Source organism: Botryllus schlosseri, chromosome 11 (genome assembly GCF_051294905.1).
Source record: "Botryllus schlosseri isolate E-star chromosome 11, Bs_hap1, whole genome shotgun sequence".
Classification (NCBI taxonomy): Eukaryota; Metazoa; Chordata; class Ascidiacea; order Stolidobranchia; family Styelidae; genus Botryllus; species Botryllus schlosseri.
This window is the reverse complement of record NC_137246.1, coordinates 24,480,149-24,962,187: the sequence shown is the minus strand read 5'-3', so window position 1 is coordinate 24,962,187 and position 482,039 is coordinate 24,480,149. Positions and strand designations below refer to the sequence as shown.

Here is a 482,039-nt window from a genome sequence, read left to right as displayed (position 1 = left end):
TATATAGTGCTGCAAATATTGTTGAAATGTCGGGTTACCTCCGCACCTTTCATTGCTTGAAAGCATGAAAATGAGCATGACAGCTAATCACGTGTACTGGTTGCATTATTTCAAGAATTAGGAGTTCGAAACGTATGACGTAACAGTTTGAAGCGTATACCTGCCAAACAGTGACTTGTAGCTTTAATTGTTGCGGTACGATTTGCTATGGTGGCTTTATTCTGAACCTGGATTACATACACGACGTACGTAGATTACGTAATCACGGTACATAAATGAACCAGATGTCAAAGTAAACGCATTTCCGGATCAGTTTAGTTTTTATCCACGCATCAACATTAACAAATAGATTTTATAATCTAAATTCCTACGAACTTTTCGCGGGTTGCTTAGAATCGTGTCGCTGGTCGCATTTGTGGAAGACCTACTAATATAGAAGATGTAAAGAGATTCACAATAGTTTTTAGACAGCTTTATTTCTGCGTCCTCACGGCAGCCAGTTCAGACGAGAAGGAAGCATGCATTGTCATGTCTCCACCAAGTGTCCATTTCATGTAGTCAATGCTGGACACTTGGCGACCCTAGAAATAATAGTACCACCACAATACCAACTAACAATCATTACACACTGCAAAACGATGCAAAACAAATTTGAGTCAATTCCGACTAGTAGAAGCGGAACTATATGAGTTTTTCGTTGATAATCCCCGGATCAAGGATAATCCAAGAAATATCAACGAAAAACTCGAATAACTCTGCTTCTACAAGTCGGCATTGACTCAAATTTGTTTTGCATCGTCTTTGAAGACAGCTCAACAATTTCATGGGGTTGACAGAAAAATTTGAGCATTTTTTTTTAAATTTTTATTAATAAATTAAAAATTTCAATTCAAGATTGCACGGCCTTTACTGGTTGGAATTGAGTCAAAGTTGGTGTGCATCGTTTTCTTGGACAACCTGACGATTTAGTCACTAGGCGAGTGAGATTTGGAAAAAAAAGTTTTTTTTGAACAACCCTATTACACACGCCCCTAATGGGTGGGCTGCCACAGCATAGGGCCTTCGGGCCGTACAATGCCCAATGGCTTTGAATGATATCTATTTCCGTTCTTACGCCGACGCACGGATTACAAAATTCGAGTATGGAGCGGCTTATAAGGTTGTGACAGCTCAACGTAAATTTCAATTAGGGCAGAGGTCTCAAACACGCGGGCCGCATGCGGTCCGCCAGAGCATTTTGTGCGGCCCGCGACGACATTTTAGATTTTTAATAATTTGACAATATATAATTCCCTCTTAAATTGCTCCGAAAACCTGGAACTATTCATCAAACTTCACTATCACATCTATTGCAAACGCTACCATGCACCATTTCGCCACATTTCCAATTCATGATGACAAAACCTGACCCTTAGACAGAGGTGGTCAGTAACGAAGTACTTCTACTTTTTGAAGTACTTGAAGTAGATTTTGACTACTCACACTACTTTTTAAGTAGTTATGATTTTAGACTACTTCTACATCTACTTGACAATTTTCAGTTTTGTAGGCAAAAATAAGCATAAAATACCTGCTTACTTACTTGTGAACCACCAGTCCTACTTCTACTTGAGTAGAAATTCCGGTGTTACTTCTACTTCTACTTGAGTAGCGACGGTGGCTACTTTGACCACCTCTGCCCTTAGACGACTCGTGACTGCAAGGTGTGAGTTGGACTTGGGCGCGACCTTTCTTAGAATTACTCAGACTCGTGCTAACTCGATGGCAAAATGAAAATGCCTCGAGTGGTCTCGGAATGCCGTGAATTTGTTAGAACCATGTACGCAACAAACTAATCGCGTATCAGGGGAATAGTAATAGATTGAAAGGTCGCAGCTTGGTATTTCGCTAACTAAGCAAGTAGGTAAGGCAACCATTGGCAATCTGTTCGTTACATCTTTGGTCGCTAAACCATGTTATTAATGCCACTTCAAGGTAGGCTACCTAGTACCGTAGTGCTACGCTCCAACGATGTAAAAGCAATAAGCCGTTCGGCGTTCCGACATTTCAATCACTAAGACACATTCATTAATATATTTATATTATATTTATATTTTTTCCTGCTCCTGTATTTGAAGATATTTGGCCATGAGATTAATAGCCTACATATCAGAAGTACACTCGAATCCTGGGTTTGAATTACAAATTGCTCAACCTTAAAATGTTTTGATATCAGATCAATCCAGACTTGGACAACTAGATAATTCTAGTTGTCTAATTTCGCTAAATTATAGCAAAATGCACGTAATCTAATTCTAATTTAGTTTGTGAAATGTGTCTATGCTCTAATTCTAATTCCAATCTAATTTGTGAAATGTTTCTATACTCTAATTATAATTCTAATCTAATTTTTGAAATGGTCCTGTGCTCTAATTCGAATTCTAATCTAATTTATTGTTTTACTGAGAATGCCTCGTTGTCCGCGGTATTTTACAGCGAGTTAACAAGAATATCCCTCTCGCGCAGGGAAATCTAGTGCCAACTGTCAAGCCGCCATCGCAGTACTTACAGTACACCGTACGTACGATCATATCATGGCATAGAGATTGTGACAAATAATAACCATGCTTTAGTACAACGCCGAAGCCGTTTCTGCTAGTACCGGATAGTGTTGTTGGGCATAGGCGAATAGTCTATCGTGAAAAAACAACAATAAGTTGGACCTGAAACCAATTTCAGCAGTCCAAATTGTTTTACTTTCCGTTCTTCCAAAATCACAAATCAGATCGCCGGCAGCACGTGGCCCGCGTCTTGGTGAACCCTGGTGATTACAAAACGAGCCAAGCTTGGTGTACAGACTTTAACCATTTTCATGCTTATGGGAACGCACTGCGATTTCATAGCAACTGAACTTAATTTTCGCTGTATTTATTTCTCATTAACAATTTCATTGAATTTCCATGTTTTTGCGAATTCAGTAATTCTAATTCTAATCTAATTTGGAAAAATCTGTATAGCTCTAAATCTAATTCTAATCTAATTTGGAAAAATTTTGTTTCTCCAATTTTAATTCTAATCTAATTTGGAAAATCTGTGTAGCTCTAATTCTAATTCTAATCTCATTTGGAAATAACTGTGTAGCTCTAATTCTAATTCTAATCTAATTTGAAAAAGCTGAAAATTTTCTAGTTGTCCAAGTCAGGATCAATCTCTATTAGCCTATCAATCTGCTACATTCAAAATCTCCATGGTAGCTGCAAAATTATAGCCCGATAGATTTTATGATGGCATCATACATTTGTCCGCCCATATGGTATATATATCTTATGATTAATATATATCAAGTACAACAAGAATTCTATTCAAATAGTTATAAATGTGATGATTCTTTTCGTGCCGGGTATAAATTGATACAAGAGTAAATCACATTTTGACGATGTGTGTTTACTGTCAGTCTGCTGGATCGGCTCACTTTCAATAGGACAATTCATTCCCGCCAAATAAGGCCTACTTGGAAAGATATAGAATACCTCTATAAGTGCTGCGGCCCGCGGCGTCGCCAAAACGGGAAAACTGACCCGCGAGCACATTTGAATTTGAGACCTCTGAATTAGGGGATACAGGGATATCTAGAAGTTCTAGATATCCCTGAGGGGATATTAGCAAATGCCAATTACCTTGATATAGAGATTGTTTCTCGGCAATCCATTATTGCGAACATTCAATATGTTGACGGTACCGGGAATGTTTTAAGATCCAGTGACTCCAAATTATAACTAAGTATCGAAGTGGTTCTGGCCACGATTCCAGGGTGCCCAGAGAAATGAAAAAGCATATGGAATCGCAAGACGTTTTCCAGCAAAACCCAACGATGAATGGAAGGAACGCCCGCAGCTGCTGAGCTATGTAAAAAAAAGTTAATCGGTCAACAAAATGACATGATCCACAATGTAAAAAATTATAGGTAATCTCGAGGACATTAGGCCGGTTATTGATTTTCTCCACATGGAATCTGTAGTTCTAATCAGATTACATAATGTTCACTACAGGTCTAACGACCATCTCCATCGACCAAAAAGTCAATATAAACGTATTTACGATGCCTGCGGGGCGGGGTCAGCGAAACTGTTAGGCATTTTCGTCTCCATCACCCAAGGCACAGTAGTGGGAGGCAAATATTTGAAATCACACAACGTAATAAAGTACCACCAATGCCCAAATCACCCTCACGGACAGGCATACTATATGACCATACCAGTCATCTAATTCAGTGGTTCTCAACCTTTTTCTCCTCGCGGACCGGCAAAATTTCAAAAAATGTCTGGCGGACCTGCGCAATTCCAAAATAGAAATGAAGCCAAAATGTAAAGTATGCAACCGTTTTGTGCAATCATATGGTGCTAGAGAATGACATTTAAAGGGCTTTGATCGTAATTAATTATCCTCATGATAGCACCCAGGTGATTTTATGGTAGTCAGTTTGCTGATTTGAGGTGAAAGTGCGTTATCCAGATACACGTGCTACCGCCGAGAGTCATATACCGTCTTTCGCGCCGAAGGCCTTAGGTTTAACCGACCACGCCAACTCGAACCAAGTCGAACCAAAGCACCAAGTCGAATCAAGCACCTTGCCGTGCTACCTTAGGCTACTCATTACCCACTTCAATCAGACGCATACGCTACTCTGGCAACTATGAATACAATGTGTGACGCAGGAAAACGCCTTGCAGCAACTATACCGGCCTTCCGAAAATCCGGGCCGCAAAAGCCCTTCGTTAGCCCACCCCAAAAAACGTTGGTGTTGGTCGCCCACAGGGAGATAAGTCAAACTTCCGGGGGATTCACCCCCAGACCCTACAGTTCGGTGAATGTTTTCACCTGGACTTGTGAGCACATTCATTCTACTCGATATAAGCAGAGGGTTTATGTAGCTTAATCGCGGCAATGCCGAATATTATCGATCATTCATGACTGAATCGGTTTTCTCGCTGCCGAATTTTGGCACACCTTTCGGAGTTCCATGTTAGCCTATACTTCATTAGGGTTGGTACGTCGTGGCGCGGTAATGGCTGACGCCGAAATGCCTATTTCTATAAATCATGCGTATATCCCGGAGAAGGGCACCTAATAAGCAAAACATGTAGTGACACTAAATCGCACAAAGCGCGAAAAGAAATTGAAATATGTTGGAAAAAGTTTCAGAAAAACACGCTATGATTTAGGTTCATTTGCAAAATAATTTTGGGCACTTTTCAAGCTTGACCCCTCTTCAATTGGGCCGTTTTTGGTGCCCCAGTTACGGTCCTACACAAAATGAATGAATCGAAAACGAATGATCGCGCATACTGCGCTGTTTAGCAATGAATCAGCTCGTACCTGTTCTGTACTTGTCGCTCGTCAAATAACACGTCTTGAACTTTAAGTCATATCGAACATGTTTCTAGCCCTAATGATACCTCACGAAATTCTGAATTATTTTAAAATTTGATGTTTTATTTATTCTATCAATGGACAAGCCTTCAACATTACATCTTGAAATTGAAATATAAAATTGTAACATACCTTGCAGACCGGCAGGAATGTCGTCGCGGACCGGCGGTTGAGAACCACTGATCTAATTCACTATATTGTGTGGTAGGACAATAAAATATGAATATACCATTGGCATACAGGAAATAGTATGTTGTCAGTTGCTGTATCTAAGCAAAACTGCACGTATCCAAGTCTCATCATCCTCCTCATTAGGGATGGGCAAAATCGAGTACTTGAGTGATTCGATTCTGAATCACGTAAAATGCTTCCATTCGAGTATCGCTCATTATGACGTCATAGCAGAATGTAATATGTCAAGGATCAAATGAGCCCCTGTTATGCAACCACAGAAAATAAAATGCCGGTTATCCATCACGTTAAAGATAATATTTCGACCATACCGATTTCATTGCACTTTGTGACAATGTTGTGGGATGATCATGACCTCGGAAATGTGTTAGTTCCAGTAACTTTCGTAGCTTTGTACTCTGTCTCGGATGTTGCGACACGGCCAATCAAGGCTTCAGGGCTTCGACAGTGGAAAATAATATCGAAACTATAATTCTCGTCGATAAATTACCCTTCAGTGGAGAGGAGCGTGTAATTTCATTACTCGAAAAAATCGTCTTTTACTACTCTACTCGACTCGAATCATTAAAATTAATACTCGATTCCGAATCGAGTACTCGAATTATTGTGCCCAGCCCTACTCTTGATCCTGATACGTGATACCTGATACATAGAAGCTTGTATTAAAAGGCACTGAAATATCAACTTCATGGCTATTTGAATTATTGAACCAGTTTACAAACGGACGAAACGGATATTGCTCAACAGCCAGCAGGTAGCCTAACGAATATATACATTATACAATTGTACGCCTACCTATAATAGTTTAGTCATAGTGCTTTGTATGAGGAATATTGTCAACAATGTTTTACCGTTCAGCTCCCGGACAAAGCTTAGCATGCTCGCATTAGCGCGGGCAATTACAATTACTGATTACACCAGGGGTGGGCAATTATTTTCTTTCGCGGGCCAAATGAGAAGTAAGAAATACGTTGGCGGGCCGAGTAATTTAGCTATATTCTGCAGCGTATGTTAATTTATTTCTAAATGACATTGTTAATAGATGCTGCTCAGTGAATGTGTTGATATTCGGTAATGGGAAAGTGACTGTTAATTAAAAAAATATCTATTTGCCGGCATGATTCGAAACAATGTTCAACATGACTCAATTCAACTCTCTTTAAACCCTATCCACGTTCTTCTATTATGACTCTAAAACAGTGGTTGTAAGACTTTTTAGGCACGCCTCCCTTTGTAATAGTGAACAATTCCGCGTCCCCTTACCTTGATGTCACAAAATATTAAAAAGTGCAACCAGAATGCTAGCAATATCAGCGGATAGTTTGATGGCTTGGAAGATGAGAGAATTCCGAAATATCAAAGTCGGACAATACACAGAGCAATAACTATAAGCTTGGGTATAACGCACCGAGCGCGAAAAATTGTATCAATAAACTCCGGCTGGGCGCCACCCTTCTGATGCTTTCACGTCCCCCGTTTGAGAACCACGGCACTGAAATATGTATGCAATAGTACAACGCTTATTTCCTTGATCGCTGCCTTCCAAGCAGTCTGCAGCTTGAATAGCCTTTATGTTGAGCGATGCATGCAGTTTTTCTGAACTTCGACCTCCCTTGACCGAGTGTTTCGTGTTTTTGATATAAGACCGACTTTAATTGAGATCCGTAATCTCGGCGACATGCTCGGCAAAAACTGAAAGGACGAGATTACTCCTGACTCCAGTATACGAATATTTAGTGCTTTAAATTCTAAACCTAAACCAGGGATATCTAGAACTTCTAGGTATCCCTGCCTAAACTTCTTTGAATGTCAGTTTTCGGCTTTCTTTTTTGGCATATGCCCGGTAATCCTTCATGTGTGATAGATATGATGAGTCATACAGTAATCGCGAGCACTGATTGACTTGTTTTACAATTAGGTATTTGCAAACGTATCATGTATAACAAATTTAAACACATACCGTATAATGCGTAATATTACAATGGCAACAAGGAAGGTTTGAACTGAACTATATGGAAAGAGTAATTTCTTGTGACTTCAATTGCTACTCATACATTGCCACATTGCCTTCATTTTGAATCTGGATTACGCATGCGAGGTACGTAGGCTAGGCAGCGTCATCGTGGCATATTAATGAACAGGCTACAAAGTAAACGAATTTCCTGTTCATTTGATGCAGCCTATGGTTTTAGTCCTTCAAAATACAAGTTTTGTTTTGAAGTACAAGCAACCTTTCGCGGGCCGCACAGAATAGCTTCGCGGGCCGCACTTTGCCCAGGTCTGAATTACACGATACACGCCGATATAATATTGGGTAGGTAATACAGACTTACACAGTATCGCAGCTAGTCTGATGTACAGCTTGCATACGTTTACATTTATCAGGAAGAGAGTGAGGTGTATCTCGATTTCAAAGAGCAAGTTATCTATACGTTAAAAATGCTAGTAACTATAGTATGATATAATATTGAGTCTGTAGCCCACTCGCTTTGTTCTATAGCAGTGGTTCTCAACCTTTTTCACCTCGCGGACCGGTAAAATTTCAAAAAATGTCTTGCGGACCGGTGAACTTTCGAAAATTGAAATAAAGCCAAGATGGAAATATGCAACCGTTTTTTGCAATTGTATGGGGCTGGAAAGTGACTTTTAGAAGGTTTTGATCCTAATAAATTATTATCTTCATGAGTCTGCTGAGTGGAGGTATAATTGCCTTGTCCAGATAAACGTGCTACCGCCAAGAGTCGTTTACAGTCTTTTGCGGCGAAGGTCGTTGGTTTAACCGACCACGCCAACTCGAATAATATTCTTCTCTTTGACAATATCGAGAGAAGACGCGTTTCGGAGTCGAACCAAGCACCTTGTCGTGCTACCTTGCTCACTATCACCATACGCAGGCTACTCTGGCAACTATGAATAAAATGCGCTGCACTAAGACACCTTACAGCAGCTATACCGGTCATCCGCAAATCCGGGCCAAAAAAGCACTTCGTCCGCCCACCCCAAAAACGTTGGTCTTTGGCCTTCACGGGGCGATGAGCCAAATTTCCGGAGGCTTCGCCCCCAGACCACACAGTTGGGTGGCCGTTTTTACCTGTACTTGTGAGCACGTTCCTTCTACTCAGTGTAAGAAGAGAATCTATGTCAGGGTTGGCCAACCTTATTGCCATTCACAGCCGCATTGCGACTGCTCATGTAGCCTAGGGCCGCATTCCAGGGCGTAGTCATAATAAACTAGCAGGACCCCGTATACCCATGTTAATCTGACTATGTGTATTTCCGGTACACTCAATACTAATCTCTTTAATGACATAGGCTTACTCTACGCACCGAAATGCCGAGTGGACAGTGGTCATGCCATGGTATTGTCGACAGTCGCGCGAAGCGTGAAAAAATTTTCAGTTACGCTGCTGATGAATTTCGTCATTAATATTAGTTGTTTTACATATTACTGATCAAACATTTATCCTTTCTCAACACATGTGATCTGATTCACCGGTAGAGTTGATGGATGGGTGTTTTTGAAAATTTAGGGCAATTTATAAATGATGATGCAGCTTCGGCTGGGCCAATTGTAATAAGTCACTTTGTTACATGCTGTTATTTTTTTACCTCCCATGAGGATTGTCAGTATATAGGGAGGAGCACACGATTCCGAGCTGGTATGTCTATATGAGGCGCATCATTTTCCTCTGCTGTTCGCTTCTGTAGTCTGTATTGTAGGGATCTGATTGCAAAGGACGCTACTATATTTAAAAAGTAAATGACGTCACGTTGAATCGCGCGGTTCAAGATTAATTAAAATCTCTCGAGAAACCAGGAGTTAATTCGTAAATTCAAATTGCATGTCGATGGCCGCCAACAACTACTAACTGAATTACGTGTCCACGGTCGCAGGTTGGCCACCCCTGGTCTACGTAGCTTAATCACGTCAATAGCGAAAATTTTCGCTCATTCTTAACTGAATCGGTTTTCTCGCTGGCGAGTTTTCAGCACACATTTCTGAGTCCCGTGTTAGCTAAAGCTTCATTATGTGTTATTACGCCGCGGCGCGGTAATGGCTGACTCCGAAATGCCTATTTCTGTAAATCACGGAAATGGTCACCTAATAAAGCAAGACATATCGAGACGCTAAATCGTGCGAAAGAAAAATGTCGGAAAAAGGTTTTAAAAAAATACGCTATGATATATGTTCACTTGCAAAATAATTTTGGGCCCCTTTCAAGTTCGGCCCTCTCCAATTGGGCGGTTTGGGATGGTCCTGCACAAAACTAATGAATCGAAAACGAATGATCGCGTAATCTGCGCTGTTTAGCGATGAGTCAGCTCGTCTATGTTTTGTACTTGTCACTCGCATGTCGTTAAAAGACATGTCTTGAACTTCAAGTCGAATCGAACATGTTTCTAGCCCTAATCTTACCACACGAAGTTCTGAATAAGTTTAATATTTCATGGTTTATTTATTTTACCAATGGACAAGCCTTCAACATTGCATCTTGAAATTAAGGTCTAGAATTGCAATATGTCTGGCGGACCGGCGGGAATGTCGTCGCGGACCGGCACCGGTCCGCGGACCGGCGGTTGAGAACCACTGTTCTATAGTATAGAATATATACTTTACCGGAAGCAGAACTTCAGACATGGAAATGTTTCAAGTATAATAACAGCCATATGCTTCTGCATAGAAAATATTTCTCAGATATAGTCGTCTCCAAGGCACCTGCGTACATGACAAATCGCCGTCGCATAATCCCATCTGTAGTCTGATAACGAAACAAATAGGCTTACAGAGATGATCAGACTCGGAACGAGCTCGACGCTGTAGAATTCCTGTTAAAGTGTTGGTGGCTATATCTGGCCCGTTTTGTATGTATGTATGTATTAATGGGTACAACACAGTGGAGCTTATCGCCGTTTAGGCCTTGTGCTCCACGACACGAATTTCATAATGTTCAGAGGTCTTTGCTTTTAGTATTGTTGGGAACGTCTTTCAATCGCTCTCGCAGTCATTCTTCATTCTCTCTCGCTCCCATGCGTTCGTTCCCATCGAGGTCGTTGCTGCCGACTTGTAGCACGGCTCACTTTCAGTCTGGGCTTTTCAATGCACTGCAGTTGCAGTGAGGTCGGCGATGAGGAGCCCAGAGAAACTTCCGACACGTAGAAGTGGGTCAGAACCGTGATTCGAACCCACGTCCATTGGTGTCGTGACTGCAGTGTTTAACCAACTGCGCCACTCGCTTCCCCAGATCTGCACTGGCACTCAGGCCTAGGCCAAGAACAAAAAGGGGGACATGTTATAATTCGGTAGAGATTGAGCAGCAAAACATATGGTGCAAATGACAATAGCTATCGAACACCAGGGTAAAACAACAATAACAACAAGGTATCAAATCGATCTATTTATTGAGAATTTCGATTGAGATACAATGAAAAGATAGGAAGAAGTCGAAACGACTTGGAGATGTCTTTTTATCCAACGCCCAGTGGCAGTGGTTCTCAACGTTTTCGACTTCACGACATCCTCTGAAAGGGTAAAATAGTTGGCGGCACCGTAGCACTTTGAGTGCCCTGAATGCAAGATTTATAATGCCGATGACTAAAACAAGGCCTATAGTATGTAGATAAGAGATATGGCCACTGAGAATTTTAAAAGAATGAATGAATAATATGAATTGTCATGTGTCGGACGGAGGAGACCAAGTCGATATGTCAAGTTGCGACCAGGTAATTTCTAGGGACAATAGAGACGGTGCGACGCTAAAGTTTGCGTTCTATAGGGCAACAATGGATCAATTCTAAAGACTGGTCCTCTCTGCGAGTGATATTGTTCGCAGAGCCGGTCCTGTGTTGTTTGGAATATAATAAACATTTCCTGCAGCAAATGTATGAATTTACAGTCACAAAGAAGTAAGAATACATTGTCGCGGTCTTGATTTCACGAAGATACAACAGCAGTTGTCGTTTTCTGTTAACTCACAGTAATTTTGCTCTAAATCGGCTATTTTTATAAGACTCATCTTGGGTAACAACTTGGGACACTCTAACAAGACCCCTGACAGAATCGAACCACCAACCCCTATAGCGGCGAACTATATGCCCGACACTTAGCCTACATGGCAGAAATCATATAGCAAGAAATAGCTACAAACTAATCTAACGCTTTACCCCTATTTTATTCCTTACATAGATGGGGCCAAGCTGATCAACATTTGTTCAGGCCAGCACATTGCGACGTTAACAACGTGATATGATATTATACTTGCTTCGTGTTTGCGTGTCGTCTCAATAGACCCGATCGTGGCGAATGAAGCATGGAAACCAGTATAAACTATCAATAAATTCGTTTATGTAAGGACGATTATTGGAATTGGTACTAATTTTAACCTGACATTTATTGTCAGTTCATTTTGATAAGTCACGTGCCTCTAGTAGTAGTATTCTACACTCTACCTACATAATACCCATACCTCAAATAAATGCACTAAAGGTCTATTTAGCACTTCATTCACGCCGGGTAGAGTTTCTAAAAGATGATTCATATTGCCCGCAATGCAATGATGGGATGGTATATAGATGGAGAGTACTAATAACGTATGCCTATCAGGCAATTGACAATGCGTCGCGTCGCATCACGTTTACTTTCGTGAGAAAAGTTTGAATGCGGCCCGACCGGGATCTAGCACTTTGGCATATCCGATTCGCTAATAGTCGAAAGTTAGTTGCGCGCATATGTCCATAGATGAGCATGGGACATGAGCAATTCAGCATAGATAAATTAGTTGCAGTCAGAAGATGGTGCATTGATTTCATGCCTTTTTAGTGCTGCAAGGTAAAATCACCCATGCAATAAAGATGTTATATTCATTCAATATTGACTATGTGATGTTTTACTATTAGTGGAATCAGCACCGTACGTACCACACCAGCAGTAACCCCTGCAATTGGACGGGCCTAATTTCGAAGGACGCTTAAAATTATTTCTAAAATCAATTTAAAATTTCGTTTGCTGTTTTGAATTCACAAATTATTTCGCGAGTTGCTGTCACATTATTTGTTATTTCCATTACGGCACGCATCTTCCGCGATAACACAGTCCAGGTGTCTTCGCCATTGCAAAAATGTAATACAATGAGTTTATATAGTTCCTTATGTCTTCAATGGTATTTTATCGCATTAATATCCTTTTGCATCTGAGCCCAATTAGATGCAATGATTGTACGAGCCCTTATAGTGAATATACCATCGTGTATGTACGCATTTTACGCCAACCTGAAGCTATGTTGAAAACCATATTGTAATCGGAAATGTTGTGTTCGTGTAAGTAAGCCAACCGATTTTCGCAGTACGCAGTAGGGATGGTGTGAACGTGAGGTTCACGTTCGTGTTCTGTGTGTGAACCTCGGAAATTTAGAGGTTCGCGTTCACAACAGAACCTTGGTAGGTTCTGCACTGTGAACCTTTTTCATATATTAGAATTTTCACTTCATTATAACATCTTTGGTTCAGATTTATTGCATTTCAACTGCGGGCCACTCTATGCATGGCGCTGGCAGCATTAAAAATCAACACTAAACGAGCATGCACCTTGACAATCTCAAAAGTTTTACTTGATTTCTTACAAAAGTCTGCTCGAAATATCCAGCCTTCCGTTTGTGAATATTTAATGACACCTGTTCTGCGAGTTTGACACGCAATCACACAACGCCACGAGCGAAATATATAGTCAGCGAATGATGCAAATTCAACCAATCAAGGAAATTGATATGGTTTTCTGATGCAAAAAATCTAGCAGGCGTACGGGGTCAATCTTGACTGCATATCTTTACTGCATCATTAAAACCAAATCCGTGCGATTGAGGTGTTGGGTACTGCTGTATAACTTGTTAATGGGGTATTATCGGTAGCAAGTACAAACCCGTTTTACACTCTGCTCAATAAGCTTATATTCCCTGGTAAGTCCTCGTCGAAATAGTTGGCAAAGCGACGAAAGATATTGATTTTATGGGAGTATTATATCCTTTGATTGCCTCAGTTGATACATTTAGCGACGTTTAAAACGCCAATATGTACTTCGGCATTGTGGCATTATGTGGCCCGAGTCGTCGCTTGGTATCGTCTCCATTAGTTTAGGGCTAGGCTATCACTTTATTGGAAGATAGGGTTGGAATTAGCAATATGACGTCACGTGACGTCACGAGGCTCACGTTCGTGTTCACACAGAACCTTTCAAAAAGGTTCGCGTTCACACGAACCTGAACCTTTCAGAGGTTCACACCATCCCTAGTACGCAGTATACGTTTCATTATTTATGGGGGCCGATGTAACACGTGTCAGCTTGTAGCTTAATAGACTTATGGTGTTTCCGAAGATTGATTAAGCATCAAAATGAAGATTTTCATTCTTATTTTCCTGTGCACTTGTGGATATGTGAACAGTCAAAGTAAGTGGCCTTATAACATTATCTAGCGGTTTCGCCGATTATTATTTAATGAGAGCGAGGCTTTGGCGAAAAGACGCACCGATAATAATTGCTATTGCTTCTAAATCTAGTCTACCTCTACAATACAGTATACATGGGTTTGCATATTATCAGGCTGCTTGAGCGTTTAGGGCAGGGGTTCTCAACCTGGGAGGCGCGCCCCCCTTCCTTGTGGGATGCGGGAGGCTCTCAGAGGGGGCGCGAGAAATTTTTGTCAATTTTGTCAATGTCTGTATAAATTGTGACTAAACATGTGTTTCACAACCATTCTGAAGATACGATTATTCAAGATTAAACTTAATTCGTATTCTTGAAAACTTGACAAACTCAAACTCCAGCAGTCGCGCTCAGCGGAGTATAGTCTGACTTCAACTTCATTTGAGCAAATTTTTCTGCGAAGATTTAGAGAAATTCCTACGTGCAAGTCATTCATTACTTTGTAGCTTTGGCAGTAGCCTATATCTCTGTGCGCTAGGTAGCTGTTGTTGATAGCTGGCGAACTGCACTGCCTAAGACAGACTTAGATGCAATATAGGTTGCCCGGTTTCGCCATCAATTTGGCTATAAATCAACACAATTTAATTAATTTCCAAAACTGATCAAATTTAGCATGGCAGGACAGAACGACGCCGTGCTCTCTGTAGTCACGACCAGCAATGACGCCGTAGAAGGGAATCTGTGCGGCCGTCGACGCCTAATTCAATTAGTATGTGTTGGCAGCCGTATAGACATGCAAATTGCAACAATATGCACTCCCAGCAACTATTCATAACATTGCCACTCGCGATTTCGGTGCGTACAATAGGCCGTTGTGAAAAGTAGAATAGTCCGGAGTTCACCGGGAATGGATATGGACAGTTTACCATAGGTTTTGCGTCCGTCATTGCGGCTATGCCCTGGAATGCGGCCTTAGGCTACATAAGTAATCGAAATGCAGCCATGATTAGCAGGAAGGTTGCTCACCTCTGTATTAGATGATGTGCTCTTTTTTACACGACGATAAATGTAAGGGAGGTCAGGGGGCGCGATTTTTTTGACCATCGCCAAGGGGGCGCGTGTCAAAAAAGGTTGAGAACCGCTGGTTTATAGCTCTGGGAATAGTGCGATTCGAGTGCGAGAAGTGAGCTCTGAGCAGCTCACAAATGACCCATTACAATAAGTACGTAAAAATATTTTTTAACGAATATCGAGTTTATGCACTGTACCGCATATTGTATATTAATGTTGAATAACGTCGGTGAAGTTAAACTGCAGTAATCTGAACATGCCACACGTTGTAAAACATCTCCACAATATATACAATTTTACTTGGTTTATTACGCAGCTGGTAATACCAATATTTCAATAGCTTGCTATGATTTCTGTATTTCGCAAGCACTGTAATTGCACTTAATCTTATGCGTGATATTTCAGTTTTCCCATGCAACTCTACTAGCGAACTCTTATTCCAATGCCGTGACAATACGACGTGTATTAACAGACGGACTAAGTTCTGCAATGGAACCGAACCGCTATGTCCGTAAGTCGCTTACGGCTTCATTTTAGTTGTGTATATTTGCCCGGTTTTGATAACACAAGCAATATCCATAACCATTGTGTAATTCGTTCCGCCTCTCTGTATGTAATATTAAATATCCCGATATCCTTATGAGTTCAGTAAAATTTCGGAGCCGGTACTTTGGAATCTCCGTCCTTGTAATTTTAAGAGGAAATGTGTACGGCGGCATGATATACTTTGCCAAGTACCAAGTCTACAGATCAAGCAGATGTTTGGATATTCTTGGATATTGGCAGTGTCATTCTTACTCTACTATAGTGCAAATATATTGATACCTATACCACCATACCTGTCTAAATACAGGATACTAGGATCCAGATTTAGTTGAACCCAGAGTGTTTCTACTACCTTCGCGTCACTTTTGAACATGAATCACAGGGGGCGATTTGGATTTTGAAGGGGGCGGAAACGCTCAGTGGCCAAATGGGGGCTCAGGGGGCGGTATAGGGGGCGATAAAGAAAAATGGCCTCACAGTAGATGGCGTAATGAGGACATATGATTATATAGTGGAACAATAGTTCTTATATCCCTGACATCATCATTGCGAACAAACATTCGATAAAATCTGTCAAATCACAACGTTTTCGCTGCGCTCATCGCGGAATATCCACCGACTATGATTCCATGAATACAGTGGTTTATTTTAATTCATGTCAACTGAATTTGGCATATACTTATGTTTTGTCAATTCCCCGCTAAAACACTCCCGCCACGCTAGCTACTCCAAGTCGTTTCGACACCTTTCTATCTTTTCATTATACCGCAGTTTTGTGGTGTTTTGAAATGATGAAAATATCAATAAATTGATACTTATATTGATAGCTTGAGTTATTTTTTGCAAAATGTTTTGATCTAGGTATTGTGTCCTGCAGCGCACTGTGTGTCGAAATCGAAAAGGCACTGTACTGTACTACTTTTAAGAGTGTGCCCTTTGTAAATTACAGATGTTTAGAAGCTTTTTGGCCCAAATGATTAACTAAATATACTTGTATTTGAGAGCTACAAAATTAAATCGTCAGCATATTTCTTCATCGTATCATAAAGGATGATACTGTTTAGTGTTGTTACCGCCATTCATGTTACGTTACGAGCTTGATGCAGTACTAAATTTATTGTGAGCAAATCTATCCAACATTCTTAGTTGATTTACACACAAAGCAATATAACAAAACCCGATACAATTAAATTCCCCGTATTGCCAATCGCAGAGGAGAATTCGGGATGTGTACTTCGATCTCGAACGAAATGCTATGAGCCCGTAATCCTTACCCGGTTGTTGTTATATCAACCTGCATTTGATCCCGAAAATAGCGCATTCAATTATACCGTTTCAATTAGTCGAGTGGTCTAATAATGAAGTCCCAACCTGAAACTGGACTTCGAGCACTTACGCATTGTTTTTAATACAGTCCTTAAAATATGGGACGCCAGATCCTGGCAATTTTTTGAAAGGGGGCGCCCGCTTGTGCATCTTGAATATGCAGCATGTCGTCATATGTTCGCCTTCTTGCATTAGCAGCAAAGTTCTTGCAATCAATGATGTCTAATAATCGCATTAATATAGGATTACCGGGCCACCTAACATCGACCTCGCCCTCCGCCACATGCCACCTCATTTTGTCGCTTGTGTCTTATATTCTCTGCATTGCTTTTCATTCAGTGCATGTGCATGCCTCTTCTTCACTTAGCCTAGGGCCTCGGCTAAGGTGGGTGTCTGTCTGATCTTAAAGGCTACTCCAAGTTGTTTCGACACCTTCCTATCTTTTCATTGCGTCGCAGTCTCGTGAATTTTTGAAATGATGAAAATATTAATAAAAACTGGTTGATAGGCCTAAACTTTTTCATTGCTACGAAGTAAACCTACTTCATTTGATAGGGATGGGAGTGATGAGCTTGCATACAACGAATCACTGAAAGCAGAACTTGGAATAGCGTGTCAATTCAATCGGGACACGCCAGTTGATAAGACATGCCATCTTCCTAGTCAGTATATTTGCGACCACGAATTGGATTGCGTAGGAGGTAAGATAATTATCGTGATTTGCCACCAATCCGTGGATTTATCAATCCAGCGATTAGAAAGTACATGATATTCTCCCAGAACGTCGGATTTCCTATAACAGCAAATTTTGGAATCCGTCAATAGGAATTCTAGGGACCTGTGAATTTAGCACAATGACTAAGCATTTCACCCCTTTCATATACGTTACTTCTCCGGGTGAATATGTTTTCACAGTATATTGAAAATTGAAGCCTCCGTGGTTTGGAGCCCAGGTCGTGGACGACACTGTGAGCTAACAGTGTCAACAACCCTTTTTAGTTATTGTAATATAGTACTGTAATCATGTGTAATTATGTATATGCTGCATATCGCATATCGAAGCGACTACAATCAAGTTGTTAGATATTAGATATTAGATATTAGATATTAGATATTAGATATTAGATATTAGATATTAGATATTAGATATTAGATATTAGATATTAGATATTAGATATTAGATATTAGATATTAGATATTAGATATTAGATATTAGATATTAGATATTAGATATTAGATATTAGATATTAGATATTAGATATTAGATATTACATATTAGATATTGGATGTTGGATGTTAGATATAGATATCACTTATTTTCGCATCTGCATGTTCTTGGATTCAGATTTGGATTTAGACTATAGTTCTATATGATTTGAAACTAAAATTAGTCCTATGAGAAGGTATTGTTACACAAAATCGACATTCATTCTTAGGGAAGGATGAATGTAATTGTCGGCACACTTTCATCTGCAACGACAACTCTTGCATAATCAAAAGTAGCTTTTGTGACGCGATCGATAACTGCCCTGACCTGAGTGATGAGATACGATATAACAGGTAATGTTTTATCAACATATAGCATAGTTTCCAGCGGATAATTATGTATGATCGATATCTAGCCTATATATTTCGTGTTATTGGAAGGAACACAACCGTATATTTACTTATTTTAATTCTGATCTGAATGATTGGGACACTCATTTTCGGGAGCAGCAGTTCGCGCCATAGTTTTGAAGATGCCTCTGCATAGCAGCAGCGTTTTGTCCTGGCAACATTCTTGTCAACAATTCGAAGACCTATTCATGTGAAGACCTACCTCCGATTACAATTTTCTGAAGTAGCATGCGACGCTGATTTGCAATGCTTTGTCAGCGGATGCCAAGACCATTCATTTCATTGCCAGTGCAATATTCCATGCGTGCGGACACTTGCATTTTTTACCTCCGATAATCTCTAGTGAAAGTCTGCGTAACTATTCATAATGTAATCATGTTCTCTGAAATTCGACAATAGTCTTCACTTATATATTGGAGTTCAACTGCTACCGCTGATTAGTGTCATGTCATCGAATCGCATTTTCCGCTTCTTGTAACTTTCACGTCTGAACTTTTCTATTTTATTTATTGACAGTACATCGGTATTTTGACGCCACGATAATTGCCGCTTGTAAAAAATGAGCATATTCAAAATAATATAGTCAACTACGAGGAATTAATTTTTGATGTGATGCAGAACGACAAAAGTGGGCTTTCAGTGTCCGGTTACAAAGACGCATGAGACTTTTTATTGTGTTCTGCCCGACCAGTACGTCTGCGATGGTGACTCGGACTGCGATAACGGGATCGACGAATGCTTTTGTGACTTCAGTTCGGGAGGGAGTAAGGGTCGATATATCAATGATTGTGAGTAATGCTCTTTCTTGTAGCTATAAGATCCGAGGGATAATATAGATTTCACAACTCTTTAAGTTGCTGTGATTGCACAAGTAATTCATTTGCGTGTTTAGTTATATTTACGCAACTTCACTCGAGTTACTATAAAGATTTAGAGGGAAAACTTTACTATTTTACAGCGTATTCGAACGACAAATGCTTTCGATGCTTGGATGGCTCATTGGTCATACCAAATAATCAATTATGTGATGGAATCGTTCATTGCGCTGATCTATCCGACGAATGCTTGTGTACTAACGTGAAGAACCATACAATGCCGGCCGCGTGCAACTCAGTTTGTGATGGTAAGTTGCACTGACAATTTCCCTCAACAAAGATTCAGATTGAAATCGTTCTATTTCTCCAAAATATCAAATTATTCATTCGTTTTTAATATTTGTGATTAGACGGCCTTGATCATTTACAACAGTGGTCCTCAACCCCCGAGTGCGTGGGTGTTGTGTTCCTCTAAACCAGTGGTTCTTAACCTTACCTCCAGCGCCCCCCAAGGGGCGCTGGCGATTTTGAAGGGGGCGAAAACGCTCAGGGGGCGATATGGGGGGCTCTGGGCTCAGGGGTGGCGATGCGGGGACGCTGAAGAAAAATGGCCTCGCCGTAGACGATGTGGTAGTAGGACATATCCTTAATGAGTATTAAGAACAAATTAACATTCCACAAAACATGTCAAATCTCGAAATTTTTGGTCGCGCTACGCGACGATGTTTACTACATATGTTTTCCTGAATGTAGTGGGCTATTATAATTCATATAAAACGAATTGCGCGTACTTTGAGATCGCCAATTTCCCGTTATTTAAAACACTGCCGTCACGCTTGCTAGGGTTATTTGCAAAAATATGTTTCGCATTAGGTATTATATCCCGCAGCGCACAGCGTGTGAAAATTGAAGAAGGAGTCACTGTATATTACTTTCGATAGTGAGAGCCCCTTGTACATAAAATAAGTTTTGAAGCTTTGTGCACGAAATGAACAACTACATATACTTGTACTTGAGAGCTACAAAATTAAATCGTCAGAATATTTCTTCATCTTATCGTAAAGGATGATTCTATCTCATGTTGTGGTTCACAATCTCACATGAATGTTACATAATATGAGTTGCTTTGTTTGGAATACATTCGTGTTAAAATTAATAACTGGGTACAGTACTAAATTCAATGTGAGCAGATATATACATCTCATTCTCAGTTGACTTAGTTATAGTTACACAAAACACTAAGACAAAATCCAATACCAATAATTTCCCCATATTGCCAATCGCCGATGTGAATTCGTGAGGGTTCGAACCACAGATCATGAGACCTTACCCGATTGTCGTTATAACAACTTTGATTTGAGCCTGAATATACGACACACAATTATTATATGGTTAATTATAGTTGAATGGTCCTCGATCGCGATTAAAGCGCGAAATATATCCAATACCAAAGTCCCAAAAAGACCGACTGAAATTTGGCCTCTTACAAAGACCGAAACTGCCTCAATCCAAACCCCCAATCGGTAAGCTCGAAGGGTGCTCTAAATTATTTCGGTGAATGAACATAAATTAAACATCATGTTTTGACGACTCCCCTACGGAAGAATACGCATAATTATAGGAAATAGAAATAGGCATTTCGGCGTCGGCCATTTCCACGCCACGATGGACGAAGACATGAAGTTCCGGTGAATATGGGACTCCGAGAAGTGTGTCAAAAAGATCGTCAGCGAAAAAACCTTAGCCGAAGAGGATTGCCCTTATGTTGAGCATAAACTTCGGTGCATATAAGTCTAATCGTCCACAGGTGCTTAAATCGCTCGAGCCGAATTATCATGTCGTCGCAATCTGCACCCCACGGGACAAATAACATCCATCAGAGAAAATTATTTGCCAGTGACAAAACACCAATTTTTAATCGTGTGCTTACACTTTAATTTAATACGTTTATGCGTTTCAATATCTTTTGACTATAAAGCGGACAAGAGGTAATAAAATAACATGTAACGATTTAATTGTAGCAATTGGGCACGCCCGAATATGTTCAGTTCAATCATTAATTACGTGGCCTTCATTTTGCAATACGACAGCTCACTCAGCGCTACTGGTAAATCTGATTACGTGGGCTGAGAGGATAAAAAGTTTATAGGGACATATATATGCAATTACAACCTATTTCATCCATGCATTATAAAAAATTTTGGCTCCTCGGGTGACCAGGCCACATAAACTATGCTGACCATTGAAATCACGCGACGGGGTTCTTGGCGTTCGAAGCCCTCATGAGTTTGGTTTATCAAGCTATGAGTGCCCAAGACAATCGTTTTAGGGGGGCTGACGAAGTGCTGTTATGGCCCTCCCTCTTAACCATTACAGTCCTTCAAATATGAGGTGGGGGGCGCTGGAGCACGATAATTTTTGAAAGGAGGCGCTGAAGGGAAAAAGGTTAAGAACCACTGCTCTAAACCAAGGGCAGGCAACTTCTCCAGTCGGCGGGCCTGATAAGGGGAAATGAGCTACTTTACTGGCCGGATTCGTGAATCGATACATTAATCGCGTATTTATCCCCCTATAGAAGAAATAAATCTTATTCGATGTAAAATTCAAGTTAAGTTCAAGATATCAAACTCAGAAGAAAATCTCTCTGAAAGTCCCCAAAACGGCGACCAAATTCATTGTCTTGTGCAGATATCATATTGGCGTACTTCTCAGTTGTCGTCATCTGGGGTGCCATAGTTTCGAGTTTTGGAAAGTGTGTTGTAATAATTTATCTGAGCTGGCGAGAAAACAGTTTTTGGTTCACCCCGAATGCATTCATTGCTGAGAACATTTCGTAATCAAAATGTTCTCTCTTAGAGTCAGGTGTTTAAAGAGATCAACTAAAAACTGAAAACTCCATATCTGAAAGCGGTTCGGAATTTCTGATTTGAGGATGTATATTTCCCTATTAATTCCAAACAAAAGTAATAGTCACAGCTGGTAGTGGGGGATTGCGGAAGACTGTTGCCTCGGATCAAATGATCATGCAATACTTTAAACCAGTGGTTCTCAACCTTGCCTCCAGCTGGCAAATTTGAAGGGGGCGACATGGGGGCGCAGAAGAAATATGGCTTCGCAGTAATTGATGTCGTAGTAGGACAAATCCTTAATGAGTATTCATAGCAAATTAAAATTCCACAAAGCATGTCAAATCCCGAAATTTTTGATCGCGCTGCGCGACTATGTTTGCTACATATGTTTTCATAAATGTAGTGGGTTATTATAATTCATGTAAAATGAATTGCGCTTACTTTAAAATCGCCAATTTCTCGTTAAGACACTGCCATCACGCCTGTTAGGGTTATTTTTAACTAAATGTTTCGAACTAGGTATTATATCCTGCAGCGCACAGCGTGTGGAAATCGAAGAAGGAGGCACTTTCTATCACTTTTGAGAGTGAGAGCCCCTTGTACATAAAATATGTTTTGAAGCTTTGTGCACTGAATGAATAACTAAGTATACTTGTATTTGAGAGCTACAAAATTAAATCGTCATGATATTTCTTCATCGTATCATAAAGGATGATACTATCTAGTGTTGTGGTCCACAACATCCCATGAACCTTATATAATATGAGTTGCTTTGTTTGGAATACATTCATGTTAAAATTATTAACTGGGTACAGTACTAAATTCAATGTGAGCAGATATATGCATCCCATTCTCAGTTCAGTTACTTAGTCATACAAAGCACTGAATCGCAGATGTGAATTCGGGATGGTTTGAGGCACGGGCTATGAGACCGTGCCCGATTGTTGTTATAGCAACCTTGATTTGACCCCGAATATACCACATACAATTACAATATAGTTAATTATAGTCGAGTGGTCCTCGAGCGCGATGACAGCGCGAAATATATCCAATACTAAATCCCCCCAAAACCGACTGGACTTTGACCTCTTACCAGGACCGAAACTGCTGCAACCCAAACCCCCAATCGGGGGAGGGGTGAGCTCGAAGGGTGCCCCAAATTATTTCGGTGAATGAAGATAAATTACACATCATGTTTTGACGACTCCCCCACGAAAATATTCGCCTAATTATAGAAAATAGAAATAGGCATTTCAGCGTCGGCCATTACCACGCCACGATGCACGAAGACATATGAAGTTCCGGCCAATATGGGACTCCGAGAAGTGTGCCAAAAAGATCATCAGCGAGAAAACCTTAGCCGAAGAGGATTGCCCTTATGTTGACCTTAAACTTCGATGTAAATAAGTCTAATTGTCCATAGGTGCTTAAATCGCTCGTGCCGAATCATCATGTCGACGCAATCTGCACCCCGCAGGACAAATAACATCCATCAGAGAAAAATTATTTGCCAGTGAAGAAATAGCAATTTTAAACCGATTGATCACTTTAGTTTAATACGTTTATGTGTTTCAATATCTTTTGACTATATACGGACAAGAGGTAACAAAATAGCAACATGTAACGAAGTAATTGTACCAACGGGCACGCCCGAATATGTTTAATTAATAATTACGTGGCCTTCATTTTTCAAGGCAACAGCTCACTCAGCGCTACTGGTAAATCTGATTACGTGGGCTGAGAGGGTAAAAATTTTGTAGCGACATAGATATGCAGTTACCAACTATTCATTCAAGCATTATACAAAATTTTGGCGCCTAGGGCAGCCATGCCACACCAACTTTGCTGACCATCGAAATCACGCGACGGGGTTCTTGAGGGCGAAGCCCCCAGAAGTTTGGCTTATCACGCTATGGTGCGCAAGGCAATCGTTTCTAGGGGTGCTGACAAACTGTTGTTACGTCCCTTCCTCTTACCCATTGTCTTTATTACGCTATGGTGCGCAAGACAATCGTTTTTATGGGTGCTGACAAACTGTTGTTACGGCCCTCCCTCTTACCCATTGTCCCAACAATATGGGGTGGGGGCGCTAGAGCACGATAATTTTTGAAAGGGGGCGCTGGAGGAAAGAAGGTTAAAAACCACTGCTTTAAACTGTCCGTGGGGCACTCAAAATCATGTCGCGGGCCGTATGATGCCCGTTCCCGCTCTAAACTAGTCTTAATCAATACCGAAGCAAGGTTGCCGATTCCACACAAGTTGGTTTGGTACCACGTTTATTCACGGACAAAACCTTAATTTACTCACGACACATCATGGATTAACTAAGGTGGGAACACATGAAAAGCGCAAGTAAGAGAAAACAGTGAGGAGTTGAAAAGAAGGAAGAAGACAATAGACACTAGACAGCAATCATGAGGAAAATCAACGATGTTGCGCTTGGGATTAATACAATGTATCAGTAGGCCCGAGTGTGTTAAATTGACAGATCGCACATGGCCAAATCGACATCTTCCTATCTGTTCATTACATCGCATTGTGCCTTGTGTATCGCACTGTACAGCGTACTGTACACCGTGTGCCTGGAGAGGATGAAAACAATACCTGCTGAATTTATTGTAATGCATAGAACGCATAACCCGCATGACGAGGGCTGTTAAAAATATACTGACTTTCGAGAAATCCTCGTTCTCATCCCGTTTCCCTTGTCTAATACCCTAAAAACCCATTCCCATGAGTGTTTTCACAGCCTCTATATTTGAGTGGGTGAACGGCGGTACAAAACTTGAATGCTGCTTTGTACATTCATAGTTGCCAGTTCAGATGTCTTCGGCTAGCGTACTTTTTTATAGAATGACACCATTACGTTGATATACAAAGTATTTTGTAATTCTACTAGTTCAGTGGTTCTCAAACTGGGGGCGCGGCCCCCTTGGGGCCCATTTGCTCTGTGTATAGTCCAAATTTCATATTTGAAAATTTTCTCATCAACAATCATAACCTTCCATATCATCAAACTATCCGTTAGGATAGCCAGAATTCTAGTTACATTTTGAGATATGACGATAAGGGGGTGAGAAAATTTTCACTATCATAAGGAGGCGTGTCTAAAAAAAGTTTGACAACCACTGTACTAGTTGATGACATTTACCCCTGACGTGTGTGTCAGCCGAAAATAACAGGTTCATTTCAATGTGACTATATCACTCAATGGTATATATAGAAGTTCTACATCTCCAAGACTCTATTCGTCAAATCAGTTTTGATGTTAATATCTGAATATGCATGTTCATTATTGTGCTGTTAACTTTTGATAAGGGCCACACGAAAAGTCTTCGAGTGGATAAATAATATTGCAATCAAAGTAGTCCTAGAAGAAACTCGTATATTGCATCTATTTCCATGTTAATATACTCAATACCACTGGAAGCCCTGCGATTTCCATGATATCATCAGTACAGGGGTAAGATTACATGACAACATTCGTACCGTCGCCGGAATCGCTAGAATATCAACGAAAGTATACTAGGATAATTGCTTCTACTTTTGAGTTTCCACAAATCCACATCCGGCTTACAGCCCTTGCATCTCTCCAACTGGTAAATGAAATGAACGAAGGGCGCGACTATCACGTCTTTCTGTACCGTGTAGGTAACGGTTGCAATTGCAAAGGTCAAATCACCTGCAGCTCCGCGTCGCATCAGAGCAAGAAGATATGCGTTTCAGAAACTTCAGTATGTGACCAAAGGTATTATAACATATATATTATAGGAATGGCTTTGGGAATATCAAGGTGAATCAATGCTCTGTTGTCATAGTTTTTAAATATTCAAAACAATATATAGGCTGTTATCGTCTTTCTTGATATACTGAGCTCATACTTGCCGAAAGGTAGTTTAAGGCGTATGGAGCCTGGAGAATGTGTGTTTGATAACAAAATAACTACATAACGGTTAAGCATACATGCGCGCAATGTCAAAACCATTAACTAAGAAACCACAAAACAAATGCCCAAAGCTGCGTGAGCTTTTAATCACATGTAAGCTACACAAACGTGTTCATTTCAGGAATGATTGCGTGGATGGTGTTGACGAGAAATTTTGTCCAAACGAAGACCAATATTTCAAATGCTATAATACGTCATTGATCATCAAGAAAACTCTATTGTGTGATGGTTGGTATTTTACTTCAACATATTTGCCAATTTGATGATTTCGGTGCTTCCCTTCTATATATGTAGCCTGCCTATAAATATGTCTATATCTATAGCCTGCGACAGCCCATCACACAACATTATGTAAAACTGTTACTTACGTCATGCCGCTTGGTCCTGTTGCAAAATATCGCTTAAGAGATGATCTATTACGCTATTTCAATTTAGTTAATGGACTAACTGCCCACATATCTTGCATTTACTTCCCTGTTTCAGTGATATAACTAATCAATTGAATAAATTTATTTGACCCTGCTAGGTGTCAGTGATTGCGAAGACAGCTCTGATGAACTTCATTGTCAAAACCTAACGGATTACTACTGCGTGAGTTACCGCGCATTCTTCCCATTCGTCACAGGTGAGTAGGCTATGTGGGTATAAAATCTCATTAATTGCAAACAGTAGGCGGTATATAGCTTTTCTCCAACTAACGTCGAGAAAAGTGAGTATAAAGTTATCATTGAAGATTTTTGATGCAAGATACAACCCACTGCGCTTAATTCGCACACCCGAACGACCGCATCATTTACCAGAATGATCGGGAACGGAGCGGAAGTAAAAATTGCACGTAAAAAAAACTCGGTCGATTCGGACAAGTCTCCACGTAAATCGACGAAAGGGTCGCAATTCTTGTCGTTAAGTTATGACACAATAAACAGTACTTCGTTCGTTTTAACATTATTATGGTGAAAAAGTCGATCTATCTATTAACAATCGACAATGATCTCATATCAGACCTTGTCAGCCTATAGTCGCTTTTCGTTCTAGTTTTCAGCCTGGCAAAAACCTTTATGCTTTCAAGTTGCTATTGTTTCGTGGAGTACCTTTATCCGGTGAAAAAAGTCTTTCAGTCGTTAAAGAATTGCTGTACTATTTAACCCTATATTTGTGTTTTACACTGTAATATCGTAAAAAAGTAACTATTGAATCGTTTATTATCGAAATACACTACTGTTCAATACAGCTAACCTGGATGTATAGTATAACTGTTGTGCGCTTTATACGATCAGTGCCAATCACAGCAATATGTCGCAGCTACAATTCAACAAGTACGCAACAAGACAGTACTTTCAACGCGCTGTCTGCCTTTACGTATGACTATATGTAACGAACCATTGATTTTCCAGTTAATTTAGACAAAGCAATTTCTCCACTTAATTCAGTGTACGCATTAAGCGGAGTCGACTGTATTGTGAAATATATTACAAAATTTGATACCGTATACTTACGACATCCACACAAAAAATTATTCGAAGTTTTTTTGTATATAATAACCATATCTATTCCCTAGATTGGGAAAACAAGACGCAGACTGCGGGAGTGGGTCCGCCGCCCGGTCGACGTAAGATATTGCTTTATTACACTGTGTGTTGCAGTTTAGATTGCTCCGGAAGACTCTCTATTATATTTGCTGTTTATTTACGTTGCGCCGGTATTCGACATTGGCCTGCTATATTTGGGTATGGTTTTATACAAACTGATACCATCCTTTTTAATATGTGGAGCGTAGGTCACGTAGCGATTTTACTGTTTGTACCAGGTATTCAGAGAGATACTCCGCTACACACCAATCAATGCGACGGTGTTCCTATGTGTGCACTACTTGATGATGAATGCGCATCGCCGAAATGTAATGGCTCTAGACCTGGATACTGCAACTTCGTCTCTACTGATGGACAGAATTTCATGTAAGTTTCAATTGCATCATATTTTGCCCAAAAGAAAGTTCGGACGGAAAACGACGTTAAAGTATCGATATAGAGATTCACACACATAAATCTGAATGTTTTGCAATTTTCTTCATAACTTCATAACTGAATGTCGAGTGCAAGTTGTATATGTCCTGTACCACCAATCCACCATAGCACTCCTGCATGTATGCAATTTTAGGCCTATACATACCAAGGTATGTTAGTATTTCGTTAACAGTCACGCATGTTTCAATTATACCATATGTTGAGGTGGATATTCGCAGTACGATTTTTTTCGATTGATTTGAATATGAAATTAATTGTTGATGCTTGGTTTTGAATAAATTGTTGTCCCAGTGCTACAAATCTGCGACCCAGTCTTATGATTCGATTAGGCTGTGATTATCTGAGGCAGATATGCTCCTATTATAATATACCATTGACAGTTGTAACAACTCAGGATCGCTCATTATCGGACGCGAAGTGTGCGACGGAACACCAACGTGCAACGATACTCATCCGGCACTATCCATTGATGAACTTTTCTGCCCCAACAGGTTTGTGTGCACGTAAATTCATCAAACCATCTCCCAGGTATTCAAGTTATTCAACGTTGTTCGGGGCTTTGAGCATAAAGTTCAAGTTCCGGCAGATATAATAATCAAAGACGACTTATTGAATGCCACTTATCTGCATACTCCAGGCCAGGGGTCCGCGGACTTTTTAACCCCTTTGCTACACATGAAACTATGACTTACACCTTAAAATAATGTAAATCTAAAGTAAATGCACGATTGTCTTTAATTTTAAAGTCTATTTTGCAGGTCCGAAGTCATAACTAGATCTAACTGCAAAAAGTATACAGAAAAATCGCCAACACTTAGGCGCTAATCGGAAATAAACAAAAGGAATCCTAGTCTGGCGCAATGTAACTTCGACCGGATCGATCTTAAACGTTTCGTGGTGTTTTGAACTGATTAAAATTTCAATGAATGGCTGGCTGAATGATTGACTGGTACTTTCAGGTTTTACTGTACCAATCGCGGTGCAACACGATTACCAATCCACATTCCTTTGACGAAGCGTTGCAATGGAATACAGGTATTCTCATTTTATCAGTGTGGCGAGTCACAGTAGCTTACACTTACAGATTCCGTCTTGCGCATTGTGGTTTCCGTCTATCTATTTTGACCATAACTATTTCAAGATGGGTACCCAAAAATACGTAGTTTGCCGAACTGAGTCCAATTGTCTCTACGATTGTAAAGAAATATTTATCACTCTTTGCTTCAATTGTGAATTCAGTCTTAGTCTGCAGCCGCCATCCCGGACCCCTTTTCAATGGCGTGGGACTATTGAAGTAGGGACATACCTAAGATCTATCAAGCTTGGTTCAATAGGTGGCACCACAAATTGAATTGCCAAAACTGCTTGAGCTTGAAATAACGAGCCTATGAAACCTCAGTCAAAAATGACGACTGTGTACTAGTGGAAGTCTTCCATCTCGATAATGTTCAGACGACGCAATTGCCGGAGCCGAACTGACAGTATATGTGTATTTGATCAAATTTTGTCTTTTTGAGTCTCAGTGGCACGCGATGACAGTAAAGGTTTCCAAGTACGCAGCCAACAAAGGGTTCAGGCCCACTTACCCACGCTACCTTTCTCTCTCCCTTTCTATCTCGCTACTTTATTCAGATATCTTCATTTCGTAACTCTGGTGCATTTTGCAGGACTGCGATGACCAGAGTGATGAGCTGGGATGTTCGAACGTCACTCATTTTTACTGCAATGATGGCGGTGCTAAAAAATACATTAAAAGAACAGAGGTGAGAGATAAGATTTTGAGTTATAACCCAATACTGAGATTCCAACCCGGTCATAACTTCATAGATCACGGTGGCAGAGTACAGTAGTACGATAAAGCACTGGTGTGAAAGATTGTATGTTTTTTTAATGTTATGCCAACAATTATTATCGCGACATTCGTGAATCCTTTAATGCTGCAGCACCCTCTTATAAAAATTCAACTTCAAGGTCATTCTGATGTAGCATAACACACAAAGGTTGTTTGAGCTTCAGTATTAGAATCATTTTATAAATAGTTTCATCATTTCAAAACACCACAATATTGCGATACAATGAAAAGATAGGAAGGTGTCGAAACGACTTGGAGTAGTCTTTGATATCAGACTCCCACCTGGGCCATAGTCGATATTAGTAACGAGGCATGCACACCGGATGAATCGAAATACGGATAACATCAAACGACTAGTGATGAAAATCAATGACGCATGTGTCGATAGGCATGGGTTGATGTGTCAGATCGAGGTCCGATAATCTTGGGGACTGACTGGTATTCAACTAATAGCTTCACGGATATTCTCTCTATTTTTAAATGTCAGTTGATATTGGGACTTCATTATGGTTCAGAATCGTTATTATCGTCATTTCTCGGGTTCAGATATTTACCTAGTATTGATGGGCATTCGTGAGGTATGCTCGATATTCGAAAAAACAGAGACTGGGTCACAGTTTCACGTAGCGTATTCAGTATCGTAGATTGATTTACATTTTTACGGGTACAATGTCTTTGCAAGCTGGATTCCATTCTTCTAGCTACACTCAAATCAGCTGATATTTCGTGCCGAATCGAATTCAAATTTTCATATTAAAGAATATTCTAATCTCCTCGCGATAGTTAATTGCAATCTCATCAAACAATAACCGATGGGATCTCTCTCTCTCTTTCTCTTTCTCTCTCTCTGTGTGTGTTTGTATATGTGTGTGTGTGTGTGTGTGTGTGTGTGTGTGTGTGTGTGTGTGTGTGTGTGTGTGTGTGTGTGTGTGTGTGTGTATGTGTGTGTGTGTGTGTGTGTGTGTGTGTGTGTGTGTGTGTGTGTGTGTGTGTGTGTGTGTGTGTGTGTGTAAGCTATTATTGCCTTCATATAAGAGAATTCAAATCATCAAAGTTTTTGTAATTTGTCCGCTTTGATAGTTATTATTAGTCAGTCATATAGCTAGACATTTGCGAAGGTCACTTATGATGCAATGATGCATTCATCCCATGAGCGTTGCAACATGTGACGGTTATTTATCAAACGTAAGCATTTGGTCATCATGTTACGAGCGTCGCGTTACCGTAATTGACAATACGGCGTAAGAAACAATACTAGTCACTGAAGGACTCTGAAAAACGATCGTTGAAATAATTACGTATATGTGCCCAAACCTATATAAAATATTTATATTCAGGTTTGCGACACCACACAAGATTGCGTCTCTGGAACTGACGAATGTCAAAATTGCAATCCCAGTCCGTTTTCGTCTGACAAGAAATTGATCACGTCGAGAGTTCTCATCGTTTTTTTGTGGATTATCGGTAAGTCTGAATAGCGAATTTTCGAATTTGCAACACTAACGATTTTTGTCGAAAGTCATCAAAATAAAATGTGTTTTCAGAATAAACCTGAATTACAATACCTTAATTTGAAGGCTTGACCCCACATCCGCATGTTTGACTCATTCAACTACAGGAAGGTGTGGTCTTAGCGAAAAGAATGTGCATATTCGCACCCGTGTACCACCCGTGCTATAAGAGTGTGAATCAGAGTTTAAGTGACTCGAGTCAATTTGTGCATTGACTCGACTTGTGCTCGAGTCATTTCGCATGACGCGACCAGATCATTTGAGCTGTATGCAGATTTCCTTAAAAAACAACATATTAATGATCATAGTCATATTATCCTAATGAAAGTTTACCACGTTGGAATTCCGTAGAAATAGCCACTGAGTGTCAATTAGCCATTTTCAGTATACCTAAGATGTAATAGTCGCTCAGTTGTCTTTCGTTGTAGTGACAAATCTTTTGTTACGCGGTGTTACCTTTGATTGGCTTTGACTTTAGGGTAGCTTACAAATTTTTAGGTTATTCTATTATGATTCAAAATTAGAATCTTGTAATATGTGCTCTTGGGTAACAGGGTGAGGTATGACCGTAACATATAAATTTCTCTCCATCGCACTCCAAAACGCATGTAACAGCTCAGCATCAACGCTTTTGTTTTTCAGGTCTAGTCGCGGTAATTGGCAACATCACTGTTATGACACATCAGGTTCGCATGTTGATTATCCAACGCCACACCAAGATGTCTGTCAATAAAGCCAACAGGATACTTGTTCTCAATCTATCGATATCAGATGTTCTTGTTGGTGTAAGACTGTTGCACATACGTTTTTCATTCGGACGCCTTTGTAATTGCGTATGCGCTGCTGCGGGTTTCCAGATCTATCTAATATCGCTTGGGATTAAAGACGCGACTGTCAATCAGTATTGTCTGTTGGATCAAGAATGGAGATCCAGCGTAACGTGTTCTGCGTTGGGCACGATAGCATTGATCGGGACCGAGACATCAGTCTTCATGCTGCTGATTATGACGGGATACAGGCTTTTTCTTGTCGTTAGGTATATGATGCAGTCAGCTAGATAATTCTAGTTGTCTAAATTAGACTTTATAGAGCGAAATGCCGGTAATCTAATTCTAATCTGATATGTGTATTGTTTCTATACTCTGATTTCAATTCTAATGTAATTCCCATCTTTCCTGCAAATACTTCAGGAAAACTGTATAGCACTAAACGTAGCCCAGCTTGCTGTATAGAGACATTTGCTATTCGCATGAATTCTGATTTGATCGAACTGAACATGATTTTTAGGGTACTGCGTTCAAATATGGAATTGCATTCAGTTTCCAAGCTTTTGCGAATTCAGTAATTCTGATTCTAATCTAATTTAGAGAAAACTGTGTACGTATAATTCACGTACTAAACTAATTCGGAGGAAGCTGTGTGTAGCTATAATTTTAATTCTGATGTAATTTCGAAAAAAACTATGTGTCAATAGTTCTAATTCTAATCTAATTTGGAAGGGCTGAAACTTTTCTAGTTCTTCAGCTCTGGTATATCGTGACGAAATGAAAACATCACATTATTGTGATAGTGGATCAAACTGCTGCTTATATTCGGCCCTCACGCTGCAGTTCGTTTATTCCAGACCTTTCCGCAAGGAAAATACCAATTTTATCCTGTACGCCGTCGTAATCGCGTGGTCAATGTCCTTCTTGCTCGCGATGTTGCCTCATGGAGGACTTATGATGGACTTTTTCGTGTCATGCGTATGGTGAGGCGTTTGTTTTTCTATCCGTATATAATTCCCACAGATTACCGAGTCAACATGATTGCATACGGCATGCACGCCTGCTCAGGTCATTTTAGGTGGCCGCGAAATTCCAGGTTTGCTATAAAGATCTGCCCTGGGAAAATTATGTAATAGCAAGCAGTTTTGCTTTAACTATACTTTCGGTTGCGACGAAGGCTATTCAGACATCTCGATGATAAGTTAAATAGAATCAGAAGAAAATAGCAAGTGTTGACTAATGCATCTCAACGCAAAGTGTCGCTACAAAACTTCATTGAGCAAGATAATTGCTCAGGGACGTGAGGATGTGTGTCATTTCGTAGGACATCGTAGTTCGTGGTGATTATTCTATCATGTACTGTTGTACTACAGCAACGTGTCAGTGATTAGTGGGCAATCGACCATTGCTAAGAAGCCTTTCATATATGCTAAAGATCCCTAGACGTTTGTATCAATTCCGATATATTTGATGCGAAGAACATCGTATTCTATTTTCAATAATTTCATCAGGTACCGGCGCAATGCTTTTTTCGGAGGTATATGCAGAAATCAAGTTCAAATGTTCTCGGCGGAATTGGCAAAAAGATCCTCACTCAATCAGAATTTCGCCATATTCGAGTAGGATATCACATATACTCCAAATTCAGATACACTTTTATAATGTACAATAGGCTTACAATGTACGTGTACGAGTTACATATATAGGCTACCATCTTGAACGAGCCTATCAGTTCTATACAGAGGTGGTCAAAGTAGTCTAGAAAGCTACTCAAGTAGAAGTAGCGACGGAAAAAGTACTTCTTCCATAAGCAACCTGAATCTACTTGAAGTAGAAGTAGAATTGACTGACTTTAAATCTACTCAAGTAAGTGAGTAGTTGTGAAAACGATCGTAATTCGTTCACATTGATTGTCAAAATCTGCAAATTGAGCTATGTGAAAGGTGCAGAGCTTGATTCATATTGATGCATACCAGGAGGTATCCAATTTTCGACAGAATAAGCGTTCGTCCGCATGATGGGATGAAAACGATAGTATTGATATGAAACGCGATATTCATCCTCTGTTTACTCGAACAGCACGTTTTAGAAAATATCATGGTATTGCACCCTCACCCATATTATAAGGCCAGTAGTTTAGTCGAAGAGCAATACGGAGACGTTTTATCGGATACGGTGTAAACATGTGGTGCAATTAGTAAACGTTAATAAAAAATATGGTGGATCGTAAAAATGCCATATTTTGTAGCTTTATTTCCCGAAATTAAAGGCATTACTACACTCGCTTTTATACTTCAACATGTATGTTCTCCAGACAAAAGAAGTGATACTAATTAGAACTCAAAGTATGATACTGGGAATTAAAAGTGAAATATAAATACTACTTCTAAAAGCGGAAAATGTATTTCATGTCTTTAGTCCAAAAAGGTTCAAATGTTGTATATGCTAAAACAGGTCTGAAGCTAAAAAAGTCAGAGCCCACTGTTCCAGATTAGGACACGCCCCATGGACTGCTAAACTACGATATGATAAGTAAATACTAGATTGCGAAACATCAGTTTCAAACGTTATGATAGGTCATATATACTGTGATGAAATATTTCATATGGGCGACAATGCGGTGTGAACGGAACCACGCAACCCGCTACCTAAATTATATTCACCGATACTTTAGTGAAATCATATTAGTCAATCCATATCCACTGTGCGCGAAGTGCGACGAAAATGCTGTGCTTTACTCAACTTTTCTGAAAATTAAATGTTGATACTCCGTGAAAACAGCCCCGAAATTCCTCAGGCTATCTTCCTGATTGAACGATTATACTACTTCTACTTGACAAACTGAAAATAGCGAAAAGTAAGTAAGTAGATCACAAAATATTTTGAAGTAGAAGTAGAAGTAGCAAAATTTAGTTCTACTTGAGTAAGTATTAGAGGTAGAGGAAAACTACTTGAGTACTTACTTCAAAAAAGTAGAAGTACTTCGTTACTGACCACCTCTGGATCCCCGGAACCGTATATAGTACTACCCAATACAATTTAGGATACCCTGGCCACGAAATAAGCTCTCTAACGTGAAGTATGACTTTCAGCACCATCGGATATACCTGGCGCAGCATGTTCGAAGCAGTGAAGTCCATCAACTCCACGTATCAACCGGAGCGATACTTCGGCTACTATTCTGCGCATAGCGTCTGTCTTCCGAGGCTTTTCCCTAATGTGAATCAAGATAGATCCTGGCCTTACTCTCTTTTCATTATTATTATCAACTTTTTGGCCTTCGTGTTCATACTCATCAGCTACGTCGCTATATACAAGTAAGAGAATCTTGACCATGCGCACCAGTATGAAAACATAATTAATTATGTCGAACTTCCTACGAGTTTATGCGTATTCACGACTAGGCCTGGTCGAAATCGAGTACCTGCGTGAGTGATTACATTCCAGGGGTTCTCAGCCTTCTTTTGGCCGTAGCCCATTTTAGGGTTTGAAAATGTCCTGTGGCTCACCTCTTATCCTGGAATCATAGTCCTGCTCAATGTGCACTTGTGCAGTAATGCCTATGGTATATGCCTATTTTTCTAAAATTTGCACATTTTTCTTTAAGCCTACTAATCGCATATTTAGATGTAGGCCTGTAAGAACATTAAATCGCGCAACGCGCGACGAAAATTTTCAAGTTGAATAAATCTCCTCCATCAAAAACCAACGAAATAGTTTTGGGCCTCTTCGAGCTCCCCCAATTGGGGGTTTTGGGTGCAGCGTATAACTCTAGCGTACTTCCGCTGTTCAACTCACGTCTCGAACCCCAATAATCCAATGCCCGCATCCACTGTGTGATTGTGGTTTTACTTCCACTACGGTGGGAAATAATATAACCATTCTGGGCCCGCTTCAAACAATTCTTTAGTGAATGGGGTACTATAGAGAAGTGGGGGAAAATGTTAATATGCTAACTGTACAATGTACTGCACATATTGAAGTTGCGATGTCAGAACATTAAATCCAATGATTCGATGAATTCATGTTACTCTTGCATTATGTTCGATAACTTCAAGGCCGGACATTTTTGGAACGAATCCAAAGATTAATGTGCTGCGCTAAATCCTCGATCCATTATGATTCGTTGCGGTGATGTCATATGCTTCCACAGGAAGTTGATAATTGATGACGAATTTCAATTGTGGCTATTTTTATGTTACAATAATACGACCTGCCGGGGTACCATAAATCTAGTTTAATGCACACCCGTTTCAACCGCATACGCCGTACGACACTGCCGGATTACTTGGTTACTTCAGCACCAACTTCCAGTTATTGAATAATCGAAATTATTTCTGATCTTGTTGGTCGTATAGGTTGTTATTGGCGGGGGACAATATCCTCCGTTTCCCTTCCCATTTTTGACTTGTACATTATGACTTCATACGTACCACTACATTTCATCAGAGTCTGATGAAAAGCTTTATGTAGACAACGTATAATTCGACAATATGAATATATTTTTATATATATGAACATAACAAATATAACTGAACTTCCACTAATTCTACAATTTTCCAACTAGCTCTGTGGCTCACCTCAAATTACTCCTGTGGCCCAACAATGGACCATGGCCCACCCTTTGAGAGCCCCTGTTCTATTCTGAATCGAGTATTTGTATTAGGCTTCGAGTATTCGAGTATCAGTCACTATGACGTCACAACACCGTGGATGATGTGGAAAGTTCAAACACGTATCTTTTATGCGAACGCAAATAATGTAATGAGTCAAGCGATTTTTTTACCTAAATAACGGAAGATTTTGACCTAAAAATCAAATTTTTGACATTTTTAATTTTGAAATACTTTATTTTTACGAAATTTTGGCCTCGTGTATGTAAATTAGGTGCCTTCGCAAATAAAGTTAGAATTGTACAACTTATCATCATTTCTCGTTGGAACTGTCTGACCTTACGAAGTAGTTCGCCTCAAAAATCTTTTTTGACTTGAAAACTGACAAATATTTACCTGAAGAAACTTTATTTTAACGAAATCTGGACCTTTGAAGAATTCCAGTAGTTACTTCACGCATTATAGTCGAAATATTGCAAATTTGTTGTAGTACAACGAAAGATACTTTCCTGCATTCTCGGGTAGAAAATATCTGTCCTTACTAAGTAACTTGCCAAGAATAGAGAAAGGACGTTCAACAGCTGCAGTTGTTGGCTGGCAACACCGAAGTTATGCGTGCACACTGCACTTCTGGTGGCGCACCGTGTTGTTTCATTCTTACAATGTTGTCTACATCAGAATTTTTATCTTGCGTTCCTTGATACCTCGAACCAATGCTCACACAGTCTTTCTTCAGTTAGGTTATTGCGGTATGTTGAGCATAACACCATGTCAGACTGTTTGTTTCATTTGACCGATTATGATTCACAATGAGCATACAATGGGCTGTGTACAACGGTAGGCCTATCCTATAAAGTAGGCTGCAAGCTGTAAAATGTCAAATAATAAGTTCACCGACAGTACAAACATGTACGATACAAATGAATTTCCGGTTGTAAAAAAAATAATTTTGTAAACAATTTTGACAATATTTTGACCTATACCGCTACAGTTTTGACAAAATTTTGATTTTTTTTACATGTCAAAAAATTCTCCCTATAATGGCATTTCTGCAACACATTCAAAATTATGTGATATTTCTCGACCATGCTTATTTCATTGCACTTTTTGACAATGCTGTGGGTTAATCACGACGTCACGGATGATGTGTCATTTCCAGTAACGTCCGTAGCTGTGTACTACATGTTTCGTATGTTGCGATACGGCCAATTGACGTTTACTTCCTTTCAGTATCGAAACTATAATCGTCGATTCAGTTTCGAGTGCCCGCACTTGCTTGCAACTTGGCGGATAGAGGTTATCGTGGCCCGTCACATCTGTAACTAGCAGAAGATGGACTCAAAAGCGTTAGGCTACCTTGGTCAGCGAAAGCCTGGAACTAATTACATGCGGTTCTTCCTTTTAGGCAAACAACCCGCGGCCGAAAGGTATCGACAACAGCGAGTGCTGAAGATAGAGCAAACGCCCTCCAACGCAAGATAACGAGAATTGTGGCTACCGATTTCTGCTGCTGGATGCCAATATGTATCATGGGTTTCATAAGAGTGTCAGGTATAAGCTGCATACATGATTTTGCCACAGAATCGGATTTCCTGCAGAAGCAGACAAAATGTTGAATTTTAATTTAATCATCAATTTTGGATGCAATTGCATATTCGTAAATTTTTCAGGTGTGCCTGTTCCAGACACAGCGTATGCAGTCACTGCCATCATACTATTGCCAATCAACGCAGCAGCAAATCCGTTTTTATACTCAGACATTGTTGATATTCTCTGGGGAAGGATTACTCATTACAGAGACCTCTACACGAGTAGATCGCGCTCAGACACAACAACTGAACCAGGTCAGTAGGATGATCGAAGTCATGGGTAACTACGGTTGTTTCAGGGGAGTTTTGTAGCCACTGCCAATGGATGTGTTTCTTCCGTCTGATTCATTTTCGTGGCATTCACTGAGATATCATTGTCTGAAAGTCATAAGTGATCCATCCATGTTCAATGTCGATTCTCGGAGTTGGGCCTGTACAGGCGGTGCATTCTCTATCCAACCACCAAAACAATTAATATTTTCCTTAAAAAAATTCGCAGGACCATTGGAGCTTACTAAAGTGACGAAAGGAAGCGAAATTCAGTCCTCAGGTAAGCATTAAGCAACACGCAAGTTCCTAGAGATGTCTTCGGACAGCGGTCGAGCCTGTTCCGATTACTTTCAGAGGCTGATAATAATGAAAAGGCTTCGAGAGACGAGCGCAGGAGCGAAACACACATCTATACATATATAAAGTGAACATTTTGAACATTATTTCGTGAATATATACTGCCACTACCGTTCCCTCTACAGTTACATTACAATGGTTCTATTCCCGTAATCTACATTAGGAATGTCACTGATACTTCGTTGAACATTTAACTGACTTTTAAAGTCCTGTAGGCCTAATACCTTTACATCCAACACAAATTTGCTGTGCCGACACCAAACGTTTAGGCCCAGGTGGCGTCTCCTTTCAAAGACTACCGCAAGTCGTTTCGACACCTTCCTATCTTTTCATTATTGTATCGCAATCTTGTGGTGTCTTTGAAAGGACAAAATTATTAGCAATAAACTCAACCCCATTCACGGGATAGAGATAAAAATTCATTCCCTGCAAATTTCTCGACGAATTCCGAATAATGCGTCCAAGAGATACTTTATGACACAGTGCTAGGATTCATTTTGTCAGCCGGTTCTATCACAAATGTCAAATTTTTCCACCGGTTCTGTTACAAAAAGGGATTGACAATAACCAGTAATTATAACCAGCTCGCCAATCTTATAAAATTTCGTGAGACACGGTTCTATATAGAATCGGTGCGAACCGGCCTAATCCAACAAGGCAACCCTGCTTATAAATCCTATTACAAGACGGTCGGTCGCTGTCTTCATGACGTAGTCGTCCATGTTTAATGCATAGTGATATACAGTTTGATTTTATTTCCTCGTGCCAATTCATGTGGTGTTACGTGACATTATTGAGGGCATGCAAGGGTTTATATTTGTATTGTACGAATTTCCTGACACGGACCTATAATTTGCCGCGCGGCAATTAACTTTTTGAGATATTACTCTGGGTTGCATTAAAAGGCAATATGCTTTTGTAATCCCGAGAGTGGAACACTTTCATTCGCTGTATCGGAAAGTTGTTAGCGATTACGTATGTTATTGTTTTCACTTTTATTGGCTTTCCTAATTTACCAATGATTTGTAATCAGGTCGCTCCCAGCTTCGGCGAACCAACACTGTTGGTTATCTACGATGTCTCATAATTAGACATCTTACGTTCTTATGTTGTTCCTTATCGCACGTTTCATTCTGTTATGTGTTGCTGTTGCTGTTCTATGCGTCTGCTATCTTCATTTGGATCGAACTTGGACATTTTATTAAACTCGAAGGAAAAGTGATTGAATTACAACGATTGTCGTCAGTAGTTAACGCAAGAAAATCGACAGGGCAGTATTTACACTGTCACGCAGAAGCTAAGGTAGCATTAGCTGTCCTGGGACGCTACCCATCAGAAAATGTATTGCTACTGGTAAGATTAATACCACAGACCAGTGCTTTTCGACCTGCGGGATGGTACGCACTTGCGCGAATGAAAAAAATTGCAGTGCGGATGACGAAGGTGGTGCGGATGAAAATCGTAGATATTTGTTAATTTTTCTGACGTTTAAAAAATCAAATAAACCATATAGTAAGTTCAAGTGCGTTGTCTCCCTAACTTTTGTAGTTGCGACGCAATTGTGAAAACTTGTTTGAATTACGACGCACCACTAATCGTAGCTTTGACAACAACTTTGTCTCTCACAAGCCGTAGTGAATTAATTTTTGCACACTATAATTATTACGTAACCAAAATCCTGGTTCGAAAGCGGGTGTAGTGACAGACATACAGTGTATCAGCCCGTCTAAGCCGCAGTGTTGGGATCAAGTCACTACCTTCGAGTCACGAGTCATCTCAAGTCATTGCACATTTTGACTCGAGTCAAGTCAAGTCAATCGATTTTCGAAGGTGACTCGAGTCAAGTCAAGTCACTCGTTTTTTGGAGGTGACTCGAGTCAAGTCGAGTCAAGTCAAGTCAAGTCACAATTCAAGTCAAAATGAATTTTCGAAGTATGAGGATGATTCAAAGTCATTACATTTTGCTAGCTGTGTGAATGACTGATTGATTGGTGATATATCTTGAATCAATTAACGAGTATTAGGTTAAATATACGTGCAAAAAGGCGTTGTATCGCTCGCGCACGCTTAGAGCTGCTAATAAAATACTTGAGCCAAAATAGAGGATAAACTACGAAGCGCCGAGAAGTGGGAACAAATTGATATGGTACAATACACTACCCATCCATACATCCGTGAGATTATAGACGCATAAACTATATTCGTTCGATTCAAATCATACAAGAGGGTTGGCTAAGGTGGGTACTTCGCGATGTAAGCACTGAGCCGTCTAACAAACCAGAGGTGGTCAAAGTAGTCACTGTCGCTACTCAAGTAGAAGTAGAAGTAACGCCGGAATTTCTACTCAAGTAGACGTAGGAGTGTTGGTTCACAAGTAAGTAAGTAAGTAGGTATTCTACGCTTATTTTTGCCTACAAAACTGAAAACTGTCAAGTAGTAGTAGAAGTAGTCTAGAATCATAACTACTTAAAAAGTAGTGTGAGTAGGCAAAATCGAATTCAAGTACTTCAAAAAGTAGAAGTACTTCGTTACTGACCACCTCTGTAACAGAGAAACGTTGCTACTAGATTATTCTACAGCTAGTCCATAAACGTAAGCTGTGATCATTTCGTTTTCGGTCAATTTATTTGTGATGTAACAATGGAGGATCAGTGAAAAGTACAATTAGTGAATGACTGATTGCTCTCACAAGTCACACCGGCGTATCGCGAACAATCCGAATATAAAATAGATGCAGCGATTTAATCGACACCGTTTACTAGATGACTTGAAATTGACTCGCAAATTTTGCTCCGAGTCACGAGTCAATCCACATTTCTGAAGCGACGACTCAAGTCAAGTCAAGTCATTTGTGCAAAGTGACTCTCGAGTCAAGTCAAGTCATACGAAAAAGTTGACTCAAGTCATGACTCGAGTCATCCCAACACTGCTAAGCCGGCGATAGGCTGGGGAAATGACGTCAAATTTACTTTCTGCTTTCTTTCGCTGAACAATCATCACATGTTAAATGTTAAATTAAAGCGAGGAACGAGGATAGCAGTAAATAGGCTACCATCATTACGGACTCGCATTTGCAAGTTACTTTAACGCAAATTTTTACGCCTTCAAGTGTTATTAAAGTGTGTGAGAGAGAGAGAGATATGATTTTCTTTTTCGCCTATACCCTACACCAGTGGTTCTTAACCTTGCCCCCAGCGCCCCCCAGGGGGCGCTGGCGATCTTGAAGGGCGGCGGAAACGCTCAGGGGGCGATATGGGGGACGCTGGGCTCAGGGGGGCGGTATGGGGGGTGCTGGAGAAAAATGGCTTCGCAGTAGATGATGTGGTGCTATGTCATATCCCTAATGAGTATTCAGAGCAAATTAACACCGAAAACTCCGTTACATATAACCTTCAAAATGCATATAGGTTTAATTGTCCATGGGAGCCTAAATGACTGACACCGAATGTTCCTGTCTTGGCAATCTGAACCCCAGAAGACGAATTCCATCTGGCAGGGAAAAATTATATGTCAGTGAAGAAATACCAATCTGAAATCGTGTGCGTCTTTTAGTTTAGTACGATTGGGCGACAGGGGTATTCCTGTTGGGCGATATCCCCGTTGAGCGATTCTATATTTTTTGATGTTGCAGACAGGGGGTCACGAAATAACATTATGCAACGAAGTCATACCAACGGGTAGGGCTGGGCAAAATCGAGTACCTAGGTGATTCGATTCTGAATCACGTAAAATGCTTCGAGTCGAGTCGAGTATTCGAGTATCACTCATTATGACGTCACAACCTAGTGTACTATGTCAAAGTTCAAATATGTAGCATTTATACCACCACGAAGAACATAATGCGTCTTATCCGTCACATTCAAGATACTTTGGTATTTTTTCGACCGTCCCGATTTCATTGCACTTCTTGACAATGTTGTGGGATGATCATGACTTCGGAAATGTGCTATTTCGAGTAACGTTCCTAACCTTGTACTATGTCTCGTATGCTGCGATACGGCCAATCAAGATTTCAAGGCTTCCTCATTGGAAAATAGTATCAAAACTATTACTCTCGTTAGTAAATTAACTTTCAGTTGCGAGGAGTGTATAATTTTGATACTCGAAAAAATCGTCTTTTACTACTCGACTCGAATCATTAAAATTAATACTCGATTCAGATTCGAGTACTCGAATCATTGTGCCCAGCCCTACCAACGGGTTCGCCCGCCCGAATATGTTTAATTATTAGTAACGGGCCCTACAGTTTCCAAGACACCTCACAATATTCGATTTAAGTTTTGATGAGTCTGCGTACACTCAACAACTCACTGCGCTGACCCCTGGACAACAGTGCGTAACGACTAAAAAAAGTTAATAACTCCGGATTTGTTGTGCGCAACGTAGATTTTCTGTGCGCAGAGACCGTGTCAGCACTGCGCACGTGCGCAGCTTAGAGGGAACATTGCACCTCCCTCAGCTCTACCGGTAAATGTGTTTACGGTAAATTGATCTCAATTTACATTCAATTCCCGATGATATTGACCAATTCAATCAATAATTAGAGAAATTTTTCGCACTTCACGCGAATAGGCGAGAGTAGCTGCCTCACTAAATGGACAGCCAATGTATAGATACCTAATGGGCTATCAGCAAATAGTGGACAGCCTAATGGGGGTCCCCCGGAAGTTTGGTTTATCACCCGATGGGGGCCCAGGACCAACGTTTTTTTTGTTTTTTGATGGGGCTGACGAAGTGCTGTTACGGCTCTAGTAACGAATAATTGTACCTGCAGGCACGCCCGAATATGTTTAATTATTAATTACGTGCCCTTTATTTTCCTATACAACAGCTCACTCAGTGCTACTGGTAAATCTGATTACGTGGGCTGAGAGGATAAAAAGTTTATAGCGACTTATATGTATAATTACCACCTATTCATTCATGCATTATGGAAAATTTTGGTACCTAGGGCGACCAGCCCACACAAACTTTGCTGACCATCAAAATCGCGATATGGGGTTTGTGGGGGCGAAGCCCTCAGAAGTTCGGTTTATCACGATATGGGTGCGCAAGGCAATCGTTTTTAGGGGGTTAACGAAGTGCTGTTACGGCCCTCCCTCTTACTCATTGTCTTTATTACATTCCTTACAATATGAAGTTGGGGAGGGGGGCGCTGGAGCACGATAATTTTTGAAAGGGGGCGCTGGAAGAAAAAAGGTTAAGAACCACTGCCCTACACCATCGAGATGCTTTGACGACGGAGATGAGATACGGCCTTTATAGTAAGGTCATCTACTTCACCCCCGTATGGTTCGCAAGGAGTATAATTTTGGGTCGACACGGTGCCGGAGCGATCTGTTAATATGTATGTAATATTTGTCGAATTTATGGCAAAAAATCCATCGATAGATTTTACATATCCAAGGTCACTGTGTTGGGTATTATTGCCAATGAGTGAGACACGCAGAAAATATGGCTTCATCATGACAATCTGCCAACCTTTGGTTTGAATTAATGATAGGATTTGTCCGACTGGTTTTTTTTTCTTGAAAACATGGTCGAAGACCGTTGAGGTGAGCTGGTGTAGGATTGTGCACTGTGCAGTGTGCGAGTTCAGGCATATGAGACTCGTTCGTTTCGAGGCCAACCCCTTCTCTGTCGGGGCACATGAAGACGTAAAGTTTTGACCAATATCCGCTGATAAAATGCGGTGAAAAAACCTTGGCCAAAAATGACCGTCCAAAACTTTCGATATGGATATGGTCAGTTGTCGGCACCGAATAGTCCCGTTCTGGCGATCTGAGTAGACAGCAGTACAAAGTACAAACGCGATGGGAAGAGGAACTTAATTCACCCTAATTTGAAGACGCGTGCGTCAGACATGTTTCGTAGAGCTGTGTTGGGTAGGCTACAGTTGTGGTGCGCGCGTTCTGTATGCCATACATGTCCGTAAAATCGTAGCATATATTACTGTAATATTAATAATGAATTCTTTTTCATGTGCGAGGCTCGGGTCGCGAGATGCCACAAAAACTCCGATTTTTGTCGTAGTCTAAAAAGCTGCTTTAAGGTTATTGAACTGTTATGAACTTTCAAGTTAGATTGAGCTAAAGAGGCGAACACACGGTATCGCAGACATGGGGTAATCGCAATTAGTAATCGTAATCGATTACGTCGATTACAGCATTTCCAAGTAGCCTAATCGTAATCGCAATCGATTACATTCGAAAAAATTCCGAAGTAATTGTAATCGACTACTTCACATATCTAATCGATTTCTTTGTGAAAGAACGATTACTTTTTATTTGTACAAGGATTATGACATAAACTGAACATTCGTGAACAAGGATGAGATATTATACCACGTTAGTGATTGCAGAAACGTCTGATTTTCAAACGCCACTGGTCAGTACTACGTCCAAAGTATTAGTTTTATCGTCATTGCGTAAGAGGTATACTATATCCACACATGGTAAATATATTCGATGAACATTGTAGTGTGATTGTAAGAATACCCAACATGCTGTATATCTGGTAATCAATACCCTCGAAACGTCACTACCTCGCAGCAGGATAATAATCACAACTCTGGCTAGTTTCAAATAGTAACGCATGTATTGATGGTTGGCAATGCGTAGCAAAACGCAGTTTGACCGTTGCTGCTTAGCGAGCTGTAGGCATAGGTACGTACACCAAACACCGGACAAAGATTTTAAATTTTGTACTCATGAAATGAAACATAGCGTTACGAATTCCACAACAAAAGGTGTGCGCCTGATCTCAAAAACATCTCCAAGTCGCTTCGACACTTTCCTATCTTTTCATTGAATCGCAGTCTCGTGGTGTTTTGAAATGATGAAATTTCATTAATAAATTGTACTGCAGCATTAAAATCAAATCTGCTGATATATATCATAGCTGAGCCGTTCTTTGCCGTTTCTCGTAACAGCAGCAAACAATAGCCCATCGGTATTAGGTGGAAGACAGCGACATAACCATTATAGGTCATGAAGTCAGCAGGTTATGGACTCCCTTTATAGTAACTAATGCCTTTATACATCATTTTTCCTAATTGATTTTCAAGTGGTTTTATTTCAGACTACGTACACTTCTACTTCACTCTACTAAACGGACATCCAATGTAGATGATAAGTAGCGGCAAAGAGGGTACATCTTGAGGGGGTCTGGGTTTAAATTTATAACTTTAAAAGATGGTTTATGACCTAACCGGGAAAACATGACTTTTTAACTTTCTTTATATACCTCATAGGAATGCGGTTTTTGCGTTAAAATTGATTTCACGACTTACTGATGCATAGAAAAAAATATGACTTTAAATGGCCCTAGTTATTAACCACTAGCTCCAGTGCGGGACTTCAAACCTATCTCGCCGCGTACCACCGCTAACTTTCTACCTTCTACCGAGATATTAGTTAATGAAAAAGGTCAGTTATATATAGGGTTACCATACGTCCTCCTTTAGGAGGATTTGTCGTCCTTTTTCGGGTTTTTGAAAATGTCCTCCGAGGACGCCCAAATGTCCTGCTTTTTTTGAAAATCGTCTTCCTTACAGCTAAAATAATAGAGATTATAGTGAAAATGGGCATAAATGACGCTACATAGGAAATTCGTGGTTCGATCGAAGGTGACGACCTTTTTTTTAGTCACCACTAACTTGTAAAAAGTATGTAAATCGGGAGGCGAACGAAAGTGATGACCTTTTTTTTTAGTCAACCCACCAAATTTTACAGCAAAAATAGCAAAATCGGATTTTTTCAGTTTTGATCAACTAACTTTTCTGATTTGGTAAAAGTGTCCTCCTTTCCCGATTCCAAAATATGCTAACCCTAGTTATATGTATTTAAAATAGTACTATAGTAGGCTAATAATATACTTCAGTGACGACTATGAATGGTACTATCCCGCTATACAATACACTTGAGTTGCGCTACAAAACAGACTAACACTGTATTGTCAGATTTATTTGTCGCCACAGAGTCACGCGCATGCAATATATAAGACAGTTTGAAAAGTGCATTGCATACGCCAATTACATGATCCACTAAAAGACTACATCCATTCGTGCATAACAGAGAACCCAGGCTTCAGAACAAGAATAAAAATTGAAACGCAGTGCTCACACCAGGCAGATAAGAAGTTTAGTTCATATTTTCCATAGCATTCAAGCGTAGGCTCGATCCAGGACCATGTGGGTAACCTCATTTGGCCCACCATCCTCGAGTTGGACACCCCTCAAAAGGCGATACAAACAGAAGCAAACATTTGTATTTGGTCATGGGAATCACGCGATGTGCTCGCACATAAGAGCAATGTAATTATACATAGGAAAAAATTACAGGGATGTGGGGTGAAGACCCCATGCGACATCCTCCGCTGGGCAAGACATTAATGAATGAAAAGTACATAGTGGGTCTTTCAATAGCTACGATTTGTTTAATAATGTCAATATATGAATCGCTTAGCCGTCCACTGATGATAAATTCATTACATACCATGAATCGGCCAGCAATGATGGATACTCGGGGGAAGGGATTATTCAGTATTCACTCATCGCCGTGGTGCATGACATTATCATTTCCTACACAAGCCAGGTACGGTGAACATAACAATAACTTACGGTACTACAAAAATTGATGAATAATCCGGCTCACTAATATCAACGAGGTAGAAAACTCAAATTCAGTGGCCATATGGTATCTTTTAAAATTACTACTTGTGATTAGGGCTGGGCAAAATCGAGTACCTGAGTGATTCGATTCTGAATCACGTCATATGCTTCGAGTCGAGTAATCGAGTATCACTCATTATGACGTCATAACAGAGTGTCATGGGTAAAAGTTCAAATATGTACCTTTTATGCGACCACAAAGAATATAATGCCTGTTATCCATCACATTAACTATACTTTGGTATTTTTTCGACCATACCTATTTCATTGCACTTGGTGACAATATTGTGGGACGAACATGACTCCGGAAATGTGCTATTCCCAGTAGCGTTCGTAGCTTTGTACTGTATGTTTCGTATGCTACAAAAAGGGCAATCAAGGTTTCAAGGCTCAACAGTGAAAATTAGCATCAAAACTATAATTTTCGTTGATAAAGTAACTTTCAGTGGCGAGGAGCGCATAATTTCAGTACTCGAAAAAATGGTCTTTTACTACTCGACTCGAATCATTAAAATTAGTACTCGATTCAGATTAGAGTACTCGAATCATTGTGCCCAGCCCTACTTGTGACGTGCTTGTTGACATAATCATGAGGACTGCCTAGATACAAGAACCAGCCTCTGTACTGTAGCAACACAATTATGGCAAAATAGTTTCAAATCCGAATGAAAGACGGCCTTGAAGAATAAAATAGAATACGAAGCAGTGCTCCCCACATTGCGGAACAAAATATTGGAGCATGAGTTGAGGGAATTTATTTTGATGACAATAAAATAGTTGACAAACCAACTTCAAATTGACACGTGGCGTGAATCAATGATTCGGACATTCTGAAATGTGAGAAATAGGCGAAAGTAGTTGTCATGAGACGAAGGTAGACAAGGTAACTGAATTTATGAAGTACAGTAAATAAAAATATCGACACTTCAACGATTAAAACTAAAACTACAGAGTTTCTTTGAATGCATGCAAATGTGCTCGCATAATTGAACGCTCCAACTCGAAACTTCAATTTGAAATATGGCACTTCTCATTGCTCTCGTCACTATGTAACAATTGAGAACAAATTGTCGTTAAATCAAAGATGATCGCAACAAAAAATCGTTCGACCAGGACTGGGTACAATGATTCGAGTGTTCTAACCTTGAGTCGAGTAGTGAGGACAATATTTTCGCTGTTGAAATTATATACTCTTTGCCAATAAGAGGAAATTTACCAGTGGCCATTAGATTCTATGATGTTGCATAAAAGGTATCTATTTGAACTTTCTGCATCATTGATACTGTTGTGATGCCATAATGAGTGATACCCGAATTGAATCACTCAGGTACTCGATTGTGCCTAGTCCTAGTTAACGATGAGTCTATGGTATACTGAAATCGTGCAATTGGCAGCAATGCAATGTAAGATCATGTGCAGAAATCGATATTCAAAGCAATTCCTACCCAAGATTTATCACATGACGTAGGTCGTCAGGCAAGGTTTCAATCACGATACCAAGTTGAACTTGTAGTTTTTTCATTTTTTCATCCGCGATTTGAATTTCTCCGGATTCGACAGCTTTCAATTTGTCTTTGAGACGTAAAATCATGTCGACAATTTCAACCTCGCTTTTACCCTCGCTCCACGCGACCAGATTCATTTCGCTCAGCCCGCTCAAGTGCAGCTCTGCGATTTTCGTCTCCATTTCCGCACGGCGGCCGTTCAACCACGCCGCAAAGTTGGAGCTCTGAAAGAACTTCTTGTACAGACCGGTCCAATTTCCTTTTGTGACGGAAGTCAAATGAGGCCCTTGCGTGTCAACGGTGGCTAGAAATTCGTCGGGCCGAAACGATTTCAATACAGGCGGCGCACGCAGTGGAGATATATTTTTCTGGAGAGGCATCAAACCCGCCATGTAGCGTTCGAGAGGTATCATAAAACTTTGAGTGAGTTCGAGAAAGTGTCTTCGTAAATTTACAGAATCGGTTGATGTAAAACGATGTCCCGGTTTCAAAAAACTCTTAAAAAAGCTTTTGTCACGTTTTAAAAACATTTTATACTCGGTATACACTCCGGGCTTCGTATCAAATGTTTTGATCTGTGCTGTCTTTTTCAATTTATCAGAAGACAACAAAGATGACATCGATGAAGAAGTAGGCATTCCGACATGGCCGACGTGGATGATGTGCGGCCAATTTTGTAATGTTTTTGTGAAAAACGGGTTCGTGACACCCAGTAGAACACGTGGAGGTGCCTGTGCTCGGCTTGTAAATTCTTTAAATTCAGTATCATGAATAGTAAAATAGGGACGATAATCACAGCTATAACGTAAAGGACTGATGCATGATATCAACGATAAAACAGTGTTGGCACACACCTCAGGAGAATTTGACATCACAACTAACGGTTCGCCAAGCAAAATTAACTCCCACAGTAAATGACAATGCATGAGCACTGGCTGAAAAAAACGGATTATATCAAGTTCATGCACTGAGGATATAGTGTACTGGTACTCGCTAGAAACACCGCCCACAGTTTTCATGTCAGATATTTGTCCTGGCTTATCTCCTTTTGAGGGTATCCGCACGCGAACCTTCGTGCCAAGTAGAGGTAATTGAACGATACGTCCTGGAACTGCACAAGTCCATTGATTGATATTATGGCAAGCAGTTTCTAGGCAGCTCTCTCCGTGATCAAAGTATTCTGGCGCAATGATTTCAACAATTTCTTTGAAGAAGTTAAAATATGGCAACGTGCTAAGTAAAACCACTGATTTTTGAAAATATCCACGCTTTAACGTTTTATCGCGAACTTGCCGAAAGTAAACGTACCCATAATAATGGCAGTCATCGGGATGCAGTGCCGCTGGGAAATCGCCAGTGAATTCGTTCTTAGGAATGCTTCCATTTGCTGTAGAATTCCGTCGAATTCTAAAGCAATACTGTGTGTCGCCCATGCATCCAGAGTTGGAGTCGGGAAATGATAGGTAACAAATATTAGTCCGTTCCTTATCAGACAATTCTGCAGCGGCGGGATACTTGAACTCGAGCGCTTGACCGAGCTCCAAATCAAATGTCACGACGCAAACGCAATGCAACCAGTTGTGGAACCTGTCCCATAGCAATGCAGAAACCTTTTCGTCGCTTTTGTCAGTATTAGAAGCACTTTCGGCGTTCACTGCATCCATCATGGACTTTCGTGCGTAGCGTTATCGATTGCACAAAGTTACATTACCGATTTAATTTAAAAGAATGCTGAAAAACCTATAGAACAATATCACACTTTAGCAGCATTGGGGTTTGTAATCAATGTGACATAGCAAAGTACGAAAAAGGAGTGTTGAGTTTTTTTTAGTCAAAGCTACTCAGCATTCAGCAATAACTGCCACTTAAAACAGTTTATTGACTATAAAAGTGGAAAATACAACGCCATCACAACTGGGTTCAACAGAACGATCAGATGCATAATAGTAAATGATTGATCCACTTAAGGTATCGACATTGTAATAAGATAATCCTCTCAACAATACCATCCATCAATAGTTTACATGAACAAGATTGCAGCATTTTGATGATTCCATCTATTGTTATGCCTGTTGTACCTGCTTTTTAAGTACCTCACAAATGGTAAACATGGTAAACAAACTCAATTCCATTCTTGCACAGGTGGAGTAAAATAATCATTGAGTGTGTCACAGGTTTTGATGCAGTAGCCAATTTCAGAAAATGGTTCGAAACGAGTTATGAAAGTTTTTTTTTGCACAAAGACAGTAAAACATTATTCAATAATCTAGCATGTGTCGCAGGTTTTGTTATACAGTATTTTAGAAAATAGTTCGAAATGAAATATGCAGTATTGGATCGTTCCGTTTCCCATGCAACTGGGCATCAAAGAGGAAAATAATTTCAAAGATTTGTTTTCGAAACAATAAAATAACTGGTCCCTGATCGAATGCTAGGTCCTTTCGTCAGTGCTGGTGGAGATATGATTCCCTCGCTAGAAATTTTGCAACAGTGTAATATCATCGTTTTTTAAAACCATATTTCTTTCTCTCATAGAACAGATCAGTCTTGGCGCTTCCCAGATTAACGATCTTCGGGCATCCATCTCGATCTTTTTCTTGAATCGTGCATTCTTTACAGTAATAAGCGTCCGAGACTCCGGGACCTCCGCATATCACGCATCGACCTTGATAAGATCCGTAATTGCACTCGTCACAAATTCGAACCAATGTGCAAGGTCTTACGTACGAGTCGCAAATTACGCATTTACCGTCGCACTTTTCGCATAATCTTCCGATGGCGACTCCTGGTTGCTTTCTACAGAAAATCAGATCCGGATGATGCTTAGCCATTGTGAGATTGCCTCCTGGATAACTTCGATCTGGTTACGATGCCTTCTTCTTCAACCTCAAAAACAGCCAGACTCGCGCAAAGTCGACGAAGTCGAGACGATGATGAACGTGTGGCATAAGCTATCAGAAATTCGCTGCCGCGGCCACACCTCGTTGCTGAACGAATGAGTACAGTTTATTGTTAATACTTTTATCCTTACAAAAGCACAACAAGATTGCAAAGAAGCAAAAAGATACGGAGATGTCGGAGCAACTAGGAGTATTCCTTGGATTTAGACATCCACACGAGACTAGACTATGTAAAGAAGAGGCATACACACAGAATAAACATTGAACAGCAATATAGGATAATATAAAAAGAACGCACTGATCAGAGCGTGGGATGTAGAATAATTGGAAAAATGATAATTTATTTAATCTGAATAATGACTAATCATAACCATTGAGCGAATCTGTGATGAGAATGACGGAAGATTTCTCTGACATTTCGAGTTTCGACTATGCTGAGGTGGCTGTTTCAATACTATTGATAACTGCACTTCGATTCAACACCTTGTAATGACATTTAAATAAAGTAAAAATGAGTATATGTAAATCTATTTGTCGAGCAGCAAATTGGACACCTCACGCACCACGTGGACTGTAATACCTAGCGGCCACAAACGTGGCCTGCATTGGTTGCAAATTAGTCCCGATTCGTAATTATAGCTATCAAAATATTTGAGGTATATATATAGCTATGTGTCATCACTGTATAATTAGTGAGGTTGAAAGCTCTTCAGTCAAACTTCTAACTCTTCAAACATTAGTGAAAATATAATTTGAAAATGAGTGACGTCATGCTCTGTTTGGAAAATAACCATTAGAAGCGCAGTTGCTCGTAGCGACACAAGCTGTCAATCACATTGAAACTGGCGAACATGGAAGTCCATTTTCAGTGAAAGTGATTTAAGTGGCATTGAGTTCAGAGATAATTGACCTTGTTTGATTCATCATAACAGCATCCGAAATAAATCAAAGTGTACAGCAAAGCAGAAAGCAGATGACAGCGATAGCTCAGCTTATTAATAATTTAATCATCTCAGTGAATGAAAAGATACCGAGAACAAGTACCGGAGAATAAGAGGCCTGTACACTGAATTAAAAGTATCAGAAGATAACATAAAAAGGGCAAGCTATAAAATGTAGGTGCTAATCCATACACTTCAAATACCGGATAATAGAATTGCTGCAGAAGAGATTCGATACGCCTGCAGCGCATATTTTCTTGTCTGTTGCATTGATTATATTGGATACTGGTACCATTATAGAGTAGGCATATAACCTTTTCATTTTATCGCATTTTTATAGTAGTCTATCGTAAAATCATTATAGCCGCAACTGAAGCCAATCATTTAGTCTTTAGTTTGTCGACGTTGTCTCATTTTCGTACAGTAGGTATCGGAGTTATTTAAATCATGTTTGAGCAACAGTACTTTATAACAGATTCCTCATTCTTGAAACAAAAATACAGCAATTCAATCTGGGCATTAATGACACATTGAAATTCAGGCCTATTAGGCCAGCATTAAAATGTTACAGAGAATATAGTCGCTTACATCTGCTGATTGAATTGGTGACGCCACACCCTCAAAATGCCTAAGAAAGGCAAAAAGGGAAAGGGAGGGAAGGGGAAGAAAGGCAAGGGAAAGGGAAAGAAGGGAGGGTGAGTTTCACTTTGTGTATCAGACTTGCACAAATTTGCAATCTTCAATCTAGTTAATTGACTGATGGTCAACTAAATAGGCCTACTGGTTTCTTGGCTATTTCTAATTGTGGAGTCTGAATAGTGAGTTGTACATTTTGAAAATAAATTAGTGTCTGAACAACTAGTAGACATGTGTCGTGATACCGGTGTTCTGTTGTGTGATATTCACACGCATCCATTGCGGACTCTAGAGTCAACACTACTAGCAGTGACGTATCCAGGGGGTGGATTTTGGGTATCGAAACTCCTCCCATTTCAAGTTTGAAATTCCAATTTGGTCTCAAATTTTTCTTAGTTCGTTTACAATTCAGTAATAAAGTTGGTAGTGTTTAAGATAGCTGGTTGCAAATTTTTAAAGATTGTTACTTCTAGTTCTACTCGTGACTTTGGAAATGTGAGTGGTTCTAGTTCTAGTTCCGCATTTTGAAAATCCAGTAGTTCGTACAAGTCTGTATTCTTAAATCAAGCTCATTGAACCTTCTGGAAGGCTTGATATTTTTGTTTCATCGTTTTCAGAAAAGGAAAGGGAGGAAAGAAATCCGGAAAGGTCAAGGTTGATAAGGATGCGGAACTTACGATGGCGGTCGCCAATGCCAAGCTTTGGGCAAGCAGACTGGAGGTGACGGAGGTGTCAAGAAACAAATATCGGTGAGCAAGCTAATCACATTAAAGCATGATTTGCTTTTTCGAAATTGTGAAACCAACAAAATGATTTCAATCCGATAATATCCTGTCAAACGCAACATGTTTGGACTCAATTTGAATCACATGGTTAAATAGATTGATATTTATAAATTGTGGTGATTTACTCTGGTTTGTTTACAAATTCTAGTAGCACATATGAGCAGCGGGCACCTTTATAGTAAATTATTATCATTTATGTGGTTGACCAATGACCATAATAACATTTCTCACTGTGTTCTCTCGTTGAAACTTTATTGTAGATCATTAAGGTTTGTTAGTCAAGCTATTGTAACATAGTCTGACTATGCATTCGAGTGTGAAGTTAAGATCATCTGTTATATCTGTTGTAAATTGTTATAGATTAGGCTACAATATTGGAACTCAATCCTGTATAGTGCTGATATGAGTTCTATGCCAAAATGCACAAACTATAATAATTGTACATCGCATTTTGAAGTGCTATCGACAGAAAAAGTCTGAACCATCTATCTGTTAAGTTTATTATTAATTTTATCATTAACATATAAGTAAGAGGCACACACACTGGATTAAAATGAACATTAGATACCGTAACATAAAAGGACAAGTGCTGAAAATTGAGTGACATATGCCGCCAGGCGAAATAGATACGTAAAATCGTGTGCTACTGTGCATAAATTCGTTCAAAACAACTTTCATTTCAGTGAATCTTGTAAAAAGCTTGCAACCGACAATGAAAAATTGCATGATACTCTGTTCCAATCAGAGAAAGACACGGTCGATGTCATAACATTCATGAAAAAGGGTGAATTGGATAAAGATGATAAGGTAAGTAGGTAACTTCAAAGCAACACCCTGAAACAACTTGTTTTTACATCAGCCCATGCCAATGCTATTTCATTTAGCTAGTTTGCACAGCTATTTATTCCCATTTTTGTTGTATGTTGTGCAACATATTTTCAATTTGCTTGAATTTACTGAAATAAGCGAAAATCGTGAACAGAGATACTAGATTCGCTGAGTACCAGGATTTGCTTGTTCATTACGTAACCACGATTTCAGATTCAAGAACTGGAACAGGAATTGCGAGATCTGAGAAAGGAAAGTCGCCTGGAAAAAGAGAAACTGGTACGTATGTTGTTTTCAATTTACCCTTCAAATCATAGAGCTACTAGGGATGGTGCGAACCGATAGTTTGTGTTTAGTCTCAGTACTGGTGTGTACTGGTATCTTTTATACATGACTGTGTTAGTGGGTCTAGTCCACCTTCATGGGTGGAATTCATTGTATTGAGAACATCACAATACATCACGAAGTAGTTACCGTAATTTTCCGAATATAGTGCGCCCCCATGTATAATACGCACCCTTAAAATGACGTCTATATTCTGGGAAAAAGCCTGTACCCATGTATAGTACGCACCCTGCATTCGCAGTACATGATTGCATGAATAGTTGCGGTTTAGTATTCGAGTTTGTTCTGTTTTGCGATGTCACTGTCGAACAATCATGACATTATGATCGCTAATCATAATACAATTAACGGCATTGTCTCTAAACAAGAGTAGATAGTTGCCAAAGCCTGTGAGGTCGGCGACGCGATAGTTCAGGCTAGCGACATACGACATCTTGCGCATGAGGCCTATTACAATTACAGATGCAATTGCTCACTGCTCAGGTCAATGGTTATGTCGGGCGCACCAGTCCTGTTGGAGATGCGACTGATTACGCAAGCGATTATATCTTGCGCACATGGCCTCTTGTGTATGCGATTGTTAAGGCCTGTCGTTGACGCGATGAATCAACAAGGATTGCCGCGCACGCTTGTAGCAATCAGCGACCTGATTTCGCTCGCGTACAAACTGCAAACCAACGCAGCAAGTGATCGTGTGCTTTGCAGACGACTCTCGTTAATTAGAAACACGCTTCTCTATTTGGCAGCACGTTACACTCTATTATACGAATTACTGGGCCCAATGGCTAGAGGTGATGCGCGATTTAAACAAACATGAAGAAAAGTGTGATTTCAAGTTTTTGATCGAGGGATTTTTTTTCAAGGCTTGCTGTACCCATGTGTAATACGCACCCCCCTATTTTAGGGCTAAAAATTGGTAAAATTTTGCGCATTATACATGGAAAATTACAGTACGTTTCAATTGTACCTACTGCGAAACATCAGTTTTGTGGATCTTCCGAAATTGCCTTACATTTCCTAATTGTTAGCAGAACTGGTCATTGGAAACTGATCATGATCAATTGATCATATAAGGTGATAGATCAGAGTCCTGTAAGCTAAAGCCCTACGTCAGGGGTTCTCAACCCGCGGCCCACAGACGATTATTTTGCGGCCCGCGACATCTTTCATTATAACGCAAGTACTACTGACACAGTATTGTTACAAATTAATTTAGGTTCTTAGCACTTTTATCGTACCGTCTCTGTTTCTTTTGATTATTCATTCTTGAATGCAGCGGTTCTTCTTGGGGCGTGAAAGCACCTGAAGGGGGGGCGCGAAAATGAGGTCGACTGAAAAAAAAGTTCGCACTGCGCGCAATTTATCTCCAATTCATAGTTATTTCACTGTGTATAGTCTGGTTTCGTATTTGAGAGTTCTCCCATCAACAGCCATAACCTTCCATGCCATCAAACTAGCCGTTTGTATTCCTAGCATTCTGGTTGCATTTTGTTATATGACGTTAGGGGGTTCGAAATTTTTCCCTATCAAAAAGGTGGGCGTGTCTAAAACAAATTGAGAACCACTGCTTTAATGGGGCGTTTCTTGAGATATGCTCGACTTCAGATTGTTATTGTTTTGAATCGGCATTAGACTGGAATCGGATTCAAGGGAATCCCGCTATGTAGTAGGCCTACACTTTTAAAGAGTGTTTGACGCAATGCGAACGGTTGTTGAGATTGCCGACTACGTTACAGACGCATCGTTCAAAATTGCTTAGAATATGGCTAAACTCAAGAAATCTGCTATAGAAGGTGTGATTTCAATAAAACCTAAACATTATGTGCGAATATTTGCTGTTTCTGGAACTTAGCGGCAAGGGCAACATCACCTTGTATGGTTATGGCTCATACCGTCACGCATGACTTTAGTTCATGCTGACAAAGACTTTTGTGTCAACTCACTGGAGTTGAAGGTAGTGACAAGTGCAAGTTTCGGTTAAGTCTTTCGTTGCTTTATTTACAGCTTAATCATTTATTGGAGTATATGGTTGTATTAAGCTTAATCATGTACAATTATGCATTTATTAGTGAGTTTTATACTCCAATAAATGATTAAGCTGTAAATAAAGCAACGAAAGACTTAACCGAAACTTGCACTTGTCACTACCTTCAACTCCAGTGAGTTGACACAAAAGTCTTTGTCAGCATGAACTAAAGTCATGCGTGACGGTATGAGCCATAACCATACAGTCGATACAGATACAGTCGTCCGATTCAATCGTGACCAGACGAGTAACATTAATGCCAGTCGATCTTTTATCGCATGTTCTGAAACACATTGCCACGCATACTACTTTAACCCAGCCTCGGACGAATCCACCGACTTGGCATAATATATGCAGAGGAAATGCTGGCTGGGCAAACGTGGGGAGGGGACCAGCAAAAAATATCAACTTGGCAAAGCCGGCTTCTATTCCAGGCATGGAAGGAAATGATAAGGGGTGATTGGTTTGCTCAGAAATGGCCCGGAACGCCACTTCTTCTCATATCACTCAGAGCGCAATGTGATAATGGCCTCTGTAACGCAAAAGTTACCATAATTTATACTTGCTCGCTCACGCATTGAAACAGAGAGTTCGGTTCTCTGGTGGTAGGGTTTGAAGTTGCATATACCGACTTGGCAACGAATGCAATGCACCCTCCATGAAAAGATTTACTTGCGCCGCTAGAAGATAGGCCTACACTATATATTCTCACAACAAGCAGCAGCTGCAAACTTACGAACGCTGTCCATTATTACTTTACAATGCATAAAAATGTACTAAATAACCGTATACGGCTGGTAAATAGGCTACAGTAGCCTAAATTTATTATTAGCCTACAAATACATGGTAATATTGTTCTGCGGCCCGCAGCGTCTTTTGCTGTTAAAATGCGGCCCGTTATACAAGGGAAGTTGAGAACCCCTGCCCTACGTCTATGTACCGAATCAAAACAGCATACTTAACTAAACATTCAATGAAAATGTATTTTCATTTTGCAGATGGCGGAATTCAATACTTCGGCTGCTGAACTTGAAAATAAGTTACATCAGAGAACAAACGAAGTTAAACTCATGCAATCCGAGCTGAAAATTGTGAAAGAATTCAGAAGGTAGATGAAATTTATCCATTAATAGCTACAATTCACTGTACTAAAGAAGAGCCTCCTAGAATGAGTGTTTGTTTATGTTTTTTTACAAACGATCTGTTAGCAACATACAATAGACGGACGTCGTTGACAAAAGTAATATTTTCCAGAAAACGTGCACAGATGCAAGCGGAGCTTGATGAAATCAAAGAGGGCTTGTATATGGCAAACATGGAGCATAAAGACATCGTGCAGAAAATGGAACACAAGGTATTTTTGACGAATGCCCATGCCGATAATAAAATACTTCATCCGTGACTTGAGAGTATGCTTCAACTGCTTCTCTCTTTCAGTTTTTTGAAGAGAAACTCCGTCTGGAAAGAGAGGCGAGTCAGAAAATTGCCGAGCTTGCCGAGAGAGCCCACACGGAGGCGATAGCAAATTTGGACGAAGCCACAAGGTCGGTGTATAAAGAGAACGTCAGATTGAATGAAGCGCTCAGCTACCACATCAAGGTAAGCATCCTTTGCTGGGTTATAAAGATTGCTTATATACATAGCAACAATAGTCATAATCAGCAGTTCTATTAGGTTCGTCTGCTCAAGACAAACCAGGGTTGTAACCAAGTAACAAGGTTCCGAGTCACAAGTCAATCTCACTTTTATAGTTTTGGCTCGAGTCAAGTCGAGTCATTTTCAATTCACCACCTAGTCAAGTCCAAGTCATTGTGTTGACTGTTCAGTTTTGAGTTCAATCCGTTTCAACTTTGCTTGAGTGATATAGAATGGCTCGCATTCATAATATCCTAATTTTCTGGCCCTATTTTCCAAGTATCAGGACTGATAGAAGAAATGCCAATAATGTGGTGACTTTACTATTCTTCGAAGTTACAATGAAATGTCCGTCTTGTCTGTCCTAGTGTCGAGTCAAATGACTTGGTTCGAGTAATGCACACAATGACTCACGTACAATTCGAGTCTATTCACAAATAGACGTGAGTCGAGTCACTTTACGCATTTGAAAAAATGACTCAAGTCAAGTCACCATAAGATTGAGACAAACTATGTACAATGTGATATAATGAACAGAGGAGGGATGTCTGAACGACCAAGCACGGTCCATCAATCTAACATCCACCCAAAGGTGGTCAGTAACAAATGCTTTTACTTTTCGGAGTACTAAAGCAGACTTTCCTGATTGCGCTAATTAGTCAAGCTTTCAATTCAACAAAATTCAGGAGTCGCAAGATTTGAAAGCGGAAAGAGAAAAGCTCAAGACCGAGGTGGAGCTGCTACGCGGTCAGAAAGAGTTGAACGAAGCCACCGTGACTGAAAAAGTGACAGAATCGAAACAGAATAAGCAGAAGATAGCAAAACTCAAAGAAAAGAACGAGCTGCTCGAGCAAGCGCTCAGCACTATGGTAGGCTACATACTGTAAACCACGGCTGCTCAACTATTTTTAGCAAAGGCCCAGTCACAAAAGTTTAAAGTAATACATGTGTAATATGGTATGTATACAAAATCCGGTAAAGCTGTACTAGCAATAGCAGTAAGCAAAATTATTTGATGTCCTATGGTTACAGCTAGCGGGAGAATTGCCATATTCTATTTCTTGCTAGATCTTAAAATGTTGATTCTAAACTTGGCAAGGAACGGCTTCAACACTAGGTCCGCTAGTTGAGTAGCCATGCTGTAGGCTTATCATCCAATCTTGACACGTAACGCTTATTTCTGGTGAAGTCGTATTGTGTATCATAAATTTCTTTGTGATAGTACCGTTAGATATCAGTACGGTTGTTTTACTGAGAGTTTCGTTCTAAAATTCGGAATTTGTCAAGGTTCAAGAGTTTCAAGCTGAAAAACGATCACTGGAAGAGAAGCAGAGGATGGAGATGCAAGTCTCGCGGACTGACGTATGTCGGTTAGAGCGAACGGCTGCTCTGAAAGAGAAAGAACTTAACAAGGTTAGCCCGCGGTGCGTCGCATGAATATTGGAAAAGCTAATCCCACCGTTGCACAAACAAGTCAACGGTCTGTTATACTTTATCTAGCAATAAAATAGATGTATGTTCTGTGGAGCTGCATTTACAAGGAATTATCATTCGATTTGAATTCGATTTGTTCATATAAGCTTGGTGTCGAGTGATTTTCAATTTACCACCCATTCAAGTCCGAGATAGAGTCCTGTTTCACTTTTTTTACAACTCTGCACGGATGGATCATGTTTATTCAAACAGATATGACTTACTTTGATCAAGCGATATGATATCATTGCAACCGTGGTAACATCACAAGATTTTGATCTTATGACATAATGTTCGTGAGCAGATTTGTAGCCATATTAAATCAATAACTTCCAAGGTGAAATACGTTGCCAAGACAATACTGGACCAACGTACTGCCGTTGAGGTCTTCTTCTTGGAAGCCTTGGATCAAGTGCGGTCAGAAATAGCCATGAACAGGTAATTTATCTCACGAGTGCTTCTTTTATCACATGTGACTTGACAGTTGACATACTGTCGTATTGAATCGTAGATCACAATACGTCCAAGCCGCAAAGGCCGCTTACCAACAGAAGATGATGGCGGCTCATGCAGGTCAAGGGAGCTATCCGAAGATCAGGACATTCCAGAAATCGGACACAAGTACTAACAGTGTGTTTGCTGATCTCAGCGAAGCAGAAAACTGGTAAGCAGGCAAGCGTAATGCCTCAATGAAATCTATACAAAAAAGCCAATACTTCACGTACGCAGTATTACAGCCACTTGAGAAGCTAGTTACTTATCAATTTCAAAGAGCTGTCTCAGCTGCCTGTTCCCATTGTGCTATCACAATCTTGTTATCTTCATCAAACAACCCCATACGGTCAAGAACACACACCTTAATAGACTGAAAAGGGCATACTGTTCGGTGTTCATCTTAAAATTTCATGTTGGTTGCAAAGCCCATTGCATTTCCACAGAGTTGGTACGGTTCATTTCAATTTGTCAGGCTCCAATGCGTCCAATGTCTTTCATGATTTTCATTCGTAATGTGACGACGTGATAGGTCATCGCTCGGCACAAAAGTGGACATTCGAGAGTTAACATGGGAGCAGAAGGAGAAAGTTCTGCGTCTACTTTTCGCGAAGATGAACGGAATCGCTCACAAAAAGAAGCTATCGAAGGGACAGCAAGCACTCCCACATCCGCCGACGGCTAAGCAGCTCAGCATAAAAGACAAACCTAATCCGTAAGTGCGGAAAGGCATCAGGCCTGCCTATGTCACTTTGGGGCGCAACATAACCTAAGGATCAGGCGACCAAGAGTTCTAGTTAAATACAAACGATGGTTTGCCTGCTACATCTGGCATTGACATGATAATGAAGAGATAAATTTGTGACTCGCTAGGTCAATTACCTTACTAGTATCATCAGTATCAGTATTATGTAACTGACATTTAAAATTATGTTACACTAACACCTATACTATGACAACGCTTGACCATTGCAGAACTTAGAGGGGTATGGTGTAAATTTACCTCAGTACTGTAAGATACCACTTTCTAACCCCTCATGCTAGGCTCCTGCTGAAAGTTAGGCAAACATTCACGTGACATGTCCCTATTATGTTATTGTTATTATGTCATATCTCAGCGAACAATTTCGTGATTGCTTTGACACGGATGAAAATCTTTTTGCAGTGCACCTGACCAACCTACGTTTCTGACCGAGTCCGAGGACCCAGTGGCAGTAACGACGTCGCAGAGCGCTCCCGGGTTGACCTTGCCGGATATCGGGAGACAGACAAATGTAGTTGTTGCCAATTGAATCTTTGCACTTCTCAAATTTTGAAAATACAATATAGTTTATATACAGCGCATTTGTGATGAAATTCTGACTGCCCATGTCTACAGTCGCAGGAGTGAGTCTTCTCTGATATATGTAATCTATGGCAAACCTCCAAATACTGTCTAATTTCCCAATGCGAGCACAAAACAATTGTGATGAGGGTTGTATTTTATACACATATTGCTTCAAACAATGTAAGGTCACAATTGCATACGACCATAAAGCTATTTTATTGGACCAATCGGTAGTAACACTACAATTTCATCAGAAACAGCAACCGATTCAAAGTTTTTCCGCAATATATACCGAGCTGAGAACACCAAAGTGTTCAACCTTCACGATTACTGGAACAACATATATTTGTACTCTCAGACAGACTTTGGTAACGTTGGAACTCATAGTATCTTCAAATTTTGAATGTGTGACATGAGCTGATGGTGTCTAGTAGGTAAGCCAGTTCCTGTACAACGATATCTCATGTTTTGCCTTATCGCATGACAGGCATGGCGACGGCCGCCTTGGAATGAGAAACGTCCTCTTGCCTCCAGAGCTGGGTAACAGTCTTTACTTGAGTGTAGAATTGAATACCCTGCGAAGGTAAATTTTAATTACAACTCCATAAATCTTTGCAAAATCAAAATAATGGTTACATGAATTGGTTCAGTATGATTTACAATATAATTTAAAAATATTTCATTTACAACCTTCGGGAACATAGCATGTTCAAAGTCCAAGAACAACTATCCAAAACCATTACAGCCCCAAAATATCTCATAAGGCTTGTTCAACAATAGCTTAATGGAGTTGTATAACCTGGTTTTAGAGTTTTCATATACAATCTTCGGGAACATAGTTAAAACTTGCTTAAAAAACAATTTTCATAGTCCGAACACTATTATAACCCCAACGTCTCCTAAACGGCTCGAAGACTTCCATAAGCAATCTACTGTTTACACATTAGACCACTGCAAACATCGACTAGTGTACTGGTCTTGTCTGTGCAAACAGTCAACTGATAATAATGGATTAGATAAGCATTCAAACAACTGAGATAGCGCCTATGTAAAACACAAACGTTAGACAGAAATAAAATACGCACCTGTTTGCCATAGAAGTTGACGTCCCCCCGGAATGATGCTCGCGAACCAGTGAACGAAAACATTGGCAATGGAACCGGAATAGGTACATTCACTCCCACTTGGCCAACATCTAGAGACATATATTCAAAGTCACAATTAGGCCTATAGATTGTAGTGTTAATTCTAGAGACTTCAGACAAGTGGAGAGGGATGATTTTTTGAGTATTGAAAATATAGGCCTATGCTACTGCCACTAAGAGTTGATTTACCAACGAGAATAATAGTTCCGATACCATGTCACACGGCGGGATGCTGTAAACTTTGATTGGTGTTACAGTAACAAAATTTCAAATAATCTTTAATGAGATGTAGCCTATAACAGGCAATATATTGTTTGTGGTCGCATAACAGGTACATGTTCGAACATTCCATATCATCCATACTGTTGCGATATCAAAATACTCGTTACAATGAATCAGCTGGGCATGAAGTCATAAGAACATAAGACGGACAATCATGGTCGAGTTATTCTAAAATCCTTCGCTACGGCTCTCCACTTTATATCCTCGAACTTAGCCAAGCATTCAACATATCTTACCAATTTCGTTGATGAACCTTCTAGCCGTTGCTCCGCTGGATGTGAAAATAGCAGTTCCGTTTCCGTACGGATTGTCGTTGATCATCGATATCGCGTCGTCCAAAGTGTCAGCCTCCAGAATGACCAGAACGGGCCCGAAGATCTCTTCCCTGTAACACTCCATGTTGGGCTGTAAAAATATTTCACACAAATGACAAGAGGAATAAGCCCTGAAAAACAGAAACGGAGGAGAATTCATCAAGTCTGAATTTTTTAACAAGAATTTGATTTTTTTGATTTTTCGATTACTTGATTTCATCAACCAGGTGAATCAATTGCTATTTGCTATTTACGATTCTCCGTGAGAAGGAATACAACACATTACCTTGACTCCAGACAAGATGGTGGGTCCGACGAAATTCCCTTTCTCATAACCCGGGACCGTGACATCGCGTCCATCGAGCAGAAGATTGGCTCCTTCGTTGACGCCAGACTGGACCAGGTCGCAAATTCTCTGCTTGGCTTCGGGAGATATGACCGGGCCGAGATCGGCGTCGGGCTGGTCACCTGCAAGTAGAGGGTAGTCAGGTACTTGTTTGGTACTGAATTAGAAGAAACGATTTCCTTCAAAGTGCTCAAGTATTGGATTGGTCCGAGGGGTCACACAAACAATTTTCCACTGTGGAGGCCTTGAAACCTTAATTGGCCGTATTGCAGCATAAGAAACATGTAACAAACGTCACTGGAAATAACATATCTCTGAAGTCACGATCAACCCTCAGCATTGTCACAAAGTGAAATGAACTATGTATGGCTGAAAAACACCAAAGTGTCTTTAATGTGACGGAGAACAGGCGTTTTCGTGGACGCATGAAAGGTATGCACTACTGCACAAGTACAATGTTAATGACCAAGTCTGCCTGCAAGAGACAAGCTGGAAACTTATCCGACTCGTACTCCAGCTTACCAGCGTTGACTTTCAGCTTCTTAGCTCTCTCCTCCAAGTCCTTGACCCATTCCTTTGAATCCCCGACGAAAACCGCAGTCGACAACGCCATACATCGCTGTCCGGCCGCCCCAAACGCGGCGCCCACCAATTGATTAAGGGTATTTTCCTGGAAGTTTGAAAAAAAATTATTGTACTGTTGTTCACTGTTCAGTAGGGTTGTCCATAATTTGGAAAATCTCACAAATGCTGCGTATCCATGTCTCATTCTATAGATTATTGATAAAAAACGTCAATGAGTCTGAATTGAGCTCACAGCAAAGTCGTTAAGATTTGTCTAAATGCGTTTGAAAGTAGCTGCTGTAGAGTGGGCGTGCCAGCGACCATAGAACGGCGGGTAGACTAGTAATCACGAAATCACGGCTCCTGATTGGTTAATCAGCTATGCTTGAATGATCACAACCGCAGTGGCTTGCTGATTACATGCTTCTTCTCGTTCAAGAAGTTTTCTAACTGCGATGATTCTGTAAGCGCATTGTAGGTTGGTGATTTGACAATATTATGTGACACCTGGTCATTGAATGTTTTAGTTTTTGAAGTAAGTTACGATAGGTTTAGAGCAGCAATAGCCTATTGCAGACATGGCATAGGTGTAACAACGAATAATTGTGAACTTGTAGAACTAAGTATAAATCCGAGAAATATCTAGTCTGGTATGCTTGCGATTACGCCAAGTCCTCCTGCTTTTCTGGGTGCAGGTAAAGTATTAGCCATCGCCAAACTGGTGTAGCACACCATGTGAGATGGATGCTGCGGGGAACAATTCTGTATGCTCACAAAATGATATGTGGACTGACCAGGTAGCTCACATTGGAACTCTGAAGAAGTGTAACTACCGCATCGCTTCAATGCATTTTTAGAATAATGTCTGGTTTGATTCAAGCATTAGTCGTGATGCAGCCAGTAATGATCTACGATTCATTTAGGACAGGCTAAGCTCTACAAGCAAACTGTAGTTTTGCTGGCCCTACCAGCATAGTCTGTGCTTAACTTTAGATCTCTTTCTGCGGTATGATTGAGGACTTTGACAGCACTTACGGGTAGATTCATTATGCTGTAAGAATCTGACAAGTGCCACGCATAAACTACCGATTCAGCCCATCCTTGGAGCATTCAAGGCTTTAATTATATACCATGACAAGAGCCTAATAAGATCAGACAAAGTAGTGCCACTGTTAAGATTTATATTTGCAATCAATGATGGTACATCCCTTGTGAAAATTGGAAATTCGTACGCCACTTGCAGAAGTGTCATTACAATGTTTCTTTGCGTGTTTTAGTGCTTTCCCTCGATGAAAACAAGGTACACAGACTACAAAGGTTACCTTCACAATAAGCCAGTCATGTATTAAGCGTTTTTGTGAAGCAGCTGTCTTTTGTTCGCCATGTAATATGTTACTCAACATATCCTGAATTAATCTCAAATCATCATCTGCGGACCAACCTACAATGCGCTTACAGATTCACCGCCGTTACCAGACCAGCCGTTACCAGCTGATCAGCAAGCCGCCACTGTCGTAATCATTCAAGCATAGCCGATTACCCGATCAAGCGCTGTGATTTCGTGATTACTAGTCTTCTCGCCGTTCTATGGTCGCTGGTACGCCCACTTTGCAGCAGCCACTTTCAAACGCATTTAGACAAATCTTGACGACTTTCCTGTGAGCTTATTGCAGGCGCATCGACGTTTTTTATCAATAATCTATTGAATGAGACATGGATACGCAGCATTTGTGAGATTTTCCAAATTATGGACAACCCTACTGTTCAGTCCCAACACGGGACGCATCCAGAGCTGGTCGGTAACAAATTACTCCTTCTCCCACTACTCAAGTTATTGGAGTACAAAATTTTGGATTTCAAAAAACAGTATTTACGGTGGGTAGTCCTATAATAAATAATGGAAGAATTCCCAACAATCTACACCATTATCTTCCAATCCGAAATTTTTTACTCAATAACTTCGCTTCTACAGGTTGGAATTGAACAAAATTTGGTGTGCAACATTGTTTTAGGCAGCCCGACAATTGCATGGGGTAGCCGGTAAGATTTGACAAACTTTACTTTTTAGTTTTATTCAATAAATACAAAACTTTAACCTTGATAGCAATGCTTCTACAGGGTAAAAGTGGGTCAAATTTGGTGTGCAGCGTTTTTTAGGCAACCTAATAATTTTGCCAAGTAGCCAGTAGAACAAACGTTATTTTTGAACAGCCCTACTAGGTACGTCATTATGGTACCTTATTCGCATCTGGCATCAAAACTAAGACTAGGATATTTAATTTTTACTTACTCGGAAATTGCTATATTCACTTATACCTGAGCAGACATGCTTACCTTATTCGCATCAGGCAGTACCACGCCGTGATTCTTAGCGCCCATATTGGATTGCACCCTCTTTCCGTTACGAGAGCCACGGTCGTGAATGTATTCTCCGGCTTGGTTTGAGCCCACGAACGAAATCGCTCGTATCGTGGGATTGTCACAGACGAAATTTACCGCTGCAATACAAAGCAAGGTATAACGGCAAGAATTGACTACGCCTTTGCTACATCCCAGCAAGTTGCCGCTAACGATATACCCAGGGTTGTAATGACTCGAGTCACCACTTTCTGACGACTCGACTTGACTAGAGTCATTTTCTCAAAATACGGAAATGACTCGACTTGAGTCAATCTGTGTATTGACTAGACTTGGACTCGAGTCATTATGCATGACTCGAACAAAGTCATATGACTCGAGACTCAGACCGACATTTCATTTTAATTTTCAAGAATAGTGAAGTAACCATACTATTGAGATTTCGTCTATTAGCACTGGTACTTGAAAATGCGACCAGAAATCGCTAAAAGCGAGGAAAATTAGTATATTATAAATGCGAACCATTAGTTATCACCAACCATAGTTATAAAGTTGGTTTAAAAAGACTTTAACTGGAAACTGAGCAGTCAACACAGTGACTTGGACTCGACCTTCTGCTCGCCGACTTGGGACTCGGACTTGACTCGGTGGGGAATTGAAAATGACTCGACTTGACTCGAGTCAAAACTATAAAATTGAGATTGACTTGTGACTCGGAGCCATGTGACTTGGTTACAACCCTGCCTTCAGCAGCATTTGCAAGAATCAAGACGACACGTGTCACTACGAAATAGCGAAACCCTAGTTTAAAACATCATCATGCCAGAATGTCAAATCTATCCATCCATAAATCACAAAACAACAGTACTTTGTTGAAACAATACGAACCGTCTTTAGATCCATGTATGATGTTCAAGGTACCATCTGGAAACCCGGCGTCTTGAGCCAATTTCGCTAAGAACATGGTTGCGCCGGGATCGCGCTCAGATGGTTTCAAAACATAGGTGTTGCCGCAAACCATAGCCATCGGAAACATCTGAATTCATTCGACAGATGTCAGCACAAAAAATCATAGATTCAACACTGTGAGTCATACCCAAAGCGGTATCATGGCAGGAAAATTGAACGGGGTGATACCGGCACACACACCGAGCGGATATCTGTACGTAATGGTGTCCATATCTTTGGCAATGGAAGACAGAGATTCTCCGAGAGCCAACGACGTGATGCTGCAGCAATGCTCGACAACCTCTGAAGATACCATCCGATTACATCACACTCCCGGTATCGACAAGCGAGCGATACTTACGTAAGCCTCGCAGCACGTCGCCTTCGGCGTCTACCAATGTCTTGCCTTGCTCCAACGTGATCAGTTTTGCGATCTCAGACTGTAGATTAAAGAGTGATCGTTACGAACCAGGGGCATGAGCCTTTTTCAGTGGCACCATTAAAGAATTTTGAAAAAAAAATATCATCACTTGAATGGACATAACTTCAATATACAATTGGATAGTATATTAATATTGATATAAACCCGAATATGTTCGCCCGACACTCGTCAGGGGTAATCGTCAGCAACTAGTAGAGAATTGGAATGAACACTGCATATCAACAATCGATCACCTCGATTCGAAATTTCATGCAAGTGACGTCATATGTGGCGATACGCTTGTTGATATACAATGTACTCTCCAATGCTCTATTAGTTGCTGACCATTACCCATGACGAGTGTCGGCCGAAATATTCAGGTTTATTTCAATATGAATACCAGTACACTATGCAACTACGACATAAGACATTAAAATTTAATAAAAAATACTAGCTCAGCAATAAGCCACTTCTTGATATTGAGTTTATTTTCTTCCGTCTATCACCAATCCAGCAATTAAGACATCGTCAACCATCTCATTAAAAACAAGACCAACCATCCATCGCATTAACCGAATATTTAATAACTAATTAATGTAACATCATGTTTATTGTGTGTTGCAAATCGTTTATCATTCAAACTACTCTCTGCCCACAGAAAATACAAGCTGCGCACAAAAAAGCCGTAGTGACGACCTTTTTTTTAGTCCTTACGGATTGGTGTCCAAGGGACTCGTGCACTCACCGTCTGCCTGCACATACCTGATTCTCTTTGATGAGCTGTTGGTATTTGAACATGATTTGCTGTCTCGACATGACGGACATGTCAGCCCAGGCTGGGAACGTGCGAGAGGCCGCGGCGGTGGCCGCTTCCATCTCCAGCTTAGTGGACTCGGGAACGCGGGTGATGACCTCATTAGTGGCCTGCATGAGAAAGACCGATATGGATAATACTGGGCGCTCGGGTAATCAGCATTTTAGGCAGAGGAAGAAAACGATCATTATATAGCTAATTTAGTGTCATGTACAGGTACATAGGCCAACTATTTTGATAGATGGTCTACACCTGTGGTTCTTTTTGGCCTCGCGGACCTGCAAAACTTCCAAGCACACTTCGCGGCCCTGTGAACGTTTAAAAACTAATATTTACCCTAAATTTAATCACGACAACTTGAATGTAATATTGGAAACTCAATTTAGTAGTGTCTTTTTGATACTAGATATTCCTACGTGATTCTATTGAAGTTTCTGCAAGGCAAAGTTCGAGAAGTCCTGTTTTTTTTATTTTTATTTATTTATAATAATCATTGAGTTATATTTTCATCTGAACAAGACACACACAGCTACAATGCGATAATACACTAACTTGATTGTGATTGTTCGGCGCCCTTTGAAAGAAATGTGAATTTGCTATTTTCTCTATTATACCGCAAATAGTTGCTTAATTCTCGTATATCTGGCGGACCAGCAGGCAACTTGTCACGGATCGGCACTGGTCCGCGGACCGGCGGTTGAGAACCACTGGTCTATACTGCAGCTTATATGTCACCCTGTCTCATTCATTATAATCATTTTTATGATCATTAATCAATTCGACATGCGAGAATTGCATTACATTGAAAAATAAAGAATGAGTCGAAGCAACTTGGTGAAAGCCAATCAACCCCCACCTTTGCCTACAAACATAGAGCTAAAATGGAAGGAAATGTTCATTAAAAGGAGGGCTAACTTGGCTTGCTAATATATAACCAGTTGAAATTCTGCTTGAGGACTCTTGAGGACTCTCTGCTAATTTGATTTTTTCCCCAAGTTTACCATAACAATACGTATATATCTCTTATGAAACATCAATTAGGGTACAAATATTTCTCACAGGATTATGGAGATCAATCCAACGGTCTGTCTTCGACTCTATGAATTTTCCATCGATGAACAACTTTGTTGTCGCCTACATATTGAATGAGAAAGGTAACAAGAATTATGATACAATCAATAATTTTCAAGTAACACAACGTACCCCTGACGAATATTGGCATGTTTTCAAAGTTCTCGCCGAACCAAGAACCTAAAAAGTCAAATACATATACGGTATCGGAATAATACCAGCGAAATGCATAGACAGCACAACCTTACCTTGGTCAATATTTTTTGAGAGCGCAACATGATGCTAGAAGAAATTAGTCTAAGATAAAATTTCTGTAACGCGAGAGGCTAAGAGTGAAACGAAACACTTGCAAAACCATTTCACAACCATAGAAATATTACCGGGTGTTAGGTCAAAATTCAAATATTTTGATCACAGTCACCACCTCAACTAGCATATGAAAGATTTTAGTGGTAATATTAAACCACACACAAACTAATTTTATACAGCATGCACATTCATAAATTGAGAGCAAGGAGTATGATGTGCTCATAAGCTCATGTACTTGCTGACAGTAGGCCTACTTCATAAATTGAGCAAGGTGTATCGTAAATCAGGCAGTGTTAGTCAGCACTAATAGTTAAAACCAAACAAAACAATTTGAAGTGACTAATGAACTCGTTTCACCGTGACACTAACTGCACAAAATGAGCATAACATGCTGGCAGAACAGTATTAGGAGTATCATACCACACATGACCAAAACCGAATGATTGACAATCAATTTTTTCAGCGCTGTATCCACAGTATGCAGACGCAAATGCAACAGCTCCACAAATAACGAAAGATGACACGCAAAATAAATCTTTGCCATATATCCTACTCATGTATATCATTACTGTGAAAGAGAGATGAAGAAAGGGAAAGAGAGAGAATTTGTCCAGTAATACAAAATTTGGAATTCAAATTATTCATGACACAAAAAGATTGATTGAATGCAGTATGTGAATTGCAGGTATGAAGAAATTTTGATATAAAATGAATATTAGTAGAAGTAGGTGTATTTGCGTATATAAGTGGTTCTCAAACTGGGGGCGTGAAAGCGTCTGAAGGGGGGCACGAAGCTGCTGTCAACTGAAAAAAAATTTCGCACTGTGCGTGATTTACCTCCAGTTCATAGTTATTTCTCTGTGTATAGTCCGAATTTCATATTTGATAATTCTTTGATCAATAGTCATGTCGTTCCATGCCATCAAACTAACCGTTGTGATTGCTAACATACTGGTTGCATTTTGTGGCACGACGATAAGGGGATCGCGAAATTTTTCACTATCATTAAGGGGGGGAGCATGTCTAAAGAAGTCTAAAACCTATATAGCTACATTGTTGTGACATTGACAGTAATTGCAAGGTAGCTGGAGGAGAGTGACCTAGTGACTGATGATCATCGAGAACGCTGCAACTGTGCAGGAGAAACAGAAGCTAATTGGGAAGAGCATTCCAACATCAAAGCCATCCAACTTTTGAGATTCACGAATTCCCCGTTTTCATAAATTTAGCAATAAAAAACCCTATGGTATCATTGTCAGCGGGATGAGTGTTATCAGATTTTGCCGTCATATCAAAATACTGTAATTTTTCTAGTTGATTAATGTTCAGACTACAAGCTTCTTTTCGACCGTAACCACCGATATGAGGAGATTGCTTGACCAAAACGATGTCAGAATATTGCCGCAAAATTTTTTCCACCATACCCTCATTTTCTTCATAAGTTGTGGTACACGTGCTATACACTAGCGTACCGCCAACCGCCAGTAATTTGACAGCGCATTTTACCAGATTCCACTGCAGACTTGGATAGGAAGATATAATTTTGTTTTTTGACGCTGCAATCTCAGTAGGAAATTTCGGTCGCTGGCCCAGAGCACTGCATGGCGCATCTAGTAGGATATGAAAAAACGACATTGGCGCATAAGGCGGGGAATAGTCAACTGTGCGATCAGATATTTGGACTGCATTGTCGCAGACTATCGCTCTTGAGTCTGCACAATACGCAAAAACATGGCCATCACAATTTAACCTACGTGCATTCTCTCGAATTTTTTCAATTTTACTACCAGATCTATCTAACGCTATAATCTTTCCCGTGTTATGCATTATCGAGCTTAAATGTGTCGCTTTGCCCCCTGGTGCCGCGCACATGTCTAAAACAATGGAGTTCTTCGGCGGATTGAAAACGTGACCCACAACAACTGAGGGAAGGTTTTGTGGAAAGAAATTAGTCGGTAATAAGTTAATATCAAGACAAGGAGTTAGATAGATTGGTTCGTTCATTATGATAGCAACACCGCCGACGCAGAGGCTTGACGCAAAAATATCATTCCGCGATACTCTCATGATTCCATTACCGATGAAGTATTTCTGCCCGTCAAACTTATGCGACCCTTTTAAACACTTTTTCTTCAAGTCCACAAATACCGAAACAGGGTCGCCTGATTTTAATCCCGACGGAGCACCGATCACTCCCGGCAGAAATACATGAGCCCCGCGTAAAACCGCGAGACCGCATGCTGTATCTACAATGACTTGGCGGTCGGTATACTTTGGGGCGGTTTCCAATTTTTTCACGTTGACAAGAAGTAGATCGCGCAAAACAGGATGGCGTTCGACGGAAATGTCTCGACACGATATTTTCCGAAAGTTTAAATCTGCGTTCACGTAGTTCTCCAGCGTTTCCATTGCCTCTTCCATTTTTACTGTGTTACAAACACGTAGCGTTGTATAACATGGAGGCGGCATAAAATCTGTCATATTTATGCACTATAAGTACAGTACGGTATTTACGATCTAAAAATACACAAGGAAATGTGGTAAAAACCTTCAATGACTAAGCAAGATGGGTCACTTCAAACTTTCAAAGTCCACATCTTTCATACTAGTGTCCAAGAACTTGAACAGTACCAGGGGGAGGGGCTCTCAACTTCGCCTTGATGTATCTGGAGTCAACAGCTTTTAAAATTTGCTGCAATCTGACATGATTAGGCACTTGAACATGATGGTTTCAATCCAGGTAACAACTGATGTACGGTAAGGAATGTTAATAGTAGCCTACAACTGATTGAATCTTTGATTACCAGATAACTCGGCCCATGGTGAATTCGGCCCATTGAACTCGGCCTTCGGTGAACTCGGCTCATGGTGAATTTGAAAATAAAAATTATTATAAACGTTGTGTATTGCATTAATTATTGGAGACAATACAATGGTGTATTGTTGGTGGTAGACATGCCGTGTGAATGTTATTCCCACTGCGGGGGCGGTATCGTATGTAGCCAATGTAGGGAGTATGAAATGTTATATTAGACATATGGAGCTGCTGTGTGATGTTGATGAAGAGTGCAGAAAGTCAAGGATCAGGTTCTGGTAGACATCGCACATGGTGAATTCGGTGTATCCCAAGATTGGGGGATATTACCCCTAACCCACCTCTGACCTGAATATCCCCCTCTCTCAACCCTAATATCCCTCTTCCCCAACCCTAGTATCTCTCTCGACCCCAACCCCAATATCCCATAAACCCCTCCAACCCTAATCTTGGTATAACCTTACCCCAACCCTAACCCACCTCTAACGGTAATTCCCCCTACCCCAATAACCTCTTACCCTAATATCCCCCTCCTCAACCTCAACCCTAACCCTAATCTTGTGATACCCGTATCCAGAGGTGGTCAGTAACGAAGTACTTCTACTTTTTTAAAGTACTCAAGTAGTTTTCCTCTACTTCCGGTACTTACTCAAGTAGATCTGATTTTCTCTACTTCTACTTGGTTACATTTTGTGATCTACTTACATACTTTTCGCTATTTTCAGTTTGTCAAGTAGAAGTAGTTTAATCCCCAATACGAAAGATAGCCTGAGGAATTTCTGGGCTGTTTTCACACAGTACCAACATTTAATATTCATGAAAGTCAAGTAAAGCCCAGAAATTTGGTTGCGCTTCGCGCACGGTGAAGTAACAAATATGTTTTCACGAAAGTATCAGTAAATATGATTTAGGTACCGGATTGCGTGGTTCCGCTTGCACCGCATTGTCTCCCCTATCAAATATTTTATCACAGTAGCCTATATATGACCCAGCATAACGTTTGAAACTACCGTTTCACAATCTAGCAATTACCTATCATATCGTAATCTAGCAGCCCATGACGTGTCCTGCTAATCTGGAAAATGTGGCATTTATTTAGCGTTACACCTGTTTTAGCAGATCACCTTTGAAGCTTTATGGTCAAAAGACATGAAATATATTTTCCGCATTTTAGAAGTGCTATTTGTATTTCACTTTTAATACCGAGTATCATACTTTGAGTTCTAGTCACTTTCAGTTCATTTTTCTGCAGAACATAGGCCAGCATGTTGAAACATAAAAGCAAGAGTATAGTAATGCCTCTATCTTCCCAAAATAAAGCTAAATATAGATTTTACGATCCACATTATTTGTTATTAACGCATATACTAATTGCGCAAAGTGTTGAGACCGTATCCGATACAGCTTCTCCGTATTGCTCTTTGTCTAAACTTGGGGCCTTATAATATGGGCCTATGGGGTAGGGCGCCATAACATGATATAGTCTCTAAAACGGGGTCTTCTCGTAAACAAAGAGTTAGTATCGCATTTTCATATCAATACTATAATTTGCATCCCATTTCCTCGGATGAATCAATACGAATCAAGCTCTCTGTACCTTTCGCATAGCTCAATTTGCAGCTTTTGACAGTCCATGCGAACGAATTAAGACTGTTTTCAAAACTACTTACTTACTTGAGTAGATTTAAAGTTAGTCAATACTACTTCTACTTCAAGTAGTTTTGGATGGCTCATTGAAGAAGTACGACTACTTGTACTTGAGTAGATTTTGTCGTCTCTACTTCTACTTCTACTTGAGTAGCTTTCTTGGCCACTTTGACTACCTCTGTCCGTATCCCAACCTTAAACCCTAACCCACCTAAACCTGAGCCCCTCCATTCACCATGTGCGATCTGATCCTTGACGTTCTGCACTCTTCATCAACATTACACAGCTCCATATGTCAAATATGACATTTCATACATACGTCCGACTAACCAAACTAACCTACGAAGGTTATTATCTATATTCCGACATACGATACCGCCCCCAGTGAAAATAACATTCACACGACAATGTCCAGTCCACCACCACCATATAGCTCTGTGGACCTCTGTGGTGGCTACGCACTGAGGCATCATTTTTGACTCTCTGACGCCATCTGGGCGTCAGCCTTGGAAAATGAGAAAGAGAGAGAGATTTTTTTAGAGAAAAATTTTGTTTATTCAGTCTTATAGAAAACTTTAGACATGTCATTGGGTGTCGATCGATGGCGTAAACGGTAGAGGGCTATACACCACCCACTTTTAAACTGCAAAAGACCATATTCAAGTCACGGTGAGGTCACGGTATGAATTTCAAAGGTGATGGTCAATTCTGCAAAATATGCCTCCCCCTTCAAAACGGCTAAGAAATAATTCATCAATGAAAATTGTAGTTGAGATAGTATTTTCCACTGTGGAAGTCTAGTCCTTGATTCACTGATTAAATTGTTAGTTTGCCTATAACAAACGGGGCACACCAAATTTTGCTCCATTCCAACCAGTAGAAGCCGAGTCAATTGAAATTTTTGAATTTATTCTAAAAAATACCAGCTTCAAATTTTGCAGTCAACCCCATAAAATTGATAAGTTGCCTAAAAGAACGATGCATTACAATTTTTGTTCAATTACAACCAGTAGAAGCGAAGTTATTGCAGTGTAAAAGTTTCAAATTTGTGAAAATATAGCATTGGCGGTGGGAAAACTCGGAATTAATATTTTTTAAAACTCTAATAACCTCGCTTCTGCTGGTTGGAATTGCGTCGGCTTCTACTGGTAGGAATTGAGTCAAATTTGTTGTGCAGCGTTTTTTTATAGGCAACCTAACAATTTAATCAGTGAATCCATGAGATCCGAAAAAGAGTTATTTTTGAACACCCCTACAACGCACGTTAGTGGAGATGACATATCTGTGAAGTTGTGATCAACCCACAACATTGTCACAAAGTGCAATGAAGTAGGCATGGTCGAGAAAATACCAAATTTTTTCAATGTGCTTCAGAATAGGCAATATATTCTTTGTGGTAGCATAGAAGGTACCTATTTCAACTTTCCACATCATTCATACCGTTGTTATGTCATAATTAGGGCGTTTTTTACCTAAAATAACAGAAGATTTTGACATATAAAATCAATATTTTGACATTTTTTGACCTTAAAAATCTCAGTTTTGACCAAATTTGACCTAACGTAAATAAATTAGGTGTTTTCTCACAGAATGTTAGAATTGTACTACTTATCTTCATTTCTGGTTGGAACTGTCAGTCCTTACGAAGTAGTTGGGCCTGAAAAAAAATTATTTTAACGAAATCTGGCCCTATGAAGAATTCCATTAGTTACATTACACATTATGGTGGATATAATTAGAATTTTTTTTAGTACAACAAAAGATACTTTCCTATACATTCTCGGGTAGAAAGTGTCTGTCACCAAGCAGCTTGCCAAGAATGGAGATAGAACGTTCAACAGCAGCAGTTTGTTGGCTGCCAACACTGAAGTTGTGCGAACACTGCTGCTGACAAACCGTGTTGATGCATTCTGGAAAAGGTGTCTACATCACAATGTTTCATCGTGTGCTTCTTGATATATGAACCATGCAATGCTCACCCTGTCACCCAGTCTTGCTTCAGATGGGATATTGCGGTAGGTTGAGCATAACACCATGGCAACCTATTTGTTTCATTTGAAAGTTTAAGATTCAAATTGAACTGACGGTGGGCTGTCTACAACGATAGGCCAATAGAGTAGGCTACAGACGGTGAAATGTCGACAGTCCAAATCCACAAATGCAGGTTGCAAAAAAGTTGTAACTTTGTAAAGAATTTTGACATTTTTTGACCTATCGATACAATTTTGACCTTTTTTGAGATGCCAAAAATCGCCCTCGTCATTTAATGGATGATACTCGACTAGAAGTCTATAATAGTTGAGTCAGTTGCTCAATTTTGTCCAGCCATAGGCCGAAGGCTTCTTTGCTTAAGCTTTGTTAAAGATATCATATAAATTCCGTATCATTTTGACGTTAACCGACCCCTTTCATGGTGATCTGGCTGTTGCACATTTCATTGGTATAAAATATGGATAAGCTCGATTATTATCTTGTCTATACTTCGTTTAGAATGTTACAAATTAGTCTCGGAGTCTTGCAGGATGCCTGATTGAATTTGAAAGGTACTTTAAACTCCTCAGGTTCGGATTTGTCTGAGGATAAATCTCCAGAATACCGATACCTGGCAGCTTTGAAAAAGTCATGGTAAATAGGGTAGCAGTTCGGTAGTTAGTGCTGTTGTCCAGCACATGCTATGCTATTAATAACTATGTATCCTGCTCGGTAGCCTTAGTGCTCGGTAGCGTACCGTCTGTATACTGCCTAGGGGTGGGAGAAGTTTGAGACTTTTGTCACTAACATCGGGGAGGCCACAAGCAAACAGTTCCGATTCGTCTTTATAACTCATAAGCAGTGGTAGCTTTTGCAGTGGGCGAGGTGGGCGGTCACCCGAGGCCTTGCTGGTCGAAGCCCCCCCCCCCTCCCCCCGCTTTGGTTTATGCTCTTTTTTCAGGGATAATAGCGAATAAACATGGAAATCCGTGTACCAAGCAAGAATATGATTCCGTACAGATGTGTCAATCATCATCAAATCTCTGCATTTGTTGGAAAAGTCCCGTATCCCTATAATCATCACGTTTCTGCATGTGGTAGAATGACTTAGTTTTGATGTAGTCTATCCTTGCACGCATGCAATAATAGATATGGCCGAATCCATCATCTGGCCAAACCTTGACACGGTTAAAGATAGATAACTATAACAGATGCGAAAGGGGGGTCTGGGGGGCGTAGCGTGGTGGTGGGGCGTAGTTATTGTTAGATACTTATAGCCCCCCCCCCCCCGTTCATAGGGCCACCACTGCCCATAAGCCACTTTACTTTTTTGTTATGAATATTAAGGTGTAATTTATGTAGTGGTTCGTTGAATAATATTCTTGAAAATGAATTTGTATTTGTGGCGAGTAGCCGATTTGACTGGCTTTGCAGCGGATTCGTGTGTATTTTCAGGCAGTATGACTCAGTATTGATAGTTTAATCAGATCAATTCATCGCAAGATTGCGATACAATGGAAATATTGGAAGGTGTCGAAACGACTTGGAGTAGTCTTTGAAATCAGACACCACCTGGACCTACACCACCTGGGCCTTGGCGATATAGAGAGAAGGCATACACACTGAATCAAAAGTAAGAAAATGCAACAGGACAAGCGACAAAAAGATGTGGCATGGTCGATATGTCATGTCGTGGTCCATTAATCTTAAGTCCTGACTAGTAGTTGTGTGTATACAGAAACTTCAAAATATTTTCTCTAGCTCAGGGGTGTATATGTAGACTATGTTGCGATTGTTGTGTATTCATACTGAACACTAGGGATGGTGTGAACGTGAGGCTCACGTTCGCGTTCTGTGTGCGAACCTCGGAAATTTAGAGGTTCACGTTCACAAACGAACCTGGGTAGGTTCTGCCCTGCGAACTTTTTTCATATATTACAATGTTCACGTCATTTTATCACATTTAGTTGAAATTTATTGTATTTCAATTGCGGGTCACTCTATGCTTGGCGTAGGCAGCATAAAAAATATCAACACTAAACGAGCATGCACCTTGACAATCTCAAAAATTTTACCTGCTTTGTTACAAAAGTTTGCTCGAAATATCCAGCTTTCTGTTTGTGAATATTTAGTGACTCTCTGCTGTGAGCTTGATCCGCAATCACACAGCAGCAAGAGCGAAATACGCTACATGTAGGTAGACAGCGAATGATGCTATACTCAACTCAACCAATCAATGAATTTCATATCGTTGTCTGAAGTAAGAAGTCTAGCAAGAGTACGGGTCCATCTCGATTTCATATGTTTCTTGTATCATAAAAAAAACAAATCCGTGTGATTGGGGTGTTGGCTGCAGCTGTATAACTTGTTAATGGGGTAAAAGCCGTTTTACGCTCTGCTCAATATCAACAGCAACACTCAAGACACCGAATAGATTGCCCGATCTTGCCAAGACCGTTAAGGCGTAAGCTTATATTCCCTTGCAAATCCTCGCCGAATTTGTTGGCAGGGCGACGGAAGATATTGATTTTATGGGATTATTATAGCATTTGATTGCTCCAGTTGATAAATGTAGCGACGTTTAAAAAGTCAGTATGTACTTCAGCATTGTGGCATTATGTTAGGCTTACCATATTTTGGAAATGTAAAAAGAGGACACTTTTTCAGAAATTTCAGACATGCAAAACTGGAGAAGAATTCTCAAAAACCGGTAAATTTTTCCCACTTCGTGATCGGTTTACTAAAAAAAAAAGGTCATTACTTTCGCTCACAGCTCAGCTCAAAATAACGTTTTCTCTCCACATTGCCAGGTGGATGACTAAAAAAAGGTCTTCTTTTCGCTCAGAGCTAAAATCACCGCTTTTCCCTCCGAAATACCCGCCGGAGCGTCACTTCTCGGCTAATTTGCGGCATATCGCTCGCAATTTGATCTAAATCTGACCTAAATTTTCAAAAAAGAGGACAAAATCTCAAAAAAAAGGACAAAAGGGCGTCCTCCGAGGACACTTTCAAAAAAGTCAAAAAAGAGGACAAATCCTCTTAAAAGAGGACGTATGGTAAGCCTACATTATGTGGCCCGAGTCGTTGCTAGGTATCGTGTACATTAATATCACTTCACTGAAATGTAGGGCTGGAATTAGCATTCACGTTCGCGTTCACACAGAACCTTTCAAAAAGGTTCGCGTTCACACGAACCGGAACCTTTCAGAGGTTCACACCATCCCTCCTGGACACGCTATACAAGGCACACGTGGCCTAAGCTCTAGAAGTATGAAATTTACGTAACAACACATTTTAATTATTTACCACCAGCTATCAAACGAAGATGACTGTACGCTTCATGAAATTATAAAATATTTCTTACTGTGCACTGTGCAGTTAAAGGTGCAACTTTAAACGACTTGAAAATTGATTTGCCATTTCCGCGCACAGGATAATCATTAATGTGCAGTGCACGAAACGTGGACGAATCACGTGCACATTTGCTTATAGACGTGCTTCTAGAGGATGCGATATAGGATGCGTTGTAATTGATCAATGATAACAGCAATTTCATTACACCAATATGTCTGCGAGGATATTTCGGAGTAACAACGCCCGCAGCTGTCGCATATTACGAGTCAGAAGATCGTGAGAGGAGATTAATAATAATCGTCGAGTTATATTTTTCATCTGAACAAGTCACACGCACTGTACAATGCGATGAAATGAACAGATAGGAGAATATCGAACGACACGCAGTTGCGATCTTCTTAGACTGACATCAACCTCGGCCTAGAGTCCCCGATGTCACAGTTCTTTTCGGTGTCGATCTTTCTGAAGCCGCGGCCCTTTCTAGTTCCTTCCGTTTCTCGTGAGTGCTTTCTTTCGTCAGGTTTTGTTTTCTGGGCTTTTTGTCGCAGTAAAAACGGCGACGGCGGGGGTAGAGGAGCACAGATAAACCTCCAACAGGAATCGAACCGGGCCACCCGATTCGTAGGCGCTTATCGTCACTACTACGCTATCTCTTTGCTGAAGGAAATTGCAGTCAGCCCCGATCATATTCCATAGAACAGGGGTCTCCAACACGCGGCCCGCGGCCCGCATGCGGCCCGCGAGGTCCTATTTTGCGGCCCGCGACCTGATTTGAAAAAAATTCAGAAAAACGTTTAGTAAATCATGTTGAAACGCTAGAATTGATTTCAGTTGAAACATAATGTTGTTGTTGTGAGCCATTCTATGTGTCCACTATCACTATTACTCACTAGTTGATACGGCTTCGGCATGGTTATATCATTCCATGGATGAAGAATTTGCTGGTACGAATGGGCATATTGCCTTGACGTGCAATGGCCCACCACTGCCAAGACCGAGACGCCTGCAAAACGACTTCGGGCGCTCCAAAAGACCATGCTTTACGAGGAGATAGTTGTCTAGCAAGTAGGCCTACCGTGTATAGCTAACCCCAATATTGATTCTTCAATCCATGGGTGGCCAATCTGCAGCAGTAGAAGGAAAATTATGCGGCTGCCGACACTTGTAATAACAACCCTAAGTTTTCGCAGATACCCCCTGCATCAGCTGTATCTGGGAATCTGATCACATTGGCCGAGAAAGGATAAATATTTTATAGTAATATGTGAAACTATACTAATATTTATTGACGAAATTCACTCAGGAACATGGAAAATTTTTCGCGCTTCGCGCGACTACAGATTGGTTCTCTGTGGCTCTTTACAACATAACTACTAACGATTTGGTGCGCATAGTAAGCCGATATGTGCATATAGATTAGTTCGGAGTGTACCGGCAATGGACATGGACATGATAACGTGGGTATTTGGCCCCAGCTAGTTTATCACGACTAACCACCGGTATGCGGCCGCAGGCTACATGAGTACGCGAAATGCGGCCGTGAATTACAAAAATGTTGGCCACCCCTGTTTTAGCGGCTAAAGAGTGTTGTCATTGTCAGGTATCGTGTACAGCTAGCTCATAGTCCAAAATATAATGACATTGATGATCATGATACCTTTTGTTGTATTTGTGTTTGTTCAATAAAATATTAGTTCTTTTGTGGTGACTATAACCGTCGCCTATGTTAGAAAGCACAGCGTTGTAATAACCTAGAGTTATCAGACGTGGTTGTTGAACTGCGTTGCCTACTTTTATATCGATATTGATGTCATGCGGCCCGCGGCCTCCAGGAATTTGGAAAAGTGGCCCGCGACCTATTTTGAGCTGGCGACCCCTGCCATAGAATATAGAATATACTTGACAGCTGCAAAGTCCCGACAAGTTCATTATGTATACTGTAGACGTGTTACAGAATTATTACGGTCTATTGTCGGGTATAATTCAGGGGTTGGTACTTGCTATATATAGGCCTACTCTGATTAAAATTTACCTCGTTCAGATAACTGGCGTTTCGTGTGAATCTTGTCAATAATCCTGCGAAATAGGATAAAATTATGGATGTTGAAGGCAAAGAAGCCAGTTCTCTAGCACAGAGCGATTTACTCTGGCTATCCCACGACGTTGAAGATCCAAGTCAAACGTTTTTGAACTCCGAAAGAGCCAAGAATCATCCAAAGTCTGAAGTATGTAGTGTCCGAAGCCTAATTCTTTTTGAAATGGGTTGTACTAGTCTGGTCAATTCTATGGAGACCAAAATAATCCTTCGGGGCCATACTTGTGTTACGGGTACGGAAATTTCAAAAATGACTAATTTCAATTCGATACTATAGTGAGATGTATGTCCATTCCAAAGCCTAATTCGTTAAAAATGTGTTCTACTATTCATTGCGAACATATATTCGGGAAAATGATGATTCTTCGTAGCAGCCGCGGGGGTCAAACCCACTGAGCTATATAAACCATTTCTGCACTCTCCGAAACATACTTCTTACCAATGATCGTCGATAGACATGGTCTGTTGAGTGTTATCATCGACACATTTCTGACGAGTCCTCTGCAAAATTTTCAGTCAAATTGTTGTGTAGTAGGTATCTATTCGTCTTCGTTAAATTGTTCTTTCGTCCTAATACCTGGAATTACATCCGAAAACAGTCGTGCATACGCATTTGACGTTGAATATATTGGAAAGAAATAGTCTGGCAAGACGCTCCCTGTGTAAGTCCGTGCAATTTCCAAAGCATATAACGTAATAATGACACCCGAGTATATTTCCACGATTCGCGCGATCATCGATTTACACCAAAAATTCTGATAGAATCACAGTGGTCTCATCTTTAATATTACGCCGATCTAATTCCAGATTGCTTCGTTTCAGAGTTTGACAAAAAACTTTCAAAACATGATTGACAGAATGGGTGCTGTTGTGGGATCACAAAATGTCAGCACAGCTTCTTCCACCCTCGAACAGCACTCTCATGATGAATCGTATCACAGGTTTGACAACATTAATAACTTACAAGCTTATCGATAGGTTTGCAATCAGGATTGCAATGACTCGAATCATGACGCGACTCGAGAGTTTTCGGTGACTCGACTTGACTCGAGTCGAGTCATTTCTTCAAATACGTTAAATGACTCGACTCAAGTCAATTTTTGTATTGACTAGACTTGTACTCGAGTCATGACTCGAACCAAGTCATTGACTCGAGACTAGGATGGCCAAGACAGACATTTCAGTGTAACTTCGAAGAATAGTAAGTCACCTCATTATTGTTATTTCGTCTATCAGTTCTGGTACTTTGAAAATAGGACCAGAAACTGTTAAGACTGAGGAAAATTACTATATTATGAATTCGTGCAATTCTATACACTCAAGCAGAGTTTAAGAAAATGGATTGAACAGTATTGAACGGAAAACTGATGTAGATCCCTGCCTCTCTCTCATATCTGTATATCACGTGATTTATGTCTTTCTTCTCGTACCACGTGACTGACCATTTATCAGCCCGTGCATTTGAATAATTATACGCAAACTCATTTGCGATATCCTACTGTATATTCCATACATATTCGACCAATATATCTATCTGAGGCAATACTGTCGTTGCATTCACGTTGAAGTTGTCACATCAAGGACTAACGCAAGGAACGAGCGTCTACCACTGCGAGTAACGTATTTTCTACCCAACCACACATTACGTGGAAATCAGGCTACAACTCTAGCATGTTATCAGACGACACACGCTTCCTATACTGAACAGTGGGCACTGGGCATAGTGACTTGGACTCGGATTCGAGTCAAAGCACTATGACTCGGACTCGACCCTCTGCTGGCCGACTTGGACTCGAAGTACGAAGATCGTCCAATAATTATAGCTAAATAAAACATCGAATTTAAGTTACTTGAAATGTTTAGAGCGTATTTTTCAGCATGGTATTGTAGTATAGTTCATTCAGTTCTTTGGCGAAGGGCGTACATCAAAATGATACAATTGTTGCATGAAACTCATTCCGGACAAGTTATATGTGAAAGCTACAGAGCTTTCTAGATAAACTTCCATGAATTCCTACACTGAAATTAAGCGGCACATTTAAGTATAAAAGAGAAAAATGAAAACAGCAAAGTAGGATTATTTTTCAAAGGAAAGCGTGCAATCACAGTCAAGTTAGTGGTCTTCAACAAGACTACGCTAGCTTCACCTGGCATAAACTTCAATCTAACCCTGTAAATATCAAATATAAAAAAGGCAATATTAAATGAAGTTTCCGATGTTACATTTGGTTTCTATACATTTTTGGCAATTAAATTTAAGGTTAATTTTGATTTTGAAGGTCCACTGGTCCGCAATATTTGTTTTGAAGTTTTTCCGGTCCGCAAGGTCTAAAAGTTTGGGAGCCACCGCCTTAGACAATCTCTAGTCTTCTTGTTTTTGCTCAAGTAACTCGGACAATGACAATCTAGAAAGTCTGATCACATGACATGCACTTAACACACTGCTACCGTCATTCTGCAATAAATTGCACTCTGGCTCAAACTCTTAACACTACTATATACCCACTGCGGGAAATCAACCAGAATCCAATCTGATTGTAGGAGACAGTTGCCAGCGGTTGTTGTGTGGCCAAGCACTACGCAACAGGTCAGCGAAGTCGTTCGTTTGTGTTATGATGAAAACATAGCCATGGTGCCCTATGGGACAGGAACTGGCGTCGAAGGGGGAGTAACATCAACTCAGGTGAGCCTATTTGAACAAAAGAAATGGTTCGTGGCATTGTCAGGGAAGTAACACTAAATCTTTGCCTCAAAAGAATGCTGTGTGCATCAATGTGACAAACATGAAACAAATAACCAGATGTCACATCGAGGATTTTGACGTTACTGTCCAACCTGGTGTCACGTGGAAGGCTCTAAACAAGTTGAGTGGCTAAGATGTTACCTTGAGCATGATTTCACAAACTTTAAAGTTTAGACATCTTAAAGATTATGGAGTGTGGTTTCCCGTTGATCCTGGATCGGACGCATCATTATGCGGGATGGCTGCAACCGGTGCATCTGGAACGAATACTGTAAGGTAACATCTATTAGCATACAGCGGTGTGGCAATGATTTGAGTCAAGGCCAGAAGAAATGTTCAGGCTTATGATTTATGATATGAAAAGACTTACAGACGTAATTCTGGAAAGTCAAAATTTGCTGTCACTGAGCTTGACTGTGCTGTAGTCCATGGTCGTAATGACTCGTGTCTCAATTTTTCATGAACTCAACTTGACTCGAGTGATGTTCGTAAAAATGCGAAATGACTCGAGTCACTTTGTGTATTGACTCGACTTGTACTCGAGACATTTTACATGAACGGATTCAATCTCGTGTGTCAGGACCGATACTTTTAAAATAGGCTCAGGAACTGTGTTTTAACTATGTGTATAAACATCTTATGAGTGAGAAAAATGAGCATTTTGTAAATGCGAGACCTTCGGTATCACAAGAGTTTAAAAAAATCGGTTGAGCCTGATTTGAACTCGATAATGAACAATAACACTATGACTTAGACTCGGACTCAACCATTTGGTAACTGATTGGGACTCGAACTTGACTCGGTGGTGAATTGAAAATGACCGGACTTGACCCGAGTCAGAACTATAAAACAAAGATTGACTTGTGACTCGGAACCCTGTGACTTGGAACAACCCTGCCGTAGTCATCTGACTCCGCCACTGTCACGCAGTGTTGGGATGATTTGAGTCATGACTTGACTCGAGTTACGTTTTCCGATTGACGTGACTTGTCTCGAATAACTGTACTTAAATGAATTGATTTGGACTCGACATATCACAAATATGAAATGACTCGTGACTCGGAATTAAATTTTCGATTCAATTTTCGATTTATCAGACATACTACCGAGAAAAGCATGCTGAAACTCTCTGTAGTCCTATAAAGTGACTTCGACGTCAAATATCTGTGATCTCACTACTGTATAACTTCCGAGTCGATAGCTTCACAGCCTCCAAAGAAACCGGAATGGCGTGATTTAATAATAATGACCCAAATTGCAACATTAACGTTTATTACCACTAAATCTTTAGTATTCCTCACAACGCATACACAGGGCCAACGCCGCCTCACGACTACAGCAAAGAGTGTATAGAAATATGCCAAAGTCTATTGTTGTTAGAGCTACTGTTTTAGTGGTTTATAATTGTATTATATAATAATTAAGCTTTTGGCAATTCCTTTGTTAGCAAATAAAGGTGCTGCTGGAATTGAGCCCCTGTCATCGGTAATTAATGCAGAGGACTATATACGCTGAGAAGTACTTTTAAACGATATTTTTATAGATATGGCAACATGAAAGGAAATGTAATCAATTTAGAAGTGGTACTTCCTGACGGGAAGATTATCAACACTGCGGGTCCGAATCGACGTGCCAAGTAAATGTTATTTCAAGTTGCATGAAGGTATTGTGTTTCATAGTATTCAATCCAAATCTTGCAGGAAAAGTTCCGCTGGTTACAATCTGACAAATTTGTTTGTGGGATCCGAAGGCACACTGGGAATTATCACTTCAGCAACTTTGAAATTGCAGGCTGTACCCGAATCGGTACTGAAGAACAAATGAGTTCGAAATATTGCACGACCCAAGGTTTATCTCTTGTTAAGATATTATCTGCTGTATGCTTTTTTCCAACTGTCGAAGATTCTGTTACATGCGCTGTCAACACCATCCGATCGGGAATTCCTATTGCGAGGATTGGTATGTGGACTATTCAACCGCTATTCCGTAACCTAGTTTGTTGGGTTCTCATATTATGCCAAACTTGTATATTTCAATATTATAAGTTATTGCCTGAGCAGGGATCAATAGACTCTGGAAATCTGTCACATTCATATCTTCTAAACGTAGTAATAACGGGCCAGCATTTGTTTCAAGGAATCACATCTTGTTGTGAATGACTGACTGACGCTCCATGATTTGGAAAATAATTTTTTGACATGAACAATCTTTGGTTAATTATAGAGACCATCCAATAGGTGTAGTTTGTTCTCCAGTGTACGATTGAAACTGCTCCATGAATCTTTGAGGCTCACTTTAAACAGATCAATGGCTGATGTTGGCCCTGGGACGCTTTATGGGCGCCAAAGAAAATGATGTAGTAGTAGGCCGGTGTATGGTGTATGTTAAATCCTGTACCCGCCACCGTATGTGGCGGGTATTGTTCCAGTTATATTTTCTGAGTATAATTGAGGTGACCGTAGTCACGACTGTATTTACTTATTCTTTTTTTCATGTCTCTCTTCCGTGATTCATGATTCCGTGATTCATGATTCCATGGTTTATTATAAAAATGGAACTGATTAAAACTAAATTAGGCCTTGATAAATACAATCAATGCGGAATGTCGAGTAAAACAACAGAAAAAATGCTCACACTGAAAATACTAAAAAAAACTAATAAAAAGAATAAGATTATTTGTGAATTCAAATGAAGAGCAACTATTCAAGAACGAGTTGTGCTTCTCGCAAGAGGAGCACATCTGAATAAGGAAAAAAAGACAAAGACTGACCAATATCGAAGACGCGAAGAAGTACTTGGACGAAAGACGACAGACGGAGACGAAAGTAGGACGAGAACGATGAACACAAAAAAAGTGAGACAAGGACGACGAAAGAATGACGAACGAAACGACGAATCGAAACTACGGAACGAACGAAGAAGAACACCCGAAGAGAAACAAAGAAACCTTTTGTGAATTGATTGTGAATTTAAATGTTACAAATAAACAAATTTCCATGCAATGTGGCATACATTTTTTTTCTACAATTTGATTCTCGCAATATATATATTTTCTGTCAATTTCATGCATTTTATTTTGACTACATTTGGGTTCGCCATGGCAGCCCGTAAAAAATGATTCATGAATGAATAATATATTTGAATGAAAAAATAGCACTCATAGGGATGCAAAGTTCTATAGTATAACTATGCCTCTATCCCTAAAATCTAGCTGGTTGCAAATTTATATTGCTATTAACAAAGAATTACTAATGGTGATGAAAGTAGGTGCAATTTTCGAATATATATTATGTCCCCCTGTCATATAGCATCTGTTCCACCCAGTTTTCATGGCCTTTTTTCTCATGAAAGTGATGCAAATTTATCGGAATGGTACTTTCTCTTTGACAAAATCTGAAAGTTAAAAGTGACTTCAGAAACCAAACAAGTAGAAATAGTCTATAATCGTAACCACTTCACTTTATAGTGAAAGTAGAAGAGACCTACATCTGTACCCTGCAAATGTAGTACTACTTCTCCGTTGACCACCTATGAATTTAAATCCTGATGTAACAAGGCGTGAATTTAAAAAGAGTGACATCATTTATTTCAGAATATATGGACGAGAAGTCTGTCGACGCCACAAATAAGTTCAGCAATCTCACAAATCCTGTCTCGCACAGCCTTTTCTTAGAATTTCATGGATCTGAAAATGCGACAAGGGAACAGGTCGATATTGTTGGTCAGTTCTTTCCCCTTTCTATCTCGCATGCTTCTGTCATGCGTCATTGTATAATCATGAACATGCGTTTCTATTCAGAGGAAATGGTAAAGTCAAACAACGGATCGAATTTCAGTTGGGCAGCAACCCAAAAAGCGAGGAACAAGGTATGGCAGGCCCGTCATGACATGCACTATGCACATATGGCCCAATCTCCAGGCAAAAAAGTGAGTATCATGAATATCATTCGTCTTGCTTTAGTCAGGACCTCTATAACTTGCAGACAGGCAATATATTGATACGTCAAGAATATACATAAATTTGACTGGAGATATCTCGGCCTCAGCATGTCTTGTGATGCTTTGAGTATCAATTGAGAGTTCATTATACATTGATTTGCAAAGCGGCTGTTGACTATTGATAGATCCCGGCATACCCAACAGATGTAGATTTCATCGTGGTCAATTTTACTTATCTGCAATGCGCCTGCCTGCATGAATAGAGGAACCAGTGAATACAGCAGATCAGTGTTGTAATGACTCGAGTCACGATTTTTTGGTTATGACTTGACTCAGTCATATATTTGAAATGCGTAAAATGACTTGACTCGAGTCAATTTTTGTTTTGACTCGACTTGCACTCAAGTTATTGTGCATGACTCGAGACTAGGGGCCAAGACAGACATTTCATTGTAACTTCGAAGAATAGTAAAGGCACCAAATTATTTCTGCTTCGTTTATCAGTACTGATACTTGGGAAATAGGGCCAGAAACTGTTAAGAGTGAGGAACTTTACTATATTATGAATGCGAGCCATTCTATATCACTTGAGCAGATTTGAAAACAGTCAGTTGAACTGAAAACTAAAAATAATGACTTGGACTCTGTGGTGAATTAAAAATGACTCGACTTGACTCGATTCAAAACTATAACAGTAAGGATGACTTGTGACTTGATTACAACCCTGGCGGCTGTTGACTATCGCTATATCCTATGGGCTGACATATCCAGGTGTAGATTTCATCCGGCTAAATTTTGCTTATCTAGGCTACAATGCGCCTGCCGGTATGAATAGATTAAAACCTGTGAATACACAGATGCATCAATACTGTATGTGGAGCAGGAGAGGATCCCCAACCTCGATAATGTTACTGTGATCGAGAGATCGGCGCGTTTCTGCAATGTCCAATATTTTCAACCCAGGCCTACACAACGGATGTCTGCGTTCCTATTTCACATTTACCAGAAGCGATCACATACGCCCGACAAGTAGCTGATGAATCCGCCTTGCCTTGTGGAATTTTGGGTCATGTTGGTGACGGTAACTTCCATTGTATGTTCACCTTTGATCCATCAGACCCTGCAGAGTTACAGAAAACCAAGGATGTGGCAGTTAAGATAGCTCGGTATGTATGTGTGTGGTAGTTTAGTACTGCTACTGATACTGTATTAGATATTTCTCTTCTACCAAGCGATCACGCATACTGAATATCTTGATCATTGCTTTCATGCATCATGCTTGATTAATATTGAAAATTGAACAACTTACATCAGCTCATTGCTGAAGTAAAGTCAAGATGATAAATAAAAACCCTCTAATTCAACTCTGGCGTCAAACCCATCACTATACCTTGATGGACAATTGTAGGTTCCAGCAGGGTTGTAATGACTTGACTTACGTTTTTTTTTGTGACTCAACTTGACTCGTGTCATTTCCTTTAATATGGAAAATGACTCGACTTGAGTCCATTTGTGTATTGACTCGACTTTCACGCGAGTCATTGCACATCACTCGAGACTCGGACGGTCAAGACATTCATTTCGTTGTAACTTTGAAGAATAGTAACCTACAACATTATTCGAATTTCGTTTATCAGTACCAGTATTTGTAAAATTGGGCCAGTAATTGTGTAAAATAAGAAAATTTACTGTATTATGAGTGTGGGGCATTCTACAAAACGTCAAGAGTTGGCAAAATGTGAGTTGAACTGGACTTGAACTCTAAAATGAACAGGGAACACAATGACTTGTACTCGAGTGAAGAGATGGCGCAGTGATATGTCACACATGCAGTTGCAACACCAATGGGAATGGGTTGTGAGTTCGACTCCAGAATTCCTACCTAAGTGTTGAAGGTCTATCTAGGCTTCTCCTTGACAAGTGGGTCGTGCTACACGTCGGTAAATAGGCTACGGAATTATAATGAAGAATATCGGCCTGGTGTAGAATGACCATTGTATTCGAAGCACAAGGAATATCAAAAAGAACAACAATAACAACTTGTACTCGAGTCTCAACACAGTGACTCGGAACTTTGAACCCTGACTTAGTGAATTGAAAATGCCTCAAAACTAAAAAAGTAAAATTGAATTGTTAGTTTGTTACAACCCTGGGTTCCAGTCACTTTGGTCACGTGAAGTATTGGTAGCACGATCTGATTTTTGTGTTTTGTACCCCATACTCATTTTGGTGGCAAGTTCACCATTTAGGCATCCTGCTTGTTACCTCATTCCAACTATTTATACGTGACTCGATGTAGAACTGAAGTCTTTTAAAATGTAACAGCTGCATGAATATCCCACGTCCCGATATTACAAACGCGGTTCACTTCACCTTGTTTCAATTCTAGGAAAGCACTTGCACTAGACGGAACAAGCACCGGCGAACATGGCATTGGGCTGGGTAAGAAAGAGCTGCTTATTGAAGAGATGGACGAAGCATTGGATGTCATGAGATCAATAAAGAGAATGATAGATCCTAAGAATCTAATGAACCCTGACAAAGTATTGTGAACGGCTGTGTACAACTCCACCTGAAGTCTATATTGAGGAGTCATGGAATGTAGCCGAGTGCAATCACAGTTCTGCATTATATCGTATGTAATGGCATTTTTATCAAGTGTGACGATTGTGATCTTTGTATAGAATATAAATGATACCTAACTCTTACAATGTTCTAAATATCATCCTCGAAAGATTTGCATCGTCTTATTGAATGGTTACTAAGGCTAACATGAATTGACTTATGTCTATAAAATGAAAAAGGTGGCAAAGTATATGTAATCTATGGAAGGATAATATTTCAGAAATATTTTACTACTGTCCTGCATTATCTATTTATGTTCAGTACGTGCGACAGCCCAACAAGCATAATAAAGTCCAGACATTTCCAAGCATGGTTGTGGCAATGCAACATAGCCTACTCGTTTCTCTACGTCTCTTCTACTTGCATGTTTTCAGTTAACAGTATTTTGTTGTAGCAAATTTTGTATTACAAGAGGAGCAATTAACTTTTTCTCGAGCACAAGTGAAGTGGTGATGCTTTGGTTGAAGCCCCAGTTAGCAGGCGCTAGGTGCGATCTCCTGATTTGGATAAAAGACGCATATGAAATTGCTGTAACCCAATTTGCTTCAGGCTTGAGACGTTTTCTGATGCTTAGCTTAGCAATATCTGAAATTTCTTTTTTCTTAAATGAATATCAAGTTGAGATGATCCTCGTCTTCAACAAAAAGGATCTTAGAAGCCAATTTGAGTATAATACGAAACAATTGATAACTCGAGGAATCCATAATTTTGCTCACTCGTACTCTATATAAATCATTCATTCAGATATGATTGCATAGAAATAACTAGATAACATATTATTACTGCAATAAATCGACTGCAAATTGAGATCTAGTCACAACATTCCCTTCAACATTCTTGTACCAGTGAATGCCTTTTGCATTGCTGCATTCGCTTATCAGTTATTCATTTAGTTTTAGTGTGAAACCTTTTGTTGCTGAACTTCACTGTTATCCCTGTTATCGGCCAACCATGAAATGCATATCTCGCATATTATAGTGCCGTTCTCTGGCAACCGAGAGACATCCTGTCCTATAGTAATTTATTACCTCTAGTATAAAACCCTGATTCGAGAGAATCAGCTAGACCCATTATTAAAACCTTACTAGTGCAACGTCAAAGTGAAGAAAAATATTTTTAAGATTAATCCCTTGTCATTGTTCAGTTATTGTGTTAATCTTGTATTTGTTAGGCTGGAATTGTGTTGTGTTTTCGTTAGGCTAACGCTGACTTGTGCATTATAAAAGCTGTAGAAAACTTCGCGTTCAAGCATTACGCTTTTGTATAATCATATTTTAAGCTTAAATTCCTTGTCAAATCGTTTTGATATAGGCTACCGTGTAATTTTGTTTAGTCACTACAAGGGTCGTTGAATAATTTGACTATTCAAGTGCCTTCTATTAGGGACGGTGAAGATACCTGATGCATGACCCTTTCCGTATTCTTATTGGAATCAACATCCTAAATGGATGTTGTGGTTTCATGGTTGTGTAATTGACTTTTCCACTTATTAAACTAATCCATTTTCATTTTCAAATGAAGAGACGGTGCAGGCGATCCCTATTATCGGCCAACCATGAAATGTATATCTCGTATATTATAGTGGCGTTCTCTGTCCAGGAGTAATTTACCTCTAGCACAGGGTTTCTCAACCCGCGGCCCGCAGACGTTTATTTAGTGGCCCGCGACATCTTTCATTATAAACGCATTTACACGGTATTTTTACAAATTAATTTAGATACTTAGCTCTTTTATCGCACCGTCTCTCTTTCGTTCGATTACTCATTATTGAAAGCAGTGGTTCTCAAACTGGAGGACGCGTCCTCTTGGGGGCCTGAAAGCATCTGAAGGTGTGGGCGCGAAGCTGCGGTCAACTGAAAAAAATTTTGCGCTGTGCGCAATTTGTCTCCGATTCCTATTAGTTACTTCTCTCATCAACAGCTATATGACCTTCCATGCCATCCAACTAGCCGTTTGTGTTGCTAGCATCCCGAGCGAGATAGTGCAATGGTTGTGCGTCCGGCTTCTCGATCGGTAGGTCGTGGGATCGATCCCGGCCGGGTCATACCAACGACTCGAAAATTGGTATCCGCAGCTCTCCTGCTAGGCCAGGGGTGGGCAAACTTTTGAGCTCGCGGGCCGCATTCAACATCTGAATCCATTCGCGGGCCGCACCAAAACGCAATCTTGGTATTTGATCATATAGGAAGGACATGGGTCTTATATATATGCTTATTTAAAACAAACCAAGCATTACTTTGATGATATCGTACACGCGTCAGAAACAGTGGCGAGATTGTATAATCTGATCGACCTCAATAACCAATGTGTCAAAACTATAGTGATGAAAGTCGGTTGTCCCGATTCCTAGAACAGGATTGAAATTTAAATCTATGAGCAGCGAACTGTTCATAGATTTACTAATTCAACTTTTGGTTTAGTTCCAGGACACATAATGCTGACAGCATCATAACCATGTTAGCAACAAACACGCTTCTACTATGGGTAGATAAAATATAAATACCCTAATTCTACGCATACAGAGAAATAATCGGATAGTTTGACGGCATGAAAGATGACGACTGTGGATGAGAGATTTTTGAATATGAAATTCATACTGAATACAAAGCAATAACTGTTGATTAGATGTAAATCGCGCAGAGTGCGAAAAAAAAATCCATTTGAGCTCAGCTTCGCGGCCCCCTTCAGATGCTTTCACGCCCCCAAGGTTGGGGGGAGGGAGGCGAGCCCCCAGTTTGAGAATCACTGCCTTAGAATCATCATGTTGAAATATACTAATAAAAAGTTGCATTAATTCGATTTTTAGTAAGCATTTTATCAATATTTTTAATAAGTTTCTTTAGACTCTCGCGGGCCGCACAAAACGGTGTTGCGGGCCGCATGCGGCCCGCGGGCCGTAGTTTGCCCACCCCTGTGCTAGGCGCTCTGCAATCACGGATAGCATGGAGGAGAAAAAACGGGGGCGCAGACTAGATGACCTCACGGCCTTATCGCAACTCAGTCGTCAAAGCATCTCTCTCTATCCTGGTTGCATTTTGTTATATGACGATAAGGTGGCACTAAATTTTCCCTATCAAAAACGGGGGCGTGTAAAATAGTTTGAGAACCACTGCTTTAATGTGTTCTCGTTTCTTGATATATGCTCGCATTCAGATTGTTATTGTTTTGAATCGGTATTCGACTGGACTCTAGTTCAAGAGAATTCCGCAACGTAGTAGGCCTACACTTTTAAAGAGTGTTGACTCACTGCGAACGGTTGTTGAGATTGCCGACGACGTTACAGACGCATCGTTCAAAATTGATTGGAATATCGCTAAACCCAAGAAATCTGCTATAGAAGGTGTTATTTCAATAAAACCTTAACATTCTGTGCAAATATTTGCTGTTTCCGGAACTTGGTAGCAAGGACAACATCACCCGACGAATTGCAAAGATACAGTCGTCTGATTCAATCGTAACCAGACGAGAAACATCAATGTCAATCGACCTTTTATCGCATGTTCTGAAACATGTTGCCGCGTAGACTACTTTAACCCAACCTCGGACGAATCCACCGATATTGCATAACTAATTATCTGGTTAAATTTTATCAGAGTAGACGTATAGGCCTATATGCAGAGGAAATTCAGGCAGGGCAAACGTGGGGAGGGGAACAGCAAAAATATCAACTTGACAAAGCTGTCTACTGTAATTATTGCTGCAGCGCCGCAGGCTTCGCAGGAAAGAAAAGGGGTTGATTGGTTTGCTCAGAAATGGCCCCGATCACCAGATGTCTTCTCATATCACTCAGAGCTCAATGTGATAATGGCCTCCGTAACACAAAAGTTACAGTAATTTCATAAATGCTCTCTCACGCATTGAAACAGAGAGTTCGGTTCTCTGGTGGAAGGGTTTGAAGTTGAATATACCGACTTGGTATCGAATGCAATGCACGCTCCATGAAGGGATTCACTTGCGTCGCAAGAAGATACATAGTCTCACAACAAGCAGCAGCTGCAAACTCACGAACGTTGTCCATTATTGCTTTAGAATGCATAAAAACGTAGCCTACTACATGGCCGTATACGACTAGTAAATATAGGCTACTTTAGCCTAAATTTGACAGTAGCCCACAAATACATGTAAATATTTTTCTGCGGCCCGCAGCGTCTTCTGCTGCTAAAATGCGGCCCGTTACACAAGCGAAGTTGAGAACCCCTGCTCTAGCATAAACCCTGATTCGAGAGAATCAGCTAGAATCATTTGCTAAACCTACTTGTATCAGCGTTTGAAATATATTCGTACGTCTTGTGTAATATCTGCGTGATTGCGTGATCTCACCAGGCGAACAGAGGATTCCAGGCTAGGTAGCCAGACAGCTAAACCTCTAATACTTTGGTTAGCTATACTTCTACTCCCAGGAACGTAATTATCTTGAATCGTTGCAGTATCACTGCGGATTAGATTAATCGAGTCTGGGTCTCTGGCCCAGCCAGCCTTTCAAAATATACGATTCTCTGAAGCAATGAAACAAAATCAAATCAAAAATGCTGACTTCATCAAAGATTTTATTGAAAAAGGAGTAACAAACAAGCAGGCAAGCTAACTAAGAAGGTATATACGGAAATTGAAGGCAGGAAGGCCACTTTACTGAAAAAGGCACCTTGGTCAACGTAATTATGCACCAGTCTACACAGCTATGCACACAATGTCAGACATGGGGTGATTACTTCATGAATGTAATCGATTGCGATTACGATTACTTCTGAATGACGCGATTACGATTACAGCAAAATCAGGAAGTAGTCGATTACGATTACGATTAATACATTGGAAAAGTAATCACGATTACTCACGATTACATTTATTTTGCATTTTGAAGTCATGTTGGAAGACAATATATGGATTGCGGTGAAAAGGCCTAATGAGATAACAAACTCCCTTTAAAAAAAGATGCGTCATTTATTTGCTACGCCATAATGTACCCATTGCCCATTTTCATAGAGGTCAATTTATCGCGCCCAACGATTTGCATTCTTGCCAGGGACATAACTGCCGCACCCCGAATTTCCCAATAGGATGAAGAGCGAGCTCGAAGGGAACTCAAAAAGTATTTCCTAAACCAACATAAGTTATAGAGTATTTTCGAGAGATCTAATTAATATGAAAATCCTCTCTAGATCAATGATTCCCAACCGCGGGTCCGAGAGCTGCATGCGGCTCTCAGCTAGCCTATACTTGCGGCTCCCATTGACGTTGGGAAATCCAACAAAAATAATAGAAAATCAATCTATAACGAAAAAAAATTGATATTCAAAAATTTCACTTGCTTGGTTTGGAATCTGTAGTTTATAATTAAGGGTGAAGATCAATTCCTTTGGTGTCTTAAAAGAGGACGTATGGTAACCCTACTATAACCAGACCTTAGTGAAAGTGGTGTTACAACACGTTTTGCAACGCTATCTGCCAGCAAACCAATGTATTATTTGCCTTGATCGTTAAGTTCAACGGCCGCATTGACGGAATGAATGCTTTTTCACCCATGATAAAAATGTTTCCAAGTCCTATTGTAGTTAATGTGGCCGCTGACCCTATAGTAATTTACAACTTGAGTTGCTAGACATGCAGTCCGATATAAAGACATGACAATTTGTTTGTGCGTCTCACGAAAGTTTTTCTTTTAGTCTGCTACGTTTGAGCCTCTACAATATCTTTTGATTATGTAACAAACCGGAGGTCACGAATTAGGAACATACACCAAAGTAATTTAAACAAGAAACCAGAGGTCATAACTATGAATTACGTTCCCCCAGCTCTACAGGTAAGTAATTGTGTGGCGAGATAGCGCAGTGGTATAATCCACGGTTGCGGGTTCGAGTCTGAGCGAGGTCGACTTCAGAATTCCTACCTAAGTGTTGGAGGTTTATCTAAGCTCCTCCTCGCCGCCTCATCCACGTAAGCGGTGTCTTACAAAAAGCTTAGAAATAACCCGTGCTACAAGTCGGCAGATACGGAATCAAAAATGCAGAAAATCGACCTGGTGCAAATGACCGTTGTAGTCGACAAACACCATAATTACCTCAAACAAATAAACTCTACATGTATATCTGACCATCGGGGGGCTGAGAGAGAGATGATTAAAAATTATTAGTAGGTTGCAATTACTAGGCTAAATTTATTGACGAAACTCAGTCTTCATCTTGAGATTAGCACCCTATGGGGCCTAAAGACCAACGTTTGGGCTGGGGGACGAATTGGTCCTGGTTCGAGCTACACCCCACGCTAACATGATATATAAGCCCATGGCCATGGCGGCAGGTCCCAATGTTGAATAAAAAATTATGAAATAACGATAGGCGCCCGTCTCAAGTAGAGTCATATGATAAGACGAAGCGAACATAAAATTCTGCCTTCAACTTTAATACAGATATTGTACTGCAAGCTGCCGTTACGAGAAACGGTAAACACGGCTCGGTTATGATATATATAGCACCAGCTGTTGATTTTTACTGCTTCGTTGTGGAAACCGGAATGTTATATTTGACGAGTTCAAATCTTTGTCCGGTATACGTGCGTACTGGATAGGCCTACTGCTCGCCAAGCAGCAACGGTCAAACTGCGTTTAACTAATAATAAGTATAACCAAATATCAACTTCAACACTCAAGTCACTCTTTTAAACTGGACAGAGCGGAGATAAATTATACTGCTGTGAGGTAGTGGCGTGTGGAACGTGTTGATAACCTGATATACAGCACGGCGGGTGTTCTTACAATCACACTAATGTACGTAGTAGCCTACGTACATCGAATATCTATTTACTGTGGCTACTTCTTACACAATGACGCGCAAAGTTAATAGGCTGCTTCTGACGTAATAATGAACAGTGGCATTTGAAAATCGTACGTTTGTGCTATCTAGCTATCACGAACCTGGTATAATATCTTTTCCTTGTTCACGAATGTTTAGTTTATGTCATATAGTCAGTGGTGGCTTTTGGGGTGGGCGAGGTGGGCGGTCGCCCGGCCCCCCCCCCCCCCCTGGTCGAAGGCCCCCCCCTATTCGGATTATGCGCTTTTTTAAGGATAATAACGAATAAACATGGAAATCCGTGTGCCAAGCAAGAATATGATTCCGTACGGATGTGTCAATCATCATAAAATCTCTGCATTTGTTAGAAAGGTCCCGTATCCCGATGATCATCACGTCTCTGCATGCGGTAGAATTACTTAGTCTTGATGTAGTCTATCCTTGGAGGGATTTTACAGTCAGCGCATGCCACACCCATGCAATAATAGACATAGCCGAATCCAGCACCTGGCCAAATCTTACCGCGGGAAAGGGGGGTCTTGGGGCGGAGCCCCCCAGAAGTCACGGTTAGATACCTATAGGCCCCCCCCCGGTAAGTCTCGCCCAGGGCCCCCTCGTTCGTAAGGCCACCACTGCATATAGTCCTTGCACAAATAAAAAGTAATCGTTCTTTCACAGAAAAATCGATTAGATATGGGAAGTAGTCGATTACGATTACGATTACTTCGGAGTTTTTTCGAATGTAATCGATTGCGATTACGATTACTTGAAAATGCTGTAATCGTCGTAATCGATTACGATTACTAATCACGATTACCCCATGTCTGCACAATGTTGAAATATTCACACTCTATAACCATGGTAATAGTAATGCATGTGACATCTGTGGCACTGGCATACTTGCAATATCAAAAGTTTCTTCGCAGCCTATCATTTTCCGCCCTCAATCGTTCAGTCTCTGCAATTACAAAGGATTAAGCTGTTTGAAGGAATCTTATAGTGCAACATTTTGCAACTTTTGTCCATTTTTTTCATGCAACTTTTTGCAACATTTTGCAACTTTTTCGATTTTTCATGAATGTATTTTTGATTTTGGTAAAATATTTCGGGAGCTGAGCCGGAAAGTTGACCTTTTTTTGGTCAACCGAGCAAAATGTGGTTTTTTAGTGCAACTTTTGTGAAAAAATAAATGCAACTTTTTACTGCAACTTTTGTCAAAAATGAATGCAACTTTCCACGGATTTAACTGCAACAAAAACTTGCCCTAGCGATTAGTAATCAGACAATCGGAGCAACCTCGTTTACGACGTCGATTTCGACACGCTTGCGCTGAGAAACACTGTTATGTTCTTGATCTTGTTTGAACAATAACTCATGCGAAGAGGTTGCAATACGAAATCAGTATATTATCAGCAGAATAACTTTAAGGCAGCGACACGATTTTTTTTTTTTTTTTTTTTATACGGCTCTCCGTATCCGCCGGCGTTTGGCGGCCCTCTCTTAGGTTAGGGCTGCCTCCCGCCGGGGTCTTCATTACATATTTATTATCCAGAGTACAGGTAAACGAAAGACCACGAGACAACAGAACACAGGGTATAAATACGAAGCACGACACACGAGGAAATAATGATTGGCGGTAATTACTACTACTACTACTAGACAAATAAGAGATAAACGATTCCAACGTAAAATGCACGAACACAACAGTCCTCCCCTGTAAGTTGAAGGGTACAAGGTGATTCACGTTGGCCGATAGAACTCAGTTTGCATTCTAATTCTAACGGGATATAACGTCTATCAGACGTACGAGCAGGACTAGCTGCAGGACGTTGTGCCCTATTACTAACCAATGGTTGCTCAGCTTGCGATTGCCGAGGTCGAGCAACTTCCTGTGCGGCTGTATTATTGCCCGCTGAAATCAAGCGTGGTTGGAGTTGGTTTTTGTGCCTTCTCCAATACCCATGATCTGTTTTTATTATGTACACAACACGTCCCAGTATTTCCGTCACCACGCCAGCAACCCACTTTGGTCCGCGTCGGTAACTACGAGCGTAAACCGAGGAACCAATCTCGAAATGAGTGACTGATTGTCTAGGCCAGGGGTTCTCAGCCCTTTCTTGGCCGTGGCCCATTTTCCGGTTTAAAAATGTGCTGTGCTGGCCCACCTGATATCTTATAGTCATAATCCTGTTTAATGCGTGGTCACTGGTCATGGACAGCGCCGATATGCCTATTTCTCTAAAATATGCGCATTTTTCTCTAACTGATGATATTTAAATCTCGATCTTCCGGGATATAAAATCGCGCGAAGCGCGAAAAAAATTCAAGTTGAATAAATATCCTCCAACAAACGACCAACGAAATAATCTTGGGCCTCTTCGAGTTCCTCCAATTGGGGGTGTGGATGCGGCAGTTACGGCCCTGGTAGATCATAAGCGCAAAAACTCCTTCAAGTATATAGATTATTTTCGTGCGCTGCTCCATTCGCGTCGCGAAACACAATGATCAGATCCCCGCACTGTGTGATTGGGACTTTAGTGATACTATTGTGGGGAATATTATAATCATTCTGGGCCAGCATCGAACAATTCATTGGTGAATGGGGTACTACAGAGAAGTGAAGAAAGATTTTTCAATATGCATGATGTACTTTGTATGTCTTGTACCAAAACTACTGAAGTTGCGATGTCAGAATATTCAATCCAATGATACAATCAATTCCTGTGACTCTTTCATTATGTACAATGATTTTCAGGCCGGACATTTTAAACCGACTTCAAAGATTAATGCGCTCCGATAAATCCTCAATCCATTAAGATTCGTTGCGGTGGTGCAGTATACCTCCGCCAGAAGTTGCTAATAATTTGCAATTATGGCTACGTTTAGCTTACAATAATACGGCCTGCCGAAGTACAGTAAATCTGTACATAAATTTCACTTCATTGCGAGTTCATTGCATGCCCCTCAACGGCATACGACATATGACCCTGCCGGAATACTTGGTTAATTAAGCATTATCTCAGTTATTATAGGCTTGAAATTATTTTAGCTGCTGTTAGTCGTAGGTTGTCATAGCCAGTATAGAAAAAGTCACCGTTTCTCCGTAACGTTTTCAAATTGTACATGCTGACTTCATACGTGCTACTACGTCTAATCAGAGTCGGATGAAAAGCTTTATGTAGCCTACGTATAATTAGATAATACGAATATATTTTTAGCGAATAACATAAGAAATATAACTAAACTTACATTAATTCTGAAATTTACTAAAGAGCTCTGTGGCCCACCTCAAAATGCTCTGTGGCCCACCAGTGGGCCATGGCCCACCCTTTGAGAACCTCTGGTCTAGGCGTAACGGGTTTCGATTTATCGAAGGGCGAGCACAAACTTAACAAATTGCGCGGCTGTCGACCATGTAAAATCTCGGCAGGCGTTTTCCAGTCCATGCCCGGGTGCGGTGCACATCGGTACGTAGCGAGAAGTGTTTGGAGCGCGAAGTTGAGATCTTTTCCCCAGTCGCAATTTTTTATTAATCCAGCTTTTAAAGTCTGGACGAAACGCTCCGCTTCCCCGTTCGAGGCAGGGTGAAAAGACGGTGATACGGTATGGCAGATTGCCAAATTAGAACAAAACGTATCGAATTCATTCGATGTGAATTGCGGCCCGCCATCCGCCCGAATGGGGGCGTGGGTTCGAATCCCACTTCTGACACCAATTGTTATGTTCTTGATCTTGTTTGAACAATAACTCATGCGACGAGGTTGCAATACGAAATCAGTGCAACCGTAGCTTTCGATCAAGATCAGATTCAGTAAATTCTGCGCTCTGGAAGATAACTTTTGGATTGCCAGAAATCCTACAGTCGCTTACGCAAAACCATTCTCAAATTCAGCCTCAGCGAAGCGGAACGAAGCTGCAAAATCGGTCGTTGCCATTCCGTTCTCAACCGCCGGTCCGCGGACCGGTGCCGGTCCGCGACGATATTCCTGCCGGTCCGCCAGACACATTGCAATTTTATACCTTAATTTCAAGATGCAATGTTGAAGGCTTGTACATTGGTACATTAATTAAAACAGCAAATTCTAAACTTATTCAGAACTTCGTGAGGTAAGATTAGGGCTAGAAACATGTTCGATTTGACTTGAAGTTCAAGACATGTCTTTTAACGACATGCGAGCGACCAGTACAAAACAGATACGAGCTGACTCATCGCTAAACAGCGCAGTTTGCGCGATCATCCGTTTTCGATTCAATCGTTTTGTGCAGGACCATCCCAAACCGCCGAATTGGAGAGGGTCGAACTGAAAAGGGGCCCAAAATTATTTTGCAAGTGAACATATATCATAGCGTATTTTTTTAAAAACTTTTTCCAACATTTTTCAATTAATTTATAAGGTTGGACATCCTGACATAGACTCTCTGCTTACACTGAGTAGAAGGAATGTGCTCACAAGTACAGGTAAAAACAGCCACCCAACTGTGGGGTCTAGGGGCGAAACCTCCGGAAGTTTGACTCATCGCCCTGTGGCGGCCCAAGACCAACGTTTTTGGGGGTGGGCGGACGGAGTACTTATTCGGCCCAGATTTGCGGATGGCCGGTATAGCTGCTGTAAGGTGTCTTAGTGCAGCGCATTTTATTCGTAGTTGCCAGAGTAGCCTGCGTCTGGTGATAGTGAGCAATGAGCAAGGTGGCACGACAAGGTGCTTAACTGCTTATGGTTCGACTCCGAAACGCGTCTTCTCTCGATATTGTCAAAGAGAAGAATGTTATTCGAGTTGGCGTGGTCGGTTAAATCACCGACCTCCACCGCGAAAGACTGTAAACGACTCTCAGCGGTAGCACGTTTATCTGGACAAGGCAATTATACCTCGATTCAGCAGACTCATGATGATAATAATTTATTACGATCAAAACGTTCGAAAAGTCACTCTCTAGCACCATATAATTGCAAAAAACGGTTGCATATTTACATTATGGCTTCATTTCGATTTTCGAAAGTTCACCGGTCCGCAAGACATTTTTTGAAATTTTACCGGTCCGCGAGGAGAAAAGGGTTGAGAACCAATGTTCTATAGCACCATTTTACGATCAGATTCGACTGACTGATCGCGGATTTCGTATGCCGTCCTTTTGAAATGCCAATACACTACTTCGTATTATCGATGCTGCGTAATGCAAATCAGCGAGAATCATTAGTATGCGAAATGGGTCATCGACATCGATATCTCATGTGCAGTATCGTCGGTGGTTTGATTTAGTGCGTCCGCCTGCAGGCCTGCTATCGTCCGCAGGAACACTTTCGCCAAACAGTAACAATCACTGAGTGTAATATTGTTCGTGTTTATGTATCTTTTTGATTAAAACTTATGCCAACGTCTGAACAAATTGTGCTCGTCGCCATTGTCGAATCTGGGTATTTAGGTATGACTATCGCTCCCTGTAATTGTAATTATTGAAGGTTTGCGGCATGTCCGAAATTTCGTCATCAGCGCAGCCTTGCCGGCCGATTGTACAGTTCGATAAAATTGATCACTACTATGTATTTTGCACAGCCTACTGATGCCGATTTCAGCAAACTAACGATCCTTATTAGATGTACTAATTCGACCTCATCGTTAGAAACGTAGATTTCATCGCACGCTCTAAGAAACCACATCTCCTATCGCGATTTGACGACCAAATATACGTTCACCTTCTACTAATTGAAGTGCTTTTTTGCATCGATGAGGGCCGCAAGCCGCGTTTAAAATATTTCGTGAACCATTTTTGTGATACATATTCTAGGAGCGCAAAGTTGAACAGTGTTTTATTGTGTGTGCCTGCTATAGTTGGAATTTATTCCAGTGCCCATAATATTAATCCAATTATGCTTTGCCAACGTAAATCGGTAAATGCAGCAATGGAGTCAAATTCGATGTTTTAATCAGCAACCGATAGTCGCGATGCGAGCTACTAAATACTAAGTAAAAACCCATCGTGTTGGCGATATGGGATAATTAATTACTGATTGGCCGCGCGCGTTCGTAATCATAATTCTTGTCCGTCTTTCGTGTTCCATGCAGAATTGTCGCGCCGTGTTACTGCTCAGTGCTCAGTCCAGCGACGATTGCCCAGCGCGCTGCAATCAATCACCTAATTTCGCAATCATATCAGCGGTAGGTAGATCGCGTCGCGTTACATTAACTTCGTTTCCATGCACGGCCCACGGACGGCCGAAAGGCCATGAAGCATGCGTTGTACATGTCGGCCGTGTTTCCATGACCAGGCGTAATCCGACCGTGGCTTGGCCGAACTAGGTGGGCGAAGCGATCGCGATGACGTTTTTGGCTTACTTACTCGGTAATAATTTCATAATAATCACAAGATTGCGATAAATGACTCGGTAGGAATGAGCCGAGATGACTTTTAGCGCTCATTCAATCAAACAACCCGCTTTGACCTTGAACACGTAGGCCTAAATCCATCCAACATGTAAAATGGTCATAATGAACCACTTGCTTAAAACTAACAGAAGATTAAATAAGATGGGAAAAAGATGAAAATTAGGTGGCATATCCAAGTATGTGGGAGTTATAGATATGGAATATCGTGGTCCGATGATTAAGAGCGCAGAATAGTAACTTGTCCAGTCCATTGGTCTACCGGTACTACTGTTTCGTCATCGTGATTCAGACATGAACTACGAGTGCCCTGTTGATGATTTGCTTACCAGTTCACCTACAAGTTCACCTAGTTTGTGGTCAAACGGTAGTTTGTATTGTATCCATGCACCAGAACACAAACCCTCGAATTGTGGCAGCAGCTTATGTGAGCACGTCGCGAAGAAGATTTCGGTAGCCTACGGGTAATTCGTAGCAGTACTGGTACTACTAACTTCCGTTGCAATCCTTATTAAATTCCTGGTTTCTCAATGCGTCCAAGATCCGTCTGGAGTGCAGCCATGGTTAATTTGATACGAAAAGTCCATTGTAAGTAGCAAATAGCAATCAGCTAATCGAAGACATAGCGAAGGCATGGCCGAACGGCCAAGCCGACGTATTCACTCGATGGCCGACGAGTCGGCCGACGTGGGTGTTGCGCAACAAAATTCTCTCGTTAGTCAGACGAGTCTCTCGAAAACGGGCCCATAACTAACCTAGGTTAGTTATCTATAGGCCCATCGGCCGTGAATGGAAACACAGTAATTGTTACATGCGATATGCGTACACCAATGGGCGTGCACAGACGAATCTCGCTCATTGGTCGCGGCCCCGCGTAACACCGATAATACGACTTGTTGAATTGCAACTGAATATTAGTGTCGGAATGGTCATTGCTACGTTCCTGCCGCCACCCCATGCAAAAATGCCTATGCATACCATGAGTGCATGATGTGCATTAGGGCTGTTCAAAAATAACTTTTTTCTTCGGATTCCAGCCATTCACTGATTAAATTGTCAGGTTACCCTAAAAAACGCTGCACACCAAATTTGGTTCGATTCTAACAAGTATAGGACTCCGCAGATCCAATTAAAATTTTTAATTTATTATGGAAAATTAAAAAAAAAAATTTCCCAATTTTCCTGCCAACCCCATGAAATTGTTGAGCTGTCTTCAAAGACGTTGCAAAACAAATTTGAGTCAATTCCGACCAGTAGAAGCGGAGTTATGTGAGTTTTTCGTTGATAAATCGCGGATTATCCACCAATCAAGGATAATCCGAGAAATTTCAACGAAAAACTCCAATAACTCCGCTTCTACTGGTCGGAATTGACTCAAATTTGTTTTGCAACGTCTTTGAAGACAGCTCAACAATTTCATGGGGTTATCAGAAAAATTTGGAAATTTTTTTTTTCAATTTTCCATAATAAATTAAAAATTTTAATTGGATCTGCGGAGGCCTTTACTGGTTGGAATCGAGTGAAATTTGGTGAGCAAGGTTTTCTACTGCAACCTGACGATTTAAGAGGTGACCGGCTTGAATCGGGAAAAAAAAGTTATTTTTGAACAGCCCTAATGTGCATATACCGCTAGACAAGGAAGGTACAGATACATATAGCATTGCACGGCTTTCAAAGTCTTGCACCATCTCGCCATGCTACCCACTGAGCTATCCCAATAATGCATGAGTGCATTCCGTGTTACGCCTCTGGCTCGTAATCGTAACGCTCTCGTTTTGTGAATTCTCTCGATGTTGTTTTTATACCATTCTTACGTCACACTTTATATTTAGCCTTTAAATTTCGAATTGCAATCTCCATATTTACTGACGGCCGCTCTTGAATCTCGATGAGTGTGTCGGTTGAAAAGGTTAGAGCAGTGGGTCTCAAACTGATGGGGGCGCGCCCCCTTTGGGGCATGACAGCAACTGAAGGGGGCACGAAGCTGCTGTCAACTGAAAAAAAATTCGCGATTCGATTTTTTTTATATGACGATAAGGGGGACGAAATTATCATCATCGTAAAAGCGGGCGTGTCTGAAAAAGCTGGAGAACGACTGGGTTAGAGTGAATAAATTGCGACTGCTATTTTTCGTTGTCATATTGAAATGAATCCGAAAATTTTCGGCTGACACTCGTCAGGTAATCGTTACGGCTGGGCGGAATCGAGTAGGCCTACCTGAGTGATGAATCTGAGTCACATACTTTAAATTTATAATTATGCTTCGAGTCATGCAGGATGTCAAAGCTCAAATACGTACCATTTAAGCGTTCGAAAAAGATATGAAGCCCGTTCTCGATCACATTGATACTTTGGTACTTTTTCGACCATACTGATTTCTTTGCACTTTATTGTGATAATGTTGTGGGTTGATCATGATCATGACTTCAGAAATATGTTATGTCCAGTCAACTTCGTAGCCTTTTGTCTTCGTTTTCGTATGTTGCGTTACGGCCAATATGTATCATTCGTTCGTTACGGCCAATCAACATTTCAAGGCTTCCACAGTCAGTCAGTCAGTTTTATTAATATTTTCATCATTTCAACTCAATGAAGAGATAGGAAGGTGTCGAAACAGTGGAAAATAGTATCGAAACTCACAATGATAAATTAACTTTCAGTGGAGAGGGACGTATAATTTCAGTACTCGAATCATTGTACCTTTTATTTTTTTGTAATTTTATGCCATATTCGTTAGTCTTGATATTCCCATGTCATGCCATATTATTTTACTCGTTTAGAACACCGCTGGGTAGCGACCTTCCGGTCCCCGTCGTCTCCCAACCCAATCCATAGTCCATACCAATTTGCATGTTGTGTTTGCTAGTGAGATGAATAAAACCAACGATATTATATATATATCATTTATAAAACATACTGACTGACTGACTGCCCGCCCCTATAGTAATCGTAAGCAACTATAGTAGAGAATTGGAAATGTAATTTTATATCAACACTTACCGGATGGTTAGGCGAGTGTCTTTCGGACTTTTTCGTCCATTTTCGCATTCTCTTCAGACAGTGAACAGTACTTCGTTAAAAATATTTTTGAGACTTTTAAGTCTTGTTTGTTTCCAAGTTTCCACGTAAACAACCAGCATGGTTTAATAGCATTTTAGGATCCGAAAAGATGGGGGTTAGTAATTAGTATTACGTGTTACGTGTTTATACAGCTCAGTGGTATTCTGAGCTTGCGAAAATAGTGATTGACATGGTCATGGACGGTGCTTCACGTAACACAGAGAAGATATATTACTCATCGCAAGAATTCAAACAAGGAATTTAAGTTCTACATGTAACAAAAAGATTGATTGGATTCTATCCGTGAAATGCAGTTCATGAAAGGTTTATGAGAAAGAATTATAGTTACAGCGAAATGGTCTGGTGACGATCCAGCTAGACTACAGCTGGTAAGAGTCCAGTAGAAGAGCAACGACACGACACTGTCCGCTGCTATATGTTGCGTAATTTGAAGCAATATTGTAGTGAATAGTGAATACTGGTACTGTACTGTACTGTGGTACTAGTTGCTAACGACTACCCCTGACGAGTGTCGATGACTGTCGATCAGATACATCCCGCCGAAATTCAGCCATGACTATACACTACCGTCAACCGGGGTGACTTTGATAGTCAGTGTGACTTTGATAACTGTGAAAAAAAGGCCATAACTCGGCTCGAGTCCCGAATTACCCACTCTTCACCTATAGCTCTGTCCTCTGTGGTGTTGACTAGAATAAAAACAGTTTATACTCGCATGTGCCCTGTTATCTATCTTTCAGGTCGAAATTTAATGTCATTTATGGTCTTTTGGGGCATATAGGGCTAAAAAGGAAAACAAATTGACAAAACGGAGGATATTTGGTCGAAGGGGGGACATTTCTTAAAAATGGAGGACAAATCCTACTGAGGAGGATGTATGAAAACCATAGTTCCAATAGCAAGTTTTAAAGCAGCGAAGGATACGATCTAATAGTGTGGAATTCTGTAACAAGTTGGGGCTATGATTAGTTCAAATCTGGGCGAACCAAATGCGTCCCGTGACGCGATTCTGACGGGCTCCTACACTAAACTTGAAATTTATAAGATGAACCTATCTCTGGGAACAGTGTGACAATTGTGATAACCTGTTACATGAACTCTGTCTTGAGAGAGAAGGGAAAACCAGTACAACTGCAAGTTCCAACTCTCAGAATTATGGTCGTGTGTTGGTGGATGTTTCTTTTACGTCTAGTGTTATTTTTTAAACAATTGGTTATCAAAGAGACACCAATAAGGATTTCAATTTGAAAACAAATCGTTTTTTCATGGAGTATCAAAGTCACCCCGATGCCGGGGTGACTTTGATATTTTTTTGACCTTTTAAAAAAGCATGAAGACAAAAGCTGTTAAAAAAATGATCCGGTGTATTGATAGCCAAGAGGCACATTGTTACTAGTTCTAAGAATAAGAAATGAAAAACCCCTTCAACCTACTCAAAACGTATCAGAAGTGCCAAAATCTATCAAAGTCACCCCGGTTGACGGTATACCACGAATGGGCAACATACGGCCCGCGTCATGATTTTGAGCTGCCCGCAGAGAGTTTGCGGTCGTACGTACATGATAATGTCATTAATGTGACCCACGGTCACAGTCTGCCGCAATCCCCCACGACTTGCTTATTACGTCAAATGATAGTGACTGTATGTTATTCTTTAGTGTGTGTGTGTACGAGTTAGTGAGTAGAGTGCGAGAGTGGAGCTTACGCGTATGTTCGTCAACACGAAAAGGATTGCATTACCTGCGTTTACACATATATATAATCAACCTTTATGAATTGATATCTTGATAATACTGGAAAAATCCCAAGCCCGGTACCGGTACATTATACCAGGGCACGCAACATAGCCTACGGCCTGCCGTCACAATCTGTCGCAATTCTCCACTACTTGCTCACTACGTCAAATTATTGTGACTGTAGTTTATTCATTCTTTGTTTCGGACACAAATTGTAGTGATTTTTAGTTATTCTTTTGTTCTTTGTGTGCGACATGCAGCCAGAGTTGGCCCTGTTGATATACAGCTGTATCAGTAACAGTATATTAATATTTTCATCAGTTCAAAACACCACGAAAACTGCGATACAATGAAAAGATTGGAAGGTGTCTAAACGACTTGGAGTAGTCTTTGAGTTGAGATCAGACACCCACCTTGGCCTAGGCGAAGTAGATCATCACACAAATCATCTTGATGCCTTATACTTAACTGCGTCCTGAATCTACTTTAACGCCTGTCATTGCTTACAATGCGACAATTGTAGGAGAGTGATACAGCTGTATATCCACAGGCCCGCCAGAGTTGAAAGAACTTGTCGACAACTTTGATCGGCCACAGATTTCTGATTGACTTCAACAGCTATTGAAATACATTGCATTGGTAAATTAATTTATTACCGTTTTGGTTCTATGACTTTCAACTTGAAATTTACATTAAATTGTTCCTTGTATAGGTGGATATACGATCCAAGAATCCGGCCGAGTACTTCACTTCCCCATGTCCGGCCCGCCGATTAGAGGAGTTGCCCGTCCCTGCACTATACAGTCCTAATTGGACTGCTATTTATTCATTTTATAGAATCTTTCATTGATAATTATTCGTCACTGTTGCACAAAGATTTTTGTAACCAAAGCAACATGCTGTGCCCTGCGGTTAATAAACTGAAGAAGAGTTGGTTGGATTCTGATGAAATAATTACAATTTCATCGGATTCAGAAGATGAAGATCAGGGACATTCGGTTTCAGAAAGTGAAAAACCGGTATCCAACAATTTGGAAAAGGATGCTAAAGTCGAGATTGGTACAAAACGTTCGCCAGAACTACCGGCAGTAACTCCAATCAAAAAGTCCAGGCTAATAGAAGAACATCCTGATACTGGTGAAGCTAACGATGAATCTGAGAAGGCTATTTCTAATCAATCTCTACAATCGAGTGTGAATCGAAGCATACACGATAACCCCAATCACAAGAAAGATTCTGCAAATCAGACGGAATCAACTGTACCTTTACCAGCTAAAACAAACGCGAAGACCGTATTACCTCGTAAGAAAAATAAAAAAGCGGCATCAGTCATGAGAATATCGAAAAGTCTGTTCGCACGTGACTCCACGCCAAGGCCTGCGGTCAATGATTTTACCGACCCTGGTGTCGTATCGAAAAGCAAAGGTTCTGATTTCCACGCATCAACAGGAAATTCTCATAATAAAGATGCCATAAAATTGAAGGGAACTGAACCTGTAATTGTTCTTAAGAACGTGAAATCCAGTTTGAACACAGAGCATCTTCGGCAGTTACAGCTGTATGAACAATCTCAGTCGGCTAAAAAAGACGAATCTCAATCGAACTCTGCCGAAAATCAATGTTGCCCGTCCAAGACAAATTCACATGCTACATTTGAAGCACTAAATAGTTCAAAAATACCAGCAATTTCAGACGAAGAACTGCCTCGTCAAAAAATTGAAACGCAGACTGCAAGATCGAATCATCCTGGTAGCAACGCTAGTCATTCTGAAACTGCATCGCATAAAACGTCATCAAGTAATGCAAAGTTGAACACGCCAGTGACAATTGAAAGCGGATCTGAAAAAGGATCTACATATTTGAGTCCTTCTGTCTCGATGAAAAAGACATCCGGGGTTCAGAAACGACGTGCGGACACTACTACTATATCTACGGGTGAAGAAGAATCGGTAAAAAACAAAACGCTTACGTCAAAATCGCCAGTACGCGAAATTACAGGCCACGCCGAAGTTAAAATAAAACGGAAGCAGGTTGGCAGGAGATCTCAAAACAAAGCTACATTTAGGGGCGAAGAATTGGTAAAAAACGAATCGCATACGTCAAAATCGCCAGTACGCGAAATTACAGCCCGCAGTGATGTTGAAAAAAAACGAAAACAGGTCGGCAAGAAATCTCAAAACAAAGCAAACTGCAATGGATACCAGTCAATCTTAAAGGTGCAAAGTGACGCAGCCTCTAATGGACAGGCAGAAACTAGTCGCATTCCAACCTCGCGACGGTCCGTTTCCGTTGCTCTTTATACCAGTTGCTGTGAAAAATATCAACGAGCTGCTGCAGCGGACCGGGCGGAACACCGCCCACCATTTCTGGGTGTGAAAATTAACAAACGAGCAATTTCCAATTCAAACAAGACTGGTGACAGTGGAAAAATATCGCATGGTGCTACAGTCAGTGCAGAATCTGAGATGTCGTCCACCTCAAACAAAGAGCCAACGAAAATACCAAGCAATGTTTCGCTAGCAGTGAATTTGGGTGCTAAAGATGTACGGGCAACCAACCCGAAGCAAAGAGTTGGAATGCCCAGTTCAGACGCTGGGATCAAAGTGAGGGTTCCGTTTACCAATTCGGAATCGAGCTCGGACCTCGATTTTGCAAATAGTGTGAGATCGACCGATTCTGATGACAAAGTATCTTCGAAGAAGCGACGTCAGATTTTATCAGTGAAGTCGAAAAAGAGAATCTCCGACAGCGAGGACGATTTCCCTCCAAAGCGTCAAGGCGAGGCAGGAAAAAGAACTCGCGGCGCTAAAAGAACCAGGACGTCACCTGTAACAAGCAGGGCGTCAAAAAGAAAACATGGATCATCCACCGACTCCGTACAAGGCACGCAAAGTTCCGGGAGCGAAACCCGCCCTCTACATACCACTATTAAGCTAAGGAAACGGAAACCTGTTCAGTATTCAGAGTCGGCTCAATCGTCCCGCAACACGCAGATGCAAGCTGTGGAAATTGTTGATAACAAAAAGTTTCACCACATTGTCTTGAAGGAAATGAGGGGATTATCCGAGATTGTGATTACAGTGGAAGCAACTGAACACAAACCCCCAGAATCTATATATTTTCGAAAATTCAATTATTTATTCAAGAGGACATTGAAGGAACTCATAGAAGCTTTCCAAATCTGCAAACGTAATGACGAATGTAAAGTGGTCGTGTTATCATCGGTTGGTCCGGTGTTTTGTTCAGGACTCAACCCAATGACACTGCTGGATTGGACGCCGGGCCTGTCCAAGAATCGTGACATTGTTAAACTCATGAAAAAGCTCGTTAGCACCTTGATTAAGTTCAAAAAAATGATTGTAGCGGTAGTGCAAGGAGCTGCTGTCGGTTTTGGGGCTACGTTACTGTTACATTGCGACTCTGTCTATACTAGTAATCGGGCTACAATACAATGGCCGTTTACACAAATAGGTTTACCCCCGTTTGGGTGCACGACAGAAGCTATGACTATGTCTGTCGGCGCTTGTAAAACACGATCGCTGTTACTCGAAGGCGACGTGATCACTGCGAGAAGAGCTAAAGAGATTGGAATCGTGTCGGAAATATATCCGCACGATTCTCTAACGAGAAATGTGATGGCTCGTTGTATTGCTATTTGTCAATCGCCGGCGTATGCGTTGCTTCAAACTAAATCACTGTTGAAAAATGACTCTATCAAGAAGAAATTGAAGGAGTGTAATCGTTGTGAAATTGTACATCTGAAAAATTGTCTGCCTGACCCAAGCTGCAGAGATCGTCTTCGCCAATATGTTGCTAGACAGTCGCAGTTGTCGTAGCCCAGATTCAACTCCAATACCAACATTGCTATACTGACTACTTCCACATATCGTATTATTCACAGTTGCCTTGGATTTTGATAGCGCGTCTATGACAGCGGAATTTGAAGTGTTTGTCTTCAAATACCACCCCCCAGATGATCTTCTGTGACACATTTTTAAGGTGTAGTTTCATGATTTGAATCCACAAAGTGTGCCATATATCTATTTAGCCTACCACCGAGTCCACTCTCCACCACAATAGATGATCAGTAATAGGGCTATACTGAAAGCTTATATTGGAAGATAAATTGAACTTAGTTAGCCTCTGTGATGGCAAAGCACTTGTCCTCAATGAATTGCATTGTGATTGACCAGCGCGTCCAGGGCAAAAAAATGTCAGCCATCCCTCCGCCCCCCAAAAAATATTGGTCTCCCTAAACTTTGTAGATTCTCAATTGGTATTTTCAGTCATCAACTCCAACCACCATTTGCACAATCTCTCTCTCTATGGCTCGGGTGGTCGTAGCGATTGAAGCTTGAGTTCATGAAGTGTGTCACCTTGCCTATATTGCATCTGCCATGTTCGCAAATTCATTTATACTTATCCGCCGCACCTATTTATATTGCTCTGCACCTTACTGTACTGGAATCGAACAGCTACATGAGCTACATGTTATGAGAACAATCTATTTTAAAGGTGATTCGGTGGCGTTACCAGTATAATGCAATATTTCTTTGTTCTTTTACAATACAGAAGTATTGAAAAAATTGATGGCGTATGCTTTCATTTATTGGGACGAGATGCAAGAGTCTTTCAAACAATTTATTGCAAAATGGATCACGAGACAGTGACATCCAGATTTTCGCTTACGAACGCTCCCAGGTAGTGATGATGTCATCTTGACTTTTAACCTTCGTCACTTGCTAGCTCCATGCTTATGCCGCTTGCATCTGACCTGGCGTCAGCATCTGCAACATCAGAGTAAGTTTGAGACGCGCATGCTACTTACAACCGACCGCCTTGCAGAATGACTGTACCGTGCAGAAAAACTGGGCTTGCGGCATACTCTCAAAGAATCCTGAAAATTTATGTAGTCAACGCGCTCTTAATATGGTGTGGCCGCTTCAAAATCCGCAACTACGAACTAAACGCAGTAGTTAACTAGCCGTGAACTAAATAGATTGGTAGCAGACCTGGTCAACTAGATAATTCCGTCTAATTAGAATGAAATGCCGGCAATATGTCCAGAGGTGGTCAGTAACGAAGTACTTCTACTTTTTCGAAGTACTCCAGTAGTTTTCCACTACTTGAGTACTTACTCCATCTAATTTCCCACTACTTCTATTTTGTAATCTAGACAAATATGATTTCACGAACCTATCGGTGCATATAATTTAGGTAGCGGGTTGCATGACGTTCTGTTCACACCGCATTGTCGCGCATTATGAAATATTTCATCACACCAAATATGACCCATCATAACGTTTGAAATACCATTTTGCAATCTAGCATTTACCTGTCATATCGTAATCTAGCAGCCCATGGCGTGTCCTAATCCGGAAAAGTGAAATCTGGCTTTTCCTTAGCTTTACACCTGTTTTAGCATACCACTGTTGAGCTGGACAAAAGACATGAAATATATTTTTCCTCTTTTTACAAGTAGTATTTATCTCATGCATCCCAGTATCATAATTTGAGTTCTAATTAGTTTCTGTTCTTTTGTCTGGAGAACATACACGTTGGAGTATAGAAGAAAGTGTAGTAATGCCTCTATTTTCAGAAAATAAAGCTACACTATATGGCATTTTTACGACGAGCCATAGTTTTCATCAACGTTTACTAAACGCGTAAAGTGTTTACACCGATCCCGACACCACTTCACGATGTTGCACATCGACCAAACTACGTGCCTTATAATATGGGGGCGGCCGCCATACCGTGATACTTTCTAAATCATTGTGTCCGAGTAAACAGAGGATTAGCATTGCATTACCATATCAATGCTACCATTTGCATCCCACGATGAGGACGAATACTTATGCTGTAGAAAACTTATACCTCCTGGGATGCACCAATATGAATCAAGCTCTGCACCTTTCGCATAGCGCAATTTGCAGCTTTTGACAGTCCACACAAACGAATCACGATCGTTTTCACAACTACTTGCTTACTTGAGCATATTTGAAGTCAGTCAATCCTACTTCCACTTCAAGTACCACTTTAACTTGAGTAGCTTTCATGACTACTTTGACCACCTCTGTATAAATCTACTCTAATCTGTCCAAGATTTCGCAAACTCAGTATTTTCAATTCTAACCTAATTTGGAAGAACTGTGTAGCTATAATTTCAACTCAGGTCTAGTCTAAGTTGGAAAAATTGTTGATATTTGTAAATGCTAGAAATATTCTACTTGTCCAAGTAAATCCTAAGCTACAAAAGCCTCACCTATTCCCATGTCCATGTCTTCCTCGCCGGGCGGAGGCGGCTCGTAAACCCGGGGCGGCGGAGGCTTGACTCGTACCTCCGCGGGCGGCGGCGGCGGAGACACGTCCGCCTCAATATCCGGCGGGGGGACCGGGGCCTGATTTTTCCCGGTTTTCGCCGAAGACTTCCCGCCTGGCAGCGCGCCGTGCTTCCCGATCCTGCGCTGCCCCAGCATCATAACCGCCGCCGTATTGGCCCCGTGGCCCGGCCTCCTCGCCGGTATCGTAATCGAGGACAGCTGGTTTCGCAGAGCGTTTTCGCGTTTCAGGGCCTCCACCTTTTTCTTCAAATCATCAACCACCGCCTTCTTCTCCCCGTCGCTCGGACCCGTCTTAGCTGCTGACAATCTCGCCGGGTATGGAGTTTTCCCCGTAATTTTTATCGCGATTTTACCTTTCTGCTCGGACTCTTCTTTATGCTGGTCGAAAGGACCGTCATTATCCCCCATATTAGCAGGGGCAGGCTCAAAACGTCTCGAACTCCTTACATTACCGGAGCTCCACGTAAATTTACCAAACCCCGGCATTTTCTTGGCAGACTCGCTACGTTTCGGGTACGATTCTTTTTTCCTGGGGGGTTCGTCCTCCTGGGCCCGCTTACGATCACGGTCCGCAGGATGTTCGCGGCGGTCCTTGGACCGGTGGTCATGCTTGCCGTGGTCATCTCTCTGCTGCTGCATTTCATACTCATCATAGCCGGGCGTCCAGCTTCTCTTACGCCTACCGTGGTCATCGCCACGCCTGTCACCCCGATCTGGTTGCATTTTTTCATGCTTCCTACGCGACGGGTCTTGTTGCCTAGCTGGTTCAGCCCTATCCCATCTACGGCGTCCGTCCAGATTATCCGTCCTGGTCTCAGTGTCGTTTCTGCCATGTTGACTGTGACCGTGCTTCTCAGGTTTCCTGGGAGACTGAAAATTGTCAGGTTTCGAGATATCGTCAAAATTGTAGATCCTCGCGTCGCTGGGGTAGGGCTTGAATTCCGGGGGCTTGGGTGTCGTGTCCACTACGGGCGGCTCGATTTTGGGCACTTTCTCCACCCATTTTTCTTCTGGCTCGGACTTCGCACGAGTTTTGGGTTTCGATTCGGTGTCCGATTCGCCGTTTTTTTTCTTATCACCGACGTCTTCCATGGCGGCCTTCTTCTTTCTTTTGTATTTCTTCTCGTAAGACGGGTTTTTCTTGCAGTGCATCTGCGATACAAAAATAAAGGTTTCATTCAAAGTTCCGTTCAACTTTTACTCGATGGAGTCGGAGTTTGTTGAAGGGGCACTGCACTCTATTAATGATGGGGTCTCAAATTGAAGGGCAACACGAAAAAAAAATTTTGGCCGCAGTCGTTTTCTTCAGAACGCCACCGTAATGGAGCTGCAATTTGTTGAAATTTCCGCAAAAACTTCACGCTCCAGCAGTCACGCAGATATCGAACTTTACATCGCTGTCAGCCGATGTTATGAAGAAAATATGTCGTACACGCCAAGGTGGTTTAGATACGGCGTTCAACGGAAGATGTTCAGTCAGGAGATCTATGTCAAAATCGGGCCTAGTGTATTCTATTTCTGTCGTGTACGACATATGTCCTTCATAACATCGGCTGACAACAATATAAAGTTCGATCTCTGCGTGACTGCTGAAGCGTGAAGCTCTTGTGGAAATTTCAATACATTATAGCACCATTAGGGTTTTGTTTTGCCCTTCAATTTGAGACCACATCATTCAGAGTGCAGTGCCCCTTTAAACCAAATGTTCTCGAACGTTACTATACAGTCCCTCTGCCGTTAAAGAGGTGATAGAGTTTTTCATGTACACGGGCCTTCACAAAGTTGATATCTGCGAGCACATTTTTTAAAATTCACAAAATAAATTGATTTGCTTGGCAACAAGAACTAAGAATGTAATGAACATATTATTTCCTGAGTAGATTCACACGAACGTTCGAATCGCAGTTCTGTAAGGAAAATATCAGGAGTCAGTGTTGGTGTGTTTCCGTATCACGAGTCGGTATATTGAAAATGCCTGTAGTGGTAAGTGAACTTACTCCACTCCACAGCCCTGGTTTGGTGATTGCATGCGACGATTGCACATTTGATCACCTCCGACTGGTTCTTTCTTAACCTTTTGGTCACGTGGAGTCCGTCGGCAAGAATTCGTCCCCTAAGAGCCGACCGACCCGAAGACCTCTGGCTTGGCGAACGACTTACCTTATAGGTCTCGTTGTGACTGTGGCTCTTCAGATGCTCGTCGGCGCAAATCTGGTCACCGGAAAACGTCTGACATATGGTGCAATAGTACCCGGTGATGGGAATCAAAAATTCGGCGCCTGAAACAAGACCGATCTCAGGGCAAGAACGTATATTTGCTCGCTACATCAAGAGCTGCTATATTTTGAGATTACAAAACGTACAGGATACTTCAAACTACATCTACGATTACCTTTCAAGGACTTTGGTTTCAGTTGAGATGATTTTGATTTCTTGCTTTTCTCCCCGATGTCCCAAGGTCGATCATAAGGATCTATTGCCTGGGAACAAAATAATAATGCACAATTAGGCTATACAGGCTGCTGCATGCACTACAATTCTGCACATTACCTTTCTGTGTCCCTTGCTGTGAAGGTGAGACAGGAACGAGATCAGGTCCGGCGAGAATGAGTTACAAAGACGGCACCAGTGATTACCGGGATCGAGATATTCATACTTCAGTTTTGTCTCCTGTAAGAATCGACCAAAGACATGTGTCTTCACTGTGGTTAAGACATAGTACCGTATGCAGTAATTTTCCCCTGGTCTTAACCACAGAGCTCTTAATTCCATCGAGTTTTTATATTTCTCTGGCATGAGTCACAAACTACAGGAAAAGTGTCGTTGAATTCTGTTAATCCAAGTGCAAGTGAGTATCAATTTTAATGATTAAAATAGTGAGAGACTAAAGAGTCGATATCCTCGAGAAACGCCTTCACAGTTCACACCAAGATTTAAAGTATCTCAGTATAGCGTAGAGCAGTGGTCGGGAACTTTTTTCGACCGAAGAGCCAAATTGACCTTACATTTCCATCTGTAACACCCAAAGAGCCATACATGTCAATCAACTGTTACGTCACAATTGAAAATTCGTGATGTATTGGTAGCACTAATATATGGGATTTATAGTTTGCGTCATATTTTTCCCATATGCGTAGCTGGAGCCAAACATGATCACTACAGCAGTACATACCCACTGCAGGGTGTGATACGTCAGTGACGTGGGGTTATGGGAGGCAAGTGAGGCAGTGTTATATTTCAAACATTTCTATTCCCAAAACCAAGGAATTTTCATATTCATTGTTTGAAAATATAGCGCGAAAGGAGAGTTAAAGCACAGAAGAGGCACAGATGAGCCAAGCCTCACCCGTGATAGCGCAACTGATTGTAAATACCTTGGAATTTATCATCACTGATATTATTCATACGAAATTGTCGCGCTGATTCCGAAAATCTAAATATTGATCGACTTCTAAAGTATTCGGCATCACATAACGCTGCAGTTACATTTTACGGCGGTTCTAGAAAGCTACTTACGTTACCAATCAAGAGATTGGATAGTTAATCCGTTGTTTCTAATTTGATTTGTAATAGTTGATGTCACTTCTAAGGAAGTTTATTTATCGGCGTAGATCAGGAAGTCAATGTGTATTTGAAAATTGCATTGTCCTACAAGCGTCGCCATGTCAAGGTATCAATCACGGTATCGTACAATCCAAGATTTTGAGGCGCGTGTAGATCGAATTCGCCACTGGTGTTAATCACCGGCGCGACAGCAACTTAAATTTTAGGATCTTCAAATTGGGGGTAACAAACCCCCAACCCTGGTTACCCAACTGTGTTAACCTCTCAACAACATGTTTATGCTGCCACGGGAATAATTATTCGGGTCGTCATGGAAATTTACTAACAAAAGTTGCAGCAATATTGATAAATTGAGTACAAAATTAAAAATTATCAAGGAGCCGTATCTTTTACTCAAAAGAGCCATATATGCCACTGGCTCCACTGGCGTAGAGCAACAGAATGAAATTAAGTCAATGAAGACAAGGCGCAATAATGTTGGTAACATTCTTGATATACGGTACATTGAATTATGTAGAAAAGAAAATACATTGAATGAAATGAAGCAGTGAAAAGTCAAGTCATCACCTTATGTCCCTTGGTGCCTTCGTCACTGCTGTCACAGGCAATCCCCGAGGCTTGTTCAACGGCACGCCGTATTCCGCCGACCTCTTCGTGACCAACCTGACAGAGAAAAATCGACCGATGAGACAGTGTGAAAGGGATTGCTCATTTCAACTTTACTAGATGTACCCAGAGGACAACTAAAATATATTGCTGAGAATATCCATTATACTCTGGAAATATCTTGCCACATTTTCCGATAGATGAACGGATCTCTGAAAGAAAAACCTTGCCGGTATTATATGGCTCACGGAAGAAACACGAATCGCAAACATTACCATACTCGAAGATCGGAAGAACCAAAGGCGTCGCCAATGTACACCGCATTAGACGGATGCCATTTTAGTACACAACACACTAACTCCTTAATTCTTCTTGTCACATTATGCTATGCTCATTGACATTTTCAGGTGTAGGCAGCAAGCGCGCTACAGTGTTACCGAGACACACAACAAAGCACAGATCACTGATTTTTAAAATGGAAACAATGATCGACTAATTCTCGGTTCGCCAACACTACAATATTATGCCGAACTAGTTTTTTTATGATGCTGATGGTTGGTTTGTTCTACAATGCCGAGATGTAATATCAAAACTAGTTTATTCTGCAGTGCTGACAATTCCTATCAACACCACATATTCCGGATGGAATTTTGTACTGCGAACAGATTAAACGGGTTTAGCTTACTGTTCTGCTGTGCGTGAAATGTAGCAGTCAGTATATGCTTTATTCAAATAGCGCTTTGTCATATGATAAAATGATTTCTCTCTTACCTGAGACTGATTATCACTGCTGTGTACAGATTCTTTCTTCTTCTTCTCCATCAACTCGTTCTGCTGTTTCTTCAACTTTTCCAGTTCCTCCTGCAAGTAATTCAACCTCTCTTGCCTCTCATCTGTTTCAGGGGGCGGTATGGGGGCCACATCCTCGCTCCTTTGCGGAGGCAACACAATCCTACTAGCCGAAGTCACAGTTTTTGGAACGACCTGTTGCGAGGCCGCGGGCTGATACACCAACAACGTTCCTCCGGGGTTGTTAGGATCGGGTATAGCGACAGGATATCCGAGCGACGTAGGCGGTGCTCCTTGGTAGACCATTTGTGAGACTTGAGCCTGCTGTATATTCGTCGGGACATACTGTGAATTAGATGTAGGTTCGTACGGATCATAAGTCTGGTAAAACTGTCGAGTTTGACCCTGCGAGATTTCTGGTGTTTTAGTCTGTATGCTGTGCCCGCTTTGAATGGTCTGAATTTTCTGTCCGACGGGCGGTTCTACTTTTACTGGTGGTGGTGGTGGTGTCGGAGTCCGCTTGGGCACAGGTTTAATCTCTGGCTTTTTCGGCGGTGGTGCCGTAGGAGGTGCTTCATTTTTCTTCCTCGTTTTATCAATGGTAGTCTGCAGTTGCTGAGCAGACATTTCGAAATTGAAGCCGATAGCTTTCAGAACATTCTTAAGAGCGTTCGAGTCAAAACCGCCGGGAGTAACGCTAGAATCTTTCGTTTCTTCTTCTTCTTCTTTAACATCTTCAACCTGTTTTTGCGGTGGATTTTGGTTCGATTCGCTAGGTTCGTCACCGTACAAGAATTTCTCCTCATCGTCCATTTCACCCTTATCGTAACCGCGACCGAAAGCTGACGGCTGAGGGTCTTTCGACACTGGCACGGCATCGTCTCTGGCATCGAAGCGAGATGATTGTGTTGTATTCTGTTGCGTGTTTTGATTCTCTCGGTTAGCATACATCGTACTGTGAACATCATCGTCAGGATATGTACGACGGTTTCGGCTATTTGATCGCGAGTGACTGTCTGAGGACGAGGAGTCTCTCTTGTACCTCCCGTGCGATTCATTACTATGAGACCGTCTCCTTGCGTAACGACCTCTAGAACTAGATCGCGATCTCGAACGCCGGTTCGGAGAATCTACACGCCACGACGATGAATACCGTCTCGGAGATCGGCCGCGTCGATCCGGTGACCAATTTCTTCTTCTTTGTGGCGAAAAGCTCCTTTCGCGACTCCTGAAATTGATTTGGCGGATGAGGATGTTTTAAACTGACCTGCCCGTAGAGTTTGCGAAAGCCTATGATTTATTAAGCAGCACACACCTTTTCAGTGAAATCGTAACGTTTCTGCCCCTTCGAAGAAGCTAAACACTTCCAGAGGTACCGGTAAATACATCAGGAAATAGATGCACAACAGGCACCGATCTCAACATTCTTCTAGCTTAAAACGAAAGAAAACACGATTCTTCGACAATAGCCATCTGATAAGTAATCGATCAGCTCAAATGGAAAGGATTTCCAAATCACGACTGATAAATTTTCGTCTGTCTACCACCAACATATAAAAAGTCTATTTTCCATCTGCTCTAAGCTGTCTGTAGTGAGCCCCTCGTAATTGTGTATTTCCTTCTGCAAGATGCAATATAGATGGTTAAATCTGTCAACAAGAAGCTGGAGTTGCAACTAACCGATTACCAGTATCTTATAAAAGGACTTGTCGAAAATGTCTGTCTTCCGTACCGATTTTTTCTTGTTTGTTACATATTTGTCACACATTCCACCCATGTTAATTCCTACTCAATATTGAAGCTGCTATGTCTAACTGATGTAAGCTCAAAAGTCCTTAGTATTATCAATTAGTCAGGCTATACGTCATCAGTAGAAGAACTAGTGATAACCAGACGCTTCACAGTCAAGAGTAAATAGTATACAATAAATAGGTGTTGCGTACTAATAACTTATTGACAATGAAGTGAGTAGCGAGGCCTGCCAGTACACCTTAATCTCAGTGAATAAATCACTCAATGCAGCATAGCGATATTGTTTGCAGTCACGTTTTGAAAATGAGTGCATGATAAATTCTTGGCACGGTATGCTATCTCTTCTTAGTCTTTACAGTAACAGCAGGTAAAATTTTATCATAGCAACACTAGGATGAACAGAAACGCAAGTCTACCAGTACACTTCCTTTCCTATAATATAGCCATGTCTCAAAACTATTCAACCGTTCTTCCACTCCATTCACTATACTCAACAAACTCTATTCCCGAAACATCATCCTTGGACTATCTTACAGACTGTCTAAAATTTCCGAGCACAAGATATCAGCCAAACAGTGATGCAGTGTCGTAGGATCATTTGTTGTCATGAACATTTCCATCATATACTCGATACTGGTTAATCTGTTCCTTTACGGGTTCTAAAAAGTGAACATCCAGACGGTGACCGTTTCTCTCCACCAGTCCATAGTCTACTCACCCAATAAGGTCAATGAGCCTCTTCCGTGCAACAACCAATGCAAAATACAATCGAAATCTGTCGCATCAACATACCTGGACTTTCGATAATGACTTCTAGGGGGTGAACGTCCTCTTCTATAATAAGAGTCACTCCGTCTATAATCCTTTGAAATACAATATTTGTGTTATTATATCTGGGAATGCCTGGCTACATCATGTATACAGACTCGATGCTAATCCAAAATGCCACAAGTACAGCATAACAGATTACATTAGATTATAGAAGAAATTTCACATGAAGATATTTTTGTAGTCTGTCATCGCCAGTTATACAGCGAGTCATGGATATCGAACAAACTTTCCTATGATTACGGAGAAACAATAATCCACAAATGTCAAAACCAAAATCTAGTTGAAGCCACAGAAAAATTGCACTAAAATACATAGTAGCTACGTCCGAGTCAGAGCACCAAGACATGGTAAGCAAACGTCATTATTATTTATGAGAGGCGCAGTAGCCAGAGGTGATTAATAGTCACTGGAGACATTCAAGTAGAAATGAATAACTTGACGCCTAAAGATTACTCTTGAAAGTAGTTAGAAGAGGATCTAGACAAGACTTTTGTCATTCAATTACCCATGGCAGCGCTACAAGGGCCATGTCACTCGATCGCCAGGCCAATTTCCGTTATGAAAGCGATGTAAATTTATACAAATGCTGATTTTACTTGATAAATTCATAATTTCAAAATAGTAATAAGTTTGGTTTCAAGAATTGTTGAAGTACCAGTATCAAATAATGAAGTAGTGCAAGATAAAACCTACTCAAGCACCCATTCCACAACGTTTACAAGCACATGAGCACATGAATGAACAAGAGCTCTGCCAATAAAAACTATGATTAAAAAATAGAATACCCCCAGTGTTTTCCTCATCTTGGCTCACGGTTGAGCTCTGAGGTTGCCGGTGAACCCAGCCCTCGGTAAACCCAGCCCTCGGTGAACTCGGCCCTCGGGAACGTTTGTAATTAAGTGTATTAACAAGTATTATTATGAATTATTAAACTAATAATGGTATTATCAACTGATTTGTCGATCTTGTAAGGAGGTCAGGGCATGCGTAGATCACGCAGTCACGGATTGCGCAAGCGCCAAGCGCGGCCTTACAAACTCGGCCCTCGGTGAACTCGGACCTCGGTGAATTCCGCCGGAGGTGGGATATATATTAGGGTTGCCGGAGGTGGGATATTAGGGTTGCCGGAGGTGGGATATTAGGGTTGCCGGAGGTGGGATATTAGGGTTGCCGGAGGTGGGATATTAGGGTTGGGAAGGGGGGATATTAGGGTTGCCGAAGGTGGGATATTAGGGTTGGGGGTTAGGGTTAGGGTTGCCGGGATGCTGGGATATTAGGGTTGCCGGAGGTGGGATATTAGGGTTGGGGGAGGGGGAATATTAGGGTTGCTGGTGAATACCAAATTTCCCGAGGGCGGAATTCATCAAGGGCCGGTTCACCGAGGGCTGGATTTACCGAGGGCCGGGTTCACCGAGGGCTGGGTTTACCGAGGGCTGGGTTTACCGAGGGCTGGGTTCACTGGTAATCAGCTCTGATGGTGAATTGCTAAAAACGACTTGAGATCAATTGTTACAATACAATTTGCTCAGATATAGGCCTACTTTATATAATTGCCCTTACATCCTAAGTAACAAGGTATTTCTAGAATACGTGGTCAATTGGTCATATTATGCGTTAGAGAAGTAATATTATGTGTATGATTGAACTTACCATCGTTCACAAATCCCTCACTCGTTGAATCCGTTGAGTATTGTGGATACTGGTACGTTATCGTATTCCAATATTATAGCAGAATGTTATTGATTTATTTCTTCAATTCCATCTCATTATAAATCTAAGAAAGAATCGAATAAATGAAGGATTATATATTAATGGAATACGGCGACAAAAAAGCCCAGAAAAAAAGACCCGAAGAAAGAAAGCACCCACAAGGAATGGAAAGAACTAGTAGAAAGGGCCGCGGCTTCAAAAAGATCAACATCGAAAAAGAACTGTGACATCGGGCACTCTAGGCCGAGGTGGATGTTTGACTAAAGGATCGCTACTGATGCGTGTCGTTCGACATCCTCCTATCTGTTCGTTACATTGCATTGTGTCTTATCGCATTGTACATTGTATGCGTAGCTTGTTCAGATGAAAATTATAACCCAATGTATGTATGTATGTAATAGTGAATATTAGTGATTAGAGAATTTTTATTTGGGAGGTAACAGATAAATGGAATAGAGGCTACTGGTAAAATAAAATTTGGTTGCATTTTAACCTTCTTGAGTGTTTTCATGGAATCTACTTGCGCTTTCTTCCTGTACTGCATGGTGGTCGTGGGCTCCTGGGCGGTGGGTCGCTCAACTTTTTCGATTCGTAGTTAAGAGTCAGCCCACACAACATGACTAAATGGCTGAATACATACAATAGTCAAACATCGCCCGACTGCGTTGAAACTAACTCCATAATCGTGATCAAATCCCTTTTACAACTTTTAATTCCCTGATCTCATGACTTCTGTGTTTGTATATGCTCCTTTTGGACTTGACCCTCGGTATATAGGTCGGCTTTAATGAGTCTGCTTTATAGAGCCTCCCATATACACCTTGCTCATCATCACATTTCACGCAATTGCATTTTGTAGTGTATGTTATCGATTTACAAGGTTCATAATGATTATTTCTCTCTCTCTCTCTCTTTCACAGAAAAATAATGAAAATTTTACTTCTTCTTACAGACTACCGAATAGAACTGTTCTTCAATGGAAAATATAATCTATCCAAATATCGTTTGATTCAGCTGCATTTCGTAGTTGTTTGATCGGTGACTTGTACAAACATTTCAACAAATGCAGTCCAGTCAGTTTCGCAGCTCGCATTCTCGCAACCAACAAAACTTGTCGTAGCACAAGTCTAGCTAGTCTCTCTGGCTCTCTGCATGGAAAATGCGATTTGTGCGCGCGGGCGACGAGAGCGACGAATCCGACGGAATCGACGAACGCAGATCTTATCGGCAATGAAATGGCCAGGTCACGGGTAAGTATTCACGCCAGAATGTACTCATAAGGTGGAAAGTGGTGAGGATGAGGGTACTATAAAAATGACGAAGATAGCGCATGAATGAATCTCGTCTACTTGTTATCGTTAATTTATCTGCAGCAGTGATTTGTCATGTGAGAAAAAGCATGCATAATCATCATATTATTAAAATTTTTATCTAATCAATGCACCACACGATTGAGATATGAAAAGATGGGAGGATGCCGAAACGACTTGGAGTATAGTCTGTTCAGGGATATCTAGACTAGATATCTAGTCTATCTAGTCTATCTAGTCTAGATATCCCTGAGTCTGTTAATCAGATACCCACCTTGACCTACAGTATGTAAATAAGAGACCTGTACCATAGCAATCTACAACGTAGCCACGTTATAAATTGCTATGCCTGTACACTGGATCTGAATCAAAGAAAGCCAACGTAAGTAAGCGACAAATGAATGCTGCATGTTTCGGTAGGCGTGGTCGATATGTTGGGTCGTGGTCCGGTAATCTCATGGGCTGACTTGTATTAATTCAGTAAAAATTGCTTGCATTTCGATTTTAAAGTGAATGTCCTCGACGCGACTGTCGGATAGTCGACGAGATGCTGTTCTACACTGCATGTCCCTGTCCCGCATACTTGATGGAGCATTGTGTTTTCTTGTATTCCGACCTAATCACTTGTTAGTAGTTGTTCTTCGAGGACACGCGTGTGTAATAGTTTCCGCTTTTGATTCCGAGCGATGATATATATGCAGTACATATATCATTGTTCCGAGGTGAAGTAGTTGAAACTTGAGGGACTGTGACCACAATTGAACTGATACATAAGCTTGGCTAGCTTCCTCATCCAAATCTTTTGAGTAGCGATTTGTCAGTTGCACATCCAGGCCCACTTGAGGCCTTGACACTTGGATATCTGTCATATTGAAATAAACCAGAATATTTTCGGCTGCAATCGTCAGCAACCAAAAAGTCTGACACCAGCGACCGATCGATCGTTATGCTTCGAAGTCTGCGGACCAAAGAATGTCTGTTGCAGACTAACCGCTAATCGTGTATTATAATATGAATACATCCTGCCCTCCTCGATGGATGCTTGTCAGGTCGTAAAAGACAAGCACGGGCCATAATTTCCTTGGGGTATTGCCTCCATAATGAACGAAAAATTAACAGCGGGATTTTTTGAATGAAAGGCGGGATCCAGATTACATTTTGTCGAACAGGGTTAAATCCGGATCACGAGAAGCGATGATCCGTACTTCTTTTCCGCACTCCGCAGTTCCGGCCATCGTTATCGTTCAATGCACTTTGCGCTATGATATGACATAATCTGACCCATTTTCTTGGGATAATTTAGGCAGATTCGAAGTTTACCTTGTTTGTCTGTTCACGAAACGAAAAGTCACAGGGGATCCTATTGAGGGAACACTTTATTCATCAAAGCGAATGACGGAAATATAGCAAGGATTCCAAAGAAGAAGATCTATAACATTGTTTCATTTCATCATCGTACCTTACTGTACCGTATACTAGGCCCGGGTATTTATAATAGATGGAAGCTTCGAAACCGTTACTGCCGTTTTGGCCATCTGTTACTTACATCTCATTGTATATTGTTATGCGCCGATGAAAATATAAAGATTACCTATTTATAATCCAATGATATTTTTATTGTCTGATGCCATTGGAATAATATTACCGGTGGTATAATTTGTAACGGATATATATAGCCGGTGATATTTTGATTATTGGTATTTAGCACATTAGCAGTGTAATAAAAACCGTGTAGTATCCAGTAGGTACCGGGTAATACATGCTGGCTGCTGGTACCACCGTAATTCCAATTTTTAACGAACTGATGCAGTAAATGGCTAAGGGTCGATTCCTCAGATGTTGGTTAACGCCTGATCATTGATTAGCACCTATATTTGATCACGATTGTGCTCCACAGATCGTGATCACTGGTAATCATTGGTTAAAAGTTAATCAACGAAAGTTGTTGGATTAACTTGGTAATCAGTGATATTACACCATAATTTGTGGCGTTCAGTGGCCTATACTGTTACGGGATGCATCGGGTGGCATTGTAACTGGAGGTATACGGGGATTATATTGTTGTCATCTAGCAGTTGCTATCCTGAAACCTGAATGGCGGTTTTTAGACTGTCTACTACCTTGCGTGCTCGCTCTTCGACATAAATATTTTGTAACTAAAATGAGTACCAGTAGCAAACGTTCCGAGAATTTTACATTTGCACTCTCATGAGTATTGGTATTGTGCATACATATAAGGTTATTAATTATTTAAAAATAAGGTGACTGATAGACCAAAGGCGATCACAGCCTCGGGACTTTGGAAGGGATTCCTGCCTCCAATCGGCTAGGCTAGCGCAAAACAGATTTTACGCAAAAGTAGTTAAACTGGAACCAGGGAAGTATTATGAGTGTAAAACAGTGCAAGCATGCAGTTTCTACAAGCCAAACTAGAGTCAAAGAATTACAAATTCGTGTTTGGAATTATGGGACAGCGGAGACGTTTCCGTACCTAATGACATTATGAAGTTCGCACAGCGCAAAGGCGCACATTGCAAAATTCAGCAACTGCATAATGACGTAACAAACGGCCCAACGCCGTTTCCTAGGTACCGGCGTCAAATGCGTCACTAATCATTGATTTACAGATTTGCAGTGAATCAGCATCCGTGGAATGCATGATGTCATATGGTCTGATCAGTGATTACTTATTCAGTGATTACGTGATAATTTGACCACGATCTGAGGAATCGACCCTATGATGCATAAAGTTCATTTACTCAAAATATGTAAAACGGACATAGCTACTTTGATTCCTTGGCGACGATATAATTTCTAGTTTATATGCACGCATTGAATTATTTAGTCTGAAATTATTCAACTGATGATGAGTTACCATCTATATCTTGCAGTACGTTAGCTGCTAGCAATTTCTATCGCTGGCATTGTGCCATTGTGCAATGCTTGATGCGGGCAGTGTCCTAGCATCTGCCAGTGACTGCATTAAAATCTGGGATGCCGCTGGAGACAATCTACACTTGAACACACTATACACGAAAGGCACCTCGACCTTTAAAGACGTGTCATGGAACCTTAACAACACCAGATTGGCTAGCATTTCAAACGGGAATGGAATATACGTATATAACTTTCAAGAAGGAGTGAAAAGTGATGGCAGAATTCTTTCAGACAGTAAGGAACAAAATGCAGTATGCTTCGGCGCAACAAAGGACGAATTGTACTCCGGGTGTGCAACAGGAGATATAAATCAATGGAATTGCAATACATTTGAGTTAACCAAAACATATTCGAGCGCTCACGCGTCAGCAGTGACGCGATTGACTAGAATGGGAGATAGGTTGGTGTCTGCGTCCGCAGATGGACATATGTACATTTGGAAGACGAGCGATTCTTCAGTGCTGGCACAATTGAACTCTCCTAAGCCTAAACCGATACGCGGTCTCGGGCATTCAAGATATGATAAAACTCTACTTGGTACCACATCTGATGAAGGTGTCGTTAGTTTGTGGGACGTAGAGAAACAAACTATTAAACACAATTTCACTTCTCACGGGGCACCTGCTATGGACTTATCGTTTTCCACTATAAATGCGTTGCTATTGGTATCTGGAGGCCTTGATAAGAAGATTATATTTTACGACGCACAAGCTAGGGACGTTGTCAAAACAGTAACTTGCATGCAGCCTGTCACAGCTGTATGCTTTTTAGGAAATGGTATGCATGTGTGCGCTGGCACGTCAATGGGGAATATACTGTTGTACGATTTGAGGCACAAGTCAGATCCGTTCGCAAGCCTGCATGCGCATTCAACGTCTGTTCAAAGGCTGGTGTTGCAGACTATGAAAGAACGGAAACGGTCCTCGCGTGCCTCTACGACAAAGACATCGGAAAAAAGGTCATCCAGAACCAAGGCGGAAGGAACCAGCAAACATTACACCAATACTAACCAGGAGCATACATCAAAAACCTCAATTGAAGCACCACAAAAACGATTACCGACAAAAAGTACAGAAACTATAAGTACAAACGATGTTCCCAAATCGAATGCCGACAGAGCTGGCAATGCATCGTTAAAGAATACATCAACTGGAAACCCGGTGTTACCCATTCTACAGACGCCTGTGAATCATGGCACTCATTATTCCAGAGATACTATCGGGTCTTATTGCGAACAGCAATTTTCTCCGCTTGGCAGTATCAGTGGTAGCATTCATATGGAATCAACGCCGTTCATGCAAAGCAAGTCAAAAGAGTTGGGTAATGTTAACAGCATCAGACTCAACTCGCCATTGCTACATTCAACCTCCAGGATTACAAATGGCAGTGCTGTCAATGGTGTTGGACCAAGCAGTGTCCGTACCCCTAATGGAGCAAATCACGCAACTTCAAACGGTGTCGGAGATTTCAACTCGAAGCCCGTATTGAGTTCTACTCCCGCTGAGGTTCCACGTGCAACCTCATTGCAGCACATTGATGACACTGCTGCGTCTTCCCAAAACAACAACCCTTCTACTGGGACATCGTCCAGCACACTTGTGACCGGCACGCAGAATATCAACCCCAGTGCCGCTCAGTCTTTAACGATGCCCTTCCAGTACCAGCTGGATTTCCTCAAAAACACTGTCCATGATCTGATCGATGATCATGAAGAAAATATGAGAGATCATTTGCGGCACATGCACTTACAGATAATTAAAATGTTTGCAGAGCAGAATGAAGTGATAAGGCAACTAGCGGAACAGTGCTCCGTTAATCCTCTGTTATTGCAAGAGATTGAACGATTGAGGACGGAAAATGATAGGCTGCGAAGGAACTTTTGATATTGCAAGTATGTCAGTACCACAGATGTCACATGCGTTACTATCACCATGGTAATAGAGTGTGATTAATTTCAACGTGTGCATAGCTATGTAGACTGGTGCATAATTGACCATGGTGCCTTTTTCAGTAAAGTGGGCTTGCTGCGTTGAATTTATGTGCCTTCTTAGTTAGCTTGCCTTCTTGTTTGTTACTACTTTTTTAATAAAATCTTCGATGAATTCACTATTTTTGATTTGATTTTGTTTCATTACTTCAAATCATTGCATATTGTGAAATGCTGGTGAGGGACAGAGACCCAGACTCCCGTCAATCTAATCCGTACCTCTATACAATGGTACCTAACATCAATGAAGTTCAGCAACAACAGGTGCACACTAAACGAATAACTGACGAGCAAATGCAGTCATGAAAAAGGCACTGGTGCAAGATGGTTGAAGGGAATGCTGTGACTAGATCTGTTTGCAGTCGAGTTATTGCGGTAATATTATGTTATCTAGTTATTTTCATGCTGTAATACTTGAAATAGAGTATGAAACAAAATCCTGGATTCCCCGAAATAGAGTATGAAACAACAAAATCCTCAAGTCGTCGATTGTTTCATGATATACCGGTAGTCAAATTAGATTCCACTTCCAAGGTCCTTGTGAATTTTTGTGTGGATCATCTCAACGTATCAGCAAAGGTCGTCGTGGGTTCCAACAATTCAGCATGCACCTGCTAACTGTAGATTCAACCTAAGCACCACCATTTCTCTTATGCTTTGAGAAAAAGTTTACTGCTCCTCTTATGAATGCAAAATTGATAATAACAAAATACTGTTGATAACATATAAGTTGAAGAGACGTAGAGAAACGAGTATGTTGCTTTGCCACAACCATGTCCGGACTTTATCATGCTTATTGGGCTGTTGCACGTATTGAGAATATATAGGTAATGCAGGACAGTAATAAAATACTTCTGAAACAATATCCGTCCATATATTACATATACTTTCCCACCTTCTTTTCCATTTATAGAGATCGGTCAATTCATGTTAGTAACCATTCAATAACATGAAGCAAATCTTTCGAGGGTGATATTTAGAACATTGATAGAGTTAGGTATCATTTTCATTTATATTCTATACAAAGATCACAATTGTCGCATATTGAGAAAATAATGGCATTTCATACGATATAATGCAGAACTGTGATTGCACTCGGCCACATTCCATGCCTCATCAATGTAGACTTCAGTTGGAGTTCCATACAATCGTTCACAATACTTTGTCAGGGTTCATTAGATTCCTAGGATCTATCGTTCTCTTTATTGATCTCATGACATCCACTGCTTCGTCCATCTCTTCAATAAGCAGCTCTTTTTTACCCAACCCAATGCCGTGTTCACCGGTGCATGTTCCGTCTAGTGCAAGCGCTTTCCTAAAATCGAAAAAAGATGAAGTGTACCGCGTTTGTAATATCGGGATAGTGATGCAGCTGTTACATTCTAAAAGAGTTCAGTTCTACATCGAGTCACGTATAAATAGTTGGAATGGGGTAAGAAGCGGGATGCCTGAATGGTAATACAACAAGCCACGAAAATGAGTATGGAGTACATAACTCAAAAATCAGACCATGCCAGCAACACTGCACGCGACAAAAGTGACTGGAACCCAGGGTTGTAACAAAATCACGAATCAACTCTACTTTTTAGTTTTGAGTCATCTTCAATTTACCATGTCAGGGTTCAAAGTTCTGAGTCACTGTGTTGAGACTGTGGTTCAGCAGCATTGGTCATTTTACACCAGGCCGATATTCTTCAATATGATTCCGTAATTACCGACTTGTAGCATTTCCCACTTGGCGAGGAGGAGCCTAGATAAACCTCCAGCACTTGAGTAGGAGTTCTGGAGTCGAACTCAACGCATTGGTGTTGCAACTGTGTAACGTACCACTACGCTATCTCGTCACTGCCCTGGAGTAAAAGTCATTGTGTTCATTTTAGAAATCAAGTCCTGTTCAACTCACATTTTGCCAAATCTTGATGGTTCAAATGCCTTGCATTCATAACATAGTAATTTTCCTCACTTTACACAGTTTCTGGCCTATTTTACAAGTACTGGTACTGATAGACGAAATTCAAGTAATATGGTAGGTTACTATTCTTCGAAGTTACAAAGAAATGAATGTGTTTATCGTCCAAGTCTCGAGTGAGGCGCAATGACTCGCGTACAAGTCGAATCAAAACACAAATGGACTCAAGTCAAGTCATTTTTTTCTATATTAAAGAAAATGATGAGTCACCAAAAAAAACGTAAGTCGAGTCATTACAACTCTGCTGGAACCTACAATTTTCCATCAAAGCATGGTGATGGATGATGCCAGAGTTGAATCAGACGGTTTTTATTAATGAATCTGAATTTACCTTGGCTGATGTAAATTGTGCAATTTTCAAAATTTATCAAGCATGATACATGAAAGCAATGATCAAGATATTCAGCATGTGTGATCGCTTGGAAGAAGAGAAATTTCTAATACAGTATGAGTAGCAGCAGCGAGCACACACATACATACCGAGCTATCTTAGCTGCCACATCCTTGGTTTTCTGTAACTCTGCAGGGTCTGATGAATTCAAGGCGAACAGACAATGGAAGTTACCGTCACCGACATGACCCAAAATTCCACAAGGCAAGGCGGACTCATCAGCAACTTGTCGGGCGTAAGTGATCGCTTCTGGTAAATGTGAAACAGGAACGCAGACATCCGTTGAGTAGGCCTGGGTTGAAAATATCGTACATTGCAGAAACGTGTCGATCACAGTAACATTATCGAGGTTGGGGATACCGTCCTGCTCCACATACAGTATTATTGGATCTGCTGTATTCACTGTCATTCGTACCGGCAGGCACATTGCAGATAAGTAAAATTAAGACCGAGAAAATCTACACTTGCTGGATATGCCGGGATATAACAATAGTCAACAGACGCCAGGGTCGTAATCAAGTCACAACGTTCCGAGTCACAGGTCCATGTCACTGTTATAGTTTTGACTTGAGTCAAGTCGAGTCATTTTCAATTCACCACCGGAGTCAAGTCCAGGTCAGCTAGTAGAGGGTCGAGACCGAGTCGTAGTGTTTTGTCATTATGTTTTCAGCTCAGCCCACATTTTTCAACTCTGCTCAAGTGATGTAGAATGGCTCGCATTCATAATATAGTAATTTTCCTCTATCTTAACAGTTTCTGGTCCTATTTCCCGAGTATCAGGACTGATAAACGAACCAGAAATAATGTGGTAACTTTACTATTCTTCGAAGTTACAATGAAATGTCTGTCTTGACCCCTAGTCTCGAGTCATGTACAATAACTTGAGTACAAGTCGACTCAAAACTAAAATAGACTCGAGTCGAGTCATTTTACGCATTTGAAAGAAATGACTCGAGTCAAGTCAGCACCAAAAAATCGTGACTTGAGTCATAACAACCCTGATATGCTGTATTCACTGGTTCATCTATTCATGCAGGCAGGCGCATTGCAGATACGTAAAAATGACCTCGATGAAATCTACATCTGTTGGATATGCCGGGATCTAGCAATAGTCAACAGCCGCCTTGAAAATCAATGTATAATGCACACAAAATTCATACTGAAAGCATCACTAGACATGCTGATGCCGACATATCTCCAGTCAAATTTATGTATATTCTTGACGTATCAATAAATTGTCTGTCTGCAGGTTCGAGGTCCTGACTATAGTAAGACGAATGATATTCATGAAACTCACTTTTCTGCCTGGAGATTGGGCCAGCAGTGCATAGTACATGTCATGACGGGCCTGCCATAGCTTGTTCCTGGCTTCTTGGGTTGCTGCCCAACTGAAATTCGATCCGTTGTTGGACTTCACAATTTCCTCTGAATAGAAACGCATGATCATACAATGACGCTCTTGACAGTTGAGCGACTAAGCGTGAAAGATAGAAAGGGAAAAAGAACTGACCAACGATTTCGACCTGTTCCCTTGTCGCATTTTCAGATCCGTGAAATTCCAAGAATAGGCTTTGCGAGACGGGATGGGTGAGATTGCTGAACTTATTTGCGGCGTCGACAGACTTCTCGTCCATGTATTCTGAAATAAATGATGTCACTCTTTTTAAATTCACGCCACGTTACATCAGGATTTAAATTCATAGGTGGTCAACGATGAAGCAGTTCTACATATGCAAAGTTGAACAGCTTCTTTGAGGTACAGAACTTCAATATACAATTGAATAGGTAGTATATTCATATTAAAATGAACCCGAATATTTTCGGCTGACACTCGTCAGGGGTAATCGTCAGCAACTAGTAGAGAATTCGCTGTTCTTTCGAATTCTGTACTAGTTGCTGACGATTACCCCTGACGAGTGTCAGCCGAAAATATTCGGGTTCATTTTAATATGAATATACTATTCAATTATATGCAAAGTTCTGAAGTAGATCTGGTCTACTTTCACTATGTAGTCAAGTGGTTACAGTATTAGACTACATTTGAAGCCAGACTAGTCAGTAGTCGCTGTTTGTTTCAGATTTCGTCAAAGTGAAAATAGCATTTCGATAAATTAGCATCACTTTCATGAGAAAAATTGCCATGAAAACCTGGTGATGCAGATGCTATATGACAGGGGAACATATTCTATCTTCAAAAATTGCACCTACTTTCATCACCATAAGTTATTCTTTGTTAGTCGCAATGTAAATTTTCTGGGATAGAGCCATAGTTCTACTGTATAACTTTGTATCCCTGGAGCGCTATTACTCCGCCATATATAGGCCTACTGCTACGTCATTTTTCTTTGGCGATCCTAGAACGTCCCAGCGCCCACATGCAATGTCATGGACTCAGACATTGATCTCGATATTAAGAACCTAGAGTTGATATGTTTAAAGGGAGCCTCAACAATTCATGAGACAGATTCAATCGTACATTGGAAAACCAGCCACACCCATTGGATGGTCTAATTAACCAAAGATTGTTCATGCCAAAAAAATTATTTTCCATATCATGGAGCGTCAGTCAGTAATTCACAAAAACTTGAACAAGATTTCATAAATATGTGATGCCTTGAAACAAATCCTGGCCTGTTATCACTTCGTTTAGAAAATATGAATGCGACTGATTTCCGAAGACTATTAATCCTTCATCTCAGCCTATAACTTATAATATTGAAATATCCAAGTTTGGCATCATATAAGAACCAAACGGTTACGGAATGGCGGTTGAATAGTTCACATACCAATCCTTGCAATAGGAATTCCCGATTGGATAGTGTTGACAGCGCATGTAACAGAATCTTCGACAGTTGGAAAAAAGCATACAGCTGATAATATCTTAACAAGAGATAAACCTTGTGCCATGCAATATTTCAAACTCATTTATTCTTTGGTACCGATTCGGGTACAGCATGCAATTTCAAAGTTGCTGAAGTGATAATTCCCAGTGTGCCTTCGGATCCCACAAACAAATTTGTCAGATTGTAACCGGCGGAACTTTTCCTGTAAGATTTGGATTGAAAGCTATGAAAAATGATACCTTCATGCAACTTGAAATAAAATTTACTTGGCACGTCGATGCGGACCTGCTGTGTTGATAATCTTTCCGTCGGGAAGCACCACTTCTAAATTGAGCACATTCTCTTTCATGTTCCCATATCTATAAAAAAAATTGTGGGAATTGCCAAAAGCGCGATTATCGAACGATCGGATACAATTATAAACCGCTAAAACAGTATCTCTAACAACAATACACTTCAGCATCTTCCTATACACCCTTTGCTTTAGTCGTGAGGCTGTGTTGGCGCTGCATGTGCGTTGTCCGGGTTACAAGAGATTCAACGGTAAACATTGGCGTTGCAATTTGGTTCATTATTATTAAATCACACCATTCGCGTTTCTTTGGAGGCTGGGAAACTATCGAGTCAGAATTTACATAGTGCGATCCCAGATATTTGAATTGTATTCTTTGTGTATATAATCTATTGTAGATGCAGCTACATGTATCAGGGGTATCGCATTGGAGTTTCCGTCTCACTGAATAGCTGTTTCTAGTCCATTGTTCCATAAAGCTTTGAGCTGAGTGTGCACGCTGCACAACACTCCGACCATTTAGAAGTTTCCTGTCAATGTCATTGACTTGTTTCTATTGCGACTAGAGTGAAAACTCAGCACTGCCGCCAAACGGATGTTATGTGGCCTATCAACAATGAAACATGTTTGACATTTGTCATCATGAGGGAGTATTTACATGAAAGTATGCCTTACTAAAAATTATATCATGTCACAAGCAATTTTCCATTTACTCATATTTGCTTCGTGGGCCGGATGAAGTCATCTGGCGAGCCGGACGTTTGTCACCCCTGGTTTTGGGTGTATAAAGAATGGATAATAGTGACGAAGTCATTTCACAATATGTCAGAGAGTTTCAGCTTGCTTTGCTCAGTATAATGTTCAATTACTCATACATTTGACTCCGAGTCACGAGACATTTTATACTTGTCATACGTCGAGTCGAAGTCAAGTCAATTTATTTTAGCACAGTCGTTCAAGACAAGTCAAGTCATGACTCAAGTCATCCCAGCACTGCATGACAGTGGTCGAGTCGGATGACCTACGGCAGGGTTGTAACCAAGTCACAGGGTTCCGAGTCACAAGAAAATCTAATATTTATAGTTTCGACTCGAGCCAAGTCCAGTCATTTTCAACTCATCACCGAGTCAAGTCCGAGTCCCAGTCGGTTAGCAAATGGTAGAGTCAAAGTCGTAGTGTTACCGTTCGTTATCGAGTTCCAATCAGGTTCAACTCAATTTTTTTAATTCTTGTGATATCGAAGGCACATTTATAACATGTTCATTTTTCTCACTCTTAAGATATTTATGCAATTAGTTAAAACACAGTTTCTCAGCCTATTTTAAAAATACCGGTCCTGGTCTGGTCATATAGAATGTCTTGAGTACAAGTCGAGTCAATACACAAAGTGACTCATTTTTAAGAGGATGACTACGAGTCATTACAAACATGGACTACAGCTCAGTCAAGCTCGGTGACAACAAATTTTGACTATCTACAATTACATCTGAAAGTCTTTATAAATCACAAATCATAAGCCTGAACATTTCTACTGGCCTTGAAAATAAAATCATTTCCACACCGCTTTATGCTAATAGATGTTACCTTACAGTATTCGTTCCAGACGCACCAGTTGCAGCCATTCCGCATAATGACGCGTCCGATCCAGGATCAACTGGAAACCACATTCCATAATCTTTAAGATGACTGAACCATAAAATTTGTGAAATCATGCTCAAAGCAACATCTTAGCCACTCAACTGGTTTAGAGCCTTCCTCGTGACACCAGGTTGGACAGTAACGTCGAAATCCTCGATGTGACATCTGGTTATTTCATTCATACTTGTCACATTGATGCACACAGCATTCTTTTGAGGCAAAGATTTAGTGTTACTTCACTGCCGATGCCACACACTGTTACTTTTATTCAGATAGGTTCACCTGAGTTGATGTTACTCCCCCTTCCAGGCCAGTTCCTGTCCCATAGGGCACCATGGCAATGTTTTCATCAGAACACAAGCGAACGACTTCGCTGACCTGTTGTGTAGTGCTTGGCCACACAACAACCGCAGGCAACTGTCTCCTACAATCAGATTGGATTCAGGTTGGTTTTTCGCAATGTGTCTACAGTGGTGTTTAGAGTTTGAGCAAGAGTACTATTTTTTGCAGAATGATGGTAGCAGTCTGTTACATCCATGTAGTAGTTCAGTTCGGTTTCTTAGCAATTTTTATCAGTTCAATACACCACAAAATTGCGATGCAAAGAAAAGATATGAGGGTGTCGAAACGACTTGGAGTAGTCTTTGGAATCCGACATCCACCTTGGCCTAGAGGCGATGTAAGGAGGAGGCATACACACTGAATGAAAAGTAAAAGAAGATAGTAGTCCGTGATCAGACTTTCTAGTTTGTTATTGGTATGAGATTCGAGTGAGAACAAGAAGACTAGAAGTTATTTGATGCGGTGGTTCTCAAACTTTGCGACACCGCGGACCGGAAAAACTTCAAAACAAATGTTGCGGACCGGTGGACCTTCAAAAATCAAACTTAACCTTAAATTTAATGGCGGCAAATGTACGCAACCCAAATGTAATATTGGAAACTTCTTTCGATGTTGCCTTTTTTATATTCGATATTTACAGGGTTATATTGAAGTTTATGCAAGGTGAGGCTAGCGAAGTCTTGTAGAAGACCACTAACTTGTTTGGGATTGTTCGGTATCCTTAGAAAGAAATATACAATTAAATAGTATATTCATATTGAAATGAACCCGAATATTTTCGGCTGACACTCGTCAGGGGTAATCGTCAGCAACTAGTAGAGAATTGGAAAGAACATTGTATATCAACAATCGTATCACAAAAATATGACGTCACCAGCATGAAATTTCGAATGAGAGAGCGTTCAATGTACTATTTTTAGGTGATACACGAACTCCTTTTGTTGACAACCAAAACTCTGTCAGAATTGCCAGAAATTCTACAGTAGCTGCCGTAAAATAAGTCTGAGTAAAGCTTCAGCGAAGCGGAACGAAGCTGCAAAATCGGTCGCTGCCATTCCACGTTTACATTCTATAGTGAGAGAGAGTGAGTCTTTATTTTCGTCAAACCAAAATACATAAAAAACAGACGGCAATGGTGGCGGTACAGAAAATATGCATGCATAGTATTCGGTATCAGATAGGAATGATCGATACGACCGTGAAGGTCAGTTAGTCTGATCACACCAGCATCAAACAGGTACATTTGACTCTATACCAGTGGTTCCCAACGTGGGCGATATCGCCCCCCAGGGAGCGATTTGTCGGTCCAGGGGGGGGCGAAAATAGCCAAGGGGGCGATAGGGGGCGAAAACGGACGAAGGGGGCGATAGGGGGCGATGGCGCGTTGAAATGGCTATATTGGCGTCCATGACCCCAACTGAGCTGGGGGTTGGGGGCGAGCTCGAAGGGTGCCCACAATTTTTTCGTGAATTAATAATAATTATAGAGTATTCTTTTGGAAATTTAGGAAACTTGTTCAAAAAAATTCGCGCTGCGTGCCATTTCGTGGTCACATATTTCTTTCTTATTGGATACCTTTCCTCCAAGAAATAATGCGCATGAGGTCTAGAAATGGGCATCTCGACGTCAGCCATTATCACACCATGACGCACCAAGACATATGAAGTTTCAGGCCATGTAACATGCGACTCCGAGAAGTGTGCCAGAACGAGAAAAGCTTGGCGGAAAAGGACTGCCTTTATGCTGACCGACTTCGATATATATACGATAGCCTATATATATATTTAATTGTCCATAGGTGCCTAAATGGCTGGCGCCAAATGTTCCTGTCCTGGCAATCAGAACCCCACAAAAAAATGCCATCTAGCTGACAAAAATCCATTGCCAGTGCAGAAATACCAATTTGAAATAGTGTGCGTCTTTAAGTTTAGTACGTATGGTCGATTTGAATATCTTTTGACATAACAGTACAAGCCACGAAATGTCATTACGTAACGAAGTCATTATACCTACGGGTCCGCCCGAATATGTTCAATTATTATTTACGGGCCCTACATTTTCCAAGACACCTCACTCAGCTGTACCGGTAAATCTGAATACATGAGCAGAGAGAGGATAAAAAATTGACAGCAATATTTATGCGATTCCCGATCATATTGACCGATTCAATCATGAATGACAGAAATTTTTCGCGCATTGCGCGAATTAAGCCGACTAACCAAAGAGTCCAACAGTTTTTGCTGAGAAGTAGCGGTAATGAGGTATCGGGGGAGTAGGGTCTGTGGGGTACAAAAGTTTGCTTTATCGCCCTATGGAGGGGGGTCAAGACCAACGTATTAGGGGGGGCTGGTGAAGTGCTGTTACGGTCCTTTGTGAATCAAGTTGGAGAAATCACCATTTTTGTTAGTCAACTCACCAAAATTTAGCTGGAAAAGTGTAATTTCGAGGTCGAGCCGAGAAGTTGACCCTTTTTCTTAGTCAACTCGCCGGTGATTTCAGTCTGTATGCCCATTTTTCGGTTCCCAATATTTGGGGGGCGATGATCGGTGTTGAGTTTGAAAAGGGGGCGATGAGTCGAAAAAGGTTGGGAACCACTGCTCTATACAGCCTGGTTGTAAAAATGTTGGTCTAAAAAGGAACATTAAAAAGAAAAAGTAAACGATGTTAGCAAATGATCAATGAAGCACACTGTCCACCGTCCAGTCATAGCATAAATTGCTATGATCCAGTGTCAAGTCCACAGACCACACACACAACGCAGCACCTTTGAGTACGCGCTATAGTTATTCCATCCAACTCGGTTGTCCAGAATTTCTACTTGAAAGACTTCATCATCATCATTGGTTTATTAGCAATTTTATCAGTTCAATACACCACAAAAAATGCGATACAATGAAAAGAAAGGAAGATGTCGAAGCGACTAGGAGTTGTCTATGGAATCAGACACCCACCTTGGCCTAGGCGATGTAAAGAGGAGGCATGCACACTGAATGAAGGAAAGAAGATAGTATAGAAAAAGGAAGCGACAAGAAATAGGGCGGCATATGTCATGGGAAGCGAGATCGATAGGTCAGTCGTGGTCCGGTAATCTTGAGGATGGACTAGCTGTATTTATTTAGTAGTAATTGCTTATTTCGACTTGAATGTGGACATGCTCGTCGACTGCCGGATGGCCGGCGGGATACTCTTCCACACATTAGGTCCGGCATATTTGATAGAGCGATGATCTTTTCGGTCGATCATATGATATTTGGACGACGTGGACGCGCGTGTGTTGTAGGGCCTACTTGTGCGCTTTTGATTCAGAGGTAAAGAAGTCATTGAAATATTTGGGGCAACGACCGCAGTGAAACTGATATAAACTTGGCGATTTCTAGTTTCCGCATATCTTCTATGTTTAGGACGCCGAATCTCTTCAGCTGGGACTTATTGGATGGGAAGCCAGGCCCCTTTGGGGCCCTAGCTATGATTCGGAGTACTTTATGCTGTAGTTTCTGCAGTGGCTTGAGTGCAGTTTTACTGGCAGCCCCCCAACAGAGGATGCCATAATGTAACTTCGATTGGATTAAGGATTTAAAGAGTATTTCGGGGCCGCCTCGTCGAATTGTCTCGCACTACATCACTCAAATCTTTACTATAGGCCTACTCGAATTACTCGGATTCGAATCTACTCGCGTCTTTTCCACATACCGAATAATGACGCGGAATGATTTCCGGATTTGGACCTGTAATTGTATTTCCAAATAATGTATGGATTCCGCTCCTCTCTGCTAGCTAGTAGCAGAGCAAAATTGCTAGCTCAGCACCTAACGCGAGTGGGGAGTGGGGATGTCACCCACCCCTAGGGTTGTGGTTGTGGTTTGAGGTAACAAATTACATAAGCATATTGTCTTCATCGTGTATATAAGTTTACGCCGGAGATAACTAGATGTCCAATGTCCATATATCCTTGGTAATGGTGAATACGGACTAGCAGCACGGTCATTGGCTGTCTACCGTTAATTTCAACCAGCCAAGAGTGATGTAACGCAGTGGTTCTCAACCTTTTTCGCCTCGCGGACCGGTAAAATTTCAAAAAGTGTCTGGCGGACCGGTGAAATGTCAAAATTGAAATGAAGCCAAAATGTAAAGTATGCAACCGTTTTCTGCAATTATATTATGCTAGACCAGGGGTGGGCAAACTACGGCCCGCGGGCCGCGTGCGGCCCACAACACCGTTCTGTGCGGCCCGCGAGAGTCTAAAGAAACTTTTTTAAATATTCATAAAATGCGTACTAAAAATCGAATTAATGCAGGGACTTGATTAAACTTTTCCTTAGTATATTTTACAATGATAATTCCAAGACAGTGATTCTCAGACTTGGCGGCGCGCCCCCTTGAGGCGTGAAAGCACGTGAAGGGGGGCGCGAAGTTGAGCTATACTGAGAAAAAATTTCGCGCTCGGCGCGATTTACATCCAGTTCATTATTGTTGCTCTGTATTTAGTCTGACTTTCATATTTGAAAATCTTTTATCCACAGTCGTTAAGTTCCACGCCATCAAACGATCCGTTAGGTTTGCTAGCATCCTGGTTGCGTTTTGTGATATGACGATAAGGGGGCGCGAAATCTTTCACCATCATAAGGGAGGGGGCGTGTCTTAAAAAATTGAGAACCACTGTTCTACGGTATATACTTCCTATATTATTTTTTAAGTTTAATTTCTGGCGTGACAGCCCGATCTCAAGGCCCACGCAGTTTGAAAGGTTTCAACTGCTAACCATCAACAGAAATCCTAAACGAATTTGACATAATTCGGATCACGAGTGTGATTTCAGATTGGCCACTCCAGTTTTAATTATTTCAGTGACGTGATTATAAAAACGATTAACGCGTGTCTTAGGTAGATTCGTTCTCTGTATGCGTATAATTGGGGTATTTATATTTTATCTACACATAATAGAAGCGTGTTGGAAGCTAACGTGGTTGCGATGCTGTCAGCCTTGTGTGTCGTGGAACTGAACCAAAACTGGAATTATTAAATGTATGAACAGATCGTTGCTCACAGATTTAAATTTCAATCCTGTTCTAAGAATCGGGAAAACCGACTTTCATCTCTATAGTTTTGACAAATTGGTTATTGAGGTTGACCAGCCTATGAAATATCGCCACTATGTTTCTTACGCGTGTACGATGTCATCCAAGCAATGTTTGGTTTGTTTTAAATAAGCACACATATTATCTCTATGTCCTCGCTATATAATCAAATACCAATATTGCGTTTTGGTTTATAATCCCAATTTTATATAGTGCGGCCCGCGAATGGATTCAGATGTTGAATGCGGCCCGCGAGCTCAAAAGTTTGCCCACCCCTGTGCTAGACAGTGACATTTGGAGGGTTTTGATCGTATTTAATTGTATTCATGATGGCATCCATGTGATTTTGTGGTAGTGAGTCTGCCGGGTCGAGGTAAAATTGCCTTGTCCAGATAAACGTGCTACCGCCGAGGGTCGTTTACAGTCTTTCGCGCCGAAGGCCGTGGGTTTAAACGGCCACGCCAACTCCAATAATATTCTTCTCTTTGACAATATCAAGAGAAGAAGCGTATCGGAGTCGAACCAAGCACCTTGTCGTGCTACCTTGCTCATTGCCCACTGCCACCAGACGCATGCTACTCTGGCAATTACGAATACAATGCGTGCCGCAAGAATCCACATTACAGCAGCTATACCGGCCATCCGCAAATCCGGGCCGAAAAAGCACTTCGTCAGCCCACCCCCAAAACGTTGGTCTTGGGGCCCCCACAGGGCGACAAGCCAATCTTCCGGGGACTTCGCCCCAAGACCCTACACTTGGGTGGATGTTTTCACCTGTACTTGTGATCACATCCATTCTACTCAGCGTAAGCAGAGAGTTTACGTAGCTTATCGCGACAATAGCGAAAATTTTCGATCATTCACGACTGAAGCGGTCTTCTCGCGGTCGAATTTTCGGCCCAAATTTCGGAGTCCCATATGTTAACCTGAACGTCATTATGTGTGGATGCGTCGTGGTGCGGTAATGCCTATAAATCATGCGTATTTCTCGAAGAAGGGCACCTAAGCAAGACATTTAGGGACACTAAATCATCGTGCAAAGCCCGAAAAGAAATTGAAAAATACTGGGAAAAGTTTCAAATAAAACGTTATGATTTATGTTCATTTGCAAAATAATTTTGATCCCATTTCAAGCTCGGCCTCTCTCCGATTGGGCGGTTTGGGGTGCCCAAGTTACGGTCCGGCACAAAATTAATGAATCGAAAACCAATGATCAAACTGCGTTGTTTAGCGATGAGTGAGATCGTACCTGTTCTGTATTTGTCGCTCGCATGTCGTCAAATGAAACGTCTTGAACTTCAAGTCAAATCGAACCTGTTTCCAGTCCTAATGTTACCTCACGAAGTTTTGAATCAGATTAAAATTATATGTTTTAATTATTTTATCAAAGGACAAGCCTTCAACATTGCATCTTAAAATTAAAGTATAAAATTGTAATATACCTCGCGGACCGGCAGGAAGGTCGTCGCGGACCGGCAGGAAGGTCGTCGCGGACCGGCGGTTGAGAACCACTGATGTAACGCACAAGATGCAGAACAAGAGGCAAAGGGTGACAACGCAGTCGGGCTCGATATTCACTTGTACAAGCGGCGGTAACCCTAGAATATCGACCTACCATATTTACTTGACCTTTGTTTATATATTTGGCCGATATCTGTCCGCCCAAGTTAATCATTCATGATAATATAAGAACCCGAGTGTTGTTTCACTAGGATTGATAAGTTCTACTAGGTAGGCTGCACATGCACAGTTGCACATCATTTGTATGTACATTGTAGACCAATTAAATATGGATAAACTGGATATCGAGAAATATCTTTCAAGGATAGAATATGCCGGACCAGTAGAAGCAACGGAACAAGTACTTGAGAAGCTGTGTTGGTGTCACGTGACACATGTTCCGTTTTTTACACTTGACCTCTTTGGAGGTAAGGCCGATAAAAAGGAAATGAACCCGGCTACAATTTACAAGTGCGTGACCCTATTCTTTGCACGCTTTCGAATGTTGTTTGATAATTTTTCCATGTATTGGTCTTCAGAAAGATAGTAACTGACAAAGGCGGTGGACTTTGCTACGAGTTGAACGGACTTTTCAGCATTCTTTTAAAATCCATCGGATTTAAAGTCGATGTCATCAGAACGGAGGCTCTGATCAATGAACGATATGGTGGAAGCTTGGTGAATGAACACGTCACTCTAATAGTGAGCGATTGGTGGCTGCTAAGGTTGGGGTCTTTGAATCATGCGGTCTCTTGTTTCGTAGGTTACCTTAATTAACGGACAGAAAAGAATAGCTGATGTAAGCTGCCTGGCTCGGCCGTTGAAATTTGATCGCGACGAACCCCAATATCAGAGGAACACGAAAGCACGAGCGGTAAAAAGGTGGTGTGAGGAGAAGAGTGCATGGTACATATACGTTGAGAAGCTCGAAAGGATTGCAATTGAAGATAATAATCAAATCGGTGAATTTATAGACCAATTTTTGTTAACGACACGCGTGATATATAAATATAACAGTGATGTAACAGAACAGCATATCTTTAATTATATCAGTGGATTTCCTCGTCTTTTTATATCCCGGTCTGCTGCAGCAACCATCAGTAGACTATATCATCTGCGTGCAATTGATTACATTGTGCGCCGCTGGTGCAAATAATTTTAACTGGGTATAGCTCGTAAGCAGGCAACCTATTGGAATTGTGACGGGCTCGGACCCAGCGGGGTCCTAGGCATCTGTCAGCATTGTCTTCCATGAGACCTAATCCACGTGGCCATATAGTCACATTCGATATTGTGACACGGAGTGGGAAATTCAACAATATTTCATATTCAATTTACAATTTGTGGTGTCATATGTTGGTCAAAATATTCCTCGTTGGTATACCCAATTAGAAGTAGAACTATCTTAGTAAATTTCTACTCAAGTAAAAGCTGAAGTAGCGATTTCCAAGTAAGTAAAAAAAGTATGTATATTATATTCTCTTTGCTCAGCTCTGCCGAAAAATTGCAACAAAAATTGCAAGCATTGTAGTCTAAGATCATAACCACTGGAGTAACTATACTGGAAGTTAACAAAAATTTGTCATATCTTTCTAATAATGGAAATAAACCGTCCCACACCATGAAAATATTAAAATTTAATATATAAGGTTGAACGGAAGGAAAGTTTATATGTACCGACATCGGTCCGCAGACCAGAGGCTATCGGCCACTGCGCTAATATGCCTCGTGATGCCATTTTGTCAGCAGTCGGTTTGTTTGTGGTTATCGCAATCATTGGTTGTGATGGTTGCCGTTCTCCTAAGACAGATGTTTCCAACCTTTTTATTGTCACGACCAAAAATTTCGACTTCAAAATGTTCTGCAACGCCGCTCTCAGTTTGGCGTGCTGATTACTAAAGCATGGTCTGCAACTTCACCCAAACCTATTCACGGCCCATGTGGGCCGGTGACCACGTGCGCTGGATTATAATTATTAGGGCGATTTTTTTACCTAAAATGGAAGATTTTGACCTAAAACATCAAAGTTTTGACCAAATTTTGACCTCGCGTATGCAAAATAGATGTTTTCGCACATAATGTTAATATTGTACTACTTATTTCCATATCTGGTTGGAACTGTATGTCCCTACGAAGTAGATTGGCCTGAAAAATCGTTTTGGGCTTAAAAACTGACAAATTTTCACACGAAAAACCTATAGTATTTAACGAAATCTGGCCCTATGAAGTATTCCAGTAGTTGCATCACATATTATGGCAAAAATAATTAGAATTTGTTGTAGTACAACGAAAGATGCATTCCTACATTCATGGGTAGAAAGTGTATGTCCTTAAACTAAGTAGCTTGCCATGAATGGAGTAATAACGTTCAACAACAGCGGTTGTTATCTGAAAACACTGAAGTTGTGCGTATACACTGCTGGTGACACACCGTGTTGCTTCATTCTGACAATGTTGTCTACATCACAATTTTTCATCACGCGCTCCTTGATATAAGAACCATATGCAATGCGCACGCAGTCTTGCTTCAGTTGGTATATTGCGGTACGTTAAGCATAACACCGTGTCAACCTATTGGTTTCATTTGGATGTTTATGCTTCACAATGAGCAGACAAGGGGCCATCTACAACGGTATAAGTAGGCTACAAGCTGTAAAATGTCAAATGATACGTTCAATGACAGTGCAAAATCTACGATACAAACGAAATGCAAAGATCAAAAATATTTCAACTTTGTAGACAATTTTGACAAATTTTGACCAAACCCTACAGTTTTGACAAAATTCTGACAAATTTTGACATGTCAAAAAAATCGCCCTAGTAATTATGCAACTCGCCAACCTCCTTACATCAATAGGTTGGCAACTATAGCACGGACACGAAAAGATTTTGTATTTCCACCTGTTTACCATCCCTGATATACGGGTGTGAATATACACCCATGGCACACAAGACCAAAACCTATATCCGACTTTTATCGGGGTATAAATCGAGTAAAGCATTTTTATTAAAATTATGCATGCGCGTGGGAACGTACGCTATACACGTATGTAGGGTTGCATTTAAAAGAAATAATATTTTAAAACACTTTGCTAACATGTTTAAACAGTTTGTTAAAAAATGTATTTTAACAAAAAGAAATAGTTTTTTTTTTACCAAACGTTGTACGTTTTTTACCAAACGTTCTGTCATAATTGTGTAAATACTTTCGATAAAACATGGAGTATGAGCCTACTGATGATTTTCCCCCAAAAGTGTCGACGTACAGGTCTATAGCAGTGGTTCCCAACGTGGGCAATATCGCCCCCCAGGGGGCGATTTGGCGGTCTAGGGGAGCGAAAATGACGAAGGGGGCGATAGGGGGCGAAAATGGACAAAGGGAGAGACGGGGGGCGAAAATGGAGAAGGGGGCGATAGGGGGGGGCGATGACGCGTCAAAACAGCTGACTTTTTTTTAGTCAACCCACGGAAATTTAGTTACAAAAGTGTCAAATTAGGCTTCGAGCCGAAAAGTTGACCTTTTTTATAGTTTGTATGCCCAATTTTCGGTACACAAAATTTGGGGGGCGATGATCGGTGTTGAGTTGAAAAGGGGGCGATGGGTCGAAAAAGGTTGGGAACCACTGGTCTATAGGATGTTCGGCGGTTTGAGCCCTCGAAATCGTCGTCGGTTCAACAGTTATAGCATAGATCATTGGTCCGGAATGAGTGTTCTGAGGATGATGGCCGACCAGAAAAAACGCTGCATAGGCCCCGGTTAAAGATATTTTTGGGCTTTTTATGACAGTGTCGGGAGCCTTTTACGCCTCCAAGGGGCCATATTTACCCTGTATTTTCGATTGTCAATGCCAATCCACTGTGACGTCACAAATAAGAATTCGTGATGTTATGGCTGAAATTAAAATAAAAAACATGTTTTAACTATGTTTCTTTTAAGTTGATTTTTTTTTTAAATGAAACCATATAGCCTACGTATGTCAAGTAGGATTTATGACTGCGACATCATTCTGAGTTATAGGTTCTCTCGTGTACCACCCTTTCGGCATTTTGGGTGTGAACCTGAACCTGAAAATACTATTTTCGCTGAGAATGTCTTTTGGAAAGATTTCTATCTAACTCCAATCGAAGTGGGCTAGTCAACTAGTGCTACATTAAATTGTACATTACGCGCGTAACGATACGATTTGGCCACGTCGAGCGTGTTTGTATCACAGTGCTATCACCTGTCCTAATATATCTATTCCTTATCTAAAGCGACCGTGCAAAATCCTGTCGAACCTGCCTGGAGAGGAAGATTTCGATTTCGACCGGACGCCGGAAATGTTGAATTGAGTGAATTTCAGCCTAACTTGGATGCTACCGTTCAAACTGAAGGAAGCGTGTTCACCACTACGTCATTTTGCGTCCTACAGACAGAGCGTGGCATCAAGGCGCTAGTATGTTACAAATACGTCGAGAAAGAATTCGTGGATGATTTCACGGATATCAGGAGAACTTATAGCGTGAAAGACCTCCACGAGTTCAAGCGCATCTTGCGTGATACCTTCAATGTCGTCCTACATTACGACCCTTTGATACCCAGTATCGATGACGCAACGTATTAATCAAGGGGTCACAAATTACTGGGAATGCCAAGTCTAACGGCAAGCCAAAGAGCCATGCAACAACGTTAATTGAAGATTCGTGACTCCACGGGTGTCATGAGCCCCCAAGTCAGGGATCGGGCAAACGTTTTGGCCCGCGGGCAGCAGTCAACATTTGAATCCATTCGCGGGCCGCACTATATAAAATTGGTATACTTAGTCCAAATTCATTATCATTGTTATTTGATTACATAGTGACCTACGACATGGAAATAATATATATGTATTTGTAGATTTAAAACAAACCAAACGTTGATTTGATGATAACACACTTGCGTCAGAAACATCGACGAGAATTTATTAGTTGGTTGCCCACATTGTCAAAATTAGGGATGAAAGTTGGTTGTCCCGATCCTTGGAAATGCGTGTAAATTTGAGTCTGTGAGCAGCGATTTGTTCATAGAGTTGCTGATCGTATACGTTTGGTTTAACTCCAGGACGCACAATGCTGACAACATCATAACCGCCATGTTACCTTTAAATCCGCTTCTACAATATATAAGTATCAATACTTCTACAAATACAAAGCACGAATCTATATCTATAGCCACTCGCGAATCGTTTTTAAAGTTTAAAGTACAGCACTAAAAGTAATAAACATGCTCGTGATACAAATATAAAATAACACTCGTGGTCCGATTTAGGTCATTCGTCACGTTTCACTTTCCGTGATGTTTAGCAATTGAGACCTTTCAAAATGCATGGGCCTCGAGGTTGGGCTATTGCGCCATCAAAGAAATAAAAATATATAATATGGTAAGAATATAACTTATCATTATCATGTTGTAACATATTAAGAATAAGTTTAATCACCCACAGTAATTTGATTTTTATAACGCATTTTATCAATATTTTTACATTTCTTGAGACTTTCGCGGGCAGCACAAAACGGTGTTCCAAGCCGCGGGCCGTAGTTTTCCCGCCCCTGCCCTAACTAATGCGGCTGGTTGCCCGGCATTTGAGAGTGGTACTGCAATGGTACAGTCATACCTCAATTTTTCTATACTAGCCTGGCTGTCACAGGCGATTTCATCAGTTCCTCTACGAAGGAATAATAACTTCATCGACATAGAATATTGTTAACTGACGTCATTTGGTTAACTTTACTATATACTAAATTGTTAAGTTCTTCAGCAGTAACACGAAGTTGCGCTAGGCTACAAGCCTACACTAACGGCAATGCCAATAAGCTATCTAACAATCGGGAATGTGGATGGTTACTAGGTTGTGTTAATTTGAATTAATTGATGGGAATGTCCCTTCCAAGGAAGTTCCGAGAAGACGATGTGGATTTGAAAAGTACATTGTCGTACAGGCGTTGCCATGTCTGCTTTCTCTCTAATCCAGCGGTTCTCAACCTTTTTGGACACGCGCCCCCCTTGGCGATGGTCAAAAAAATCGCGCCCCCCTGACCCCCCTTACATTTATCGTCATGTCAAAAAAAGCACATCATCTAATACAGAGGTGGGCAACCTTCCTGCTAATCATGGCCGCATTTTGATTACTTATGTAGCATAAGGCCGCATTCCAGGGCATAGCCGCAATGAACGATCTGGACGCAAAATACCTATGGTAAACTGTCCATATCCATTCCCGGTGAACTACGGACTATTCTACTTTTCACAACGGCCTATTGTACGCACCGAAAACGCGAGTGGCAGTGTTATGAATAGTTGCTGAAAGTGCATATTGTCGGGCGGAGCGCGAAAATTTTTTAGAGCCGCGAATGAATTGTTATTTCTTAAGGATCCCCATTCCTGCTCCAATTAAGAATGACGCTACTGCATTAAAATTGAAAAATGAAGTCTTGTGGAATTGCGCGGAGCGTGAAGAAAATTTCAAGATTAAATAAAATCTCTCGAAAATTCGGGAGTGAATTCGTAACTGCAATTTGCATGTCTACGACTGCCAACACATACTAATTGAATTAGGCGTCGACGGCAGCACAAAATCCCTTCTACGGCCGCATGCGGCCTTACGGGCTGCCCACCCCTGGAATAATAGTATACATAAGGTATATCTTACGCCAATTTTGAATCCGCAGTAGAGTTGTTTAGTCTTTTACATTGCTGACAAACTTCCCCAAACTTGTTTGAAAATAACAAAAAAAAAACATTGAAAAGGACATCAATTAATTTCAAGGTAGGTTGCACTGAGACTAATCCTGATGCTGGTAGTGACTACAGAGAGCACGGCGTCGTTCTGTCCTGCCATGCTAAATTTGATCAGTTTTGTAAATGAATTAAATTGTGTTGATTTATAGCCAAATTGAGGGCGAAACCGGGCAACCTATATTGCATCTAAGTCTGTCTTAGGCAGTGCAGTTCGCCAGCTATCAACAACAGCTACCTAGCGCACAGACATTTAGGCTACTGCCAAAGCTATTAAGTAATGAATGACTTGCACGTAGGAATTTTCTCTTCAAAGAATATCTAAAGTTTGCTCAAATGAAGTTGAAGTCACCCTATACTCCGTTGAGCGCGACTGCTGGAGTTTGAGTTTGTCAAGCTTTCTAGAATACGAATTAAGTTTAATCTTCAATAATCGTATCTTCAGAATGGTTGTGAAACACATGTTTAGTCACAATTTATACAGACATTGACAAAATTGACAAAAATTTCTCGCGCCTCCCCTGAGAGCCTCCCGCGCCCCCCAAGGGGGACGCGCCCCACAGGTTGAGAACCCCTGCTCTAATCAATCAACGTGCGGTAAGATTTCAAGGCATACTCGTCGGGTGTGACGAAGTTATGAGTGACGTTGGTTGCCGACGCACTAGAACAACTTTGTCTTACAATATACAAGTGTCGAGATAGCGTTGTGGTACGTTTCAAGGCTACAAAACCTGCGGGTTCGAGTTCGACCGAGGTCACTCCGGAATTCTTACATTGTAGGGTCACCAGTCACCACGCGTCCTCTTTTTTGACTTTTTTGAAAGTGTCCTCGGAGGACGCCCTTTTGTTCCTCTTTTTTGAGATTTTGACCTTTTTTTTAGTTAACCGACCACAGAGTGGGTAAAATTTTCCATTTTTGAGAATTCTCCTCCGGTTTTGCAAGTCTGCAAATTCTGAAAAAGTGTCCTCTTTTCAGATTTCCAAAATCTGGTAACCCTACTTACATTGGCGCTAGGCTAGAGGTTTATCGTGGCTCCTCGCAATGTGATCCGCGTAAGCCAGTGGTTCGTAGTACGAACTTCGTACACGTTTTAGACCGCGACCCAAATCTATAGTGGCATCTCACGACAGAAGGCTCCCATATCTCGCCTTCCATGACACGTCATCCCATTTTTGTCGCTTGCTTTTTTCTATACTATCTTCTTTACTTTTCATTGAGTGTACTCTTTTGGGCACAAGATATGTCTCTTTTCGAAATTTTTGTTTTTGTGCCTATAATTTATCAAAACTGCAGCAACTTGTTATTAAATCTTCAGCACCACCAGTTATAATTTTGCTTGTGGTAGTATAAACATGTCTTTGAGAGGTTTATACAGTTGCGTATTCAGGGTTTGGAGCTCCGACCCCCTTTTCAAAATCCTCAAATTTAAGGTGCTGTATCGCCGGCGACAAATATCACTCCGGATTTCGATAAACTCGCCATGAAATCTTGGGTTGCACGATACGTTGATTGATCAAAGAGACTATAGGACACATGGTTGCGCCTGTATCACAATGCAGTTTTCAATTACACATTTTCTTCCTGATCTATACGGCGAGAAATGAACTGTCGTGGGTGGAAATGACATTCACAATTACAAATTCAAATTACAAACAGCGCCATAGCTATCCACGTTATTGATTGATAACGTAGCTTTGTAGTCGCTGTTAAAATATAGGCGTGTGGCGCAACGTTATGTTACCGCCGAATACTATATGAGAATTGAGAAATCGAATCGGAATCAGTGCGACAATTAAATTCGATTAATATCAGTTATTATAAATTCTAAAATATTTACGACGAATTGCGCTATCACAGGTAAGGCATGGCCCAGCCGTGCCTCACATATATACCTTACATCTCCTTTCGCGCTTTATATTTTCGAACAATTTGGTAGTAAAAATGTTCAAAATGTAGTAGACAGGCGAGGCACTGCCTCACTTGCTTCCCCTGACCCCACGTCACCGACACATCACACATTACAGTGGGTATGTATACTGCTGCATAGTGACCATGTTTGGCTCTACCTACGTATGTCATCTTGGGTCCTCGCATTAAGAGGAACCTACGATCTCGTATAACTGAAGAAAGTCTCAAATATTGTAGGAACAACAATTATCGACCAGACTACAAAGCCACCAGGAATAACATGCAACACCAAAATATGCATTAACTGGAAAAAGCGTGTGAAAGTATGTTCATACTTTTACGGTTGTCTACGTCTGTTGGAATTCTAAATGTTAATTGTCTTGAACTTCGAAAAATATCACAGGCCACTCAGTGCAATACGATTAAAAATATATAACTTGCAAAAGATCTATAAAACACAAGTTTGGTATACTCATTACTAGGGATGGTGTGAACTTCAGGTTCGCGTTCGCGTTCTGTGTGTGAACCTCGGAAATTTAGAGGTTCGCGTTCACAACAGAACCTTGATAGGTTCTGCACTGTGAACCTTTTTCATATATTACAATTTTCACTTCAATATGATATTTATGGTTCGAATTTATTGCATTTCAACTGCGGGCCACTCTATGCATGACGCTGGCAGCATAGAAAACATCATCACAAAACGAGTATGCACCTTGACAATCTCAAAGATTTTACTTGCTTTGTTACAAATGTTTGCACGAAATATCCAGCTTCCCGTTTATGAATATTTAGTGACTCTCTGCTGTGAGCTTGACCCGCAATCACGCAACATCGCGAGTGACATGCAATACCTGTAATCAGCGAATGATGCTTATTCAACCAATCAATGAGATTGATATCGCTTTTTGTTGTAATAAATCTAGCAGTCAATCTTGACTTCATGTTTACTGTATCATTAAAACAAAATCCGTGCGATTGAGGCGTTGGCTACAGTTGTATCACTTGTGGGGTAGCCTAATATCGGTACCAAATATCGAAACATGTTTTACGCTCTGCCCAATATCAATGTAGCAGTAGTCAGACGCCAAATACATTGTCCGGTCTGGCGAAGACCGTTAAGGCGTAAGCTTATATTCATTGGCAACTCCTCGTCGAAATTGTCGGCAAAGTGACGAATGATATTGATTTTATGGGAGTATCATATCATTTGACTGCCTCAGTTGATACATATAGCGAGGTTTTAAACGCCAATATGTATTTAAGCATTGTGTCATTATGTGGCCCGAGTCGTCGCCAGGTATCGTGTACATTAATATAGTCTATCACTTAATTGAAATGTAGGGTTGGAATTAGCAATATGACGTCACGTGACGTCATGAGGTTCACGTTCGCGTTCACACAGAACCTTTCAAAAAGGTTCGCGTTCACACGAACCTGAACCTTTTAGAGGTTCACACCATCCCAACTCATTACTCAAATAAGACGATCAGCATGATTAGTACGAGTTTTTACCGAGGAAATAGTTGCAAACGACGAATCCCATAGTGATTTCGAATTTGTGCTACCATGACGTCACGATTTTTCAATTGTGACGTAATAGTTGATTGACATGTATGGCTCTTTGGGAGTTAAAATGGAAAATATAGGGTCAATATGGCTCTTCGGGCGAAAAAGGTTCCCGACCACTGGCCTAGAGGCCAAGGCGGGTGTTTGATTCCATAGACTCTACTTCAAGTCGCTTCGACACCTTCCTATATCTTTTTATTATATCGCATTTTTGTAGTGTATTGAACTGATATAATTGCTAATAAAGTAATGATGATGATGATAATATCGCGAAAAGAACGTCAAAGCCTTTGTAAGACCGCATATAACAGCATATCCCGAGATATATTAGAACACGGGCATCCTTGAGCCTTGACTCATATCCAGGCCGTGTTATTTTTGGCATTTCAGGTGCCAGATGCCAAAACTGCCAAAAATAAAAATTTGAAAATGCCAAAAATAAGCAATTTTTGGCATATGCCAAAAATAACACAGCCTGCCAAATAGTGTATTTCTTTCATGGTGTTGTGTTAACAGGACTGCGTTACAAGCGAGAAGAGCGTTTGTGAAAGGCAGGTTTCTTAATCTGGGTCCAGCCCATCCATTAGGGGTGAAAGCACAGTGAAATTGAACGGCTGACTGCATTTGGTTTACGTCATACTTTCCATTTGTCCAAAGGCAATTTTACGACCATTTTTGACCGGCTTGTTGAGCGCTAAATTTGCTAAAACTGGTATCAATGAGAAGCTGCCGCAGTACTGATTATTGAAATATAAATTATATTCTGCTCATGGAACTGGAACCCCCCAAATCAACCACGATTTGTGCATTGTGATCGAGTTGAACATTGTGACGCAACAAACTGTCTGGCTATTTCTGAGCTGGATAGTCTCGTTTTGCCAGACAGTCTTGTTGCGTCATTGTTTTTAAACAAGCTAACCTTCCCAGGACTTTTCCATGCGAGTTGGTAATATTAAAGCCACTTGAAGTGACAAAAGTCCTCCGAAAATATATCGGTAGACTGAAGGAGAAATGATAGTCGGGCTACTAAATAGAATGTGTTGAGAGACAACACAGGAAACTCCTGGAAAAGGATCGGGAAGAAAATTCTTTCCGCGATGAGATCGATGGCACTGGCGAAGTGATCTCTTTTCATGATGAATGGAAGCCGGTTCGGCCCTTCAAAGATTTTGAAGCTCTGTAACAATCAGCTGTTGAGCGTGTTTGTTAGGCTTTTCTTTCTTTTTTTGCTTATTGGCACCGATTCCGATGGATACTGCACATTTTGTGGTTTCGTTTGGTATTAATAACCTATGAAATCGTTCGGTTTTTTCTTCTTATTATTGTTTGTTGGCACTGATTATACGTGGATGCTGCACATTTTGTGGTGTCTTTTGACAAACTAGCCCAAATAAAGCGTTTTTGTGACTAATTCGAGGCTAAAACTATCTATTTAGCAGGCGATGCCAAAACTGCCAAAAATAAAAATCGAAAAATGCTAAAAATAAGTTATTTTTGGCAGTTTTGGCATATGCCAAAAATAACACGGCCTGCTCATATCCCTCAAGGTTGATGCGGATCAATCAAAGACCATATATTTTGCCATTGGCAACAACTGTTGGGTAATCATGTCTGTGCGAAAAATTGATCGATAAGACCGATTTCGCGTCGTCGGGAGGGGCCGTTCACCTTTCATTTGTGTGCCTTGGAGTCGACTTTTATCAAAATACATCAGACAGAGCTGTGCAAACAAAAGGAGTTCTTGAATCTAAAAATCGTATATTGAACGCTCTCTTATTCGAAATTTGATGATTGTGACGTCATATTTTGTGATGACCCTAATAAGCAAGTAGCAATAAGTAGTTAATAGAGCACGGAAATGTCGGAGTGGGAGTTCTGGTGATGATGACCGCCGACCGTAAAAATGCTGCATAACGATGTAGTTCTGCTGGTCAAGTTTTTGGTCTCTTTATGAAAGTGGTCGGACGCCCTTTTCATCGAAGGAGCCAATCCATTGTGACGTCACCATGTTCGTTCTAAATACAACCCTAACTGCAGAGGTTAGCTAACTGTAACTGTCTGACACGACCAAGGTTCGGGACCGTCACCACGCACGCTTCCCGCAAGTAGGCCCAGGCCACATCTCTAGAACTCGACAAGATTTGCACTTCCACGCCTACGATCCAGGATTCGCGGAGCGATAGCGCGAAACGCCGTACGTAACAATCAGACAAACATTGGAGCTATTCAATAGCCTAGGGGAGGTCACTGGTCACCTGGTCAGCCTTTTCGGCCGAAGAGTCATGTAAGATTTACGAATCATTGCTTGCCGCGCGGGCCACTGCCACTTGGATATTGATGACCTTTTTTAAGTCGTCCGATAGGAGCAAAACAGATTAGGTAACGGTGAAAATAGACTATCTTAGAACGCATCAAAATAGACAATAATTTTGTCGTGAAGATAACAAGCCGCGCTTGTTACTTCCATACACTGATTGTTACTGCATACACTCTTGTATGCCGCTGGACTCATTTGGCAAGGACAGGATTATTCGGCGCTTGCTCGGGCATATCAGTATCGAAGATGTCGGCGAACATATGCGCCTATCAATTTGTGCGAAGGTTTCATCGCCGACGATCTTTCCGCGAGTGCAGACGCGAATGTCGCATGTTGTTGGATGACCGTTGCCTCATAATTGCGACTCATTTCTCTAAATTGGGCGTATTTTTAACTTTCATGAGGGGTAGCAATACTAAAAGCAATATATCAAGTGAAAATAAATCGCGCAAGGTTTAAGAAAAATGTCAAATAAATCTGCCAATTAAACTGAATCAAACTGCCAATAATCTGCCACAATGCTTTATGGTCATATACGAAGCTCTACGAAAAATGCGGCTATCTCTGGATACGCCAATGCCTCGGAACTGGTATTTTAGTGATAGATACAGTCCATCCTCAAGATTACCGGACCACGACTGACCTATCGATCTCGCTTCCCATGACATGCCGCCCTATTTCTTGTCGCTTCCTTTTTCTATACTATCTTCTTTACTTTCATTCAGTGTGCATGCCTCCTCTTTACATCGCCTAGGCCAGAGGTCTCAAACTCAAATGTGCTCGCGGGCCAATTTTCCAGTTTTGACGACGCCGCGGGCCGCATCATCAAAAGGGGTATTCCATGTTTTTTCCAAGTAGGCCTTATTTGGCGGGTTGAAATTATCCTATGGAAATTGAGCCAATCCAGCAGACTGACATTCATCACTCATCATAAAAATGTGATATACTCTTGTATCAATTTAGGCCTGGCATGAAAAGAATTATCACATTTATAACTATTTGAATAGCAGTCTTCTTGTATTTGATATACATTAATTACAAGATATAGACGCCATGTGAGCGGACAAATATATGTTATCATAAAAGCTATCGCGTATAATTTTGTATCTACTATGAATATTTTGAATTTAACAGGTTGATAATAGAGATTTATCTGATATCACAGCATTTGGGGTTTAGCAGTGAAGCCCGATCCAGGTTTCGGGTATACTCCTGATAAGTGGGTTATTATTGAGCTCATGGTCGATCACCTTCGAATATTGGAGCAGAAAATTAACAATATAATATTGAATGTGTTATAGTTATAGAAATATCGGAAGGGCGAGCAACCCATTGTTACATCGATGGAGCTTACCAATACGGTACTCGGTACCTTTAAGTGGCATTAATAACATGGTTTAGCGACCCAAGATGTAACTATAACAGATTGCCAATGGTTGCCATAACTACTTGCTTAGTTGGTGAAATGCCAAGCTGCGACCTTCACATCTATTACTATTCCCAGGACACGCGAATAGTTTGTTGCGTTCATGGTTCTAACCAATTCACGGCTTTCCTAGTCACTCCGAGTCCACTCCGGTCATTTTCATTTGGCCATCGAGTCAGCCCGAGTCTGAGTAATTCCAATGAAGGTCGCGTAATTCTAATAAAGGTCGCATCCAAGTCTTATAACTCACAAATTTCAGTCACGAATCGTTTAGGCATGGTGCTGTAAACGACTATCGTTTAAGGGTCAGGGTTTACCATCATAAATTGGAAATGTGGCGAAATAGCTACTGCATGGTCGCGGAGAGTGAAGTTTGATCAATAGTTTCAGGCTTTCGGAGCAATTTAAGAGGGAATTTTCACTTTAAAACTTGAAAAGATATAAGTGACTCTTAATTGTAAAAATTAATGAAAATCTGAAATGTCGTCGCGGGCCGCATGCGGCCCGCGTGTTTGAGACCTCTGGCCTAGGCCAAGGTGGGTGTCCGATTCCATAGACAACTCCTAGTCGCTTGGACATCTTCCTTACTTTTCATTGTATCACATCTTTTGTGGTGTATTGAACTGATAAAATTGCTAATAAACCAATGATGATGATGATAGTGAGAACATCGGAATTTCGCGGTTAGGCTAAATTTTTGATTGGCCTCGCACCACATCGTGAAAGCATCTCGATGGTGCAAGCAAAAAGAATACCAACAATCTCTCTCCCATAATAAATTACCAAGGCTAATTTTATTTTTAAAATATAACCAATTCGAGAATTACCTCGTACGTCAACGGCTGGCCGCCCCTAGCCTAGATTCTAGGACAGGCCTGAATCGATGAAATAGGAAATGATGTAACAAGCACTACAGAAAACAGTACATGTAGTGCGCTCTTTGCCAGCACGGTAAACTAGCTCACCCCTCGGGACGAAGTTTCTAACATGATAGGAAACATTTTACAATCTACAAATTTCAGGTTGTTGCAGACGTGCAGAGCGACACGATGATAACGTTCAAACGGAAGCCTGAGCTCATATTGTTGAAATATCTCGACTCCCATGCCTGCCCTAAAACACATTTTTCTTCCACCAATGTCTAACACACCCACAGCTGTGGAAACAGATCTACTACACAATGTACGAGAAGTAACATGTTTCGGTAGTAAAACGGAATTATCTCAAAAAACAGCACTTTTGTAGATGTGATATTCACACTAGCAGAGGCACAACTCGTCACAAAGCGTTGGCTTGGATACGAGCAGATTTCAATGTTGCATTGAACTGATGTAGACGTTTCCGAGATTCTGATCTGGCACTTAGTCTAGTGTTATAGCTTGAACCTCGCGTGGGCCCGGGTCTCGGCGTATGTAAGCTAAGGCTGACGCTTCGCCTTTATTCTTGCTATAAGCACGTCGGTTTGCTGTTCACCGTATCACATAAACAGGCCCACAAGGTTCCGGCACGTGTTTCAAGTTGAGCGATTGGAACCTATAAAAGTAAAACGTTCGTCATCCATTATATTGAATTTTCTAAAATAAAATCATCTCCTACATTTCCGAAGTACGGTGATAGTAGTAGCCCTCAATTGTGGCCGTGGATTTTTGAAAAAAGATGTAATAAAATCCGGCGAATGAAGCTCCGTTTATGTTCTGTATCTTGTGATCAGGAACCAGAAAGTGTTCCTTGTACATGAAAAATGGGAATAGTATGACAACGAATATTTTACTGATAACCGTATCAAAATCACCTTCCAACGCATAAAAACGCAGTCGCTTGAGCTCAGCTTCTCGTAATCGAAGTCGTCACTGTTGAAGCTCTCCGCAAAAAGGTTATTGAAAGCCGAAAACTTGCCCTAAACAAGTTCAGTAAAGACTTCGTGCAAGTATCGTCAACAAATGCACAGAATGGGTTGCATTATTGGCCTGCAAGTGAATTCATCTGATGATAAGAAATCTATACATAACTCAGCACACTTTTATGTTGAATGGTCTCAAATGATCATGAACTCGACCAGGCTTGATATGAACATTTGAACAGTGACATGCGAGATTACAAATTACATTGACTTGATACGAAACCGAACTCGTTGCTTTACACTCCTTGCCAGTCGCCTAGTACTGACATTTCAAGTTCAGGGACGAAGGGGTAATTTCAATTGAATTGTAGAGTTGTCACAACCACACAACATATCTCAAAATATACTAATTCAATAAATCATGACAACTTGAATTTTCAGTTGATAACACTGATATAAAAAGGCATTACAAAGACAGTAAAAGAGTTTTTGGCCTGAATTGTCCTCGCATTGGTTATCAACAGTAAAGTTCAAAACGTGATGCATTTCTTGCCTACAAACCCGAATACAATAGCTTGAGCATTGAAGCTGTCATAACTTTGCCTGATGTCAGACAATGCTAATAAAAATGCCAATAAAGCAGTTTCGACCCTCAGTTTTACAGATTGAGGTCATGACATGAAGAAATTAGTGCGCTATCGTTTCACACAGCCTAACCTTCGATATGTTATATTTTATCTTCAATTACCGTAACATCTAACTGATAATATTGTTCCATAAAATCATACCCAATGCTTCTTGTCCACCTCTTCATCAGCCTCCCATTTTCTCGTCAGAAAAGGATATCTTTCGCTGATTATTTCTCCGTCGAAAAAAGTCGTCATGGTAGGAAAATCTTTTGTTAAATCATCGATTTTAAGATAACCGCACAGATAGGATGTCTCTAGGTCCACTTGCTGAAAAACACACAAAGATTGTAAAATTAATTTCAATCTAAATGGATCTTGTGTCAGCGGAAAATATTACTTCTTATGTAACTTGTGGCAAAGTCATACCTGGAATGTCACTTCAACATTGTAACAGTTCCCTTTGCTCTTTTGATGACCTCGGAACTTGGAGCCGTTATACAGCAGACTTCTGTGAATCACTGGTTGCACGCTGTTACAGGGAGCGGGCGGGTCTAACGCAGCCAACAACTTCTCCATTCCGTTCCCACTAATATTAACTCTCACTAAGGACAGACTAAAAGTACAAATGACAAACGCCAATTCAAAAGACACGACAGACATGTTACATAATGCCGCTGCACAAGCAAAATAAACTAGCAGCTAAAATTCGCATAGATTCAGTGAATGCACTACAGTGACTTGAGAGACTGCTCCCTGTCACTAACATCAATCCAAAATTACTATAATCTGAGCTTAGAGTCTGAGTTGCTTCAGATTTCATATTTTTTGTGCTCCATGCCATCCGGTGGTTTAACCTCGGTCTTCTTCGCTCCGATGTCATCCCAGTTCGTGCTCAGCACAGTTCCTCCCGATTCTTGAAAGGATTTATTCATGGCTCTTCGTAAATTATCATCTCCATCTTTGTAGAGCTTTTGGAATAGACTGTTCAAGGCTCCATCCCCTTCTGGCTTCTCGTTCTTCTCCTCCTCTTTGATGTCGGAGACGATCTTATCCCAATCTCTAGTATAATGGGCTGAAGTTGGGTACTTGGTGGTAGTGTCAGCAGCTGGAGTCGAGTTCATCACTACTGCTGGGCCGTCGTGATCGCCCTCCAACGTAGGCCAATGAATACCCTCGTTCTTTGTAAGCTTGACTTCGACCTTCGTCGACATGATTTTCCAAGTACACTTGCCCGCGTCTACATCATGCAGAAGGTGGAGGCTCAACTCGTAAGATTCTTCAGCACCGCGGTCAATTTTGACAGACATCTCACGTTCACTGAATGTCACAGAGAGCTCATCTGCCAAAACCTTTTTCACCATCACAGTCACCACCACGTATGTATCCGTTTGGTACCAATCAAATTTCGGTTTGGTATAGTTGCGATTATCCATATTTTGGCTCTCCATCGTCAAAATGACGGCAGAAACACTGCCCTGCTCTATAGTGTACTCTGAATAGTAAACAGTGAAGAACGTTAATAGCGTAATATATTTCGACAAATGAAATAATATAGTATTTCTGATTGCAAAAATCACATAATAAAGCACATTCAAGAATATTGACAGTTGATCCAAGTCAGGAATACAGAAACAGCAATAGGCGATGATATACGTACGTCTATCAGTTCAAGTGCATTTTACACATCATACTTCTCAAAAACCGATATCATCTCGAAATCATAGAGAAAATCACTTCCAGCCCCAACTATGATCAATCATACATTTATCTGGCTACAAACGATGCTTTAAAACAGGGATGTACAACATGTGCTGCTCCATAGCAGGGCCTATTTTAAATGATGTGCAGTCCACTAAATGCGTTTCTAATGTAGCTTGCTACGTCTCAGTTAAGCTCATGTGGGGTAAGAGAAGACCCAAAGTAGCACTAAAATATGCATATGCATTCTCTGCGGATGAAGTCTTTCAACAGGAAGGACAGGGGGATACACAGCTGTTACGCATAATCAGATACCTAAATTCTATTGATAAATTACAGTAATCAATACCTACTGACATCTGTCCAGCTGTTTCATAGCTTTATTCACATCTGGCCCACTCTATACACAGTACACCCCTTGCTTTACGGAATGGCAGATTTCAAATTTTCCCAGTGGGATTCAAGTATAGCAGACCACATCATGACTATTGGAACCAGATTAGCAACGTTGGATCAGATATGGCGACAGAGAATGCGAGAAAAAAGAATCACATCGATGACTGGTCAAAAAGTTTATTGATCTGCTTTTCCACACCATCAGGAGTGTACTTCAGGTATTTCTCAATGTTTTTAGTGAACTGAACCATCCTAAATCGGTCCCAGAATTTGGAATAAAGTGGAAGGACGATCTTCCTCACCCGTTCGTGAAGCTCTTGCTTGATCGCGCTGTCGGGAACAGCCCAAACCCCGTGGGTTTTCACCAGGTCTTCCAAATCCCCGTTGAAGGACTTCAATTTTTCTTTAACCGCTTGCTTTTCTTTGTCTTTCAGTCTCGAGCCAGGCTCTGCAGATATGGTCACACCCTGTTTATTTTCGTCGGACAAATAACCGGTGAATTTATCCCAGCATTTCAGATATTTCTTTTTCTGCTCCGTTATGACTGCGCTGTAGATGTTCTCAATTTCGGGAGTCGACTTCTTGACCAATTCGAGAAGGCCCGATCTGCTCAAGGCGTTAAGAATGAAGTGGTAGTTGTTGAGCAAAAATATAGCAGCTAGACCGGAGTCTACATAAACCCTAGATTTATTTTCAAGATTTAACTTCAACGCGCCGAGAACATGTTCCATATACTGTGAAAGACATTGCTCCCCTTTGCTGCCAGTTTGAGTCGAGCCGTGGTGCTGCGACGCAAGAATGCCCCCGGCGACATCAAGATTCGAGACTAGTTGTTGCAAAAACAGCATTACATTGCTAGTTAGCTCGTGTACAGTCCCGTCTTTTGGCATGTTGGATTCCTTGCCCGGATCGCTCTTCACGGAATCTGTGAAATCTTCCAAAACGGTCGACGCGCTAGAATTAAGCTCCCCGATCAACTTTGGTATTTTCAGACGCGACGCCTCACTGGTATGTTTCAAAATCGTGTTGTACCCCGACAGTTTGCTCTTCAAGTGTTTGATGGCCGGAAATATGTTCACCACCATTGGATGCTCCTTACGTACCACACACTGCTTAGCGTAGGCCACGAACTTCAATCCATCTTGCTCAAGCATTCCCAAGCTATCTTGGATGACTCTATCGAACACAGAACGCCCATCGGGAAAGGTATGAAGCAGAAGAGTGTATTCGGCTTTGTAGAGTTTCTCAGTCACTGACACGACACATTCAAAAGGATCTAGCTCAATTTCAATGGTATCTTCATCAGGAATCACCGTTAGATTTGAACCTTTTGAACCACCGATCGGATTTACGGATTGAACAGAATCTTTTCGAAGCATAGTGCTAGTTTTTCGTAAATTACTGGTACGACGGTTGCTCTTTTTTGGCGTGTCTTTTATGGTACTGTATTTCCTCGGGCTCGACTTTGCTCCCATCTCTCGGACATGGTCCTTCAACGCCATCAGTTCCTTCAGTAGGTTTGCCGAACGTATCTGAGCGTAAGTATTCATCAGATCTTTGGATTTGACTGTAGATTGCAGCCATTTGGCTATTTTTGCAAGATCACTTGCTGGCTTAGGCGGGAAAGCTACCAACTGCAAAACTGAGTCTTTGGCATCAGAATTTTCCAATTTATCAGATCCAGTATCATTTGCGGCTTTAATAATCTGATCCGGCTGCACTGGCTTAGTATGCCTGTTAAGAAGGGACTTGAATTCAGACTTTAACTTTCCTTGACCATGGTCAAACAAGTGAAGAACGTTATTCAATTCAGGGCTGTCGGGGTTATTTTCACGAAAGAATTTCACAGCTTCCGATAGTTTTTCCATGCTTTCAATATAATGATCGACATTTCGGTCGGGGCCTTTCTTCAGCACAGGCTCCACGGTTCTGGGAACATGATGGTAGCTTATGACATGATCAAAAGCAACGAGAGTCTTGTCAATATTGTCACGCATTCTCTGCAAATCCTTTGTCTTTCGGTGGACAGGAAGAATAGTTTCCTCGAGTTTGAGTAGCCGCTCGTCAAACTGATCCAAGATGCTCACCATATTATTGGTGAGGGCATCTGCAGAAGCGAGGCTTTCTTTCAGAACCGCCAGCTTCTTATGCTCCTCGGAAAGTTTATCTTCTATCAGTTGCCTTCTAGACACTTCGTACGCCATGATGAAATATCACCTTCAGGCCCACAAAATTATTTTCCCTTAATAACACTCAATTACCCGTAGATCAAGTTCTGCCAATACATTGCATGCTTATTCAGAATACTGATCACTTTGAAACTCGGAATAATGGAAGTAAACTAGAGTTACCAGCCAGGGGCGTAGCCAGGGGGGTAGAATTGAAGAACGTTCCACCCCCTTCCAGGCTCGATTCTATCCCGAAAATCCCAAGTCAATGCTACTGCAATAACAACATTTCTTCTCGTTATCGCGTAATTTCAATTTGCTGCGCGCGACGCCGATCGCCAACGCTGATTACATGCCTTTTTCTCGTCGATCTCTCGTCTATGCAAGCGTGAAAGGGGCATTGTTACATTTTTCTCTTGGCGAGGGTTAGCGATCAGCTTAATCCCTTTATTCTGAATGCGGTCGTCGAGCAATAATAACATTTGTCGCGTCGTTCAACGCGTTGTTTTCTCATCAAGAGTTCATTGTAAACGATAACGAACATTACTAACATGAAAATAACAACTTATAACTGAGTGAAATCATGTTTTAAAGCAATCGCATCTGATTCGTGCTTTGCCGAACTCAAGCCTCTTCCCCAAAACAGCATGAAGACACAATACATTCGATTCGCATTTTATTTTTGACGCCATTGTTGTGCATTGTCTTGACCTCAATGGCCATCTATACGTCATACTAGATTATGCCTTTCGTGATCGGTATCCCACCGGGACGCATTCAGCCTTCAATAGCCGCGCCGAAACTTGTTTGAGATTCCCTCGCTTTGCGAATAAGTCATTATTCACACGCCGGTACAATTAGTATAGCCTATGCGCCATGCTCGAAATGAATGGAATTAAAACGCCGAGAAGACGTTACTCTTACACGCGAATTGAATCATGTCAAAATTCATGAAGATATAACAGATTCTGCGCTGTATAGATTGTTCGTCGTGAAATGTTGTTCTGGTATTGTTTCAAGGTCAATTACTTATTTGAATACAAATAAGATCTCCTGCACTGTCACGGGATGAGCGCGTGCGCATCGTAACATGATCCGTGATCCCCGTGCAAGTTGTTGATTGCTAACTCGCTTTCGGTAATTAGATCCGCCAATTAGTTACGCTTTGAAAAGCGTACGGAATACAGAAGTCGCTATCGCTAAAGGTATGACGCATAGAGGCTCATTCTGCCCCCTTTATTCAGTTCTACCCCCTTTTTATCTCGGCTGGCTACGCCCCTGTTACCAGCATATTCTGAGATCCGAAAAAGTGGACCCTTTTTACGTATGTCACAAGTAGCTTGCACTAAGAATAAGGAAAATTTGGACATTTTACTGCTAATATTGATGAATTGACTAAAAAAGGGTCAATTTTGCAAGTCAACTTCCAAAAGACACGTCCCCACATGTAATTCGTTAGAGTTGACCTTTCTTAGTCAACCTTGCAGTCGAAATCTAGATTTCAAGTCTATCATGACATTATTTACTTGTTTCCGTACGATCGCGTGACTCTCATAGCTATATGAAGGAGGACGAATTGCAAAACGGGAGGACACTGTGAATTTCATGAAAAAATGACGACAAATCCTTCCAAAGGAGAACATATGGTGACCTTAAGTAAGTAAACAAAGTAAAAATTTTCAGGATGAGTATTCGCATGTTTGATTTGTCTGTAAATACTGATTGTGGCAAATGTTACAGTGACTCTTCATAAGGCAGAAATTGCTGATGTTATTGCAACAAAGACTTTAACAACTCAAGCTCTAGTTTAGTTGAATTCGAAAGATGGAGTATACTCATTCCAAATGTATAAATATTATTATTCGGAGATGCTCGATCAATAGAACCATGCAGGCACTTTTTGATACCGCACCACATCGACAAGTACGGTAGGCTACATTGATCATCAAGTAGCCAAAGTAGGCCTACACTATTCAGCAGTGCTTTCCTTCCCATGTGGCCAAGACAATAATGCGTTTATTAATGTCAAGGTTAGAATTGGAGGTAGTATAGTAATATTCTATTTCACACTGACGAGGGCATAATTTACGACGTTAGAGAATATCACTATCAGTAAAATATCATTAACTTCGTGAATTCAAAACACCACAAGATTGTGATACAATGAAGATAGGAAGGTGTCAAACGACTGCATGAAAGGAACAAGTGGGAAAGCTGAGTGGCCGATACGGAGCTGGACGTGGGCCTGTATGGAATCTGTGTCCTGTGCTCACACTATGTCTTATTTTTTTCATTAAATTACGTTCATGGATAATCATCGCCGCTCACCTGATATATCAGGCAAAACGTACTGAGATTTCCGCAGTCCTGAGTCCAGTAGCCGCCGTAGGGGACGTTGGTATCAATAGCATAGGCGAGGTCGTCACTGCATTCGGTAATCTTAGCGCTGGCGGCCACACCTCAAAATTCAATAAAATTCAAATGCTATTTTAAAACTGATTGCAAGTAAAGAATTTTTTCGGTTTGAAATCACTGTGACCTCCTCAAAAAGCGACCTCACAGACCTCAAAGATGAAAATGCTACAAAAAAACTTCTCCGCAACGATCAATCGAACGTCAACCACGCCACTATGATTCTGGCAGAAATTGGTTAGGAAAGTTATGCGGAAAAGAATAGTCCGACCTCCGACGACGAAATAAACGATATCCCGCCGTGTATTGCTCGTCCTGTATTTAAATATTTTAAATAGATCATGGGTAGGAATGATTAAAAAACGGAATTTGAACATTAAAATGATGCAGGATATAATTGGTATTCCATTGCCATTTAATGAGGTAATAATGCCAACGAACGACTTGGTCGAGTCCATTTATCGAAAACCTGATCTGGCCTGCAGAATGATGTCGAAAAAAGGCAAATTAATATCATAGTCTTTGTAAAGGCTAGGCTAATATCATTGTCGTTTACAGCTCTAAACTACTATGCTAATACTATGCTCAGAAAGTCTGGTAGTAAAAGATTAGCTTTTATAAGGGCTATGGTAAAAGCCATGAGTGACATTTCCGGGCATTCTATTTCCAGCGCTGAAACTGCCTACCTCGGCAGATTTGTGTTCGAGCACTGCGCGGGCCATAAATAGTCACTATCATCATTGGTTTATTAGCAATTTTATCAGTTCAATGCACCACAAAAATGCGGTAAATGACAAGATAGGAAGGTGTCGAAGCGACTTGGAGTAGTCTATGGAATCAGATACTCACCTTGGCCTAGGCAATGTAAAGAGGAGTCATGCACACCGAATGAAAAGTAAAAGAAAATAGTATTGAAAAAAGCAAGCGACAAGAAATGGGGTGGCATGTCATGAAAGGCGAGAGCGATAGGTCAGGTCGAGGTATGTTATTCTTGAGAGAAAAAGAAATAGTAATTATCACCGTATGTAGTCTTGTCTCCAGACTTTCAGCCATCATATATGTTCGTTCATCTGGTACCGATGATGGCCGCTCCTTCAGCAAGAAAAGTTGCGTCACTCTCTCTCTCTCTCTCTCTCTCTCTCTCTTAGTCTCTCTTCTGCCACTTTGCGGCGATGATTATCCAGAATAGTCTCCGCCGAGCATTTATTTGTTTTGTTTTGTTTATATCTGCGTATTTTCTGTGAATTCGAATAAAATTCGTCAGCGGATCGCCAGGAAAGTGGAACGGCCCCGAGCACATAGTTATAGATAACGCAGATATCTCATAGTCAGCGAAGATTGCATGTCCTTCTTGGTAGACACAGAAAGAAGCTGTTGCGGTACAGGTAATTTACGGTAATAACTGAAAATGAAAACAGAATTCAGCGAAGAGCCGGAAGAAGGAAGTAGACTCGATGATTTTGGGAATGGAGTTGAAGCACAGAAAAAGCAGGAATATGACAAGGCTATCCATTGTTTTCAGGTAAGCAACTTATATATGGAATAATAACTGTTATGTATCTTATATGGTTAACTCTCTCTCTATATGGTTAATAACACACTTTTATTTTAGTTTGATATAATTTGCTGGTTGAGTTATCTAGATCAATACGGGCCAATGCCCAGTGGGCTAACAATGTATCTGATTTCACCCATGAAATCTTAAGTCAAAGTCATATCAGAGATTCAAATTGAATTAATAGACCAGATCTCAAATTATTTGTATCACCATTAGTACGCTCAATGTTCTCTCACATTTTTTCTCAGCAATTCATGGCTGGTAGATTGATTATTTTACTCCGTCATCAGTGACTAATCATCTGTGATGCTTAACACAGGCGTGCATGAAAAAGCTCTCGAATCAAGGACTCGGTTTGACTTCCGATTTGTTTCCAAAATGCTTGCAAAGCATAGCGGAATGCTATCATGAAAAGGATGACATGGAGAACGCGGTTACTTTCAGGAAATTCGAAAAACTCTATTACGAAACGGTACTTCTTCAAAATGGACTTCAAGGCCTGGTTTTGAAGGAAACCACCGAAGGTACGAGCGATTTCAAAATAATATCTGATATACCGACAGTGGATCATATCAGGAATCCACTTATATTGAAATTGTACAAAATTTACAGATGTACCCTGGATGATTTTTTTTATAGAACAGCCAACTTTTATCGGCGATTTGAAATCAATCAGACTTGGACAACTATAGATAATAGATAACCATGCTATCTCTCTCTACAGATCCTAGTCATCCTTTGATATGCTTAGTAAATATAGGTAGACATACATGTTTGTTTATGACTAGCGCTCTAATACAGCTGTATCAAGAAAATGCCTCAACTGGACTGCCCCATTGAGGACTGCCCCTGGAAGTCACAGGATTTGGCTGAGGCGTTAGCTCCTGCCCTCATCAAAGCCCTCGAAATCCACGACAGGACTGTTCATGGCGCTGCTACAACTGAGTCTGGGCCCCCGCTCAAATTGGAAAAGCCGACTATCGCATCGGGATGCGATCCCGAGAGATGGTCAGCCTTCACGAGAGAGTGGCGTATGTACAAAACTGGCTGTCGCATCTCCGACAACATGGCCTCTACTGCTCTCTTCCACTGTTGTGACTCCGAGCTACGTGCCGATATACTGAAGGATATCCGACGCGACATTGATGCCATGGCAGTTGAAGATCTGCTCGCTGCGGTCAAGCGCTTGGCTGTGAAAGATGAAAGTATACTAGTGCACCGACTCAGGCTCAGCAAGATGGTTCAGACCCCCGGCTCTAGCATCCGCACCTTTCTTGCTAGCCTGCGTGGTCAAGCTGCCTTGTGTCAGTACACATCGACCTGTCGGGAGGAGGGCTGCAACCACGTCTTCGATTACAGTTCTGAGATCATAAAGGACAACCTTATTCGGGGCATCGCCGATCCCGATATCCTCTCTGATATCCTCGGTGATGCTGCCACAGACCGCTCCCTGGAAGACACTGTCTCCTTCATCGCCAGAAAGGAACAGGGACGCCTGACGCACTCCGAGGTCGGTAATTTCCCTGCGACACCACAGTCTGCAGCTGCCGTTCAACCTTCCAGGATGTGCTGGGCCTGTGGCGGACGGGCCCATGCCCCCCGCAACGACCGTGACGCACGGAAAAGCAACTGTGAAGCCTGGCATTCACTGTGCACGAAATGCTCGTCCAAAGGCCATTACACAAATTGCTGCAGGCAATGCCTAGACTGTGGGAAATGGGGCCACAAGGATAAATCGTACCGGCTTTGCGCGAAGCATAAGTCCAAGCAGTTGGAGGCCCGGAGTGAATCTTCCTCCAGCCCTGCTGAAAGAACTGCTAGCTGCATCGACTCTCAGCTCTCGAATGACGCCCTGTGCTGCCCCTCGGAATCTCTTGAGGCAAAACAGATAGCATCACTTTCAGCTATGGTGAATAGACTCGATCATCACGTGTTCGATGATGGCTGGAAAGTACGGCCATCCAAACCTCACCCTGTCGTACTGGTCTCGATGAACTTGCTTCCCGATGCACATTCTCTGCTGGGTCACCCCATTCGCACCTCCGCTCGGCTTTCCTCCATCCGGACTTACATGGTAGCTGACACGGGTTGCCAGAGCTCCATCATTCCCTTGTTCATCGCTGTGCGACTGGGTATCGACCGCCGTGATCTGCTCCCTGTTAAGCTAATCATGGAGGGCCCATCTCATGCAGACTTGGGCATAGTTGGTGGAATCGCTGTGGATATCAGTTTCGCGGGACCCGGTGGGACTGCGAGGACAGCCCGCATCATGTGCTATGTGTCGTCGACGCTTGACAGATCCTACCTCTGCAGGGAAGCCCTAGCCACGCTCGGCATCATACCGGAGGATTTCCCGTACAATCGTGGCTCGCAGGATGTTCATACGACGGCAGCGATCGAACAAAATGATCCTGCCTGCTCCTGCCCTCGCCGTGAACCTCAGCCACCGCCCCTTCCCGACACCCTACCTCCTGGTTTAAAGCCAACTAGGGAACATGTCGACCGATTGAAGGGCTGGCTACTGGATTACTACGGCTCGACTACGTTCAATGTATGCGAACACCAACCTCTGCCACTGATGACAGGGGAAGAGCTGCATCTGCACGTTGACCCGTATGCCACGCCCGTCGCGACGCACAAACCCGCTCTGGTCCCCATTCACTGGCAAGAACAGGTGCACTCTGACCTAGAGAGGGACGTACGCTTAGGAGTGCTCGAAAGGGTCGGTACTAATACCCCCACCACATGGTGCTCACGGATGGTTGTCACCGGCAAGGCAGATGGTTCCCCGAGGCGCACGGTCGACCTGCAACCTCAGAACAAGCACTCTGTACGACAAACACACCATGTCCCGGCGCCGTTCCACTTAGCGGATCGAGTACCCCAGGGCATGCTGAAAACCGTAACCGATGCCTGGAATGGCTACCACTCCGTGCCAATCAGAAAGGAGGACCGACACATCACGACCTTCATCACACCATGGGGACGCTATCGATACAAGGTTGCACCGCAAGGCTTCCTGGCGAGTGGTGACGCATATAATCAACGTTTCGACGCAATCATCTCCGACTTCCCAGACAAAGTGAAGTGTGTCGATGACACTTGCATGTGGGCGGAGGACATTGAAACTGCTTTTCTTCAGACGTGCCGATGGCTTGATTTATGTGCCCGCAATGGCATCACTCTGAATCCAAAGAAATTTCAATTTGCGCAAGAAGAAGTGGACTTTGCTGGATTGACGATCTCCATGACCAACATCCGCCCATGCACCAAGTTCCTCAACGCAATAAGGGACTTCCCTACACCTGCTGACATTACCGGGGTGCGAGCATGGTTCGGACTGGTGAATCAAGCAGCGTACACCTTTGCCATGGCACAGCAGATGACGCCATTCAGAGACCTGCTGAAACCGGCCCGGAAATTTGCTTGGTCTGAAGAATTGGAACGCGCCTTCCAGCTGTCAAAAGAAGCGATCATTTCTGAAATTGAGAATGGGGTGAGACTCTTTGACCCTAGCCGACCAACATGCCTCGCGACTGATTGGTCTGAAACCGGGATTGGCTTTTTCATGACACAGAAGTACTGCAAGTGCGCTCCTGTGACGCCGTCCTGTTGTCCGGATGGATGGAAACTATGCCTGGTCGGAAGCCGTTTTACTCACCCAGCGGAGAGCAGATACGCCCCCATTGAGGGCGAAGCACTGGCTGTCGCATATGCGCTCCACCAAACGAGATATTACGTCCTTGGGTGCACCCAGCTGATCGTCGCCACTGATCATAAGCCTCTTGTGCGGGTCTTCAATGACAGGTCCTTGTCGGACATCACCAACAGACGGCTCCTCAACCTCAAGGAAAAGACCCTTGGATACCGCTTTCAGATTGTCCATGTGCCCGGCAAGAGCAATCACGTTGCAGACGCTGCATCCAGGAACCCGCATGGCCCTCCCGTCAGGCTTGAGCTGCCCGGAGAGGCACCCGAAACTGATCTCACACCGCGCCGTCCTATCGCCGTGTCCAAGATTCCGAGACTGATCGACGATGAGCCAGACTTTGCTGACGATGCTTCAACCGTGGCTGCCGTTACTGCCAGTCTTCGGGCCTCGACGACGGTTGTCACATGGGACATGGTACGTGAAGCTACCTCTTCTGATAGCGACCTTCAGCAACTGAGCCTGTATATCAGTGAAGGATTTCCGACCGACCTCCGCATCATGCCTGCTAGCTTGCGTCCTTACCACAGGTTCTCGTCGATGCTAAGCACTGTGGAGGGCGTTATTCTTATGGGACAACGGATCGTGATACCCTCGAGTCTGCGTCATGAGATCCTGACCGCGTTGCATGCTGGGCATCAGGGCACTTCTGCCATGAATGCTAGGGCGAGGGACTCCGTTTTTTGGCCACTGATCACAGTCGACATCTCTCGCATTAGAGACCAGTGTGGTCACTGCCACAGGATCGCAAAATCCAACCCCATGCAGCCTCCAGCCGTCCTGACACGCCCAGAGTACCCTTTCCAGATGATCTGCAGTGATTACTTTTCTCACAATGGCAAGGACTATGTTGTCATTGTTGATCGGTACTCTAACTGGCCGATTGCGTGTCACTCGAACTCTGGTGCCGATGGACTCATCTCGCAGCTACGGCAAACCTTCGTGACTTTTGGCATTCCAGAAGAGCTGACTTCTGATGGTGGGCCACAGTTTACTGCTGGAAAGACCCAGGCATTCTTGAAATCGTGGGGCGTAACCCACAGAGTATCTTCGGTCGCCAACCCGCACGCGAACTGTCGAGCCGAACTTGCAGTCAAGACGGTGAAACGGATGCTCATGGACAACACATCCAGCGGCGGCTCATTGGATGTTGACAAATTCCAACGAGCTATGTTGCTGTACCGCAATTCCATTGACCCGGTGACTAAGGTCTCCCCTGCGATGATCATATTCGGACGCCCTATTCGCGATGCTATCCCGATCCCATATGCGCGCTACGTACCCCATGAATCATGGCGAGAAATTGTAGCCCACCGGGAACTTGCCATGGCACGGCGACACTGTCGCGAATACGAAAAATGGAGCGAACACACCAAGATGCTGCCTGCTTTGAAAGTCGGTGACCATGTATACCTGCAGAATCTAGTTGGGAACCATCCGAAACGCTGGGAGAGAACAGGCGTTGTCGTCGAGGTGCGCCAGCATCACCAGTACGTCATTCGCGTTGACGGGTCTGGCCGCGTAACCATACGAAACCGACAACACTTGCGCCGCTTCACGCCATTCTCAGTGCCCGGACACCCGACATTTACAACGACACCGCTTCAGGATCCTGGACCTGCGACGGGCCACCCCGAGGTCCATACCACACCGTCTGCTGCCTCAGAACCAGCCGCTCAGCCGGAAAACTTGCCTAATGATGTCTACGAGCCTCCTGCAACGACGACCCCACGGCCACCGCTGGCCCTGGCTCGATTACAGCCATACAACAAGCCAGGACTGTTAGAATCTCATCCCTTGCCCAGGTCACGACGCGCTGTCGTCAATCCTTGAGAGAGACTGTCTTTTGTGCTAATATCGCCTTGGCACTCCAAGACTCGTCTGTGGGGAGGGGAGATAGATAACCATGCTATCTCTCTCTACAGATCCTAGTCATCCTTTTCCTCACCCTTACTTGAGACTGAAATGCTAGGGGGGGAAGGATAGCAATTTACCATTTCGTTGCAATACGTTTCTTTCTGCGTTGTGATATTTATTTCCGTTCTGTAAGGCTGTCGGAAAAGTATTTCATCCTTTGATATGCTTAGTAAATATAGGTAGACATACATGTTTGTTTAGATAATTCTAGTTTTCTGCATACGCTATGCTCTAATTTTAATTCTAGTAATTTCTGGTTGTCCTGAAAATGCTGCAGGAGATCTGTATCGTGTGAAACGAACCAAGCTTGATGTACAAACGTTTTCCATTCTCACACTTACGAGAATCAACAATTTGATATCAACTGAACTTGAATTGTGTTGTATTTATTTATAATCCACGAATCAGTATATAGCTAAGAAAAAAAACGCTGTAGCTATAATTGTAATTCTAATTCAATTTTGAAAATCTGCGGATTGATACGTCTCAAACAAAATTTCATGTAAAAATCAAAAGACTGTAGACGCGAACTTCCATATCACTATAGAATGTAAACACAGAATGACAACGACCGATTTTGCAGCTTCATTCCGCTTCGCTGAAGCTTTACTCGGACTTATTTTACGGCAGCTACTGTAGGTTTTCTGGCAATCCAAAAGTCGTCTTCCAGAGCGCAGAATTTACTGAATCTGGTCTCGATCGAAAGCTACTGTCGCACTGACTCTGAAAATGTAAATGAAAATATGATCAGGCGCTGAACCACTTGGAATTCGCCCTCCAAGTCTGAATTATCGGCATTTTCCGAACAATCGAAGAGTCGCAATGGGTCATTGTTTTGCGATCATCCGATTGTTCTGAACAATGCAGATTTTAGATGTTGAGGGTGATTTTTCATCCAATTACGGAACCTGACCATATTTTGATCGATATTTTCGGAATCAGTGCGACAGTAGCTTTCGATGAAGACCAGATTCAGTAAATTCTGAGCTCTAGAAGACAACTTTTGGATTGCCAGAAATCCCACAATAGCTCCCGTAAAATAAGTCTGAATAAAGCTTCAGCGAAGCGGAACGAAGCTGCAAAATCGGTCATTACCATTCCACGTTTACATTCTATAATATCACGTATTCTTCAAAATCCCATATTCGAGTACTTCTTATCGTGTTTCAGACGGCTTAGCAAGCCATCAAGAACCATCAAGGGACCGCGGAGACGGATCGAGCGAGGCGTCCAGTCAGGAAGTGATGGAAGACGAGCATAACACTGTGAAGAGAGCCGCCGAATATGAACAGCTGGCAAAGTTGTGTTTGCAGCAAGAATGGTAGGCTATTGAAGTACATGCTCATGTCGAAATATATACAAATATTTTCGGCTGTCACTTGTCAGCAGTGTTGGGATGACTCGAGTCATGACTTGACTCGAGTCAGACTCGAGTCAACTTTTTCGTATGACTTGAGAGATGAGAAATGTGGATTGACTCGTGACTCGGAGCAAAATTTACGAGTCAATTTCAAGTCATCAAATAAACGGTGTCGATTAAATCACTGTATCTTGTTATGTACGAATAGTTCGCGATACGACGGTGTGACTTGTAAGAGCAACCAGTCATTCACGGATTGTACGTTTCACTGATCCTCCATTGTCCCATCACAAATACATTGAATGCAAACGAAATGATCACAGCTTGCGTTAATGTGCTAGCAATAGATTGATCTAATAGCAGCGTATCTCCGTTCCTTAGACGACTCAGTGCATACATTAGGCAGTGCTCACCTTAACAACACTATATTATTTAAACCGAACGAATATAGTTTATGCGTTTATATTCTCGCGGATGTGCTGGGGTAGTGTACTGAACCATATCAATTTGTCTCAACTTCTCGATGCTTCGTATTCAATGTCCCCTCTAATTTTTGACGAGTCTGCGCACACTCACCAACTCGCTGCGCAAACCCTTGGAGAACAGTGCGTAACGACCAAAAAAAGGTCATCACTTAGGATTTTTTGTGCGCAACTTGAATTTTCTGTGCGCAGAGACCGTGTCAGCACTGCGCATTTGCGCACGTGCGCAGCTTAGAGGGAACATTGTTCGTATTCGATCCACTATTTTGACTGATTATTGTATTAGCAGTTCTACGCGTGCGCGAGCGATACAACGCCATTTTTATATATACTTTACTTTATATCCGGTATTTGATTCAAGATAAATGACAAATCAATCGGTTTTTCACACAGCTAGCAAAATGTATTGACTTGGAAACATCATTCATACTTCGAAAATTCAATTTGACTTGAATTGTGACTTGACTCGTGACTTGACTTGACTTGACTCGACTTGACTCGAGTCACCTCCGAAAAACGAGTGACTTGACTTGACTCGAGTCACTTTTGAAGATCGGTTGACTGGACTTGACTCGAGTGAAAATCTGCAATGACTCGAGATGACTCGTGACTCGAAAGTAGTGACTTGATCCCAACACTGCTTGTCAGGGGTAATCGTCATCAACTAGTTCTCTTCTGATGTGAATATATTATCCAGTTGTTTCCTGAAGCTCTGTACCTCCAAGAATCTCTTCAGAATGGAAAAATATAGGGACCTTTTCTACAGCAATAATATAGGAAATGTCTTGCAGTTACAACTTATAGCCTTTTGTCAATGAAATGTTAGTGTGCCGTTTGCTCACGAGAATTGTTCGATCAGATTGTCAATTTTTCCGACTTGAGAACTGCCGGCTGAAAACTGGTATAGATTCAACTCCTTTCCGGTTCATGCAGGAGTAAGACCTCTGAATCAATCGATGGAAATAATACCGAGTCTCTGCTGGGATTTTTATATGAGATAATCTTGTTAAAATGTTCTTGTTGTGAGACCATCCAGAACCATTCTCAGTGCATAATGTAATGGTACTGTTGTTTCTGGAACAACCCCAGAAAATGTGGGGTCGAGATCCATTTATTTCCAATACTGTAATGAATGAGTGAACAATTCGTCAAGCACCAGGCTGTGTAATTGCTTCTGGTGATCTGTGTGGAACTTGCTGCAATGACAAATAGGTCTGTTCTCGGAATTTGAAATGAAACATAAAAGTCTTGACAGGGGTAGCATAACACCGCGTATCATTGTAGGGACCTAGCGACAGATTTCAAAACTTTCAACTGTCATTACTAGTGCATTTTTCGGAGCCTTTCTTGATTGTGCAATTGCAATGATTCTATTTGGCAGCGTCAGTCTTGCACTCGAATACAGTGGGAAGGCAACACTTCTGTACAGGCATCACTATGGTGACGAGCATGAAAGAACGAAAAAAAGCTTTGAATTCTTCACCACCGTATATGCCGAGGCTGGGAAAGAGCAATATTCGGAATCCATGGAGAAGGCAGAAGTGGAGGTACAGAATGGTCGTGAACTATTCGTTTCAGAAAATATCAAGTTATTATGATAGACCTACCACTGGCTCATATACATTCTTATTTGATGCGCGGTATCCCCATAAATATCTTCCCTGCTGTATGTTACATTAAGTCAGGTGTAGTTGGATTTCATTGTAAAGATATGGGTTGAATTCTAGACTAGAGAATAGTTGTAGCCTACTACCTGCGTGAAATACGCCGCCATGTTTTGTTTTACCAATTTCTCAAAATGGCTATGAATTCTGAATTAGATGTTACTGATTAACAAGATTCTGGTTCGAATCTCCACAAATATGACCAAATCATCCAAGTGTACAACAAGGTGAATTGTTAAGTCGTTGTGAAACCATGTTTGTTGAACTTTTCATTAAAAGCGCCCATAATCATACATTCCACGGTGTTGTCACTTGTTTCACGAAAAATTGAAGCCCACGTTATTGTGGCATTGATTTTCTTTTGATTCCAGGCAGACTTGAACTCACAAGTCACCACCCATTGGTTTTGCAGTTGTGGAACATACCACTAACTTATCTCACCACGGTTAGACCTGTATATTGTGCTATCAACTGCTGATTATTTCTTATATTACGGTGTGATGTCTCTGGAGTTACCAAATCAAATTTTGCAGCAATCTTACCGTGTCGTACGTTTTCACAGGCTGACTTGACTGTATCATCACCATCAGAGGTAGAAGCAACAATACTCAGGCATAGGTTTGTTACTTTTTGCCGTATGTAGCTACAAAATTCATTTTGATAGTCGACCTGCTTTTGTGCACAGGAAAAATCTGTCAATGAACTCAAAAGAATCGGATTCATCGAATTTCAGGTAAATTTAGATCAGCTACTAGTGTTGGTATCAAGTCACTACCTTTGAGTCACGGCAATCCTTTACTTAGTGAAGTTGATTATTTTCAAATATTGTCAAGTCACGCGAATTTCAGTGCGACTCTCGTCAAGTCATCTAGAATTTTCCAGTTACGAGTCAATTTCAAGTCACCAAATATTCTCAGTTTGTGTCGTTTGATTTAATGTCCCGATACAGCTGTCAAATTTGTGTCATAGGCTACTTTGTGCCATGCCTACTAAGACAATATGAGTCACAGGTTATTTATGTAAGTCACTGAAATATTGTTCATAGGGAATTAACCGTACCGGAAATGTAAATGAAAATGGAATCCAGTGAATAAAGGAATGGTATTGATGACGCGGTCATTTCTGGTGCAGCTGAACGGCTCCGAATGCTTCGCGAAGCAAAATATGTGATGACTGGAAAATTTGTCTTTGATTCGCGAGTCATTTCACTGCAGTGAGTTGACTCAAGTCATGTCATTGGCAAACGTGACTCGAGTCATGACTTGTCTGGAGACATCGCAACAATACTTTCCACAGATATTGTAGCAAAGCCCAACAAGTTATTATACTATAAATATTGTGATGCTCAGCAATCAAAGGCCATAAATTCTGCCATTGGCAAACACCTGTTGGATAATTCCGCCTGTGCGAAAAATTTTCGAGACGACAGATTTCGTGTCGTTGGGAGGGGCCGTTCACACTGTAATTTATGTGCCTTGGAGTCAACTTTTATCAAAATACGCCAGCCAAGGCTGTTCCAATAAAAAGAGTTTGTGTACTATCTAAAAGTAGTACATTGAACGCTCTCATATTCGAAATCTCATATTGGTGACGTCATATTTTGTGATACAATGTTCTCTTCCATTCTCTACTAGTTACTGACGATTACCCCTGACGAGTGTCAGCTGAAAATATTCGTGTTCATTTCAATATTAATGTACTATTCAATTATAAATATTATATTTTCGGCCATAAAGTCACTATGGTGTTAACACAAAAGCAGGTAGCCGAGCTGATAGGAAGTAATAAAAATGAAGCTCACAAATACTATGTTTCTACTCATTTTGTAAGGTAAACTACCAGACCGTTTTCCTAAATAGGAGACGGGTGCTGCAACAATACTCCTGGAGCATCTCTAAAAATTTCAAAGTCCACGAATGTAGATTGTAGAAAGATTCTTACTAATCTCCATACAGCTAATAGCTTGAATTGTATCATTTACAGTGAGAAAAAGCCTTTGAAAAGAACTAGGTCGATCTTGAAAAAGAGAACGTCCAGCGAGACTATTGGAACTGGCGAAGTACTTTCAGCTGAACCGTCGCGGAGGGTGACGTTTGAAGAACCTTTACCGCAACTGGATCGACTGAGGGATGACGACGAAAATGGTAAATATTTCGTACTACATGCACATTGCACAGGGATCAGCATCGTTAATTGAGCATGGATCTAGGCCAGGGGTTCTCAACGTTTTTTTGGCCGTGGCCCATTTACCGGTTTGAAAATGTTCCGTGGCCCACCTCTTATTCTGGAGTCATAGTGCTGTTCAATGCGTGTTAATCGCCGGCGCTGATATTACTAATTCTCTAAAATATGCGCATTTTTCTCTTAGGGTGTCTTCATACTGAGCTTCGGTAACATTCTATCCGGTACACATTTATCGAAATCACTCAATACAAACGTAACCCCTCTGGTGTGAACGTAATATTCTCCGTAAATATTTTCGAAATAGGTGCAATATGAACGTAGGTGGCGCCGTACTCATTTTACCAAACTGTCATTCATTTCGTGCTTTTCGAAAACTCACCGCTCATATTGACTTATGGTACCGGTACTGAGTCCTGACGGTACCGGTACTGCTGGTGTCTTTTAAGGATGACAGGTGATGTAAGCTGTGATCATGACACTTGATGTTAGTCATTATTATTTTGGTTACTCATGAAATTATTTTATTTATACAACAAAATGGCTTGCAATGATAATGTTCGGCAGAGGTGCATACTGCATGAGAGGGGGATTCAGTCGCATCCTCAAAATGATTTTGAATTCTTCACGAATTAATATTTTTGAGCTTCATGATAGTTTTCAAAAAATATTATACGCCTTTCCCTCACCATTTTAAAATTACAATACGTTACAAGAAATCACTCTGCAGTATACAAGAAGAATATATTTACGATAACCGGTATATGGAATCAGATCTTTACGGGGATTATTAGTGGCTACACCCTACATCAAGCCATCTCTTAATTGGGTGACCTTCTCAAAGGCAGACAGATTGTTCTACCTTTATCCATCCTTTCCAAAAGGCATTATATCGACTTGGCGCTACGACACTACCCCGAATCGCAACCTCGTAGCTGTAACGCTCTGTAACACCTCCAGTCGGTAGTTTCGTAACACTAGGAAGCCATGTTCACACTGAAGCAAATTTACGATATATTTACCGTAAGAGAGCTCAATGTGAATGAAAGTATTGCGAAAACCACCTTCAGTATGAACAAAACTGTTTTCGTAAATATTTTGGTAAATTATACGCAGTATGAACAGTGTTAGTTACGGTAACTGTTTCGGAATCGGTTCGGAAACTCCAGTGTGAAGACGCCCTTACTAATCAAAGCTAAACCTCCAGTGACACGAATTCGCCCGCAACAAAAATTTTCAAGTTGAATAAATCTCCTCTAACAAACGACCAACAATCAAATTTTGGTTGCGGCCCTGGTAGATCATTTAACTCTTGTGTACATTGTGTACACTCACGACACGAAACCCAATGTCTTACACCTACTGAAGTTGCAATGTCAAGAACGGTTGGTCGTCATCGGAGGACTACTAGCATTGTCATGTCATATTTCAAACGAGACACATCATACTTGAGTAACGTAGCTGGAAAACGTTGTTTTCGTTAACATTCAACGTTAGCGTCTTCATGAGTTTTAAATACTGACCACCCCTCAAGGCCTAGACATTCAGTTGCTGTTTTCATGATATTGCAATGTAACGGTGGACCCATTTCAACGCGCAAGATCTTTGCCCAAACATTTTTCTGCCTATAGGCCTATCTGTGGATGACCCCTGACCAGGGTTATAGCCAAGTCACAAGGTTCCTAGTCACAAGTCAATTTTTAATTTTACTGTTTGGACTCGAGTCAAGTCAGACATTTTCAACTCTCCACCGAGTTAAGTCCAGTTACAAGTCGGGGAGCAATCGGTCAAGTCCAAGTCATATTGTCCGAGTCTAAGTCATAGGGGTTACTGTTCAGTGTTCATTATTGAGTTCAACTCGGGTTCAACGCTCTTTTTTGAAAAACTTTGGTGCCATCGGAGGCCACGTATTCATTATACTTATTTTTCTCGCTCATAATAATACATTTTCTGGGACTATTTTTCCAAGTATCGGACCTGATACACGAGACTTGAACCAAATCATATAGATTGTCTCAAGTCACGGTGCTTTGTATTTCTGCAGATAACGCAACAGCGAATCTGGTGTTGTTCGTTCTGATCTGTATCCTCATTGTCTTGATCAGTCTTCTGCTCTCTGCGTTGGTGTGTCAGATGAAGCCCAACATGAGCGCCTGCGTGGAATTCCGCAGGGAAATGACCTATTATTACAACAAGTTCCGGTACCTGTATCAAGCCTACTACAGAAGATAAGGCTCGGTTTTTAAGACTCCAACAAAGTGTGCAACCTCACGTAGCGGGCACTTACTGTGTGTGTAAAATCGTTGCATAATTTCACAGTGCAATAGACCTCGGGGGTCGTGCTGCTCCTCAGGAGCTAGTTCTTGAATTTCCTGCTAACGATGGATACTTGATTTCTCAGATTGTTTTAGTTCGCATATTCCTCAATTACATCTTACTACGGTTTCAAATATTACACTTATCGATTTATAATTTCTTCACCTACATATATAATGCTGTAGTACTTAACGTGTATCGCACTTTTGCTAATGGTATGTTTTTGGAACCGATTAGGGCTGAGCACAATGATTCGAGTACTCGAGTACTGAAATTATACGCTCCTTGCTACTAAGAGATAATTCATCAATGAAAATTGTAGTTGTGATACTAATTTCCACTGTGGAAATCTGGCCCTCGATTGGTGGTATCGCAGCATACGAAAACGAAACATGTAGTACAATGCTACGCACTAGGGTTGTTCAAAATTAACTTTTTTTTCCCCTGATTCCGGGGATTCACTGATTAAATTGTTGGGTTGACTAAAAAAAAGCTGCACGGCAAATTTGGCTCGATTCCAACCAGTAAAATCCACCCGCAGAGCCAATTGAAATTTTTGAATTTATTATAAAGATAAAAATTTCAAATTCTACTGTCAACCCCATAAAATTGTTGAGTTGCCTAAAAGAACAATGCATTACAATTTTTGCTCAGTTCCAACTAGTAGAACGAAGTTATTGCAGTAGTTTTAAATTTGCAAAAAGAGCATTGACGGTGGGAAAACTCATAATTTTTAATGAAAAAACTCAAATAACTTCACCTCTACGGGTTGGATTTGTTTTGCATCGGTTTCGTACACACACAACTCAATGATTTCATGAGGTTTACAGTAAAATTAGAAGAAAAAACTCCTTTTTCATAATAAATTGATACATTTCAATTGGATCTGCGTCGGTTTCTACTGGTAGGAATTGAGCCAAATTTGGTGTGCAGCGTTTTTTTTTCAGGCAACCTAACCATTCAATCAGTGAATCGCTGGGATCCGGAAAAAAAAGTTATTTTCGAACAGCCCTACTACGCACATTAGTGGAAATGACATATCTGTGAACTCATGATCGACCCGCAGCATAATACAAAATTATTTCAATGTAATGTAGAACAGCTAATTATATTCTTTGTCATAGCATAGAAGGTACATATTTCAACTTTCCGCATCTTTCATACTGTTGTAAAGTCATAATGAGTGATACTAGACTCAAAGTCTAATGGTTCATTCGGGTACTCGATTTTGTCCAGCCCTAGAACCGAGTCGGCTATGTATTGCCATGGGCCGAAGTTTTCGTTTCTGGTTTTGTTGAAGATATCATATAAATTTCGTATTTTTTAGCGTTAACCGACCCTTTCATGGTGATCTGGCTGTGACACATTTTCTTGGTATTAAATATGAATAAGCTCCATGATCATCTTTACTACTCCGTTTAATATGTTACATATTAGCCTCCGAGATTTACGTGATGCCTGATTGAATTTGAAGGTACTTCTTATCTTTAGGTTCGATTTGTATGAGGGTAAATCTCCAAAATGCCGACACCTGGCAGCTTTGAAAAAGTCATGGTAATGAGGGTAGCCGTTCCGTAGATAATGCTCTTGTCCTGCACATGCCATTAAACATGTAATGTATCCTACTCGGTAGCCGTAGTGCCCTAATACATTTTGACCTATTTTAAGTGACATCTCGCTTCCTTTGTCACATTGTATTGATTCATATTCAAATGTTTTATTGGCGCCAGTCCGTTTGATTCTCTCTTGACCGAATTTCGTGTTTTTTTTTTTCAATGCGCGATCATCTGCACCTCGAAGAGTTAATGTAATTAATTGGTACTTCATTTGGAATGCCCGGTTGGCGCTAAGTTTCGGTTTAACTACCTCTACCTGCATATCCGGCAGACTTGTTTTGCTGGGAAGTAATTTCGGTAGCGTACCAACTGTACATTGCCTACGAGTGGGAGAAGTTCGAGGTTTTGGTCACTAACATCGGGGATGCCACCAGCAAACAGTTCCGCGATGTCGTTACAACGTATAAGCAGCTTGTTGCTATGAATATTAGGATGTAATTTGTGTAATGGTTCGTTGAATATTATTCTTGAAAATGAATTTGCAATTGTGACGAGTAGCCTATTTTGACTGACTTTGAGGCGCTTTCACGTGTATTTTCGGGCAGTATGGCTCAGTTCAGCATATTAGTATTGATAGTTTTATCAGAACAATGCACCACAAGATTGCGATACAATGAAAATATTGGAAGGTGTTGAGACGACTCGGAGTGGTTTTTGAAATCAGACACGGCCGGGGCCTACACCGCCTGGACCTTGGCGATGTAGAGAGAAGGCATATACATACTAAATGAAAAGTAAGAAAAAATAACAGAAGGACAAGCGACAAAAAGAGGTGGCATGTTGCAGAAGGCGAAGTCGATGTATCAGATCGTGGTAATGGTACAGTAATCTCAAGGGCTGACTAGTAATTGTGTGTTTGCTGGAACTTCAAAATATTTTGGCAAGCTTAGGTGTGTATGTAACCTAATTGTTGCTAGATGTGAAATTATAACACATTTCATATTGTAGGTAAAGGTGTGACTTTAAACGAATTGAAAATATTGATTTGCCAATTCCGCGCACAGGATGATCATTAATGTGCAGTGTGCACGGAACGTGATCGAATTGCGTGCGCATTTGCTTATAGACGTGCTTCAAGAGAATGCATTATAGGATACGTTGTAATTCATCAATGACAAAAGCAATTTCATTACGCATATATGTCTGCGAGGATATTTCGGAGTAACAACGCCCTTCCGCTGTCGCATAGAGTCAGGAGATCGCGAGAGGAGTTAGTTTTGCACTTTGCCGAAGAAAATTCCAGTGTCGGCCCGGATCATATTCCATCTGTTGTGCAACGTGATTTGCCATCGCACGACGACCAGAACAAATTGTACGGCCTACTGCAAGGCAGATTGTACTGTACCATGGTTAATGTGCTTATGTCACAAGTAGCATATTACAATAGGTAGTATTATCGCTAAAACCAAGGAGATTTTATGTGCAATATGCATGCACACGTGTACACTGTGCAGTGTGCACTTTACAGTAGGCCTAGGCTACTTGGGAGCTGCCAAGACCCGACAGGTGCATTATGCATGTTGTAGATTCGTTTCAGAAATATTACGGTCTATTGTCGGGTATAATCAGGGTTACCATGCCGTCCTTATTTCTAAGATTTGTCCTTACTTTGAGGGTCCAGGTCTTAGAAAACTCAACTGTCCTTGTTTTGGTCTTGCGTCCTACTTTTGTCTTATTTCCAACAAATAGAACTTCAATAGTTTTCCTCCGGTATCTGTGTGGCATAATATTCTAAAATTATGTTTTTGATTCGACATCAAAAATGAAACGAACTCCCTTTGCGTAGGCTACACACCACAGGATCTGACTTCTAAGTGGTGAGATAGCTAGGCAGTGAGTGGTATAGCGATTTCGACTGTACCTGCGGATGTCATTTTAGCAGTAAACAGCAGTTCCAGGTTTCTGCTGTTTAGTCCATAGCAGAATAAGCTGTGAGGAAGGCAGCATTTATCGCGTAGTGAAAAAGGGCGCAGCTCAGTCGACACTTGGGTTCAAAAATAGTAAAGCTATAAATCATCTATAGATTTATCTAAATTGTATTGCACATAGAGTTTTAGGCAGAGGTGGTCAAAGTAGTCAAGACAGCTACTCAAGTAGAAGTAGAAGTAGCGACGAAAAAATCTCCTCAAGTACGAGTAGAAGTACTCCTTGCATAAGCAACCTAAAACTACTTGAAGTAGAAGTAGAATTGATCGACTTTAAATCTACTCAAGCAAGTAAGTAGATGTGAAATCGATCGTAATTTGTTCGCATGGGCTGTCAAAAGCTGTAAATAGAGCTATGCGGAAGGTGTAAAACTTGATTCGTATTGATGCATCCCAGGAAGTGTCAATCTTTGACAGAATAAGCAGTTGTTCACATCATTGGATGTAAATGATAGTATTGATATGGAAATGCGATACTAATCCTTTGTTTACTCGAACACCCCGTTTTAGAGAATATCATTGCATGTCGCCCTCCCCATATTATATATGGTCCCTAGTTCAGCCGAAGAGCAATACGGAGAAGTTGTGTCGGATACGGCTTTAACACTTTGCGCGATTAGTAGGCCCTATACGTTAATTCAAAATATGGCAGATCGTAAAAATGCCATATAGTGTATAGCTTTATTTTCGGAAAATATAATGCATTACTACACTTGCTTTTATACTTCAACATGAATGTTCTCCAGAAAAAAGAACTGAAATTATAATTAGAACTCAACGTATAATACTCGTAATTGAAAGAAAAATACAAATACTACTTCTAAACAGCGGAAAATATTTTTCGTGTCTTTTATTCGGAAACTTTCAATGGTGGTCTGCTAAAACAGGTCTAACGCTAAAAAAAAGTCAAAGACCACTTTTCCAGATTAGGACACGTCATGGGCTGCAAGGTATAATAGGTAATTGCTACATTGCAAAACGGTAGTTTCAAACGTTATGGGAGCAATACTAACTGCGATGAAATATTTGATATAGGTGACAATGCAGTGTGAACGGAACCACGCAACCCGGTATCTAAATTATATTCAGCGATAAATTTCGTTAAAACATATTTGTGACTCCATATCTACTTTGCGCGAAGCATAACGAAAATTCTGGGTAATGACTTTTATGAAATTAAATGTTGGTAGGCCCACTACGTAAAAACAGCCCCGAAATTCCTTAGGCTTTATTTCTTATTGGGGGATTTAACTACGACTTTACAAACTGAAAATGGCGAAAAGTAAGTAAGTAGTTCACAAAATATTACGAAGTAGAAGTAGCGAAAAAAGATCTACTTGAGTAAGTACCAGAATGTAAGTACAAGCATTGTTCCTGTAGTTCTAGCTCCATACGCTCAAAAATGAATTTATCTGAACTTGGTATAGCCTACAGCCTTTTTCCTTATCGGTTGACGCCTCTAATCACAACTTATTGAAATGGCAGTCAACTCCCAGCTACAAGTAAAAGTAAACCTAGATCTGAGCTGTCGTGAGATCCACGAAGCACTTTCTAATGACAAGGAGTTGCAGGAGCAGATTGTTTTTGGCAAAAAGTACGAAATGTGAAGTGCCACGGCTTCGTAATGAACAAAAACCTTTTTAATGCTAATCAAATTTTTGGACTGTCCTTATTATTGGGTCCATGACGATGGCAACCCTGGAATTCAGGGGCTGCTATACTTGCTATATACTATGATAGGAATTTACTTCCTTCAGATAACTGGCGTTTCGTATTGTAAATAATCCTGGGAAATAGGATATAATTATGGATGTTGAAGGCAAAGAAGCCAGTTCTCCAGCAGACGGTGATTTACTCTGGCCACCCCACGACGTGGAAGATCCAAGTCAGACGTTTTTGAACTCCGAAAGAGCCAAGTATCATGCAAAGCCCCAGTTTGCCCTACTTTTTACGTGGACAGGTAGGATCAACATATTTTTCATCGACATGTACTACGAAATGACGTTATATAGTGTCATTGTGACAATTATATTTTATTACTGTACAAATTGTCTCATATGCATTTCCTAAGCATGCCATTTTCACAGGATTTCAAGAAAAACTGCATTGGGTATTTGCATATTTCTTTGCTCCATGCGCCACCGAAGGTGAGCTTAGAGAATCTCCTCATCCAGGAGTATCGGACGACGATGAGCATGCAGATGAAGTTGGTCTTGAAACTGAACAAAGTGCTTCTACTTTTGTGAGCTCGGCTGCGATCCAACTCGGCAGCGAAAAAAATCGAAGCGAATACGACGTGACTCCATCACCTGATTACGATGAAGAATATGAAGCTCCAGACAGCGAAGAAAAATTTGAAGAATGTACGACCACACAAAGTGTGTCACAGATTGTGGCGAGTATCGAAGAGACGAATGTTCACGACATCGAGCATAAAATCCCAGATAATTTAGATGATACCCCCGACAGTGAAGAAAATCCATCGCCAAATGATTTACCTACTGATCATGAAGGCGTATATACTCACCGCCTAATTGAGCTAGAGACTGTTGTAGAATTACAGAGCCACGAAGAATTATTCACTTTGGCTCCTTCAGATCTCGATACAACCGACACTACTCAGCAAGCCGAAGTTAGTGAAAATGAGGAATGTCATTCGAAAACAGAGAATGAATTAGAAAATATTGAAGAAGGAGAATTGTATACTGTTCAAGAGGAATTGAACCTCACAACATCATACGATGCTGTCACTGAAGTGACATTTGTGGAGGAAGGTGATCAAAATGATACGAAAGTAGAGTCACCACAAGAACAATCAAGCGAGTCATCGTCGTCCTCTTCGTCGTCAGATGAAATTGAATATATCACAAAAACGGCGATCGAGATAACTGGCAACGAATCATCTGACAGCGCAGTGGAGCGCGACGACAATAGTGACGCAAACGAAATCATTGATGCCGAACTAATCAAAGATACAATCGAAGATTCTACTACCACCCAAACACAACAGTGGGATCTTGAGGCGGAGAAAACTGCGTTTTCTGAATCCCATGAGGAAGACATCGCATTTGATGATACTCCTACATCTGAAACTCAACAGGAAGAACAATCCTCTAATGCAGGAAGCCATGCCGGATCGATAAAAAGCCAGCCAAACATTCCGACAATCGCCATAACTGAAGTCGACGTGAAGGAAGTCGAATATTCGAAACAAGCTACAGATGATACAACTAACACCGACGAAAAACAATTGGGCGGTGATGCAACTAGCTCGTACTCCAGTTCGTCACTTCGCAGTAGCAAGAAAGGCGACAGGATTACAAAAGGTGGGTACTCACCTGCCGTTGCATTGTTTGCCTGTTTGGTTGCAATCTTTACAGTTTACTTTTTTGATTTATAGTGGATAAAACTATCAAAAGAACATTCCAACGGAAAGTGAAGGCGCGTGTAAAACAAGTTATCAAGTCTGGCGGGATGCCCTTCTTTGCTGAGAGTCACGTGGAAGGTGTCGTTGTCACTCCGACCGTTTGCCGTGTGAACCAACCTGAAAAGAATACCCTGCCAATAAAGAAAACGGAGTTGTCGGGATCAAGATCATCGATCGAGCGGATATCTTCCAGCAATGACGACTTTGTTAGGCTCGTGACTTTGATAGGATTCGAGGGTTACGGGAAAACGATGCTGACGAAAAGATACGCGGAGATGGCTTCTGGGCGCATCATGAATGTTAACGAGCTTACTGACACAGGCATCAAGCGGTGGCATCCTTTCGCCAGAAAAGACTTCTTCAAATTCGTTCATTACATAGACCTGAGAGATCTGCCGACGGACGGGGAGTACACCACGGACGAGTTACTATTCCAGGTGCTGATGAAAGATTTAACCGCGAACGAAGCCGAGATGGGATATACCTGGCTTCGTGGGTACAAGAAAAGCGTCTTGATTATCGTGGATGGTGTCAATGACGTCGACATATTTGAGGAAGGCGTGCAAAAGATCATCAGCTATGACGAAAAAACGTCTCCCAAAACAATAATCTACAATTTGCTCACTGGGGGCATCTTGCCTAACGCTCACGTGCTCATTTCGTCCAGCGAGACTAATTCTACCCGTCTCACCGACGTACTTCGCCCGGATAAAATCTACGTGCTGAGCGGATTTGACAGAACAGACATTAAAACTTACTTGTCGAAAAACAACGCCGTTCTGAAATTACTGACTGACGGTACTAAAAATAACCTCATGGCTAGCTGTAAAGTACCGCTAGGTTTGTTTTACGCAACGAACGCTTTATCCGATGGTAACTTCCGTTTGGACTCGCTGTTCGGCGCTATCTCCCACTATATCCGCAACGCCATGAAAGGGAAAGATCCTTGGAAATCAGATTCGGGTGAGATCCTGGGAAAACTGATGAAGCTATCGCACCAATGCAGCTTGCGAGACGTGGAAGTCGTTTACGACAACGACATTACCGATGCGAATATGTCCTTGGCGGATATCGCCAATTGCCAGTTGTTTACTGAAAAAGAAGTCGGGAGAGCCGGTGCCAACGAATCCATGCCTTGGATAAAGACCTTCACTTTCAGTCACGTGACCTTGCGAGAATACCTCTCTGCGTTATTTCTCGCTGAAGCAGATACGGAGAAGCTTGTTTCATTCACGAAAGAATATTTTAGTGTTTCAAGATTTGATTTTCAGCAAAAGTCACTCTACGGGTTGCTATTCAGTGACGAGAATTTGAAAGACACTAACGATTTGGTGAAAGGTAATTACACTAGCGGCATATAGGCCAAAAGCCATGTACACCACTACGTTTTCGTTGGAAATGGTATACTAATAAAGATAATAATAAGAATACGTAATTTACTTCCGTAATTATTCGTTATTCTCAAGACCAGACTAGGATAAATCTAGTTGTCTATAACTAGACTAATTGGAGCAAGATATCGGTAATCTAATTATATTCCAATTCATGAAATGTTTCTACGCTCTAATTTTAATTCTAAACTCATTTATGGTTGTCCCGAAAATGCTCCAAGAAAACTGTTTCGTGCGAAACGAGCCAAGCTTGGTGTACAGACATTGCCCATTCTAATGCATAAGAGAATGAACTATGGTTTTTGAATGAGCTGTACTTGAGTTTTGTTGTAAATAAATGATGGTAAACTTTTGTTGTTGGTGATGTCGAATTTCTTTTCATTTTGGATCAATTTCCAAGTTTTAGCGAATTTAGTAATTCTAATACTAATCTAATTCGGAAATGCTGAAAATTTTACAGTTTTCGGACTCTGCTCTAGACTGATTGCAATATGCCCAAATGAAATTGGCATCCCCGATTTCGTTACAGTGTCTCATCTCCAAGAAAAGAGGGAGTTACTCCGAGGAGCCTTGCTGAACAGAATCGAGACAAAGCCTCTGTCGTTTTACCTTTACTCGATAATCCATGAATGCCCGAATGGAATCGACGACATCGTGAAAGAAAAGCTCCGAACTCTTTCCATCGCCGGAGAGAAGTTGACCTCAGTGTCGATGTTTGTGATGTCGAAAGTCGCGGAACGTGTCGGAGACTTGGATATGCTGGAGCTTCGCAGATGCTATCCCACCGACGACGTTATGAAGCGCTTCCTATCGTCCGCAAATCACCAGAATACGAAGGTACAAGCGCCACTATTAGTATCGCATCGGTAGTGTGTGAATTCGAAATGTCACTTTTGTGGGTCGTCGACCAAAAAATTAGACTTGGTAAAAACTTCTACTGTCGCTGTGCAATTGTTGCTAAAAGTCTGAGAAAATCGAGTTCCCGAGTGATTCGATTATGACTGGATTATTAGGATTAGGATTGCATTTAAAACAAAAATCAATTAAAAACAAACATGTTTAAAACAAGGCCCTAATTTAAAACATGTTTTTTATTGCTAATTTTGCTTTTTAAAGACATGGCGTCACGAATATTCAATTGTGACGTCACAATGGATTGACATTGAAAATTGAAAATATACGCTAAATATAGCTCCTTTGACGAAATATCTGTATTCTAACTGTTGAACCGACTATTTTGCGGGTTACAACCATCCCATGTCGATATACGTCGGCTAAATCGGGTGGTAATTATCCGTATAGGCTTATACAACATGTTATTTGGAAATTATTTACACACTTATGGCATAATTTAACAATTTAAAAATATTTTTTTATTTTTAAAAGGCTTTTGTTCAAAACACTGTTTAAAAATTGTTTTGGACAAACTGTTTTAAAACAACGTTTGTTTTAAATGCAATCCTAGTTATGATTCGAGTATTTATGGCGTGATAGCAGTGTAATTGACGTGGATAGTGGAAATATAGAGATTGTTTGCAGAACCGATAATAGCCTACTCCATCACGCGCGGGAAAATAGAAATGCGACCTAACGAATAGACGTAAGTACTTTTTACGCGACCGGAAAAAATATCATGCCAGTTTTGCATCACGTTGAAGATAATATGGTATTTTTTAGAACATACCTATTTCTAGGGATGCATTTAAACCATATGGTGTTTTAAAAAAACTTTGTTTAAATCATGTTTTAAACTGTTAAGTAAAGTAGCCTACGTCTAATCGTTAGGTCGCATTTCTATTTTTCCGCACGTGGAGTAGACTATTATCGGTTCCGCAAATATTTGCTAGCAGGGTAGGACACACACGTTGTTTTGTGCAACGGTTGTCCTTACTATATGTGGTAAATGATTTGGATCATGCTATTCACAGATAAAAACTCTCAATCTCCGCGAGAATCCAAGCATTCTGACAGCCGGAGCAGCCGTCCGCGAAATTTGCATTCAGTGCGGCATCGAAGAGCTTGATATTGGCGACTGCAGTTTTCACGGCGATGTTCTCGCTCCGCTGGCCAGAATCTTGCGAGAAGTCAAGGTAATTTTGCGAATCGCGTCCAAGTTGATGACATCGCGTGAAGCTAAATTTCTTGGAATGACAGCTGAAGACGCTGAAAATTGACGACAATCCACAAGCTAGTGAGAACAGCGTGTACGGCATAGGAGAGTTTGTAAAGAAGGCCAACGTACGCAAACTCAGCATTTGCAATTCTGATTTGAGGGAAATCAAACTGAAACGGCTGGGGCGGTCCCTCAAACATTTCAAGGTATGCTTGCGCGAGATGACAGCGCTGATGTATTCGAGTGGTGCAGAATAGCTCCGCCTATATATTTCTTCGGATAAAATACGTCATACAGCATGATATGCAGTATCAGAGAACCGTCGGTATAAACAGCATGCAGTCTTCAAAATCCGATTGAACTTTAAAATTACAACGGCATCAATAGTAATTCAATGGCTATACAATCTTCTTTTGCGCCAATGCAATGAGTAAACCGCGTTCCCTGTATTTTTCTTGATATTCCCACCCAATATACTATATCCACATAATATAGAGAAATACATATAGATACTACAGTCTCAGTTTAATTAATTTAAATGAATTGTGTTCTCTGTCGCTGATGTCAAATGCTTTTGCTTTCAGCTCGAAACCTTGGATGTCAGCAAAAACAAGGCAATCGGCGCCCAGGACACGGCTGGAATTATCGGGGACATAGCACACGAATGTAAACTCGATGTCTTGTACATGTCGGACTGCGGAATAACAAGCGTACATTGCCAGACTCTCGGAGAACGGCTGAAAGCTCATAAGGTAGAATTTCTTGTGTGAAAAAATACGGGAGTGCGCAATAGGCTCGATAACGTCACATCTGTTAATTCATAGGCAATTTCATTCACACATTTTTATCTTAAAAGTGCATATAGCGTGTAGCAATTACATTTCAATGCCCATTACCGTGTAATAATAATGATTCTATAATCGATCACATCATTATCCAAGATCGTGTAATTATTTATTATATTTCTCCATCAGATCGTAAGCCTAGACCTAAAGACGTCAGAAAGGTGACTTTCGTGATTTCCGGAGTCGTTGAGGACATCAATTGCAGCTGTAACGTGATACCGCGCGCATGGTTATGTGATGTTATCTGTTTATGATTTAGGCCGCCTTTCCGCTGAGCTCACAACAAATGCGAGCTTAGCGATATCACGTTTCTGGTTGTAAAATGCCAATAAAAGCCCACATGAATTATCTTCTTATGATTTTGCTTGAAGTATACAGCTGCGGATGAACATTTACTGAGTTTACATCGGCCGACATGTTGCCTTGAAAAATCATACTGATGTCTGATTTTACGCCTACAAGTTTAAGTGGGCATCTGTAACGAATAGGACTGTTTATTCCGCAACTCCAGTATGGCGTCACAATGTAAAGGAAGATGGATGTCGTCCCTTTCGATTGTCGAACTTGGTTATAGCAACGATAAATAAACTACAATTCTTTACATTAGCTCAAGAAACTGGATATCAGCGCTTTGGAGTCGACAGAAGTGTCAAATAACGGACTCAATAGTCTTTTTGGCCTGATACCATGCGTGAAGGAAGAGTTGCGACTAGAGAACTGGCAGTTTTCACCCGAGAATCTTCAGTCGCTCTCGGAGATGGTGAAAAAGGATGGTCACAAGGTACATTCTGTTTCCCGCATCCATATAAAATGCATCCATTCATGTACAATGTTCTTTACAACTCTCAGCTAGTTGCTGACGATTACCTCTGACGAGTTTCAGCCGAAAATATTCGGGTTTATTTCTATATGAATATATTATTCCATTCAATTTGAATCATCACATACGTCACCTTTGGGTTGAAATGTGACATGTTTTTTTTCAGGATGTGACGATATACTACGGATCCGAGGGAGAGAGCATTTAGGAGTGTGAAGATTACTTCTGATACCTGAATTCCGGATGATGAATTCAAGAGTTTACTATTATCAAAAATATTTTATTGAGCGATATGTGTATTTGTATATAGTGCTATAATCCTGGAGTTGATTACAGAAGTCGGAGGGAAGGTCTCTACCGCATGTATACGGACGGGGTCGGGGATGAGTTCTCCTTTCACATACAAAATTAAATACAATTGTCGTTGAACAGCACAGATTATATCAAGATATTATAATGATAGATGTATACATATAATATATAATTTACAATAAATATTGTTTTGTGAATCGGAGGATTATCAAGCATGCATATATTTTTATCAAATGATAAGTTTTCTGAACCAGTCTGAATAAATCTTGAACAAGCAGGAAACACTCCATTTGCTATTATTAAACCTATAGACGATAATAAAGCGGAAAATACAGGCACTCCAATATATTTTGAACCATACATGTAACAAGGAAAGGAAATGAGCCCTTACGATGTCTCGAAGGAAGTCGGCATGAGACATGTATGAGTGACTGAGTGAGTTTACAACTGATTTGTCTTCAACAAGACGTAAGAAAGACGCAGTCATGATGATGATTTTTATTACGATTCTGCCGCCTGGGGCTCTTTTGTATACAGCTCGTCACGAAAATTCACAAAGCATAAAATGAACTTGAGCGTAGGTCTATACTACCAGATGACGTAGATGTGTACTTCTCGGGTGCAGTTTATTGTAGTTATGATGTATGAGGCACAGACACACTGACCTAGGCCTATACCGCTTAGTTAATTAAGCCTTATAGGCTTGCCGAATTATGGGTCAAGGATCTGATGCTTTGTGATATTATTTATGATCAATTACATCTTAGTGATCGTTTTTGTGAATAACCTATGATCCTATATGATATATACATGCTTCCGTCTTTCGCAGGTATAATATTGTGCGATGGACACCTCCAATAATAGTGGGTTGTACCAAAATGCCACCACGATTGAAATGTCGACAAACGAATACTACAGATTAGCAATGTACGCTGAAGAATTGGTAGCAAATGACAAAGCACTCATGAAAGCATCATGGATTTTCCTATGGACTGTCGTATCTCTAGGCTTTGCCTCCAATATATTACTTATATTCTTGTTCATCCGATTTAGGGCTGCTGCATTGAAAACATCGTCGAATATTCTGATTTTCAGCCTCGCGTGTGTTGATTTGTGTGCGTTATCAATTGTAACTTTAGTCGAATCCTATCTGAAGTTTCGATTGGACCAGATAAACGTTTGCGTTGGTATTTCGTTTTCTGCTGGTATATTTTCAGCGGTATTCGCGGCTGTTGTTGTCTCTGTGATATCCAGTCAAAAGTTTGTTGCTGTCTTTTTTCCGTTCAAAGCTAAGTTTTGGCTGAAGAAGAGGACGGCTATGAAAGCCGTGTTTGTCACTTTAGTTGTCACTGCTCTGTTTACGATTCCACTATGGATCACGTCTTCCGAAGTAATTGTTTTGAATGAAAACGAGACCAGGTCCGTGTATCATATTATTGCAATAACTGGCCGAGATTATATTGATTATGCAATGACTTTAGAATCACTAGCAGCCTGTGTGGCAACCACCGCTATTTTCATTACTCAGCCAGCAATAATATATAAATTATGCACTCGTAAATTTTCCAGGAATAACAAACATTACAGGGATGCTATAAAACTTGCTGTAGTGATGGTGATTGTGTTCACGTTTTATTTAACTTTGTCTTTATCGAAGCACATTATTTGGTATATCTTAGCGCTTGAAGACGTTATCGTCGACAGACCGGTGTCATCTATCACGCAATTTATGATAAAGTATTGGGTGTTTGTTTCTAGTCCAGTTTCAATGTTGCATATTGTTGTCAATCCCGTATTGCACGCTCTAGTAACGGAAAATTTTCGAAAGTATTACATCCCTTTTGCGTGTAGAAAGAAACATGGATTTAATGAATCAGCAGAAGCTATTTCGTGAGTCCGGCGCATAATGAAATATGAGTGTTATAGTCCATTCAAGTAAGGCTTACAGCGGCCAATTCTAAACGGCGGAATATGCGGAACTTTGGACCGAGCGGACCAAGACAAAATAATCACTCAAAGCTAAACCGTGGAAAGAGCGAACTGCGGAACTGGCGCAACTCACAGTATATTAACTGCGGACCGGGTGGAACTGCGAACGGGCGGACTATTGCAAAATACTTAATGAAAACGGTGGACCACTGAGCAAGGCATCAATATTATTACGTTTTCGAGGGATAACGCTATTTGACCGCAAAAATAGTAAACTTTATTTATTTGGTTCAGTTTTTTAAACTTTGTCAGGTAATGTGCAACTAGATATAGTTTCGAATCAATTATACTGTTTAACCCTGTCATTTCCTATTATAAATGTTTTGCAATTGTATGTAATAAACTTTAGATGGACAACCGCATCGTAATCAGTTTACACGAGAATACACTGATCAAAGATATTTAATGCGGCATGCCCGGGTAAAGGCTGAGTCATTTTGGACTGGGACTGTGAGAATCATCGAATGTCTCAGCCAGTATAATATCTTAATATGTAGGCTATTCAGGTCAAGGTATAGGCTATACCGCATAAGTCACAAAATGAGTCTGGCTATTTTCGCAATAACTGCTATAGTAGCATTATATGTCCGTTGGAATACTCGAGGACACTGTTTCTAATTAGTATTTTTAGCGCTCGTACCCCTTAAGCATTCAAAAGAAGTTCTCGTAGTGAGTTTTAACCATTGACAATATAAATTTCGCACAGGGATATCTAGAACTGATTTCGCGTAGATACGAAGAAAATTTTTGTTGGAATCTGCGCCAAGAAAATATTCCACTTTTTGCCGGTTTGCAAAATTATTTTTGGTTCGAGATATCGTGGGCCTGTAGGCCCAACATTCCACAATGCGTCTCAACCCCCTGATATTGGTGCTTCGCAGCGTCATATAGGGTCCACGGACCCCTGGTAAAACTCATGATCTAAGGCAGGAGTCTCAAAACATTCGGCCTGGGTCGAAGATAGGACAAAATAATTATATTCAAATATTTCATAATGTGATTCTTTTTTTCGTGCCGGGCATGAATTGCTACATGGTAAAACACATTTTCACGGTGGGGGTGGAATATCATTCTTCAAGGTCCCGCTATACAAGGCATATACTTGGAAAGACTTTGAATACACCTATTAGGCCTATATGGATGCTGCGGCCCGCGACGTCATAAAAAAACTATAAATTGGCCAGCGAGCAAATTTTAGAGTTTGAGAGGCAGTAAGTCTAGGGCAGTATGGTTGTCAACCTTTTCAACCCCGCGGCATCCCCTCAAAAGGAAAAAGAGTTCGCGGCACCACCCTGGATGGCGAGTAGGCCTAGCGTGTAGTGGTACCTTGCACGACTGCAACACAAATGGCTCACACCTCACTCCCCACAGCTGTCAACAGTTTCGGTCAAACCTCAACATCACGGACCAATTGCCCGAGTGATGACCTTTTGTATAATTTTCACCTTCCCAATTTGCTACTATGTTAGGCTTACCATATTTTGGAAATCTAAAAAGAGGACACTTTTTCAGAAATTTGAGACTTGCAAAACCGGAGAAGAACTACCAGAAACCGGTGAATTTTTCCCACTTTGTGATCGGTTGACTAAAACAAAAAGGTCATCTTTTCCGCTCAGAGCTCAAAATACCGTTTTTCACTCTGAAATAACCGCCGGAGCGTCACTTCTGAGCTAATTTACAGCATATCACTCGCAATTTGCTCTAATTCTGACCTAAATTTTCAAAAAAGAGGACAAAATCTCAAAAAAGATGACAAAAGGGCGTCCTCCGAGGACACTTTCAAAAAAGTCAAAAAAGAGGACAAATCCTCTTAAAAGAGGACGTATGGTAACCCTACTATATGTGGGCGAGTTAGCGTGCCGCGCACCACCGTTGACGATACGATCGAGGCCCAGGTTTGATTCTTCGCAGTAAAAAAGCTCCGTAGAGCGTCGGAGGTTTATTTGAGATTTTCCTCCCCCACGTCGGCGTGCTAATAGCGTCTTTACGATGTAAAAAAATCGAGAAATATCCGATCAAGGTCCAATCCACGGAAGAGATTGCAAAGAGTGAGAATGCCTAGAAATTGAAAGATAATGATCGAACACTATTATCAAATCGACATCCTTATATCTGTTCATTCCACTTGTACACATTATACATTATGTGTCTTGAGAGGGTAAAATAATATTAAACCACCGATTACGCCACACTTAGAATTTGAATTCCTTGATTTTTGTTATACGTCGACCTTGTTTAGCACATTTTCTCGCCGCACCAATTAGCAGTCCAATCGGCACACCAGTGGGGAGAACCACTGGTCTCTAGGATGTGAAGCTTGTGGGGGTGGACTTATTATTATGCTACTTCTACTTCTACTCCGTAATATTTTGTGAACTACTTACTTACTTTTCGCTATTTTCAGTTTGTCAAGTAAAAGTAGCTTGATCCCCCAATAAGAAAGATAGCCTAAGGAGTTTCGGGGTTGTTTTCACGTAGTACCGACATTCATAAAAGTCATGTAATACCCAGAATTTTCGTTGCGTTTCGCGCACAGTAGATATGGAGTCACAAATATATGTTTTAACGAGAGTATCGCTTAATATATAATTTAGATACCAGGTTGCGTGGTTCCGTACAAACCGCATTGTCGCCTATATCAAATATTTCTTCACAGTAAGTAGGGGAGATGTGGTACCGATGGATCAAAAATCGGAAAATGATCGCTGACCCTGAAATGTTCAGCCGAAAACAGCAGATCTTTTGCTGGCTCAGCACTTTGATACAAGCTCTGGCTATCGCGCACATATACATGAATAACCGTCTTCTCAAAAAATATTAATGGACGTTCAAAATTTGTTGCTCGAACGTGTCATGGGTCCCCACCCGGTGGGTCCAATGACACACGACCCGGGGACCTATGACACATATACCCTAAAAAACTCAAATGTGACTACTTTTCTTTCTCAGTATTATAATCTAAGCTACAGCAAGCCAAAGAAGAATGTTTGGTCGCAACTGTCAAAAAATAGAATAAATATTAACTCAAATGTTGTCATAAAATCACGTTTCGATTTAGGCCCGGACTTATAAATTTGAGGGTACATACATATTGCCTGAAAATCGACAGTGTGACTTCCAAATACCTCGTTATAGCGATAAAACATCATATTCAATTATTAAATAAAGATTTTCTATACGTAGGCATGTTTGATTTGTTTCGTGATTAGTATGCTTGATTATTTTGCTTGATTCGGCTATTGTATCATCGGTCCCCACCCTACGAATTTTATACATAAATCGAAAAAAAGTCCACTCAAGGAAAGTACTGAAAAAAATAATAGGTGCCATTATATAGCCTGATACAAGCCCTACACTTCACAATAAAAATGATTGCAGGTTTGTTCGTGTTGAAGGTTACAAAGAAAAATGTATATGTCGATCTAAATTTAGTTTACACCACCTTAAACAAAAATCATCTGTGAGAGACCCCATTGCTCGCGCACGTCGAATTTTTTTGTATGTGAGGAAAGATTTAGCCAGCATGCAATTGTAGACAAGTTCACGGAGTACAATCGTGGAATTATCATAGAGAATTTTCAAAGTATTTTCGGTCCCAGTGATCCATCGGTACCACATCTCCCCTATTACCCCAATAACGTTTGAAACTACCGTTTTGCAATATAGCAATTAGGCCTACCTATTATACCTAGCAGCCCACGATGTGTCCTAATCGGGAAAAGTGGACTTTGACTTTTTATAACGTTAGACAATTGTTTTAGCAGACCACCGTTGAAAATTTCCGAACAAAAGACATGACAAATACTTTCCGCTTTTTAGAAGTAGTATTTGTATTTTTCTTTCAATTACGAGGATTTTACGTTGAGTTCTAATTATAGTTTCAGCATAGCTATGGTTTCAGTTCTTTTGTCTGGAGAACATATACATGTTGAAGCATAAAAGCAAGTGTAGTAATGCCTTATATTTTCCGAAAATAAAGCATACACTTTATGGCATTTTTGCGATCTGCCATATTTTTAATTAACGTATACTATTCGCACAAAGTGGTAAAGCCGTATCCGACAAAACTTCTCCGCATTGCTCTTCGACTGAACTAGGGGCCGGGGGAGGGCGCCATGCCATGATATTCTCTAAAACGGGTTTGTTCAGTAAACAAAAGATTAGTATCGCATTTTCATATCAATACTATCATTTACATCCAATGACGTGGCCGACTGCTTATTTTGTCAAAGATTGACACCTCCCGGGATGCATCAATATGAACCAAGCTATTTACACGTAGGCTACTTTCAGACGTAGGCCTACTTCTACTCGTACTTGAGTATGTTATTTTCGTCGTTATTCTTCTTCTACTTTCGTAGCTTTCTTGACTAGGCTACTTTGACCACCTCTGAATTGTCACCACAGCACTGACTCCCCACCACAGCACTGACTCCCCTGATAAACGATCGATGGACAGGAGACAGTAAGTAGATACTGAGTACTAGACAGTAGAGAGAGAGAGAGAGAGAGAATCTATATTCGTATACATTACACATCAACATTACACTACAAAAATGTAACAGTGAAATGCGACATGCAAGGTAGACGGGAGGCTCGATATGACAAAGTCTTCAGAGCCGAGCCATCCAGGACAGGAGCAATTTTCACAGTTGATAACTAATAAACAAAAACAAAAAAATTAACTAACGAACGAAAAGAAAAATAAGACACAGTATCATGGACCAACTCGAAATACAATGCAAATACAATTTAGCCGTAGTTAGAGATAAGGGAATGAAAACATTGTTTTTTAAATGCACAAGAGTCTAAATTGCGGAGATTAGGTGGCAGCTTGTTCCAAACATTGACACCAATAAAACTGATCGAATTTTGTACTAGACTGGTAGAGTGGTGTTGCACAGACAGAGACAAGTTAGAAGAAAATCGGGTATGATGTTGGTGGGTCTGAAGGTATCTTGAACAGATTATCAAAATATAGTGGCAGTTCACCCTGATGATAGCTATGCATAAATTTCATAACCTCAAATTTGAAAATGTCTTCCACTCTCAATATTCCAACGCGTCGATACATGCTATTACAATTTTCATATCTAGATTTCCGACAGAGAATTCGTATGGCTCGGTTTTGCAAGACTCGCAATTTCTGCAGATGTTTTTTTGCAGCAGGTCCCCAAACTAGGATCCCATAAATGAGATAGCAGTGAATTAAGGCATAGTAGACTGATCTGAGAGTTTGATGAGGAATTAATAAGGCGATAGAGATCGAGCCCCGACACCACGCGAGATTTTAGTTTTTATATAGCACATACACAATGCTCTGCTATTCCACCCGTATGCCATTACATTTCGGATTTACAAGAAAAAAGTGATGTTGCAGATCTACATCTAGGAAGCAGAGATGAGCATGGATTAGGATTAGGTTTTGAAAAAACAGGATTTGTGAAATTTTGTCGGATTTGGATTGGATTTGGATTGAACATTTTTTTCAGAACGGAATAGGATTTGGATTGGATTTACCTATTTTCTGGGAGATTGAAATGTCGTGTGGCGAATGGCGACAAACTTCATTCAGATCAGTTATTAATGTACTTATGGTTACTAAGTTATCTTGAATCAATGGAATCGTTGGTTGTGAAAGAAAATTTTCCAATTCCTCCCTTGCATAAATTAGTATTTTTTCTGAATTTCCAGTTGGAGTCGGATTAGGATTGGACATGGACTTGAATATGAAAAAGTCATGGATTAGGATTTGGATTTGGATTTGAAGGTTCGGATTTGGATTGGATTAGGACATAGAAATTTCAAATCCGCTCATCTCTGCTAGGAAGCAGAGATGAGCATGGATTAGGATTAGGATTTGTAAAACCGGACTTGTGCAATTTTGTCGAATTTGGATTGGATTAGGATCATAAATTTTTTTCTGAACGGATTCGGATTTGGATTGGATTTACAGATTTTCTGGGAGATTGATATGTCGTGTAGCGAATGGCGACAAACTTTATTCAGAACAGTTATCAATGTACTTATGGTACACTACACTATGGCGCAGTCGGTGCGAATGAGCATGAGTGGTGCGGCCCCATGCCAAGTTATCTTGAATCAAGGTAATTGTTTGTTGTGACAGAATAATTTTAAATTCCTGCCTTGCATAAATTAGTATTTTTTCTGAATTTCAGGTTAGAATCGGATTAGGACACGGATTTAAATATACAAATAAATAAATATACATCGCCTAGGCCAAGGTGGGTGTCAGATTCCATAGACTACTCCTTGTCGCTTCGACATCTTCCTGTCTTTTCATTGTATCGCATTTTTGTGGTGTATTGAACTGATAAAATTGCTAATAAACCAATGATGATGATGATGAAGTTATGGATTAGGATTTGAAGCGCTTTGGATTTGATTTGGATTAGGATAGATAATCCGCTCATCTCTGCTAGGAAGAGAAGACCACAATGCCGTCACGCATCAACCGCGACATAAATAAATTGCCCTGAGTTAAAGCATGGGATAGTCTATTCCGCAAACTCGGCTTTGGGCCAATATTGAATAGCATGTTGGGGCAGTGTTATGCGAACGTCTACATAAATTAGAATAAGAATATTGCATTAGCCTGATAAAAAAGTTCTAATGGAACTATAAGTACGTAAAGAGCCCTATTTGTCCCGACTTCTCAAATTTGACAACCTTGGTGGTGATTGGATCCTGTAATTGTTGTTAGACATTGACGAAAAACGTGTGCTTGTGCAAAGCTGAGATGTACATTGTACAGTTGTCACTTCTCAGATATTAATATTTCGAGCTAAATATATAATTCGTGAGCCAGTTTCGCTCGTTCACATCGTACAGACGCGAACAATGTCAACACAGGAGAGTGATAGCGGTTGCGTGGCTGACGTCAGTGTCAAGTTGGAAACGCAGAAGAATGATCGGGAAGATGCAAGCAATATCAGTCTCCAGGTTATGCCTGAGTTTCAATACACTCAAGCTGACCATTTCACGTCAGAACTCTACAAGATCGAGATTGGAAATGTTCCAAAGATTTCTAGATCAAGCTATAGTAAGTTGTTCTTGGTTATCTTTTTGTTTAAACAATCTTGTTGTTCCGTATCTTACCTGCCCTAGAAAATGAAATAATGAAAATATTGACAAACCAACCCCTCGTTCGGCATGATCAACAAGAACAATCCCAACGTGGTCAGGCAAAATGTACCGAGATTCCAGTAGGGGCACTATCCCCAAAATTAGTGTTAATAAATCCTATTTGACTATAGCGGAATACAAAAAACTATTGAAGAAAAAACTGGATCTGAAACCCCACAAAATTAAAGTTATCCCAAAAGTTGGAAAAATATATGTCACCTTCAAGAATGAGGAGGAGAAGAAGAAAGCGTTCGAGGCACTGGACAAGTATGTATGCACTTTAAAATTATTTTGCTGACAAACATCGATAGTAGGCTTCTATAGGCAATGGCCAGATTATAATTGGTGGCAACGTCATGCAGAACTTTCTGTTTAATTACTTAATCATTTTATGCAGAAAAGCTCTCATCACACAGGATCGATTTCGAAAAATGAACCGAGATTCCATAGAGGGACAATGGACATATTCATCAACCCACATGCCGTTTTATTTATCTTGCACCGGGTTGTAACTTTTGTAGTTTTGACTCGAGTCAAGTCGAGTCATTTTCTGTTGACGACCGAGTCGAGTCCAAGTCGGGTTCAAAGGTTCGAGTCCAAGTCACTGTGTTGAGACTCGAGTCCATGTCGTTGTGTTCACTATGCATTTTCGAGTTCAATACTGTTGAACTCAATTTTTTACAACTCTGTTTGCTGGTTAATAGGCCTATCGAATGCCTTGCATTCATAATATACGGTGTAGTCATTTTCCTCGCTGTATACAGTTTCTCTCCCTACAAACATCAGTTGCAACAAAATGCTTGTATTGACTGCCGAGTCGAGTCAATACACAAATTGCCTCGAGTTACTCATTTTCCCTATTTTGTAAAATTACCCGCGTCAAGTCGAGTCTCCAAAATATCACGAGTCGAGTCTGGACTCAAGTCATTACAACAGAGTTGTAACCAAGTCAAAAAGCTCCAAGTCACAAGTCATTTCCACTTTTATGGTTTTGACTCGAGTCAAGTCGAGTCATTTTGAATTCACCACCGAGTCAAGTCCGAGTCCAAGTCATCCAGCAGAGGTTCGAGTCCGAGTCATGGTATTATGACTCGAGTCCGAGTCCAAGTCATTGTGTTGACTGCTCAGTTTGCAGTTAAAGTCTGGTTAAACCCACTCTTATAACCAGGGTTGCCATACCGTCCTTATTTCTAAGAATTGTCCTTATTTTGATGGGCCACGTCTTAGAAGACTCAAATGTCCTTACTTTTAAGAAATGTCCTTCCTTTCGAGTTGCGTCCTTATTTTGTCTTATTTTCAACAACTACAGAGCTTTGATTGTTTTCCTGTGGTAGCCTATCTGTGTTGCAATATCTGTAATTGTGAGATTAACCTGGAGGTCATAGGAAAGACGGCTATTTCAACTTATCTTGATACCTAAACACAAAAAGTGTATCATTGATTAGTTGGAGCCAGTCGATTGAATAAAATTCACAAGTCGATCAGCACCAACGACCACAGACTACAATGCAGCTGCTGCTGAGGGTATCTGGGCATTCCATACTGTCAAACACCAGCAATTATTCCTCACCAACGATTGCACATCGCAATTGTTTCAAGAAATATTCCCCAACTCCCATAACAAGTAAACTTGCTTTGGCCAGTACCAAGACTACAAATATTGTTACTGGAGTTCTTGCTCCATATGCCTAAAACGATTTCGTCTGAACTTGGTGTAGAGCCTTTTCCCATCTTGGTTGACGCCTCTAATCACAACGAGGTGAAGGAGTTTGGTTTATCACCCTATGGGGGGGAGGGGGCAAGATCCAAGACCCAAGACCAACTTTCTTTTCGGTGAAAAGTATGGAAAATGATGAGTCACGGCTGATATGAGTAGTGAGTACAAGGTATATGCACAAAAACGCCTTTTAATGCCGATCTAATTTTTCGACTGTCCTTATTTTTTGGTCCATGTCGATGGCAACCCTGCTTATAACTCTGTTTGGTGATATCGAATGGTTCGCATCTACCATATACTAATTTTCCTCACTTTTAACAGATTCTGGTCGCATTTTCAAGTACCAGTACCAATAGACGTAATCCCAATAGGGTGGTTACTTTACTGTTCTTCGAAATTGCAATGAAATTTCGGTCTTGGCCGGCTGAGTCTCGAGTCATATGACTTGCTTCGAGTCATGCGCAATGACTCGAGTCCAAGTCGAGTCAATACACATATTGACTCGAGTCGAGTCATTTCCGTATTTTGAGAAATTGACTCGAGTCAAGTCGTGTCATCAAAAAATCGTGACTCAAGTCTGACTCGAGTTGAGTCATGACTCGAGTCATTACAACACTGATCTTACAATATTTCTATGTATGACTTTGTTATGGTTAATTGTAGCACACCTCTGTTGGCTAGTAGAGGAATAAATTGTTTGTGATAGTAAAGAATTCTGATGGAACGTCATACCTTTCCAGATTTCCTATAGATCACTGGCTCCCAACCGGGGGGGGGGGGATTTTGAAGTTTTTAGGGGGGGAATCTGACTTCAGGGATGTATCGGAAGATACACTGGGTTCACACTGGTTCTTTACAATTGTATGTTTCTTTTGCGGATCTTAAGCTAGGTGAATGTTTAAATGCCCTCCGTAGATATGACATCCTCTGATAAAGTGATGCTCACGAGACGATTTCGTTAAGCCCGTGACAGCCTCTCGACCAAATTGCTACTAAGCAGGAAAAAGTCAAGCCGAATTCAGCACAAGGCCGCTGGTGAAAATGCTAACCTTTTTAAGCCAACGTATGAGCGGACGTGAAGAACATACCAAATTCATCGATTCAGCTCGAGGCCTAAGCAAAGGGACTTGTGGTGATTTATTTTTCGTTAGCGGCTACCCGGATGGTAAATGGTAGTCAACAAATGGTTGTGCGGTAAAACACCTTTTTTAGCCACAGGCAACTTATTTATAGGGGGAATTTTAGCTCAGATATCGGCCAAGGGGTCTACGAGACGAAAAAGGTTGGGAACCACTGCAAAAGACCTACAATATGTTTCTAACATCGACATAGTTCTATGGTTTATGTACATGGGTATAACGTAGTGTAGTTTTTATTTCAATTAGCTCTCGCTGATTGTATCCCAACCTTGATCAAACCATCAACATAACTGTAACCTGTTTTTGTACCACTTTATATATTAAAAAAAAACATGTCACAAAGCTCGTGTGAATATCTGGAGATGTATATTTGTCCAAAATGACAAATATTATGTTGGGCGTGTCTCGGGGTAATAGCTTTGCGATAGCACCAATGTTGGACAATGTCGTATTGCACATACGAAAATCGTACGAATGCCACCTGTGATATCTGTACTGTGTCATCTAGCTTCGAGTATAAAGGGAGTCTGCTGAAGGTGAAGAATGCAAAGCCCAAGGTAGATGCGATGGCCGGCAAAAGAGCACTGGATGACCGTGACAATCGAAATACCGCGAAAAGACGTAAAACAGAAGATATTGACTTGTCTATGTCTCAACTAAGTCCCGCAGGTAATTTTTCAAGCGGGGTTGAAGTGTGGGTGTTTTGTGTCGATGATTTCTTCCAGAGTCGTACAACTAAAAGATTTCAACTTTTGCAAATTAGAATTGCTGATTTTGAATTTTAAATTGGAAAGATTTTCATTTTGCATGATGACTATTGGTTGTGTGAGTGATGATTTTTGGTTACCTTCAAGTGCTAGTCATAGTGAACTGTTGTCCTAATAATTATATATTTTCACCTGAAGAAAATGAAAGGAATAAACAAACAAAATATGGCATCCGGAAATAAGTGAAATTTGGAATTTGTAGTTGAAAATTTTGGCTTGAATGCCCGCATTTTATTTTGCAACGTCAATTTGATGTTCTTTAGAATTGCTCAGAAGATCAGTCACAAAGTGGCACGACATATCATACGAGGACCAACTCACCAAAGCATACGACGGTATGAAAGAATTTCTACAGACGTGCCGTTACAAACTGGGCCAATTGAAGTTGACGCACGAGGTAGCTTATTTAGCACGTAGTTATCGATTTATTGCTTTGAAACCGGCTTGTTTCTGTTCAGGTTTTCGTGTGGGTTATGAAAAACAAAGCTGAAGTCGACGGCATGTGCTGTCCGCTCAAATCGATCGTTCCTTCTCCCGTCACGACGAAATACCGGAATAAAAGCGAATTCACCGCCGGAATTAGCACAGACGGGCTGCAAACTGTGGGATATCGCGTTGGAAAATATAGGTACTTTATTTTTCAAAGTTGAGGTGTTGAAACGTGGAAATTTAGACGGCGCTCACTCTGGAGCAGTGGGTCCCAACGTGGGCGACAACCCCCCCGTGGATGATTTTGAAAAGCAAGGGAGTGAAAATATCAAAATGGGTGGAAATGTTGTCCAGTGGGATATATTTAATTAAGACGGCTAAAATATGAACGTGAAGACGGCTTATTCTGCATGTGATGCGAGAAAGAGGTCAACTCGATGAAAAGTGGATGCGGAAACCGATTTTCCGAGCACCTACCTGGAAAAACGACCCTATATTTTTTATGTGGAAATTTGTGTCGAGCTTGATAAAGGGGGGCGATGAGTTGAAAGCGGTCGAGAACCACTGCTCTAGACCAAACAATTCTCAAGCTGTTATGTTAGTATGAATTGAGATCCAGTAAAGATGCAGAATTTCACCTTGCTGTAGGTATGCTTGCACTTGCACTTTCTCCACGTCAACGAATTTTATTGTCACTTGTCGAATGGGTTGATCGTAAATGTGGTTATCGAATTTGTATGATTTTGATGTTGTGATTATAGTTCTAAAAAGTCGGACACTATTCTTTTGGCTCATTCTTGAGTCTGCAATAATTTGAGATGTTCTGGGAGCTGGGAGCAACGATTCGAGTCTATCTCATTTCAATTGCATTGATTCGGTTAGTGAGAGTCGATTCACACCGAGAGCAACGTGTTTTACCAATAATATTTTCTCGATTAAAAATACGGTTTCGAAACTTCATTTACTCTGTTGGAGCCTTGGTCAGTCATATATCAGAACCGAAAATATATTGCACACAACTCGGAATCACCCCGTTACTCGAAGAAACACTGTATATCAACAATCATATCACCAAATATTATGCCACTGTTCATGTACGGCAGGGGTTCTCAACTTCCCTTGTGTAACGGGCCGCATTTTAACAGCAAAAGATGCTGTGGGCCGCAGAACATCATCAACATGTATTCGTGGGCTACTATTAAAATTAGGCCACTGTAGCCTATTTACCAGTCGTATACGAGCACCTTTGAACCCTTCCACCAGAGAACCGAATTCTCTGTTTAAAAGTGTCAGCGAGCAAGTATAAAATTGCGGTAACTTTTTCGTTACATAGGCCATTATCACATTGAGCTCTTAGTGATATGAGAAGAAGTCTGGCGTTCGGGGTCATTTCTGAGCAAACCAATTTGCCCTTCTCCTTTCATTCCATGGCGGGGGGCATGCACCATTAGTTACAGAAGTTAGCATTGTCGAGTTGATGTTTTTTCGCTGGTCCCCCTTCCACGTTTGCCCAGCCAGTATTTCCTCTGCAAATATGTCCACTCTGATAAAATGCACCCAGATAATTAGCTATGAAATGTCTGTGGAGTCGGTGAATTCGTCCAATGCCAGGCTAAAGTAGTCTACGTTGCAACGTGTTTCAGAACATGCGGTAAAAAAATCGACTGACATTGCTGTTACTCTTTTGGTCACGGTTGAATCAGACAACTGTAGCTTCGAAAGATGTCAGGTGATGTTGTCATTGCTGCTAAGTTGCGTAATGCGCATATATCATTGAGTTGCGCAAACAATTTATATCTGAGAAAACAAATTCATTGTTCCACGCAGAGTTACAAACCAAGTTTTCCCGTTTAATTTCCCATTCCTTGTTCTTTTTTCTGTTGAAACCATTCACTGTGAGTGAAACACTCTTTGAAAAATGTACTACGTAGCGGGATTCTCTTGAATCAGAGTCCAACCGAATGCATATTCAAAACAATAACAATCTAAACTCGAGCATATATCAACAAACCAGAACATAGCAAAAATGAGCAATCAAACAAACAGAGACGGTGCAATAAGAGAGGTAAGTAGCTAAATTAATAAGTAACAATACCGTGGCAGTAATAATTGCATCCATAACGAAAGATGTCGCGGGCCGCATTCGGCCCGCAGTTTGAGAACCCCTGATGTACGGTATTCTACCATACTATTTGCATGTAGCATCAACTGTGCATCGTCAAATAAATTTTTCAGGGACCAAACGTGCGCCGTGGAAGAGACGTCTGGCATCGATATTCTGCCCGACGACATGCAGCGAGTCGCGAAGGAATTTCAAGACTACGTGAGGTCGTCCAACAAAGCGATCTACAATCCTCAGAATCACCAGGGTCACTGGCGTCAGTTGACTGTGCGTAGCACTTTGGACGGAGAGGTCATGGCCGTCGTAATAGTAACGGAGAACAAGGTATTAATACCTTACCTTGTCTTGTGTTATGTGCAAAATCAAAATTATGTGCTCCTTCTTGAGTAGCGTCTAGGACAGCGGTTCTCAACCGAGGGTCCGCGAAGCAATTTCAGGGGGTCCGCGAGACCACTAAATTTTTAAAATGGTTGATAGCCTAATTTTTATTTTATTTTTTAATTTGAGAAAACATGCGGCAGTTCCACACCACAACTGCTAAAACCACATGACTCCTATCATCATAATAATCATCTGACATGAACTATCGCAGTGTGGAAATTCAGTTTCAGTGCCAATTTTCCAATAACCCGGTGATAAAAACATATTGCTGTTTAGAGACGTTTTGTTGGGATCTGTGAAAAAAATAAAAATATGAAGATAGTAACGTCAATCAGGGTGACGTCGTAATGTCTGCGAAACCTTCTCGATTTGAAGTTGTCAGTCTCATCAAATTAGTGAACAGTCGTTTGAAATGAAAATTTCCGAAATGTTTCTCTAATTTGTCCCAATGCAGGGATTGAAACCTCGCCACACGAAATCCATTTTATCCTGTGATATACATAACCACTATTTGAACAGTTTCTTGGAGGTACAGAACTTCAATATACAATTGAATAGTATATTCATATTGAAATGAACCCGACTGTTGTCGGCTGACACTCGTCATAAATCGGACAATGATATACCTGCTCTTAAAGCTCGGCTATAAATCAGATTTGGCACATTCTTATTGCGGATGCCCTATCGAAAAGGCTGTTTTTTTATGAACAAGGAGTGTTTCGTTGCCATCAAAGCATTACTAGCCAACCCTGAAATTCATGTCACCAGTTATATTGGTATGCAGCCTTGTCTTGTTAATGTTCAATTGTTCATGGTCGAAAATGTTTGCTCGTAAATATATATGTAACCCGAACAGAACAAGTCGTTTCATAACAGTCTTTCTAAAGTTGGAAAACTTGGATCCATTCTTTGGCGAATAAAATTTGACTATACTTCTAGATTAGGATTTCACTTTGACGGTAGAAACTCTCTGCGGGCCGATCAAAATGCCGTCGCGGGCTGAATCCGGCCCGAGGTCCGTATGTTGCCCGTCCCTGTGCTAGATGTTGGGCGGGATATGTTCATAAAATATATGTTTCCTCATTTTGGTGCCATAAATGTTGTGATCACACCAAAAATATCTTCGGAAGCGTTATGCGTTAATATTGAATTAGCCTCGATCTATATTTGCGGAAATGGTTTTCGGCACTCCTTCATATCAAAACGAAGACGCGGATTTCCAAGACACAACCACGTACTTCAATAAATACAGCAGCAAAATTAACTTCGAAGTATTAAAAGTCTACCAATTTCTACATAAATAGTATGATGTTATTTTCAAGAAAAATCGTTCATTTTGCTGTTAATCACAAGCCTCCAATTCATATTTACACATAACAGATGAAGGTTGCACCATAAAAGAGCTAAAATTGAACTAAAACTTGAGGGGGTCCGCGAGGGTCCGTGACGGTCAAAAGGGGTCCGCGAAGTCAAAAAGGTTGAGAACCACTGGTCTAGGAAGTACTCAACTTCTGTATAAAATGGGATGATTTGTTCATACTGAAATAAACTTGAATATATTCGGCTGAGACCGGTCGAGGGGGTAATCGTCAGCAACTAGAAGCTCTGAGAAAAACTAGCCCTGGTGCTCAAACTGCTCATCCTCTGAAGCTTGATTTAGAACAGGATGAAGTCTGACTCCTCTGTAATTTCAGGATTTCGATGAAGCGCGGCAAACCGAAGAAAAGGATAGCTTAAAGAAGTTTTTCCAGGAAAAGGAACGCGAGGGCCTTGTCTCCACCTTGCTGTATCAAATTATTCCGACTCACAGGAAATCGGGACAGATTATCGAACCGCCAAAAGTGATCTTCGGCGACGGGCATATCACAGAGAAGCTTTTGGGTTTGAAATTTCGGATTTCTCCCGACGCGTTTTTCCAGGTGACTTTACGTTTCTTGTGTTGTGACACTCGAAGTCAGAACGTATGAGCTCTATAAAGCTGTTCAGAAATAGCTCTGAAGCTTCTTGGAGGTACAGAACTTCAATATATAATTGGATAGGATATTCATATTGAAATATCCTAAATTTTTTTTGGCCGACACTCGTCAGGGGTAATCATCACCAACTAGTAGAGAATTCAAAAGAACATCTTATATCAACAACCGTAGCACAAAATATGACGTCACCACTCGCCAGCATGAAATTTCGAATACGAGAGCGTTCAATGTACTACTTTTAGATGGCACACGAACTGTTTTTGTTGACACAACCTTGGCTGGTGTATTTTGGTAGAAGTCGACCCCAAGGCACACAAATGAAAGTGTGAACGGCCCCTCCCAATGACACGAAATCTGTCGTTCAAAAGTAGCTTTATATTTCAAAGACTAATATCTACTGGATGAGATTGTTGGGTTATACTCCAGGTTCTACGCCAAAAACTTCGCTGCTACTGGTTGGAATTTCGGCAAATTTGATATGCATTGTATTTTTAGGCAACCCAACAATTTCAACAAGTAGCCAGTAGAATTTGTAAAATAAGCTATTTTTGAACAGCCCTATTGAGTGCTTATGATTTTCTGCTGCACAGTTTTGAGCTCTTATGCAAAATTGAGGCTTGAATCCTTACTCATGTACTGACCTAGAAATTGTTGCGTGTACTAGACAGGAAATTTGCTTTGATTCTACTCGAGTCTAATGAAGAAATTGTTTGCAGTGCAACACCCGGGCCGCTGAAGTATTGTATTCCGAAATTGGAAAAATGCTGAATCTCGATGATCGCATTGAAACTGCAGCCATAGCAAACGGGGATAAGGAAGGCAGTCAGCGTGTTGGTAAGAAAATATTTAGGTCTGGGCAATAAAGAATATAATTCCTGTTTAACATCACATTACCGATTACGTTTTGGATGCTGCGATACAACCAGTTGAGGTTTACAGCCACAGCTTAAAATAGTATCGAAAGTATGTTACTCGTTGATTGATCAACTCTTAGTGGCATGGACCGTATGATTTCGGTACTCGAAAAATCATATCTCAATTCTCTGGTGGTGCCATTTGACTATTGCCGCTGCTCCCAGGTGAAAATAACGAAGTCATATTGTTTGACGTGTGCTGCGGCACGGGGACGATCGGCCTGACTCTGGCGTCGAAAGTGAAGCGCGTGGTCGGGATCGAAATGAACGAGCAAGCGGTCAAAGACGCGAAAAGAAACGCCGAGCTCAACGGTAGGCGACGTGCTAGTAATGTTATTTTTATTACTGGTCAGTATCAGAGTTAGAATTTTGTAAAGTTTGAAGCGGTTTTGTGATATGTGCACTTCATTTTTATGATTGAAATTGTGATTATAGCCGGAGTATCACGATAGCGAAACATATTTTCGAAAATTGCGTCGATTTGTATAGTCGAAAGTGATTTGGCGTTGTCAAAAGGGTGCGTCTTGCAATTTTGAAAGTGGCCACTGGCCACCTATGATTAACGGTGCTTCTTCGATATATCCCGCGAGATCAATATTTATAAACGGATAAATAAATTCTTTTTCGTATTTGGGATTGGGATGGGATTTGAGTTGTGGGTGCCGGATATTATGGTTGGAAGTGGGTTAGGATTAGGGCATCCCAATAATAGGGTTGTGAGTGGGAGATATTAGGGTTGGAAGATGACAGATGTTAGGGTTGGGGGTTTCGGACGTTAGCTCGGGGATTTTATCACATCTAACCCTAATATCCCTCACGTCCCAGTCCCACCCTAACATACGTCATTCACACATCCCTAATATCTGCCATCCGCTAACTCTAATGTCTTTCACCCACAACCCTAATATTTTTCACCCACAACCCTAATATTGGGATACCCTAACCCACTTCCAACCCTAATATTTCGCACCCAACCTGAAAAAAGAATTTATTTTTCCGTTTATAAATTTTGATCTCGGCGGTATATCGAAGAAGCGCCTGATTAACTGCCAAAGGTGCAACATAATCTACCTTTTGTTGCTGCATTTCAGGCATTTCCTACTTCTATTCGAAGCAATTTTGACATTTGCGTAATTAAGTAGTAATAAATTTCATCATTTTTCCCTGGGTACCGACACTAATCGACCGCCCCTCAAACTCTCGGTTTTTAACAGGTGTCGAAAATGTAGAGTTCCATTGCGGCAAAGCCGAACACATTATGCCCGGGTTGGTGAAGGCGTATTCCAAAGGTGCGGCGGAAATTGTGGCCGTCGTCGACCCGCCCAGGGCGGGATTGCATGACAAGGTACCGGAATGATTTCTTCCGCGTTTCCGAACGCGGCGCGTTATCCATTCGCGTGTTTCCAGGTCATCCAGTGCATGAGAGCGTGCTCCTCCATCAAAACCGTCATCTACGTTTCGTGCAATCCGCAATCTATTTACAAGAATTTTTCCGAGTAAGATGCTTTGTAAGGGTATACGTTGATTGAAATCTTTGCGTCCCATGTCTGATCTTATCACGATAGCAAACTGCTCTCTCGCATGAGATGATTGAATGAATCCTGTTTGAAGTTGTGGGGATAACCCGCTAGTTCTGTGTGCACGATTGAAGCTCCCTATGGATGGCACTTCATCAACCCTTACAGCAGACTTTGTAGTTTAAAAAGCCCTTGCATTATATTATGCGTTATAGCCGTTGAAGTTGAATGAGAATATGCTTCGATGACTTTACGTATTAATCTCGCCGTGTTGTGATCAATTATTACGAGTCGTTCGCATTTTGTTGACAGCTTGTGTCAGCGACCCTCTAAAAGAATGTCGGGATTGCCTTTCCTTCCGTATTGCGCGCAACCTGTCGACCTATATCCGCATACTACCCATTGCGAATTGATCATCCATTTCAAACGAGTCACTGGTGACGGTGGTGGACAAGCGAAAAGTAATTCGGCAGACAATGAAAAGATTCATCTTGGAAAAAGTAAGGAAACTGCATCCAACGAGAAGCCTCCAGGCTCGGTGTCAGATACAAAGGAAACCAGAAACGATGCGGAGGATTCGCAAGGACCAAGTAACAGTGGCCAGGAAACGAACGCTTCTACAGAAATGCTTGAAGCTGAAATTGAATCGGAAGCGGCCCAGGACACGCAACCTTTCGAAACAGGCACAGGCAAGGTGAAGATTGATACAAAAGCTTCTACAGAAATGGTTGAAGCTGAAATTGAAGCGGAAGCTGCCCAGGACACACAACCTTTTGAAACGGGCCCAGACATGGCGGAGATTAAAACGTCCACGACTGTCATCACTATAAAAGAAGAGCTTGGAGATTCTGAAGGTCGAATCGCTGACTCAGAAATTACTGAGAAAGTGGTGACTGAAAACGTGGTTGACAAGTCTAGTGAAGCGACAGCCAAGGAAACCAAAAGTGCTGATAGGAATATTGTAGGGACGTGTACGAGTTCAAGTCAACGTGTGTCTGACAAAACCTCTTTGGACAAGGTGGAGGATATGGAAGTCGATCACAAAACAGACCCAGTTTCAATCACTGACTCGAATGGTGATAAGGACTCTGGCTGTTCTGAAGGCCATCTTACCGACTCTGAATGTGTCGATGAAATAGCCATGGAAAAGGCATTCGACACGAAGCCCGGCAGAGCAAAAGGGACTGAAACCACGCCGCGTAAAGGAAGCGATAACGAATCTGGATTGACTTGCGTCAGTCCAAAAAGATTGCGTGCATCCGTCAAAAACATTTTGAAAACTGTGGAAGAAACGCCCGAGCCCAATGCGTCAAAGGCTGAACTTCAGAAAACGAGCGAGATCGACGAGCATGGCTCAAGCACCTGGAGAACTACGAGAAGTCTGCGTTCTGCCACGAAAAGGGCCGTCGACGTAGTTACCGATAAAGACGACAACTCAAACCGAGAATCTGACGAATCATCTTTGCGCAGAAGCGCCAGGAAGCCTCGGAGAATCTCATACACAGAAGCCGAGGTACATGCCAAGCCAGACACAGGCGTGCAATCTCAACCAGGCAGGAGAAGTCTGAGACTGCGTACGCCCAGAAAGCTGATACAGATACAGGCGGACATCAAGAGCAGAGCAGCCAGTCGCAAGTGATTTTACATGCTAGTGCTCATCTATGATTGATTTCGAATAAATGTGGGTGTACCTGTCACAGTTGTTCTCTTGCTTGTGTGGGCAGTACCGGTGGTGGTCGCGGCTTGTTTGTGCCAGCTAGGGCAGGGCTCTTCATCCGGGTGTATCGTACACCCTAGGGCAGGGGTTCTCAACTTGGCCATGCATAACGGGCCGCATTTTACCAGCGAAAGATGCTGCAGGCTGCAGAACATTATTACCGTGTATTTTAGGGCTACTATTAAATTTAGGCTACTGTAGCTTATTTACCAGGCGCATTCGGGCATTTAGTACATTTTTTGTGAGAATATGTATCTCCCAGTGGCGCATTACGGTAACTGTTACTTTGAGCTCTCAGTGATAAGAGAAGAAGTCTCGCGTTTCGGGGTCAGCAATAGTTACAGACGTCAGCTTCGTCAAGTTGATGTTTTTCTCTGGTTCTCTACCCACGTTAGCCTAGGGTTGCCATAGGTCCGGAATTTCACTGAAAAATCTGCGTCCGGGAGGAATTTCTAAAATATGCCTAAATGTCCGGAATTTTGAAGGCTTGAAGCAGGCTCAAACGTTTTTCGTGAATCAACATAAACAATATTATTATCAAGCAGATTTATGCTATTCAAAACTGGTTTTCGCGCCGCGCGCGAGTTAATGCAACGTATAATGATATTAGTATGAGCACCAGGCACCACCCTCACCAAAAATGCAAACAAAATAAACATAAATAACCATCATCTACTGAAATAAGTCTGATTGTAATTACAATTATAAGCTAACGGTATATTCTCAGAGTGGGTTCAGGCCGATTGGATGCTTCAGTCACAGACAGTGGTTCCAAATCTTGGGGTCGTTCGCCTTTATCTGGGGATCGCGACGGTGTAGGGCGTGAGTAAGTTTGAGCAAGCTGAATTTTTTTAGTAATCAGCTGGACAAGTTTTGAGCTTTGCCACGGAACATTTTCAAGTGGGAAATGAGGTCGCGACCAGAAAAGGTTGGAAATCACCGGATGTGCAACCTGCTGGTGGATTTTATAGTAGCCTAATATATGGAAGAATCAATATTATTGACAGAATTCAAACATAAAATTTAACAGCCAAATGCACATGGTAAGTGCCCAACATGTCATATCGACTACCCTACGGTGAGCCCAAGATCAGTGCTTTTTTGGGCGGAAGGGGGCAGTAAAAATGTTGTTTCGGACATGATTAAAACACGTAGACACCGACCTCCTACCAGTATAGCAGGGCTGCCAACACACGATCCTGACTGACTGATTTCATCCGGCCCGTGGAGGATACTATTTCAGACCCCAGCAAGTAGCAATCACCAGAGCTCACATTACGGATGGCCTAATTCATGACATATGTTCCACTCCATTCCTATACCAGGGGCGGCCAACCCGTGGCCCGCGGGCCAAATGGCCCGCGAGAAGGTTTTGTTGAGTGGCCCGCGACCTTAATTCTCGAAATTAGTTATAACACAAAAAATTAATTAGCCAGGTAATTTATTGTGAACTGGCAAGCCAAACTAAAAATTTGATTAGTCTGACCACGTAATGTTTAATGTTGATGGCTAAAATATCAGTTCCGACTCATTGACGTATAGCTAGGGGCCAGCCATATTTTCCCTAAATCTTCGTATATGACCAAACAGTATAATATTTCGTGGCCATTGGCCAATTTATTTAACTTGATATTTTTCTTAGAACTTCTCGCGATTTATTGTCACTCGATTTCTTTGTTTTAGTATTGGTACCCCCCTGACGAGTAAAATTTAAAAATACGCCCAATATACAGAATGGAGTCCGACTATATTCGAAATTATGAGAGAATGTGTCGTCCAACATGTTCTAGTCTGCAATGGCAAAAAGATCGCTCGCGATAAAACCTTTGCGCAAAATGTTAGACGCATATTTGCCGAAGCCCGAAATATTCGATATTAATATGCCCAAGAACCGATTAACCAGGTCCTTGTCAAATTAGCCTAGCGGTATATAGATTCGACCCGCAATACATGCAAGTGACATTATTATTGACCGAATACGTTCATAAACTTTTAGAAATTTTCGCAGTGGTTGGGATCTGAGTGCACTGCACACTGACTTTTCATGACGCAATTGTAATCGATTTTGGCGCGCAGTAATATAAGTATTGTTTTCGCCGTTACACATGGTTATTAACTACAAGTGACCCGCGCAATGGTTCGTGAATCTCATGTGGCCATTTGGCCGAAAAGGTTGGCCGCCCCTGGTATATATACACTATACAGTCGATGGGCAATGCTTTGCTAGTGTTACGTCATATTTACGGTCATTGTGTCGCACCTCATTTCAAAATCCGCTAGTGGGCGCTTAAGAGTGTCAGGAATTTGTTTCACAAAAATATGGTAACCCTACGTTAGCCTTACCAGCGTTTCAACTGCAAATATGACCACTCTGATAAAATACACTCAGATAATTAGCTATGCAACGTCTGGGGAGTCGGTGGATTCGTCCAATGCTAGAGGCTAGTGTGGTCTATGCGGCAACGTGCTATAAAAGATCGACTGACATTGCTGCTACTCGTCTGGTCGCGGTTGCATCAGACGACTGTAGCTTCGAAATTTGTCATGTGATGGTGTCCTTGCCGGTAAGTTCCGGAAACAGCGAATATTCGCACAGTATGGTAAAGTGTTATTTAAATTACACCTTATCTAGCAGATTTTTCGTGTTTAGCGATATTCCAATGTGCATGTCACGTGAGCAATTTTAACAATGCCTCGAAATATGGATTACTGGGCTTGACACCTAGCTAGAAACGATTTTTAAGATCAGGCAATATGTATAACTCCAGAATAAACTTTTCTTGTATCATTTTAAGCTTCTACACTTCGTTACGACAATTCTTCTTCGACAAATATGACAAATCGGTTGTACAACTGTACGCGGTGTCTTACAAAAAGCCTAGAGGTGGGCCGTGCTATAAGTCGGCAGTTACGGAAAATAAAAAGAATATCGGCCTGGTGTAAATGACCATAGTAGTCGACAAACACCATGAATACCCCAAAAACAAAACATATGGTGGAAGAAACTTGCATAATCAAGACCACAGAGGTAGTTCTGTGTGGGCCGTCGAGACCGACCTGAAGTGTCCGCCATACATTAGGCTTACCATATTTCGGAAATGAAAAAAGAGGACACTTTTTCAGAAATTTCAGACAAGCAAAACTGGAGAAGAATTCTCAAAAACAGGTAAATTTCACCCGCTTCATGATCGGTTGACTAAAAAAAAAAAAAAAAGGTCATCACTTCCGCTCAGAGCTCAAATACACGTTTTTCACTCCACATTGCCAGGTGGATGACTAAAAAAAAAAAAAAAAAAGGTCTTCTTTTCGCTCGTCACAGAGCTGAAATCACCACTTTTCCCTCCGATACCCGCCGGAGCTTCACTTCTGCGCTAATTTGCGGCATATCACTCGCAATTTCCTCTAAATCTGACCTAAATTTTCAAAGAAGAGGACAAAATCTCAAAAAAGAGGACAAAAGGGCGTCCTCCGAGGACACTTTCAAAAAAGTCAAAAAAGAGGACAAATCCTCTTAAAAGAGGACGTATGGTAAGCCTACCATACATCCAGTTTACTCCTGTCCTTTTGGACGCTAGCCTGTCTCGTGCTGAACTTGTGATGCTATCTTAATCCTTCGTGAATTACGATGCTATCTCGTTAATATTTCCTGTACGCCAAGCATTGCTGCTGATGTTTAACAGAAGTACCAGTTTTCAACTTTTTCGCCTTGATACCAAATCATCTGGAATTCTACATAAAGCAAATCCAGTGTCCCAGAATATCTAGTTAAGAGCTCTGGAGATCTTTGTATTGTCGGCTGTTACATTGGCTGACGGCTCAACGTAAGCGCCACTAATCCACTTAGTAAAAGGGTGCTGTGAATATTGTAGCAGAACCTGTGTGACGTGCAACGATTCCTATCTTTGATTTTCAATTGAATAAATGCAGCAGCCCGACCCAGATTTTTTACTTGCATACAAAATATTGGCAGTTTCAGACTCGTTACGTAAATTGCTAAGAAGACAGTGAGAAAATCGGAATCTCTTCGACGCAGTCACGAAAATTCGGGTCAGTACAAAAATTTCAGAATTTCCGATTGAACGTCGTAGGACTTGACCCAAATTTTAGACGATTTAGACACCATCGCCCTCACGACTTTCATAGTGCTGCGTGGAAAGTACGGCTGTCTCAGCGCGTGGTTGAGTACTTGTAGTAGAGGCCGCGGGTTCGCGACGGCTTGCACAGTCTTGTCTTCCGATTTAATGAGTCCGGTACGAACGAGCAGACGGTTGATCGCGACTATCGGTTTGTCCTCGCATAGTCTGAACGCCGCTCTCAGATAGGCGTCGGCGCATTCGCAAACGACGTTTTCTAATTTTTCCTTGTCTGGAACATTGCTGGTTACAAGCAGTCCTAGAAAGAATTATAATCAGTGTTTAACGTTGGAGCTTTAGTTGCCAAGTGCCAATTGGGCTATACATAACAATTTTCATAAAAAATGGAGGAAAGTTGCTAGAAAGTTAAGTACAATTAATGAACGTATGCATGCATGATGCATGCTTCATTTCCTTAGTTGGTCAGTAGTGAAGTCCTACTTTTTTCTACTTATCAGACTTGTTTTTAGACTACTTGTACTTTTATTCAATCGTTTTCAAGGTGATACTAACTAAATTTCACACTTGGTATTTTGAAAGTTCTAAATTCTTTGAAAATCCCCAATAGCTACCTTTCGCACGGCCGAATCCACTCTGAAAATCAAATTTTGCATGCAGCGGTTTGTGACAATCCTTCGGCTTGACCATAACTTTACATCAATTTTGTTTCCATAAGCATCTGTGACCTTATAAATTTTAGTTGCTTTGATATGGCTAATCTTGAAGAAAATAATTAAAAATAGCAGGGATGCATAATTTTGAAACTAAATAAAAAAGACGATTTCCGCTATTCGACTTGAATCAGGAAAATCGACAGTCAATTCCAATTTGAAAACTAGAATCGCAGTATCAAGAACTAGTGTTAATCCAAGCGATACCTCTAAAACCAAGGTATTTTGTCAGAATTCAACACATAGTTGCATAGTATATCCATTAGGGTTGTCCAAAATTTGGAAAATCTTACAAATCCTCCGTTGTAATGTCTTATTCTATAGATTATTGATAAAAAACGACACTGAGCCAGAAAGAAGCTCACAGGAAGGCCGTTAAGATTTCGTGCAAAGCGTTTGAAAGTAGCTGCCGAAGAATGGGCGTGCCACCGACCATAGAACGACGAGAAGACTAGCAATCACGAAACCACGGCTCTTGATTGGCTAATCGGCTATGCTTCAATGACCACGACAGCAGCAGCTTGCTGTGTAGGTGATGAAGGAGTCTGCTACCGGCGGCGATTCTGAAAGCGCATTGTATGTAGGTTGACAGATAATGATTTAGGATTGATTCAGGGTATGTTGAGGTGCGAAATACATGATGAACAAACAACAGCTGCTTCACAGAAACGTCTAAAGCATGACCACTTTATTGTGAAGGGAACTGCCGTAACCTACATGCCTTGTTTTCAACGAGAGAAAGCATAGGCGCTTATGCAAGTAGCGACGGATTCCTAGTTTCAGAAAGAATTTATCATTATTGAATACAAAGATAAAGCTTAACAATGACACTATAACTTGTGTGATCTTATTGGGCTCAGGTTGTAGTGCATAGTTTAAGTTTTGAAAGCTCTAAGGATCTGAATCAGCGGGTTATGCTTGGCACTTGTCAGATGCTTGCATCAAAACGTATTCACTTGCAAGTGTTGTCAAAGTCCTTAATGATGACGCAGAAAAGAGGTGTAAAGTTAAGCACATACTATGCTGGACATGATATGTCAAAGTCCTATCGCGCAGAAAAGGGGTGTAAAAGTAGGCACAGACAATGCTGCATAGTGCATAGCATCCAGCATAGTTTGTACATCATATCAAGCATAGTCTGTGCTTGCATGTAAACATCGTTTCTGCGGCATCATTAGGGACTTTGAAAACACTTACAAGTGAATTCAATTTGCTGTAAACATCTGACAAGTGCCAAGCCTAAGCGACGTTTGATTCAGCCGATCCCTAGAGCATTCAAAACTTCAATTATGTACTACAACCTGAGCCCAATAAGATCACACAAATTGTAGTGTCATTGTTAAGCTTTATCTTTGTATTCAATAATGATATAGCCGTTCTGAAACTAGGAATCCGTCGCTATTAGCATAAGCGCCTATGCTTCCCCTCGTTGAAAACAAGGCATATAGGCTACGGCAGTTACCTTCACAATAAAGCGGTGACGTTTTTGTGAAGCAGCTGTTGCTGTTCATCATGTATTTCGTACCTCAACATACCCTGAATCAATCCTAAATCATTATATGTCAGCCTACATACAATGCGCTTTCAGAATCGCCGCCGGTAGCAGACTCCTTGATCACCTACACAGCAAGCTGCTGCTGTCGTAGTCATTGAAGCATAGCCGATTAGCCAATCAAGAGCCTTGGCTTCGTGATTGCTAGTCTTATCGCCGTTCTATGGTCGGTGGCACGCCCATTCTTCGGCAGCTACTTTCAAACGCTTTGCACGAAATCTTAACGGTCTTCCTGTGAGCTTCTTTCAGGCTCAGTGTCGTTTTTTATCAATAATCTATAAAATAAAACATTACAACGGAGGATTCGTAAGATTTTCCAAATTATGGACAACCCTAATATCCATACTGAAATGAAACCGAATATTTTCGGCTGACACTCGTCAGCGGTGATCGTCAGCAATTAGTAGAGAATCGGAAAGAACATTGTATATTGATACGCTTGTTGATATACAATGTTCTTTATAATTCTCTACTGGTTGCCGACGATGACCCCTGACGAGTGTCAGCCGAAAATTTCCGGGTTCATTTCAATATGAATATCTACACTCACAATAACATGATAGCGACCAATTTCCAGCAATTTACAAACTCGCACCTGATAACTTGGCACAATCATCCACCAGCCCATTCGGATCGTTTCCCACCCTCAAAACAGCCTGCTGAATCAGCTCGTGTCTCCTCGTCATTTCCAGCGCCAGCAGCGATCCAGCAGACACTTTTTCAGGGATATCTTCGGCGGATATGTTTGTGTCGACGGTTTCGTTTACGTAGAAGCCGTTTGTCACCTCTTCGTCTTCCTGTTCCTCATCGCTTTCGTCCTCCTCGTCACCGTCTGAGTCTCCTTCGTCGTCAGACAGTGATCCCAATGCCTCCGAAAGACTAGAGAGAATACGCTATTGAATTTTCTAATACAAGGTCAGAAAGCAGACACAACATCGCGTTGCTACCCTCTGCGATATACATACTCTGCTTTCGCAAGCAGAAACTACGATACGTCTTAAGATATCTGCATGGTATATCGCATAGTTGATGAAATGAAAGTAAGCACTGGTCAACGAACTGTAGCAGTTGATAAACATAATATATATCAGTAAAAATTTCTGTTACGTAGGATTACTCAACCTGTTTGGAGACTTTCTCTTGGCCCTATACATGTATCCAAACGTCAGTCGTTGTCGTCATTCACTGTGTCGTAAGGTTATAGTGTAGTCACCTAACCCCAACCCATAATCCACAGAAACCTGTTCATAAGGCACCTCTTAAGCCCGGGACGGGAAACATACGGCCCACGACGTGATCTCGAGCGGCCCGCAGAGAGTCTACGATCGTACATGATAATGTGGCCCTTGGCCACAGTCTGACGCAATCCCCCACTACTTGATTCTTACGATTAATACAACTGTACTTATGTAATCAACTGTAATGAATTGATCTCTTGGTAAATTTGGAAAAATCCTAAGCCATCGTTCGTGTATACATTATACTAGGGGGGGCGCAACATACACCCCACGACCAATGTTTGCCGCGATTCTCCACTACTCGCTCACTACGTCAAACCGTAGTGACTGTGGGTTATTCATTAGTTCTTTGTTTTCGTTGTGGAACATGCAGTCATAGTTCAAAGAACCTGGTCACAACTTCGATCGACCACATATGTCTCACTGACTTCATCAGCTATTGAAATACATTACATTAATAAATTCATTGAATACTGTTTTGGTTTCTATGCTTCATATTTCAAATTTACATTAATTAAGATTACGGTAATCTTTGTATAGGTGGATGAATAAGCGTTCAATGTATTGATTCAGGAATCCGGCCCGTCAAGCACTTCATTTCCCCATATCCGGCCCCCTGACTGGAGAAGTTGCCCACCCCTGTCTTAGCCAAACATCGAGCTGATAAACAAACCCACCAATGCCTGTAGAGATGGAGTTATATGTGCTGGCATTCGCTGACACTTGCCACCGATAGGTCCGAATTATTAATACGGGTAATTTCAACGAAACAGTCCTAAATATGCCATATTGCTAAGTTTCTATATGTGAGCAGTATTGAATACTACTTTAGTGATTCCATGTATCAATAGTTATTCAATCCGTTCCAAGAATAATAGGAAAATTAGAATGTGACAAGTTTCACTACACTGCAACAACATGCTTTGTTGCATAAAGATAACAATACTAACACCATACTTAGATTCTTTCATCATGTCGATAATTTCTTCAACCCCGTCCGCCCCAAACTCATTGCCGTTGAGATCCACCAACGCCAATCTTTCTTTCCCCGCTACGCCCTCGCACACGCGGATCCCCCCATCAAGCTTGATCTCGCAATTTGACAGCAGCAACTGCTCCAGGTTTGGGTTGCTCGATTTCAAGGCGTCTCCGATGTGGATGGCCCCGTCCGTTCGTACCAGGCAATCCCCAAAGTTTATGATTTCGAGATTGTTGACGGACTAAAGCAGAGGTGGTCAAAATAGTCAATATCGCTACTTAAGAAGTATAAAATGGACGGTTTGAAAAGTACTCAGAGTAGTTTTATAAAGAAGATTTGCTTGAAGAGTCGAATACTTTTAGCAGAAAAAACAGAGGTGGCATCACAACACAAAATGGCTAATGACACCGTAAACATAGAGCAATTTTCAGGAATATATTTCGCTACCATCATGCATGTGCTATTGATATGACAATTTCGATCACAAAACTAAGTAGAAGTAGAAAAAGCCAGAAACTATAACCACTCAAGTAAGTACCGTACTGTGCGTTGGCAAAATCTATTCGAGTATTTTGAAATAGTACAAGTACTTCATTACTGATCAACTCTGAACTAAAATGAGGAATGCAATCACCATAAATGTAACTAGTAATGTCATATCAGAACCAGTTTGTTTCAAAAAATTACTTCCAAATTCAACAATAGCCCGAACTTCAACCGAACAACAATGCGAATATTTACAAAGACCATCATATGTCAATGCATTAAAATCGAACATACAATAGCGGTCATGTTGACACTACATTCCCTGATAATAGACGCAGACATTATAAAGCAACTGGGCAAATCGAAATAGAATTAAATCATAGTTCCACAGACCTTAATCGCTTCCGCCATCGATATGCTACCTTTCTCGGTGAAGGTATTATCGTTGAGATTGAGATGTCGTAAATTAGGACAGTTCTTCACTGCCTCGGCGAGCGCGGTCACACCCCCGTGGTTGATTCCGTTTTGGGGGATATGAATTTCTTCCAACGTGCCGATAGTCTTGAAGGCCTCCGCCAAAGCAATAGCACCAGGATCCTCCAGTCTGGGATTACCAATTACTTGAATGCATGAAGCAACAGAGGAATATTCCTGATTACCGACCTGTTTCTGCCTGCAATAAACACTCTGAGTGCCAACGGCTTCCCGGCTGCTGTGCTTCTCTTGTGACATTCGATCAAAGCTTTCGACAAAGTCACTCCGCCAACTCCCATACCGTTGTTGTTGAATTTCAGGACCTGGTAGGAATAAAATATCATATCAAGCAGACGAATCAAAGCGAAATGCTGGTAATCTTTGCTCTAATTTCAATTCAATTTGTCAAATGCTTCCATGCTCCAATTTTAAATGTAATTCAATTTTGGCTTTCCGAAAAACGCTACGAGAGAACTGTATAGGCTGAACAAGCCAACACGCTGTAAAGACATTTGCCTGATTTGATATTATACTGAACTTGATTCAATTTTCAAGTTTTAGTGCATCCAGCAACTCCAATCCTAATTCAATTTGTGAAATTTTCTATGCTCCAGTTATATTTCTAATCTAATTTCTCGTTTTTTCTGAAAATACTACCCTGGGAGAGCTGTATAGTGTGAAACGAGCCTAGCTTGCTGTACAGACATTTGCTTTTCTCATGCTTATGAGAATTAACTTTTATCTGATACGAACTCGACTTGATTCAATTTCAATTCTAATTCGAATCTGCAGTAATATAGACAAGCTGAAAATTTCCTAGTTGCCCAGTGTACAGCTCCGATATATCAAGACAATGATTACTTCCCCAAATATGACCGGTGCGTGGGCTGAGCACTGAGCACGCACACAATGATCACGATCGATAGACGTTGTAAACATTTTACCTCAAGCGAAAAACATGCTTCGTCCATAAGTAAATTCTGAATGGACTCGATGCCGATTGGTCCGAACGCGTTGTCGCTTAAATCTATCTCTACTAGATGCGCCTTGGCTTTGATTATGGCATCGCCGAAGGCGATGAGGGATGGCGGAATTTCTTTACGAAGCCGCCCCGTGAACATGTCCGCCCATAAACATCGTTCTAATTCCGGCCGATACTCCAATACTTTTGCAATCTCCTTCGCGGCGTCTGTTCCCAAGGTGTTGCCGCTCAGCTCCAAGACCTGACAAAACACAGCTTGCAACTACAAGCGCCAGACATAGATATGCTGCTTTGATGATGTCACAAAGGAATGATGGCATAATTGAGAAATACGTTATGTACATACCAAATATCTCATAACGTTCAATATCACCAATTACTAAGTGGCTTGTATATGGTGATAAAATCACGGTACTATCGAGCAGATGCGCGCCCAGCGGAGAAAAAATGGGACTGAAATCTTTTCAAATTTACCAAGTAGCATCCATTTATTACAGTCAAGGACACGCATATAATGCCTATATATGCGATACATGAATCTGACAAGCTTCTTTGTGCCGGTGAACTTAATGGTGGTGTAAGCTCTACTATATTATAACAACTCGAAGAGTAGGCTAACTAAGATGTAATTTCATCTGCACATCACAATGCCAGTGAGATGTGGTGTCACTGATGTGAGTGAGTGAGCATGACACATGTCTACCGCAGGCTACCTAGCATATCTGTGTTTGGTGTCGACGCTTGCAAGTTGTAACTATTGCAAGCGATTACAAATATCAGTGTTGGGATTGAAGCATTTTGTCAGCCAGTTCTATCATCAAGTTATATCATTCAGCTGATTTTGTCACAAAAAGTCATTGACCGTAACCAATATTGCTAGCCGGTTTACCGTTCTCGTAAAATTTGTGAGGTTCTATAGAACCAGTTCGAATCGGCTGAATCCGACCACTGCCATTATGCAGCAATATGTATTTTGAAGTTGCTTCAATTCAATATTAATCCAGGTGGAGCGTAAAATTAAAGATGTTAGTTGTTCAATGAATTAGACTAATACAGTGATTAGGAAAGGACAAAAAACAATACTGAAATGTAAGTGAGGGTTACCTGTAAATCAGACGCACTCTGAATGGCTTTGACAATGACGTCTGCATCTTCGGCCTTGTCCAGTTTCAAGGCTTGGCCTTTAAAACTGACCACATTGTGCTGTGCTACTTCAGTACGTTGCAACAAACTTGACAATGCCCCTATTCCGTCATCTGATTGAGCAGTCATCTCAATATCAATAAAAAAGCTTGCTCAGTTGATTCTAAAAATAGAACAGGAAGAATCTCAAAAGATGTTACCAGGCAAGAGAAAGTGGACAGAAATTTCAACAAACATACATTTCACTAGATATGTATCTGAAACAGTAATTTTCAAAAGGACACCCCAAACAAGTTGAATCGGACTTGGGTCACGAATTAGAACAACTAATAAAAAAATGAACAACTGCGTTTTTCAATGGCCTTGATTAAATATCCAACCCAAATTTGCAGCAAACACATAAAATTTGATGACATGAGGTAGACATTTCTTTGAAGGATATTGAGACAAAATTATGCCGCAACAGACGCAGATTGTTTATGCATTTTGGTCTTACTGATATTTGTGCAGCAACAATAGTCAATAACTGACAAACCAGTCATACCTTGGAGATGGAGTTGAATATTGGGTTGAAACAACAGAAATAACAAGAACTAAAGATGGAAAATACTTGAAACAAAGCAGTGCTGCTGAAGCAGCAATTACCATCAGTCTATCAATACCATAACATCAAAATGGTCTTAAAACACTGTACAATGAGGATTCTCAACCTGTGGGCTGTGAAAAAGGTGTACTCCACTATAACAGAGGAAATGGATTAAATTTGATCTCTAGTTTACTTTCCTTGTAATACCTTTAGATTTATCAATCCAATACGGTATCAATGTTTCAAAATTTGCCCTGCCAAAAGAAGGAATCATAATGAAAGTTATCAAGCTTGGCATATCTACATCAAAAAGGAGTGTGCAAGCTACAATGTTTTTCAAGTTCAACAGTCCAGACTAACGAGTCAATGAAACCAGGAAAGCCGACAGTTGAAAAAACAGGGGGCGCATTCATGTTTCAAAATTTTCAAAGTAGGCCACAGACTATAAAATGTCGGGAACCCCTGCTGCGTAAAATGAATGTCCAGTGGCAGACACGCCATGACATGAACAGCCATAAAACTGTGGACTCGAAAGCACTAAAATCAATCGATATTTAAACATGATAGATTCCACGGCTTTAGCAGAATTGTCAGGAATGAGTAGGCCTAATTACCAGAGATCAGCGGAGTCAATATTTGCAAATCAATATCCATAACTTGGTATCAAGTGCTAAGTCCAAGTAGAAATCCGGATATTGGCTCAAATTTTTCGCAATTGACAACAATTAGAAATTCCATGTCCAGTCCAGTGTCAAAATAATCATTAATCGAAATCTGTTTCAGAATCAGCAAATCCATGCTCATCTCTAGTAATTACATCCTAATATGCATTGTAGTTATGCTCATAATGATGGTAGTCCACAGAATCATCACTAGAGTTTGTTGCGTCGCTGTTGCTCAAATCGTCCTCATCACTGCTAATTAGTATTGGCGTACGCTGGACTACTCTGGAAGGAGGCTGTGACACGATTCTTCTAAATCTACCCAAAAATCCCCCGCCTCTGTTTGTGCCGCGTGGCCTGCCCCTTGGCCTGCCTCTAGGCCTACCTCGTCCGCGAGACACCACAGCGTTGTGTAAGTTCCCACGTCGGGTTTGATTTGCGGAAACCGATTTTTGTCGCTCTTCCATCAATTTTTTGCGTTCCAAGATCAGCGCTTCCCGGCATTTACGTCTGTCCTGTGACAAGTTCTCCAGCGCTTTGTCAATATAATTGTCAAGAACGAGAGATCGGGTCGTGTTTTCTATGGGTTTACGACACACTGGGCATAAGTCTCGTATCCCGCGCCATTGCGCTATGCAGTATTCGCAGAATGTGTGGGCGCAATTCAACGTGGTTGACATTATGAAGAGTTCGGAGCATATGGAGCATTGCAGTTCGTTCTCCATTGTGTTGATGACGACCGATTCTATCGACGTGCTCGCTTTCTCGATGTCGGCTTTGCAATCCTCGACCGCGATATCTTTTTCGAGCATCAGCCTCATCTCGAACTCCTCTTCCTTCTGCTCTATCTTGCTCTTGTAGTCTTGCTCGATTTTTTCGGCAATTTTTTTTTGCTCTTCTTCCATTTTTTTGTTTCGTTTCTCAATCTCCTCGTTAAGGGCGAGTTTTTTCTGTTCGAGTTCGAGCTTCAAACGTTTGTTTTCTTCTTCCATATCGAACAATTTGGCGGAATTTGACGGACTTTTGATCGGATTCGTAAATTTGACTGGCACGGTACCAATACAATTTGACTTGTCAACAGACGGTAGAACTTTCTGACCTGACGTCGAATTGTCCGTGTTTTCAGTTTTTGGCTCACCGCATTGTGTCAATTGGTCGATAGCGTTACTTTTTACGTCACAATTCATAATTTTACTCTCTATTTTCACAATGTTTTGTTTGTTTCCATTATTATTATCAACAACATCCAGCGTAGGCATTAGTTTGAGTCGTTTTATATCCTCAGGTTTCAAACTGTTTTCATCTTTAGCGACATTATTCACAGCCGGTGCTTCTATTTTATGTGATAACTTTCGCTTTGTTGAAATACGGCACAAGTCCGATAAATGACGGCACGGTCCGATAACTTGCTTATCAAGCGACACAGGATCTGAACTCTTCACAAAGTATACAAATCGATCGTTCAGTTTCATGGTCTTGAGCACCTCTTTCTGCTCGGGTCTACCGAATTCAACTTCATCTCCCTCCGTTAAAGTAACCCATCTCTCTGTGACTATCCTCGTTCCGTTCACATGAACTCCGGATAATGAATTCTCATCCTTTACAGAATATTCATCGTTTGATCTTTTAAGTGAAGCGTGGGTTCTGGATACGTGCGGCGACAACATTCGGAAGTCTGAATTCAAGGAACGACCGATGGACAGTTCACCATCGAATGGGAACCTCACGCATTGCCCTTCGTCTGTTGAAGAACTACCTCCACATGTTTGCCGACATAAATACAATTCCATGTTTGCACTTTGCAGCTATCTATCAGTACACCCCCCTACAGAATTCTATATACAGTCCCGCAACGCGCACCGGCGACGCGTTCGCGCGTATTTATTTCGATGGTCGCCGTCACTGATCACTGGCTCAGCACGGATTTCGATTTCCTGATTTGAATCGGATTCGGATTTACCAGTTCTGGTTCTGATTCGTTTTATTGGTATTTATATCGGTTCATCATCATCATTGGTTTATTAGCAATTTTATCAGTTCAATACACCACAAAAATGCGATACAATGAAAAGACAGGAAGATGTCGAAGCGACAAAGAGTAGTCTATGGAATCTGACACCCACCTTGGCCTAGGCGATGTAAAGAGGAGGCATGCACACTGAAAGCATGCACTACAAGATTGCGATCAGATAAGAAGGCACGATAGCGTCAATGCGATTTGGATCAATCTTTCAATCAATCAATCAATCAGTTTTATTAATATTTTCATCATCTCATAACACCACAAAACTGCGATACAATCAATAATCGTTGAGTTATATTTTCATCTGAACAACACACACAATGTGCAATGCGATAAGACACAATGCGGTGTAATGAACAGATAGGAGGATGCCGGACGACGCGCAGTTGCGGTCTTTTAGACTGACACCTCGGTCAAGAACATTAGAGCATAGGCATGCACTGTATATTGAATTTAATAAGGGGGGATAGCGTAGTGGTGACGATAAGCGCCGGCCGTCCGGTTGGATTCCGCGACGGAGATTATTCTGAGATCCTTTTCCCTCGTGTCGCTGTGCTTGCTGCGACAAAAAACGCGCAGTAAAAGAGCCGATGAAAGAGCGTAGGCTACTTACAAGGATTGGAAAGAGCAACAAAAATCCGCGGAATAGAGACTAACATCGAAGAAAGAACTGCGACATCGGGCACTAGGACGAGGTGGATGCAAGTTCAAGAGACCACAACTGCAACCGCAACTGCTGAGTCGTCCGGCATCCTCCTATCAGTGCGGCTACATCGCATTGTGTATTTGTGTCTTATCGCATTGCACATATTGTTGTGTCTTGTTCAGATAATAATATTAATATATTATCTGACGGTTCATATTTTCATCCGGTCAAAACGAACACAATGCGATATATCAGACGAAATATGCGATGTAATGATCTTTTCAAATCTCTTTTCTTTGGACAGCGCTTCCTTGCTCATTCGTTCAATTCATCATCATTGGTTTATTAGCAATTTTATCAGTTCAATACACCACAAAATGCGATACAATGAAAAGACAGGAAGATGTCGAAGCGACAAGGAGTAGTCTATGGAATCTGACACCCACCTTGGCCTAGGCGATGTAAAGAGGAGGCATGCACACTGAATGAAAGTAAAGAAGATAGTATAGAAGAAGAATGCGACAAGAAATAGGGCGGCATGTCATGGGAAGCGAGATCGATAGGTCAGTCGTGGTCCGGTAATCTTGAGGATGGACTGTATTTATTTAGTAGTAATTGCTTGTATTTCGACTTGAATGTGGACATGCTCGTCGACTGCCGGATGGCCGGCGGGATACTGTTCCACACATCAGGTCCGGCATATTTGATGGAGCGATGATCTTTTCGGTCGATCATATGATATTTGGACGAGGTGGACGCGCGTGTGTTGTACTTGTGCGCTTTTGATTCAGAGGTGAAGAAGTCATTGAAATATTCGGGGCAACGACCGCAGTGAAACTGATACATAAACTTGGCGATTTCTAGTTTCCGCAATTCGGTGTTTCCTTCCTTCACTGGGTCTTTTAGCACGGTACGTAAGAGCGAGCGACACAGCAAGCTGACCCTTAAGATAAATCTCCGAGTAAGTAACAGAAGACAATATTAGGACAATAAGCGATGAAACCGTGTCTGTTGGTAAAGTCGATGTCAGATCGTCCTGTAATCTCTAGCGCAGAATATTCTACCCGACTATATTCGTTCTGCCCGTATTTTTACTTGACTAGAACGAGGGCAGGACATGCTCGACGACTGTAGGATTGATAGTAAGTTACTGTAGCCTACCCTAATGAAAGTCGATCACTACTAGGGTTACCATAGCCTGCGTCCTCTTTTAAGAGGATTAGTCCTCTTTTTCGAAAGTGTCCTTGGAGGACGCCCAATTGTCCTCTTTTTGAGATTTTTTCCACTTTTTTGAGAATTTTGGTCAAAATACATGGCAAACTCGACTTATAGATAGGGGACACCGGGGACAATTGTAACACTTTTCGTATTTTCCAGCATTACGTGTTCTTCTCGTGAAAATTTCACTTCCAAAGTTTTATATAAAGAAGCCAACAACTCGATAGTTGATATGAAAACTAAATTGGAACTCAATCAACAATCAATCATGGAAATTTTGGGTCGCAAAAATCGCTGCTCAAATGTTACAATCGCCCCGTACCCAGTGGCAATTGTACCACCCTTGCGGGGCAATTGTAACAGTGTTATTTATAACTAAACACAAACTTAATGAACAACGAAAACGGAAGCACAAATTGTAATATTGCATGAAACTAAAGGAAGATACGGTTGAACGCTTCCAAGCTACGCCCCACCGCATTTATGGCATCTGAATGCAATATCACCCTTCGTGTCTTGTTCAAGCTTAAAGTGTACAAGAGACACATTCATTCCATCATCTCCCTACACATATTCGGCCTCTTCTACCAAGGTTCTGTTGTTCAGCGGGCATAATGGGTTGGTCATTCGGTCACCTGCGAAGGTGCGAAACCGACCTGGCTAACATATCTTGGTTGAATGGGCCGATGATAGTCTAGTAAAACGAGGACGCAACATTGTGTGGCGTCAAAGCTATAATGACATTTATCTGTGCTGTAGAAAATTAACATAAATTGTTCACATCAAATATCAAAATGTAAGTAGGCCATGATCAAAGTCAGAGGACGAGAATTAAGACATGACTATTGAAGTTCGACACACCAAAAGTCGATCAACATGAGAAAGGGTGGTTGAATCACGAAAATAACCGAACCGTCAGATTCACATCACCACTATTATATGGCCTTTTCGACAGATGATCATGTTAGAATTGGTATCGCAAGGCAGTATCTGTTCTGGTGAACTTCTGGCTGTTGCAAGATTATTCTGCAGTAGATGAATGGTAATACCAACATATGAACAAAGACATTCAGAATTGATAACATATTGTAACGGGGCAAAAGTAACAGAGTGTTACGATTGCCCCTGACACGCTCGACCATGATTAGTGTCTCAGTATGGTACCTTCCCGGCGACGCAAGTCCTATTCTTTCCATCACCACTGTAGACTATAGTAACATTGTTCCAGCTACACTGTCGCTATACAATGGGTTGTGTCCTGGTGAGTAGAAGTATAGCTAACCAAAGTATTATAGGGTTAGCTGGCTGACTACTTAACCTGGAGTCCTGTACTGTTTCCTGGTGAGATCTTCTTAAGACGCAGATAGACGCAAGACATACGAATATATTTCAGACGTTGTTACAAGTAGGTTTAGCAAATGAGTCTCATCTCGAGTCAACTAAACATGCGCTTATATAGACTCGTGATCATTGCAATCGGAAGTCTTATTCGTTTCCTAATATGGCGTGAAATACACAATGTTGGATATTATCATATAATCCCGCAACAGGTGTATCACATCTGTCTCATAGCTGTATCAGCGGTATAAATTGCAACACTCTGCCAGTTTGACAGCGGTTGCCTCTGATCGAATGAAAGCCAGATCGAATGATATCTGCTTGTGGTTTTTAGGTTCATGAAGGTTTGGAGGTTGTCAGTCACCAGCTCTTACACGAGCTTATAACACTCGACATAATTCCAATAAGAAGTCAACGTCATATGCTAATATGGGTTTGAAATACAATGTTGTCATAAACCCTATACACCGCGGCAACACATATTACGTTGTAACCACTTGAGGTACTATTCGTCCAGACAAATTATTCCAGACCAGAAAAACTTTACTCAAGGGTCAAAAATTTCGTTATTTGCAAATTATTCCGGGGTTTTCCATCGTAGCTCAACGTAACTCCAGGTATAATAGGTGAGATAACTACTGCATGCGCACTTAAAATATCAAGCTGATTTCTCCATCCTACTAGCGGTGAGGTCGATTGTTACATTTGTCCCCGGCCTCCCCTACAGTAAATTACCACTGAAGTAACGCTGCGCCGGGTATTTCGGGAGCTGGGCCGGAAAGTTGACCTTTTTTTCTTTTTAGTTAAACACCTGATAATGTGAAAGAAAAACGTGTATTCTGGGCACTGAGCGAGAAATTTGACTTTTTTTTAGTCAACCGACTACGATGTGGGAAAAATTTACCATTTTTCAGGGTTTTTCTCCACTATTGCAAGTCTGAAAACGTGTCCTGTTCTCAGATTTCCAAAATAAATTAACCCTACTATTGACAGTCGTGGTCCCTCACACATGATAGAGATAAGATGGCTAGCTAGAGATTTTAAAATTAGCTCCTACTCTGACTGCTACGCGCGCGGTGTCATCTTACAACTATCCCGTAGCTTTCCTCCTCGACCTAGTCCCGAATACCAGATCCAATTAACGTGCGACTGGCGTACTTTTATGCAGCGACAGGACTGGAATACCCACGAATACTTTGCATATTATCATTTGTTTCATGATCAAATGTGACTGAAAATATTTATTGAACTCGAAGGGAGTAACTGTAATCGCTAAGAATTCGTAAAATCAACATATTGAAGAGCACAATAAAGTACAATGCGATACAGAAAACGCTATGCGATGTAATGAATAGATCGGGGTAGGCCATATCGAAACGATCAAGTAGGCCAGCTATGGTCTCTAAACTTAACATCCCCCTTGGCCTAATACGTGCTGCCACAGTGTTAGATCGTGATCGTCCTTCGCACTTTCAAATATTGACGTTTTTTAGATTGTTGGCGTGCCATGAAACCACTTCAACACTGATCACCTTGTTTGATTGTCACGGGTTCTGTTGCAACGATCTTCTGATATAAAGTATATATCATCATGAAATGAAAAATTGAGCATACAATCAATTGCAAGGTGATTAGCAGGTTTCGAGGTACAAGTTAAATATAGCTGAATTTGATCAATCCAATCATAAACGACATTACCGTGATGATTACTGTAATCTTGCACTCATAACTTGGCATTTGAAATAGCATATTTCATGACTAGCTCGGCGGTTTCCATTGCACATCCCCAATGTTGGACAAATCCTTTCGATGCATGACCGTAGTTATGAATTATCGGCACCGGCCTGTCAGACGAAGGAAATTTTCTGAATTCTACCTCAAGCCTTGGCCCGCCGATCCTTCCAGGCCGAATACCGACCGCCTCTTTAATAATACGCCGATTACGTAATTTAGGACACAAACTTTCACAACGGCGCAGCAATTCGCGTGTATCATTGGGATCCACGGCGGTGTCGCTTCGACCTACTTGGTGAGTAGGGCCCACCTTTACCTTATCAAGCATAGGGCATATGAACGTTGCTCTGTCACAGTCTGAACGGATCAAGTCCGTGACATCGCTGGCATCCATTATCAAGTATTGACCTGAAAATTGAATTGAAGATAACAGGTATAATGTGGCGGTAAGCTAGTAAACAGCAATATGTGTTCAGCAGGCACTACTCGAGTGTTTACTGTTTAGTATATATAAAATGCAAATGTGGCCACTTGCCAGTATCGAAGTAGTACCGGTACTTTTCGAGTAGCCTACTGCCCGCATCAATAACTCAAGTGGTTGTGATTTTCGGAAAGGAAAGGACGTATTAGTTTATTTTAGTCCTTGATGTTTTGCGGCATATACACCGACTCATGATAGACATACACACACGATCTGTGCATATGTATACCATAATGTTCATATGCCGCTGGACAAGGAAGGTGCAGATATAGCCTTGTACAGCTTTTAAAGTCATGCACCACCCCTCCATGCTATCCCAGTAATACATGAGCGCCAAGCAGGGAAGTCATGGATGCCAGTGTTACTATAATCAGGTCTTTGGTCTGACCCGGCCGGGGATCGAACCCACGACCTACCGATCAAGAAGCCGGACGCTGCACCATTACGCTATCTTATCTTTAGAGCACTTGTACTTAGCGGTTTTTTAAGCATTTTAGTACTGCCGGTTTACATTTGTACTTTGGAACGTGGGGGTTGGTTTTTGATTAGCCTGTATCACTTTTTATGAATGAAATTGTCATAAGCGCGAGAAATAGCCTACTTCCATGTATCGCAGAACTGAATATATTTTCGAAACTTGCACAAATTGGTATAGTGTCATTAGTAGGGCAAGTTTTTGTTGCACTTGAAATCGGGAGAAAGTTGCATTTCATTTTAACAAAAGTTGCAGTAAAAATTTGAATTAATATTTTTTTTGAATTATTGGGGTACTAGAAAGGTTCCATTGTATATTCGCTATTCAATCGATCCTGCATACATTTTTTAATTCATCAGGTTTGAAAACTACATGACAGCATTTCGCTGTCAGATCCTGCAGAGCTGTCAAATTTGGTACTTGCCCTTTTCACGGACGACTTGGCGAGACCGTAAAAAATAACATTTTGCGGTACGCAGTGATTAAACAACGCAATGCGGAAATAATGTCAAACAAAAAGCCTAACAGCAAGGCGATAACCCATAAACAAGTCAAATACCTCACCCCAAACCCGCTAGGTTTGCAAATTTGGCTCAAGGTAATGCAGAATTACTCAGTGTTGGCGTCCCAGGTTACGGCGACCCAGTTTTCGGCAGCCTCGCTTGGGTGTCATTGAAATGGGAAGGGACCTCAGATTCAAACGACACTTAATCAATCAAGCGATCTATTTACATATAGTTCAGACACTTTTGTGCATGGCTGGGATTGTTGAAGTTCTGGACTGCACGCCATTGCGTAATAGATAACATTGAGATACAGCGAATCAATCATATAGCTCTTTGTTAAGTAAATCAAAGAGAGAACCATGCTAAAAATAGTTTTATAGCATGTTTTTTAAATCACTCACTCCTTTCGCATGAAAAAATAGAAAAAGTTGCAATATAAAATTCCTTCAACCAGCTTCAAACTCTGTCAACAAAAGGAGTTCGTGTACCACCTAAAAATAGTACATTGAACGCTCTCTCTTTCATGCTGGTGACGTCATATTTTGTGATACGATTGTTGATATACAATGTTCTTTCCAATTCTCTACTAGTTGCTGACGATCACCCCTGACGAGTGTCAGCCGAAAATATTCGGGTTCATTTCAATATGAATATACTATTCAACTACATGAATTGAGTATCTATGAAGGTTCTGGAAGCTGTAAAAAAGTTGCAAAGACTTGCCCTAGTTATCAGTCGTTTTCTTCTAGTCTTGCAGATATGCAGCCTGTATCCACCTCAGATGGGCTGTTAGAAGTATACGACGCCCGGACCTAATCTTACTTTTTAAACCACTTACTTGAGTACTTCTCAGAGATTTCATTTTTTACTTTCACTTCAAATATCTTAGATGTTGCTTGGATAATCTTACTTCTATTTGAAATATTGTAAAAATTCAAGCATTAGGCTACTACTGATTCTCCTGCAGTAGCACTACTGACTACTTTGACTGCCTATGTTTAGGGGTTTCTGAGTCTAATGGAAAAAAATGTGGTGTGTTAATAGATTGCATCTTTTTTGCAGCAACGTTAGTCACCACTGAGTTCCGTTAAATAATTTTCAAAAGTGACAATAGACTTTTAGCCAAAAGACATCTGGGTAGGCTTGTCAGAACAAAAGAGATCTCAGAACAGCATCATTTACTAAGTAACATCATTGGCATATGTGGTAAAGCAAGATGTACCTCTGATAGGCACCACTTTATCGTCAGGTACCAAATACCGTGAGGCCAGTCCTGAGCAGTTGATAATGCAATCATACATTACAGCATCTCCCATGACATCGGAGAAGTCAGAGATCTCTTTGTTAATTAGCCGCAATTGGGCTATGTCATTCCTGTGATGAAATGGAGTACGTGATAGTGACTTCCTGTATCTACCAATTATATTATATACAATGTATCTAGTTCTAGTCATCATCATTCCTTAACTGATGTGGTTGGTGACGAAATACCTGTACTCTTATTGGGGTAGACCTACTTGAGTAGGTTGTGTCTACTTGCACTACTTATTCAAGTGGCTATCGCTACAACTTGAATGTTTTGTCAAGTAAAAAGTAGTTTTGAGCCCTACTCACGTCCATTGTTATTTTTGCTAGTTTTGATTCGAAGAAGTTTTGAATCAGGATCATATGAACACAGAACAGTTAGGAGCCAGAGTCACAGCAAAATTACCACATTTCCGAATCGAATTTTTTTATTTTCTAGTCGGAAACAGTTACAATTGGAAACTTAAATCTTATACAAAAGTCTTATAACAGTTGCACTGTGATTTCTGTGACTCCCAGCCTGGCCTAACACATGAGACGTTGAACGATGTGGTGATATATTAGGGTTACCATACGTCCTCTTTCAAGAGGATTTGTCCTCTTTTTTGACTTTTTTCAAAGTGTCCTCTGAGGATGACTAAATGTCCTCTTTTTGGGAGAATTTGTTCCCATTTTTGAAAATGTAGGTTAAATGTACGTGGAAATTGGACTGCGATATTGGAAATCACCGCTCGAATAACGGTTAGGTGGCTTTTTCGGGACTTTAACCAGAAAAATGACCTTTTTCTAGTCAGTCAACCACAAACTTGGGAAAATTTTACCATTTTTCCGGACTTTTTACTCCAGTATTGTAAGTCTGAAAATTTTGAAGTGTCCTCATTTCAGATTTCAAAAATATGGTGACCTTATGATATATCTATCTGGATTGCACCTTCCCTGCAGTATCTGTGAGCTGCAGCATTCAATTCTCAACCCTTTGCGTAAATCGCGTATGGTCTGAGCTTCTGATAATGCAAAATACCTAGCTTCCATAGCTTTCAATTCTTTGAGGAGCCGTGTCAGGTAATAATCTGGGTCTATAACCCAATTGCCCAGCTTCAGCACTGATACATCATCTTCGCAACAATCCTTCCGTTCCAGAACATATTCAAGTTCCTTTGCGTCGAGACCTATGGATTGCCTCTCGGTTTGTGTAGCCGGCCGTGAGAATCGTGATATTTCAAAGAGATGTGTTTCAGCGTACTCATCTGTACAAACAAGAGTGTTACTATCAACAGTAAATTATAAGCAGGTTATGAAGAAACGTGTTGCCAGGTTTAGCGGTTTAGGCTGCTGCCTTTTGTCGTGCAAACAAAATTATATTGGAAAATAGTATTTAGGATCTGAGGAGAGAGAGATATGATATTCTTTCTCGCCTGCACCATCGAGATGCTTTGGCGACGGAGTTGCGATACGGCCCCATGAGGTCATCTAGTCTGCGCCCCCGTTTTTTTTTTCCTCCATGCTATCCGTGATTGCTGAGCGCCTAGCAGGATAGCTGCGGATACCATTTTTCGAGTCTTTGGTATGACCCGGCCGGGAATCGAACCCACGACCTACCGCTCGAGAAGCCGGACGCATAACCATTACACTATCTCGCTCGGCTCGGGGACTCTTGCAGCATGAATAACATACTCATATTAAAATAAAAATAGTGAAACAACTGTTTTACGTGTTGTGTGTTACTGAGAGTAATTCAAGAACAGAAGCGGTCACTCGCCACTGGCCAGTAACAATGTATTCAAGTACCCAAGTGGATTTGTCTAATTCTATTACTTACGCAAGTTTTCCTGCCTAAAACTAATTCCATTTATACATACATACTTTTTACATTATCGATTTTGTCAAGTGGAAAGTAGTAGATGGATAGTATCATATCAAGTTCACCAGTGATATTTGCCATGGAAATAGGACGATGTATATCTGAATGTTGGTAACAGATAAATTCACCAGTGATATTTGCCATGGAAATAGGACGATGTATATCTGAATGTTGGTAACAGATAAAAATTATAAATTTACAGTCTACTCTTATCATCATTAGTTATGTTAGTTGATAAGATGCATCTTACTATTAACGTAATTTTCCATGTATAATGCGCAAAATTTTACCGATTTTTTGTCTTAAAATAGGGGGGTGCGTATTATACATGGGTACAGCAAGCCTTAAAAAAATCCCTCGATCAAATACTTGAAATCACACCTTCCTTCATGTTTGTTAAAATCGCGCATCACCTCTAGCCATTGGGCCCCGTAATTCGTATTATAGAGTGTAACGCGCTGCCAAATAGAGAAGCGTGTTGCCAATTAACGGAAAGCGAGTTTCTAATTAACGAGAGTCGTCTGCAAAGCACGCGATCTCTTGCTGAGTTGGTTTGCCGTTTGTACGCGAGCGAAATTAGGTCGCTGATTGCTACAAGCGTGCGCGGCAATCCTTGTTGATTCATCGCGTCAACGACACTCGACAGGCCTTAACAATCGCATACATAGGAGGCCATGTGCGCAAGATCTATTCGCGTGCGTAATCAGTCGCATCTCCAACAGGACTGGTGCGCCCGACACAACCGTTGGCCTGAGCAATCGCATCTGTAATTGTAATAGGCCACGTGCGCAAGATGTCGTGTGTCGCTAGCCTGAGCTATCGCGTCGACGACCTCACAGGCTTTGGCTACTATCTACTCTCGTTTAGAGACAATGCCGTTAATTGTATTATGATTAGCAATCAGTATGTCATCGTTGTTCGACAGTGACTTTAACGAAATATATTGTTCACGCCATTTTAAGATTTGAGCAATAGGGTCAGATCATGTCAGGTGATCCAGAAAAATTTCAAAATGTACCTCCACCATCTCAGATTGTCATTAAAATTGGCATGGTTAGAAAACTTTTACTTCTGCTTTCAAAAAAACAAATCCCATCGAAATCGGATGAGTAGAACCGAAGATAGGGCCGTTTAAAAATTGCTGTTTTTGTGATCACTCAAGCGGAAAAAATGTCAGAAATTTATACATGTAATTTGAATTTGCTACAATTCGTTCAAATTAGGGTTGTTGAAGGTAACACTTTCACATTTGTTCATTCATGTCCTGCTTGACACTTTTTCGTCTTCTTTGACACCTGGGGTTGCATATTCTGACCTTTAACCTCGCTTTTTTGGTAATGTATTTGAAAATCATTCATGCGTGACTTCATTTTCGATTGCAAATATTTCTTGGTGACCAGGTGATGTCATCAAGTGTAAGGTATCATTGGAAAGCTCTTGACAAGAGCTTTTAAAAACAAAAATAACATTAGTTACTTTTAAATCGTAACATACCATAAGAGCGCCATGACGCTAGCTTGCAAATTTATTCAAAATCCTCCCCTTTTCAACAAGAGCAAACTCTGTAAAGCAACTCATTCCACCTTTATTCTATATACAGTACCGTGCCAAGTGTTTTATACATAAGGTAGTCAGTATAACTCAGACAGATAATTGCTGACATAAATTATGCTGACAATAATTTGAGATATTTTTGAAAATTTGAGAAAATTTTGCTACACAGTTTGAGGTGACACACAATACTTCCACAACACTTCAGAATTCACAACTGACAGGATAAGATGCGATGTTTTATGTACTCTACACAATACATTCGGGCAACGATCAGCACTAAACAATGAAAGGAACAATGACAATCAAAATCAATATAAGGTCCTGCGGGTTCATTAGTTTTCATACTATTAGATAATAACTATTTGCTCATATCAGATATCTATTTATCTTTGATGATATTTCTTCCAAACTTGTATGACTTTCAGTGCTGATTCCTTTGTCAGTTGGTATTGTCCCCGATTATTAAATAAACAAGGAACGTCAACTGTGCACAAAATGTGCTGGAACGGTGTCCAACAAGAATCTTTATTTTGAGGCCAGTGAAAAAACTCTGATGGGCCTTTTGGGTGCATGAATTCAACTAAGGCATCGTCGTTTGCCTTGTCAATTTCTGTGACCATGCCAATGTACCAGTTTTCATCATAAACGCAGCATACAAATTTGTTTTTGATAATTTCAATTTGAAGTACATTTTCTTGGTTTGAGTCTTCATCTAATTCAACTGCCAATAAATAGTGTTTGTCTTGACTGACACGTTTTGCTCCCAGTTTGGTTGATGACAATGGCCTAAAATAATGGAATGCCCAAGTACCTTTGACTGTGGTAGCGAGCCGAAATCGCCATTCCAAAAAAGCTCTCGTAGCATCCAATTCGTCTTTGAGCAAATTGATAAATTTTATTTTGTGGAGATTTTTCACGCAATAGGACATCATTTCTTCCACGTTCAAAAGTTGACCATTCAGTGGGCGTCTCAGACTTTCCATTGCTGTAGCTCGTTTTACAGTGCCACCAATGCCATCACATGGCGATTTACCATGGCTCGTGGCAAAAAAGGACCACGCAGCATCCACTTCGAAGTCAGCTTTGTGCTTGCACAAATTGACCATCGCCAAAATATTCCACATTGTCCAAGTTGTGAATTGTACTTTTGAGAACTTCAATTGTCTTTTGCTGAATCAGATACACCATTACTGCATCGTGCAACAACTCTTCCGATAAAAAGCATAGATTTAAATGCAAAATATCGTTGCTTGCAGACTTGTAGTAGCAAACTACCGGGTGCACAGTGCAGTATTGGTGAGTCCAATGATACCCTTGCGCTTCATTTTGAATGTGGAAAGAATAATTGTCTGCAAAATCCATTAATACAAGAGCTGTTTGCTGATCCATATCTTGTTTTCGTTTTTTCAAATATAAAGACTGTGAATGCGAAATGTGATGATGTGGTGCTAAATCTGCAAGCTTTTTTAATATCAACTGAATAAAATCAGTTATGGTTAAGGTTTGAGTTATCAGATCGGTTCGGTCAACTGACACCCACTGTTTGAACGAAATAAGTTCATCCACATCCTCAAATTTTGAGTCAAGCAATTCCTGAACGGGTTGAAATCCGGGACAGTTTGGGCAACGCTGTAGCATGCAGTCTCTATTTTCAATATTGCAGACTGCCAATTGAAGCAAATCTTTATAAGTTTTTTCAATGTGGGCAGCATGCAGCATAAGAACAACATTTTGATGTATGGTACAGACACATACGGCACGTGTTCCAGATGATCCTGCACTAACACACCATTTCGGCCTCAATTCACAAAATTTTGTGAATCCACTTTTTGCATCCGGGTTTTGCTGTTTATACAGGGTATGGAATTCTTTCAGAGTACATAAAAGTAGACGTTTTTGTTGATACACATTCTTTTTAATGCTAACTCGGTCTTTCATCCCTGGCATCAACCTGCTATGTTCGTTGTTTTCATAAAATTTCACAACTTTTTCAACTGCTCTTGTTGAAAAGGGGGAGGATTTTGAATAAATTTGCAAGCTAGCTTCATGGCGCTCTTATGGTATGTTACGATTCAAAAGTAACTAATGTTATTTTTGTTTTAAAAAGCTCTTGTCAAGAGCTTTCCAATGATACCTTACACTTGATGACATCACCTAGTCTTCAAGAGATATCTGCAATTGAAAATGAAGTCACGCGTGAGTGATTTTCAAAGACATGAACAAAATCATAAGGTCAAAGGTCAGACTATGCAACTCCAAGTGTCGAAGAAATCGAAAAAGTATCAAACAGGATATAAATGAACAAGTGTGTAAGTGTCACTCTCAACAACCCTAATTTGACCGAAATATAGCAAATTTAAACTACATGTATAAATTTCTGATATTTTTTCCGCTTGAGCGATCACAAAAATAGCAATTTTTGGACGGTCATAGCTTCGGTTCAAGATGACCTTTTTTGATGAAATTTGATTTCCTGAAATCAGAAAACACAGCTCTGTAAGGCAGCCTATCTTCATGACAATCCAAGATGGTGGAAATATGGCCTGTATCACCTGACATGATCTGACCCAATAGGGAGTGTTGTGAACCTTACCTAATTCCCTGAACTGAAACCTGATAATACCTTTGTGAGTCGTATAATTTTGTGAACGTAGATAACGAAATATGAAATCGTACGACGTTGGGTTCATTTCAAGATATACGTGTGTAATACCACGTAGAGACATTGATGTATACATTCATGATTATTAGCTGGTTCGGAAGTTGATATACATTCATGATTATTAGCTGGTTCGGAAGTCGATAGACATTTATAAATATTTCGCTGATTGAGAAAGATATTGCATTTTGAACCGTACGTGATATTCAATAAAATTACAAGTCGTGGAGACGGAACAAAATATATTCGTCAGTGTGATCCATCGAATTCGTGTGCAAGAGACAGGCTTCGTGGTACGTCAGCCAACAAGGCCGGTACAGGCTTTTTCCCAGAATATACACGTCATTTTATGGGTGCGTATTATACATGTAGGCGCACTATATTCGGAAAATTACGGGTATGTAAACTGGTATCTAGGAGATTAACTCTTTCGACGCCGAGCTAAATTTGACGATTGTCTTCAAAACGCCGCGATTTTCAGCAAACAACCCCAATTTCAACGAATCGTAACTTCGTCGCTACCTTAGCTACCAAGACGTACCTACGTCCATATTGTAGCCGCAAACGATATCTATCTAATGATGCGTAACGTGCCTTGATTGATGCTGTCGTGTTGCTAGGCTTGATTGATGCTGTCGTGTTGCTAGGCTTCGGTACGAACTGAAGTTTTGCTGATTTCAGGCGCGCTGCTGTCAAGGTATGGATTTTGTTGGTGTTTCTATGGTACTTATAGATTAGCTGTGACGTTGTAAATTTCACAAAATATTCTTATTATATTATATATTGAAATATATTATCCTTAAATCGTTAATTCCTTTTCGCCAAGTTTATGTATCAGTTTCACTGCGGTCGTTGCCCCGAATATTTCAATGACCTCTTTACCTCTGAATCAAAAGCGCACAAGTACAACACACGCGCGTCCACGTCGTCCAAATATCATATGATCGACCGAAAAGATCATCGCTCCATCAAATATGCCGGACCTGATGTGTGGAACAGTATCCCGCCGGCCATCCGACAGTCGACGAGCATGTCCACATTCAAGTCGAAATACAAGAAATAGGCCTTTTGCAGGACTTCGATCACGTGACTAGATACGCATAGCAACAACAAATTGGGTAGCAAGCTACTTTTTCGTGCACCTGACTCAATGCTAAATATCGTGTAGTATATTGTTGATTTCTAGTTGTAATCGTTTCAGAAATTAGTCGTGTAAGTGCGCAGGGGTTTAGATGTGTTAGATGTCAATAATCAACAAAGGATTTAGAGTGATTCCGCCAAAACACCGCAGAACTCCCTCGGTAACGTAGTCGTATTACTGAACATAACTATGATTGCATCATTCATATGTACCTACATTCATGCACATGAAGCAGAGTAATTGGTATACATTGTATCGTAAGAGTGTTATCAAGCTTAACGAATACTATTTGGCTGCTGTAACGCCTGATTTTGGATAGAATGACTGAAGCAGCTGGAACTAGCCTTGGTGAGTATAGTGACTACGTAAACATATTCTACTGGATCTGATGATTTGCTTAATGCCAAAATCTTGAAACAATGTGGCTGATCACATCGAAAATATTGTTTGGCCAGAACCTGCTACCAAGTCTAAACGAACCAGTGCACGACACTGTTGCGTTCCGCAATGTTGCAATGATGGTCGTTCCAGTGCCTCACTTACGTTTCATCGTTTTCCAAAGGATCCGCAACTTCGATCCAAGTGGATTTGGAAAATAAGACGAGATGTTGGCGCAAACTTTATGGTAAATACACATAACATTGTTTACCTTTATTATTCACAGTGTTTATTTTTAACGTCGATTTTTAAGATTACAGATGGGACTAGAGTTTGCTCGGCCCATTTTTCTAAAGAAGATTTTGCACCACCTGATCGAGCTGGCCGACGCTGGCTAAAAAGGCAATCTGTTCCATCTATCTTCAAATGGTCAACCCCAGTTAATCCGAGGAGAAAGATTGTTAGAGGCAGGCCGAGGTGGGTCTAATTAGGTTGTAGGTGAGCAAGGCGAGCAATAAGCACAATAAACATATTAGCATTATCTCAAGCAAGTAGAAGCTTCAAACGTCAAAGAGTATACTATTGCTAGATTAGAATTCAGCTCTAAACATTATTAGTGACATTGACCGATTTTTTTCGTGTCTACAGCTCTTCCAATGGGATACGAACAGAGCAGTCTAATGCAGCGATAGAACAGTCGTCTCAACTGCAGAGAGATTTTGAGGCTGTAAAGGAAGAGAACACTGCTTTACTGCAGCAACTTAAACTTGCTCAGCGGGATGTTGAGAAAAGGGAATCTGAGATTAGTGATCTTAAAGACGCAGCCACTATAACCAGTGAAAAAATACAAGAGCTCGAAACTAGTCTTAGAATTAGTCGTTTTAGTTTGGAACGTTTCTCGAAAGACAATCATTTGATCAAATTTTATACAGGCTTCCCTACATATGAGCACTTTACACTATTTTTCGAGCTTGTAAAACCTACAGCGGACACTATGACATATGCGTATGCTTCTGGAGTAGGCAAATCTAGACCAGTCGTGCGCAAGCTGCAGTTGATAGATGAGCTATTTTTATTTTGTGTTCGGATAAGGCTTGGACTTTTTGAACTTGACCTGTCCCAGCGGTTTAACATCCACACGTCTACTGTTAGTAGAAAAATCGTAACTTGGGCCAACTTTCTATATTACTTGTTAGGCAATCAGCCAATTTGGCCAACAAGAGATCGCATTAATGAACTTATGCCACATAGTTTCCAAGAGCTCTATCCATCAACTAGAGTCATTATTGATTGCACTGAGCTATACGTTCAGGTCCCTTCATCAATGTTACTGCAATCACAGATGTATTCATCCTATAAGTCGAACACAACCCTGAAGGGTTTGATTGGGATTGCTCCCCACGGAGCTATAACATTCGTATCGAGCCTTTATACTGGTTCCATATCAGACAGGGAAATTACACGATGCAGTGGAATTTTAGAGCTTCTTGAGCCTCATGACAGTGTCATGGCAGATAAGGGGTTTGACATTCAATCTATGCTTAACAAAAGGAATGTTTCACTGAATTTACCTCCTTATCTCCGCCATCAGAACCAGTTTTCACCAGATGACATCTTGAAAACAAAGGCCATTGCTAAAATTAGAATTCACGTTGAGCGAGCAATAAGAAGGATCAAGGAATTTCACATTTTTGATTCAGATATACCATTAAACACCCTTGGTTCAGTTAATCAACTTTATACAGTGGCTTGTTTGCTTACCAATTTTCAAGGCCCATTAATTAAAGAGATAGATGATGCTGTCACTGCCGACAATATTCATCAGGATGACTAGCTTTGTTCACAATTACTTTCATTTGCGTTGAGCTTAATATTGTACTTATATTCGTTGAATTTTTGAATAAACATGGAAAGAAATGGAATTTATTAAGTTTTGTTCTGTATTCATTGGGTAGGCCTATTATGCAGCTCACAAGAAATAGTCGAAGAAAAATTTGTCAACATTATCCTTGGCAATTTGAAAAAATGCAGGATCAAACATAATCCTCTCAATGAAAAAAGTTTCGTCACTCACATAGCTAAAAAATTCGCACCAGTCAAGACCACTCAATGCTAATTGGCACTGAACTTGATAATAATAGTCATGGGTCCTTTTGAGTCTGATCGGATTGGAATCTACATCTTTTAAAATGTAAGCTACATTCCTGAAGTCGGTAGCGCCTTCTTTAACAACTTTGATCTCCAAGAGACCAAATGGACTCAGTCCTTGTAGCTCAACGGTGCCATCAAAAACCTTCCGGTCAGGTGTGCAGCCCAACCAGGGACATTTTGGATTGATAATTAAGCCGGATGGGTAAAGATTCACTTTGTCTTTTTTTGCTTTAGAAGCATATATAAATGCAGCCCGTGATTCTAAATTCAGCCCCCTCTGCATTGGTCCTGTAATAACTCTGCGTGATGGATTAAGGTACGTGATAAGAGTCTCAAAGTTACTTTGACGCTTTGCAACTAGTCCAAATTTACTGGCAGTAATTCTCGACTTGCGAAGCTGAGTCCAATAACTGCTATGACTTTGTGCTCTTGTCTTTGTCTCCACATCTATGGCCACTTCTCTAGATAGACTCATTGCATATAAGTCGGCGAGCTTATCCTGCTGAAGACATAATGATATTGCATTGTTGAAGCGGATACCGGCATCGGGAAGGGGCAAATTTGGGAAGACAGTGCATGAGTAGTCATTAATCAGATATTCGGCTGACATTTTTTGTTGGTACGAAATCACGCTGCCCTTCACCGCATGACCAAATTTAGTAGGCTTCATTTCCATTGAATCATTTAATCCAGGTGCTAGTGTTGCAGCAAGAGGCTTGGGACTTAAATCGCCATATTGATTTTGACTGAAAATTGGATAATAGGTGGCTGGCGAATACAGAGTTGATTTAATATACCGATCGTAGTTGGCTCCAGGTTGAATTTTCTTAACTAGTACGTCCCCAATTTCTTGATTGCCTATCTTCCGCTCCCTTGGAATACTCCATCGCTCCTTCATTCCAGTACATGTGGCGGAGTCTGGTACGCTATGCAGCCCAAGTTGTTTGCAATGTGCCAGGTAATAGAGCAATCCAACTACGTGATTGCAGTAGCCTCCTAGGCCTGCAGCGCACGAGCAGTTGCCAGAAATAGATTTTGTCGGGCCAGTTCGTTGCACCATCACTTGCAGCTGATGAGGATGCTCGTTTTTCTTCATCGAGTGGTGACACTTAGCAGTGACAATGGCGGAGTCAACATCATGTGATACTGCAATATTGATGATAATCAAAAACCAGCAATATATAGGAATTAAAAACATCTAAATATTATAAATTGGCCAAATGAAAAAGAGCAAAGGTAGTCATAATTTTATGAATATCTCTGAACTTAATACACCTTTAACATTGTGTATATATCCAGGCTCCGCAAAGAACTTGTAACCCTTGGCGGTATGTTCGCACCCAGATGCTGTCTTCGCGTAACTTTCAACTTCTCCAAACGTCAGATCGGGAAATGCTGACAAATCTGGAATATGAAAGCTACATCTATTTGGTGCATATGGCACTATATTGGTTGCAGTAGTCGATGTTTACAACCACATGAAATATGGCTACCGTACCTGGTTATAAACACATAAAGCAATATCATGGTTCACTGACATCTAATCCAGGAAGTATTGCAATGACCACTGAGCTTGGGCTAAGCACTGAGCTTGTTAGGTGCATGAAATTATTATTTTTGAAAAATATAACTGAATAAGAAACTGGTACTTACCTCTACCGGTTGAAGCTGATGCAACCGCCATAGCTCACGATCGATGTCATTCGAAATATTGCAAAAATTAACAACTACTACTACAACAACAACAACTACTATCTACAACTATCTTACTGCTGCAAAAATATCACTCAGTCTCCTTCAATGCCGAATTTTGTGTCATCAAATCAATGTTGGGTATGTACCAAACAACGATTAAAATATCAATTATTTTAACGGAATTATTCTAAATCCTTTGCGTAGCATTGACATTCGACACATCTGAATCCCTGCGCACTTCCAAGACTAATTTCCGAAACGTTTACAACTAGAAATCAACAATATACTACACGATATTTAGCATTGAGTCAGGTGCACGAAAAAGTAGCTTGCTACCCAATTTGTTGTTGCTATGCGTATCTAGTCACGTGATCGAAGTCCTGCAAAAGGCCTATTACTACTAAATAAGTACAGTCCATCCTCAAGATTACCGGACCACGACTGACCTATCGATCTCGCTTCCCATGACATGCCGCCCTATTTCTTGTCGCATTCTTTTTCTATACTATCTTCTTTACTTTCATTCAGTGTGCATGCCTCCTCTTTACATCGCCTAGGCCAAGGTGGGTGTCAGATTCCATAGACTACTCCTTGTCGCTTCGACATCTTCCTGTCTTTTCATTGTATCGCATTTTTGTGGTGTATTGAACTGATAAAATTGCTAATAAACCAATGATGATGATGATGATGCCAATGCGGAGGTTTAGAACCTTCGTGAAATACTGCTGCCGACATGATCTTCGGCCAGGGTTGTAACCAAGTCACAAGGCTCCGAGTCTCAAGTCAATGTCACTTGTATATTTTTGACTCGAGTCAAGTCGAGTCATTTTCAATTTCCACCGAGTCAAGTCCGAGTCCAAGTCAGCGAACAGAGGATCGAGTCCGAGTCATGGTAATATGACTCGAGTCCAAGTCATTGTGTTGACTGCTCAGTTTCCAGTTAAAATCTTCCTAAACCCACTTTTTTAACTCTGTTTGGTGATATTGAATGGTTCGCATTTATGATATATCAATTTTCCTCACTTTTAGCAGTTTCAGGTCGCATTTTCAAGCACCACTACCAACAAACGAAATCCCAATAGTGTGTTGGCTTCGAAATTACAATGAAATATCGGTCTTCGCCGTCTGAATCTCGAGTCAATGACTTGCTTCGAGTCATGCGCAATGACTCGAGTCCAAGTCGAGTCAATACACAGATTGACTCGAGTCGAGTCAAGTCATTTCCGTATTTTGAGAAAATGACTCGAGTCGAGTCATCCGAAAATCGTGACTCGAGTCATGACTCGAGTCATTACAACCCTGTCTTCGGCCGTCTATGCTTCAAGGTTATCATTGTGACGTCAAATCAGCAATAATGGCTCGAAATTTTGACTTCTGCTAGTACCGGTACTCAAATTTGTTTTTCAGGCGCAGTAACATACCAACGGAGCTCATTTGTGTACGATTACAAGCATCGACCTGCACAAAAACATCATTATTCGTCACCGTTGAGTCCTCGTCATCTCCCGATGCAATTTTACGTTTGTAAAACTTGAATAAATACGTATATATTGGTGTGAAGTCGATGTTGTCGCAGTACATGTACTGCCTTGGTGGCTCTAGTAGATCCGTATATCAACTTAACGCGCGATGAGTCGCTAAAGATTGGTGATAATGATGTAAAATGTCTTTAGGTATTGGCCTCTGTTGAAAATCATTACCGTCGTGGAAATATATAACAAATAAAGCTACTATTCCGTACAGGTAATCGAGCGAAATTGCCTCTTAGTAGCAAGTCTTGAATTTTGAATTCATTACCGCACAATGCCCCGACTGGCATGAACGCAAAATGGCATGTCAGATTTTCGAGACAAAAATACGCTCTCTCGATTTAGCGAACATATGGGGATACGCGGCGTCGAAAGAGTTAACAAATAACAATGTAACTGATAAAAGTTATCACTTATGTCCTTCTCAGGTCTTTTTGTTTTCTACTTGAAGTAGTTTTCATGTGCCCTGAAAATATACTTGTACAGTACAGGCACTTGAGTAACCACAATGAATAGGCTACCTTGACCACCACTATTCTAAACACTGGTACCACAAATTCTGGACATTTTGTCTCGGAAACATCAGACTCATTTATTGGATCAAGCAGTACCATTTTACAGAGTTGTAATGACTCGAGTCACGATATTTTGGTGACTCGACTTGACTCGAGCCAATTTTTCAAATGCGTAAAATGACTCGACTCGAGTCAATTTTTGTATTGACTCGACTTATACTCGGGTCGTTGTGACTTGAACCAAGTCATATGACTCTAGACTAGGGCGACCAAGACAGACATTTCATTGCAACTTTGAAGAATAGTCAAGTTACCACATGATTGGTATTTCGCCTATCAGTCGTTATACTTGGAAAATTTGGCCAGATACTGTTAAGACTGAGGAAAATTACTATATTAGGACTCTATATCACTTGAGCAGAGTTGAAAAAAGTGGATTGAACCGGATTGAACCAGTGTTGGGATGACTCGAGTCAACTTTTTCGTATGACTTGACTTGACTCGAGTCACTTTGCAAAAATGACTTGACTTGACTCGGCGCTTCAAAAATGCAGATTGACTCGTGACTCGGAGCAAAATTTACGAGTCAATTTCAAGTCATCGAGTAAACCGTGTCGATCAAATCACTGTATCACGTTTATGTTCGGATTATTATTCACGATACGCCGGTGTCACTTGTGAGAGCAACCAGTCGTTCACCGATTGCACATTTCAATGATCCTCCATTGTTACATCACAAATAAACTGACCGCAAACGAAATGATCACAGCCTGCGCTGTCGTAACGGTAGTAGATTAATCTATTAAGGCTCTGTCCTGATATTGCACAGCACCCAACTTTACCAACCCTCTTGTATGATTTAAATCGAATGAATATAGTTCATGCGTATATATTTTCACGGATGGGCAATTCCCTGCACAGACAACCGATGTTCCCACCACTACCTTTTCAAATCTCCTGAAATTTGGTACACGCACAGATGAGCTAATTCCAAACAGGATGAACTTTATTTTATGAAAATGGGACTTGGGGGTCAGAAGTTACGTCACTTTGAAGATTGACAATTTTCTGCTCATTTCGGGTCTGCACTTTCAGGTTTTATCAATGCAATATTCAAGAAGGTGTAGCTAGATGTTAGACGACAGTTGAGATACGGCACTTGGATTTATCTGAAGCTTGTCTAATCGTCTATATTTCCAAGTAAAATTTAATGCCCTGTAGGTTAGGGCCAAAGGTTAAATTGAGGGGGAATTTGGTCAATGGTCTAAAATCAGTCAGGCGTTACACGATTTAGACTGCGGATTGCTCAAAAACATATTAAAATATTTTGGAAAATAGGATCTTAAATGAAAGTTTGCTTCAAGGAGACTTCGTTCATAGCTGTTTGATTTTGGCTATTAGACTGTAAAGTGATGAAATTGCAGTTTCAAGAGCACACTTCATTTGCACATGGAAATGCAGTAGAAGTAGGGTGCGTTCGGACATCGAGTCTGGGGTGTGTGTGGACATCATGCCCGGGATGTGTTCCGACATCATGTCTTGGGTGTGTTCGGACTGTGTTGCCATTGAAACGTAGTGTCTGGGGTGAGTTCGGACCGTTTTGCCCCTCGGACATCGTGTCTGGGGTGGGTTCGGACAGTTTTGCAACTCGGACATCGGGCCGAGGGTGTGTTCGGAATGTGTTGCCATTCGGACATCGTGTCTAGGGCGTGTTCGGACATCATGTCAGGGGTATGTTAGGACTGTGTTGCCACTCGGGCATCGTGTCTGGGCGGGGGAGGGGGTCGGACATCATGCCTGGATTGTGTTGTCAATCGGACATGGTGTCTGGGATATGTTTGTGCTGCGCCAGACATGCCTCAGACCTGATATCTGCGCACTATTTTTATCCAGACGTGCTCCGGAGCTGATGCCTGCGCACTAAATACCGTCAGGCATTGTCCGAAACGGATATCTGGACACAGACGTGATGCCCGCGTCCTAAACGACGCGTTTTTGCTGATATCTGCGATAGCTAGGTATATCCACAGTAGTGGTAGCTGAGTATATCCAAATTTACAGTAGTGATAGCTGAGTACATCCACAGCTATCACTACTGTGGATACACTCAGCTATCACTGATATCACTACTGTGGATGTGGATATACTCAGCTATCACTGCTGTAGATATACCCAGCAATCGCAGATATCAGCAAAAACCGCAAATATAGAGGTCATATATTGGTCAAATGTCGTTTAGGACGCGGGTATCACGTCTGATGCATGTATGTGTCCCTTAAGCCCGCAGATATCAGATTCGGAATATGCCTGGGGGTATTTGGTGCGCAGGTAAGAGCTACGACGCATGTCCACTGTCCAGATTAAAATAGTGGCAGATATCAGGTCTGAGGCATGTTTGGCGCATCACAAACATATCCCAGACACGATGTCTGAGTAACAACACAGTCCGGACACACCACAGGCATGATGTCCGAACACCTTCCAGACACGATGTCCGAGTGACAGCACAATTCGAATTCCCCCCAGATACGATGTCCGCGTTGCGAAACAGTCCGAACACACCCAAGACATAATATCTGAACACCCCCAAGACACGATGTCCGAGTTGCAAAACAATCCGAACACCTCAGACCTGATATCTGCGCACTATTTTTATCCGGACATGCTCCGGAGCTGATACCTGTGTGCTAAATACCCCCAGGCATGGTCCGAACCGGATATCTGCGCACTTAATAGATATAGGCATGCGTCGGACGTGATGCCCGCGTCCTAAACGACGTTTGACCTATGACCTCTATATTTGCGGTTTTTGTTGATATCTGCGATAGCTGAGTATATCCACTGTAGCGATAGCTGAGTATTTCCACATCCGCAGTAGTGATATCTGTGATAGTTGAGGTGAGTATATCCAGAGTAGTGATAGCTGTGGATATACTCAGCTATCACTACTGTGGATGTGGATATACTCAGCTATCACTACTGAGAATATACCCAGCTCTCGCAGATATAAGCAAAAACCGCAAATAAAGAGGTCATATATAGGTCACGCGTCGTTTAGTACGCGGGTATCACGTCTGACGTATGTCTGTGTCCACTAAGTGAGCAGATATCCGTTTCGGACAATGCCTGAAGGTATTTAGTACGCAGGCATCAGCTCCGGAGTATGTCTGGATAAGAATTGTGCGCAGATATCAGGTCTGAGGCATATCTGGCGCAGCACAAAAATATCCAGACACGATGACCAATTGACAACACAATCCTAACACACTCCAGGCATGATGTCCGAGCCCCCCCCCCCCCCCCCCCAGACACGATGCCCGAGTAGAAAAACACCCCTGACATGATGTCGAACACGCCCTAGACACGATGTCCGAATGGCAACACATTCCGAACACACCCTCGGCCCGATGTCCGAGTTGCAAAACTGTCTGAACCCACCCCAGACACGATGTCCGAGGGGCAAAACAGTCCGAACTCACTCCAGACACTACGTTTCAATGGCAACACAGTCCGAACACACCCCAGACTCGATGTCCGAACGCACCCTACTACTACTGCATTTCCATGTGCAAATGAAGTGTGCTCTTGAAACTGCAATTTCATCACTTAACAGTCTAATAGCCAAAATCAAACAGCTATGAACGAAGTCTCCTTGAAGCAAACTTTCATTTAAGATCCTATTTTCCAAAATATTTTAATATGTTTTTGAGCAATCCGCAGTCTAAATCGTGTAACGCCTGACTGATTTTAGACCATTGACCAAATTCCCCCTCAGTTTAACCGTTGGCCCTAACCTACAGGGCATTAAATTTTACTTGGAAATATAGACGATCAGACAAGCTTCAGATAAATCCAAGTACCGTATCTCAACTGTCGTCTAACATCTAGCTACACCTTCTTGAATATTGCATTGATAAAACCTGAAAGTGCAGACCCGAAATGAGCAAAAAATTGTCAATTTTCAAAGTGACGTAACTTTTGACCCCCAAGTCCAATTTTCATAAAATAAAGTTCATCCTGTTTGGAATTAGCTCATCTGTGCGTGTACCAAATTTCAGGAGATTTGGAGAGGTAGTGGTGGGAACATCGGTTGTCTGTGCAGGGAATTGCCCGGATGTGTAGATGGTTAGTAGTTTATTGTACGATATCAATTTCTTTCAACTTCTCGAGGCTTGGTATTCGATCCTCTATTTTGGCTGATAGTAACCGAATGAAGCAACGCAGCGCATAGTTGTCAAACTCAACAGACGTCACGGGCCGGATTCAAACATTCAGTTCACTCGCGGGGCCGCACCAGTCAAATGATGCCAAAATATTAGCAACTCTTAACTCAATATATGGACTTTTTCGCATTCTCGGAATTGGGTGTCAATGTCAGCGATTTGCTCCTGACGATTTCTATAGAAATCACAACTGCGCTGTCGGGTGGTAATACTGTGGCCTATGAACATACTCGACATTTGCTATCCTGAAGGAATATTTATGAGAAGTATTTGTTACTACAAATTCGAGAAATGTGGTGTATAAAATCCAAGAATTTTTTAATGTCTACTCAGAATTGCTTCGCGGGTCGGATGAAAATATTTGGCAGGGTCGTATGTTTGATACCCCTGATGTAGCTACACATATACAGTTATTGGCGAATTTTATTAGCAGTTCTACGTGTGCGTGAGCGATACAACGCATTTTTGCATGTATATTTAATTTTATATTCGTTATTTTATTCAAGATAAACGGCCAATTAACCTGTCTTTCTTTAACGCATCTAGCAAAATGTAATAACTTTGAATGATCACTCATACTTCGAAATTTCAATTTGACTTGACTCGTGGCTTGACTTGACTTGACTCGAGTCACCTCCAAAAAACGAGTGACTTGACTTGACTCGAGTCACCTTCAAAAATTGATTGACTTGACTCGAGTCAAAATTTGCAATGACTCGAAATGACTCGTGACTCGAAGGTAGTGACTTGATCCCAACACTGGATTGAACTGACAACGAAAGAGTGAACATAATGACTTGGACTCGGACTCGAGTCAAAACACCATGACTCGGACTCGACCCTCTACTAGCTGACTTGACTCGGTGGTGAATTGAAAATGACTCGACTTGACTCGAGGCAAAACTATAAAAGTGAGATTGACTTGTGACTTTGTTACAACTCTGTCATTTTATTACCATGCAAGATAGTGTAATGGTGATGCGTCCGGCTTCTCGATCGGTAGGTCGCGGGTTCGATCCCCGGCCGGGTCAGATCAAAGACTCGAAAACTGGTATGCGCGGCTATCCTGCTAGGTGCTCAGCAACCACGGATAGCACGGAGGAGAAAAAAAACGGGGGTGCAGACTAGATGACCTTACTATAAAGGCCGTATCGCATCTCTGTCGTCAAAGCATCTCGTTGGTGCAGGCGAAAAAGAATACCATCTCTCTCTCTCTCTTATCAATTCAAGACACTACATAAAAAATACAGGAACGAATCAAAACGACATGGTGAAGTCAATCAATGTCATCTTGCCCTACAAACATAGTTTGAAAAGGGGAATACCTATACACACAATAATTATTGCTAGCTAGTAATTGAAGACTGATATGGTATTCCATTGCAGTATGCAGACCTTCGGAGTGTTTAAATTACTTTCCACATACTTTGACCGTCTTTGTCCCGAACAACGTACATAGACACCTCCCTCACTCCATTTTCAGCCGACTCCGAACTGTTTGCTTCCATGACTCGACGAAGATATTGAGTAGTCAATTTCGCCCATTTCACATACTTCGGACTATCATATTTGTCCATATGCAGAGCCCCGCAGATTCCAAAACCATGATTGCTGAAATATACTTTACCAATTAATCTCTGATTGCATATTGATTGTGTGAGCAGGAATACACGAAATTCGACTATGAATGGTTAAACAAGTCTGCAAACATATAATGAACGATACCTGTGTGTATCTGGAGAACTATGGGCAGATATTATGGTCATCTTGCAGCCTCGACATTGCTTTGCTATGTTTAATGCGCTGGAAAGTCCGATAACACCTGCTCCAATTACGCAAAACGTAGCCATATCATGACTTCATAGAGCAGACCTATCAAAATAATAGCAATAAAACTATTTAAGTACTATACCCGAGAGTTGAAAGCATTGTGATGAGTTGACACAAACAGAATATCATAATATGGCAGCTCAGAGCTCTACGGTAGTTTACGGCCTATGACTTGGTCAAAGTGTATTCAAGTAGGAAGGTATTCAGGTACTGTAAATAAAGACCCAGTTTCGGTGCTAGCGCGATTCCATAATCCCCGCATCACTGAAATATACAGACTACAGAGTCATCGTCGCTGTTGAGTTTACCTTTTCGTTACATGCCAGCTGCGGTTTCACCTGCAGCAGAGGCAGATGCTGCATTTTATGTCATGGTTCCTTGCAGAGACTAATGGTGCGTGCAAAGCAAAGATATAATTTCAGTATAGAATGTAAACATGGAATGGCAGCGACCGATTTTGCAGCTTCGTTCCGCTTCGCTGAAGCTTTACTCAGACTTATTTTACGGCAGCTACTGTAGGATTTCTGGCAATCCAAAAGTTGTCTTCCAGAGCTCAGAATTTACTGAATCTGGTCTGGATCGAAAGCTACTATCGCACTGATTCCGAAAATATAAATAAAAATATGATCAGGCACTGAACCGATTAGAATTCGCCCTCCAAGTCTGAATTATCGGCATTGTCCGAACAATCGAAGAGCCGCAATGGGTCATTGTTATGGTCATTGTTTTGCGGGCATCCGATTGTTCTGAACAATGCAGATTTTAGATGTTGAGGGTGGTTTTTCATCTCAGTACGGTGCTTCACCATATTTTGATTGATATTTTCGAAATCAGTGCGACAGTAGCTTTCGATCAAGACCAGATTCAGTAAATTCTGAGCTCTGGAAGACAACTTTTGGATTGCCAGAAATTCTACAGTAGCTGCCGTAAAATAAGTCTGAGTAAAGCTTCAGCGAAGCGGAACGAAGCTGCAAAATCGGTCGCTGCCATTCCACGTTTACATTCTATAATTTCAGTGTCAAATTATAGATAACTAACGTAGGTTAGTTATCTATAGTCAAATGTAATGCATCTACAGTATCATTTCAAAACACCACAAGGCTGCGATATAATGAAAATATAGGAAGTTTTCGAAACTACCAGGAGTAGTCTTTGAAATCAGATACCCAAATACACTTGAATTATATCTTTGAACTGTATATTAGTGGCCCGATGCTTTTATATATAAATATTATTTTATAACTACACTCTGCCTACGTCATATGCTATAGACGTGTAGAATACAGTCTCTGCATTGTTCATAGAACTATTGTCTTTGTATATGTTTGTACTGTGTAGCCTATGTATATTATACTTTTTCGAGGAAGGAGAGGATCTGCGAAAGAATCCGATGTGTAAAAAGAAGATTATTTGCCTCAGCCTTCGCGATTACCCAATACTATTCTATCGTTGAAATATACAAAACATTTCAATATCGAATGTGACATTAGATAATGTCAGTAACATGCAGAAGTGTCCTGTTTCTATCCTTCTAAGATGTGAAGTCCTGCCATATTATTGTAATTATCGTTTGATGTTTTGAAATAATAACCATTGAAAGTAATATTAGCTGATAAAAATGATTACTCGTTCATTTTTCGTTTACAGTTTCGCTGTTCCTACGGTGTCTCTACAGGACGAAGCACGAATAGAAAATCAAAAACAGCTGAAAGATTACCTTCAGATATTTTTGCATCGGACATGAGGCCGGGTGGAAGTTAGGCTGAGAGGTGGTGTTGGATCGTTTCTACATCCTCTTACCTGTTCATTACATTATAGAAATTGTAGTACGGTACATAGCACTGTGTCTTGTGATTGCTGCAAGAACCTTGTTCTTCTGTTTATTGGAGCGTGAAGTTATATTCTTCTGCAACGACTTCTGCTTCTGCAGCCGCTGGTGCAAGAACTTCGGTTTGTTTCGATCGTTTTGTTATATTAGTTCTTCTTCCCGTGCAATAAGATTGCCCCATGATTAAATTGTATTTTGTATAGGCTATACAACATAAACTACGTTGTAGTGTAGTCCTGAAAAGACCACGCTTACGGAATGGTAAATTAAATTCTAGCCGTTTCGCCCGTTTGTAGACTTCATTCTCTCTCATGATTGATAGTAATTTGTAATGCGAGGGAAAGAGCTTGTTAGTGAGGTTCGGAATTCAGATAGATCTGCCTACTTTAGAGACTAGCTTCATTCGATGTAAATGAATTTGGTAGTGATATGAGCAAAATGACTTGCATTCTGCAGTATATACTATGGGGTGGGGCCGTGGGCTATATGACACATTTGAATTATATTGCCAGAGTCCAAAGTATGTCGATAATTATTAGCTGAATCATTTCTATATTCCTAGAAAAAAATTTAAGGTATGCTTCTGCAATGTTCAGTACCTGCCATCGTTGCCGTAATCTGTAAAATTGTTAAAAATGGAACTGAATTTGTAAAGTAACTGCAATTGGGTCAAAAATATGTTCAATAATTGTAATTGAAGTGATTGTATTCGTAATCATAGATTTGCGAATGTATGTAACCGCAAAGTCATGTTCAGCAGAAACTTGTCAAAATCTGCATCCAGAGACCGAGAATTGTATTTCGATGCGTAATTATTCAGTTGCATGTTGAAAATAATCTTCTATCCTTCAAATAAAAGAATGGCTTAATATTCGTACGTTGTAGGCGACTCGAGTCGCGATTTTTTGGTGACTCAACCTGACTCGAATAATTTTTTCAAATGCTTGTACTAGTCAATTTTTGTATCAACTCAACTTGTGCTAGAGCCTAGAGTCATTGTGCATGACTCGAACCAAGTCATTTGACTCGAGACAAGGTCGGCCAAGACAGACATTTTGTCGTAACTTCAAAGAATAGTCAAGTTATCACATTATTGGTATTTCGTCTATCAGTCCTGATACTTGTAGGGTCATAGGCTAAACCATCATGCTGTGTTTGTTTAGACATCAGCAAAGCATTTGACTCTGTTAACCACCAGATACTGATTAGAAAACTTGTTCAGTTTGGCATACGTGGTATTGCCTCGAAACTTATATCTGACTACTTGAAAAACCGACGACAATGTGTGTATGTCAATAGTACTATCTCCGCTCCATCAACTATAACTTGTGGCGTCCCTCAGGGGTCTGTATTGGGGCCTTTATTATTTCTTATATATATCAATGATGTTAGCAAGGTCTCCTCTCTGAAAACCGTACTATTCGCTGATGATGCCTGTTTCTCAGCATCCTCAACATCCTTGCAGACCTTGCAAGAATTGACATCTAACGAAACGACAAAGATCTGTAATTGGATGAGAAGTAATCAACTTTCCATCAACCCCAGTAAAACCCAACTTCTCTTATTTAATAATTCCAATTCGCTAAAAACAATCCATTTTCTGTAAGAATCAATCAAACTATCATTAACCCAGCTGATCACGTTCGCTATCTTGGAATTCTTGTCGATTCGAAATTGTCATGGAAACCTCAGATCGACTCAGTCACCTCGAAATTGTCAAGGGCTACGGGCATGCTACAACGATTGAAATATCTAATGCCACAAAAAGTACTGTGCGCAGTGTATTTTGCTATTTTTCAATCTCAGCTTCAATATGCAATAAATATATGGGGACATACAAATGTAACAAACCTTACAAAAATCAAAACTCTCCAGAACCAGGCTCTTCGTGTCATTAGTAAATTACCTCCCAGGCAACGAATTCTCCGGAATATCGAAGTCATGGTATACTCGAGTTGCCGACCTAATTCAGTACGAGACGGCAAAGATGATGCACACCATCTTCCACACAAACAGGTTATACTTTAATTCGCATTTTACAACTTTTGCGAAAACTCATGGTTATGAAACTAGACACTGTAGACAGGTATCGAGAAATTCTATTTCGCTGCCTCTCCTGTCCCGATCTTCATCCCGCAATAGTTTACATTTTGTCGGTGCGAAAACTTGGAATGATCTCCCTGCAGAGCTGATACCAATACCGCCATGGCAGTTTAAAAAATATATAAAAATTATCTACTCCAAACGTACTGTTGATTTTTTTCTTTATAGAATGCTTGTTCTAATGTTATCCTTTATTACACCTTTACTAAAGCTTAATATCGTGTCGTTAGTCATATATTTACTGAATGTTGACTCTACGTATATGTGTGTGATTTAATATATAGGTTTCACGTAATTATTTATATATGCATCAAACACTCCAAATGGGTGGCGACTGACTCTGAAGGCCTAACGGCCCCTCGTCGTCTCCCAGTCTATACCGCAATATTTGTTTGGTATACTTCTTTATTTATTGATGTGACGAATAAAAGACTATCTATCTATCTATCTAAACTGTTAAGATTGAGGAAAATTACTATGCGAGCCATTCTATATCACTCGAGCAGAGTTGAAAAAAGTGGGTTGAACTGGATTGAACTGAAAACTTAACAGTGAACATAATCACTTGGAGTCGAGTCAAATCACTATATGAGTCGGACTCGACCCTCTACTAGCTGAATTGAACTAATGACTCGAATTGACTCAAGTCAAAACTATATAAGGGTGATTGACTTGTGACCAGGAACCTTGTGACTTGGTTACAAACCCTGGTTGTGGAGATCATAGTGAACTTACAAATTACGATTTCACAGCTAAATAGACATGTTGGTATGGTAGCAGTATAAGTCAGAGTACATCGTATACATGAAACTGCATATTCATTGCAGGGCTTCACCATACCATACCGTTTCAAATATAATGTATGATGTTCAGGTATTTTAGCAATATTTGGATTAGGATGCATAGTCGTTCCAGCAGATCTCGTGAAGTTTCTGAAGTCGTGACGTTGGCCGAAATTCAAAATAAAAACAAATCCACCGGCCTGCGATCAACAATTCATCTTTGGAGAGGCGACATCACTAAGTTGAAGATCGATGCTATAGTGAATGCCGCCAACACGAGCCTACTAGGTGGAGGTGGAGTTGATGGAGCGATCCATGCTGCCGCCGGGTGGGAGCTTCTGGAAGAATGTAAAGAACTGGATGGCTGTGAAACTGGTGGAGCCAAAATCACAAAGGGTTATCAACTTCCGGCAAAGCATGTGATTCATGCTGTTGGTCCAATGTTCCGAAATCGTAAAAGCGACAAAGAAAAGCTCTCCGGCTGTTACGAAACATCTTTGAATTTGCTGGCTGAACATAAATTGAAAAGTATCGCATTCCCTTGTATATCGACTGGTATCTATGGATACCCAAACAAGGACGCCGCCCGTGTGGCACTTGAGACGGTTGAGAATTGGATGTATAAAAACCCTGACAGAGTAGAAGCTGTCATTTTTTGTCTTTTTCTCAAAGAAGACGTGCGCATCTACGAAAAGGAAATTGAAAAGTACTTCGCTGAGAGTTCGGAAATGGAGGTTGACAATCCGGAATATTCTAGTGAAAAGACTGACAAAATCAGCAATGATCAAAGACAAAGCGAACCCAAGGAGCAGGACAGTTGCCCAGAGGAGAGCAATTGCAATCAACAGTCAAGTCTGAATAAAATACTAGAAACCAGAGCAGACGATCTTTCAGCTGGTCAACATTCGAATACAGTTGAAGACGCAGTAACTGGAGCAAAAGATATTCAAGGCCATCCAAATGAACATGAAAATATAGCAATGAAAAGAAATGATGAAGATAAGAAAGCAATTGAAGCAGCAGATCACCTAGACAATCAAAATTCTAATGAAAACGAAAAGCAAGAGACCAGAAATGATCTGCAAGGCAATCCACCTTTGAATTCAGCCGAAGAGAAAGCAACGGAAGCAACAGACCTTCGAGAAACCGCCAAAAAAGGTGAGGGTGACACTGAATAATAGACGGAAGGAGATTGAAGCTCCACTGTGGACGGAAGGTAGCTCCCGATTTAGGAAGCTGCTATCTCCATATTTGCGTCGTCATTTTGAGCGAGCCACCCGGATAAATTTATTGTACATCTCAAAAGACTTCAGTTTTTCAGTTATTTGAGTGTGATGTTTGCCAATCCCATCCAGAGTGCTAGTAAGCGCCGTACCGAGTAGGATTGGTGGTACTTCCTGCCTTTAAATGTATTACGGTTCCATTGTTATTCCACTCTAATAATATGATTATGATTTATCAATGCCTGTTCGAGTCAAACTTCTTAGATCGAATGTTTCGTACCGGTACTTGTATTTGGATGTTTTGAGCCACCATTGACCTTTCTTCTGTGAATTGCAACAGTTGAACTGAACATGTCCTGTTTCAATTTTAGACGTATAAATTAACTGTTGTCTGTTTTAAGTGCAGGTATTTGATCATTTTCATTTGATTTTGTCATTTACATCTTCATGACAGCTGCCAAAAACTGTCTGCAATTACTTTGTTTCCTTGATTGTTGTTAATTCTTTAGCTGTTTTAGTACTTGAAGGTTATTGAGGTAGACAATTTCTTGCATGGCGCCATATCATTATGAAAGGGAAGCATGTGAGCCGGAGAGCTGATGTGTCGTAAGTCATTTATTGAAGATGCACTGTTACAAGCAGGGCTGTGGAGTCGGTAAATTTTACCACCGACTCCGGCTCCACACATTTTCAATATACCGACTCTGACTCCTGAGTCTTTAAACATACCGACTCCGACTCCTGGATTTTTAAACGTTCCGACTCCCGACTCCGACTCCAGCATTATTACCAATTTACTTCAAAAATTATATGCCACATTGTCGGTTGAATGACTATCATACAACCATTAAACATATGCAAACATATGATTAACGGTGGCATGCTAAATTGTTTAATTGTGGAACAGCTCGAATTATCCACCATGCAATTAACATGAAAGAAAGATTTGCTAAATATCCTTCCATTTTCAAGTTTTTATAACATGGACTCTCTAATATCATGAATGTATGAATCATTCAAATGTGGCAGATATCCAATCCTGTATCATAAAAATGTAGATAAAAAATTCAAGTGTAGCTCTTGTGTATGAGGCAGCAATTAATAAAGAGATTGAACTTACTAATTTTGTCATTGCACACTATCCTGATTACAAGCACACACACTCTTACTACTAATGAAAGACATTGGTCGTAAATGGAATTTAGTTAAGTAGTCAAAGACCATAGCCTATGTCTAGTCTACATGTACTTAATCAAGTATTCAAGGATTGGGACTTGCAGTCTTTCTTAATCATTTGTTCGACCCAAACAGCTAAGCTACACTACAAATATTTTTAATTTTGTCAAGTGGGAAGCATCGTTTGATCATAATTTCATCATTTTTACAATTTTACAAAACCAGCCGATGCAGTTGCTCTGTCACAGTAATGGTATAATTCCAAAAATTGCATCAATTTTGACTGCATCGCGAAAACGCATATTGCGATTTTCTTCCCCTGTGCAACTGAGTTGTAATTTGCAAGTAAGGTCTAATTTTATCTATATCAGGGGTGGGCAACATTTTCGGCCAAAGGGACACATGAGATTTACGAACCATTGCGCGGGCAACTGAAAGGTTGATAACCTTTTTTTAGTCGTCCGATAGGAGCGAACCGAATTAGGTAACATTGCAAACAAGACTTGTATTAATACGCTCTAAAATTGGTAACAATATGTCATGCAACTGTGCAGTGCGCAATTAGACCCTGCAATTTTTCTGCAAGATAATGACTGAATTATATCAATAAATATGTTGCTAACATACATTGGGGGTCGCATCTGTATACCATTGGGCTCATTTGGCAAGGACAGGATTATTCAACGTTTAGACATAGCAAAATCGACGCTAACAGTGAACATGCCTCTGTCATTTTGTGCAAATGTTTTGTCGACGATCTCGCTGCAAGTTCACAAGCGAAGCCGTATGTTGGACGACACGTTATCATCCCCTAATTGCGAATATAGTTAGACTCAATTCTGTGAATAATATGTATTTATAATTTTCAGAAGGGGGCTCAGATACTGAATGCAAGAAATCGAGTGACAATGAATCATGCGAAGTACCGAGAAAAAGTTCAAGTCAAATAAATCTGCTATGAAATATTCTACTTTATGATCATATACGAAGATCTGGGATAAATGTGGCTGGCCCCCGCATACGTCAATGCGTCAGAACTGGTGTTTTAGTCATCATCAAATTTCGCGGTCATGCTAATCAAATTTTGGTTGGCCGTGCAATTGTACCTGATGTCATAAATAATTTCGAGAATTACCTCGCGGGCCATACCTAACCTTCTCGTGTGCCAAATTTGGCCTGCGTGCCACGGGCTGGCCGCACCTGGTCTGTATGGTTATTAATAACAGTGATACATATGGTGGTACATAAAAATTCTATTGAAAATGTTTCATAGCAAATGCTTTGATGATAGAGAAGTTGGAATCGGAGTCGAAGTCAGCGTCATTCTCACAAACTCCGACTCCGACTCCAGTCAGTATTTTCTCACCGACTCCGACTATTATAGTTTTCACGACTCCGACTCTACAGCCCTGGTTACAAGGGACAAAGTCTAATATTGCCGCCACTAAAACTGCGTTCAAATATTCGTTAATTGTCGTTTCAATCACAAAATATTTTGTGAAGTTATTTGTTGCTGTTGTGCACAGGCCTCCATTCTCATGGATATTTGTAGACTTGAAATATCTGATATTCATTTGTGCCTTCACTGAATATTGTATTCTATAGATCTTCACCAGCAAGAATTGTCACCTTCAGAGCGGTTGGACTGGATACAAAAGTTTGAGAGGTAACACGGTATTAGACATATAAATTTGAGCTTAATAGGGTGTTAGCTAATTGAAATATGTCTCGTTCAGTTTGGAACTTGAACTCAATCGACGACCAGTATTGAAAAATACGGAACCCTGGTTGGACGAACAACACTTTTCAGGCTTGCTATTTGTTGGTGGGCTTGACATATCATACCACAAGACAGAAAATAAGGCTTGCGTTTCTCTTGTGATTCTGTCTTTCCCTAATCTTGAGGTTTGTGGTCTTGCTATCAACTCTGTTTCCTTGAGCATTTACATACGAGTTTCATCTTGCAGTTAGTCTATGAAAATAGTACAATTGAAGTCATTTCCACTCCATATATACCTGGATATCTGGCATATCGAGAAGCTGATCATTTCAAAGAAAAATTACAAGCAGCAAAAGATACCAAGTATTCGCCACAGGTTGATATTTTACAATGCCTGTATCACTATTATATTTTAACTGAACATGTATTATTTGTTACTTATAGGTGGTCCTGGTTGATGGTAATGGGATACTGCACCCTCGAAGATATGGTTCTGCTGTCATGGTCGGACTGGATGCAGATCTACCAACAATTGGAGTGGCAAAAAATTTGATGGTGATGGAAGAATTTGGGATTTCACGAGAGAAGGTTAGTGGTACAAGTTTATGTTCATTTAATGTCCCAATCGTGACTTGGAGTTATGTGGGTGGATATCACTAAACAACAGAATTGCAACCCATCGTCCTATCAGATCTCCAACAAATTCGGCATTACTCAATTAGCAGTAATGCCTTGAATTTCTGTTGGGGTAGGCCTATGTCTAACATGTGCAGTGTGCAGGCAGTGCCTTACCATGAATTGTAAGCCGGCAATTTCTTGTAGAAACTTTGATTAGTCATTCTTTTAGAAGTATTTGAAATTTGTTTGCAGGTTAAAATCTGGATTGCTTTTTTTTCAAACTACTTTTCAAAGATCGACTCTTTTACTACTTATACTGGTTGCATAGTATCATTAGCTATTTTGACCACCCCTGTGAGTTGGTCGCATTTCAGCAATGATAACTCAAAGGCAGAGGTGTGTACTTGTCTTGTGTGTGGGAAATTCCGTATCAATCGCAAATCCTTGACATGTTTGTTGAACCTCGTTTGCACGCCATCTAGTCCTGAAAGATTTGTTTTTTTTTGTTGTTGCATGTTAAGCATTGCTGAATTTGAATCTGCCTTTTTAGTAATGCAAGTGCTCTAGATTTCTCAGATCGAAGATATTGAAAGTAAGGGGGGCACGATAGACATAACCACAGATAAAGGAGAAATTATCGGTAAGGTGAGATATTATGCTATTACGAACTGGAAAGTAGGATATGCCTTCATTCACAATTTACGTTTATCATTATTATTTGTATCTTTGTTGCAGGCTGTGCGTACCAGCGATATGAGCCGTAAGCCAGTTTTCGTATCAGTCGGACACAAGTGCAACCTTGAGACTGCAGTTGCCCTCACTCTGGCATGCTGCCGCTACAAAATACCTGAGCCTATTCGTCAAGTGAGCAAGTTCATTATATGCAACTCAACGTTGTCATCTTACATACCGGTAATCCTTCCTTGCATATAGGCCGACCATGTTTCAAAAATGACTTTGAAGAAAGAGACTTGATTGAAGACGTCACCCAAGAGCATATGATGTGTTGCTATGTTGTAATTGTGTGTATTTATATGCACTGTTGGTCGTCCCGGGCCTTCAATTCTGAGTTATATCTATCACATAACTTTATTCCACTGTTATAATATATCTACGGGGCCTATGATAACTTAGTTAGGTCCCGATGCCTATAACATATTTTATGTCTAGTTGAATAATGTTTGTGATGCTAATAAATAACACATATTTTATCAATTTTGGGAATTTTATATAATGCTTATTAGAGTTGTATTGCTACAAAACGACGGATGCCCTGATTGGTCCAAGTGTAAGTTGATATCTGTATCAGTGTGCGTTGGCTGATGTTTAAACTGTGAATTTAGAATCTGTCAGTCTGTAATATGAAGTTGATATGTTGCGATTGCAATGCTGGGTTTTCGCAAATAAACTTGATGCATTTCTGGTACTTTCCTTTGAAGAAGTTTCATAAGTTCTCTGCTTCGTCATTTTCATGAAGCCTTTCCCATTTATGGTTTGCCACAGCAGATCAGACCGCAGCGTTACTGTTCGGCTATCGTCTTTACGCTAGATGCCTATCCTGCCACAAGCTTAACCATTCGCCTAGATCTGGACCAGGCGCTGGAATGGATTGTGGTCGCTAGTGACAGCATTTTGAGCGACAGGAAATTCCTGCCAATTCTTACTTGGTACGACGACGTAACATGAGGTTCACATGGCCTTCGTAAAGTTCAGGTTAATCGAGGATGAAGGGTAAACACGCAGCAGCGCGCACATACAACCTTATGCAGTCAGATTATAAGGGTAGTAACGACAAACCCCGATGCGCATCAAAACCGAAGCAAACTGGTCAGTGGTCAGGTTATACATCAAACTGCAATTATCTTTAAACTTCAGGTATATTAATTACGCACAGCCCGCGTCAAACCACGCATCGAAGACAGTCGCTCATATCATCGAATGTCACATTCGATAATATCATGGGTTAATTTACTTTTATATTTCCCGCTCATTGGATCGTCATTAAAATACATTGTTCTCGTAGTTCGAACCTTGCCGCATCGCAACCTCGTAATACTTCGATTATTATCAACTTAATTTCAACACACAGTTGGATAGCAAGACTAACCTGAACTGAAGGTTGCCGTCTCAAGTGAGGCATATCAACTTTGCTTGTACCCGGTGCTGAAACTCGCTTTCCCCCTTTCCCTGATATTTCGGTATGCTACATCTCACAGTGAGTGAAACAATCACTGTGCAATTGCACAATCTACATGCCTCTACATGCCAAATGGTAAATTTTTCACACTTCGTGTTCGGAAGACTTGAAAAAAGGTTAACTTTCTCGCTCAACGCCCAAAATACAGTTTTTCTTTCACATTATCAGGTGGTTGACTAAACAAAAAATGATGAAATGAAGGAGAGGTTATGTGAGGCTTGTACCTAGTGAGTAGTGCGTCTGTCCTGTCCTGCACGGAATTGATTTGTAGCTCGGTTTAGTCTTGTAATACAGTTCGGTGATTTTGTCGTTTTTCGTCGCTTGGTTGATTCTTTGCTCGAGCCGGTTGTTTTTTGTTTGACTGGCGTCTTGGGTGTCGCCTTGCGTAGCGTGAGTGCCTTAGCGTTGGCAACGTATTCGTGACTATAGTGCTTTCGGACTATCGGCTGTGTTTCAATTTACCAATGACTTCTCTAACTAAACACACGTGGGCCGAAAGAAAACCGCTAAGTGAACCGCGTGTGTACACCAGCGTAGCGCTATGTGAAGGGCTCATATACGTTGTGGGAGGATGCGACAAGGTAGGCCAGCCAGTAAATTCACTCGAAGTGTACGACCCGACTTCCGATGAGTGGACCAGCTTGAGAAACATGCCGACCAAGCGGGCGGCGCCTATCGTTGCTTCAATCGGTGATAAAATTATTGCAATCGGCGGTATAGGAGAGGATCAAAGACCAGTTGATGTAGTCGAAGTGTATATTATTGAAGAAAACAAATGGAAACGGCTGCAGCCTCTATCGGAGGCGTTAATGGGGATGGGGCACTTGATAAGAGATAACAAGGTCCACATATTTGGTGGCATGGGCAGTGACACCAACCCACGAGATCACTTCAAATGTCTCGAAGTAGAGGGTGGCTCTAAAGAACGCTGGCAAGCATATCAGCCAATGCCCTCACCGAGATATGCATGCTCTGCTTTTCTTAAAAACAACAAAGCATATGTCGTTGGTGGTAGAAGAGGAAAACTACCAGTCGCAAACTTTGAAGTCTATGCATATGACACGAAGTCGTGGACCATCTATCCAGACATGCTAACAAAGCGCTTATTTCCGAGCTATGTCATGACAGACCATTTCTTGGTCACACTCGGTGGCTTGAAGGCAACTGTTCAACAGGGATTTTCTGATGCATGCGAAGTCTACAATGTCGACAGTCAAGAAAAGGGTGAATGGCTAACCAACAAGAAAATGACCATGCCCACAAAGCGTGGTGATTTTGTTGCAGTGGCAATTGATAATCAAGTCATTGTGACTGGTGGACTAGGAAACCAAGGAACTCCAGTATCATCAACAGAGTTGTTTGATCCTGAATCGAAAAAGTGGAAGCGGCTATCTGACATGCCGAAAGCGCTTGGAACTTGTTCTTCCACCGTGTCGAGAGGACAGTTGTATGTATTTGGAGGCCTGAGCGCCGAAGGACCCACAGGATCATGCTATGCATTCTTGAACACCTCTACGTAACTAAAAATTATACTCTTTTCCGTGCTCAACAATTTCAAGAGAACTAGTTATTTTAACTATATTTTAAATCATGGCATTGTATGTATTTTAAACTTGTATTGTGAAAATCTAATCAAGTTTTCACTTGTGTTTAGATTTGAACGCATGAGTGTTGAAGGACCCACGGGATCATGTTATGCAATGTTCCTTAACAGCTCTATAGAACTATAAAATTGCACTCTTTTCCTTGCTTGCTCAATCGCTCAATCCTTGCTGAAACAATTTATAAGAACTAGTTACTTTACGACTGCATTTTAAATCTTGATACTGAATTGCATGCATTTTTAACAACGAAATTTCTCTGTGCAAATATGCGCATTTCAGGCACAAAACGCTAGAAATCATTGCGTTCTAGTACTTGATCAGTGTTTCATGTGAAGATATGTATGATATGAGAAACATATGGCAGATGGCACGAAACGCTCTTAGTACTCGATCAGTGTTTCATGTACACTTGTACAGTCATGCAATATGAGAAACATATGGTGCAACAATAGATGCATTTCCTGTGATTGTGCAGATGAATGGAACATGTATACAGAGGCACACAGATATTTTACTAATGATAGCACTGATGCACAAGTATATCCAGACAGACAGTTGCAATCTCTAATTATTGACCGAACATATTATTCAACTGCTGTGTTACTCTGATGAAAGTTGTCCTTCTGCTCAACTCTTTGAGCTTAGAAGCACCGACGTACGTACACGTAGATCTGATCCCTCCAAGAATATCCTTGATGGTCCCATTCACATCCCCTTTGTATGGTATTTCAACCGTTTTTCCCTCTGATGCTCTATATTCTGCAACGCCTCCTGCATGTTTCTCCATGGCAGTGGTTGAGCTCATTCCATAAAAGAGCTTCATTTTTTTTCCGTCCCTCTCAATCAATTCGCCACCAGATTGGTCATGACCGGCGAAGAGACCGCCGATCATGACAAAGTCAGCCCCTGCGCCAAAAGCTTTAGAGACATCGCCCGGGCAGGTGCAACCTCCATCGGAAATAATATGGCCTCCAAGTCCATGTGCGGCGTCAGCGCATTCGATCACTGCACTGACTTGAGGGTAACCGACGCCAGTTTTTTTCCTTGTAGTACAAACAGATCCAGGTCCGATACCTACTTTGATTACATCTGCACCAGACAATAGCAGCTCCTCCACCATTTCTCCAGTTACTACATTTCCAGCAAAGATAGTATGATTTGGAAAAGATTTTCGTACCTTTTTCAGATAGTCCACAAAATATTCGGAATAGCCATTAGCTACGTCTAGGCATATGTATTTAATCAATGGCACTTTTTCGATGGCCTCGGATATCTTGGTGAAGTCCGTGTCACTAGTGCCAGAACTTATTGCGACATGGTCCATGCATTCAGGATTATTGGCGGCAAAATCGACCCACTCTTCCGCAGTGTAGTGCTTGTGTATTGTCACAAACATGCCATGCGGTTGAAATGCTTTCGCCATCTCGAAAGTTCCTGTGGTGTCCATATTTGCGGCTATGACAGGGACTCCATCATAGGACTGCTTCGAGTTTCTGAATGTGATGGTTCTTCGTAGGTTGACTTGACTCCGGCTTTTCAAAGTACTTCGCTTGGGTCGTAGAAGCACATCTTTGAAGTCAAGCTTTATATCGTTATCAATTCTTGGCATTATGATAACCCTAGTTTACGAAGATGCTAAAAGATGAGCATAGGAACATGAAGTAGACCAACACTACCATAACCCAAAACACTAGGCTTACATTACAGCCGCTATAATTGGATATAAGGCCATATTTGCTGATAGACGATGTTTATGCATCATGCCTTTACACATGTGTTTAGTTTGGGATGTAAAAATTATTCAATGATGTCGTCACCGCATCTGGACTGTAAACCAAGAGTTGGATTATAAATTTCATCAGCAAATTGATGGCTGTCTTCAATGTCCTAATTTGCAGTCTGATTCATTGCATATTAACTGTCAATTTTTGCCAATTAGTAGAATAACTTTCAAGTCTACAATGACCTCGAACAGTGATGGTGAAGCAATGGTGGACCAATCAGACATAGAATGCACAGTTATATCATTAGAGGAAGTGGAATTGCCGCAAGAGAAAACATTGTACAGAATAGTTGAAGGAGGCACGACACGGGGTGGTTCCAAGCTTTTCGATAGCTTGGGATACACATACACAATCAAGAATGTCACCCCTGCTAGAACCACGTGGAGGTGTTCGGTTCAAAGTAGAAATCGCTGCAATGTGACTGTAAAGCAAGTGGGACAAACATTTGAACAGCGCCTTCGGCACGATCACAAACCAACAAGTGGACAAAATGAATTAGCGGTGTTCAAAAGAATGTTGGAAAAAGCAACCGCAGATCAAAACGAACCTGCGACAAAGAGCTTAAAGCAAGGAGCCACGAACCATGATTTTCAACTCTTGAGTAAAGGTAGTGCGATTGAATTTGAACTTGATTTTGGAAACATACCCAATGAATTTCTCAGAGCTGACATTTACAATTACGGGGCAAGGCACATTGTGTTTGCAACCGATTCTCAACTTCATTTACTACAACATTCCCGGACATGGTACATGGATAGTACTATCAATTTGACTGTGAAACCTTTCACTCAAATGTTTACCATCAATGTTATGATAAGGAACATCGATTCAGTGAAGCATGTTCCCGTCATTGTTGCATTTATGACAAGGCAGAATGTATCAGATTATGAAGAAGTCATCAGCGCCATATTGTCAACAGTTGGAACAGGTATTACGCCGGGTAAAATTATTTTGGAGTATGAACAGGCAATGTGGAAAGCTGTGCAGAACAGTTTTCCTTCTGTCGAACTAAGTGGCTGCTGCTGCCATTTTCGTCATGCCGTGTTCAACATGGCGAAAACATTGGGATTGACAAAAACTAAAAACAAAGAGACAATCAGTTTGGTTGACAGGTTAATGGCGATGTGCCTACTGCCACCGTCACTTATAAAAAATACCTTCAACCACATGCACCTGATGCTGACCTACAGAAACTGCAAGAATGAAATCGCAGAGTTGTTCAAATACTTTAAAGAAACTTGGATTAATCATAATTTGTGGACAGTTGAAAACGTGACCTTATATGGTACCGAAGTCCGTATAAATGCTGACATGCATGGTTGGTACCGGCATATAAAATCATCCGAATTGTATCAGCTAATAGCAGATATTCACGAAGAGTGTGTTAAAATAAGCATTAGCCCAGATTCAACCAGTCCTGGCAATCTGTCTAAAAAGAGTGCGCACACAACTCTCAATGCGAAAATTTCTGAGACATGGAAGCATTATGAGGATGGTCTGATCGAACCAAGAGAATTGGTAACTGTTCTTTCAAGATTATTCTAGCCCTTGGCACTGTCAATTCACAGCCCACAAAAAATAAACTTGTGTGTGCTATATGAAACATTTTCAAGTGCGCTGTGTCTGTTATTCCCTTCCGATATTCGCTGGAACCAGCATATTAGCAGGCAGATGCAGGCACATCGATTTCATAATTAATGTTTACATGGGATATGCAATTATGCATTAATCACGCGCTATGATCCTGACGGGAAATCACATAGATTATGGTGTCATACACTTGCCGGTTTCATTTTCCCATCTTGCCTTGCTCATGTACATCTAAATTTGCCTCAAGCACATTGCTCTTTATGTACATGATCGATCTCAAGGAACGATAATCAAGCAAACACTTGGAACGGTTATGTGAGATGCCTATTAATTATTCACTTAGGAATCAAATATCTGTTGCCCAGATCGGTACGACAGGCGTCAAGAATTTTGGAGCATTATTCAAATGTTGCAATAAATGTTGTACTTCAGTCTTGTTAGAGTTAGAGCAGGCCTAATGACATAATAGTGGTACGTTTTGCCTAATATAACAGGTGAGCAGCGATGATTCTCCAAGTTGAGGTAATTTAATAAAAAATAAAACACAGTGTGAGCACAGGACACCGATTCCATAAAGGCATTACAGACTAGCTTTTACTGTATTTAGGCGGGCAGCTTGTATGATTGAGTCATGAATATGAAGAAAGTCATCAGCTATAATCAGAATCAGCCGAACTATGTTTGATACATCTCAAAACGAGGATGCACTGATTATTCCTTTTCTGGCTTTTCAAGAGATGAGCAGGTAAACTGTCAAATTTAGATTTCACAAGATTAAAGGTCTCTACCATCACACTGTAAGGCCCGCTGTTCCTTATATTCAAGGTTCAGGTAACCTTCACGTTGTTACATGATATACTTAGGCGTAGCTGTAGGCAATGACTTGCTAAGTCATTTATAGAAATAACTACCTGCTAAGCTGTTACATGTACTTACACAATACGCACATATTTCAACATCGTTCACTAGCGGTGCAGCATCACTCCTGGCATAAAAATACCAGTGGCATAACCACAGATTTGCGCAACTACGAGCTGTGCACCACAATTGATAGTCCTGCGATATTTGGACAACTCCCCTCCCCACCACATCTAGACCACTACAGAGGTCAAGCGCCGGCGACAGCAAGGGCGTTCATTCTTTGTTTCAAGGCACTTGCAGAATAATATAACATTGTGTGAACGAACGCTACTATAGACGACAATAGGAAGTCCATCACCGTGTGATCGATACATATTTCACTGAAGGTGCAGTAGTATAACTTCCTCTGCGACATCATGAACACATGCGACAAGTCAGGTTGAATTTTGTTGAAGTACTACTACTTTATGCAATCGTCCGTAGCGAAAATGGTTGTCATGGTCCACTTAGCATTGTATTTGGTATGCGGCGATAGGCTTTGCGCCTAGTTGTATGCTGAGATTTTGTTTAGGCTGCTTCTGTATAATGAGTGTACGCAGTTAAAGAGCAAAATTTTAGTACTTTCCCTGGAAAGGTCAATGACGGTGTTAATCTTGTCTCTATTTTTGACTTCTAATTAACGCACGTACAGAATAGTGTTGTTTTTCTATATCATCTTTGATGTTGTAGTTAGTTATATATTTAGGATTGTCTCTCTCACTATACCAATGCACAATTGTACATTGTGAGTATTGATTGTACATTTATGTCTAATATACTATAGCTGCGAATACGTGGAGATAAGTGTTTTGTTTTCATTTCGTAAGCAAATACATAAAAGCTAATCTATTTCTAAACTCGCCATTTCAATGACGAATGGAATGCTGTGTAGACATTTCAGATTCTGCGAGTAGGCTTTTCTGAACTAACTAAACGGGAGGTCAGCACTATGTGTTGGCTGGTCAGTAGCATGTGTATTAGTGTTATTGTATGATACTTAGCATAAATAGGCTTATCACATGGAAAAGGTTGCGTCTGATGAAAATCAATATAAATCAGACACTAAAACCATAATCAAGGGATTATAAACATCAGCACGTGTATTTGGACTTATGATTGTAGTGATTTATATGTTATCAAAAGTATTGGTACAGCAGTGATTAGCAGCTGTCGTCATTTTTATGCAAAGTTTAATTCCCTACTTGTCTCTCAGTATAAGGCCTACTTATAACAGTAATGGAAATATCACCAGTCTAGTACCGGACAATTATTTACACTTAGAGGAATATATGATGGCTGATGAAGACAGTGGTATGTCTATGTTAGCTACATTATATTAGTGTTAATATTACATTATGAATGTGGCATACCTAGAATTATTATGAATGGTTGTTGATTTTTAACATAACTTAACATTGGTAGGCTACACATCCTATTTTTTCATAAGGTCACTAGTTTTTCACTTCATAAGAACCTATGATGCAATCAATAATAACATTCTTTGAAATTTATCTGCAGACAAAAGGTTCAACTCATTATTGAGTGACAATGTCAGAGGCGCGACAGGTCAGTAAAACTTATGTTCGGTAGTCTCTGATTGATGAGTGTATTGAAATCTAGCAAAATGTTTGAGAATTTGCATTCATTCATTTGCAATCGTAGCTACATAGATGGCCCCATCACTTGCGATACATATGCCACTAGTAGATTTTTCAATATGAAGTCAACAACTGCAAGACAATCACCCAACTACTCCTGGATATTATTGAGCTATCGTAGCAATAGTGTTGCAAAATCCGAATTAAGTATCACAAATAAGAATTTGTTATTGAGAGTACCGGTATATAAACCAGTATGAGACTTGCAAATTGTTTTTCTCCATATTTCGTTTTAGAAAACTTGGTGCATGTGAGGGATTTTCTATTATTTTGGGTGAATGATATTGAATGATCTAAGTACACTGCCTCAGCCGTATCCCCTGTTGGTTGGCCACACCCCACTTGACTATACTAGAAATACAAATAAAGTTCTCAATAGGCATATTGTTTAAATATTTACATATGTTACACTTGTGATTTCCTGTCCACCAAATACATTCATTTACGAAAAACACTCCAACTTTAATTAAAATTCACGAAATTACGGATTACATCTCTTCTTGTTCTCATAATATCTGTATTACAGTTGCTGGAGATCTGTTTTGAACACCAGTATGATCAGGAAAATTACCCAATTTTCATGTATACATCGAATGTAGCTTACATCCGTGTAAGTGCACATAGTGCAATCATACCGACGAGCATTAATCTGCCTGGTTATTGTCCTTATACCACACAATTTCATGGTGACTGATGCTATCCAAATGTTTGTAAACAAAATTTCCCTCAGTTTACTTTCCTTTTGGGCTTTGGCAGAATAGGCCTAGTCATTGAATTACAGCTTCATAAATGTTCTTAACATGACCAATTGCGAGAATACAGGTTGCTGAAGTGGTATCAAACGTTTGCTGGTAATAGCATTAACAAATCTCTTGTTGTGTGTGAATTCTGATCAAGGATTCAGTGCGTTCACTCTCCACACCAAAGCACAGCACCCATGAATTCCAAAATAATAAACTTGTCAAATCTGGCTGGCGTATTAATAGAACCAGGAAATGACTGGATTTCGATTACATTGAGTCACTTATTGAGTTTGATGGATAGCGAATGATGTTTTTTTGAGATTTCAGATACTGAAATACCATTTTCACACATCCACGGTGCAACTTGTTCACTTCCACCTAACTAACAATGGTTTAAAATCATGCATTCAACAATATGATTTCCCATGAACTAGTACCAAACCTAGTGAACTTACAATATATATATATATATATATATACAGCAACCACAACAAGGAAATTGATCACGATAATCACAAAGATTTTTTTCACATAATATATCAGATGGAAGAAATGAATTTTATAACTGCTGCAGACCTTTCTCGTGAGGCAATGACAATTCTGATTCTTCAAATCTAATGATCTTGAACAGTTTGAGCATTACACAATCCTGTGAACACGTTGGTCCACCGACATGGATGACAAATAATTACATCGTGATTATTGTGTTATGTTTGCAACGTCCGTCGTCCATGCCTGCATCCAACATGAAAGCTATATACGTGTAATATATTCCCAGCATCTAACTATGCTGCATATCATTGCCGTAATGTGTTGAATTAAATGTTAGGAGATGGTGCTAAAGTTTATAACATTGAAGGCAGATTAGCATTCTCCTGCATAATATTGAAAGCGAGCACTTATTATGTTACGCCAAACAGTCATACACTTTAATGAAACTCCAATTTATGGTATTACACAGCGGACCACACCTATGTTGCTCCAGCACTGCACAGAGGCCTTGCCTAGCTTACAAGTTTTTGCCTTGCATCTATATACATATAGATATAAAATTCATCAAATATTGTTATTCAATTACACAATTGAATAGTATATTCATATTGAAATGAACCCTGACGAGTCTCAGCCGAAAATATTTGGGTTCATTTCAATATGAATACACTATTCAATTGTATATTGAAGTTCTGTACCTCCAAGAAGCTGTTATTCAATTTTGTAAATTTCTAAAAAACTCACGGACCCCCTGGTTGGCAAGCAATGCTTTTAGAATTGCATCATTCCAATTTTCAGTAATAGCTGTAGGCAAACAGCATTGAGAAAAGCTCTGTTTTACCCCAGCTTAGCCATACTTTCCATCAATCTGAGTGGAAGAACTATTACCTCTCAGCATCCCATCTGGAATGTTGTTGAAGGTCCTACTGACAGCTAGATGCGCTTGAAGTTGTCCTCGAGACTATACCATACAATTCTATCCAAATAAAGGTACAAGTAACAATTTCAAACTCTATCCAATACTAATTCAAGTACCGGTGCCAGGATAGTTTGAAAACACGGATTTAGAGTAGTTGTGAGTCTGACAAGCTTTTGCCAGTCAATCGCCAGTCGCAAGTTGCAAGGGTGGCGACAAATACAGAAATGCATAATGGTGCCAATGATAGGTACCTATAATAATGTTGATATGACTGTGAGAAGGACAAGACGCATGCACTACTTTTGCTTCCAACCCTACAAGCACAAAGTATAAGAACTGCCACATAAGTAAGTAATCCAAGTAGAGTAGACGAACCCTGCTCCAAAAAAGTTGTGGTAGCCTTCTTCGTTACTCACTATGACCACTGACCAGTGACCAGTTTACCTTTGGCCTTGCGCGGCGAATTGTAATTTTTATCGGTCCCGACTCGCCGGTATTTATTGGCGCGGTGCGATTCACGTTTAGTACAGAGAGAAAAATAACAACTCTGCAGTCTATTGCCGCGTCGACGTACTATTGGTTTATGAATTAGCATGCCCTGATCCAAAAAAAGCAGATGCAAATCGATATGACGCTAGGGCTAGCAATGTTATTTGATTACGAAAGTCCTTATCGTTCGAAGACATAATCAGGGATGTGACGCTGAATCTGTTGACGCTGCTTGGAGAGTATTGCGTTTCAAAGGAATCGAATAATTTGTTTTTGTCTAAAGGCGAGTATTTCAATGATTCGAGAGTTCCGGCCGTAACAATTACAATTACAAAGCACTCGGCGAAGTGGGTTTAATTCAACCCGCTGTTGCTGTCCTACCCGACAAATATGTTGTATTCGGCGCTCGCTTAGGTTGAGCACAGTGAGCACACACAGTTCTGTTTGTTACTGCTCGGGTCCCTTGATGTTTCAGGCAGGTGCATTTCTCTCTAAAACTATGGAAATTATGTAGTAATGGAGACGCCCAGCATCAACACAAATCAATAGGTCAGTCGTCAGCGTATTTGTTTTTACGGAGGTCGCGCTGGGCTGTGCCATTTTTGCGTCAACATTGGCTGCCTTGTCGTATTTGCGTGGCTAACGCATACATTAGGGTTGACATTAGTCGCATAGTTTCAGTTGTGCTCAGTTCTGACCATCGGTTGTTCTTTTCGCTGGCTGGCTATGTTGATTATGGACGTACGGTAGTAGCCTTTATAATTCATGATTAGGTCGAAGTATCGCCGTATTGGACCAAATCCAAGAAACCTAATAATTTTATGGGGTGGTTACTTTTGAACAACCTTGCTGTTGGTGCATCTCTCGACCTGCGTTTTTCGCCGGCGGGTCAGGGCTTGCGAATATTGCGGCGCTTCACTGGCAGTGGTTTTGGCGTCGCCCATCGCTACGATTTTCTCCGAATATTAGTTATACGTGGAATGCGTTGGAATGAAAACTAGGACGGAAGTGCACCGACGAAGTGACTTGATGTGTATATCATGGTGTTGCCAACATATATGACGTCAGAAAACTAATTTGGCAGGGCAAGAGTGCTTTCCGCATGCTGTTACAGTAACACGCCAATGATTATACTATTACTATTATATTATGTACAATACGATTGCGCTGTGCACAGGTACGTAATTATATTGTGGTTTTGTTGTGGTCCATAGAAGGGATGATGTACGAATATATCCACACCCTGCAGTGAAAAAACGATGGAATAGGCGTACGCTCTGACGAAATAGTCACCATCAAGTCGCCGATATAGGGAGCCTTGATGCTTTACCACGCTCCTATTCGCGTGCAAAACGCTATCTGTGAGATGAAATTCGCATTGGTATAAAGAAACTTAAGCGACCTGGTTTATGTATATTCGAAACTATATCACCTTTAACGCCGAGAGAATTAAATTATTCTCACATATCTTAGCGAAAGTTCAGTTACTTACGTCCGTAACAGACAATCCGTTATAGTTCAGACAAGTTCGCAAGTCGGTTACGGCGTTGCGCTAACCGGAGAAGTGGAGTCGTGGTCACTGGTCAGCAAATGCTTATGCTTAGTTACGCCACGACCGCTTCACGTGATGCACCGAAATCGCATGCTATTCATAATTGCAGTCACATCCCATTTCTGTCGTGGAAGCTCGCCGCATAGTCGATTACACAACTATCGCGTTAAGGCTGGTAGCTGCGAACGGGGACAAGTTATTAGTACAGCATCAGCGGCGCCTTGTAAAACAAACAGCGACTTGCGCAACCAATCTGGCTGCACAATGCATCGTATGTTTACGTCGTCAGCTGATCGCCGGATTCGAGAGAGAAAAAACGCCCCTTCACGAGGCTTGTTTAGTTTATATACGAATGATCGATAATGCCCAGTGAAATCACTGGCTTTTCGGCAATAGCCCCGAGCGAGAGGCTAGGTTATACTGGTTACCGCTACATGCTCGCATTTCGCAGCATGCATCGCAGTTCTAGATCTACAGCAGGGGTTTAGTATGCTTGATAACCAAACTGGGTGACGCGCAGACACTAGATATCAGAACAGGTGTAAACAATCATTCTTGCAGATTTCCAGGTCGACGCTTTTATGGAACCAACCGCTGTCGAGTTCATTATTGTGAATAACATTCGCTATTCATGTTTAATTAAGCTTTAGTTAGTGAAACGACAAAGGATGTTAACGAAGGCCTCGTATAGATCTCAGTTCAAACCGTTCACGATAGTTGTGTTTGCTTCGGGAAATGATTAAAGTCATTAAATTCGATCGGGTAGTGTTTTGGAGCAAGATCGGCATTTAGATGTCTGTTTTAAACACCGGTTTATTTACGTCGTAATGGCTGTTGCGTGTCAATTTCTATGCGACATTACTTTCCGAACTAATGATATTGAATCCTTACCCATACCATCGGTCCATGTTATTTTTTTATCGTTTTCTTTTTTGTAATTTGTATTGAATCAGCGGGAGAAATCGTTGATTACATTGATTGCGCAATGCGCATTTGCGCTTCTCCTGGGGTCCTGGACTGTCTATATATTTATATTTGTTGCAATTACGTCATCATAACATATGTAGTCTCTCTCTCATTATGAAACGCTCAATATGTTGTATCGGCTCGTGCTGTGACTGAGGCCAATGGCAGATCTTCGATTACGTTGCGACACGCATAGGCGATGCTCACTAGGGCTCTTCAAAAATGACTTTTTTTCTCAAATCGCACCGGCTACTTGATAAAATTGTTTCGTTACCTAATTTAAGCTTACACACCAAATTTGGTTCAATTCCAACCAGTAGCCGCATTGCTACAGGAGAAAAAAGTTTCTATTTATTATTTATTTTCAAATTTTTTGTTATTTATTTTTATATCATGAATAGAAAATTTCTTCTCCTGTAGCAATGCGGCTACTGGTTGGAATTGAACCAAATTGAGATTTGAGAAAAAACTTATTTTTGAAGAGCCCTAATGCTCACTGTCACATTGACTTCACTGTCACATTGACTGACGCAGCGCCTTTCTCTGAACTAACATGTCGTATTTCATTGTTGATATACGAAGATTGTGTGCCCTGCCTTAATGGAGCGAAAGTTTACCAAAGCGACGATAAACATATACCCGTCAGGAAGTGACATCAGAACTGTATTCGGAAGTAATCTACTAAAATTTGATAAAGGCAATAAATCATCTTCAAAATCCAATTGTTAGACTGTTCCCAATGGGCTATCGAAATGGAGATATGATTGTTGATGTTCAATACTGTTTCCAATTCTCTACTAGGCTGCTGCTGATTATCCCTGCGACGCTTGTCAGCTGATAATTTTCGGGTATATTTCAATACGGAAATATTTTTCAATTGTGTATTGAGGTTCTGTACATCCCGATAGTTTATTAAAGACGGTCAATTTGCTTGTACAGAAATTTTAGACATTGCAAATAGGTTTGTGAGATTGTAGCGTGACAGCTAATCATTTACCACGGCAATCATTGTTATCAACGTCGCGCAGCGGCTAGTCGGATTATAGTTGATCGGGTTTTTGTGATTGCAAGGTGGAATACCTGCCGCCGAATCCCACCAGGACAAGCAACGAGAAGACGATTTGAAGCAAGTGCCTTCGCCTTCAAAGGGGTAGAATACGTTTGCTTCGTTTTTCGTGCGTTGGCTTGACGTGAATGGCGGTGTGTTCAGGTTTTCGAGGAGAAGAATTCTGTCGCAGAAGTACAGCCCCGGAATGACCGACGAGATCGACAAATTCGCCGAGGTGGGTTGTCCCATGTCGACGTTGAACCCATTCTTTCATCCGTACTATTCTGCCCCGGACATCGGGTGAAAAAATCGCTTCTCCGTTGAAAAATGTTCCACACTATAAATTAAGCCTGGCAACAGCACCATGAACAGCGCCCAAGACAGTGCTTCCAGCCAGTGGGTCGCGAAGCATTTCTAAATATTACAGTTTTTTATTCAATATCTCATAAAGGGCTGCCTTTGGTTGTTATGGAATGCCAGCAATTTTCTAATTGATATGATAGCAATTATGCAAGCATAAATATAAAACCTGTGAAATGCTGACGATCTAGTCTAGTTAATCCAAAGTGTACCTCAATTTGAGTTATTTTTGGATATTTTTCGAGCGGGAAGTCAGGCCTAGACCCGATCAGATAATATATAGTATGCAAGCTCAACTTTCGCATTGATGGTAAATTGGGGTGCATTGTTTCTTTACTAATTATAATATTTTTCATTTGTATGGTCATATCTGGTTGCTGGGCGCACCAATAGGTTCGGACGGATTATCGAAACGATAATTATCCTTGAAAGATCTCAATTCTCAGTCGCAAGAAACGCGCGTATTCAGTACTCGTGCTGCTCAGTAAAATCAATACTTTGCTAGAAATCGATTTGTCGCATTCATGTGCTCTAATCGTTACTCATCGTAAGCCCGCCTGCCTCTTCAATTTTATTACGCGTGGATTGCGCTTTTTCAACTTGCCTTATCCCTTTGTGACTACACAATGAAGCACTTTGCATGCCTTTGTTTCAGCATAAGCAGGCCCCGTTAGTCTACCGCGACGCGTCGTTATTTAATCATGATACTTTAATTTTGTTTGTGTTGATATAATCAACATAAACACGACTGTGAAGGGAAGGTATGTCGTCCACGAAATTTCCGTGGCAGCGGGCTTGATCCTTTGATGTCGAGATTAAACTACCCTGACGGCATTGTCGAGGTTTAATGAATTCTAGCAATCTAAGATGCTATCTGGGTGCGAACGCTATTGCCATTGATTTTGATTTTTTCGTGGTCGCTCTGACGAATATCGTCGGCCGCTAATCTATCGGTAATAGCGACGATGTCCATCTTTCAATTTGCTTTACGTCTGTGCGGGTGATTTGTTCATTTGTCGATTTCGCGACGGAATCTTGATAGTGCGCGATTCCTGTTGGAATTGTGCGCGTTATTAGTAGGGGCTCGTATTTACCGTGTTGTGCAAAGAGCATATGCGAATATAAACGCCGGAAGTCGTACAAACATTGAATGATAACGTGCGTCAGTGTACACTGTACAGTTGTAAAATGTACTGTGTACGGGTACGCGCTCCTCGTACATCATAGGACTCTTTCCTAGCGTTACCTCTTCGCGCGTTGGTCCGGCGCTAATTCACCTTGGATTACAGTACACAAATGAATCACGACAAGATAGCTTGCATACCGAATATGATGCCTTGATTTCATGAGATGTTGCTAGGCCCCATTTACGATCGATATTTTCGTTGTGCGCCGATCTGCTTCGAACACTCATGAAAAACATTGGCCAAATCGACTTGATTCTATAGTTTTTGCGCGATTTCCGTCGATAGTAACACAATCAATTATCGCGCAGAGCTTCGAAAACAGCTGGAAAACTAGAAAATTACAGCTTTTCCAAATGAGATAAGAATTTTGATTATAGTAAGTTTTTTACAAATTAGAATTAGAATTAACGAGTTCGCAAAATCTTGGAAATTTACTTATAATAGGAACTTCCACGTTTCCGAATTACAGCAATTATTCTCGGAAGACATATCGGGGTGCGGCGACCTCGGCACTTCGTGCGAGCTGTCCGACGACATTCCCATCGTGCAAAACGAGGAGAGGCGACACTTGGTGGACCGCCATGTGTCCCAGGATATCTCACAGTGAGTGGGCTATCTATCTGTTGATACCAGTGTGACAGCCATTCTCTCAATTACTCTGATATCGTGTCGAGTGTCCGTGAATTCCAAAGCGTACTCGAAGGATACGCGCTTTTTGTTGAGCCCGCGCGCTTTTTATAAACATGTTATCGGCGGTGGACTTGTTTATGAGAGGGTTTTGTTTTCAAGTCTCGCGCCGCGTGAGATGTTTGTAGTAGTCCCCGCTTCTTTCTTCCGTACCGAAAGCGTCACCGCGTTAGCGCTCGATATTAATCAACTCATGACGTACTTTAGGGCATGTCGTTAGAATCGTTACACAAATTTGAGACTTTATATCCGTATATATAACCACGATGTTAGTACTAATTTCTTGTTTGGTACGGCCTACTTTCGCGTCGTGGTCGACAATTCGAACTGCCCGGGTTCTTCATGCGTATTGCGTATAGATAACCGGCGGTGATTCCAAGACGGCTCGTATTGTTTCTTTCGTGCGGACGAACGTAACCTGTAGTAACCTAAACGCAAAAGCGGAATCACATCGGATTACCTAAACCTGGTGCAGCAATGATATTAATTCGAATCTCCGTTCGTGATCACTTTGAGTGTTCAGGCACTGAAATGATTTAATGATTGTGTGCTGTAATGCTAGTTTATTACACGCCCGTGCACAACTGCACACTGGGCGCATCGTTCAAAAAGCTTGTTTTCGTGTTGATAGGAATTGATTTATCGTGAAAGAGACATAATCAGCCGTGAAGTTCGGTCTCTGTCGGCATTCTTTATAAGCGGCCAGTCGCAATTGCGAGCTGCTAAATCAGTTTGGTAGGTCGGACCTTGTGCATCTCCTTGGTATTGTGTTGCTAATTTGAGATTACCAAAAGTGATTTTAGTTCATGTGCTAGCAGTGGCAACGCGTTGCTAGATAGTATATTCTATCATCAACTTCTGCTGATTTCTACTATAAACGGTAGGGTAGCATTTAACATTATTGTATTTAGATTAGGCACGCTGGCCTATAGGCTTGACTTTGACCAGTGTAATGTACATCTCAACTTCGTGTAAATTAGAATGACCTCTGAATTTTTCCAAGACTTGTTATCTTTTTATTCCACCTCATTCAATTATATAGGTTGTACTGAGTCTTACACCATGGTCATGGTGCGCTTTATTGCATTATCTTGACATCACGTTGATACATCTTCATCATTACTTGCCATTCTTGCATCGATGCTTTGATGCATACTGGGAAAATGATTGCCACGGCTCAACAGGCAGTGCGGGCTTCCAGTGAATACCCTTTCGCAGTTAATTAATAATGGAAAACCGCCATCAGGATTAATGCCAAGCCTCTGATTAATATGACTCGCCGTGAATTTTCTTGATGGAGGTGCTCAAAGGCTCCGTATCCGGTGTGCGTTTCGGAGTTAACAGACACTCGACCAACGTTAACTTGTATTTGAGAATTATCTGTGTTTTAGCGTTTCATTACCCTGTAGTAGTGCCTCATATAGTTAACATTTAGACTTAGCGTAGCGAGATGTTGTGTGCTCTGCACTTGCCATGGACTAATCATAGATTTTTTTCTCGTTTCTTCTCATACGCATTGTGTGTGTCCGCTCGCAATCATTGCCTCATCTTCGATATCAACCTGGTTGCCATTCTCAATGATAAAAATCCAGCGGGACCAAGAAATCTTTGTGGAAAACTCCGCGCCTCGCAGCCGTTATGGAGCTTAATAAATATAAAAACCGGAAAGGCGGCGGTATTTCCAACGGGCACGCGCCCAACGGAGGTTTTCATAAAGACGGTCCGTCGGAAAGTCTGCTGAAACCGAGTGACGTTGTTGACGGGGTGCCTTTACTCGGACAGCCTGTGCACAACAGGTCCAGAGCCTCTCTGACATCACTGCACCACATGCCTATGCCGGTTCTGAAAGAGTAAGTTTACATTTTCCTTCAGATATTAAAGCAAGTTTTTGTCACGTTACCTACTGCCTATGCTACTGTTATGTCACAGTTTTGTCTTTATGTTGAGTCGAACGTCTGTGTTGTTGTAATTGAAGTGGATTATTCGTATATGAGCATTTTCAAAACAGTAAAAGCCAAAATTAAAATTATAGCCTTGGCTTGGTCCATGTTTCTGTGTTCAAGCGATGAGCAATTGAGCATCCTAGTATCAGTATTAAACATGGAAATTTGAAAGAATTAATTTAATATCGACATTTGAATGTATGTATGTGCATTAGAATTGACTTTACAGATCTGCTCTCAATGTAGTGCAATCGATGGCGTTGAATCGATGGGTGAAGCTGTTGCTCTCAGCTCATTGGTGATATCAATAGTGCCGCGGTATATAATTATAGATCTGTGGCCCATCAGTTGCAGCGAAATGATATGCTATCAATTCCGTCATTCGAGCATGATAAATAATGCAATTTTTCTGACAAAACATATTTGGTATGCATCGGATAATTCTGTAAGCTGTATCATTCACTTGATTGTAATGATAGATTTTTACCAACATATCAATTCGTTGGTGGATCTGTTAGGCAATTATTTTGTTTCTGTCCATTTGCATCGACATTATGGGATGTGTTTAAGTAGGTTGCAAGACCACCTAACTGTATCCTAGATTTCGGATATGATTTTTTTTAAATTATTGGTCTGATGTTTCATATTTAGCACTAAAACACAATTATGGTACTGGTAAGGTACTGGTATGGTAGCTATCACGGTCAGTGTCAAGGTACTGCTATTTGACAATTAAATATTGCTAATATTGCGGTATGTGTTCCGTCATTAACAATCAATACCGGTGATCAAGTGTAGTTTTCTAACGAAATTCCAGGATGTATATTCTATATTTATGACACGAAACGCACCTGTCTATTCAGATCTGGAAGCAACCACAGCTTAAGGTTTGGCCGGTTGACAATACGCTCCTTTGTATCGAATAATGCATGCACATTCAATTACATTGTGGATGTAGATGTGTGTCTGTGCTTCAACATGCATTTTAGAGTGTTTGGTATGACTAACACGACGTTTCTCAGCCAAAGTGATTGGTTTTACGGCCTTGAGACGCTTGATAGTGGATTTTTAACCTCTCTTTAGTGGAATTAGTGACCACGGTGGGTAGTCGCATTGAAAAGACTGCCGCGATCATCTTGTCGCACGCAATTCGTCTCGTAAGGTTTGTTTCATGTGAGAATGCCTTACACAGATGTCTTATGCGACGAATTGTATCACCGAATACATGATTTCTTCACCATTGTAATTTCTTTAAAATATATTAGTCCTTTCCTGGTTTCATATTTTATTTTTATACAATTAGCAGAACTTCCTTAACTTGGTATCATAACTAGGATAAGTGTGTAACATATTATATACGGCTACGGAACGAATTTCAATGATTAGCGTGAGGCAAATCTTGCCACACACTTACTGAAGCAAATCAAGCTTCTGTTTGTATTCATACCTTGATCAAACTTATTTTTTATCTTAGATTTTTCAGCTTTTGCCCTTGCAAAGTTCTGTCATTTTTGCTTGTATCATTCCCATTCTCATTGTTTATCGAATCAAGCAAGTTGCTTCATATTCGTTTAGGGTAGATTTTGAGTCTATAGTGGATACATCGAATCATGATATATTGATTTTGATTTCAATAGGTCGGTGGCATTTATATGGCGAGCCGGCCGTATAAATTTCTAATGTCATTCTTTGAATAGTTAGTACAGTAGCAAATCTCTTGTAATATTCGATGTAAAGTAGGAACAGCGGTCCAGTGTGTTTATATTCTGAATATCTACGCAATTCTTTTTCGTAGCAAGCGAGACCACAGCGCTTCTGAATTGGGCGGGTTGTGCGAAAGAGATTTGGAAGACGAATTCCACCGTATCAAAGTAACCGGGGATGAATATTTGATGGTTTGTTTGCTTTCGGTTCTTGCCGACATCGTCAAAACCAACATACTGTCGTGCAGGCTCCGATGCAAGATCTGATGGAGGCCTCTGAAAATCTTATCGAGGCTTTGTTCATCAGAGAGAAATACATGAAGCAATCTCTGCAGTCTGTGTTTCCGACAACTGCCAGATTTCTTCGAATGGTGCGTATTTCTGTTATCATTGCAGCAATGCGCTAAAACTACTACTTCATTAGTGACATGCATGACTTGTTCGGTTCAGACATTGTGGGTGATGGTGATCACATCACAATACAATTGATAATAACAGATAGATAACTCTTGGTGCTGTAACAGCTGGCATTTCGATTAGTCCCTTGACACTAGGAATCCAGTGTTCTGGGTCAAATGTCAGTAGTTCCAGACCAGCTGGATTGTGTTCTACTTTTTATCAAGACTCCCTCGTTGTTGTTTAGATTTTGGAGGTACAGAATTTCAATGTAGAACTGAATAAGATATTCGCATTGAAATAAACCTGAATATTTTCGGCTATCAGGGGTAATCATTAGCAATCGTTGGAGAATTGGAAAGAACATTGTATATCAACAAACCTTATCACCAAATAAGACGTCACACATGAAATTTAGAATAATTCAAGCTATTGTTGTAGTCGTTTAGTGTATAGTTATATATATGATTGGAAATAAAATGCATGTTTATTGTTCAATTACTCATTTATGTACAGGCTGATGGGAAAGAACCTGAAAAACTAAACACCGAAATGGAAGGCATCAGCGAAAGTGTGTACCAAATCTATTTAGTAGTACATTCGACTTGTTATAATCCTTTGCTGTATAAAGATGCGCCGTACCATCCGCCGCCGGAAGAATACAAGAGTCCGTATTCCGAGGAAAAATTGAAAAACATGCCCCCAGACTTCGGATACAAACTTAAAATGCAGCACGGGGTCTTTCATGTATATGCGGACGATTCCGCCGTGTCCAGGTTTGCCGATTAGTTACTCCGAATGAAATATGCCGCCCTCCAAAAATAAATTATGAATTGGTGTTTATCAATAATGATTACCTGAATACATTATGCGAATTTGCAGTATACAGATTTTCATGCCGTGCTAAGAGCCATTTTCTTGGCATGTATACTGTGCCGTAATGATTCGATATCAATTTCCTCTACGCTCGAATGATTGCGCACATCAGTGAATGCTTTAACACTTCAGGGAGGACCCGATTGACCTCGGCTATGTGAATCTGCTGGAATTCATCATGGACCTGAATCACATGATGGCAATGGTTGTGAATGGACCGCTGTAAGTTATTTGTTATGTCGAAAAGAAAATGGCTTCAGCAGTTCATGGTTTTGGGTATTTTAGGAAAACATTCTGTTACCGTCGTCTGTCTTACCTTTCGTCTAAATTCCAACTCCACGTCCTATTGAACGAGACCAAGGAACTAGCTGCCCAGAAGGAAGTGCCACATCGGGATTTCTATAACTGTAGAAAGGTATTGAATATTTATGCTCGGGAGAGGGGACCATTTTTGCTGTTCTGAACATTGAACTATATTCTCAATGCTGTAAATGGCTTCGACTTTAGTTAGTTATGACTTGTGCGTATTTTGATATAGAATATTTACACCATTGCTTCCCAACCTGTTCAAGTTTGTAAATGTAAATGTTAGTTTTATCGTGCGACCCACAATGAGATATAAGCAAACGACTCAACAACAAACGAGTAAAGAAACAATGTATACTAGGGTTGTCCAAAATTTGGAAAATCTCAAGAATGATGGGTATCAATGTCTCATTCTATAGATTATTGATAAAAAACAACAATGAGCCTGGAATAAGCTCACAGGAACGTCGTTAAGATTTGTCGCAAAGCGTTTGAAAGTAGCTACCGACGAGTGGGCGTGCTAGCGACCATAGAACGGAATCAAGACTAGTAATCACGAAATCACGGCTCTCGATTGGCTAATCAGCTATGCTTCAATGATCACGACGGCAGTGGCTTGCTGATCAGCTGTTAAAGGAGTCTACTAACGGCGGTGATTCTGTAAGCGCATTGTAGGTTGGTTGGCAGATAATGATTTAAGATTGATGCAGGACATGTTCAGTGACTAGATACATGATGATGAACAAACAGCGGCTACTTCCCACAAACTTAAAGCATGACTGGCTTACTTACTGTGAAGGAAACCGCCGTAGCCTACATGTCTGTTTTGACCGATGGATAGCACATAACCTGCGGAGAAATATTGCAAAGGCGCTTATGCAAGTGGTGAACGAATTTCTTGTTTCAGAAGGGATGCATCATCATTGAATACAAATATAAAACTTAACAATGACACTATACTTTGTCTGATCTTATTAGGTCCCAGTCGTGGTATATTTGAAGTCTTGAATGCCCTAAGGATTGGCTGAATCAGCCGTATATGCTGGGGACTGTCAAAGTCGTCAATGATGCCGCACAAAGAGTTAAAAGGTATAAGCACAGACTATATGCTATTATGCCCATTAAAAAGACAGTTTGATTGTATAGCTTAACTTAGCCTTAGAGAATTGCAGGCATGACAGAGGTGAAACGGCGAATGATTGTGCTCTTTGAGAACTAGATATAAATCCAAGAAATACCTAGTTATGGTTGCAAATACGTCAGACTGGGCGTAAGTAAAGTATGTTAGTCATCGCAAACTGGTACAGCACACCATACGTGAGATGGATGCCGCACAAAATCTTATCTGCTCAGAAGATGTTATATTGGCCGACCATATAGCTTAGTGGAACCACGAAGAAATGTAACTGTCGCACTGCTTCATTGCCTTTTAAGCTCGTTTTACATTCCAGCATTTGTAGTGTTACAGCCGGTAATGATTCAAGATTTCTTCAGGACATGCTAAGACGTACTGTATTTTTGCTGGTCATACCAGCAATCCAGCATAGTCTGTGCTTACCTCTACACCTCTTTCTACGGCCTCATTGACGACTTTGACAACACTTACGAGTGAATTCATTTTGCTGTAAAAGTTTAATAAGTCCCCAGCATAAAACTGATTCAGCCAATCCTTAGAGCATTCAAGACTTGAGTTATACAGCACGACTGGAGCCTAATAAGATCAGACCAAGTAGTGTCATTGTTAAGCTTTATATTTGTATTCAACTATGATGCATCTCTTCTGAGACAAGAAATTCGTTCGCCTCTTGCATAAGCGCCTTTGCAATATTTCTCCGCATGTTCTGTGCTATCCATCGGTCAAAACAGACATGTGTAGGCTACGGCGGTTTCCTTCACAGTAAGCCAGTCATGCTTTAAGTTTGTGTTAAGTAGCTGTTGTTTGTTCCTCATCATGTATCTAGTCACTCAACATGTCCTGAATCAATCTTAAATCATTATCTGCCAACCAACCTACAATGCGCTTACAGAATCACCGCCGTTAGTAGACTCCTTTAACAACTGATCAGCAAGTCACTACCATCGTGATCACTGAAGCATAGCCGATTAGCCAATCGAGAGCCGTGATTTCGTGATTACTAGTCTTGTTGCCGTTCTATGGTCGCTGGTACGCCCACTCGTCGGTAGCTACTTTCAAACGCTTTGCGACAAATCTCAACGACTTTCCTGTGAGCTTATTCCAGGCTCATTGCGGTTTTTTATCAATAATCTATAGAATGAGACACTGATACCCATCATTCTTGAGATTTTCCAAATTTTGGACAACCCTAATGTATACGCACTACACAGCATGCAAATTACTGGTAATGCAAGCATTGAGCTTGCATATTAGATATTATGGCGTCAAATCCGGGCTGGATTGGTTTGATTTTACTACTACGAAATACCCAGAAATACCTAAAATTGAGGATGCCTACACCTAGTTTCGACCAACTGCCACATCTTCACTATTTCAAGAGCTTTTATTATGAATTGATAGCAACCAGGAACCCTCTTTAATAGAACACCGAACATTTAGAAATACCACATCGTCAGTTGTGCGAAACTCTTATTTATACCCACTGCTTGGGAAGCACTAATTTACACCATGGACCAGATTTGCTGTTTTGAGCATTGAATACTTCTCGATTCTGTAAATAGCTTTAACTTTAGTTATCACTTGTACAGATTATATTTATCAAATCGCTGGTTAGTGTATTTGAAATGCGCCATTTTTGGGAGCAATTTGAGATTCAAGAACCCATCTCCGGAATGAATAAATATAAGGCCTTATAATGACATGGTGTAATCCAAGAGAAGGAGTCTATGTGACTATGTCCATTGTACAAGTACAGCTCTTGCTTTCGAGAAATTTGGCTCATGTCTCTTTTATAACAGATAGAGATAAAAAGGGATTGTAATTGTACACCCTCCTAAGTACTTTTTAAAATAACAAAACTCGCAACCGTGTATTCGAGCTGACGAAACTTACAGCACATTTGACTTGCGTTGAAACATGATGGCACAAAACCTGTGGTATTTCATTCCTAATATCTAATTTTGCCATGTTTCAAGGTTGACACACACATTCATGCGTCGGCATGCATGAACCAAAAGCATCTGCTCCGTTTCATCAAAAAGACTTTGAAGAAAAATGCCGAAGACATTGTGCATTATAAGGACGGCAAGCCCTACACTTTAGAAGAGGTACTGATAGAAATGGGCTTTCATACATATTTCAACATAAATCAAACAAAAACTGTTACGTCAATAAAGGTATTTACAGCATGGGAGTGTGACAGTTATCCATTAACAGACCACCTCTGCAACTTGTCGACTGGCGGTAATTTCATTTTTAATGATTGTTATCTCATGAAAACGAACTGAAATTCAGTTGCGTTGAATCTTGAATGTGTTATTCCCTGTAGCGGTTCGGTAGTCAATGAATTACTCTGGCACAGATACGATTTCTTTTCAACGCACTCTGCACTGTTGTAAAATTAGCAGTGTTAGGCTATTAGCCACGCTTGTAATATTTTGTATCAGTCATCAAAACTCAGTGTTTCAGTGGGTAAATGCCATGGTGAGGTGTTATTATTAAGATTGTAGAAACCAAACCCTTCCTGTGATTTAGAATCCTGCAAACGACAGATTCATCAATCGGTGTCACCAACATTAATGGATGGTAACATCGGTAGGATATATTTCATTGTTCGTTATGCCGTGTATGTAATTGTGTGGTGATTTTTATGTGTGGGTTATGGAAACGTTGGTCGTTATTTAAGGTTCGCGTTTCTTTGAAGGTATTCAAAACCATCAACGTGACAGCTTATGACCTCAGTGTCGACACCTTGGATGTGCACGCGGACAGGAATATCTTTCACAGGTGTGTATTTATGCAAAGGTTTTATCAAGATATTAATCACAGACTAAGACTTACTGGGTCAGAGTAACATAATCACTCGCATTTACATATATACATCACTGATTTTTTGAGCCAATAATTACTAATATCCAAGTCCTCGCATTTTTTAGTATTATGACCTAACTACCATTGTTTTGCTACCATTGGATTCACGACAAATTATGTCGTTGATGTTGGTGATCACTTCCACACAGAAGGTGGTCAATAGTGAATTACGAGTATTCAGTATTATGGCCTACTTAGACTCATATGGGCATGTTTTTTTTTTGGCTATTTCCACTTCTGCTCAATTACTTTTTAGCGAAAACTACGGACTTTTTACACCATGAATTTTTTCAAGTGGACAGTGGTTTGGGGCATATTTGTAACACTTTTGAAAATAACAACTGGGTGAAATAGCTTATTTATCATATTTGACTGAATGTATTTTCGAAAATTGCACCTGTCCGTACTGTGATTGGTTATTTTGCGTTGGTCACAAATATGCTCCATGCAATTTGAAAAGTAGCCACCTAAAACTATGCGACCCATCTACCAAATATACTTTTTATAACTGCTCACAAGAGTACTTTTAGGCGTTCATATTCTACTCCCTATTGAAGTAGTTTTATGTGTCTTGGAAATTGCAACTTGTACTAGTAAAGTTGTAATTACGTAAAAATTTACTTGTGCTAATACCAACCCTATTTTGACCTCCTCTGCTTCTACAGCTGTAGCGAATTTTTTTATTATAATTATACAGATTCGATAAGTTCAATTCGAAATACAACCCCATCGGACAGAGCATCCTGCGCGAAATCTACATCAAAACAGACAACGATTGTAAGGGCAAATTTTTCGCGCACGTATGCAAGGTAAGACTGACGTTATCTCGACTTTCGCACTCTTTACTGAAACTATGCTATTCGGCAGGAGGTTTTGACCGATCTGGAGGAGAGTAAATACCAACAGGCCGAGCTACGGTTGTCTGTGTACGGCCGTAGCAGCGACGAGTGGGACAAATTAGCGGTGTGGGCCGTCAGTCACGATGTGTACAGCGACAACGTCCGGTGGCTGATCCAAGTGCCGAGGCTGTTGTAAGTAATTGTCTACTCTACTTCTGTTGTAATTGAGTATTGTCTACTCTACTTCTGTGTAATTGAGTATTGTCTACTCTACCTCTGTTGTAATTGAGTATTGTCTACTCTACTTCTGTTGTAATTGATTATTGTCTACTCTACATCTGTTGTAATTGATTATGTCTACTCTACTTCTGTTGTAATTGATTATGTCTACTCTACTTCTGTTGTAACTGAGTATTGTCTGCTATACTTCTGTTGTAATTGAGTATTGTCTACTATACTTCTGTGTAATTGAGTATTGTCTACTCTACTTCTGTTGTAATTGAGTAATGTCTGCTATACTTCTGTTGTAATTGAGTATTGTCTACTATACTTCTGTGTAATTGAGTATTGTCTACTCTACCTCTGTTGTAATTGAGTATTGTCTACTCTACTTCTGTTGTAATTGATTATTGTCTACTCTACATCTGTTTTAATTGATTATGTCTACTCTACTTCTGTTGTAACTGAGTATTGTCTACTATACTTCTGTGTAATTGAGTATTGTCTACTATACTTCTGTTGTAATTGAGTATTGTCTACTATACTTCTGTGTAATTGAGTATTGTCTACTCTACTTCTGTTGTAATTGATTATTGTCTACTCTACATCTGTTGTAATTGATTGTCTACTCTACTTCTGTTGTAACTGAGTATTGTTTGCTCTACTTCTGTTGTAATTGCCATTGTCTACTCTACTTCTGTTATAATTCTACTCTACATCTGTTGTAATTGATTATGTCTACTCTACTTCTGTTGTAACTGAGTATTGTTTGCTCTACTTCTGTTGTAATTGCCATTGTCTACTCTACTTCTGTTGTAATTGAGTATTGTTTGCTCTACTTCTGTTGTAATTGAGTATTGTCTACTCTACATCTGTTGTAATTGATTATGTCTACTCTACTTCTGTTGCAACTGAGTATTGCCTATTCTACTTTTGTTGTAATTGAGTATTGTCTACTCTACTTCTGTTGTAATTGCCATTGTCTACTCTACTTCTGTTGTAATTGAGTATTGTTTGCTCTACTTCTGTTGTAATTGAGTATTGTCTACTCTACTTCTGTTGTAATTGAGTATTGTCTACTCTACATCTGTTGTAATTGATTATGTCTACTCTACTTCTGTTGTAACTGAGTATTGCCTGTTCTACTTTTGTTGTAATTGAGTATTGTCTACTCTACTTCTGTTGTAATTGCCATTGTCTACTCTACTTCTGTTGTAATTGAGTATTGTTTGCTCTACTTCTGTTGTAATTGAGTATTGTCTACTCTATTTCTGTTGTAATTGCCATCGTCTACTCTACTTCTGTTGTAATTAAGTATTGTTTGCTCTACTTCTGTTGTAATTGAGTATTGTCTACTCTATTTCTGTTGTAATTGAGTATTGAGTACTACTTCTGTTATAATTGAGTATTGTCGTCTACTCCACTTCTGTTGTAATTGAGTATTGTCTACTCTACTTTTGTTGTAATTGAGCATTGTCTACTCGATTTGAGTTACAACGCAGACGACTGTGACCACTCCTGTTTATTTCATAGTAGCGATTATGTTCATTGTGTCATACGTAAGAATTTAGACCAGGGGTTCTCAACCTTTTTACGGGCATGGTCTCACAAATAGGGTACAGCAAGCTGATTACTAAAAGGTCGGCACCTTCGCCCAGACCTGCTCGCGGTCATTTCAGGAAGAAGGTTGGAAGTTCTGACACCCCCAGAAAAACACGCTACCCCTATGTTGAAGTTCTGTACCTCCAAGAATGACGTCGACATTTGCTTGGTTACAGCGACGTGTATCGAAGCAAGAAAACGCTAAACAACTTCGGAGAAATCCTGGACAATCTCTTCCGACCTCTGTTCGAAGCCACGATCGATCCGTCCTCGCACCCAGAACTTCACCTGTTTCTGCAGCATGTACGCAAAACCGGGTTTACGAATGTAGAAAATGACGAAATGCTGCTAAGATACGATTATTTTTGTGTTCAGGTCACCGGGTTTGACTCGGTGGACGACGAGTCGAAAGGAGAACACCACGTGTTCACCAAGGAATCGCCATATCCAGAAAATTGGACGGCGTCGGAAAATCCTCCCTACTCCTACTACGTGTACTATATGTACGCGAACATCTGCGCGCTGAATCAACTGAGAAAGTAAGTCACGGCGGAATGTGTGTCAAGGGCATGTTGAATTCATATTTACCGAACCTGTTTAGAGAACGAGGGTTTTCTGTGTTCAATCTGCGACCGCATTGCGGCGAAGCGGGCCCTGTGCATCATCTGGTCACCGGCTTCATGCTGAGTGAGAATATAAGTCACGGCCTTTTGTTGAGAAAGGTAAGTGCATCTTATTAGGTTGTCCAATGTCCATACACAAACGCTCTCACTGAGACTTGATAACTAGCAAATTTTCAGCTTTTCTGAATTAGAATTTTTTCCAAATTGGATTATAATTATAATTACTTTCTTGGAATTTCAATGCAGTTCATCAAATCAAGTTTATTTCATATCAAATCAGAATAAGCATGAAAATGGCAAAAGCCTGTACACAAAACTTGACTCGGTTAGTCCTATTCGTTCTCCTGCAGCATTTTCAGGAAAACCAGAAATTTAATTACAATTAAAACTAAAGTGTTGAAGCATTTCACAAGAATTAGAATTAGAGCAAAGAACCAGATTTAGATTACCGACATTTCGCTTGAAAGAGTCTGCACTCATTCGCGCAGTGGTGGGTTTCAAATTGTTTGTCAGCAGTTATTTTTTGGGTTTGACGATTCAATTACCGACCATATCTTTTTCTTCAGGCGCCCGTTCTGCAGTATCTTTACTATCTGGCGCAAATTCCGATCGCGATGTCGCCGCTCAGCAACAACCACCTGTTCCTGCCGTACCACCGCAACCCTCTCCCCGACTACCTGGCCCGGGGCTTGATGGTCTCTCTCTCCACTGACGACCCACTGCAATTCCATTTCACGAAAGTATGTTCGGCACGGTTGCGTCGTCAAATTTTCTATGAACTATATATTCTGTGATTGACTTTTAGGAACCTTTGATGGAGGAGTACAGCATTGCGGCGCAAGTTTGGAAACTGAGCTCGTGCGACATGTGCGAGCTTGCGAAGAACAGCGTGATAATGAGTAGCTTTCCGCAAGAGGTGAAGTGTTCCATTATTGTTTACCTACCATGTTTCTGTCCTTGAACTGTTTGAATTACGTTTTGTTTAAACTAAAGATATGCAAAACAAATCACTGATTCGCAATGAAATCATTTTTATGCCACATTATCATACATACATTGTAGCATATATGACCAATCAGGAATAACCACATTTGCATTACTGGTGACTAACTCGTATAAACTGACTTTATCAACTTGAGCAGTATTGCATACATGCACTTGCACAAGCACTTGTGTTGGCACTCGATGAGCCCATTCAAGAATCATCCCCCATTCATGCTAATACTGTTGCTGATATGCCCTCTACCCCAAACTTGAATCATGAACTTGAAGGTGTCGATATCGCAGATATTTCTTCTTTTGATCTACGTCATTAGGTAGACATAATCAATGGACATATAGTTTTAGATATCCTGACTGTTAGGAATTATAAGTATGGGTATATATTTTGATAATAAGGCATCGAAATCAACAGGTTTATTTTATTAGACTTCCAATCAGGTGAAAGAATATAGATATGAGACAGCTACCTTCATTCTTCCAAAAAGATTATTTTCGTTGCTTGTTGCATATCTGACTATGACACAGTAAAGATAAAGTATCTAAAAGTGGTGATTCGGTTCGAGAGTTTTCAGTATACATTTGATGAGTATGTTTCATGTGTTATTTCAATTAAAAATTCAACATTAGATGGGAATACACAAGAATGGAATACATTTTGATTTGAACTTCGAGCAATGTGTGACCTTTGTTACGAAGGTCGATCATTGAATTGTGAAGTGTGGTTCTTCAATTTGCAGTGTATCACTTGATGAGAATATGAAAGAACGGAAAGGTGTAGGCTGTGGTACGCACTGCATGCCTTCCATCATTTCGGACTATTTGATTTGAACTTTGAGCAACTTGTGACCTATGGTATGCAGGTGATTCAGTGAATGTACGGATTTCTGTACGCTGTGCAATAAACTAACTGCCTCGCTAAGGGGAATTTGATGAAATATTTCAAATAGTTCTGTACTATTTTGTGATGCGTTGTTTGATTTTTAGAGGCTGGTCTATCAATCATTGACACATGTGCCATCGCACCTTACAAAAATTCTTATTAGTATGCATTCCTTTGACATGAAATTGTGCCAGCCTGGCAAAAAATGTGGACACACTGCCCATTTTGCAGAGTAGCTATCCTTGGTGCCTAATTACGAGCAGAAATTGCAAGGTGTATCTTCGCGACCGGTGACTGATGACACTACAAATTAGCGCAATTTTCGAAAATTGCATTCAATTTTTGTGTAACGGAGGCTGTTTTGCTGGCTGTCACAACGATTCCACTCGTGATGGTGATGCAAGCGTAACCAAAAACTACTTACTACTAAACTTAGTCCAATGTCTGAAAAACAAGCAGATTGGCTAGAAAAAAATAAACTGGAGTAGAAGTGGGAGTATTGAAGAAATGTAACCACTAATCAGTGCAAGTAGACGAAACCTAAACAGGGTCGAATAGTGAGAGCTGATTTTTTCAAGTACTGAAATATACGCTCCGTGTTATGAATAGTTAATTTATTGACGAGAATTGTAGTTTTGGTAGTATATTCCACTCAAGTAGCCATGAAACTTCGTTAGGACATATCACAGTGCATCAAATATATAGTACAAAGGCACACGCGTTAGTGGGAACGATTTATCTGTAAAGTTGTGATTAACACACAGCATTGTCACAGCATGCATTAAAATGAACATGATTGAAAAAAATACGAAATTATATTTAGTGTGATGTAAAACTGCCCTACTTCCATACCGAATGCCACTTAATGAATCATACTAATACTCGACTCGAAGCCAAGTACTTCGTTATTGACGATCTCTGCTATTCTGAAATGGTGCATCACGGTACTATCGTGGATCTCGTAACAAATTCTCTCGTTCCAGTTCAAACAGTACTGGCTCGGACCAAAGTATCTCTCCGAGGGATCGGAAGGCAACGACATCAGACGGACCAACGTGCCGGACATACGCGTCGCGTACAGACACGAGACTTTGGAGGCAGAATTGGAGATGATCGTCGCCCCGCAAGTCCAGAGACGTTTGGAAGAGAAAGAGTTTGATGAAAGCGATAATCCGAGCGCGGAGGAGAGGAGCATTTGAATTCATCTTTTAGTTATTTGCAATGTATTTTCGGGTCCGTGGACATTAGGGCTGTTCAAAAACAAATTGTACTGGATATTTGATAAAATTGTTAGTTTGCTGAAAAGTACTCTCAATTCCAACCTGAATAGAAGAAAGTTTTGGATTTATTTAACAAAAATATAAATTCTCCCTATGAAATCGTTAGGTAGTATAGAAAAACGATGTGTATAAAATTTGGCTCAATACCAACCAGCGGAAACGGTGTTGTTGCAGTAGAAAATTTAGGATTTAAAAAAAATAATATCAACGGTGGCAAATTATTTTCCATTTGTTTTCGAACTACCCACCATAAATACTAAATCCTAAATTTTTTACTGCAATATCCAAGATTTATAACCATCGTTTTTCTTTACAGCGTAACAATTTCAGTAAAATTTTAAAACTTATTTTTATTTAATAAATCCTAAACTTTATTCTCTTCAGCAATACTCTTCCTGGTTGGAATTGACCCAAATTTGGCGTGCTGCGTTTTTTAGTGACTGAACCTAACAATTTAAAGCAAGTAGCCAGTAAGATTTGAGGAAAAGTTATTTTTGGACAGCCCGAGTGGACATATGGGCATGCGACACTTCAGTACGTGGGTTAAAATTAGGGTTAATTTTGAGGAAGTCTTAAATTTTTAATTCGGTTTTGGGCTATCCAGTCGCATGCTCAAGTGGTCTGGATGATGTGATTGTCGAATTTTGTGACATATGTTGAATTAAAGGTCTCTTTACAGTTAGTAATTGACGAACACTGTCCAGTGCCCACTGTCCAGCGTAGTTGCCACTTGTAATGATAATTTCTCATACTCGCTGGTCGGGTTAATTGTCAAGTGTCTAGGTGACTTGGTACGTGAGATATATTATCTCGATGGCTCGATTATTTCTGTCCATTTTATTAACTGCGAAACTGAGACTTGAGCATTTTTTAAATTAGTTTTACCGCCTCACATGCACATTGTTTTTTTCTGGTAGCGATTATACTTTGTCCACTCTACTGTAGATTCTAGTTGCGTCTTGGCACCATTATCTCCCGTCACAATCAATAGAGAATTTTTTGGGCTGCAGTCCCAAAAATACGAATTCACGCCCTTCGTGTCAAGGTAGAATTTCGGTGTTCGGTCAACTTCTTTTCCGACCTATTCTTCTTCAATTGAAGCGCTCTATAATTGAATCGATTGTAGTCACAGGTGAAATGAGTATAATTCTTAATTCTGTGCAATAGTACAAACGTTTTTTTGTGTTGTACAGGAATATACTGGTAGTTGAAAAGTTAGTATTTCATCTTGCTTTGTTGGGATCGTCAGTTCAATATATCAACTTTTGTATTGTGGAATACTGGGGAATTAACATTTGGCAGAGGATTGCGCGCGCCAAGTACAGTACAGCGAATTGATAGCTAGATATTTAATCGCGAGAGTTGAAGTTAGGTTTGTTGATTAGCATTTCATCCGCTCAATACGCCTGAAGGTAGCGACACAATTAGAAGATAAGGTGTCGACACAACTTGAGTAGTCTCTGAAATCCCACAGGCCCATGCGATGTTAAGAAGAATGCACACTGAATGAAGAGCAATAGCCAATAGATGATAAGATAAAAGGGCAAAGACAGAAAGAGGTGGCATGTTGCGGAAGACGATGTCGATTTATCAGATCATGGTCCAGAAATCTCCGAAGTATGGGACCTCTTTGTATAATATATGTGCGGAGCTAGGAAACGCGATGTCGCTTGTTTGGAAAGTCGTTAGAGTCGTGGGATGCCAAGCATCGCCCACGAAGCTTGCTTAATACAGCAAGATTCAATTGTATGTCGGAGTTCTGTACCTCCAAGAAGCTCTTTAAATACAGTAAGTTTCTATCAAAAGGTGGGATTTTTTTACTGAGAAATAGGCCAACGTCCCCATGTGTAATTTGTCAGGACAGCAAATGGGTTCGATTCCGCTTCGAAGGTAATTCTGGGCTCCTCTCCCCTTCGTCGCTGTTCTTACGGCGACACAAAAGACCCGATGACAGAACGCACTAAAAAGGAATGGAATGAGGCCGCAGAATAGAGACTAATGGTTACATCCTGATATCCGCCTTTAAAAGTCATTTGGCCTATTCTCTCCACCATTTTTGTGCACTTTCGAAATGTCCTTTTATTGCAATCTTGCAGTGTTTTGATCCAATGAAATTACTGAATAGAACTGTGGTAACATTATGTGCCAATATTGTTTTGTGTTGTCTTTAAACGGAGCCGAACGTCGGCTCCTGTTAATGGATAGTTCGCTGATTGCGAATGGTGGTGCCATCATATAATAATTTCTTTATGTAACAGTTTGGCCTACTCACGGTGTTGGGTTCTCTTTTTGCTGCAATAAACTTCCGTCGTAAGCCGACATCGTTCTTGGTGCTCATAGGGAATGCAGGCTCTATACTGGCGATGGCATCATTTGACTGGTTCGCCCGTAACGGCAGCAAACGGGCTTTACTGGATGTGGCACTGGACTCGCAATTCTCACAACTGCATGACTTTAGGCAATTACCATTGACATGACCAATGACCATTCATATTATAATGGATCGTTTACGACAGGGGCGAGCAACAGAAGGCCCCAGGGCTGGAACCGGCTTTTGATCGGCCTGCAGACAGTTTCCGGTCTAATGTGACCCGCGGCCACAGTCTGTCGCAATACCCAATTGTTTGCTTACTATGTCGTCAAGTACTTCCCTTTCCCATATCAGGCCCGCCGACCGGTGAGGTTGGCGCGTTGGCCGGCTGCCCGCGCCTGGTTTGTGACGTCGGGTAATGGCGCTATCACACGCCGTAGTACTCTAACAATTCAGCTGCGTGGTAAGTTGCAAATACGTCCAGTAATATAAATATAAGTTGGGGCCTTCAGCCTAAACACCTTTAGTACGAATTCAAGAAAAGAGAAATTTCCCCGCAAGTGATCACCAACGTGTGTTCTGTTCATGCTTTGTAACAAATCTATTCGGGACAGTACTTTCTCCTTAATCAGCAATTGAAAAGCTACCAAAGGAACTTGATTCCGCGACTACAGATAGAAATTCAGACCAATAATATATATCATTGTTCAGACAGTAAAGATTGATTGACAGATTGATGGATTTCCAAGTTTGTCGTGAATCGCAATGAGGAGCGAGTAGTGTTCGCGGACCGCAAGCGCCTGAGTGCCTGAGATTGAACCGCCTACCCTTGTTGCCGGCACTTTACTGCAATGATTGAATTTGAGAACATATATTCCTGATTTCTTCGTGGAGCGAGAATTCTGTTGCGACTACACTGCACGACCGACCGACCGACACTCTGAAATTGACGTGTCCGCTCTTGGGTCAAAGGTCAATCAAGTTAGCATTTTGGTGCAGGAATGAACAATACAATGCAGTTCAATGAGCAATGTGTTGCGAAATGACGGCTCTGTGTGCATTGTTCCGGTTTTGTTGTCGTGGTGTTTATTTTCTCAGACTAGTTCAATAGTTGCTCGACACCGCAGTAAGCCAGAAATGCACTTTAAGGCTTTGTATGGAACATTCAGATTTTCAAATTAGAGAAAATTCACAGCTGACTTTCTTTTAGCGTTATTGTTTGATACTATATGATGTATATTTGCGCGGTTTATGCTAGCATTATTTGTAATATGTCTCATCATTACGAATAACAGTAGTATCGATACCAGTATTGACTAATAAGGTTCTTGTCCAACGAAGAAACCTAGGTTTTATTTGAATTGCAACAAATACTATTGCAATAATATAGGTACCGGTACACTTACGTGAAATCTAAACATATTAATGTCTGTTTTATACTAAGTCAAGGAGGAACGGATATATTTTGTGAACTGTTTGGAGAAAACTTATCCAATTCAGCAGACTTAATACGTGCATAGAATAGATCATTGGCCTGCTGACTATGCTGTGTATTCATTTTTCTTGCATGATATATAATTGCTATGCTAACGTCCAGACTATTTTTTCGCGTCCTCTTGCAGGTAGTAGGCAAATAGTTTCTTTCCTGCAACAACATGAATTACTGGCGATCCTTTGTGAAAGGCGGCGAAGAGTCGCAGGCTTCCGGGGCTGAAACCGTGGCAAGATTATGCGACCGTGTCGCCTCGTCGACCCTACTGGAAGACCGCAGAAATGCAGTCCGCGCCCTCAAGTCTCTCTCCAGAAAATTCCGACAAGAAGTCGGCACCCAAGGGATGACTCATATAATAGGAGTATTGGCGCAGGACTCGACGGACGAAGAAATTGTGGCATACGCATTAGACACTCTCTCAAATCTGATGTCAACAGAAGCAGATGACGATGACACTCTTCCTCAGCCCGAGCTGGTCCAGTTTTTCGTCGATCAGTTCACAGCCGATGAAAAAAACGTGTCGTTGGTACTTGATTTTATTGAAAAACCTGATTTTGCGACACGACTTGCAGCGGTACGCTTGCTTGTATCTTTGCTGAAAGGGAAATTGGTCAAAATGCAAGAAATCATCATCACCCACCCTATGGGCGTTTCGCATTTGATAGATCTGCTTACTGATGCAAAAGAAGTTATTCGAAACGAGGCCTTGCTGCTGCTGATCGAATTGACCAGATCGAACGCGAATATACAAAAAATTGTAGCGTTCGAAAATGGATTTGATATCGTGCTTGGTATCATTCACGTAGAGGGTTTAAGCGATGGAGGTATCATCGTGGAAGACTGCCTACTTTTGCTATTACACCTTCTCCAACGTAACACTTCTAATCAGCAATTTTTCAAAGAAGGCTCATTCGTGCAAAGGCTCACTCCGTTTTTTGAAATCGATTCCGAATCGTTATGGTCCGCTCAAAAAGTAGCAAACCTTCACCTCATGATAAAAGTTGTTAGAACGTTAGTATCACCGTCTAATCCATCGAATGTTACCTCATCATGTCAACTCGCGATGCAGCAAAGCGGCATGCTGGAAAAGTTGTGTAATATGCTGATGGCTACTGGTGTACCCGCTGATATATTAACTGAAACTATAAACGCAGTTTCAGAAGTGATTCGGGGATGCACGACCAATCAGAATATGTTTGACTCGGTTTACGCGCCTTGTGAACCACCACGGCCAGCTATTGTGGTTTTGCTGATGTCAATGGTCAACGATAAGCAACCGTTTGAATTGCGGTGTGCTGTGTTGTATTGCTTCCAATGTTTCTTGCATTCAAACCCGATCGGGCAAGCGAAAATCGTGAGCACCCTTTTGCCGTCTTCATTGCAACCTCAGCATATTTCGTCCGGGCAATTATTGTGCGGAGGCTTATTTGCTGCGTCTGATCCGTTATCCAACTGGTGCTCAGCTGTAGCGTTGTCTCACGCTTTGTACAAAAACGTAGAAATGAAGCAACAACTTCTACGGGTGCAGCTCGCGACAAGCGCCGGCAACCCGCCGGTGTCTTTGATGCAACAAATTACAAATATACTACGGCAATCTTCTAATCTGCAGAGCAAAATGGGATTATTGATTCTGCTTTGTAGTTGGCTTACCGAATGCCCAGTGGCAGTGTCACACTTCTTAAACGATCCAGCGTCTGTGCCGTTCTTGCTGGGACAAATCGCAGAACATGGTAATGAACAAGACCATATTCTGCACGGTGTCTGCGCGCTCTTATTGGGGATATGCATCAAAGATAACGATGGCTCCGTCCAGCAACGTACTAAAGAATCCTTAATCGAGTTGATAGTAGCACGTGTTGGTGTCGAAAGATTTTGCGACACGTTAGACGCAGTCACGAAACACGATTTATATTCAAAAGCTTTCCAACGTTCACAACCGGTAGCTCCTTCTAGTTACGAAATGCTGTTCGATCACACTTTTACCAAGTTGTTCAAAAACTTGGAAGACAAAGTCATCAAGCTAGTCTCGAATTTGGAGGATGTCAAGAAAGAGGAGGAGTCAAAAGCTGCTATTGAAGCGCACGATTCAATCATTAAAGAATACCAATCGCTGATTCGGAGTCAAGATATCGAGCTGAAAGAATTGAAAGCGAAAGTAGAGACCATGCAAAGAGAATTAACCACAACGAAAGAACAGTTGGATGAGAAAACGTCTCAATGCCAACAGTTGAAAGATCAGTACAATGTGCTACGAATGACCAACGACAGCGGCGCAGATGGAGAAGCCGCGAATATTGTTTCAGATCTCCACGCTCAAATTCAAGATCTGAAGAAGCAAAGCGAAGAAAGCAAGACTCAACTCGCTGATAAAGACACGGAGATTCAACAGCTAAGGAACGACCTAAACGGTCTGGAACGCAGGTCCTTGGAGCTGTCCTTTTCAGACGAGTCACAACAGACTAGCAGACCGTCTGAAAACTTGAACGCTACTGACGATACCATCGCGGCGTTAAACTCTGTTAATGTACCTGACGATTCCAGGCTTCAAGATACAAGGATAGCTCAAATGGCCGCCGAAATTGATGACTTGAAGACTCGTCTCGAAGGAAAAGAAGCTCAATTACGGCACCAAGGTGCTAGCAATGCGCAGTACGATGATATCAACGCCGAGAATACAGCAATGCAAGCAAAAATACAGGAGCTTGAAAGTGCTGTTTCACAGCAGGGCTCAGAGAAGGCAAATCTCGTCGCTGAAATTGAATCTTTGAGGACAGAATTGTCAGATCTCAAAGCTAAGGAAGAGTCTCTCGTACAAAGACTAGACACTGCCAACAAAGATACATCCGCTGCCAGAGAAGAGCTAACCACTCTGCAGAAAGAACAGGAAGACTTGCTTATTATGATGTCCGATCAGGATGTGAAAATATCGGGTTACAAGGAGAAGTTAAAGAACTTGGGAGCGGAAATTTCGGAGGAGGACGATGAAGATGAGGCGGAAGAAGGAGAGGATGAAGACGTAGATGCGGAAAATGCTGATTCTGTCGCCACTGATTAAAATGTCCAGGTCTGAGTAATGCGGCCGTTGGTGACACTGCTGTTGGATTACAGAGTCGGGACTCGTAAACTGCCTGGATTGAGGGAAAGAATTATTTTGGGCGCTAGCCAGAGTCCCTGTGAAGTGAAGGCTTTGCTGCTTTACAAGTTTAACGCGGCTTGTGCTGTTGGCGTTACGCCTAGATGTTGTGTACAGTATTTAAAAAAGTGCTTATATGTTTACTCTATCATGATTTTTAGAAGTAGAAATCGGCGCCGTTTCGTTTGACTGTAAAGGTCTATCCAATATCTGATTGCTCGCAATTTTCTTGATTGTTTCATATGATAGTATGGGTTTCGCGTATCTCTAGGGCTGGGCTGAGTGATTCGATTCTGAATAGAGTCGAGTATTCGAATGAATATCACTCGTAAAGTCACAACAGCATGAATGATGTCCAAATGTGTACATTTTATGTGTTCTCGAAGAACATAATGCCAGTTTTATATCAAATCAAAGATTATTTGGCATTTTTTCGACCATACGTATTTCATTGCACTTTGTGACAACGACGTGAGTCGATCGCTACTTCACAAGTATGTCGTACTCACAAATGCACGTAGGTTCGTAGTGCATGTTTCATATGCTACGATACGACCGATGGAGGTTAACGGCCCTCCACGGCGGTAAACAGTATCGAAGCTATAATTCTCAATGATAATTTAACTATTGTTGGAAAGGGGCGTGTAATTTCAGTGCTCGCTACTTGATTTGAATCATTAGAATTAATCGGATCATTGCGCCCAGCCCGACTTATCTCTAGATTTTAATAGGGATTGATAGTTTTCTGCTGGGATATGGAGATATTGGAGATACATGTTTGCTTAGGGTTTCGAAGATCGTGTTTCATAGTAGAGTGTCAGAATATCTACGTTATGCCGATATCGCAACTTTATTATGTACTGCAAAATGGATTCCGGTGCAATTTTGTCGATGTTCTGCTACGAGCTCTATAGCCTGAATTGATATGCCATACTAACTAATGTGTGTGTCTCGTTCAGGTTTCGGTGTAGAATATGCGTGACACCACACTATGGCTAGTCAGCATCAACGGAACCAGGCGGAAGCCAGGAAGAAGATTCAAGTTTCCTTTATCGTGAGAGAAAAAGAAGAGAAATTTAACAGATCCGGAGTCAATTCCTTGCAGTTAGACTCGGACTCTAACATGCTGTACACTGCCGGAAGAGATTCGATTATTCGCGTTTGGGATACGGACCGCAGTGAACCCCGTTCTTCATCTCTAAACGATAGCGGTTATGTTAAGTCTATGGAGCATCACACAGATTGGGTCAACGATATCGTTCTGTGCAACAAGGGAGAAACGCTGATCTCGGCGTCTTGTGATGCTAATGTTAAAGTGTGGAATACGCACAAGGGATACTGTATGTCAACACTGCGCACGCATAGGGATTATGTAAGAGTGCTGGCTTACGCGAGAGAGAAAGAGCAAGTCGCCAGCGCCGGGCTGGACAAGCAAATCTTCATATGGGATGTACAGACTCTGACCGCGTTAACTTTAAGCAAAAACACAGTGGCTACTTTTAATGTGAACGGCTCTAAGCAATCGATATACAGCTTAGCGATGAGCGCGAACGGGACTGTTCTGGTAGCTGGTTCGACGGAAAGAGCGCTGCGTGTATGGGACCCGCGTACTTGTGAGAAAAAAATGAAGCTGAAAGGCCACACGGACAATGTAAAAGCGTTGCTTGTGAATCGCGACGGCACGCAAGTGTTATCCGGTAGTTCAGATGGCACGATTCGTTTATGGTCTTTAGGACAGCAACGTTGTATATCTTGCATTAAAGTGCATAGGGAAGGCGTGTGGGCGTTAGCTACTCCCGAAGGAGACTCGGTTGGGTCTTTTAACAAAATATTTTCGGCAGGCAGAGATCGTAGAGTTGTCTGTACTGAACTGTGCGACCCTGACATGAGCAGATACGTAGTCTGTGAAGAATCAGCCCCTGTTTTAAAGCTCGCTGTTAATGCAAACGATGGAAAAGAGGAAATTTTTGTAGCCACTACCAATTCACACGTTAACGTATGGCCTGTCAAAAATCCTGAAGAATCTACCGACCAACATGCGCCTGACACATACGAAGATGTACCTACGGAAGAAGAATTTCTCTCCAATTCACAGCCTGAATATCGAGAACCTACGCACACATTCCTGGGTGGCACTAGTATTTTCGAATATAAAGTGTTACCCGATAAGAGACACATACTCACAAAAGACACGTTAGGCTGTCTCGCACTGTGGGATGTTTTAACTGCTACTAAAGTAGAAGACCTTGAGGGTAAAGATTTGGAAGGAGAATATCAAAAAAGGAAAATGGTATTGTATGTACCAAATTGGTTTACAATCGATCTCAAGTTAGGCATGCTTGCTGTGCATTTGGAAGACCCTGATTGTTTCGCGGCTTGGGTCACGGAGAGTGTGTTTGCTAATGGTTCGGAACCCAGCAGAAAGCTGAATTACGGCGGTTTGATGCTGCAAGCCTTGTTAGAACACTGGCCCAATTCGTATATCGTCATGGAAAAGGATTCTGACGAAGAAACGGAAAAAATTGGTCAAGAAAATATGGAGGTCGATAATAATCGTAAAATAATCAAAGGTAACCAGTATTTTTCAGTGCCCAGTCATACGCCTGTGATATTTAGCGAGGTAGGCGGACGTAGCGTGTTTCGTTTGTGTAGCGGCGACGCAATAAAAGAGCCTGACTCTTTGGCGCTGGAGCATTTAGCGCCCGATTGGGTAATCGAAACCGTGGTCCATAAAAAGGTACCCGTAAAGTTCAACAACATGCCGTTCCATCTTTTGCCGCATGAGAGCTCGTCGCTGAAAAGCTTGAACAAAGAAAAGCTGTCTGCGGGCGACATGCTCGTGATGCAGAAAGTTTTGGATCACGTTTACGATAGAGTGCTGTGTGCCGACGATAGCAATTCTCATTCTTCGAAGAAAGATGAGAAAGAAGAGTCGGGGGAGGAGAAGAAGGTACTGCCTGATGAATGTAACGGTAAAAGCGAGAGCTCTGCGGCTGCGGATAAGCTGGAGCTGCTTTGCGACGATCGCGTGTTGGACCTGTCGTTGGATTTGAGAACTGTGAAAACTTTGATTTGGAGTAAACCAGTCGATTTAGTGATTCATTACCGTTTGAAATCTTGATTTTTTTTTGATTTGTGCGCATTTTTTTTTTCTATCTACTGAAAATAAAGGCAGTGATAAACGATCGTGAGTCTCAGTTGCAATTTTCTCGAAGTTCAATGCAATTCTACTATGCCACCATCACCATGAAAGACTATCACTTCAGTTCGGTTTTTTACCAGTTCAATACACCACAAAAATCGCGATACAATGAAGAGAGTTGTCAAAAAGACTTGAAGAAGTCTTTGAAATCAGACACCCACATTGGCCTGGGCCAGGGGTGGCCAACCTTTACGGCCAAAGGGGTCCCATGAGATTTACGAACCATTGCGCGGGTCTTCTTTTCGCTCAGAGCTGAAATCACCACTTTTCCCTCCGAAATACCCGCCGGAGCTTCACTTCTGCGCTAATTTGCGGCATATCACTCGCAATTTCCTCTAAATCTGACCTAAATTTTCAAAAAAGAGGACAAAATCTCAAAAAAGAGGACAAAAGGGCGTCCTCCGAGGACACTTTCAAAAAAGTCAAAAAAGAGGACAAATCCTCTTAAAAGAGGACGTATGGTAAGCCTAGGTAATGCAATTTTTGTCCATTTTTCTTCATGCAACATTTTGCAACTTGTTCGATTATTCATGAAAGTATTTTTGATTTTGGTGAAATACACGGCCAAATTCGACTGAAATACTGTAAATCCGCACTGAAGCAACGCTCTTACTGGTATTTCGGGAGCTGAGCCGGAAAGTTGATCTTTTTTTTAGTCAACCGAGAGCAAAATGTGGTCTTTTAGTGCAACTTTTGTGAGAAAATAAAAGCAACTTTTGTCAAAAATAAATGCAACGTTCCACGGATTTAACTGTAACAAAAGCTTGCCCTATTGATGACCTTTCTTTGTCGTCTAATAAGAGCGAACCGGATTACGTAACGGTGAAAACATGACCTATCTAAAATCGATAACAATTATGTCATTAAAACGCATTATACATTAATGCCACAACCGCGCGAGACGTGGAAATTTTTCAACCTTGAAATATGAATTCGGTCGATAATAATGGCACTTTCATATATTGTGGGTCGCCTCTGTATACAAATGGGCTCGTTTCGCAAGGAATGGATTATTTGGGATCTTGACATCAATATCGAAGATTTCAGCGAACATGTGTCTCGTGTTGTGACAAAGTTTCATCGCCGGCGATCTTTCTGCGAGTGTATAAACGCGAAGTCGAATGTTGGTCGACGCGTCCTCTCATAATTGCGAATTATAGCAAGACAATTCTGGAAATTGGGCGTATTTTAATTTTTCAGGAGGGGGTACCAATACTGAAAGCATGTAATCGAGTGACAGGAGAATATCAAGTCAAATAATTCTGCCACGAAATATTCCTCTTCATGGTCATATAATGAGAAGATCTGCGAAAAATGTGGCTGGTCCCTGGCTACTCCAACGCGTCGGAACAGATATTTTAGTAATCAACATCCCGCGTTTCTAGGGAAGGGATTGGCTGGATGACCGTGCGGTCGTGTCGTCCCTTCCCTGTCCATACCGATTATTTGAAATTTTCAAGTTTTCCTGTTGAGTCGAATCGTCTACTATCTGCCGATTTCGCGTTCAGGCTAATCGTCTTGGTGGCCTCCCTGGCCTAGGTGATGTAAAAAGGAGGCATGCACACCGAATGAAAAGTAAAAGAAGCTATTATAGAAAAGCAAGCTACAAAAATGGGGTGGCATGTCACGGAAGGCGAAATCAACCGGTCAGGTCGTGGTCCGGTAATCTTGAAGGCGGACTAGCATTCATTTAGTAGAAATTGTATGTAGTTCAACTTTGATGTGGACTGGACAATTTAGGGCTCTTCAAAATTGACTTTTTTTCTCAAATCGTACTGGCTACTTGATAAAATTGTTAGGTTACCTAATTTAAGCCTACACACAAAATTTGGTTCAATTCCAGCCAGTAACCGCTTTGCTACAGGAGAAGAAAGTTTCTATTTATTATATAAAAATAAATACCAAAAAATTTGAAAATTTTCTGTTCACCCCACGAAAGTGTTAGGCTGTCTATAGAAACGATGCTCACCAGATTTGGTTCAATTCCGACCAGTGGAAGCGGAGTTATCGCCGTCGAAAAATTTGAATTTGAATAAAATAGTATTTACGGTGACCGATTCTTTGTTTATATATTATAGTTGTGCTCACCGTAAATACTATTTTTTTCAAATCCAAATTTTCCGACGGCAATAACTCCGCTTCCACTGATTGGAATTGAACGAAATTTGGTGAGCATCGTTTCTATAGAAAGCCTAACACTTTCATGGGGGGAACAGAAAATTTTCAAATTTTTTGGTATTTATTTTTATATAATAAATAGAAACTTTCTTCTCCTGTAGCAAAGCGGTTACTGGCTGGAATTGAACCAAATTTTGTGTGTAGGCTTAAATTAGGTAACCTAACAATTTTATCAAGTAGCCATCCAGTACGATTTGAGAAAAAAAGTCATTTTTGAAGAGCCCTACTGGACATGCTGAGATTATTTCAGAAACAGCAGCTTCGAGACCGCGTAACATCAGGGGTTCCTAACACGGTTGTAATGACTCGAGTCGCAATTTTTCTTAATATAGTATTTACGGTGGGCACCACTATAATAAATAATCAAAGAATTGGTCACCGTAAATATCTACTATTTTATTTATAATCCAAATTTTTCGACAGCAATAACTTCGCTTCCACTGGTTGGAATTGAACCAAATTTGGTGAACATCGTTTCTATACAAAACCTAACACTTTCATGGGCTGAACAGAAAATTTTCAAATCTTTTGTTGTTTATTTTTATGTAATAAATATAGAAACTTTCTTCCCCTCTAGCAATGCGGCTACTGGTTGGAATTAAACCAAATTTGGTGTGTAGGCTTAAATTAGGTAACCTAACAATTTTATCAAGTAGCCAGTAGGGCTGGGCACAATGATTCGAGTACTCGAATCTGAATCGAGTAATTATTTTAATGATTCGAGTCGAGTAGCAAAAGACGATTTTTTCGAGTACTGAAATTATACGCTCATCGCAACTGAAAGTAATTTTATCAACGAGAATTGTGGTTTGGATGCTATTTTCCACTGTGGGAGCGTTGAAACCTTGATTGGGCGTATCGCCGCATACGAAACATATAGTACAAAGCTACGACCGTTACTGGAAAAACATTTCTGAAGTCGTGATCCCACCACAACATCGTCATAAAGTACAATGAAATCGGTAGGGTCGAAGTAATACCAAAAGTATCTTTAATATGCTAGATAACAGGCATTATATTCTTTGTGGTGGTACAAAAGGTACATATTTGAACTTTGACACATTGATTTTGTTGTGACGTCATAATGAGTGATACTCGATTACTCGACTCGACTCGAAGCATATTTCGTGATTCAGAATCGAATCACTCAGGTACTCGATTTTGCCCAGCCCTAGTAGCCAGTATGATTTGAGCAGGGATATATAGAACTCCGGGATGGCTGACTGCGTCAATTGCGTCATCGCCGTATTACCTAAGTAGGTCCCGATTCGCGCATTCAGTTTTGATGCACGTTCTGGTCAGCAGCTTCATCTATCTGTAATTTTGAGTCTTTGAGAGCGGTAGAGGCATATAATATCCATGTTTATGTTTTTTTAATAAAGCTAGAGGTTAACCAGGTTATGAGATGTTCAGGTAGTCTGAAACTTTGCGGTATTGGCCTTATTCCTTTAGCAGCAATTTACCGGTATACTCGCCTTCGGAATATCTCTGCTTCTGTAGTATCTTATGTAACATGTTTTGCTGCGTTAATAATCGTGAGAAGATAACAAAATGTACAATAATTTCCAACGTTGACATTGATATCAGCATTAGGATTTCGATTACGCCTTGCGGTATGTTTTTCATTTACCGGTATGTTATGCGAATGTATATCACCATCCAAGGTTGTACATTGTACTAGTACAAGTGTACATTTACACTGTGCCGTGTCAACTATGAAGGCGACCGTTAGGAGGGACTTCGTCTGTTAAGATCTTGTGCTAATATGTGAATATGCAGGTTGTGCTGGTATTGCAGGCTTACCGGTATTCCAGATCATTGCTGGATTATTCCTAGTATAAGAATTGGAGCCACTGAGTACACTACCGGTGTGCAAGATTCAAGAGGCATTTCAATTAAGGATAACCAACCATTTGAATCTAATACAAAAACAACACGTCAAGGTCGTTGCAGTTGTAAGTGTCCATAACAACTGTTGAATCCAATCTCTTGTTACAGATACTATTCATCAGTTACATGTCTGGTAAAACAAGGCAGGCATATATGTTTGTTAATGAACGGCACCTTAAGGCTACAGTACTGGAATTATACTTCAACAGAAGTGCACTGTTGTGAACTGCCAACGGCTGACTCCCAGAATATGGCCATGACATTTGTTGACCATTGGCTCTTACTGAAGCCGTGAAGATGCCCACTCCCTTGAATGGATAAGCCAGCACAATCGTCAGGACACGATACGACCCTGAGATACGGTCTGTCTTTACCATATAAACACTTATAGCCTATTGGCTATAGGCCTGTACGACGAAGGAAGAGAAAACTCTGAAGATTGCTTTCAATTTGCAAGGTTTCGTCAAATCGTCGCAATAACGCATGGAGCTCTCCTCAGTCGGCCCAAGGTAAGTTTGGCTGATTCTAGTGATACGTTATTAAATGAGCTATTTACATTAATCCTGATGTGGTTAGAGTAGTCTGCACTCTGCATTGCTACTTAAGTAACAGTCGTATTCCCGGGCGTACTGGTATTTAAACTTCCTCAAGTAGCTGTAGAAAGTGAAATGCCTGCAGGGTACTCAAGTTTGGAGATGGCTGCTTCAAAATTACAAGATGTATCTTCGAAAATAGGCAACACCTACTTGAGTACTGCAATGAAGTAGAAGTTCTTCACTACTGACCAACTCTGCATACATCTATATTCTATATATATTCTTAAGGTGAATTTGTGTCTCTAAATACATCATTTGTTCATTTTTGTTGCAGATTTCAGAAAAACAAACGCAATGTTCCAGCATTTGCATCACGTCAACAGTGGATATCCTGATATATTATACTGGGCACATCCCATTGAAATCTTGGCAAAGATGGCCACAATCTGAATATTTGTATCTCCTGCCTCCTCACCTAGATGTTTTTTGACATGGAATCATCTATCGCTCTATCGGAAAATCTGCAAGACAATGATACTGAATATTTCTTAACTGATAAATGGCATGAAAGGCTTCAGGAGGCCCATTCGTGATGTACCGTTAAGCCATGGTGGTAATTTCTTCACTGCGGTCATGAAACTATTTCTCGGTGAACAAAATATCAGCTGAATTCAACAACTGGGTCTACCGAATGCTTCTTAAATTGATAATGATATGTACCAAACTTCTACCCCCCGAGGCTGCATTTGAACCTGAAGAGAAGTATCAATGGTGTGTTGATTTCTTGATCAACTTTCATTGAGTGACATAGAAGATGACAATGCTGCTATCACAATTTCGAGTCCTTACAGGCCGTGCTATCTTTTCGTTATTGTAAATGCTCCATGGTAGGGGTTCATTTATAACAAACGGTGTTTGAAACACCATGTTTAAAACATGCTTTAAACAATGTTTTAAACAGAGGCCCTTTGAAAAAAATTCTTTTTATGTTGTAAAATTATGCCATAATTGTGTAAATACTTTCCAAAATACGTGTTGTATGAGCCTACGGACGATTACCACCCAATATAGCCGACTAATATCGATGTGGGATGGCTGGAACCCTCAAAATAGTCGGTTCAACAGCAATAGCACAGATATTTCGTCAAAGGAGCTATATCTACACTATATTTTCAATTGTCAATGTCAATCCAATATGACGTCACTATTGAATATTCTTGACGTCATGGCTTAAAAAAGACGTCATGGCTTAAAAAAAGTATGTTTTATACAAGGTCCTGGTTTTCAACATGTTTGTTTTAAATGCAACCCTATACTCCATGGTAATTGTCGATTAACGCGAATTGAAACGGTTGATTCAATCAATCCTATAACCCCCCCTCCCAGCTGCAAGGATTCCGACAATGGCTTGTAAATAGGTAGAAGACGCTGATATTATTCGTTATTCACTCTGTTATTTATGGCCTGATGCAGATTATATGTGTAGAAATTAAACACATTCCTGATTTACTGAAATTCAGAGTTGTCATAGTTTACTTGGTTGGCTACACAGCAGTGTCATACTTTACTAGGTTGGCCATACAGCAGTAAGGTTGTGATCTGGGAAGAATGTCTAGCTTACTCACCAACTATTCTGCAAAAGGTTGAGGATCATTATTCTAGAAACAGCTGTATCGCTAGCTTGCATAAAAGTGGATATTTCGAGGCAGATTGCAGGTAACTTTCTGGACCTACTTAGGTAAAGGCTAAAATGAAGTCAGCCATCCCGGAGTTCTATATATCCCTGGATTTGAGAAAAAAAAGTCATTTTTGAAAAACCCTACTGATGGCGCTGGGACCGGGATGTGTGTCTAACAAATCAGTGGAATCGTTGCTCAAAAGATTCGGTATCCTAAACATAAAAGATATGCGAAAGCTATAGAAATTGCCAAGTTTATGTATCAGTTCAACTGCGACCACTGTCCCTAAAACTTCAATAACTACTTTTACCTCGGTATCAAAAGTGCATAAATACGACACACGCGCGTCCACACCGCCCAACTACCATATGGTAGACAAAAAATCGCGCTCCGGACCTGATTTGTGGAACAGCATCTCGCCGGCTATCAGACAGTCATCGAGCATGTCTAGGTCCACATTCAAGTCGAAATACAAGCAATATCTACTGAATGAATACTAGTTAGCCCGCGAGTTAACCTGACATATATCGATCTCACCTTCCGACACATGCCACCATTTTTGTCGTTCTTTTATATTATCTTCTTTTACTTCTCATTCAGTGGGCATGCCTCATTTTTTACATCGCCTAGGCCAGGTGGGTGTCTGATTTCGAAGACTACTCCAAGTCGTTTCGACGCCTTCTTTCTTATCTTTCATTGTATCGCAGTCATGTGGTGTATTGAAATGATAAAATATTTAGCAATAGATTGGATTGGATTGACGTATAAGCATTGTCATGTCATGTTCTACGCTCTTCGCATAGGATAATTTCTCTTTCAACTTTTCTACCTGACCACACCCCTCACCCTAATGCCTAATATAACTATAACCTCGTAATTGAATACGCATTGTTTAATATCAAGTGAACTACGCATCAAACGAACTACATAGCTACGAAACTTTGATAAAATTATGAATTGGACCTAGGCCTACACCTATTCAGAATGTCAACGCCAGTCGCTTCGAGTCTGGGCTGTGATGTCAGCTGGTGTTTCATTCTGAATAGTTTTCACGAAAGGGGAAATATTTGTGGTTCTGAAATGACGGAAGATTTAACACTCTCCAGTTACAATCCAGTTTCTTTATTGCAGTCATGTCATCATCAGCCACTTGAAAATCAAATATGTCGGCATTGCTCTTTATCCTTTCCGGCGTCACACTTTTTGGGATAACGCTAACTCCTCTTTGTATGAGATATTTTAATATTAGTTGAGCAACGCTTTTTCTGTAGTTTGACGCCATTTTCACGAGATCCGGTCTCGTGAGTAGACTGGGTGGGTCTTCTGCGGCGGCCCACGGTCTGTCAGGTGATCCGAAAGGACTGTATCCAGTTACTGCCAATCCATTGGATAAGGAATAGCGCAGTAATTCCTCCTGGTCTAGATATGGGTGGATCTCGTATTGATGTACTGCCGGTTTGATTTCGCACGTACTTAACAACTTGTTCAATTGATATATATTGAAGTTACTCACACCGATCGATTTCACCAAGCCCTTTTTCTTTAGTTTCTCAACATCCTTATATACATCGGTATAATGAATACCTTCGTCATACTTGCAATCGCCATTTTCATCAGTTGGAAACATATCACCCTTCGATACAAACTGGAATCCCATAGGCAGATGAACGAGGTATAAATCAAGATAGTCGAGTTTCAATGCTTTCAGGCTCTCAGTAAAGCATTCTTCAACTTTACGGAAGTGAGTTAGCCAAACCTTTGATGTGATGAATAGGTCCTTTCTTTGTACTACACCCTCCTCAATTTTAGTTTGGATCGCGTCTCCAATTGGACCTTCGTTTTTATACAAGTACGCGCAGTCTATATGGCGATAGCCATTATCTATAGCTGTTTCGACGGCTTTCCGTATCTCAGCCGGCGGAGATTTCCACGTTCCTAAACCTAGTACGGGCATTTTCTCTCCATTATAAAGCGACAAGCATGTATTAGCTGCCATATTCACCTCTCGTTTTTCGCTTTGTTGTCGTATGGTAACGTCCGAAACCCTCTATTCTGAAAGAATGGCAGTTGCGCAGCTCGAGACAGTGTCCACTGTCCAGAGACATGTTTGTTTTACAATTGTAACCTCATCAACCGTTACGATTGCCCGATCGCAGAGATTGTCATTGTATCGCAGTCTTGTGATGTTTTGAAACGATGGCACTCAGCAGATCCGGATCAATCAATATAACCGTTGAGCCGTAGGTCCGGGCATGTCATACATACAGATAGGTCTATTGTAATCGTGACTATGTCAGAATCTAATTTGAGAAATGTTTATGCTCTAATTCAAATTCTAATCAAATTTTCCTCAAACTGCTACAGGAGAACTGTAGAGTGCGAAAGGTGCCAATTAAGCTTGCTGTAGACATTTTTCATGCTCTTGCTTTGACTTGATACGAACTGAATTTGATTCAATTTCCAAATTTTCGCGAATTTAGTAATTCTAATCTAATTTGAAAACTATATTGTGTGGTCGTAATTATAGTTCCAATCTAATTATCTAGTTGGCCAAGTATGCTGTATCCCAATGGCGTAATAGGCCATAAGCATTAAGCATATAACATAGGGTTGCCAATTGCCATACGTCCGGAATTTCCCGGACATGTCCGGAATTTCACTGTTGAAAGTAGAGTCCGGGAGGAATTTCTAATATATGCCAAATGTCCGGAATTTTGAAGACTTGACGTAGGCTCATAATTTTTTCGTAAATTAACATGAAAACATTACTTTTGGGAATATTTATGCTGATGCACGATATTTTTCTTCGCGCTGCGCGCGATTCACTATCACATTTATTGATTTTACTATGGGAAGTACCACCTTCGCAAAAAGTGCAATAAAATATAATCAAAAACAACCTTCATTTACTGGAATAAGCCTAATTGTAATCGCAATTATAGGAGAACGGTATATTGCTAGAGATCGTTAAGGCCGTTTAAATGCTTAATTCAATAATTTATAGTGGTTCCAAACTTGGCGGTCGTTTGATTTTATTCTGGGGTTCGCGAATATGTTGAACATAATCAGCTTCCGAAATAGCCCTTGAGTAAGTCTGTGCAAAGGTGCTGACTTCTTTTAGTAATCAGCTCGTCAAATTTTGATCCGGGCCGAGAAACATTTTCAAATTGGAGATGGAGTCGTGACCATAAAAAGTTGGAAACCACTGAATGTGGGGTGTTTATAACGCTCCGAGGTGCGCACCGGCATAAGGCTAATAAACAATCTTATCGGTGGGACAGGAACATGACTTAACGATGTACAATTATACGCTACCTGTATTTTCGAACTCATCATCCTCCACCAGCTCTACCGCTAACTCTGGTCATGTGGGCGGATAGTAGTAACTATAGTAACTATATAGTAATATATGAAATAACCAATATTATTGACAGAATTCATTCAAAGTATTTAACGACCAGATGCATATAGAAACCATATTCATAAAGCACCCCCCCTCCCCCCCCCCCCGAAGTTGCATCGATTACCCTATTGCGGGCTCAAAATCATTGTTTATTTGGGTGGTTTCGGTCACGGTTACACAACACACGGTCACATACATACTCCTGAACCGGATCGTGACCACCTCTGGTCTATGAGTAAAGCTTTGCTAGTGTGACGTCATGACTCATTTTGAAATCCTCTAGTGGGCGCTAAAGAGTGTCCGGAATTTGTGTCACAGAAATATGGTAACCCTAATATAACAGCCGTTTGTGCTCAAAATAATTACCGGTACAGCCCTTTGTGGATGGTATATAGCCAGCTGCGGTCCTCGATTTTCCAGGTGTCAACAATCGGGCACTGATGCTACTTTCACAATACGCCACTCTATATTCCGAGTTTATGATGAACATTTTATGAAAACTTTTCCACAAACATATTTTCAAGGTATACATAGGCTACGCCAGTGCTTTTCAACCTTTTTGTGCTCCGTTCGCACTTTTTTTGTAAAATAAATTTCATTCGCACAAACTAATCGAAAATTGTTATACAAAAAGTAGATGAAGATAGGCCTACTTAACAACATTTTGTTCAGATATGCAACAAATTGGCTACTATACAGCTTAAGCTATCAAGTGTCTCAATAAGAAGGCAACTTTTTTCGCTCGTTTCGCTTCCAATTATTTCACTAAAACCCTTCTCGGCCTAACAATGTTGTTGGGAATTTGTACAAAAACGTCTACTAGTGCTTGCATGGCCAGGTCTTAAAATCTGTTCTGCACCCATATCCGAAATACAGCGGGTGAAAAATGCTTGCTGGCAAAAATTGCATTTGAGAGCTGACACAAAGATCCCACAAAGCTCCAATCTGTCGAAAGGATGAAAAAAACATGATTGTGTTGAGGCTTTTGCTTTATTTCTTTGGAACATAAGATGCAAAACGATCAAGGAGAGTAGGCACATTAGAGCTCGCTACCTGATGATGATGATACGTTGATCCAACTTCTGTCTCGCAAGTTTATGAGAAGAGCAAATAACTCACGATACTGTGTGTTATACTCTTTAGCTCAATCTAACTTGAGAATCCATGACAGTTGAATAACGATATAGCAGCTTTTAGACTACCACCAAAATCTGAGTGTTTGTGACATCTCGCGACCCGAACCTCACCCATGAAAAGAAAATTATTTATAACATTACAGTTGTATGCTACATTTTACGGGCATGTAGGACATGCAGAACGCGAAAACCACAATTCTACCCAACACAGCTCGACAAAACATGTCTGACGCACGCGATTTCAAATTAGGGCGAATTAAATTCCTCTGCGTATCGCAGTTGTACTACTGTCTACTCAGATTGCAAGAACGGGACTATTCCGCGCAGATAACGGAACATATCTCGAAAGGTTTGGCCATCCAACATCGGTAATTTTAGACCGAGGTTTTGTCGCCGCTTATGTTTTTGACACCGCATGTTATCAGCGGTTTGTTTGCCAAAACTTGACTTCATGTGCCCGCACGCAGAAAGGGGTTGGCCTCTAAATGAATGGGTCTCATAGGCCTGAACTCGCTCGTTGCACACCCCTACGGAGAATACACTAGTTCATCCCAACGGTCTTCGACCATGTTTTCCAGAAAAAGACAGTCGGACAAATCTTATCATGAATTCTCAAGCGTGTCTCGCTTATTGGCTATACGATATGTAGAAACGACCGCAGGATTTTTTGCAATAAATTCAATAAATATTACATACATATTAACAGATAGCTCTGGCACCGTGTAGACCCAAAATTATACCCTTTGCGCCGTTTGCGGTCTATACTGAACCCTTGAAGGGGTAAAAATTTGCGTTACAGTAACTTGCAAATGTGAGTCTGTAATGATGGTATTTACTACTATCCTCGTGCCTCGAGCAAATCAAACAGTTATTACGAAAATATGATGATTGTTTAGCTAAAGAAAGCAGAAAGCCAATTTGACGTCATTTTGTCCAGCCTGTCGCGGGCTCAGATGATGTACTGTATGTCTGCCAATATAATATAGAGATTGTAGAGATCTTTATACTGCCACTACACCAGCTTCAAACCAGGCTTTTGGTTACGTAATAATTAGAGTGCGGGAATATTAATTCACTGCGGCTTGTGAGGGCTACGATGAGTGGTGCGTCGTATTAAGTTTTACAATTGCGTCGTAACTACAAAAGTTACACTGATCTTAAATTTTCTATTAGGTTTATTTGAATTATTCCACGTCAGAAAAGTTAACAATTAATCACGGTTTTCATTCGCACTTGATCCGGATTTTCATTCGCGCCATTCGCACTACCTTCGTCATTCGCACTCGATCCGGATTTTCATTCGCACTATTCGCACCACCTTCGTCGTTCGCACTGCAATTTTTTTCATTCGCACAAGTGCGAACCGTCACACAGGTTGAAAAGCACTGGGCTACGCTATATGGTTGATTTTTTCGCTTTACGCTATGTTCTGTCAAAGTATCTATGAATTTCCATCACTCGTGAATGGGGTCGGTAATGACTAGGGTTGCGCAAAATCGAGTACCTGAGTGATTCGATTCTGAATCACGCAATATGCTTCGAGTCGAGTCGAGTAATCGAGTATCACTCATTATGACGTCATAACAGAATGTAATATGTCAAAGCTCAAATAGGTACCTTTTATGCCACCACAAAGAATATAATGCCTGTTATCCATCACAATAAAGATACTTTGGTATTTTTCGACCATACCGATTTCATTTCACTTGGTGACAGTATTGTGGGATGACCATGACTTCGGAAATGTTCTATTTCCAGTAACGTTCGTAGCTTTGTACTTTATGTTTCGTATGCTACGATGCGGACAATGAAAATTTCAAGGCTTCAACAGTGAAAATTAGTATCGAAACTACAATTCTCGTTGACAAATTAACTTTCAGTGAGGAGGAGCGTATAATTTCAATACTCGAAAAAATCGCCTTTTACTACTCGACTCGAATCATTAAAATTTATACTCGATTCAGATTCGAGTACTCGAATCATTGTGCCCAGCCCTAGTAATGATAAATGACTGCTCGGGAACTTGCACGTCTCGTACGAGACAAACATGGTTCGCATTACTACAATGGTCATCCCGGTGTTCGAAAATGTGAGCGCAACGACCATTATTCACCCTAGAGTAGTGTTTAACAGTGTTCAGGCTCAGGGTAGAAGGAAGGCTGCAGATTAGCGTAAGGGTTTCTTTGATTATTAAAAGTTAAGGACCATCGAACTAGCCCCGGCCTCTCGGAAACTGAATATATTTTCGGAAGTCACGAAGATGCACATTACAAATGGTCATGGTCACCTTTGGTTAACTTGTAAACCCTACCTGGACTTAACCCCAAGAAGGCTACTCGTTAAAACTATTTACTACCGTAATTTTGGGAAATTTAATTTCTACTTTCACTTGAAGAACTGATGACCCAGGAATGTCTTAGAAGTCACTTACTGCTTGTAATCGAGCATATAATTTTTCTTAACTTATGCTACTTTTACTTGTATATGAGAAAACCAACACTGGCATAAACAAGACACTACACGGACTTTGGCTGCTGAAGGGTGTTCCAGTCATTGTAACAAAAAACTTCCTGAGTCGTGGCACCTTTTCCAGCCTATCTCAGAACAACCTTTGCATAAACGCCTCGAAAACCCAATTGCTGACAGTAAATTCAAAAAATAACCTAAAACCGTTAATATCGCTGGTCAGCCCGTTTCCAACACAGATAATGCCAAATATCTCGGGGTTTTACTGGACTCGAACATGTCCTGGAAGAGTTATATTCAGTCCATTGAAACTAAATTATCACCGAAGTGCGGCCTGTTCTACAGTCTTGGGCGCTTCATGCCAGCATGGGTTGTTCTGATACTCTTTAAATCCTTAATCCAATCGAAGTTACATTATGGCATCCTCTGTTGGGGGGCTGCCAGTAAAACTGCACTCAAGCCACTGCAGAAACTACAGCATAAAGTACTCCGAATCATAGCTAGGGCCCCAAAGGGACCTGGCTGCCCATCCAATAAGTCGCTGCTGAAGAGATTCGGCGTCCTAAACATAGAAGATATGCGGAAACTAGAAATCGCCAAGTTTATATATCAGTTTCACTGCGGTCGTTGCCCCGAATACTTCAATGACTTCTTTACCTCTGAATCAAAAGCGTACAAGTACAACACACGCGCGTCCACGTCGTCCAAATATCATATGATCGACCGAAAAGATCATCCCTCTATCAAATATGCCGGACCTGATGTGTGGAACAGTATCCCGCCGGCCATCAGGCAGTCGACGAGCATGTCCACATTAGGGTTAGTTCGGATATCAATAATTTTCACTATCGGGATAACGGATATATCCGGATATTTGGAATTTATCTAACCGGTTAACCGGATAATAACTGCTAAATGAGACAATCGATTTCATGAGGTCTGCATGTAAAACGGATCGCAAAATCGTTACACAGTGTTATTGTAGAGTACCTACCTACACGCGCTGTATGAGCGAATACGAGAAAAACCACGCAAATTGAATGTTCACTGCTTCTGCAACGCCCTCTTTATAAAGCACAGATGCATAAATTGTGGCATCCTGTAGCCATGGCCGAAATTTTGTGACAAAGAGTCCACGTTCATTGAATGCTTTTTCAGCTTCCACAGAAGTGGGCTGAATAGTAAGCAGCGATTCGTAGAGAGTCTGAAGGTTGGCAGGTCGTATCCCGGAAACTTCAACGACTTAACATTCCTTTTGACCATCCTTATGTTTAAATTTGGAGTACTAGGAGGACGACTAGCTGATACTGGAATTGATGCCGACATGATACCTCGCTCTAATTCACGTGATCAGGCACGCAGCCAGACGCAAATGTAGGGGGGTTCGAAATAAAATGAGGGGGTTTCGATTTTTTTCGAATTAATTACCAGCGGAAATCAATTACGCTTGCACGCACGCACATTTTTGCGAACATTCGATGTCATTCACTTTCGCGGTGTCACTCTCAGAATCACTGATCAGAATACACTTAACGGCATATCATCACCAAGCCATCGAGAGATAGGAGCCAACGCATGCTAGGTTCAAGACGCCATGGTTAGGCCAGTGATGATATCTTTCGTAGGCCTGTTGTAGATGCGACTGTGCAGGCCAGCGATGGAATAGTGTGCACACTGCACAGGGCCTATTGCAGATGCGATTCTTTAATCCAGCGGAACTATAGGCTTGTTGAAGACGCGATAAATCAGGCCAGAGACGGTAGACGAGCGTGCGGCAATCAATGACCTAATTTACCGATTTTCTCAGCAGGAGATCGCGTTACGTTACATTGTGAAATGTGCAGAGACGCATCTCGCTAATTGGCAACACGCTTCTTGCTAATCGACCGCGCCAACACTGAATACGACTTATTGAAGCTTACTAAAATGTGTAAAACGCATTAGCAACGATTCTTTTTTATCCGTTGAACCGGCAGAATTATATCCGGATATCGGATAGTAAAAATACCTGCGGTTAACCGTTATCTGGATAATCCAACCCTAGTCCACATTCAAGTCGAAATACAAGCAATTACTACTAAATAAATACAATCCATCCTCAAGAATACCGGACCACGACTGACCTATCGATCTCGCTTCCCCTGACATGCCGCTCTATTTCTTGTCGCTTCCTTTTTCTATACTATCTTCCGTACTTTCATTCAGTGTGCATGCCTCCTCTTTACATCGCCTAGGCCAAGGTGGGTGTCCGATTCCATAGACAACTCCTAGTCGCTTCGACATCTTCCTTTCTTTTCATTGTATCGCATTTTTTGTGGTGTATTGAACTGATAAAATTGATGATGATGATGATCTCTGGGTTCCTGAACTGGGTATCATCCCTAGACGCTAGTAGGCCTACACATAATGGTCGTTAGCTACCTTTCGACAGGAACAGAATGCTTCTTCTCGCTTCACACGATTATGCTCTTGATTACAGATCCGTATTTAATATTTTTCTTGACAACCAAGACCAAGCCACTTGCAATCACAAGATATACACGACAGTCTTAACATGTAGATTGCTGACGGTTGACAAATTCATATGCCACAGAAATCATGCGTATGCCACCAAAGGAAACAGTCGTAAGCGAACACAAATTTACTATGAATTCAAATATTTTATATAAATCTTCTTGTCGGTTTTGATCGCCGAACTTTGTACGCCCGAATCAATAGTACGTTTCGTTTTCGACCCAGCCTGTAATTAAAAAAAAATGAAATCTTAACGTGCATTCGTAATCATGAAACTAGTGGACCGATATTTCAATCTTCAAATCACTGCTCTGGCACGCATTTTCATAGATGTCACACTGCGATTCACGCATTTTCGTAGATTTCACAATGCGATGATCTCATTGATAGAATGTAATGGTAGGCTAATTCAGATTCGGAGATTGCTGGCGAGTATATATGTAATATACGCCCATTATCGTAATATTTCGTACTCGCTACTCAGTAGAAAAAAATTAGAATATTCTCTTTCCATAACGCTGGTACATACGTTCTTTTGAAAATGAAATGCAATGCTACATTAGTTACAGCAATAATTGGGCCGATATATCAACTCACCGCCTGGATTGCGACGCAGTATCAGCCTACGTATTTCATCGTAGGACCATATAATGAACGCGAATGGCAGTGGAACGATCCAGGAATCAAACTGCATCGGGTACATGCGTAGAGCTACACCCATTCCGGGACAGTAGGATAAAAATGTAGCGAGCAAAGTTTCTTCGAACAGTCCAGCGATCAAGACGTGATTGCTGTAAGAAATACAGGAATATGTTATCGTGTGTATCCTAATTATATGATCTGGTCATAGGCTAACAGTTAGTCAGAGCGGTGAGAATACTATCGCACCTCATTCCCTGTTTGAAGATGGTAAGTCGACGAGTTTTGCAGATCAAGAGAGTGGCCCATTGAACGATGACGATGGTCGTAAAAAATGCCGTATGGCAGGTGTATTCCAGAATCTTTCTTTGCTCAAACGTCTGGATTGCAATACAATCGTTATGTTAATTGATCTTTGAATAAACGAGACAGGATGTGTGTCATGTCATCTCACAACATATCTGCAGTTTCAAGAATTGACATAGTTTGTAGGGATGGTGTGAACCTTTGAAAGGTTCAGGTTCGTGTGAACGCGAACCTTTTTAAAAGGTTCCGTGTGAACGCGAACTTCATGACGTCACGTGACGTCATATTGCTAATTCCAACCCTGTCTTCCAATGAAGTGATAGCCTATATTAATGTACACGATACCTAGCGATGACTCGGGCCACATAATGCCACAATGCTGAAGTACATATTGGCGTTTTAAACGTAGCTAAATGTATCAACTAAGGCAATCAAAGGATATAATACTCCCATAAAATCAATATCTTCCGTCGCTTTGCCAACAATTTCGACGAAGACTTACCAGAGAATAAAAGCCTTCGCCTTAACGGTCTAGGCCAGACCGGACAATGTAGGCCTATTCGGCGTCTGAGTGTTGCTACATTGATATTGAGCAGAGTGTAAAATGGGATCCTATACTTGCTACCGATATTACCCCATCGACAAATTATACAGCCGTAGCCAACACCTCAATCGCACGGATTTGGTATTAATGATGCAGTAAAGATATGAAGTCAAAATTGACCCCGTACGCCTGCTACATTTTTACATCAGAAACGATATCAATCTCATTGATTGGTATGAATAAGCATCATTCGCTGCTGACTACGTATGTCGCTCGTGATGTTGTGTGATTGCGGGTCTAGCTCACAGCAGAGGGCCACTAAATATTCACAAACGGAAAGCTGGATATTTCGAGCAAACTTTTGTAACAAAGCAGTAAAACTTTTGAGATTGCCAAAGTGCTCGTTTAGTGTTGATTTTTAATGCTGTCAGAGCCATGCATAGAGTGGCCCGCAGTTGAAATGAAATAAATTTGAACCAAAGATGTTATAACGAAGTGAAAATTGTAATATATGAGAAAGGTTCACAGCGCAGAACCTACCAAGGTTCTGTTGTGAACGCGAATCTCTAAATTCCCGAGGTTCACACACAGAACGCGAACGTGAACCTCACGTTCACACCATCCCTAATAGTTTGATTCGAGCATCCACGAACACACAGAAAAGATATCAATTGTAGGATATATTTATATACAAATATGAGTAGAGAATTCGTGCATGAAAGCGATATAAAGTGGAGAGCACATGTGTGTGATATCACTCACCGTTTTAGATCAAAGAAAAACAGAACTTTGTGCGTTGCATTACGACGTCCAAAATGAAGCAGAGCGCATTGGCCTGTTGAGCAGCGACAAGCAGGCTAGGCTACTCAGCGTAACCTCGAATCATCCCGTGAATGCAAGATGTTGCATTAATAGCAGCAATCGAATATACACCCTGATTTAACATATGCTGTTCTGGCAACCGATTTCAAATCATATGGTTTGTTGGCCATTCTGATGTCAGTCGTACCAGATCACCCGGCACTACAGTCAAGACATTCACCTCATCATCCCATACAATTGCTTTTGACGGTTATTGATCAATTTGCGTGCAGCTATCGCTCACGAAAGAAGAATATTTCAACACGGCCAGTCCCTGGATGCAATGCAGAGTTGGCGCTAGACTATCGTACTGAAGCAAAGAGTCGATACATGCGTTGCCAGGCAGGTGGGGACGATCAACAATACGGAACAGTTGCTAAATCGCCGGTCGACCTGCCGGTGCCGCGGCTTCGGATCGTTGAACAACACTTCCCGCTGAGTCTAGGCGCGATGTGGGGCTAGCACAGTCGGCGCTAGTGAAATATACACCAGTCCGGCAAACCTAGCTGTGTTTGACTGAGGCACAGAATGCGGTTTGAATTTCGGCAGTGTGTCGCATGTTAATCCAGGCTTCTCTCCTTCATCGCTGTTCAAACGGTGTCTTTACAAAAAAATGCGCAGAGAAAGACCCGGTGAAAGATGAATAAGTGAAAAGAACAAGGAAGGACGTCTAAAAAGAAAAAGCCCGAGATCAACTTCGAATACTGTTACATCGAACGTTCGACAGAGGTTAGATTTTGAGACCATGGTTTGCCGTTACATCCTCGTACCTCTTCATTGCATCGTACGGCGTGTAGAGCAAGAAAAACAGCTGACCATAAAGGTGTCCCAACTCTCAAGAGCAATCCACACAGGTTTATCCACAGCATTCGGCAAATACTTTCACAATATAGAAATGGTCGCAAAAGCTACCTGCTTCACGTGGGCCTACCAGCCCACACCCGAAAAATCACTGGCATCCCGACTGCAAAACCAACGTTTTTCCTAAATTTTTACAGGCTATCCGACAAAATTGCTAAGTTCCAATTCCAACCCGTAGAAGCGAAGCTATAGGAGTTAGCACATTGAGTCCGAACTTCGCGTCTGCAGGTTGAATTGAGCCAAATTTGCTGTCATACATCGATTTTTCAAGCAACTGGAGAAGTTCATGGTGTTGCCATAATTTTTATATTTCTTCATAAATTTGAAGAAAAGAGTTCTTTATGAAGAATCCCAACAAACACAGAGACCATTCCTCTCAACAGCACAGCCCTTCCCGCAAGTCCCAAATAAACCACGCCATCTCAACCTCCAACGGGTAGTATCAAATTTATTTCTCACCATTCACATGCAAATATAATATTATCGACAGTCCTAGAGCCGTTCCAAAATATATATTTTTTCTGTAATCGCCTGCGCGCGTTTCCTAACAACACCAACGAAATTGAAGAAACCGAACGAGCGGGTGGACGACAGAACGAATTCGGGGATCGAGCCTCGAGAAATAAAGACGATCAACGAGCGTTAACCCTCCGTACAACCAGAGTTGATTTCGCGGGACAAAAAAATCTCAAAAAAAAAACGGGAACGTCACGAGTTATCGTAGTTCGCGACTTTATCTGCAGCTAAAAAGTTTCGAAACTGTTAAAAACTAGGAAAGTTACATTCGCCAATGCGCAACCGCACAATCTAGAATTCAAAGGGGACAGTACAACGCTAAATGTGTGCAGTAGGTAACAAAAAACAACAACACACGGTTGACCATATAGCACCATATCCAAATAACATAGCGACCAAACCGACCACTAAACATAGCCCAGGTGCAAATCGGATGATCATCAATTATGAGATTTCATTTACCTTTTGGAGTTTAGCATCGGGGCGATACGGCGACTAGAAAATCTGGAAATTATTTACAGCAATCGAATCTCGGCGTGAGGACTAGAACCCGACCGATCGTATCGAGACGGCATCACACTTTAAAAGAAATATTTGCCATTTAGGGAAAGGAAATAATCGACAATTTTCGTGACTTCACAGCAAGTTGCTATGGAGAACTACAGAACTACAATTTGAGAATGCGTAAATGGAAATATTGATAATTATCATATACCACAAGGCTTCCAGATGCAGCATTTCTAGCTAATTGTATGCCCAAGCCTAGAATTAGCTGTAAAGCTTTTCAAGTAAATGTACTGAAGTTTCTGAAATGCGCGCTCCAGTTACCTGTCATATCTTTTGAATATATCGTGATTATCGGTTAAGGAGCGAGCCTATCGGCATCGGTCGGGCACTAGTTGAGACATCGCTACGAGAAAACGGGACAAAAACGGCTGGAAATTGACAAAAAAGGGAGATGACTACCCCGGCAGTCAGGTAATGCCATGGAAAATCGCTCGAACATCATTATCTAGTACCGTGTGTCGGCGCACAACATGTCGCGTCGGAACGGGTAAAATGCGCGGGAAAAACGCGCCGGCCGGGCGATGACGGTTAACGATATTGTTGTTTTTTCAATTAGAACTAGTAGAAAATCCGTAACGTTCGGAATAATTAGACATTAAAAGCAGATTCTAAACGGGACTAGTCTCGCAAAAGCGCCGCGACACGCTGTTGTTTTGTTGTGATGTGGTCGCGGCCGATGGAGATAACAAGTGGAGGGGCCTTCGTTAATAGTAGGTTTCGCTTTCAACCCAACCTGTGAAAAAATAAGCACACAATGTTAAACACATACTAATGTACCTTCTAGTAACATATTCAGGCACCATGCATGTAATGTAGTGAGATTCAAAGTGTCAGCTGGAAAAGCTTCGGGTTTCAATACATTTACGTTATGAATATATTAATAAATGTATATTTAAGTTCTGTACCACAAAAAGTCTCTATACATAATAATATTAATCATAATAATCAGCATTCTAGTTGATTCTAGACTTACACTTCTTAGTCTTACCCTTCTAAACTACACAGATTATTACACGGAGTTACTAACATTTAACACATTAGCTGTGTCTTAGGCAAAACTGCCAAATTACATCTAACATTGCTACCTTAGTACAACCAAATACTCCAAAGCTAACGCTACAGTGACACGAGAACGCGCAGAGCAATATACCCTACAAGGCCATTGCTCACGAATTCAGTAACATCATAATTCCCTCGCCAAAACAGTGCGAAAACCTTCACCCTCCTACAGACTGACAGGACAAAAATCACACGCACCTCCGGGACTTTTTCTGATGAGATACCGACGCAGTTCGTCGTAGATCCAGATAATTAGCGAAAACGGCATGGGCACGATCCACCAGATCCACTCCAGCGGGTACATGCGCAGCGCCACGTCCATGCCAGGGCAGTAGGACAGGAAGGTGGCCAGCAGGGTCTCCTCGAACAGGCCGGCGATCAGCACTTTGTTGCTGGTAACGAGAAAGCAAGATTTTCACTCGAAATATCAGCTAATGGCCAGGGGTTCGTTGGAGGCCAAGACTCCTGCAGATGAAGTCGCATTGATTTGTAGAAAATATTCATCATAATCTGTGTTTTGTGTGTAAATCATGTTTCAATATCCCAGTTCTTATAACACTGTTGTTAAGGCACAGTTCATATTGTGCAACAGTATTCTATATCAGGGGTGGGCAAACTACGGCCCGCGGGCCGCATGCGGCCCGCAGCACCGTTCTGTGCGGCCCGCGAGAGTCTAAAGAAACTTATTAGAAATATAGTTAAAATGCGAACTAAATATCGAATTAATGCAGGGACTAATTAAACTTTTTTCTTAGTATATATTTCACCATGATAATTCTAAGGCAGTGGTTCTCAAACTGGGCGGCGCGTCTCCCTTGAGGGCGTGAAATCGTCTGAAGGGGGCCGAAGCTGAGCTCGAATGAAAAAAAAATTGCGGTCCGCGCAATTTACACTCAATTCCTAATTGTTGATCTGTATTTTGTCTGAATTTAATATCTAAAAATCTCTCATCCACAATCGTAACCTTTCATGCCATCAAACTATCCGTTAGGTTTGCTAGCATCCTGGTTACGTTTTGTGATATGACGATAAGGGGGGCGCGAAATCCTTCACCATCACAAGGGGGGCGTGTCTTAAAAAGTTTGAGAACCACTACTCTAAGGTAAAAACTTCCTATATTATTTTATGTTTAATTTCTTACGCGACCATCTCAAGGCCTACGCATTTTGAAATGTTTCAACTGCTAAAAATGACAGAATTCCTAAACGAGATTGACATAATTTGGATCACGAGTGTGATTTCAGATTGGTCACTCCAGTTTTACCTATTTTAGTGATGTGCTTATATATTCGTTCTGTGCGTAGATTTACTGTAGTTATATTTTATCTACAAATAGTAGAAGCGTGTTTAAATCTAACATGGTCATGGTGCTGTCAGCATTGTGTGTCCTGGAACTGAACCAAAAGTGGAATTAGTAAATCTATGAACAGATCGCTGCTCACAGATTTAAATTTCAATCCTGTTCTAAGAATCGGGACAACCGACCTTCACCTCTATAGTTTTGACAAATTTGTCATTGAGGTCGAACAGCCTATGAAATCTCGCCATTGTACGATATCGTCGTAGCAATGTTTGATTTGTTTTAAATAAGCATAGATATTATCTCCATGTCCTAACTATAATCAAATACCAATATTGCATTTTGGTTTATAATCCCAATTTGATATAGTGCGGCCCGCGAATGGATTCAGATGTAGAATGCGGCCCGCGAGCTCAAAAGTTTGCCCACCCCTGTTCTATATTGATGTATTAGATGTGTAATGCGTTATATGGAATCAGGCAATTTTCTCATTCTTTCTCTGCCACAGGAATTTTAATTGGATTTGGACCTATTTTCCAACAACACCGTAAAACCCTTCTAAGCGGCACCGTCCGATAAGACGCGTTCTCCCGTTCGAGAGAAGCAACCGGCACGCCGCACAGATTTTACGCATTCAAATTAATTACAGGATCAGATGGTCGTTACAAGTTGCCAGGAACTGTTAAGTTTGTCGGGGATTCAAGTGGGATTTACCTGGTGTGCAGTACTTGAGTGGTTAGTTTTACCGACCACTTCCCCGTCTATTTGACATTGTTCATTTAAATTTTGTAGGAAGTAGTTTTGGGCTATATTTTCGTTATTCATTGAGTAAAATTGTCATATCAAGTGGGCGAGATAGCTCATAAATCACGGTATCTAAATATAATTACAAAAATTGCAATCGTTTAGGTGTTAGCAGCAATTTTGCGTTGGTAACAGATATGCATTTTGCGATTTACGGGATCAGTTCTACTTCAGTACCAACGGTGACTACGCTGACCACCTCTAAAGGTCAGACTGCTTTTCCCGTTCTAAACTACACGGCTGATTGCAGGCACGAAACTCCAAAAATCGTAGATACATATCCATCATCTCAAACACCTTTCCCGTAGCTTTTTACACCAGGCAGTTAACCTCCGTCACATTAGTTTCATTTTCGTGTTACCCGGCCGAAAAAGAATCCAGAATTTATACAAGCGTGTCTACTATGTATGAAGCCGCGTATCGACAACACCGGAACACCCACTATCTCAGCGGTCAGTGAGAAAGACTGGCTCCACAGTATCGATTCGCGTCGTAATTATCTGCCGTTACACGAGTCCGGAATCTACAAAGCGCGCGTTTTCCGCTGTCGGTCGATACGCAATCAAGCTTGAGTGACTGATCCGTTGAGAACCATACGGTACAATGGTGGTCACTGTCTATATGTAGTAACTAACATATCGACTGCTATATTCGGGAGATTTATGTAGCATTACCGCTGTGAAATTGACGGAATATACGTTTTAGAGGTCGGTAGAGACACGAGCTCGTGTGTTGTAGTTAGGGTTCAATTGGGGTTACGAAGTCGCACGATGACTATCGTTTATTATTGTATCGCGTTTTCATAGTCTCTCAAACGTTTTCAAAGCATATCCCAGTATGACAACAACCAAGGCATGCTACAGTCTGCGCGTGAAATTATGAATGTGCGGAAATTCTCCGAAATACATCACCAATAACATCCTGGCAATGTCCATAACTCAACTGCTACAAACTTCCACATTAACGAAGCAGCAGTAACAAATTGTTACTCTTCGTTCGATATTATGGTAGTTACACGTCGTGAATACGGCTGCACGTCGTATAACTTCGACATTAACGAAGCATCATTAGCAAATTGTTACTATAAGTTCGATATTACCGACGTGATGGTTCCCGTGAAAATGCTACAGAACTGTATACTGTATAGTGCGAAACGAACCAAGATTGCTCTACAGACATTTGCTCATACTTGATAGAATGAGCTGTGACTTGAGTGATTCGATACGAACTCAACTTCCTTCAATGTTCAATGAGTTTTCGCGAATGCAGTAATTCTAATTCTAATCTAATTTGGGAAAAGACTGTACATTAGGGTTGTTCAAAAAAAACTTTTTTTTCCAAATCTCACTCGCCTACTGACTAAATCGTCAGGTTGTCCAAGAAAACGATGCACACCAAATTTGACGCAATTCCAACCAGTCAAAGCCGTGCAATCTTGAATTGAAATTTTTAATTTATTAAAAAAAATTTCTCAAATTTTTCTGTCAACCCCATGAAATTGTTGAGCTGTCTTCAAAGACAATGCAATACAAATTTGAGTCAATCCCGACCAGTAGAAGCGGAGTTATTCGCGTTTTTCGTTGATATTTGTCGGATTATCCTTGATCCGGGGATTATCAACGAAAAACTCAAATAGCTCCGCTTCTACAAGTCGGAATTGGCTCAAATTTGTTTTGCATCGTCTTTGAAGACAGCTCAACAATTTCATGGGGTTGACAGAAAAATTTGAGAAATTTTTTTTTTAATTTGTTTTAATAAATTAAAAATTTCAATTCAAGATTGCACGGCCTTGACTGGTTGGAATTGAGTCAAATTTGGTGTGCATCGTTTTCTTGGACAACCTGACGATTTAGTCAGTAGGCGAGTGAGATTTGGAAAAAAAAGTTTTTTTTGAACAACCCTACTGTACATGCACATACTTATAATTTAAATTCTACTCTAATTTGAAACGTTTAGCATCAATTCTAATTTGAAACGTTTAGCACCAATTCTAATTATAATAGAATTCAAAACATAGGTGAAAATTTTCAAGTCGTCTGAGCGTGTCGGCAGTATGTTGGACACTGTCGCTACAGATTACTGGCCTACGGATGGATGCGCAACACGTGACACGCGGTTGAATGAGCAAAGAGGCGTACTGCTGAGCCGGCTAAAAGCAGCGTAATTGGGAGTCCTGTAGCTGATGACCCAAGCGTCCAAATTTGATGTGTCTGGTCTTAATCGAAAGCTATTGTCGCACTGATTCCGAAAATAAAAATAAGATATTGTCAGGGCAATGGAACCACCCTAAAAATAGTCGTCAATCGTCTGAATATTGGCATTGTTCTGCGGAGCACTCATTCAGAACAATCGGCATTTGACGGCTATTTTGGAGTGGCTACATTGCCCTGACGAGACTTTTATTTGTATTTCGGAATCAGCGCGTCACTAGCTTTCCACCAAGACCAAACATATCAAATTTCGACGCTTTTGGGTCGCCAGCGATAGTACTGCCAATTATGCTGCTTTTAGCTAGCTCAGCAGTACCCATCTCTGCGCATTGAACCGTGAGTGACGTGTTGCGCATCTACCTATATATATATACTATTACACAGAGCGAATACACGCCGTCGAAACAACTTATCAGCCTCAAAACAGGCAATAAAACACGGAAAACAGGCAACGCAACGCAGTAAAACACAGGCCAGCTGGACGACCGCTAATTTCCCGGAAAAACCCGTCGTAACATCGACATACACGAGAAATACACAAACTCAAACTAACCTCATTCCCTGTTGGAAGATAGAGAGACGGCGAGTCTTGCAAATCAGCAAATCAGCCCACTGCACGACCACGATCGAGGTGAAGAACGCGGTGTGACAGGTGTACTCGATGATCTTGCGCTGTTTGTAAGTCTGTGGCGTGTATCGCGCGGGAGCAAATAGAGTTAGAAGCACGCAAGGCAAACTACACAGCACCGCAAAACAGGGAAGAGCCGCCGCCGCACGCGCGCGTAAGCCTGTACGCTGACCCTAACTTCTCGCCAAGCCGAAGATAAATTAGGTCACTCAGAACAAAACCACGCGGAGTCTCTTGGAGATACAGAACTTCGCCATACAATTGAATAGTATATTCATATTGAAATAAACCGAAATATTTTCGGATGACAACAGGCAGGGGTAATCGTCAGCAACTAGTAGAGAATGGAAAAACATTGCACACACAATTTCTTATACAATACACACACACAGTACATGACTGTTCAATATATCGTCATGATGCAATCAAAGTAGCCTGTGCCTATTTTCCAAATTTTGAGATGAATGTTATCAAACTTGGAAAAAATCAGGATTTTGTAAAATTTTTAATTTTTCTGGAATATCTGGATTGTGTTTTCGTTCATCTCATTGTTTCAGAGTTAATAAAGGCCAAGAACGAAAACTTAAGTTCATTTTTTCAAAATGTGTATACGGACACGAGCTACTATGATTCCCCCGCGAAGATAGATAATTACAATATGTATGCAATGTCATTCCAATTCTCTATTTGTCACTGACGACTACCCCTGACGAGCGTCAGCGTAAAACATTCTGGCTCATTTCAACACGAACACACCACTCGAAACCACACAATTATAAGCCGGGAGCGGCAATGTCTCTCTGATTTCGAGCACCGCACAAGTCTCGTCACACGCGAACGGACCCATTCCTGTCCGAAGGAGTCCATCTCTTGGCTGTTCATGCGATCGTCCCAGAACAGGCGAATATTGATCAGCCGGCCCGGGTACCATCCGTTGGTGGCCATTATGATAAAGTAATTGATGAAGCCCACGAGGGCTTGGATCATGCCTGCGACAACGGGGGGGTGGAGAGCATTATATATAAACTGCTTCTCTGCAATAAGTAAAACGCTCCTGGCTTGCGTGATACCGTTACATCGAGCCTTCTGTATATACCAGAGGTTCTCAAACTGGAGTCCTTGAAAAGGCAATGCTGGAATACATCATTACGATTGTCCTTCCGGTAATAAGCCCACGAGAGGGGGCTGAAATTGACCTGTTTTTGGTCATAATGTTCATGTTTTCGGACTCAGACAGCCTAAAATAGAGATTCAGGCTAGAGTTATGACCTGTTTTTAGTCATTATATAGCTTTCCAGCATCAAATAGCCTGAAAAGACGGCTTCATGAACATTTTTTGTAATCATTAGGTAGCTTTTCAGCCATCTTACACCCTAAAATTGATGACTGAGGCGATTAGTTATTAACCAGGAAAATGAAAAAAATTCTCCAAAAATTAAGAATTTTGACATTGTAACAATTTTGATAAAATTTTCTATAATCGTCCTAGTGATGACGATGAGTGATGAGCTGATGACCCTCTTCTAGGGTCGACCACATGAAAAACTCGTGGGGGCCCACGGTCAAAATCGTTCAAGAACCCCTGGTCTACACCTTGCTCATCCGCACAGAATTTTATAATGTATGCTATTGATGGCGCAGCTGAACAATGAAGATTGTTGACACTAAAACAGCCCGAGAACGCGCGCGCGCGTGGCGGTCGCGTTTTTCCCCATTTCGCGGCGCACCGCCTTACCCATTCCTGACCGTAAGAGTCTTCCAGTTGGCCGTTAGTACGGTCGTCCCAATAGAGACGCAGCCCGAGCAGTTTCCCAGGCAGGAACCCGTTCATCATCATGATGACGAAGTAGTTCACAAAACCAGCCAGGGCCTGCAGCATACCTGCGTCGGATTACAGGTAAGTGCCAAGGGTTCAAATTCGCATCTCAAACAGTGCGAGTTGTATTCATTTGCAAGTGGGCGTTCAATAAAAAGCGAGATTTCTAATGCTATTGCTTGCTCTATTTTTGAAACCGCACCAGTGTCGTTAATAGAGCCAACGCAAATCAATATATTAATATCCAAACGCATCGATCCTGAAGCCATCAACAAGAACGCAGCACCCGTATAACATCACATCAAATCGCAGGCAAAGCTCTACCTACCGATCTGTCCGTAAGCCATAGAGATGAGTCGCTCGTTCACCAACCGGTCCTGGAGGGGGTCACGAGGCTGACGCTTCATGATGTCGTTTTCGGCGCGTTCGTAAGCCAGCGAGATCGCGGGCAGCTGAAAACGGCGACATCTGCACGTTAGCCTCGCGGATATAGTAAATAGGCCTACCAATGAATACGGCACTTGGTAAGTTAGACATTAGAACTGGAATAACTAAATTTATACTGTAACTGGTTATTACAATTGCATTAATATATACCGAAAATGAATGTTTCAATGGATATGAGGGTGGATTGCGATATACGGAATTTTGTGAATTCGGCAGTAGGGTTTTGGTACATAACATATGTATTCATGTAGTCAGGTTACGTGTTAGGGTTTGAGGGAAGTTCGGGATTACGGTCCGTCTAGCTTTACGATTTTTCTCAGGCCTACCATAAAATAGGCACGCCGGCCGCACGCATGCCGGCACAGAAGCAAAAGACAAACGATTGCGCAACGCGCAATTTCCGACTCTACAGCCGGGACCGGGAATATTGTATGTGAACCGCCCGAGTTTATTTGCGCAAAGGGCGTTGTTATCAGTGTAGGGTCGTATTTGCTCGCGTTTCGACCGGACGCAATATCGCAAACTCAAGAAAACGGCGCGCGTTTACGGTGCGCGACAACAATCTACGACGGTGCTCCTCAAATGGGGTGCACGGGAGGGGTTCGCTAGAGGTCAAAACCCACACTCGACTTGATCAGAAGTCGCGCTGCTCTGCGGTAAATATTCATCACCCTCTTTTTGTTTTGTGCGCGAATTAGGTTTAAATGGTTTTGTCCTTCTAACACCGTTGCTGATGTACACTTGCACAGTTCCTTTTGTCCCCCAGAATCCCGTAGTGATGCTGAAGGCTAGCAGATTAGTCTAACGCCAGGCTAGTAGAGGTAAATAATCACTGCTTTAAACGATTTAAGCGACAGACCTGTATTTATGTGTCTAAGGGCACAAGAAATATACACGGTCACATTACAAATTGCGCGCTTCGTCTAAATACTAGGTTTTCAATCGCCGGCCCGCCAAATGGATAACAATTTTATATCTCAATTGTAAAACGCGGAAAGTTGGACGCTTCTCCAATGTCCATTAATTGGAGAAAAGAAACAACAGGTTTTCCTATGTAGAGTCGTGACATGGAGTTCGTGGTCCACAATGAACTTGACTTGCGTCTCGACGCTGCAAATGTTGTACCAAAACTATTAAAACGTAGCACGAAATTTATTAAGATCAGTTATACGTGAAAGCTAAGATGACTTTTAAACATCATTCGTTGAATTTCGACAGCTCAATTTAGCGTCATTTGAGAGCATATAACAGAGTCCAGCAAACAGCAAAGTCGCAGTTCGCGCGATCAAAATCGAGTTAGTGAACCCGAAGCACGACTTCGCCTATCAGAAACTTGATAGAATCTCGCATAACACGTAGCAAATTTGTTATTCAATTGAATTTTCGCACATTTCAAATATTTTGTGAGGAATACGTTTGTCGTCATAGTCGTCGGTTGGTACGCAAAATTTGATTCGAAATTTTACCAGTCAAGCTAAAAAGACGGAGAGGATCCCCGGCATTTAACGCGTTCAGCCTTTCAGAATAAAACTTGAACGCTTTCGAGTCCATTGTTTCGCAGCAGCGACCGCCGATAATGTGATGCGCTACAATCGTATCTATGGGGACGATCGCGCATCTAGCGCACATTAAATATCTCTCTGTATGAAGGTCGCGGATTACGGCGAGTTTATCACATTCTCTAAAGCCAGAAACCGCAATGAAGCCGCCGAAAACCCCGAAGCTTACGAGCTGATGCAGCAACTACAAACGGCGAGGCCAGTCACGTTTCCCTAGCAATCTCGTCAACACCGTGACGAGAGTCTTACTTAAATGCACCCAAATACCTTAAGCACGGCAGCGCCCCAGGAACTACGACTGCCAACATATGATAACGCGACGCAATGGAACAGGGCCCTCGACAACGCGATACTAGAACTTCTCTAACCAAAGGTCATTAAAATAGTCATCGTTGGCATCCGAATAGAATTGACGAGTAAGTAAAGAAACTAAGTATTTCAAGCCTAGTTCTACATAATTCCTGAAACGTCATCAGTTTCCAATCGATTACAGTAGAAGTAGCGATTTCGAAGTAACAAGTAAGCATTGTAGGTCGAGTAGCCCTAGAAGTGAATGACCGCAAAACTAAACCTTAAACCTCAACTACTTTGTTACAACCTAAACTATACCTAACATCAAACCAAGTACTCTATTACCGACACAAAACTAACCCTAAACCAGTGGCTCTCAAACATTTTTAGACACGCCCCCTTTATGTTAGTGAAATATTAAGCACCCCCGTTACCGTTATATCACAAAACGCAACCAGAACGCTAGCAATCGCAACGGAGAGTTTGCTGGCACGGAAGGTTATGACTGTTGAGAGAATTCTCAAATATGAAATTCGGACTATACACAGAGAAATAGAGATGAGCCGGAGATAAATCGCGCCGAGCGCCAAACAATTTTCGGTCGACCGCGGCTTCGCGTCCCCCTTCAGATGCTTTTACGTCCTAAACCTACCATAACCCTAACCTTAAAACCACATGTAAAAATATCACAGTTCAAAATATCGCATGCATTTTGCATGCTGAAATGTCGCAGGCTACTGTGTCGCATGTTTAATGTTCATTGTTCATATGCCCACTATGGTTATCATTGATTGAAAGATAATTTTTTTCTTCAAATTTCACTGCCTATTCGATAAAACTTGTTGGTTGGCTAATAGAACGCTGCACGCCAAAATTTGGCTCAATTCCAACCTGTAGCAGCGAATCTATTGGGAAAACAACAACCCCTTTATGTCCTCGAACCTAGAAAAAACACGTTCTTTGGTTTTAAACTCACCAAGTCCGTTCCCAAATCGATACAGAGGATGGTGATAGTTCCCAGAGGCAGCGGTATGTTGAGCAGGATGAAGAACAAGAAGGGACTGATCTCGGGAATGTTGGAGGTCAACGTGTACGCGATAGACTTCTTCAAGTTGTCGAAAATCAAACGGCCTGCAAACGCGCGGACCAATTAGCCAAAAAGCACGCGAAAAGTACCAAAAACAATCACCTTCTTCCACGCCTGTCACGATGGAGGCGAAGTTGTCGTCGAGCAGAATCATGTCGGCGGCTTGTTTGGACACGTCGCTACCGGCGATACCCATGGCCACGCCGATGTCGGCACGTTTCAGAGCGGGAGAATCGTTGACACCGTCGCCGGTTACGGCCACAATAGCGCCCTGTTAATACAATGTATCATTGTGGTACTGCCTTGTGCATACGAATTCTGATTAACTTCGTTAAGGCGGATACCAGCAGACTTGGACAATTAGATAATTCTAGTTGTATAATATGACTAATTATACTAATTCTAATCTAATTTGTGAGATGTTTCTATCTTTAATTATTAATTCTTCACGAATTTCGGGTTTTCCTGAAACTGCAACAGGAGAATTGTGTAGTGCGAAACGGGGCAATTGCCGCAGAGACATTTGCTGTTCTCGTGCCGATGAGAAAAAAACTATGATTTGATATCTACTTGCATTCATTCAATGACCACCCAAGTTTTCGCGTTCAAGTTTTCAGTAATTCCAATTCTAATCTAACTCGGAAAATGCTCTTTAGCAATAATCCTAACTGCAATCTAATTTGGAAGAGCTTAACCAACTCTGACTAGTAGGGCGGCAGGATATCCCACAAAACCTGCACCTTATTACAACCAAACTGCACCACACTGAAATGGTCTCAGAAAAGAATACAGTGTAGAGTTGTGTTATTGCCTTGTGTATAGAAATTCAATTTATCGCACAATACGTCCGATAAGTTGAGGCTTAAAGTATAGGACCGTCCGTAGTGTATGACACAAAATCTGCAATTGTTAATCGAAAGTGTAACATCGCAAGGCGATCGGGTAATTGTAGAAACTATAACATTGCGTTGGTTGTGATATTGCCCTGAATACCCAAGTTCACTTTAAACACACGATGAGCAATACGCAGCACGCACCCGTTAACGCGAATAGCGGGACTGCACCATATCACACTAGGACTAGAAGTTGATATATTTCAATCATCCAAGCCTAGAAAATCCTGTCACGCGACCCACCAATCTCTGGCATCCCTCTACGATGATGAGCTTCTGCTGCGGCGAGGTCCTGGCGAACACAATCTCGGTATGGTGCTTGAGGATGTCGTCGAGATCAGCCTCGGAAATGTCGCGCAGCTGCGAGCCGTGCACCACGCAGGCCTTCGCGTCTCTGCCAATTCGAACGGGGTCACGTCACAATGCCGATTTGTCAAATGCTTTTAGCTTGTGCGAATTCAGCCGACTTGGAAAATACCGCTTATCTACAATTCTAATTTATTTCCGGTTTTCGAAACTATGAAGCCGAGCGCCTTTCACAACTTTCATTTCCCAGTAATTTTGACAACGCTTGAAACCAACTACTTATAACTGAATCTAAATTGACCAAGTTACTTTCACATCGACTTGAGTATACTCAGGCGACATTCTCCCTCAACGGGCGCTTTCTCAAACTTCAGCGCACTCATTTCAACAGCTTTACAGCCGTCGTGATACCCGAATACGATACCAATTAGAAAGGCTACATCTAGCGGCAAAGGATTATAGTTTTCTTAATTCCTGCCACCCTGTTATGGCGTCACTAAAGATGCCGATATTTTGTCGCCCCCAATGGCCGACACCGATAATTCCTTCAAAGTATCGACTCGATATTATCGGCGAAACGATATTAGTTTAGTTACACTTCAAGGGCGAAGATAATAAAGTTAGCTCGGTTAGCTGATCCGGAAGAATGCTAATCATGTGAATAAATACTGCTAATCGCGACGCATCCAGTTGAAAAAGGTTAGGCGCGATGGTTAGTCGAGGTGCCCCGAGTTTTCAATCAAGTGGCGTTATCTGTTGCATCATAATGCGAACACGCGGTGTATTGGCTGTCAGTTGTCAATATGTACTGAAAAAGCGTGCTGCTTATAACGATACTGCAACTGTAATAGGTAATAGGTATAAATATCATCATCGCGGAATGAAAGTCGTGTTCAATTGGTACGGTACAGCTAAGAAACGGATTGCAGAATGTTGATATTCTTCTGCAATGGTGGGCGCATAATTCGTTGATTGTTTAGTGGAGCCATTACCTAGGGGACGATCGACGCGGTCATTATCGGAAAATATCTGTGCGTAGGAATGGTACGCAGTTTCAATAGATAACTAGTTGCGGTTTGTTAAATCATGAGATTAACTAGTTGCGGTTTGTTAAATCATGAGATTAGCGCTAACTTTATGCGCTGCGATCAACCGGTTTCCTTAATCCTGGGTTGATAAATCCTGACGAACGCGACAATCGACTTTATTGCTAATCCAACTTTGCCATCTCCGCTCTAAGATTTCCGTTTTTAGGCAAAACTAGTTCATTAGTCATTAGTTCAAAACTAGCTTGGGACGGACAGTTATCAGAAACCAGACTAACGCACCTCTTGTTAACCTCGTCGACAGGGATATTTAACCGTTCCGCGATGTCTTCCACTGTATCGTTGCCTTCCGAAATAATCCCCACGCCTTTCGCGATAGCCTTCGCCGTAATCGGGTGATCACCAGTAACCATAATAACCTACCAAGCAAACGTAATTACAAGCCAATTCCCAAAGGACACGAAAGCCGCGAATAGCCAACCTTGATGCCGGCGCTTCGGCATTTTCCTACGGCGTCCGGTACGGCGGCACGAGGAGGGTCGATCATGGACATGAGGCCTACGAAGGTGAGGTCTTCCAGGGGGAAATTGACATCGTCGGTGTTGAAGTTGAAGCCAGGCGGGAACTTGTCGGTGGGAAGGTACTCGTGACAGAATCCTGCAAAGAACAGGAGCCGTTAAGGGCTGCAGTGGGATTTTAAATGTCAATCCGTGGATTCACGTACATCGTAGACTTAAATACTGAGAGTTTTTGCCTATATTGCACTGTTGAATCGAGCGGGGAAACCATAGACAAATCTGCTTGATGGCTTTATACCTTATCAACTAGAATTAAGCTACAATAAACTAAACGGAACTGATACATGCACGTCCACGCACGTCGCACATACATACATAAGCAACTGAGATTCTAACTGAATCAACAAAGCGATCACAGCAATCAGCGCCCAGACACCTTGCCTCTTGAACAGGGGTTCTCAGAGTACGTGCTCGCGACGGCACCAGAGCCATCCTTTACTATTCATGTAATATTTGTGAATTTCTTGCAACAACAAAAATTTCGGCACCCAATAGTACAGAGGTACTGTAGCGATCTTTAACGCGTGTAAAAACTGCTCCGAGTAGAAGCACAAAGTGAAAGCTTTGAAAAGTACTCGAGTACTCTCAAAAAGTACATCTGGTCTTTTCAGCAAGCCCGAAATGACGGGAATAGACGAATATTCGAATCATGGGGTTGACGATAAAATTTGAACTTTTATTTAGATATTTATTTATTAAATTCAAAATTTTCAAGCTCCCGTAGCTTCATATCTATTAGTCAGAATTGAGCCAAATTTGGTGTGCAACTTTTTTTTAGCCAACCCAACATTTTAATCAAATAGATATTTCACCCCGAAATCAATCGCACCATACCAATTTGATCGCGAGCTATCAAATTCCCTGCTGCGGCAGACCAATCTCCGGTAATGAAACTTGAGTAACGTTACGCATTCCTTATATTATCATATCATCCGCATCGTTTTATTACATATGCGCGATATCAACTTCCTGGTAAAGCCGACCGCTCAATCACCAGCTCACAGCAGCACTCAACCGCAATGGGTCACACGGGCGCATATACACGGCGATAACGCGCTCTCAGTCTCAAGCACCGAAATTCGATGTGCTTCGGATGCAAATTATGTATCGCTACACGAAAAAAAGCGATGTAAATTAGTCGCCGACGCACGCGGCAACAGCAAGATCAAAATAAAGCGAATATATCATCAATCCGATCCGCAACAAATCATTACAGTTCAACCGGGGTGCAATCCAGCCTGAAGTCAGAAGGGGATTATCCAACACAACTCAAAACGGACAGGGATGTACTTCACCGCCAATTCTCTATTCATAAGCAGGAGTGAATCACTCGGGGCGGATTACGCTGAGACAACATCGATTTCGAGTGGACAATCAATTTCTGACGGCGTATATATCGACCTAAAACATGTTCGTACATGCGGTGAAGGTCAATGCCATTTGATGTACTGGAACGTCACTCAGATATAACATATTGACAGTGTTGCAATCAGAAATTATTCAGTCGACCAATCCCAGTTTATGTAAACGAAGCTATTTTCTGAGTAACTTACAAATCTCATATTAGTTTGCTTTGCTTCATTGTATCGCAGTCTTGTGGCGTATTGAAATGACGAAATTGTTAATAACAAATTGAGCTGAATTGTTTTGCGTACGTCATCTTAACATTACTAATATTGTACACACACACAATTACACATACTTCAAAGCTTGTTGTCGGCATTGTTACGATGCTAATTTCAAGGTACGTAATTCTGCTTAGTACGAAATATAGTATTTTGCATTGGTTTCTTAGAGCTACAGAACCGCGACATACCTTTGAATAATAAAATCATATTGAAATACACCCGAATATTTTCTGCAACTAGCAGAGAATTGAAAAGAACGTTAGTATGTTAGACAATGTTTTTGATTACCCCTGACGAGTGTCAGCCGGAAGTATTCGGGATTATTTCAATAGGATATATTGCATCGGTTTGATTGTGAATGTTTAAATACCTTCAGTGCGCAGATAACTGTCTATGAGACGCATCCAAAAATTTGTCCAGTTTTAAGAAATGCATTCTAGCATTGAATGACGTGATGAAATCAACATGGTATACACATTTTCAAATCTAATCAGCTAAAGGTTACGGTTTCATTATTAAAACCGTCAAATGGGCGTAATTAACTTCTCAATCGTGGCGCGCGAAGCCTAACATCGATTGCTACAAGCCAAACAAGAGAAAACACCCCGAGCATATCAGCAGCGATTTTGCAGCCAGCAAAAATAAATACCGGCTAATTTTTCATTTCCACTTCACAGTTCATGCCCTCGCCAGAGGATCAATCGTGCGCTAAACGCCGTAAACTGCCAAACGACTTTGCCGCCGGCAAGGTCAATGCCTCAGCGGGATGCCGTCAGTTTCCAAAGTATCAATGAAAGGGAGGGAGGCCGTGACATTGAGCTGTGGTCAGCAATCTACATTCACGCAGAGGCGCATAGCTGATAACGCCCGGTGTTAGGTCACAATAAGCGATTGTACGACACGCGCCGATGATCACAACATCACGAGCCCTGCGCATGATCAATGCAGACTCGCAGAGTATTTTATCTGCTCGGGCGGATGCATTAACAAAAGCGGAGGGTTAGCGAAACTCTACAACGAAAATTATTCGCTACAACTGCGGGCGAGGTGTGCCAAACTCAGGATTCCACAATGGGGGTCGGCGCAACGCAAAAATGTCGAATTTACACAACAAATCCAGCCGCTATCCTTAAAAAATCGGACAAAATCGCAGCCACGTTGCTTGAAGCCAGGCTCGGCCAACTATTTGATGATTGAATTCATTGTTCCAGTTTTTGCGAATTCAAGATGTCTAATTCTAAGCTAATTTGGAAAGAACTGTGTGTAGCTGTGATTCTAATTCTGAACGAATTTTGATGAAGCTGAAAAATTTCCTAGTCCCGAACCAAGTGTCCCGCATATTTTTAAAAGTTGATATCACAGCACGATCGATAGCTACTACGTAACAAAAGGCCGCAGTCTTTACAGCGACCTTGAACGCGCAGGCGATCGGATGATAATTCGATTTTCGCCGGCGAAGGCCGAGATATCCTTCGCCAAGGTGACTTTGCGGTAACCTTTTTACAAGCCGGCTCAAAGCGTCAATTAGGTTCGCGCTACTTCAACGCCCGTAATAACGCCATAGCCTACAACCTGCAACCTATAAATCACCGTAAACACAGCCATTAGTATATAGTGCACCGTTAATTCATTACGATTCGCATTACGGAAGACATCTGCTATAGCATTTCCAAATCGGCGTAAATGCCAACATAAAAGGAAAATCGCAACGCATTTTATCAGCCACGCAAGGCGTGTTGAAAATCACTAAACGTATGTGCCTTGGAGTAAACTTTTATCAAAATCCGCCAACCTAATTTGTGCCTTGGAACAGAAGGAATACGCGTGTAACAGGGGTTCTCAGCCTGTGGCATGTTAATGTATTCTTTTTCTGGTGCGAGAAATCTCTTCATCGAATGCAGTTAAATACTTTATGCATCATTCCACCCAGTTGCACCCCGCCTAGATCAGCTTTATAGGGAAGAAAAATTGTCGCCACATCAAGTTTTGCCTTACAAATGTGTGTTAATAATAAATATTCAGTGGCGCATTTGCTTCCAAATTTCCAGGCCGACAATCGGAGAAAATTTGGGTTTATTCTCGATATGTTGGTACGCAACGCAGCCATACACCTCGACGTGGTACGCTAAAAATAGTATATTGAGCTGAAGCCATCTGTTCGACTGGATTATTCGAGTTTTTATGCCGGTGTGCCGTGTTCGGCGATACAAATGTTGTTGTACAACATTTGAATATGCATTAGTTGCTGACGATTACGCCCGACGAGTGTCAACCGAAAATATTCGGGTTAATTTCGATATCAATATAATATACTATTCAAGTACATAAGGTATCGTATTTCGAATATAAAAATCAACTCGCAATTCATGCCATTTTGAAACAGCCATATTTTTTAGCAACGCAAGTAAAGGCGTGTACCAAATTTACAAAATAGCATTCGTCATGTTGACTCAAGCCAACGTATCACCACTCATTTAACAACGCGTGCCTTACACTCAAGCTAATACCTCGCTACGCCATTGTCGCCTAAAGCTATTAGCGTGAAACGCCGCAAAACTCATTGCTACATTCGCGATTGATGTAAACACGACCGGTAGGACATATTATGTAAATAGGTTACCAGCGCGTAACGGCATATATTTCATCGCAGAGACAGCGGCATTTTCGGTACAACGCAGCTCGAGAGAAATGCATAAAGCATTCGAAAATTGCAGTCGTAAACTTATCGCAGGAATCATCTACATTTCACGAGCGGCATACTATACACACCCAAGACGCGCTCGCCGAGACCGCCCAGTTCCATGTAGGAGTTGTTGAAGCTATCTTTCCATTCCGCTGTCATATCTTCTATCTTGCCATTGTTCATGATCTTACTGCACCTGTCCAAGATACGCTCCGGAGCTCCCTTCATTACGAGCAAGTAACGGTCGTCATTGGGATCTTCCGTCTCGTGAATGGAGACCTGCGCAAAACACAGCCGTACGTATAGCTATAATTCTAATTCACATCTACTTTAGCTGAAATCTAACGTTGAGAACCACAGATTCATACGAGGCTGATCCACAATGTCAAGCAGAATTTCATGCATGTCTAGCATGACGCGAGTTTTCCGAACTTGCGATTTTACTACAGCGCAGCGGGCGTTCTCCGCAATTCGACTAGACTACATCGTCTGCGTACCTGATATTTGTTGGTGGAATTGAACGGGATTTCGGCCACTTTGGCGTTACGCAGACGGCGTTCTTCCACGTCGCCCAGGGACAGCTCCACGCATTTCAGCAAGGCGGATTCGGAGGCGTCGCCTGAACGCGGAAACAGAGCGATATAGCATGCCAGACGTGTACAATTTATAATTACGAATTCAGCAGTTCGAATCTAATTTGAAAAACAGCTGTGTAGTTATAATTCTAATTCTAATCTAATTCGGAATTTTACTCGATATCAAACCATGAATTCAGCAATTCCAATCTAATTTAAAAAAGCTGTGTAGTTATAATTCTAATGTAATTCGGAAGTTTACTCAATTTCCAATTGTGAATTCAGCAGTTCCAATGTAATTTGAAAAACAGCTGTGCAGTTATAATTCTAATTCTAATCAATTCGGAATTTTACTCAATTTCCAATTCTGAATTCAGCAGTTCCAATCTAATTTGAAAAAAAGCTGTGCAGTGTGCAGTTATAATTCTAATTGTAATCTAATTCGAAATAGCTGAGAAATTTTTGGTTGTTCAACTGTAGCTGTGAGTTTCATGTCGAGAAAAGAAACAAGATTTTTAAGAAGGATATCACTTCTGCTTGCAGTGTGTCCTTGGCAAAACGAAAAGGCAAATACCCATAGCTTGCGATACAATTCTAATTCTAATCTAATTCACAAGACCAGAAATTATTTTGGTTATCAAACCCTGCATTATAGCTTCACATATACATAGCTGAACGCACCGGCAGTATCTCTCTTCAGCACTGGAACGTTTTCTTGCTTAGGCAAAAAGGACGCACGGTTGCAGAGACAAGCGATACGCGACAAGGCGATCCAAGTCTCAGATTTCGTGTCGTAGCTATCCCCTGCAATACGCGAAATCGAAAATCAGCCTACAGATGAAGAGCCTCAAACAACACACACAGTACCGGACTGGTCTTCGGTGGTGTCGGCTTGCACGATGTTGTTGTCGAACCACATGTGGGCCACTGTCATTCTGTTTTGGGTCAGGGTTCCCGTTTTGTCGGAGCAGATGGTCGAGGTGGAGCCGAGGGTCTCGACGGCTTCCAAGTTCTTCACGAGGCAGTTCTTGCGAGCCATACGCTTCGCGGTCAGGGTCAGACATACCTGAATACGGAATGAGTACATTAATCTCTTCAGCTATTAAGGTTAAGATTTACGCAGCTCTGTTGGGGAGCATTTGTGAGTGAATACGAAGCGAAACTTGAATATCGCGAACAGGACATTATTTTACAATGCAGTATATACTATCAGGAGTTATTGTATAAAATCGTATATACAGTACTTTCGGAATGGCCAGCTATTGTGGATATTACGGGCGAGTACGGTAGTAGCCAGAAACTATCAAGTTACGTAACCATTCATGAATTGATCAAAGCGTACGCCATTGTGCACCAAGCCATATTATACGCGTGGTAAGTAAAAAGCAACGACCAGTTAAGTAGGAAGTGAGGTGACTAGTTTAGAAGACAATTGGCATCGTCAGGTCATAAACAGTGTATTTACGCTCGCATCTACGCGCAATGCACATCGAACGCAAGTGTAGCGGCCTGTAACTAATTTCCAAAACCACAGTCAATAGACCGTGTCCGAGAATGCCTAGCGTACGCGATATCGTTATCCCAATCGTTAGCGGGTGAACTTAATTTAGCAAGCTTGGCTACAGTACATCCCTACGGAGTAGTCCCATAACCACATCGTTTCGACTTGTTATATTCAAATTAGATGCAATACGGTCACAAGCCAAAGAGACAACAGTCTGCGAACTGTGGTGAAATCGATCATGGTTGGTCATTGGAAAACCAAAATCAAATAACTCAAACACGAACACTCCACATTTACGAGCATCAAGGATTTGACCTCGCTGCAAAGTTTATCATATCAAGAATTCGCAATGATTTAGATTATCTTCACCAAATCACATTGTGGCGAGGCCAATACGACCCGAAAAAATAACGCAAAATACTACTCACGGTGACGGTGGCGATCAGGCCTTCGGGTACATTGGCCACGATGATACCGATCAAGAACACGACGGCCTCGATCAGTTTGTATCCCAAACTGAGCGAAATGATGAAGAACGTCACGCCCAGAAAGACGGCGACTCCTGGCAGGCAAAAAAACGAATCGATTCACAAAGGGTCGCGCGTTTCGCCGGTGACCACAACCGACAGCGGACACACGCGAAATACTATCACCATCATGCAGCACACATAAGGATTTCGATAACGGCGGAGAGCATAGTCGAAAATATCGTGAATAGTCAGCGGGTCAACAAATTTCACACAAGGTATTTGTAGCCCGGTACGCCGTATAACGTGACTGTCCAAACAACAACTCAAAGCAAACATTTAGTACAACGAATAAGCGGATTCTAGTACATAGTCTGATAACTGTTCAAGTGGATGTCGTTCACCCCTACGAACAGGTAGCGTACACGATCATAAAGAAAGCCGCCACTGTTAGCTCGGCACACACGATCAAATTGCGTCCTCAAATTGTCGGGCCACAGAACCTCACGGCTTAAGCTTAGACATTTTATAGTCAAGCCGATTCAAGTTAGAATCATTAATCACGGAGTGTAATAAAACGTAATATTACTCGAAATGAATAACGAAGTCGGTCAAATTCCCAGTATTGGCTTGACCCCAGCCTACACGAGATCTTACAGATAGTAGCCTGTACAAACAATTATAACATGCACGATACAAGGCGTAGGCATACCACACACAATTTCATGCAATCCGATTAACATCATGCAATGCATACAGTGTTTCAAAGATATCTAGCCAAGCGACGTATCATTCATAACCGTTGAACATGCTGACAAGGTGCGCGCGCTGCTAAATTCGCCATACGGACTCCAACGTCAATACCAATCACGCGAAGTACACGAAACATCCATTATTTAACAGTATTCCGTTGATGAGTTGGGCTGTATATTTAACTTTTCCCCATCAATATTCGATGAATAGACGCGAACAGACCCGGCCCAAATCAAGTCTACACTTACACGCTACACTCACGGATAAAACCCAGGACCACAACGCGCAGGTCCACGCCAGGCAGTGCCTTATCATCCCACAGACAGCACTCCCACTTTACCAAACCTAGTACCTGTGACTATATGTATGAAGTGTTCTATTTCACGCGCGATCGGGGTCGATCCGGACGTGATCCCCGAAGCCAGGGTCGCGATACGACCCATTACCGTGTCATCACCGCGTTTAATGCAAATCCCGATACCCATACCTATAAGCGGCAAGCGGAATCAGAGAATGATACATGCAAAAAGGTTGAGACAGAGAATACCAGCTTTCATCACATAGTCGATGAAGGTCGGTACCAGGAAAGGATAGGGATGTTAGTCTAAAAGCGAATGGCGTGAAACCAAGTCGAATTAGTCAGCATTCCATTGGGCACACGCAGCAGCAGGATGCCATCCTGTACCTGATATGATATGGATGAAATGCTCGATTTCACGAGCGATCGGGGTGTCGCCAATTTCGAGACCAGACGCCAGGGTTGCGATACGTCCCATCACGGTATCGTCACCGCATTTAATCACGATACCGCGCGCGGTACCTAAGAAACGGGCAATTGCACATAGATTTGGTGTTAAAAGGAATTGTTTAACCCTGCCTGAGTCGAGCCCGGGGATGCTGCGCTTAAACACATATCTTACAAGGAAACCCCACACACCTGCGAGTATGATGATCATCTGATGAATCTCGATTGCAATCGGCGTCTCCACCGACTTAATCCCGACCGTCAAAGCCGCGATTCTTCCCATAACCGACTCGTCTGCCTTCTTAACGACGAAGCCCTGTCCGGTGCCTGAATAACTGATCGTTGACTTCTCGGGAAAACACTAACTATTATCTAGCCTGCAACCAGATTTCAACAAGGTCATTCTAATTGCCGAAGCAGAGCGAAATGACGGTGATATAATTCTAATTCGTGAAACGTGTCCACTGCCTACTCCAATTCTAATTCTACTCTAATTCCTGATATTCCTGAAAATGCTGCAGGAGAGCTGTATACGTATTGAGCGAAACGAGCCCAAGTTTTGTGTACAAACATTTGCCATTCTCGTAAGTGAATTAACCTGCATTTTTGTTGTATTTACTTCCATTTCGTAACTCAATTCAATTCCAAGTTGATACGAATTCAGCAATTCTAATGCTAATCTAATGTTACAACTGCATAGCGCGAAACGAGCCACTCTCGGCGTACAGATATTTGCTATTACCATGCTGAAAACAATAAACTCTGATTCGATAAGTACTGATCTTCACTTTTGTCCTATTTCATTCTAAAATGGGAATTCAAGTCAATTTCCAAGATTTCGCGAATTCAGCGATACTAATTATAATCGAATTCGGGAAAATTGTGTAGGTATAATTCTAATTCCAGTCTAATTCGGAACAACTGAACATTTTCAAGTTGTCAACTCCGCCTGCAACTGTAACGCAGTCCGGAACTATCGCTGATTCTGTACTTGATACAAATCGTAAACTGACGCAGCCTCAATCTCAATATCACAAGCTGTACTAAGACCTGATTCGAACAATTTCAACATATATCCAACATAGCATACCTTCGACGCAGTTGGTGGAGAAGAACGCAATGTTCCTCGTTTCGATAGGGTTGTCGTTGGTGCACTCCGGGCCTCTGCTCTGAGGCTCAGACTCTCCGGTGAGAGAAGAGTTGTCCACCTTAACAACAAACCGGGATTCTCTCGTATCTGCCGAGACCGCCGCGCCAAAATAAATGCACCTTCATGCCGTGAGAGGACACGATCCTGATGTCGGCCGGTATCCGATCGCCGCCCTTGACTTCGACCAGGTCGCCCAGCACCACTTTCTCGGCCAGGATCTGCATCTTCTTCCCGTCACGAATAACGAGACATTGCTGCAAGGAATTTCGGCGTCACTCAGGCCCAAACTAAGCCGTTGTCAAACTCGATATATCATCACCGCTCCAAAAAGTTAGAGGTAATTTCAAGGTTCAAGATTTTATCGACAGATCTGGACCACTAGATGATTCCAATAAGTAATTAGTAGGGAAAGTTTTGCAACGTTTTTTACAGCTTCCGACAGCTTCCTAAATACTCGGAAGTTATGTATTATGGTGTTTCAAGCCGCTTGGAGAACTCTTATATTACAACTTTATGCAACTTTTCTCCATTTTTTTCACGCAACTTTTTCGATTTTTCATGCAACCAACTTTTACTGGAAATACTTGGCACTATATATAAATCTAACGCTCGACTATTTGAATTTTACGTCCTTTCTGATTTGGCGTACATTCAGGCTGGACCGCCGAAAATTATAAATGCAACTTTTTAGTGCAACTTTTGTGAAAAATAAATGCAGCTTTTTACTGCAACGTTCGTGAAAATTAAGTGCAACTATCCAGGGATTTGGCCGCAACAAAAACTTGCCCTAGTAATTAGACAAATTTGGGCGAAATGACGGTAATCTAATTCTAATCTACTTTGTGACAGGTTTTTACGGTCTAAATTCTTATCTAATTTCTGGTTGTCCCGAAAACACTTCAGAAGAACTGCATAGCGCGTAAATAGCCAATGTGGCTTTGCAGACGTTTGACGTTCTCTTATAAGAATTACTCTTACTTGATATAAAATTCACTCGATTCAATCTAAAAGTTTTCGCGAATGCTAATTCTGATATAATCTGGAAAAACCTGTGTAGCTATAGCTCTAATTCTAATCTAATGTGAAAAAGTGTATAGCTGTAATTCTAATTCAAATCTAATTTAGAAGATCTGAAAGTATACTAGTCTGTTTAGCGACTTGTTTCAATCGCGCAAGTATTTTCGTTTGTAATACTAATGCCACTACAGTTACTTTTACAACTGAGATACCAAGTTTTTCATAGCTAATATTGCAAAGTGAAAAGCGGCTTCTCAATACTCTTGAGACGAAGTTGAGAATTCGCAAACAAGCTCAATTAGTCTCATGTTGAGCAAATTTCCCCGGTTTGTTCCTTTCAAATTCTCACGGGCTTGGATTAGCCGAGCATTGAGATGTTACTCATCAACATACAATGACTATGAATACAACTCAGCAAGATACCAAACAGTTCATTAGTTACAATAGACGCTGAACATTTCAACATTTACATACACTTTGGGAACCGCTGTTCTATATCGATCGTAGATACCTGCGGAACCATGTTCTTGAACGACTCCATGATCTTGGAGCTCTTCGATTCCTGGTAGTACTGGAACACGCCCGTAACAATTACGACCAGAGCCAGCACGATTCCGAGGTAGAGCTATAGGGAAAATGCTAGCGTTAATGAGTGCAGATCGCGAGGCAAGGCGCGAGATATTAACCGCTAAATATGGAAAAATGTGTACAGACCTTATTCTATTCGTTCAATGTCTAATTATTCTCCATGACGCCGTGTTTTCATCACATTCGTATTGTTGTTAGCCAATATCAAGTTTTGAGCGTAAATGCTTCTGTAGTAAGATGCTCATGCTCATGGCCTGGGTGGTTCGGATTTTGATGACACTGCTATATCGAGCCTACCGTACATACCTCGCTGAACCAGAATATCACATTTCACTCAATTGCGTTTTTGTATATTGTGCTACTGATTTGCGCGATTCGCAAATGAAGATTCCCGCTGCTTTCGTCAAGTTAAGCGAGCGAAAGACCTGTTTGAGGCAACAGCTTTTATCGTGCTGTCATATATTAAAGAACACGCCACAATGCCACGACTAACGGTTCGGTTGGCTACATTCGGCACACCGCGGTAAGCCACTCCATTTCAGCTTGGTAGAAAATATTTGCCGGCAGAGCTATCAGTTATGGGATCACGTGAAATATTACATAACAACTCCGCATAAGGCGATTATCACCATCCCGAGCACAAAAGTGTTGAAATCACAGATGACACACGGTGAGCAACAGGTGAACAGGAATACACATTTCCTGTCCATTTCCGAAGTCTACTTGTGTCATGTCTGTTCAACGAACGGCGTTCATGTCCAGAGCGTAAATTATTAAGTATTCGGGTACGTGGCGTTCGAAATTGATACGGCATCATCGATTTTGATTAATGCCGCAAAGACATGTCAAGCTGTATTCGTAGCGACTTCGTACTTGTCGAGGCGGCCGGCACTTAGCATAAAAACAGCCAGAGGCTAAAACTATCGATGAGAAGCACAAGAAATGAAAAAGACACAGTTATCGTCACCGGCGGTAGCAACAATCACTTCAACACCAAATCTACCCATGAAAGAATGTCGCTGGCCGCTGGGCACCGCTATTACAACGTTGGGCGGGAATGATAGTTTAAAACCAATTGTACAATGTACAATGTATATACAGCGAAAATCGCACTACCTACAAAACCTTATAAATAGGATTCATTACGATTCCATTCTAAACACGAGATACAACAGAAAATTACCCAAAACGAATATATGCTAAAATCAACATAATATGGTCAAATTTAAATAGCGCGCTGTGCTTGTCAAACACTGTGCTAGTACAGCCAGGCCATGGTACAGAAGAGGCGTTCTCGTGAATCGGAAAAAGTCACCTTAAAATTATACTGGTAATAATATCTTCATAATAGGTTTGTTCAAAAGTATGTGACTTCTTCTTTTGATGAAATTCACCGCTTTCAACGGAATCGGGGTCAAATTCATTTCAAATACATCATGAATCGAGCGATTATGGATACCAAGACACGTAGACAAGCACTACTTCCAGTACGGACATACCGAGCAACAGTTTTCTGGCATATCTAAACGATAGAATTTCCCACCGTTAATACCAATACGATTTTTTCAACTTCCAAAATTTTCTGCGCCTACAGCTTTTCTTCTACGGGTTAGTAGTTATGCACGGTTTTTGTAGGCAGCCATGCAATTTCATTGGGTCCCCAGTGAAATTTGAAATATTGCGGTAATTTTTCAATTTTTTAATAAACCCAAAAATTTATACTCATAACTTTGCTTCTACGGGTTGAAATTGAGCCAAATTCGATATGCAGCGCTTTTTTTAGGCAACACAACAATTTCGAGAGGTTTTCAGTAAAGTTTGAAGAAAAACGGTATTTTTTAACAGCGCTAGTGTGCACAGTAGCCTACACAAGTGTATAAGAATATCAGATCTGAACACCAAAAGAGTTAAGAGTGAGGATAATATATAAGAAATCACTTACATTATCTTTGCTTGGTTCCTTGGACTGGGTAGCCTCCACACCGTACGCAATGAAGCACAGTATCGAACCGATCCACAGCAGAGTCGAGAAGCCACCAAACAGATTCCTGCAAAACTTCACCCACTCGGGCGTCGTCTTCGGCGGGGTAAGCGCGTTGGGGCCGTCGCGCTCGAGAATCTCAGCGGCCTGCTTCTCCGTGAGGCCCTTGACCGGGTCAGTTTGGAGTCGGCTAATGAGTTCCTCCATGGTGATCTTGTGCTCCTCCTGAACAACGCAAAGGCGCAAGTTACAGGCTTGTACAGAGTACAGAGCAAGTTAATTGACGGTGAACCAACTAATTGGGTTATCGAGTATCTCTAGTTCTAGTTGAGCATTTTGAAAAGTGAGTAGTTCTAGTTCCAATTGCGAGTTTTGAAAAGTGAGTTGTTGTAAAACTCGTAGTTGTAGTTCTAGTTGTGGGTTTGAATAGCGAGCAGTTGTAGTTTCAATTGCGAGTTTTGAAAAGTGAGTAGTTCTAGTTCTAGTTGTGGATTCGAATAGTGAGTAGTTGTAGTTCTAGTTGGCAAGGATTTTGGAAAGTGAGTAGTTCTAGTTCTAGTTCTAGTTGTGGATTCGAATAGTGAGTAGTTGTAGTTCTAGTTGACAAGGATTTTGGAAAGTGAGTAGTTCTAGTTCTAGTTCTAGTTGTGGATTCGAAAAGTGAGTAGTTGTAGTTCTAGTTGGCAAGGATTTTGGAAAGTGAGTAGTTCTAGTTCTAGTTCTAGTTGTGGATTCGAATAGTGAGTAGTTGTAGTTCTAGTTGGCAAGGATTTTGGAAAGTGAGTAGTTCTAGTTCTAGTTCTAGTTGTGGATTCGAATAGTGAGTAGTTGTAGTTCTAGTTGGCAAGGATTTTGGAAAGTGAGTAGTTCTAGTTCTAGTTCTAGTTCTAGTTGTGGATTCGAATAGTGAGTAGTTGTAGTTCTAGTTGGCAAGGATTTTGGAAAGTGAGTAGTTCTAGTTCTAGTTGGCAAGGATTTTGGAAAGTGAGTAGTTCTAGTTCTAGTTCTAGTTGTGGATTCGAATAGTGAGTAGTTGTAGTTCTAGTTGGCAAGGATTTTGGAAAGTGAGTAGTTCTAGTTCTAGTTCTAGTTGTGGATTCGAATAGTGAGTAGTTGTAGTTCTAGTTGCCAGTTTTGAAAAGTGAGCAGTTGTAGTTCTCGTGGATTTCGGAAAGTGAGCGGTTATAGTTCTAGTTGCATATTCAAGAAACGATTTAGTTGCCAACCACTAGAAATCGCGCGTGGTCGTTTGGCGTGAATCTTGATACCGGGGTTGAGTTGTGTGATGTTCTTGCAGTCATTGCTAGCTCGCAGCCACCAATCACTGCTACAATCATCACTACAATGCCGTGGCCACGGGCTGGGTTTTAGGGGTGAAACCTATCCCATTTCAAATTGATTGATGTTTATGCAGAAGGTCGATCCGTTTATGATAAAATAAAATTTAATGACTAGATTCGGAAATGAATGTAGCGTTTTAGTTAGTTAGTTCTAGTAGCGCATTTCGAAAATCCAGAGCTTTGCACAAGCTTGACAAGGCTCCTTAACGTATCGGAATTTGAAAGTCTTTTCACTTACCATATCCAACTCCTTTTTCAGGTCATCCATGTTATCCTTTTTAGCCTTCTTGTCCTTCCCCATCTTCTTTTTCTTGTTTGGCTTGGTTTTAACTAAAACGTCAGTCTCCCCTGGAGCCGGCTCAGTGAAAGTACTCTAATCAGGCACAACAACATGAAATAGAAAAAGTCCGGGATAAGCAACCCTGGTATCACAAAATATCAAGTAGCAATGGTAGCTGTACTGTAATCCATACAACACATCCTGCCGTGGATAGAACAAAACGCAAAAGAAGCTACGCGACAAACACGATCGCCCCCCGAAATTACAGATCAATACCATCCCACTGACTTCATCAACCAACCAGCTAGCTACGCTCATACCCGTCGACGGCAGCCTCGAAGTTTCGCAATCAAAATACAAATCAACAACAGCCGCTAATGAGAACGCCGGTGAGCGGCACGGAAAATCGCCGGACGCAAATTAGTTTTCTCACAAGATGACGGTCCCAGGCGAGAACGATCAATATCCCGCGTGTAAGTTATTGGTAATTTGCGCCGAGTCGACAATATCGGATACGCGACGCGCGAAACTTCCCAGCTACGAGACCGTAATTGTGGAATCTCCTCTGGTGTGAGAACATATATACTTAATTACTTATACAGCGTGAATCAATTCTTATAACCGCACATTTAGAGAAAGCCATCGGTAGTATATTTTCGTATACACCACCGCACCGAGAAGTTTCGGCAAGTTTATGGAGTCAGCACCATCACTATTTTTCTCTCCCATTCCGGGTTTCGCTTTAAGAAATCGAGTCTTCGGTCTGACCCGTCCTGAGATTTAAACCCACGACCTACCGATCGAGAGAGGCCAACATTCAGTTACCGCAGTGGTTGGGAATTCGCCCCTGATTTAATTATCAACACAAGTTTCACATAAAAACAAGGCATAATTTAATATGATGGTTGCAATTTATTCTTCTCAAGCAGATCTAGACTGGGTGCAACCTAGTCGAACGGTATTTCACTATGCATTCGACGAATACATTTCTTGAATTGCTGCGTACCACCTGAACTTACTTCGCGTACCGCTGGCCGAAGACCACCGAGTTACCGTGATGCAGGGGCTATTCATATGACGATTACATTTCGCAAACTTATCGCAAAATTACTCCGTGCTTTTCAAAATCCACAGAACCGTCTTGTCGGATAGCTAACGACAGCGTGCGATTTCAACTGAATCCCTATGTGAATAATTTCGATGTATATCGGAGAGACTCTCTCTGCCTCAAAAATACCTTCCCATGATTAGTAGCACACTAGGACGCGACGGTCGTGTGTTGCTGATCAAGGGTCGCGGCACTTAATCATATTCGTCTGATCCCTACTAAGCAATCTGCGGAGAGCCGAAAATGAGAATCATACAACCTAGCATGACAACAATACCTTTTCAAGTATAATTACCCGGCTACATATCTGAATAGCTTATTGGATGTACAGAAATTCAATATGCAATTGATTAAGTATAAAATTCGGGTTCATTCCATAGATTGTCCTATATCTGTAACCATTAGCAGCGAAACCAAGTCACTAGCATGTTACGTCACAATCAAATTTGAATCGAGTTGTCCGAAATCAGTAACGGGCGCAAATCTAATATAAATATACGTTTTAACAATATTTTCATAACGTAATACATTACATCTTTACATGTATATTCAATCCATATTAGGTTTCAGCCCGTTACCTATTTCGGATTAGAAACTTCAACGTAGAGAATACGTAACTAAAAAGCATATTTAAGTTCAGTACCCCAAAAAGTATCTTCAAATCTAATTTTTCACTCCGAAGACAAGACGCAAAAATATATTAAAATGCATATTAATGTCCAGTACCACAAATAAAAGGCATCTCTATTTCACTCGAAAAACACGCATTCGAACAGAGAGACATTAACAACACGCGTTCAGCGAACCATACCCGTCATGTCTACCTCGGTCACCCGATGACCGAACCGTCTCACTTTTTTTCAATCCGACTACATTTCACTGGTTCTCCTACAGAGTGCAACAGGATACCTCAATATTATCAGTCAGCCGCAGGTACAGTCGCGTACTCAAGTTGAACACAATACCGCCTCATTACACCAACAAACACAGAGCATAAAGCCGCGCACAATGATTCTTCACATGCTTTATAAAGCGTATAAAGCGAGAATCTATAAGGCGGGGTATGTTAGACGACCATCACGCATGCGTCCGAACACACAAAGACCCCCGGTTCCATCGCTCATGCGTCGAGTACAAAAAGCCTGTTTCAACCGCACAAAAAGCATCCAAAATACAGAATTTTGACTATGCCGAATCTGTTCCGCGCACTGTGAAAGGCAATTGATGGAAATCGTCAATCTGTGCTTACTCAGACAATATCTTCCGAGACGTAAAGCAAATAACGAGCCACACACCGGCTTGGAAGCGTGAATACAAAACGAAACGCATGATTTATCATAACGCACCCGTCGAAATGAACGCGCTTCAGGCTGCGGCCGTAAAAAAACGAGCTGCGTATCGCGAAAATTTACGAAGTGATATCAATCCCAAAATGCTGCAATCGGTCTGCAAGATTCTGATTCGATTCAAGATTCGATCCCGAATCGAGTAGAATATTCGAGCATCACTCGTGAAGCCACAGCAGTCACGAAAGCGACAAGTCTTCGAATCGACAATAACATACAGCAGTAGCGGCCTGGTATTAAACGCGATAATTCGCTTTCAGATGCAAACAAAACATTGGCTCCCGGACGCAAAATAAAAGTGCCCGCCTTATTGAAAAGCAATGGAGCGGAAAATATAGAAGCAACCGCACGAAGGCAATAGTACTTTACCAACGCACGGACTATATATCACGGTGCGTCGACCCAAGCCACTGCTGAAATAGCATATTCTCATAAAAACATTTGTACAATTGAATAGCATATTCATATTGAAACTAACCAAGATATTTGGGGCTGACACTCGTCAGAGGCGATCGTCAGTGACTTGCAGAGAGTACATTCGTGGGAGGGACTTAGTTGCAGATGCCGACAAGTAAATTCATCGGTAGAACCAAGAAAAATACCAACACGAAACGGAAGGATCTGGTGCCATCGATTGCCGCGTTCAGACTCAATCGTACGGAAGGGTACAAACGCAGACGGGTACGGAACCTGAGATTAACATAATTCCTCAAATCCCCCGATGACGAAGATGGCTGGCGGTTTTGAACGCGTCACCACACAAAATGGGTAATTACGATTTTCCGAATGCAGGAGCGGTGCAAAACCACATTAGCCGACTCAACATTGATAAATCAGCGCGCCGACAATTCGGAAACATCTACAACGGACGGAATGGAGACGATCGGCGTATCGATTGTTCTTGAACTACGCGATTCGTGATACATATCCAACTATATGCAAAGACATGCCCGTATTATAGATGGAATACCTTACTCCGCAACTATGGATTACAGGTCGAAAATAACATCCAATGTTTTTCATGAACAAAATCTACTAGGTATTCAATTGTATGTTGAACGTCCGTACCTAAAAGAGTCTAAAATCGAAGCTAATGACCATACTGCACATTTTCGTACTTAGCAGCATACGACTCGTTCAAAATCGCACTGAGAATACCAGAACTTGCGATGGTGTACGAATTTGGGGGATCAATTAACCTGCTAAAAGCGTACGGTAAAGAGAGTCAAATAAATAACGGAATCTGCATCCGTAGATATGAGTCTCTCTCTCACTCTCAATACAATATATCCATAACCGACGTCTGAAGAAACTCAAACATCACAATCACGAAATGGAGCTAGACAACCATCAGAACACTATTACTTGGTGCTGCATAGCAAAACGTAGTTTTCCACGGTACGCTGACGGCGTAGAAATACCCAATCAGCTCAAACCCTGCATATTTTGCCAATTCATATCTTACGCCGTAATTAAACCACGTTTTCCGCACGTGAAGCGCGCATACCGACCATATATAGGCACTAGGCAGTCACCTAGCGCCCACTCGAACATAGCAAGTATTCAACCCCTGCAACACATCCCAAACACGCATAAAAGCCTTAAACTATCGCGCCCTCCCAGCTCCCGTAGACCACAGCGAAAAATGCCATCGAAATTCGTGTCCATACGAAGCAGTTGATACCGCACGGGAAAACGCTCAAAGTTATGAATAATGCAATGGTCTAAAACCGGTGCGCCGCGATACTTTGTGGAACGGTCGATTGACAGCGAAAAAAAACATACAGGCCAATTCGATCGAAGCGACTTTATTGGCCGTCGCTCGCGATAGTCGATGGGGCATAATGAGGCCTGATTGTGACTCAATACTTGGCAAGTTATTTGCTGGAAGAAAACGTACGGCCCGATAAAACAGACTTCGACAATTACATAATTAGAGAAAAACGACAGTAATCTAATTCTAATATGATTTTGTGAAACTGCGTACAGACATTTGCAATTCTCGTGCTTGCGAGAATGAACTCTGTTTGCCATGAGCTGAAATTGAATTTTGTCGATTTCCTTTCCAATCCAGAATTTCATCCAATTTCAAAGATTTCGCGAGAAACACAGTAAAACTAATCTAACGTAACTCGAAAAAAAATGCGTGGCTATAATTACAATTCCAATCTAAATCCGGGAAAGCTGCAAATTTTATAGCTGTCAAACTATGGTCTGAGGCCTGAGCATTTCAAGATACCCCAGACTCGAGATAGTAATTCTAATTCTAATCTGACTTGGAACAAAACTGTGCACTGTGCAGATATAATTCCAATTGTAATCAAATTTGACGGAAGCTGAAAAATCTTCTAGCAGTCAAATTCTGTAATAAACCCTTCCCTAAAAACTGCATTACACTGTGCTTTCAAGAACTAAAACTAAACCGCGGATACACTCTTTTTATCACAGAAACATTCCTTCCTGCACACACTCCCCCTTGTACAACATACCGGCGCTACTCCCTCAGCTCTCTGCGATTCTCGCTGCTCTTTGGACTTGCGACGAGGGCCTTGCGGCGTCGACGGATGATCTACCGGCGACTGAAAATCAAACACGGCATCACCCTCCAGAAGTAGCCTTTATGGGACTAAGCAAAAAAGAACCGCAAACAATAAGGCCGTAACCTCGTAACAGGATTTCGCAATACTCACACACCGGGACACGCACAATGCCTCGCATTCGCGAGCAACCTAATGCTCCTCGGATCGCTGTGACCACGAGCCAAAGGCAGAGCTCGGTCAACAGTTGGTTAATCATTATTTCAGCAGTCCACAGCATTTGCAGGACTAGTCGCACTTACCAGAAGTTACATAACAGTTCCGGCAGCACACTAATAAAAGAAAGCTTGTAAAGATCTGATGCTCGCGTGGTGAAAACATGCTATTGTCTGGCACTGTATTGTTGATTGGAATTATCTCTATAGTCTACACACAATACTTCTACAAAAATACAATTTTCTGAGAAGTTGCGCACTCGCAGGCGGACACGGTCACACGCAACGCGAATGACAATGTCAACCAGGCGTGCCCAAATCAATGCCACCATTACAGTCCATCGGGCAGAGCAATTACCGGGATCAGGTGAGATAGCGGTGCACAGGGAAAAAATCGATCCGAACAAATTCGCAATCGATTACTTACACACAAATAATTCTTAGAGCTCATTGCCTCCGAGTGAACCTAGTTCCGCGCGCGAGTAGCTATTCCATCGCAAACCCGGTTCCGCTGCGCAATAGTTGCCAGAGCCGTACATTGCGGATCAATCGCAAGTCTACCGCGCATTTTTGTAATGCCAAGGTTTATGGGTATTGATCTCGTTTGCTTGTACATATGGTCTCAAGTACGTTCGAGCATGTGCAAGTCTATCGTAGACTGGTAGTCTAAGAAGTCTGCGTTTGCGGACAAAATAGGTTTTAAAAAAGTGATATGAGTGAACAAACTGGATATGAACTAATCGCAAACCACTCCACTATACATAAGATGCCCACCATTCGTATAAACTCATCCCTACTAGGCTGTATTGCTCCATTGCTATTTCTTTCTTGGTACACAATCACCCTCCCCCCGCTTACGCAAAACCCTGCACGGCACAAACCGCTAAATTCACAAGTCCACGGCTATACAAGACTGCAAATTTCTTCCGTTTCAAACTAATCCTACACTTCATCATCGGCGACGGCGGAAGGTCACCGAGACGGTTCACTCATGCGTAAGCTCCGACTGCGTAGCATTGAGCGCCGCGCGCCCCTTGGGACCGACACGGCCTTTCGTTCTGGGCCACAATCGATGATTGCGAAATTGGGTAATACATGAGACGGGACGATATAGTCGAATATAACCCGCTGTGAAATTAATGCAACTGTTCATTGATTCTGAACGCCGCGATGATACAAGATTCTTAGCAAATATACTCTTTATTCGCGGAAGTCAGTATAGTATGACCGTGACATTAAAGCTTGCGGCGATGTGATTATCCGGGCAACCGCTACTAAAGGACACCTTGTCACTAGCCGGGCAACGGTACATTCACGCAATCAGCATGCAATCGGGCAACAGTCAGAACAACGATTTCCGGGAGTGAGCGGGAGCGGATATACTATCAGCGGGTCACCTTGGACTGTGGCTAGCCGAGAATGCATTTACGGGAAGGAATTTGTACGTTGCTATGTATGAGGCGTGCTTTCGACCTACCTAACCGTACGTTAGATTTCCGATCGTATTGTATCAGAAACGAGGCGTATTTCAGCAACGACAGTACATCTCATCTCAGCTATTTTTCGTTTATCTATCTATCGATGTCACCAGAGTCGATTAGTCATAGATACGTCGATGACTCGATTGGAGATTACCGCGAATCTTGGAAAACGAGGTGGAACAACATTCGGTATAACTGATTTCGAGGGATACTAGGCACACACGGGCAGCAAAAATCATATTCGATTACAACTAACCGCACGACAGTAATTGTGAATCAGAGAATCGGGATCGGCGTTATCTGTAATTCCATAGTTCGCTTAGCATTTCCATGCCTAGCAGTTTTATGTTATCCCCTAGTTCTTCCCGCCCAGTGTGTTCAAATCAATTCAATTTATTGCTACAATTTTCATCATTGCAATACACCACAAGACTGCGATACAATGAAAGATAGGAAGGTGTCGAAACGACTTCGGGTAGTCTTCGAAGGCAGACACCCAACTGGGCCTAGGCGATGTAAAAAAGCAGGCATGCACACTGTATGAAAAGTAAAAGAAAATAGTATAAAAGGACAGGTGACAAGAAAAAGGTGGCATGTGTCGAAAGGCGAGATCGATATGTCAGGTTGTGGTCCGGTAAACTAGGGGATTAACTTGTATTTATTTATTGTGTACGCATCTTATTTACATCGCCTAGGCCCTAATTTCAAACGTCGTTTCGACAACTTCCTATCTTTTTATTGTATCGCAATGTTTTGAAAGGGTGAAATCATTAATAAAACTGATACTAAGCGACTTGAAATTGCCGTTAAAATCACTCCTGTAAAACGTGTACGAAAATTAAAGTGTGTTTGAAGCTTCGTGCGAAACTAGTGCGCGCGTAATGATTTTACTTGAATATTGCTACGTCATACCGGCCCGGCTACTACGCCGACTTTAAGGAAAATTACACGCCGCCTAACAATGCCCAACTCAGACGAGAACACCCCAAAAGTGTGTACAACAACGCCGGGTCTCCATTCATACGTAATCCATTAAGCGCAGTTTAAATACACAGCGCTCGAGAAACTAGAGTCAGTAGAGAGAAATGACCGGCCAGCGCGCCCGGAGAACGGCAGAAACAAGACTTGTTTCGCGCGGAAGCGATACCCACTCGTCGCAAAACTGACTCAACGAAAGAAACATAGGCGGTCGCGAGAGCGTGGAGGCAGCTTCAAAAAATTCCACTCTCTTTCGCAACACGTGACCGAGCGCAGTGGCCATCCATGCGTCAGCCAGACTACGTAATCTCTGACGCTTATGCCTGATGCTAGCTTGATAGAAATAGTTGTTTCAGAGTTATCACCAATTATTTGTTTCACGTACTTGAAAAGGCTAGGTTACGTAAGACACCGATTGCATGATACAACCGTCACGTTACCATAACTGCAACACCTATCTGTTTGATGGATGGCTGAATGGAGAACGGAAATTACTGTTACAGGAAAACGTATTGGTACAATATAATGCAGCTATGAAACGCCCCAATCATAAAACACCAGATCTACTATCTGCATGGAAGGAATTTTGAACGACTTGATTGCATTACTGTGCAGAAACCATGAAGTTAAAAGGGTTGGACTGTAAAGTATGAGGGTTTCAGACACTGGGGAAAACTTGAAATGGTGAAGCGTGAATGCTGAAACATACGAACTAAAATGCTCAAGACAGTCGATAGGCTGTGTAGTGTAATTCAAGACTAGTTTAAGGTGACTCGTTAACAAAATTTACATCACCGAACAACCATATCAGATGAACTTGTTCGAAGCAGTGCCTTGCAATCAAGTTTGCAATTGAATAACATATTCATATTGACATAAATCCGAACGATACACAATTTTCTTTCCGATTCTCTACTGGTTGCTGACGATTACCCCTGACGAGTGTCAGTCGAAAATATTTAAGTTTATTTAAATATGAATATATTACTCAATTGTATATTGAAGTTCTGCACCTCAAAAATTAAGTTCGTGTAATTATGAAGTCACAAAATGAAGTTAGACCAGCCACAAGATTAAGCATTTGAAAACTGATACACGGCGTTACATTGGGTTAATTATTGAAATTTTAGGAAAATCCAAGTTCAGGTTATCAAGTCAATAAAGCTACGGTCATCTCTTAAAACGGATTACTATTTTATTACATGGTTATGGCATGCAAGACAAAGCAGAGTGACCAAAAATATTGAATAGTGAGACCATATGTACTGTACAATCATGATCAATACCCAGAGACCTGTGCACTACAAAAATGTGTTGTTCAAAACTATCCACAACTGAGTAGGCTATACGCAAGGTGTTATATTGACACATCATTACACAAAACGAATCGAGCTTAAAGTCAGCCTAGTGTTTAGTTTTCAGCTACAGCAAACGACAACTTATGGGTGTAATGATTTATGAGACCTAGTTACACATGAAAGCAAAGGCCTTTCAATGCTGTTGGTATGATGTTCCACTTGATGAAATGAAACAGAAAAATACCGAACATAATGGACAGCTTGATGAATACTGAGAATTTCAACTATAAGTATATGCTACTGCATTTGCATTACTACTCAAGGGAAGCACAGCTGATGTACTAGATGTACACGAGATTGATATAACATGGAGAAAATCATTGATCCAATCTTGTGATCAATCAACCCTTCCTGGCTGTTTATCAATTTAGTTCAGAGCATCAATTTAAAAAACACATACTTCATGGGCTTCTAATATATCGAAAATGTATACGACTATATTCCATGCAGCAAATTGATCATTGCAAATTTACAAATAACCAAGGATATATTTGAGATACTGCTAATTACTACCAACTGTGATCTGAATTACGCAAGTATCCGCAATGGTAAAGAGATCACCAGAAAATGACAGCAAATATTGCAGACATTACAAACGGGGTGAGATTAGATACAGGACATACTTAGACAACACACTGCTTAAAATCATAACCGAAACATCTTTTAAGAACGATAGAAGTTAAGGCACCTCCGAATCTCCGATCAAACTTGAATAACACAAAGGCTAATGGTTAACTACATATCACTATTATATCTTAAACGGCTCCACAAATAAAATATATATCAAATAAACGTATATCAGCTGAGTATGACTTTTGGATGCCCACAAATAAATCAATATCGGCAGCAAGTTCATTGAGAGAGCATAAATACGTGATATATTGGAGTTGACAATCCACGAGTTATATTTGGACTTATAGAACCACGGAATGCGCACAAAAGCTTACCTCTTGAATTCCACCACCACCGGGTTCTTGTTCAGCCATGTTTCCAGTATAAGTTTAGCTTGGTACACCACGAAATAATTCTAACGAGACTGCCGCAACCAGAAAATTTTGGAGTAGAAGACCTACGCAGGGCTAAAGATGAGGAGTGCGAAACCGGTGGCGGTGGATCTCTGGCTCCACTCAGTTTAGAGCCGGCTCTGGAGCAAAATAAGCTATGGCTATCGGGTTCGGCCGAGAGCAAACCAAATATATATCATTTTATTGCATTACGGTCATTATTTAATGCTGAATATTTTGCTTCCAATCTTCCCGTAGATAATCGCGTTCAACCGTCATCGTGCCGAGACGCCACTACTCGTACCTCGAAAGTAAGCATTAATTTGTTTCGATACTATATCTTTCGACCCGATGATATTGTTAGATGTCGAAGAATTTCCCTAGTTACTTTCGACCATGAACTACTTTATTTACCTGCTAATGCATTTCATTTAAGTAAAAAGATCGCCGATTTAGGAAAACATAATAATTTGTTCTATATATAGCGCGTAAACGGGATTTGTCATCCAGTAAAACTACCTTATTTATCTCAAAATTGCTCATCTATAACGTTACCGTCCGTTCAAGACCAAAGCCAACAAAAGCATGTCATTGATTAGCATACCAGAATTCGAATAAACGATCTAATCGTGCATAATTGATAAATCTACTTGTTCACCTCCCTGGTCGAATTCTAAATGACTACAGTTTTTATCCAATCCATTGCAAAAGATACATGCTGTATAGAAAAGCTGTATAAGAATTTACACAAAGGTAGAAGAAAGCAGTGAAAGTCATCTAGATTCTAGAAGTTTTGCAGCGCAAACTCGCGAAATCCGGCTATGACCGAGAGGTTATAAAATACCAAGCAAACAAGACAACCAATGTTCCCTGGGAGGTCATCATGAATAACAGTCAAACAATGAAAGAGCAAATCATCACAGAATATCTATGGTCACTATAGATTTTTCCGGGAAAAATCTATAAAATCTTATACGGAAACATCCGCAGATACTGAAAAACGGCCTGAAATGTAAGGATCCCACAAAGACAGCTACTAGCAATACGGTAAAGCCCCGTAACTTTCATGATACTCTGGTAAAAAGCAGGCTCTCTACCCTTAGATGAAACTGCTAACAGATATCTTTCAATACGTGAGCCATTCTCGATTTGAGCGATTGTTGGAAGAAAGCCAGAACACAACATGAATACTACTCTGTGCTGAAGAGTAGGTCTACGGCAGTGGTGAAAACTCGAATTGCTTCACGGGCGGGATTCAAACCTTCAAATCGCTCGCGGGCCGGACCAGTCAATGATTCCAAAATGTTGCCTCATATCTTTACTTATATACTTTATAATCAATCATGCATAAATATAAGGGCATTACATTGTATCACGGGCCATAGATGGTTTATTCCAGCAACTCGCGACACATTCGCAAACAACGGAATTGAAAAAAAAAACGATTAATGGCCGTTTGAATAGAGTTACAACCTCCAAAACAGTAGCGCTAACGACGATATAAGTTGCCATATTTATATGCTTCCTTTGCTATGGTCATAATCTGGCGGTAGCCTTTAGTATGCGTTGTGCGGCATACAGGAGATTGAACTGCAAACGCGGACGTTGGAATTTGGTTTCTATTAAAATATCACGGTACCAGTTTATCTGGAGTCCGGGGACCTTTTTAAGTCAAAAGTGGCACAGTAGTGCGATCAAAGGTTTTTGAATGATATTTTCGTGCAACTAATATATTCTCCGAGTAAACTGGGTAGAGCGGTTCCGCACTGACGTTTTTGCATATGTGAATAACTACTTTTCGTTCAATTTTGTCCATAAAACTCTAAACTCAATGTACAGTTTTTTTATTATAAAATTCGGTTTCATTGTCACCGATTTGTTCCTAGTGGTAACAAGGGTGCAATCACAACACCGCATTCGGGGGCTATAAACAGGACTATATGGGCGACATTTGTTGTCTTGAGGAATTAAGCTACTTAATACAAGTATGTCCTACAAATAATGTCAACATTTGTTATATATCTGTTGAGTAATATAAGTATTTTTCAATCTACTCAGAATTGCTTCGTGGGCCGGATGAAATCATTTGGCGGGCCGGATGCGGCCTGCGGGCCGTATGTTTGACACCCCAGGCCTACGGTATCATGATCTGACAAAACGATTTTGCCTTATCGACACACGTTACTTTATTTTCATTACTTGTCATTTATATGATATATTCTATTACTTTATATTCATTGTACATGCCTTAAATTCTCATGTTCTTGTCGCAAAATACTGAACATTCCTGAAACCCCGAATTTCCTCATAGGCAAAGCTTATATTGTTTGATTGAAACACTACTGCAAGTCGTTTGGACTTCTTCCTATCCTCTCTCATTTTAATGCAATCTTGTGGTGTTTGCAAATGATTATTAATAAACTGAACTGAAGAGAATATCAAAGGCTACAACAGCCGCAAATCAAACAATGTCATATATTTGATACTCTGCCGAAAAATAAAACTATAGCTACACATCATACGATTGGGAACAGCCATCCCATTCACATAGTACTATAAATTTATCGACTTGACATATTGATGAAACACCGATCGAAGTCCGTGAGAGACCGTTTTTCTCTCATCGCGTATTCAGAAAAATACATGAGAGTGAATGTTTTAGCCTAGGACAAGGAAGAGTCGACTTCGTGCAAAGCTACTGACTAGAGATACATTGACAAATCCGATGAGGGCGATGAGCTCCGAAAAGGACTGAAGATAGAGGGCGGTACATTAGGTGCAAGTCCGCCCGAACAACGTTCTGTATATGAGCTTGAGTATGGAATAGAATTTTCAATTACATTTTCTACGTCATTACTCCTATAGACACGAAAGTTGATTTTGTTTTCCATGTGATGTCACAACAGGCAAATTTATGGATACAAATTGATCTTCAGAATAACGCGAAACAATAATAAAAATAATTTGATGTAGGACCGCTGCTCGGAAAGCCCGTGTTATAAATAACTTGATTTAATTGAAAGTAGACGTTAAACAACATGTGACAAGCTTTAACAAGATTTAAATTATCTGCATGGCGTCTGCTATCGACTCTAAAAATATGTTGAGAGGTTGAACGAATGAAGATATATATTACTGGGCGCTAGTTACCAACATATGATTAATTCGTTGAACCGATAGCAGACGATATAGATCGTTCCTATTGCATTTGAAGATGAATCAAATAGGCTGCATGTATCCTCGTCTCATACATCAGCGAGGTCCGTCAGAAAATCAAGATGCATTGCGATTTCGTACATCGACTGATACTGATAATAATCCAATAGATAGCCTACGTATCATCGAATGTAACTGTTGCAGCGGGTAATGATAACTATACTATCCAACTAGTGTTGGCTGATTGGGAAATTATCAAGTAAAATCCAATACTAAACGTAACGTAAATATTGATGACTCCAAATTGCCTAAGTTCGCAATAACATGGCGAGTCCCATGAAAGCACCAGACCAGCAGTAGCCTATATTCTCGAATTCTGTCTCCACCTTGCCTATCCACCTACGAGAACTACACTCACTAGTTCAGTTTGTTCAAGCGCTATAACTTTTATAAATGCGAGTATATAGCAGTTATTCAGCATGTAACCACGCCATTGACAAACATTGTGAATCGTGAATCAAAGCTTTATCTGCCTGGTGTAAATCTATTTGAATGGCGATCGGTAATACGGAAGCAGTGAATGTCCATTGACCAATGACCACGATAAAGCCACACAGCTTCATAATCCAGTCGACAGCTGGTTTAATCGCTTTACACACGGGGAGTGGTGAAAATTACGAACCGATTCGACCTGATGTTCATAGACCGGCAAAATCTTTATGACGCGATAAGTTTTATTCGAATACAATATTAAAGTGAAAATTCAAAAGGTGCTTGATACGCCGTTCGGTAGGGAGCATGCATAGAACCGCTATACGGTTATACCCATACACGCAGCCTACCTAATGATTACAAGCTGAACAAATATTTGAACGCCGGTAACTTTAGTAGGCCAAGACTGCAATGACCTCTGTATATACTTGGCCTATAACGATTAGCAATTTGCTGCATATCATTCATAAAAGGTATTCAATGTAGGTTATATAGATACGCACTGTAGGGGTAACCCCAAACACCATCATATATGTAACCAGGGTTAGAGAAAGGGTCCTTTGCACTCCTGCTCGACTAAATATTCGAATTGGTTACTGTATAACGTCAGATGTTTTCACTATTACAATGGATCCATGACGTCGTGTTATGACATGACAAAAAAAAATTCGCCATCCTCAAAATTTCTTTCACCTGATCAGAATAGAGTATACCTATATTCTAAATTATGATAGAACGCGCCATCCAACACGCCAATACGGAAGCGGAAAGATGGTCGGCGATGAAACCATTGCACAAAATGATAGACGCATGTTGGCCGAAACCTTCGATATCGATATATCCATGCGAATAGTCCTGTCCTTGTAAGATGAGTCCAGCGGTATACAGAGGCGACCCGCAATATATGGAAGGAACAATATTATCAAGTACATTCATATGTTAGCTTCGAAAAATTTTCGCGCTTAATGGCGCGGGTATGATTGATATGCACAGTTGTACACTGAGTTTTCATGACATAAATGTCATGGATTTTGATGGGTAGTAAGATAAAACTTGTTTTCCTCGTCACCTAATCCGGCTCGCTCCTATCGCACGACAAAGAAAGTTCATGAACATTTAAATGGCCCGCGCAATAGTTCGTAAATTTCATGTGGCCCTTTGGTCGTAAAGGTTGGCCACCCCTCCGTATGGCAACCTTGCAACATGGAGAAGCAGATAGCCCACACCTTCTCTCATTGTGTTACATAAATGTGGTATATGGCAGCCGAATAATTGAGTGATGTGAGTGGATAAGTAGACACGAAATAAATAAATTAATATCGAAATCGCCCTCAAGAGATTTACTGTGGTCGACGGTATGAGACTATAGGCCAAATTGCTACTAAGCAGGGAATTTAGCACAATGCCGCTCATGAAAATGTTTACCTTTTTTTAGCCAACATCGCTGAGCTCATACGAAATTCACCGATTCAACTCAAGACCATCTCAAGCGAACGTGGTGATTTCTTTTTCATCAGCAGCTACCCGACCGGTAAAAAAAACAGGCCAAATTTGCCGGGATGCTGCCAGAACGGTAAGTAACGATCTAATTTCTTTTGATTCAGTTATCTTCTAAATAACAGTACACCTAGTGTTAAATAATGATAATATTGCGGTCCGTATTCGACATAGTTTGGGAAAAAAGTGCTCAGTCAGCAATGGTTCTGCGTTAAAAAGCTCTATTTTTAGTCACCGGGCAACTTTTTCTTAGGAAGGGGGGTATTAGCTCAAATACTGACCAAAGGGGCCCACGAGACGTAAAAGGTTGGGAACCACTGCAGTAGAGTAACATTGACTGAAATGATCTGGTAATCACAGGCATCTTTTGTCCCAATCATAGTAGCCTGCGATTGGAAATTTGGGATACTTTTTATTGTAATAGAAAAAGGCATGACTCGACAGTATAGCGCATTGGTGGAGTGCGGGTTCGGCTTTGCGCTCGATAGGTTGTGGGTGTGAACCCAAGGCGGGTTGGCTAAAATACTTTGCTTGTAAAACTGTTACTTTTGGCTTCCCTGATCCGCGCTCGTCATTGTACGTAGAGAGCAAAATAGCATGCCTATAGTGCTGACTCGATAACATTGTGTCAAACCGCCTCGATGGTATACAGACGGGAATTGACTCTTTTCTCTGTTCTTCCATGACATGTTGGAGTCCATTTTATACAAATAGATGAACACATCCCGAGCTATTTTCGACCTGTTCAATGTTCACACAAAGTGTTCACACAGCGAGGAAAATGTCGTGGTGGTACCACCACAGAAAGTCAGAGACACAATCATCATTACTGCAACTTGGTAGCTGATAACTACGAGGTTCTGTTCTTCGTGATAACTTGCGGGCAACATTTTGTTTGTGGTCGTATAAATTGTAGGCTATGTATTCGAGCTGATAAGTGTTTTTTCCAGATTAACATCGCAAAATAATTGCGGTTTCGGCGATGGCATCATGCATGCATGCCGGAAATGTAGGAAGAACCGTGACCTGTAGTCGACCTGTATAGCCGCAGTTATTATTAACACGATAAGGTTCATGCACTTCCGACTTACCTCGTTAACTTATTTATACCTGTCCTGCCGAATAATTAACACTCAGCAGAGTAGATAACGGTTCTCGTTCATTGTTTTTGCAATAGGTTGTTGTTTATGGTATCCATGGTGTATTTCGACGGCAATGGTCATTTATACCAGGCCGAATTTTTGTATTGTGATTCCGTAGCTGCATACGCATACGACTTACCAAATATTTGATGAAAAATTCACATCGTAGCCTAATTTTGAGAATCCGGCAATTGCTTGCATACGTCAAACGTAGAACTAGGCAAGAGTCGACTTTCCGGTGGGAGTTGATGTAAGTAGGCCTATTTCATTATATTAGTCTATCTGGAGATTCATGTCACGAGAATAAAGAATGTGGCGACCTCTTACACGTCACACAGGCCAGGGAGTTGATGTCGATGCCTTTTTGGACACTTAGGAATCGGAGTCAGAGTGACACTTTTCTACTTGTTGGAGTCGTTGGGGCCCTGAATTCGATATGATAATGAATCAAATGCATATATGAATATATGACTCGGAGTCGTGAACACAATTGATGAAGATTCGGGAGTAGATTTGCAGAGTAAATTTCCCAGCTCCCATGATTGCAGTTTTCATGTTGGCCTATAGTGGTGTAGGGAGTAACGCGGGTGTGTTAAGCAAAGAGTTGGAGTCACATTTCAGCTCATTAAATGACATATGCTATATACAATATTACCTCTAAGCTGCGTGCGTGCGCGACAATGTCGCCGCACACAGAAAATCTTGTGCCGCGCGCAAGAAAGTCGAAGTGATGACCTTTTTTTAGTCGTTACGCACTGTTGTCCAAGGGATCCCACAGTGAGTTGGTGAGTGCGCGCAGACTTGTGGAAAATTAGATTATTAGTTTAGCTAAATGCCGGGAGTAGGAGCTTGTTCTTCAAAACCGACTGAGTCACGTTTGCGTAGTCAGAATTTCAAATCACAAAGAGTCGTGATTTGTAATCCAGCAACTTGAGTGTTCAACGGTTCAAAAATCATATCTGCTTAGGGGCAGAGGTGTTCGGTTTAACGAAGTACTTCAGCTTTATCGGAGCAACCAACTACTTACTTAGGGTAGAGTGGGGCAACGCGCCTACCCTAAGCGGGAAACGTCATAATATCCACCAAACTAGTCTACACGGATTGAATTTCGGAATTTGAGCGCAAGATATCGTTCCCATTCTACCAATATCGTCTCGAAAGTCCAAGTAAAAATTATCATATGTAAAATTATCATTAATCTATGTCCATCAATTTGACCTTTTGCTACATGGGTGGGGCAAAACGCACCCATTGGTTTTTTACCCCGTCATACCTTACTAAATACCGCATGCCACTCCGTAAAAGATTAATATTTAATCCCTATACAGATCTATACATACTTCTCCACCTCATCATCGCGTACCGGATCTTTTGAAAACAAATTTCATCCAGAAATGACAACTGATTATGATAAGTCATAAACAAAGTCGGAAGTTCTTGAAATGTATCTTGCTTAGTCAGAGGGATAGCCTATATTAACCAGTTGAATCGTTATTTTGATAGAAATGGGGTTCCCCGAGAAGACGTCATTGATGAACCCATAAACGGCAACAGAATCCATATTTACTGTACTTTAAAGGGTGGGGCGTTTTACCCCACGGGTGGGGTAGGCGTTTTAGCCTCGAAGTCGCCATTGTTTGTGGATCAGCTACCAGGTGGTTATTGTGTAAATTCGCCTTATTGGACTGTGGCTTAAATCCAAGTACGCGTAGTGAAATCATAAATAGGACCGGCAAACTCTCTGTAGTATCCGTCAAACATGACATTTCACTTCGTTGTAAAAGGCTCTCTTTTGGTAAGAATATGTGTAAAAGTCATAAATTCTCATAAAACTTTACAAATATTCATTCGGGCGTCGGAGCAGCATTTCAAACTTCAGAGTACGTATGGAGCCGCGTGAAAACACTCGAGTAGGCTACTTATAACGAAAATTTGAAGGTAGGTATAGCTAACCTACCTCTGGACCTCACCATCCAGCAAATTCATTATATAAGAGCTTTTCATACACGCCAGCACGTAACGCACAAGTTTGTGGAGGATTATACGCCCAGTAATATTGGACTTACTGTAATTTATACTTGCCAAGGAGCCGTTATTTTGATGTTAGTAAAATTGTGTTGAAGCGTAGGCTACTCGTCACAGAGACGATATATAAAGGTCCATAACCAGCAGAACTCAAGATATATCTTTGTCTGTCGGGTATTCAATATTCATCCATGCGTTTGATGCTAGTCTGTAAGAATTCTCTTTCCCGGTTTTCATAAGCGGCTTTAGACATAACTAATATCCCTCATTATAGCATTTATATACAGAAATTGATAATAACCATTAATAGAAACAAACTACAACTGTCGTCTACTATACTTTTGTGGCATATTTAGAGGTCAATCAGAGTCGCAAGAAGGCTACAATGGAGCCGCATGCGGTCGTGAATCACTGATTTAATCAGCATTCCCCTGAACCACAATCGTACTCACCAGTGACCGGAGTACTTCGTTTCAGTGGTAGAAATTGCAATTGTAAGTACGAATTAATAGCGCCCGATGTGTTCTCCTCGAACTTCTATCTTGTCGTTGTATCGCAATCTTGCGGTGTTTGGAAAGGATAAAACTATCAATATTAAACCGAATCTGGAATCCGTCTGACAGGCCATATTTCTACTATCCTGCATAACCGGTACTACATACGTACACAGTCGGTAGGTATAGGGCAACCAATGGCGTGTTACTGTCCTTGAATATCAGCTGCATGACTGACGGAAACCGCATTCAAACCCAAATGTACAATAAAATATGTCTGTATTTACGCCAAATAACAACGCGTGATGATGATGTGCGTATGTGAATTAACATAAGACAGAGGCTGCATTTGCCTTTTCATTTTGAGAACGTGTCATCGCAATCAGAATCACCGTACAAATCTTCTTATCCACAGCCGATTTCTTTTCTAAACGCGAGCCTTGCAATTACAGTACGTACATCGTGATCAATAAAACATTGTACTAATCAACTAATGCAAAACCCGGCTACAGTTAGTCAGTACAGTTTATTTGACATCGCACAACAGAGCGACTCCTCGTAGTATCCAATGCTCGGTGCCTTGTATCGTTTTGAGCTCGACGTCGGCTATGTAGTTGAGATCCGTGCGTTGGGGCTTCTTGTAGATGGGGCATATGTACGATCTCGGGTCTTGCTTGCCTGGTAGCGGAAAGAAAATGTAATATCGCTCAGCTAACGCATTTTACTACACAAATAATGTCCCTAGTCTCTACAGAGGTGGTCAAAGTCGTCTTCGTTGGTCCTCATTTAGAAGTAGGAGTACTCAATTACAGGTAACGATTTCCAACACATATTTAAACTGCTTACAGCTGAAGTAGTAAATGAAGGTAGCAGTACTTTATTATAAATATACAATGCCCCCTCGGCTTGAGTACTAACGATGGCTATACTCAGACCAGTTCTGGTCATTACTCACCAGAACTAACGGCGTTGATCAAAATAATCGGCATCTGCTCGAACAGGACTTTGGAGCGCGATTCGATCAGCTTCATGCCCCTCTTGTCCCAGGCGGCGCCTTCCAAATACAACCCGTAGACGTACACCCCCTCAGGAGGCGGTACGGACACGTCTTCCTTGTTCATGAACTTGGTCACTTCGTTTGAGATGCGGACCGTGTCCAGCGCCCAGCCTTTGTGAGCGCGAGTCACTTCCTGAGAACACATTCACGGATCAGTATGTGATAGATTAGAGTTGAACGTATTTTAAATTTATTCAGATTCTTTAAAAAACATTAGAATTGGAATGACATCTACAGTCTTTACCAAATTAGATGTTCTACTAATTGCTGACGATTAAACCCTGACGAGTATTCGGGTATATTTTAATGTGAAAATATTTGTATATTGTATATTGAAGTTCTGTACCTCCAAGAAACTCTTAAAATTAGATTAAAAAACATAATAAACTTTTACTTGATTCGCAAAAAAAAAATAGAATTAGAATTACTGAATTTGTGAAAACTTGAAATTTAAAACAAAGTTCAGTTCCTATCAAATTAGAGTCCATCTTCATAAGCACGAGACTGAAGAATGTCTGTACATCAAGCTCTGCTCTTGTCGCACTATAAAGCTCTCCTGTAGCATTTTTAAACAAACCGGAAATTAAATTAGAATTAAAATTACAGCATGGAAGTGTGGTGTTATATTTATCCGTTAGGTGTCTACCTTCTCTTCATTTCCGCTAGTAATTACTTCGTGCGTTTGTCTATCTGTTAGTTCATCATTCTGGTGTAGGGCGTTCTGAGAGTAGCATGTGTTTCCTGGTTTACTTCTGTTTTAACGTTTATATTCTTTGTAGCATAGTCTACACTTTTAGTGAATAAAAGCCTAGAAAGCCGTATGTCTATTGGTGGGTTTTCCTCGCAAGGTCACAACAATTTTATTCACTAAATCTGAAGATCATGGCTGGTTCTCAGGAAAAGTATATTCGAGTGCCAATACTCGAAATCCTTCCAAGTTCTCCGGATTCCCTAAAGGTCTTCAATCACTGGGAAAAGATGCTCAACAATTTTATCACTGCAGTTGAGACTTCAAATACGCCACCTCCTAACTCTCGTGAAAACCCTCCCGCACATGTCATCGATAAGTTGGCGATCCTTACAGGGTATGTGTCTCCCGACGTCTATTTATTGTTCGAACAGCTAGATACCTTCACGGCAGCAATGGACCTGCTTCGATCCAGGTATCGAAAGAAAAAGAACGTCATTTATGCAAGGCATCTGCTGGCCATTGCGAAACAAGATCCAGGCAAATCTATCACCGAGTTCTCACAGGATTTGCTCATGCTTGCTCGTGATTGTTCGTTCGAGAATGTATCGGCGGACCAGCACAGACAAGAAGCCGTACGGGATTCACTAATTACTGGTCTACACTCGTCAGCTATTCGTCTGCGCTTACTCGAACATGACGATTTGACGCTGGAAAAGGCCATTAAAATTGCAGAGTGTCTGGAACAGGCACAGAAGTTTTCTAGTTCCTATGAGCCGCAGAGTCAACCTGTTCTGAATGTCAACAGCGATCAATCTGCTAATAGTTCCAATTTATCGGCGTTCAAGAGCGATGTGCCTGCCGCGAATACATTGAAGAAGAAGTGCATTTTCTGCGGAGAAATTCACGAAAGAACACGGAAATCCTGTCCCGCGAAAGATGCTTCATGCTTTCATTGTGGCGTGCGGGGACACTATGCGAAAGTGTGCAGATTGCGTATCGGAGGAGAACCTGCTGCCTCGTTGAACTCGTTAGTCTCTGGTTCGGCACTTGCTGGAATACCCGACTCTCTTCGGTATTCTTGCCTCGACGTCTCCGTTGCGCAATATAACGTGAAGGCTTTGATAGATTCCGGTGCTTATGAATGCTATATCAGTGAATCCCTATCGAAATTCCTCGGCCTTCGCCCGTTTGGTCGCAAGTACTCCATCACACTCGCAGAGAAGAACTCCGTAACAACTGTTCTCGGGTGCATTGAAGCTTCACTCGAGATACCGGGCTGTAATTACGGCAAGGTCAAATTCAGAGTCGTTAAAGATCTCATTGCTGATGTGATCCTGGGATTGGAATTCATGAAGCAGCATGGGAAAGTTGTATTTGAATTTGGCGGACCATCGAAGGATCTCATCATTTCGAATGGTTTACATTGCGCCGTAGCAGCTGCGAGAGTATCCGCACCTCCTCAAATATTCAAATTCGTCGACCCTGAAGTGCGACCCGTAGCTGTCAAATCAAGAAATTATAGTTCAGATGACCGGAAATTCATTGCGAGTGAGTTGTCGAAACTGCTGCGTGACGGTGTAGTAGAACGTTCCGTGTCTCCCTGGCGAGCCCAGGTCTTGGTAACGAAAGATTTTCGGCACAAGAAGAGGTTAGTAATCGATTACTCACAGACCATCAATAGGTTTACTCCTCTGGATGCATACCCTTTGCCCAAAATAGAGAACATCGTGAACGACGTGGCGAAAGGAATGGTATATAGCACCATTGATTTGAAATCTGCTTACCACCAAGTACCGCTATCTGTATCCGATAGGCCATATACTGCATTTGAAGCTGGTGGATCGTTGTATCAATTTTGTCGTCTCCCTTTCGGGATAACCAATGGTGTAGCTGCGTTTCAGCGGTTCATTGATAAATTCATTGCTGAGCACAAACTAAATGGTACTGTTGCCTATCTTGATAACGTCACGATTTATGGGGAAAACCAAAAAGAACATGATGAAAGGCTTAAAGCCTTCATGTCTGCTGCGACAAATTGGGGATTGACTCTTAATCAAGATAAATGTCTGTTCTCCGTGTCAAAACTCTCATTACTTGGACATTTGATATCACATAACAGAATTCAGCCAGATCCTGATCATCTTAAACCATTACTCGACATGCCAGTTCCTAACGACAATCGCAGTTTGAAACGTTTCATGGGGATGATGGCTTACTATTCAAAGTGGATCCCCTCTTTCTCGGGGAAAATCAAACCATTATGTCAAAATTGCGAATTCCCGTTGATTGGCATTCAGCTGGAAGCCATTAATACTCTGAAAACGGACTTATTACGGGCCTGTCTAAGTTGTATTTATGACGATGAGCCTTTCCAAGTCGAATGTGATGCTTCAGACCACGCCATCGGGGCCATTCTGAGCCAACGGGGCAGACCAGTCGCCTTTATGTCCCGAACGTTGTCTAAAAGCGAGATGAAATATCCGGCTGTTGAGAAAGAGGCGTTGGCAATTATAGAATCGGTCAGAAAATGGGGTTATCTGTTGATCAGAAACGAGTTCCAATTGATCACAGACCAGAAGGCGCTTTCATTTATTTTCCGAAAAAGTCACCCGAGCAAAATCAAGAACAGCAAGTTATCTATATGGAAATTAGAACTAAGCTCGTTGAATTATGAAATTATTCATCGTCCTGGTAAGGAACACGTGGGCGCTGATGCACTTTCTCGTTTGTGTTCTATTTCATCGTCGTCTGGAATGTCGTTGCAACAGGTTCATGAAGCCCTGAGTCACCCCGGAGTCCGTCGACTACATCACTTTGTTCGAGCGAAAAATCTACCATTCTCCATGGAGGACGTCAAAAAGATCTGTTCTAATTGTTCGGTTTGCGCTGAATTTAAACCGAGGTTTTTCAAATCCAACCAAGTGCATCATCTCGTCAAAGCCACTAGACCCTGGGAACGTATAAGCATTGATTTTAAAGGTCCTGTTTCCGGACCAAAGCGGTTTATACTCGTTATAATCGATGAATATAGCAGATTTCCATTCGCTTATGCATGTCGTGACATGACCTCTGCTACTGTAATCAATTGCCTGTCTTCATTGTTTTCTCTTGTTGGACTCCCAGAATACGTCCACAGTGATCGGGGAGCTTCATTCCTATCGAAAGACGTAACGGCCTTCCTGACGCGTAAAGGTGTTGCGACAAGCAAATCAACACCCTATCATCCAACGGGTAATGCTCAGTGTGAACGTCTGAACCAAACCCTCTGGAAGGCAATTAAACTCCGCTTAGCTACTCAAAGGTTGCCTGAACGGTTGTGGGAGCAAGTCCTACCCGATGCCTTACATTCGATAAGGTCTCTACTCTGCACGTCTACTAACTGTAGTCCTCATGACCGATTTTTCAGCTTCGATCGCAGATCCATGCTGGGTGTGTCGATACCTGATTGGCTACTAAACGGTGGTACTGTGCTGCTACGGAACTTTGTTCGCAACAAGAGTGATCCCGAAGTGGTTAGAGTAGAGCTTCTAGATGCTAACCCGAAATATGCTTTAATTCGTCACAGGAACGGGACGGAATCAACTGTATCAGTAAAGGATCTAGCCCCGTGTCCGCGTGAAGAGAACGATAATGGGCTTGATTTCCGTTCCATCGAGCCTGCAGTCGACTTGCGTTCTGCCGAAATCAGCAACGACCAGAATGGTTTATTATCTCAAAACTCCTCGGATCATCATTCAAACTCTCCTGTCGATACTCGAAACGACTCCCACGATACCTCAATCGGTCGCAACGATTCCGATGCAACTGTTGATGAGCCACCGATCCGAAGGTCATCAAGAATCAGACGAGCTCCAGATTGGTATGGTGACCGCACAACATGACTTCAGTACAGTGGCCCGATCGTTTTAGGCTGGGGAGATTGTGGTGTTATATTTATCCGTTAGGTGTCTACCTTCTCTTCATTTCCGCTAGTAATTACTTCGTGCGTTTGTCTATCTGTTAGTTCATCATTCTGGTGTAGGGCGTTCTGAGAGTAGCATGTGTTTCCTGGTTTACTTCTGTTTTAACGTTTATATTCTTTGTAGCATAGTCTACACTTTTAGTGAATAAAAGCCTAGAAAGCCGTATGTCTATTGGTGGGTTTTCCTCGCAAGGTCACAACAGGAAGCATTTCACAAGTTATATTTAGTTGGAATTTTGCACTAATCAGTCGAATTAGGCGATTAGAATTGTCTGGCCCGCGTACTCGTAGGGTTACAATATGTTGGGAATCTGAATAGAGCGTACTTTTTCAAAAATTACAGACCTACAATACCGGAGGAGTAAAATCAGGAAAAATGGTCAAATTTTTTGAGAGTTTGTATAGTTGTTTGACTAAAAAAAAGGTAATTTATCCGAATCCAGAAATATACCCTTTTATTGAATTGTCTGTTGCTTGACTATAAATAAAAAAAGGTCAACTTTCGTAATCAACTCCCAAAAAATGACCCGCCGGAACGTTACATGAGTACTAATTTGCTATATCTCAGTTGAATTTTAACATACATTTGACCAGAATTTTCAAAAAAGAGAACAAATTCTCAAAAACGAGAAAATTTGGGCGTCCTCCACTTTCAAAAATGCCAAAAAAAAAACACAAATCAAATGGTAACGTTACACCAGGGGTGGCCAACCTTTTCGCCAAAAGGGCCACATTTCATTGACCAACCATCATGCGGGCCACTAGCCACGCCAAGCGCGAAAATTTTTCAAAGTTTATGCATCGACATTATTGTTACTTGAGTATATTACGGGTCTGCTGTATATTGCTGGGCTCAGTTTGCAAGAACTAGACTATTCGGCACCTGGGCATATCGATAGCGAAAGCTTCGGCCAACATGCGTCAATCATTTTATGCCGATGTGTCATCGTCGACGGTCTTTCTGCGAGCGCAAACGCAAGGTCGCATGTTGGACGTCGCTTTCTCTCGTAAGCGCATGCTACATTAGGCGTTCTTTCATTTTCAGGAGGGGGTAACAATATTAAAGGCAAGAAATCGAGCGACAACATATTGCGTGAAGCGTGAAAAAAATTTACTTCAGATAAATCAACCGCAGAATATTCTGCTTTATTGTAATGTGCGAAGATCTACCAAAATTTGATTGGCCCATGGATCTGCCAATGCTTCGGAACTGATATTTTAGTCATCACATCCCAAGTGTGGCGGCCAGACTAATCAAACTTTTGGTTGGCCATGCAAGTTCACAATCTGGGCAATCCATTTTTGGTAATATTACTAATTTCTACAATTACCTCGCGGGCCACGGGTTGGCCGGCCCTGCGCTATACAGTTAGACACACCGAAATAGCAAAATTGGCGTTGGCAGCACCTGTTTCATAGCGGTCAAAAATCCTTGCGGATTAAAGAAGCCAGTCATCCAGAAGCTGTTAGGTCTTCCTTCGAAGCACCAGCTATAGAACTGGCTGTTCCTTTCGATGAGCTCCGTGAACCAGAACCCGAGAGTGCTGGACGGCCATGAGATCTGAACGCGAATTTCAGCGTTAACACGTAACCAAATCGGTGATACTTTCACTGTGTGACTTACGGAGAGCCATTTTTTCGGAATGCGCGCGTCGTACATGCAGTCGAGGGCGTCTCGAAGGCTTTCGTTCATGATGATGGTTCCTTCGATTGCGAGCTTCAGTTCGGAAAGAGTCGTGCGGACTGTTCGAATGACCTAAATCACATAAAACGTATGTTAGGTTATCAAAGCAGTTATTGTTGGAACCAGGGTTGTAATGACTCGAGTCAAAATTTTTCGTTGACTTGACTCAAATCATTTTCATATAAATGAAAAATGATTCAACTCGACCTGAGTCACTTTGTGTATCGACTCGACTTGTATACTCGATTCATTGCACATGAATCAACTAAGTCACATGAATCAAGACATTCTACATGGCTTGATTCAAGACATGTGTATCAGGACCAATACTTTTAAAAACAGGCCAAGAAAATGTATTTTATCTGGTAGAACAGTGGTTCTCAAACTTGTTTAGACACGCCACCCCTTATGATAGTGAAAAATTTTACGCCCCCATTATCGTCATATAGCAAAATACAACCAGAATGCTAGTAACAACCCCAACGGATAGTTTGATGGCATGGAAGGTTATTAGTGTTTATGAGAGAATTCTCATATATGAAATTTGGACCGTACACAGAACAATAAGTATGAATTGGGGAAAAAATATTCAGACGAACGCAGCTTCGCGCCCCCCTTCAGATGCTCTCACCCCGCCCCCAAGTATCCCCCACTTTGAGAACCACTGTGTTAGAAAAAACATGTTAAGAGTGAGAAAAATGAGTATACTATGAATGCAAGGACTTGATATCACCCATTAGTTTAATAACAGTTGCACCTGATTTGAACACGATAATCAACAGTGAACACGGCGACTTGGACTCGAACCCGAGTCTCTACACCATAACCATGCTCCCTGAGTTAAACTTGGATTTTCCTCGGTGGTGAGTTAAAAATGACTCAGTCAAAACTATAAAAGCAAGGTTGACTTGTGACTTGACCGCAACCCTGGTTCCAACTCAAGTAGAAGTAGGCGTAACGTCATAAATTTTTATTGAATTGCAAGTAGCGATTGCCAAGTAAGTAAAAACTTAGTAAACAGCAACAGCTACTCGAGTACCCTGAAAAAGTAGATGTACTTTGTTACTTCACACTGCTGGTTGCGGCCTCACAAAGGTAATTATGGCATCACCACTGAGTTTTGTCCCCTTCAGACCTGGGTCACGGTGAACTTACTTTCTGCATCCTGTCAATTTCTTGTCGCAAGAAGATGTTCATCGGCTTCAAGATGCCCATTTCCTTGAGTCTCTCGCGGACCTGACAGAAAGAAGAAAGAAACACATACGTTAGCATGCATCTATAACCAGATTGTTGTCAGTATCGAGGAAGGTAAGAGTACCTCAATTTACTAGGCCTTTGGACAATACTTTAATTGAATTAAAATAAAGAAAAAGATATTCACCTCGAACGGCACATATGGTTTCGGTAATTTCTCCAGCATGTCGTTCGCCAATCTGTAGACATAATCCTCCCTGGTTTCTCCGCCGCCAGAGCTGCTGTCCTTCGGTTGAATGCTGAGAATCGTGTCCAGAATTCCTTTGGCGCTCTTGGTCTGGTACGTGATGTCGGCGTTCGAATGCAATCCAAACACTTCCGGCGTGTCAGTCGCTTTCAGGTCCTGCAAACAAGAAAGTGTAGCTGACAAACAGTCGTACAAACATTCCAGTAAGCTGACAAGCTAGTTCTTCTTATAGTAAATTATTATATGCTAATGGCATATATGGCATCTGTAATAATATTTCAATGAGCATGCAAATCTTTGAAGAGACTATTTGAGGTACAGAACTTCAGGACACAATTCAATAACATATATTGAAACAATATGAATATATTAGTCAATTGTATGCAAATATTTTGTAAACAAAAGCAAAATACTACTGTCATTATAACATATATAAAGAGTGTCATTTATTTGTAGGGGGTATTAAGATTGTTGTGACACACGCCGTAGACCAGATGCTTCTGAGTTCTTGATATGTTTGATTTCGAATGAAATAAAGGAATAAACATCTTTTTCCGTTTTGTTATCAGTCATGCCCCGATCAACACAGTCATAAATCAAGCATTCGGTAAACTAAGCCCACGGTGACGTATGTACGGCAAAGGTGTCGGGTTTAAATTTGGTCAAAGTGTAGCGGCGTGTGTCAATATTTAGCGAGCTATAGATAAACCGTGTTTGAAAACAACACGCACACAATTCATTCATAAGTCCGAAGAGCGAAAGCTTCAGATTAAAATAGTTGGTTCCGTATATAAAATTGAAATGGTAAGCAAAATTTGAGATGTGCGCATCAAGACTAAGTGCAATAACACCATAAGGCATTATTACAAATAAACAATACCTGAATGGCATTAAACTTGAATATGCTGTCAAAACTAAATTCAAAGTAGAAAACGTACTCGATACCGGGGTTGTAATGACTCGAGCCATGACTCGACTTCAGTCAATCTGTGTATTGACTCGACTTGCACTCGAGTCATTGCGCATGACTCGGACCAAGTCATAAGACTCGAGACTTGGACGAACAAGACTGACATTTCATTGCATTTACAAAGTAAAGTTACCAGACTATGGATATTTAGTCTATTAATACTGGTACTCGCGACCAGAAACTGGTAAAAGTGAGATAAATGAGTATATTGTAAATGCAAATCATTCGATATCAACAAGCAGAGTGGATTTAACAAGACTTTGACTAGAAACTGAATAATCTATGACTCGGACTTGAACCTCTGCTCTTCAACTTGGACTTGACTCGGTGGTGAATTGAAAATGACTCGACATGACTCGAATCTATAAAAGCAAGATTAACTTGAGACTTAGAACCTTGCGACTTGGTTAATTGGTTATAACCCTGCTTGATATAAAACATTGATCTATCACAGGCACCACACCTAGGATATTCAGTTCAATAACCGCAAAAGCAACGACACAGTCTACAATAGGTGAATGTTTGCAATGTTTGACCAAGATTCCAACGATCCAAATTACAAGAAATCTGCGCGAGTTTATTTGCACAAGTATGGTTCACTTTTACGCTTCTAATTCTGTCGACGCGAAACGCGTTAAAATATAGGGCTCATGAAATATACAAAACAGTAACCACATCTCAACAAATGTACGAATACAACTTCCAAGTTGTAAATGATACAGTGAATGTCTATCATACCATACTAAATGAGTGTGCTTGTGTAGCTATTGTGGCGTTAATTTATGAATGAGATGAACAAATAGCTCACACGATTCGTCGCAGCAAACCGGTGGGCTGTTTACATTCTTCGCTGTCAGCAGTGTTTTTACAAGCTGACATGCTTACTGTGCAACAGTTTGACATAGTAATTTCCACATCTTTCATACCGTTATCATGTCATGATGAGCTAACTCAAATACTCAACTTCAAACCAAATACTTGATTCTGAATTGGATCACTCAGGTAAACGATTTTGCCCACCATAATTACAGCATCAATGCGCTTTTCCTGGTTATAACATAGAAATATGTCCAGAAGAAGTGTATGCCACTGTACCTTGACATAATCCAAATACTGTTGCACGGTCCTGCAGTGCGGTATCGGATAGCCTTTGTAGAACACGAATTGCTGAGTGAACATGCTCTCGCCAAACCAAACTTTGGCGAAGGTGTTGAGCAGTCTCTTGTCAAAGTCATCGGTTACACGTCCGCCATATTGAATCTCGCCTGCAGGTATAGAGTCAAAACAGTGAAAAATCGAATTCTTAAAATACAGATGTGGCTTTTCGATATTGAACAGTGCTTCCCAAAGTGGGCTCCATTGCCGGCGGCGGCGTTGGCTAAAAGCTGGGAGATTTGGAGGCATTGCGTCCTGGACTCTGGTGTAACATGTTTCAAGTGCTTAATGCAACACAACCAATAGAATGACTTGGAAGCGAAAACAGCCATTTATTGCATGTTAATGCGTAATTGTGTCTGCCCTGACTGACATCACATGTATCATGCTGCCCAGTGCCGAGTATTGGACCAAGCCAAAAAGGCCAGAACCGCCACCGTAATTTCTGTGCACAATACACAAACACTGATGACTAGGGCGATTTTTTTGACATGTTATGTAGCGTTGGGTAAAATTTTTTTTGCAACCGGTATTTCGTTTGTATCGTAGATGCTTGTCCCTTCGATGAACTTATTTGGCATTTTACATCTTGTAGCCTACTTTACAGGCCTACCGTTGTAGACTGCCCATTGTCTGCTCATTGTGAATTATAAACGGTCAATTGAAACAAATAGGTTCACGTGGTGTTATGCTCAACATACCGCAGTATATTACCTGAAGCAAGACTGCGTCGGGATTGGTTCTTATATCAAAAAGCGCGTGATGAAAAATTGTGATGTAGACAACATTGTCTGAATGAAGCAACACGGTTCGTCACCAGCAGTGTACGCACAACTTCAGTGTTGTCAGCCAACAACGGCTGCTGTTGAACGTTCTTTCTCCATTCTTGGCAAGCTACTTAGTAAGGACAGACACTTTCTACCCGAGAATGTAGGAAAGTATCTTTCGTTGTAATACAATAAATATCATTTATTTCGACCATAATGCGTGATATAACTACTGAAATTCTACATAGGTTCAGAATTCCAGATTTTGTTAAAATAAAGTATTTTCATGTAAAAATTTGCCAGTTTTTAAGTCACAAAACTTTTTTCCGGCCAAACAGTTCCAACCAGAAATGAAGATAATTAATTAGTACAATTCAAACATTATGTGCGAAAACACTTAAATTAAGTTCTTCAAGGTCAAAATCTTCTGTTTTTAAGTAAAAAATCGCCAAATGACACATTGATGTAGCACAAAGTAAACATACCTATCATGTATCTGATCGTATTCCAAGAAGGTCCTTTCTTGATGTCCATGTCGTCCAAGTGGTTCTGCATGAACTGCACGGTAGCGTTGAAGTCGGCCTGGTTGAATTCATACGGTATGTTCCATCCTATCGGGCCAAATTTGCGTCTTTCCTGCACGGTCGTGTGAAGGAAGGCCACAGCGTACAGCAGCGGACGCCACTGCGGCATGTTGGACACTTCCAGCTGGTCTTGCGTGATGGCTGGTTGAGAAAGGGAGTTGAAAATTGATGGCAATGTGGAAAAATGGCAAATTTCTGTCCCCAAGATTAGCTAGTTTCACACTATACAGATATCCTGAAGCCTTTTCAGGAAAAGCAGAGATTAGATTACAATTAAAACTAGAGCATAGAAACATTTCATAAATCAGATTAGAACTAGAATACCGGCATTAAGCTCTAATTAATCTGATTAGTTGTCCAAGTCTGACTCTGACTCCAACTAAAAAGTGCAGTAGCTGTTACAGATGTTATGAAGTTTTTCACTTAGGCAGACGTTCGCAAACTTAATTTCTTTCTGTGAGCAGGATTATTTAAATTAAAAAAAGGCAGATTCGCTTGGTAATAACAACTAGAGTTGACATATGCATTTAATTTTTCAGGAAAATGTACAGAAATATCAAAGTCAGAATTCTGTGAAGAAAATGGCAAGAGTTGGTGTGTTTGAAGTTGTCGAGATGTGAGCAGAATTATTTTCAATGGTAAAAGAATGGTCGATTTTCTCGGTAATAATAATAATAATAGAAAATGTCTTCTTGAGTTGTATATAAAGTGAACTGAGTCCACAGCCCTGCTTAACTTACTCGAGTACGATCTCTTCAATCCGGCTTTCAGCCCCTGCGGCGGGTCGTTTGTGAACTTGTTCGACATTTGCAAGAACCCGATTGGGAAACGCGGATGCACTTCCGTTGTAATCCAGAGGCGGAAAGAATCGTGGATGTCTTCGGACTCGGTGAGGAGGATGATGAGCTCGTTCATGAAATCCAACGCCAGATGACAGTTTTGCAACAGTGCCCAACCACCCTGTCATGCAGTGTACACCGATATTGATATCATTTGATTTGTATCAACGCAGAGATTGAAATCTCTACTAGTTCCTGACGATTACCCCTGACGAGTGTCAGCCGAAACTATTCAGGTTTATTTCAATACGAATATATCATTCAATTGCATATTGAAGTTCTGTTCCTACAAGAGTTTATTTAGATGTAAAATAGTTCCATAATACATATATCCATGTATGTCCATTCATTCGCAACGCCTCAGAAAGTATCAATGGAAAATTATATTATACATTATATCTTATACTAAAAAGTTAAATTTTACTACATTAACTTCATATGGCCCTTGATATACTTTATCTTTCTATTTAGTGTAAGCCTTGTAACCGAACATGGATTGGCATCCTGATCAAATTGAATGGGTTGTATTATGATGAGGATAGTGCAAGGATGAGTTGTGAACCCAGAGTTTATTTTTCTTTGGTCAATTTCGGATAACGTTACAAGAAAAACCTAGGCTGGATTAGCATCGCTGAGTCACAAATACATTTTCCTTCCAAATTTTCACCTGTGCCATGGCGTGCTGCAGCAATCTCTTGGCGTGGACCTCCTGCCCCTGTCCCATGCTGACGTTGCCGCACTCGATCTTCTGCTTCTTGGCCAGGGCCTCGATCTGATTGGTCGGGTCCGAGCCCATCGACAAGAAGCACAGCAGTGGAGTCCTGGAATTGCTACCCGCCAACATCTCGGGGAGATTGAGCATGACTGCTTCCGCGTATTTCTCTCCGAGAGTTTCAACAATGTATTTTCGGCTCTGTACAAACAGAGGTGGTCAAAGCTACATAGTTTCAAAAAGCTGGTTTGGTCTGTGTATTGCATAATTTTAGCAGTTAGCGGGCAGTACTTCCAAAATGTTATGATGCGACTTCGTAGCTGCCATTAACTGACTAATAACATATATATATCTATTGTACATAAATATCTAGTGGCACAGGGATTATTTCCCAAGGTTGTCACGAAAATTTCACTTGTAAAAGTGATTTAAGCCTATGCAAAACTACCATCTTCTTTACAAGCATCAAATTGTAAAAAGGTAAGCAGTTCTACTTCACACACAGTTGCGTAGAAGTGGATCTAAAATCTGAAATCACATCCACTCTAGTAACTAACGTAAATAACCAAAGACAAGTTGAGTACTGCGATATTGTATCACTGTCACTGATGACAAGGATAAATAAAATCGGAGGTCCAAATCGGTAATGACAAGATTTACCTGGGCCATGGTTCGATCCGGGCACCAAGATCTGATGAGGAGCAATCTATGGAAGACTCGCAAAGAGTCTTCGTATCCGTCTGGTATAATTGCGTCCTCTGGGGCCTCCTTTTCAAACCAATTTTTCCATTGCTTTTCATTTCTTTGGATCTGAATACATTGAATGGCTGTTAGATGGGTGGTAGCTTCTGTGAAAATTAAATATCCGAGAAATCTTGTTTATATAAGAGATAAATCATGGCAAATAAAACGTGCCTCAACACTTTACATAATATATTTTAGTGTTACAGGTCAGTTACAGTTACTTTTATATTACAGTGTTACAAGTCAGACTTGCTAGCTACTTTCATTTGAAATTTGAGAACAATGTCGGAGTGGCATATCTACTGAACACATTGTCCAATTCTCTGACCAACTGTATAGATTGAACACTGTTTACCAGCGGCAATCAACGCATGGGTGGCCTGATTTGATTTTGGGTCGCTTGTTTTCAGGCATATTGTAACGGGGAAAAAAAATTCATTTTAAAGGGGCACTGCACTCTAAAAATGATGTGGTCTCAAATTGAAGGGCAAAACGCCACCGTGATGGAGCTGCAATTTATTGAAATTTCCAAAAAAAACTTCACGCTCCAGCAGTCACGCAGAGATCAAACTTTATATCGTTGTTAGCCGATGTTATGAAGAAAATATGTCGTACACGCCAAGGAGGCTTAGATACCGCGTTCAACGGAAGATATCCCGTCAGGAAATTTATGTCAAAATCGGGCCTAGTGTATTCTATTTCTTTAGGACAGAAATAGGTCATGTCCTATTCTTATGTATAAAACATTGTTCATGTATAAAACATTGTTAGACACGATCTATTTCTGTTTCTATTTGTCTTGTTTCAATAAATTGCAACTCCATTACGGTGGCGTTCTGAAGAAAACGGCTGCGGCCAAAAATGCTTTTTCATTTTTACGTTCAATTTGAGACCACATCATTTTTAGGGTGCAGTGCCCCTTTAATGCTTGAAAACATGTGAGAGATGCAAAAACTTGAAAATATATACACAACGGCTGTGTATTCAAGAAACGATACTTTGTGCCTAAACAAATTTTGCCACAATCAGCACAACAATCAGTATTACGACTACTGTTTGGGGCTTAAGATTTTACCTATCTGAATATTTTTTGAACGGGTCGCCCTGTAAACGCGTGGGCAGCTGCTGCTGTAGAGCATGGGTAAGATTATGGGCGTTTTGAGAATAACTTTACTCAGAGAGTGAGACACAGCAACAATATCTGAATAGCATTCATAAGAGTTCAGGGATTTTGATGATAACAACACTAGCAGAGTGAGTCACCTTAACATGTAAATCACAATTCAACTGTGTTCATCTTCGTGATTGTGTACCGACCTGAGTTAAAATGTCTCTAAAGTTCTGCAGCTTAGACAGCTCCACCAGATTCATCCAGGTCATGTCCAAAATCCATTTGCAGCTAGGCGGTTTCGGTGGGCAACTTTTCAAATCCAGGGAAGCGCCACCTGTTGGAGAAAAGGGCATAGAGGATAGAAGGGAATAGTTCAATTGTTGTATTCAATAACGAATAATGAAAAAAACTATAAACACAGTTGGAAGTTACCCTTGATGAAAGTGTTGAACTCTTCGTGCCTGATTTTCTTCGAAGCGAGATCGATTTTCAGAGCGGTCAAGATGCTGAACATGGCCTTGTCTTGCTCGTAAAAGCCTTGCGCCGAGTACTTGTAGACGTCGTACGTCATCGCTTCGATGATATTAGCGATTCTCTTGCTCGGTATCGGGCTTTTCGGAGATCTGAAGAGGGAATATACAGAGCATATGAACTGCAAAAGCTGCTCGAAAACGAACTGCATCGCTACATAGGGAGACGGTCAAAGCAGTCAGCGTTCCCACCCTAGTAAAAGTAATGCCATAAATTTTCACTCTAGTAAAAATAGAAGTCTCTTCCCCTCCAAGAGGAGGTATAAAATGAAAGGTATGAACAGTACTCAAGTGAATAGTTTCAAAAATTAGATTTGATACATATTTTCAAGATCAAAAGCTAACTAAGTTACTACCAAGTTATTTTGCCTGAACAAAATGTTCAGTAGAAGTTAAAGTAGTCCAAAAACGTAGCCAGTTGAGTAGTGCAGGTAGGCCAAGTGCCTCTGAGAAATAGACTTATTTATGGCATATTCGTGTATATTTATTATTGATATAGTGGCCAATTTCTGACATTTCCACACTTTTACACAACACCAAGCGGTGCAAACTCGAAAATCAGTCAATAGATCGCTATTTCGAAGACTCACGTCAGCAGAGCCTTGTCGAACACGCCGAGGAACTGTTTGAGAGACGTCTGGTACATCACGTTCACCAGAGACATTTCCACGATGAGGAAATAAAGGATGGAGCCTCGTTTCGCCACCGGCCTGTACTCCTCACGGGCGGTGTTGATCTGAACTTCAGTCTCAGCCGCGATCGCCAATTTCGTAGCAACCTGATGAGAATATCGAGTATTGGTAATTTTTCAATTAATACACACAACATAAAAATTTATAAATCAATAAAACTTGATGATTAGTCACTTCCAGTCACTCCACTGGTTAATTCCTAACACAGATATTAAACTGTGGCAATGTGACAAAAAGGGTCTGCCTCTTGTAAACTACAGCATAGAACGGTGTTTCTTAACCTTTTTCTTACCGACAGAAAAAATATCTTGTGAAGGACAATATAGTTTTAGTTGTAGTTACAACATGGGCCTTTCATCGACCCCTTAAACAAGTTAGGACCTCAGGTTAAGAAACCCTGGTATAATAACATATAAGGTATAGTACTCAATTAGATGTAAGCTAATATTTAATACATTCCTAGAGTCATTGAATAGCTTTAAAGTTACCTCTTCCGCAGTCGCCTTGGTGTTTGCGAGCATCGTAATCAGCCCTTCGTCATCCACCAAGCTGCCTTGGGTCGACGATAGTCGGGCCAATAGATTGTCTTCCAATTCCTGCATCTTCCTCTTGTTAGCAGCCACGTCGCTCAGTAATTCGGTGCGTTGTTTTTCGAGTTCCTGTATCGAGCGTGAAAGAATGAGCATCAAATGAGATGTAAATATTTTCACAAACACAACATACGATGATCGCTTGTAATGATTTCCTCTGCATGCTGTATTCACACATATGTTCTCAGAGACTACTTCTGTACAATTGACTAATGTATGAGCAATGCGGTATCGGCGCGGTAAATTCCATAATTAGTCTGTTCTGGTTTGCAATCGAAGCCTCATAACCTATGCATAGTTGCATACAGGACTGCAGTTTCATAGGCTTTTACAATGTCAGCATCTTTTGTGAATAACAATCAATGTACTCAGTCATTAATACCATTTTTAATGAAAGAGCAATTGGAAACTAATCACTAGGAACGCAATCAATAACTGCTAAACCTGATTAGGACAGGACTTTGAGATACGCACCACCTAATAAGCTACAGTCAAGTTTGACAAAACGTTTTTGATCATTTAGAGTTGAAGATATAGCAAGGTTTTGAAATAAAACAGTAAACAAACAATCCATGGTATGGAATGGCAATAAAATTATTCGAAGGAGATGGTATTTAGTCGACAGACAACAATTTCAGAATGTTTGGCCCTCCTTCTGGTCATATAAAACCTAGACTGAATATTTAGATGATCATGGGTGTTCCAAACCAGAAAAAAGTCTACGGATACTTCCAAATCGAGCTAATATCACACTAATCCTTTTCCTGACCTGTTTTTCAGTCAAAATGACCCTGCCTAGAAGCTGATCTTCCAAGCCGCCAATGGTGACGGTGAAATCGACCACAGACGTTTTCGCGTAAATCTCCGGAGAATACGCGGGGTTTGCAAATTTAGTCGTAATGAACAGACGGAACCCTTGCATGACGTCGACCTCCTTGTCGCCGATTTTAACCTGAAAATATATGACTTGGCGATAAAAACTATAAAATCAAATCAATAGATTGGACAAAATCAATAAAATCTAGCGTAGGCTGTGGAATTACCATGTAACATATGAATGGGTACTGTATAGTGTATATTACTGAGAGATTAAATTACGTGGGATATCAATTTATAGTATCGTGGACTCTGACAATATCAGATTATTACTAGCATGTCATGTAAATTTAAATTACTAGCATGTAAAGCCTGTAGGAACAAGCTAATTTTACAGCATAAGCATATATAGATTTTACCTTAACACATAGATAACTGCAGTCTGCAAAGTGGTCATTGTACGTCATATATTATGTTGGCCAATCGCGACTAGCCATAATTGTGCAATAAGAGCTCACCTTGTAGGTGGACCCAATTTTCATGAAATTCTTCTCCAGCACATTGTCCAAAGCAGGGTCCAGCTCCTCCCCGACGTCTTCAATAAGCAACGGTTGTCCGAGAGAGAGAGCGTTTTCCAGATGGTTTCGGAAGTACTTGTGATCCAGTGATGTCACCTGGAGAAAGCGACATTACATTTTCTCAAAACCCGAAGATGACCAAGACCAAGAGATGGCATGGGCATTGGGTTTAAGCTTGAGGTGATAGTGTGCAAAATGCATTTGGTTGATCAGTGAAATTTAACAATGTCTACAATTTAGTGGGACTTGGTATGCAAGGGAGAGAGAGCCCAAGTAATACAGAGCTAATAGGCTACTCATTAAATTTTTGTAAAGAATTGAGTCTGAAAAAAGCATTGTCAGCCAGGGAATTCAGTTTCAGGGCATATCTCCATAGAACAGACACACATCTTGCTCAATTCAGGTTAGGCACACATAAAATAACTGCATGTTGGCTAGTGTAATAGCAGTCATACTTGAAACGTACCTGGATTTCATTGTTGGATTCCTTGTTTTTGATCCAAATCTTCCCCTGCTCTTGGGGGTCGATGAGGATCGGATATCGCGCCGCATTCGTGACGATGATTCCGTTGGATATGGAAAGTTCATCGTTCGGTAAACCCTAAATCACAACATACATGACAACTAATCAGAGAGAGAATATGATGATATGCATTTAAAGTTCTAAACAAGAGTATGCACAGTACATTAGAACGAGATTACTGCGTATTATATATATATAAGTTTACGTAACTGCAGTTATGCATTAGGGCGGATTGAGTTGGTTAACTACGCAGTTGTATGACATCAAAAATATTCACCTGAAGATTCCACTCGCCTATAGTGGGCGGATCGCTCAACATTTCGATCAAATTCAACTGCTTGGTGAACGGGATGCTTCGTGAGCTCATTTCCGATATCCATTCTGAAATCGGACAACAACGCGTTAATATTATCAGTTTCACTGACGCAGAGGTGGTCTCAAAGCAGATTTTGCCTAATTGTACCAATTATAGAGATTTTTAGACTACATTCACTTGAACAGTTTTTAGGCAAGACTAATGACTTTTTACAGTTTTGATCTTGATAAGTATACAGTAGTTTTAGGAGGGGTCTGCGTCACTTTTAAGAGTGAAATTCTTGTAATTACCACATGAAATGGCCTCTGTATAACTGCGAGTGAATATGTCTTCGAATATTCTACCTATGTGTAGCGTCATCCATCATTTTGTCTTGAAAACTACCACTTTTGCTGGTAAGTGAACTTCAGAGGGTTGTTTTAACTATTTCTAGAGTAGCAACGGTAACCATCTCTCGTCCTTTGAGAATCCGAAATTTTGAAACTAGTAACTTGAGTAGTTTTGATATGTCTTGGAAATTACCACTTGTACTTGTTAATTGAGTCGAAATTCATGGCCTACTTCTACTTGAATACAGTTTTCAAAATTATGTTCATAGTAATGTTTATTTACTGGTAGAACCTTTCACGGAAACTTCTTCGAGTAAATAAACGTTAATATGAACAAACTTTTGTAAGCTGTATCCAAATTGAGTATAACCAATCTTGAGTGGCAAAAATGATTACTTTGACCACCTTTGGTCTTTTGTCTACTCACGCTTTGATAGAAGAGATCTGAATTCTTGGTTGAACGGCCCGGAATAGGAGAGGAACGCGGTGGCCAACAGAACGTCGCCGACAAGTCTTCTGGTTTGCTTTTCGAACTGCTTGCTTTGTTCGGTCCATCTCATCTTTTCGCCCCCGAGACCGTTGATCAGGTCGGACGCAGTCTGCATCTTGCGGCGGCATTGCTCCGCGTTTGCTTGTAGATCCTGGAGACCAGACGTTGATAAACCGATGTGATAAGATACAAAATTCACATTTAATTCCCATACTTCACGTCATATTTTGTGATACGATGGTTGATATACAATGTTCTTTCCAATTCTCTACTAGTTGCCGACGATTACCCCTGACGAGTGTCAGCCGAACATATTCGGGATCATTTCAATATGAATATACTATTCAATTCCTATACTGTGCAACAAATCACACTGCTTAGGGGTACAGAACTTCATTATACAATTTTGATTACTTTCGAGTAGAGTGTCACTCATTCTGACACTATAACAGTATGGATAATGCGGAATGCACAAATATGTACATGTATTTTTTATACCTTATTTATTTCATTGCACTTTGCGACAATGCACGACTTTAAAGAAAGGACTTTTAGACCGTGGTTTCAAGGCTTCTACGTTGGCAGAAAAGTATTGAAACGATAATTCTCTATAATATTCAAGTATTAGTGGAAGGAGGACAGGAAAATTTCAGCATTCCAAAAAATAGCCTATTTAGTAGTACTCAAAAAATTGTGCCCAGTCAACGTACAGCAATAAATCTCAGACTGTTTGTATGTAGATTTAAATTAGGTTGGCGAAATGGTCAAATTTGGCATCAATTTATCAAATTTTCGACACAGGCAAAATGAAATCGTACGCGTTTCTCTTGCACTGCAGCTTCGTATTTCTTCTGCACGGCGGACAGCTCTCTCTCCTTTTCGTCAAGCTCTCCCTGCGCCTTTTCCAAATCTATCATCGCCGTCTCATATTTCGCTTGCTACAAACACAAATCAAGCACAATTTTTCAGAGATGATCAGAGTATCCATCATTTCAAATCAGGTAACAGCAGATGTAATGCCGTAAACTTCCACTCAATTACATATATAAAAGTAGCAATTCCCAAGTGCAAGTGCGACAACACCGTAAATAGGTAGAACCTCCGAAAATATTAGTAACAACATACCAAAAAAGTATCCAATTATCGTGTCACAGGGGCAATTTGATCTTAAATGTGATTGCAATCATATACGTAAAGTACTTCCTACTTGTGTAATGCCAAGCAGTAAACAGTATCCAGTTTAGTTGAAAAACTCATTCAGTAGAAGTATGCAAAAACTAATTGAATTCTACAGAAAAGTAGACCTGCTGTATTAGTAACCAACTCAGAGAATGTCTCACAATATCCTGCTATTTAATTACTGAAAATCACAAAGAAATGCTACATAGTAGGACTCACTTGCACGATGAGATTGGCCTTCAGCGGCAAAACTTCTTTGTTGATGGCGTAGAAATTAGCCATGGCTTGCGTCCACGAGCACAGGCCGGCCACATTTCCCGATACCTTTTTAGCTGTCTCGATGTTGTAGTCGGGAGCATCGAAATAGGGTCTCATCAGTTCGACGGTCTGATACATACGAATGGTGAGTATAAATAGAGTATAAAATTGAATAATATATTATATACAATTGAAGAGAACATTGTATATCAACAATCGATCAGCATATTTTAATATGAATATCTTATTCAGTTGTATACAGCAGAGACCCTCTTCTATAAATTGAGTGTTGTCTTGTAGCTATTGTTGTAAGTAGAGCCTGATTGGTAAAATAATTTCAAGCAGATACTGATATAGCTGATATAACTTGTTTTTGCAGTTGTTTTCTCCAGACATCAGAAATTTTCCATTTTTCAACCAGAACTTCGAAAAAAATATCCCATATACTGCTGTCCAAAATCCAGAGCCTGACAGACATCAGAATTTGAAGTGATACCAATATAACACATTTTTTGCCGAATAATTTTGCGGATGACAAAATAAACATATCTCAACTAGAAATCCTAATTCGGAGGCAGTGATTATAAAATAAAATCCCTCATAAATAATCGAAATCTAGTAGAGTAAGATACTTGTACTTATACTCCAACAGGTGTATAGAGTAGCTCAGAAAATACGACTTTTCATATAAAGTATGAGATCAGTTTCATTATTATAAAACACACATGTATTTCTGATTTGATATAGGAAAGTATCACGTATGAATGAATATCGTTGAGCTTGGCAATTTCAAAGAGAATCTCTCTGTCGTTACCTCGTCCGTAATGGAGTCTTTGTTGAACTGTTGCAGGCTGTTCAAAAATCCGCCCTCGGTCATCATTTTCAGGGACTGCGACCAAGACGGCTTCATCATTCCCGGCTTATCGGGATCCATGGTGACCGAGTCCAGCTTGCGTTGGAACAGGATCAACACGCAGTCCATGATTCGCATGATCAAATGCGGTGGGCGGCCCAGTCTGGAAGAAAAGTATTGAAACATCAAGACAGGAAGACTTACATATAACTATAAATGTTATTTTGAACAACCATAATGCGGATTGCTGATCTGAAATTTTCCCAAAATTCTATTGCGTACATCTGCGACACAATTCACTTACTTTCTGACAGTTGCGATATCGGCTGGCGTGATCGTTTTCAGGGCGTTTTCTGCCTCTTCCAGCGCCGGTCTGGCAGCCTCTAATTTGCTCTCCGCCACTTCCTTATCGGCGGTTATGATGTCGACGATGGCTTGGGCCTTGTCTTTGACCTTTTGAACTTCGGCCTTCACCTTTTCAGCTGCCGTCGCTTGTGCTGTAACCTGGAATTAAAAAAATATCATTAAAGCAGGATGAACCCGATAAGCTGTCACCACAATACATTGCGATTCTGTAAGCGATTAGCACAAGGAGAATTGCGACAGCTACAGTAATCGTAAATGCGAAATAGTCCTCTCTCTAATCATCTTGATACTCAAGTAGAAGATGAGTAATGACTTCCACGATATGTCAAAAGTACTTTAAGTGGGAGCAGAAGATTAGGGCCCATAAAGTGCTCTAGTAATCTCAAAAAGTAGATTTGGCCAAGGTTACAAACTTTTAGATGTTAATCAGATGTGGCTACTTTTAAAATCGCAGGGTGCACGCAAAAACGCAACAAATAGGTGCAATTTTTGAAAATGTTTGAGTTAACGTGATGTGGAAGCTATTTTGTCCGATTGGAATTTCAATTTCACTCATAAGGGCATGAAGACACAGCCTAAAACTAATTTTTACCGTAGAAAATCCAAAGTTTATAAAGTAACTGAAGATACTCTTCGTCATCAACCCCCTGTTTTTCAGTTCCTATCAATATATCCCATGTGAATAGGCTCAACAGTAAATATTGAGCATAGCATTGACATAACAAACAGTGAATAGGTGTAACAACAATTCATCAGATATGATGTTGTAATGATCGTGATAGATTACGATTATTGCCCTAGGTATGCAACAAATGCAGCACCTCTTCCAGAATGCCTTGCGCCTTAACATTGGCGACTTCCAGTTCCTTTTCCTTCACCACCAACTCTTTGCTGAGCTCCTTGACAGAGGCCTCCGCCTCGTTGAGCTTGTCCAGGCCGACTTTCATTCTGTTCGATTGGTTTTCGACTTCTTGGAATCGTTTCGAGTAGATTTGCTTGTATCCCTGAAAGTGTCAAGGCAACAATGATAATATTGATGAGTATCATTGACGATGAATTCCTGATACTCGTCAGGGGTAATCGTCAGTAACTCGTAGAAAATTGAAGAGAACATTGTACATCAACAATTGTACCATCAAATATGACGTCACCAGGATGAAAATTATAATATAATCGAGGCGAAAGGATGGGCGAAAATATTCGGGTTTATTTCAATGTGAATATATTATTCAATTACGTATCGAAGTTTTGTACCTGCGAGAGTTTCGTCAAATACTCTTATAATGTCATTTTCTTGGAAGAAGGATGTTTTTAGAACTCAAGAAGAACTTTTTAACCGTTATATGGTGACCAGCAATGTGACCATTAGCTCATCAAGTTACGTTGTCACAAATACAAAAATGATGCGATATATTAGCCTATATGTTATACATATAAATATATTTGTACTAATTATGATACAAAAATACTAATAACAAGATATATGTTTTCTATAATTGTATATATATATATATGTCCTGCATCCTTACTATAACATCAACTTGAATCAACCACATCTCAAACCATACATACTTGAATAAAAGACAGGTAGGACTTTGGTGTGACGTGCGAGGATCTTCTGTACCGTTGGAAGTATTCCGTGCATTTCAATGCAACTCCGTCGTGGTATATGCCCATCGTTTTTTGAATCTGAATAACCATATTTCAGGCAGGATCAGACGCTATAAATAGGTAGTCAGCGCACTGGTGTGGTGTAGTCAATTCAGGAAGCATGCGAATCAAGCACATACCATGAAACCACTCCAAACAATTAGACTATTGCTATTCAGCATATGAAATTTTTAGGTTTTAGGACTTGACATTGGTGGCAATTCGAACAACAGATATGCACACAAATTGCTCTCAATTTCATTTTTTTTATGTGGTAATAATATGAATTTCTTTTTATTAAAAGGGATACCTAAATTCACCTCAATCATTATATAACCATTCTCATGCAAATAAAACCAAAAAAAACTTTTGGTAATATGTAATAGTTTCTTCCACACATGGTTACAATACCTATTGAATACTACTTTCTATTCGGGATATTTCATTAAATTCACCATTACATTCGCTTGTACCAATACATAAAGAACATTTTTGTAATATGTAATGAATTTTAACCGTGTCTTGAGCCTGGGTATGTAAAACCATTAGTGATAACTTCTGAACCTTGGAAACTCACGTCATCTTTGACTTTTTCAGTACAGTTGATGTTGAACGAATGCAGGAAGTGTGTGGACACCGCAATCAACGCGTCCTTCGGCCAGCGACTGAACCAGTCCATTGTGCACCCGGAAATCAACGCCGGAAACTTCAGCGAACGATTTCGGAATTTTTCTCCTGCGAGCGGAAAAGTTTGAGCGCAAAAGTGTAGATGTCAATAAGTATTTTTTACAAACCGATCGGCGAAAAGCACAGGACAACATGTAGGTTCTGCCTCACTCTATTCATGAAGTATTCGTACAGATTCTCGTTGGTCGGCGGATGGCGGGGGAATTCTTTCTTCATAATCGGGACCAATTCCTGTAGCCGGACAAAATCGTAATAAGAAGTTGATTTGAAGATCAATTTTGATGGTCTTGGTGATTTCCCTCCAAAACATACATCTTTTCGTAGCAAAAAACATGGATAACATGTGGTCTTTGATTTCAACACAGTTCACCGTTACCACAGTATAGTCATTTGGAAATAATCATCACAACCATATTTTCGACTATTGTTTGAATCATGTCTTGCAATTAGCAAAGAAATATCAGAAACACCACGGCTAACACAAGGACGGTCTTGTATTTAAGCTAGATTTGCAATAACCACGTTGGGTGGCTCCATTGCTGCTCACGTGTAACTGCGTTGAGTTTCAATGCGAGAAAATGAGAAAATAATGAGACGTTTATAAGCTCGAGACTACTTTTTTCCTTAATACTCTACCTGCAGGATTTCATCCATCTCGTCTCTCGGAAACAGATTGGAGACTTCGCCGGAAGATAAAATGTTGTTCATGTATTCCAAGAAAGAGTCGTCCTTGATTTCGTTGTCGGTGAAAATAAACGTGATCCCTTTTCCCTGCAAATGGAAGACAATTCACATGTAAGAATGTCGGTAACGCCCAATTTTAACATCAGACCAAATAAAAAAGAACTATGCGATTGAAGAGAAAGCATTGCTTCTTCAAATCTTCCCGCATCATAAAGATATCGCAATAATTTATATCACACAGAAAACTAGACTTAATAAATTTGATCACAATAATATAGATGACAGAGTAGCATAGTGGCATAGCATAGAGTACTAGCACCATGGGGGTCCATAGTCCCTTCCTAAATGGGGGAGAAGGAGTTATGATTTCCTCCCATGAAGGGAAAGAGTCTCGAAATCCAAAGTGGACTATGATAAAATCAAGAAGTATAAGATTTAGAAACCATTGGCATGGTGCAAATGCCCAATCTCATAGCAGTAGAATATCCAAGGCTAATGAAACAAATAAACGAATACATGGCAGATATTAATAATTGCACAGTTGTTCGTCAGCATTAACGTTACAATCATATAAACGTTTACCAACCTGAAGTCCGGCAATTTTGTAGAGAATTTTCAAATCCTCCATCAAATTGCTGGTGTTGTAAGTCCTCGTGAGAGTGATCTGGAAGATTTTGTAGCCAGCAATGAAGGAAGCCAGTCTCGTGAGGCTTTGTTTCCCGGATCCTGCAATATATCACAATGTGTCATCAGGCGTTAGTGAAATATTTTGGAAAATGCGGGCAACAGGTTATCAATGCCCGCTACCAACCAAAATAAGCGGATAAGAGTGTTTAGTGCTAGAATTTCCAATACCCAGAAACATTCTCTGTGCAATAGAGAAAGAGAGGCAGAGAATCTTTATTTGTCAATAATCGATCACGTACATAACAAAAATGCAATTGGCTGAAATGTGATATACAGATATACAGATAAGCAAGATACAGACGGGAGGCTCGATATAACAAAGTTATCAAATCTGAGTCCCCCAGGCCAGAAGTATCTTACTACAGACTGTACAGAGATTGTTGGACTCAAAACTTTTTCATGAAAAATAATCAGAAATCAACTGAATAAAATACGTTACATGGCAGTGGTTTTTAACGAAGGTCTGGACACTCACACGACCAATCAGGGTTGTAACCAAGTCACAAGGTTCCGAGTCACAAGTCAATCTCGCTTTTATAGTTTTGACTTGTGTCAGGTCAAGTCATTTTCAATTCTCCACCGAGTCAAGTCCGAGTCCAAGTCGGTGCGTTCACCGTTTTGAGTTCAAACCGGTTCAACCCACTTTTTTCGACTCTGCTCGATTGATGTAGATGGCTCGCATTCATAAAAATGTAATTTTCCTCAGTCCTAACAGTTTCTGGCCCTATTTTCCAAGTATCAGGACTGATAGACGAAATACCAAAAATGTGGTGACTTTACTATTCTTTGAAGTTACAAGGAAATGTCTGTCTTGGCCATCCTAGTCTCGAGTCATATGACTTGGCTCGGGTGATGCACAATGACTCAAGTACAAGTCGAGTCAATACAAAAATTGACTCGAGTCATTTTACGCATTTGAAAAAATGAATCGAGTCACCTAAAAATCGCGACTCCAGTCGGACTCGAGACGAGTCAATGGTCATTAGGCCATTGCGAATATGTTTTAGCAGTATCAATACGATATCAAGTTCAACACATACCACCGACTCCAACCAACATTGCGTTGCCACGTGGGGTGCGGATGATACGCGATATCTTCACCATGTGAATCATGGCGTCGCGGAAAAACACAAGATCCATTTTCGACCCTCGGATAGTTTCGTTCAACTGCTCCATGTATCTACGTTCAATGATACGATTAGAGGCACCGCGCCTCTGCTAATGCAATTAGAATTCTCACGGATAGAGACCTATCAAGATCAAATTTCTGAGTCGATAGCGATGAAACTGATTGCTAGCATCTGCACCGATAACTCCAACATATTCTCCCGATCTTATTCAAAAGATATGGCGACTAGCTCAATGCGCATTTCCAAAACATCACACTTATATTTGGATAGCTTTATAGCCATTACTACGCCTGGCCGTGAAGAAAACTAGAAAGGCTGCATCTGGACACTTTTTAGCTATAAGGAATACATCAATACTCTTAGTAGCAGCTCAGATTATAGCTATATGACTCTCTACTGGTATGCTGACATCATGAAAATGGCTGATATATCTTTTAGAGTGTGACATCTACTTATTGTTATCAGCAAAGGAATGTTAAACCGGCCCGGCTCCACTTACGAATTGAGCCTTTCTTTCAAAAAATCCATGGACGGAATGGGCTCGTAGATTTTCGGGGCGGAAAAGTCAAAATCTTCAGGTTCGTCGCCAGTGGCTTCCGGCGGTTCGCGCAAGAAGTCCACGAAAAAGTGATCGTTTTCCAAATAGCTTCCAAACTCATCGCCGAGCTCTTCTTGAACGATGCGGGCCATGGGTTTTCGGAACCTACATCACAACAAACATTCCTGCACAACACATAAATCACCGAGACTTATGCATCGTAATGTGGCACAATATTAGAAACGGCATCTGGGCGAGTTGGTGTTAGGTTTATCTCGAGTCAGAGTTAAGGTCAGATTATATAAGATTAGGCATCAGCCTAGCTTGCCTTAGGGCTACCTGTTAAGTTAGAGTTAGCTTGGGCTGTTTCGAATGCCTTGTTATTACGACACTCACTGTTTTGATGCCACCCTATTTTGAATATCTCGCTATTACAGTGGTTCCACTCGCGAACCCTTACACTAAACTGCAATCCAAGTCACAAATACAAAAATCTATCACATCACGCCTCTAGTACATTGCTACAGAACACTGATATTATTACCAGCTAGTATCTTCTTCGTTGATGAATCTGTCTGCGATGACGCGGGTGCATTCGTGCTTCCAGAGATGTATCAGCTTTTCTGAACTGTCGACAACATCACTCCTAACATTGATCATCCCCTAAAACCGAATCAAGTGTCGAAATCTTACTTGTAAAACCGTTGTACACAATGCAGGGCACAATATTTTAGATGAAATTAATTAACCGAATTGCTATATTATGAATGCTGATATCATTTGAGGGCTATAGTGTAATCCTTTACTCAGAGAAATACTTGAAAGCGCATCGCATAGCATTCAGACTGGTACAAACTACTCATTTAGTTGGCTGACGGTCAACTAAGTTACGACTTTTTGACTAGTTCTAGATGCATATTTGGAATATTGAGTAGTTCTAGTTCTAGTTGTGGATTTTGAAAAGTGAGTAGTTCTAGTTCGAGTTGCAGATTTCAAAAATTGAGTAGTTCTAGTTCTAGTTCTAGATTTTAAAAAGTGAGTAGTTCTAGTTCTAGTTGTAGTTGTAGTTCCAGATTGTGAAAATTCAGTAGTTCTGGTTCTAGTTGCGAATATCGATAAATGAGTAGTTCTAGTTTAAGTTCTGGTTGCAGATTTTGAAAATTGAGTAGTTCTAGTTCTAGTTCTGGATTGTGAAAATTAAGTAGTTTTAGTTCTAGTCGCGGATTTTGAAATGCGAGTAGTTCTAGTTTGAGTTGCAGATTTTGAAAATGCAGTAGTTCTGGTTCTAGTCGCGGATTTTGAAAAATGAGTAGTTCTAGTTCTAGTTCTGGATTTTAAAAAGTGAGTAGTTCTAGTTCTAGTTGTAGTTCCAGATTGTGAAAATTCAGTAGTTCTGGTTCTAGTTGCAAATATTGACAAATGAGTAGTTCTAGTTTAATTTCAGGTTAAAGATTTTAAAAATTGAGTAGTTCTAGTTCTAGTCGCGGATTTTGAAAAGCGAGTAGTTCTAGTTCTAGTTCGAGTTGCAGATTTTAAAAATTCAGTAGTTCTGGTTGCAGATTTTGAAAATTGAGTAGTTCTAGCTCTAGTTCCATACTGTGAAAATTCTGTAGTTCTAGTTCTAGTCGCGAATTTTGAAAAGTGAGTAGTTTTAGTTTTGAGTTTTAAAAAGTGAGAAGTTCAGTACTAGTTGAGGATTTTGAAAATACAGTAGTTTGCACAAGTCTGGTAGCATTACGATCGACTAACCTGCCATATCCTGCTCAAGTCGCGCAGGTTGAAGACGTAGTGAAACTTCGCCGGCGTCGGAAGCATCTTGTTTTTGGTCATCTGCCAGAGATTCCTCGTGATCGGTATCAGTTTACCGACCGTCGAGCGCACATCGTTCTGAACACGATTTCAAAGGTATTCGGCCGTTCTAAAGGTCGGCAAAAGTGTATTTTACGCTGAATCCTCTTTCCGCGCAGAAGTGTCCCAAGCCGATGACCCCGAATATCTTGTCCATCGACGCGTTCGAGGGCAATGTACAGTTGAAAATCGAGAACTGACGCTTCAATCTCTGCGGGATGTCGTTTCTACCTCCGCCGGGATGGATCATGGCGGCGATGAACTGGAATTTTCGGAGAATCTCGTAAATGTTGTATCTAACATGAAAATTGGGCAATGGAGGTAGATGAATAGTTATTGAAAGCAAACTAGAGTTGACTCTAATAATTCAACACTGCGGTGTCGTTTTTGTTGTTTTGGCATGGAAAAGCCACCAAATCAACAAAAACATTCTATGTTTGTGCTAAATGGATCGAAATATATAATAAAAAAATCAGGGTTGTAATGATTCGACTCGAGTCACGATTTTATGATGACTTGACCCCAGTCATTTTCTCAAAATGCGGAAATGACTCGACTCGAGTCAATTGCGCATGACTCAAACCAAGTCATATTACTCGAGACTCAGACGGCCAAGACCAACATTTCATTGTAATTTCGAAGAATAGTAAAGTAACCACACTATTGGGATTTCGTCTATTGGTACTGGTACTTGAAAATGCGACGAGAAACTGCTAAAAATGAGGAAAATTAGTATATTATAAATGCGAACCATCCGATATCAGCAAACAGAGTTATAAAAAGTGGATTTAGCAAGACTTTAACTGGAAACGGGTCAGTCAACACAATGACTTGGACTCGACTCGAGTCATTATACCATGACTCGGACTCGACCCTCTGCTCGCTGACTCGGACTCGGACTTGACTCGGTGGTGAATTGAAAATGACTCGACTTGACTCGAGTCAAAACTGTAAAAGCGAGATTGACTTGTGACTCAGAACCTTATGACTTGGTTGCAACCCTGCAAAAAATCACAATCCTCGTTTCTATGCAAATTGCGCAATCAGAGTCTCATCAAGAGTAGAACTAAGGAAACATTTAAATATAAAGATATCGAACGATGGTCGTTTACCTGCATGTCAGCAATATGTGTGAAGTCCCCGGGCTTGTCCAAGCTGTAAAATCCACCCGTTTCAAGAAGCTGACGCACAATCTCGTTCGTGACCTAAATAAGGATATTCACACTTCATCACACCGATAAACATAAGCACACATACTTTTTATGAAAAAACAGAATCAAAATTTGGGTAATAAAACGGAGCGCACCTGGTCGCCCCATTCGTTTATAACGGGCATATTGACGTCGTCGATGAATACTGTCATCTTCTTCCCGGCCGGAGGGCCGTAAGTGGTTCCCATCCGTTTTTCTACGTAGCTTTCAATCGTTCGCTGAACGCACAATTGCACACGCAACGGTGACATTTGAATTGACGAATTTTACAAATTTTCAAATACCTGGAACAGCATCGGGGTGGTCGCGCTCGAAAAGTTCATGTTTTTGGACAGGTGCTCGTCCGGATTCATTCCCGCCAGGTAGCTCTTCACGATCACCGTTTTTGCAGTGCCCTGAAGCGACAATACATTGTCAACTGTCATATTTTCTGACGTCAAAAAACTTGATTTTGACAAAATTTTGCCGTTGTGTACGTAAATTAGGCGTTTTTGCACATAATGTCAGAATTGTACTACTCATCTTTATTTCTGGTTGGAACTGTCTGTTCCTACAAAGTAGTTTGGCCTGACCAAAATTTTTTGACTTAAAAACTGACAACATTTTTACATGGAAAAACTTTTATTTTAAGGAAATCTGGACCTATGAAGAATTCCAGTAGTTACATCACGTATTATGGTAGAAATAATCAAAATTTGTACAATGAAAGATACTTTCCTACATTCTCGGGTAGAAAGTGTCTGTTCTTACTAAGTAGCTTGTCAAGAATGGAGAAATAACGTTCAACAGCAGCAGTTGTTGGCTGACAACACTGAAGTTGTGCGTACACTGCTGATGACAAACCGTATTGCTTCATTCAGACAATGTTGTCTACATCACAACTTTTCATCATGCGCTTCTCGATATAAGAACCACTGCCCGTGCTGTCTTGTTCCAGTTAGGATATTGCGGTACGTTGAGCATAACACCATGTAAACCTCTTTGTTCCATTTGACCGTGTATGATTCACAATAAGACAATGGGCCGTCTACAACGGTAGGCCTATAAAGTAGGCTACAAGATGTAGAATGTCAAATGATAAGTTCGCTGACAGTGATATCTACAATACATTGACATTGTAAATAAATTTGACAAAATTTTGTGATAACTTGATATTACCTGTTCGCCAACAAGCAGAACGCCTTTTCCTTGTTTGGCGACGGTGTTGATCAAAAAGTCGGTTCTGATGTTATCCACGTTCGGCACCAAGATGGAATGGAAATCAGGAGTATGGTCGGTCGGATAAATGTATTCTGTACAACACCAAAATTTTGTTTGAATCTAATCCTTCAAAACTTTTTCAAATGCTCACGCACACCTTTTACATGCTCAGATCAATTAGCTTGCATACAAGCAGGTACCTCAATAATTAAATAAATACTAGTACTTAAATACTAATACGTACAAAACCATTTGTTCTCTTGCTAACTAAGAAGTCGGGGTGCTGAGAAACTAGAGCTTTTTCCAGGGTTGTAACCAAGTCACAAATCAATCTCACTTTTATAGTTTTGACTCAAGTCGAGTCATTTTCAATTCACCACCGAGTCAAGTTCGAGTCCAAGTCAGCTAGTAGAGGGTCGAGTCCGAGTCATAAAGTTTTGCAAAATGACTCGAGCACAAGTTGAGTCAATACAAAAACTGACTTGAATTCGAGTCATTTTACGCATTTGAAAAATGACTCGAGTAAAGACTAGTCTCCGAAAAATCGGAGTCGGACCGAGTCATTACAACCCTGGCTTTTTCAAATAATAATAATTATTAATAAGTTTCTCAGCACCACGACTTATTAGTTAGCAAGACAATAAATAATTTTGGACAATTTTTCTGCTGCCACTACAACATTCATGGAAGGCATAATACATAACACATTAGACTTTTTTGAAAATTTACTGTGACAGGGGTCATTGAATTTGTTAACATGTGATTAATATCACTCAATAAATTACTAGTCTGCGATTGCTCTATGACGTTTCAACGTTTTAAGGGCAAACACAGCACCATTTAAAATACACTCACAAACCTTTTACATGTTCCGACCAATGAGTCCACTGTCCGTCACTGCCGACCATGTAGTCGAAAATCATGCTCTCGCCGTCATCTTTCACTTTCGGCAGACTGATATGGAATTCTTCGTGCTCTAACGATTTACGTCACATAAGCGGTATTCAAAACAATATGATCGGAGGTAAAATACCGTTCAGAAAAACGTGCATCTTCCTCCTGTCTTCGATTTCGAGCAAGGCCCCTATGCTCCACATGATCGCGAAGCAGAAGAGTTTGTTCAGGATTTCGTCAATGTTCGATTTCTTGTCGTACTGCGATATCAGGCCTTCCAGCAAAACTGAAAATCACAAATACAATATGCTTGAAAAATTATGAGTCAACGTTACTTACTATCATTTACTGTAACCGGCCGTGATTATACCGTTTTCAACAGTTGCCATGGAGAATGTTATAGTAAGAGCTTCTCCTGATACAGGAATTCATTATACAATTGAATAGTATATTCATATCACTCATCAGGGGTAATCGTCACCAACTAGTAGAGAATTCAATAGAACTTTGTGTAGGACTGTTGATGTATAGCCAAAAATAATCGAGCTTATTTCAATATAAATATATTATTCGATTGTATACAGAATATTATTTTGAAGAAGATAATCTCAAGATATTTTGTTACGAATATTCGATCGGCAGATTATTCTGACTTTCGGATTGTTGAATCTTATGTTTTCGTTACTTACTGAGGGCTTGTTTGATGACGAACGCTTCCAAAGTTTCCATTTTGAAGTCCAGATTCTGTACGGCGTAACGATACACCACCGGGAAGCAGTTGGAAAACAATTGACGCAATACCTGCGAGAACGAAACGTCTAGTAATAATAAACAAAACAAACATAGGTGATCAGTAACGAAGCAATTCAGCTTATTCCGAGTAGTATATAAGTGAAGTATTTAGACTATATCGATTTCCCGTTGAACGCTGACCCCCTCTGAAAAGAACTCAACAGCCAACTTGAGCAAATGATAATCAGTAAACAGTAGCCTATCAAATAAAAGAAGATAATCACTCACAGCCCCTTCGCTATCCGGCCGGCTCAGCAGCCACCCTTCCAGAATCGGTTCGTAATCCAACACAGACGAGCTCATGTACACCATTCCGTTTCGGGACACCGTCGCCGGCGACGCGTTGTCGATATTGCTCGGCTCGAAGATGATCTTGCAATTCGGAGCCATCGGTATACGATCGCCGTTGGCCAGCGTCAGGGTTTTGTTATCATCGAGCACACTGCAGAATTTAATAATGTATTTTCGAAATGCGCAAATAGAACTATAACTACTCCCTGCAAAACGAATGGATTTTCCTAACTCACAACAAGAATTAGAACTAAAACTATTCACTATTCATTTTTGGGCTAAGAAACAATGGAGATTGAACCGGCATTTGAAAACCACAGGGTTTCCAGTTCGAAATGGGAGGGTTTCGATGCCTGAAACCTACCTCCATGGCTAAACCACGTAGTTGCGATTCGGAGCTAGCAATGGCTGCAGGTACATCACACAACAGAACACCGGTATTACAATTAACACACGATTCATTCAAAATATAAAACATCACACCTTCTACGTGTTACTGATTGTGTGACGTACAAGTAGCTGTGCTTCTCACTAACTATTGACTCTATCTTGATTCACGTATCGAACCTGTTCAAGTTCTCAATCCAGATTGTATCAACAGGACCGTCGAGCACAAGCCAAACGTGCTCTCCCTTCTTGGCCTTGAGCGTTCTGCGCCATAGAGTGCTGAAAATTCCGTCCGTCCAATCGTTGGTGGCTACGTCCAGTCTACCAAACATTTGAGGCGCCGTAATCGCCTTTGGATTCATTCTCATCTCTCTATGAGGCTCACCACAATCTGTAAGAAAAGAGAACATTAACATTATCTATAGTTACATTAACATTTTGCTGCGCATAGGACGCAGGTGGGGTGTTATTGAAAAGTTGACACCTCAAAATTGCATTTGAAAACTTCAATTACAAGTTTTATGCCCTGATCGACGACATTCTCAAAACCATTCAATATGCACCAAGTGTGACAAACTTTTCACTTGTATAGTTTTGAGTTAGGACTTGAATGTTGAAAATGTTCAATATTAATCTCTGTAACAACAACAGTATACGACTATGTAAAATATTTATAATAACGATGATAAAAAGCTGACCAACTTATCGCGATAACTACTCGATGCGTTCAGAGCAAGATGGTATTACAAATAATTGAAGATTCTCTTCTTCTGTCTTGTGTATAGTATTGTAGGCCGCATTATGTCTTGAGCAGACGAAAATATTAGAAACGCTGATTACGATTAAAATGAAGCTGTTACCGAATAAAAAGACGGTCAGATAAACAACGGCAAATGACATATTAGTTCATGCAAAGTAAAATTATTCCCATTACTGACCTGTCATAGCTTTCATAAGGGTATGAATGCAGCAAGTTTTCCCAGCTCCACTGGGGCCCAGAGCCATCATGCCGTGCCGGACGCGTTGCGTTTCGAACAGCTGAATAATTTTCAAGACCCACGGCGGGTGATTGATGAGCCCCGCTTCTGTCACACGCTTGCTAATGGCTCCCTCAAGCTCGGGATAACCAGCCTGCCCCAATTGAATTGCTGGAAAACGAAAAGGCGCCGATAAACAAATCATTTACCACAGGAATTTATGTATTATGACTTGATTACTGAAATCGTGGCAAAGTTTGCTGAGCGCACAACCAAGAGGCCTGTAAATAAGCAAGCTTGTCGAAAGGCTCACATACTGTACAATGAAAGTGTGCCTACTCTTGCGCGAAGAGTTATTTTGTCAATAGAAATTATAGCCTCGAAACCTCGGTTTTTCATATCTCCACATCCAAAACAAGTTGCTCAAAGCTACACAAGTTTGTTGAAACTACATTTCTATGAGTTTGAGTTCATGGTAAAAAAATTTTTTCTCAATCACAGTGACATTATTTTCCTTGTGACCGCAAAAGGGATAATTCTTTTTTAACGTATAACTAGGTCACTATTACTCAGGGTTGTAATGACTCGACTCACGATTTTTTTGTGACTCCACTCGTGTATGACTCGAACCAAGTCATATGACACGAGATTAGGAAGGCCAAGACAGACATTTCCTTGAAACTTCGAAGTATAGTAAAGTCACCACATTAATTGTATTTCGTCTATCCGTCCTGATACTTGGAAAATAGGGCCGGAAACTGTTAGGACTGAGGGAAATTACGATATTATGAATACGAGCTATTCTATTTCAATCGAGCAGGGTTTAAAATAATGGGTTGAACCAGATTGAACTCAAAACTGAACAGTGAACACTATGACTTGGACACGACCCTCTACTCACTGACTTGGACTTGACTCGGTGGTGAATTGAAAATGACTCGACTTGACTCGAGTCAGAACTATAAAAGTCAGATTGATTTGCAACTCGGAACCTTCTGACTTGGTTACAACCCTGTCATAATCTCATAATCACAAAGTCACTCCATTTTGTCAAGCCCAAGTTGTAAGTTTATAATCCGCATTAAATTCTAACCAACTCTTGGCTTACATGGAAACAGATCGTTGATCAGCGATAAAAAGAGAGGTTCGTCTTCGTCGATGAGTTTCGATAGGTTCATGTCGCGTAGCACTCTCATCACGATTTTGTTTTCTGTGTCGTCGGGATTCTTTCTCTTTGCCGCGCCCAGCGTTCTCAAGACCGACAAGATGTTTCTCAGTCCAAAATCGTAATGCACCTGGTTGTAGAAACGACGGAATTGCAATCACGATAACATCCATCCAACAACAGCGCGTATGGGATAGCATGGAGGGGTGGTGCAAGACTTGAAACGCCTTACTAGGCTATATCTGCACCTTCCTTGTCCAGTAGGGCTCTTCAAAAATGACTTTTTTCCTCAAATCGCACTGGCTACTTGATAAAATTGTTAGATTACCTAATTTAAGCCTACACACAAAATTTGGTTCAATTCCAACCAGTAGCCGCATTGCTACAGGAGAAGAAAGTTTCTATTTATTATATGAAAATGAATAACAAAAAATTTGAGAATTTTCTGTTCACCCCATGAAAGTGTTGGGTTGTCTATAGAAACGATGTTCACCAAATTTGGTTGAATTCCAACCAGTAAAAGCGGAGTTATTGCCGTCGAAAAATTTTGATTTGATTAAAATAGTATTTACGGTGGGCACCGCTATAATAAATAATTAAAGAATTGGTCACCGTAAATACTATTTTATTCATAATCCAAATTTTTCGACGGCGATAACTCCGCTTCCACTGGTTGGAATTGAACCAAATTTGGTAAACATCGTTTCTATAGACAACCTAACACTTTCGTGGGGTGAACATAAAATTTTCAAATTTTTGGTTATTTATTTTTATATAACAAATAGAAACTTTCTTCTTCTGTAGCAATGCGACTAGTGGTTGGAATTGAAACAAATTTGGTGTGTGGGCTTAAATTAGGCTACCTAACAATTTTATCAAGTAGCCAGTGCGATTTGAGAAAAAAAAGTCATTTTTGAAGAGCCCTATCGTCCAGCGGCATATGCACATCATTCACTCACGGTATACAATGAACAGATCGTGTGAATGTATATCATGAGTTTGTGTATATGCCGACAAAATCATAAAGGACAAAAATACAGAATGGCCTATTCCTATACACGTTGATGTGTGTTGAATCAAGGTAATGGGTGACACTATTTTGAAATGCCTTTATTGGAAATCTCTGAATCTGATAAATCAAAAACTTTGCGCATATCGCAGACTTCAGTTTCCAAAACAGACGTAACCAATTATTTCGATCAAAATTACCTGCTTCGTCAACTGCTCCTCGCAAAGTTTGTACAAGATGTAGAACTTTCGTGACAAAATAATATTTTCCTTGAAGCCTACAGCGGCGAGTTTCACTCTGAAATAGAAATAATTCAAATTTTATAGAAGCCATTTGGAAGTGCTAGTAACTGTTACAAATGTCAATGAAACATGAATACTGCAAAGCAAATTTGGTGTCATATTATCCATACTAATATCCAAACTCAAATTGCAACATGATACTGATATCTAATACTTCATACCATTAGAGGATTTGGCTTTATTATGATTACTAGTGGTTCTCCCATTGAAATAACACCCACATCTCAAACAGCTTACTCTTGCTCTAACTCTTGCAATATCGCAATTATTCACCTGATGATAATCATTCTGTCCGGCACCATCATAGCCACGTTCCTGAAGTTGATCTTCAGGTTCTCCGGCAATTCCTGTCTCCCAGCATAACCAGGATTCATGGTCAGGAAGATTCCGAATTCAGGATTCATATTGACCTGAAAACATAACGGTATGATTTCACGTTATCTCGATTAACTCCAAGGGGAAAACAATCCAGACCTCATCTCCGTCGGTGAAGATAAATTTACTTTTTCTTTCTTTCTTCGCGGAAAGGACGACAGATATTTGTTGAGCCGCGACAGAAAGCACGGGCAATTCGATTCTGTTAAATTCGTCGAAACAGCCCCAGGATCCAGATTGCGCGAGACCTAAAGCAACATTTGAACAATTAAACTACAATGCACACCATTTAATCACAGTGAAATATAAAAGATTTAAATAATTTTCTGTCACTGTTGCGACCAAAGTTGCTCGAAGTAATTCTCAAGTACTCAAATCTAATTTTCAAAACTACTTACTCGAGTAATTATCATTTCTTTCAATTTCTACTTCGAAACGAAATAGCTTATACTGTCTTCAAAATTTCTACTCCTAGTTGTGATTGTACAGATATTTACGGCATTAATTCCACAGCTACTTGGTAGCAAGCTCTCAAGCATCAATAGTTTTGAGAGAAAATCAATACCAAATAATTGTTTGTCGAATTGTCAAATTTGTGCCATCATGTATCACAACTTGAGTGCAGTCGTACAGAAAGACCAAATTTACCCTTGAAGATTCTTCCCAGCCCGCGGAAGTCCATCTGATCGGAACAATTAAACACGACCACGTATTTTCCAAGCGCTTTTCCCATGTCCTTGGTCGTTTCCGTTTTTCCCGTACCAGCGGGACCAGCCGGGGCACCTCCCATGTTCATACCCAACGCTTGAGCGAGCGTGATGTAACATCTGTGTCACGAATAATTCAATTCCGCATCTTAGCGAAGGAGATTGAATGTAAAAAGGTGTACCTGTCGGTCAGCGGTGTAATGACGAGTCTCTCGGTGCAGCCTAGAAATTCGTTTTGATATTCAAAGTTGACGTCTGTGATCGAAATGATGGTCTTGTCTTTATCTTCGTCAAAGTAAAATCTGCTCTGCTTTTGCCATTCGAAGTCTGTGACGGTCTTGATTCCTTTTTTAACCTGTCAACAACGCGATCAAGGTCTTACAAGCCACACAAGAAAAAAAAACAGCGTAATCTAAATGCGACACGACAATTGCTGTATGGAACTCATGTCGAGCAAAATAATAATAAAACTTATGGTGACGTGAATGAGCTAAATTAGCCACGCCTTAAATTTTGTTTGATAAGAGATTGTAAAATATACTTGGGAGTCCGAATTGGAAGTAGAATCCAAGTCATGAGTCAATTTACTTTTCTGAAATAACCGCCCAATGGCATCGAATTCATCACTGGCCGGAGGACTAGGCCTAAGCACCATGACTTCAGTACTCTAATCTGAATCGAGCATCGGTGATAACTAGGGCGTTTTTTTTCACATGTCAAAATTTTGTCAAAATTGTAGCGTTAGGCCAAATTTTGTCAAAATTGTTCAAAAAGTCTGTATCGCATATTTTGCACTGTCGGTGAACTTATCATGTGATATTTTACAGCTTGTAGCCTACTTTATAGGCCTAACGTTGTAAACGGCTAATTGTCTGCACATTGTGAATGATAAAAGGTCAAATAAAACAAATAGGTGGGCATGGCGTTATGGTCATTTGGTCAGCGTACCGCAATATCCTAACCGAAGAAAGACTTCTTGGGCATTGCATCATTCTTGTATTAAGAAGCGCATGATGAAAAATTGTGATGTAGACCAGTGGTTCTCAACCTTTTTCACCTCGCGGACCGGTAAAATTTTAAGTAATGTCTGGCGGACCGGTGAGCTTTCAAAATTGAAATGAAGCTAAAATGTAAAATAAGCAATCGTTTTTTTGCAATTATATGGTGCTAGAGAGTGACATTTAGTTGGTTTTGATCGTAATTAATTATCTTCATGCGATTTTATGGTAGCGAGTCTGCTGAGTCGAGGTACAATTGCCTTGTCTAGATAAGCGTGCTACCTCCGAGAGTCAATTACAGTATTTCGCGCTGAAGGCCGCGGGTTTAACCGACCACGCCAACTAAAATAATATTATTGTATCTGACAATATCGAGAGAAGAAGCATTTCGGAGTCGAACCAAGCACCATGCTCAATCTCCACTGCCACCAGACGCAGGCTACTCTGGCAACTACGAACACAATGCGAGCCGCAAGAAAACACCTTACATCAGCTATACGGGCCATTCGCAAATCCGGGCCGAAAAAGCACGTCAGCCCACCACAAAAAACGTTGGTCTTAGGCCCACACACGGCGATAGGCCAAACTTCCGGGGGCTTCGCCCCCAGACCCTATACATGCAGTTGAGTGGATGTTTCACCTGTACTTGTGAGGACATTCATTCTACTGAGTGTAAGCAGAGAGTTTATATATATAGCTTAATCGCGCCAATAGCAAAAATTTTCGATCATTCATGACTGAATGGGTTTTATCGCAGTCGAATTCTTAGCACACCTTTCGTTGTCCCATGTTAGCCTAAACTTCATTATGTGTTGGTACGTCGTCGCGCGGTAATGACTGACGCCGAAATCCCAATTTCAATAAATCATGCGTATTTCTCGGAGAAGGGGACCTAATAATCAAGACATTTAGTGACGTTAAATCACGCGAAGCGCGAAAAGAAATTGGAAAAATGTTGGAAAAAGTTTTTTTTTAAATGCTATGATTTATGTTCATTCGCAAAATAATTTTGGGCCCTTTTCAAGCTTGGCCCCTCTCCAATTCGGCGGTTTTGAGTGCCCCAGTTACGGTCCTGCACAAAATGAATGAATCGAAAACGAATGATCGCGCAAACTGTGCTCTTTAGCGCTGAGTCAGCTCGTATCTGTTCTGTACTTGTCGCTCGCATGTCGTCAAATGACACGTCTTGAACTTCAAGTCAAATCGAACATGTTTCCCGCCCTGATGTTACCTCACAAACTTCAGTTTATTCAGTTTAAAATTTGATGTTGTGTTTATTTTATCAATGGACAAGCCTCCAACATTGCATCTTGAAATTAAGGTATAAAACTGCAATATACCTGGCGGACCCGCAGGAATGTCGTCGCGGCCCGGCACCGGTCCGCGGACCGGCGGTTGAGAATCACTGATGTAGACAACATTGTCAGAATGAAGCAACACGGTTTGTCACCAGTAGTGTACGCGCAACTTGAGTGTTGTCAGCCAACAACTGCTGCTGTTGAACGGCCTTGGCAAGCTTCTTTAGTAAGGACATGCATTTTCTAGCCAAGAATGTAGGAAAGTATCTCTCGTTGTACTACAAAATATTTTAATTATTTCTACCATAATACGTATTGTAACCACTGGAATTCCTCATAGGGCCAGATTTCGTTAAAATATTTTTTTTTTCATGTAAAAAGTTGCCTGTTTCTAAGCCAAAAACGTTTTTTGAGGTCAAACTACATCGTTAGGACAGCCAGTACCAACCAGAAATGATGATAAGTGGCACAGGAAAACACCTAATTTGCATACGTTAGGTCAAAATTCATTTTGTTTAGGTCAAAAAATATCACAATTTTGATTTTTTAGGTCAAAATTTTCCTTTTTTTAGGTAAAAAAACCGCCCTAGTGATGACCCTTAATGTTCAGTTATGAAATTTTACTTTTGAAACCTTTTGCACACCATGGAAGCCTTGAAATGTAGATTGATTGTAACACAGCATCTTAAAACATCACTGAGCTATCCACTTGCGTGGGTAGAAACGACAATAATGGTTTCAAAGCGGAACGAAATTGGTACGATGGAAAAAATACCAATTATATTTAATGTGGTGTATACCTAGCATACTCCAAAAAGGTACATATCCCAGCCTTTGGAATGCTCTCTACGGTTATGACCTTGACTCGAAGCCTGATATTTGATTCAAAAATCACTCACGTACTAGATTTTGCCCTACAGAATACCACTTTTCTTTTTATTATACCCAGGACGATAGAACATATACTTTTCTGTATGGAGTTGCATTTGGAGTAATCTGTCAACGTATTTCTTGATATTTCAAATATGTGTTTCGAGCAACTCAAAGTTTTCAAAACACTACCCCTCACCAAGTCGTCGAATATATCTCTCTGGTGCACGTGGATGGTGATGAGCGTCTCGTATTTGACCCTTTCCACCTTGCTCAAGTCCATCGTGGTCCGGTCGATGAGCACGTTCAAGAGCTCGTTGAATCCTTGATTGGTGGTCACCATCACTTTCTTGTCGTATTTAGCGTTGGATAGAGCTTCCGTCGCGTCGCGGGTCCACAGCATTTGCAGCCCGAGTAGACCGACCTGTGATATCGCATTACAATATTACATGCATTACAGCACATACATTACATTTACTTTTTCTATTCCATTATGTTCCTTTTAAACTGAGGGAAGAAATGGATTATTACATCCAAATATGTATGGGTGAATCTAACCTGAGCTTATGATTTGCATGATTATTAAATGCATGATTGTTTGTGTCAGTATTTCATGGTTTACAAATTGAATTAGCTGTCTCTATTTTTCTCTCTTGAACTTATGGCACTTATGCAAGTCCACGAAAGAAAAATAGATACTTATACAATGGATTACCATTATTGATGGCAAAATCATTAAATAGCGATCAGTATTAAAGCACAGTCGATACCAGATTTTTAAACCGATACCAATATCGCACATAAAATATATATTGGCCGATAAGAAAATGTAACACATTTCAACCATAACTCCTGATTCGTGGGGGTAATTTGTACATCCCATATAAACTTCATTGAGTAACAATACATCTCCAGTAAGAAACTAGTAATTTTACTCAGACAGGCTTATTTTGTGGTTTGAGAATATATCATGTCAGCATTTTCGTCAAGAATTGAACTCAAATTGTGTTCACAAATCAACCCAACAGTATTGATGACCACTCACACACACACACACGCACACACTTGGAGCAGTTGCAGGAGTGATGACGTCATCGAATGGGCAGATCGGGCTGTACTCAATATTGTGACGCATTGTATTTGTATGATATACATTCATGTAAACTCATCTTGTATGGTTGATTGTGTAGAAATGCTTTGAACATTGAACTTTCCATTTATATTCATTTATTTCTCGTTTCCATATCTTTGTTGGGAATGACTTATATTTCAATGAAAGTTTGATTTTAACCGTTCCGCTTTACATCAAAATTCTTACCTTACCATGGTAAAGTTTATTGAGTCTCAGAAATCAACATATCCCTCATTGGTATCAAGTAATTTCAACTACTGTATACAAGTAACACAACTTTGCATGGCAAAGATTTCAGAATTTTCCGGCGCCGCACTTACTTCTGTGACATTGTTGGTTGCTATTTACCGTGTCTTAGCTATGAAACGATTTCGTAACAGTTATAATCTCCATAACTATAAAGGATGTTCAAATAAAAATATTTGCCTAGCTTACAGTTGGTCAATCATTGATAACGTCTTCAACAATATACTTTACCATAATCGTGACCATATTTGGATACGCAGGCCTACACTTTCATGAAGTAACCGAGATGAAGCCGCTTGAAATGCGCACTAAGGTCATAAACTCCTCACCTGAGCCGGGAAAGAGTTCAAGAATTCAATCAACTGGAAATTAGTGTCCTGCAACGCCATGAACGCGGTTTTTATGACGGTGTGGAGGGATTGTTTCGATTTGACAAGAAGTTGGTTCAACCAGATCTCAACATTGCCTTCTGCGTTGACATGGTTGATGAGGTCGATAGTTTCGCCCTCTCTCGATATGATAGCGAGGATCCTGTCGTAAAACTGAAAACGCAAGAAACAAGGGTGAGGATTTTCAGCTTCAAAGAAACTATAATAAAGTACTAAGAATGCTTCAAAACACCAACTAAATCAGCAACGTACATCTTCTATGTGTGCTCTCATGAAACTACACCTTGTTCGACAACAATTGTCCATGTAGTCACAGGGAATATTCTTGCTAATGTTAAACTCCATAGACAGTTCAAAAACTAGTATGAAAAGCTCCACATTATAGTACCTTGCAGCTATTCATTGTATCTTCTTAACCAAGAAAGTTTGGATTGCTTTGAACGAAATTACATTGTCATTTTGAATACTACAGTTATTATGCAATAGGAATATAGGCACAGATCAGTGTTTTCACACAGAATATTTACCTTTTCGTGAAATTTAACATTCTTGATATTGTCAAAAACATTCAGCAAGTGGGCTTGGATTGTGTGGGAATTACTAGCTTGGCCGAGGATTTCCAACAGGACCGGGTCGGACACAAAAAAGAATCGGGGGAATAAGAGCCTCTTCTTCTCCAAATACCTGTACAGAAAAATTGATTCAATCGTTAGAGAAAAGTTGCGTCACGGAATTCACGATTTATTAAAACTTCACGATTTATTAAAACTCCAGCCAATACCAAACACTACAAACATTACAACATATTACATTTCTCGTAGTGTGAGAGAGAGAGAGCAATATGTGTTTCACAAATATTACACCGAATGAATTAAATGCTGACCCATTATTTTGTAAGCAAATATTTAAAAATGACACCATCGTTACCCTTCCGAGCCATCCACAGTTACCGGGATACCGGATTGTGACTAACTGCAAAAACAGATATTTCTTCAGGTGGGAGACTAGACTTAATGAAGATATATTATAGGTGTACTGCGTTATCATAAACTAGATGACAAGAATTAGTAATTTGACTGAGAAATACTGTATGCTTTGATGGCATACTACTCCACGCATATGCATATATATATATCTCAACTTATTAATGTATTAGCTGAATTCATTGTTTGTACTTTTAAAGCTATGTAACAGTCGTACAACACAGCCATATCAAATTAAATTTTCTGGCGAGTGGACAGAATGACCAGTCATACCCGGTGAGAGATTTTTGACAGAGTTCCAGCTGCTCCAGCAAATGTGGCAGCAATTGATGCATAGTCTCGTCTCCGACGCAACATTTCACGACGTTTGTCGTCTCGTGAGCCCGGGTCATGATTCTAACCCAAGACTTGTCGATATTCGAGAATCTCTTCGCCTCCTGCAATACAGAGAAGCATTACGAGCCTGTGCTAGTAGTGACGAGATTTTTTTTTAATAGTAGCCAGTACCAACGTGCACTTTGCCGATTGTAGTAGAAATTGGACCAGAAACCAAGTACAGCCAAAAAACTATTAGTAATTTTACTCGGGAAATTTGTAAACTGATGACTAAAACAGGTCATCACTTTTGTCCAATCTTAATCACGGCCTCAGTACCAAAAATAAAGTCATTTTCAAGTCAAAAAGAATGAAGACAATATTTTTTATAAGAAATCGCCTTTCAAAATAAACACAAAGCTCAGTAATAAGGACAGTATGGCACCTGCATATCACAGATGAGTGAATTTGTTCAAATACCTCAGTACCGAAAATATGGACACAAGTCAAAAAGAAAGACAAATCTTAGAATTAAGGACAATGTAGTTTTACGAGACATCGCCCATCAAAATAAGAACAAATCTTAGAAATAAGAACGGTATGGCAACCCTGCATATCACAGATATGAGAATTTGTAAACATACCAAGTCTAAATCACTCCTCAGTACCGAAAATAACGTCACAAGTCAAAAAGAACAAGAAATCTTGAAAGTAAGGATGGTATGGCAAACCTGCGTAAGTGCGCATCACACATATAAGAAATATGTAAAATTACCTTTGGAAGTTGTTTCGCGATATCACCGCCGACAAACACGGCCTCCAAATACACCCACAAGTTCTGCACGATCATCCAGTTTTCAATGATTTCAGTCGTGTTGGTCAGGTTCGACACCCACTTCTGAATATTTGCCCGGAACGGAGTATTGTATCTGAAGCCACGAAAAGCTACGGCGCCTGTTTCTCGTTACAGTTTTCACATGCACTCACCGATTGCTCATCAAAGAGCTGAGGATCATCAAGCTGTCTTCCAACGCGGCGACGATCTCAGTCGTGTGGTCGCCGCGGAGAAGTAGCTCGCCGCGGTTTTTGAAATTGGCAAACACAAATTCGTGGCCTTCCCATTCCAGTATTACCTAAAAGATTTAATCAGGAAGTGAGCAAAGTACTCGGCGCTTCAACTAGAGAAGAAGTAAGAGCAATGTAATAAATTTCTAAGCAATTATATTTTAAAGTAGTGTAAAAAAGTAGATTTGGTTTGAGTCGCATAGTTTCAAAATCCTGATTACTAACGCAAAATGACTATTGACACTGCCAATAGGTCAAATCTTACACAACACGTAACATAAATTTACCCCAAAAATACTTTTTGCTTGATCAATAATTGATTTATTGTTATTATTTATCGTGTGATGGTACTGAGTTTATTCTAAGTTGAAATTCACTGGGCCTATGCACATGACATAGACCTTGGCAAAATGTTATGTATTCCTACTTCTTAGGCATGTGCTACCACTGTGTAAAAGAGTATACTTAGCAACATACCGCCTTCATCTTCGCTTCAATATCCTTTTCCTTGACAGCAGCCACACAGATGTCTTCGATATCTTCCTTGTGCTCAAGAAGCGGTGCCTCCATGATATTTCGCAGGCTGAAGGCTTCGTTTTCGATGTCGAATTCATGCTGAGTCGTCTAAAACAAATGGAGAAGATTTAACTAACGGAGTGGTGTATTTCACATCTTTCCGACAGCATTCACGCTCGATTCGAAACCTAATCAAACTTTATTCAGTCACGTTTAAGGTGTACACAGAATCAATGAAAAGAAGTCCAAATGTCACATTAGTATTCTGCCTTGCTCGAAAATTTACATTGTTATTCTACATCTACATCAATATATATATTCAATTTTCTCTCCAATTCTCTACTAGTTGCTGATGATTACCCCTGACGAGTGCCACCCGACCCGGTGTATTTCAATATGAATATATTATTCAATTCTATATTTACATTTACATTTACATTTTACATGAACATTTACATTTTGCTTCTAGAGAAATTTACAGCCACATTTGCTTATTCAGTTACAGCGATACAATCAAACCTGCCAGTCAGCAATGACCCAAAGGTTCAGAAGTAAACACACGTTGCAGAACCATAAGGAGAAATACTTGTTTCGAAATACCTTTGCGATGCGGTCCCAATGTCTTTGCTTCATCGCTTTGTTGGACATGAGCTCCAAAAGCGGGCACGTTTCCGAGAAATCGTCGATTTTGGCCTTCAAGTCCAGGTACGCTTGCCACTCTCGCAAAGCCCTTGGTAGCTTGCGGCATCTGCAAGATAAGCAAGAGTAGAGTTGAGCAACTATTATTTTTTTTCAGCTTTCCAAAATTACATTACAACTAGAATTATAGCTACCCTTTTTTTGCCAAATTTGATTGGGATTAAATTACTGAATTCACAAAAACTTGAAACTTGAATTAAAGTTAAGTGTAGACAAGAGTATGAAGAATATTTCGGCACTGCATCCTGACAAGCTTCTTGGAGGTACAGAACTTCAATATACAATTGAATAATAGATTCATATTGAAATGAACCCGAATATTTTCGGTTGGTGACGTCATATTTTGTGATACGATTGTTGATATACGATGTTCTTTCCAATTCTCTACTAGTTGATGACGATTACCCCTGAGGAGTGTAAGCCGAAAATACTCGCGTTCATTTCAATATGAATATACTATTCAATCGCAGCATCTTGCTATCACGCACCTATTTTGAAATTCCAGCAGCTCGTCGTTGATCTTTTCGATGTCAATTTCAGTCCAGAGGATGTCGTAATATCCGTTGACCGAGGATAGGACGTTGTTGTAAAGCTGGTAGAGTTTCTGCAGCAGGTTCAGCTGCTTTCTGACTTCCTCCAATTCTGGGTATGGAGTCACGGGAAGACCGAACAGCTCTTCACCACCTGTGTGAATACAACGAAAGGAAACAAAGTTAAGTCTTGACGCATCAAAACATCGCAGATAGCTATCATATGGTCAACAAAATCCCTCTATATTACAATTAAACCTTACAGTGTATGGCACACTTCAGGTAAATACACTTTTGCTACTAGCCTACATTTTAGCATACCCGATTCAAGCTTCTAATCATACATTATGTTATCAATATTATGATTTTTCCTATTTGTGTCATGATCGTGCCTAGGGAGCAGGGGTTCGGGATATTGGTTGTTGCTGCGGGGTGAGTTGATAATTAGGGGAGTGCGGTGCCTAATAGGATCATAAAATGATAAATTTGACACACTTAGGCTTGTCCAATCATTACAAAACTTGGGTAGATGAAAGATAACATCTAATAGAACAAATATCAACAAAAAAATTTAGAATATTTTCCATTTTCAGGGGTAATCTCCTCTCTTAAATCGCTTACCTGAATAGGTCTGAAACTTTCTCCATATTGTATCAAATCGATTTTGATATATAATCAACCGATCGCTCGCTTCTTGCGGTTGAACGCCCGTCACCATCGGTCCAGTCTGTCAATAACGTAACACACATATTTATCACAATTCCTCTCAAATTAAGACCTGCCGAGTCACCTCTTCGTAGTTCTCCAGAAATTCCGCCGCATCGTGCTGAAACGTTTCGATGCTGGACAGCAGCTCGCTGCGGAAAGTGGGTTGAATGTCGACCAGGTTGTTCTGTACTTCGGTGGCTTGGACCAGCAGCTTTTCCCAAGTGTAACGCAGAAGGTCGACCCTTTCCAAATCCTCTTTGGTGACCGGTATGTTGAATTTGATCAACATGTTGTAGGAATTCTGAAATTTCGAAAATCGTTACGTCATTAGATTCATAATATAATTTCAGTACTGCAAGAAAACTTGACTCGAGTCATTTTTTCAAATGCGTAAAATGACTCATCTCGACTCGAGTCATTGTGCACGACTCGAACCAAGTCACATGACTCGAGACTAGGACGTCCAAGACAGACATTTCATTGTAACCTCGAAGAAAAAAAGTTACCACATTATTGGTATTTCGTCTATCAGTCCTGATACTTGGAAAATAGGGTAAGAAACTGTTAAGACTGAAGAAAATTACGATATTATGAATGCGAGCCATTCTATATCAATCGCGCAGAGTTGCAGAAAGTGGGTTGAACCACATTGAACTCAAAACTGAACATGAACATAATGACTTGGATTCGTACTTGAGTCAAAATACCATGACTCAGACTCGACCCTCTACCAGCTGACTTGGACTCGGACTTGACTCGGTGGTAAATTGAAAATGACATCACATGACTTGAGTTAAAACTATAAAAGTGGGATTGACTTGTGACTCGGAACCTTGTGACTTGGTTACAACCCTGATTGTGACCTAATTTCGAATTGTACCATTGTAATCGTAATTTACCTCGATCGGTCCAATGGTCATGTCGATATCGATCTGACGCTCGCGAATCTCCTTCAAGCTCGCCATGAGAACTCGAATGTCATCCAAGTCTTTCACTTGACGGCTCAGTTTCTTCGACACGTCATCGATAAACATCAGAATCTCTTCCATCTCGTGACAATACTTGGAATTGCAATCTCGTCCGAAGCTGGTGATCCAGTCTTGACACTCGGTGGTGAGTGATAACTTCAAATCGTCTGTGAAGAAATCTCGGATTAGGAGCATGGATTTGGATTTGAAGGTTTTGGTTAGGAGTTAGTGTGATTCTTATTAATGTAGGTACTGCAGTCTCATTACCAGGGGCATAACAGAGGTTAACATCTAAATTGGGATTGCGAGCTTATGAAAAAAAATACACAGACATAAAAAACAGTCTGCATAACTAGATAGCATTTTTATGATATTTTAGTATCCCACCAAATCACGATAACTGAAATTTTTCTATTGACAACATCGTCAACTTTCAAATCTTTCCAGCAATTTGTTCAGATGATGGAACATACAGTAAAGTTGAACTGAATTCAAGTATGTGCCCGATTTCAATCATTTTTATTCACACACTCAAATTAACAATACATTCATAAATTTATGACCTGTGTGAACCGCAACCGGCCCGGCCGAGATTGTCTGAGGTTCGGAATTGATGTCGTCGATCCAAGCCTTATATTTTAGCATTTCTTCCTCGTATTCTCCGACAAGAGATGATTTCGCGCGGAATTCCTCGAGCACTTCCGTTCTGTCGGTCTTCCAAACGTGATGGTACTTTTTGAAATGCTCCAAAACGGTGAAGAGTTCCTACAAAAAATAACAAAATAATAATCGAAAGTGTGTAAATCTTTACAAAAGTAATGCAAACATGAAAACAGCTCAATGCGAAATAACTTTTTCAAGCAAGTTGAAAAATGGTATAAGTTATCTCAGTGGTTTATGCCAACAACACAAATGTAAGTCTTGGGTTGTGATACGTTCATGAACTGAAATTTGGGTCTTGCTCTAAAAGTTTAGGAACTATACTTGGCTTGGGCAACACTTACATAGAACTGTGCCTCAGAGGGTAAAATTCATGCTGCACAATCTTCAATATGAATCATGTATGACACTCTATGAGACAAGACAAGATCCACAAACCAAGTAATTTGGTGAGTATTCAAAAATAATTTATGCCAGTTACATGTAATACTACAGCAATAGAATTGGGTAAAGATATGCATTGGACTTAAGTGGACGAGTTCTACTTTGAGTAATATTTGATATTGAAATAAACCCAAATATTTTCGGCTGACATGACTCAAGTCATCTGCTCGCCTCACTTATTCGAAATTTCAAGCATATTACGTCATAATTGGTGATAAGACTGTTGATATACAAAGGTCTTTCGAATTCTCTGCTAATTGAAGATAGAATAAGATATGATCACTGAATAATACATTCATATTGAATTACACCTGAATATTTTCGGCTGACACTCGTCAGGGATAATCGTCAGCATAGAGAGTTGAAAAGAATAACCACTACAAGTTGCAGACGAGTGTCAGCCGAATATTTGGGATTATATTTCAATATGTACATATTATTCAATTGTATGATGTAGCTCTGAACCTTTAAGAGTCTCTACAAGTTAAACTACAATTGACATGTTACCTCTTTCGATGTGTTTATCGAGCTTCCGATCATCAAAACCAGCTTGTTCACTTCTTTATTCGTGCTAATGGTGTGATGGTAATTGTTGTGCTGAAACGTGAGTCCCGGCAGAGACAGGTGGTGGTGGTGGTCACCTCTTCGGGACTGATGCGGCGAAATAACGTCTCTCGCGTGACTGCCGGCCACCGAGGCCTCCGATACCTCGTCGACGCTCGTAGTGCTTTGGCGACGGGGTAAATTTCCAAAATGCACGCCGTGGGTGTTTTGTGCTGGCGTTTCCTGGAATGTTGGAACAATTGTTGTTTTCAGGAAATGAGGAGACAATAAAAAATATCAAAAGTACAATCTATTTGAAGTGATATTGGTGATGTCAGTACATTGCTGTCAAGCACATAATCCGCAAAACGACATAAGCATATCCGGCATGAATTTCTGTCAGTGCAAATAATGTGAACAGGATTATTACAGGATTATTTGATATGCATTGGCGGCTCTGGATTGAATCGAAATTTTACATTTCTCTAATCTCTATTCTCACTCCTTTTCTATTGTTCTGTTTCAGTGATTCCTAAACTGGGGTCCGTAAACTAGTTTTAGGGGGTCCATAAAATTGGAATGAGTCATCAACAAGCTACAAAAACAGATTATCCATGGAGAATGACGGTGTAAGTGGGATTGCGACTACCTTGCCTAGTCATTGGTTGCTTTACTTTAGCCATGGAATAGTCTAAATCAGGGGTCACCAACCCGGTGCCCGCGGGCACCAGGTAGCCCGCGAGGACTAGATGAGTAGCCCGCGAGCCCATTCTAAAAATATGTGGAATAGCAGCATTTACCAATATTCTTCAGATTATTACCAGTGAGCTTTTAAATATATAGATTGATTGATTCAGCTATTCTTGTTTAAAACACACTAACATGTAACTTACATATGTAAACACTTGAAAATATCTTCAATTACAATTAGTAATATATAGATGTTTGTGATAGAATCACCAGAAATTCAAGATACGGCGCATTGCCTATGAAGGCGACATGACGGAATGCCGTTCACGGTCTTCTTGAAATGGTGGGGGGTTCCGTTACGATAGCTCGACAACCAGGACAATGCCAAAGTAGTAAAAAATATTACTATTCGGAGTCAGATAGCCGTAAAGTACTAGCAGATTTTCAATATCTGTATACCCATTACGTATTGCATCTTTTGGCACAGCTTGTTTCTGTTACACTCAACGCAGTTTAATATACCATGTTTCTAACTTTATGTAATCGTTGCTGGTTTCCGGTATAATGAAATCTTGTCATTTCTGGATGCTGAACAGTTGCAGATTGAAATTGTAACACTGCAAAATGACCCCCACCTCAGTCTGCAGCAAACGTTTGGTGCATTGTTGATACGGAAAAGTACAGTGGTGTATGCGCAGCAGCTATGAAGGTTGCAAGCGTCTATGGTTCAACTTATCGTTGTGAATCAGCCTTTTCGGACATGAACTTCATCAAAAATAAACACAAAACACGCTTAATTAATGCACATCTGGAACACTCACTAAGAATTGCAGTGTCAAGTTGAATACCAGAGTACAGCTATAGAAACATATAACATGATGTCCAGTCCTGCCCAGTGCTATGAATATCAAAGCGGAAATTCAGTGTGACACGGGTAAACGGTGGGAGTAAATAGTAGCCCGCCGCTTCAATCATTACGCAAAAGTAGCCCTCGGTTGCAAAAAGGTTGGTGACCCCTGGTCTAAATAGAGTTCAGCTCGATTTAATGACCTTCAGGTCATTGGATTCTGAAATTTTCGGATTGCCCTCAAAACTCGAAGGGGTTCGCGACCAAAAAAAATTAAGATCCCCTGTTTCATTTATTTCAAGGTTTAGGATACAGTCTTATCTCGATACGAAGTCTTGTACTGGAGAGCAGCAAAATGTCAATTTTTTAGAATGTCTTTACACCGTTCGGCGTTCATTTCCACAATTTTGAGACTATGCTGAAATAAGACCTGCAATGCAAAGATTTCATGAGTGTAATAAAAAATGAAGGTTTATATTTAGAATTTTGATTTTTCAGAGGTTGTGCATTGTAAAAAGAGAGAATCGCGAATTCCAAACCCTCTGCCGCGTACTCATGCGCTGCAGCTATCCCTAATGCACAAACGTACCTCGTCAAATCTCTCTTTGGACCACCGGCCGACTCCTTGCATCACACTGAGTATAATCTCAACGGCGTGATTAACCATCCCTTGCACGTGATCAAGATGCGGGTTGTAGGAGATGTTCGGTATCGAGAGGACGGCCTTGATCAAAATCAGACCGACTTTCTTCATCTTTTCCTGGCTCGAATCAGTTCGAGACTGTTCCGCTGAAACGAGTCATAACACGGATGTTTTTAAACGAGTCCGCAATGCTGCAAGTGACTTAATACGTATCGTAAATCTCAAGCAACTGTGATACTACATTGTGTATAAATAACGTGAAAATTGCCCAAATATGAGTTGTAACATCTGCATCAGCAAATATTCAAACTTGGATTCAAAAGTGAATACCGTATTTACAGCCATTTGAAATTCCTCCATTACGGTACCTATAGCATTAACATACAAATTATTATGAAAAATTTGATTGGTGGTACAGAATTTCAATACAGCATTCAAAATTTCGTAATAAACCCTTATTAAGTCAAAGAATTTGCCTGTTATCAAGCGATACCGGTACGACAGTAGAAATAAAACAGTTAATTCAAAACCAAATACCAAATTTCAAGTCAGCATTATTTGCTTGCAACAATCACCTTCCTGGTTTATGTGAGTCTTTTTCTTGCACAACACAGCGAATATTCCAATGATATTATAAAAGCGACAAGATGGCTTGATATGTCGCATCAAAACTGACCAGACAAGAGTCCTACCGATGCTGATAGAACCAATAACTAGCATAGCACCCTCACCGATGATCTCGATATATTCAGACAGTATTCAAACGATAGGACATCTGGCTCAAGGCGTATTTTGAAAATTTCAGAGCATTTATTTGAGCAGTTTTATGGCCATTGGTATCGTTGAACAATGGATATGATTTCGTGAATTAAACTGGAAAGGGTACATCTGGACACATGTAAGCTATAAGAAATGCAGCAATATTCACGGTCTAACAGTTTTAGTTTATAGTTCTCTTTTACCATCCTGTGATGAACGAAAATTGTCGGTATTTTTTCATTTCGAATGGCCAATGCTGACATTTCTCTCAGAGTGCAATATTTCAGACACCTCGTAACGACAGAAAATTTTAACTATTTCAAGTAATGAATATTAGCCAAGGGTTGGACGAAGTATTGATAAATTTCAGACAATTTACCTGCAAAGAGATGGGCAGTGTGCGACGTGGAGAGCCTTTTCCTGAGCGACTCCAGAGTACGTCGTACCAACTTGACAAGCGCGTCCACATTCTTCTGGTGCAACTGATGGAAAAGTTCTCTGCCAAAAGAATTTACAATTCACAAATACCCACATTCAAACCGCTTCACTTTAAGACGCAAAACTCACCCTGCTTCTTCCTCCATGGCGGATCGCAAGTTACGTTTTTTCTTCCTGGCGCTGGCCGGAGTCCTGGTTTTTGCACTGGACAAAGTCGAACCGGGCCTTGCTGATGTAGTAGCAGGAACTTGTGTCTACACAGCATGAAAAATATTGTGGTGTTGTAAATATCAATGAACTACAGCAAAGCCTAGATCAGTCAAATTATTGGTATATCATTGACAGTAAATGCAGGAGGTCAAAATAGTCAGCATTGATACTCAAATAGAAATAGAAGTATCATGTAAATTTTTACTCAATTACAGGTAGAAGTAGCAATTTCCAAGCATGACTGAACAACTTGAAATACAAGTAGAAAGTGAGAGGTGTCCAAAGTACTTCAAGTAAGTAATTAAAAAATATTTTGGATTTATTATAAAAATCATTTTTCAAATTTTTACTGTCAACCAGATGAAGTTGTTGGGTTGTTTACAAAAATTATGCAAATTTGACGCAATTCCAAGTTATATCAGTTTTTCATTAATAATTCTGGGTTTACTCACCTTCTATGCTATTTTTGCAAATCCAAAATTTTCAACTGCAATAATTTAACTTCTACTGGTTGGAAATGAGCAAATATTGTTAAGCATCGTTCTTTTAGACAACTTGACAATTTCATGGGGTTGACAGTACAATTTGAAGAAAAAAAATATTTTTAAAAAATTCGAGATTTTTTAAACTCCTGTGCATTCACGTCTACCAGTTGGAATCGAGCCAAATTTGCGGTGCAGCATTTTTTAGGCGACCTTACAATTTGATCAGTGAATCTCCGTAATCCCGAAAATGAGTTATGTTTCAACAACCCTACCGACCACCTCTGCCCGTAAATAATATGACTCTTTGCAAACAAATAACTTACATCTTCAGAGAAGTCGAGCAGCATATCGATCAATTCGTTCACGGCTTCCTCCACCATCACATTCTTCATTTGCAGTACTTGACCAGTTTTGGCGCAGATATCCTAACGAAAAACGATGTTACTGACTTGACACGTACGCCGTGGCAATGATTTTTTCAAACCTGAGTGCTTTTCAAAAATTCTTGAGGCGTCATGGACTCGTCGTTTTTAAACTGAACCAGCGGGAGTTTAGTTATTTCGTCCAAAACGCCCTCGATTCTGAACTTCAGCAGGTCGTTGATGCGGTCCAAGAACAATTCAAGGTGAGCTGCGGTAAAAGAAGAGTTTTAGTACCAAAATATCAAATCATGGAACCTTGTAAATAACACTACAATTAATATAATCGGATGGCATCAACTCCCTTTCTACTACAATATCGCATTTACCAAGAGCGGTCCATGTGTTTTCAATGAACGCGTCAATGTTAATGCTTGTCCAGTTGAGTATAGTGAGTCCAGGTTCGAAAGCCGTTTCGACTTTCCCGATATGAGGATCCATCATCGGTTCTATCACCGGCGGTATCTTTTTGCGAATCCTCGCGTATTCCGACAGCAGGTGCTGGGAAAAACATATGCGGTTCAAGCATCCATTCTAGTACAGACATAAGCTTACTTCCAAATATTAAGGGAAAACAATTAAGTGAAATGGTGATCACTGTGATCAGCGATACAACCGTTAGGTCAGTCAGCCAAAGCATGCAGTCATATATAGCCTATAAGTTATAAATATATATATTTATGTTGTAAAAAGTATAATGCAGTATTATGTATAACAATATGCATGAATGTAATATACATGTTACATACATATAACCTATATATCGTTGCTGTGGAATCAGAGCAACCCATTTTTCACATTTTGAGAAAATACGCTTGTCACATTGTTTCAAACATAACCATGGCCAAGATATAGCCGAAAGAAAATGGAAAGCATACAAAACCTTCATTTTCTCAAAATATCAAAAATTAACATGAGCTACTCTGATTCCACAGCGACCATATATATTATATGATTTGGCGTAGCAAACTAAATGGAACAAATAACTATACAAAGTCAAAAAGAAAGATTTAAAACGCAAACGATAATAAGATTGCACGGTTGCATTTTCATGAGCCATATTTTACATTGATATTTGAAGTCATTTAACAAAATGCTTGTATGCACACCTTCAGTTCGCTGCTAAACTTTTTCAGACCGTCACCCTTCTGCCTGATCTTAATGGCGGCCATGGGAACTTCCAGTTCCATTCTAGTCATCGTTTCGGTCTCTCTGATTAGTTGGAGGATCATCGGATCGAAATTGACGTAAAGCTCTTTGCTTTCCGGATGCTTGACCAGGATGGAGGCCTGCATGCCTGGAATGAGGTTGATTCAACGGATTAGGAATCAGAGGTGGCCATTATTGAAGTACATTTTTGCAGTATTCAAGTAGGTTTTGCCTGCTTTCATTAATTCCTCAAGTGGTTATGCTTTCAGGCTTCTTCTACTTCTGCTCAACAGTTGATGACACAAGACTATTAACTTTTTACAGTGTGGTTTTCATGTAAACTAGTAAGTCTTGTTAGTGGTTAGTATTACTTCTGCAAGTGAAATTATCATAGTAACTGGCCGAAATAACAGCTTTATGGTGGTAGCAAAATATATTCTCAAGAATTGATGTATTTGTAGTGATATCATTCATTTTGCGTTGTGAAGAAGATGCACTTTGCACTTCACTTCCAATTTGCTACTAAAAGTATGAGTCACCGACTAAACCTGCCTTTTAAAACCACTTACTGTAACTACTTCCACTTGTAGATAGGTAGAAGTTCATGGCATTACTTCTACATCTACTTTCTGGAAATTTCACTGTCTCTGTTGGGAATTTAGGCCATTCAAAATATCAAAACAATGGTTAACTCCACAAAACAGCAAATATGAGTAAAATCAGTATAAAATTTTCATTGAGTTTGACAATTGACATAAACAGTCACCTTCTTTGGCGTGTTCAATCCCTCTCAGCCACGTTCTGTGATACAGGACTTCGTACTCGAGCAGAACCTTGCCGATCTTGTTGTAGTTCTTGATGACTTTGCGGCCGTCGGAAGTTTTCAAAACGTCTGGCGCCTCCGCCTGAAGAATCTCCATCGGTTTTTGAATGCGACGGAACAGCTGTCGCGCCCACATTATTCTCCCTAAATCGGTGAAAAAAAGGTAAATTGTGTATGATGCATGATGACAATTAGCGATGAAGCACTGGCGCGAAGACATTGCAAACACAAAGAAGGGAAATAAAAATTCCTACAGTTACAGCTTAAATGTATTATTCAATTGTACATTGAAGTTTTGTATCTCCAATAGTCTCTTTAAAGTACTATATATATTAATATAATATATTTCAATATTGTGTAGGATGTGCACTTTGCAACCTGCAGCATGGCGGTCTAATTCGGATCGCAAAAGTAGATCGTGCTGCCTGTGAATAACTGTCAATTCTGCATGGTGTACGGCCCGCGAAACGGGTCTCTATTTCCGGTCAAGCCTCATCTACTACGTTTGAGGTAAGAGAAGGGGAAAACACTAAAATCTCTAAATATTAATATGCTCATTTTTCACATGAATATTTTTGACAAAGTTAGGGATATGAAGATGTCCCTGGACAAAGTTTATTCTATAAGCTGATATATTTTTCCCCTTCAGCAAATCATACTTTCTATGTGTATTTTAATATGTAACTTCATTGATAAGACTCCGCACCGCCGTGACTTGACCAGATGAAAATATATAATCAAACGATGGGCTATGTGCGGCCCACAGTTTCACTATCTATATCAGACATGCTTGACATAATGGCTGCACGCCTCTGTTATGAAACATTGGTGTAAAACAGTGGTTCCCAACCTTTTTCGACTCATCGCCCCCTTTTCAAGCTAAACGCCGATCATCGCCCCCCCAGATTTTGTGAACCGAAAAATCGGTATAAAATCTGTAATCATCGGCGGATTGACTAAAAAAAAAGTCCACTTTTCGGCTTGGTTGCGAACTTTACACTTTTGCAACTAACTTTCCGTGGGTTGACTAAAAAAATAAAAAATAAAAAAAAGGTCATTTCTCCGACGACTTGACTCCAATATAGCCGTTTTAACGCGTCATCGCCCCCCTATCGCCCCCTTCACTATTTTCGCCCCATGTCGCCCCCTTTGTCCATTTTTGCCCCCCTATCGCCCCCTTCGTCATTTTGGCCCCCCTAGGTCGCCAAATCGCCCACGTTGGGAACCACTGGTGTAAAACCTGTGGTCTGTGTGCAAAAGGACTCCTAAATCTATCCCCGTTAAGATAGACAATATGGATTGGTGTCCTGGGCTGACAACCCTGTCGTTACTCATTTTGATCAGTTATCTTGCCTGAAATGGGAGGCACGTTTCTTTGCACCACCGGTTCCGTTTTCTCTTTGTTGTAGATCCGAGAAATGTTGTCCAGCTCTTTTCCGAAATTGAGAAGAACGGTGACGTACTTTTCCTCAATTTCCAAATTCGGAATTCCAAGCCTGGAACACGTAAAGTATTAAAGGCCATTGCAATTCACATATTCGAGTTTCTGTACAGTAACTGAGTTTCTATAGTCACTCTGAATAACAATATCAACCATGATTCGAATATACGAGAGAAAGCAAGAATGCCTCACATCTCAAATTTTCGCAGCAGCTTCACAGCACGTTCCGTACTTCCAGAGCGTTTGAATTGTTCGTCCATAAACGCCATCAGTTGGTTGTGCAAATCATTGATGTTATTCAAGAATTCTTCAAAATCGTTATCGAAATCTTTCTTTCTTTGGTCCAGTGGGTCGTACTGCTTCTTTTTCATGCTCGCAATTATCACCTGTACCAAGCAGAGTGATGCTGCAATCATCCCTTTCTAATTATTTACCATCACACACTATTGTAATGCTTGAAGCCAGATTTGATTTTTAATTTTTTTGCAGATTGAAGCCAGAGGGATATTTTGGAGTGCGGTGAGGTCCAGATATAACTTGAGAGTCAAATTTGCTGCATTTTAAGAGATATTTTGGTAGTGAATTTTGGTACTTTTACAAAGCGTTTCAGCAAATCCAGGGGCCAGATTGAGTCAAATTATATTTACTTAAATAGCTATTGATCAGATAGCTAATAGCCAAATCGCTCAGCGAATAAATCTCCGGTATATATATATATACTATATGGGTTACCATATTTTGCACTATCCAGCACATACCTGATATTTTCCACCCAGGGCCGCGAGTCCCTCCATATTGGACCGCTCTATGGCGGAGTAAATTTTTATGGTCTCAAACATTGCGATAATCTTGTTCAAGCGTCGTGAAAACGAGTCGAATTTTCCGAAGATGTACATCTCGCTGAAATCGAACTTTCTTTCATTCGGCGTCTTCTCCAGCATTTGCTTGGTGCTTTGGAAGCTTTTTTGGTATTCCTGAATGACGATAATTACATAAATGGAATGATTTGATATATCACAGTGAGCCTTCGCTTAAATGTAGACCACAGAAGCAGGCACGGCTAAATATTTCGATATGTCTACCGATTCTGTCAGAAGGAGAAAATACTTTCGGAAGCCACATATTGACCAAGACTTTATTATATTTATAAAACCAAGTGAAATCAGGATGCTGTGCTCAACCAGACACATATCAATGAGAGGTAGATAATAATTCGTCGTCCTGGCTACCAATTTTAGGGCAAGAATATTTTCGTGGCGAACCTTATGTATATATACCATGCATTTTTGAAATTGAAATGTTTTGCACCTCCTCTCTCTAAAGATGTGTCAAGTAGGTGACTGTATCAAGTGTTATTACATTTAGATTGTCACACACGTTTAGCTTGATGTCTCAAGCTTTCTACGTTAAATAAATATTATTTCCATTCATTAGAACAGTCCTACAAAACATGCTACTGATAGTTTTGATGATGTGTCTAATGCATCGATGGTATATCATGAAAGAAAATCGACTTACTTCATTTAATTTGATACATTCCTTCAGTTTTTTAATGACCTCTTCCCTATCCTGTTCGTAGATTCCCTCCGTATCGCCGTTTGTGATGTAAACCTTGCAGCTGGACACCATTTGATTGGTGACCTGAAATTGACGACAGTTATTATCACCTCACAGTAATGAAATCAAAGCCAATTACAACTTTGAATCACAGATAAGAACTATCAAAATCACTGTAAAACTTGTGCAACGGTCACAGATACTAAATTTCTCATTGTATTTAATCATGCACAGATGGGGTTTAACTTTGAATCTTGATAGCACTCCATGTTCAACTGTTGAAAGAAATATGCCGCTCTTGAAACGGTACAGTATAGGTCAATATTAACTTTCCACGGGTGTTAATTACGAAGAAAACTCAACAACACCTGAATATGAAATAGACGGTTGCTAGTCGTAAATCAAAGTTGTAAGGTAAATATTCAACACAAACTCTTACCTTTACAAATAGAGATGTCATTCTTTCCGAAGTATTATAGTAATGACTGATGCTGTGTATCATCCTGATGGTATTAATCAGCCCTGGCAATGAGTCGATCATCAAAGCTGGATCTCTGAAAGATATTTTGTACACAACAATGAGTGTAGAAAATTGATATGACATAATCACGCTAAGATTTCTCTTGAAAATATTTACAGCACAGGTGATCTGAGCTTGTACCATAGTCAGAAGCCAAATAGGGCTGACCCACCAATTATGGATATCATATCTTGTTACATCATCAATTTTTAAATTGGTAATTGAAACTTCCATTTATGGAACTTTGAATTTCATTCAAAATCAGCCTTGTTTCTAACTTTTTTATAAATTCATTCCATCAAATATAGTAAACTTGTTGGATCCTAAACTCGGCAGAATAAATCATTATTGTCTGGTTGGTTCTTTTCAGAACTCTTATTAGGCCTACACTTTACAGTTGTTAATAAAACGACATATAATGTGCACAATACACAAAGCACATGGACTCTGGACATAATGTCAAAAATAACCAGTATTTAGATGTAGATTAACAAACCTGTTGTACAATGGTAGACAGAACTTCTCCAAAGTATATAAATACTTCACATTGTCCTTAGCTTCATTCGCAAATCCGGTAATACGACCGTCAAGCTCACGCCAAGTCTGAAAATTTTCTTCTTACTATATGCATCACGAATTTAGCCACAGTATATATACCATGATAAGTTTTGATTTGGCAAACGTCAGAACGCTCAAAGCTGCTTTGACGTCTTGTCTCTTGAGCTGTTCCAGGAGGTAGTTGAACTTAGCCATTCGTCTTTTCCAATGCTCCAACTCAGCACGCGGCCCGATGTTGTCGGCTTCTTTTCGCATTTGCTCACTCTCCGCCAGCACCTTTCACACCAAAGTATGTTAACTACAGGCAAAATGTTCAGTTAACTTATCTGTATTCATACATAAACTATTTATGCACATACATTGTGGGTAAAACCATCACAAATTTGGAAAACAGGAGAATCAGTTTGCTATATATGATACGATGCAAAACAAGTAACATAAGCGCTAGCAATATAAGAGCTAAGTGTTATGTAGGACCTCAATTTACCCTTTCAATTTGTTTGATCCACAGCTTGACACAATTCTCGACCAGTTCAAGAGATTCCGAACTGGCAACCACCGCAGCACAGTCCGACGGCGTGATCAATTTCGATAGGTCGAAAGTGGTGCATTCCTGAAAAATGTAAGTTATCATCCTTGCACTCATACAGACTGGGACAACTATATAATTATAATTGTTTAATTAGATTAATTAGAAACAAATGTCGGTAATCAGATTGTAATCTGCTCGAATTTCAATTCTAATCAACTATGGTTTTCACGAACATGGTACAGGAGAGCTGTATAGTGCAAGATAGACACTAGGGCTGTTCAAAAATAACTTTTTTTCCCGGATTCCAGCCATTCACTTATTAAATTGTCAGGTTACCCTCCGCAGATCCAATTAAAATTTTTAATTTTTTAGGGAAAATAAAAAAAAAATTCAAATTTTTCTGCCAACCCCATAAAATTGTCTCCTAGGATTATCATCGAAAAACTCACGTAACTCCGCTTCTACTGGTCGGAATTGAGTCAAATTTGTTTTGGATCGTCTTTGAAGAGAGCTCAGCAATTTTATGGGGTTAGCAGAAAAATTTGATTTTTTTTATTTATTTTTATTCTAATTCTAATGCAATTTGAAAAAGAATAACTGTGTAGCTATCATTATATTTCTAATCGAATATTGAAACGCTGAAAATTGACCAGTGCAACCTGCGCTTTAAACCTACCTCCAGTGTAATCTTTTCATTCAGGCTATCGCGGGCAGCCGCGAGAGCTTCCACGAAGGTATCCAGCACGGTAATAAATTCCTTCTCCGTTTCTTTACCGGCTTCGGTCTTCGCCAATTGGCCCCATGCGGTCTGATTTTGCTGAAGAGCAGGAATGAAGATTTGCAGCATCATCTTCTCGATGGAAAAGAGCACACCCTTTTCAGATGCGTCCATCATATGCAAAGCGATTTCCTGAATGGTAATGCAAAATGCAAAGGTCAGTCACCAAGTAACAGGGTTGTAATGACTCGAGTCACGATTTCTTGTTGACTCGATTTGAACCGAGTCATATTCTTAAGCATGCGAAATAACTTGACTTGAGTCATTTTGTGCATTGACACGACTTTAACTTTAATCATTGCGCAAGACTCGACCAAATCATGTGACTCGAGACATTCTGTATGACTCAATTCAAGTCTCGTCTATCATTAATGGTACTTGAAATAGGCCTAGAAACTGTCTGCTATCAGTTTGAATCAATAAGTCAGTGGTTCCTAACCTTTTTCGTCTCGTGGACCCCTTGGCCAACATTTGAGCTAAAATCCCCCCCTACGAAAATGTGGTGACTAAGCAGGTGACTAGGTGACTAAGAAAGGTGCCTTTTAACGCACAACCATTTGTTGGCCGTGGAATATATGGACAAACATATTCAGAAATGTCCGAACTATGTCGAATGCGGGCCGCACTACACTTTGGTAAAGTACAGCTAAATTTGACCTGCAGCCGCTAACGAAAAATAAATCACCAAGTCCGCTTGTTATGGCCTTGAGTTGAATCGATGGATTTGGTATGTTTTTCACGTTGGCTCATATGTTGGTTTGAAAAGGTAAACATTTTCGCCAGTGGCCTTGTGCTGCATTCGGCTTGCCTTTTTCCTGCTTAGTAGCAATTGGCTCGAGAGGCTGTCACGTGCCCAACGAAATCGTCTCGCGAGCCTCACTTTATCAGGGGGTGTAATATTAACGGAAGGCATTTCAACATACACCTAGCTTAAAATCCGCCATACTCAACAGTTCTACCATAAAAATCTAAACACCTTGTGAATCCAGTGTATCTTCCGATACAACCCTAAAGTCAGATTCCCCCCTAAAAATTTCAAAATTCCTCTAAGGAGAGAATTCCTCCCCGGTTGGCAACCACTTCAATAAGTTATAGGGTGAGAAAAATTGGTATGTTATGAATGCAAGGCATTTGATATCGCCCAAGCAGAATTGTAAAGATGTGTGTTGAACATGACTTGAACTCGGGACTGTACACTACTCGCTATGACTCAGACTCAACCATTTGCAACCTGACTTGGACTCGTACTTGACTCGGTGGAAAGTTTAGGAGAGAGGGAGAGACATCATATATATTCTCGTCTGCACCATTGAGATGCTTTGACGATGGAGATGCGATATAACCTTTCAGTAAGGCTATCTACTCTGTACCACCATGACTTTTCTCCTACGGATTGACCCTGAATGCTGATCGCCAAGCGGGATACCTGTGGTCTGCGGATACCAGTTTTTGAGTCTTTGGTCTGACCCGGGCGGGAATTGAACCCACGACCTACCGATCAAGAAGGTGGACACATCGCCATTACACTATCTCGATCGGTGATGACATGAAAATGACTCGACTTAAAACGAGTTAAAACTTTAAAAGTCAGATTGACTTGTGACACGGAACCGTGTGACTTGGTCACTAACGTGCCAAGCACTGCTACTTTTTCCGAATATTCGAGTATATCGTCTGTACTTTTATCGGTAAAACTTATGCAAGTGTGAATTTTGAACTAACTGCTTCAAAGTCAAAGCAATTACTATCTACACTTCTCAATATTTTTAGGTAAAGCAGCCATAGACTGAGTTTCACTTGTGCAGAATAAAAAGATTATGAACGACTGTCATATGACATAATTATAAGGAGTCTAAAATTTAAAAAACCGAAGCTAGATATCCGCAACTATAACATAGTGCTTCAACGCATTCTCCTTACCCTGTTGATATTTTCCGGAGTTATTGCTTTGTCCACTCGGTTGCGTAAAAAGAATATGCATTGGCCAGTAAGTCCGACGTCAGTTCCTTCCGTGACGAACAGTTTCGGCTTTTTACCTCGAGAGGAATGGGGTTTGTCAGGTTTTCCAAACCCACCAAGATGGAGACCTGTCAAAAATACATTAGTAATTAAGTCATGCAGTATTAGGCAGTTAGTCTGCAGAACACTAAGTACTTGAGGGTAGTGTACGCAACGTATTCTTTGTAAGTGTAGCACCACTTTTATTATCAAAAGAATGACACTGAACACTGTCACCTCGGGCATTGATACTAGTGATACAACTATGTTGGGTTAGATATGAGATTTAGAGATCATACTTGGTTGTTTCTGCATCCTCCTATCTGTTCATTACATCACAATGTAGGCCTACGCTGTATGTCACCATATAAATTGTGTGTCTTGAGTGGACGAACATAATAGAACCGCTGATTATGATCTGAGGTATGGGGTAAATGGGCTGGGTATATAGACCTGGCCCATAGCGACGCCCACACACTGGTTAACTCCCAACCCCAACCAGAGTCAGGGACACAAGTCGACTTGGGCAGCACCCAGGGTTGTAATGACTCGAGTCATGCCATGACACCGAATTTCAATTTTCCGTTGACTCAATTTGACTCGAGTCATATTTGTATAGACTCAACTTGTACTCGAGTCGTTTTGCATGACTCGATCAAGTCATATTCGTGATTAGATGGCCAAGACAAGCATTTTATTGCAACTTTGGAAGAATAGTCAAGTTACAACAGTATCTGTAATTGGTATCTCGTCTATAATTACCGATACTTGAAAAATTGGGCCAGAAACTCTCTTTTATAAACATGTTTAGAGTGGCAAAAATAGTACATCCGATATCACCCACGTAAAGTTGCATAAAAAGTGAGTTGAACATGACTTGAACTCTTGACTGAACACTGAACACTCCACCCTTCACAACGTGACTTGCACTCGGACATAAATCAGTTGTGAATTGGAAATATCACGACTCGAGTCAAAAGCGTGAAAGTGAAATCAATTTGCGACTCGGATCCTCGAGACTTGGTAGCAACCGTGGGAGCACTGTTGACCTGTGGTCATGGGGAACATTGCTTATTGAGGTGTGTGATTAAAAGACTACTACCAGTTGTTTCAGCACCCTCCTATCACAATCTTTTGATGGAAATTTTAATAAAATGATGATGATGATATCAAAGCGCCAAAAAATGCTGCCTGTTTAAGACATAATATTGTATTAACTTGCCATGACAGATGCAAAATCAAAATTCGAGATAACATATTTGATTGTATTTGACATCAGTTTAGTTCCGCTTAGTTAACATGAAAGGTATGCAATATGTCTTTTTCGCAAATAAGTTACTAGTCAACTAGTAACTAGTAACTGTAATCTGCTGACAAACTCGTTAGGCTATGCCTTTAACCCAGTCACCAATTGATGATATCATTCTAACACGGATGAAATCAGGCGCGAATGTAAATAACAAGAATGATTACTTTGCTCCATTCCAGCATCGAAATCTTGGTAGAAAAACATCAGATGGGGCTTCCCACCGGATGCGAAAAACTCCCCCATTCGATCGATCTGTGTTCCCTCCAGAAGCGCCTCTTCCACATCCGACCTAATCAATCAAGTGCATGGCTTGAATAGCAAAGACAAAAGTAGTATTGTGAATAATATATTGATATTTAAGTAAACCCGAATATTTTCGGCTGACACTCGTCAGGCGTAATCGTCAGCAATTAGTAGAGAATTGAAAATAACATTGTACGCCAACAATTGTATTAGTATATTACGATAAAATGTGGCTTATATTGATGGGATAGGGCCAAGCGCCAGGCTACGAACTTACGTTTCCAGGCCGAGCGACAAAGCAACTGCATTGATGATGTATTCATGTCGACCGTCCAGTTGCGACCGCTTATTCTCTCGCTCTTCCTTGAGTTTTTGCTGAAATTCGTGAACTCATTTAACATTCCGACTTTTAGCACGTAATCGGGCTGGGCTGGCAGCTCCGGAATATCACGTTCAAGCCTACAGTATATGGACTTGGACGCTTGCCGATTGTCAAACTGGAGAACCAAAAGATATTCAAAACAATTTGCCCGTTGCGAGCCTCTCAGCTTGACTTTTCACGCCCAGTCTATTAACTGATTTACAATTAATATTGATTAATCGGAGACATCAAAGCCACTATTTATGTATAACTGCGATATTGTAGGCATGACGTAGGCCTACGGAGTCTTGCGGTCGACGTCTGAAGCTCCCGGGCCATTCTACATCACTAGTTTTAGACTGTTTACATTTAGTTATTTAGGTATGAGCAAGTTAATAAGCGAACAGCTGTTATACTATCTACGACATTGGTAATCAACCAGGGCAGCGAACAATTGCGCGACATCACATCGGCAGCACGGTGTTCGACTTTGATTAATTCTATCTATACTCCCAATGTTTTCCTCGCACTCACGTTAATCAGCTTGATTTTTGTCGCCTCTCGCGTGCTGCCGAAATCAAAACTTACTCCCCTGCTTCCCATGTCTACCACTATCACATGAGCATTGAGCAACGCTTACCAAACCGTCGAACGAGCCCTATAACCAACTTCAATATTCTGTATTCATTCGATAAACCGTCTTTTACAACATGTTACAGGGTCGGTTCATAATGCCTATTAATTCCGAACACATGAATTCACCAGTCAATGTGATTCCACCGCCCACTTGACAAGAGAATAAGAGTTTCAAGGATATACCTTTGAGAGAAATAGGAATAGTAAACAATAAGTCGTGCTTCATATAGCCGTGCGTTCTTGGTAATCCTCTTGAGAATATTAACTCACATATTATAAATATTAATGGTAGACATGGACATATTTTACTGCCCCCTATCAAACTTCAAAGTTGGCTAATGTACACTTCGTACGGTGTTGAGCTTTGGTGAGGATTACAGGATACATACGCTGAAAATGACATGATTTAGTAGCCTCCTGCTGTCACTAAACCATATCAATTTTCTGTGTTCAGTGAGAGCAGTTATTACAATTTAAATTAACTGGAAGGTCGAAATATTATCTTGATTTTAATTTAACAAAACAATTTGCTGTTAATCACTTTACTGGTGCCCCCACACCACATCCAAATCACATCATTGTGCAAACGCGCAGATTCTTTTAGTGAAGACCGGCACTAATCGCACTATGAGATGCTGCGACTGTCCAACTATAATTTATTCTCGCGAAATCAATAATATCAATAATGACTCAATCACTTACATTGAAGGCTTTGACGTCTGAATTATTAGCTACCACGCGAGATGCTTTATTTCCCATAGCAAAGGCATCTGCGCATCACTTTCAGGACGCCAACAAGTTTTATCGCGACACTGCACAGAATAGCTGTAAACTGCCTGCCGCACCTAATTGGTTCCAACGCGTAAGTACGAGTGGTTATTCCAAAACATAACACAGGTAATTTACGATGCGTGTTGATTTAAGTTGCTTGAAGTCCCGCCACAGACAAGATACCTTCGTGACCTACATCATACCAAGCATTGAGAACTGCGGTTAACCGCATGTTACTGAAGTTAGTATTTGGTGAAGATGAGCTCCCAAAGTGGGGGAATTCAAGGCATGTTACATATTGACATTTGTACCAATATCTTTAAGCCAATTAGTGAATTAGTCAGGTATTGATGTAGCCTTAGCATGGCAATAATTTTCATTCAGAATGCGTGAACAACTGAAAATGTTACAAAACAAAAAATATGCCATCATTTTAAGACTTGTGATTTTAAATTCTCACCATTGCTTCCTGAACATTTTGAGTGCTTTGACGATATTTCCCGCTTCCTATCGTATTGCGGGTGCTGGTTATTGATACGTGAGACGCCATTCTCCCCGCGCCCTATCAGAGGGCTGCCTTAAGCTCCGTAAATCCCAGTAAATTGTAGAGTTGCCAAGGTAATTTACCCCCTTTGAAATACGTAATAAAATGCGCGTTCTGCCTCCAACTCCAAGCGACTAAGCCTTCATTACGACTCGACGGGGTGCCTGTCGCGCGTATGTGATTGAATTTTGAATATATTTGTACAGTACATCGCTCTTGGCAACCGATTTGTGATTATCGTTATGAAATATGCTTCGCCGTATATAGGAAGACCAGCGTTAGAGAAACACAAAAGAAACGCACGCCTCCAATAACCCTTCTGTGTTTTCATATCCGCGTCAATATTCGATAACAATGTAGGCAGAATAATGAAATAGACGAATTCGTATAGTAACGCTAACCATACACAATGCGCGTCTATCTTGAAGACACTGATGTTTGTTTTGGGGCTATGTTCAGGCAACGTCGTACAGGTAATTATAGGATTCCCAGATGTGACATGAACTGTATAGCCTATCTTCCTCGGGATACTCTAATTAAGAGAATTCGATTAAAGCACTCGTGGTAATTAATTTACGAGCCATGACAAAACACAGCAACCTACGTGTTCCGATATGATGTCTGGGTGTCTTTTGGGCAGTAGGTCAAATCTGGATCAATTATATTCGGTATGTTAAAGATTAAATTTGGTATTTGTTCACGATTTCATGCAAAATGTTATATTTGCTCAACTGCGGTCAGATTTTATTTCAGTATGAATGATTGTTAAAGATGCAGCCTTTGGAATAATGTTTCTCAGGTATTGTGGTCGTGGAACCTTAACGAACCAGATCATTTTTCGTCATTTTCATGTAGGTATTGCCCGGTGTTCACGTCACACAACCATCATTACCATCAGGGGTACAATTTTTCTGCGCGCTCAGCAGGAACTCAGTTAGTTTTCTAGTCTCATTCTCTCTCGAGTGAAACCGATTCTCCCAATCCGCATTTGGACATGGACACTTTTAACGAATATAATCACCAGGGCTGATTTAAGTAAACATATATAGAACTCGATCAAACAGCCGGGATTTGTGTTTGCTCTCCTGTCTTCGATAAATGTCCCGCATTGGTCGTCAGTTATCGCTTGGTCATAATGACGGTAACTTGAGTTTGCGTTACTGGGTCGTATGTAGTTTTGACTGGTGCGAGGCGCCACACGTTACAGCCAGGGATATCTATCCAGGATATCCCTGGTTACGGCAATCCTAATCAATGCTTACAACCTGTGGACTCTGTGCGGAGATGTCCCTATTTAACAGTGGCGGCTCCTGACAATATCGGGTGGTGGGGCAAGGGATGCACGCGATTTTAATTGTATAAATGACGCCACAATAGTGTATTCCTACGTGAAAATGTGACTTCGTGGTGGTCACACACGGTTTGTATGGGGTATAGACATTAGGCATGGTTAATATAGCTTACGTATTTCAAATTATTCGAAAGAAAATATTAGGTACAGTAGTTGATACCTGCATATTGTAACATTGTATTAGTAGGCCTATTGCGCGCGGCGTGATTTCATAGTTGTTTGTTTGTTTGTTTTATTACATCATTGGCGCTTATCGCTATTATAGTCATTTGCGCCCAGTACATCAATTTCATAAATGTCAGAAGTCTTTGTGCTTTTTGCTCCTGGAACGCGATCTTTAGCTGCCATCTTTCAAGAGTTCGGCTCTCTCTTCGTCTGGGCTTTCCAATGCGCTGTGTTACAGCGGGATCGGCGATGAGGAGCCCAGATAAACCTCCGACACATAGAAACATGGCAGAGCCGTGACTCGAACCACCAACCATTGGTGTCGTGACTGCAGTGTTTTAACTAGGGCTGGGCAAAATCGAGTACCTGAGTGATTCGATTCTGAATCACCTAATATGCTTCGAGTCGAATCGAGTAATCGAGTATCACTCATTATGACGTCATAAAAGAATGTAATATGGCAAAGTTCAAATATGTACCTTTTATGCGACCGCGAAGGATATAGTGCTTGTTATCTATCACATTAAAGATACTTTGGTATTTTTTCAACCATACCGATATCATTGTACTTGGTGACAATGTTGTGGGATGATCATGACTTCGGAAATGTGCTATTTCCAGTAACGTTCGTATCTTTGTACGATATGTTTAGTATGCTACAATACGGCCAATCAAGGTTTCAAGGCTTCAACAGTGAAAATTAGTATCGAAACTATAATTCTCGATGATAAATTAACTTTCGGTGGCGAGGAGCGCATAATTTCAGTACTCGAAAAAATTGTCTTTTACTACTCGACTCGAATCATTAAAATTAATACTCGATTCAGATTCGAGTACTCGAATCATTGTGCCCAGCCCTAGTTTTAACCAACTGCGCCACTCGCTTCATAGTTGCAAAAAGTTTAATGACGAGCTCATTGAAATCTGGAATACCCAGAATGAGAGCGTTGAGAATCATGAGCACATCTAACGCATCGAGCCTAATTACTTCAGCAAAGTTGAAAGAAAGCGATTCTTCAACTATAGGAATTGAGGAATAGGCTGATCTAGTCATCAGCTGTTAGCCGTCATCGAAAACGAACTAGCTATCCCGCTTGACAGGGGGTTGTAAGCAAATGGCTTGAAGGCCACAATTTCACGGTGAAATTGATATTGGAGAATATAAAATAAAGTAAATATTTTAATGTAAACCGAGAATCTTAATAAACTGTTTCATGAGATCGTCATCTCATCCCCTATCTCAGTATGAAACTCAGTTAAAATTAGCACAGACCAACACTGGCTTTTGCGTGAAATCCGCAATGCGGTAGTTAGGCCTATCTGTCAGATATCTCTACCATACTCGACCTCGATAACGAAATTACAGCCCTAATCATTGAGTGTCAACCTCGGGACTTGGCACAGCTTCGTTACTAAAATCAAGACATACTGTCCAAAAGCTCATCACCGATCTAGATACGGAGTAGGCCTATCGTTAAAATCAATAATGACCAATACCGGTTTTGCGTAAAATCTGTTAGCGATAAATAACGAGTCAGCTCTCACTCGACTTAGAAATGAAATTACCACCACATAGTTCGGTGATAAACTTAAAACTTGGTACAGCGTTCGTTATAATATTAAGACTTACTATGCCAAATGTCATCACTGATATCGGTATGGAACATCGTCAAAATCAATGGAGACCAATACCCGCTTTTGAGTAAAATCTGTTTGCGATACAAGACGGATCAGCACACAGTCAACTTTGGAAACGAAATTACTACCCTAAACTTTAAGTAGCAACGCTGAAACTTGGAGCAGTGTTAAATACCACCATCACGACATAACATACCAAGTTTCAAGAATTATTATGTTGCGAAACACCGTCAAAATCGCCTTATACCAGCAAAGGTCGACCCAACGCATAGGACGGTAACATAGTTCAGGTTTATATACCATTGTTACATCACACTGGCATGGCGACTTGTCAAGTTGCCCCGGTTGCTCGGTAATTAGATGAATAAGAGAGAGTAGTTCACCGTTTCTTTATTATGAGCGGCTTTGAGAGAACAGACAGGAAAGGAAAGGACGTAGTTTATTTTTGTCCTTGATGTTTTTGCGGCATATACACCGACTCATGATACACGTACACGCGATCTGCGCATATGCATACCATGAGTACATGATGTGCATATGCCGCTGGACAAGGAAGTGCAGATATAGCCTTTACAGCTTTCTAAGTCATGCACCACCCCTCCATGCTATCCCAGTAATGCATGAGCGCCAAGCAGGGAAGCCATGGATACCAGTGTTACTAATCAGGTCTTTGGTCTGACCCCGGCCGGGAATCGAACCCACGACCTACCGATCAAGAAGCAGGACGCTTAACCATTACGCTATCTTGTCGCTAACCATTACGCTATCTTGTGAAAGCTTATTATGAGCGCTACCGGGGCAAGCCCCGGTTAAGCATTTACAAAGCGAAAACACAGAAGATAATTCGATTTTCGTAGAGACTTCGCTATATATGGGCATTTACAAGCGAAAGCACAAAATGAATGCGATTTTTGCCGTGATTTCGCTATATATTGATTGCTGAGCGTATATAAATAGTAAATCATTGTTATTGAACAGAATTTTAGGTGGGGCAATGCCCCAGTTGCCCTATAGGACGAGCCGCCACTGCTATTTAAGTATAGGCTATCCCTCGCTCGGATAGAACCGGGGCCGAAATGCAAATCGAAACACTAGGTAGTCCCGCGGAAAAACTTGATTCTAATATCTTTGTCACCCTCTCAATATATATATCGTCAAGTTCGCGAAGGAAATGTTTTATGTTTCGATTGATATCAATTTTATTGTAATGAAATGATCAATTACGTACTGGCTTCTGTCTCAATGTTACTTTAGGCAGGGGTTCTCAAACTGTGGTCCACGGACCCAATCTACCGGACAATCAACATTGTGGCCATATTTTTTTATTTTTTTCCCCAATTTCCCTCTTAATTGTAACTAGGGCTGGGCACAATGATTCGAGTACTCGAATCTGAATCGAGTATTAATTCTAATGATTCGAGTCGAGTAGTAAAAGATAATTTTTTCGAGTACTGAAATTATACGCTTCTCGCCAGTGAAAGCTAATTTATCAACTGGAGTTATAGTTTTGATACCAATTTTCACTGTTCAAGCCTTGATACCTTGATTGGCGGTATCGTAGCATACGAAACATATAGTACAAAGCTACGACGGTTACTGGACGTAGCACATTTTTAAAGTCATGATTATCCCACAACATTGTCACCAAGTGGATGAAATCGGTGTGGTCGAAAAAATACCAAAGTATCATTTATGAGATGGATAACAGGCATTATATTCTTTGTGGGGGCATAGACGGTACATATTTGAACGTTGACGTATTACTTTCTGTTCTGACGTCATAATGGGTGATACTCGATTACTCGACTCGACTCGAAGCATATTTCGTGATTCAGAATCGAATCACTCAGGTACTCGATTTTGCCCAGCCCTAATTGTAACTTGAAGAAAGAGTCCTCTTTTGCGGATATTCAAATATGGTAACCCTACCTAAATAGAGATGAGTTTAATCTGGTGACCGTCTTTGCTTTTAATGATCGGCTTCTAAAATTTTTGAGGTACTCGCAATCGCTCACATAACTTGAAGGGGTGCGCGATCAAAAAAGTTTAAGAACTTCTGCTAAAATTGCTAATAAACCAATGTATAATGATGATAGGAATAGTCAAAATCCCTTAGCCTAAGAGCGTCTCCTAGCGGAAGGATCATCACAAGATCAGTTCACCAGCTCCTCTGTTTTGGTTCGGCCAAAATCAATGATGCAGACTCACCATAAATCCCAGTGCGAATCGTGCTTGATGACGGTTTTTCAAATGCTCCGGTAGATGCTTTCCTCCCAAAACATCTTTAATGATTTTCGAAAATCTCAAAGTTGACCGTCTGCTCATGGAAGACGGCAAATCGCGAAACGACGCTGCGGTCGTAGCTTCCGACTGCGTGTCTCCATCTTTCATCTGATCTTTCAATCCTTGATCTTCATACCCTTCGCCATTGTCGAATTGACGCGACAAAACTCGTTCGCCTGATTCAACTGTGTTGGTCGTCACTACTTCGCTATTTCCGGCGTGATCGGCCTTTGCTGATACCTCAGCTTGATTGCGTGTCTCAGAAGTGACGATACCCGTTGTAATTGCAGCGTCCTGGGTACGTTTTTCATGAACATTGTGCTCTTCCCCGCTGATACTATCATGCCGGAGAGATGGCTTTTTCACGTTACTGTCATGGGTTAAAGTTGGATCCTCCTTAGAATCCAGCAATTGCTCTGGATGACTGATGACTTTTCCAGATTCGGTGTGATTTTGTTCCCCATCGTTCGAGTCAGATTTACCTGGTACAGAAGAACCGTCTCCACTGCTGCTGCTGCTGCTACTACTACTACTACTGCTGCTGCTTGTCTCTCTGACAGCAGTAACCTCAAGAGATCGATTATCTCCGATTTTCTCGAGTGAGCCATGTAACTCATTAGATAGTGAGCTACCGGTAGGCCTACCCGAAGTTGTGGAATTTTGTTGGTCACGATTGTCGTGATCTAATCCCGTGGAAGGCTGGCTGACTTTTGCTTCCAAGACTTCGTTTGCTTCGCCAGAGGAATGCACATCATCTGTATGCTCTATGCTGGACTTAGTCATGTTGGTGTCATCCGTAACCGACGTCTTTTCTATGTTTATGTGGGCCTCAGTGGTCATGTCTGAATCATGTTGGTCGGCTTGCTCCTCAACTCTCGTTTGATCTTGAGTTTCGTCCTCGCCCGATATTTCTATTACAGGGATTGTTTTGTCGCCCTGATTCTGCTTTTCGTCGCCGTTGTCATTTGATACGGAGTTAGTGTTATCTTGGACTGAAGTATGTTCTGTATTTCCAGTACTATCATTTGATAACTTATATGACTTTTGGGACTCCGTATTCTCTGTTTCATTACTCGCATTCCCTCTCGTGGAATCCTCATTCCCTTCCATTTTATTTCGGATTCAGTTTTCGACTAAACAATGCAGAATCCGCTGCGATCTGTCACCTGCTAGATTTTCTACGGTAATGATTGTACAATCGATATGCGTAACTCAAGTCCGGTACTAAGTAAATATGTAAAACCTTGTAGAATTGCATTTTAACTACTCTACAAACAAAGCACAATACAGCCGTGGTTGACAGGTCAATACATTTCTAGGCGTTGATTTCTTGTCGCCTTGGAGATATAACCGAATTGCTTGTAGTTACGCCTCCGTCTGTCAACAAGCTCAGTGCCATTAAGCATCATTCAGCTAATAAATTCCACTACTTAACGTCAGCCGGCCATAGTTAAAGCGATTTTCATTTCACATTCACAATTATTACTCATAAGGATCATATATTTGAACATAACGCCAGAGTTGGTCCAGTATGGTAGGCCTAATGGCATCGCCAACGACTCGTAGTGCCGGTTTGAGTTTCAGGATTAGAGCGTTTGTCGTTTGCGATGTGTCGCAGTTTATACGGCGGTGGTGGCCCAATTTCCGAAAAGAAAATGTCTGTATAGCCCACCTCTAAATTTGGTTGACTGATTACCAAAAAAAGGTCACCACCATCGTTCAGACCGATTGATTATACTAGAAAGGGGTCAGCACGTTCGCCCAGACCTGCTGCTGGTGATTACTAAAAAGGTCACGGCCGTCGCCATCTCATCCGCGTAAGTGGCGTCTCAAAAACGCCTATAGAAGTGGGACGTGCTATAAGTCGGCAGCTACGGAATCAAAAATACGGAATATCGGCCTGGTGTAAATTACCATTGTAGTCGACAAACACCATGAATACCACAAACAACAACAACCGTAGCCAGGGCAATGCTTCCAAACCGGTGGGTAGCGACCCACCACCGCGTCGCAAAGAATTTCTAAAGGTGGGGATCATAATGTTAGCAGATCCCGGAGAAAGCTAATCATGTGGTTCACCATGTGATTAATAACTGCTATTCGGGAAACATTTTAGGCGGACATCATAAAGTTAGTGGATCCGGACGACTGCCAATCGTGTAATTAAAAACTGCTAATCGCGATACATAAGGTTGGATAAGGTTACTTGCGTGATTACTCGAGGTGCCCTGAGTTTTCAATTAAGTGATGTTATCTATTGCATCATATTGCTGTATGTTGTCAATTTGTTGAATGGAACGGCAGGCTGCTAATAAAGATACTGCGCGACGCGCGTCCACGTCGTCGAAATATCATATGATCGACCGAAAAGATCATCGCTCTATCAAATATGCCGGACCTGACGTGTGGAACAGTATCCCGCCGGCCGGCCAACCGACAGTCGACGAGCATGTCCACTAGGGCTCTTCAAAAATGACTTTTTTTCTGAAATCGTACTGGCTACTTGATAAAATTGTTAGGTTACCTAATTTAAGCCTACACACAAAATTTGGTTCAATTCCAGCCAGTAACCGCTTTGCTACAGGAGAAGAAAGTTTTTATTTATTATCTAAAATGACATAATAAAAAATTTGAAAATTTTCTGTTCGCCCCATGAAAGTGTTAGGCTGTCTATAGAAACGATGCTCACCAAATTTGGTTCAATTCCAACCAGTGGAAGCGGAGTTATTGCAGTCGAAAAATTTGGATTTGAATAAAATAGTATTTACGGTGACCGATTCTTTGTTTATTTATTATAGTTGTGCTCACCGTAAATACTATTTTATTAAAATCCAAATTTTTCGACAGCAATAACTCTGCTTCCAATGGTTGGAATTGAACCAAATTTGGTGAGCATCGTTTCTATAGACAGCCTAACACTTTCATGGGGTGAACAGAAAATTTTCCAAATTTTTTATTATTTATTTTTATATAATAAATAGAGACTTTCTTCTCCTGTAGCAAAGCGGTTACTGGCTGGAATTGAACCAAATTTTGTGTGTAGGCTTAAATTAGGTAACCTAACAATTTTATCAAGTAGCCAGTACGATTTGAGAAAAAAAGTCATTTTTGAAGAGCCCTAGTCCACATTCAAGTCGAAATACAAGCAATTACTATACTAAATATATACTAGTTCGTCCTCAAGATTACCGGACCACGATCTGACCTGTCGATCTCGCTATCCATGACAGACCAACCCATTTTTGTGGCTTGTTTCTTTCTACTATCTGCTTTTACTTTTTATTCAGTGTGCAACTTTGCAGTGTGCAATGTGCATGCCTCCTACTAACATCGCCTAGGCCAAGGTGGGTGTCTGATTCCTAAGACTACTACTCCAAATCATTTCGACACCTTCCTATCTTTTTCATTGTGTCGCATTTTTGTGGTGTATTGTACTGATAAAAATTGCTAATAAACCGAGCTGAACTGATATCATCATCGCGAAATGAAAGTCGTGCGTAATCAGTATTGTACAATGTACTAGTGCATTGCATTGTAGAACGAAGAAACGGATTATAGAAAGTTGATAGATATATCGCTCTGCTGCACTGCAATGGTTTGTTGATTGTGTGATTGTTTAGTGAAGCCATTATCATGAAGACAATCGTCACTGTCATTGTCGGAAGTATTTGCGAATTTGGAATGTTAGGCACTGGACGCAGTTTTTACAGATAAGTATTATCTATAGTTTGTTACGATTTGTTCAATGATGAGATTAAAACTAACTTTATGCGCGGCGATCAACCGGTTTCCTTAATCCTAGGTTATTGTTAAATCCTGATGAACACGATAATCGACTTTATCAATAATCCAACTTCATGATCCCCTCCCTAAATGTTACAGTTTTCTATACAATTTGCCAGATATGCCAAATACCTTATCTCAATCAACCAACATTATCTAAGTTGAATTGTTGTTGCGCCCATATGCGCTACAAGCCACGTACCCGTGCTCATAATAATTCGTGAGTCAGATTTTCGTGACAGTCATTTTGATTGGAGCGCGAAATTGCGCATATTGTTCATTGTTCATGGAATTCATTCCTTTCTCCAAAGGCTTTGCAAACATTGATCGGGAAATCAAGCAATCTAGCCCGTTTTGCCACTTTAATCAGCAACCAATTGCCGTGACGCCATCATTGTTTTCAACGTTAGAAACGAATTACTGATTGGATACGCGCTTTCTTGTTTGTAATCACCTGCTACGCGTATTAATTATCTGCTTGATACACTAGTATTCCCTGGTCCCGAATCGTCGCTTGTCGGCGGCTAGTAGCACTTACACGAAGTATTTTGCGTTGAATTACGTTCTCATCCATGTTCCCTCTAATTTTTCACGAGGCTGCGCGCACTCACCAACTCATAGGACAATGTGTTGACTAAAGAAAGGGTCATCGCTTTGACTAGACTCCCAAATCCCAAGATTTTCCCGAAACTTCAACGTTGACGTTCAAGATTTTCATCGCATTTTACTTCATTTACTTAGGGTTAGTCTGAAAATTTTGAAAAATTGTTATCCTTTCCCGATTCCAAAATATGGTAACCCTAATTTAATACATTTGTACATCGAAAATTGTCGTCAGTTTGGTCTAATGATCATGATCATTTATGCCTTCTGCGGAAGATGTGATGATAATTTTTTTCTGTGCCCGGCCCAGATTTTTCTTTGCACGCAGACTTCGTCAACACCTCGCACGCGCGCAGGTTAGAGGGAACGTTGGTTGTCATTAGTTCGGTCGTATCTCATTGTGGATCGCACAATATAACGTGCGTTAGGAGTGGGTCGCTACCCTGAAAAAGATAGGAAATGCTGGCCTATAGACCTCTACTCAAGGGCCTATTCGGGAAACTGATTACTCTTAAATAAAGAACCCCCAAGTTGGAAACCGCTGCTGTATAGCAGAGAAGCACTGTTGATCGCTCTAAACAAGGCAATGGCCCATAGTATGAAAACCTTTGCTCTAGTCTAGGCCAAGGTGGTCGCTGGATTGATGTGGTCGTGGTGGTTTCGACACCCTCCCGTATGTTCATGGTGTCTTGTACTCGCATTGATCGCAGCGCATATGCTGTATTGAGTATGGCATCGATTGTTTATGGTATAGGGTTGCGATACGTCCGGAATTTCACTATTCAAACTGTGTCTGAGAGGAAATTCTGAAATAAAATTCTAAAATGTCCGGAATTTTGACGGCTTGATGCATAGGCTGAATTCTCTTCGTTAATCAACATAAACAGTACTATTTTTAGGCAGTTAATGCTATTTAATTTTTTTCTTCGCGCTGTGCGCTATTTAGTGTAGTATGTATTAATTTAAATATGGAGACTCGCAGAAAACGTATCATAAAATAAATAAAAATAACCATCATTTATACTAGAATAAGTCTAATTGTAATCGCAATTATAAAAGAGCGGTGTATTCCTAAAATCGGTTAAGGTCGTTTGGATGCTCTGATCAAAGACGCTGGTTCTAAACCTGGTCGTTTGCCTTTCTTTATTCTTGGGATCGCGAAGATGTTGAACGTAATAAGCTTCCAAAATAGGCCGTGAGCAAGTCTGGGCAAGCTGAACTTTTTTGTAATCCGCTTATCAAATTTTCAGCTGGGCTACGGAACATTTTCAATTTGGAAATGGAGTCGCGACCATAAACTGTTGAAAACCTCTGAATCTGTAACCTGCTGGTGCATTTTATAGTAATATATGGAAGAACCAATATTATCGACAGAATTCATTCACATAATTTAACAATCAGATGCATATAGTAAGCCTCCAATAAGTTGCATCGATTACCTGATGTTGGCCCCAAGATCAGTGTTTTTTGGGCGGAGGAGGCTGAAAAATGTGTTTTCGGTCCTGGTTACAACACACACGCACATGACTGTACCGACCTAACAGTATAGCAGTATTACCAGAGCTGTCAAATACACGGCCGATTTCATCCGGCCCGTGTAGAAATCAGCTGCAGACCATAGCAAACACCAGAGCTCACGTTAATGATGGCCCAATTCAGGACCTATGTTCCACTTCTGTATACAGTCGATAGGCAGTGGTGGCTTTTGGGGTGGGCGAGGTGGGCGGTCGCCCGCCCCCCCTGGTCGAAGCCCCCCCCCTATTTGGATTTTGCGTTTTTTTCAAGGATAATGACGAATAAACATGGAAATGCGTGTACCAAGCAAGAATATGATTCCGTACAGATGTGTCAATCATCATCAAATCACTGCATTCGTTAGAAAAGTCCCGTATCCCGATGATCATCACGTCTCTGCATGCGGTAGAATTACTTAGTTTTGATGTAGTCTATCCTTGCACACATGCAAAATAGACATAGCCGAATCCAGCACGTGGGCAAACCTTTGCGGCGGTGAAAGATAGATAATAATAACCGATGCGGAAGGGGGGTCCAGAAGTTACGGATAGATACTTATAGGCCCCCCCCCGGTAAGTCTCCCCCCCCCCCCCGTTCATAGGGCCACCACTGTCGATAGGCAAAGCTTTGCTAGTGTGACGTCATATTACGAGACATTTTGTTCATACCTCATTGTAAATCCCGCTAGCAGGCGCTAAAGAGTGTCCGGAATTTCTGCCACAAAAACAAAATAGTTTATTGTTAATGCAACCACTGATTATTGAGATTAATATTCTATATATAACTTGACTTTGAACAGTCAGAACCTGAAACTTGGTACCGAGTTCAAGACCCTTCGTGCGACGAAAAGGCAATCGGGCGGTAAATGCAGACGCGTGACCTCGATCGATACCACCGGGAAATCTTTTAGTTTTAATACGGTGGCTTTCTGAGACAACTGAATGCTGCTGAAATAGTGTTCGCACTTCCCACTTCAATTTGAAACCACATATATGGGGAGAACAATTCTGTTTAAAAGCTTGGCTCAGAGTGATGACGTGGGTTGCTCAACAAAAACTTGCACTCATTGTACTCGAAGTGGTAGGGTGCGGCGATAACCTATGTTTACCTTTTAGTGGGTGCCTAGAGGTGAAATGGTGAAATTGCACCAACAAACTATCCAGTTTAGAGTTTTCTTGCCTATACTTACTAGTTCATATAGTTCAGGAGTTCTTAAATTGGGGTCCATCCGTATATATACTATAATACCTAAGCCACACGGAAGATACGCGAACTACACATGTAATGAGGCCGTGACGATGGCTCGGGAAATGGATGGCCTTTTTCGTGTCTTCAAGGTTAATGAGACGCTTCAAATCTACAGACTATATATGGTCTTAAAATCCCGTAGTAGACATTTCAATTTATTGTGTATATAGTAGTAAGCTATAATCTTTTGAAAAAGTGACTTCCAATAATTCGAATGTGGAAAGAGTGAGATAGAGAGAGAATTGATTAAGGCAATAACATTAATATGAAGTAATTAGAGATATTTAAACATGTATTTGAAAATAAAAGCGGTAAACAAATAATGACTTTTCGATTGCCTATGAACGCACGATAATAAACGCACCGATTGTATTTCAAGAAAAACTTTCTTCAATCGCACCCTCATAAAGACCCAACAACAACATAACAGTCCATCCCAAGAGTAACCCTATGTTCTGAAGAAGAAATTGAAGTGCCGGGTTTTCGCATAACTGCCGCGTCATCTCAGACATCTGTAACGAACAACAATTGGTAATTGTTAAGTCGCTTGGCTCCGCAATGTACAGGTGAAGAATACAACGGGTTTAAAGCGACTTACCACCTGCACCAGGGCAATGTAAAGGAATGTTCCCGCCACAAAGGCCAAAATCCACAATCGGGCAGCCTCGTTCTGACCCACGGCGATTCCCAAGTACAGTCCTATGAATGCGAAGCAAGCTGCCGACAGGTTCAGTCCGATCGCCTTCCATTTAGAAGCGCCATTTTGTATGAAGATAGCGAAATCACCTAAATACCAAGTCGAGAGCAAAATATTTATCACATATTTTCGACATCTGGAACCAATTATGGTTGAGAAAACCTATGCACGATCTATTTACCGCCTTTAAATTCAGTTCAAATATATAATCGCGCTTGCTGTTTATACCAGTGATCCTTAGCCGGTGTTCCCGGGGTTCTCTGGAGGTAAAGACACACACCCAACTCATATATGTGATTCGTGATGATGCGCCCGCATTGGCCATCCTCGGTTGCAGGCAATTACGTCCCATCGGAAAGTGAATCGTGACTGTTGTGGTGGTACTTTGTGTGCACCGTGCAGTTGCGTACGCAGGAGAGGTTGCGGGTTCTAAATTAAAGCCCCAGTCCTTCTGAAACGCCAATCCTATCTCCAAGATTGATTAGCTAAGTGATTTCCCTTATCAATATCGTCACAAATTTGCCCCCTCCCGCCCATATTTACCGATCGGAAAAAAGCGGAAATATAACCGGGAAATTCATTCACGTAGCCTAATTCTAATCGCTGGTGGTAGGTGCTCGGAAAACCGGTTTCCGTGAAGAAAGAACAAGCTCGAAGAAGACTGTGACGTCGGGCACAGGTCGGGGGGATGCCAGTTTAAGAGGCCCGAACTGGTTGGTCGTTCGGCGTCCCCGTATCTGTTCATTACATCGCATTGTGTGTCTTGTATATCGCATTGTACATTACGTGTGTGTGTGTGTTGGGCACATGAGAATATAATCCGACGATTATTGAAGTGAATATTGAAGGCGTATTCACTTGCATTTTTCGACCGTGTTGATTAAATATGTCTCTCTGGACCTTATAACATTTTCGCTCCCTAGCGCCCCCCAGTCGTCCCATTTGGTATTTCCGCCCCCATTGTTTGTCATAATATCGCACTGGGGAGCGATATCGCTCACGTTGGGATTTGGGAACCGCTGGATTAGTTCATTTGTAATGACGTTATTGGTATCACGCTGTTATATGTTTGGACCGAACAATATACATTATACACTGACACTTTCCTAGGTGAAGCCTCGCATTTCTGAACTGGCATCTCTGAATGGTAACAGTAGAATTCACACTGATTTGCAATTCATTACATTGTTTTCATGTTGTGTGGATAAGGGTTTTCTTACTTTCACATTCTGTTAATACGCAGTTCATTTTGTGCACCAGTAATATACAGTAATGTGATGTGTATTGTGAATTGTGGTATGACTCAGCGAAACTTTGGGATTCCAGAAGGCTTGCAGATTATAATCGTAAGGGTTCCCTTGTCTGGTAAAGGCTAAGAACCACTGGCTCATATTGCACTGAGGTCGCAAACGCTTTTGGGTATTGTTGTATGTTTAAGTACGTGCTTCAGTTGCTTGAGTAGCTAAAAGAAGTTCGCACTCTGCTGCCATATCGTGGATCGCTTAACCCTATTGTCATTACTTTCGGCGTAGATTACCGAGTACTCGAGCAGAGATGGCAAATTAGTCGCTTTTAAATAAGATTTACTCTGATACAGTGAGCTACCAATTTTTAATTCAATTTCAATTTATTACGAACAATTTCATCATTTCAATACACCACAAGACTGCGATACAATAAAAAGATAAGAAGGTGTCGAAACGACTTGGAGCAGTCTTTGAAATCAGACGTCCACCTGGCCTAGGCGATGTGAAAAGGAGGCATGCACACGGAATGAAAAGTAAAAGAAGATGACATAAAAGGCGAGATAGATATGTCAGGTCGTGAATCGGTAAACTTGATGGTTGACTAGTATTGATTATTGACAAAACAGAGAGATGCCGTATCATTGAACTCACCAAGTTCGTGTGGAATTTCATGAAAAAGCACTGCTATGGTCGTTCCGATTCCGGCAGTGGCGGATTCCGCGAAAGATACTCCAATAGCGATGCCATCAGTTATGTTGTGTAAGGCGTCGCCTACAAACACGGTCAGTATCACCGTGTTGAACCCTGCGACAACATTAGAATTGTCAGCTGTACCTTGCTGTATAAATATTTATAGAGTGCCATACCTAGACAAACACGATCATGGTGTTCGTCAATTTCATCTGGCGGAATATTGACAGTCTCGCTATCTTCCGAGTTCTCCTGTGATGGAATAACGCGAACCACTGTGCCATGGCTAATAAGACCATGCATATTCATTCAAATATACATTGACTATAATAGTTTATTTGCGTTCTGAAGTAGCAAAATAGCGTAACCCGGCAGATTGTGGGTAATGTGCATCCGTGTGAGCATATGATTTATGTGAATTACTTTTCTTTAATTCAGGGATTAGCAACTCAAAATGGGTATACGGCGCCGCGAACCGCCATATAAGTTATACGCTTTAGTTCTACGATACTGCGTCACTCAATGCTCCGTTCCCTGTCAAACTCGGGCATAGACATATTAATTGACTGCATTGAAGAAAGATAAATAAAAATATAAATAAAAATAAGATACGATGATTGAATATTACATTTATTTTGAATTGGACCTGAATATTATCCGCTAATACTCGTCAGGGGCAATCGTCAGCAGCTAGTAGAGAATCGAAAATAAGAACTAGTTGTGACAATTAGACCTGACAAGTGTTAGCCGAACATATTCGGCTTTATTTCAATATGAGTAGCTTATATTATCTAAATATATATTGAAGTTCTGTATTTCCAAGAGTCACTTCAGACATTATGATAACACTCGATTTTCATTTTGTACTATGAGGTATAAATTTCTATATAACATTTGTTATTTTTAAGAACTGTGAATAATCAGACCAGTTGACCCTATATCCGAAAAAATATCGATCACAGGCTGACCTGCATCGCTAGATTTCCTTTGTTATTATTTTCATTAGATAATGTGATTTTCTTTACGGCTGGACTAATTAATAAATCCTCTCCATTTCTCTCTCTCACACATCACACACACACACGATGATTGGTAAAGCTTAGCAGTAAATCCTGAGTTAAATTCGTCATGGGTCATGTTAGGGTCGTGTGCAAATGTTCACCTCCCTTTGTGGCAAGCGTAAGATATAGTTACATTCATTCGCCTCCCTATATATCATGCTTATATGTAGGCTATATCACAGTTCGCCAAATCGCATTTTCGTTACGTATGCTATTGATTTACACGGTTGACAAATAAAGATTCTCTCTCTCCCATTGTGTGACTTCGTTGAGATTCGGGACAACGGTACGTAGCCTAATCAAACATTTCCCGTGACAAAATTTATGTTCTTGCTCCTGAGTGTTATGTTGTCTGTGCTTGCGTAATGCTAACTCTATAATTCTGTATGAAAGCAATAGTTCGGAAGTGGATTAGCCATTGGGTTTGGTCATTGCACTATGAAACCAAACAGTACTAAGACTTTCCCGAAAACAACATGTTTTCGTCTGTGCACTCGCCTTTCCTGGAAATTATGATAAATGAGCGCAGGTTAATTAAATATTATGGACCTTCCAGAGAAATACGCAGTGTAGATTCAGCAATTCTGAGCTCCCAATAAGAAAAAGTCACATGGGGTTGATTACACACCCGCGGTACACGAAACCAACCAGAATCGCACCACATTATAAATCAAACACAATATTCTAATCCAAATGATGCTTGCAAGTACGTAAGTATAGGAGGGTACATGCGCATAGGAACGTATAGGATTTATAACCGCAACATAATTCAGGTTCTGTTTTCGTGTTGGCTACCACCTTTTGGGTGTGAATACCACAGGTGGTCAGTATCGAAATACTTCTACTTTTTCGAAGTACTCAAGTAGTTTTCCTCTACTTCTGGAACATACTGAAGTAGATCTAGTTTTTGCTACTTCTACTTCGTTATATTTTGAGGTCTACTTACTTTCTTTTCGCTATTTTCAGTTTGTCAAGTAGAAGTTGTTTAATCCTCCAATAAGAAAGTTAGTCCGAGGAATTTCGGGACTGTTCTCACGGAGTACCAACATTTAATTTTCATAAAAGTCAAGTAAAGCCCAGAAATTTTGTTGCGCTTCGCGCACAGTAGTTATGCAATGAAAAATATGTTTCCACGAAAGTATCGGTGAATATAATTGAGGTACCGGATTGCGTGGCTCCGCTCACACACATTATCGCCCATATCAAATATTTCATTATAGTAAATATGGCCCACAATAACGCTTAATGAAACTACCGTTTGACAATCTGGCAATTACGTATCATATCGTAATCTAGCAGCCAACGACGCGTCATAATCTGGGAAAGTGGACTCCGGCTTCGTTGAACGTTACGCCTGTTTTAGCAGACCACCTTCGAAACTTTCTGGACAAAAGACATGAAATAGCTACAATATGTGCCAATTTTACGATCCACCATATTTTTTATTAACGTACAGGCCTATAGTCATCACGCAAAGTGTTGAAACCGTATCTGATACAACTTCTCCGTATTGCTCGTCGCCTAAACTACGGGCCGTATAATTTGAGGTAAGGCGCCATGTCATGATATTTTCTAAAACGGGGTGTTCGAGTAAACAAAGGGTTGGTATCGCATTTTCATATCAATGCTATAATGTAGATCCCATGATGCGAACGTATGCTTATTCTGTCGAAAATTGATATCTCCTGGGATGCATGAATACGAATCAAGCTGTCTGCACCTTCCGCATAGCTCCTTGCGAACGAATTACGACCGTTTCTAAAACTACTTACTTACTTGAGTAGATTTAAAGCCAGTCAATTCTACTTATACATATGAAGTAGTTTGAAGTTCCTTTAAAAATTACTACTTCTACTCGTACTTGAGTAGATTTTTGCGTCGCTACCTCTACTTCTACTTGAGTAGCTTTCTTGAGGTGAGTACACAGTCGTTTTCGAAAAGAGTGCACCTAATATGACTGCGAAGTGTGCACAACACGGTGTAGTTTGTTAAATTGGTTACATATGACAATATACAGGATGTAGTTTATTGGCGTCTGAATTGACCTGTGTAATTAATCGCAGAACAAGCAGAACACTAAAATGGTTCGATGTCCCATAAACTCATAACATACCAGGTCTGGGGAGCTCTCAACAACTGATTTGTTACCGTAAACCTCTGCCTCCGTTCCATCCTGCAAAATTCAACACAATGTTGTTCGCTGGATCAACACCTATGATACGATATCTAACATTTTTGTTCCTCGTACAATGACAGATTACATAACTTAATAATAACCTCAACAAATGTGCGACAGGGATTTCTATGACGGTGAACACTGAACAGTTTTATATTAAGCACAGGCTATATGTATTTCCGTAAGTAGTATAAGTAGGGTTGCATTGTTGCAGTGTTTTTAAAAAAATGCCTTTTTGAAAAAAGAAATTATATAATTATGCGATAATTGTGAAAATACTTTCGAAAAACTGTCGTATGATCCTACGGCCGATTCGCACCCAAAATTAGTCGACGTTTACGATGTGGGGAGACTGGAACCCTTGAAATCGCCGTCGCTCCAACAGTTGTAGCATGTAGATATATATCATTGGTACGGACTGGGTGTTCTGCTGATGATGACCGCCGACCGTAAAATCGCTGCATAGCGAAGTAGTCCCGTTTAAAGATATTTTTGTCGCTTTATGACAGCGGTCAAGAGTTTTTTTTCGTCGAAGGAGCCATATTTACCCTATCTTTTCAATTGTCAATGTCAATCCATTGTGACGTTAATGGATTGTGACGTCGTGGCTAAAAAACAACAATAACAACATGTTTTGAACAAGGACCATTTTTACACATGTTTGTTTAAATATATTTTTGTTTTAAATACGACCCTAAGTATAAGTATAAATGCCATTAAAGATTGTTTTCTTTAACAAGTTTCTTAATTATCCCATAATTTTGTACATACTTTTAGTATGAGCCTACGGACGATTTGCATCCGATATGGATGGAATGGTTGGAAACCTCGAAATCGTCGTCGGCCCCACAGTTATATCACAGCAGTCATATATTATTGGTACGGAATGGATGTTCTGACTATGATTATGGTGGCGGTGCCCAACACCCAGAGTGAACATAGTCTTTCAGAGTTCCTTACACTGTGTAACACTTTGTTTTTGATTGCGCGATATCTTCGCAATGCTTTTAAGCCATTCTCAAGAAAAAAGAAGATATAAATTCCTCCGAACACTGCAGACATTTCCCACACAATTATGGTATGTTCTCCGTCATCCCCTTCGTCATCAGCCCCGGGCAGGCCAATCACCTGTCAGTATGTAAATTGAAATTGAGAACATAGTGTCCTGTGATTTCATAATAACACAATGGGGAAATGTACACATACCGGCTATATGACTGCTAAATTATCAATCAAGGTTCATTTTCAAATGGAGATTTAGATAAGATGATAAGCACAGCATTCAGTCATTCTAAACCTAAACAATCAATGACAATAGTAATGAATGGAAATTGGCATCTGTATTACAACGCGGTATTTAAGAGTCCGAGTATAGTCGCTGCGTTGCTGTCGGATTGTGTATGAATAAGTCTGATATGGAAGATTCGCTTATTGCCAAGGTCCGGCAGATCGATTTTACATAAAGCACAAGCTTACGTCGGGAATAACGTGTATCAGTGCATCTGCAGCCATCGTCCCTACTCCCAGGGCTATAAAAAACTGCAAGACGTACACGTGCGAACGATTCTTCAGCGTAGGGAATAGCAAAATACCCAGCAACGCGAGGCTACTGATAATTGCAACGGCTGCAGTTCCGTATCCGTACACTGAAACACATGGCAATTACTGTAACTTCAACGCGCAGGCGTGCCAATCCATCCTTGGCGAACGGCTGGAGATTATACTTTACTGACTACATACAAGACTTTAAGGCTCAAGACATCACTTTCAACGCCGTGATGATTTGGTTTTAATTTAGTAAACCAACCGTCAGAAAGTCATTTTTATTTTCTCTGCAAAGGTTTAGGTACTTTTCATGAAAAGTTGGACAACCAGAAATTTTTTAGCTTTTCTAAGATTAGATTGGAACTACTGAATTCGCAAAAACTTGGAAATTGGAGTAAATTTCGAATAAGAAAGAGATACAAAAAAGTCAAGTTCATATCAAATCAGAGTTCATGCCCATTGCTCATATGCTTATCAGAATGGAAAATATATGTACACCAAGCTTGGCTATAGTCTCGCACTATACAGTTCTCATGTAGCGTTTCTAGGAAAGCCAGACATTACATTAGAATTAAAATGGGATCACAGTAACATTTAACAAATTAGATTAGACTTTGGTTACGGGTATTTCGCTCTAATTTGACAAGTAGAATGATTTAGTCGTCCTATAGTCTGCTGTTATACACGTTCCTACCGAGAGTTTACAGGTTAAGTAGCGAAGGATAAAACCAGATAGGCTAACCAGCTACTTTTCAGGTGTCGACGAGATTGTGTAATGTGTATACAGCAAAAATAACTCCGATCTTGAAATTAACTACACTTATGAGTCAAATTATAAAACTTCGGTCTCACGAAGAGAGTCAATCTGAAATGCATGATAAAAGCGCTGATAATGTCAATAATCCTATGCAAAATCGTCCATTCGTATGTATAGTGTATATTAGATACTTAGTAGGCCACGCACCCATTGCGCTAGTGTATTCGTCACTATCATCTGAACGTGTCGTGTCTTGAGAAGTCTCGGGGTTGATGCTGCTAGTTGCTGTCATATCAGTGCTTCGTTAATAATATCTATTCGTAAAGTTAAATTAATCCTGTTCACACACAAATATCCAATATAACACTTTTTATATGCAGCAAGGCGTATGAACAATATGTGTCTTTAGAAAGGAAGCTCAGCGCTGTAAGACGTTTCATTCGATTGGGACGTCACATATACGATGATAGTACAGCAAAGTACAGTCATCGAATTCCTATTAGGAAGCTTATTCAGAACGGCCAATGCCATCGCCTTGTCTGGTTTTTAGCTGGATGCAGACTGCAGAGCAGAGCCATTACGCCAGTTCAAAATCCAGCAACTCAAATGTTATAGCTGTAGGCCAATGTTTTTTTCATATTATTCTGTGTCTAATAAGAGAAAGTTACCTATATTTTCATTCCAAATTAGTTTTTCGTGTAATAATTTCATCGCTTCAAAACATTTCTGATTACGACGCTATAGAACTGAGTATATAGCTAACTAGCACTGTGATAGTTGTGTTCGACACTTTTCGGCAATCGTTGCGCCTTGCCGTTACCAATAATGTTGAACTATGCCTGCAATTAAGGAGTCGCCAACGATGGACCGCCCGTAAGGAAGCCCGCGATAAGTTCATGACTACGCTAAAGCCAACCACATCCCCACCATTTCAAATCGACCACATTGTACAATAGATTTCCTTCACGAGATGAGGATTTTCGAATAACGCATCAACATTCTGCACTTTCAATTTTGTCTGGCGGTCTCAAAATAATATCGAAGTCTCTTTACAGGAATATCTTTGACGTAATTGATCCAGTAACTTATAATAATGACACTTCATTTTAATCAACTTAATACTCGCGATTATTATGTGTTGGTCCATAGAATCTAGTTGATAAACGTTTTTTTCATACTAATTCTTAATATTTCCAGAATCTTTTTTGTGCCTGCTACAACTACCATATTTCCCGTGCAGCGTAAACCCTACATTTACTCGCCATTTTCTTTTATGGCGTCACATTGTACCAGTCACTTGCCAATAGTTCCTTAGGGCCAGCTGAATTTTAACCCGACACCGTCTGAATGGGATTGTCCTGTCGAAAAGGTCATGTATTTATGGACACTGCATTGCACAATGCACATGCACAATTGCACATGCACAATTACACATTCAGCATTCTAAAAAACGACGTGATAGATACCAACGGTTATCAAGCTTTACCATAGTCGCTTCACCATAGTCTCAACTATCTATAGGCTAGCACGGTGTAGTTTGATTAACTCCAAGGTCAGCTAAATTTAAGATGTGATTCGGAACGGAGTGTACTGTAATATATATATATAACTGTGTTTCAATCCGTGTAGAAAAAAGTAGATGTTTGCTCATTCCGCAACATCTGGTATTACGTAATACGACTGATCACACTCGTTCAAGTTTTTGGATATCCGCTGATTCATATTGATTATGATCAATTTTGGTAAGAACATTAGATATCCTGACACCAGAAAATGTGTACATTATTATAATTACAGGATCCATCGAAGGAAATCACGTTCGTTACCCATAACATAAGCTTTGGTCAATAAAAGTCGGTAATATACTTGGTATTTGTGTCTTTGCCTGTTTGTAGATATATAGGCCTCTGGATAATTAACATATATACATCAAGACCTATATAATGAAATGTAATCAATACTACGAATGTCTCAGAGTTTATTAGGATGAAACCATAGAAAATTCGACCATCAGGATAAAGATAACCATAACTTGAATTAAAACCTGCAAATATATCAACCACTTGAGTCTTATCGTAAAGTATGAAAGTTTGCTCGCATAGATGGTAAAGTATCTTACTACATGTACGGTGATCGACATTTTAGTACATCAAATGTCCCCACTTAGCCGCACATGAAGAGATATCTGGATGTTTTACGACCAAAAATAAGTGCGACAGTGCGACAGTCCCTAAAAACACTGTGCGGAGTAACTAAAAAAAGGAAATTTGTGAAAGAAGATATCATATTATATACAATGAGTGGTAATTACAATGGAGGTAGCATTATACTGTATCATTTATGCAAGACTGGCTTCGATGTCCTCTTCATACAGGCCAAGTAACAACATCAGCGTCCACCCTAGTAGCATTCCAATTATTTGAATCGTAAAGATAAGAATAGGACTTTCCGCAATTGGACGTAGCAACTCAACCATCTGAAAAAAGAACAATCGTTTTAGGATCGTAGTTATGCAGACTCGTAAAAGTATCCTACCACTTGAACTAATGCGATATACAGAAACATCCCAGCGACGAGTGCAAGGAGCCACTGTCGTGCTGCTTCATTTTGACTTGCAGCAATTCCGACATAAAGACCAACAAAGGCACAACATGCGGCGACCGCATTCAACCCGATGGCTTGCCATTTGGAAGCGCCGTTCTTCAGATAGATTGCAAAATCGCCTGTCAAATGAACCCCAATTATCATTTTCACGTCAGCAGTCAACGCTCATCTGCTTACAAATGAGGAGTCATTTATAAAGTCAAGGCTTTGTAGATTTACAAGAACAGTTGCGTCAAAGAAATATACCATTTACATACCAAATTCGTGAGGAATTTCGTGGCAAAGCACTGCTATTGAAGTTCCTATACCGGCAGTTGCCGACGCTGTGAACGACACACCTATCGCCAAACCGTCGGCAAAGTTGTGAAGAATATCTCCGATGAACACCGTAAGTAGTACTGTAGTGAATTCTGGAATGATCAAGAAAAAGGATTACACGTAAATCGCCTATTTTCCATATTTCGTCGGTATAGCGACTTGGGCGATATTGACTTGAGATGTAGTGTAGACCTATTATATCAGGTTTATAGCTACATATACACAGTCGTACAGGGGCGATGCGATAAGTCAACCCAATATGGTATATTTATAGTCACTGTAAAGCTGGTGATATTGGTTTCTCCTTATTAAACGCTGACAGGATTATAGTTGTATAGGTCAACAACAGGCTTTGATATAGCGATGCACAAGATGTGATACACACGTATCAGTTGATTTAAATTATACTTACTCCAGCAAACATAGATTCTATCAGGACTGTCAGTTTCGGGCTGCACGTTATGAACGGAAACCTGAAATAGAGCTCTGCTTTCAATACCCACGCCGCCATCAATAAGTAGGCCTATAGGCTATTCCAAACCAACAATTGATACAGCAAAATGGTTTATGCCTGGACTTAAACGAGACCAAATGAAAATGGTGGATAACAGACAAAGTTTGCTTGTCTGGTATTCCGATTCATTTCGCGGTCATTTGAGAAGAAATGAATGCACAACGAAAATTAAGTACGGCTGTCTGACCAGCTTTGCAAAATAACCCACGAGCATCCGTATCTTCTTATAGTTTGTAATTGTTCCAAATATATTACTCGCTCATAAGTATCTTCAGCGAACAACTCATAGACCGACACACTACACCCGCAAATAGAAAAGGCATGAGCTATTCATTGGCCAATTCATTCAAATATGTTGGATTGCAAAGGTTTAATTTTTCTGATTTCTCCTGTTTCATCTATGTGTAGAAAGCTCCATCTAATAATCTACTATAACCAGATGCCATTGCTGTGTAGTACCTCGATCTTTTCAGCTATCGATTTCGGTGTGGGCCCTTCCACGTCGATAACGTCGATATCAGCCGCCTCATTTGTAAAAGTGGTGACGTCTTTAGTTTGCCTCGGTGCGGCAATAGAATTATCCTGAAATTATCATTGCTGCAAAGTTATAATACTCCGCATCTCAGTTACATAGTGTTATGACTATTAGCATCCCAGGATGAATTTAACGCAAGATATTTTAGGCAAAGTCTTCATCTGGTTATTAGGACATGACTATTGTCGAATCTTGGGACCCAAAAGTTGCATACTTTTATGCATCAACACTATTCAGCTCATTTATACATTATTGCGACTTGATAGACGGTGTTATGTGTAGATGTTATAGACTTTTATCAGGAACTGCATTTGTGCACTTGTGTATACTGTGAAGCTTATAAATGAATGAAAAGCGACAAAAGTGTCCCATATTGGCTGCATTGTATATTGTATATGTGTAATGTGAATGCAGTATATACACTCTACAATCTACAATCTACAAGTTATACGCCATGACTATTATACCGGTTAATGGTACAAAACAAACCTGGGGATACATTTGGTGTTCTATTTTTCGTCCCCTTTTCCATACTTTCAATCCGTTTTCGAAGGCAAAGAATAAAAATAATCCGCCATACACAACGGACATTTTCCAGACCACAACGGTGTGGTCAATCTCTTCTGTCGCGGCTTCTTCGTGATCGTGATCCGAGTGATCTTCCTCTTCATGCGCGTGGCTATGCAGACCGAGAGCCTACAAAACATATTGGTGTAGATAGGCAATATCAGTGGTGAGAGTTACTATTCTATTTCTGCTATTTCGGCATCTTCCTTGCCCAGCCGCATACGCACATCATACACTCATGGCATGCATATGCGTATGCACATGTCGCGTGTATATGTATATCATGAGTCGGTGTGTGCCGCAAAACATCAAGGACAAAAATATACAGCGTCCTATTCCTATCACTCGTAAAGTTCGAGTCTAACATAATACACATAACGATATAAATTAACTATTAGCCGATTTTTCTCTATAATTACAACGTGAATGATCGAAATATATTGGAGTAAAATAATCCTATAGTTTCTACGGTATAGCAATCACAATTTTTGCCCCATCCCCTGAAATTGAATCTGTTCAATATTGACGCATGGTGCCTGCACAATCTGCTCATCTATCTATAGAAATACTTTGACTCCCCAAGTTCTGAGCTGCGAATATACATTGAAAGGGGTCATTGGTATCGGTTAACGCGTAAACGGGTATCGGTTTTTTACCTATATAGATGACAGTGTGAGAAGTTATCTGTACTCAAACAAATTATATTATCTGAAGCTCGTATCATGTTACATTGAAAATATCTTTTGATTCTAAAATTTAACCTCCAGCTCACAATTAAAATGCGTTGGTGTACTGCATATATTGACCTGTGTTCTATTAAGATACTATTCGTCTCAACAATCTTGTCTATCTCGTAGACTGTTATGTATACATAGAGTGACTTACTTCAGGTATAATGTGCACCAATGCGTCGGCGGTCATTGTCCCCACTCCAAGTGCAATGAAGAATTGTACGAAATATTGATGGGAACGACTCTTCAACGTTGGAAATAAGATGATCCCCAATGCGGAGAGGCAGCTGATGATGGCGACGGCTGCGGTACCGTAGCCATATACTAAAAAGTATAGTTAAAGTGAATTATCTGCTGGGGTGAATTTGGAAACCTACATTGAAATTGAGGTTGAGCCTGACACTTTACACCGAATTCCAAGCTTTCAAGCTCATAATCCGCTCAAATAGTTGGAATGAATTTGACGTACCAATTGAACGATTAAGCAGCTGCTTTTGTACTGCATAATTTATCCATGTATCGCATATAATCACATAGAGAAATTTGACTATACAGTTTTGTATGATGTGAGTGCTTGTGATAATTTTACGACTTCCATTCCGTTTATTATTAACAATTTTATCAGATCAATACATCAAAAGATTGTGATACAATGAAAAGATAGGAAGGTGTCGAAACGACTTGGAGTAGTCTTTGAAATCAGACACCCAAATGTGCTTAGGCGATGTAAAGAAAAATCATGCACACTGAATGAAAAGAAATAGAAGATAACGAAGCCACTTGATATATACTGTGGTGGCATTTAATCTTGCATTTTCATTTTTCATAGACGTAGGGTCGTGACTTCTTCATCCTCGTCGTTGGATTGTAAGCATTTTTGGTGCAATCTTTTATGCGACTGATAGCAGTTGAGTGACATCATTACATTAGGTCAACTGAATGATTTATCTGCCAATTTTTACCGGAAATATAGTTTGTTTGTGTTATTCATGGTGTTTGTCGACTACTATGGTCTAAGGATGGTGTGAACGTGAGGTTCGCGTTCGCGTTCTGTGTGTGAACCTCGAAAATTTAGAGGTTCGCGTTCACAACAGAACCTTGGTAGGTTCTGCACTGTGAACCTTTTTCATATATTACAATTTTCACTTCATTATAACATCTTTGGTTCAAATTTATTGCATTTCAATTGCGGGCCACTCTATGCACGGCGCTGGCAGCATAAAAAAAAATCAACAATAAACGAGGATGCACCTTGGCAATCTCAAAAATTTTACTTGCCTTGTTACAAAAGTTTGCTCGAAATATCTAGCTTTCCGTTTGTGATTACAAACGGAAAGCTAGATATGACTCTCTGCTGTGAGCTTGACCCGCAATCCCACAACGTCACGAGCGAAATACACTACATGTAGTCAGCGAATGATGCTTATTCAACCAATCAATGAGATTAATATCGTTTTGTGATGTAAAAAATCAAGCATGCGTACGGGGTTAATCTTGGCTTCATATGTTATTGTATTATTAAAACCAAATCCGTGCGATTAAGGTGTTGGCTACTGCCGTATAACTTGTTAATGGGGTAATACCGGGGGCAAGTATAGAAACCTGTTTTACACTTTGTTCAATATCAATGTAACAATACTCAGACGCCGACTACATTGCACGGTCTGGCCTAGACCGTTAAGGCGTAAGCTTATATTCCCTGGCAAGTCCTCGTCGCAATTGTTGGCAAAGCGACGAGAGATATTGATTTTATGGAATTATTATATCATTTGATTGCCTCAGTTTATACATTTGGCGACATTTAAAACACCAATATGTACTACAGCATTGTGGCATTATGTGGCCCGAGTCGTCGCTAGGTATCGCGTACAATTGATCATTAATATAGGGTTGGAATTAGCAATATGACGTCACGTGACGTCATGAGGTTCACGTTCGCGTTCACACAGAACCTTTCAAAAAGGTTCGCGTTCACACGAACCTGAACCTTTTAGAGGTTCACACCATCCCTACTATGGTCATTTACACCAGGCCACTGTTCTTCATTCTCCGTAGCTGCCGACTTGTAGCACGGCCTACTTCTAGGCTAGGCTTTTATAAGACACCGATTACACGGATGAGATGGTTAGGAGGAACCTAGATAAACCTACAACACTTAGGTAGGAATTTTGAAGTCGACCCCGGTCGGACTCGAACCCGCAACCCATTGGTGTTGCAGCGGTGGATTATACCACTACGCTATCTCGCCGGGAATAGTCTTGCTACTGGCACAAGAACTGCCAAACCGCCTGTAAGTCAACGAAATCTAAGCAAGTATAGGGCCTATATATAATTACTTCATAAACGTGTTAGTTTCTTCCCCTTATACTGATGTTAATTAGAGAGAGGGACATGGTCGCAATCACTGATGCATATCTTACTCATGGCGGTTGTGTATTCCTGATGTCCATCATCGTGATCGTGATCGTGGTCGTGGTCGTCCGCCGCTGTCGTAGCCATTGTGAATAAACTTTATTGCAAAAGATGATGTGCTGTATCTCAAATAATTATCTGCGCAAAAACGGTCAATTTAATAACTTTTAGGAGAAATTATATACTGGCTAATTCTTCCTCGAGTGTGACGTTGCGACTATGTAACTCAACGTCGCACTTCAACTTTGAGTGATGAAGCATCGTGCTGATATATACGCTGATCGCAGTGTACATCGTTGTCGTAAAGCAAATATTTTACGTCCAGACTGAGAATTACCGCGTCCCGATTACTCGCATCAATACAAATACTTGCAATAGAACAAAGATGTTTGCTGCCAATTGTTTAGTCGAGTTCCCTCTCGTTGTAACTTGATAAGAGCGAGAAAGAGAGTTGACAATAATCGAAAAGGGAGAGAGAGAAATGTCGGAGAGAAAGAGAAGGATAGAGATAGAGAACGCCACAGATTACATACTCCATACACCAAAACAGTTTGAGCTAATATGTGTACAGAGAGATCGTGTTACCAGTCCTGAAATGTTTCGCAAGATTGCGGTAGAATATTCCACATAAATTCTCTATATAAAATAGTGACTGTAAAAGCTGCTAATACGACGAAACCTTTGTATAGGCCTTGTGTTTGACCAAATAATCGCCATTTTACTGAAAGTACCAGCTACTGTGCCCTCGGAATAGTTTCTATTTGTTTGCTTCGTTCGTTACAGTTGAAGAGTTTATAGCAGGGTTGTAATGACTCGAGTCATGACTCGACTCGAGTCCGACTCGAGTCACGACTTTATGATGACTCGACTTGACTCGAGTCATTTTCGCAAAATTCAGAAATAACTCGACTCGACTCGAGTCAATTTGTGTATTGACTCGACTTGGACTCGAGTCATTGCGCATGACTCGAACCAAGTCATATGACTCGAGACTCAGACTTCGAAGATCGACGATTCATTGTAATTTCGAAGAATAGTAAAGTTGCTACGTTATTGGGATCTCGAGTATTGATACTGGTACTTGAAAATGCGTCCAGGAACTGCTAAAAGTGAGGAAAATTAGTATATTATAAATGCGAACGATTCGATATCATCAAACGGAGTTATAAAAGGTGGGTTTAACAAGACATTGCCATGAATCCGAGCAGTCAACACAATGACTTGGACTCGACTCGAGTCATAATACCGTGACTCGGACTCGAGCCTATTTTTGCTGACTTGGACTCGGACTTGACTCGGTGGTGAATTGAAAATGACTCGACTTGACTCGAGTCAAAACTATAAAACTGAGATTGACTTGTGACTCGGTGCCTTGTGACTTGGTTACAACCCTGGTTTATAGGCATGGTAATTGTACGATGGACTTAATTCTTTATTGTTCGTGGTATCACGGTGTTTTTCGACGACAGTGGTCATTCACCCCGGACCGATATTATTTATTATGATTCCGTTGCTGCCAACTTGCAGCATGGAGTATGGCCCACTTCTATAGGCTTT

The 482,039-nt window shown here is 40.9% G+C and overlaps 34 protein-coding genes, 6 long non-coding RNA genes and 1 pseudogene across 51 annotated transcripts; 20 read left to right on the top strand and 21 right to left on the bottom strand.

Annotated features, from left to right (window-relative positions):
- The first annotated feature begins 13,886 nt into the window (after positions 1-13,886).
- On the top strand, positions 13,887-40,389 carry LOC145449675 (uncharacterized). The gene is made up of 24 exons (XM_080328080.1): positions 13,887-14,038; positions 15,491-15,596; positions 17,513-17,658; positions 18,394-18,517; positions 19,193-19,362; positions 19,533-19,697; positions 25,890-25,986; positions 26,306-26,412; positions 26,711-26,809; positions 27,743-27,793; positions 27,992-28,139; positions 28,589-28,699; positions 29,168-29,243; positions 29,876-29,971; positions 31,398-31,524; positions 32,214-32,356; positions 32,429-32,607; positions 33,196-33,321; positions 33,850-33,957; positions 35,431-35,655; positions 38,357-38,502; positions 38,622-38,795; positions 39,040-39,090; positions 39,165-40,389. Exons 1-24 carry the CDS (start codon positions 13,984-13,986, stop codon positions 39,236-39,238), a joined length of 2,904 nt encoding a protein of 967 aa, XP_080184206.1. The 5' UTR covers positions 13,887-13,983; the 3' UTR covers positions 39,239-40,389.
- LOC145449676 (uncharacterized) lies at positions 19,714-25,417 on the top strand. Its single transcript, XR_013918322.1, has 2 exons — positions 19,714-21,071; positions 23,528-25,417. It is a non-coding gene; the product is annotated as an uncharacterized LOC145449676 (long non-coding RNA).
- Positions 40,390-48,570: 8,181 nt separating the features above from the next.
- On the bottom strand, positions 48,571-51,010 carry LOC145449512 (protein DENND6A-like). Its single transcript, XM_080327899.1, has one exon. It carries the CDS (start codon positions 51,008-51,010, stop codon positions 49,280-49,282), a length of 1,731 nt encoding a protein of 576 aa, XP_080184025.1. The 3' UTR covers positions 48,571-49,279.
- Positions 51,011-51,083: 73 nt separating this feature from the next.
- Positions 51,084-52,413, bottom strand: LOC145449532 (PHD finger-like domain-containing protein 5A). Its single transcript, XM_080327922.1, has one exon. It carries the CDS (start codon positions 52,172-52,174, stop codon positions 51,842-51,844), a length of 333 nt encoding a protein of 110 aa, XP_080184048.1. The 5' UTR covers positions 52,175-52,413; the 3' UTR covers positions 51,084-51,841.
- A 1,280-nt stretch (positions 52,414-53,693) lies between these two features.
- Positions 53,694-62,744, top strand: LOC145449514 (basal body-orientation factor 1-like). Its single transcript, XM_080327902.1, has 13 exons — positions 53,694-53,879; positions 54,438-54,569; positions 55,289-55,412; positions 55,647-55,712; positions 58,803-58,912; positions 59,059-59,158; positions 59,242-59,403; positions 60,126-60,308; positions 60,727-60,852; positions 61,250-61,350; positions 61,424-61,576; positions 61,937-62,119; positions 62,570-62,744. The coding sequence occupies exons 1-13, from the start codon at positions 53,809-53,811 to the stop codon at positions 62,694-62,696; spliced, it is 1,638 nt and encodes a 545-aa protein (XP_080184028.1). The 5' UTR covers positions 53,694-53,808; the 3' UTR covers positions 62,697-62,744.
- Positions 62,745-62,865: 121 nt separating this feature from the next.
- On the bottom strand, positions 62,866-71,333 carry LOC145449516 (methylmalonate-semialdehyde/malonate-semialdehyde dehydrogenase [acylating], mitochondrial-like). The gene is made up of 13 exons (XM_080327904.1): positions 71,243-71,333; positions 71,127-71,174; positions 70,983-71,057; positions 69,872-70,033; positions 69,050-69,128; positions 68,837-68,991; positions 68,629-68,776; positions 67,717-67,880; positions 65,341-65,488; positions 64,759-64,940; positions 64,395-64,563; positions 63,817-63,926; positions 62,866-63,306 (listed from the first exon to the last, which is right to left on the bottom strand). Exons 1-13 carry the CDS (start codon positions 71,270-71,272, stop codon positions 63,205-63,207), a joined length of 1,572 nt encoding a protein of 523 aa, XP_080184030.1. The 5' UTR covers positions 71,273-71,333; the 3' UTR covers positions 62,866-63,204.
- Positions 71,303-335,880, bottom strand: LOC145449520 (tRNA (cytosine(72)-C(5))-methyltransferase NSUN6-like). The gene is made up of 2 exons (XM_080327909.1): positions 335,715-335,880; positions 71,303-73,820 (listed from the first exon to the last, which is right to left on the bottom strand). Exon 2 carries the CDS (start codon positions 73,782-73,784, stop codon positions 72,504-72,506), a length of 1,281 nt encoding a protein of 426 aa, XP_080184035.1. The 5' UTR covers positions 73,785-73,820; positions 335,715-335,880; the 3' UTR covers positions 71,303-72,503.
- Positions 76,769-186,757, top strand: LOC145449535 (uncharacterized). Its single transcript, XR_013918280.1, has 2 exons — positions 76,769-76,802; positions 185,350-186,757. It is a non-coding gene; the product is annotated as an uncharacterized LOC145449535 (long non-coding RNA).
- On the top strand, positions 83,094-92,933 carry LOC145450098 (D-lactate dehydrogenase, mitochondrial-like). 2 transcript variants are annotated; one of them, XM_080328581.1, is made up of 12 exons: positions 83,094-83,315; positions 84,008-84,126; positions 85,727-85,868; positions 85,942-86,048; positions 86,103-86,204; positions 87,472-87,564; positions 87,629-87,734; positions 87,794-87,887; positions 89,521-89,649; positions 89,728-89,855; positions 90,831-91,033; positions 92,257-92,933. In XM_080328581.1, the coding sequence occupies exons 1-12, from the start codon at positions 83,187-83,189 to the stop codon at positions 92,417-92,419; spliced, it is 1,515 nt and encodes a 504-aa protein (XP_080184707.1). In that variant the 5' UTR covers positions 83,094-83,186; the 3' UTR covers positions 92,420-92,933. The 2 variants fall into 2 exon arrangements, with proteins under 2 accessions (XP_080184707.1, XP_080184706.1); XM_080328580.1 differs by having other exon boundaries at positions 83,993-84,126.
- Positions 84,721-90,999, bottom strand: LOC145450099 (uncharacterized). Its single transcript, XR_013918422.1, has 2 exons — positions 90,871-90,999; positions 84,721-86,185 (listed from the first exon to the last, which is right to left on the bottom strand). It is a non-coding gene; the product is annotated as an uncharacterized LOC145450099 (long non-coding RNA).
- On the top strand, positions 110,233-115,068 carry LOC145449378 (uncharacterized). The gene has a single exon (XM_080327727.1). The coding sequence runs from the start codon at positions 111,375-111,377 to the stop codon at positions 114,312-114,314; it is 2,940 nt and encodes a 979-aa protein (XP_080183853.1). The 5' UTR covers positions 110,233-111,374; the 3' UTR covers positions 114,315-115,068.
- LOC145449377 (uncharacterized) lies at positions 115,071-126,160 on the bottom strand. Its single transcript, XM_080327726.1, has 9 exons — positions 126,015-126,160; positions 124,326-124,396; positions 121,764-123,009; positions 120,954-121,049; positions 119,373-119,492; positions 119,215-119,302; positions 118,983-119,101; positions 116,744-117,974; positions 115,071-115,265 (listed from the first exon to the last, which is right to left on the bottom strand). Exons 1-9 carry the CDS (start codon positions 126,015-126,017, stop codon positions 115,204-115,206), a joined length of 3,036 nt encoding a protein of 1,011 aa, XP_080183852.1. The 5' UTR covers positions 126,018-126,160; the 3' UTR covers positions 115,071-115,203.
- On the top strand, positions 129,741-132,427 carry LOC145450250 (protein NEDD1-like). The gene has a single exon (XM_080328760.1). The coding sequence runs from the start codon at positions 130,324-130,326 to the stop codon at positions 132,202-132,204; it is 1,881 nt and encodes a 626-aa protein (XP_080184886.1). The 5' UTR covers positions 129,741-130,323; the 3' UTR covers positions 132,205-132,427.
- Positions 133,302-140,524, bottom strand: LOC145450252 (D-lactate dehydrogenase, mitochondrial-like). 3 transcript variants are annotated; one of them, XM_080328761.1, is made up of 10 exons: positions 139,724-140,524; positions 139,544-139,650; positions 139,388-139,489; positions 137,778-137,870; positions 137,608-137,713; positions 137,455-137,548; positions 136,179-136,307; positions 135,966-136,093; positions 134,758-134,960; positions 133,302-133,623 (listed from the first exon to the last, which is right to left on the bottom strand). In XM_080328761.1, exons 1-10 carry the CDS (start codon positions 139,775-139,777, stop codon positions 133,461-133,463), a joined length of 1,179 nt encoding a protein of 392 aa, XP_080184887.1. In that variant the 5' UTR covers positions 139,778-140,524; the 3' UTR covers positions 133,302-133,460. The 3 variants fall into 3 exon arrangements, with proteins under 3 accessions (XP_080184887.1, XP_080184888.1, XP_080184889.1); XM_080328762.1 differs by lacking the exon at positions 139,724-140,524 and having other exon boundaries at positions 139,388-139,478; positions 139,544-139,656; XM_080328763.1 differs by lacking the exon at positions 139,724-140,524 and having other exon boundaries at positions 139,388-139,457; positions 139,544-139,653.
- LOC145450253 (uncharacterized) lies at positions 133,618-134,310 on the top strand. The gene is made up of 2 exons (XR_013918464.1): positions 133,618-134,195; positions 134,281-134,310. It is a non-coding gene; the product is annotated as an uncharacterized LOC145450253 (long non-coding RNA).
- LOC145450559 (arylamine N-acetyltransferase, pineal gland isozyme NAT-3-like) lies at positions 146,511-151,251 on the top strand. The gene is made up of 4 exons (XM_080329078.1): positions 146,511-146,829; positions 146,898-147,060; positions 147,122-147,320; positions 150,613-151,251. The coding sequence occupies exons 1-4, from the start codon at positions 146,624-146,626 to the stop codon at positions 150,960-150,962; spliced, it is 918 nt and encodes a 305-aa protein (XP_080185204.1). The 5' UTR covers positions 146,511-146,623; the 3' UTR covers positions 150,963-151,251.
- Positions 161,511-163,462, bottom strand: LOC145449529 (glucose-induced degradation protein 4 homolog). The gene is made up of 5 exons (XM_080327919.1): positions 163,229-163,462; positions 162,962-163,129; positions 162,126-162,230; positions 161,930-162,060; positions 161,511-161,866 (listed from the first exon to the last, which is right to left on the bottom strand). Exons 1-5 carry the CDS (start codon positions 163,460-163,462, stop codon positions 161,803-161,805), a joined length of 702 nt encoding a protein of 233 aa, XP_080184045.1. The 3' UTR covers positions 161,511-161,802.
- Positions 163,416-226,676, bottom strand: LOC145449530 (protein SGT1 homolog). Its single transcript, XM_080327920.1, has 2 exons — positions 226,671-226,676; positions 163,416-164,294 (listed from the first exon to the last, which is right to left on the bottom strand). The coding sequence occupies exon 2, from the start codon at positions 164,248-164,250 to the stop codon at positions 163,612-163,614; it is 639 nt and encodes a 212-aa protein (XP_080184046.1). The 5' UTR covers positions 164,251-164,294; positions 226,671-226,676; the 3' UTR covers positions 163,416-163,611.
- LOC145449508 (exocyst complex component 7-like) lies at positions 164,296-167,258 on the bottom strand. Its single transcript, XM_080327895.1, has one exon. The coding sequence runs from the start codon at positions 167,098-167,100 to the stop codon at positions 165,049-165,051; it is 2,052 nt and encodes a 683-aa protein (XP_080184021.1). The 5' UTR covers positions 167,101-167,258; the 3' UTR covers positions 164,296-165,048.
- Positions 170,651-215,437, top strand: LOC145449524 (uncharacterized). Its single transcript, XM_080327915.1, has 9 exons — positions 170,651-170,998; positions 171,354-171,558; positions 177,831-177,981; positions 179,884-180,049; positions 180,729-180,784; positions 180,852-180,899; positions 182,150-182,310; positions 184,392-185,057; positions 214,803-215,437. Exons 1-8 carry the CDS (start codon positions 170,885-170,887, stop codon positions 184,577-184,579), a joined length of 1,089 nt encoding a protein of 362 aa, XP_080184041.1. The 5' UTR covers positions 170,651-170,884; the 3' UTR covers positions 184,580-185,057; positions 214,803-215,437.
- On the top strand, positions 189,939-197,394 carry LOC145449500 (uncharacterized). 2 transcript variants are annotated; one of them, XM_080327879.1, is made up of 10 exons: positions 189,939-190,164; positions 190,292-191,313; positions 191,350-191,530; positions 191,605-192,969; positions 193,552-193,859; positions 194,951-195,112; positions 195,177-195,341; positions 195,720-195,887; positions 196,588-196,761; positions 196,967-197,394. In XM_080327879.1, exons 1-10 carry the CDS (start codon positions 190,011-190,013, stop codon positions 197,006-197,008), a joined length of 3,741 nt encoding a protein of 1,246 aa, XP_080184005.1. In that variant the 5' UTR covers positions 189,939-190,010; the 3' UTR covers positions 197,009-197,394. The 2 variants fall into 2 exon arrangements, with proteins under 2 accessions (XP_080184005.1, XP_080184004.1); XM_080327878.1 differs by having other exon boundaries at positions 190,292-191,530.
- Positions 205,814-218,904, top strand: LOC145449502 (tRNA (uracil-5-)-methyltransferase homolog A-like). The gene is made up of 12 exons (XM_080327886.1): positions 205,814-206,164; positions 206,379-206,514; positions 209,612-209,772; positions 210,134-210,267; positions 210,329-210,498; positions 212,535-212,745; positions 214,497-214,721; positions 215,495-215,612; positions 215,858-216,004; positions 216,907-217,037; positions 217,100-217,188; positions 217,522-218,904. Exons 1-12 carry the CDS (start codon positions 205,963-205,965, stop codon positions 218,846-218,848), a joined length of 3,051 nt encoding a protein of 1,016 aa, XP_080184012.1. The 5' UTR covers positions 205,814-205,962; the 3' UTR covers positions 218,849-218,904.
- LOC145449513 (ran GTPase-activating protein 1-like) lies at positions 222,849-230,715 on the bottom strand. Its single transcript, XM_080327901.1, has 7 exons — positions 230,546-230,715; positions 229,404-229,682; positions 228,649-228,782; positions 228,379-228,589; positions 227,478-227,740; positions 225,878-226,161; positions 222,849-223,318 (listed from the first exon to the last, which is right to left on the bottom strand). The coding sequence occupies exons 1-7, from the start codon at positions 230,711-230,713 to the stop codon at positions 222,975-222,977; spliced, it is 1,683 nt and encodes a 560-aa protein (XP_080184027.1). The 5' UTR covers positions 230,714-230,715; the 3' UTR covers positions 222,849-222,974.
- LOC145449515 (uncharacterized) lies at positions 230,746-233,830 on the bottom strand. The gene has a single exon (XM_080327903.1). It carries the CDS (start codon positions 233,620-233,622, stop codon positions 231,991-231,993), a length of 1,632 nt encoding a protein of 543 aa, XP_080184029.1. The 5' UTR covers positions 233,623-233,830; the 3' UTR covers positions 230,746-231,990.
- On the bottom strand, positions 238,196-262,832 carry LOC145449523 (D-aspartate oxidase-like). 2 transcript variants are annotated; one of them, XM_080327914.1, is made up of 6 exons: positions 262,812-262,832; positions 260,990-261,136; positions 260,691-260,875; positions 242,580-242,805; positions 241,476-241,627; positions 238,196-239,199 (listed from the first exon to the last, which is right to left on the bottom strand). In XM_080327914.1, the coding sequence occupies exons 2-6, from the start codon at positions 261,112-261,114 to the stop codon at positions 238,781-238,783; spliced, it is 1,107 nt and encodes a 368-aa protein (XP_080184040.1). In that variant the 5' UTR covers positions 261,115-261,136; positions 262,812-262,832; the 3' UTR covers positions 238,196-238,780. The 2 variants fall into 2 exon arrangements, with proteins under 2 accessions (XP_080184040.1, XP_080184039.1); XM_080327913.1 differs by lacking the exon at positions 262,812-262,832 and adding an exon at positions 261,403-261,497.
- LOC145449537 (uncharacterized) lies at positions 248,236-254,557 on the top strand. Its single transcript, XR_013918281.1, has 2 exons — positions 248,236-248,329; positions 254,405-254,557. It is a non-coding gene; the product is annotated as an uncharacterized LOC145449537 (long non-coding RNA).
- LOC145449517 (uncharacterized) lies at positions 248,963-251,309 on the top strand. Its single transcript, XM_080327905.1, has 4 exons — positions 248,963-249,121; positions 249,229-249,398; positions 249,465-249,628; positions 249,800-251,309. Exons 1-4 carry the CDS (start codon positions 249,094-249,096, stop codon positions 250,983-250,985), a joined length of 1,548 nt encoding a protein of 515 aa, XP_080184031.1. The 5' UTR covers positions 248,963-249,093; the 3' UTR covers positions 250,986-251,309.
- On the bottom strand, positions 251,059-253,373 carry LOC145449518 (uncharacterized). Its single transcript, XM_080327906.1, has 3 exons — positions 252,956-253,373; positions 252,578-252,706; positions 251,059-252,448 (listed from the first exon to the last, which is right to left on the bottom strand). Exons 1-3 carry the CDS (start codon positions 252,984-252,986, stop codon positions 251,121-251,123), a joined length of 1,488 nt encoding a protein of 495 aa, XP_080184032.1. The 5' UTR covers positions 252,987-253,373; the 3' UTR covers positions 251,059-251,120.
- On the top strand, positions 265,470-271,970 carry LOC145449510 (uncharacterized). The gene is made up of 8 exons (XM_080327897.1): positions 265,470-266,965; positions 269,812-269,872; positions 269,943-270,111; positions 270,174-270,302; positions 270,371-270,514; positions 271,121-271,189; positions 271,280-271,408; positions 271,478-271,970. The coding sequence occupies exons 1-8, from the start codon at positions 265,888-265,890 to the stop codon at positions 271,517-271,519; spliced, it is 1,821 nt and encodes a 606-aa protein (XP_080184023.1). The 5' UTR covers positions 265,470-265,887; the 3' UTR covers positions 271,520-271,970.
- On the top strand, positions 272,999-274,720 carry LOC145449526 (kelch-like protein 25). Its single transcript, XM_080327916.1, has one exon. The coding sequence runs from the start codon at positions 273,206-273,208 to the stop codon at positions 274,259-274,261; it is 1,056 nt and encodes a 351-aa protein (XP_080184042.1). The 5' UTR covers positions 272,999-273,205; the 3' UTR covers positions 274,262-274,720.
- On the bottom strand, positions 274,553-276,095 carry LOC145449527 (GMP reductase 2-like). Its single transcript, XM_080327917.1, has one exon. It carries the CDS (start codon positions 275,952-275,954, stop codon positions 274,914-274,916), a length of 1,041 nt encoding a protein of 346 aa, XP_080184043.1. The 5' UTR covers positions 275,955-276,095; the 3' UTR covers positions 274,553-274,913.
- On the top strand, positions 276,288-277,741 carry LOC145449519 (uncharacterized). Its single transcript, XM_080327908.1, has one exon. It carries the CDS (start codon positions 276,307-276,309, stop codon positions 277,672-277,674), a length of 1,368 nt encoding a protein of 455 aa, XP_080184034.1. The 5' UTR covers positions 276,288-276,306; the 3' UTR covers positions 277,675-277,741.
- Positions 279,811-305,609, top strand: LOC145449504 (AMP deaminase 2-like). 3 transcript variants are annotated; one of them, XM_080327888.1, is made up of 23 exons: positions 279,811-279,930; positions 280,138-280,185; positions 286,510-286,588; positions 286,649-286,721; positions 288,503-288,636; positions 290,313-290,570; positions 291,527-291,550; positions 292,459-292,558; positions 292,615-292,737; positions 293,279-293,333; positions 293,394-293,538; positions 293,771-293,860; positions 293,924-294,053; positions 297,056-297,187; positions 297,784-297,866; positions 298,648-298,759; positions 298,818-298,981; positions 300,787-300,913; positions 300,986-301,149; positions 301,212-301,332; positions 301,800-301,973; positions 302,039-302,149; positions 304,099-305,609. In XM_080327888.1, the coding sequence occupies exons 1-23, from the start codon at positions 279,909-279,911 to the stop codon at positions 304,312-304,314; spliced, it is 2,685 nt and encodes an 894-aa protein (XP_080184014.1). In that variant the 5' UTR covers positions 279,811-279,908; the 3' UTR covers positions 304,315-305,609. The 3 variants fall into 3 exon arrangements, with proteins under 3 accessions (XP_080184014.1, XP_080184015.1, XP_080184016.1); XM_080327889.1 differs by lacking the exon at positions 291,527-291,550 and having other exon boundaries at positions 279,812-279,930; XM_080327890.1 differs by lacking the exons at positions 290,313-290,570; positions 291,527-291,550 and having other exon boundaries at positions 279,812-279,930.
- LOC145449503 (general vesicular transport factor p115-like) lies at positions 308,119-312,290 on the top strand. Its single transcript, XM_080327887.1, has one exon. The coding sequence runs from the start codon at positions 308,362-308,364 to the stop codon at positions 311,251-311,253; it is 2,892 nt and encodes a 963-aa protein (XP_080184013.1). The 5' UTR covers positions 308,119-308,361; the 3' UTR covers positions 311,254-312,290.
- LOC145449506 (WD repeat-containing protein 48-like) lies at positions 312,319-314,522 on the top strand. Its single transcript, XM_080327893.1, has one exon. The coding sequence runs from the start codon at positions 312,323-312,325 to the stop codon at positions 314,450-314,452; it is 2,130 nt and encodes a 709-aa protein (XP_080184019.1). The 5' UTR covers positions 312,319-312,322; the 3' UTR covers positions 314,453-314,522.
- On the bottom strand, positions 321,694-323,095 carry LOC145449528 (aldo-keto reductase family 1 member B7 pseudogene; annotated as a pseudogene).
- Positions 330,291-373,493, bottom strand: LOC145449501 (sodium/potassium-transporting ATPase subunit alpha-3-like). 5 transcript variants are annotated; one of them, XM_080327884.1, is made up of 23 exons: positions 373,335-373,480; positions 368,308-368,397; positions 363,323-363,457; positions 361,706-361,969; positions 359,687-359,800; positions 358,278-358,412; positions 358,099-358,216; positions 356,949-357,083; positions 355,472-355,605; positions 354,407-354,605; positions 354,221-354,343; positions 353,462-353,583; positions 353,051-353,243; positions 348,557-348,732; positions 348,358-348,494; positions 346,967-347,117; positions 345,933-346,101; positions 345,720-345,874; positions 342,775-342,898; positions 341,474-341,619; positions 331,224-331,354; positions 330,933-331,126; positions 330,291-330,561 (listed from the first exon to the last, which is right to left on the bottom strand). In XM_080327884.1, the coding sequence occupies exons 1-23, from the start codon at positions 373,371-373,373 to the stop codon at positions 330,533-330,535; spliced, it is 3,213 nt and encodes a 1,070-aa protein (XP_080184010.1). In that variant the 5' UTR covers positions 373,374-373,480; the 3' UTR covers positions 330,291-330,532. The 5 variants fall into 5 exon arrangements, with proteins under 5 accessions (XP_080184010.1, XP_080184007.1, XP_080184008.1 ...); XM_080327881.1 differs by lacking the exons at positions 330,291-330,561; positions 330,933-331,126; positions 331,224-331,354; positions 341,474-341,619; positions 356,949-357,083 and adding exons at positions 333,969-335,362; positions 335,887-336,080; positions 340,556-340,686; positions 342,366-342,511; positions 357,201-357,335 and having other exon boundaries at positions 373,335-373,475; XM_080327882.1 differs by lacking the exons at positions 330,291-330,561; positions 330,933-331,126; positions 331,224-331,354; positions 341,474-341,619; positions 356,949-357,083 and adding exons at positions 333,969-335,362; positions 335,887-336,080; positions 340,556-340,686; positions 342,366-342,511; positions 356,616-356,750 and having other exon boundaries at positions 373,335-373,475.
- LOC145449538 (uncharacterized) lies at positions 369,790-373,032 on the bottom strand. Its single transcript, XR_013918282.1, has 2 exons — positions 371,833-373,032; positions 369,790-371,767 (listed from the first exon to the last, which is right to left on the bottom strand). It is a non-coding gene; the product is annotated as an uncharacterized LOC145449538 (long non-coding RNA).
- Positions 373,494-382,459: 8,966 nt separating the features above from the next.
- On the bottom strand, positions 382,460-458,670 carry LOC145449534 (dynein axonemal heavy chain 5-like). Its single transcript, XM_080327924.1, has 86 exons — positions 457,405-458,670; positions 450,008-450,105; positions 449,652-449,776; positions 448,101-448,267; positions 446,079-446,312; positions 445,358-445,483; positions 444,970-445,146; positions 444,809-444,915; positions 444,232-444,346; positions 443,754-443,876; positions 442,994-443,209; positions 442,428-442,621; positions 442,148-442,290; positions 440,738-440,938; positions 439,932-440,119; positions 439,152-439,323; positions 438,888-439,033; positions 438,727-438,828; positions 437,838-437,962; positions 437,650-437,768; positions 436,458-436,657; positions 434,296-434,574; positions 433,248-433,449; positions 432,616-432,851; positions 431,799-432,017; positions 431,630-431,735; positions 430,967-431,162; positions 430,380-430,527; positions 429,741-429,887; positions 429,186-429,331; positions 428,974-429,127; positions 428,157-428,320; positions 427,428-427,584; positions 426,841-427,053; positions 425,333-425,557; positions 422,150-422,322; positions 421,909-422,087; positions 421,360-421,508; positions 421,159-421,295; positions 420,784-420,880; positions 419,518-419,704; positions 418,371-418,580; positions 417,613-417,823; positions 416,983-417,196; positions 416,652-416,763; positions 416,102-416,248; positions 415,928-416,044; positions 415,027-415,160; positions 414,153-414,263; positions 413,964-414,086; positions 413,770-413,862; positions 412,755-412,919; positions 412,559-412,696; positions 411,354-411,472; positions 410,771-410,974; positions 410,182-410,321; positions 409,041-409,180; positions 408,407-408,541; positions 407,878-408,001; positions 407,661-407,818; positions 407,006-407,122; positions 406,255-406,437; positions 405,372-405,571; positions 405,029-405,230; positions 404,176-404,343; positions 403,596-403,715; positions 402,715-402,928; positions 401,920-402,023; positions 401,586-401,720; positions 401,060-401,215; positions 400,495-400,677; positions 399,624-399,794; positions 399,034-399,221; positions 398,346-398,536; positions 398,120-398,247; positions 396,719-396,868; positions 396,014-396,259; positions 395,248-395,467; positions 394,409-394,648; positions 393,097-393,266; positions 390,972-391,187; positions 390,746-390,826; positions 389,531-389,662; positions 389,315-389,467; positions 383,153-383,387; positions 382,460-382,875 (listed from the first exon to the last, which is right to left on the bottom strand). The coding sequence occupies exons 1-86, from the start codon at positions 458,587-458,589 to the stop codon at positions 382,724-382,726; spliced, it is 15,027 nt and encodes a 5,008-aa protein (XP_080184050.1). The 5' UTR covers positions 458,590-458,670; the 3' UTR covers positions 382,460-382,723.
- A 6,097-nt stretch (positions 458,671-464,767) lies between these two features.
- LOC145451006 (zinc transporter ZIP12-like) lies at positions 464,768-474,617 on the bottom strand. Its single transcript, XM_080329495.1, has 8 exons — positions 473,009-474,617; positions 471,976-472,145; positions 471,460-471,627; positions 470,437-470,496; positions 467,439-467,514; positions 467,224-467,376; positions 465,227-465,414; positions 464,768-465,140 (listed from the first exon to the last, which is right to left on the bottom strand). Exons 1-8 carry the CDS (start codon positions 473,091-473,093, stop codon positions 465,003-465,005), a joined length of 1,038 nt encoding a protein of 345 aa, XP_080185621.1. The 5' UTR covers positions 473,094-474,617; the 3' UTR covers positions 464,768-465,002.
- A 145-nt stretch (positions 474,618-474,762) lies between these two features.
- LOC145451002 (zinc transporter ZIP12-like) lies at positions 474,763-480,710 on the bottom strand. Its single transcript, XM_080329493.1, has 8 exons — positions 480,491-480,710; positions 478,225-478,394; positions 477,262-477,468; positions 476,697-476,819; positions 476,136-476,196; positions 475,663-475,815; positions 475,337-475,524; positions 474,763-475,277 (listed from the first exon to the last, which is right to left on the bottom strand). Exons 1-8 carry the CDS (start codon positions 480,567-480,569, stop codon positions 475,140-475,142), a joined length of 1,119 nt encoding a protein of 372 aa, XP_080185619.1. The 5' UTR covers positions 480,570-480,710; the 3' UTR covers positions 474,763-475,139.
- Between the last annotated feature and the right edge of the window lie 1,329 nt (positions 480,711-482,039).

Excerpts from the sequence above, each read along its gene's own strand:
- LOC145449675 (XM_080328080.1), top strand. The coding sequence starts at position 13,984 with ATGAAGATTTTCATTCTTATTTTCCTGTGCACTTGTGGATATGTGAAC. Across the intron at positions 35,656-38,356 it reads AGCTACGTCGCTATATACAA|GCAAACAACCCGCGGCCGAA; the intron begins GTAAGAGAATCT and ends TCTTCCTTTTAG. Across the intron at positions 38,796-39,039 it reads AGACACAACAACTGAACCAG|GACCATTGGAGCTTACTAAA; the intron begins GTCAGTAGGATG and ends AAAAATTCGCAG.
- LOC145449512 (XM_080327899.1), bottom strand. The coding sequence starts at position 51,010 with ATGATGGATGCAGTGAACGCCGAAAGTGCTTCTAATACTGACAAAAGC.
- LOC145449532 (XM_080327922.1), bottom strand. The coding sequence starts at position 52,174 with ATGGCTAAGCATCATCCGGATCTGATTTTCTGTAGAAAGCAACCAGGA.
- LOC145449514 (XM_080327902.1), top strand. The coding sequence starts at position 53,809 with ATGCCTAAGAAAGGCAAAAAGGGAAAGGGAGGGAAGGGGAAGAAAGGC. Across the intron at positions 53,880-54,437 it reads GGAAAGGGAAAGAAGGGAGG|AAAAGGAAAGGGAGGAAAGA; the intron begins GTGAGTTTCACT and ends CATCGTTTTCAG. Across the intron at positions 59,159-59,241 it reads TGCAGAAAATGGAACACAAG|TTTTTTGAAGAGAAACTCCG; the intron begins GTATTTTTGACG and ends TCTCTCTTTCAG.
- LOC145449516 (XM_080327904.1), bottom strand. The coding sequence starts at position 71,272 with ATGTTGCGCTCTCAAAAAATATTGACCAAG. Across the intron at positions 71,175-71,242 it reads CTCAAAAAATATTGACCAAG|GTTCTTGGTTCGGCGAGAAC; the intron begins GTAAGGTTGTGC and ends TTGACTTTTTAG. Across the intron at positions 64,564-64,758 it reads CCATCTTGTCTGGAGTCAAG|CCCAACATGGAGTGTTACAG; the intron begins GTAATGTGTTGT and ends ATATTTTTACAG.
- LOC145449520 (XM_080327909.1), bottom strand. The coding sequence starts at position 73,784 with ATGACAGATTTTATGCCGCCTCCATGTTATACAACGCTACGTGTTTGT.
- LOC145450098 (XM_080328580.1), top strand. The coding sequence starts at position 83,187 with ATGGATGTTGAAGGCAAAGAAGCCAGTTCTCTAGCACAGAGCGATTTA. Across the intron at positions 89,650-89,727 it reads GGAACAGGTCGATATTGTTG|AGGAAATGGTAAAGTCAAAC; the intron begins GTCAGTTCTTTC and ends GTTTCTATTCAG. Across the intron at positions 91,034-92,256 it reads GTGGCAGTTAAGATAGCTCG|GAAAGCACTTGCACTAGACG; the intron begins GTATGTATGTGT and ends TTTCAATTCTAG.
- LOC145449378 (XM_080327727.1), top strand. The coding sequence starts at position 111,375 with ATGCTGTGCCCTGCGGTTAATAAACTGAAGAAGAGTTGGTTGGATTCT.
- LOC145449377 (XM_080327726.1), bottom strand. Across the intron at positions 119,493-120,953 it reads AAGGCACCAAGGGACATAAG|GAGACAAAACTGAAGTATGA; the intron begins GTGATGACTTGA and ends CGATTCTTACAG. Across the intron at positions 115,266-116,743 it reads AGACATGGACATGGGAATAG|ATGCTGACGCCAGGTCAGAT; the intron begins GTGAGGCTTTTG and ends CTGATGTTGCAG.
- LOC145450250 (XM_080328760.1), top strand. The coding sequence starts at position 130,324 with ATGCTTGATGCGGGCAGTGTCCTAGCATCTGCCAGTGACTGCATTAAA.
- LOC145450252 (XM_080328761.1), bottom strand. The coding sequence starts at position 139,777 with ATGGTGCCCTATGGGACAGGAACTGGCCTGGAAGGGGGAGTAACATCA. Across the intron at positions 134,961-135,965 it reads CCCAATCTCCAGGCAGAAAA|GCCTACTCAACGGATGTCTG; the intron begins GTGAGTTTCATG and ends TTTTCAACCCAG. Across the intron at positions 133,624-134,757 it reads GTGGCAGCTAAGATAGCTCG|GAAAGCGCTTGCACTAGACG; the intron begins GTATGTATGTGT and ends TTTCGATTTTAG.
- LOC145450559 (XM_080329078.1), top strand. The coding sequence starts at position 146,624 with ATGTACATTGTAGACCAATTAAATATGGATAAACTGGATATCGAGAAA. Across the intron at positions 147,061-147,121 it reads ATGAACACGTCACTCTAATA|GTTACCTTAATTAACGGACA; the intron begins GTGAGCGATTGG and ends CTTGTTTCGTAG. Across the intron at positions 147,321-150,612 it reads TGAAGATAATAATCAAATCG|CGACCGTGCAAAATCCTGTC; the intron begins GTGAATTTATAG and ends CCTTATCTAAAG.
- LOC145449529 (XM_080327919.1), bottom strand. The coding sequence starts at position 163,462 with ATGTCTGTCGTGTCTTTTGAATTGGCGTTTGTCATTTGTACTTTTAGT. Across the intron at positions 163,130-163,228 it reads ATGTTGAAGTGACATTCCAG|CAAGTGGACCTAGAGACATC; the intron begins GTATGACTTTGC and ends TGTGTTTTTCAG. Across the intron at positions 162,231-162,961 it reads AGGTGGACAAGAAGCATTGG|GGCAAGTTTTCGGCTTTCAA; the intron begins GTATGATTTTAT and ends GAACTTGTTTAG.
- LOC145449530 (XM_080327920.1), bottom strand. The coding sequence starts at position 164,250 with ATGGAGAGCCAAAATATGGATAATCGCAACTATACCAAACCGAAATTT.
- LOC145449508 (XM_080327895.1), bottom strand. The coding sequence starts at position 167,100 with ATGGCGTACGAAGTGTCTAGAAGGCAACTGATAGAAGATAAACTTTCC.
- LOC145449524 (XM_080327915.1), top strand. The coding sequence starts at position 170,885 with ATGAAAACAGAATTCAGCGAAGAGCCGGAAGAAGGAAGTAGACTCGAT. Across the intron at positions 177,982-179,883 it reads TTGTGTTTGCAGCAAGAATG|CGTCAGTCTTGCACTCGAAT; the intron begins GTAGGCTATTGA and ends TCTATTTGGCAG. Across the intron at positions 182,311-184,391 it reads GAGGGATGACGACGAAAATG|ATAACGCAACAGCGAATCTG; the intron begins GTAAATATTTCG and ends GTATTTCTGCAG.
- LOC145449500 (XM_080327878.1), top strand. The coding sequence starts at position 190,011 with ATGGATGTTGAAGGCAAAGAAGCCAGTTCTCCAGCAGACGGTGATTTA. Across the intron at positions 191,531-191,604 it reads AGGCGACAGGATTACAAAAG|TGGATAAAACTATCAAAAGA; the intron begins GTGGGTACTCAC and ends TTTGATTTATAG. Across the intron at positions 192,970-193,551 it reads CACTAACGATTTGGTGAAAG|TGTCTCATCTCCAAGAAAAG; the intron begins GTAATTACACTA and ends ATTTCGTTACAG.
- LOC145449502 (XM_080327886.1), top strand. The coding sequence starts at position 205,963 with ATGTCAACACAGGAGAGTGATAGCGGTTGCGTGGCTGACGTCAGTGTC. Across the intron at positions 212,746-214,496 it reads TAATAGTAACGGAGAACAAG|GATTTCGATGAAGCGCGGCA; the intron begins GTATTAATACCT and ends CTGTAATTTCAG. Across the intron at positions 217,038-217,099 it reads GGGCGGGATTGCATGACAAG|GTCATCCAGTGCATGAGAGC; the intron begins GTACCGGAATGA and ends GCGTGTTTCCAG.
- LOC145449513 (XM_080327901.1), bottom strand. The coding sequence starts at position 230,713 with ATGACTGCTCAATCAGATGACGGAATAGGGGCATTGTCAAGTTTGTTG. Across the intron at positions 229,683-230,545 it reads AGAGTGCGTCTGATTTACAG|GTCTTGGAGCTGAGCGGCAA; the intron begins GTAACCCTCACT and ends GTGTTTTGTCAG. Across the intron at positions 223,319-225,877 it reads TGATTGTGCCAAGTTATCAG|GACTGCTTGTAACCAGCAAT; the intron begins GTGCGAGTTTGT and ends AATTCTTTCTAG.
- LOC145449515 (XM_080327903.1), bottom strand. The coding sequence starts at position 233,622 with ATGGAATTGTATTTATGTCGGCAAACATGTGGAGGTAGTTCTTCAACA.
- LOC145449517 (XM_080327905.1), top strand. The coding sequence starts at position 249,094 with ATGACTGAAGCAGCTGGAACTAGCCTTG. Across the intron at positions 249,122-249,228 it reads AGCAGCTGGAACTAGCCTTG|AACCTGCTACCAAGTCTAAA; the intron begins GTGAGTATAGTG and ends TTGTTTGGCCAG. Across the intron at positions 249,399-249,464 it reads ATGTTGGCGCAAACTTTATG|ATTACAGATGGGACTAGAGT; the intron begins GTAAATACACAT and ends TCGATTTTTAAG.
- LOC145449518 (XM_080327906.1), bottom strand. The coding sequence starts at position 252,986 with ATGGCGGTTGCATCAGCTTCAACCGGTAGAG. Across the intron at positions 252,707-252,955 it reads ATCAGCTTCAACCGGTAGAG|ATTTGTCAGCATTTCCCGAT; the intron begins GTAAGTACCAGT and ends TTCATATTCCAG. Across the intron at positions 252,449-252,577 it reads ATATATACACAATGTTAAAG|TATCACATGATGTTGACTCC; the intron begins GTGTATTAAGTT and ends TCAATATTGCAG.
- LOC145449523 (XM_080327914.1), bottom strand. The coding sequence starts at position 261,114 with ATGGCTACGTTTTGCGTAATTGGAGCAGGTGTTATCGGACTTTCCAGC. Across the intron at positions 242,806-260,690 it reads TCGGGACAAAGACGGTCAAA|ATGAGTACGCTGAAACACAT; the intron begins GTATGTGGAAAG and ends TTGTTTGTACAG. Across the intron at positions 241,628-242,579 it reads TTGAAAGCTATGGAAGCTAG|GAATGACATAGCCCAATTGC; the intron begins GTATTTTGCATT and ends ATTTCATCACAG.
- LOC145449510 (XM_080327897.1), top strand. The coding sequence starts at position 265,888 with ATGATGTTCAGGTATTTTAGCAATATTTGGATTAGGATGCATAGTCGT. Across the intron at positions 270,303-270,370 it reads ATACCAAGTATTCGCCACAG|GTGGTCCTGGTTGATGGTAA; the intron begins GTTGATATTTTA and ends TGTTACTTATAG. Across the intron at positions 270,515-271,120 it reads TTGGGATTTCACGAGAGAAG|ATCGAAGATATTGAAAGTAA; the intron begins GTTAGTGGTACA and ends TAGATTTCTCAG.
- LOC145449526 (XM_080327916.1), top strand. The coding sequence starts at position 273,206 with ATGACTTCTCTAACTAAACACACGTGGGCCGAAAGAAAACCGCTAAGT.
- LOC145449527 (XM_080327917.1), bottom strand. The coding sequence starts at position 275,954 with ATGCCAAGAATTGATAACGATATAAAGCTTGACTTCAAAGATGTGCTT.
- LOC145449519 (XM_080327908.1), top strand. The coding sequence starts at position 276,307 with ATGACCTCGAACAGTGATGGTGAAGCAATGGTGGACCAATCAGACATA.
- LOC145449504 (XM_080327888.1), top strand. The coding sequence starts at position 279,909 with ATGATGGCTGATGAAGACAGTG. Across the intron at positions 279,931-280,137 it reads GATGGCTGATGAAGACAGTG|ACAAAAGGTTCAACTCATTA; the intron begins GTATGTCTATGT and ends ATTTATCTGCAG. Across the intron at positions 286,589-286,648 it reads GTGCCTTCGCCTTCAAAGGG|GTTTTCGAGGAGAAGAATTC; the intron begins GTAGAATACGTT and ends CGGTGTGTTCAG.
- LOC145449503 (XM_080327887.1), top strand. The coding sequence starts at position 308,362 with ATGAATTACTGGCGATCCTTTGTGAAAGGCGGCGAAGAGTCGCAGGCT.
- LOC145449506 (XM_080327893.1), top strand. The coding sequence starts at position 312,323 with ATGGCTAGTCAGCATCAACGGAACCAGGCGGAAGCCAGGAAGAAGATT.
- LOC145449501 (XM_080327884.1), bottom strand. The coding sequence starts at position 373,373 with ATGGCTGAACAAGAACCCGGTGGTGGTGGAATTCAAGAG. Across the intron at positions 355,606-356,948 it reads TTTCATCCATATCATATCAG|GAGTCGCCGTCTTTCTGGGC; the intron begins GTACAGGATGGC and ends TTTGCCTGCCAG. Across the intron at positions 353,244-353,461 it reads ATTCCACCAACAAATATCAG|GTCTCCATTCACGAGACGGA; the intron begins GTACGCAGACGA and ends TGTTTTGCGCAG.
- LOC145449534 (XM_080327924.1), bottom strand. The coding sequence starts at position 458,589 with ATGGAAGGGAATGAGGATTCCACGAGAGGGAATGCGAGTAATGAAACA. Across the intron at positions 437,963-438,726 it reads TGCTCGACTTCTCTGAAGAT|ACACAAGTTCCTGCTACTAC; the intron begins GTAAGTTATTTG and ends CATGCTGTGTAG. Across the intron at positions 414,087-414,152 it reads CCACCCCGATGCTGTTCCAG|CGAACGATTGAAAGCTACGT; the intron begins GTATTTGAAAAT and ends TTGTGCGTTCAG.
- LOC145451006 (XM_080329495.1), bottom strand. The coding sequence starts at position 473,093 with ATGACAGCAACTAGCAGCATCAACCCCGAGACTTCTCAAGACACGACA. Across the intron at positions 472,146-473,008 it reads CGAATACACTAGCGCAATGG|TGTACGGATACGGAACTGCA; the intron begins GTGCGTGGCCTA and ends CATGTGTTTCAG. Across the intron at positions 465,415-467,223 it reads TGAAATTCCACACGAACTTG|GTGATTTCGCTATCTTCATA; the intron begins GTGAGTTCAATG and ends CTTGGTATTTAG.
- LOC145451002 (XM_080329493.1), bottom strand. The coding sequence starts at position 480,569 with ATGGCTACGACAGCGGCGGACGACCACGACCACGATCACGATCACGAT. Across the intron at positions 478,395-480,490 it reads GGAATACACAACCGCCATGA|TATATGGCTACGGTACCGCA; the intron begins GTAAGATATGCA and ends TATACTTTTTAG. Across the intron at positions 476,197-476,696 it reads CGATAGCTGAAAAGATCGAG|GTTTCCGTTCATAACGTGCA; the intron begins GTACTACACAGC and ends GCTCTATTTCAG.